Source organism: Oryctolagus cuniculus, chromosome 4 (genome assembly GCF_051225735.1).
Source record: "Oryctolagus cuniculus isolate XC-2025 breed Fujian yellow rabbit chromosome 4, ASM5122573v1, whole genome shotgun sequence".
Classification (NCBI taxonomy): domain Eukaryota; kingdom Metazoa; phylum Chordata; class Mammalia; order Lagomorpha; family Leporidae; genus Oryctolagus; species Oryctolagus cuniculus.
This window is the reverse complement of record NC_142870.1, coordinates 134,139,677-134,716,392: the sequence shown is the minus strand read 5'-3', so window position 1 is coordinate 134,716,392 and position 576,716 is coordinate 134,139,677. Positions and strand designations below refer to the sequence as shown.

Sequence of the window (576,716 nt, the reverse complement as noted above, 5' to 3'; positions counted from 1 at the left end):
GCAGAAATGCTATGTGTGTCCCTTCTGAGCCAAGGTCTACCTTTGCTTTCCTCTTTGTTAACTGAATACACAAAGGACAAGTCCCTGCAGGGTAACAGACCACAAGATGAGAAAAACCTAGCTCCTGAGGCACTGTCAGAAGACCTGCCAACATGAGTACGTACCTATTATGTTTGGGCTATTATTTGCCAAGCTCAAGTAATAAGAGTGGTGGAGAGGCCCTTTCAGGTCAGATTTTAGAATCTCATCTTTCCATCAAAGGCAAAAAGGAACTTTAAAGTGAGAAATGTAATGATCACAAAACCAGTTATCTTCAATTAGTTCTATTGATAAAGGAATACTCATTGGTTTTAAAAACATAGGTGATTCCTGCTCTTCTTATGTGATGGATAATATGAGGCATAATTTACTCAGTTTTGGTAAATTCTTTTGTGATCCAGAAAGTAATCATACTGTTGGGAGCTTGATAGGATGTAATAGATCGTTTACTCAAAATCCCTTATTTCACAGAAAAGGCAGACCGTAAAGGCCAGGCACTTAGTCCAGGTCACCTGGGGTGCTAAGAGCAGCATGGGAGATTAGGGACTGCAGTCAAGTTCTCTTGCTCTCATTCCAAGGCTTTTTCTCACTTTGCATATCTGTTTTAATTCCCTGAGCCTCAGTGCTTGAAACAGATCAGATTACTCTAGGGAAATGGATTGAAAGGATTAACCCGGGAAAGTTATAATTTTGCACTAAAAAGAAATGAACTATCAAGCCGTGAAAAGACACTGGGAAAACAATTGCATATTACTAAGTGAGAAAAGTCAATCATAAAAGGCTACATTCTGGGTGATTTCCACCCTATGACATTCTGGAAAAAGCAAAACTAAGGAGATCGTAAAAAGGATCAGCAATTTCTAAAGTGGAGGGGATGAAGAAGGATTACTTGTTGGAGCATAGAGCATTTCTAGGACAGTGAAACTGCTTGATGATACTATCATGGTAGAGACACATTATTAACCATTTAACCAAACCTCTAGAAAGTACAGTATTAACAATGAACTCACAGCAAACTATGGACTCTGGGTGGTAAACATGTGCCAATCTAAGTTTACCAGTTACAACAAATGTCTTATTCGGGTGGTGGATACTGATAATGAAGGAGGCATATAAGAGGCAAGTGGTTACTGGGATACTCTGAACCTTATGCTCAGTTTGATTGTAAACCTAAACCTGCTATAGAAAATAAATCTAGTTTTAAAGAGTTCTAATTCTGGATATAACATTTTATTTATAGCTTAAAAAACTATGAGTATAGAATCTCAAGAAAATGTAAACACGGTAAGTTATTCCTTCTAATTTTGTTTGATATTTTGTGGAAATGAGATAAATGAAATATAACATCTTATATTTCTTTACAAACAACATCTCCATCAGCTAAAGAGAGTATTTTCTATATGTTCTTATAATGTTATGTTTAACAGTCTTAAAGTTTCTATATATTCTTTTCTGAACTCATTTTCTATATTTAAAGGGAATTGCGTAGTGCCTGTTAGTCTACTGCTGTTAGTAGAATACCTAATAAGACTGGATTGACTTGGGTTGGCATTTTCTTTTGCCACCCATTAATAAGAGATTGCAATCACTATGTCAAGAAAGGCCTTTTGGGGGCCAGCACTGTGCCTGCAGTGCCAGCATCTCATATGGTTGCCGGTTCAAGTCCCACCTGCTCAACTTCCAATCCAGCTATTTTTTGTGGCCTGGGAAAGCAGTGGAACATGGCCCAACTCTTGGGTCCCTGCACCCACGTGGAGACCCAGAAGATGTTCCTGGCTCCTGGCTTATTGACGTAGCTCCGGCTGCTGCAGCCATCTAGGGAATGAACCAGTGGATGGAAGACCTCTCTCCCTCTTCTCCCTCTCTGCCTCTGCCTCTCTGTAACCCTGCCTTTCAAATAAATAAATCTTTAACAAAAAAAAAAGAAAGTCCCTTTTTATTTTTATTGGGGCACTAAAATCTCATGGCTGAGCCTGCTTGAAAATGGTAAAAATATATCCATCTTCAAATGTAGGAAAATTAATATAGCAAATAAGAATGAAGGAAATGTAGAGCAACTGGCAACAATTAAAGTGAGACCTTATAATAAAGTACACCATGGCACATATTCAGAAAATATTATCCAATATGAACCTTTTCCTTTCCTGACGTTAACTTGATGGCAATACAAATCCAAAGAATAGAAAACCATCTTACTGCCTAGTGGCAAGCAAATTCATGGAAGTAACTTGAAAGTTAAAACTAGCTAAGATCATAGTTACATTTAACTTTATATTCTTTGGTCCCATAAACATGAAAGCATAATCCATAGTGATTGTAAATGAATGAAACAGTCTATAATATGGTAAAGCACCAGTCAGGTAAATATTCTCTTAACTTGCAGAAATTTCTTCAAAATATGCTTTAAATATCTTTCAACATTGGCCCAGAATTATCCCTATATGTACACTGGAAATACCTTTACAAATACTTTTATTTATGCAAATACCGAGGATATGAGTTATGGAAAGTGAACACTAATAGTATATATGATAACCAAATCTGAGAGGTTAATGAATTGACTAAGGGTGGGTATTGTAGGAACTGGGGGAAGAGAGGAACCACTCAATGGTAGGAAGCCTATCCAGGCTTCATTTGCTTTATCTGTAGAATGGATTTAATTATAACTATCTTACAAATTTCATATAAGAATTAGAAATTTTACATACATACATACATTTAAAAAATCCTCACAAAATGTTTGGCATTATATCTGCGTCGTAGTAAGCATCTAACATAGGAAAATCTACTTACCTTAATCAATCTTTATCATTACTCATATTACTGTCAAAGTCCCTAATAAATACATTGCTTCTTTCAGAATAAACTAAGTGGTGATGGATGATATGAATATGCAACTGCAGTATCACTGCTTGAATAGATGTGTTTTTTCATGTTATACTCACATGAATATCAGCATTAGTATTGTGTGGGAGAATATAGATTTGCAATCTACTAAGATTCAAATAATATGTGATTATATGCCAACTAAAATACATTTTAAAAATTATATTTGCTACAAAAGATGCTTTCCAGTCACTTGCTTGTTTCAAATGGAAGAATTTAATTTGCTGCAGCTATAATCTGAAATCTCAGCACCTTTTGTTAAGGCTGTATGAAAGTGCTCTTCATTTAACAACATCGAATAAAAGGCAGTTAACTAAAAAAGAGAGAGAGAGAGGGAGAAAGAAATGCTTCAAGCATATTATTTCATGGTGGCCCTGGAGAGCATTGGACAGAAAGTTCAGGATAATCTATAAAAAGCAGAGTGAAGGGCGGGAGATGGTGAAAGGGGCCAAGGGGCTATGGGGCCATGTGAATCCATGTGGAAAAATGATCAGTGCTGGAGAAGGTTAAATTCTCGGTCCCTGAAGTCTCGCTGTTGTGGCTACAGCCCAAGAAAGTTAATGAAAGAAAGGAACACTGACAACTCCTGCTGCTTCGACAGGAGCTTACCACCTCATTACTGGCCAGATTCTTACAACCAAAAGAAAAGAATACTTCTGCCAAGGAAAAGAGTAAGAGCTAGAGTGAGAGAGTCATCCAAGCAAGGCATTGCTAATATTGGGCGAGGATCAAAGTAATATCAAACAAAGGGAACTGGACATGAAATAGCTGAGCCAAGAGCTATGACCACAAACTAGACAACTATCCAAACCCTAGGCAGGAGAGATGGAAAGGACAGTTAAATCCCTCAGTCCTCCCTGCTGCACAGGAAAAAGTAAATGAAGTGACACCATCTGCTCACTTTCCCAGAAGAGAGAGTTTCAACTCCTCATGGTTAGCAAGGCAAACATTTTCAAAAGCATTACTCTAATTACAAATGATTAGAAATGATTCCTAGAAGTGAAGACTTAGCTCTCAGTGTGCCTGATTAATGAACATTTTCTGCACATCCCACTGCACTTTGAGACGACTTTGAAACCACTGGCTAGAGACGGTTTCTGAGGTTTTGAAATGAGTCTGTTAAAGACAATAGGATGCATTTTTTCTCTATTTCTCTAAGTGTACAATGCATCATTTATTTTTTCGTAAGCACAATAGCTGATCACAGGATTCTTTCAGGACTAGCAAATGCAGTATTCCTCACTCCAATTTTTGGGTTGTGTGTTCCAAAATGGGGAAGTAAAGATCTACTAAAATTAAATATTTAAAGTTAAATGTGTCATAATAGTTTTCATGGAAATATATTCATTGTTACAGATTCAAATTCAAGTATAAACTCCATATGAGGAGAAAATCATCACTCCACTCCACTAACAATTGACAATACCAAGTGTTGGTGGAGATGTGGAGCAACCTGAACTCTCATACATTCATGGTGAGGCAAAATTAGGAAAACTGGTAGTATCTGTGAAAGCTGAACCCAAGCCCTCTTTATAACTCATGAATTACATAATTCACTTTATACATAATCAAAACACACGAGAGTACTTCAAAAGTTCGTGGAAAATGGAATCAAAATATAAGTACATTTTGTTAAAAAAACTTTTGAAATTCATGCATTGTCTTTTTCATAATGTTCATTTTTATGAGCTTTTGGATGACATCTCACATATATTAATATGCTTATCAAAAGACACGCTAATCTGGGGACAAAACCCACAGTAGACTGGATAAACTGGAATATTCCTGTGATAGAATTTAGCAATGGTTGGCAAACTATGACTCACAGGCCAAAGCTAGACTACTCCATGCTATTGTAAATAAAGTTTTAATGGAACACATTACACATTGTCTACAGTTATTCATGTGCTATAATATGCTATAGTGGCAGCGCTGAATAGATGCAACAGAGATAGAACTTTAAATATTCACCATATTTACATTTCTATAGAAAACTTTTGCCAACCACTGCTCAACAGAGAGAAAACAAATGATTGACTGCTATAGTAAAAAATATGAGTAGGCCTTAAAAGCAAAATATGGAGTGAAAAAAGAGCTTACTGTTCACTGTTTGATTTCACTTATATGAAGTTCAAAAGCAGACAAAATTAATCTATAGTGACGCATGTCAGTAAAATTTTGAACTGGTGGAGGGGTTAATGTCTAGAAGGGCCAGGAAGTATTGCAGTATTGTCTCTATATGGGTGATGGTTTCATGAACATGTATAATTTTTACTACTATACCGCAGTAAGAAACAACGAAATCCAGTCATTTGCAACAAAATGGAGGAATCTGGAACACATCATGCTGAGTGAAATAAGCCAGTCCCAAAGGGACAAATACCATATGTTCTCCCTGATCGGTGACAACTGACTGAACACCAAAAAGGAAACCTGTTGAAGTGAAATGGACACTGGGAAACGGTGACTTGATCAGCATAGCCCTGATTGTTAATGAACAACTTAATACATTATCCCTCTTAGTAGTTTTTTTTGTCTGTTCTACTTAATATGACTGGTTTAATTCTGTAATTATCACACAGTTATTCTTAAGTGTTGAAAATTAACTGAAATGTGATCCCTGTTAAACATAAGAGTGGGAATAAGAGAGGGAAGAGATGTATAATTTGGGGCATGCTCGGGCTGACTTGCCCCAAATGGTAGAGTTAGAAACATACCAGGGGATTCCAATTCAATCCCATCAAGGTGGCATGTACCAATGCCATCTCACTATTCCAAGTGATCAATTTCAGTTCACAATTGATCATAATGAAAGGACTAAGAGTCAAAGGGAGCACATAAACAAGTCTAGTACCTGCTAACACTAACCGATAGAATAAATAAAGGGGAGAGTGATCCAACATGGGAAGTGAGATACTCAGCAGACTCATAGAATGGCAGATGTCCTAAATGGCACTCTGGCCTCAGAATCAGCCCTAAAGGCATTCGGATCTGGCTGAAAAGCCCATGAGAGTATTTCAGGCATGGAAAGCCAAGACACTCTGGCAAAAGATCTCTGTGAGTGAGATCCCAGTGGAAAGAACAGGTCTTCAAAGAAGGAGGTACCTTTCTCTGAAGGGAGGAGAGAACCTCCACTTTGACTATGACCTTGTCTAAACAAGATAAGAATTGGAGAACTCAGAGGGCTTCCATAGCCTTGGAAACTCATGACTGGAGCATAGGGAGACTACTGATGCCATAGACAGGAGTGTCAATTGGTAAAGTCAACAACAGGAGTCACTGTGCACTTACTCCTCATGTAGGATCTCTGTCCTTAATGTGCTGTGTATTGAGATTTATTGCTATAACAAGTACTCAAACAATATATTTCACTTTGTGTTTCTATGGGGGTGCAAACTGTTGAAATCTTTATTTAATATATACTAAACTGATCCTCTGTAAAATAAAAAAAAAGAAAAGAAATTATCAACTCCCAACTTGACTCTCACTGGGATTAAACATGACAATAGGTCTGATCTGATTTCATCATCATTTTAAAAAAATCATCTATTATTTTCCACTTTATGTTTCTGTGTGGGAGCAAACTGTTGAAATCCTTACTTAATGTATACTAAGCTGATCTTCTGTATATTAAGATAATCGAAAATGAATCTTGATGTGAATGGAAGGGGAGAGGGAGTGGGAAAGGGGAGGGTTGTGGGTGGGAGGGACGGTATTGGGGGGAAGCCATTGTAATCCATAAGTCGTACTTTGGAAATTTATATTCATTAAATAAAAGTTAAAAAAAAAAAGAATTCTAGAGGCAAAAAAAAAAACTTAACTTGTCATTTGTATACCTTTCTATATATTCTATTTCAATAAAATATTACTTAGAGAAGTAAAAATAAACCAGTTATTCCAAAGTGAATATGAATCAATGCAATATCTATTAACAGTTACTTAGGATATTTTCAATACTTAATGCATCTCCCTGCAGTGTTCTCTGTAGTGAATATAGCAAATAAATGTTGTGACATCAAAACAAAAGCAAAATAATATATATAAAGGATAAAGTTTATTTTAAAGCCATGAGTCAGACACAGAAAATGAATACTTTAACAATAGTGGCTACCTTCTAATAAGAAAAATATATGTGCTCAGTTTTGCCTACAGATAAAACATGAGGTTTCCTAAGCACTTTCTAAATAACATATGAGGCCGGCGCCATGGCTCACTAGGCTAATCCTCTGCCTTGCGGCTCCGGCACACCGGATTCTAGTCCCGGTCGGGGCGCCAGATTCTGTCCCGGTTGCCCCTCTTCCAGGCCAGCACCCCATGGGAGACCAGGATAAGTACCTGGCTCCTGCCATCGGATCAGCACGGTGCGCCGGCAGCAGCGCGCCAGCCGCGGTGGCCATTGGAGGGTGAACCAATGGCAAAGAAAGACCTTTCTCTCTGTCTCTCTCTCTCACTGTCCACTCTGCCTGTCAAAAAAAAAAAAAAAAAGAGTATAAATAAATAACATATGAAATCACTCTCTGAAGTGTTCAATCAGTACATTTCCTGTAAAAAAATTCATAAACAAAGACAAGTTATTTTAATATTGTTCTTCGATGCTTGTTTCTCCATTGTTTAGAATATTTAGTGTTTTAGAATATTTTTTAGTTCTCAGACCTAAATTAAACCTTTTTATTTATTAATACCAGTTTTGCACTTTAGCTGTTCATGTTGACTTGTAATGAAATAGAGAACCGGGTGTTTCTGATTTGCATCATTATCATATGTGACATTGAAAGGCTACAAAGAGTTACCGATTTTTCAGATCACATGATAAACGAAGTATGATCAAGGATGACCTTTTTTTTTCCAGTGAAGTTTAAGTACAGTTTATTAGAAGAAGCACAGGGAAACCTCTGGGAAAGCAGCCAGGAGGCACTTTCTGAGCAGGAAAAAGCCATCAAAAGGCTGTGATCGGTGGCTTCATGCACATTGGAACATTTGGTCAGTGCCTTTTAAGACAGGGTACACATGTTTTTTCATCCTACATTCATCATATTTTCATCTTACATTCTTATCTCGCATTGCTCCCGTTTGGTCAGTCACAGGTTCTAGTGGTTCTTCTCTATGTTTTCCTAATTTAGTATCCTGGGCCCGTCTCCATCTATCTTGTTAATTACTGGTTATTTAGAAAATTAACTGCCAGCTTTGGAAAACCATGTGAATGACTTAAGCCCTCTTGTCCTCACTTCTCTTTCCTATTGAAGAAATGTCACACAAATATAACATAAGCAACTAGAAAACACAAGAAGATAAATCAAATGATAAATGTTTTATCAATTTTATATGAGGAGAATTTTATATCATAAAAGTGGCTCCAGTGGCAGACCTATATCTGATGTCCTAATATTAGGCTGGTTTTGGTTTATTTTCAAGTTTTTAAAATACATTGGCTGCAAACATGTTCACTATATATAAAATATTGGAATTTAAAGGTTAGTATTTAATGCTCTAAATTCTTGAAAATTCATGAGTTCTAAGGGAAGGTCTTTCAATACTAGATTATAGTAGACTATTTAACAAATCAGTAAAAAAAGCATGTGATTTGGGCCATCACTGTGGTGCAGCAGGTTAAAACCATAGCCTATAGCACTGGCATCCCATATAGGTGCTGGTTCAAATCCCGGCTGCACCACTTCCAACCTAGCTCATTGCTAACGCACCTGGGAAAGCAGCAGATCCTTGGGCCCCTGCACCCGTGAGACACCTGAGAGAAGCTCCTGGCTCCTGGCTTCAGCCTTGTCCAACCCGGTCAAGGCGGCCATTTGGAGAGTGAACCAGCAGATGAATATTTTCTCTCTCTCTCCCCCCCCCCTCTCTCCTTTTCTTTTTATATAACTCTACCTTTCAAATAAATAAATCTTTGTTAAAAAGAAAGTGATTTTCCAATATTTTGGAGGAAGTGTGCCTAAATTTATGGCTAGAAGAATTCAAGATACATGGAAAAGAGGAGATACTCAGGACAAAACGTGATGAAAATAAAAGAAGCATACGCTGACACTTCCATGCATGCTACATGTACACTGCAGGTGTTCAAACAAAAACAGTTCCCGAACGCTACATGAATATGGATGCTGCAGGTCACCCATGTTTTCCTTTCTTCACCCCCCTGGAAAAGAACTCACACTTCATACACTGAGTTCTGGTCCTTCCTACGAGAGAATATCTACAAAAGAAGGTCTCAGAACTCGATTTATGAGGACAAGGAAGCATTTGGGGATAGTAGAATCCTTTGTTTATTCATGTTACACCACAACTCAATTGAACTAAGAAATATTAAGATACCAATGTTAGCAGTTGGTGTTTCAGAATGATAGTATTAACAATAATTAATGTTCCTTATATTTTCAGATGTTCTTAAAATATTCTATAATAAAGCTTATTATTCTATATTTAGAAAAAGTGGAGTTAATAAAATTAAAACCTTTATTTCGCCATGTATTTATTTATTGTCTTGTACATGGTAGTCACTGCCCAGGTGTCTAGATATTAAAAAAAAACTCTAAGAAAAAACCTACCACTCTAAGGTCATATGAAGAAGACATAAGTGAAAATTAATTATTATGAATAACATAATCACTACTACAATGAGTATTTTTCAAGTACTGGGAATAAACCAACTGTGCATGTGTTTGCCAGCATGGAGGCGCATGAGAGGATTCACAGTGTATATGACCTATGAACTATTTTCTTCAGGGTAAGACTCAAAGGAGTTACTAGATGAGCCATTATATTCAGCAACACTGATCTTAAAGCCACTCCAGGCCAGTGCTATGGCGCAGCGAGTTAAAGCTGCCTCCTGCTGTGCTGGCATCCCATATGGGTGCTGGTTCAAGTCCCAGCTGCTCCACTTCTGATTCAGCTTTCTGCTACAGCCTGGGAAAGCAGTAGAAGATGGCCCAAGTCTTTGGGCCCCTGCATCCTCGTGGGAGAACCTGAAGAAGCTCTTGGCTCCTGGCTTAAAATCAGCTCAACTCTGGCATTGTACTCTTTTGCAGAGTAAACTAGTGGATATAAGATCTATCTCTCTCTCTGGTTCTACTTCTGTCTGTACCTCTGTCTTTCAAATAAATAAAACAAATCTTTTTTTAAAAAAGGCCACTCCATTATGAGTGCTTGTGAAAATAATCTAGTAAATAAACTGACAATTTACAATTAAATACTAATCATAATTATGAAACTGACAAAGGAATCAGTATTGGAAAATATCTATAGAAGGAAAAGAAAAACAAGTTTCCTTTTTCTCAGAAAACATCAGTTTTAATCGAAAATGAATGAAGTTCTATAAGTCAATAGTTCCAAGATGTTTTTCATTTAAAAACAATAATTTTTGCAAGATCTCTCCCATGACACAGCAGTCTTATCATCCAACAAATTTGCCAGGATCAGATAAAACTAAGAGGGTAATGTCAAATTTATTCACTAAAGAAAATAAAAAGAGAAGAAAAAGGTCTAGATAATGAAGGCCATTATATTTTCTTTTACTTATCATGATGGTAAAAATGAATTGTTTTTAAATCCCACAACAGTGATTTGTGCAGAATAATGTTGAGGTGATTTCTCTCTTTTGGAAGCTTTGAAATAGGTGGTGGTAGTCATACACACACACACACACACACACAAACACACAGGGAGAAAGGGAGAGAGAAAACTAGATAAAGAGGAATAAAAAGCATCAAACTATAGTTATATCAATGACCTTCATAAAATACAAACATTTGAAACATTTTCAGTCTGTTTAAAATTAAATTGGTTTATGGGCTGGTTTACTTCTGATTTCAGGAGTGACTTTTCAATTTTTTAAGTACTTAAATAGGGATACTTTTATTTTAAGGTTGATTTTTATTGTAAATCAATTTTGGCTTTTTTTCTTATTTTAAACAAGGCAACAAAGGCAATAAGTTTGTATCCATAGTGCCTAATTAACTAAAAAGTACATCTAAAATTCCTTTACTGTGTAAAAGCTGTGACTACCCAATAAAAAAGCCTAAGGTGTCAATTATTGAAATATATCAGTTCTTAACTGTTAGAACATCTTGAAGGGTGAACATTGAAATAAACTATGCATTAAAGCCTTGCACTTCATTGGCAGTGAGTGTTTTGGAAGGATTACCTTCTCCAGGTTTATTTGGAAGGTACTGAGAAACTTATCAACTATTTAGGTCATAATGATAGAACATCTATACTTGATCTTAGCCAAAAGGCTGAGAAGCGATATAATAATGATAGAACATCTATAATAAACAAGAGCAAATCATAAAAGTCATGTGGCAGAAATTTAACCCAAATATGACAGTTAGAGGTCAGACCTTTGGAAGATTAGAGGAGGCCATAGGATGAGACCCTTATCCAATTGGGCAGTATCCTCATAAGAAAATCAGGGCCAGGCATTCAGTGCAGCCCCTAGGATGCCACTTGGAACCTTGCATGCATTTGGGAGTGCCTGGAATCAAGTCCAGGCTCTGCTTCATATTCCAGCTTCCTGCTAATTCATACCCTGGGAAGCAGCAAGGATGATTCACATACCTGAGTTCCTTCTACCCACAATGGAGGTCCTGGTGGAGTTCAAGCTCCTGGCTTAAGCCTGGCTCAACCTCATCTATTGTGAGCATTTGGGGAATAAAATAGTGGATGAAACCAATATCTTTCTCTTTCTCTCTCTCTCCCTCTCCCTCTGCCTCTCCTTCTCCCTCTCTCTCTCCCTCTCCCTCTAATTTTATCATAAAATGAAAATAAATGAATTACTTTTTTTAAAAAATAAGCAGATGAGAATAGCAGGATCTGACATAGGAAATTCTGTTTCACATGTGATACCTTTTGCCCCTCTGGGATTTGCAGAGTGGACACCAGCAACAAGGACCTCACTTCACCCCACACAATTCCTTGACCATGGACATCCTCAACTCCCAGAATTTTTTCGTAAATTATAAGAAAGGGTCATTTGTGCATGACATGTCCACTACGGACCTGGAGTGATGTTCATTGTAAGCATGCTTCCTATTTAGCACTGGTTCTCCAAAGCTTTCCAAGTGGAGTCTAGATGTAACTATTCTTCACAGTCAGCTGGGGATAAGAATAATAGTTTTCTAATATTAATGCAATATGGGAGATGTGACTTGGACAAAGGATAGTCTGAAAATGTGGGATGTATTTGCTAACATTTGCAAGCGGATATATCTTCAGCGCTCACCCAGTTGACAAGTCTATAATGATAAGAATAGAGTTTTTCGAAAATCACTCCCATATTTTAAAAAGGGAGACTACTTACAATCACGAGTAGTCCGAAAACTCTCTGCTACGACCTGGGAAAGTAGTAGAAGATGGCCCAAATCCTTGAGCCCCTGATCTGCATGGGAAACCCAGAAGAAGTGCTTGGCTCTTGGCTTCGAATCGGCACTGGGGAGTGAACAAGTGGATGGAAGACCACCACCCCAGCCTCTCCTGCCTGTGTAACTCTGATTTTCAAATAAATAAATACATCTTTAAAAAGATGTTTAAAGAGAAACAAATTACCTAATTATATACTTGTTTTGTAGAATTTAACACAAAATAGAATAAAATAAATAAGTAATAAACTAACATATGATATATGACATTCTCTATGCAGGATAACACTAACAGTAATGTAGTACTCAGACCTGGGAGCTACTCCTCCAGATTCAAGTACAAACTAATATGACCTATTAGATATACTACCAAAAACATTTTCACTGAGAACTTATATGAGTTCCAGATGAATTGAATTGAGTCCTGTGCTTTCCTGTGGTAACAGGTTTTTCAAATGCTTTCAATGATCTGAATCCCACTGAAGGATTCTTACAGCAACCTGTCACAAAGGGGAAAAGTATGCCAGGTACTCTTAATTTAGATGCTCGTCAAGAGAAGACCACAGGGCTTCGACTTTGCAGAATTCCCTAAAGACAGATGCTTTGTTTCCTAATGTCATAACCATGGATTTACCTTTTAATTCCATTTTTCCATGGACCTTTTGAAGTATGCTAAATTCCATGAGTACACAGCCTAAACTCTCACTGCTCCATCCCTTCACTTAACACGTAGTCCCTTTCCCCTCAGCTTTAAAATAATGAACCAGAACTATCCAGCTATACAAGAAATACAACTGTAGTGTCCTAAAATGTACTTTAGGAAACCAAGATTTCAAGTCAGTGAGGTTTGAAAATATCTTCCACATCATTTCAGTGTGGTTTGTAAAACTGAACAGTAAACAAGCCTGAAAATGCAAGTTTTAGGAGCACAGCACTAAGACCTATGCCAGAACTACAATTTCTTTTAAAGAGAAAATGAATTAGCTGTCACACCCCAGACAGACGAACATAAGGCAAACTAATCTCTAGGCAGTGAGCAGGTCTTAAGGGAAGGCCCTCTCCCACCCGGTCCCATGCATCAAAAGAACCTTCTGTCCAGCTCTGTATTCAGCAAAGACCTCACCTGCCCTCCTCTGCTTCTACTAGGCGCCATCCTTTCTCAGAAGACTACAAAGAGGCATAGTAAGGTAAGTTGTTAACTCTTTAAGATTCCTAGTTCTTTTTATTTTTATCACATACATGCATACTTTTAAATAATATATGTTGTAGAATATTTTTAACATCAATACCAACCCAAAATAGTAATCATAATCATTATTTTAGTTATAGTCATAATAAATGACTTCTTACTGTAATTTCTCTAAGAAAATCTCTTGGGTAGATACTAGCCTCAAGTTTAATTTACTGTACAGTTACTCTGTATCAAGTGTGGGGATAGAGCAGTGACAATGTAGACTTGTGTTCCCATGGAGCTTAGGGTGTTTCAAAACATTAATGAAAAAAGGGAGCTAAAAGATAAGTTTATTTTGGTAAGAAAAACATTTTATTCCACACATACTTTTTTTATAAAATGAATTCTCTATGTACTTAGTAATGAAATTCAAATATTTTTGTGCCAAAATAAACATATCTTGTAATCCATTTTTTCCCACAATATTTTGAGATAACTTGGTAGTTTATGGCTGTGAGGGGGACAGAAGCCATGAAGGTATAAATAAAAATCTGGTGATAGGAGCTATGAAAGAAGCTGATCTGGATGATGCTGTTCAACATAGAAAGTTATTGGATTAGGAGGGAAAGGGAGTACAATTTTAATTTAAATCAGCAAAAAGGCCTCTCTGGAAGGCAGACATGGCTGATTTTGGAATGATGAAGGGCAGATAGTCACAGGTCACTGCAATAAGAGTGGAGGATGGAGCAAGAAAAGAGCATGCAGAAACCCTGGGGCAGCTCCATGCTCAGGACGACACAGGCATAGACAGGTAGCCAGGGAGTGCATCGAGCACAGGAGACCTGAGTACAAGATTAAACTGCAGAGACAGGAAGGTCACAGAGAGATTATGTACTTATCACACTAATGGGAGGTGAGGGTAATTCAGAAGCCAGGAAGCAGTCTCAGCTTATGTTCAGGGTCAGAGGCAGTGGAAGTGATGAAGATCCTTCAGGTTATCAGAGGGGAATAACCTTGCAGGTGCATAGATCCCAAAATACCTGGTCTCTTTTCTGTCAGGTGTTAATTGGTGTGATGGCAGTAAGGAATGGAAGAAAGAGGGTGATTAAACAGCAAGAATATTGACAGTACTTTTAATTTTTTCATAAAATTATGTTTCTATTAAGTTATAAATAGAAGTTATAAATTTTTTATGTTAAGTTATAAATTTTTATAGTTTCTCCTTGAAAACTATTAAACAAGTATTAGGTTTAGAGATAGATTTTTGCACAAGAATATGTTAAAATCAATAGACTTTAAGTCTTACTTTTGTTTAGAGAAGGACAATTTCTCCAAACAGCAATATAAAAGAAAAATGAAACAAACACATATATAGAGAGAGCGTTCTGAGATGCATTTCTATCTCTAACCCTAGAAAGAGCCTTATTCTAATTTATGGTTACCTGGGCTTGAAAATTTAAACATTTATTTCTTAGATGTCAGAATCTAAAAATTATTTTGAATGTATTGGGTATTGATGGTTTTGAATATTTAAATTTCAAATTTATATTCCTGGTTTCCAAGAAAACATTTTAGCAAGAAAATTTAATTAAAACATAACCATTTACTATTTGTAAAAATCATACAAAGAACCCAAGGCTCAGCATTTTCCAAGCAAAAACCATGAACAGTCTTGTCATTACAATACTTATTTTGCTAAATTCCACCTCTTGTTTTTTATCTTCCACCAGCTAAATAAATAAAAGACATATTTAGTAGTGTCTGTAGCAACCATATTCTCATGCTTTCAAAACACAAGTATGACAAAGCACGAAAACATGCCAAAACAATAGAGTAATGAAATTTTAGTGAAAAAAAGAATAAATTATCCTGGAAAAGCTAAAATAAGAATATAGAAGGCTCTCATGTTCAGCTTTGTGGAAAGGTATAAAACATGAATAAAGTGTCCCTGGGTGTCTTTAATTAAATCTGGGAGGACATATCACTTAACATGTAAAAGGCAAAAATGAGTGTGTGTCCTGAAATAAACTCAACTAGAAAAGATTTAATTTTATCTGTTCATTGTTTATATTAAACATTTATACTATATAATCTATTTTGAATACTTTATATATTCTAAGGTTAAGGTACTAGAAAAATTAAGGGAATACTTAGCTATAGGCAAAACACTGCAAATCTTAGAAAATTTTCATTTGAAGAGAAAAATAGCAACAAAAGATGTTTTAATAGTAAATTCATCTTCCAGTTAGCAGGTGCTCATCGATAGAATTTTAGCCACCATTAGAGCTGTTTTACCAGCCCTAGTAAAGCGTATTGGAGTTTCTCTGAAGACACACAGTTGGGACTTGTTCCTAGCAAAATGCAGTATGCTCTCTGAAAGGTAGGGGTTCCTCCAAAGGGGATTACAGTCCTGCCAAAAAGCTCATTTGTAGGAGCTTTCCCCCCTCCCAGGCGCCCCAGCAACTCTCCCCTTGGCTTGGCACCATGCAGCAGCATCATGTGACATTCTGGACTGGTTGATTGAGTTCATTCAACATACAGCCTTGGCAGTGGCAATTATCCTGGCAGTAGCAGAAGCCAGGAAACATATACCAGTAAATGGATCTCATTTTAATCACTGTACATAGAGTTTGCTTGATTTATCCCATATCATCCCAAGCTCCAACGCGGCCGCCAGACTCTGCACTCAGTTGCCATGCTCAACAAAGAGGATAAGGTTGAGCTTCATTTACATTGCCAATGTACGCTTCTCCATGGTTATCTTTTACATATTCAGTATTTTCCATAGTTTCTGTCCCTCTTTCAGGTTTATTGATAAGGTTGAACAGGTTCAAATTGTTTCAATTATGGGAAACTGAAGAGCAATAAAGTCACTCTGTTGAAACACGAACCACTTTAAGCAGAATTAAATAGAGATTAAATATAATTATTCTGAAAAATATTAGTAAATTTTATTGCTTCATTAACCTTTCTTGTAGTCCGAGTCTATTGAGCCCCCATTCATATTTCTTTGAATATAGTTCATCATACTTTAGTTGGGTTAATGTAATTAAAGTATTCAAAGTTATTCTGGGAATGTAAAGTATACTCGAGAGCCATTAGCTTTTCCCACTATTTTCACTCCTCACCTACTAACTTAGGCTTTAATGTTTGTCTCACTCCTAGACTCTTATCCACTTATGGTCATTTCCTTGTTGATTTGCATCTCCAATGCCTAGCCAATATACTGTGCTTAATTATATTTTTAACCTGTTGCAAATTGTCATTATCATTGCCATACTTATCACTGTTATCATTAAACCACTGCACTACTATTGCAATGAATATGATGGTGCTTTAATAGTAACCCTGAAAATAAGTAAAGAAACACAATCCGAAAGACTTAAGGCAGGCAAGATACAAGGGACAGTATACATGAGAACAGTCTTAGAAAACCCATTACAGACACAGAGGTATGAAGAAATAAATGAAATATCAAAACCTAACTGAAAAGTGATCACTGTTAAATATAAGAGTGGGAATAAGAGAGGGAAGAGATGTGCAATTCGGGACATGCTCAAGCTGACTTACCTCAAACGGTAGAGTTAGAAACATACCAGGGGATTCCAATTCAATCCCATCAAGGTGGCATGTACCAATGCCATCTCACTACTCCCAGTGATCAATTTCTGTTCACAATTGATCATAATGATAGGACTAAGAGCCAAAGGGATCACATAAACAAGACTAGTGTCTGCAAATACTAGCTGATAGAATCAAAAAGGGAGAGAATGATCCAACATGGGAAGTGAGATACACAGCAGACCCATAGAATGGCAGATGTCCTAAACAGCACTCTGGCCTCAGAATCAGCCCTTAAGGCATGCGGATCCGGCTGAAAAGCCCATGAGAGTATTTCAGGCATGGAAAGCCAAGAGACTCTGGAAAAAAAAAAAAAAACAACAACCCTAAATGAAAGATCTCCGCGAGTGAGATCCCAGTGGAAAGAACAGGTCATCAAAGAAGGAGGTACCTTTCTCTGAAGGGAGGAGAGAACTTCCACTTTGACCATGGCCTTGTCTAAATATCATCAGAGTCGGTGAACTCAGGGGGCTTCCATAGCCTTGGCAGCTCATGACAAGAGCCTAGGGTGATTACTGATGCCATAAACAAGAGTGTCAATTTGTTAAGTCAACAACAGGAGTCACTGTGCACTTACTCCTCATGTAGGATCTTTGTCCTTAGTGTGCTGTACATTGAGATTTAATGCTATAACTAGTACTCAAACAGTATTTTTCACTTTATGTTTCTGTGTGGGAGCAAAGTGTTGAAATCTTAATGTATGCTAAACTGATCTTCTGTATATAAAGAGAATCGAAAATGAATCATGATGTGAATGGAAGGGGAGAGGGAGTGGGAAAGGGGAGGGTTGCGGGTGGGAGGGACGTTATGAGGAGGGAAGCCATTGTAATCTATAAGCTGTACTTTGTACTTTGTAAAAAAGTACTTTGTACTTTGGAAATTTATATTCATTAAATAAAAGTTTAAAAAAATCTAGTTCCTAGTTAAGTTTCTATGAATCATCTTCTTGTTCTGAAAGTGGTCACAAATATTTTTACTTTTTGAAAGTGAAGAATTCAGAGAATTATCCCTTATTAAGTATCTATAGTATGCCTTATATAACTAGTTATTTATTAGTGTTAATTCCTATACTATGTCAAAAAATTTCACTTAAAATTTTGGCTGTAAATTTTTAGTAATCTCCCTGATGCCTCATTTAGTACATGGCTACACAAATATTAAAACAGTGTGGTGTTGATAGCACACTGTCAGTCTTTTTGCTGTGTTAATTTGGCTAGGTGACAATCCATATTCAATAAAACATTAATATATATGTTGCTGGGAATTTGTTTTTAAATGTGATTGTAAACATTGTTAGTTAACTTTAAGATTATATTAGATGATGTGACTTGTCCTGAATTAGATAGTGGAAAGGTCTTAGAATCAGCAACAAGGCTTCTCTGGAGAAGAAATGCCCGTTGTGGAAAATGACCTCAGTCTGCATCCAGGATTTCCAACCTACCACTCCTGTCTAGCTTAAGGATTTGAGACTTGCTTGTCTGGTCACCCATATCACATGCTCCAATTTCCAATTTCTTGTTATATATATTTATATATATCTTATTTTATATATATACATATGCAAAACAAGATATGTGTGTGTGTTTGTGTGTGTGTGTGTGTATCTTCTACTACTTTAACTTCTTGGCTGGACCCAGATTGACAGACTTTTATAACTGGAAATGGGATATTGCTGTAACAAAATAAATGCCTAAAAATGCTAAAACTACTTTGGTATTGGTAATTGTTAAAGTTTTAATAAATATAATTTTAAAAAGAAAAAACATGGGTGGGCATTTGTCATGGTGGTTAAGATGCCCGCTATGTAAGATGCCAATTATTATGGCCACATCCTGTAGTAGAGTGTCTGGGTTCAACTCAGCTCCTTTCTTGACTCCAGCTTCCCAATAATATAGATCACTGGAGGCAGTGGTGATGACTCAATTACTTGAGTTCCTGCCACCCACAGAGGGAATCTCTATTAAGTACCTAGCTTCCAGCTTCGGTCTCAGACAGAGACCTTTGCAGGCATCTGAGAAGTGAATCAGTCGTTGGGAGCTCTCCCTATATACGCATCTATCTATCTGTCTATCTACTGCTTGAATAAGTAAATTGAAAACATTAAACCTATCTCCTTGAAAATACTATTAATTGAAATATGGGTGTCAGTAACTCCACTATTCATGACTCAGAAGGAAACAAAGCATACGATAAAGAAAACATAAATTGACTTAGATAATAGCTAATTTTTATGAATGGACTATTAGTAGATAAATAGACATTAAATGCACAGCTGGTAAGATCTTAGAAGAAAATGTGGAACAATATTATTGGAATATAAAATAAAGGAGATCCTAATTATACAGTAGCAGAAATTGTAGCAGAATTATGTCCTGAAGTTATGTGGGAAGCATACATGGGAAATGATGAAATGAGAGATTTAGTGAAATTTCCTAGAAAAGTGTTGAAATTTTCACTTAGTTTTTTCTTGCTGCTTATAATAAGTCCTACCCAAAAACTAAAGTAAAGAAAGCAGTCCTGGTTTTAAAATCTTTATTTTAGCCTGGTATGTGACCTTTGATCTACAAAACTGTAAAATAAGAAGTTATGTTAAGTATGATATGAGTCTATCACAGATTCATGAAAATGGCCAATAGTATTTGTCTGTATAGTCGGGTATTTGGGAAGAAACACAATCTGCAATTTGCTGACAAAAAGGTCTTAGATTTTAGTGAGTAGATCCTTCTGAATGAACAAATAGTGTGGCGACATTTGTGCTCCATGTGAATGATCTCCAAAGAATGACTCAGCAGAGTCTGATTTTCATAATCAATTGGATAGGATGACATGCTCTGTGTATACCAATGAGATTCTTTCCCTTCCCATTCCCCAGATTGTACAATTGATCAAGAGAAAAGTGCAAAGTTTTCAGGAATGGAGGTGTGCATGGGCTCAGGAAAAGACTTGCACTTAGCAAAGCTGACCTGGCTACTGTGATTTCTAAGTGTCCAATAATCCAGCCTCAGAAACGAACACTGAGTCACTGATACAGCACTGTTTTCTGGGATGATCAACCAGCTGCCTCATAATAGATTGACTATAATGGGCCACTTCTACAATGAAAGAGACATCACTTTGTTCTAACCAAGTACAATCTGGATACAGATTTGCCTTCTCTATCATAGTGCTTATGCCAAAATTTCCATCCTTATACCTAGAAAATGCCCTATCCACTGTCATGTTATCTTACATAGTTTTATTTCTAATTAAATAACTTTGCATCAAATGAAGAACAACAATGGGTCCATGCCTGTGGAATTAACTGGTCTACCGTGTTTTCAACTGTCCTGAACAACTGGCTTGACAAAAATGTGCAGTGGCTTTATGAAGGCTGTATACAGTGTCTGCCACATGACAATACCTTGGACCTGGGACAAATGTTGGGCTGCTGTAAATGTTCTTAATTATCATCCATTATATACTGCTATTTCCTCCGCAATCAAGATTCACAGGTTCAAGAATCATGGAGTGTAAAGGGGGATGGAAACATTCATCATTACCCATAGTTATCCATTGGCAAAAATTTTTGCCTCCTATCCTGAGATGTTATGCTCTTCTAGTCTAGAGGTTTTTATTCCAAAGGATGAAATGCTTCTTTCAGGAGACAATAATTATTACATTGAAACTTAACTTGAGATCGTCAGAGACCACTCTAGTGTCTACCTGCTTCTGAATCAACAGGCAAATAATGGAGTTACTGTACCAGCTGGTGTACAAGGGAAACTGGGTTGCTACCATAGTATGGAATTCATGGAAGAATATACCTGGGATGCAGGAGATTCCCTTAAACCTCCTCTTTGTCCAATAACATGCTGTGATAAAATTCAATATAAATCTACAACAATTCATTTCAGGTCAAACTGCTGATGGCTCAGCCTCTTTAGGAAGGAAGATTTGGGTTATCTCACCAAGCACAGAACTAAAACTGACTGAGGTCTTGATGATGGTAAAGGGAATATAGCATAAGTAATAGAAGAAGGTAGCAATAAATGCCATCTGTGACCAACTGATTAAATTTAATAACAAAGATCATAGTGTGAGTATTTCTTCTTTATTTTGTTATGAATGTTTGTGCATGAAGTCATTTTTAAAGGTTCATGGAACAAAATAATTAGATGACAAATTTATTTTGACCCAAAACATTTAAAATCTATACATAGTTTTTTCATAATAACTATGTCTGAAGATTTCTCATTTATATTATTCAGTTTTTTCATTTTCTTTCCTTAATTTTCCCCTTATCATCTAATAGAAAATGTTTTAATAATACTTAACATTCTTTCATCCTATTTAAATTGCAAGAAAACAAAGACTGATGATGCAATTGAGCCGTTACTCAGAATAGTTTTATCACGTTAGGCAGAAATATGACTTTCTTATCTTATTTACTTAAAGATTAAATACGTTTTTAGGAGATATGTTCCAAGAAGATGGGTGTCATGTTAACAGATGATAGACTGTGACGGTCTTCTTGATGTGTCCACTTAGCTAGCCTACAGTCTCTTTTATTCATTCTAATAACACAGTTGTTGCTCTGAAGGTGTTTCGTATATGTGATTAGAGCCTACAATAGTTTGAAAGTGGGTATTTTGGAAGAATTGAATACAGTTGTAAAGCTGGATGTTTTCTGTAAATGGGGAAATAATAAGGCTATCTGGCTACAATTTAAAGAAAGGTGAGGTAAAGTGCCTTGGGTGACTACATTTAACCCTGATTTCATGCCTTCTGGGGAGAATGCAATGTACCTTTGGGACAGAAAAGTAGAGAATGCCTAATGTGTGGTATAAGGTGCAATGTTAGCATGAATAACACCATGACAGAGAAAGGGAATTCACATGCAGTAGCTTAGGACATGAGCACAACAGACGCATGAAATAAAAGAAAAATTTAATAATAAAATACATTTTGAGATGGAAATTAATTTTGATAGTTGTTACACGTAATACAAAACAGGTGGATTTTTAAAGATGAGGTATAGAAATGAGAGACGATGACATTAAGATAAGAGTTTGTAAAATAACTACTATCTGAAATGAATAAATGTAAACCATAGTCAGCAAGAGGAAAATAGTACCTTTGAATTTTATTGCTATAAAGTAAAAAATCAGTCTCATCTTCTTCAGAAATGAGGTAACAGAGGCCCATTGTGGGTATCTTTGTCACTGTCATATGCTCATCCAAGGTGGCAGAACTAGTAAAACTCATCTTTGCCTGCTTAAGTACTAAGCTAATTCTCCACATTCTACTTTGGAAAGTGGAAAGGGATGGTAGTTACTAGCCAACTTGGCTTCAAATTCTGCATCTGTTGTTGATGATCTGTATGACTTTAGTCAATGATGCATTAGTTTCTTCATCTTCAAAATGGGAATGATGAAAATTTTATCTATCTCACACCTATGTTGTAGAGTACAAATGAAAATCTGTTTGTTCTTTTAAAGAATTTAGGATAATGGTAGCAAGTACTGAGTAGATGGTAGCTATTATGATTATATGAACAGTTCAGCTAAATTATAATGATGTGTTTTATATTTTTAAGTTCTCAAAGAGGTGTAACACCTGGTGATGAATTTAAATTCCAGTCCCACACTTTGCATAGTTAACATGAACATAGATAAAGAAGAGGATGAAAGAAAAGATGCCAACAAATTCTTCTTCTGGTATGTTGGATTAAAGAGTATGGTTAGTCATCCATCGAGAAAGTCAAATACATTTGATTTTTAAAAAAGAAATTAAATAATGGAATGAGACATTGAAAAGCTACCAAACAAAAGGACTTGGCTAGTAAGGGTAGAGGTTGAAGTCACTTCTTAAAGTTGTGTTTTCAGTGACAACTGGGTGGAGCAAAATAAATATCCTAGGAGCCCTTTCTATGATGGGGATGGATCTGAGGAGACTCATGAACAGAAACCCAGAGTATGTGGTCAGAAAGGGAGAGTAAAACAGCCCCATCTCTTTAGGTAGCTAGAGGGATAATTAAGTCTGTGAAGTGCTAATAAACTGAAATAATCACTGCAGAACAGTTTTTGGCTCACTATGTAGAAAGAAGCAGGGACTGGGAGCCATAATGTAAGATACAACTATTCAAATGAAGAGTCGTTAGACTTAAATAGACCAATAAGGGCTAACAGAACTCACGCGAACCTTGGTAGCATCACTGACTTTGAAAGCAGCTAAAAGTTAGATGTATTTAAAAGGCTATGCTCTGTGACAGAATATTTCTCTGGATACTTTGCTGTGAAAATAGGTTTTTGAGTGGTGGAGCAATTGGCTAAACCCAACAAGACTCCCATATGTTTTTGGAGAAGTTGCATCAGTGAATCACAAAATGCAGCTAAGGAATTAACCATTTATAGTGCTGGATACTAAGAATTTTTGTATCTGGCTACATAACATATTTCCTTTCCACAGGAGGTAGTTATGACAAATTAGAAGTCTGAAAATTTTTTGATGGTGTAAAGGCCCAGCTGTCACTGGGGAGATAGTGATCAGATTTCATAGCTGCGTGGTCCCGTGGCGCCACGGAGAGCTCCATATGGTCACCCAAATGTTCCAACTAAATCCACTGAAAATTTCCAGTCTGAGTTTTACTTGCAAAGAATAAAACTCTTCATGAACGAATTTATCATTCTGTGCCTAAAAGAAAGAAATTCTTGTTAACTAGTTACATTTTTAAAAATGGAAATGATAATCTGCCTAACAACAACTTTGCACAGCTGTTATACTCTAGTCACCATAAACAGATGATGATGCCCTCTTGGGAGCTCCATAGAATTGACTCAATATCTATTGTATTGTAACCTAGGGAAGGTGGACCTTTTAATGGATGTATAGTGAATAATTAAAATCTTTGGAGATACCTATTTCTTATGACAAAAACGATTTTATTTACCATGTTCTTTCATTCCCCCAGAAAATCACCTCTGGTAAATTGTTAATGTAATTACTATATACTGGGACACCTGTATTCATGTCAAAGATGTCAGCTTAAGTCTAATGGCAAATGTATAATTTATTGATTCTTAAGTGGCTATGTCCTTGGATGTATTCCCTACAAACAATTTACTTAAAAACACATCTGGCTTGTGAAGATAACCACTATTTTAAAGAAGGTTAGCTCTATATCTTGAAGTTAAAGGAAAGATATAGAAAGCTTTTATTTATTATATTCTATTTTATAATTGCCCATTGAGTTTGGTGATATTAATGTAACAAACAAAAATAGTTTAAATTTGGAAAATATACATGATCAGTCAAATATTATTTCATGAAAAGTTGTTTCATTTTTAATAATTTTTAAGTAACATTTTAATCAAATTTTATAATACTCATCAGACTGTACTAAGTTGAGTATTTGTCTTTCTGAAATGTAAATATAAGTGTTTCACATTTATTGTTTAAAATATAAAATCAAAACAATAATGGTGGTACTTTATATAGTTAATATTTTAATTAAAAGAATTTTCACATTTTATATATAATAACTATATATGTATGCATGGCAGTGCTATTTCTGTTCTTTGTGATCATTTTAAACACATACAAACATAAAATTATAGTAATTCATTATTGATTTTCTGATAAAAGCAAAAACACAACTTTGGAAATACACATTGAAGTTTTCTGAAAATTTTATTTTGGTGGTGTGCAAAGAAATGCACTGAAAAGAAAAGACATTTTTAAAACTCTATAATAAAGAGCCAGGTACCTTTAACTTTACATTTCACCTTGCAGCACACACAAAATGTTTAATTATTTGAGGATTAATGGAGGTAGTTTATAATTAAGCTGAAGTATGAACTGATGTCATCATCTCAGTATGATGATATACATTTTTATGCCAAAGCACCTGTTGTTTTGGAAGGAAGCAGCTGATATCATTATCTGCGCAGCCAGATAGCCCTGTTTCCTGCTGCTTAAAAAATTATCCTAAGGGTTACCTAAGTTGGAGTAATTCAGCATTTATGTTTCCATACCCAGAAGAGGACAGAATGGAGAAAATGACTTCTCCAGCAATCAAAAAGGAAAATGAGAGACATGTAAAGAAAAGGGAAAAAAAAAGAAAGTGTTTACCAGTTTAGGTGACCAAAGGGTACTGGTATGGTCTTCATGAATTTCCTTAGAGTATGAATAGATTGTACAATAGAGTAAGAAAAGCACCTAATTAACTTTATTAATATAAATGAAACATTACATTAATGAAGGAAGCAGGAAGAGAAAAATACTTTCTTTTACTTAAACACAGGACATAGCTACTATATTCAACATATTAAAAAATTCATTTTCATAGTCAGTGAACAATTGAAAAGGTGAAAGTGACTCCAATTTAGTTTCACATTTATTAATTATACTGCTCAATTTTTTTTGGTTTACTACTTGGCTGTTTCATCTTATGTTATGAATTAGTCAAGAATAGCGTTGGTGGTTCTGTAGTCTCCCATGGTGCCATGTATATTATGTCTGTATTCTTCTATAAAAATGTATTACCTACTCAGTGCTTCCTATTATCAAACATAATATCTTTTCAACTCTTATTTCTTTCTCATTGGAATGTACTGCCATATTTTCTTCTGTACATTTTATATCATCTGCAAGCCATCTCTAATTATACCTGCTGACAGTAGTTATTATAATTTCCCCAAAGATGGTTCCTATTTATTATTGACCTTTATTTCATTTGTATAAAAATCTCATGAGGTTAATACCATTATCTTAATATTGGGATAAGGAAGTTAGACTTCGTTAGATAACTTGTCCATCAGCACACAATCAGTAAATGATGTAGCTGATAATCAACCCTGTTCGGCCTCATTCAAAGTCCATTATCTTAATCACTACAATTGTCCTTTCCAGTTCAACATTTTCGTCAAGTGCTCTTTCCATTCTCTTCCCTTAACTGAAACTTTTTTCTCTAAGGATTACACCTTTGGTCTTACCCCCACACCACCATCCCAAATAATTAAGAATAATGATCAGCATCCTCTTTGATACTCACTGAAACTTTTAGATCTTAATTCTGCCAGTATTACATATATCTATGTAAAACTAAGATCATCATATTTCATCATCTCAATTTTTTATCTATTTTCTATCACCTCTTTGAAATTTATAGACTCTCTCATGAACATTCTGAATTTTCTCTAGCCACCATAATAACCATGACAATCCAAATGTGCAGGCCCTCTATAGCCTTAAGTCCAATGATTTATGCTTCATTCCATTTCCTTCTTAACTTGGGTTTCATCATGATGGCTAACAAAGTGTAGAATTTTGAAATACCCCTCTAAGAATGCTCTCCTTAAACTTGTTATTCTCATAGTCTATTTATTTACCATCTCATGACCTCCAGTTCCTCAGCCCTTTCAGAGTAATTTCTTGTACTACTCCAGTGTTCAGGTCACTTGCAATTCACAGCCTGAATACATGAACTTTATAGTTACCTATTTCAAATATATCTTACTGCCTACCACCTTAAAATACCTTACCTTTATGATCTCTCTCATGTCAAGTCCCAACCAACTTATTTTATATATTTCACTATTTGGACAATATCTAAAAATCTTCTTTATTCAGTCAGTTACAATTTTCATTTTTGTAATCATAGTGATTCAGCCATGCTCCTAATAATAAGTAACAATCTTGTGCTAACTTTTTTAGTATTCAAACCTTTTCCAACTTTATCTATAATTTTAAAAGATTTATTTATTTATTTGTAAGTCAGAGTTACAGAGAGTGAGAGAGAGAGAGGTCTTCCATCTGCTGTGCCAGGAGCTTTCCAGGTCTCCCATATAGGTGCAAGGGCCAAGGACTTGGGCCATCTTCTATTGCTTCCCCAAACCATAATAGAGAGTTGGATTGGAAGTATCTTGCAGGGTTTCCCCAATGTTCTCTAGTAATTTGATGATATCAGGTAGTAGATTTATGTCTTTCATCCATTTTGTGTAAGGTGTAAGTTAGAGGTCTTGTTTCATACTCCTACATGCAAGATCCGATTACCCCAGCACCATTTGTTGAAGAGGCTGTCCTTGCTCCATGGCTTGATTTTAGCTCCTTTATCAAAGATAAGTTGGTTGTAGATTAATGGATATACTGATTTCTGTAGTTTCTATCCTGTTACACTGGTCTACATGTCTGTTTTTTCACCAGTACCAGGCTGTTTTGATTATAACTGCTTTGTAGTATGTCTTGAATCTCATATTATGATGCCTCCAGTTTTATTTTTGTATAGTATTGCTTTAGCTATTCAATGTCTATTGTAATGCCACATGAATTTTAGCATGATTTTTTCTAGCTCTAGAGAAGAATGTCATTGGTATTTTGATTGGGACTGCACTGAATCTGTACATTGCTTTTTTAGTATGGACCTCTTGATTATGTTAATTCTTCCAATCTATGAACGGGGAAGATTTTTCCATTTTTGTCTTCTTTTATTTCTTTCTTTAATGTTTATAATTTTCCTCATAGAGGCTTTTTACTTTCTTGGTTAAATTTTTTCCAAGGTATTTAATATACTTTGTAGCTATTATGAGTAGGATTGATCTCAGAAGTTCTTTTTCAGCCATGGTATTGTCTTTGTATACTAAGGATATTCATTTTTTGTGTTTTGAATTTATATCCTGCTGCTTTACCAAACTATTTTATGAGTTCCAATAGTCTCTTACTGGAATCTTCTGCTTCCCCTATATACAGAATCATGTATTGCAAATATGTATAGTTTGACTTCCTCTTTTATAATTTGTATCCTTTTGATATCTTTTTCTTGCCTAATGGCTCTGGCTAAAACTTCCAGGACTATATTGAATAGTAATGGTGAGAGTGGGCATCCTTGTCTGATTCCAGATCTTAGTGGTAATGCCTCCATCTTTTCTCCATTCAATAAGATGCTGGCTGTGTGTGTGTCATAAATTGCCTAGATTGTGTTGAGGAATGTACCTTCTATACTCAATTTGCCTAGGTTTTCATCATGAAAGGAAGTTGTATTTTAGCAAATCTGAATCTATTGAAATTATATAATTTTGTTCTACAGTTTGTTAATGTGCATCACATTGATTGATTTCTGAATGTTGAGCCATCCTTACATGCCAAGGAAAAATCCCACTTGGTCTACATGAATGATCATTCTGATGTATTTTTGTATTTGATTTGCTAGTATTTTGTTGTGGAATTTTGCATCTATGTTTCATCTATGTTAATATCTTTCTCTATTGTATCTATATCTGATTAAAGAATTAAGGTGATACTGGCTTCATAAAAGGAGATAGGGAGGATTCCCTCTCTTTCAATTGTTTTTAATAGTTTGAGAATAATTGGTATTAGTTCTTTAAATGTCTGGTAGAATTCAGCAGTGAAGTCAACTTGTCCTGGACTTTTCTTTGTTGGAAGGGTCTTTATTTCTGATTCAATCTCCATCTTGGTTTTTGGTCTCTAGTTTTTCTACATCTTCATGAGTCAATTTTTGTAAATTGTATGTGTATATGAATATACACATACAATTTTTTCTAGATTTTCTGATTTGTTGGTATATAGTCCTTTGTAGTAATTGCTGGTGATTTTTTTTTTAATTTTTTGTGGGGGTAATACAGTGGGCATCCTTGTCTAGTTCTGGATTTTAGGGGCAATGCTTCTAATTTTTCCCCATTCAGTAGGGTGCTGCCATGGGTTTGGCATAGATTGCCTGGATTGTCTTGAGGAATGTTCCTTCTATACACAATTTGCTTAAGGTTTTTGTTATGAAAAAATGTTATATTTTATTAAATGCTTTCTTTGTATCTATTGAGATATTCGTATGGTTTTTGTGCTTCAGTTTGTTAAAGTGATGTATCCCATTGATTGATTTGAAGATATTGAAGCATTCCTGCGTTCCAGAGATAAATCCCACTTGGTCCAGGTGGATGATCTTTCTGATGTATTGTTGGATTTGATTAGCTAGTATTTTGTTGAGGAGTTTTGCATCTGTGTTTATCAGGGAAATTGGTCTATAATTCTCTCTCTGTTGAATCGTTTCCTGGTTTAGAAATTAAGGTGATGTTGGCTTCATAGAGGAAGTTTGGGAGGAATCCCTCCTTTTCAATTATTTTGAATGGCTTGAGAAGAATTGAAGTTAGTTCTTTTTTAAATGTCTAATATAATTCAGCAGTGAAGCCATCCAGTCTTGGACTTTTCTTTGTTGGAATGGTCTTTATTATGGATTCAGAATCTATCTTGGTTATTGATCTATTTATGTTTCCTATATCTTCATGTCTCGTTTTTGTAGATGATATGTGTCCAGGAATCTATCCATTTTTTCTAGATTTTCTTGTCATATACCTGTTTGAAGTGGTTCCTGCTGATTCTTTTCATTTCTGTGGTATATGTTGGTAGCATAACGGTCTTCAATGATTTTTCTTTCAGGCCCACTTCTTCTTGGTGATGGGGTTTGTGCTTATATCACTGAAATCTCAAAATGTGAACCTCATGTACTCTTCTCTTGTAGTGAAATATATTCCTCAATCAGAAGCAGTGTTACATGTGATAACATATTGGTGTATGGGGAATTATCTAAATCACAGGTGTGGATGCTAATAAAAATATTATGGGCATGTGAGCCACATTTATATCAAGAATGAATGTTTAGAGTCTGATATTGTGGAATAGCAGATTAAGCTGTTGCCTGCAATGCTCAAATCCCTTATGAGTGCCAGTTTGAGTCTCAGCTGCTCCAGTTCCGATCCTGCTTCCTGCTAATGAGCTTGGAGAAGCAACAAAAGATAGCCCAAAGGCTTTCATGCCTGATACTCACATGGGAGACCTGGATGGTGTTCCACACTGCTTATTTTAAGCTGTTCCAACTCTGGTCATTTGGGGAGTGAACTAGCAGATGGAAGATCTCTCATTCTTTCTGGCTCTCCCTCTGGCTCTAACTCTGCCTTTCAAATCTTAATAAATCTTAAATAAACAAAATAATGAATATTTATACAGTGAGGAAGCTTATTCTCCAAGTAAAGATTTTTATTTATTTATTTTACAGGTAGAGTTACAGACAGTGAGAGGGAGAGACAGAGAGAAAGGTCTTCCAACTGCTTGTTCACTCTCCAAATGGCCCCAAACACCGGAACTGGGCCAATGGGAAGCCAGGAGCCAGGAGCCTCCTTCAGGTCTTCCATGCAGGTGCAGGGGCCCAAGTATTTGGGTCATCTTCTACTGCTTTCCCAGGCCATCACAGAGAGCTGGATCACAATAGGAAGAGCTAGGAGTAGAATCAGCACCCACATGGAATGCCGGCACCACAAGTGGAGGATTAACCTACTGTGCCACAGAAGAAGTTCAAACCAGCAACACTAACAAAACAGGCATGTAGAAATTAATCACATTTTGAGTGACTCATAATAATAAGAATTTTGTCAACTAGGCTCAAATTTTTTTAAAAAAATGGTTAGGACTGGTATTGTGGCATTGCAGGTAAAGTCACCACCAATGATGCTGGCATCCCATGTGGGCACCCCTTCATGTCCCCACTGATCCACTTTCTATCCAGCTCTCTGCTAGTGCCTTGGAAAAGCAGTAGAAGATGACCCAAGTGTTGGTGTGCCTGTCATTCATATGGGTGATCTGGACGAAGCTTCTGGCTCCTAGCTTTGACCTGGAACAGCCCTGGCAGTTGTGGCTCTCTGGGGGAGTGAACTAGCAGGTAGAATCTCTCTCTCTCTCTAACTATCTTTCTTTCTCTGTAATCTGACTTTAAAATAATAACTAAATCTTTTTTAAAAATGGTCATAAACACGCAAAAAATTAATCAGGTAATATACTTACATTGATGAAAAATATAGCCACAAATCAAATCAGAGAGTGGTGAGGCAATCCAGACATTTGCAAAAGCAGCAATTGTTATCTGCTCACAGATTGAGTAACAGTGAATAGGAAGTAGAAATTGGATCCAAGGACCCAGGTCAATCAGAAAAACCAGGATTAAACAGATCTGTAACCAAATAAGACACATGACAACTGCCTCCACACCACCTGAGGCAAGTCAGAGAGGAAAAACATTCTCATATCTCCCTCCCACATGTCCCTTAATCTTTGACATAACTTTTCAAGAGTCAACCCCAAGGAAAAAGTTAACCCTGTGGCCTGAGAAGCATAACCAACTAAGGTAAGCATGTGTAGAAGTTATCAGAGCAGGAGAAGGACAGCTAATGACGATTAAGAAATGGCACAAGTAATTTCTTTTGACACAGTAAGGTTCTGAGGTTAACTTGCAAGGTAAAAATCTGACATAAAAATTCATCTTGGAAATTCCTTAAGTTGCCCATCACATTGACCAAAGGATCTTTAAATATAAGAGGACTCTAGACACAGAGAGATGTTTGATTCTAAGGATGCTTAGAAGGACATAGATCAAATAAGCAAAAGTAAATCTCTGCATTCTCCCTTCACGCTCAAGAACATATGCTCATGAAGTGGAATAGTGCAGACAGTAGTTTAATCAGAGAAACATTAATGTAGACATGGTGTGATTCCAGTGTCCTTTAGGAAATTGTATAAATAAGACTTAGAATTGATAATAAACCCAGAGGTAAAAACTGACAAGCCCATTCAGTCTATACCAAATTATGGGTAAGAGATGTGAATTTAGTCTAATTAGCTAGATTACCCAGGAGAATAGGCCAGATATGTGAATTTTACTAAGAAATTCATAATTTTCAGAATTAGCTCTAGTTTTAGAATGAAGTTTGTCTTTCTGTATTGTCTTTTTCAAGCCAATGGCAGGAATTAAATATGAAATGAAAGTTTATTTCAGTGTTGTAAAACACTAAGGAGCACAAACTTAAGAAAATATTTATTTATTTATTTATTTGAAAGTCATAATAACGGAGAGAGAGGGGAGACAGAGAGATTTTCCATCTGCTGGTTCAGTCCCCAGATGATCACACAGCCAGAGCTGAGCCAGTCCAAAGCCAGGAGCCAGAAGCTTCTTCCAGGTCTCCCATGTGAGTAGTAGGGTCTCAAGCACTTTGGCTATCTTCTGCTACTTTCCTCAGGCAATTAACAGGGAAAAGGATTGGAACTGGAGCAGCCGGGGCACAAACTAATGCCCATATGAGATGCTGGCATCACAGGCAGCAGATTACCAGCCATGCTGTCCCCCCAAACACAAATTTTTTGACTTATATGAGTTCTATTTTAAAGAATGCAACATAAATGAAGCAGAAGTAGTAGAATTGGGCAATGGTGCCTTCAAGTTTGGGCACTAAGATTCTAGAATCACTAAGAAAGCCAACAAGAGAATTAGAAGTACAGTGAGAATTATCACCTTGCGTAGCGAAGCAGAAGAGATGCAACTGAAGATACCAACATTGAGAACTTCCAGAAATATATGGAAACCAGAGGTATATCACACAGTGTTAGGATTTGTGTTTTAAAGTTAAGGACCAGAGCCAAGAAAACTTGAATTTTTTTTTTTTTTTTTTTTTTTTGACAGGCAAAGTGGACAGTGAGAGAGAGAGACAGAGAGAGAAAGGTCTTCCTTTTGCCGTTGGTTCACCCTCCAATGGCCACCGCTGCCGGCGCGCTGCGGCCGGCGCACCGCGCTGATCCGATGGCAGGAACCAGGAGCCAGGTGCTTTTCCTGGTCTCCCATGGGGTGCAGGGCCCAAGCACTTGGGCCATCCTCCACTGCACTCCCGGGCCACAGCAGAGAGCTGGCCTGGAAGAGGAGCAACCGGGACAGAATCCGGCGCCCCGACTGGGACTAGAACCCGGTGTGCCGGCGCCGCTAGGCAGAGGATTAGCCTAGTAAGCTGCGGCGCCGGCCAACTTGAGTGTTTTTAAACCTTGTTTTGCTTCATGTGTATCCACAAGCTGGTAAGGCCTAGAGGATGATGTCCAGATGGGGTAAAACATAAGTAGGAAGTTCTCTTGGATCAGATTCCTTAGTCAGTCTATTTTGACTCTACTTGCATTTTCATGATCCACAACCACATTGAAATTGCTCCTTGCACATATGCTCCCTCTTCTGTAAGTTCCTGCTTAGAAACTATTTTTCAGAGCCAACATCAGTCCTCTCTATAAAGAGCCCTATTATCCTCTTTTGATGAATCACCAGAGGACTTCCTTAGAGTCAAAATCCATTTTCTTATCTCTCTTCCTGAAAAACTGAAGTGTTTCATAAAAGGAACATCTGGGTAGATTCTTGTAATCTCTGTTCCAATGTTCAGTCCCTCATTACTGAAGGGTGATGGGTTACACTGACCACTTGCAGTTTCCCAGCTTGATATCTATTTCCCAGACTGCCTGATTCTAAACTGCTATGATTTGTGCTGTCTTGAAAACTCAATCATCAAATTCACATGTTAAAGTTGTTTTGGGGGAAGCCACTATGAGGCAGTTTGGATGAGATGAAGGCATGAGTGGGATCCCTTTGCCCCAGTGGCTTTATAAGATGAGCAGGAGAGACCTAAGATAGGATATCTGTCTTCCCATTTTATACCGTCCCACAAGTCATGACCCAGAAAGAAGGTTCTCACCAGAGGCCATACAGATGTCACTTCCATTTACTTGGAACACCAGGTTTTTAACTTAGAAAAAAATCTTTTTGTTATAAATTACTCAACCTGTGGTATTCAGTTATAGCCAGTGAAAATGAGATAAGATCTAAGATTTCTAATGCCAATGAGGCAATGTGGGAAAACTGGCAAATGGACTTTTGGTGGAGTAAGTTTCTGGTCATGCATTCCACATGTACTTCACAGATCTGAACTATTTGTAAAATTTTTGCTTTTCTTACATTCTTATTTTTCCTTATGTTATAATGACTCAATATCTCACTACACTATTCTCTAAGCTTACTGAGGATGGGAAATGTTTCATATCTTTTGTAATATCCAGATGGTACTCAATAATTGTATTTTGACCTGAATAGAACAATAATTTTTACTATTCTATACAAATCACTTTTATATTTTTTAAAAAAGGTAAATTTTGATAATTTTATTGTTCTTTTTCTTTTTCTTTTTTCTTTTTTTTTTTTTTTTTTTTTTTTTGACAGGCAGAGTTAGACAGTGAGAGAGAGAGAAACAGAGAGAAAGGTCTTCCTTTTCCGTTGGTTCACCCCTCAAATGGCCGCTACTGCTGGCGCACTGCAGCCAGCATGCTGCGCCGATCCGAAGCCAGGAGCTAAGTACGTCTTCCTGGTCTCCCACACAGGTGCAGGGCCCAAGCACTTGGGCCATCCTCCACTGCCTTCCTAGGCCACAGCAGAGAGCTGGACTGGAAGAGGAATAACTGAGACTAGAACCTGGGGTGCTGGTGCCACAGGCGGAGGATTAGGAAAGTGAGCTGCGGTGCCGGCCAATTGTTCTTTTTCAAAATAAAGTAAAATGGTTTCATTTGATATCATATTTGGGTGAGTTACAAATTAATCCTCTACCTATAATGTAAACTCTGAATCATGGGACAAATAAGAAGGCTAGAAACTTTGGAAAAGCAAAATGGCAAGTTTGCAGAAATTGACTAATAGATGAGAAATAACACTTTTTAAAATCAGATTAAACCAGCTTGAAACTTTTCCAAAATAACCTGAAACTGATATTTATTAAAACTTAAATTGGTATATACTCCAGAATAGTATACATAAAGATGTTAGTCTATCCTTTGATGCTAATGACAGTAAAGAACAAAAATAATGGTCCTCTGTCATTTCTGTATGCCCCTATGATTGTTTGGATGAAATTCCAATCTTATATCAAAGAGCATTCGAAAAATGATGTGCTTGCTCATATTAAATACCCCATATGAGAAAATAGGATTTATAATGACCATTGTGTCTATGGAATATAATTTTATAAATACCTGCTACAACAGACATGTTATTATGTTTCAGTCTGAAATTTTGTGATTGCTCGAAATATAAAGGAAAACTGAAACTCAGATATACCACATTATATCAAAGTAAAAGAAGGCATGTAGCTCTCTGTAGGATTTTTGAGGTTGTCTAACGTAGTATGTTGCTTCTTTTGGCATTACAATTTTTCTTATCATTTAACACTTCCACTCAACATAAGAATAGTTTTTCTTCTTTATTATCTGGCCATATTTGTGATTTAATTGGAAGTTTTCATAAAAGCAAAAAAAAAAAAACTATACAGAATTCAAAATGCAAGATATAAACATGCAAAAGAGGAACAAAAGCTGTGACCTGAAATGAAAGAAAAAATACAGCAAAGAAGAAATTAAGGACTAAAATATTCTTATCATAATCACTTCTCATGATAAAAAACTAGTTTTTAAAAAAACATGAAAATCTTTATGTGGAAATGAACAGAAGTAGAATGATTTGTAATAGAAAATACTGAATTTCAAATGAAAGAAATTGCAACAAAAATTATTCATAGTATAATAATTTTCTTATAAGATGAATTATAATTATTACAATGGAAATAAAATGTCAGGATTATTATTATTAAGCATACTTTATGATCAAATTATTTCAATTTACTACCGTATCAATTTTCTTTGGAAGATTCTCTGAGATTTTTACATATTTATTTTAAAACAATATGTTCCTAGATTATATATACTATAATATATACTATATATATACTATAGAAGTATTCTTTTAGTAGTTGTAGATGATAGTTTTTACATTCATGCAACCAAAAATACTTAATCTCATTGTAAAGTTATCTGGATAATATTTTTGCATTTTTGGTAATAATTTTTCATTTCTTGATTTCAAGTAAACATTTTCTTATGATGAGAGACATTTGACAATTCAGTTAATTTAAAAATAATTATTTTCATAAGTAATTCCTATCACATTTTTCTCCATTTTTTCCCTCAACTATATTTATAGCCTCTTTATATACATGTTTCCCCAACATACAAATAAAATTTTCCAAATGATTTCTTCAAAGTACTCTAGTTTGTATCTTATTCAGCATTTCATCAGGGGTGCTAAAATATGTATTTGTCTTTCATAGTCATTCAGTTTCTCCATTGCCTCCTTTCTTGCTGTATAACCTATTACCAACCTACTATCAAATATGAGTCTAACTCCTGTCTGTTCTTCCCATTTCATTCAGAATTAACCTAGACTTGTCAGTTGCTTAAACTACTACACAAGAGTTCACCCTCAATGCCTCTCAGACATCCTCCTTTCCAACCTCACCTCACTTTCTCTGCTTTGGCCACAGTGAACTCATTCTTCCTATAACACACTGAATTCACTCTTCAGTTAACACCCCGGTGTCTATAGGAGTAACAAAAATGTTTTATTCTCATCAGGTTCAGCAGACCATCCAAAATTAATGCATTCAGATTTCTTCTCACATTTTTTTTCAGAAAGTAGATACTGAGTTTCTCCTATTTACCAACTCTGCTGATAAACCAATGAAATACAAATATGCAAAAAATCACCTTGAAAGGAGAAAACAGTCTAGTAGAGATGAAAAATGCTACAGTAGAGATAAGCACAAAGGGCTGGGCCCAGAATATATGTCATTATATTGTAGATACTCAATGTTCTGAGAAAATGTCAGCTCAGGAGGGTAATAGAAATTAATAATAGTTATAGTGTTAATAGAAATTAAGATGAAATTCAGAGAGAAAATTTCAGGCAAAAGGAGTAAGTAAAAGCTCAGAGTTAGTAGATGATGGAATCATAACCATATGGTTATCTCAATAGATGCAGAAAAAGCATTTTATAAAATACAACATCCTTTCATGACAAAAGCCATAAGCAAAGTGGGTATAGAAGGAACATTCCTTAACACAATCAAAGCAATTTATGAAAAACCCATGGCCAGAATCCTATTTAATGCGAAAAGCTGCAAGCATTCCCCCTAAGATGTGGAACCAGATAAGGATACCCACTCTCACCATTGCTGTTTAATGTAGTCCTGGAAGTTTTTGCCAGAGCCATTAGGCAAGAAAAAGAAATCAAAGGGATACAAATTGAGAAGGAGGAAGTCAAGATATCACTATTACTGATGACATGTTTCTATATATAGGGTATCCAAAAGACTCCACTGAGATCACTGAGAGACTACTGGAGCTCATAAAAGAGTTTGGTAAAGTGGCAGGATATAAAATCAACACAGAAAAATCAATAGCCTTTGATCCACAGACAATTCCATGGCTGAGAAAGAAATTCTAAGATCAATCCCTTTCACAATAGCTACCAAAAAATTCAAGTACCATGGAGTAAATATAACCAAGGATGTCAAAGATCTCTATGATGAAAATTACAAAATATTAAAGAAAGAAGTAGAACACATAAAAATGGAGAAAATCTTACCTGTTCATGAATTGGAAGAATCAACATCATCAAAATATCCATACCAGAAGTAATTTACAGATTCAGTGCAATCCCAATCAAAATACCTGTAACATTGTTCTCAAATCTAGAAAAAAAATGATGCTAAAATTCATATGGAAACACAAGAGACCCCAAATAGCTAAAGAAATCTTACGCAACAAAAAAACAAAACTGGGTACATCACGATACCAAATTTCAAGACATAGCACAGAGGAATTGCAATCAAAACAACCTGGTACTGGGGTAAAAACAGATATGTAGACCAATGGAACACAATGAAAACTGCAGAAATCAATCCACACATCTACAAATGATTTATATTTGACAAAGGAACAAAAATAAATCCCTGGAGCAAGGACAGGCTATTCATCAAATGGTGGTGGCAAAACTGGATTGTCACATGCAGAAGTATGAAACTAGACCCCTATTTTACATCTTACACAAAAATCCACTCAAAATGGACCACAGAGATAAATCTATAAACGATACCATCAAATTACTAGAGAACATTGAGGAAACTCTGCAACACATTGGCATGGGCAAAGACCTCTTGGAAAAGACCTTAGAAGCACAGGCAGTCAATACCAAAATTGACAAATGGGATTATTTTAAGCTGAGAAACTTCTGCACTGCAAAAGAACACTCAGGAAAGTGAAGAGGCAGCTGACAGAATGGGAGAAAATATTTGCAAGCTATGCAACTGATAAAGGGTTAATATTCAGAAACTTTAAAGTGCTTATGAAACTCAACAACAACAACAAAAAATAGTCCAGTTAAAAAATGGGCAAAGGACTTGAACAGGAGTTTTTCAAGAAAGGAAATTCAAATGGCCAACACTTGAAAACTGCTCAGGATCACTGGCCATCAAGGAGATAGAAATCAAAACCACAATGAGGTTTCACCTCACCCCATTAGAATGGCTTTCATACAGAAATCAACAAACAACAAATGCTGGCAGATATGTGGGGGGAAAAGTACTCTAATCCACTATTTGTGGGAATGCAAACTGATGAAGCTACTGTGGAAGACAGTGTGGGGAGCAACTCGGACTAGACTAAGTTACTGGAATTAAGACATATTCTATGCATCTGCTCTCCCACAATATGGCGCTGAGAAGGGAGTAAACAACTTCTACGCAGCTGCCTCTCACCAACTTGAGTGATGACCTGCTGGAGCTGATCCTGCTCCTGATTGGAGGAGAGCAGCATACTCGGTGTGTGGGTAGCAGAGTTGGGATTGGTGGAAGAGGACTATAAAGGAGGAGAGAGACAACATGCACCAGGAACATCTATCTGAAGGAACATCTGAGCAGCCCCCGAGAGAGCCAGCCGGCGGTGTGCCGCTCCCCCGCGGAAGTGGGGAAAGTGGCAGGGGGCACCGCCCTTCCATGGAGGTGGAAGGATTGGCAGCCAACCCGGGAAGAACCAGCAGCAAACCCGGGAAGGGCTGAGCAGACAAAAGAACAGCGCAGGGTCCTGTATCGTTCCTCCGCGAAGAGGGGGAGCGACAAGACAGTGTGGAGATACCGCAGAAATCTGAATATAGACCTACCATATGATCCTGCTATCACTCCAGGGAATTTACCCAAACCAAAATAAATCAGAATATGAAAGAGTTATCTGTTCCTCCAAGATCATTGCAACTCTATTCACAATAGTTGAGATATGGATTCAACCTAGATGTCATCAACTGTTGAGTGGATAAAGAAATTATGGTACATATACACTATGGAGTACTACTCAGCTCTAAGAAAATCCCATCTTTTCCAACAAAATAGATGCACCTGGAAACCATTATACTTAGTGAAATAAGCCAGTCCAACAAGACAGATACCATATGTTTTCTCTGATTCAAGGTAACTAATAGAGTACTCAAGATAAAATGTATTGGAGTACAAAGGACATTTTGAGATTTGATGTTTATAGCACTTGCCTCTTCTATTGAGGACCAGTGTTATTTTTTCTTCACATTATTTGTTGAACTTTTACTAAATGTAGGGTTAGCTTTACCATCATTAAGTAAACTGAAAGTATAAATTTGTGAAAATTAATAATGGGAAAGGGAAAGGGAGGAGGAAGGTTTGGAGTGTAGGTGGGAGGGAGAGGGGATAGGAAGTATCACTATGTTCCTAATTCTGTATATATGAAATCATGGAACTTGTGTAACAACTAAAATTTTTAAAATTAAAAAAAATTAAAATAAGGAAATGTCACACTGTACCCCATAGATATACATTTGTTGTTAATAAATTTTTAATGTTTGAAAAAAAAGCCAAGGTCCCACATTCTCTGCCCCAGGCCAGTATCTGCAGACTGGATTTTTGTTCCAAGAAGCCAAGAAACTGCCTCGACTACTTTTCCCCCAAACTCCACTAGGCAGTGGAACAAGTGTCTAGCTGTGGAAGAGTAGGATTGAAAAATGAAAATAGAACTATGCCTTGAGACTGTGTCTTATGGTAAGTCTCAGCCTCAGATAAAGCCTAAAATCTTCCATCCTCAGGCCAATGTTCAGAGCTGCAGCCTGTCTATCATCCAGAATATCAGGCAAAGTCCCACACTTCATTGAAATAAACTTGTTTCTGTTTGTGTAGCCATCAGTGTGATGGGGGTTTGAGGTATGTCTTCTCACTGCACAGGGAACAGTGACTGTGAAACTCAGGTGCAAACCAACTTAGTTTCAGCTTGGGCATCCAAGATGCTTCCACTATCCCTGCCAGTCTCAGCCAGACAGCAGAGTAAGACTTCAGCTGCTGGGCAGTAGGGCAAGAAAGTAAGTTTATAATGTTCCCATTAATCTTAGTCTAGGAGCAGTGAGATCCAGCACTATATAAAGCTCAGAGGCCTCTATTTCTGGGACTGTGCTCACAGGCACAACCTCTGCATCAGCTCCTGTACCCTGACATAATGGACTCATTTGGACCTGCCTTTCGTGCACCCTGAGATTGCACAAATATTTACTATAGGCCTAACAAGCCATAGAGACTGCCTTCACTACCCCATCCTCAACAGTAGGCAAACAACAAACAACAAGATTCCAGCCACTGAGGAGCACAGTGCTATAGTGAGCACAGGATTGAGTTTTGGATTTTTTTTAACTTTTATTTAATGAATATAAATTTCCAAAGTACGATTTATGGATTACAATGGCTTCCCCCACATACCGTCCCTCCCACCCACTACCCTCCCCTTTCCCATTCCCTCTCCCCTTCCATTCACATCAAGATTCATTTTCGATTATCTTAATATACAGATCAGCTTAGTATACATTAAGTAAGGATTTCAACAGTTTGCTCCCACACAGAAACATAAAGTGAAAAATAATAGATGATTTTTTTAAATGATGATGAAATCAGATCAGACCTATTGTCATGTTTAATCCCAGTGAGAGTCAAGTTGGGAGTTGATAATTTCTTTTCTTTTTTTTTATTTTACAGAGGATCAGTTTAGTATATATTAAATAAAGATTTCAACAGTTTGCACCCCCATAGAAACACAAAGTGAAATATATTGTTTGAGTACTTGTTATAGCAATAAATCTCAATACACAGCACATTAAGGACAGAGATCCTACATGAGGAGTAAGTGCACAGTGACTCCTGTTGTTGACTTTACCAATTGACACTCCTGTCTATGGCATCAGTAGTCTCCCTATGCTCCAGTCATGAGTTTCCAAGGCTATGGAAGCCCTCTGAGTTCTCCAATTCTTATCTTGTTTAGACAAGGTCATAGTCAAAGTGGAGGTTCTCTCCTCCCTTCAGAGAAAGGTACCTCCTTCTTTGAAGACCTGTTCTTTCCACTGAGATCTCACTCACAGAGATCTTTTGCCAGAGTGTCTTGGCTTTCCATGCCTGAAATACTCTCATGGGCTTTTCAGCCAGATCCGAATGCCTTTAGGGCTGATTCTGAGGCCAGAGTGCTATTTAGGACATCTGCCATTCTATGAGTCTGCTGAGTATCTCACTTCCCATGTTGGATCACTCTCCCCTTTATTTATTCCATTGGTTAGTGTTAGCAGGTACTAGACTAGTTTATGTGCTCCCTTTGACTCTTAGTCCTTTCATTATGATCAATTGTGAACTGAAATTGATCACTTGGAATAGTGAGATGGCATTGGTACATGCCACCTTGATGGGATTGAATTGGAATCCCCTGGTATGTTTCTAACTCTACCATTTGGGGCAAGTCAGCTTGAGCATGTCCCAAATTATACATCTCTTCCCTCTCTTATTCCCACTCTTATGTTTAACAGGGATCACATTTCAGTTAATTTTCAACACTTAAGAATAACTGTGTATTAATTACAGAATTAAACCAGTCATATTAAGTAGAACAGACAAAAAAACTACTAAGAGGGATAATGTATTAAGTTGTTCATTAACAGTCAGGGCTATGCTGATCAAGTCACCGTTTCCCATAGTGTCCATTCCACTTCAACAGGTTTCCTTTTTGGTGTTCAGTCAGTTGTCACCGAGCAGGGAGAACATATGGTATTTGTCCCTTTGGGACTGGCTTATTTCACTCAGCATGATGTGTTCCAGATTCCTCCATTTTGTTGCAAATGACTGTATTTCGTTGTTTCTTACTGTGGTATAGTATTCTAAAGAGTACATATCCCATAATTTCTTTATCCAGTCTACCATTGATGGGCATTTAGGTCGGTTCCAGGTCTTAGCTATTGTGAATTGAGCTGCAATAAACATTAGGGTGCAGACCGCTTTTTTGTTTGCCAATTTAAATTCCTTTGGGTAAATTCCAAGGAGTGGTATGGCTGGGTCGAACGGTAGGGTTATCTTCAGGTTTCTGAGGAATCTCCAGACTGACTTCCATAGTGGCTTGACCAGTTTGCATTCCCACCAACAGTGGGTTAGTGTCCCTTTTTCCCCACATCCTCACCAGCATCTGTTGTTGTAGATTTCTGTATGTGAGCCATTCTAACTGGGGTGAGGTGAAACCTCATTGTGGTTTTGATTTGCATTTCCCTGATTGCTAATGACCTTGAACATTTTTTCATGTGCCTGTTGGCCATTTGGATGTCCTCTTTTGAAAAATGTCTATTGAGGTCCTTGGCCCATCTCTTAAGTGGGTTGTTGGTTTTGTTTTTGTGGAGTTTCTTGATCTCTTTGTAGATTCTGGTTATTAACCCTTTATCTGTTGCATAGTTTGCAAATATTTTTTCCCATTCTGTCGGTTGTCTCTTCACTCTCCTGACTGTTTCTTTTGCAGTACAGAAACTTCTCAATTTGATGCAATCCCAATAGTTAATTTTGGCTTTGACTGCCTGTGCCTCCCGGGTCTTTTCCAGAAACTCTTTGCCTGTGCCAATATCTTGAAGGGTTTCTCCAATGTTCTCTAGTAACTTGATGGTGTCAGGTCGTAGATTTAGGCCTTTAATCCATGTTGAGTGGATTTTTGTGTAAGGTGTAAGGTAGGGCTCTTGAATCATGCTTCTGCACATGGAAATCCAATTTTCCCAGCACCATTTATTGAATAGACTGTCCTTGCTCCAGGAATTGGTTTTAGATCCTTGATCAAATATAAGTTGGCTGTAGATGTTTGGGTTGATTTCTGGTGTTTCAATTCTGTTCCATTGATCTATCCATCTGTTTCTGTACCAGTACCATGCTGTTTTGATGACAACTGCCCTGTAGTATGTCCTGAAATCTGGTATTGTGATGCCTCCGGCTTTGTTTTTGTTGTACAAGATTGCTTTAGCTATTCGAGGTCTCTTGTGCCTCCATATAAATTTCAGCACCAATTTTTCCAGATCTGAGAAGAAGGTCTTCGGTATCTTGATTGGTATTGCATTGAATTTATAAAATGTCTTTGGGAGAATGGAAATTTTGATGATATTGATTCTTCCAATCCATGAGCATGGAAGATTTTTCCATTTCTTGGTATCCTCTTCTACTTCTTTCTTTAAGGTTTTGCAATTTTCATCGTAGAGATCTTTAACGTCCTTGGTTAAGTTTATTCCAAGGTATTTGATTGTTTTTGTAGCTATTGTGAATGGGATTGATCTTAGAAGTTATTCCTCAGCCATGGCATTGTCTGTGTATACAAAGGCTGTTGATTTTTGTGCATTGATTTTATACCCTGCTACTTTGCCAAACTCTTCTATGAGTTCCAATAGTCTCTTAGTAGAGTTCTTTGGGTCCCCTAAATAATCATGTCATCTGCAAAGAGGGATAGTTTGAGTTCTTCCTTCCCAATTTGTATCCCTTTAATTTCTTTTTCTTGCCTAATAGCTCTGGCTAGAACCTCCAGAACTATATTGAATAGCAGTGTTGAGAGTGGACATCCCTGTCTGGTACCAGATCTCAGTGGAAATGCTTCCAACTTTTCCCCATTCAATAGGATGTTGGCTGTGGGTTTTTCATAGATTGCTTTGATTGTATTGAGGAATGTTCCTTCCAAACCCAGTTTGCTTAGAGTTTTCATCATGAACGGGTGTTGTATTTTATCAAATGCTTTCTCGGCATCTATTGAGATAATCATATGGTTTTTCTTCTGCAGTCTGTTAATGTGGTGTATCACATTGATTGTCTTGCGCACATTAAACCATCCCTGCATACCAGGGATAAATCCCACTTGGTCTGGGTGGATGATCTTTCTGATGTGTTGTTGCATTCTATTGGTGAGAATTTTATTGAGGATTTTTGCATCTATGTTCATCAGGGATATTGGTCTGTAATTCTCTTTCAGTGCTGCATCTTTTTCCGGCTTATGAATTAAGGTGATGCTGGCTTCATAGAAAGAATTTGGGAGGATTCCCTCTTCTTCGATTGTTCTGAATAGTTTGAGAAGAATTGGAGTTAGTTCTTCTTTAAATGTCTGGTAGAATTCAGCAGTGAATCCATCTGGTCCTGGGCTTTTCTTTGTTGGGAGGGCCTTTATTACTGTTTCAATTTCTGTCTCAGTTATGGGTCTGTTTAGGTTTTCGATGTCTTCCTGCTTCAATTTAGGTAGGTTGCATGTGTCCAGGAATCTATCCATTTCTGATAGGTTTCCCTGTTTGCTGGCATACAAGTCCTTGTAGTAATTTCTGATGATTCTTTTTATTTCTGTGGTGTCTGTTGTTCCGTTTCCTTTTTCATCTCTGATTTTATTGATTTGGGTCTTTTCTCTTCTTTTTTTAGTTAGTTGGGCCAATGGGGTGTCAATTTTGTTTATTTTTTCAAAAAACCAGCTCCTCGTTTGGCTGATTTTTTGTAATGTTTTTCTTGATTCAATCCTGTTGATTTCTTCTCTGATTTTAATTATTTCTCTTCTCCTACTAGATTTGGGTCTGGTTTGCTGTAGGTTTTCTAGATCCTTGAGGTGATTTGAAAGCTCATTTATTTGGTGCCTTTCCAATTTCTTGATGTAGGCACCTATTGATATAAACTTTCCTCTTAACACTGCTTTTGCTGCGTCCCATAAGTTTTGGTATGTTGTGCTGTTATCCTCATTTACTTCCAGAAAGTTTTTGATTTCTCTTTTGATTTCTTCTATGACCCATTGTTCATTCAGGAGCATGTTGTTCAATCTCCATGTGTTTGCGTATGCTCTAGGGATTCCTGAGTTGCTAATTTCCAACTTCATTCCTTTATGGTCTGAGAAGCTGCATGGTATGATTCTAACTCTTTTGAATTTGCTGAGACTTGCTTTATGGCCTAGTATGTGGTCAATCCTAGAGAAGGTTCCATGTACTGCTGAGAAGAATGTAAAATCTTTAGCTGTAGGATTGAAAGTTCTGTATATATCTGTTAGATGCATTTGGGCTATAGTGTCATTTAAATCTACTGTATCCTTGTTGATCTTCTGTCCTATTGATCTGTCTATTTCTGAGAGTGGAGTATTGAAGTCCCCCAGTACTATTGTATTGGGGTCTAAGTCTCCCTTTAAGTCTGTTAACAAATCTTTTAGATAAACTGGTGCCCTGTAGTTAGGTGCATATACATTGATAATTGTTATATCTTCCTGTTGAATTAATCCCTTAATCATTATGTAGTGTCTCTCTTTGTCTCTCTTAACGGTTTTTGTGGTAAAGTTTATGGTGTCTGATATTAAGATGGCTACGCCTGCTCTTTTTTCATTTCTGTTGGCATGGTATATCTTTTTCCAGCCTTTCACTTTCAGTCTGTATGGATCTTTGTTGGAAAGATGTGTTTCTTGTAAGCAGCAAATAGATGGGTTTTGTTCCTTAACCCAATCAGCCAATCGGTGTCTTTTAACTGGACAGTTCAGGCCATTAACGTTCAATGTGACTAATGATAAGTGGTAACTTTGCCCTGCCATTTGCCAAAGATAAGTTCTAATATATGCTTTGAATTCCCTGTGATCTTTTGCTGTGAGCTTTCCTTCCTTGGTTTCCTTCCTTTACCTTCTTTCATATTGATGACTGTGTTTCTGTGTTTCTGTGTGTAACACATCTTTAAGCATCTTTTGCAGGGCTGGACGAGTGGCAACAAATTCTTTCAATTTCTGTTTGCTATGAAAAGTCTTTATTTCACCTTCATTCACAAATGATAGCTTTGCAGGATATAATATTCTGGGCTGGCAGTTGTTCTCTCTTAGTACCTGGGCTATATCTCGCCATTCCCTCCTAGCTTGTAGAGTTTCTGATGAGAAGTCAGCTGTGAGTCTGATTGGAGATCCTCTGAGAGTAATCTGACGTTTCTCTCTTGTACATTTTAGGATCTTTTCTTTATGTTTCACTGTGGAGAGTTTAATTACAATGTGTCGTGGTGAGGATCTCTTTTGGTCGTGTTTATTAGGGGTTCTGTGAGCTTCCTGTACTAGGATTTCTCTGTCCTTCTCCAAACCTGGGAAATTTTCTGCTAATATCTCACTAAAAAGGCCTTCTAATCCTTTCTCCCTCTCCATGCCTTCAGGAACTCCTAGAACCCGAATGTTGGGTTTTTTAATAGTATCCTGAAGATTCCTGACAATATGTTTTAGATTTCTAATTTCCTCTTCTTTTCTTTGGTCTGACTGTATCCTTTCCTGTTCTCTGTCTTCTAAGTCCGATATTCTCTCTTCTGCTTCACCCATTCTGTTTGTAAGGCTCTCTATTGTGTTTTTCATTTGATCTATTGAATTCTTCACTTCAGTCACTATCCCAGTTTCCTGTTGTACTAGTTGTTTCGTTTCATTTTGATTCCTCCTTAGTATTTCATTTTCACGAGAGAGATTTTCTATCTTGTCCATTAAGGATTTCTGTAGTTCAAGAACTTGTTTTTGAGAACTTCTTAACGTTCTTATCAATTTTTTGAGATCTGCTTCTTGCATTTCTTCTATCTCATCATCCTTATAATCTTGAATTGGGGTGTCTTTTTCATTTGAGGGCGTCATGGTGACTTCCTTGTTTTTATTACCTTGGTTTTTGCGTTTGTTATTTGGCATATTGGAGATATTTGGTTTCTTCACTGTGGTGCTTTTTCTTGTTATACTATGACTCTAGATTAAGTGGACTATCTGTTTTTGATGGAGCCTTAGGGCTTGAGATGGGTGTGGCCTGAGAGCTCTGTTTGGTGTGCCAAAGGTGACACTCCCAGGTTAGGCGTGGTAAACCTCTCTCTCTCTCTCTCTTTCTTTTTTTTTGATTCAAAAGGGAAGTTATTCTGCACAGCTGAACGAAGTTGGAGGTAGTTAGCAGGCAAATGATATACCCACAGGAGCCAGAGATCAGAAGCTCTTTCCCAAGGACCACACAGGGAATCTGTTCTGCCCTCAGAGTGGGCTCAAATTCTCCTTCAGTCTCCCACTGGGTTGCCAAAGTTACGGAATTGTAGCGTCTCTGGAGAGTGCTCACGTGAATTCCGTGAGTTCTCTCCCCCACCGTCTCTTTTTTCACAGTCTCAGTTCAGTAGCACCACAAATTTACTAGGTCCTAATCTCCTGTTAATTCGCCCCGCCCAGAGTCAGGTTTTTCTGCTAGGCTCAGGGCCGGTGCAGACCTGAGGTCGCTCTGCTTATGACGTATGTCCAAGATGGCGCCTGCTCTTTGTCTTGCTCGCCCTTGAGAGGTGAGCGGAGAGAGAGAAACCCGTGTCCGTACCAGTCACCTTTTTTTTTTTTCTCCTCTCTCTCTCTTCCAGTTAGCCTGGTGAAGTTCCCCCCCCCCCACCTGGGGGTCGTTCCCTCTAGTCTCCTCTCTTCACTTGCCTGCCGGTGTCTTGGGCTATTGAGGTTCGGCTCACCTCGCGTTCCAGCGCTGGTGTGTTGAGTCTGCCGCTGGTGTCCCGAACTGTGGGCTCCCATGCTCTCCACGCAGGTCCGCTCCCCTTCCAGCGCTGATGTGTGGACTCGGAGCCCTGGACGTCCCAAGTCTCCCCGCTGTTGTCTGTGTGGCACGCACTCCCCTTCGAGCACTGGCGCGCAGAGCCTCGGCTTCCGCGCGGTGGGCGACCTTGTTCTCCCAGTAGGTCCTCCGATTCACGGCCACTCAATCCAGAAGAGTTTCCTCTGCAATATTTTCCTGGTTCTTTTTTCTGAGGCTACCATAACTCCCCTTTTATTAAACTAAATTTTCCCGGACTATCGGTGCGTGCCCTCACTATTCCGCCATCTTGGCTCCGCCCCTCGAGTTTTGGATTTTGTAAAACCATCACTAGTAGCCAAGTACTAATGATCCATGTACCCAGACTAGTGTTTGCAGATAAGAACACGGGCATAACTTAATCCCAAGTGGAGAATCATGACCTCCATTTATATCTTGGCCAGCGTCATCTGAGGTTGGTTGTAGGGGCCTTGGGAGGCAAGTCAACTTCAGCAAATAGGAATAGACCTAACCTATTTATAGAGCATTTCATACAAAAGATGCAGAATATACATTTTTACCACCACTATAGGGAATATTTTCCATTATAGGATGCATATTAGGCCATAAGGTATATATAAATAAGTATAAAAAGTTGAGGTCTGGCTGATGCTGTGGCGTAGCAGGTAGAGCCACCGCCAGCCATGCTGACTTCTCATATGAGCACTGGTTTGAGTCTTGGTTGCTCCACTACTGATGCAACTCTCTGCTATGGCCTGGGAAATCAGTAGAAGATGGTCTATGTCCTTGGGCCCTTGCACTCATGTGGGAGACCTAGAAGAAGCTCTTGGTTCCTGGCTTTGGATCCGCCCAGCTCCAGCCATTGCAACCATTTGGGGAGTGAACTAGCAGATGGAAGACCACTCTCTGTCTCTCCTTCTCTCTGTCTGTAACTCTACTTCTCAAATAAATAAGTAAAATCTTTAAAAAAAAAAAGGAAGAAACATTTCAAATTAACAAGCTAGAAATGCACCTCAAGGACACAGAAAAGCAAAAATAAACAAAAAACAGTTGCCAGAAAGCAAGAAATAATAAATATGAGAGCAAAAACAAATGAAATTAAAACAATAAATGAAACAGAAAATATCAACAAAGTAATAACGATACTTATATTGTAAAATATAAATAAAACAGACAACTCTTTGGCCACACTAAGAAATAAAAAAACGAAAAATCTCAAATTAATAAATTTAGAGATGAAAAGGGAGAAATTACAACTGATTTGACAGAAATGCAAAGGGTCATAAGATACTATATAAAAAACTATATGTTAAAACATTGGAAAAACTGAAGAAATTGATAAACTGCTGGACACATAAGAATTGCCAAGAGTGAATCTACAAGATACAGAAAATCTAAACAGGTAAGTACATTTGATCTTAGCCAAAAGGCCGAGAAGCGATCCAAACAGATAAGTATTAAGCAACAAGATTGCTGTAGCCCACCAAAGAACACTCCAAGAGCTGATAGTTTCATGGTTGAATTTTACAAAATGTTTAAGGAAAAACTAATATTTCTAAACTATTCTAAAGCTTTGAAAAGAATGCAACTCATCCAAAAACTCTTATGAGGCCATTATTACTCTGATACTAATCCCAAACAAAGACACACAAAAAAGAAAACTACTGACCAATTTCCTTGATTAAAATAGATGCAAAAATTGTCAACAAACATTAGCACATAAAATGGTAAATTAAAATGATCATATAACATGACAAACTGAGATTTATCTCAGGGATGCAAAGTTGGTTAAATAGGTATAATAATCACATTAACAATATAAAAAAAAACCTCATCATCTCAACAGGTGTACAAAACATTTGCTATGACTCAACATCCCTTCATGGAAAAAAACTCTCAACAAAATAGGTATAGAAAGAGTATATTTTAAAATAGTAATCACTAGAAATGACAAACCAATATAACATTGAATGGAGGAAAAGTAAAATCATTTATCTAAGATCTGAAACAAGACAAGGAAGTCCACTTTAACCATCCATTCAATGCTCTGGAAATATTAGAGCAATTGGGAAGAGAAAGAAAGAAAGGGCACCAAAGTTGTAAAAGAAGAAATCAAAATACCCATTTGCATATAAAATGACACAACACATGGAAAAAATGTAAACATTTCACAAAAGAAGCTGTTAGAACTGATAAAAGAATTCAGTAAAGTTGAAGGATAAAAAACCCACACGCAAAAACTAGAATTTTCATAAACTAGTAATGATCTAGCTCAAAGGGAAATCATAAACACAATTGCATGCACAATAGCTACAAAAAAGTTGACTATGAATAAATTTATTCAAAGGTGTGAAAGATCTTTATGATGAAAATTATAGAATATTATTGAAAAAAATTCAAACACAAAAAGTTAGAAATATCTCATTTCAATCTTCATTGAAAGAATGAATATTAAAATCTGTGCTACCCAAAGTAATCTAAACTTCATTGTAATTCTCATCAAAATATCAGTGAATTTTTTGCAGAAATCAAAAAACCAATTCCATCATTGATATTGAACCACTGAAGACCTAGAATAGCCAAAGCAATACCGAGGAAAAAATAATTAAAAAAACAAAGCTGGAGACATAGTATCATCTGACTTCAAAGCACTCTGTAAAGTTATATTAATAAAAAAGGAATGTCAAAGGTGTAAAAATCAACGAAGCTCACTGGAGCAGATTAAAAAATCCCCAAATTAACCGTGTACATATAGACAACTTGTTTTTGACAAAGCTGCCAAGAACATACAGTGGCATACACTGGAAAACCAGGCTTTTTTAAAACTAAATGGTGCTGGCAAAAACAAAACATATATATGCAGAAAATTGATGTCAGAAACCTATTTCTCAACACGCACAAAAATTAACCCAAGTGAAACAAAAGTTTAAATACAAGACTGTGAGCTATGGTATTGCTAGAAAAAAATTAGGGTAATCACTTCATAGCATTGATAGGCGGTGATTTTTAAAGTAAAACTCCAAGAATGCAGGCAACAAAGGGCAAAACTAGACATTTGATATTACATCAAGCTAAGAAATTTCTGCATAGCAAAAACAGGAGCTTACCTCAATCACACAGTAAAGAGACAGCAAACAGAATGGGAGAAAATCTGTGCAAGTTATTTATCCAATAAAGGATTAATACCCAAAATATATAAAGAACTCAAAAAAGTCAACAACAAAAAATAAACAATCCAGTTCACACATGAACAACGTATCTGAATAGATATTTTTTCAAAAGAAGAAATATAAATGATCAGTAAGCACGTAAAAAAAGTGTTCAATGTCACTAGGCATTAGGGAAATGAAAATCAAAATCAAGATGTCTTGTTATCTTACCAAATTAGAATGGCTATTATCAAAAAGACAAAAAGTAACAAAGGCTGGTGAGGATGTAGTGAAAGGAGAAGCCTTACACATCACTGGTGGGAATGTAAATTAGTATAGCTCTGTGGAACATATTATGGACAGTCCTTTAAAAACTCAAAGCAAAATTGCAATATCATCCATCTATTTTATTTCTGAGCGTATTTTACAACGAAATGAACTATTTCCCTCAAAGAGATACCAGAGTTGTCATATATATTGCATCACTATCCACAGTAATGGATATCCACAATAGATATAGATACAGAATCACTAACCACAATAGGCAAGATATAGAATCAACTAATGTGTCCATCATCAGATGATTGGAAAAAGAAATGTTTTATATGTGGTACGTGTACACTATGGAATGGTATTTGTTCATAAAAATAAAATACTGTCATTTGCAGGAAAATTGATCGAACTGGAGGATACTGTATTAAGTGAAATGAGCTAGACAAAAAATCATAAATACTACATGTACTTCCTAATATGTGGAAGCTAAGAAAAGTCAATCCAAACATATAACAGTAATTACTATAGGCTAGAAAGGCTTGAGGGGGATGGATCGAATTTGGATAATAGGTACCATGTCACTGTAAGACAGAGGAGCAAGTGCTTGGTGCTATATAGCATGATGGAATAGCTATAGTTCACAGTAACCTAGTATATATTCTCTGAGTAAATAGAAGACAAGAAATGAAGGCTCCAATCATAATGTGATGATAAGAAAATGTTAATTACCTGATTTTATTAATGTACATTGTATATGATTATTTACAATTTGTAGTCTACAAATATGTATAATTATTTTCATATTTTTAAAAGTTTTTTCAAAGTGGGCCCAGTGTTGTGGCATAGAGGTGTTCAAGCCCCAGCTGCTCTGCCTCCAATCCACCTCTCTGCTAATGCACCTGGGAAAGCAGCAGAGATTGGCTCAAGTCCTTGGGCATCTGTATCCACATTGGAGACCAGGAGAAATCTCCTGGCTCTTGGCTTCAGTATAGCCCAGCCCTGGCCATTGCAGCACTCTAGGGAGTGAACTGACAAATGGTTCTCTCTGTAACTCTACCTTTCAAATAAAAAAATGTTTAAAATTATATTTGCAAAGTAAATTTCAAGGAAGACAAAAAAGAAATATAAGAAACACATGTCAATATTAAGTCTATACATGACAAATCTGCAGCCAGTATCATATTAAATGGGGATAAGCTGAAAGCATTTCCTCTAAGATATAAAATCAATCAATGATACCAGTTGATGTTATTCAATACATCAGTGGAAGTTTTATCCACCACCATTAGGCAAGATAAAGAAAGAATAGGAAATGAGGAAGTCTAATTATCCTTATTTTCAGATGACATAATTGTATATGGAGAGAAACTTAAAAACTGCATCAAGAAACTAGTAGAACTGAAAATCAAATTCAGGAAAATTTCAGGATACACAATCAATACAAAAAATCAATACAAAAAGTCAATACAATTTTAAACACCATAATCAACTCACTGAGAAAAAATTATGAGAGCAATCCTTTGACAATGTCACCAAAAATACATTGGAATAAATTTAATAAAAAATGTCTGCCATGAAAATTATAAAACATTGAGAAAGCAATTTAAGGAAGACACATCAAAAAGTGGAGAGACCTCCCATGTTCATGGATTGGAAAATTTGTCCTTGTTAACATGTCCATCAAAATACCAATGCCATTCTTCATAGAACTAGTAAGAACAATTCTGAAATACATATGGAAGTACAAAAGACCCCAAATAGCCAACACAATCTTGGACAAAAGACCAAAGCTAGACACATCACAGTACCAGATGTTGAGACATACTACAGAGCTATTTTAATGATAACAGCATGATTCTGGCATCAAAACAGACACACAGAACAATGGATCATAACAGAGATCCCAGATTTTAATCCATGTATGTACAGTGAACTGATCTTTGACAAATGTACCAAACATGCGCTGGAAAAAAAGTCTCTTCAATAAATGGTGCTGGGGAAATTGAATATCCCTATGCAGAAGAGTGAACCATGACTGCCTGCCCAGACCAAAACGTGTCTTCTATAAAATTCAGCTCAAATGAATCAAAACCCTAACTGTAGGTCTTGAAACTATGAAAGCACCTAAAAGAAAACAAAGGGAAAACACTTCAAGACAATGCACAGGCACTGCATTTTTTTAGTTTTTTTTTTTTCTTAAATAATAGCTGCAAGTGGTGAACAAAAGTCAAAAAAACACAAATTGGATAATATCATCCTGAGAAGCATCTATCTCAACAACTAAAGAAGTAGTCAAAAATATGAAGCATCAGCAGAATGGGAGAAAATACTTGCAACTATGCATTTGGCGAAGAATTCATATACAGAAAATATGAAACACAAGAAAACTCAACAAAATCAAACACAATCCTATTAAGCATCTCAGTAGATGTTTCACTGAAGAAGAAATACAAAAGACCATGAACGAATCAGCATATGCATGAGATACCTGTGCTCCCATGTTCATTATGGCACTATTCAAAATACGAAAGCAAACTAGTCCACTGATGCATAAATAGCTAAAGAGAAATGTGGCCAATGGAATATTATTCATCCATAAAAAAGAGCAAAATTTTGACACTTGTAGCAAAATTAATTAAACTGGAGATCATTATACGATGTGATACAAATGAGACACAGAAAGACAAATAACACACATTCTCTCTCATGGTGGAAGTTTTTTAAAAAGCAGTGGATCTGGGAGCTGGTGTTGTGGCATAGCGGGTGGAGCCACCGTCTTCAGTGCCAACATCCTACCTGGGCGCCAGTTTGAGTCCTGGCTGCTCCACTTCAGATCCGCTTCTCTGCTGTGGCCTGGGAGAGCAGTGGAAGATGGCCCAAGGCCTTGGGCCCCTGTACCGGTGAGGGAGACCCAGAGGAGGCTCCTGGCTCCTGGCTTGGGATCAGCACAGCTCCAGCCATTGAGGCCAATTGGGGGGTGAACCAATGGATGGAAGACCTCTCTCTCTCTCTCTCTCTCTCTTTCTCTCTCTCTCTGCCTCTCCTTCTCTCTGTGTGACTCTTTCAAATAAATAGATGAATCCTTAAAACAAAAAAAGGCTTCTTTAAAAAAAAGCAGTGGATCTGAACTTTAAATAGTGATTACTATAGGTTGGGAAGGATTAGGTGTGGAGAGATAGAGAAAGGTAGGTTGACTAACAAGGACAAAAACACAATCAGAAGCAAAAGTTGTAATATTTCCTAGCACTGAGGGGCAGCCATAATTCACAATAATGAATCTTATAGCTGGAAAAAGAGAGCTGGAAGGCTCCAAAGAGAAAGATAAGAAAAAGAAAGTATATTTACTTCATTTGATTGATCTACACTGTATGTGTGCGTGTGCGTGTGTGCTTTGAAATATTGTGTTGTATTCCATAAAAATGTGTAAGTATTATATTTCAACCAAAAATCTTAAGATATTATAATTAAAGACTATAAAAATTAAAAAAGTATAGAAGGAGAGGCAGAAGATAGAGCATGTGATTTGAATGGGGATTTCTACAGTTATCTGAGAGCGCATAGAAGCAGGCACATAAATCAGATTCCTAAGATTCATGGACACAGTTCAAAAAATAACATTAAAGGAGAAAAAATCTAAACTTGCATTACCCAGATTTATAGGCTGGAATGTGTCCCCTCACATTCTATGTATTAAATCCCTAAAACCCAGTAACTCCTAATGGAGACAGAACCTTTAAAGAAGTTGGAAGTGTGGATCCTACTCAATCCAAGCTACCTGTCTTTATACAAAGAGGAAATTTGGGCGCAATGAGACACATATGAGAGACTCACAATGAGGTGAGTATGTACACAGTGTGGCAACCATACGTCATGCTTGACCTAAAACTGTGGTCCATTTTCCCAATACTTGGTATCAATTTTTACCTTAAGGATTGTAAATTCCTCCAAGAGGATGAGTCTCTTTATTCACTAATCAAAAGACAAGTTGGGACTGGCACTGTGCTGTAGTGGGTAAAGCCATGGCCTGCAGTGCCAGCATCCCATATGGCTGCCGGTTCAAGTCCCAGCTGCTCCACTTTTGATCCATCTCCCTGCTGATGCACCTGGGAAAGCAACAAAAGGTGGCCCAAGTTCTTGGACCCCTGCACCCATGTGGGAGACCCAGAAGAAGCTCCAGGCTTCTAGCTTTGTTTCAGCCCAGCTTCGGCCATTGAGGCCATTTGAGAAGCGAGTCAGCAGATGGACAGCCTCTCCCTCTGACTCTACCTCTCTTTCCATAACTCTTTCAAATACATACAATAAATCTTTAAAAAAAAAAAAAAAGACAAGTCAAGGGAAGTAAATATAGTTCCTGAATATACGAAAATATGGGTGATAGAAAATGACCTCAGCACTGAGTGATAGTAACAAACCAAATCCTCTCTGTTCACAGAAGCTGCTGAAATGCTGCGAGAGACCGGTTCCTTGAAAGTGGCACTTGAATGAGTTTGTAATTCCATAAAATCATTAACCATGAAGCAAAGGACTTTTCACTTGTACAGATCCTCCTGTGACATATGCCATATTAGACTGAGTACTCGGAAAGGATGTAGTCACAGCAGGTTTGGTGCCAAGTTATGGCTGGGGAGTTAAAAAAGTACTCACTATGCCCCGAAGATAAGTAGATGTGAATCATGAGAGATGACTGGGAGCAACTAGCAAATTTGGTCATACAAGACCATGAATGTTATACGGAGTAAGAACTTTTCCTGGGGGCCGGCGCTGTGGTGCAGCAGGTTAAAGCCCTGGCCTGAAGTGTTGGCCTCCCATATGAGCACCGGTTCTAGTCCCAGCTACTCCACTTCCGATCCAGCTCTCTGCTATGGCCTGGGATGGCAGTGGAGAACGTCCCAAGTCCTCGGGTTCCTGCACCCGCGTGGGAGACCTGGAAAAAGCTCCTGGCTCCTGCCTTCAGATGGGCACAGTTCCAGCCGTTTCGGCCATCTGGGGAGTGAACCAGCGGATGGAGGACCTCTCTCTTTTTTTTTTTTAAAACCCCACAGTTTATTTATCTTTTAGTTCTTCCAAAATTGAAAGTATCAAGTCCTACTGCTAAGGAGAAAAAAAAAAAACAAACCATAAAATCCAAGACCCCTCCCCCGCTCTTGTCTTAAAAGTCACAGAACTCGGAAGGAACTGCAGTGGGACAGGTGGATGCAGAGAACCAGGAGGGGAGGGTGGCAGGATAAACTCCCCTGACATGAAAAAGCCATTCAACAGAAACTGTGATAAATACAGAACAGGGCAGGACAGGGCAGGACAAGGAACAGCAGTGAGGAGAGGCTGCAGATGTGGCCTTCCTTCCTCTTCTCTTGACAGGGTATTCTAGGCCCAAAGCATGTCTTGCCCCTTCCAGGTCTAAGGGGCTGACTCCTTTGGGCCTCCCTCTAGATTTTGCTGGAGGCAGTGTAGGAGGCATGGCCATTCTTCTTTAGATACATCAGAAAATAAAGGAGACAGTGGCAGTTCTGGCTTCTATCATGGTACCAACTAGGAATTTGTAATGAGAAAGAACCGAGCCAGGGAGTGTCACTGCTTCGTTTGTCTTCCAAGGTGGCAGAAATGCCTCAGAATCTGCATGAGGCAAGCAGGAAAACTCAAAGGCACCAGCCCAATCTGCCTTACCCTAGCTGAAGTTGCATGGTGTATCCCACTGTTTGCAAATTCCAAGAACCTTTTCTTGAGTATTGCAAGGATGGAACTTAAAGAGACATGAGGAAGATCTTGGCAATAGGGTAGGATGGAGGCTCGAATCTGCTGGTCAAATAAAATAAATCTTAAAAAAAGAACTTTTTCTGAGCTCATTAAGGAAAAACTGAAAAGTATTAAACAGGAGAGGAGGGGAAGGAAAGAGCAAGTTTTCAATTAACAAGAGGCTTCCAGATTGCAGAATGGAGAATGGATGAAGACAAGCTGGAGTCAGGAATGCCTAACTAAATCTGCTGCTCTTGTCTAGTTATGCAATGCAGAGTAGTGGGTTGGGCCCCCGTCTGTTACCCCAGCATCCTATTTGAGCTGAATCAGAAATGGAGCTGTTAGGACATGAACAGATACCCATATGAGATGCTGACATTGCAGCAACTTTTACCAACTAAATCACAAGACCAGCCCAAAGTAAAGAAACTTTAAAAAAATAAATGCATAATGGTGACTTTGACTTAAGTCCTAGTACATGAGAGTAAAAAAAGATGAATGAATTGAAAAGATGTTTATCAAGAAGAATTGGCAACTCCTAGTCACTGGTTAGATGAGAGGAGTAGGAAAGAGAAAGTTAAATCACAGATTAAGTAAGCCTAGGGTTCCAACTTCATAGATGAGGAAGGATATGACATTCATTGAGATGTGAAAATGAACACAAGGAAAATTGCTGACAGGTGGAAATGATGAGTTTGGTTCTGAACTTTTGAGCTTGAGGATCATTCAAGTAGGGATGCCCAGTAGGTATGTGCCTATATGAGTCATAAACGATGGGGAGCCATTATAGGCTGAAGTTGAAATATAGATTTGGGAGTCATCTCTACATGTTTCTTTGAAACTGTGGGGATGAATTGAAATAAAAATGAGTATAAGAAAGAGAGAATTCAGAAAGAACCGCAGGGTACATCAATATTTAAGACAAAGGTGCAGAAAAAACAGACCCATGAAGGAGGGTGAGCGATATAATGACGTAGTATGAAAACGGGGACAGCACGAAGAAGAAAGGATTTCAACGTACTCAAATGATGCAGCGAGGTAAGAGAAACAAGAGTTCTATTAGCCAAGAAGATTTTACTTCTCTTAGCTAAAGACTGTTCAATAATTTGTTGGACTCTGAAACCAGATTGCAATATTTTGAAGTATGTGTGTGTCAGTAATGTTAATGGGGAGAGGTAAGTGATGAAAAATTGTAAAAACAGACATGAAATATTAGGCTATGATGGGATGAAAGAAACAGTGTTCGCTAAAGGCAGATGTAGAAAAAAAAGGAGTTTTTTTCAATTGTGAAAACATACGCATTATTCAATTTGAATGAAAAGGAAACAGAGAAAAAAGAATATTGAAGATTTGCAATAATAAGCTCTCTCTCTTCTCTCTCTCTCTCTCTCTCTCTTTCAAATAAGAAAATGAAAACTGCACTTTTTTATAAATGAGGATTGGGGATGGACATCTTGGCATAGGTGGTTAAGCTACCACTTAGGATTCCCACATCTGATATCAGAGGGCCAGAGTTCTATCTCCCCCACTCCCTATAAAGCTTGCTACGGATGCATGCTGGGAGGTAGTAAGATGGTGCAGGTACTTGAGCCCCTGCCAGCCAAATGGGATAATCAGCTGGGGTTCTGGGATCCTCAGTGTTGCTCCCCCTCTTCGTGGAGGAGCAACACTAGACCCTGCGTTGTTCTTTCGTCTGCTCAGCCCTCCCCGGGTTTGCTGCTGGTTCTTCCCGGGTTGGTTACCGACGCTTCCACCTCCGTGGAAGGGCGGTGCCCCCTGCCACTTTCCCCACTTCCGCCGGGGAGCGGCACACCACCGGCCGGCTCTCTCGGGGGCTGCTCAGATGTTCCTCAGGTGTTCCTGGTGCATGTTGTCTCTCTCCTCCTTTATAGTCCTCTTCCACCAGTCCCAACTCTGCTACCCACACGCCGAGTACGCTGCTCTCCTCCAATCAGGAGCAGGTCCTACAGTTTATTGGTTGAACTGGAGGCAGCTGTGTAGAAGCTGTTTACTCCTCTCCCAGCACCATATTGTGGGAGAGCAGATGCATACAATAAGTCTTAATTCGAGTAACTTAGTCTAGTCTGAGTTGCTCCCCACACTCAGTTTGGCTGTCTAGATCTAACTAATGTAGGCATTTGGAGAGTGAACCAGTGGATGAATGATTTTACAGATACATACACACCCATGTTTAGGGTTCTATTTCACAGATGATTTTATAATTTTCTTCTATAATTTAATTATTGTTTTGCAGATACCTACACACCCATGTTTAGGGTTCTATTTAACAGATGATTTTATAATTTGCTTCTATATTTTAATTATTGTTTATTTAAAAATCCCTATCTAATGGAATTTAAATATTTTAAAACATTGTTTCATATCTATATAACTTCTCATTTAAGTAATAATACATAATTTTTAAAAAAGATTTATTTTATTTATTTGAAAGACAGAGTTACAGAGAGAGGTAGAGACAGAGAGAGAGGTCTTCCATCCCCTAGTTCACTCCCCAGATGATCGCAATTGTCAGAACTGTGACTATCTGAAGCCAGGAGCCAGGAGTTTCTTCCAGGTCTCCCACATGGGTGCAGAGGCCCAAGGACTTGGGCCATCTTCTACTGCTATCCCAGGCCAAGCAGAGAGCTGGATTGGAAGATGAGCATCCAGGAATAGAACTGGTGCCCATTTGGGATGCCAGCACTTCAGGCCAGGGCTTTAACCCACTGTGCCACAACACTGGCTCCCAATCCATAATTTATTCACTGTTTTTCCTATTACTCGTCACTGAAACCATTTTACAATATTTACTAATAGAAATAATTCAGCAATGAATATCTATAATTAAGACTTCATTGTTGATTCTTATCATGTTTTCCTAGAATGAAATTATGAGTAAATGAATTAAATTTTCAAAAGTCCTTAATGAACTTTATTCAATTTGTGTACAGAAAAACCTGAGAGTTTACCCACTCACCAGATTGTATGAGAGACATTGTCACTAATCAAAGGAAGAGACCACTTATTATCTAATAGAACTTAATTTATTGCTTGCTTATGCATAGGAAGATGTTCATATAAGTCATAGTCTCTCTAAACAAAGTCAAGGCTGATTTTTTATGGTGCTTTGGGAAGTATAAGGTAAGCAGCTGGCAAAATTTCAGAAATGGCAGAGCTCAGGAGCTATGTTTACTGGAGTGAGGCTGTTGTTGAGCAATTCACTTTCATTTTTTTTTTCAAGATTTGTTTATTTATTTGAAAGAGTTACACAGAAAGGGAGAGAGAAAGAGACATACAGAGATAGAAACAGAGAGAGAGACAGAGAGGGAATCTCCCATCCAGCAGGAGCTTCTTCCAGGTCTGCCACGTGGACTTCGGCCATCTTCTGCTGCTTTTCCCAGGCCATCAGAAGGGAGTTGGATTGGAAGTGGAGAAGCCGGGACATGAACTGATGCCCGTATGTAACGCTGGCATTGCACGCGGCGGCTTTACACACTATGCCACAATGCTGGCCGAACAGTTGCTTTCAAATGTGTGGCACTGTGATCCCCTGTCTGATCTCCAGGCTTCCAGGAGCCTTGAATTCTAGTGTCACTGAGCAATGGAGGTCTGTTTAACCCCAGCTCTGTTTTGTTACTCAACCACAGATTAAAGCTCTACCAGTTTCCCCATTATTTAAATTTGAAAGTATAAATTTTTTGATATTGTATCCTTAACACAATTAAGAATTAGATTTTTCAATATTTGTTATTTTAAGGGCAAAATAAATGCTTCCTAAGAGATCTAACTGAACTCACTAAGTTTCAATTTTTTTCCTATGCTTAGTCATTTTTTTCCATCTTTTGGTCCATTCTCTAAAGCACTTTTCTATTTTTTCTTTCTTTTTAACATTCATTTTGTTTATTTATTTATTTATTTATCTATTTAAGGCAGAGTTACAGAGAGACAGAGAGAGATACAGAAAAGCAGAGAGTAGGGGCCAAAGCTGTGGCATAGTGGGTAAACCCGCTGCCTGCAGTGCCAGGATCCCATATGGACACTGGTTTGAGTCCCAGCTGCTCCACTTCCAATCCAGCTCTCTGCTATGGCCTGGGAAAACAGTAGAAGATGGCCAAGTTTTTGGGTTCCTGCACCCATATGGGAGACCTGGAAGAAGCTCTTGGCTTCTGGCTCCTGGCTTCGAATTGGCACAGCTCCAGCTGTTACGCCATTTGAGGAGTGAACCAGCGGATGGAAGACCTCTCTCTCTCCCTCTCTCTCTCTCTCTCTGCCTCTGCCTCTCTGTAACTCTGCCTTTCAAAAAATAAATAATTCTTTTTTAAAAAAGGCAGAGAGATCTTTCATCTGCTCATTCACTCTTCAAATGGCAGCAACAGCCGGTGCTGGGCTAGACCAAAGACAGGAGCCAGGAGGTTCTTCCAATTCCCTTACATGGATGTAAGAGCCCAAAGGCTTTGGCCATTTTCTGCTGCTTTCCAAGGATCCTTAGCAGGGAGCTGGATCAGAAGTGGAGAAGCCGGGGCTCAAACTGGTACCCATATAGGTTGGCAGTGTTGTGGCTTAACCCATTTCGCCACAATGCCAGCCCCTGAAAGTGTTTTTCTAATTAATTTGTATGATTACCTCTAGGTTCTATGAACTACTTTGCCAATATATACAAATAAAACAATTTCTAGCTGATTATTTGTGTCTCAAATTTTAATAACTGCTAAAGAGTCTACCTGGGCTTACTTTGTGAATGTACCCAACCATTGTGTTCCTACCACCACCACATCTCTGGTCTTTGTTACCTCATATTTAAGTTACTGACCTAACCTCCTGTCCTTTTTTTCCAGGCATTTCCACTGCAAGATTCCTCTTGCTAAGCACTGCTTTTGTCCAGTCTGTTTTCCTCCAAAAAAATAATTAACACTCCACACCATGATTTCACATGAATGTCACTCTCATAACTCACCTAATACAAATCCTGGATTACAAATGGCTGAAATAATTAGGCAACTGCCCCCAAGTGTTCTGAGAACCATGATAAATCTAAGATGAGGTTGGCAAGTGAAGAGAAAATAACACACGAGCTGAGTCCTGAGACCCAAGTTCAGGTAGCTGTAAAGGCCTAAAATAGAGAGAATACATGAACTATCAGGAAGCTCTAAATAGTTTTGCACAGAACAGAAAACAATATGGTGAAAATGAGGTTAGAAAAGAAAATAGAAATATTTGTAGAGAAAAATCAAGAAAAAAAGTGGAAAATTCCTTTGATTATATAATTGGCCTGGCTACCTGAACCATTCCACATACATAGTATTGCAATGATTAGTATGGCTCCTAGTTTTCTTTTTTTTCTTTCTTTCTTTTTTTTTTTTGACAGGCAGAGTGGACAGTGAGAGAGAGAGACAGAGAAAAAGGTCTTCCTTTGCTGTTGGTTCACCCTCCAATGGCCACCGCGGCCAGCGCGCTGCGGCCGGCACACTGCGCTGATCCGATGGCAGGAGCCAGGTACTTATCCTGGTCTCCCATGGGGTGCAGGGCCCAAGCACTTGGGCCATCCTCCACTGCACTCCTTGGCGACAGCAGAGAGCTGGCCTGGAAGAGGGGCAACTGGGACAGAATCCGGCGCCCCGACCGGGACTAGAACCCGGTGTGCCGGCGCCGCAAGGTGGAGGATTAGCCTAGTGAGCTGCGGCACCAGCCGACTCCTAGTTTTCTGACATATATAGACAACAGAATAGAAGCTAGATTCAGAGACAGGGAATAAGAGGAGAAACAGCCTTGAGAGGAGGAAGAACTGATTCAATTTTGGATATGTAGAGTATGAATTGTCTGCATGAAATAAAAATGCAGGAGTCCAACTGGATTTTTTCCTCTCTTAGACACAATAGCCCTTTCACCAACAGTGTCTGTCTTGTGCTTCCCAACCCTATCTAAACTACAGTCCCATCAGTCACAATAATCTATTTAAATAACATTCATCCTAACGCGTAAGCTGCTTCTTGCTTCACTATATAGGTCCCATATGAGATAGGGTCTAAAACATTGTATTGACAATTCTGTTTACTATTTTGATTTCAATTCATTTGCAGCAAGAAATGAACAACTTACTGAGTGAGGTAAAAGCAAGTTGGAAAATGATTTGAGGGGAGAATTATTCTTTAGGGAAAATACGTACTTATTACTGTAAATAGTTTAGCTCTGTCTGAGAGTGACAACTGAGATGTGACAGAGTAGAGAAAGGTTTCCCAGTAAAAGGTAATGGGCTGTGTTGGGTTTTGTATGGAAGATATGCTAGGATGCTATCATTTTTAATAGATGGAGTCCTGGGCTGTGACCACTGTCATATTTTGTATATTAGTGAATTATTAGCTTGTATTTGTATGTTAGGGAAGAGCACCTGCCTAGAGATTAATAGATATAAAAATCCATAGCTATCATGTTTGAATAACACTAAGATTCCCTTCCCCTTATGCCTTCCAACATAATGAAACTTAAATCTAAAATAGGTTTTCAAAATATGATGTGCAACAGTAGAGAAAGACACATAAGCTATTCTGACATTCAGAATATACTGTAATTGCCCAGGGATATGTACTATGCTTGTAGCTGATTAATCGTAAGCTTTGAATACAATTTAGTTATTTTTCATATGTGACCAAAATAAGCATCACTAATGTTTTTAGCCACACTAATGCAGCAACTGCGCTTGTCTAGCAAAATAAAACAAATTGAACAATGATAAAAAAGGCATATATGTTTTCCTAAATCAAATGTCACTTTTGCAGGGACAATTACCTTAACATGAGAACTAAAGTCAAAATGAAAATGTTTGTTACATGTTTTGTACAATGAGAAAATAATTGTACAGAATGTCTGATTTTCATGATTTTATCCAAATTAAAGATACCTATAGAATTAATATTTAAAAGGAGGCCAGATTACAGCAGTATGGATAATCAATTCTGAAATTACTGTCTGTGGCCTTCATAATTGAGCATATGAGTAAATATACTAATAATGAAAGGTACATTTCTGTTCATCAGAGAAACGTGGAAAGGAAGAAGACAAGAATGGACTCTGCTGCAATAAACTGAAATAAGTCTAGCAGTAAAAAAGCATGGAGTTGAAAATATAAAGAATTAAAATTACAGGTACTGAAATGAAGATATAGACGTGGAAATGTAGTTCTTTCAGCTGAAGGGCCCTAAAAGTAAGGCTACCACTATAGTGATGAGCCAATCCAGCTCTCAAGTATGAGTTCTTGAATCCCACATCCAGTTGAAAGAAGTCAAGAATCCTTAGAGACATGGATGAATCCAGAGCTATAGTAAAGAAAGCACACAATTAGTAAGGAGCATCTTGTGCTGATATAAGCAAGGAATTGCTAATAGAATAATTGGAATATGTCAAAAGGGCACTGGAACTAAATTAAAGTAACTCTCACTGAACAAATTTGAGAAAACATCTCAAAAAATTATGGGAATAGCAGAATAATCATGAAATATTGAGAGTCCATACTAATATAAGTAAGATAATACATGAATAAATGAGAAAGTAATAATGAAATTATAAAATCACCACTTATAAGCATCATAGAAATTAATAATTTATCTATGAAATTATGGCTAAAACTAAGAGAAAAGTTTAATGAAGATATTAACATATGGTATTATGCCATGAATTAGTTATAACTTAAGGAAATAGAATAATGTTACATGGAGTCATCACACAAAGACATTAAAATAATCAAAATTTTAAAAAGAGATTATTTATTTGAAAGATATATAAACAGAAGGGAGAGACAGAGAAAGGGGAATATCTTCCAGCTGCTGGTTCATTCCCAGATGGCCACAAGAGCCAGGCTTGTGCCAGGCAGACACCAGGAATCTCAAACTATCTGGGTTTCGCTCCTGGGTGTTAAGGCCCCAAGCACTTGGGCCGTCTGCTGCTGCTTTCCTAGGTGTATTAGCAAGGGGCTGGATCAGAAATGAAGCAGCTGAGACTCAAACTTGTGCCAAAATGAGAGACCAGCATTGCAGGCAGTGACTTAACCCACTCTACAACAACACCGGACATCAAGTAATCAAATTTAACACCATGAACAAGCCAAACCAATACTATAAGCCTCTTTTTTAAAAATAATTTATTTATTTGAAAGGCAGATCTACAGGGAGAGGGAAGGAGGAACACAGCAAGAGATCTTCCATCTACTGGCCCACTCCACAAATGGCTACAACGACCAGACTGGGCCAAGTCGAAGTCAGGAACCAGGAACATCTTCCAAGTCTCCCATGGAGTCGCAGGGGCTCAAGGACTTGGGCTGTCTTCTGCTACTTTCCCAGGAACATTAGCAGGGCATTGAATTGGAAGTGGAGCAACCAGGACTTGAACCAGTGCCTACACGGGATGGCAGCACCATAGGCAGTGATCACCCACTGTGGTAAAATGCCAGCCCCACACTTGGCCTGTTAATATGATGCACTAAGAAGGACACAGCATCACTTTCATAGTATTTCTCACCCAAATTATGAAGCATGAATCAAAATATCTTAAAACTTAAGACTTATCCAATCTGAGGGACTCTAAATGGAGAATATGACTGCTTCCTGTTTAATTTTTTCTTTTCAATTAGCGTATAATAATTGTGCATATTTATTAGTATAGTGTGATATTTCAATATATGTATACAAGTTATTACCATATCAATCCTCTTATCATTGCTTCATATATTGGAAGACTTCAAACTTTTGTCTTCTGATTCATAAAATATGTAAAACATTATTTTGAATGATAGTCACCCTACTATGCTGTTAAACACTGGAGCTATCTGTGTTTAGGTACCTATTACCCAGTCTCCCTCTATCTCCTCTCTTCTCTCTTCTATATGAAATGAACATTCTTAGCTTCCACATTTGAGAGAGAACACTGAGTATCTGGTTTTTTGTGTCTGGCTTATTTCACATAACATGGTGTCCTCTAGTTCCATTCATTTTGTTGCAAATTACAGGATTTCATTAATTTTCATGATGGAACAATATTTGCATGACACATTTTAGTTGTTCATTCCTCTGTTGTAGGTCACCTAGGTTAACTCCAAATCTTGGTTATTATGAATATTATTGCAGTAAACATGGGGATGCAAACATTCCTTTGATATGCTGAATTCATTTTGGGGGATATGCAACCAGAAGTGAATGCCTGTATCATATACTAGGTTCATTTTTAATTTTTTTGAGGAAATTCTATACTCTTCACATTTCCACTAATAGTGTTTAATAGTTCCCTTTCCCCTATATTATTTTCAGCATTTGTTATTTTTCTGTTTTTTGTTTTAATAACAGGTATTCTGACTGGAATAAGATGATATGTTTCTGTGATTCTGATCTGCATTTCTTGAAGGGTAGTGATGGCCAGCATTTTTCATGTACTGTTGGTCAGTTGCATTTCTTCTCTTGTGGCAAGTCTGTTCAGATTATTTTCTCATGTTTTAATTAGATTTCTTGTATTTTTGTTGTTGAGTTTATTGAATTTGTTATCAATTCTAGATGTTAATTCACTGTCAGATGAATAGTTTACAAATATATCCCCAATCTTCAGGTTATCTCTTCATTCTTGTTGATTGCTTTCTTTGCTGTAAGGAAACTTTTCGGTTTTATATAATCTTGTTTGCTTTTATTCTCTGTGCTTTTGAGGTCTTATTCTAAGTATTTTTGCCTACACCAATGTCTTGAAGTGTTTCCTCTGTGTTTTCTCCTAGGAATTTCATAGTTTCAGGTCTTACATTAGGTCTTTGATGCACATTGAGTTGATTTTTGGATTTGGTAAAAGCTAGGGATCAAGTTTCATTCTTCTGTATACGCATATCCAGTTTTTCCAGTGCCATGCCTTATAAAAGCTGTCCTTTCTCCAATGTATGTTTTCAGCAGCTTTGTGAGAATCAGCTGAGTTGACTGTACATGACTGGATTTATTTCTGGGATCCACTTGTAAATGTGTCTGTCTTTAATGTCTGTAACATCCTGCCTTGGTTACTATTGACCAGCACTGCAGATCAGGTTTTATACTTCCAACTTTTTTTGCTTAAGAATGATTTGGCTATTCAAGATCTTTTCTTGTACCATATAAATTTTGTTGATTTTTTTTCTATTTCAAGAATGTTATTGGTGTTTTTATGTGGATGCATTAGATATGTAAAAATCTTTAAGGATAATATGGACATTTTAATAATATTCTTACAATCCATGAAAATGAGAGATCTTTTCTTGTGTGTCTCTTCTTTCTTTAGTGCTTTCCAATTTTCATTGTAAAAGTCATTTACTTCTTGGTTAAATTTATTCCAAGGTATTTAATTTTTATACTTACTGTAAATAGAATTATGTTCATGATTTATTTCCTAGCAAGTTTACTATTGGTGTATTAAAATGCTTCTGACATTTGTATATTTTTATTTCTTTCTCTTACCTAATTGTTCTGGCTAACACTTTTAGTTGTGTTGAATGAGAATGATGAGTGTGGACATCTTTGCTTTGAGATCTTAGAGAAATGCTCTCCACTTTCCTCATTTGATGTGATATTGTCTATGGTTCTGTCAAATAAAATATTATTATGTTGGGGTATTTTTTCTGTTTTATCCTGGAGAAATGTTGAATTTTATTCAATGTTTTTTCTGTGTATACTGCCATGTTCTCATGATTTTTATCCTGTATTCTGTTCATGTGATGTGTTATATTTATTGATTTGTGTATGTCAAACTATCTCAACTTTCACATCATAAATCCCACTTGGTCAGGGAGAATGATCTCTTTGATAGGCCATTGGGTTCAATTTGCTAGTAATTTGCTGAGAATTGCATCTATATTCACGTGGGACATTTGTGTGTAGTTTTCCTTTTTTATTTTGTATCTACCTGCTTTTGGAATCACAGTAATGCTGGCCTTTTAGAATGAGTTTGGAAGAGTCCCCATCCACCCACATTTCTGGTTTGTCTATCTGGGAAACTATCTTTTGTTTCCAATGGCTAGCTTTGCTGGTTGGTAGATTTTGTTTTTCTTTCAGCATTTTAAATACATTACCCCTCTGTGACCATAATGGAGATTTTCTTATACATGATAAATTGATTCTCTCTTGTTGTTTTAAAAACTATCTGTTTGCCTTTGCCTTTTGACAATTTAATTGTAATGTGTCTTGGGGTAGACCTCCTTGGGTTCACTCTATTTTTTGTTTTGTTTTTTTGTTTTAATATTTATTTATTTATTTGAAAGGCAGAGTTACAAAGAGGCAGAAGCAGAAAGAATGAGAGGTCTTCCATCCACTGGTTTATTCCCTAAATGGCCACAACTGCTAGAGATGTGACGATCCAAAACCGGGAGCCAGGAACTTCCTCTAGGTCTTCCATACAGATACAGGTGCCCATGGACTTGAGCCATTTTCCACTGTTTTCCCAGGCCATAACAAAGAGCTGGATCAGAAGTGGAGAAGCCAGGACATGAATCAGTGCCCATAATGGATGCCGGAGTTGCAGGAGGTGGCTTTACCTGATACACCACAGCACCAGACCCTGGTTTCACTTTGTTTGGAATCTGTTGGATAACATGAATCTAGATGACCATTTCTCACCCCAGATCTGGAATTCTTCAACTAATACTTATATACAGGTTTTTTTTCTCATTTCTCTTTCTCTCCTCCTGGGTATTTTATAATGCATCTTTTGGTTCACCTGGCAGTGCCCGGTAAGTCCTGTAGTGCCTTTACTATTTTTAATTTTTGTTGTTATTGTTGCTGTTGTTCACGTGACTGAGTAATTTCAAATGACTGCGTTTTAGTTCACTAATTATTTTTCTTTGACTTGATCAAGTCTACTATTGATGCTCCCTGTTGAACCATTGACTTCTTCAGTTCTAGAACTTTTTAATTATTAGTTTAATGGTTCCCATCTCTATAGAACTTCTCCTTTTTACTCATGTATTATTTTCAAGATTTAGCTATCTGTCTGTGTTCTCTTATAGCTCACTGAGCTTCTCTAAAATGAGTATTTTAAATTATTTTCAGAGAAATTTTTAGATATACATTTCTTTAGAGTGGTTACTGGTGTTTTTATTTGTTTTCTTGGTGGTGACTCTTGATTTCTTACTACCCTTATTGATGTCAGCACATTTGAAGAACTAGGCACTTCTTCCAGTCTTTACAAATTAGCTTAAGCAGAAAAAACAATTTGTCCATCAATTCAGCCAGACATCCCAATCAGGCTGGCTTGTGGTGTCTGTGGGTAAGCCTACTATCAGCATTCATAGGTGGTAAGACCTGATGCCAAAATCCATGGGCACCACAATGGTTCTGAAATATGCCGGGGCAGATTTGTAGACAGAGTTCATAAGATTCAGCCTGGAGCCTGGGTCCACAAGGGCAAATTTGAAATCTTTGATCTTTCAGTTTTCTGATTGTTTAAAAAGTGAAATAACTTACACATTAGCTGTTTTTCAATAAACAAAGATTTATGTTCATTTAAGTCCCTCATATAGCTATAAACAAGAGAAGACTATGTTTTTATATTATTATTTTTACAGAATTACTAAAATTAAAATTATGTTCCATAAATACTCCTTACTCCTTCCTTGATTTCTTATTTTTTAAGATTTATTTTATGTATTTGAAAGGTAGATTTACACAGAGACAGACAGACAGAGACAGAGACAGAGAGATCTTCCCTTAACAGGTTCACTCTCCAAATGGCTACAATAGTCCAGGCTGGACCAAGCCTAATCCAGGAGCCATGAGAAGGTGTGTTTAGGGGCCCAAACACGTGGGCAATCCTCCACTACCCTCCCACACATACCTGCAGAATGCTGTATCAGAAGTGGAACAGTAGCCGGCACCGCGGCTCACTAGGCTAATCCTCCGCCTAGCAGCGCCGGCACACCGGGTTCTAGTCCCAGTCAGGGCGCCGGATTCTGTCCCGGTTGCCCCTCTTCCAGGCCAGCTCTCTGCTGTGGCCAGGGAGTGCAGTAGAGGATGGCCCAAGTCCTTGGGCCCTGCACCCCATGGGAGACAAGGAAAAGCACCTGGCTCCTGGCTCCTGCCATCAGATCAGCATGGTGCGCCGGCCGCAGCGTGCCGGCCGCGGTGGCCATTGGAGGGTGAACCAACGGCAAAGGAAGACCTTTCTCTCTGTCTCTCTCTCTCACTGTCCACTCTGCCTGTCAAAAAAAAAAAAAAAAAAAAAGAAGTGGAAGTGGAACAGTAGAGACTTCAACCTGCACCCATATGGCATGTCATAATTGCAGTTGGTGGTCTCCCCCTTCCCTTATTTCTAAGACAGAAGAGTATCTAAAAAGTATTTCTGACTGTTGGATTGAATTACACATCCAAAATGACTGTGAGCATTTTAATCATCATTCAAATATTAGTATTCCACACTGGTTTTGTAAAAGTATAGTATTTTTGTCTCTGTTGAATTTTTCTAAGAGTTGGGTTAGAAAATATGTAGAGGGGCCAGCTCTGTGGTGCAGAAGGTTAAAGCCCTGGCCTGAAGCGCCGGCATCCCATATGGGTGCCGATTCCAGTCCCGGCTGCTCCTCTTCTGATCCAGCTCTCTGCTGTGGCTTGGGATAGCAGTAGAGGATGGCCCAAGTCCTTGGGCCCCTGCATCCACGTGGGAGACCCAGAAGAAACTCCTGGCTCATAGCTTCAGATCATCACAGCTGCGGCCATTGCGGTCATCTGGAGAGTGAAACAGCAAATGGAAGACCTCTGTCTCTCTCTCTTTCTCTCTCTCTCTCTCTCTCTGCCTTTCCTTATGTGTGTAACTCTGACTTTCAAATAAATAAATAGATATTTTAAAAAAGAAAATATGTAGAAATATTTTAATAAAATAGAGGTATTATAGTAGTAAGCTATACTCAAGAGCTTCTAAATATTTGAGATTTCATGTCACAAAGTACTACAGTGAATGACACCTTCAAACATTTGAAGATTAATGGTTATGTCATTAACCAAAAGGTCTTTCTAATGTGAAATCATGGAAGGTTAAACAAAATCCATAGCATCATGCTGAAAATAACATTTCTTAAAGCACAGCAAATATTGGCGTTACAAATATGTTTGACACAAATCAAACTGCTTCTGTTTAGTCATTAAAAATGATATAGTTAACCCTTAAGGTTTCCTGGTCTGGCTGAAAGGCCTATGAGAGCTTTCAGGAGTGGAAACCAAAACTTTGTGGCAAAAAGTATACTACAGGGGGCCGGCTCTGGGGCATAGTGGGTTAAGCGACCTCTGGCAGTGCCGTCATCCCATATGGACACCTGTTTGAGTCCCGGCTGCTCCACTTCTTTTTTTTTAAGATTTTATTTATTTATTTGGGAGGTAGAGTTACAGACAGTGAGAGGAAAAGACAGAGAGAAAGGTCTTCCTTCCGTTGGTTCACTCCCCAAATGGCCGCAATGGCCGCAGCTGCATTGATCCAGAACCAGGAGATAGGAGCTTCTTCCCAGTCTCCCACATGGGTGCAGGGGCCCGAGGACTTGGGCCATCTTCTACTGCTTTCCCAGGCCATAGCAGAAAGCTGGATTGGAAGAGGAGCAGCTGGGACTAGAACTGGTGACCATATGGGATGCTGGCCTCAGGCAGAGGATTAACTTACCACGCCATGGCACCAGCCCCTGCTCTACTTCTGATCTAGCTCTCTGCTATGGCCTGGGAAATCAGTGAAAGATGGCCCAAGTGCTTGGGCTCCTGCACCCGTGTGGGAAACCCAGAAGAAGCTCCTGGCTCCTGGCTTTGGATCAGTACAGCTCTGGCTGTTGCAGCCAACTGGGAAGTGAACCAGTGGATGGTAGATACCTCTCCCTCTCTGCCTCTCTTTCTCTCTCTGTGTAACTCTTTCAAATAAATAAATAAATATTTAAAAAATCAGAAATGAAAAAGTAGACATAACAACAGATACCACAGAAACAAAAAGAATCATTAGGAATTACTACAAAGAGCTGAATGCCAAGAAATTGGGAGACCTAGAACAAATACATAGATTCCTGGACACATACAACCTACTGTCATGAAGACATAGAAAACCTAAACAGACCAATAACCAATACACCAATCAAATCAGTAATGAAGACCTTCTTCTATGAATCCAGGATCACCTTAATTCCTAAACCAAAAAAATATGACACAGAGAGAACTGTAGACCAATATCCCTGTTGAACATAGATGCAAAAATCCTCAACAAAATAGTAACTAATCAAATCTAACAACACATCACAAAGATCATCCACCTAGATCAAGTGGGATTTATTCTTGGTGTGCAGGGATGGTTCAACATTCGCAAATCAGTGTGATACATCGCATTAACAAACTGAAGAATAAAACCATATGGCTATCTTAAAAGATGCAGAGAGGGGCCGGTGCTGTGGTGCAATGGGTTAAAGCCCTGGCCTGAAGTGCCAGCATCCCATATGGGCACTAGTTCTACTCCCGGCTACTCCTCTCCTGATCCAGCTCTCTGCTATGGCCTGGGATAGCAATAGAAGTCCTTAGGCCCCTGCACCCATGTGGGAGACCCTGGGGGAAGCTCCTGGCTCCTGGTTCTGAATCAGTGCAGCTCCAGCCATTGTGGCCATCTAGGGAGTGAACCAGCAGGTGGAAGACATTTCTCTCTGTCTCTACCTCTCTCTGTAACTCGGTCTTTCAAATAAATAAAATAAATATTTTTAAAAAGATGCAGAGAAAGCATTTGGTAACTAAAACATCCTTTCATGATGAAAATACTAAGCAAATTGGGTATAAAATGAACATTGGTTATAGATTGCTCAACGAAATCAAGGCAATTTTAGACAAACCCATGGTCAGTGTACTACTGAATGGGGAAAAGCTGAAAGTATTCCCTTTAAGATCCAGAACCCAACAAAGATACCCACTCTCATCATTGCTATTTGTTTTATTTCTCAAAGTTTTAGCCACAGCCATTAGGCAAAAAAACGCACTAAGAGGGATATAAATTGGGAAGGAGGAAGTCAAACTATCCCTATTCGCAGATAACATGATTCGATATATGGGTGATCAAAAAGACTCCACTGAGAGACAATTCTATCTCATAAAAGTTTGTTAAAGTGTAAGGATATAAAATCAACACAGAAAAATCAATAGTCTTTGTGTACACAGACAATGCCATGGCTGATAAAGAACATTTAAGATCAATCCCATTCACAACAGCTACAAAAGATATTAAATACCTTGGAATAAAGTTAACCAGGAATGCCAAAGATCTCTACAATGAAAATTACAAAACATTCAATAAGAAATAGAAAAAGACATTAAAAATAGAAAAATATTCCATGTTCATGAATTGCAAGAATCAACTTCAAAGTGTCCATCCTACTTAAAGCAATTCACAGATTCAACACTATCCAATCAAAATACCAGTGACATTCAGTGCAGATCTAGAAAAAAAATGTTCCTAAAATTTATATGGAACACAGGAAACCCCAAGTGGCTAAAGCAATCTTATACAACAAAAACAAAGCTTAGGGATCACAATACCATATTTCAAGACATACTGCAGAGCAGTTATAAGCAAAACAGCCTTTTACTGGATCAAAAACAGATGTGTAGACCATTGGAATAGAATAGAATCTCCAGAAATCAATCCACACATCTACAACCAACTTATCTTTGATGAAGGAGCTTAAATCAGTCCCTTGAGCAAAGACAGTCTCTTCAACAAATGGTGCTGGGAAATGTGGATCTCCATATGAAATCTAGTGTGAAATGAGTCCCCTACCTTGCACCTTACACCTTACACAAAAATCTACTCAAAATGGATAGATGACCTAAATATACAATCCAATACCATGAAATTACTAGAAACTTTGCAAGACATTGGCACAGGCAAAAACTTCTTGGAGAAGACCACAGAGGCACAGGCAATCAAAGCCAAAATTGACAAATGGAATTACATCAAGCAGAGAAACTTCTGTACTGCAAAAGAAACACTCAAAAAAATGACAACTGTAATCTGATTCTGGTAGCTGTACAGCATTGAATCAATATTATTACAGAATAATCCCCCAAAGTAGTTGGAGGATTACAATAGAACCTCCAAACCTGGGTCTCTGTTGTGGGATACAGGACCCACAAATTATGCTAAAAGGAACAATATCCCCATCTGGGCTTGGAGAGACTACCAGCTAGACTTAGTCCAGGTTCTTGTCTTCCCATATTTAAGAGTACAACCAGGAGCTGTAGATAGAAGTGGTAAGAAATGAGATTTATTCTGAAGAAAAGGAATAGTACACACTCAGACATAAGTATAAGAAGCCTCATGAGGGAGGAGGAGTCAAGATGGCGGAATAGGAAGGGAGCACACTGATAGTCCGGGGAGAGATAGTTTAATAAAAGAGGAGATACTGCAGGTTCAAGGAAGAGTAGGGGAGGAAACAGCAGGAGAAACTCTTCTGGAACGCGTGATTCACAGCGGACCTGCGTCGAGAGCATGGGAGCCCACAGTTCGGGACACCAGCGGCAGACTCAACACACCAGCGCTGGAATGCGAGGTGAGCCAAACCTCAATAGCCCGAGACACCGGCAGGCAAGCGGAGTGAGGAGACCTTTTTCTCAGATCTGGAAAAAATGGTGCTGAAATTTATATGGAGGCACAAGAGACCTCGAATAGCTAAAGCAATCTTGTACAACAAAAACAAAGCCGGAGGCATCACAATACCAGATTTCAGGACATACTACAGGGCAGTTGTAATCAAAACAGCATGGTACTGGTACAGAAACAGATCGATAGACCAATGGAACAGAATTGAAACACCAGAAATCAACCCAAACATCTACAGCCAACTTATATTTGATCAAGGATCTAAAACTGATTCCTGGAGCAAGGACAGTCTATTCAATAAATGGTGCTGGGAAAATTGGATTTCCACGTGCAGAATCATGATTCAAGAGCCCTACCTTACACCTTACACAAAAATCCACTCAACATGGATTAAAGACCTAAATCTACGACCTGACACCATCAAGGTACTAGAGAACATTAGAGAAACCCTTCAAGATATTAGCACAGGCAAAGAATTTCTGGAAAAGACCCGGGAGGCACAGGCAGTCAAAGCCAAAATCAACTATTGGGATTGCATCAAATTGAGAAGTTTCTGTACTGCAAAAGAAACAGTCAGGAGAGTGAAGAGACAACCGACAGAATGGGAAAAATTATTTGCAAACTATGCAACAGATAAAGGGTTAATAACCAGAATCTACAAAGAGATCAAGAAACTCCACAAAAACAAAACCAACAACCCACTTAAGAGATGGGCCAAGGACCTCAATAGACATTTTTCAAAAGAGGACATCCAAATGGCCAACAGGCATGTGAAAAAATGTTCAAGATCACTAGCAATCAGGGAAATGCAAATCAAAACCACAATGAGGTTTCACCTCACCCCGGTTAGAATGGCTCACATGCAGAAATCTACCAACAACAGATGCTGGAGAGGATGTGGGGAAAAAGGGACACTAACCCACTGTTGGTGGGAATGCAAACTGGTCAAGCCACTATGGACGTCAGTCTGGAGATTCCTCAGAAACCTGAATATAGCCCTACCGTTCGACCCAGCCATCCCACTCCTTGGAATTTACCCAAAGGAATTTAAATTGGCAAACAAAAAAGCGGTCTGCACCCTAATGTTTATTGCAGCTCAATTCACAATAGCTAAGACCTGGAACCAACCTAAATGCCCATCAACGGTAGACTGGATAAAGAAATTATGGGATATTTATTCTTTAGAATACTATACCGCAGTAAGAAACAACGAAATCCAGTCATTTGCAACAAAATGGAGGAATCTGGAACACATCATGCTGAGTGAAATAAGCCAGTCCCAAAGGGAAAAATACCATATGTTCGCCCTGATCGGTGACAACTGACTGAACACCAAAAAGGAAACCTCCTGAAGTGAAATGGACACTATGGGAAATGGTGACTTGATCAGCATAGCCCTGACTGTTAATGAACAACTTAATACATTATCCCTCTTAGTAGTTTTTTTGTCTGTTCTACTTAATATGACTGGTTTAATTCTGTAATTAATACACAGTTATTCTTAAGTGTTGAAAATTAACTGAAATGTGATCCCTGTTCAACATAAGAGTGGGAATAAGAGAGGGAAGAGATGTATAATTTGGGACATGCTCAAGCTGACTTGCCCCAAATGGTAGAGTTAGAAACATACCAGGGGATTCCAATTCAATCCCATCAAGGTGGCATGTACCAATGCCATCTCACTATTCCAAGTGATCAATTTCAGTTCACAATTGATCATAATGAAAGGACTAAGAGTCAAATGGAGCACATAAACAAGTCTAGTACCTGCTAACACTAACCGATAGAATAAATAAAGGGGAGAGTGATCCAACACGGGAAGTGAGATACTCAGCAGACTCATAGAATGGCAGATGTCCTAAATAGCACTCTGGCCTCAGAATCAGCCCTAAAGGCATTCGGATCTGGCTGAAAAGCCCATGAGAGTATTTCAGGCATGGAAAGCCAAGACACTCTGGCAAAAGATCTCTGCGAGTGAGATCCCAGTGGAAAGAACAGGTCTTCAAAGAAGGAGGTACCTTTCTCTGAAGGGAGGAGAGAACCTCCACTTTGACTATGACCTTGTCTAAACAAGATAAGAGTCAGAGAACTCAAAAGGCTTCCATAGCCTTGGAAACTCATGACTGGAGCATAGGGAGACTACTGATGCCATAGACAGGAGTGTCAATTGGTAAAGTCAACAACAGGAGTCACTGTGCACTTACTCCTCATGTAGGATCTCTGTCCTTAATGTGCTGTACATTGAGGCTTAATGCTATAACGAGTACTCAAACAATATATTTCACTTTGTGTTTCTATGTGAGTGCAAACTGTTGAAATCTTTACTTAATGCATACTAAACTGATCCTCTATTAAAAAAAAAAAAAAAGAAAAGAAATTATCAACTCCCAACTTGACTCTCACTGGGATTAAACATGACAATAGGTCTGATCTGATTTCATCATCATTTAAAAATAATCATCTATTATTTTTCACTTTATGTTTCTGTGTGGGAGCAAACTGTTGAAATCCTTACTTAATGTATACTAAGCTGATCTTCTGTATATTAAGATAATCGAAAATGAATCTTGATGTGAATGGAAGGGGAGAGGGAATGGGAAAGGGGAGGGTTGTGGGTGGGAGGGACGGTATGGGGGGGAAGCCATTGTAATCCATAAATCGTACTTTGGAAATTTATATTCATTAAATAAAAGTTAAAAAAAAAGAAGCCTCATGAGGGAAAATTGCCCAACCCAGGCTGGAGTCATCATTTTTACGGGTTGTGCTCAGGGCAGGGTCTGATTGAATGTCCAAAGCAGGCAGGTTTTTGAGCAGGGCTGCAGGTCACATTTTGATCTGTAGGACGATGTTGTGGTTTCTGAGCATGATGGAAAGAGAGGCTTAGCTGCATGATGAGAAATGAGAAGTGGGTGTGCCGAGTTTTCAGCCATGTTGAATCTTCCCAGAAGGTGATGAGATTTGTATGGTGCACACAGCTTGGGTGCTGGTAGTTTTTATTTCCCTGCCACACACATGTTACCTGCCTACCCAAATCATGCTCACCTGACACACAGAAAGCCAATTACTGCCATAGGACTCGTGAAAGAACAGAGATTCTATTGCAAAGTGCAGAATGAGGAGTTAAGCACCTATTTAATTCTCAGGCTTCCTGAGGAGTTAGGGATCAAGATTTTTCTAGATTGAAATTGGGGTAAGAGGTGTATGTTCAGCTGGTTTCTAAGTTCCTGTTGGTCAGTGGTACTCATGACTTTCCTTGATCAATCAGCAACGTCTTGCTCTTCAGGGAACCTTTATGATGGTCACGTAGGTTTCGCTGAGTCTAAGGGCTGGAATTCAGGACTTTGTTGCTTCCCACCCAGGAATTTTTCCAAAGTAAAACCCTGTGAGATGATACTGATCATTAATTATTAATTGTTGGAGAGTTTTCCAAGGCTATTTGCACCTTTCTCTCAATTCACTAAATTCCTTTTGGTCAGTGGTTAATTAGCAATCCCAAAGGAAGAACAAGGGTACCTTCAGCTGAGTGGACACTGGGTCCTGGCTGATACCTTGTTCAGCATTAGACAATTGTAAAGGGCTTCAATTTCAATATCATCATAAAAACACAAGATGAGGAATCTGCAAACCAGTTAACAGACAAAATATTATAGACAAAGTAACTTTATTATAAAAAGTATAGGAGATATAATACTTATTATAAAGTATAGAAGAATCATAAATGTAATAAACAAAGTAGGAAGTGTTGAATTTTCAGTAGAGTGATGTAACTTACCTAATGATTTTAAAGTTATCTATCAAATTATTTGAAGTTATAGCAAAATAGCATTTATATTTTTATACCTAAATTATACATAGTATTCCCTTTACTTCACTTTGCACTAACAACACAAAACTTGCAGTTTTCAGAGTCTGGGTGAGATTTCAGTATTTTCTGGTGGAAACTGCTATCTAAAGTTTAAGTACAGGAACTACAAATTCACTGGTTTTTGAAGCACTGAATGAAATGTTTCTTTTATTTGTGATATCTGTTTAATTTGAATTTATCTTGTATTCCAAATACTCATTTCCACTGTAGTTGTAAAGAATTTTAATGGGCAAGGTAACTTCCAGCTTAAAGCTGTTTAAAGCTGTATTTCCTGTATAAACTCAGTCAACATCAAGGCTGTTCTCCTCTACCCTGAGATGGTCTAGGCTCTTGGTACTTCCCTGTCTTCCTTTTTTTCTTTTTACAGGCAAAGTGGATAGTGAGAGAAAGAGAGAGACAGGAGACAGAGAGAAAGGTCTTCCTTTTTGCCGTTGGTTCACCCTCCAATGGCCACCGCGGCCAGCGCGCTGCGGCCGGCGCATCACGCTGATCCGAAGCTGGGAGCCAGGTGCTTCTCCTGGTCTCCCATGGGGTGCAGGGCCCAAGCACTTGGGCCATCCTCCACTGCACTCCCGGGCCACAGCAGAGAGCTGGCCTGGAAGAGGGGCAACCGGGACAGAATCTGGCGCCCCAACCGGGACTAGAACCCGGTGTGCCAGCGCCGCAAGGTGGAGGATTAGCATAGTGAGCCGCGGCGCCAGCCTCCCTGTCTTCCTGAAATTGGAAGCTGCCTATGTACGCTGCTGGAATACCTTGCCCTCTGTCCTCTCAGTGGTGCTAAAGTACAGTGACTGCTCTGGGAAGCTCATACTGTGCTGCCAGTCCCTTCACTTCTCATCTACCTACCCTTCAAGGATGTCATGCCTCATGCATCACTGAACAAGAGAGTCTTTTTGGATTCTCCCCGAATCCCATAGGATTCTCTGAAGGACAACAGAGTGGACATGGCTTTCTAGACACCTCTCTGCCCAGACCTGGCCTAGTGCAAATTGATATCCCAAATCAATGGCTCATTATTGCCGAGCACTGTGCTACCAACTGCCTTTACCCAGGACCCTGAAGAAGAAATGCAGTTTTCAGACTTCACATTCTTTGTAAATTGGTGGTTTCTCAGGATTCCAAGTCTTTGTGTTCCAGGCCTTCTTAGGGGAAAAGGATTCAGATAAACAGTTGTGTGAAGTTTCCCCCTACGAATCCTCTTGCTCTAAGCTATGAGTATTTATCCTACTCCATTCACGAACACCCAAAGTTCTGGATGGTAATACATACATACACATATTTCTTCCTCCTACTTACTGTTGTCCATAGTCTAAACTGACATTTTTCAAAGTGTATTCATAGAAATGATCTGTGAGATATTTTATTAGCCCCTGAATCACCCATTCAAGTTACCACTAGTAATTGCAATGCACTCTATTTTTTAAGGAAAAAAACAATGCTGGTTTAGATTTAATAACTTGATTTCATGACAAACTGTAGGTTTTGATCAGCAGGTTATAAGCAATTCTACATAATAACTTTACTCTGAGTCTATTTTTGTTTCTGATAAGCAACACCAAGTTTTCAGAAACCTTGTACTTTCACTTGTTGCCATAAAAAAGTTACACTTTACCAGCAATCTAAGCATTCAAGGGAAAATGCCACCCTCATTTAGCTTCTTTTTTCTTTAATGATTTATTTATTCAGTTGAAAGTTAGAGTTACAGAGAGACAGAGGCAGAAGTAGAAAGGGAAATCTTCCATCCACTGCTTCACTCCCCAAATGGCTGCAACAGCCAGGAGCTGAGTCAATCTGAAGGCAGGAGTCAGGAGCTTCTTCCAGGTCTCCCACGTGCAGGGGCCCTAGGACTTTGGCCGTCTTCCACTGCTTTCCCAGGCACATTAGCAGGGCTTCATTTAGCTTGTTAAACAGACCTGCAGGGGCTGGTATTCTGGCACAGCAGTTTAAGCCGCCACATCTTATATGGACTCTGGTTCGAGACTCAGCTGCTCCACTTCCGATCAAGCTCCCTGTTAATGCCTGTGGCAGGAGAAGATGACCCAAGTGCTTCTGTCCCTGCCACCTATGTAGGAGATCTGGATGATGCTCCTGTCTCCTATTTCAGCCTGGCCCAGCCCTGTCTGTTGCAGCTATTTGGGGAGTGAATCATACCTCAAGACAGTTGTTCTTCAGAAATTGGTAAGTTCTGACTTAAAAGTGCTATGTGATATTTGCAACATGTGTGTTTCCTGTATCTTCATTTACATAATCTGGAAGCAATTAAGCTATGCTAATTTCATTTTTCATTGTTTCATTTACTTCTGTTCTTCCTCTCTCTTTTTTGCTTTCATTCCCTCTTCCTTCCATTCCTTTGTTCCCCCTTTTCTCTTCTTTTTCTCTTTTCTTTGTCTCCTACTCAGAAAGATGATTCTTGTCCATTGAAACGATTCAAAAGCTCAGTGACATAAAATAGTAACATAAAATAAATTTCGCTTGTGTTATATCAAATCCAAAAAAAAAAAGAATTAAAAATTCAACTTCATATCTAGCTAGCTCAAATTCACTTATTGCCTATTAATCCTCTAAAATATCTTTTAAATCACAAAAAAATGTCTCTTTATTCTTGAACCACATATCCAAATAAAGACATCTTTTTACGGCCCACTGTTTTCTCTGAAAACAAGACTCTCATAATTTGATGATTATGTTATCTTGAAATATTACAGGGAAATGGACAATGTAGTCCTCCTTTCCAACAGATACTCAATGGTCTTGGCCCCTTTCCATTGTCTACTGACTGAAGTTTTGTGCTCTTTTATGACCATGTGTGATTATCTTGTGATGCATGGTCAGCTGAGGGACTACCAAAACTCTAGTGCTTGTAAGCTGGTTTGGAGAATGTCTAATGTCATTCTGGAATCCAGTCAATAATCAGTACTCAAACAGGAAGTATAAAAGTCTCCACTGATAATATATTTGAATAATTGTTATGATTTTATTTTTTTTAATTTCAGCACAAATACTATTTGTAATTGCTGGTTGTAATTTAATTATATCAAGAGTAAACTTTAAGTTTGGATTTTTAGCATAATAAAAATGGGATAGTAGTAAAACAGTTTTACAATCTAGCCTTAAGTATTTTAAAATGAACAGATTTCTATGGTAACAATAGCAGATGTTCATAGTGAACTTTCAAATGTAATAAAATTTATTAGATTTTTTTACCACAAATATGGGCACCTCATCTCCTAAAATGTTGTTTCATTATTACTCTTCCTTTGATTTTTAACGTTTCTGAAAGTTAAATAAAATATTTTTGTTTGATATGAGTATGACAGATCTTTCCCACAGCAGGACAAAACAGAGAAATCTGGGTGCATGATTAAACACCATAATTTTTCCCACCTATTAGGTAACAGTGATTAAATTATCTTTATGAATATGAGGCTGTGCATGCAAAATAAACAAATTTAAATGTGTATACAATTACCTGTGATCTGAAAATGAAGAACAAATTGTTCATGAACTGCAATTATTTGCTCTCATACATGGAGATTTTGTGGAATAACTTTGACCCCTACTAGAAGCAGTTCGTGAACTGTCACTGTTCAAACTTTCCAGTTTTAATGGTAACACAGCAAAAACAGTTTTCTGTTCCTAAGAAATTCAAGGTTTTCAAATCTGTTTCTTCTCATCACAACCTGCAGAGACTTGATTTTATAGGCAATTAAAAGAAATTTTACTCAATTATAGAAAATATATTAGCCCAGAAAGCATGATGTATTTTTTATAATTCTCTTTCATTCTTTACCTCTCCAATAATAAAGACTTCCAGCCAGCTAATAATGGTTTCTTTTAACAGTAAATATTTTAAATTTTGTCTGTTCTGAAAGAAATTTTTCTAGTGATAATATCAATTAAAATGTAATTGTTGCACTCAAATATTCACTTTATTTCATGAGGAGCTCATAGAATCTTTTGTTTCAAGGGCCATAAATAAACCTCAATCCACCAGTTCAGCACATTTCTAATTGTAATGCACCGTGTAATGTTATAGGCCATTATACAGATGTTTTCTGTTATCGTAAGGTGCCAGACAGTGACATTGAAATGTGTGCTTGCATTAGAGAGATAGTGTGAACTCAATCATGATTCCTAATGTAATAGTTTCCTTTAACTCTAGAAACCCAAATGTATTCAGCTGTGTTTGCCCTTCAAGTAAACTGTTACATTTGAATTCTTGAGCATATCAACCCAGTGAATGTCATGGCCTTGATTTTCTGATTGAAACACCAATAAAAAATGAGGCCTTTCCTCTGATCTATACTTCATGGCATCTTTTCTTAAAAAATTTGACAATTCATATCAAGGATATTATTCTTCTGGAAAATCTTTGTTACATTCCTTGGTCTTATGTTTAAACAGTACTACTCTCTTAGTGTAAGAAAACTAGAATCTGAATTTGTTGTTTTTTTCTGTGTATGTTATCATCTTTATGAGGAATCAATGAACTCCATGTATAAGTGATATCCCCATTCAAAATGAATGACGTACAATTTTGTTTCAAGATTAATTTTTTCTCTTGGACAGGAAGACAGTTAAGATCTGAAATTCCTACCTATAGAAACAAATACTGTATTTTAATGCTTATTCTTTGAAGAAAGAATTAGCTTTACTTTAAAGCCATCATATAATGACTAAAAACCTTCAGCCATAATTAAAGTGCTCCAAAGGAAAGAAAAAGGCAACACTTAGAGCTCCATGTTGAATTTCTTATTTTTTTAAAAAAGATTTATCTATTAATTTGAATGGCAAAATTACAGAAAGGCAGAGAGAGAGAGAGACAGAGAGAGAGAGAGAATGTCTTCCATTTGCTGGTTTACTCCCTTGTGACTGCAACAGCCAGAGCTGTGCCTATCCAAAGCCAGGAGCCAGCAGCTTCTTCTGGGTCTCCCACGTGGGTGCAGGGGCCCAAGGACTTGGGCCATCTTCTACTGCTTTCCCAGGCACATTAGCAATGACCTTTGTTCAGGGGAGTAACTATTCCGTTTTCTCTTAGTACTATCTTGAACTTGAGAATTAAATAAAGTTAAAGAACTTAACTGAGTGTTTTACAAATGTTAGCTTCTACTTTATTGTGTTATTTTGAAGACTCAGTGAAATGATACCTAAAAAATTGTAAGAATAATGCCTGATTTCTCATGACTCCATAATGATGTTATCAATGCTATTATTGTTAAGAATAAGAAATTTGGGGCTGGCACTGTGGGGTAGAGGGTAGAGCTGCTGCCTGCAGTATCAGCATCCCAAATAGGTGCCGATTTGAGTCCCGGCTGCTCCACTTCTGATCCAGCTCTCAGCTATGGCCTGGGAAAGCAGTAGAAGATGTCATTATGAAAGATCCTTTTTAAAACATAATAGTAGGGGCCAGCGCCATGGCTCACTTAGTTAATCCTCTGTCTGCGGTGCCGGCATCCCATATGGGCACCGGGTTCTAGTCCTGGTTGGTCCTCTTCCAGTCCAGCTCTCTGCTGTGGCCAGGGAGGACAGTGGAGGATGGCCCAAGTGCTTGGGCCCCTGCACCTGCATGGGAGACCAGGAGGAAGCACCTGGCTGCTGGCTTCAGATCGGCACAGCAGCCAGCTGCAGCAGCCATTTGGGGAGTGAACCAATGGAAGGAAGACCTTTCTCTCTGTCTCTCTTTCTTACTGTCTATAATTCTATCTGTCAAATAAATCAAAGAAAAAAAAAACATGATAATAACTCTCTTCCTGAAATCTACTATAGCATTAACAGAGTCACACTTAGGTTTTATGATTCTATCATGTACATTTATTTATGCATCTTAATTTCAAAATTTCTTTCATTTAAAAGAGCATATGACTGGATCTTGTTTTCAAATTGAGTCTTAGAATACAGTTTTTCAATTTGAGTGTTTAATGTATTAACATTTAATATAATATTAATATAATTTTGTGTAATTCTGTCTTAACATTTGTTTTCTACTGAACTTATGTGTCCTATGTTCCTTTTTCTCCATTCTCTGCCTTCTTTTGAATTAATTAACTGTTTCTGAGTACTCATTTATTTCCTCCATTGCTGTTTATCCTGTATTTTTTTAAGATTTATTTTTTTGTTTGAAAGACAGAATTAGAGAGAGGCAGAGGCAGAGGCAGAGAGAGAGATCATCCATCCGCTGGTTCACTCTCCAAATAGCCGCAATGGCCAGAGCTACGCCAGTCCAAAACCAGGAGCCAGCAGTTTCTTCCAGGTCTTCCACACAGGTGCAAGGGCCCAAGGACTTGGCCCATCTTCTGCTGCTTTCCCAGGCCACAGCAGAGAGCTGGATCAAAAGTGGAGCAGCCGGGAGTGGAATCAGCACCCATATGGGATGCAGGCGGCAGCTTTACCCGCTATGCCACACTGCTGGCCTTGTCCTGTATCTCTTAACTTCAGTAATTGTTCTGAAGATTGTAATATGCATGACCCACTAATAATACTCTACTTAGAATCAACATTTAACTTGGCATATAAGGTGAGAAACTTAAAACAATTCACTTTAATTTTTTTCCTATTCTCTCTGCTATAATTATCCTATATTTTCACTGAACATATACTGTAAATCGATGACATCCTTCCACCACAAAAAACTACATATAATTTTAGTTAGCAGGTATTTTGCTGGTGAAATTTTTCTTAGAGTTTGTTTAAGTGATTATGTCTTTATTTCATTTTCATTTTAGAAAATTTTCTGCATATAAAAAACAAAATTGACAAGTTCTTTTTCTCCTTTACACACATTAAATATGTCATTTCATTGTCATCTGGTTTATATTGCTTCCAATGATAAATAAACTACATTTTATCCTTTCACCTATTTATAATGTTTGTTTCTCTTTTCATCTGTTAAGATCTTTTAATCACCGGTTTCAATTTTTATGGAAGATGTGTCTCTGTGTGTATCTGTGTGTGTTTATCTTGTTTCATGAATCTAAAGACTAATTTTCAACCAATTCTAAAATTTTTAGTTATATTTCTTCAAATATTTTCCTCTTATTCTGGACCTTTAATGAGATGTATTTTAGACTTCTTTATATTGTCTAATGTGTTACTAAGCCTTATTAAACTCCTTATCACTGTGCATCATCTTGAAAACTCCTTATTGCCCATTACAGTCAATGACCTTTTCTTTTAAGTGTTCAATTTGTTGTAAGGTCAGTTTTTTTTTTTTTTTTTGAAGTAAAGTAGTAAAGTCTGGAACATAATTTTAGTTTCTTTTATTATAGTTTCCCTTTTTATGCTGAATTAACCCAATCTGTTTACTTACTGCAATGATCTTTTCCTTTAAATCCATGAAAATACCTATGATAATAGTTTTAAAGTCTATATCTGCTATTCCTAAGATCTGTGTCATTCCTATTTCTTTCTATCAGTTATTATTCCTGCCTATATTTCATATTTCTTTGATGAGAAAAGTGATCTCTGTTAAAGATAAGAGTGGGAATAAGAGAGGGAGATGTACAGTTTGTCCCTTGCTCACACAGACTTACCGCTAATGATGAAGCTAGAAACGTGCCAGGAGATTCCAATTCAATCTCATCAAGGTGGCATGAACCAATGCTATCTCACTAGTCAAAGTGATCAATTCAAGTTCATAACTGATCATAATGATAGGATTAAGTGTCAAAGGGATCACATAAACAAGACTAGTGAATGCTAATAATAACTGATAGAATTTAGAAGGAGAGAAAGATCCAACATGGGAAGCGGGATAGCGGGATACACAGCAGACTCATAGAATGGCAGATGTCCTAAACAGCACTCTGGCCTCAGATTCAGCCCTTAAGGCCTTCGGATCTGGCTAAAAAGCCCATGAAAGTTTCGCAGGCATGGAAAGCCAAGAACTGTGGGGGAAAAAATGACCTAAATGAAAGATCTCTGTGAGTGCGATCCCAGTGGAAAGAACGGTCCATCAAAGAAGGAGGTACCTTTCTCTGAAGGGAGGAGAGAACTTCCACTTTGACTATGGCCTTGTCTAATAAGATCAGAGTTTATGAGCTCAAGAGGCTTCCATAGCCTTGGTATCTCATGACTAGAGCCTCTGATGATTACTGACATCATAAATAAGAGTGTCAATTGTTAAATCAACAACAGGAGTCACTGTGCACTTACTCCCCATGTAGGATCTCTGTCCTTAATGTGTTGTACTATATGAATTAATGATAAAACTATTACTCAAATAGTACTTTACACTTTGTGTATCTGTGTGGGTGCAAACTGTTGAAATCTTTACTTAGTATATACTAAGTTGATCTGTATATAAAGATAATTGAAAATGAATCTTGATGAAGAATGGCATGGGAGAGGGAGCAGGAGATGGGATGTTTGCGAGTGGGAGGGAGATTATGGGGGGAAAAGCTGCTATAATCCAAAAGTTGTAGTTTGGAAATTTATATTTATTAAATAAAAGTTGAAAAAAAGACCATAAAATTTTTTAATTGTATAGTGAATACTTTATATCTTGTTGAACAATGTCTATTGCATTCTGTCAAAGAGTTATTCTGGCAGGCATTGGTTACTGACACTCCGTATATGCTTTCTTCAATTTTGTTTCAAAGCTTCATTTTGATTGCTATAGAGGAATTGTTACTCTTGGGCTAAAGTATCTCTTATTTTAATATAGTGCATTTCTGGGATATCAATTTTACATTCAGGCTGGACATCAAGGTCTGTACTTTGCCTGGTTAGAATTTAATATTTCTCAGAACAGGATGACCTGCAGAATGACTGTCCAGCTCAAACTGACCAGTTACTTTTTTCTACTAGGCCTCATGGAGTTTTGTCCCAGCTGCCTTATTTAACTTTTAGTAAAATACTCAAAAGGAATTTAATAAATATTGTGGAGTTTTCTCTGCTTCTCCTAATCTGATATTCTAACACAAATTCATGCACCCTTGGCAGCACTAAATCCAATGTTTATATAACATATCCAGAAAAACAGAAGTTTTGTGTTTTGACTCTACTATTCTGTACCATGAAATTGAAAGTTTTCCCAAGCTTAGAGATAACATAGGGAGCTCATTCAGGGCAAGCCTTTGGGTTAAGACGCCAGTTAGGGTACTCATGTCCTTTATCAGCATGTCAGGGTTTAATATCCACCTCCAGCCTCTAATCCAGCTTCTTACTAATGCAAACTCTGGTAGGCAGTGGTGATAGCTCAAGTAATTGGGAAGTCTGGATCAAGTTCTGAGTGTCTATTTTGATTCTGGCCCACCTCAGTCATTGCAGGCATTTAGGGAGTGAATCCATAACTTCCCCAAGATTTTATAGGTCAAGTAAAAATCACAAGCCAGGCAAATTCACCCTATGAATTTATAACATATGTGAACATCTCCCTATATGAGGAAATCTTCAAAAAGTTCATGGAAAATGTGTGTTATGAAAAAATATGCATAGATTTTTAAAATTTATTTATTTATTAGACAGGCATAAGTAGAAAGAGAGAGAGAGAGAGTGTTCTTCCATCCACTGGTCACTCCCCAGGTGACCACAATGGCCAGAGCTGCACTGATCCAAAGCCAGGAACCAGGAGCTTCTTGCAGTCTCCCATGTGGGTGCAGGGACCCAAGGATTTGGGTTATCTTTTACTGCTTTCCCAGACCATAACAGAGAGCTGGATTGGAAGTGGAGCAGCCAAGACTCAAACTGGTGCCCATATGGGATGCCGCACTACAGGTGGTTTCTTTGTCTGCTACACCACAGCACTGGCCCCTATGTATAGATTTTTAAAAATTTGTACCAAAATAAACTAATGTTGTATTCCATTTTTCCAAAACTTTTGAAGTAACTGCACATTGACATTTTTCTAATAAGGGAAAAATTCATTTTCCTGATCAGGCAGTCATTATTGGTTGTTTTCTTTTTCCTGGTCTTCAACAATGTGATAAGCAAGTATATGCAGGTAAACAGCTATATGTAATGGTCAAGGGAGGGAGAAAAGATGCTGGCCACTTTACCAGATGCCATCTCAATAATTTTCTACACACAAATAGATACCAGAATTTAATGAAGTCTTAATCAATCCCAAAAGAATAAAGAGTTTGTGTCCTTGTTTTATAACTGGTATTTGCATTTCAATTCAAATTTTTGAATCACTAGTTGTCCTGGTTTTTCAGTCTTTAGAAAGTCATCCAATACCACATGTTTCCTGGACTTTTAACTCTTTTTACACTCAGTTTGCTTTCTTGTATTTTCTGTATTCCTGTACTTGGCACTTATCCTCCATCAGAGCACCATATTTCCTACTATGGTTTGATGTTGATTTTCTCCCCAAAGTTCATGCAACTGTTTATGCTCTGATATCTCAGTGTTAATGATTGATGGATTATGGGTGATCTGATTATGGCGCCTAAGAAGCAGGATAGGAGAGAGATCTTTGGGTCATTGAGGATGTACCCTAGGAGGGTGGCTCTCATAAGAGATTTGATTATTTGAGTTCAAGATCCACCCAGATTCTCTGTATGCTTCTTGTCCCACCATGTTATCATGCCTTGGTACCCATCATGATCAGCATCCAGTTGATGCTGGGCCCCTGGGCTTCCTGTTCCTGTAACCTCCAACTGAAATGAAAATAAACTTTTGCTTCCTAAAGAAGCTCCTCTCAGATAATTTAAAATAATGAAAAGCAGACTAATATATCTCCTGATGGAAAATTGAAATAGAAATCCACATCCCTCTGGTTTGTCACTAATTTTTACACCTCAATTTTAAAGGGATTCTAAGTTGAATCTTCTCCTACTGTGGCTCATTCTGCTTCTCAAAAGGGGAGAGAATGTGATCTATTCCTTTTTGAGATAGAGAAATGGATGTCTTTGTTTCTTCACCAGTGCTGTGGACAGTTACATATTAAAACATCTCTTGACCATTGTAACTTCTTACAGTAAGTAGGATCTTTCCTCTAAACATCATTTGTTCTAATCCACCAGAGATTGATAAGAAATAATCTTCTACCTCTTAACATGACTTTTATACTGCTTTTTATAAAGTAAAATTTTGATTAGGCTGAAAGGTACCCATTTTCCTCTCAAAATTCAACTCAAGTAAATTGAAAGCACTTCTGCTTGAACATTCCAGATGAGAAGAACCACAGATTGCTTCTCACTGTTAGCCTTAGGTTTCTACCCCTGATAAAAGAGTTTTACCTTCCCTAGTATCAACTATATCAATTCTTCTGCAGCAGCAACCTTGCCGTTCCGTTCCATGGAGGTCAACCCTTTGTCTTCAGTCTTTCTTCACTGGCTCCTTCCCACCCACATTTACATGTGTTTACATTTCTCTTCTCTAAAAAAGAAAAGTACTAAAATGTCATTGATTCGTATTGCACTCTAACTACTTGCTGTCTTTTTCTCTTTATTAGCACAGGTGGTCGAGAAGATTTTCTCTATAGTCGTCAGATACCCTAACAAACTCATCAATTCATTACTCTCTGGTTGTTAAGGCTATTATGTATTGTAAGACCACTGTTGCCAGGACCACTGTTGTGAAATTCAATATTCCTTTCTCAGTCTTGGCTGCAGTATTTGATACTGTTGAAACACTCTATATGTGTGAGTGTGTGTCTTCTTGATTCTCATCCCGCCTCTGGCTATGAGTGTGACTCCTTTACACTAAATAATAGTGTTCCTTAAGGTTTGATCCTAAGCCAGTTCATAGGCAACACCATTGTGTCTCATCAGAGCTTCAATTACCACTTCCATAGAATTAGCCCATCATTTTCACCATTCTGTATGTCTCTCTAGTCTCACACTAGAAATGCCTACAGGACATTTTTTTACCTAGAAGTTTACAGCTGCATAAAGCTTACCAAATGCAAAACTAAACTCAGCTTTTGACTCTAATATCTCTTGTGTCCTTTGTTTCATCTTCCCAGTTATCTAAATCAGAATCCCAGGCTTGACACACACACTTCATTTTTCTCCTTTTCCAAGCCTAACCCATGGCTAAAATTAGCAATTCTTTATCCAATGTATTTTACAAATATGCCCATTTTCTTCATTTTCATTATTACCTTATAACTAGATAATACTCTCATAAATACCAATTATGCCTCCTGTTTCCTATAGCATTCCTTCCCATTCATAATACTGCTGCAAACATCTGTCCTCAGATGCAAACTTGAGTATGATGCTCCGCAGCCCGATAATTTTCCACGGCCCCTCCTTCTGCTAAGGGAAAAACCAAATACTTTATCATGCTTACAAGGTTTGAATGACCTTGCCCATACACATTGCCACAAGTTTACTTCCCACATTTGTCTTTTTCACTCTTCATCTAACCATAAGTTATAGAGAATTTTTTTCAGTTCCCAAGCATGTCCCATACCTGCTTGCTTCCATGCCTCCTCATGTGGTAGTCTGTCTTTCTAGAACACTCTCTCCATTATTTATCCTGTTTCATGCACCTAAAACCTAGGTAGATTTCAGGTTTCTTCTTGTAGTTTAATGCTCTCCAGAAGCTTCATGGAATTCCTTAAGCTGTTTGGGAGGTCCATCCTCTACTACACTTCTGTTGTATCCTGTTATTTTCCAGTAAAATTACAGGTAGCTATTTTGCTGTATTATAAATAATAAACAATGTGAATACAGAGTCCATTTCTTTCTGATGCAATATAATGTCCCCAGTGACAAGAATAGTTCATGGCAAATAAATGCAGGTTGAAATATGCATGAATGATATAGCTATTAAAATTCTTTAGCCAAACATTGACATAACAATAACAGAAATCCTTCATGTTCTTCATGGTGCCTCTCTTTCAGTCCTTTCACCTCCACATAGACTAATCTGGTACATTGCACATGTAGTTGTGGTTTCCCAAGTGAATTATGTTCCCTGTTACCCAGGTGCCTTTGCATAGCCCAATCCCTCTCTTTGGAATGCTCCATCATGTCTTTTTCATGCAGATTATCAACTCAGATTTAAACTCTTCTGGAAATAAATTTTTTCCAAAAATTCACTAACATATCATCCTCCTGGCTCCCAATACTTGTAGGAGAATTTCTCAATTATATCATTTTCACTGCTACACCAATAAGATTTTTCTTCTCAAATCAAGAAGAGATTTTAGGACATATTTTATCAAACAATTAGTAGGGAAACTAGCAAATAAAATCTATCATCAACTGCTGAATGAAAGAGGAAAGGGCAATCATGGTGACTTTCATGGTGTTCCAGTAGCCTGATGCTGTAGAAAAGTTTGCCATTAACCTAAATGTCTGGATGCTAATCTGTCAGGAGTGGGGCAGGTTGAGAGTTCAATCAAATTATGTGTTAACTTCCTTTCCATACAATGTTAATAAAAGGTGAATTTTGTTTAACTATTTCTTCATAGTCAGTGAACAGAACTATGTGTAATTTAGAATTGAGTAGAACTTATAAGTCCTGAAAAATCAGACATTATTTGAATAAACCAGTTAGCATTGGCAGCTTCATTTATCAAATAGAAATACTGCTCCAACTTTATTGACATTAAATGAAGTAAATGAGGATAACAACACAACATATCAAAACTTATGGGATACGACAAAAGCAGTATTGAGAGGCAAGTTTATAGCAATAGGGGCCTATATCAAGAAATTGGAAAGGCACCAAATAAATGAGCTTTCAATGCATCTCAAGGACCTAGAAAAACTGCAGCAAACCAGATCCAAATCTAGTAGGAGAAGAGAAATAATTAAAATCAGAGAAGAAATCAACAGGATTGAATCCAAAAAAAAATTACAAAAAATCAGCCAAGCGAAGAGCTGGTTTCTTGAAAAAATAAACAAAATTGACACCCCGTTGGCCCAACTAACTAAAAAAAGAAGAGAAAAGACCCAAATCAATAAAATCGGAGATGAAAAAGGAAACATAACAACAGACACCACATAAATAAAAAGAATCATCAGAAATTACTACAAGGACTTGTATGCCAGCAAACAAGAAAATCTATCAGAAATGGATAGATTCCTGGACACATGCAACCTACCTAAATTGAACCAGGAAGACACAGACAACCTAAATAGATCCATAACTGAAACAGAAATTGAAACAGTAAAAAAGGCCCTCCCAACAAAGAAAAGCCCAGGACCAGATGGATTCACTGCTGAATTCTACCAGACATTTAAAGAAGAACTAATCCCATTTCTTCTCCAACTATTCAGAACAATCGAAGAAGATGGAATCCTCCCAAATTCTTTCTATGAAGCCAGCATCACCTTAATCCCTAAGCCAGAGAAAGTTGCAGCACTGAAAGAAAATTATAGACCAATATCCCGGATGAACATAGATGCAAAAATCCTCAATAAATTTCTCGCCAATAGAATACAACAACACATCAGGAAAATCATCCACCCAGACCAAGTGGGATTTATCCCTGTTATGCAGGGATGGTTCAATTTTCGCAAATCAATCAATGTGATTCACCACATTAACAAACTGCAGAAGAAAAACCATATGATTATCTCAATAGATGCAGAGAAAGCATTTGATAAAATACAACACCCTTTCCTGATGAAAACTCTAAGCAAATTGGGTATAGAAGGAACATTCCTCAATATAATCAAAGCAATTTATGGAAAACCACGGCCAGCATCCTATTGAATAGGGAAAAGTTGGAAACATTTCCACTGAGATCTGGCACCAGACAGGGATGCCCACTCTCACCACTGCTATTTAACATAGTTCTGGAAGTATTAGCCAGAGCCATCAGACAAGAAAAAGAAATTAAAGGAAAACAAATTGAGAAGGCAGAAGTCAAACTATCCCTCTTTGCAGACGATATGATTCTTTACTTAGAGGATCCAAAGAACTCTACTAAGAGACTATTGGAACTCATAGAGGAGTTTCACAAAGTGGCAGGATATAAAATCAATGCACAAAAATCAATAGCCTTTGTATACACAAGCAATGCCACGGCTGAGAAAGAACTTCTAAGATCAATCCCATTCACAATAGCTACAAAAACAATCAAATACCTTGGAATAAACTTAACCAAGGACGTTAAAGATCTCTACGATAGGAATTACAAAATCTTAAAGAAAGAAATAGAAGAGGATACCAAAAAATGGAAAAATCTTCCATGCTCATGGATTGGAAGAATCAATATCATCAAAATGTCCATTCTCCCAAAAGCAATTTATAGATTCAATGCAATCCCAATCAAGATACCAAAGACATTCTTCTCAGATCTAGAAAAAATGATGCTGAAATTTATATGGAGACACAAGAGACCTCGAATAGCTAAAGCAATCTTGTACAACAAAAACGAAGCTGAAGGCATCTCAATACCATTTTTCAGGACATACTACAGGGCAGTTATAATCAAAAGAGCATGGTACTGGTACAGAAACAGATGGATAGACCAATGGAACAGAATTGAAACACCAGAAATCAACCCAAACATCTACAGCCAACTTATATTTGATCAAGGATCTAAAACCAATTCCTGGAGCAAGGACAGTCTATTCAATAAATGGTGCTGGGAAAATTGGATTTCCACGTGCAGAAGCATGAAGCAAGACCCCTAACTTACACCTTACACAAAAATCCACTCAACATGGATTAAAGGCCTAAATCTACGACCTGACACCATCAAGTTATTAGAGAACATTGGAGAAACCCTTCAAGATATTGGCACAGGCAAAGAATTTCTGGAAAAGACCCGGGAGGCACAGGCAGTCAAAGCCAAAATCAACTATTGGGATTGCATCAAATTGAGAAGTTTCTGTACTGCAAAAGAAACAGTCAGAAGAGTGAAGAGACAACCGACAGAATGGGAAAAAAATATTTGCAAACTATGCAACAGATAAAGGGTTAATAACCAGAATCTACAAAGAGATCAAGAAACTCCACAAAAACAAAACAAACAACCCACTTAAGAGATGGGCCAAGGACCTCAATAGACATTTTTCAAAAGAGGACATCCAAATGGCCAACAGGCATGTGAAAAAATGTTCAAGATCACTAGCAATCAGGGAAATGCAAATCAAAACCACAATGAGGTTTCACCTCACCCCGGTTAGAATGGCTCACATGCAGAAATCTACCAACAACAGATGCTGGAGAGGATGTGGGGAAAAAGGGACACTAACCCACTGTTGGTGGGAATGCAAACTGGTCAAGCCACTATGGAAGTCAGTCTGGAGATTCCTCAGAATCCTGAAGATAACCCTACTGGTCGACCCAGCCATCCCACTCCTTGGAATTTACCCAAAGGAATTTAAATTGGCAAACAAAAAAGCGGTCTGCACCCTAATGTTTATTGCAGCTCAATTCACAATAGCCAAGACCTGGAACCAACCTAAATGCCCATCAGCGGTAGACTGGATAAAGAAATTATGGGATATGTACTCTTTAGAATACTATACCGCAGTAAGAAACAACGAAATCCAGTCATTTGCAACAAAATGGAAGAATCTGGAACACATCATGCTGAGTGAAATAAGCCAGTCCCAAAGGGACAAATACCATATGTTCTCCCTGATCGGTGACAACTGACTGAACACCAAAAAGGAAACCTGTTGAAGTGAAATGGACACTATGAGAAACGGTGACTTGATCAGCATAGCCCTGACTGTTAATGAACAACTTAATACATTTTCCCTCTTAGTAGTTTTTTTTTTTGTCTGTTCTACTTAATATGACTGGTTTAATTCTGTAATTAATACACAGTTATTCTTAAGTGTTGAAATTTAACTGAAATGTGATCCCTGTTCAACATAAGTGTGGATAAGAGAGGGAAGAGATGTACAATTTGGGACATGCTCAAGCTGACTTGCCCCAAATGGTAGAGTTAGAAACATACCAGGGGATTCCAATTCAATCCCATCAAGGTGGCATGTACCAATGCCATCTCACTATTCCAAGTGATCAATTTCAGTTCACAATTGATCATAATGAAAGGACTAAGAGTCAAAGGGAGCATATAAACTAGTCTAGTACCTGCTAACACTAACCGATGGAATAAATAAAGGGGAGAGTGATCCAACATGGGAAGCGAGATACTCAGCAGACTCATAGAATGGCAGATGTCCTAAACAGCACTCTGGCCTCAGAATCATTCCTAAAGGCATTCGTATCCGCCTGAAAAGCCCATGAGAGTATTTCAGGCATGGAAAGCCAAGACACTCCGGCAAAAAAAAAAAAAAAAAAAAAACACCTAAATTTGGGATCTCTGTGAGTGAGATCCCAGTGGAAAGAACAGGTCTTCAAAGAAGGAGGTACCTTTCTCTGAAGGGAGGAGAGAACCTCCACTTTGACTATGACCTTGTCTAAACAAGATAAGAGTCAGAGAACTCAAAAGGCTTCCATAGCCTTGGAAACTCGTGACTGGTGCATAGGGAGATTACTAATGCCATAAACAGGAGTGTCGATTTGTAGAGTCAACAACAGGAGTCACTGTGCACTTACTCCTCATGTAGGATCTCTGTCCTTAGTGTGCTGTACAGTGTGATTTAATGCTATAACGAGTACTCAAACAGTATATTTCACTTTGTGTTTCAATGGGGGTGCAAACTGTTGAAATCTTTACTTAATGTATACTAAACTGAGCTTCTGTAAAAAAAAAGAAATTATCAATTCCCAACTTGACTCTCACTGGGATTAAACATGACAATAGGTCTGATCTGATTTCATCATCATTTAAAAAATCATCTATTATTTTTCACTTTATGTTTCTGTGTGGGAGCAAACTGTTGAAATCTTTACTTAATGTATGCTAAACTGATCTTCTGTATATAAAGAGAATCGAAAATGAATCTTGATGTGAATGGAAGGGGAGAGGGAGTGGGAAAGGGGAGGGTTGCGGGTGGAAGGGACATTATGGAGGGGGCGGAAGCCATTGTAATCCATAAGCTGTACTTTGGAAATTTATATTCATTAAATAAAAGTTAAAAAAAATCATCAGGAAATATTATGGGTAGGAAATAGGAAAAAATTCTATCTTGTCCTGTCGTAGGAAGAAGGAGGACAGGCATTTTACAATAGATTCACTGAGTTGATCATGAACAGGTTGTACACTGAATGAGATCCTGTGAGTCTACGAGAAATAAATATTATTTTCCCATAAAAAAAAGAAAAATGATATTATCTTGTTTTGGTGTGATTTTAAACATCTTAGTAGTTTCAATTTTTACATAATAATAATATTTGAAGTCCCTAAAAGAAAAATATCTACAATGAGTATGCTAAAATAGAGTATTATTTATACTTTTTTGAATTAATCAAGGTGGGTTTAATAATTGGAAAGCAATTGTAACATTAATTCTTTGGAAAATAGAAAAGGAACAAGGTTGTGATAATATTTAGTTTTTTTGTTAAAAAAAGTTATTCACTACTTTCTTGAAGCCGTTGGTGCATCCCTATCATAATTTTCCATATTACGAGTTTACTACACAACCTACTTTTAAGCTTATAATGTTCTCAAACTGAAAAGAGAGGAATAACATATGAACTGCTGATGATATCTTTTTGTACAAGTTTGAGATTCATTAAGTAGTGCCACTCTCTCTTCCCCAGCATCAATTACTCCACTCTGGATTTACTTACTCCGCACTCTATAATGAGCCCCCAGAGCACACGTCTTTGCAGGAGAAAGCACACATTCTTCACTTGCGGTCAGTGGGATGTGGTTAATTTGAAATCACTTAAACTATTATATCTGTCAAGTGCAGTTATTTTATTTTCAATTCACATCAGTGTTTTAGTATGCATGTCGGTTACTGGGTCAAACTGGCAGATTAATTTAGAAGCATTTTGTTGCAACGCTCTTCATCACTGTCATTATATGCAGGCCCCTATTGAAAGTTAATACCTGTCCATTAAAATTGATAGCCAAAGATATCACACTTAATGTAAACAATAATGTATAGATAAGAAAATGGTGCTAAATTAGAGATTATACTTAAGAGCTCCTATCTTACAGAGGCATTCAATTACAGAAAATGTTACAGAAAAATTGGACTTTGAAAGCAACAAGATGCTGGAAAAAAAACCTTTAAAATATTTTAATAGACCTGGAAATACCCTTGTGAGGCTTTTTATTATTTTATTCTTTTATTATTCATTATAGCGAGGACTTCAACTATATGTGTATGTGTGTGTGTCTATCAGAGAGAGAGAGAGAGAGAGAGAGAGCGAGCAAGAACCAAAGGAGACACAAAGAAAAAGAGAGAGAGAGAAACAAAAACAGAGAAAGTAAAAGAAGAGAGTGTGCGTGTGTGCATGTATATCAAGGTATTTCAATTATTTAATTATTTAAGAATAATATTGTGTTGGAAAATTCATCATTTTAAACTTGTAAAAAGTCAAAGATGCTCAAACATTGGCTCACTCTGTCCCATTAACAAATATTTAAGTCAATAGAATTTAAACGGACATTTGGGAAATATTTTGTCACAACAGCATGCATGCTGCATTAATGTGTAGTATTTTTACTATATATATATTCACCTTTATTTGTATTAAAATTATATATATAAGTATTTATATATAACCGTTTAATGATATATCCTTATATATCTTAAAAGTCATATATTTTTAATCTAGTAAGTATATCATAAGTTGTAACACAACAAAAGTTTTATAAATTAAACTTGGTAAAAAAACTTGCCCCATCTCAAATTCTGAAACACTATGTGTTATATCTATATGTTCTTCAGAGACTATGATTCTAATATCTTGTTTTATTCTTCTTAGGTAGTAGTCAAGAGAGGTAATTCAATTTTGCTTTTCCTGAACATCTTTGTTCAAGCTCTATTATATTACCCTGAAGATGACTTTTTACTGTCTATTTCAAAATTATACACTTACAGAATAGAAAAAACGATGAAAAATTTTAAAATATCCAACTATTTTAGTTCTACAATTAATGACTGCTTTGCAGGGTAGAATTCCAGGCTTCTGGCTTTGGCCTGGCCCAGTTCTGTTGAAGCCATTTGGGAAGCGAACAAGGAGACAGATCTCGCTTCCTCATTCTCTCTCTCTCTCTCTCTCTCTCTCACTCTCTCTCTCTCTCTTCCCCCATCTATCTCAGATTCTGCCTTCCAAATTAATAAGTAAATCTTTTAAAATATTTAGATGCCTTATATTCTAGATAATATTAGGAGTTGTAAGAGTAAAATACTTATGTCAAAATTCACCAATTTATTCACTTACCATTTGTGCATTATATTATATGTAACTTTTAACACATAAACAAAAAAGCCAAACAATCATTACCTTAGTAGATATACCTTTTGTAGCAGTTTTAGTTGACAACTTTTTAAAAGATTTATTTTTTTATTTGAAAGGCAGTGTTACAGAGAAAGAAAGACAAAGGCCGAATTACAGAGGCAAAGAGAGAGATCTTCCATCTGCTGGTTCACTCCCCAAATGGCCACAACCATCAGAACTGAGCCAGACTGAAGCCAGGAACTAAGACCTTTCCTCTCTCCCACATGGGGTCCAAACACTTGGGCCATCCTCTGCTGCTTCCCCAGGCACATTACCAAAGAGCTGGATAGGAAGCTGAGCATCTGGGAGTTGACTCAGCACCTATATGGGATGCCAGCATTGCCGACCGCAGCTTTACCTCTTACACCACAATGCTGGCCCCTTTAGTTGACAATTTTGAAGCCATTTTCTGTGTATTTCAAGCATTAGCAAACATGCAAATATATTTTCCCAAGACTTAAATCTTAGAGACATGTTGAATGAGGTAACTTATAAATAAGTTATCATAAGTACAAATAGATTATAATAAATTGGAACAATACTTCCATGAAAAATGCCTCATATAATTTTGAAATCAAGACAGTCATAATTGAAAGCCCTGACATAAATTTCTATTCACATTTATTTGTATTAAAATTAGTTCAAATAAATGATAAACGATACATTACTAATGAGTAAACCATAAGAAGTCCAGGATTAAAATGTTTAACTAGAATTTGGGGGAGCTTGCTTTGTGGCACAGCTGGTTAGACTATCTTCTACAGTAATGGCATCCTAGATAAGCGTCGGGTTTTGTACTAATTCCTTCACTTCTGATGCAGCTTCATGTTAATGCACCTGGGAAAGCTTCCAAAGATGGTCCAAGTGACTGGGGCCCTGCCATCTGTGTGTAGGACCCAGATGAAGCTTTGTGCTGCTGAATTTGGTCTAGCCCAGCCCTGGGATGTTGGGACCATTTGGTGAGCAAACCAATGGATGGAAGATTTCTCTCTCTCTCCCTCTTTCTCTATGTAACTCTGCCTTTCAAAAAGTGAATCTTTTTTTAAAATTTAATATTTGGTTAACTATAATTTTACTGTGCTAATATGATAATGACCATGGGACAATTTTTTTTGAAGATTTCACAAAATCATACATTGAGACAATATATGTGACCCTCTCTTCTGCTGATGTTAGTGAGTAAGCATTATCTCAAAATAAGTTGCCTAGTTCTTTTTGGCTGTTTCTCAGTGTTATTCATCAGAATTTTCTTTGATAATTTCATAAAAATCCTCAGAGCAAATTGAAATCTATTTAAAAGGAGTAATGGAGGTAAATTGTTTAATGTATGACTCTGAGGTAAACCTCTGTTTAGCAAGCAATGCACTCAATGTTGTTTATTTTTCTTCAGTTTCCATCTATATATATATATATATATATATATCTTTATTCATGTAATCATGAGGTTTATATTTTACAACTCAATGGTCTCCCCTTACAAGACAAATTAAGATAGAAATATTAGGATGAGTATTCTATTCAATAGTTAAAACATCAGTTGGGATGTACACATCCAGTATCATAGTATCTGATTCAAATCCTGGTTCGATTTCCAATCAGCTTCTTGCTAATACACAAACTGGAAAGGAGCAGATGATGGCTCGAGTGTTTGAGTCCCTACCACCCATATGGGTGACAGAAATTTTGGCCTTGGCTTCAGCCTGTCTCGCCATTGACTGCTGTAGATCTTTGGGGAATGATATATGTGTGTGGAGAGATGTGGCATCTCTCACTTTCTGTATATATTATATGTATTTTTGCCTTTGAAATAAAATGAAAATAATTAACAAAAATAATCTTATAAATTTTTGTAAAATTTTAATGAATATTTACAATAATAAGAATAATATTTGTGAAATCAGATGCTCTAGTAGAGATTGTATCAATCCAAGAAAGTCGATTCTATAATACAAACATGAAATGCAAAAATAAAAGTACAAAGGAAGTAAAAAGTAAACTTTCAAACAACTCCATGTGCTCCCTCTTTCACAATCCAATTGAAGAACTCCAGTTCCTGGGTCCAATTTTAAGGATTTTGGAAATTGTCCTCTTATCCTATGAATAAGTAAAAAGATAAACATACTGAAAAATGAATAATTCTTATTAGACCTAAAACAATGAAGAAAACCTGTTTAGTAAACACTACTGCAGGAACCAGGCTTGGAATAGAAAACCCTAAGGTAGAACTAATGAATGGCTAAAAGCCAAGTGAGGAAATTCTGAGACTTAAAAATGCCAAGGGAGCCCAGTCACATGACATGTTTTTGGGGTAGATTTTTTTAAAAAATGATCTAACTCTACATGGGCTTACAAAGCAGAAAATTAATGTAAATATAGAGTAAAAGAAAATGTGTTGAAATAATGTTATCAGGAATAAGAGCGGGCACTATAAAATGATAATGGGATCAGTTCTCTTAGAGCACCTGACAACAGAGCATAAAACTACCTGAGATGAAAACGGATAGAGATGCATCAGAAATCTACTATTATAGTGAGATTTTTGATTTCTGATTTCTATCAGAAATGAACAGATAGAGCAGACAGAAGATCTAGGAGGAGGAGGAGGAGCTTAAGTAGTATCATCAAACAACTAGATATCGTTGTCATTTACAGATTATTTTATACAATAACAGTAGTACATATAGTCTTTTCAAAATCACAGGGAACTTTCATCACATTCATAGTCCACATTCTGGATCACAAAGCACACTATAACAAATTCAAAAGACTATAGCAAGTTAATTCTCAATAACAAATGTATGCAATCAGCCTACATGTCCATTAACTGATAATTGGATAAATAAAATATGGTGTGTGTATATATATATATAATTACACAATGGAATATTACTTTACCATAAAAATTGAATCCTACCATTTGTAACAAAATGGATAGAATTGGAGTTCATTATGCTAAGTGAAATGAGCCAGACTCATAAAGACAAATATCATGTTTTCTGTTACTTGTTGAAGTTAATATACATAGAGTATAAACATTGCTTGTATGCAACACCATTTGATATATAGTTATAAACTGCTTCAATGAATCATGTGTTTGCATGGTAATATGCTTTTATTTCTCCCACATTATATTCATTGCCATGAATCCCTCATTAGTGAATTTGGTATCTCTGTTTTCAAAGGGAAAATTTTTTATATAGCTTTATGCATATAATGTCTACACTGAAATGAAGGAGGCAAAGTATTTAAAATTTTTAAACAAAAACTTGAAAATTAAAAAATAGAAATCATACAATGTCTATCCTCAGAGCATATTGTAATTAAATCAGAAATTAGTGGCCGGCGCCGGGGATCACTAGGCTAATCCTCCGCCTAGCGGCACCAGCACACCTGGTTCTAGTCCCGGTCGGGGTGCCGGATTCTGTCCCGGTTGCTCCTCTTCCAGCCCAGCTCTCTGCTGTGGCCAGGGAGTGTAGTGGAGGATGGCCCAAGTGCTTGGGCCCTGCACCCCATGGGAGACCAGGAAAAGCACCTGGCTCCTGGCTCCTGCCATCGGATCAGCACGGTGTGCCGGCCGCAGCATGCCGGCTGCAGCGGCCATTGGAGGGTGAACCAATGGCAAAAGGAAGACCTTTCTCTCTGTCTCTCTCTCTCACTGTCTATTCTGCCTGTCAAAAAATAAATAAATAAATAAATAAATAAAAAATAAAAATCAGAAATTAGTGACATAAAAATTACTAAAATGTCTTGAAATACATGGACATTAATTAACACATTTCTAAGTAACACACATATCAAAGAATAAATCTCAACATCAATTCTAAAACCTTTTGAACTAAATTAAATGAAAGCACAACCTACCAATATTTGGGCATTGCAATGGAACTAGGGCTTAGGGAATTTATATCATTGAACAAATATATCAGAAAAGAACTGGTGCCAGTGTTGTAGCATAGAAGGTTAAGCTGCTTCCTGTGATGCCAGCAACCCTTAAGAGTGACCGTCGGGGCGGCACCATGGCTCACTAGGCTAATCCTCCGCCTAGCGGCGCTGGCACACCTGGTTCTAGTCCCGGTCCAGGCGCCGGATTCTGTCCCGGTTGCCCCTCTTCCAGGCCAGCTCTCTGCTGTGGCCAGGGAGTGCAGTGGAGGATGGCCCATGTGCTTGGGCCCTGCACCCCATGGGAGACCAGGATAAGTACGTGGCTCCTGCCATCGGATCAGCACGGTGTGCCGGCCGCAGTGCGCCAGCCGCGGCGGCCATTGGAGGGTGAACCAATGGTAAAGGAAGACCTTTCTCTCTGTCTCTCTCTCTCACTGTCTACTCTGCCTGTCAAAAAAAAATTAATTTAAAAAAAAAAAAAAAGAGTGACCGTCAAGTTCCAGCTGCTCCACTTCTGATCCAGTTCCCTACTATTGTTTTTGGGAGAGCAGCAGAATATGACCTAGGTGCTTGGGTCCCTGTCATGTAAAAGACAAGGATGGAGTTCCAGGGCCCTGGCTTCTGCCTTGCCCAACGCTGACTGTTGTGACCACATGGGTAGTGTACCAGCAGATTCAAGATGTGTGTGTGTGTGTGTGTGTGTGTGTGTGTCTAGGTGTGTCTTGATATGTCTCCCTCTCTCTATAACTCTGACTTTAAAATAAATTAGCCCTGACTGTTAATGAACAACTTAATACATTATCCCTCTTAGTAGTTTTTTTATCTGTTCTACTTAATATGACTGCTTTAGTTCTGTAATTGATGCACAGTTATTCTTAAGTGTTGAAAATTAACTGAAATGTGATCCCTGTTGAACACGGGAGTGGGAATGGGAGAGGGAAGAGATGTATAATTTGGGACATGCTCAGGCTGACTTGCCCCAAGTGGTGGAGTTGGAAGCATACCAGGGGATTCCAATTCAATCCCATCAAGGTGGCATGTACCAATGCCATCTCACTGTTCCAGGTGATCAGTTTAAGTTCACAGTTGGTCATGGTGGAGGGACTGGGAGTCAAAGGGAGCAAATAGACAAGTCTAGTACCTGCTAACGCTAACCAATGGAGTAAATAAAGGGGAGAGTGATCCAACATGGGAAGTGAGATACTCAGCAGACTCATAGAATGGCAGATGTCCTAAATAGCATTCTGGCCTCAGAATCAGCCCTAAAGGCATTCGGAGCTGGCTGAAAAGCTCATGAGAGTATTTCAGGCATGGAAAGCCAAGACACTCTGGCAAAAGATCTCTGCGAGTGAGATCCCAGTGGAAAGAACAGGTCATCAAAGAAGGAGGTACCATTCTCTGAAGGGAGGAGAGAACCTCCACTTTAACTATGACCTTGTCTAAACAAGATAAGAGTCGGAGAACTCATAGGGCTTCCATAGCCTTGGAAACTCATGACTGGTGCATAGGGAGATTACTGATGCCATAGACAGGAGTGTCAATTGGTAAAGTCAACAACAGGAGTCACTGTGCACTTACTCCTCATGTAGGATCTCTGTCCTTAGTGTGCTGTACAGTGTGATTTAATGCTATAACGAGTACTCAAACAGTATATTTCACTTTGTGTTTCTATGGGGGTGCAAACTGTTGAAATCTTTACTTAATGCATACTAAACTGATCCTCTGTAAAAAAAAAAAAAAAAAAAAAGAAATTATCAATTCCCAACTTGACTCTCACTGGGATTAAACATGACAATAGGTCTGCTCTGATTTCATCATCATTTAAAAAAAATCATCTATTATTTTTCACTTTATGTTTCTGTGTGGGAGCAAACTGTTGAAATCCATACTTGATGTATACTAAGCTGATCTTCTGTATATTAAGATAATCGAAAATGAATCTTGATGTGAATGGAAGGGGAGAGGGAGTGGGAAAGGGGAGGGTTGTGGGTGGGAAGGACGGTATTGGGGGGGAAGCCATTGTAATCCATAAGTCGTACTTTGGAAATTTATATTCATTAAATAAAAGTTTAAAAAAATAAAAAAAGAAAAAAAATAATAAATTAATAAACCATTTTATACAAAAGGGAATGAACAAAGATTAAAAAATCAGTAATATAAGTTTCCATCCAGGAAATAAGAAAAAGGAAAATAAATTTGTGGGGAGCAACTCGGACTATACTGTTACTGGAATTAAGACTTATTCTATGCATCTGCTCTCCCACAATATGGCGCTGGGAGAGAAGAAAACAGCTTCTACACAGCTGCCTCCAGTTCAGCCAATAAACTGTAGGACTTGCTCCTGATTGGAGGAGAGCAGCGTACTCGGCGTGTGGGTAGCAGAGTTGGGATTGGTGGAAGAGGACTATAAAGGAGGAGAGAGACGGCATGCACCAGGAACATCTAAGGGGAACATCTAAGGGGAACACCTAAGGGAACACCTAAAGGAACACCTGTGCAGCCCCCGAGAGAGCTGGCCGGCGGTGTGCCGCTCCCCTGAGGAAGTGGGGAATGTAGCCAGGGGGAACTGCCCTTCCACGGAGGTGGAAGGGATGGCAGCCAGCCCGGGAAGAACCAGCAGCAAACCCGGGGAGGGCCGAGCAGACGAAGGAACAGCGCAGGGTCCTGTGTCATTCCTCCACGAAGAGGGGGAGCGACAAAATTAAAAATTAAAGTAAACAGAAGAAAAGAAATAAGAATTAGAACAGATATCAATGATTCTGGCAAGAAATCAATGAAGAAAACTAAGTTATATCTTCAGAGAGATTAGTAAAACCAGTAATCTTTTTGCCAAGCTAAAAAACAAGAGGTAAGAATAAAATTACTAATATCACAAAAGTGCTATGGACATTAAATAGGTAATAAAAGAATATCGTGAATGATTCTTTGCCCCAAGTGTTGATAATCTAGGTGAAAAGGACTAATTTTTTGAAAGATAAAATCTGTCAAAATTCACAAGAAATAAGGAATATATCCATCAAATAATTTGAACCAATAATAAATGACTTTCTAAAACAAGAAATATCAAGCTCAGATTAGTTCACTGGTAAATTCTTTCAAACACTTAAGAAAGAAATTTACCATTTCTTTAACTTTGGCAAAAATAGAAGTATAGGGAATACCTCCTAACACATTGTGTAAAGCCAGCATTACCCTGGTTCTAAAAACAAAGACATTACAATAACGGGAAACTACAGCCCAATATTTTCATGAAAAATGATGTAAAAAATCATCCCCCAAAATCATATCAATCAAATCCAACAAAATGAAAAAACATTATATAACACAACCAAGAAGTCTAGTATTTAAAATCATGCTACAACCAAAAAGAAAACCTGTTAAAGTGAAATGAACACTATGAGAAACGGTGACTTGTTCAGCCCTTGCCCTGACTGTTGATGAACAACTTAATACGTTATCCCTCTTAGTATTTTTTATGTTTGTTCTACTTAATACTTTTGGTTGAATACTGTAATCAATACACAGTTATTCTTAAGTGTTGAAACTTAACTGAAAAGTGATTGCTGGTAAATATAAGAGTGGGAATAAGAGAGGGAAGAGATGTGCAATTTGGGACATGCTCAATCGGACTTGCCCCAAACGGTAGAGTTAGAAACATACCAGGGGATTCCAATACAATTCCATCAAGGTGGCATGTACCAATGCCATCTCACTAGTCCAAGTGATCAATTTCTGTTCACAATTGATCATAATGAAAGGACTAAGAGTCAAAGGGATCACATAAACAAGACTAGTGCCTGCAAATATTAATTGATAGAATAAAAAAGGGAGAGAACGATCCAACATGGGAAGCGGAATACACAGCAGACTCATATAATGGCAGATGTCCTAAACAGCACTCTGGCCTCAGAAACAGCCCTTAAGGCATGCGGAGCTGGCTGAAAAGCCCATAAGAGTATTTCAGGCATGGAAAGCCAAGACACTCTGGCATAAAAAAAAAATGACCTAAATGAAAGATCTCGGTGAGTGAGATCCCAGTGGAAAGAACCGGTCATCAAAGAAGGAGGTACCTTCCTCTGAAGGGAGGAGAGAACTTCCACTTTGACCATGGCCTTGTCTAAATATGATCAGAGTCGGTGAACTCAAAAGGCTTCCATAGCCTTGGCAACTCATGACAAGAGCCTAGGGTGATTACTGATGCCATAAACAAGAGTGTCAATTTGTTAAGTCAACAATAGGAGTCACTGTGCATTTACTCCTCATGTAGGATCTCTGTCCTTAGTGTGCTGTACATTGTGATTTAATGCTATAACTAGTTCTCAAACAGTATTTTTCACTTTATGTTTCTGTGTGGGAGCAAACTGTTGAAATCTTTACTTAATATATGCTAAACTGATCTTCTGTATATAAAGAGAATTGAAAATGAATCTTGATGTGAATGGAAGGGGAGAGGGAGTGGGAAAGGGGAGGGTTGCGGGTGGGAGGGAAGGTATTGGGGGGAAGCCACTGTAATCCATAAGCCGTACTTTGGGAATTTATATTCATTAAATAAAAGTTAAAAAACAATCATGCTACAGAAGAAAAATATCAAATGATTATCAATAGATGCAAAAACATTTGACAAAATTCATAGCACCCATTCATGACAAAAACTCTCAGTAAACTAGAAATAGAGAACCTTTCATGATTTGATACAGAGTATCTACAAAATACCCAAACTAACAGCTTACTTGATGATTTAGAACTTAGGTTTCCTAGTAAGACAAGGAGTGAGACAAGGAATCCGCCTCTCACTATTCCCTTTCAACATTCTATAGGAGGCTCTAACAAAATAAGACAAGAAAAAGAAGTAATAGGGATTCATATTAGAAAGGAAGAAATAACACTATATTTGTTCATAGATGACATGCTGGTCTATGTAGAAAATCCAAAATTATCAGTCAAAAATTCCTGTATCTAGTAAGTCATTATAGCTGTGTTGCAGTATATGAGCTTAATATATAAAGCTGATCACACTTCTATGTAACAGCAAGGAACAAGTAAAATTTGAAATTTGAAAACCATAATATTTACATTAGTATCACCAAACGGAAATATATAGGTATATAATCTGACAAATATTTGTCGGATATATATGAGAAGCAATATAAATGAAAGAAATCAAAGACTAGCTAAATAAATAGATATCCTATATTCATGGGCAAGAAGACTCAATATTGTGAAGATCTCAGTCCTTTCCAACTTCATCCAGAGACTCAACTCAATCTAAACGAAATCCCTCATAAGTTATTTTGTGTATGTCAAAAAACTGCTTCAGAATTACATATGGAGAGATAAGAGACTTAGAACAATCAAAATAATAGGAATGTCAGTGTTGTGGCATAGTGAGTTAAGCTGCTGCCTGTAGCGCTGGCATCCCATAGGCGCACTGGTCTGAGTCTCGGCTGCTCCTCTTCCAACCGACCTCTCTGTATGGCCTTGGAAACAGCAGAAGATGGCTCAAGTGCTTGGGCCCCTGCAACAGCATGGGAGACTCAGAAGAAGTTCCTGGATCCTGGCTTGGATCATCCCAGCTCTGGCCATTGCAGCCAACTGGAGAGTGAACCAGTAGATGGAAGAACTTTCTCTCTGACTCTTTCTCTCACTGTCTGTAACTCTACCTGTCATATAAATAAATAATATCTTTAAAAATAATAATAATAATAGGAGGAGGAGGAGTAAAAAGTTAGCATTTACACTACCCAACTTGAAAACTTCCTTTTAAGCCACAATAATCAAGACTTGTAGGACTGGTGACACAATAGGTAAACAGATCAATGAAATAGAATAGACACACTAAAATACGGTAAACTGATTTTTAACAAAGGAAAATAGGCAATAAAAAAAGCAAAGAGGTAGATAACAGTGGAGTAACTAAGAATTCATGGGCAAGGAAAAGATAGCCATAAAGTTAAAATCCTTTACAAAAATCCCTTAAAAAAACTCAAAATAAATTACCAATCTGAAAGTACAAAACAAGTATAAAATGCTAAAAGAAAACACAGGAGAAAAGATAGATGATCTTGGGTATGGCAATGACTTTTAAAATACAATGGCATTGGGCAACCGTTCTAGTCTTAACTGCTTCTCTTCCTATCCAACTCTCTGATATGGCCTGGGAAAGCAGCAGAAGATGGCTCAAGTCCTTGGGCCCCTACACCTGTGTGGGAGACCCAGAAGAAGCTGCTGGCTCCTGGCGTTGGATTGGCACAGCTCTGGCCATTGCAGCCACCTGGGGAAAGAACCAGCGGATGGAAGACTTCTCCCTCCCTCTCTCTCTCTCTCTCTGTAACTCTGCCTTTCAAATAAATAAATAAATCTTAACAAAAGAAGAAAGAAAAAGAAAGCACTCACAGACTTGGAATTTTTTTTTCTCTTTTAACTTTTATTTAATGAATATAAATTTCCAAAGTAATTTTTTTTCTTTTTTAACTTTTATTTAATGAATATAAATTTCCAAAGTACAGCTTATGGATTACAATGGCTTCCCCCCAATACCTTCCCTCCCACCCGCAACCCTCCCCTTTCCCACTCCCTCTCCCCTTCCATTCACATCAAGATTCATTTTCAATTCTCTTTATATACAGAAGATCAGTTTAGCATATATTAAGTAAAGATTTCAACAGTTTGCTCCCACACAGAAACATAAAGTGAAAAATACTGTTTGAGAACTAGTTATAGCATTAAATCACAATGTACAGCACACTAAGGACAGAGATCCTACATGAGGAGTAAATGCACAGTGACTCCTATTGTTGACTTAACAAATTGACACTCTTGTTTATGGCATCAGTAATCACCCTAGGCTCTTGTCATGAGTTGCCAAGGCTATGGAAGCCTTTTGAGTTCACCGACTCTGATGATATTTAGACAAGGCCATGGTCAAAGTGGAAGTTCTCTCCTCCCTTCAGAGGAAGGTACCTCCTTCTTTGATGACCGGTTCTTTCCACTGGGATCTCACTCACCGAGATCTTTCATTTAGGTCATTTTTTTTTATGCCAGAGTGTCTTGGCTTTCCATGCCTGAAATACTCTTATGGGCTTTTCAGCCAGCTCCGCATGCCTTAAGGGCTGTTTCTGAGGCCAGAGTGCTGTTTAGGACATCTGCCATTCTATGGGTCTGCTGTGAAAACCTTGGATGTAATTTAATGCATATAATTAAGTGAAAGCAAATCTGAAAAGGCTGCTAACTATATAATTTCAACTATGTCATTCTGGAAAAAAAATAAAACTATGAAATAATTAAAATATCAGTGATTGACAAGAGAGGAGACTGAAGGGAAGCAGGCAAGGAACACAGAGGATTTTCAGGCAGTGAAACTACTCTGTATGATATTATAATGATAGGTACCTGTCACACATTAGTCCAAGCCCATAGAATCTATCCAACATAGCATGGATCCTACTGTAATGTATTGATGTAGAATCATCAGTTGTCACCAATGAACTACTCTGTTGGGAAATACTAATAATGGGGCAGGCTATGCCTCTGAGGGGAAAAAGATATATAGCAAATCCTTGTAGCTCCTTTTCAATTCTGCCATAAACTGGAAATATTCTGAAAGAAGATTCTGTTTGGAAAACGTATTTTGTTTCTGCTTTTAAAAAAAAGCTGATGGGGAAAAAGATGCAGCATTGAAAGAGAATTACAGACCAATACCCCTGATGAACATAGATGCAAAAATCCTCAATAAAATTCTGGCCAATAGAATGCAACAACACATCAAAAAGATCATGCACCCAGACCAAGTGGGATTTATCCCTGGCATGCAGGGATGGTTCAACGTTCGCAAATCAATCAATGTGATACACCTCATTAACAGACTGCAGAAGAAAAACCATATGATTATCTCAATAGATGCAGAGAAAGCATTTGATAAAATACAACACCCTTTCCTGATGAAAACTCTAAGCAAATTGGTAATGGAAGGAACATTCCTCAACACAATCAAAGCAATTTATGAAAAACCCATGGCCAACAGCCTATTGAATGGGGAAATTTTGGAAGCATTTCCACTGAGATCTGGTACCAGACAGGGATGTCCACTCTCACCACTGCTATTCAATATAGTTCTGGAAGTTTTAGCCAGAGCTATTAGGCAAGAAAAAGAAATTAAAAGGATATAAATTGGGAAGGAAGAAATCAAACTATCCCTCTTTGCAGACGATATGATTCTTTATTTAGGGGATCCAAAGAACTCTACTAAGAGACTATTGGAACACATAGAAGAGTTTGGCAAAGTAGCAGTATATAAAGTCAATGCACAAAAATCAACAGCCTTTGTATACACAGGCAATGCCGTGGCTGAGGAAGAACTTCTAAGATCAATCCCATTCACAATAGCTACAAAAACAATCAAATACCTTGGAATAAACTTAACCAAGGACGTTAAAGATCTCTACGATGAGAATTACAAAATCTTAAAGAAAGAAATAGAAGAGGATACCAAGAAATGGAAAAATCTTCCATGCTCATGGATTGGAAGAATCAACATCATCAACATGTCCTTCTCCCAAAAGCAATTTATAGATTCAATATAATACCAACCAAAATACCGAAGACATTCTTCTCAGATCTGGAAAAAATGATGCTGAAATTCATATGGAGACACAGGAGACCTCAAATAGCTAAAGCAATCTTGTACAACAAAAACAAAGCTGAACGCATCACAATACCAGATTTCAGGACATCCTACAGGGAAGTTGTAATCAAAACAGCATGGTACTGGTACAGAAACAGATGGATAGACCAATGGAACAGAATTGAAACACCAGAAATCAACCTAAACATCTACAGCCAACTTATATTTGATCAGGATCCAAAACCAATCCCTGGAGTAAGGACAGTCTATGCAATAAATGGTTCTGGGAAAATTGGATTTCCACTTGCAGAATCATGAAGCAAGACCCCTACCTTACGCCTTACACAAAAATTCACTCAACATGGATTAAAGACTTAAATCTATGACCCGACACCATCAAATTATTAGAAAGCATTGGAGAAACCCTGCAAGATATAGGTAACGACAAAGGATTCTTGGGAAAGACCCCAGAAGCAGTCAAAGCAAACAACCCACTTAAGAGATGGGCCAAGGACCTCAATAGACATTTTTCAAAAGAGGAAATCCAAATGGCCAAAAGGCACATGAAAAAATGTTCAAGATCACTAGCAATCAGAGAAATGCAAATCAAAACCACAATGAGGTTTCACCTCACCCTGGTTAGAATGGCTCACATTCAGAAATCTACCAACAGTAGATGCTGGAGAGGATGTGGGGAAAAAGGGACACTAACCCACTGTTGTTGGGAATGCAAACTGGTTAAGCCACTATGGAAGTCAGTCTGGAGACTCCTCAGAAACCTGAATATAACCCTACCATACAACCCAGCCATCCCACTCCTTGGAATTTACCCAAAGGAAATTAAATTGGCAAACACATTAATGTTTATTGCAGCTCAATTCACAATAGCTAAGACCTGGAACCAACCCAAATGCCCATCAACAGTAGACTGGATAAAGAAATTATGGGACATTTACTCTATAGAATACTATACAGCAGGCCGGCGCCATGGCTCTATGCCATCGGATCAGCGCGGTGCACCGTGGCGGCCATTGGAGGGTGAACCAACTGCAAAGGAAGACCTTTCTCTCTGTCTCTCTCATTGTCCACTCTGCCTGTCAAAAAAAAAAAAGAAAAAAGAAAAAAAGAATATTATACAGCAGTCAAAAACTATGAAATGCAGTCATTTGCAACAAGATGAAGGAATCTGGAAAACATTATACTGAGTGAATTAAGCCAGTCCCAAAGGGACAAATATCATATGTTCTCCCTGATTGGCAACAACTAACTGAGCACCAAAGGGGAAACCTGTTGAAGTGAAATGGACACTATGAGAAACAGTGACTTCATCAGCTCTTGTCCTGACTGTTGATGTACAATGTATCCATTTTAGTATTTTTTCTTTGTTTTGTTCTAGTACTATTGGTTGAACTCTGTAATTGACACACAATTATTCTTAGGTGTTTAAATTTTAACTGAAAAGTGATCCCTGTTAAATATAAGAGTGGGAATAAGAGAGGGAAGAGATGTACAATTTGGGACATGCTCAATCAGACTTGCCCCAAATGGTGGAGTTAGAAACGTGCCAGGGGATTCCAATACATCCCATCAAGGTGGCATGTGCCAATGCCATCTCACTAGCCCAAGTGATCAATTTCAGTTCACAACTGATCACATTGATAGGTCTAAGAGTCAAAGGGATCTCACAAACAAGACTAGTGTCTGCTAATACTAACTGATAGAATAAAAAAGCGAGAGAACAATCCAACATGGGAAGTGGGATACACAGCAGACTCATAGAATGGCAGATGTCCTAAAAGCACTCTGGCCTCAGAATTAGCCCTTAAGGCATTCAGATCTGGCTGAAGAGCCCGTGTCTTGGAAAGCCAAGACACCCTGGGAAAAAAAAAAAAGAAGAAGAAGAAGACCTAAATTTGGGATCTCTGTGAGTGAGATCCCAGTGGAAAGAACGGGGCCATCAAAGAAGGAGGTACCTTTCTCTGAAGGGAGGAGAGAACTTCCACTTTGACTATGACCCTGTCGGAATAAGATCGAAGTTGGCGAACCCAAAAGGCTTCCATAGGCTTGGCAACTCATTACTAGAGCCTAGGGTGATTACTGACGCCATAAACAAGAGTGTCAATTTGTTAAGTCAACAACAGGAATCACTGTGTACTTACTCCTCATGTGGGATCTGTCCTTAATGTGTTGTCCAATGTGAAGTAATGCTATAACTAGTACTGAAACAGTATTTTACACTTTGTGTTTCTGTGTGGGTGCAAACTGAAGAAATCTTTACTTAATATATACTAAATCGATCTTCTGTATATAAAGATAATTGAAAATGAATTTTGATGTGAATGGAATGGGAGAGGGAGTGGGAGATGTGAGGAGTACGAATGGGAGGGAAATTATGGGGGGGGCATTGTAATCCATAAACTGTACTTTGGAAATTTATATTTACTAAATAAAAAAGGCAAAGGGAGCACAAAACAACCCTAAAAAACAAATAAAGAAAGAGAAATGCAGAAGATACTCAGTGTGAAACCAAAACAAGAGATGAAAACACAGGAATTCCGCTTTCCAAACCTTAACCCTGATACAAAACTGACACCATGACACATGTTTGTTGAAGATAAATTAGCTTTTATTGCTTAGGCTATGTTTTATGGGATTTTAATGCTTATAAAGAAAAAATAAGACCCTAAACATCTAGTCACTATTGATGACTAAAGGTTATCTCTTAGAAATTTTTGAATTTGGCCCTCTGATGGATACAATACAGTTAAAAGTATTTTACGCACCTTGACAGATTTCGCTTGTTTCCATTTTGGCGTATTTTATATATACATACATATATATATATATAAATAATGTATGTATGCATGTATGTATATCTAATGTAATTATAGATGGAGAAAATAAATGCTCTATTTTGTTTTTTTAAAAAAAAGCTGGCTGAATGCTCATTATTTTTTCTATTTTCTCCTATTTCCAAAGATATCTGATCACTTACTTCAAGGTTATTTAACATTGAAGTTATATTAGCATACCACTTTAGAATTTTAAAAATTTACAAAATCTCAATTTAAGAGGAATTTTAGTGATAATGTAATGCAATTTCCTAGTAGATGAAGGCATAGTCTCATATGTACATACTTTGGAGAACATTCTGTATTTCTTTATTTATCTGTCTGATTTCACTGAAAATGATGTTATCTAATTACAACCATTTTGCTACAAATGAAAGAATTTAATTATTTTCTAAAGCTGACTAATATATATACCACATTTTCTTTATCCATTCATCTAATGATGAACCCCAGGGTTGATTCTGTATTTTGCCTATTATGAACAATCCTGATATAAACATGGTGCCCCAGGTATCTCTTTGATACAATGGGTTCATTACTTTAGTATATACTCAGTAGTGGAGTTGCTGGATCATATGGCAAGTCTATCGGTAGTTTTCAAGAAATCTCCATGATGTTTTCCACAGTTCAACAATTGACAGTCTTATTTAAAAGTACTTAAATTTTAAAATGATGTATTTCTATAGCTCCCTTTCTTTCTCTCTGAGATTTAGCACATGAAATTCTTATTTATTCTTAAATAATAAATTAAACCAAAAAATGTCATTTAGTCAATGAGAACCAGTCATGTCAATATTATCTTTAAAAAGTGCTAGAATAGTGTACTTATGAATATTGAATCAAAATCCAAACAGGATACAAATAGAAATACTTCCAGCAAGTTGATATAGAAATAATGTCCTCCAAAATACTCATCATGACATATTATACTTTTTCTGTTAATTTTTCAATTACTTTAAAGTATTTTAAAGTCTTATTTTGAGAAAAGTTTTCAAGGCCAGCTTACAAGCTATCACAAGGTACCACATCACATATCTTATCCATTGATTAAAATCACTTAAATCCACACCTAGCCGGCGCCGCGGCTCACTAGGCTAATCCTCCACCTTGCGGCGCCGGCACACCAGGTTCTAGTCCCAGTCGGGGCGCCGGATTCTGCCTCCGTTGCCCCTCTTCCAGGCCAGCTCTCTGCTGTGGCCAGGGAGTGCAGTGGAGGATGGCCCAAGTGCTTGGGCCCTGCACCCCATGGGAGACCAGGAGAAGCACCTGGCTCCTGCCATTGGATCAGCGCAGTGCGCCGGCCGCAGCACGCCAGCCGCGGCGGCCATTGGAGGGTGAACCAACAGCAAAAGGAAGACCTTTCTCTCTGTCTCTCTCTCTCACTGTCCACTCTGCCTGTCAAAAAAAAAAAAAAAATCCACACCTTATGCAACAGATTTTACTTCATATCATTTCTAGTTAATTCTTGTTTCCATTTAAATACACAAAGAGCTGCTCTTGTAATAATATTCAAAAATTAGCTACATAAATTCATAGTAAAAAATAAGAAAACATTTTCTTTAATATTTTTTAAAATATAGTAGGTGTTACATATTGAGAAAAAACAGATAACCTACAAGAGGGACAGAGTTTCCAAGAATGAATTTCATACCAGACATGTCATTACTTTGTAGCTAACCTTAATATGCATATATGCAATGCATATTATGAAAATTGCCAATAAATTTAGCTATGCAGAGAAAACATGCTTTAGCTGGAAGACCGTAGAAAGGTGAGACCTAAAAAGGACTAGTATGAACTTATGTAAGGCTAAGTATCCTTATTATATTGTATATTGTATATTGTATAAGAAATTTTTAATACAAAAGTTAGCTATTTTATTATTTTTATTAAAATATTTTATTATTTTTATTAAATCTTACATTTTGCAATATTTAACTCAAAGATATATTTACCTTTATCAAGCTCTAATATAACGCATCTTTTTTTTTTTTTTTTTTTTTTTTTGACAGGTAGAGTGGACAGTGAGAGAGAGAGACAGAGAGAAAGGTCTTCCTTTGCCGTTGGTTCACCCTCCAATGGCCGCCGCGGCTGGCGCGCTGCGGCCGGCGCACCGCGCTGATCCGATGGCAGGAGCCAGGAGCCAGGTGCTTTTCCTGGTCTCCCATGGGGTGCAGGGCCCAAGAACCTGGGCCATCCTCCACTGCACTCCCTGGCCACAGCAGAGGGCTGGCCTGGAAGAGGGGCAACCGGGACAGAATCCGGCTCCCCGACCGGGACTAGAACCCGGTGTGCCGGCGCCGCAAGGCGGAGGATTAGCCTAGTGAGCCGCGGCGCCGGCCATATAACGCATCTTTACTTGAGCAAAACAGTTTCACAATCATAACTTTCAGTGAAATCAATCAGCTGATAAAAATGGCAGATTCACGCTTCTGCTAGGATTACTGTGTTGATGAAGCCAAGTTCACAGGTTTGATCTCTAAGTGGACCAATTTACTTAGCTACCAGCAGTTGTTCAGACCCTGGCTTGACATCCTGCAAATGGGAGCCATCGGTCATGAGGAGAAGGTGGAGGAAATCACGGGTGGAGTGAGCCAACTCATCCCTACTGTAGCAAACAAGTTTAAATCCAAACCAGCTGATGGGTATGCCATGGCATTTCTCTCGTAAATAAAAGAGGAACTTATCTCCAAATAACAGTGAATTGGCACAGGTCAGGATATGAATTTGATCTCCAGAATTGTCTTTAAGATCAATTATGCCAACAATTACCAAACTAGTAATTAATCATGAGTTTAATGAGGGCTGTATCAAGAAAGAGATGAGGTGTGTAGAAGCTTTAAAGTAATGTATGAATTTATTTATCACGTATGCTTTACCAACTTTCAAAGAATATTGACTGCCACTCAAAGAAAAATGTAGCTGCTACCTGAGAAATTACGGAAATCAATTGGATGAAACAAAAACCATCAAAGCATTGTGTGTTAAAGTTTTATTTTACTCAGTAAATGAGGGAACTAGCAATATGAAAGGGTGATTATGATGAACATTGGAGAAACTGGAATATTTTTTGTCAGTAGGGAAAATAATAAAGGCTGCAAACAGTTTCAAATTAGATACAAAATTGGATAAAGAATCACAGTGCAAATAAAACCATCTTACCTTCCCAGTTTTACAGATCCATAAAATAACCCTAATCATTTACGTAATCAGAGATATAGTCCCTTAGAGCATACTCCAAAAATCTAAGGAGTTATGGAAAATACTGATAATTAAGTCTTACTCCTGATTTTCTGATTTAATTGGGAAAAAAGTGAAGCATGAGTGACAGAAATTTTAAAACAGCCTCAGTTGATTCTAATGTGCAACCAAGTTTGTGAACCACTTGGTCATTTACATGGGCTCTTAAACATTTGCCCTAGCACTTTGCTACACCAAAGGTAGCCCATAATCCACAAGTGTTACCATCACCAGGGAGTTGCTTGGATTTCACAACCTGAGGCCTCACCTTAGGTACACTGAATCATAATCTGCACTTTAAAAATATCACCAGGCAACTCAAACGCTCATCAAAGCTTCAGAAACTTCTATAATATGATGAATTAATTGCAATTGTCTTTTTGTCTTTTTTTCAAGTTTTAGCAAATCTTTCCTAAGATAATACTGACAAAAAAGTGACACTATACTAAAACACTAAAATAGAAGAAATTACCAAATGTCCATAAAATGACCACAAGTAGCCCTTTAAAGACAAGAACGCTGTGGTGAGAAGAGTCAATTTCATCCTGGGAAGTTTGCACCCAATGAGGCAGTGGTCCCATCTCCCTATCCTCAGTAACCAGGGGAACCTGGAGTGATTGGGTCTGGAGTATTTAAAATGAACAGATATGTGCCTAAGAGATCTTCAAGTTAGCATCCGTTTTATGTAGCCATCCACTACCTTCACTAAAAACTGCTGAGGACTTAGGGTAAGGGATTTCTACAACTGTCAATCACTTTTAGCCACCAGCTAATCATGTGAAATGTAGAAGAACCTAGCTACGGAGAAAAAGAAGCAATACGAAAACATTGTGTATGCATGCCTACTTGGGTGGAGTATAAACTTTTCAGTGCCTGAAATGTTTTAAACAACTTGCCCAGCATCAAATTGCTAAGATGCTGAGAGTCAATGTGTCAACCTAGACTTCGCACTAACTACATTGTGTGAAAGGCTAACAGGGGGATTCAGTGCCTTTATACTTTAAAAGTGAGGTCACAGAAATCGGGCAAAGAGAATTTCTGTGTGGCTATGCACACCTCAAAAAAGGTTTGGAACAATGTTCTAAAATGGAGCTTTCGAAAGAAAGAAAGGAAGGAAAGAGGGGTCTGAGGGAAGGAGAGCAGGAGGGAAGGAAGGATGGTTATCTTCTTAGAACTGTACCTACAAAATACATGAAATCTGTTCTCTTTATATTAATAGCAGTTTTTAAAAAGAAAAAAATGGAAGTTTACCACAGTATTAAATTAATTCTAGTTTGACATAGCAATACGATGACCATACATCTTAGATTTTCAAAGTCACTGTCAGTTTTCAAAGTACCTTTTCAACAGTATGGAGGTGCCTCAAAAAACTAAAAATAAATCTTTCATATGACCCTGATATGCAGTTCTGGAAATACAACCAAAAGAAATGAAGCCAGCATATGAAGAAGGCACCTGCACAACAATGTTTATGGTAGCACTATTTAAAATAACAAAGATATGCAATCAATGTGTATGTCCATCAAAGACGAGTGAGTAAAGAAAATCTGTCCTGTGTACATAATGGAATATTATTCTGCCATAAAAAAGAATGAAATCCTGACATTTGCTACAAAATTGATGTAATTTAAGATCCTTGTGATTAGTGAAATGTCAGACAGAAAGACAAGAACCAAAATTTTTCTCTCATATGTGTAACTTATATGTGTATATGTGTGTTTACCTGTGTAAAAGAGAGAATAAAAAAGCATGTCATTATATGTTTTGAAGAAATTTATGTTTTCTTCATTAAAATGTACTCCTTAAATAATAATATACCCTTTTTTCCTCATTTTATAGTCCATGTCTCGACTTCCAAGTTATGTGATGTTAATATATACCCTATTGCTTTCTTTGTATTCATATTTTACTGGGCATATTTAATTCTCAAATTTTCAAATGTTTTTGCTTGGATACATTTCTTTTTTAAGAAAGCTTTTATTTAATAATTATAAATTTCATAGGTACAACTTTTGGATTCTAACAGTTCTTCCCCCCATACCCACCTTCCAACCTCCACTCCTGTCCCACCTCCTACTCCCTCTCCCATCCTATTCTTAATTAAGATTCATTTTTAATTATCTTTATATACAGAAGATCAACTCTACACTAAATAAAGATTTCAACAGTTTGCACCCACACAGACACACAAAGTATAAAGTACTGTATGAAGACAAGTTTTACCATCAATTCTCTCTCTTTTTTTTTATTTTTATTTTTTGACAGGCAGAGTGGACAGTGAGAGAGAGAGAGAGAGAGAAAGGTCTTCCTTTGCCGTTGGTTCATCCTCCAATGGCCGCTGCGGCCGGCACGCTGTGGCCAGCAAACAGCGCTGATCCGATGGCAGGAGCCAGGTACTTCTCCTGGTCTCCCATGGGGTGCAGGGCCCAAGCACTTGGGCCATCCTTCACTGCACTCCCTGGCCACAGCAGAGAGCTGGCCTGGAAGAGGGGCAACCGGGACAGAATCCGGCGCCCCGACCGGGACTAGAACCTGGTGTGCCGGCGCCGCAAGGCGGAGGATTAGCCTAGTTAACCGCAGTGCCGGCCCTTACCATCAATTCTCATAGTACAACTCATTAAGGACAGAGGTCCTACATGGGGAGCAAGTACACAATGACTCCTGTTGTTGATTTAACAATTAACACTCTTATTTATGATGTCAGTGATCACCTGAGCTCTTGTCATGGATACATTACTTACATATTTCTTACTGTTGAGTTTGCTGTGTGACCCATTGTGAAAACCATTGTATCACAATAGGATTTACTTTTGTTTAAACGTAGCAGTGAAATTCATGTTTGTAGTAAATGGGATGAATGTAAGCACATTTTCCACTATGCTTTTCTCTTCCTTTAACATTTTATAATAAGCATGCATGTGTATGTATTTATAAATTATTTGTGATTTAAAATAAATGCTATATACATTTAAAATATATCATTTTATTTCACATATATAAAGCCGCCCCACCTGCAGTGACAGTATCCCATATGGGCTCTGGTTTGAGTCCCGGATGCTCCATTTCCAATCCAGCTCTCTGCTATGGCGTGGGAAAGCAGTAGAAAATGGCCCAAGTCCTTGGGCCCCTGCACCTGTGTGGGAGACCCAGAAGAAGCTGCTGGCTCCTGGCATTGGAGTGGCACAGCTCTGGCCGTTGCAGCCAATTGGGGAGTGAACCAGCAGATGGAAGACCTCTCTCTCTTTCTGTGCCTCTCCTTCTCTCTGTAACTTTTTCAAATAAATAAAATAAATATTTTTTAAAAAGAAACAAAAATAGATCTCTTATGGTAAGAATTCAAACTACAGAAATGTTTAACTTGTTTGCATAACTCAAAAATATTAGTATTTGTTCATGCTTCTTAGAATTTCAGCACTCTGCTAGTTACTGGACATAAATGTTGAATGACTCAATGTACTCCCTGTTCTCATAAAGTTTGCAGTCCAATGAGATGGACAGGTAGTAGATCCACAACAGCAACAACACATACAGTAACAATTAATTTAAAGTTTATCAAAGTACTAGGAAAAAAAATAAGAACATATCATGAGAGAAAGTAATGGGACATATATGGGCGCCGGGTTCTAGTCCTGGTTGGTCCTCTTCCAGTCCAGCTCTCTGCTGTGGCCCGAGAAGGCAGTGGAGGATGGCCCAAGTGCTTGGGCCCCTGCACCCCATGGGAGAGCAGGAGGAAGCACCTGGCTCCTGGCTTCGGATCGACACAGTGTGCCGGCCGTAGCAGCCATTTTGGAGGTGAACCAATGGAAGAAAGACCTTTCTCTCCGTCTCTCTCTCTCTTTCTCACTGTCTAACTCTGCCTGTAAAATAAAAAAAAAAAAAGAAAGTAATGAGACAAATCCTGCTGTAGTTAGATATCGGAACATTCTCTCTCATTATATTTAAGACATTGTGCCCTTTCTACATGAAACCAGACTCCCACTCACAACTCACTGAGACCTGAGATCTCTGATTTTTTAAAAAAAAAGATTTATTTTTATTTATTTGAAAGTCAGAGTTACACAGAGAGGGAGAGGCAGAGAGAGAGAGAGAGAGAGAGAGAGAGAGGTCTTCCATCCGATGGTTCACTCCCCAGTTGGCCACAACAGCCGGAGCTGCGCCGATCCGAAGCCAGGAGCCAGTAGCTTCATCCGGGTCTCACACATAGGTGCAGGGGCCCAAGAACTTGGACCATCTTCTACTGCTATCCCAGGCCATAGCAGAGAGCTGGATAGGAAGTGGAGCAGCCAGGACTCGAACCGGCGCCCAGATGGGATGCTGGCGCTTCAGGCCAGGGCGTTAACCTGCTGCGCCACAGCACCGGCCCCAGAGATCTCTAATATCATTCCCAAGTTCCTAAAACTACTTATTTCAGTTTTATGGTCTGACTCCAACCTGGAAAGTGGATCCTAAACGAGGTTCACTTGAATCAACACATTATAATTTTCTCTCCTAATATCAAATAATTTCAGGCCTATCTTTTTGCTATTCTCCTTCTACCCACACAAACTGCTGTTCTGTCGCGAGCGCCTACTATCACGCAGCTCGACAGTAGCAAGTGCGACGTACGACTTGTCAGTCACGGGGAAGAAAGGAACACCAGGACACAAGACTGTCTTTCCAATGAGAGATTTTATTGCTTACACTCCAGGGTTTTTTTTTTTTATCACACTACTCATCAGCATGCTCATTGAGGTCAATACATTTATCAGTATCAATATACTTATCAACCTATGCTAATTAATACATTTATCAATAAACTTAACACAACTACTTAATCGTGAATTAACTACTTAACTTAGCTACTTAGCTTAACGCAACTACTTAGCTTAACTACTTGACCTAATCACCTAACTTAACATAATTACTTAACATACTTATCAATATCACTAATATCACTATCAATGTCAATAATATCACTTATCATAACTTATAGCTAACTTAACACACTTACTGAATTACTTAGCTTAACATAACTACTTATCATCTACTTAACTTACTTACTATAATACTTAATCAGCGCACCATGCTGATCTGAAGCCAGGAACCAGGTGCTTCTCCTGGTCTCCCGTGGGGTGCAGGGCCCAAGGACTTGGGCCATCCTCCTCTGCACTCCCAGGCCACAGCAGAGAGCTGGACTGGAAGAGGAGCAACCGGGGCAGAATCCAGCGCCCCAACCGGGACTAGAACCTGGTGTGCCGGCGCCACAGGCAGAGGATTAGCCTAGTGAGCCACGGCGGCAGCCTCCTGAACCTTTAAAATCTGAGTGTGCCAGTGCTTAGTCCCTGAATAGCTTTTCTTTTCTATTTATGACTTCTGTATACTTCACATCCATGTGGCAGTCTATTATATATCTCAAATTTATTTTAACTAACATTGAGGTCCTTAGTTTGTTACCAGGTCAACTGTCATCTCACAGGTTTTCCCATTTCAGTGATAAGGAAACAAATTATTTTAGTGGTTCAAGCCTAAGTCTCAAATTCATGATTTACTCCTCCTTTTCTGTTATATCACATTATTCAGGAATCCAAACATTCTGCTTCTTCGGTTCTAATACTCTATTTTGAGTCACCCATATTTCATATTTCAGATGATTGTGGTTAGGAAGCCTGCACACACTTAGTAATCACAGGAATATGAATTATATATCTCACTTTTGACCTATATCTTTATAAATACAGCTTATGTTACACCTGTACAGCTGTTCTTATATATGAGTACTTATATTTTGCAAAAATATGTGTGATATTATTGCCTATTTTATTGTCTAAGATGCTCTATGAAGAGTTCTGTTGTGTTTTTATGTCTTTAAAATAAAACCTTTTAAAATGTAAATGTCTTTGGAAAAATTTAAATTGTTTTTCTAGAATTTTTTTGATATTTTCAGTTGCTAAGGTTTTCAACTCTAGGGATTTTCATCATTTGGTGTTTAAACATTTTGGGATTGTGTCTCAGATTTATGGTCCAAATCCCCAATGTTTATATCAACTGTATGATTTATCTCCTATTGTAAATGACTTATCAATTATATGTTGTTTCACCTGATCAAATTCTCAAATTTCTTCACTTAGAATAAAAGTAGTCTACACTCTGAAAAATGTTTCCCAAAGGCTTTAAAAGGGAAAATCCATTTAGAGGGTCTAAGTCCTAAGTATGTTAGAGTGATATACAACAACTAAAACAGAAAAATGAGCATTCTCTGAATATAAAACTTAGTTTAGACTTTCTGTTTTAAAAAATACATGTTCAAACAGAAAAAGCTCACTAAAAACCAAACCCTAGCAAATCTGGCCAAGTTTAGGAAGCTCTAAAACTTCTTTATTAATCAACAATGGCATTCTATTGCCCATTTGTGAGGAAAATATGTATTTATTAAGGAAATAATTATTGGGTACCGATCTATTAAACGGAAGCCAAAGGATTGGGTAAGGACTGGATATTGGGAGAACAGAGACACCACGATAATAAGGTAACAGAAGAAGCAAAGGGACGAAAATTCTGAGTCCTGAGCTCCAGAAGGTGGATTCCACCTTGCCTGGCTGACAACCACATGGCACTTGACCACCAGGAACATTGTTATTCTATCTTTTGGAAAGAGAATGGGAATGGCACATTCTTCAATTTCAGTATTACTGTAAGTTGTTAGGAGATTCAAAGTCATTTCACAAAAGTATGAAAACTTAAGTCATAATAAAGTAGAAAGAGGAAACAGAAACAAAAAAGGTTAACTTGTAAAATGGAAAGCAGTGTTAAAATATAATATTGTTGTTGTCACTGTTACAATGGGTGGCAAGGAAAGATATATCTTACCTCTGTAAAGTGTACCCCATCTGTCAACATTTGCGAATCATCTTGACCTGGGAGAGATTGTAGATTCCATTTCTCTCTGCTTTCCTCTTCTCCTTCCTTTATATATTATTAATCAGTTAAGAACTGTTTAAGTGTTTCTGAACTCATCTTTTCTCCTCTGTTTCTACTATTCTATCTCTGAATGTGAGTAGGAGTGTGAGTGTGAGTAGGAGTGTGAGTGTGTGTGTGGGTGGGTGTGTGTATGTGTATATGAAAATTTCAAACTCCTATTATGCCTTATCTGACCTAATGCAACAGCTGCCTTCCCGTCACATTTTGTCATCCCACTTGCACCTTTTGCCAGGATATTGCCAGAATGAACTTTCTAAAAGGCAAATCAGATCATGTTACTGCCGCACTGACATTCTTCAGAAGTCCTTCTACAGCCTTGAGGTTGATGTCAACAGGGCCTTAACTTGCCATCGAAGTGCTTTGCAGCTATTTTTCCTTGCTGGCTCTCCACCATTTTACAGTCTTCTCCACTTATTCGTCGACATTTCTATACGGTGCTCTGACAGAAACCTGTGCAGAGTATGGGAAGAGTACAAACAAGGTGGTCAGGAAGATTTCATAAGGAGGCCCCATAGGGGAGCAAAGATGGAGAAAGGATGCTTCCAAAGAAGGAATCAAAGTTAACAGAGACAGACGGCCAGATGGGTCAGTAGAGCTGAGACTGAGAGTCACTGAGAGTCATTGCATTGGTGACACAAGAGAAAATTCTGCCATGGAAAAAGCCTAAAATTTCACAGATCTATTTAGGCCAAGGTAAGGAATTTAAATTTGAAAGGTACAAGTGCTTCAAACAGTGCATGGAAAACAGAATTAAAAGGTAACTTTATTTTTGTGCAAAAATAGTCTGAACACCATGTATACAAGTAAGGGAAAACCATCTTCATTCTACTACAAACCTACAGGCTGGTTAAAAGGAGCAATGGAAAAAGCAAAAGTTAGCAAGGGCTTTTCTGAAAAGAAATCATTTTGTGATGATGACAGTTATATTAAAGTTGATAATTATAAAACACATATGTGTGGGTGTGTTATATGCACTCTTTTTCCCTTCCACCCTATTGTAGTTAATTATCTCACTGATGAAAGTGATGTTTTGAAATCATAGATCAGATCAGATCACTTCTCTGCATAAAAGCTTCCACGATTCCTCAGAACATTTCTGCCATCACCAGTCTCTTCTCAGTTTCTCAACTAGGCAACGTCCATCCTTCCTATCACCTGATCTTTTTAAATGAAGGCTCCTGATTATCATGCAGATTTCAGCACAACTGGTATGCTCTCATAATGATCCTAATTATGGTTCTTGTTCATTATCTGCCTGTCTCTCATAGAACATAAATGCCTTGAGAAGGAAGAACCTCTCTATTTGGTTTATTGCCCTAACGCTGGCATCTCGCAGAACTTCCAGTAAATGGTCCATACTCGACAAATATGCGTTAACTGAAGCAAAGAGTAACTGAGATTCTTGTTTTGTAAAAAACTTAAAGACTATTTGTTAAACTACCTACTACCTCCATGTTTTACATATAATTAAATGTCATACATGTGCATGTATTTTTCCTTTTGGTAATGAAATACCAAAGAAGAAAAAAATAATTAAACATGGCAGCTGTACATAGAAATTAATAAATAAAATGTGAGGAAACATCAAAAGTCAAAGCAACAAATCAGAGAAATATAGGTAGGTAGCTGTGCATGTGAAATATGTAACATGTGAAGTTTGCCTTCTCCTGTTCTTGCAAACCAAATAGTTGTAAAGGAGAATAAAATGAGGAGCAGAAAGAGCTCATCCTTGATCCCATCTGGAGCACTAGTACAAAGAGAGACTCAGAAGAAAGGGGACGAAAACATGCTGGGGTCACAGAAGGAAACTGAGTTGAAAGGAGGGAAAAAAAAATCTGCATTCTGAGTCATTTGGAACAGAGAAGGAAGGGAGACGTTATCTGAAGACCATGTTCACCAGAGGCAAACAGGCTGAAAAAGAAATCGACATCTGTGAAAGTCTCGTGCGCCCCAGATCTGAAAGGGCAGATGAAGATTGTTTATGTAGCACAAGAAGGTGTCGGAAGAAGGAAGGAACAGTCTCACATGGAAACATATGCTCTTCGAAGCTCCTTGAAAAATAAAGCCTGCAGTGGAGAGAGAAACATCTGTGCTGCACTCCGGCAGACCACCAGTAGTGAGGCAGGCTAGAGGTAGAAGGGAAAGGCGTACACAAACAAGGTCGGACATTATGTCTTGTCAAAATGACATGTCAGGCACTGGGTCTGCATCTCATTCTCTGGTGAGTTAATGGGAGCTGAACCATCTGGGGAAATCAAGGCTGAGTAAACTAGCTGCTGTGGTGTTTTCACAGTTTTGCAGAAATGACAAAGCATTCACAAGTTTTTCCAGGGCATTTTTTTTTCTGCTGGAAAAAGCCCTTTTAGAGTACAGCTTGTTTATTTATATACATTTTTTTTAGAAACGTGGTAGAGCTCTTATTCTACTTCTACCGAAGCCAGAGAAGCAGCTGGATTTCTCATCCTTTGACCACAGATTTTCAGTACATAACAGCTTTAGAAAGCACTATTTCCCATTACTCAGTGACTGTAGGAAATTTGTATAATAATAACCAGATACTGCTTCCCTCTACATATTAACAATTGTGAAGTCAGACATACTCATCTTCAGGACACATATTGACTTAAAACTATGGTTCATAATGTTGGAAACTAGTTATAACATTAAATGAATTCCTATAGTACAGAAATAAATGTTCAATCTTTGTTACTCTCTTCATAATAACTCCATTTTATTGTTTAAATAAAGTTAAATATCAGAAATCAAGTCTAGCAATGGTAATTACACTACATATAGCCTAAGTGAGAATTTTTAGCTTATAATTTATAACTTAAAAGATATTTATGTTTACATTTTTATAAACTAGATAACCATATCTAACTTTACACAAGCATAAATTTATATGCAAATTAACCTTTCATTAAAATATCAACTATCTCTGAAAAAAAAATTAAAAGTAACTTCAAGTGCACGCTATCTTATATCCATTGTGCAATTTAGAAAAAATACTTAGAACATGTTAAAAAAAAACACCAATGTTTAAAGGCAATGAAACTATTATGTTTCTGAAAATGCAGGCAGACGTTTGGTGTGGTTGAGACACCACTTGTGATTCCCACATCCCAAATAAGAGTATAATAGAAATAACTCAGTTAAAATGTAAGACACGGGTGAGGCTAACATTCAAAGTCATGTTATTTCTTTTAAACTACGTTGCCTCTCAAATGAACTACTTCTAACTAAATTATAAATATCTGATAATAGCATTAAGCCTTGACTCCAAATTATCATTTTCAATGGCTAAAAATCTTTAAAAAAGAAATTTTTCACTCCAAATGACCCAGCTTGCAAAGGAATTTCTAAAATGTAGAATAATGTAAAGACAAAAACACCAGTAAATGCAATAAAATCAACCTTGAGGGAAAACCATTGTTAACATTTGAGAATAGTATCTTTCAGCTTTTCTTCTGTATAGTAGGTGTTTCTGTGTCTCTACTGCTTATCTTGTCTGCACAAAGAATTGATGCATTTGAAACATTTAAAGCAGGATGCCAATCTTCTGGGGCCAGAACTGTGGCTTAGCAGGTAAAGGTGTTGCCTGCAGTTCTGGCATCCCAAAATGGCACCAGTTCAAGCCCATCCAGCTCTCTGCTATAACCTGGGAAAGCAGCAGAGGATTACCCAAGTTCTTGGGCTCCTGCACCCATGTGGGAGACCCCGAGGAAGCTCCTGGCTCTTGGCATCAGGTTAGCCCAGCTCCAGCAGTTGCAGCCATTTGAGGAGTGAATCAGTGGATGGAAGAATTCTCTCTATCTCTCTTTTACAAATAAATAAAATAAATAAATATTTTTTAAAAAAATGAAGCAAAATAAAAAAGATGGCAATCTGAGAAAGATCTCTTTGATCAAGGAAGACTTTCCTACTGTCCTAATGGCCTACTTTAGGCAGGACCATAAGGAAAGTGGAAGTTCTCTCCTCCCTTCATAGAAGAGTACACCCTTCTTTGATGGTCCTTTCTTTCCATTGGGGTCTCATTCACAAAGGTTGATTCTATGTCTTAGTTATTGTGAATTGAGCTGCAATAAAATGGAGGTACAAATAGTGCTATTGTTTGTTGATTTCATTCCCCGTGGGTAAATTCTCAGGAGTGGGATGGCTAGGCCTTACGGTGGGTCTATATTCATATTTTTGAGGTATCTCCATACTGTCTTCCATACTGGCTTTACCAGTTTACATTCCAACCAACAGTGGGTTAGGGTACCTTTTTCCCCACATCCTCACCAGCATTCGTTGTTTGTTGATTTTTGTATGAAAGTCATTCTAAATGGAGTGATGTAAAACCTCATTGTGGGTTTGATTTGCATTTCTCTGACAGCTAGTGATCCTGAGCATTTTTTCATGTGCCTGTTGGCCATTTGGATTTCCTCTCCTGCAAAATACCTGTTTAGTCCTTTGTCTATCTCTTAACTGAGCTTTTTGTTTTGTTGTTGTAGAGATTCTTAATATCTTTATAGATTCTGGTTATTAATCCTTTATCAGTGGCATAGTTTGCAAATAATTTATCCCATTTTTTGGTTGTCTCTTCACTTTCCTGACTGTTTCTTTTGCCCTACAGAAGCTTTTCAATTTGAAATAATCCCCTTTGCTAAATATGGCTTTGACTGCCTGTGCTTCTGGCGTCTTTTCCAGGAATTTTTCTCTGTGCCAATGTCTTGCATGGTTTCTTCAATGTTCTCAATTAATTTGATGATGTGAGGTCATAGATCTAGATCTTTAATCCATATTGAGTGGATTTTTGTGTAAGGTGTAAGTTAGGGGTCTTGCTTCATACTCTGCATGTGGAAATCCAGTTTCCCCAGCACCCTTTGTTGAAGACACTGTCTTTGCTCCAGGGATTAGCTAAGTGAGCCCTGGCGCCAGCCAAGTATAACACTCTTAACCATTGGTTTGGCAAAGTTATAAAACAAAGTTTTACAAAACTATACTTGCAGCAATACAGATATACACAGACATTTCCTTCTCTTTTTTAATTTTTTTGTTTATTTTTAAAATTTTAGCTTCTACATATAAGGGAGGATGCAGGATTAGTCTTTCTGGGTCCAGCTTATTTCACACAACATTATGTCCTCCAGTTCCATCTATTTTTCTGCAAATGGAAGAATTTCACCCTTTTTTATAGCTGAATAATATTCCATTTTATATATATATATATATATATATATACACACACCATATTTCCTTTATCCAAACATCTATGTCATAATACAAACTATGGAACCCATGAGCAGTGGGATGACATATTCTAAGTGCTGAGGGTGTGAAGGTGGAGAGTCTATTGACCTAGAATTCTATATCCAGTGATAGCATCCTTCAAAAATGAAGACCAAATTAAGTAATACCTATAAAACCTAAATCTAAAAGAATCTGCTACTAGCAACTCCACCCTATAGTAATTTCTAAATGGAGCCCTTCAGGATGAAATGTCAGGACACTAGACAGAAACTTGAGCCCACACAAAGAAATAAAAAGGCTCAGTAAAAGTAATCATAAAGCGGGGACTGCACTTGGCATAGCAGGTAAAGTCACCACCTGCAGTGTCAGCATCCCATATAGGTGCCGGTTTGGGTCCTGGCTGCTCCACTGTTGATCTGGCTCTCTGCTGTGGCCCAGGAAAGCAGTGGAAGATGGCCCAAGTCCTTGGGCCCCTGCACCTGCGTGAGAGATCCAGAAGAAGCTCCTGGCTCCTGGCTTCAGATTGGCACATCTCCAGCTGTTGCAGCCATTTGAGGAGTGAATCAGCAGATGGAAGACTTCTCTCTCTCTCTCTCTCTTTCTCTCTCTGCCTCTGCCTCTCTGGAATTCAACCTTTAAAATAAATAAATAAATAAATATTTTTAAAAAATCATAAAGCTAAGTAGAAAAGACAATACAAATGTCTTTGTAACTTCTCCACCATCTTATTTAAAAGCACATATATTAAGCAATAATTATGCAACTATGTAGATGGTTCTGTAATGCATGAAAATGCAATTTGTATAATAATTATAGCATGAAGGAGAAGGGAGAGAATATATCTCTATTTTCAAAGTGTTTGCATGCTATTGAAATTAAGATGATATTAATCTCAATTATATTGTTTTAAATTATTAATTATAATCCCCAAATCAACCTCTAAAAATATATAATAAAGGAATCAAGAAATTAAAACATGTAATAGAAAATTTTTGTTTAACAAAAAAGAAGACAATAATAGAGTAATAGAGAAACAAAAGAAGACAAACAACATATGGAAAATGAATAGAAAAACAGTAGAAATTAATGCTATTTCATTCATGATTAATTAAATTTAAATAGAGTAACCAATCAAATTATAAGTTATAAATGAGAAAATGTATTAGGAAAAATCTCCTATGTATTTGCCATATACAAAAGTCATAAGCAGATTGAAAGTAAAAGGGTGAAAACTATAACAAAAAAAGCATAGAAAGAACTATGTTAATATCAGATAAAATAAACTTTAAGACAAAAATCGCTTGTAGACATAGACATTTCAATGATAATAAAGTCAATCAATCAGAAAGATAGAACCAATATAAACATGTATGCTTCTAAAAATAGAACCCCAAAATCCATGATGCAAGAACTGTCAGAAATGAAGGACAAATGGAAAATACAACAATAATGGAGATATAAATATCTTGCTTGCCATAATCAATATAATTATGTGAAGGGCACTTCACTTCTTAGTGGTACCTTGCACTGTCTTCCACCAGTAACACATCATCTCCTTTGCCAGCAACATCATATCCATCATCAGATTGCAATCTTTTTTAAAATTATTTATTTATTTATTTATTTTTATTTTGAAAGTCAGAGTTACAGGGAGAGAGAAAGAAAAAGAGAGAGGGAGAGACAAAGAGAGAATCTTCCAGCCACTGGTCCATTCCCCAAATGGCTGCAATGGCCAGTGCTTGCCAGACAGAAGCCAGGAACCAGGAGTTTCATCTGGTCGTACACATGGGTAGCAGGTGCCCAGACTTTTGGGCCATCTTCTGCTGCTTTTCCCAGGCCATTGGCAGAAAGTGGAGCAACCTGGAAGTGAATCAATGCCCACGTGATATGGTGGTATTACAGCCGGGACTTTACCCACTAAGCCGAAAAGCTGGCCATCTCAAAGTATATCTTAGATCCATTGACTTTTCCATAATCAATGTCTCTATACAAGTCCAACCCACCATGTATAGAGTTGCCCAATATATTTTTCTAACAATATCTCTAATTTCCCCTTTAATTCTTACATGTTAAAGATTTGTTTATTTTTGTATTTGAAGAACACAGTGGGGGTGAGATGTGGGAGAGAAAGAGAGAGATCTTCTATCCACTGGTTCACTCACGATGTCTGAGAAGAAGCCACTTCTCAGGCAAATTAGCAGGGGGCAGGTTCAGAGGCAGAGTAGCCAGGATCCGAATCAGCACTCCCATATGGGTTGTGAACCTCAAAAATGGTTACTTAACCTGCTGTGCCACAATGTCCAAGTACCATCAGTTTTTAATCTTTGTTTTTTTTTTTTTAACTATTTAAGCTGAGGAAAAGTATATGCAACAAATTTTAATGTAATATACAAAGAGTTACAAAAAAGCTGAATTTTTCCTGTGTCTTCTTCAGACTTTACTTGTCTTCTATGAATTGTTTCTCTTCTGTGGGTGACTATGAGAAGACAGGGAAGGATGTATGAATGTCTTTATTTTATGTTATGACCCAATTCTACCTGAACATCTCTTTTGATGGGATCAAAAATCTGTTTTATCTCTGACTGGCCAATCTCGTTCACTGTTAACATGCCTAATCCTTAGTATTCTAGATTTTTATAAAAGTCATTCCAATATTATTTAATCAGACTTCAAGCACATATTCTTTCATGGTATTCATTACTAATTAAATAGCCAATCATGTCATGATTTCTGGTCATTTCAGACAAACTTTGAAGCATGCTAAGGAACATAAGGCTGACTGGAAATATCTATATATAAAACTGATACATGTTTCAAAAGAAATTTTCTTCTCTGTAAAATGTAACCCCAAAATTGGGGTTTTTTAGTCTTCAAAAAGGGAAATCTAAACTTCCTCATGTATTTTGTTTCAGTAAAATTTTACAGTTTCCTCAATTCCTGATATTTGAAAGTATGGTTTTCCCCCTGGAAAACAATTTTCTACTAAAAGTGATTAAATCGAGAAATTTGTCCAAGATGAAATATATTACATATTTTATTTGTTCATACTCCTTCAAGATTTGGTATCAAAACACACACACAAAAAACCACTTATGACTGATATAAACTCATGACACTGCACTCATAAATTATTTACCAGGAATTAATATTTTACTTCTTTATTATTTGTGGAGAGGTAACTTTTGAATGATTTTTGCTGTCAGCATACAAATAGCTTCTACCTTTTTAACTTGCAAATCTATGTATCACCTGTATCAGAAGTTAGTTAACATCATACCACTTATCACCATATATTTTGTCACATGATCAAGTAGTTTCTGTCTTGACCATAAAATGTTTTATATACATGTATATACAGATCTAAATGTATTAACAAGACATCTTTGTGAAAATGATTTATTGAAATGAGTGGGTGTGACTAGAGGTTGAATAATCAAGAAAATGTGTGGTTCTTTTTTTTTTTTTTTTTTTTTTGACGGCAGAGTGGACAGTGAGAGAGAGAGACAGAGAGAAAGGTCTTCCTTTGCCGTTGGTTCACCCCACAATGGCCGCCGCGGCCCGCGCGCTGCTGCCGGCGCATCGCGCTGATCTGAAGCCAGGAGCCAGGTGCTTCTCCTGGTCTCCAATGGGGTGTAGGGCCCAAGCACCTGGGCCATCCTCCACTGCACTCCCTGGCCACAGCAGAGAGATGGCCTGGAAGAGGGGCAACCGGGACAGAATCCGGCGCGCTGACCGGGACTAGAACCCGGTGTGCCGGCGCCGCAGGCAGAGGATTAGCCTATTGAGCCGCAGCACCAGCCAAGAAAATGTATTTTAATTCTTCTTTGCCTCTATTATTCCTGGGTCATAAGTTATAAATGAAGTTTCCTTACTAATAAAAACCAGTTGCTGGTATAATATTCTTCGAGGAAAACATAATTGATCTTAAATGTGTGTTCACCCATAAATCTCTTGGAAGAAAACAAAGACATTCCTTGACTCTTCAGGAGCATAGCATAGACTTGTTTTCAAATTCAAGTTGCCACGAGGAAAATTACTCATTCCATTGACTAGTGGTAACCGCAGACACCAGATACTGCTAGAGAGAGTTCACAAATGCTCACTTACTAAGATAGTGAAAAAACTATGAATAGAAAATATATGGAGGCACAAGAGTCACTAAAATCTGCTTTTAGATTTTAAAGAATCTTGAAATGGAAGATGGATGTGTGTACACGACTCTGAAGAAAGTCCTTTGCTACTTTGTGTTATTCTGAGCTTCCAGGAGGGCTAATTAAGAGCTACTACCTCCCAGACACAACTATAGTTTACATTTTTACAAAATTATCAATAGTTGAAAGCATTATTATTGTCCTTCAAACTTTATATATAATAAAAAGTGGTGAACATATATATTTGGCATGTTTGTGTCAGATTGAGTCAGGTTGATACTAAGAACTGACAACCTATCCTAGAGTAAGAGCAGGCAGTAAGGGAGTTCTTCAATGTCCCAGATTCATATAGGCTGTGGTGACTACAGAATTTTTGTCTAGAAGGATCATAGTGGTAATTATCTGCTTTAAATAGGAACTTAGAAGAATTGTCTAGATATGGCAAAAAGCGCTAATTTTAATGAGATTGCACATGTCTTTGGGATGTGTTAAGTCTACATTTTCTTAAGAACTGTTTTCATCTCAGATTATATACATATTTGGTGACGTGGTGAAGAGAAGGGGTACAATGAAGGACTTGGATGCTTCTGTTATCTAGAAATATTCAGCATCAGAGTACCTCCTGGAAGATTAAGTTAGGCCAGAAATAATGCTCCTTAATTTGTTACATCAGAATATATACCTATAGAGAAGTAGTATAAAAACTTGCATATAGCTGAACATTGGACTTTTAAAGATATTTCTTAAGAAAGTTACTTCCTATGAACTCTATTGCCTTTTACCATCATTGCCATTCCTGTAATGTGACCTCCATACCATTATAGAAAACACTACATACAAGTCAATTAATACCACCAATCATGCTCAAAACTCTAGTCAGAATGCCAGCCCTTGTGCATGATTATGTCCTCAAGATCGAGAATTTATTCACCTGATTAACAGTAACTTAGGGCCCACTGTGTGCTTTCTCTCTCTTGTATCTCTTCATTATATACATTATTTAATTACTAAATATTTGCTGAGTTGAACAGGGACACTTAAAAACAGCTCTAATGCTTTAAGTGAGGTGACTGTTGTAGGATAATTTAAGTATTTCAAAATTATTCAAGCAATGCCTTCAATTGAGTATCATACTAATCTCTCCCATTTGGAATATAGGCCAAGTTCACATGTGGTCAGCTTTATCATGCTCCTCTCAGTCTCTTAGATGGCTTCCAAATTTCCCTCCCACCATCTTTATGTTACTCATGCGTTAGCACAACCAAGGATGCCTTCTTAATGCTTCCTACAAATGCCTCATAGTGTCCTACATTTGTGTCTATGTTCTAGCAATTTCTGCAATCCAGCGTGCTCTTTTTATCAGTCACAATTTTATTATGCCTCTTGAAAATTGTATTCATCTTCTAAAGAGATTTCAAATTTCACATCACTCCAGTAACAATTTTCTGCCAAAACACTAGGGCAGGGCCAATCTACCCACCCATGGAAGGTGACAGTGCTGCCTCAGTGGGTCTGGAAGGCAGATTATTCAGCCATAAAGGGTTACTCACAAGTAAGATCTATGTGGTTTGCCATAATAGGTATTTGCCTTGCCGTGGGAAAGTCTATCCTATGTCTGGCCCACTGATATATTATAGAAGCAGATAACATGTTTCACTGGGTCACTGCTGAAGAGTAATTCTGTGTCAGGATGAAGTGCACCCTTAGTCTCACACATATTTTATTTAAATGATATTTAGAGGAGACTTTGGATTTTAGAATTGATATTGGAATGAGATAAGACTACTGCGCTGTTTGGATGCAAATGCATTTTATAATCAGGCAGAACATGAATTGGGGAAGTAATGACACAGAATGTTATGGACAGAATGTCGGTGTCCCCCAAATTCATGTATTTAAATCCTAACCACCCAATGTGGTGGAGTCAGCTGTGGTCTCATGGAATTCATTGAGTTTAGATGAGGGCAGGCCCTCTATGAATGACATCAGTGCTCTTTTAAGAAGAAATAAAAAGAGCTTTCTCTCTCTGACCAGGTAGGAACACTTAAGGAGTCAGCTATCTGCAAGCAGGAAGAGTGCCACGACCAGACTCCAGATACAGGTACCTTGATCCTGGCCTTCTCAGCCTGCAGAACTCTGAGAAATAGTTGTTTTGTGTTAAGCCACCCGTTTTATGGTATTTTGTTATAGTAACTCAAACTGACTAAGATACTTCCTGATATTTTTTCTTCCTTTCTCCTCAAATAGTCTTAATTGGCACAGCAAATCACTTCTCCCTTTGTGCCTTTCTAGTCACTTATGTCTTTAAAAAAAAAGAAAAGATTTACTTATTTATTTGAGAGGCAGAGAGAGAGAGAGTCTTCCATCCACTGGTTCACTCCCCAACTGGCCGCAACAGCCAGAGCTTTGCCGATCCAAAGCCAGGAGCCAGGAGCTTCTTTTGGGTCTCCTGCATGAGTACAGAGATCCAAGGACTTAAGCCATCTTCTACAGCTTTCCTAGGTCACAGCAGAGAGCTGGATTGGAAGTTGAGCAGTCGGGACTTGAACCAGTGCCAATGTGGGATTCCAGCACTGCAGATGGCAGCTTTACCTGCTACGCCACAGTGCCAGCCCCCACATATGTCTTTATCTGGTGGTTTTTTACCTTAATTTTTTCTTTTTTTTAAATAAAATCTCTTTGATGATAAAGAACAAATACTGTTCAAATCCTTGTAGGATTCCTCCATAATTTTTTTTTTCTAACTGACCTGCTTATTTGCCAAAGCAGATTTCTCTGAGTTGCATTCACTTACACAATTACTGATGACGATTCTTGTGAAGCTAGTAATACGGCATGGTGCGAAGCCGCCTGAGCACAGCCTGCATGTTCAGCAGAAATGCAGACTCTCAGGCCTACTGCAGACTCACAGAACCAGAGTTCCCATTTAATAATATCCTATGCAACTTATAAGTGTGTTAAAGTTTGAGAAACATAGTATAGTATTCATATATTTTAGAATCAAAATGTCTGAATAAGTGCAAGTCTCAAAGGTTGCTAAGGTTCATTAGATGAGCCAAAAAGGTTTGTGGTTTCAACCCTGGATGAAGGATGGAAACTTGGGAATCCAGAAGGCAGACAGTAATCATCAAAAGGGAATTTCTTTAAGTAAAAATGTCAACCCTGGTGATGCTATGTTCTAAATCATGTTCAGAAACACTATGTCCCTTAATGTAATAGTGAAAAGACTGCTGTCGGGGTGTTCTACAGAAATTATACATTTATTATTGACTTTTCATAAAAAAAAGAAAGATGGACTGTAGAAAAATGAGAGTGTCAAATGGAAGACATATTAGAAGACTGTGCGGGGCCGGAGCCGTGGGTCACTTGGTTAATCCTCCACCTGCGGCGCTGGCATGCCATATGGGTGCCGGGTTCCAGTCCCCGTTGCTCCTCTTCCAGTCCAGCTCTCTGCTGTGGCCCGGGAGTGCAGTGGAGGATGGCCCAGGTGCTTGGGCCCTGCACCCGCATGGGAGACCAGGAAGAGGCACCTGGCTCCTGGCTTCAGATCAGCACAGAGCCAGCCGTGGTGGCCATTTGGGGAGTGAACCAGCAGAGGGAAGACCTTTCTCTCTGTCTCTCTCTCTCACTGTCTCTAACTCTGTCAAATAATAATAAAAAGAAAAGAAAAGAAAAGACTGTGGCAATCAGGGCTGGCTCTTGGCACAGCAGTTGAGATATTTTGGGGGACAACCACATCCCATACAGGAGTGCTGGAACTCAAACCCTAGCTGTGCTTCCCATTTCAGCTTTCTACTAATGTGTACCCTGGGAGGCAGTAGTGATAGCTTAAGCACTCGAGACCCTGCTGCCTACATGAGAAATCTTCATTGAGTTCCTGGCTCCTGGCTTCAGCCTAGCTGGCCCTGACTATTATCGGCATTTGAGGAGTAAACCACTGGATGGGAGATTCCTTTCTCTCCTCTCTTTCTCTCCCTCTCTTCCTCTTTCAAATAAGTAAAAATAAATATTTTTACAATAGTAAAATGATAAATCATATATTCTGAAAAAATTAGGAGCAGAATGAGGGGATAGATTTGAAATACTTTGAGGAATGAGCATCTGTGGGCCATGGGTACTGGTTAGGTGAAAGCGAAATAGATTTGAGAGGAAGCTGAAAATGTGAGCGACTTATTGTTATACAACAGAAAGATTGAGAACAAATACAGAAAGAAAAAACAAGGAGAAAAAAGAGAGGAGGAGGACAGAAAGAAGAAGAGGGAGAAAAATCTTAAATTCCTAATTCTTCCTACTTGTTACTGTTACATGCACCATAACAAAATGAAACTGAACTATGGGACATGAGAGTCTTCTCTGTATTCTCCCTACTTACCTATCTGGGAGGGGAAGTGATTGTAAAAATTTGCAGTGAAAAAAATCCATGCCCAGAGTCTGTTGAAATCCTAGAAAATGAATACTTAAGTGAACTTCTTACAATGATAACATTTCTATTGGAGAGAACCTTATTTTAAATATATGCATGGATATAGAGTTGAGAAGAATAAAATGAAAGAAAAAGGAAAGCACATTATAAATTCATCTTGATCAACCAATTTATTTATAATTCTTTGTATTTTATAATATAATTTGAATGGTTTTGCACCAAAGGATTTAGGAAAATCTGAAACTTTAAACATAAGATTTAAAAAAAATATGTTTCTTATTTTATGTAGTTCAGTTACTTATGAAAGGCTATCTTTTCTATAACATCATTTGTAAAATGAACTTCATGGTTCATTTAAATTTGGGAAATATAGATGAGTCGGGTTAACAGAGGGGAGAAATAATAATTTTCAAAAACCACATTGTCAAATATATGTATAACATCATACCTGTTCTTGAACTTATCTCATGAGAACAATTTAAACAAGGCTTAGGGGAAAAAAGGTGCTTTAGGAGCTGCAACACTAACTTTTAGTTGGAGTTTATCACTGTAAAAATCATTTCTGTAATTGTGCAGTCTTTCTTGCATTACTTGTTAATTAGCTTTAATTATACTTTCAGTCAATTACTCAAAATGTGACCTTTTCTAAGAAAAGTCAGGCAAGACGAATAGAGGTGAGACACAGGAACTAAACTGTATGTAATAAACAAATTGGCAATAGTAATTTTTGAAATTTTTTGCTTATCTGTTCAATTCTTGGACAACCCATTGCTAGTTACCTTTTATCTTTTCCATTTTTATGAAATCCATTACCCTTGTCATAGAATTTCCAAAGAAACGAGAATATTAAAAAAATGTTATTTAACCTTTATAAAGTAAGTGCCTTAAATTAACTTTTGATAATCTAGAATGAATTCAGTTGATGGCTGTCATTTAGCCTTCATGTATAATCTGTTAGAAAAATGTGTTATAGATTAAAAATAGAACTTTGAGTTATATTATCTGTGTGGAAATGCATCCCTCATTTAATTTTAATCTTCTAAAGCTATTCTTTTCAGCCAAAAGTTTTACCAGTTAAATTACTTCCTAAGATACATAAATATAGCACAAGTTACCCAATTGAACATGTAGAACTGATCATGACAATGACTTTTACTTTTGTCATCCACAGTATATAATACTAAGCCCAAAATTCATCTCCATCAAGATTTGAGAACAACTTAAAAATCTTTGCATTTGTAAATTGTTGGGGAGATTAAGTACATGGCATCTACTAAATAGCAGATTGAGAAAAACTGAAATACATGTAATACTTGATTTGTACTAATAACAAATATAAATAAAAAATTAAAATCACCAAAAGTATTTTAATATTTATCATTTCAGAATCTTCTATGACTGTTTATATAGCCATGATCATTACATTATCATTTTTATGTCATGATTTCAAGACAAAAACTATACACAGAATTTTTCAGTATCATTTTGAAATCTTTCATAAAATAGCATTTGCAAAACAGTCCATGCTATCTGTATCTTCACTTATCTTTATTAATATATTCATTTAACTTAATCATAAATGATTCAGGTTTTTAAGAGATACGTTTGCATCTCTAGCATCCACAAGTACTGTTTCACTCTATTATTTGTTGATCAAATCTACTTGCTACTATCCAAGAGACTTACAGGAGATATTTTCAATATCTAAATGACCCAGAAACATTTAATCTGTTTGCAATGCTGTGAAGATTATATAAATAAATGAAATTTGTTTGCATTTTAGGTAATGTGAATACTTGATTTGTACCTTTACAGATTTGGTCACTTTGTTAATATAAGAATCAATAGCATTATGCAGAATTTGGTATTTTAACAAAATTAGTATATTGACTTTCCTTAGAAGTCCTGGAAAAATATGGAAAACTATAAGAAAAATTTTTTGTCTAAATTCAAAATTCTCTGTAATCCCACTTCTTCAGGTTGTGAGAACTCTGCCTCTGTCTTCCATACTGTATTTCAAATCTACATAGATTACCGACCAAGTATTAACATTCTGAGATTCCATAATTTCTAGTAATGTTTTCTATCTTAGGCTCTCAGTTATCAATGTCGATGGAGACACTAACAATGATAATGAATTAAAAGAAAGAGGATGATAAACTTTAAAATATGTGGGAACACACAGGAATTGATTTAAGCTTTACATTTAGTACCATTAAAGATCTCCTCAAAACTCTCCATTTCTTCTATTTAATATACTTTTGATACACACAGCATGCAGGGCACTGAGCCTGTAAACATCACTTTGGCCCACCCTCCCATTGCTGTTTCATTTGTTGAGTTGTACATTTAATTAAAGTTATGCTTGGAACACTATCCTTATTTTCATGAGGCTTATAATTGAATTTATATAATTTAATTAAGTATTTCATAACTCAGTGGAATATGACAGTATAAAGAAAGACAATTCTTGTTTCCATTAAAGATGAATAGTTAGGGAAAACTACATTAAGTGCCAGGTCAAAAAAAAGTTGTAGACTTAAATATATTCCATACAAAAGAACAGGTCTTCAAAGAGGGAGGTGCCTTTCTTTGAAGGGAGGAGAGAACCTCCACTTTGACTATGACCTTGTCTAAACAAGATAAGAGTCGGAGAACTCAGAGGGCTTCCATAGCCTTGGAAACTCGTGACTGGTGCATAGGGAGATTATTGATGCCATAAACAGGAGTGTCAATTTGTAAAGTCAACAACAGGAGTCACTGTGCACTTACTCCTCATGTAGGATCTCTGTCCTTAATGTGCTGTACACTGAGGCTTAATGCTATAACGAGTACTCAAACAGTATATTTCACTTTGTGTTTCAATGGGGGTGCAAACTGTTGAAATCTTTACTTAATGTACACTAAACTGATCTTCTGTAAAAAAAAAAAAAAAGAAATTATCAATTCCCAACTTGACTCTCACTGGGATTAAACATGACAATAGGTCTGATCTGATTTCATCATCATTTAAAAAAAAATCATCTATTATTTTTCACTTTATGTTTCTGTGTGGGAACAAACTGTTGAAATCCTTACTTAAGGTATACTAAGCTGATCTTCTGTATATTAAGATAATCGAAAATGAATCTTGATGTGAATGGAAGGGGAGAGGGAGTGGGAAAGGGGAGGGTTGTGGGTGGGAGGGACGGTATGGGGGGGAAAGCCATTGTAACCCATGAGTCGTACTTTGGAAATTTATATTCATTAAATAAAAGATAAAAAAAATATATTCCATACATCCATAAAAAGCTAGGGAAAAAAAGGCTTATTAATACATAATTCTGAATTCAAGTTATTTCAAATGTGTTTTTAACTTTTAGCCCCAGTTGAGACAAACTGAAACTCCAAACTATAGATAATTTAAATGAATTGAGATTTATCCAGGAAAAATATTGGCGGCCTCCAATCAGGACTCCTATTCTATGAATAACCACCACCACCACCACAAAACCTTTGACCTCATATATGTTTTAAGATTAAGTGAAAAACGATATTTAATATATGAATATGTCTTTTTTATCATTTTGTATTTCTTAATTGTTATTTAACTATTTCATAGTAGAAACATCTGTTGGATCACTCTGCAAATGCCCATATTATCCAGCCCTGAGCCAGGCTGAAGCCAGGAACACAGAAGTCAATGTGGGTCTCCTACATGGGAGGCAAGGACTCAGCCACTTGAGCTATCCTGTGCTGCCCTCCAGGGTGCACATTAGCAGGAAGCTTTTGGAATTGGGAGTGCTGCCAGACTCAAATTCAGGCAGTTGAAGAATTGTATACAGGTCTCCAAAGCAGAATCTTAACCACTATGCTGAATGGCTTTCCCTTATTTTTTTTTTTATTTTTAAATTACCTTTCTAAAAAAAAATGGGGCTGGCACTGGGGCATAGTGGATTATGTCACTGTTTACAACAGTGACAACCTATGCTTTGTTCTCTACCCTGGAAGCAAGACATCTTTCAAACCTTCACTCAGTAAGACACATTACCCCTGAGGTTTATATCCTGAGTGCATGCTGGTCCCTCAGGGTCCAGGATCCCTCAGCTGTGGGCCTCCAATCAGGAAGACAAGTGGGGCATAGGTCAGGACTCTAATTGCTTTCTTGAGCTCATGATGGATCCAAAACTTCTGTTCCTTACCCATCTGTAAGTAAGGACCTCACCTCCCATAACTTGTGTGTTAGTGTGTTCTGTCTCACCTGACTCAGACAAATTGGTAAGTAGTGCATGATGCACACAAACAGTAGTCCAGCACACAATGGGCAAAGATGTTTAGACTCCTGTTCCTGGTGGATGACATGGTGCTGATCGTACTATACTCCTGAGTCCTTGGGTTTGGTCACTAGAAAACCCACTTTGTGTGTGCTATCCAGGCAGAGACTACTTTTGCAAATTCTTTTGGATTCTTTTGTAACTAGCAGTGACTAAGTTCTTATTAATGGGGTGTAAGTGGAAGTATGTAATTTATTTAACTCATATGTGTAGTCACCCTTTAAACACTTGAATGTGGCTCCTTTCCTGGGCTACAAAGCAGATGTGCTGCTCATAAGTCAACTCTGACAACACAAAGCAGAGAAATTCCCTGGAAGGTGGTGAAGTGTTCATATGGAAAAAACTTGGTTCTTTGGATGACTTTGTGTGCCAGGGAACCCCCACACATACTCAAACCTCAGTACCATTACATACCCATTGAATAAGCAAAGAAATTTGAAAACAGTATTTTGGAGTCTCTTTGTAGAGTAGCTTAGCCTATACCTACATATTCCACCATCACTGAATGTCTTTCAGTCATCAAAAGGAAACAATTATTGTGTGTTTTATGTTAGAATTATTTTATATTTTTTTCACTTTAAACCAGGATGATATGACAAACTTATTGTTGTTTAAATTTCTTCTGTATCTCTCTATACTCTGTTAATAGAGACTAAGCTTCTGGGGGTCAGACTCTTCTTTCTTTGGAGCTCCACTCTCAAACATACATTCCTGTAGTACAACACTATATATACTTATAATGTGTGAGAAGCGGTTTGACCTAAGGATAGAGAATACAAGTTGGAATAGTTCAAACCCCAGTCCTTGAACTGATTTACCAAATGACCTTATGCTTAACCTTTCCAGATAAAGCATTTATTGCATACCAGGTACTTATAAATCTACAATCAAGAGAGGCTATAAAATTTAGAGACAATTACAAAACAAGGTGAACTATGTTTTATAGTTCAAAACAATTTAATTTTACATATTTTTTCTTTCCTTTACTTGAGATCTATCATAAGCTACTTTGGAAGATTTTAATGGTGTAGTGGAATTTTATATACTTTTCACCTTAATTGGGCAAAATGCATTACAAAATCCAATTTGGATAAACACAAATATGTCAGATCTATTTATCAATATCATCATTTTCTTAATTATTTTCAGAGATTGAATATTTTTAATAGTTTCAGATTATTATATTTCACTTTTAATATCATTATAATAAAATTGTATTTTTAATGCATCTTTTTGGTATAACTTTAATTTAATACACTTTTTAATATTATTAACTGAATTGAAAACTAATGCTATAACATGCAATTCTTTATATGTGTTCTATACAGATTTGGACTAATATAAGGGCAAGCGAATGGTTTTCAATTCTATATTCCAGTTAATAATAACATCTATTGAATACATTTATTTTTGTCAGGCATCAAAATGAATTTTTACACCATTTTGTGGGTTTAGTATCAATTCCAAATGAATAATAACTTAAACTGAATGATTTCCAAAATTACTTGCCACCTAGCAATGGTATATTAGGAAAAGAAGGTATTGATATTCATTGATAATGGAAATGCGCATTATGATTACATTTTTGCAAATAATTGTCTCAAAAAGAACCAAAGCCTCTCAAATTTTACTCCATAAAATATAGCAATTCTATTTTTGGAATCTTATGCTAAGGAAATAATGACAAATGTGAGCAAAACTTTATGCAAAAAAAGTTTATGTAAATAACAAATTTCAAAACATCACAAATATTCTAAAATGAAAGACCAGTTAAATAAACACCATAAATGAACAATTAAAATTATACTTAATAGGAGTTTATATTCATTTTTTAAATGCTTATGATGTCATGAAAATTTTTAAGTAAAATATTCTCATGAAAATTGACCTATCTTCACTCGATCTTAGCCAAAAGGCCGAAAGTGATAATTGACCTATCTTAATAATGTAATATAATAGCCAAGTGAAAATCTAATGAAAATTTGTTCTTCTATATTTTATGGTATTCTGATTTTCTTCCAATTTTATAATGATAAATGGTATATTTATGCTTTAAAGAAATGTATTCTTTTCAAAAATATGACTCTGATCTCTCATTTGGTCTTAAATTTCATTATCCATATAATCCTTAGCACAGTAACTCACTAAGGAAAGATATCTAGCATGCTAGGAAGTGTTTTTATGTAATATTATAAAAGATGGTTGCCATACTCATGGCTTTTTTGTTGTATTTTTATTTCTGTTTTTATTCTAAGCAATATTATCATAGTAGGATTTATCTTCTCTTTCTCCTCTCCTGCTTATGGAAACTTTTCCTTTCAACTTTCATTTCATGTGAGTTGGCCTCCAGGTTTTCCTACTCTTTTTGCACAAGCATCTACCCTATTGCTCATGTTAAAGTAAAAAAGAGAAACATCTGGGTATTGAAAAAAGCGAATATTGTAAGAACAAAGGCATGAAAGATGGGTTTTATTTTAGTACAGACTGTTGTTCAGTCATATGACTTTCTTTTGTCACATAAACACACATGGCAAACAAAACCTGCTGAGAGAGAGAAAGACATTTTCTCTTTCGCCAGCTCTCTCTAAAGTGTCTATGTAATGGCAAAATTAAAAAAGAAAGTTTAGATAATCATCTGGAAATTTCCTTCTGTAAACATGACATGTAGGACAAAACTAAAAACAGAATACTAATAAGAAATAGCATGCATATTAGTGCTTTCCAATAGATATTTCATGGAAATAGAAACGTGTAACTGTGTTGTATAACATCATAGCCACTATCCACCTATCAGGCTATTTAGCACCTGAAATATACCTGATGTGACTGAAAGACTGAGGTTTTATTTTATATGATTTTAATTAATTTTAATTTAATTAGCCACATGTGCTTACTGGCTACATTCTGGACAGTGCAGATCTACTCGAATTTAGCCTGAATTCATGATAAAACTGTATACCTTCAGTATCACCATATAACTATAACTTTTATCTATTTAAGAAAATGCTTTTCACCTTTCCCAAATAGTCAAATCTTAGCTATTATTATTGTCAAATTTGGTTACACTTACCAAACCCAAAATTTATTTAATAGAAGAAAATTTAATAAAGTAATATTATTATAATTCTGCACACATCCCAGCAAAATACTTTGTACCAAAGTTAAAATGTAAAAATTAGAATACTATAATTGAAAAAAAAAGTCAAAAAAGAACAAAAGAAGATTTTTTTATATTATACATTCATATATTTAGCATTTCCATGCTTAATCTAAGGAATTAAATAAGATTGAGATTAAATATTTTTAGAGTTACAAAACAACAAATAAACCAATTCCATTTATGTAAATACAGTATATTTCATGTATAAGTACTTCAAAAATATCTTTAAGTAATTTTGCATTTCTACTTTATAAAACTTATAAATTATGGTTTAATGTAATGTTTTTGAATATGCAGAAAAGTAGGAAAGCCCCCTCTATCCAATTAACCAAATGCAGGCTCATCAAATGTGTCTTTATTATTTTATGCAACTTTGTGGTGGTAATTTTCTATATAGTTGCTCAATATTAATAAAAAACTTTATAAATATTTTAAACAACTGCATAGTATTCCACTGGGTGACTATATAGCATTTACTTAAATCATTTCCTTTTAGAGTATTTTAGTTTTTTTGAATTGCTTTATGTCAAAATAAAGCTAGGGTTTTCATACACCAATATTTTACAATTTGGTTTGTTCTCATCAACAATTCATATCATTCCTTCCCACAGAGATAATTTCTTATGGCCAAATTATTAAAGGATTTTCCTTGGAATATACTATAATGAGAAAAAAAGTTGGCCTTCACAAAATATTTGGTCACTGGAAGATAAGCTTGCCTCCCTGTCTCTATGCCACGGCAAAGTCACCATTAGTTTTTCTCTGTCAATTGAGCGGATCTTATGTCAAAAAAGTAATCTGCATGTCTGTGCTTCTTGCTTATAGACAGTAGCAGTTTACTCCTTTTGAACCTATTTAAGAAAAAAGCTGTATATAAATAGGCAAGTGCTGTTCTGATATCCCTTGATGGTAAATGCTTCCTGTCAAGGAGGAAAGCACAGACAAAAAGCCATGCCTTTTGGTCTTGCATCAACTAAGGAAAGGAGAAATCTATCTGTGGTTCTATACGCTCTCAAATCTCTAACCCTCAAATCTCCACTTCCTTTATATTTTAAAACTATTCTTCACAACAAGTAACTGATGACTTGGAGATGTTGAAGCTATTTCCAAGTTAGAAATCCAACAGACTCAGTTTCTCAGATTTGGTGGGTTTTCAATCAGGGAAAATGAAGATACCATGGGTCTATTATGAGCCCTGCTCACAAAAGATTTAGTAAGCTCCCTCCTAAGACAGGGCATAGAGTTCACAGTAACAAAATAACAATAATGCCTACAAAATGCCTTAAAAGATTAGTGAGACAAACATTTTGAAAGGACAAACTCTGTCCATATTAATCAGACAGAAAATGAACAAGATGATGAAACAAAAGGACATTTTATTTACATTTCACATATTTATTATCAGGGATTGTCAGATATTAAGCACTTGTAACATCAAACTAATGTCGAAGAAAGCTATATATTCTTTTTCATACCTTTCTTTCAACTAATAATATACAGAATTCCACATGTTTTTGCTCAACTATGATTTTTTGATAGTTTAGAAGGTGTTGAAATTCAATTTAAAAGCTAAAACAAAAGCTTAAATCGTGCGGTTTCTGTTTTGTGAATCACAGACGCTGCTTTACTGATACAACACCCAAGATTCTAAGCTGACATCAAAGCCAAAAAAAAAAAAAAATCATCTGAAATGACAGCAGCAGCTGCAGCATCCGCCTCTAAATTAGGCTGTGTTTCAAAGTCTGGACTCAACTGCTAAGCAGTATAAAGACCCAGGAGGAAGGCTGCCCAGAAAAGAGTGAGCCTTCCGACCTAACACATCAAAGTAACACATGCTAGGAAGAGCAATAAACGCATGTGGCCCACATTCACGTGCCGCCTAATTGCGCTGGGCTCATGAAACCAAGACAAACCTTCAGCTGATTCCTGGTTTAAGAGAGGATTTGAGATCTTTTCTATGCAGAAAGCTGACACAAATTGGTTGCAGATTAGAGTCTGACTCTGCAATGAAGCATTCCATAATTTCAAAAGATGGCCATTTTGGTGTCATATGGCATCTTCAAAACACTGACTTCTTAATGTAGTAACATATAAACTAACCATTAGGTATAAATAACAGCTGAAAAATAGGCATCATAAATGAAGAAAGCCTTAATTTGTATATTCAAGGAGAGATGCTTTGAGGAAAGGCTTTTTCATTTGTTTTGCATATAAATTACCAATTTTGGGGGTATTTATCTTCCAAAGCATAAGCTATTTAACAAGGACTTAGAATACTAATATCTATTAAGAGAGGAGAGAAACAGTTATATGTTTTAGAAGTAATTTTTAGAAGAAAAGCCTACTGTCATAAGGTTTGCATTAAAGGATCATTATTATATACAGATGTAATATATTTAGCAACACAATTTGCAATTAGATATATAGCACACTTATGAAAAGCTTAATATTTTAGAATTTAAAGCCTTTATTCTGTTTTCATTCCCTTTATGCTTTTTACTGTAGCTTGCAGCACAATGCCCTATTATTCTACAAAATACTCTTCTATATGTGTAAATTGCCAAAGTTAACTTACACAATTACCTGAGGAGACTTTAATTATAATTAGTGGAAGCCTAATAATTAATCCTATTAAATAAAATATGCATGAATTTTCACTGAACATATACAATGAAAGAAAAACCTCAGATATATGCAGGGTGATCATAAATAGAAGCAAATGGAAAGAGAAAACTGTATCCATCCTAATTTTCTAAAAATTTTGACCATAAATTTAACTATATTAAAATGAATGCAAGATATTGAGAGTCAGAAAACTTCAGAATCACTCTTCAGTGCTCTAATGATATATATCATAAAAAGAAATTCTACAAGAATATCATTTAATCCTATAATAAAAGCCAATTCTCAGAATTCTGATGAAGGTCAAATTCTGTTGACATTAATCAATTCTGAATGTGTTTCTAGTACATACAACAGGTTGAATCACATTATCTCACTTGCAAAATATAAACAGTGAATACCTTGCAGAAGGTTGATAATGTAATGAACCCTTTTTCATTAGGATGGTGAGTATTGAGGGAATAAAAAAAATTTTCCAAACAATTAATCCATCAGTCTCTGTTACTAATACCTACAATATGTTATGTTCCTCAAAAGGAAGAAGAAGCACATACATGCTCATTTACCTTTGTGACAACTCTGGTTACCATATCTCTTAGACATTCTTTCATTTCTGAATGTCATAAGATTGTCCCACTATCTAATGTACAAAATAACCTCATTGGATGCCTTTTGCCGGGGCCATAAAATTGGAAACTGGCCAAATCACAGAGACAATAGTTAAAAGACTAAAACAGGGGCCAGCGCTGTGGCTCACTTGGTGAATCCTCTGCCTGCGGCACCAGCATCCCGTATGGGTTCTGGGTTCTCGTCCTGGTTGGTCCTCTTCCAGGCCAGCTCTCTGCTGTGACCCGGGAAGGCAGTAGAGGATGGCCCAAGTGCTTAGGTCCCTGCACCCGCATGGGAGACCGGGAGGAAGCACCTGGCCCCTGACTTCGTATCCTGCAGGGCTGGCCATAGTGGCTATTTTGGGAGTGAACCAATGGAGGGAAGACCCTTTTTATTTTATTTTATTATTATTTTTTTTTTTTGACAGGCAGAGTGGATAGTGAGAGAGAGAGACAGAGAGAAAGGTCTGCCTTTTCTGCCGTTGGTTCACCCTCCAATGACCGCCGCGGCCCGCGCGCTGAGGCCTGCGCACCACGCTGATCCGAAGGCAGGAGCCAGGTGCTTCTCCTGGTCTCCCATGGGGTGCAGGGCCCAAGCACTTGGGCCATCCTCCACTGCACTCCCTGGCCACAGCAGAGAGCTGGCCTGGAAGAGGGGCAACCGGGACAGAATCCGGCGCCCCGACCGGACTAGAACCCGGTGTGCCTGCGCCGCAAGGCAGAGGATTAGCCTAGTGAGCCATGGCGCTGGCCTGGGAAGACCTTTCTCTCTGTCTCTCTCTCTCTCATTGCCTATAACTCTACCTGCCAAATAATAAAAAAAAAAGACTAAAATAGACTTTTCTCTTAAGGAAATCCCCAATCCACATTCACGTCATGGCACTAGAGACTAATACAGGTGGATCCTGATGTTACAGAAAATCTTTCCAAGGATGTTGTGTCAGGAGGATCCCAGTTTAACAAGGACTTCCAAGTTTCCTTTCTGGATAACAGTCCCTCTGTTTGGTACATGCCAAGCCCAATTCTGAATTTCAACCTTCTTTCTGAGTGTTGTTGACTTCTTTGGTATTTTAACTGACAGAAAGCCATCATCATCAAAACACTGATCATTACAAACTGTTTGATGTGACTTCCATAGCAATAACTAGCTGGGATTATGGAGTCAGGGTGAATACGGTGGCAAAGAGATGCATACGCATTGGCCTTTATGTGTACAGCCCATGTCGGGGAACGGTAATGGAGCAGTTCTCAGATTTACATTTTCCTGGCTTCACAGGTCAATGGTATTGTCTTTTCACCTTTGACGCTAGCATTTCATCCTTTCCAGTAGTATTTCTGTGCTTGAGGCTTATGGCACCCATGAACAGTGCACTTGTGACCATCATGTCTCTACATGACTTCCTGCATCCACAGGCCCTTCCAACTCAGGGAAGGCCATTTAAGCATGATGGAAAACATTTTCAAAATAACTCTAACCAGTATTTGTACACACTTCACAGTTTAGAGTGTGTTTCACAAACATTATCTTATTCTCACCAACTCACAGGGCATATTATTCTGCCAAATTATAGATGAGGAAATCAAAGTTCCGAGAGAGAAGCATGTCATTTAAAGTCACATAGTCAGAAAGGGGGCACAAACGCGTCTCCCCCTGACACTTCTGGCCTCTAAGTCCTACCCAGTTTCCACATCACTCACTCCTGGACAGTCAGTGTACCAGAGAAGCACTCCTCAATGGCTTGAATGATAAAGCAATTACTGTTCCAGTGTTTAATCCTTAAAATTATCCTGAAAATCGGTTTTGGGGGCGGCGCTATAGCACAGTGGACTAACATCCTGCCCTGAAGTGCTGGCATCCCATATGGGCACCGCTTCAAGTCCTGGCTGCTCCACTTTCGATCCAGCTCTCTGCTATGGCCTGTGATAGCAGTAGAAGATGGCCCAAGTCCTTGGACCCCTGCACCCACGTGGGAGACCCAGAAGAAGCTCCTGGCACCTGGCTTCAGATCGGCGCAGCTCCGGCCGTTGCAGATAATTGGGGAGTGAACCAGCAGATGGAAGACCTCTCTCTCTCTCTCTCTCTCTGCCTCTCATTCTCTCTGTGTAACTCTGACTTTCAAATAAATAAATAAATCTTAAAAAAAAGAAAATCAGTTTTTAAAACTTCTTTGGAAAGGCTTATGTGAGATCCTTCATTAATTATGATAATAAGTAAAATTATCTCTTACTTATTCCTTAACAGATTCATAATTGTGTTTTGCTACATTGGTTCTTAGTTATTTCAAAAATGTATCATGATGTGCTAGATTTAACATAAAATGAGATAATACATAGCAGAAAGTTATATAAGATGTAAGGCCTTTATACTCACTATTTAAACTCTTTTTGCTATTATAGTATGGGAAATAACTCATTGAATATTAGATTCAGACACCATGGTTTATTAGTGGTTTTTTTTTTTAGCATTAATCACTATGAAGTGAAATTACACCTGCTATATGGGGTGACTGTGTCACATCATTCACTCAGGAAAATCACCCCCTGCAAAAAAAAAGAGCTTCTTTCTTCCTTCAACAAGATTTCAATATACTGACTTCTCTCTCCATCTATTCAAGAGTTTATAGCATACCCAATATGAATACACAAATGTGGTTATACTCATTCATGCAGGTATACTTATGCATAAATCTATAGTCTTCCCCCTTGAAGCACTCTGTCTATAAATATCAATACAAATTTTTATATGTGCTATGAAACAAAGTAAAGGGGACAGTGAAAACTGTATAAGGGTTGGACTAGGCCTCTATAAGGAAACAGCACAAAAATTCATTAATAGTTAAGTGAGAAGTTGAGTGGAGAATACTCCATAGTGAAGATTCAGTTTGTATGACTCCTATTCCAAGAAGAGCTTTATTTGTTCAAGAGTCAAAAACAATAATGAAGTACCTATGACATGCTCCATTCGAGGTCCTGAAGCAGCATAAAAAGTTTCACTCATGGAGTTCACATACCAAAAAGCAAAGAGAGCAAGAGAAAGAGAGGAGGGGGAGAGATAAGGTGAGTGATGTTAGGAAAAGGACAAGCATGTTTAAAAATTAGAAAGAAATAATACTAGAAAATGCCTATAAGATGGAAAGCATTGTGGCACAAAAATTTAAGCAGCTGCCTATGATGCCAGCATCCCATGTTAGAGTGCCAGTTAGAGTTCTGAGTGCTCTGCTTCTTTTGTGTGTGTGTGTGTGTGTGTGTGTGTGTGTGTGTTTTGACAGGCAGAGTGGACAGTGAGAGAGAGAGACAGAGAGAAAGGTCTTCCTTTGCCGTTGGTTCACCCTCCAATGGCCGCCGCGGCCGGCGCACCGTGCTGATCCGATGGCAGGAGCCAGGTGCTTCTCCTGGTCTCCCATGGAGTGCAGGGCCCAAGCACTTGGGCCATCCTCCACTGCACTCCCTGGCCACAGCAGAGAGCTGTCCTGGAAGAGGGGCAACCGGGACAGAATCCAGTGCCCCGACCGGGACTAGAACCCGGTGTGCCAGCGCCGCAAGGTGGAGGATTAGCCTAGTGAGCCTCTGCGCCGGCTTGAGGGCTCTGCTTCTGATCCAGCTCCTGCTAATGCGCCTCGGAAAGCAGCAGCAGATGAGCCAAGTGCTTGGCTCCCTACCACTCATGTGGAAGACCCAGATGATGTTCCTGGCTCCTAGCTTTGGTTTGGTCCAGCCCTGACCATTGCAGCCATTTGGAGAGTGAAATAGTATATGGGAGTTCTCTCTCTTTCTCTCTGTATCATTCCTCTATCCTGTCACTCTGCTTTCAAAAAGTAAAATAATCTTAAATGAAAATAAAAGAAAATGTCTATAGGTTACTGGTGTAATCAGGAAGTTGACTTTAGATTTGTCAGGCAGGGAAGGCCCCTCTAAGGAGGTGATACTTTCATTGCGTTTTAATTGACAAGAATGAACCAGCCAAATAAAGATCTGACTAAAGAAGCACCCAAGAACAGGAAAGACCAAATTCAAGAACCCTAATATGAAAATGAGCTTGACATGTTTCGGCAACAATCAGAGGCCAGTAACAAGATGAAAGGAGATGAGGTGTGTGGCCATGATACAGAACGTAGCTGCTTAAACTTGTGAAACCCAAGGACTAGCAAGCAAGATGCAGAGAATCTCAAGGTTTAACCCACTACATCATAAAGCTGACTCCAGTGAATTCTTTCAAAAAATATGTTAAGTGCACCACATGCACAAAAGCCAATCTTAAATACTACGGTAAAAATTAATCTTATATATACTTCCTTTCTATTAACTTTAATGTATTCTCTCAGGAATGTGCTTAATTCAGCCGTGCCTTTATGAAAACTCTGCCTAAGAAAACTTGCACATCACATTATGGAGCCCTTGATGCAAAATTGACAGAGAAAAGCCCACATGAGTCTCCAGCCATATCACCGCTACTAAATTGAGACTGCTTTATTTTTCTTATTAGTGAAAATATAACCTGTTTTCTAATATATACTAAAAGTCATATAAATAAAAATGCATTATTACCTGTGAAAGTAAAGATGCACTTTGATACTATTAATTATTTTCAAAACTAAGCCGCTAGTGAATGCACATGATACACAGCTATTTACATTCTTATCAGAAGAGTTTTGAATCAAAATATTGATTTCATTACTTCTCCAAAGAATAGCACTGATTCTGTCAGGATGTAATTGAGATAAATACCTACTGCACATCAAAATACTCGTTTCCATCCTCTTACCAACTGGTAACACTAAAAGAGAAATTCTGATTTTCTTACAGAAAATCTTAGTTTCTCTCTTTTGTACCAATGCTCATAAACATTTCACCTTACTTCTATTTCTTACAAGAATGACATCAAAAATAAAAAGCATATTCCTTCAGTGGTGAGAAGAATGGTAATATTTCAAGATATTTTCATGATTGTATTGATGACAATAACCTATCTGCTAAGCACAGAAATGTCAAGATGATTAGAAGCCTTTGGAAGTACTGGTAGCAGGTGCTTGGTCACAGAGGTAGGCACTCATTGAAGTTTTTGTGTTAGGCTCCAGGAGTGGAAGCCAGGGTTGCCTTCTTCAACTTGAGGTACTCCTCAAAGAAGTTGAATGCTGAACGCTTCTTGGGAATCCCCATGAAATTTTCTATCATCTAGAGGACTGTTATGGATATGGACTAAATATATTCTATGGGTTGAGCATGAATTGGAATAGATATTGAATTCTTAACTAGACAGGCCCCTTTTCTAGCTGTGTGATTTAAACAAGACACTCTGGCAAAAAAAAAAAATCTAAATGAAAGATCTCCGCGAGTGAGATCCCAATGGAAAGAACAGGTCATCAAAGAAGGAGGTACCTTTCTCTGAAGGGAGCAGAGAGCTTCCACTTTGACTATGACCCTGTCGGAATAAGATCGAAGTTGGCGAACTCAAAAGGCTTCCATAGCCTTGGCAACTCATGACTAGAGCCTAGGGAGATTACTGACACCATAAACAAGAGTGTCAATTTGTTAAGTCAACAAAAGGAGTCACTTTGCACTTACTCCTCATGTAGGATCTCTGTCCTTAATGTGTTGTTCAATGTTAATTAATGCTATAACTAGTACTCAAACAGTATTTTACACTTTATGTTTCTGTGTGGGTGCAAACTGTTGAAATCTTTATTTAATATATACTAAATTGATCTTCTGTATATAAAGATAATTGAAAAGGAATCTTGATGTGAATGGAAGGGGAAAGGGAGTGGGAAAGGGGAGGGTTGTGGGTGGGAGGGAGGTTATGGGGGGGGGGAAGCCATTGTAATCCATAAGCTGTACTTTGGAAATTTATATTTATTAAATAAAAGTTAAAAAAAATAAGGTGATGTGTGTGAGAAAAATTTTATAAACTGTGAAGTATATACATATGTAACGTAATGAACAATGTAATGTAATGAACAATGGATCCAACAGATCCTCTAAGATTACTTTAGGTTAAATTCTCCAAAGCTCACCAAACTCTTCCGTGGTTTGTAAGGATAGACTGAGGGTGGCCCCTATGGCTGTTACATCTGAATCCCTATGTGTCATCCCATTGCTTCCAAAATGTGTAGTTTCACCTTTGAAAAGGTCTCAGTGCCACAATGTGTAACTTTAACAGAGTTAGTATATCACTAAAGTAAAAACTAAGTTCTTAGGAATTCATTCATGAACCAGGGATTCGGAAATGCATTCTACACGGGTAATGTCACTTATCCTAAAAATATCTGTGTGGCATTAAGTGACAGAGGCAAGACTGGAACTGAGGCATCCTGAGTCCAGACTGTAAGCTCTGAAAATGTCTAGAATGATGGACCAGTGCTTGGATTGATGCATCCTGTATTATTAATTATACTGGAAAGCAATTGTGCCTAAACCTCAAGTAACTGCACCACAACTTTATTTTTGTCCCTTATCAACATTTTAAAATTTATTCGAGGAGTTAATGGACTGCTGCTGGGAAAACAAATGTAGTAGATTTTGTGTTCATACTTACAGAACAAATAATCTCACCTAATCTCATTAACACAGGGCTCCTTAAAGATTCCTCTCACCAGAAACCACGGTTCTGGAATTCCCCTTACATGACAGAATGCCTTTTGCCTCTGGGTGGTGCTTGTTAACTCTTCTAAGATCACTAGAAGCCAATGTTTCCATTCAACTTCCTGGTGCTGAGGTCCCATTCCTCCTCCGATCATCCATCAAACAAGACACAAAAAAACTCTATGCCAGTTCTTTCTCCTAAATGTCTCATATCTGGTTTATTTTCCTGGACAAACTCTAAAAGCATAGGTGGAACACAACACCACCATCCATATCCTGCTTGATAAGGTTACTTTAAGCTTTCAATCTCAAGTCATGCGTCAACCTCTTGTGTCTCCTAACTGCCGAGAACTTGTTCTGGGCTCCCCAAGTGGGCCCACAGACCCAGACCCTTCTCCTTGAGATGAATGAAGTAAGACTCCCACTCATACACATTTGGAGTTGAGAGGACTCACAGCAAAGCAACTTATCCATCTAAGTAGTTTGTTCAGTAAATTCTTCTCCCTTATCTTTCCTCTCTCCACGTTTTCTTATTCTTAAAATGAACCAAGAAGCATTACAGTGTCATTTAATCCATTCTCAGTAATTTCTTTAGTAAATCCAATTTATGATAGTGTATCATCTGCTTACTCTCATATTTTATTGTTTTGGCATCAAATTTAAAAAAAATAATAGTATGCATGCCAGTCTTACACTCTCTCCTATTTATTAAACATCTGCTATGTTAAGGATACAAAGTTCCATGCTCTAGGGACAATGCATAATCTACTCACTACTCTTCATTTAGTCATTATTTATTTACATATTACAACTGAATAAAATTGAGATTAAGCACAGTTTTCTTAGACAATCCCTTATCATTTGTAAACTAGACTTACATGCTGTGCTGCTTGATGGATTTTTTGCATGAATAGTACTTGGTCTCCAACACTGAAAGAAATTACACACTATTGAAAAATAAAGATTAATTAAATTCCAAAGGCTGAATGTTATAATGTACTCTATGTTTTTGGAGTCAATCAGAAGTAGACAACTCAGCCTGGCAAACAGGAAGAAATTGAGAGAAGGGACTATATGCAGAGACAATTTCCTAAAGAAAATGCCATCTGCAGAATACACATGAGTTACACAACTGACAGAAAATGGAAACAGAAAATTCCAGGCAACATTTAGTAGATGACACAAGTCACAAACCCACTGTTCTTCCCTGATTTTACTTTTTTTTTTTTTTTTTTTTGGACAGGCAGAGTGGACAGTGAGAGAGAGAGAGAAACAGAGAGAAAGGTATTCCTTTACCATTGGTTCACCCTCCAATGCCCGCTGTGGTTGGCACACTGCGGCCGGCACACCGTGCTGATCTGAAGCCAGGAGCCAGGTGCCTCCTCCTGGTCTCCCATGGGGGTGCAGGGCCCAACCACTTGGGCCATCCACCACTGCCTTCCCGGGCCGCAGCAGAGAGCTGGACTGGAAGAGGGGCAACCAGGACAGAATCCGGCGCCCCGACCAGAACTAGAACCCAGTGTGCCAGCACCACAGGTGGAAGATTAGCCTAGTGAGCCGCGGCGCCGGCCTGATGTTACTTCTAAGTAGAATCCCAGTTTTGCTCAGACATCCTTCCCTCTCCCACACATCCTCTCAGTGGTCCCCTGGAAGAAGCAAACCTCATAGTCAGATTCAGTACTGGTCTTGGCTGGTTTAAGAAGATTTAATCAGCCAGGTCATTATTGACATTTGATGCTAAATAATTCTTTATTTGGAGGGGTAAGGAAAAGAGGCTGTCCTGTATGTTGTAAAATCTTTATCAGCACCCTTGGCCTCCACCCACTAGATGGCATTAACACACAAACTCCCACCCCCCAAACACATGAATACACAAACTGTGACAAACAAAAATATTTTCAGACATGGATTAATGTCTGATGTGGGGAAAAATCCCTTTTTCTTGAGGAATACTTGCCTTAGGATAATTCCAGAAATTCCAGAAGGATTATCTGACCAAATTCTGATTCTCTTCTTGTTTTGCACACCTTTGCATACTGATATAGTGTCTGGAGCTGATATAGTCATCTTGCTTCAGTGTGAAGAAAAATCTGATGACCAAAATTATAATAGAAAACTAGAAATAACTGGACTCCTTGATTACTTTATGAAGCAAATTCTGTTATGGGAGGCTGTCCTAAATGTCCTGATATTTAAAATATATATTATCTTAGACAGTTGTATTGGAGTGTCTACAAATTACAGTCCAGAGATTTTTAAATAATACAAGAGAAAGCTGGCATCTACAGAGTTCCAAGGTTGAGAGAGCAGGATACAACTAGGGTACTGCAAATAATTCAGTATGACTGGAGTATAATGTTGAAGTAGTGACACAAAGAAAGATGAAATATATGGCTGTGATTAAAGAAGAAAAAACTAAATGCATTAAGCACTCATTGAGAATTAGTGAAGATTTAAGCAAGGACAGAATTGGGTCTTTGAACACAGTTTTGAATACGGGTTGGGTACTGAATGCAGGAAAAGGAGAACAAGATTGAAGACAGAGCTGAGAGTTAGGAGGAAAGTACAGTATCCCGCATAAGAAGAGTTGGAAGTATCTTCAGTTCCGCTTTTAAAACATACTTTGCATATTAATTTGTCTTCATAACATTCAAAGTCAAAGACCAAGTCTTCCCTTTCTAGTTTTCTTGCAACATTCCTTGTAATTCCTGGCTTCCCATTTGAGAGATGTATCTTATTCATAGTTACCTAATACAACTCTAGTGAAAACTAACAAAGTCAGATCTACTCTTACACTTTCAAGTGAAACAGAAACCTGACTTTGATCCTTGTAAAGCTATGGAGAGCATAATAACTATAAAATCAAAACTTCCATGAAGCTAGAATAACACACATATGGGTCTCCTATCAATAGTGACTTATGCAGTGAATGAGCTCTGAGAAAAACAACAGGATACAAACCCTGAGTATGTTCTAGATGGCTGAACATGCTGAGGTTAATCTCCTAGTTAAGTGGGACATTTCCATAATCCATTTTAACTTAATTATAGAGTTATATGCAAAAATCTCTACATGATTGATAGAGAACTTCTTTCCACAAAGTTCAATTGTAACAAAAATTTGATTATGCAATGCTTTAAGCATTAATTAAATTTTTAATAGGAATATTAAAATTGTGTGTATTTATGGCATGCAACATGATGCTTTAAAATATGTATACACTATCAAATGGCTATACCAAATAATTAATATGTTTATGTGCATTCCCTCACATAGCTATTTTTTGCAGTGAGAATACATTATGTATTCTTTTAGTCATGTTCAAGTATACAGCATAATGTTATTAACTACAATCACCTTATTGGACAATAGATCTCTTGAATTTATGCCACCTATATGCTTCAAACAACATGTTCCTGGCCCCTCTTAATCCCTCAGCTCCTGGTAAGCACCTTTCTATTCTTTACTTCTACAATTTCCATTTTATTTGTATTTCACCTGTAAGTGAGATCATGCTGTATTTGTCCTTTGTGTCTTTTCTTATTTTATTCATATAGCATCCTCCAGTTTCATTCATTTCATCTTAATTGACAGCGTCTCCTTTTTCTTTTTAAAGGTGAATAGTAGCACATTGTGTGCATATACCACATTTCCTTTATCCATTAATCTACCTGTGGACACTTAGACTAGTTGTATGTTTTGCTATTGGAATTTAGGAATGCAGGTATCTCTTGGACCTAATGCTTTGAATTTCTGTGGATATATACCGAACAATGAGATTGCTGAATCATGGAAAACTTATTATTAGGTTTTTGAGGAATCACTATACATTTTGATGGCTGTACTAATATATATTTCTACCAACAATGTACAGGCATTCCTTTGTCTACACAGCCTTGAAAATGCTTACTTTTCATCTTTTTGAAAATAACCATTCTAGCAGGTATAAAGTGATATCTCATTTTGCTTTAAATTTGCACTTCCCTGATGCTTAGAGATATTAAACATTTTTATGTATATGTTGACCATTTATATTTCTTCTTTTAAAAAAAGTCTATTCTTGTTTTTACTCATTTTTAATAGAAGTATTTGTTTTCCTATTATTGAAATGCTTGTGTTTCTTATATATTTTAGGCACTAGCCAGTTTTTATTTTTTTTTTAACTTTTATTTAATGAATATAAATTTCCAAAGTACAGCTTATGGAGTACAATGGCTTCCACCCCCACAACTTCCCTCCCACCCACAACCCTCCCCTTTCCCACTCCCTCTCCCCTTCCATTCACATCAAGATTCATTTTCAATTCTCTTTATATACAGAAGATCAGTTTAGCATATATTAAGTAAAGATTTCAACAGTTTGCACCCACATAGAAACACAAAGTGAAAAATACTGTTTGAGTACTGGTTATAGCATTAAATCACAATGTACAGCACATTAAGGACAGAGATCCTACATGAGGAGTAAGTGCACAGTGACTCCTGTTGTTGACTTAACAAATTGACACTCTTGTTTATGGCATCAGTAATCACCCTAGGCTCTTGTCATGAGTTGCCAAGGCTATGGAAGCCTTTTGATTTCACCGACTCTGATCATATTTAGACAAGGTCATAGTCAAAGTGGAAGCTCTCTGCTCCCTTCAGAGAAAGGTACCTCCTTCTTTGATGACCTGTTCTTTCCATTGGGATCTCACTCGCAGAGATCTTTCATTTAGGTTTTTTGTTTGTTTGGTTGGTTTTTGGTTTTTGGTTTTTTTTGCCAGAGTGTCTTGGACATATGCAACCTAACTAGCCAGTTTTTTGATGTATGACTTGTAGCTATTTTCTCCCAGTCTATGAGTTGTATCTTTACCCTCTTGATTATTTCCTTCGCTTTGCAGAAGCTCTTAAGTTTCATGTAGTCTAGTTTCTCTATTTAAGCCTATATTTTTAGGCTCACCTCCAAAAAAAATTGTTTTCCAGACCAATGTCATGGAGTTTCTCCTTAAATTTTCTCCTTATAGCTTTATAGTTTCAGATCTTATATTTAAACCTTTAATTATTGTGAGTTTATATTGTTATATATTATGCAAAGAATGTCTAATTTCTGAAAATGGATGTAGAATTCTTCCAACACCATTTACAAAAGACAATGTTCTTTCCCTATTGTGTATTGTAATGTTAAAAAAAACCAGTTGATCATAAATGCATGGATTTGTTTCTGGGTTCTATATTCTATTCCAATAGGCTTTGCATCAGTTATTATTCCAGAACTATGTTCTTTTAGTTGTGATAACTTTGTAGGATAGTTTAAGTCAGGTAGTTTAATGCATCCAGCTTTGTTCGTTTTGCTCAAAATTCTTCAGGTCATTTGAGATCTTTGACAGTTCCAAGTATTTATTTGTATCTATTATAAACTAAGTTATTTTTTTTACTTTTTTTCAGGTAGTTCATGAAGATATCTTCTACTAACTATAAGATGGCTCTTTTAAGTATGGAAACACTACAGATTTTTGCATGTTAATTTTCTATCTTGTGACTTAAATGAATTCATTTATTACTTTACTTTTAACAAGGTTTTATTTGGTTTGTTTGGTGAATACTTCAGCATTTCCTATATATGTTATGACATTTATAAACAGAGGCAATTTGACTTCTTCCTTTATGATTTAGATGACTTTAATTATTTTTCTGACCTAATTTTTCTGGCTAGCACTTCCAGTATTATGTTGAACAAAGTGCTGAGAATTGGTAACCTTGTATTTTACTGATCTTAGAAGAAAAGCTTTCAACTTTTTAAAATGAATTAATTAAATAATTAGTTAATTAGAGAGAAAGTATTCCCATCTGCTGTTTCACTCCCCCAAAATTCCACAGAGCTGGGAACCAAGGTGAAAGAAAAAAACTGGGAACTCAATCTGGGTCTTTCACGTAGGCACCAATATAGGTAGCAGAGACCCAGTAACTTCAGCCATCAATTTCTGCTTCCCAGGGTGTGCATTAGCCAGAAGATGGAATACAGAGCCAGAACAGACTGTAATTCAGGCACTAAAATGTAGCATGCAGGCATCCCAATCACTATTTTTTTTAAAAACTTCCTTTTTTTTGTTTAAGAATTTATTATTTATTTGAGAGGTAGAGTTACAGACAGTGAGAGGGAGAGACAGAAAGGTCTTCCTTCCATTGGTTCACTCCCCAGATGGCCTCAATGGCCATAGCTGAGCCCATCTGAAGCCAGGAGCCAGATGCTTCCTCCTGGTCTCCCATGCGGGTACAGGGGCCCAAGCACCTGGGTAAACCTCCACTGCTCTCTCAGGCCACAGCAGAGAGCTGGATTGAAAGGGGAGCAGCCGGGACTAGAACAGCACCCATATGGGATGCCAGCACTGTAGGCAAGAGGATTAACCTACTGCGCCAGGGTGCTGCTGGCCCCTAAAGATTTACTTATTTATTGAAAGGTAAAGTTACAGAGAGACAGAGAGACAGAGAGACAGAGGGAGAGAGAAAGGGGTGTTCCACCTATTGGTTCACCGCTCAAATGATCACAACAGCTGGAGCTGGGTCAATCCGAAGCCAGGAGCAAGAAACTTCTTCCAGGTTTCCCATGTGGGTGCATGGACCCAAGGACTTGGTCCATCCTCTACTGTTTTCCCAGGCCATAGCAGAGAGGTGGATTGGAAGTAGAGCAGCAGGGACACAAATTGGCGCCCATATGGGATGCCAGTGCTGCAGGCAGCTTTACTCACTATACCACAACACTGGCCTCCCAACCAGCATCTTAACAACTAGGCCAGATGCCCACCCAACTTTTTAATATGAGGAATGATGTTAGCTATGGGCTTGCCATTTATGGCCTTTATGAAGTCAAGATACATTCCTTTAACATAAAGTTTGTTGAGAGTTTTGTTTGAAAAGATGTTCATGTTTTTCATGTATTTTCCTGAATCTTTTGAGATGTTTATATTTCCATTAATGTAGTTTATCACATTTACTGAGTTGTATATATGTTGAAATTGTTTTGCATTTATGGAATAAATCTCATTTAATCATGGTGAATGATCCTTGCAATGTACTGTTGAATTTTGTCAGTTAGTACTTTGTTGAGAAAGTGTGTGTGTGTGTGTGTGTTCATTAGAGATACTGACCTGTAATTTTCTTTTCTGGTAATATCCTCATCTAACTTTGGTATTAGGCTATTACTCAGTTACAAAATGAGTATGTAAATTTTCCCTCCACTTTAAAATTTGGGAGAGGTTGAGAAGGGTTGTTATTAATTTTTTACATATGTGGTAGAATTTAGCAGTTATCAGAACCTTGAATTTTTATTGATTTTTTTAAACCCTTAGCTAGACTAAGAACAAAAGAGAAGTCTCAAATAAATAAAATCAAAAATTAAAGGATAGTCATTACAGGTGATATCATAAAAACATAAACTAGTTAAAGACTAGTTTAGTATAGTATATATTAAAATATATATAGTATATATTAAAAATATATACTAAAGACTAGTATGCAACAACAAATTGGATAATTTAGAAGATTAGTTTAGTATAGTATATATTAAAATATATATAGTATATATATATATAGTATATATTAAAAATATATACTAAAGACTAGTATGCAACAACAAATTGGATAATCTAAAAGAAATGGATGGATTCTTAGACACATGCAACCTACCAAGACTGGATCAGTTATGAGTAAAGAGAATGAATCAGTAATAAAAGTCTCATGTCAAAGCAAAATCCAGTCTCCTAAATCATTATTGGTTTGTTCAGATTTCTTATTTCTTCCTGACCTTATATTGGTGGGTTGTATGTGTCTAGGAGTTCATTCATTTCTTCCAGACTATCCAATTTGTTGGTGTGCAATTGGTCACAGTAGTGTCTTATATTCCTTTGTGTTTCGTGGTATCAGTTACAATGACTCCCTATTTACTTCTGATTTTATTTATTTGGATCTTCTTTCTTTCATTTTTGGTCTAGCTAAAGTTTGTTGATTTTATCTTTTGAAAAAATAGCCCTTAGTTTCATTCATCTTTTCTATTGTTTTTCTGATCCCTGTTTCATTTATTTCTACTCTGATTTTTATCATATGCTTCCCTCTGCTAACTTTGGTCTGTTTGTTTTTATTTTTTATTGTGCTCTTAGAGGCCATACTATTTTTTACAGTAAATTCTATAGGTAAATTTGAACATATCACATTAGGCCATCTGAAATATACTATTTTTAATTTTTTACTGTCTAGTAACTTTTACATATATATTTGTGCAAGCACTGTCTTCAGATAAAATTCTCTCTAATATTCTCTCTTTAATAACATTGCTTTCTAAAAAATTATGAAAATCAGCTTAATATTTATCATGTTATGGGGAGTAGTATATCATACATGATCAAAAATATCTCCCTGAAAGATAAATACTTTGTTATAGGCTTTTGTTCTGGTTTTACTTTGGTTTTAAAATTGTTCCACCACTTTAGTCTTCTATAAAGTTATTACTGACTTGTCAATTATATTTATACTTAAAATGTTAATGCTGATACCATAGCTGTACTTTGTATTCATTTTTAGTTGTCCTATGAATAAGGTAACTGATATGTCCATGGCCATGCCTCATGGGATGGCTACAAAGTATGTCCATAAAGCTTTGGAGGTGGTTATGTAAGAGGGATATATCAGAAATGCCTTAAGCAATGTCTGATGTTCACATGTCTGTGCACTTTTATAAGGATTTTAACTTTCACTAATGAGCATGTGATGTGTGTGAGTAATGTCTCTAAATTCCTACATACCACAATGTAAGCAAGAATTAATTTGTGATCATAGGGGTTCAGAAAGCAAAGTACTTCTTAGATCATCTGTTACATCCTTTAAATAAGTTATGATTAGTTCTAAGTGATTTATTCCAGGATTTGTTTGAAGTTGAGGATTCTTCAACAAGGAGAATGTCAGCATTTTCCATAAAGCTGTTTAACTTTGGTGAAGTTACATTTATATTTGACCCAACCCAACTTATCAGTTCCAAAGATTTACAAGGGAAATCTGTGTTCCTTAATTTCATTTTTAAGAACTAAAGCTAACTTTTCCATTAGAAGATCTTAAACATTATTAATATAATATGAATGGTTCAAGCTAATTATTTGTCAAACAACTCATATATAGTTTTAAAATACTTCTCTATTTCTATATTAAACATCTTATCATCCAAAGATATTCATTGTAGCATTCTTTGTGAGGAAATAACCATTTTGATGTGGATACACTAAAACTAACTATAAATCAGGATTCCTCCTTCTCGCTTATTCAAAGACGCTCCCATCTTCAGCAAGCAATTCTATTTCTGGCAGTATATCCTAAGGAAATGATACAGAGGCAATGAGGAAATGATATATCAAACAGTTTCTCTTAAGAGAAATTTGGAAACCATCTAAATGCCTAGCAATGTGGGAATAGTTAATTACACTAGTTTTCCACTTTAAAAACCTTATGCAAGTTCTGCCAGTTCTACTCAATGCTAATAGCAAACCCAAGTATGTAGGAGGCACTCAGAATCTATCTGTCCAATGAATGAACGATTCATTTGTTAGTTTCATAATAAAGAATGCAGAAGTATTTTATACAAGGTGCAAAGTTTAGCAGAAAACCTAAGTATGGAAACATATCTATAATTCCTCTACTATGAAAAAATATGTGCACAGGTAGAAAAGAATAAAATATAAGTATCAAGATTTTCTTGGAACTTGTCTTGTGGTATAGCTTCACTTCCATTCTAGCTCCCTGCTAAGGTGCCTAGTAAAAGCAGTGGAAGATGACCCAAGTACTTGGTCCCCTACCACCATGTGGGAGACCCAGATGAAGCTCCTGGCTCCTGGCTTTGGCCTGGACCAACCTCCTAGCTATTGTGGTCATCTGGGGAGTAAACCAACATATGGAAGTTTCTCTCTCTCTCTCTCTCACCCCTCTCTCTATCTCTCTGTCTGTAACTGACTTCTAAATAAATATATAAATATTTTTAAAAAGGTTTCTTTACTTTCGACTTTTCTTTCATGTGTTTTTCTATAACTGAGCAAACAACACATGAGTGCATGAGTAGCTATGCCTAGTACCTGTCCTCATATTGACACATTCAGCTTGAGGGTTGGTTTACTCTTCTCTCCTCCAGCTACTACTACTATTTCGGTTGCCTACTATCTCGCTCACCTAACACTTCACCCATACTTCTTCCTTGTGCCTTTCCTCCTCCCTCATACTCACCTATTCTGCTTCTTCGAGCATTTGTAACAGAGAAAGCAAGTCATCTTTACAGAGCAGCTCTGGCTATTTCGGGCATAACACTCATGTGATAGCTATGGTTCCCAAGAAGTACAAATATATAAAAGTATAATGTTACCTATAACCTCATGACAATCCATATCCGATTTCTGAACACAAGACTATACTGAAAGTACCTGAGGCCAAAAGAAACAATTTTTAGCTTAAACATGTTATAGAGATAGAGTGGCAATGATTTACAGATTGAGACAAGCAAAAGCAAAAGTGATGAATAGAAATTTAAAAAGCCATCAATGAAGATTAAATGACCACATAAAATAGACAGTACATTTGGAGCAGAAGCAGGAAAGTAAGTATTTCATCTCTGGCAAATATTTATATGAAGAAAGCACTCACATTTTTCCACTCATCTACATGAGTTGTTCACTGGTGTTGAATATTATCCCAAAAACAATGTTTTTAAATTAGTCTATTGTCTTAAATCATACACAACTTACCCAAGCAATTACACATGATTTTTAGGAAGCTCGTGCCAAGTGGAGAGGGGCTAGAGGTAATCGTAAGGCTGTTACCAGATGAGGACAGGCTGTATTGAAGTGACTTCATTGCATTGTGCAATTGTAGCACTTCTTTACTTGGTGAGACTTTCAAAATGGAAGTATTATAAGAGTAGGGACCAGGTAGCCTCAGGACACAGCAGTTAGCCTGACATACACTGAATTTCACCAACCCACACACTCCTTAGAGAATAAAGTTAACCATTATTTTTCTAGATGACTTTAAGGGAAAATACTTCTAAGGATTTTAATATGGAATGCCATTGCATGTAATGACTGATCAAAATTTCATAAACATTAAAACTGGGGGGCAAAGATGTGCCTTAGAATTACACTATGGCGGCCGGCGCCACGGCTCACTAGGCTAATCCTCCGCCTAGCGGCGCTGGCACACCGGGTTCTAGTCCCGGTCAGGGCGCCGGATTCTGTCCTGGTTGCCCCTCTTCCAGGCCAGCTCTCTGCTGTGGCCAGGGAGTACAGTGGAGGATAGCCCAAGTACTTGGGCCCTACACCCCATGGGAGACCAGGATAAGTACCTGGCTCCTGCCATCAGATCAGCACGGTGCACCGGCCACAGCTGTACTGGAAGAGAAGCAACTGGGACAGCATCTGGTGCTCCGACCGGGACTAGAACCCAGTGTGCTGGCGCCGCATGCATAGGATTAGCCTATTGAGCAGCGGTGCCGGCCATGCACTAATCTTTTAATTCCATTTTTCCACATTGTTTTTGAAGCCCCCTTGTACAATGTCCTATAAATCCTCAAGGACTATTGGAATTATTCAAGTTTAGAGTTGAGAATTCTAGAGATAAAGTACCACAAACCATTATTAAATAAATAAAATTTAATCTTAAAGAATTTGGGTGACATGTACAAAGATCCAAATATGTTACATGTTGTGATAATCATAAGATGTCCAAGAAGACTAAAGCTATTAACCCCATCAGTTGGAATAATCCACATCAAAATGATACTTTTTTTAAAAAAAGATTTGTTTATTTATTTGAAAGTCAGAGTTACACAGAGAGAGGTGAAGCAGAAAGAGAGGTCTTCCATCCGATGGTACATTCTCCAACTGACCACAATGGCCAGAGCTGCACTGATCCAAAGCCAGGAGCCAGGAGCTTCCTTCAGGTCTCCCATGCGGGTGCAAGGTCCCAAGGACTTGGGCCACCCCCTACTGCTGTCCCACGCCATAGAAGAGAGCTGGATTGGAAGTGGAGCAGCTGGGTCTCAAATTGGCTGCCATTTGGGATGCCGGTGCTTCATGCCAGGATGTTAACCTGCTGCGCCACAGTGCTGGCCCCCAAAATGATACTTTAGGGATAAGCATTTTGTGTGATGATTAAGATATCACCTGGAATGCCTGCATCTCATATTGGAGTACCAGAGTTCAAGTCCAGTTTCTGCTCCTGGTTTCCTGCTACTGCAGATCCTGAGGGTTAGCAGGTGAAAGATCAAGTAACTTGTTCCCTGCCATCTGGCTTGAGTTCCTGGCTTCTGGTTCCAGGTTTTGACCCAACCAAGTCGCTAATGGTGCACCCATTTGAGAGTGAAACAGCAGGTTCTCTTTCTCTCTCTCTCTCTCTCTCTCTCTCTCTCTACACATACACACACACACACACACACACACACTATCTCTGCCTTTAAAATAAATCAATTAATTTTAATGATAATTGATATTAGGTATTAATCACCAAGACAAATCTATAGTATTCTATTAAATAATAGTCCTATGAATTCTTAACTTGATTCATTTATCTCTAATTCTACTTAACATATCACATTCTCCACAGACAGGCTGTTTGTAAAAATTTTTCTACAGACATGAAACACAATAGAATTAGATTGCTATTATTCTAGTAGTGATAATAATTATTAAATCAATTAAAATATATTTCTTTGAAATTCCTCCTTTGAAATATTTGTTAAGCTCAGCATCATCACTCTTGCTTATAGTCGATGCTTTAAAATTCAGTCTTTAACACAAATGACCTTGATTTATTATCATATTTAGTCTAATATGTTTATCTTAATTGCTTCCTCTGCTGACAACACTGACCATAGCTATAAACTAGCAGATGCCTTCACTAAGCAGTGATGAAAAGATTCTTGCCATGGGACGTTTTAGGCACAGCTGTGGGAAATGCAAGTTTCATTTAACTAAGTTCCCTGCGTCTGAAACCACAGATTCCATTGAGATGAGTCTGTGCCTTTTGGGTTTCCTTTGTGATATCATCTTCACACAGTTAGAAAAGAAATAGTAAACACTGGGGAATTCACTAGTTTCATCGGCCTTCTAGGACTTATTTGTCTCCATCTGTGGTTAATTCTACCTAAGAGAAAAAATTTTGCCTATAGGACCACTCTAAAATCATATGAGTCTTGTGAAAAAAATTCATGCTGCCAAAAGATTACTATCCCAGTGAAAAACGTTTGAAATGTTTGTCACAAATTATGTGGGGACAGGGGTTTGGCCTGGTCGTTAAGTTGCCAGTCAAGATGCCTGCATCTTACTCAGAGCTCCTGGCTTTGAATCACAGCTCCGCTCCTGATTCCAACTTGGTGCTAATGTGTGCCCTGGGACGTAGCAAGTGATGACTGAGTTACTGTGTCCCTCACACCCGTGTGGGAGATCTGGATTGAGTTCCTGGCTCCTGGCTTCACTTGGCTCAACCCCAACCATTGTAAGCATTTAGGGAATACATCAACAGACAGAAGGTGTCTCTCTCTCTCTCTCTCTCTCCCTCCCTTTCTCTCTCTTCTTCTCAACTAAACTAAAACTAAAAAAAAAAAAAAAAGATTTGTGAAAGAGGGAACACATCAAGTAATGAAGAGTAGTTAGGAGAACGTTTGGGTCCTTGGGATGATGGTGTGAGTGCTAGGATTTATCAAGTGGTGAAACTCTTCTCTCTCTTCTTTATGCCCCAAGATATGCCCTATCTTGAGGGATTTGCCCCACCCACTGCACTAAAGCATGTGGATCTGGATGGATTATCACCCTATTGGACACACCCTGGAGTTAGCTCTTCCATTCAATAAAGAAAATTGTAAGTCAGAAGTTGCACTGGTTTAACTCCCCCACAGACCTCAGAAAATATCCTCCTTAAAGACGAGACCACTTAGTTTGATTTCTTCTCCATCTCCATTTCCCTGCTGTCAGGGACCACCACAGGGCCTGAATTCTACTAAAGGCTTTGGTTTTGGAGACCACTGCATTGTCTGAATTCTGCTGAAGGCATGATTGGTCAGACTGCAAAGTTATGTCTATGCCAAAGGTCGTTTGGCATAATGCTGAGGCAGCTAAGGAAATGCTGTGGGCTCCTGGAAACAGCAAGTGGACGTTCACCCCAGTTAATAATTAGTCCCCTCAAGACCCCTCCACGTGTGATTGTTCTCTTAATCCCGGCTTCCAAGTAAACAAGTCCTTCCTGTAAACACTGAAACTCCCATTGTTCCCTGTTCACTGTTAAACACCTTCATCATGAAATCCTGTTTTCGCTAAACTGGACATTTTTTATGATTAATCAACCACAGCACCATTAATAATAAACACTTAGAGTAACCAGGCACCTGGGCCTCTGCCTCTGCCTCCACCTGTGGAAGTGGAAAGAGTATACCCTGGCTTCCCCACATTACAGTCTCCAGTCTGAGTACTCACTCTTTCCAGTTAACCTGAAACACCCTGCCCCCTTCTTTCCACTTTTCTCTCCTCCCACCTTCTCCTTACTGTTCAAAATCAACCAATCAGAAAGAGAAAGGCAGAGACAGTAAGAGAGAAAGGGGTGGAGGAAGGGAGGGAGGGAAGAAGGGAATATCATTATTCTTAGAATTATATCTAAGATCTATATTGAATCTGTTAAAATCCAAAAATAAAAAATCCTCTCTATTGCATGCATTTACTATGTACAGTGAGGATTTCTAACAAGAAATATACAACTTCCCTAAAAGAGGAAGGAATAGAGGAGAGAAAATTGGGTCGATGATTAGATTGTCTTTGGTTATCTGGAAAAGCTGAGATGCAAACTAAACATCCCTCCAGATTAATTACTATTACCTTCCCTTTTCCTTAATCAAATCTATTACTCTTTTATAATGTGTTTTTCTATAAAGATGACTTTCTTGCAAATGCTTTTCTCACCATAATATTATTAATTATTCACCAGTTCCCATGTATTAATTTCCAAAATATGATAATCTGCATTTTTTTCGTATGGTGGGAGGTAAGGACTTGATTTTTTTTTCTATATGATTAGATGGTAAACTCCATTTATCATTGGCAGTCTACCCACCACCATTGCTGTTTACACAGACTTTCACTCCCTAAATTATTCCAGCTAAACATCCATAGAATAAGATCCATTTTTCTGAGGCTGGCACTGTGGTATAGCAGGTAATGCCACTGCCTGCAGTGCAGGCATCCATATGAGCACCAGTTCGAGTCCCGACTGCTCCACTTTCGATTCTGCTACCTGTTAATGTGTCTGGGAAAGCAGCAGAATATGGCCCAAGTGCTTAGGTCTCTACACCCATGTGGGAGAACCAGAAGAAGTTCCTGCCTCCTGGCTTCAGATCGCCCCACTCTCCTGTTGCAGCCATTGGAAAGTGAGCCAGCTTATGGAAGATTTCTCTGTCTCTGTCTCTCAATATCTCCCTCTCTAATTCTGCCTTTAAAATAAATAAAAATTTTTAAAAACTGATTTTTCTGCCTACTAGATACCACTTTTCTTGCCACAGTGAGGATAATTACTTCCTCAATATTACTTCACTGATTTGTTATGAATCTAATATATGCCTGACATATTGGTAAGCAACAGTGAGAGATATAAGTCTTACAATTCGCAAACTTACAGTATATCTGGTCACACATAAAATATTATCTTTGAAGGACTTATTTATTAATTTGAATATCATAATTACAGAGACAGAGGAAGAGACAGGAGGAGAGAGAGAGAGAAAGAGAGAGAGAGAGAGAGAATCTTTCCTCTATTAGTTCACTCCTCAAATGGCTAAAATATCTGTAGCTAGGCCAGGCAGGAGCCAGGAGATACATCCGGTATCCCAAGTGGGTGGCAGGGACCCAAGGACTTAGGTCATCTTCCACTGCTTTACCCAAGCCATTGGTAGGGAGCTGGATTGGAAGTGCAGCAGCCAGGACAGGAACCACTACCCACATGGGATGCTGACATTGCAGGCAGTGGCTTTATTTGCTATACCACAATGCTTATCATTAAAATATTGTGTTTCAAGACAACATTGCCTGGATCTGAGCACATTAATATCTGTGATTACCTGCTCCTCCACCTATTCCCAACTCACACACACACACACACACAGAGCATCATTTGTGAGAATCACAGTCATCTCACCTTCCTTTCAAGAAGCTGTCAAAACCACGTATTAACAATGCTGATACAGACTAAATAGTATTCCTAATCACTCCCCCAAAAAATGTTCACTTTCTGATCCCCTATATGTATAAAATTGTTACTTTAAATGACAAAAATGATGTGATAGAATTGAGTCTAGACTATCTACACATCCAGAATGTAATCACAATAGTTCTTCAAGGAGAGACAAGGTCAGGGCCTGAGGGAAGACGATGTGACTTCAGAGACAGGAGTCAGAGTGATGTGAGAAAAGGACTAGGAGCCAATAAATGCAAGTGACATACAAAATTACTTAAAAGGCAAGGAAACGGATTCTCCACCAGAGCCTGCATAAAGAACACAGTTGTGTCAACCTATCCCAGGCATAAAAAACCTCTAGAATTGTAACACAGTACATTAAGACTATTTGAAGTCACCAAATGTTTGGTAATAGTACTAGCAGGAAACTAACATAGCCATGGATAAATCCGCACTCTCTAGTACAATATTCACAACTTTGCCCCAAATAATAACAATGCAGCTCTACAGACTAACCTCCACCTTGATCCATTCAAAGCATCAATGCTATCAGCACCAACTCCTTGCATTCCCCTGTCCCATCTTCTGTGACCTATCTTCAATTCTAGTCAGGACCATGTTCTTTTCAATGTAATTCATACCCATAACCTGCTTAAAGTCGATTTATTTCATTCCATCAATTTGAATATTTCCCATTAAAGTGGTTACCAAGCAGTACTTTAGCCTTTTAAACTCAATAGTGGAGTTTGTAATTATTTTTAAGTTATTTGAAGTATCCAGTCTGCTGCTCTACCAGATTATAACCTTCAAAGAAACAGGAAATATATGTGCATTGGGTTTTTAATCATCCTAGCAGGGCCTCCAAATTTCTCATATCATGCTGCACACAGAAAATAGTAGGATTATACAGCATATTGATAAATGTATGAAGTTCTTGGTTAGGTTTCTGACTGCCTCTGGACCTGCCCACAGGCCCTGTTATATCCTCAGAACAGGGAAGTTGGAAAAGTTTTCTAAATGTCTAGCACCATGTTGCTCATTTAATTGGGTTCCATACATGTTTGCTCACTCATCTTGTTAACCAGGAATTATAAAACTACTGGCATTTCTAAAACCAAACATATATAGCTCTCAGAAAAAGAAAAGTAATACCTTACACTATTGTAGAATCATGATTTAGAAAGTAATTTATGCACAGCTTCACTTGACTATCCCAATGTACCCTGTAAGGTAAGAAAGTAGGCATCATTATTGCTGTTTTGTAAATTAAGAAACTAAAACTTAAACAGGGAAATTACTTTCTAAAGCTATCAAATGGAAGAACATGGACTGAAAAATAGCAGTTTTAATTCCATATCAATTTTTCTTTTTCCCATGTGATTCCTTAAAGCCCCTGAAGCTAATATTGCTAAGACCCAAATTGAGAGGTAGATAAATTCATTCTTCATGTTTAAAATAGACACTTAAAATCCTGTATTCTAAAATCCACACCTTTTTATTTCTTAGATTTATTTGTTTTTTTTAATGAAAGATTAAATAGTACCAGAAATGGACAAAATTCTATGTTTCATCATGTTTATCACTTATGAGACAGACCCTAGTGGCCACACAGTATTAAACATAAAAGTTTTACGTTTTATAGGGGACTTGCTGAGGCAGCAAACCGCAGCCTCATTGGAGAAGTGCTACAAGGTATCTGAAGATGAGAGAATGGCTCAAATGGAGAAACCATATGCATTATGAAAAATGCTTGGGGGTCTGCACGGCTGGAGGATAAAAAAGACACACACCTAGCTGCCCTCGAGCAACAGGAACAGATACATTCTTTTATTCTTATATCATCTATTGAAGTCAGCAAGTTCCTCCAGGAGAAATCAATAAGACAGTTGCATACTAGAATGGACAGCAGTAAGCTATCTGTTATCCCCCCTTTTCAGACATAAGATGAAGACAAATGTAATGCATTCAAATCAGGAGGAGATAATATGGCAGCCTACCCTAAGCAATGGGCAAGCCTACTTAATAGCGGGATGATTCTAGGTGTCCTCAGGTTCCACACAAATGCAAAGGAAGAAAATCATTCATCTTGCTCTTTGTTAATTCTCTGCCTCCTAATGGCTGTTCCTTTAATAAGACCATTCCTTTAATTAATGAGTCTTCAGGAACCATGTTTATGGAAGGGAGGTTAGCTGTGTCTCAAGATGAGAAAGTTGGGGCTGGCGCTGTGGTGTAGCGGGTTAAGCCTCCACCTATAGTGCCGGCATTCCCATATGGGTGCCGGTTCTAGTCCCAACTGCTCCACTTCCAATCCAGATCCCTGCTGTGGCCTGGGAAAGCAGTGGAAGATGGCCCAAGTCCTTCAGCCTCTGCACCCACCTGGGAGACCTGGAGAAAGCTCCTGGCTCCTGACTTCGGATCGGCGCAGCTCCAGACGTTGCAGCCAATTGGGGAGTGAAATAGTGGGTGGAAGACCTTTCTCTCTCTCTCTGCCTCTCCTCTCTCTGTGTAACTCTTTCAAATAAATAAATCTTTAAAAAAATATAAAAATAAAAAAAGACGAGAAAGTTTCATTTTCAGAGTTCTCCTTTTGTTCACTCCATTGAGCTTGATTGAAGTGTTTTTCTTTATCTCCCCCATTTCATGCTAGTTTTTGTGAGTATTTGCTTTTAAAATGGAAATGGCTTGAGGAGCTATGAGAACATGGACAGCAACTTAGGACAGTCCAATTTAGGATACCTGGCCATACCTCTTACTAGCTGTGTGATTTGGGTACATTATTTAACTTCCTTTGAATCTCAGGATCCCATCTGTGATACAATACAATACACTATATAGTTCAATATATAATACATATTATACAGTACAGTATACAATACAGTAAATACTAGATACAATACAGTGTCTAGTGTCCTTCCATCCTCCTCAGTCAGACAAATTTCCTGTCTTAAATTATTTCAGAAAACATCCAGATCTCTATACATGTCCCAAACTATTGCATTATCTTAAGAGTTTAATGATGAAGACATTTTATTTTATGCCCAAAGGCTTAGTTGCTTTAATACACATATGTATATACACACGCACATTTATATACACATGCACATATGTATGTATATATTTAGTTAGCTGAGCAGTTTATTGGAGTCTCCTTTTTGAGAAAAATAATAATAATGTAAAAGACACTGATCAAAACAAAAAACTTGGGTTTAATTTCTAACAAAAGAAAATGAATTTTTGTATTTTCATTTATTAAATGCTAAAATGGAACTAAATAGGCATTGTGGTAATACTGCTATTAGGAAGCTATATCTAGAAATCAAGTCTAACACAACATGTATTTTTCATTTCCTAATCTTAAAGTACAATCATTAATCCTTAAAATAAGGCTTCAGAATTCAAAAATATGAGCAAAAATAATATCCCTCACTTATATAGGCTTTCTTATGAGCCAGACAGTGTATCTTATCTAATACTCACAACACTGCCATGAAACAATTACTATTATTACTGCTTTTCTACATTTGGGAAGAGATTACTCAATTTGCTGAGTGTCTTGCAGTTAGGCAATAGCAGAGTCCATGTCTAACTGCAAAACTCTAAGTTATCAAGCTCTACGGCTATAATTGTCTATCATCTCAAATACAAATACAAATTAAATTAAAGTGGATGGTCCATCATATAGCCAATAGGGAGAAAGCAGAGAATCAAACTCAAACTTTTATTCCAGTCTGTCCCACAACCTCTGAACTAAGGTCACAGTGAGGTCAGATGATCCCAGTTCTAACACCTCACAACACTATGAGCCTGGACAACTCACTCCAACTCTTGGAACTTTAGTGTTCTTATGAGATATTTGAAAAACTATCTCATTTTGCAGAGTTGAGGAAAGACTAAAGGTGAGCTGTTTAGAATATGGCACATTGGGGGCCAGCGCTGTGGTGTATTGGGTAAAGCTGCCTCCTGCAGTGATTGCATCCCATATAGGCACCGGTTCAAGTCCCAGCTGCTCTACTTCCGATCCAGCTCTCTGCTGTGGCCTGGGAAAGCAGTGGAAGATGGCCCAAGTGCTTGGGCCCCTGCACCCATGTGGGAGACCCAGGAGAAGCTCCTGGCTCCTGACTTCAGATTGGCTCAGCTCCGGCCATTGCAGCCATCTGGGGAGTGAACTAGCGGATGGAAAACTCTCTCTCTCTCTCTCTCTCTCTCTGCCTCTCTGTAACTCTGCTTTTTAAATAAATAAATAAAATCTAAAAAAAAGAATATGGCACATTGTGGGTGCTCAATAACCAATCATTTGTATTTGCTGACCTTAGCTCAAAAAATACTTGTGCTCTCAACTTACTTTTTATCTATTTGAATTCTAAAGAATATCAAATATTTGATATAGTATCATCATATTCACCAATCTTTTACTTTTTAATAAGACAAACATATTTATAAGTCTCTTTTTATGACATAATGTTAATGCTATTAATATTAGTATTATCTATTATCTATACTATGTTTAAGACATAATATTAATGTTTATGACTGTTATTCCAGGTTAATACTATAGGCAAGAAAATCTTTCAACATCATTTTTAAGAGACAGTATAATTCTTCTGGGGCGATCAACAAAGCTTCATACAGACATGCAGAGAGGAAAACGGTCTCATCCAGCTGGTAGGTGGATACCGCCATTGTGTTTCCTGCCATCACCAAGAACAGCAGCATCGCACTGAAGGGGACTACAGTGGGAGAAAAAACGACAAAGAAAACAACAAAAATGAGGAGCAAAGAGAGAAATCAATTTTTTAAAAAGCCATATGCTTATAATTAATAGCTGAAACCAGCTGATATGAGTACATGTTTTTAAATGTGGTGAAATTTCTTCTCAAGGCTTTTTAACTATTAAAGCGAATCTTCTGTGAGAGCCCCTGATGGATGAGATGAGGTGAACCTCACTAGATGTTCTCTACACATAGGGGGCTGAAACTTGAGTTAGTCTGTTACACCATTGAAAAAGTCCCAGAAATTCTCAAAAGAAATAATCTTGAATCTTCCCATTCCTCATTTCCCTTAATACCTACTAAAAAGCATAAGGCTGACTTGTAACGGTGGTCTGTCTCTGTGTGATTACACAAATTTACTACCCCATAGCAGATAATATCTATCCCTTAAAATATATAAAATATATATAATACATAAAATATCTATCATCCTAACAGTGTCACATAAAAATTTTTTAAATGACTAGAAATATATATTTTTTTAAATAATCAGTTTCCTTAAAAATCATGGCAAACCAACCAAAGATCAGTATGCTCTCCAGGATACTCATCCAGTAGATGAACATGTGGTCTTTTTCCCACAGCAAGAATACCTGGCATGTGAAAGTTATTTATATTAAAATCTTTGAGTGATTTTTTGTTTATTTTAGTATACTTGATATTGTACAATTATTTTCGGTAGGAGTTTCCTCAGGCTGCCATTAGAGGGCATGAAAGAATAATGTGCAGACCAATCTCTTAGAAGCCCTGAAATTAACCCTGAAGGAAAGAGCCACCATTTATTCTGGTTTTAAAAGAAGAATTTATATAAAACAAACTAATGGTAGAAATAATTCAACTGCAAGGAGTTTTGACAGAAATCGCCATCTGTAGAGAAATTAGAGTGTTGATAGTTCTTTCAGGTGTAAAAGACAGAAACAATTAACTTAAATTTCAATAAGCATTGTTTAATAATCTCAAAATCCTCATCCAGAGCAATCACTAGATTACATGGTAAAAAATTAAGAAAAAGAGGAAACAAGAATAAAAAAGAGAGACATAGTTCATGAGGATCAGAGAGGAAAAGAGAAGCACACATTGCAAGAAACAAAATCTCATTTTAATTTTGATGTGGGATATGTGGAGAAAAAGGACAAAAGAAAAAAAATCCTGAGTATATCTCTCTTTGAAAAGCAGCAGATCAATTTTGTGGCTTCAAAGTGTACCCCCACCTACAGCCTCTCTCTGGGTTTCTTACACAACTTGCTTCTTTCCTAGGGGCAATGACAACAAAACCTCAGTCAAAAAGAGAATAGATTCCAATCCCAACCACAGGAAAATAATCCAATCTTCCTATTCCTTACATCTCTGGATGTCTTAAAAGGTGATAAATATGTGAGATATTCTTAAATGCCAAACCTGAAGGTTATAAAACATATGGATCCATATCCATTTATGAATATAAATTTTCTCCTCAAATAAATGTTTATGAAGCCGATGTCAACCTAGCCAATGCATTCTTAAGTGGCAAGAAAAAATTTAAAGCTTATATTTCAGGTCAACATAAAACCCTCTCTTATGAAAGATCTGCTTTAGTAGCAATCAGTCTTACCTTTATTGAATTCTAGGATAAATTTATTATATCAATCCCGTTCTTTAATTTACAAAACAGTAAAATCCCAAGATCACCTTCAAACAGAAGGAACACAGCTTCAATATGTTTCTATCACACTATGAAGACTGTTAAGACTCCCTACAGAGCACTTTGACTTAAACCCTATAAATTTCCTGCTTAAAATTTCAAACAAGAGAAACCAGGGATACATATGAGTACATAAACCCACCTTTCAGTGGTGTTGTGTACTAGTCTGTATTGCTGAAGGGTATAAAAGAAGCCATAAAGGAATCGGAATTATACTGAACAGGATCTCAGATGCCACACTCTATTTGTAAACACAGACCGCTGGAAATTGCACAGAGACAGATGGGAAAATATTTCCAACGCTCTGGGATGGGAGGGAGGCACTTAGCAAGGCATCTATCCCATAGGACCCATCTGACTGACCAGGAAATGGATGCAACGAAGTTTAACGGCTATAAATGAATTACGGACCAAACAGACATGCTACGCACACAGCTCATTCCTTATTTTAAATGCTTTGATTCCATTTTTTTTTTCATTTCCTACTTCATTTATTATGTGGACAAAAATCACATAAAATTTTAAAAATCACAAAAAAAGTACAATTGATCCCTCATCCTACATCCCATGTCTTTAAGGACAGAAAGCTCATCCTAGATCCCATGTCTTTAAGGACAGAAAGCAGTAATAAGTAGCTGAGAGAAGTTGGGCATTTCCTTTATCCAGATTGGAAAAGAGTTGATTGTTTCATTTGATTATTCAGGTTCGGCCTTACCCATAAGACTGCAAACCCCTGTGTTCATTTTCTTGTCAAACTTGTTGTAATCAAGCACTAGCATTGTATTTTCACTAACCTCTCTCCCACTTGAAACTCTAAGTTATTTAATGGTAGAAAATGAATTCCAAGAACAAAAGCTGCTCCAGAAGTTGCTTGCTCCATGCTTGGTGTATTGACCTCAATGAGAAAAACCAAATAAAATATCTTCAGATCTATAATTTATATCTATATTTAGTTTTTCTATTTGATAAAATTCACTGAGTATCTATTGTGTGCCAGAAACTATACTGGGCCCTGAAAACATGACAATAAAGAAGATGAGTAAAAAGTTCTGTTGGGGCTGGTTCTGTGGCAGAGTGGGTAAAGCCACCACCTGCAGTGCCAGCATCCCATATGGGCACCAGGTCAAATCTCAGCTGCTCCACTTCCCATCCAGCTCTCTGGTGATGGCCTAGAAAAGCAGTAGAGAATGGTCCAAGTCGTCGGGCCCCTATACTTGCATGAGGGACCTGGAGGAAGCTCCAGGCTTCTGGCTTCAGATCGTCCTAGCTCCTGACATTGCAGCCATTTGGGGAGTGAACCAGCGGATGAAAGACCCTCCCCCCCTTTCTCACTCTGCCTCTCTGTAACTCTGCCTTTCAAATAAATAAATAAATCTTTTTTTAAAAAAAAAAGCTCCTTTCACTTTTAAAGCCAATCTTATGTGGGAAGAATGTCAATAAGAACAGCATCTAAAAATACGCAATAAAATTATGAAAATAGGATGAGAACTATTGTAGACATAAAAGGAAAGTAACACAGTAACAGTCAGGAGTTCCAATGTTCACAAAATACAAACTTCATTTTGATGAACATGAAAAAGAAAGATAATTAATATGCCCTAGAATCAGAGCGGTATGATGTGCTGCCTTGACACCTGAATTCAGCAGAGTCTAATGGCCTAACCTTAAGTTCCTCTCTATAATCTGCTCCTAAATGTACAGTCCCCTAGGCAAGCCACCCTTATTAAAAGGATCACAATGCAGTTCCTCTTTTAACCTGCCAGCCATGCAGAATTATTAAAACTAACCAATCACACCCTCCCACAGGAACCAAGGAACACCCCAGCCTCTTACCACCACAAAGCCTGCCTCCACTGCACCTGCTTGTTCACGTTGTTCCTAAATACAGCCCGCAGTGGGCATGCACAGTATCTGAAGTTCTCCTGCAGGCTGCGAGTACATGACTCACAAACTGTTGTCAGTTACACCTGTCCAGTGTTGAGCATGTTCTGCCTTCATAATAACCATGGTGGAAATATCTCCCTCATCAACAGAGAGAAGAGAAAGCAATTAAAACAAAGCATACTACATTTGCAGCCCAAAGTCACTGGTGAATTTTCATGGAGAAGATACTGGACTTGGACCCAGGAACTCCAGGGCAAATCTTTTCATCTCTCTGGAGCCTCACGAGCTTTCTGAATCGACAGAATGAAAATGGCCATTGTATTTACTTAGAAATTTATTTCACATAAAATAGTTCTCAGGCATATTTTAAGCAACACTCCAACCCTGTCCCAAAAAAATGCCTATCTTTCTTACACAATGCCTTTAGTGGTTCACAATATTGATTTTTTTAAACATTGCTTTTTAAAAAAGATTTATGTATTTATTTCTTTGAAAGACAGCAGTACAGAGAAAGTGGGATATATATATATATATGCACACACACACACATATACACACACACACACACACTTGGGGCAAGGGGAGAGAGAGAGAGAGATTTTCCATCTGCTGGTTCATTCTCCAAGTGGCCACAATGGTTGGGATTGGGCCAAGCGAAAGCCAGGAGCCAGGAGCTACATCCAGGTCTCACAAGTGGGTAACAGTGTCCAGGCACTTTCCTAGATACATTAGCAGGGTGCTGGATCAGAAGTAGAGCAGCCAGGACTCAAATCGGTGTTCAGATGAGATCCTGTGATGTGGGAAGCAGCTTAGTCTGCAGAACCACAATACTAGCTCCCAAAGTCTTTTTTCAATTCATTAATACCCACAACACTGAGGCACATATGTGACACGTTTTGTTCGCCAACTTCAAATGCTCTTTTTCTCTGTGAACCCTTGCCTTCTCCCAGGAGTAAACTCCTGAATGGACTTTGGCATATTGCTTTGCATCTCCAAGATCTTGTATAGACACAAATACTCAATTGATGCTTTTTTCAACAAATTCACGGAACAAATATTCTGCCTCTCTCCCTGTGTTTTGCTTATTCTGGAATGAAAGCCCTGGTGAGCAACAGTTTTGATTCTGCATCATCTCAAAGGTTAAATATAATAATAAAAGAATGACTCATAATGGAAACATTTAAGCAAATTCTAAAGTTTTGACATGTCAATTAAATATATTAAGGGTTAGTTTTTAGTGCTGTATTCTAGACTTTGAAGGTATTTGTAATTGAATAGAAAATTCAATTTATAAGCATGGTTAGCACAGCACATTCAGAGCCATAGTTTACTTTGTGTAGGCAGGTCCTCACCATCAAAGCTTCATTATTCCCTAGCATTAAAAGCATGAAGCTTTACAGCTTGGCCAGGAACAACTCAGCCCTACAGCAATGATCGACCCTTGAGACTTCTGATTGACTGGATGGATTAAACAGACTCCCTAAAATGCCTGCAATGCTATCAATTAAAAAAAAAAATCCTAGCAATGCTAGGTATACTCTCTATTATTCAAAATATTCCATACAACCTTTTGTTTAAAATTCATTCCAGAACATAAAATTCTAACCTCTCACTCAGATGCTATTCCTAAAGAAAGGTATATGAAACCATTTTAGATGCTATATAAATCTAAATATCTACAAAATACCTTTACTATGTCAGAAAAGCAACCAGATGTCCTGTGAGCATATTTTAGTTGATAAGCATAATGCTTTCTATATTTGAATCTTAATACTTTCCTTTTTTAAAAAAAGATTTCTTTATTTATTTGAAAGTCAGAGTTACACAGAGAGAGAAGGAGAGGCAGAAAGAGAGAAAGAGAGATCTTCCATCCGCTGGTTCACTCCCTAATTGGCTGCAACAGCTGAAGCTGTTACCAGGAGCCGGGATCTTCTCCTGGATCTCCCACACAGGTGCAGGGGCCCAAGGACTTGGGCCATCTTCTACTGCTTTCCCAAGGCCATCACAGAGAGCTGGATTGGAAATGGAGCAGCTGGATCTCGAACTGGTGCCCGTATAGAATGCTGGCACTGCAGACATTTACCCTCTACACCACAGCTCAGGCCCCCTTGATACTTTGAAAAGGAGCAAGTACTCTCAAATTTCCCAAATACTCACTAGTCCCTAGTGTCTTACACTTGGCTTGGTTTCTATCTATGTGGACAGCAACCTGTCTCACCCACAGGGTTTCGAGTCTTTGGAAACATTCCCAGGAGGAAGATAGGTACTAGAAAAACAGCTCTGAAAAAGAAGCTGGTCCTGCCTCTAACTACTTTTCAGGACCTCAGTTGTGTCAACTGAGAAACAGCAGCTCTTGCTAATTGCTGGCATTGCTTATAATAACAGAAGTCCCTACTCCATTCCTTAACTTCATTTGTATAACTGGAGTTTGTCATAAAAACAAACAAAACATAGGAATTGGAATTTTCCACACTAATTAATCATTGCTTACATTGCATTTTTATTGTGTCTGATAAACGTCTACTCTCTATGATGCAGTTATATCTCCCAGTAAGTTTTTAAATTTTATTTATTTTATTTTGCCCATAGAAAATGCATCACCAATTTTTTAAGTCAATTGTGACATTTGAATATCTTGTAAACATACACTAAATCCTCACACTGTGCCCTATAAATATAAATTATATAGTTATTATTTGTTGATTAAAATATATAAAACAAATAAAAATTCCTTTCATCACTCTTTCATTTATCAGGATACCCTTCTATGATAATGAAAGTATGGATCGTTTTCTAAAAGAAAAAAGAAAATAATGTCATGTTTTAATATTATTGGAAAGTTTCTTTATTGAAATTATAAAATATACTACAGCAATATATATGTTATAGTATTTTTTCATTACAGACAGCCTATAAATGAGAATAAGTGTACTGGAAGTGCTTTCAACTTTCCACAAGATTTCCAAGAGCAAGTCATAGAATCCTGTTGGTGTGCCTCTCAGCACGGTCTGCACAGAGCACTCCGCTGCTGGTGCTCAGGAGCTGCCAAGATCACATCAGAACATACACTGGTGGGAAGTGGAAGGTGAGTCATGGGGAGGGACAGCTCAAGAAAGAGTTGAAAAGGACCCTTGCTTGATTCATTCTTCTCTATAATTTCTTAGACACTTTGTTATTTAAAAAGAAAATGAACTTCCATAGTAATTTTAAGCATATCATTATTTCAGTCACTCACTACTTGATACAATAAATGCATTTAAAACTTTAAGATAAAAAGTCATTTTGTTTTCCTAACTAAAAGTCTTAGTCAGGGGCTGGCACTGTGACAGCACCTCCATTAAGCCACCACCTCCATTGCTGGCATCTCATGTGGGCACCGATTTGAGTCCTGGCTACTCTACTTCTGATCCAGCTCTCTGTTGTGGCCTGGGAAAGCAGTAGAATACGGCCCAAGTCCTTGGGCCCCTGCACCCATTTGGGAGAGTCAGAGGAAGCTCCTGGCTCCTGGCTTCAGATAGATACAGCTCTGGCCATTGCAACCATTTAGGGAGTGAACCAGCAGATGAAAGATTCTCTCTCTCTCTCTCTCTCTCTCTCTCTCTCTCTTTCTGCCTCTTCCTCTCTGTAGCTCTGTATTTCAAATAAATAATCTCTAAAAGAAAAGTCTTAATGCACTAAAACTAACACCAAGACATATTTACATGAAAACATGATATTCTGACAGCTTCAAACACAATTTTATTTTAAATTCAGAATGGATAGTCCAATATAAAAAATATCGGAGACCTAGATTTTATAACAGCAGTCATTCCATAGTTAATTATCAAAGTGGCTGTAGTTGTATTTTTATGATTTAAAGCATTTTAGCAATTGGAAACACAGTACATAGATTAATGCATTAGAAGTTTCTTTTGTTTGCATTAAACATATGTTGTTAAATTATTAGAGTCTGTAACCAAAATAAAGACAAAAAAAAAAGTATCTTCCAAATGAGTGAGTGGAAACAGTCAGTGAGAGGCAATAGCTGCATTTTTTGTTGGGAAAATACTGCATTAAAAAAAGTTTAAAAATGATGCTTGTTTATTTTAGTACAGTTATTCCCATAGGTTTTGTTTGATTGTTTGTTTTAAGAGCAAGGGTTTATTGATGGGGAAATTTGACAGGCTGGAGGGAAGGGGAAAGAAGAGAGAAAGAGGGGTCCAGAGAGAGAGAGAGAGAAAAATCAAGAGACAGAATGCACTTGTGCAGGAGGCAGGTCCTATTACACCTTTGCAGGGGGCAGAGTTATAGGAGCAGCAAATCCCATTAGAGTGGGGATGGACCTGACACCAGTGCTTGGGCCATTTGATCACCTACCTTTTAGCAATGACAGTGGGAGCTAGAGCTGAGGATGGTGTCTGGGGTGTAGATAGCGCCACAGATAAGACTGTGCCATTTTACCAACATCCCCCCCCCTTTGTTTTTTATGAAGCAAAGCTGTATGGGGTTACATCAGCCCCAAAAGTCCAGGAGGAGTAGATCTGTCGTTAGAGCTACTTCCTGTTGGCATGGGGCGAGGAGTTACTCTCCCCTGGCATGGGGCAATGTCTCAAGCTGCAATCTCCTGGGTGGGGAGCCGAGTACATCCCTGTAGCAGCATTTTGTTGAATGCCTAGTCAGTGAAGGCTTTGGTTCATTCCGTGATAGTGGCAGTGATACAAAGGAAGATTTGCAGTAGCCTAAAACGCAAATGGAAAATACTTTCTCTGTTAAAAAAAGAATGTGCATGCAGTCAACTTCCTTTTTGTACTTGTTTCTTCTTCCTTGTTATCCATGCCATGGGCACAGTCATGGAAAGTGCACAGAAGAGCAGATTGAAGTATTAGTTTCCTAATGACAAAAATAGGGAAATCTCAAAGAACTAGAAGGTACCAGGAGTTGTGGTACCAACATGAAAGAGATCCATGAAAGCCCTTATGAACTAGGCTTACGCTTGATCTGTACATATCTGAATCTGATGTTGTTTGGCACACCAAAGTCTTTGACTACTTTTCATAAAGATCATTGTCCGGGTCTGAGTGGCAAAATAAGGGACACACATAAAGGATAAATGCAAATAATACCATAAAATCTTAAAAAAAAAAACAGAACGTATAGTAAATCCACAATTCACAAAGCTGAGACTGAAATTGTGCCTTAAAATGAGCCTTCACAGTTACCTGAAAAACAAAATTGGAAACTGTATATAGGATTGAAAAAAGACCAATAACACAATATTCAAAATGTACAGAATATAATAATAATATTACTTGGCATATCAAGAACCAGGGTATTTACATCTTCTTGATAAAAGTCGATAAAAATGCACCAATGCAGAGAAGAGATGGACATTGGGATAACCTAACAAGCACTTGCAATAAGCTGCTATATTTTGACCTCAGAATCAGCCTTTAAGGTATTCTGATCTGGCTGAAAAGCCCACGAGAGCATTTCAGGCATGGAAACCCAAGACACTGTGGCAAGACACTGTGGAGCTCTGTGGGAGAGACCCCAGTGGAAAGAAGTGGTCATCAAAGAAGGATGTACTTTTCTGTAAAGGAAGGAGAGCACTTTCATTTTGCTTATGGCCTTGTCTAAATAATAATGGAGTTTGTGGATTCAAAAGGCTTCCACAGCCAAAGTAGCTCATGTCAAGAGCCTCAGGTGATCATTGACATCATACAAACGAGTGTTAATTGTTAAATTAACAACAGGAGTCACTGTGCACCAACTTCCCATGCAGGACCTCTGCCCTTAAGGAGTTGTATTATGAGAGTTAATAGTAAAATTTGTTCTCAAAGATTTACTTCATTTTAGTGTATTAAGTGGAAGATATTCTTATGTCTCATAAGTTATAGTTCTAAGTACTCACAAAAGATGTATAATTCTTGTGTTCTTCTTTAAAGTTAATTAATTTTCTCAAAAATGTTTAAAAATTTAAAAAAAAAAAGAAGTGAAATTAACTTCAAGATGCAATGACTTTGAACAGACCTTGTCTCAACTGTTGAGGAATAGTTTTTTTTTTCTTATACAATTTGTTGAACTCTTTACTTATTATATTATTATTAGAGTTAATCTTCCATGTATAAAGTTAATTGAAAATAGATCTTAGTAAAATACTAAGACTGAGAATAGAAGAGGTGGAGAGGTGGAAGTGTGGATAGAAGGACAGATAGGTGGGAAGAATCACTATGTTCATAAAGTTGTATTTATGAAATAAATTTATGAAGTTTGTATTCCTTAAATAAAAGGTTTCTTTGGAAAAATAAAAAAGAAATAAGCTGCTATGAACATACTGTAAGAGTTGAGAGTCAGAGCCGGCGCTATGGTGAAGCCAGTAAAGCTGCCGCCTACAGTTCAGCATCCCATATGGGCGCCAGTTCAAATCCCGACTGCTCCACTTCTGATCCAGCTCTCTGCTATGGCCTGGGAAAGCAGTAGAAGATGGCCCACGTCCTTGGTCCTCTGCACCTGTGTGGGAGATCCAGGAGAGGATCCCGGCTCCTGGTTTCAGATGGGCGCAGCTTCAGCTGTTGCAGCCAACTGGGGAGTGAACCAGCAAATGGAAAACCTTTCTCTCTCTCTGCCTCTCATTCTCTCTGTGCCTAACTCTGACTTTCAAATAAATAAATCTTTAAAAAAAAAAAAGTTGAGAGTGAACACTCATTAAGACAATAGACAAAAAACCTCAGTGAAGAAATAGATGTTATAAAGAATTTTAAAAAGACAAATTTTAGGGCCAGTGACGTGGCTCACTTGGTTAATCCTCCGCCTGCAGCCCAGCATCCCATATGGGCACCAGGTTCTAGTCCCGGTAGCTCCTTTTCCAGTCCAGCTCTCTGCTGTGGCCCGGGAGGGTAGTGGAGGATGGCCCAAGTGCTTGGGTCCCTGCACCAGCATGGGAGACTGGGAGGAAGCACCTGGCTCCTTGCTTCAGATCGGCACAGCATCAGCCACGGTGGCCATTTGGGGAGTGAACCAGCGGATGAATCAGTGGATGAAGACCTTTCTCTCTGTCTCTCTCACTGTCTATAACTCTACCTGTCAAATAAAAAAGAGACAAATTTTATAACTGAAAAGTTCAATTACTTACATAAAAATGTCCATTTTGTGAGCAATAGCATATAGATATAACACAGAAAAAAGTCATTGAGATTTGAAAATGAATCAATAGAAAATATTAAATTTAACATCCAACAGAAAGAATTAGAAGAAAGGAATTCGGTTTCAGAGACAGATCTTACCAAAAAGTAAATTATTTGTGTCACAGATGTCCCAGAATAAGACAAGGTAGAGTACAATGTAGAAAAACAATTTAAAAAATAATAGCTGAAAACTAAATTTGCAAGACATAAAACTACATACTCAAGATTCTTCATATACTTCAAAAAGAATAAACTCCAAAACCAACTACTTGCCCATATACATTATAATTAAATTTCTGAAAAATGTTAAGACAAAAAATTGTATTGAAAGCAATCAAAAAAATAACATAATAAGGATAGGGGAATGATGACTAGAATTGCTTCTTAATACACATAACAAGCGGTGGTGATCAGGAGGAAGTGCAACAATGTATTTAAAGTGCTGAAAGAAAAAATAGTCATTCATAATTCTATAGTAAAAATATCCTTCTGGAACAAATGTTAAATAAAGGAAAACAAAGAGAATCTTGCTATTAGTCCTACTCTAAAAACATTGCTAGGGACTGGCATTGGAACCCAGCAGGTTAAGCTACCACTTGGGATACCTTATCAGAGTGCAGGTTGGAATCTTGGCTGTTCTGCTTCAGATCCAATTCCCTGCTAATGTGCCTGGGAAAGCTGCAGAAGTTGGCCAAAATGCTTTTGTCCTTGCAACCGTGCGGGAGAGCTGGATGATGTTCCAGGCTCCTGGCTTCAGCCTGACCCAGTCCATGTATTGCAGCCATTTGGAAGGTGAACTCGCAGGTGGAGGATCACTCTTTTTGTGTGTGTCTTTCCCTCTCTGTCTGCTCCTCTGCCTTTTAATAAAATAAAATAAGATCTTTTCTTAAAAGTGCTAAATAAAAATTTTCAGAAGGAAGCTTGTAACAATAAAAATTGAAGTATGAGGGGCCGGTGTTGTGGTGCAGCAGGTAAAGCCGCTGCCTGAGACACCAACATGCCGTGTGGGCGCCGGTTGAAGTCCCAGCTGCTCCAGTTCTTATCCAGCTCCCTGCTAATGGTCTGGGAAAAACAGCAGAAGGTGTTTCAAGTGCTTGGGTCTCTGCAACTAACATGGGAATCCTGGATGAAGCTCCTGGCTCTTGGCTTCATCCTGGCCCAGTCCTGGCTTTTGTGGCCATCTATGGAGTTTAACAATGGATGGAAGATCTCTCTCTCTCTCTCCCTCTCTGACTTGACTCTGACTTGAAAATAAATAAATTAATTAAGATTTTTTTAAAATGAAGAGAAATGTGCATGCATGGGTAAATAGCATATTCTTCTATTGAGTTCTTTAAGATATGATTGAAAGTAGAAAGTAAAAAAAAATGATAATATTATGTAAGTTATATTTACATTGGTAATACAATACATAAAAATTTTCAATTTAGAGGAAACAGGATAAAGGATTTTCTAGTAATAGTATCTACATTTCACTTCAAATAGTAAAATTCAGATTGAATGTAGATGGGGGAAAGTTAGGCATCTATATTATAACCTCTAATATCCATGAACAATAAATAGATGATAGATAGATAGATAGATAGATAGATGATAGCCTAAAATGCAGTAGACAAATTTAAATGAAATACTAGAAAATGCTCAAATAACACTAAAAGAATCAAGGAAAGAGAAACAGAGGGATAAAAACTAAGTGATCAAACATAAAGTCATAAGCATAATTCCAACTACATGAAAGTACATTAGATGCATATGGTCAAAGTACATGCAAATGCTAAGGAGATTGTAGGGTAATTGTTTTAGTGATCCAACCATATGCTGTTTACATTAAATTTATTCCAGCTGTAATGATAAAACTATGTTTAAAATATAAGGAAGGTAAAAGATATACCACACACACAACGCATATTCAAATCAAAAGAAAAGCAGAATGAATAGACAAAAATTACATAGAATACACCTTGCAACAAAGAAAACTATCAAGGATAAAAATGGTTATCAAAAAATGACAAAAGATTTACTTTATTAAGGAGATATAGGAGCCCAAAAAGTTAATGTATGTGAAAGCACAGCTTCAGAATACATGAAGGAAAAGCTGCCAGAACTAAATGGAGAAATAGATAATCATACAGTTGTGGTTGAAGACTTGCATAGTCTTTTCAGTAATTGATAAAATCATCAAGAATATAGAACTAAACAACACTATCAACCAATGAAATCTAGATGATATTTACAGAACATTCAAGCCAACAACAGAATAAACATTCCTTTCAAAAGTACAAGGACTATTTTCCAGGGTAGTTCATATTCTGGAATGCAAAATAAATCTTAATGAAATGAGAAGAATTTAAATCAAACAAAGTATGTTTTCTGAACATAACGAATTGCACGAGAAATCAATAACAAAAAGATAAAGGGAAAAGCTCAAAACACTTGGAAATCAAATAATACACCACTGAATAATCCATAGATCAAAGGGGAAGTCTGTGAAAAAATTAGAAAATATTTTAAGCTGAATAATAATGAAAATACAATACATAAAAGTTTATGAAATGCCACTAAAGCAGGCCCTTAGAGGGAAATTTATAGCATTAAATGCTTATATTAGAAAGAAGAAAGGTCTCAAAGCAATAACCTAAGCTTTTCATGTTAAGAAAAAAGAACAAAAATAAACCTAAAGCAAGCAGAAGTAAGGAAATAATAAATATAAGAGCAGACATCAATAAAATTGAAAACAACATACAATAGAGACTAACAATAAAACCAAAATCTGTTTCTTTGAAATGATGAAGAAAATTGAAAAGCCTCCAGCAAGACCAACAAAGAAAAGAAGCAGGGAGTGCATGAATTAATATTTAAATAATATGTCCACTAAGAAAATAATGAAAATACTCATCTCTCACTGACTTAATGTTTAAAAAAATCACACGTCAAGCATATTCAAGAAAAATTTAGATATAAATCACTCCGATTCTCAAAAGTCACTCAAAGATATAATTATCATCCAGGAATTTAAGTGTAATAGACCTTCCTTGTTTCCAAGTTAGATGTTTCCTGAGATTCCTAGAAAAAAAAAATGGGTAAGAAAATGAGGAAGTACCTTTGTTAAGATGCACACCAAGCATCCACATAGTCCAGAGGAGGCAGTGCTAGTCGTATAGGATGAAGGAATTACGTCAACAGGAGATCCAGCTGGGTGTAGCCTATGACTGATATTAGAAGTTACTTTACCAGACCCAGCCACACTGGCACAGGTGATAAAATTTGCTATACTGTAGCAAAGTATGTGCCTGTGGACTAGGAGCATGACCTCTTCAGAGCCCAAGCACAAGCTCTGCTACAGCTAGGCAGTAACCTAGACCTGAAACGTCTGGACAGTATCTCTCAGAACATAGAAGAGAACTGGAAGAGCAGGGCAGTGTGGAAACATGAAGAAACAGACAAGTGAACTTAACAAAGCTGGATCTCCCACTGCTATAGAAGGAAACATGCAACCGCATTCTCTGAGCTTACTAAATCCTTGGGACTCGTGAACCATTTGAAAATGGAGTAGGGTCAGGCATTTAGCCTAGTAGTTAATATGCTGGTTAAGGTAAGCTAATATAGTGGTTAAGGTAATATGCTAGATTCAGTTCCCAGCTCCTGAGTCTAGCTTCCTGATAATGTGGACCTTGAGAGGCAGCAATGATAGCTCAAATGATTGGGTTTTTGCCACTCACATGGGAAACCTGGGATGAGTTCCCAATTCCTAGCTTTGCTCCCATCCCAGTCCTGATTGCTTCAGGTACTTGAAGAATAAATCAGAAAATGGGAGCTCTCTGTGTCTCACTCTTGTCTCATTCGTCTGTTTCTCTGAATATCAAATAAATAAAAATTTTAAAAAAATAGTGTGAAAGTCAATGTACTGGCTCTTAACAATAAATCGAGTAATTGAAAAATAAGGGTTAGTGATATATTTACATCTAAGACCTTAGATAATATGGCCACCATTGGCTGTGAACTTACATCCTACTACAATGACATTTGCACACTATTTCAGTCACATTGACCTCCTTGCCATTCCTCTAATATAAGGGGCACAATTAAATCTCAGGGCCTTTGTAGTTGTTTTCCCATCAGCTAGGAAAGTCCTTCCCCAGAGATCTTTGTGAATTACCCTATGACTTCCTTCAGATCTTTCTCTTCAAGTTCATCTTTTCAGGAAAAATTTTCTTGACAATTCAGTGTAAAATTCTAAGTGATGTACCCCTGTTCTAAACATGCCTTGTCTACTTCCTCCAATTTATTTTTCTCTTTGTACTTATCATCTTCAAGCACAAGATGCATTTAAACTCCGTTGTCTTTTTTTATTGTGTCTCCAACTACTAGAGTAGGAGCTCCTTGAGCACAGTGATGTTTTAAATTTTTTGATTTATTTGAGAAGCAGGGAGGGAGGGAGATAGAGAGGGGGACACCAAGGTTCTGTGCAAGAAGGAAGTAAAAGCCTAGGACAGAGTTTGCAAGTACTGGTGTTGATAGCATGCCCCAACATATCTAGAAAGCCTTTAGTAAAGGCATGGATACTTACTGATTCACAGAATTAAGGAACCTGTGCCTAATTGTTAGACCACCAAGCTAACAGATAACATACTTCAATGAGTGTACATGATAATGAATACAAACCTTAAAGAAGTAGTCCAGGAAAGAAACTAAACAAAAAGTAGCAATAACAGCAGCAACAACAAATTCTAAGTGAGGAAGAGCTGCTTTCCATTTACCACACTGTATGATTTAGAATGTGCAATACTCAACCAAAAATTAGACTCCATTATGCTCCTTTAGGAAGAGGAAAATATTGTCCATATATGGGGGAGCCATGAGCAGTCAATAGAAACTTTCCAGATTTGGACTTGATAGTTAAGTCTGTAACTCCAATATCACAGATATGAAAAAATAAAGGTTATCATCGTATCTGAAGGATTAAAGAAGACACAGCAATAAGTATAAGGAATATATGCTGAAATTCTGTATATAAAGAGAATTGAAAATGAATCTTGATGTGAATGGAAGAGGGGAGGAAGAGGGAAAGGGTAAGGTTGTGGGTGGGAGGGAAGTTATGGGGGGGGGAAGCCATTGTAATCCATAAGCTGTACTTTGGAAATTTATATTCACTAAATAGAAGTTAAAAAATAATTAAGGCCGGTGCCTCGGCTCACTAGGCTAATCCTCTGATTTGCGGCGCCGGCACACCCGGTTCTAGTCCTGGTCGGGGCGCCGAATTCTGTCCCGGTTGCCCCTCTTCCAGGCCAGCTCTCTGCTGTGGCCTGGGAGTGCAGTGGAGGATGGCCCAAGTGCTTGGGCCCTGCACCCCATGGGAGACCAGGAAAAGCACCTGGCTCCTGACTTCGGAACAGCACGGTGTGCCGGCCACGGGGGCCAATGGAGGGTGAGCCAAAGGCAAAGGAGACCTTTCTCTCTGTCTCTCTCTCTCTCACTGTCCACTCTGCCTGTCAAAAAAAAAAAAAAGAAAAAAAAAAAAGAAAAACAAAACACTAATTACAAAGTCAAAAAGTACAATAATTTAAACAAAAAATCTTACTAGTTAGGCCCAAGAGCAGATCTGAAAGAGCTTCTATTTGCTTGTTTTTGCTGTTTTTGTTTTGTGAATCTTTGTTTCACTAAGCCTCTTGTTAGCCTCAACTGGTACTGGTTGTGATGTAAAAACAGTTGCCACCTGAGAGAGAGTTATTTACATAGAGTGAACCTCTGAGTAAGGTCAAGTAAATGCAAGCCCTGGTAAAAAAAACAGTGCTGTATTTTAGAGCATCTTCTCCAAGCAGATGCCAGACAGACAGGTAAAATAGAGACAATTCTCTGAAGGTGAGGTTTTAGAGGAACTCCAACACACTCCAGCCTTTCAAAGCTACTGTTATTGCAAGGTTGATTATTTTCAAGCCTATCAACCTGCAGGGGAGAGGGAGCTGGGAATAGAGCAGGTTATAATGCTAAACAGAGGGCAAGAGTTCAGCTAGGTAGTAAAGACACAACTTGGGATAATCATACTCCATTTTGGAGTGCCTGGTTCAAGTTTAAGCTCTATTTCTGATCCAGCTTCCTGCTAATACACATCCTAGGAACCCATGAGCTCAAGTGTTTGGGTAACTGTAACACATGTGGGATACCTGGGTAGGGTTCCAAGCTTCTGGTTTTGGGCTGACCCAGCCCCAAGTGTTGCAAGTATTTGGGAAATAAACCAACAATGGAAGATTTCTATCTGTGTCTCTCCTCACTTCCTTTCTCACTACTTTCAAGTAAAATGCAAATAAGTAAACACACAATTCCATACATAAAATTTTTGAAAGCCAAAAAAAATTCACTGTTCTTAGATGGATTAAGACTGTTTCCTTAAAGTAATGCTTCTTGAATTGTTTTAAACCCTTTGTCAAATCCTAGAGTTTTGAAAATTTCATTTTGACAAGTCTTCCAATGATATTGAGGAAAAGATTTTCAGAGGCTTTATCTGAGAAGCAGAAAGAGACACAGAGATTGGTAGACAGAAATCCCCATCCACTGTTTCCCTCCCCCAATTTCTTACAACAACCAAGGCTGAGCCAAGGCTGAAGCGTGGAGACGGGAACTCAATCCAGATCTCCCATTGGGGGTGGCATGAACCCAATCACTTGAACCGTTACTGTTGCCTCTCATGGCATGCATTAACAGCAAACTAGAATCAGGAGCCAGGACTAGGAATCAAACCCAAATATTCTGGTATAAAATACGGGCACCTTAACTGCTAAGTTAATAACTACTTCGAGTTTCTTCTATCCTATTCCAGAAGAGCTTCTCCTCAAGTTTAGGATTCTTGATGGAATAATTGAAAATTACTGTTTTTATTCAGAGTAAATATATTTATTTCATATTTCTTTTTTTGTTCCTTTTATCCTTTTATTTCAGGGATACAAATTTCATGCATTTCATAACTACGAGTTTAGGAACATAGTGATTCTTCTGACCCTACCCACCCTCTTACCTAAACTCCCATGCTTTTTCCTTCTCCCTCTCCTATTCCCATTCTTACTTTTTACTAAGATCTATTTTCACCTAACTTTACACACATAATATTGATCCTATACTAAGTAAAGAGTTCATCAAATAGTATGAAAAAAAACTGTTCCTCAACAGTTAAGACAAGGGCTGTTCAAAGTAATGCATCTCAAAGCACCATTTTCACTTCTATAGATTACATTCTAGGCACTCTATTAGTTACTACAGATCAGTGTGAACATACGGTATTTTTCCTTTGGGGACTGGCTTATTTTACTAAGTATAATTTCTTTCAGTTGCATCCATTTTGTTGCGAACAACATGATTTCAGTTTTTTTTTTTTTTTACCATTGTGTAGTATTTCATAGTGTACATATTCCATAATTGCTTTATCCAGTCTTCAGTTGACAGACGTTTGGGTTGATTCCATATCTTGGCTATTATGAATTGAGTTGCAATGAACATGGAGGAAGTAAAACTTCCATATGTTAATTTCATTTCCCTTGGGTAAATTCCCAAAGTATAATGGTCAAGTCATATTGTGGGTCCATATTCATATTTTTTAGGTATCTCCATACTTTATTTCTCAGTGGTTTTACCAGTTTGCATTCCCACCAACAGTGGATTAGGGTACATTTTTCCCCACATCCTCACCAGCATTTGTTGTTTGTTTGTTTGTCTATGAGGGCCATTCTAACTCAGGTGAAGTGAAACCTCACTATGATTTTGATTTCCATTTCTTTGATGGCTAGTGATCCTGTGCATTTTTTTATGCGTCTGTTGGTCATCTGGATTTCCTCTCTTGAAAAATGCCTGTTTAATTCCTCTGCCCATTTCTTAACTGCATTGTTTGTTTTGTTGTTGTTAAGTTTCTTGAGTTTCTTTATATATTCTGGATATTAGTTGCATAGTTTGCATAATCCTTTATAAATTGTATAGTTTGCAAATAATTTCTCCCATTTGTCAGTTGCCTCTTCACTTTACTGAGTGTTTCTCTTGCATCCTGAAGTAATCCCATTTGTCAATTTTGGCTTTGATTGTCTGTGCCTCTGGGGTCTGTTCCAAGAACTCTTTGCCTATGCCAACAATTTTCAGGGTTTTCCTTGTAAAATTTGATGGTACTGGGTCATATACTTAGGTCATTAATCCATTTTGAGTGGATTTTTGTGTAAGGTGTAAGGTATGAGTCTTGCTTTATATTTCTTCATGCATAGATCCAGTTTCCCCAGCATTATTTGTTGAAGAGAATGTCCTTACTCCAGGGATTGATTTTAGTTCTTTTGTCAAAGATAAATTGGTTATAGATGCAAGAATTGAGTTCTAGATTTTTTTTAAGATTTATTTATTTATTTATTTGAAAGTCAAGCTACATAGAGAGAGAAGGATTGAGAGAGAGAGAGAGAGATGTCTTCCATCCACTGGTTCACTCCCCAATTGGCCACAACGCCTGGAGCTGTGCTGATCAGGAGCCAGGAGCCAGGAGCTTCCTCCGGGTCTCCCACATGGGTGCAGGAGCCCAAGGATTTGAGCCATCCTCCACTGCCTTCCCAGGCCATAGCAGAGAGCTGGATTAGAAGTGGAGCAGCCGGAACTCGAACCAGTGCCCACATTGGACACCAGACCGCAGGTGGCGACTCAGCTGCTACACCACAGAGCCAGCCCCTCTGAGGTTTCTATTCTGTTTCATTGGGCTATCCATCTGTTTTTGTAGCAGTACCAGGCTGTTTTGATTATAACCGTCTGATAGTACATCTTGAAATCAGATATTGATATGCCTCCATCTTTGATTTTGTTGTATAAGATTGCTTTAGTTATTAGGGGTCTCCTGTGCTTCCATATGAATTTCAGCATTGTTTTTTCCATATCTGAGAAGCATATTCTTGATGTTTTGATTAGGATTCCATTGAACCTGTAAATCATTTTCTGTAATATGGACATTTCGATGATATTGATTCTTTCAATACAGGACATGGAAGATTTTTCCACTTTTTTGTGTCATCCTTTGTTTCTTTCTTTAAGGTTTTGTAATTCTTATCGTAGAGATCTTTGATGTCCTTGGTTAAATTTATTCCAAGGTATTTAATTCTTTTTGTAGCTATAGTGAATGGGATTGATCTTAGAATTTCTTTCTCAGCTGTGGCACTGTTTGTGTATACAAAGGTTATTGATTTTTTTTGCGGTAATCTAATATTCTATGACTTTGCCAAACTCTTCTATGAGTTCCAATAGTCTCTTAGTGTAGTCTTATGATTACCTTATATAAAGAATTATGTCATCTGCAAATAGGGATAGCTTGACTTCCTCTTTTCTAATTTGTATCCCTTTGATTTCTTTTTTCTTGCCTAATGATTCTGGCAAAAACTTCCAGACTATATTAAAAAGCAATGGTGAGAGTGAACATCCTTCTCTGGTTCTGGATCTTAGTGAAAATGCTTCCAACTTTTCCCCATTCAACAGGGTTCTGGCCATGGGTTTGTCATAAATTACCTAGATTGTGTTGTGGAATGTTCCTTCTATACTCAATTTGCTTAAGGTTTTCATCATGAAAGAGTATTGTATTTTATCTAGTGCTTCCTCTGCATTTATTGAGATAATAATATGATTTTAATTCTTCAGTTTGTTAATATGATGTACCATGTGGGGAGCAACTGGGAGCAACTCGGACTAGACTAAGTTACTGGAATTAAGACTTATTCTATGCATCTGCTCTCCCACAATATGGTGCTGAGAAGGGAGAAACAGCTTCTACACAGCTGCCTCCAGTTCAACCAATAAACTGTAGGACCTGCTCCTGATTGGAGGAGAGCAGCGTACTTGGCGTGTGGGTAGCAGAGTTGGGATTGGTGGAAGAGGACTATAAAGGAGGAGAGAGACAACATGCACCAGGAACATCTATCTGAAGGAACACCTGTGCAGCCCCCGAGAGAGCCGGCCGGCGGTGTGCCGCTCCCCTGCGGAAGTGGGGAAAGTGGCTAGGGGGAACCGCCCTTCCACGGAGGTGGAAGGGACGGTAGCCAACCCGGGAAGGACCAGCAGCAAACCCGGGGAGGGCCGAGCAGATAAAAGAACAGCGCAGGGTCCTGTGTCGTTCCTCCACGAAGAGGGGGAGCGACAGTACCACATTGATTGATTTGCAAACAGTGAACCATCCCTTCACACCAAGGATGAATCCTAGTTGGTCCTCATGAATGATCTTTCTGATGTGTTGTTAGATTCATACGGGTGGTTATTTGCTTTGCAGATTTTTAAATCTATGTTCATCATAAAAATTGGTCTACAGTCTTTCTCTGTTGTATCTTTTTCAGGTTTAGGAATTAAGGTGATGTTGGCTTCATAGAGGGAGTTTGGGATGATTCCCTCCCTTTTAATTGTTTGAGTAGCTTAAGAATTAGAGCTAATGGTATGTAGGTAGAATTCATCAGTAAAGCCATCAGGTCCTGAGCTTTTCTTTATTGGGAGGGTCTTTATTACTGATTCAATTTCCATCTTGGTTGTTGGTCTGTTTAGATTTTCTGTCTTCATTGCTCAGTTTAGGGAGGTTGTATTTGTCCAGGAATCTATCCATTTCTTTTTGGTTTCTGGGTTTGTTGGCGTAAAGTTCTTTGTAGCAATTTCTGGTGTTCTTTTTATTTCTGTGGTATCTATTGTTATATTTTGTGTTTTTTTTTTATCACTAATTGTATTGATTTAGGTCTTCTCTCTCTTTCTTTTTTTTTTTTTTTTTTTTGTTGGTTGGGCCAATGGTGTGTCAATTTTGTTTATGTTTTCAAAAAACCAGCTCTTCTTTTTACTGATCTTTTGTATTGGTTTTGATTTCAATTTGTTGATTTTTTTTCTAACTTTAATTATTTCTTTTCTCCTATTAATTTTGGGTTTGGTTTGCTCTTATTTTTCTCGGTCCTTGAGTTGTATTAATAGCTCAATTTTATGGTGCCTTTCCAATTTCTTGATGTAGGCACCAATTGCTGTAAACTTTCCTCTTAGCACAGCTTTTGCTGTATCCCATAAGTTTTGATATATTGTACTGTCATCTTCATTCAGTTCCAGAAATATTTTGATTTCTTTTGATTCCTTCTATGACCCACCTCTCATCCAGGAGCATGTTGTTCAGTCTCCATGTGTTTGCATATGCTCTAGGGATTATTTAGTTGTTGGTTTCCAACTTCATTCCATTTTGATCAGAGAACATGCATGGTATGATTTTGATTTTAATGAATTTGCTGAGACTTGCTTTATGGCCTAGCATGTGGTCAACCCTAGAGAAAGTTCCATGCACTGGTGAGAAAAATGTGTATTCTGCATCTGTAGGATGAAATGTTCTTTAAATATCTGTTAGGTCCATTTGTTTCATAGTGTCAATTAACTCTGCTGTTTTCTTGCTGATCTTCTGTCTGGTTGATCTGTCCATTGCTCAAAGTGGGATACTGAAGTCCTCCAATACTATCATATTGGAGCCTATGTCTCCCTTTAGATTCATTAATATTTCTTTTAAATAGCCAGGAGCCCTATAATTGGGTACATATACATTTATTAAAGACACATCTTCCTGTTGAATTGATCCCTTAATCATTACATAGTGTTCTTCTTTGTCTCTTTTAACAGTTTTTGTGTTAAAGTTTATTTTGTCCTATACTAGGATGGCTACACCAGTTTTTGTTGTTGTTGTTGTTGTTTTGGCTTTTTTTGTTGGTTTCTGTTATCATGGAATATCTTTTCCACCCTTTCACATTCAAACTGTGTGTATCTTTGTTGGTGAGAAGTGTTTCTTATAGGCAGCAAATAGATGCACTTTTTTTCAATCCATTCAGTCAGTCTGTATGTTTTAACTGGAGAATTGAGTCCATTTGCATTCAAGGTGACTATTGATAAGTAATGACTTGGCCCTGCCATTTTTCCATAAATATTTCTATTATGTACTTATCTTTTCCTTTGTACTTTACTGGGAGATTTTCTGCAAAGATATTTTCCTCATTAAGGACAATGAAAGTCAGGAAATACCAGACAATACAAATAGGGAGTTTTCATGAGATTGAAAACTATTCAGAGGAAAACACTGCCAAGAGATAGAGGAAGTATAAGAGGTAAATATTGTAAAACTTTATTTATTTAAACAATGAACCTAACCTTATCTGTCAGCATATTATTGGACTTTCAAGTTGTATGGTCAGTAAATTTTACTGTTCCAAAGTCTATTTCATTTCTGTTACATGAAAACAAGAGTCTCAATTAACATCATACTGTATTTTATAATGTCTCCTAAAAACACATGATAATATAAATCAAATCGATCTGAAAGTAGGGCCTTTGGCAGAACAGTATGGACACAACTGATATGCTCATGTGCCATCTCAGAATGTCTGAGTTGGAGAACATGCTCTACTCAATTCCAGCTTCCTATTAATGCCCCTTGAGAGAAAGCAAGTAGTTTTTTTTTTTTTATTTATTTGACAGGTAGAGTTATAGACAGTGAGAGAGAGAGACAGAGAGAAAGGTCTTCCTTCTGTTGGTTCACTCCCCAAATGGCCGCTAAGGCTGGTGCTGCACTGATCTGAAGCCAGGAGCAGGTGCTTCTTCCTGGTCTCTGTGGGGAGCAACTGGGAGCAACCCAGACTAGACTAAGTTACTGGAATTAAGACTTATTCTATGCATCTGCTCTCCCACAATATGGCGCTGGGAGAGGAGAAGACGGCTTCTACACAGCTGCCTCCAGTTCAACCAATAAACTGCAGGACCTGCTCCTGATTGGAGGAGAGCAGCATACTCGGCGTGTGGGCAGCCGAGTTAGGATTGGCGGAGGAGGACTATAAAGGAGGAGAGAGACGGCATGCACCAGGAACATCTAAGAGGAACATCTAAGGGGAACACCTGTGCAGCCCCCGAGAGAGCCGGCCGGCGGTGTGCCGCTCCCCCGCGGATGTGGGGAATGTGGCAGGGGGAACCGCCCTTCCACGGAGGTGGAAGGACCAGCAGCCAACCCGGGAAGGACCAGCAGCAAACCCGGGGAGGGCCGAGCAGACAGAAGAACAGCGCAGGGTCCTGTGTCGTTCCTCCACGAAGACGGGGAGCGACAGTCTCCCATGTGGATGCAGGAGCCCAAGCACATGGAGCATCCTCCACTGCCCTCCCAGGCCACAGCAGAGAGCTGGACTGGGAGAGGAGCAACTGGGATTAGAACCTAGTGCCCATATAGGATGCCAGTGCCACAGGCAGAGGATTAACCAAGTGAGCCACGGCGCCGGCCCAAGTAATTTTTCACGTACTTAGACGCCTGCCACCCACATTGAGATCCAGATTGAATTCCCAGCTCCTGGTTTCTGTCTGCTCCGACTGTTATGCACATTTGGAGAGTAAATCAGTAGATGGAAAAATCTTTTTTTCTCCCACTCTCTCTGTCTGCCCAAACAAAAATAAATATAAAAATTTAAATCAATCTTTGGATAATTCATGCTGTGAAACACTTAATGGCTCTTACACTTTAATTTGATTTTGCAGAATAAAAAAAATGTGGCATGTGGTAATTCACCACATATTTACTGAAAAGGAAATAAAGAATTTGAAAAATTAAATAAGTCCTGTCCAACACATATTTACTGAGAAATAAATAAATGGGAATAAAAAATTAAACCATTCTTGACAATTCATAACATAGTAAATGCTATATTTTATTAAATCTAAGATACATTTGACTACATTAAATTGTTTATCCATTTTAGGGAAATTGAATTATGGTAAAAATGTGCATCTTAGGATCAATGAAATCTGCTTGTAAAACTCGGATTCTACATTTGTTATGTTTTCTTTGCTGCCATAAGAACAGTTTAATAATCATGCTTTTAAAAGGATAATTAAGAATTTAATTAAATACTGACTGAAATTTGAAAAACTGACTGCCTTTCATAAACAATCACAAGGAAAGCACTGTATTGATGAGAATAGACAAGGCAAAACATACAGGGGAGAACGTCTAGCTCATAGTAGAATAAAAGCAATAAGTACTCAGAACCACTGGAAATTTTGGAGGATGGGAGTAACCTGATTGCATTACAAAGAACAACATAACAATAGATATGAATGGGCTTTAAAAGTTAGATCATGGGATATGAACTATTTGAAAATATTTTATATTTAAGATGCCAGCAGAATGTCTATGAAGAATATATTATAAGCCATTAGAAATGCAATTATGATATCATTCCACAATGATACCAACTCAAGAAAGCAATCTTTTTTAAAGAGTTATTTATTTGAAAGGCATGGTGACTGAATGGAGAGGGGACAGAAAGAGAGAGAGAGAGATCTTTTATTCTCCGGTTCACCACCCAGATGGCTGCAAGAGCCAGGTCTGGCAGACCAGCTAGGAGCCCAGAAACCCATCCTGGTCTCCTGAATGGCAGCAACCCAAGCACTTGGACCATCTTCCACTATCTTCCCAGGTGTGATAGCTGGGAGCTGCGTCAGAAGCAGAGCAGCCAGGACTCCAGCTAGAGCTCTGATATGGGATGCTAGCATTGCAGCTGACCCCTGGTAAGACACTCCTTAAAGACTTAATTGAGGTGCTGCATATAGATAAGTGGCAGTCAAAGAAAAATTGTAAGAAAAAAAGGCAAAAACAAAATCTTGAAAAATGAGAGCACTAAGCATTAGAAGTGAACCAATGGAAACTAGAAGAGAATAAGAAAATAAAAGTTGGAAGTTTCAATGTGAGCAAAAATGTCAAATATCAATATCAGGAAGGTAATGATCAAAAAATAAGCCATCTGCTTTGTAGGTAAAAGGCATTCATAACTTCTGCTAGAACAACTTCAGTAAAAGAAAAGCCACTTGAGAGGAAGTGAAAATAGGCCTAAAAAATAAAATAGGCCTAGAAAAGAGTGATTCCAGAACCCAAAACAGCATGCTCGGCTCCCAGTGGCTGTGCTGGGTTTTGGATCACACTCTTCCCCTGAGCTCTGTTAAATTTTTTCAACTGAGAAGAATACATAAGAGGATGTAATGTGTTTTAATAAGCTAGACATGTATCTTCTTCACAAAAGACTTTAAATTAAGACCATAAACATAAGGAAAAACTGGTCTTGTCTCTAAGCAGAATAACACCTTCAACATATTTTACAGGGAGAAAAACTAATTTAGTTTTACTTAACATTACTCTGACTAGCATTATCCAAGATATAAGTGAATAACTTTGAAGTATGAAAGGGAAAATGGAAATATCAATATGAAAGAGATAGAATGACAAATGTGTGAGAGAGAATGCTGGAAACTGCAGGACTCATGAATTAGGAGGGAGAACAAAGGCCTGTGGTCTGAGAAGCTGAGTGGTGGTGAGGCATGGGAAGCAGATGTAAGCTGTGTATCATCTCACATTCCTTGGCAGCTTCAGAGGATAGGAGGAGGAGACATGGAAGGATTGCTATGTCACATGACTGAACATCTCCCTGAACACCAATGGCTAAGAGCAGAAAAACCCACATAATGCTTTGGAATAAGAAGAAAGCACTTTAATAACAGATTCTAGTTTCAGAGGATACATATTAATTCTAAGAGATTGTGTAAGACAGAGAAGACTTGACAGGAACCGACATTGGTTTTGTGAGTTGAAAATTACCTGGAAGACAAGATAGAGAAAAGCTTTGTAAATCAGAACTACAATTCTTCTGCTCTTAAAATTATAGGTCACAGAAATATTTGATTTAACCAGTCGCTAATGGTGCCAGCTTGTCAGGCTGAAGATTACTTACATGAGTTGCTTACAATGCAAAATAATAACCCTGTTAAAATTAAGAAGGTTGAAAACGCATTTCCTTTTGATGGGATTAAGAAAGTCCTAATATTTGGAAAAAGAAATTAATATTAATTTTCTGAGGAGACCAACCTGGTTTAAATATATTTCATTAACAAAAGAACTGCTTCTATCTTTAGCAGAGAATTTGGTAAGGTGAACGGTATGTGAAAAAAAAACTGATTTTTTTATATTTTGCAAGCATTTGATACATTTAAAGGATTATTTTTCCCTGAATTATACTATACTCAGGGAATAACTCCAGAGGCTACAGAAAGAGGGAAGGAGGAAGGAGGCAAAGAGTGAAAGAGGGAAGAGGAAGGAAAGAAAGAAGCATCAACAAAGTGCTTGTGGCCTTTAAAAAATCAGAATTTGTCTATCTCATATGGCATTGTCATTTCCTTTTAGGAATTCCAATGACAGTCTTTATTGTTTATATCATTTCTGTATACAGTGCAGTAAAAAAAATATTAGAAAACTGTGTGTACTTTGAGGATCAAAAATACAAAAGCCATTTAACGGCATGATTCCTGCCTCCTGCACTGCCTGCCTGAGTCAGCTGGTAAGGCAGGGTAGGCAAGACAAACACTGAGGAAGTGAATCCAGAGTAACCAGTGTTAATAGTGCTTTTAGCTCAAGACATCTATACTATGAGCATCTATTACCTGCCCATCTGTTTCATATATATATCAGTCAAGACATACTTTTGTTTTGTTTTGCTTTCTGTCTACTCACCCAAGAATCAGTAGCCAAACCTATTTTTCAATTGAGAAATATAGGTGCTCTGAGAACAACTCTTTCAAAATGTCAGAGTGTGGTTTAGTTCCCTTGAAGTGATTTATAAATTCTAATTCTTAGACATGGCAGCAGTGCTTGTCTTGGGCAAGGATCCTTAAAAACAGAGAAGAGCCAATGTCAGCCCTAATCCCAACATGTCTTTGAAGTGTCACGCATTAGTTCGAAAATGTAAGATAGTTTTATACTCTGTTCCCATAATACATTTGAATTTGTTCTAATGTAATTATTCTGCTTTAAATTACTTCCCACAGAGTAGCATAGACACTCCTAGGGAACATGCTACTTTTACACCACAGTTTTGAGTAGCCTACGCAAGAAGGGAATGCACTACTCTTTGACAGCAGAGCCCCATAAGATTTCTTATTTTTAATACTATACTTTATTAAATATAATAACACAATAAGTTCAAGTTTATTTCACCGATGCTTCATGAACTTTTCAACAATGAAATTTTTTGAAGATTATTACTCCAATTAAAGAAGCTTCAACTAAGGAGAATATTTGAGTCATATAGAAGGAAGGCATTTTCTAAATTAAATGATAAATGACATTTCTTTTACATGATAAAGTCTATTTAAATCAGTAAGTTGCCTACACTAAGAGAAAACGAGGAGGAAACATTCAAAAATGAGAGTGATGTGCTGCAATCAAATTCAGGTCCTAGTCTCTTGCAGGGAAGACAGGCAGGGCTCCATCTGTTGACTCCTCTGCAGCCTACATACATTTCCTAAAGGATGTGCAAAGATTCGTTAGGAGGGGTATTTAATTATCCAAGGACATTTTCCTCCCAAACTGGTGACTAATGCCATTAATCAACTGAGGTTTTCCTTGTAAATCTAGTAAATAAATTCATTGGAAGCAAATGTGTACAGTTTTCAACAACAAACAAAAAACACATATTCTGAGATAATGAAGTGTTTCTTTATTGTATTAAAAATTTATGCTATCAGAAAGGACAAATCCTAAACTAAACAAAATTAAATGTTAGCACAGTCTTCTTTCTTGCTTTCAGGTAATCATAAATTTTGTGATTAAGGTTCATATAAGAGATTAAAACAAGAGTTTGAAAGTCTAAGCTTCATCAATATTCTCTGCTATGTTACTTCAGTTTTCTCTGCCTTTCTCCTATTTCTCTATTCTGCTTTCTTTCCCCTGCCCTGGTTCCCATATACCTTGCATTACAAGTCTCTTCTTCCCTGCCTCCAATTCGTTTCTTCGCCCTCTCTCTAGTTTTTAATCTCCTGGTCCTTAGGGAAAGAGAAGATGTCATCACCAATACTCATTGAAAATTTCCCTACTGGTTCACAAATTTCCTCTTAAGCAATTCCAGTTTTCTTAATTCTCAAATGGAATGTTTGATTCTTTCACCTCAGCAGTTGCTTGTTTTCTCTTTTCTTAAACAAAAAAGATTTATTTTATTTATTTGAAAGGCAGAGTTACAGAAAGAGAGGGAGAGACAGAGAGAGATCTTCCATCTGGTTCACTCTCTAAATGGACACAATGGTCAGGGCTGAGCCAAGCCAAAGCCAGAAATCAGGAGCCAGAAGCTTCTTCCCACACTCCTTTGTGAGTAGCAAGGGCCCAAGCACTTGGGCCATCCTCTTCTGCTTTCCCAGGCATATTAGTGGGGAGCTGGATTAGAAATGGAGCATCTAGGACTTGAACTGATGCCCAATTGGGATGCCACTGCTGCATGCAGTGTCTTAACCCCCTATACCACAATGCTGGCTCCTCTTTTCTCTTTTCTCTAAAATCTGGGGTAGACTGTGATCCAGCATACAGCCTGGAAAATACTGGAGACACATACTCATTTGCAAGTGCAGGTGGTGGAGTGGGAGTTCACAGAATCTGAACTCAGTAATGGAGAGTTACTAACCAGAAAGCTAACCAAAAAAAAAAAAAAAAATCCTAGTAAGGGATTGTCATGATAGTCATGTGACACACCTTGTTATTTTAGTTTCACTCTTTGCTTGCTCATTTTAATTAGGCAAAAATAATGAACCTTTTGTTCTGCAGAATTGCTCTAAAAACTTCTTCAATAGAAGTCCTTCCATCAAAGTAACATGTTAATTCTGCGTATTCCAAATTCAACCATCTATCACTAAAAATGTGACACAAGTGGGACTTCATCTACTATTGAGTATTCAGTCCTTATTCATTGTCACCTGTAGTTATACATCAGCAATTCTGGAGTTCTTTCAGAGCAAAACTCCTAAACTGGATTGACCATGTTGAGAATAGGAAAAAACAATATCTAAGTCTCTTCATTCCCGTATAATCTTTAGTATTGTATGAGACTTACATAGTGAGTAGATTCAGGTGACATTAACATCCTATGTATCTATGTTTGTGAACCCCCAGGTTAAAGGAAGACCCATCATAAGTTCTAGACTTAAATGGTACACTCAGTTAACACAGCCCAGAAACCTTATTAAGTGCCATCTCAAGGCTCAAAACAGAAAATTTAAATCTCATCATCATTTTCTTTTATCTTTTCCTGTTCCATAGTGTTTAACTAAGGCACAGGACACCCTAAACCATTTACAATAGTGAATTCTCATATTTATTTTATTTTAAATTCTCTTTTCTCCCTTATTCATTTCTAGCCCAAGGATTACAATGTTTTTAATGATAGATTGTCGCTCTGATTTATGTCATTGGGTGCTTTGGACTTAATCTCTGTGATTCCACACATTTTACTTTGTACTCTTCTGACTGCTGTTATTAAGAAGTAATGTTCTCAGGAAATCTCTCATTGTAGCTCAGAGCCAATCATTACAGTTGAAAGCATCCAGAGCTTCACATGATAATGTCAAAAGTGAATTACAGCTTTCAAAATAAATTATTGTAGGACTATGCCACATTGTGAAAGTAGAATACTTTTCAGTCAAGAGTTTACAGTCACTTTTAAGCACATTTTTGAAATATTTTCAAGATACTAATTTTCCAAATATATTCAAGTAGTTTAGGCTCCTGGCATTTTGCCCTCCCTTCTCAAATGTCAATTGAATTATCTATCAGATCAATAATTGCAAGTGCTATACTACTGATATTCTAGATTATGGTTATAATTTTTATTCAATATTTATTAGTCATTAAATTATTTTATTTTAAGTTTTCATTACTGAGTATTACTGTATTAACTCTATTTTAATCTGTAAAAACTGGGTCATTGAGAGCTCCATGAAAAACGATCAAAGAGTTACCACAAAAATATTGATTTTATCTTGGTGCCTGCAGAATATTTTTTGTGTGTTGTTTTAGAGAACCTAAATGTTTCAAGGTACTGTTAGAAGAGAAGTACAACATACATTTGATAAAACATAAGAGTATGAATGCCTTAAACATTGAACTCTGAAGAACCTCTTCAAATCTTGGATTTCCCGAGAAGGATCTAGGAGTCCATGCATTTTATCAAAAATAACTATGCCCCACTCAGGTGGGCAGGTTGGTTTCTCTATCAATTCACGACCATTACCCAGTGCTTAGTAATCTCACCAGTTTTTCCTGTTTTCACACCTCAATTTCATATCTGTTACACTTTTCAGAATATCTAACTTCCCTAAATCCACATATCTTAGCAGAAGGTCTTGCACCATTCTTCGTTGAAAATATAAGAGCCCTTAGATATGACATCTTTCATCCTTTCCACTTCACAAGTATTGCTGCATTTGCACCTTTTCTCTGCTTTTTAATCAAAAAGGATTGAGTACTTGTAATCTCAGCTGCTTCTACTGCTGTCTTCAATGAGTCCTCCCTTGTCAGTCAGCCCATTCTTACCCTCTTCAACTTCTACTCCCTACATCCCCGTGTCCTTCTTAACATCAACACATACAAGTATCTCCATATATTTCATTCCAAAAAAAAAAAAACACTCTGCTGATTGTTTTCCAGTTATCTCCTCACTTCTCTTCTGACATTAAGAAGCAGTGTTTACACAGGGAGTAGTCACGGCCTTCACTTTTCACGCTGTCCTTGTTTCCCAGCCCCCAGTGCATTCCGCTTCCCACGTTCCATGAGACCTTTCTGCTTCTACTGAGGATGCATTATCTCTGCATTGCCCACCCCTCAGAAGTTTTTCAGTCCTCACCTTACAATCATATGAGGCGACTCAATGATACACCGAGTATTCATAGACTGGGTGATATAAAATGATAGGAACTTATTCCCTCACAGTCTAGCAGGCTAAGGGTCTGAAATCAAAGTGCCAGCATGATAAGATATTTTTGGAGCCTTTTTAGGAAGAAACCATCCCATGTCTAGTTTCTAATTTCCAGTAGTTCCCAGCAATCCTTTATGATTTTTGTCACAACTGCATGATTTAATCTGTGTCTCTGTTTTCATATGGTTTCCGAGTTTTTCCATGTACGCTCCTATTTTTTTTTTTTTCATTTTAATTCTTACTTGAGAGGCAGACTGACAGAAAGAAGTAGAAAACTCTCATCTACTGGCTCCCATTCCAAATACCCATGATGACTGGGACTCCGGGCCAAATCTGGAAACTAGGAACTCAATCCAGGTCTCCTGTGTGGAAAACAGGGACCCAATCACTTTAGATGTCACCTGTTTCCTTCAAAGGTGCGAATTAGCAGAAGTTGGAATCAGGAATAAGTCAATTGAATTAGTGGAGCCAGTAGGCAAATGCTGGTACTCTGATATTGTTTGCAGGCACCACCCTGCTATTCCAAACACCATTCATCTTTTCTTTTGCTATGGATACCAGCCACAGGATGTAATGCCCACCCATGTGTAGGATGAGCTCACCTTAACTTGATTACATCTACAAACATCTTATTTCCTTGGATAACATTCATATTTACATGTGAATACATACTTTTGAAGGATACAATTCAACTCACTACAATTTCTTAACCACATTCAACAAATTGGAAGCTCGTTTGTAAGCATAACTGCCTTTTTTGGCTTCTGGAACACTAAACTCACCAGGTTTTCTTCCTATTTACTTGTCAGTCTCATTTAAGGATTCATTCTTCTCTATCCAACCATTGAATTTGGAAGATTATCAGAGTTCTACCCTTAGCCTCCTTCTCTTCATTCTCTACACTCATCCCAAAGGCAATCATAGATATCCCAAAATTTGCAAAGATCTCAAATTCATATCTCCATCCATATATCTATTTTGAGATTCAGATCACTCCTTCCAACTGCCTATATGTCTTCTCTGTTAAATGACTGATGATATTTCAAAGACAATATATCTAAAACTAATGCTTGATTTCCTATTTAAATTTGTTCCTTCACATGACATTGGTTTTATCATGTTAACCTTCCATTCACTCAGAGCTCTTTTAATGCCAGAAACCTTGGAGTAGTTGACTTCTCATTTCCTTTTTTTTTTTTTTTAATTTATTTTATTTATTTGAAGGACAGAGTTACAGAGAGAGACAGATTGAGAGAGAAAGAGAGAGAAATCTTCCATCCACTAGTTCACTACCCAAATGTCCATATAAGCCAGGGCTGGACCAGGCCAAAGCCAGGAGGCAAAAGCTTCATCTCCCACGTGGATGCACAGGCCCAAGCACTTGGACCATCTTCTGTTACTTTCCCAGAAGCATTAGCAGGGAGCCGGATCAGAAATGGGGCAGCCGAGACTCAAACCGACATCCATATTGGATGCCAGCACTGCAGGCAGAGGCTTAACCCAATAAGCCACAATGCTGGCTCCAACTGATTCCTTTCTCAATCCATCACAACTAATTACCAATTATGTTGGTTCAACTTTCAACATAGATTTCAATTTAATTCATTTCCCTCCATTTATCTTGGCACCAACTTAACCTAAACCACAAGCATTTATTTGAAGTACTGAAAAAACTTGTTGAATGATTTCACTCTACATTTTTATGATCTTTCAATCCATTCTCTCTGTAACAATCAACTTAACTTTCAAAAATCATATCAGGACCGGCGCTGCGGCTCACTAGGCTAATCCTCCACCTTGCGGCGCCGGCACACCGGGTTCTAGTCCCGGTAGGGGCGCCGGATTCTGTCCCAGTTGCCCCTCTTCCAGGCCAGCTCTCTGCTGTGGCCAGGGAGTGCAGTGGAGGATGGCCCAAGTCCTTGGGCCCTGCACCCCATGGGAGACCAGGAGAAGTACCTGGCTCCTGCCATCGGATCAGCGTGGTGCACCGGTTGCAGCGCGCCGGCCGTGGCGGCCATTGGAGGGTGAACCAACGGCAAAGGAAGACCTTTCTCTCTGTCTCTCTCACTGTCCACTCTGCCTGTCAAAAATAAATAAATAAATAAATAAAATCTCTAAAAAAAAATCATATCAGAACATTTAAGAACTCTGGCTTAGGATCTCTTAATGAATTCCCAATGACTTTAGGATAAAATTCCAAATCTCTTCTTTTAATCTCCATGAATTGTTCCTTGCCAATTTTTCCATCTTCATCTCTTATGAGTTTCCAAGACATGTGCTACAGTCTGACCTCCTTCTAGTTTGTCACAAATTCAAAGCATACCTGCTTCATGCATGCCCTATAACATTCTTTTTCCTTATCCCTTATATGCCTAACTCCTGTCAGAGGCTTAGAAAAGATTGTGGAAAATGAAATTAAAAGATAGAGGTCATTATTCATGAACTTTTGAAGCCCCTAGTATTTTATCTTTAAATTTTTACTTAAATATTGCTTCCTTAGTGAGGTATTTCTATTCCTGGAATTGCCACTGTGATAAAATTATTTTCTGCTGCATTCACTCATAACCCAATACATTTTCTCAGTACTTATATAACAGTTTGTAGCCATATATTTATAGACTTTCAACTTCTAGTTTTATTCTAAGCTTATGTTGGTTTAATCTTAAGGGAAGTTTTTAGATTGTGTTGCAAATCAAAATAACTTAATTGTAATCTTGACCCTACCAGTAACTTAAGGAAGGTGCTTGACTTCTCAAAATCTTACTGTTTAAAAAAAATTTAAAAAGACTTATTTGAAAAAAGCAGCTTTCAAAATCTTGTTGTCACTCAACAATTCAGTCGTTCTGTGGTGCTGCGAATGCTTTGAATCTCCAATCATTTTCCCACTGAGCTTAGACTTCTAAGGAAAGATTGAACTATGGACATTCCCCAAACCAGCATAGTCAGTAGATTTCCATGGCTACAAAATATAGGTACGAATATCTAACAGCTGGCATCCATTCAGAAGACAGGATCCAGAAAAATGTGAAACCTATATATATATATATATATATATCTCATAAAACCTATATATATATATATATATCTCATAAAAATCCTCCCATAGCTCCCCATTTCAACTCTCTTCCATTTTCAACTGAAAATCTACATACCCCGTGCTGTCTGCTGATTCTCAAATTCCTCTGGATCGTCCATATACATTCACAAAGTTTAGTTGTGAGAAGCTCATCATTTGCTACCTTCTATCATCCCCAAAATAGCTTTTCCTTGAGCCCAGTTTTCCTAAGACTTCACTCAGTAATATATTTCCACTTTCTAAATAAACAACCAGCCAACTCATTACATTTAACTATTCTGGGTTGGAAGGTTCTAAAGGTAATGTGTTACTCTTTCCAAATAGGATGTTTATACTAGATGACTCGATTTGTGTATATCCAATTTTTTGTGTATATCCAATTTGTGTATATTCAATTTCAGCAATAAACTATGTCAATTTAAATGCTAAAGATGTCACATCCTTACTCAGATTATGTTAAAATTTAATTCAAACATTTGCGTACATTTATTTCTATTTTACATAAATATGTAGTTAGAATTATAAATATTTTATGGTACTTTGTAATTTTAGATATCCATACTGAAAAAAACAAATTCTGAGAGTGATGTAAACTCTAAATATTTACCAATGTTTATGGCTGATCATTTTCTTCCGTTTCTGTTTAAAGAATAAAATTTTTCTTTTAGTAATAAATAAAACCAAGATACAGTATCAAGTTTTTAATAGCATAGATTTTAAAAACATAAGAGGATTGTTGCTTAAAATATAGATAAAATATTCCATTATCATATTCCTTTCAAAGAGACTTCTTTCAACTCAGTCTCAAATTTTTGACTCTAAAACACACTACTATTTGAGGCATGTAAATGCATTATAACCTAATCTTTAATTGATGTCTTCTTTTCAATTCTATCACCAGCCACATTTTATTAGCTACTATATAAATCTGTTCTTTTAAAATTTATTTCATGCATCATGTCCATTGGTTTTTCTCTCAATGTTAGTAAAACCTTATTTACAAAAAGAAGAAATTCTATGTGGCTGCTATACATGAGTACAGAAATTGATTAGGCCTTCCTCTTTATTTAAGATATATCAGTACATAGAGTCACAGTCTGCCCTCATTTAGTCTTTTCATTTGTGATGCTCCATATTACATGAGAGCACATCTATTTGAATCTCTTTAATATTCATGATCCTCTCACCAGCCTGAGCAAAAGAGCTAAAGCATTTGATAGCAATCTGAGGAACTTGATTAACAATGCACTAATCATCAGTACCATTGACCTGATTCAAAAATGTTTTCAATTCATCCATCACTTTTATAACCAAAGATGATTGCATTACTTCACCATTTTTATATTTAAATAAAACCCCAGGAGCTGAAATATCGAGCTAGTTCTACTAAATGCACCTTGCAACCAATTTAATTTATTTTTAACTAAGTTCCAAAGTGACCTATAATAAACAATTAGCACTTGAACATAGAAAACCAGAGCACAAGTGGTCTTTAGTAAAAATCAGTTCACTTTAACTTCACACCACTAAATGTTAAATTGTGCCAATGAATTAATTTTGCAATAAATTGTATTGTTTTTGTAAAAATCTAACCAAAGGATAATACTAGATGTAATTATCCATATATCAAAATGCATTGAATGTAGTGTGTGAGCTATAATTACCCACAAAATTGCCATCATTCAAATGTTAATTTTAAGAATTTCATTTTTATAACTATAACTTTTTTAATTTTTAAGAATTCATTTTGATGTATCCTGACAATATAATACTTGCACAGTGAACTTAATAACTTAAAAACATAAACAAAAAAGTCTATGACTTTGGATTCAAATATTAGTTTTTGAATTAGGTTAATATAAGATGATATCATAGCCTGGAGGTGGAACAACCTAAATGTTTTGTCAAAATATCACCAAGGACTGGATTTATTGGTGATCGTGATCTTGTGCAGGATCATATATTTTTAGAAGGAAAGTAACACTGTGGAATTGTATACTTTTGAGAAGAATGGCATTAATCTCCAGATAGATTGAGAACTATCTCCAGAGTAACAAGTCCAAAGTAATAATTTCACTATTTCTTAAGCACAACTTCTTCCACTTCTTCAATATCAAACTATATTTAATACTGTATCAGTAGCACACCTGTTGCAAAGTATTTCAAACCATGATTTTTTCGGTTCAACATATTTTTATTCACTTAATTATTGCCTGAAATTTGATTCCAAGGACAGTTTAAACATCATTTACTATATTTAGCATAATATCTTTTTTTTAAATCATGAATTAGGGTGGCAAATCATTCAAAACACTAACAATAGTATCTAATCTATTTAAATGTATAATTCAACTTACATTGTGAAAATTCAGATTTTTAAATAATTATTTTATTAATTATCTGGCAAAGTCTGCATATTATTACTTCAAAGTAAATAGAATAAAATAATTAGTGAAATAGATAACATCTCTATATAAACCAAGGCTTAGTATTTGGTGGAATCATGCCATTTGTGTCTACATAGACTGATCTTAAGAAGTCAAATTTACCAAATATAAATGATTACTGCTAAGGTTATTTTCTCTCTTATTTCCAATTCTGTTATTTAAATAAAAATTTCATGATAGTTTTTTCTATTTTGTTGAATTCAGTTATTAATAATATTAATAACAACAAATATGTTCAATTTATTATTAGGAGGATATGTAATTATAGTAATAAAGTATAATTATATGTGTAATAATTATAATTATTTCTAAAGGCTATTTTAATGACAACTTTCATTAACAAATGCTGAATTACAATAGTCAATGCAAATAAAGCAGTGTAGCTTTTATATTCACAAAAACCATAAAAACCTTTTGAGAAAAGTTAACTATAAGAAGATTAATCTCCTTATATAATTGTCATATATAAAAATTTTCATTTTTATTTTAAACTTGGTTTCAAATTTTGAGGAAATATTCTATATAAAACATTTCCACTTGTGATTAGTTAGCAAAATGAAGATTATAAAGCATTAAGCCTATATTTTGCTCCTTTAAATGTAAAATAAAGGTTTCATCACTCATATTACAGAAACAATGGAAAATTAATTTATTCTTCATTTTCACATTATTTAATACATATACTTTAAGAAGTATTAAAGATATATGAGAGAAAATGCAAATAATTCAATAAGTTTTTATATTTTCTTAACTAGGCTATTTATTTTTTTTACGCTGTCTAAATGGCAATACTGGGTATTTTTATAAATTCTTAACTTTTATATGGAGAATGGACTTAAGCAATTTGCTTAAGATGCTTCTAAGTAATAAAAATTGTTCAGTGGGGCCAGCGCTGTGTCATAACGGGTAAAGCTGCCACCTGCAGGGCCAGTATCCCATTAGTGCACCGGTTCGGGTCCCGGCTGCTCCACTTTCCATCCAGCTCTCTGCTATGGCCTCGGAAAGCAGTGGAGGATGGCCCAAGTCCTTGGGCTCCTGCACCCATGTGGGAGACCAGGTAGAAGCTCCTGGCTCTTGGCTTCTGATAGGCGCAGTTCCAGCCATTGGGGCCAATTAGGTAGTGAACCAGCAGATGGAAGACCTCCCTCTCTCTCTGCCTTTCCTTCTCTGTGTAACTTTGACTTTCAAATAAATAAATACATATTTTTAAAAAATTGCTCAGCAATCTAAGCCTCCTTCATTCTTCTAAAGTTGTTTTTCCATGGTAGATAACTACTTTGAGGACAATGAACGGAAGTATAAAGTTGTAGTAAAGATCTCTGAGGCAGGTGCTTGGTTTAGCAGTTCCAATTCAGGTTAATATTCCTGTAGCCCATATTGGAATGCCTGAGTTCAAGTTCAAGCAGTGCTCCTGACTCACACTCTCTGTGAATGTGCACCCTGGGGGCCAACAGATAATGGCTGAACTACCTGATACTACATGGGAAACCTGGATGGACAACTTCCAGGATCCTGGCTTCAGCCAGGTCCTGCTGAATGGTGGGCATTTGGGGGATGAACCCGCAGAAAATTAAAGCTCTGTCTGGCTCACTGGCATTCCCTCCCCTCACCCCATTTCTCTCTGTCCCTGTCTCACTTTGTCTCTCTTTTTCTATCAAATAAATAAGTAAATAAATTTAAATTTCCCAAATCCCATTTGCAAAAGCTTTGTAAAGGATCTGCTATTTATTAGCCCTCTAGGTGAAATGATTTATAGTTAACCAACTGGAATAAAAAATTGAAACTCTAGATGAATTGACAAAAAAAAATCTCTAATATAGATTGTCCTTGGTTTACAATGAGATTACATCCAAATGTCAATATCATAAATTGAAATATAGTTAATATCCCTAGCACACTGAACATCAGAGCGTAGCAACATGATATACTGTAGACCACTGATTATTTTTCCTTTTGAATCTGTAGCTGTTTAAGAGCTGTATCTCACTCCCACCGCCCCGCATTCCAAGAAACTATCAAACCATTTGCCACTAGTACAGGAAAAGATCAAAATTCAAAATGCTATGTATGGTTTCTACTGTATACATATTATAACATCACAAGGTTAAAAAATTAGTAAATTTAGTCATTATAAGTCAGGGACTGTCTATAGTTCAACTGAATCTTTCATTCTTAAAGAAAACCAAAGTTGGTCAAAGCTAAAATGTAATGTTTGGGTTCTAACAAGAAAACTGGTATTCCTACTTCTGCTTTCAAAATGTTGGAAGGCACAAATGCACATGTGTAAATGAGCAAATATGAAAAAACTAGTGCTCCCCCATTACATGAAAAGATGAAAAGCATCTATTCCAATGTGAAATATGAATGGGTATCGCATACATGAATACATCAATTGTATCTTGAGTTTCAATTGATTAATTATGTCTCAAAGCTTCCTTATCATCTTAGTAGTAACAATACACCCAAACAGACCAATCAGAAACACAAACCGATGTTTAAAGTAATCCAAAGAAAAGTAGAGAGGCTCAGAGTTTATTTATCTGTGTTAACAGCAAGTGTGGAAACACAATGAAATATAATTTGATCTCCTCAAAGGGAACTAGCATATACATCCAAGTCTATGGTTATTATATTATTACCCCATAGATAATAGTTCAAATTATTCCTTTAATAAAGCATATTCTCTTGGACTCTCTGATGAGGTACTCAGAAACTTTGAACAGAACTGGAAGACGTGTTTTCCATTGGAGGTTGAAGAGCTTTCTGGCTTGCACCTGTATTTGTGCAGATGATATCTACATTACTCTTAAAGGTATGATTAATAGAGTCCATTTGTGAGAGCTGAAACAACCTTCCATAAATTGAAATTTTCAGTTTTAAACAGCTTTGGGGGCATTCAGATAAATACAGCATAAGAGTTTATAATTAGTCTGACATTTCTAGACACAATTAACTTGCAGATTCAAATAGTTGATTTACATATATAAATATCATCATGTACTGCCAATTTATAATCTTCCTTTGGAAAATGTAACTCTATCATAAGTCTTTCTCAGGTGGATATTCATTTAATTCTCTTTATAGCCACACATACTCACACACACACACGTGTGACATTCAAGAGATCTTTTCTTAATCACAAAAAAAATATTGCTAAGGAATAGGCTTTCTTGTCTTGCAGTCTTATAGATTTAATGTGGTCTTTACATGTAAATATAAACTCTTCAAATTTCTGATTATAAAGGAAATTTTGCAAGTTAACTTTATATAATAGTTTCCTTTCGCACACTTACTAACATCTTTACCTGTTTCTCAAAACACCATCTCTTCACTAATTTGTTAAATATTTTAAAATCTGAATATTAGGATGTCATTTGTTAAGATAGAGAAGCTATTTTCACTATGACACTGCGAATACAGACTCAAACTTCAAGTCACTATATAAATCCTAGAAAATAAATTTTTAATGAAATAAATATGTAGCAGGAAGAGTGTGATACTCTGGGTATTACTTTACAAACACTCTGACAGTATTTACAGTAGCATTTGCATGTACCTCTTTTATTTAATGCCCAAAATATAAATCAAAAAGTAAATAAGTCAGAGGAGAAGGGAAAAGGACTATCAAATAAAATATAAAAATAAAAACTCATCTCATATGGAGAGATTAAAATATATACTCACAGTAACTGATATCAAAAAAGGCATGCATCTCTTAAGGAGCTATTGTGTATACACCATTTATTTCCCATTATTTTAAGAAATTGTTGCTTAAATGGAGGTATTTTTGTACCATAAAATGTTTAAATTGAATAGATTTAATTTTAGGTAGAGTCAAATGTGCAGTTGTCAAGCATTTAATGCTGAAATACATCGCCTTAAGACATGTTCTTTTAAAGCTGTTTGCCTTTTACATTCTAATACTCTGTGTATCTATTTGTCTAGCCACCATCAAGGCGACTATTGTAACTGGAGGCGTTGGTATGAAGACGACTAAAGGCTACACCATGTCAAACCCTCAAGTAGAATTATTGCCTTTCTTGCCTCAGTTCCCAGCTGTATTATGTCACCAAATCACATCACAGTGTAATCAAAGATGAATAAAATATTTTTTTCTTTACCTTAAATGCTTTTTCTGTCAATTACAATCAAAGGACATGATTTCAGGTCTGTCAGTTTGCAAGGCTCTTTCCTACTGATGACTAAAGCCGTAATGTGCTAAATATAAAATGAATCAGAAAAGTCTTCAAATGATTTTGCTATTAAGAAGAAGAATGTTTTTTTCCTCCCACAGGGGACAGAAAAGTAATTGGTCTTTAAAGAATGAAATCAAAGATTTTTTTTAAAAAAATGACCCCTTGGTTTGTTTCCCTTTTATGCCTCTCTTTTTTTCTGCTTTAATTCTAAATCTCTAGTTGCAACACGGATTTGCTCTTCTGAGAAAATATACATCATACTCTCATCAAAACGATGATTCTTTGTAAATATTTTATTAGCCCCTTGTTTTCATATGTCCATAACTTTCTTGCCACATTACTGCCGATTAGGTACCCTGTAATATTAGCAGTCATTCAGCTATAACCCAACTTCTAGGCAGGTTTCTGGCTTGATTACATTATTAACCATAATCAAAAAAACATTTTCCCAGAATGAATTTAGCTTGGTAGTTGGGATTGCTTCCTTTGATCTTCTTAGCGTTATTTTACGATAGGTTGCTCCTCATTTACACTACAAATGCTGGCAAAAATGAAAGTGGTATCTCTGCTAGCAATGCCTGATAAAATAAAATAACTGGTTCAGCAGTCTCTGCCAGCTGCTTTCTTCGATGAAAATCAGGTTGTTTATGAGGAAGAGAAAGGTTTAGAATGTAAATATTTGCCATCACGATAAGCTTTATGTAACTTGTCATGAACTTCTGCCTCTTTCTTCTTTTAAATTTTTGCTACCTCTATATTTAATATTACTTAATCATATGTGGGTGAATAAAGACACTTTTCTTATGTGCTATACCAAATATCATTCTTGGGTGTTAATTTCTAGAACTACTCTGAGGAAATGTAAGAAGACAGATGCCATATATACAACCTTAATTTACAATTTAGGATCTGTCATAAACACCCTTATTTCTATTTCTCTCATACACTTCCCATTGCTATTTATTTGCCAGATGAAAACATACAATTAGCTGTGTTGCCATGTTGTTTTAAGATGCTTCCATTCTTTTTCTAGATTTTATTCATTTTATTTTATTTATCTAAGTGTCAGAGACAAACAGAGATCACCCAGCTGCTCATTTATTTCCCCAGTGTCCACAGTGGCCAGGGCTGGGCCAAGGTAAAGCCTGCATCCAGGTGCTCAGTCCAGATCTCCGATAGGGTGCCAGGGGCTCAACTATTTGAGCCATTGCCTTCTGCTTCTCGGGATGTGTGTTAGCCGGAAGTTGGATGGGAAGCAATGCTGGAACTTGAACCCAAGAATGCCAATATGAGGTTTAGAAATCCGAACCAGCATCTCTGACAACTAGAGCAAATGCCCACTCCAAGGTGTTCCTGTTCTCTAGAATAGGAGAGAGGAACTCACAGACACCTGTTCCCCCATATGTTTCTGCATTTCCACATGTATGCGTGCACACTCACACTCACACCAGATTGATAAATAAACATGGAATCAAGCACTGCATATAACCAGATAATAAACAAAAAAGTTTAGTGCCAAACCCTGGTTAGACACCAGAATCAAAATCATTTGAAAGAATATATTATGTACTGAAAAATAAACTCAAGTTTCTTGAAAGTATTTTGATCAGAAAAATGAGAGACAGCCCAATACCTTATAAAAAATATCTGAAAGAAGTTGTCAAAAGGCAGAAATCTGCTTAGGATTTTGTTCTGGTAACATAAAAATGACCTTAGTTTCAAAGAGACTGTAAGTTTTTGTGTATACATACCCCTATAAGAAGTGAGAACATGATTCCTGCTAGTGGCCCCATTGCTTCAGAAAGGTAAAGAAATCGTACAACACTGGAGACACACAAACCTGCATAGAACCTGATGCAACCCTGCTCTTGTTTTTACAGATGAGCGAATAACATGCCAAGATGGTTACTGTAGACGCCGGGCAGAAAGGTATTAGTAAGCAGGCCTAGAACCAAGGAGTTTCTAAGGCAAAATGACCAGAAAAAAAATGTAGCGTGGTACTTCACATATAAACAAAACCATCTAGAAAATGACAGTGACTTTTCTAAATCAACTTTTCATCCATAATTTATATATATGTAAATTTTGAAAAAAAATGTTTCACATTAAGGCTAAAATCCTTTTAACTACAAACTCAAAATTTACTCTTTTGCTTAATTTAAATTCATTCCATAAAAATTTAAAAAAAAACACTTCATCAAAATAATTGGTTCTTTTCTAAATGTTTCTTTGTGTTGTTATATAAACATCTCTGTGCCCACCGGGGGGAAGATTTACTGTTTGGGAAAGATCCGAATGTAATTTAAACCCAGACAATCCTAACAATGGATTTAACCCCAACATTACACAATATTATCCTCATGGAAGTCAGGAAGCAGGAAATCTTGGTAGGAAATTTTTGACAATGTTAAAAGCAAAGGTGATCTTTAAGTATATGCATATATTTTTCTCTACATGATGGATTCAAATCCTTTTTCAATTTTTTTCTAGTAAGAGGGCTCTTAGCAAATCATTTAAGCTCTCTGAGAATCAGTAGCCCTATCTGTATATGATAAAAAGTAATATCTACCTTACTGAGTTCTGTAGAAGACTCATAAAATTAAATACTCAGGACAGTTCCTAGAACATAGAATTTATTTATAGTAGCATTTTATATCATGATAATTAATTATCTTCCTTTCCCACATAACATTGGTTATTGAGAGAAAATAAAATAATGAATAGTTCATCTTTTTAATCTCCTTTATTTTTCATAGTTCCTTTAATGTACAGTTGATGCACAAACACTTTTGATTAGCTGGCTGCCTGGATGAATGGATGGATTAGCAATTAAGTATACAAACCAAGTAAAATGAGAAACTCGCAATTATTTTGAAATTTTGATCTATTTAGAGATTGCAAGTCCTAAATATTATTTACTTTCCCCTTACATGTTTTGTTTAATTGATATTTCCAAAACTTCTGGCCTTTGTACACATCATCTGCAGGATTTTTGCCATACCACATATGACGAAAGCCAGTGCTTCTTAAACTTTTTTCCAACATATGAAAGTGATAATACTTGTGTGACTCAAGGAATGAAAGCAAAAAGGATTACAGTTGTCCCGAGCCCCCTCAGGCCCTCTGTGAGGTGAGGAGGTCACTTGATGGCACGCTGAAGAACACCAGATTCACACTCAGGCAGGAATCTCTGAACACTCTGACTTAACTAACATTATTCGTTAAAAGACTTTTTAAAAAGATTTATTTGTTTATTTGAAAGGCAGTGTTACAGAGATGGGGGTGGGAGAGAGAGAATCTTCCATCTGCTGGTTTACTCCCCAGACGGCCGTAACTACCAGGACTGAGTCAGGCTGAAGGCAGGAACCAGGAGCTTTTTCAGGGTCTTACACAGGCAAGGGCCTGGGTACTTGGGCCATTTCTTGCTTCTTTCCCAAGCCATTAGCAGGAAGCTTGATTGGAAGTGGAGCATCTGGTACACCAACCTCACCCGTATGGGATGACAGTGCTGCAGGTTGCAGCTTAACCTGCTACGCCATAATGCTGGCCTTTATTAAAATAACCAAACATTTTTAGAGCTAAGCTTGCCCCATTATTAAGATCAGTGAATTCATTGACACGAAGTTCTATTTTTGTTGTTTAGTAATGAACAATAATGAACAACTTCAAGAAAGAAACTTTGGGGCCATTGCTGTGGCAGAGCGGGTAAAGCTGCCTCCTGTAGTGCCGACATCTTATACGGATGCCAGTTTGAGTCCCAGCTGCTTCACTTCTGATCCAGCTCTCTGCTATGACTTGGGAGAGCAATAAAAGATGGCCCAAGTCCTTGGGCCCCTTCACTCACACAGGAGACCCAGAAGAAGCTCCCGGCTCCCGGCTTTGGATCAGCACAGCTCTAGCCGTGGAGGCCAACTGGGGAGTGAACCAGTAGATGGAGGACCTCTCTTTTTCTCTGCCTCTCCTTCTCTTTCTGTGTAACTCTGACTTTCAAATAAATAAACAAATCTTAGAAAAAAAAAAGAAGGAAAGAAACTCATGGGTTAAGACAACATAGACCAATTTCTCATTTGTGTTGCTTGATCATTGAGGGTTGGAACACTGTCCAGCGTGCATCACAAAGGCCTCATTCAGGTACTAAGGCTGAAGAAGTGTCAGTCAAAAGACAGCATGGTGAATTACTTGTCAGTTATGAAAATTCTGCCTTAAGATTCACTGAAGAAGGCAGTGGCGATGACACACATCAAGGTGTGAAGAATCGCGGTTCTACTATGTGTCTGATGGCGTGGGACCTGAAATATCAACAAACAGCCTTAATGACTTCTTAATTCTTCTTATACTTTCTCTTTGAATATGATCAAGGAGGCCTGAACATAAGAGAATGTATTTAAGTGTTTACATTTTTAAAAATAATAATAAAATCAGTTTCATTATAAATGGAATATTCTGAATATAATATTATTTCAGCCTTTAAGTATATACAGAAGCAGAAATATGTTGATGTAATTTAAGACCCATGACTATCATTTGCAGTGTTGATATTGTACCTGGATTAGCCTTAATTTTCAGTGTTTTTATCCAAGTATTATTTACAAACTCTAAATTATACTTTCAAAATTTTAATATTTCCAGAATAATCATGCATGAAGGCAAGAAACATACAAAGATATCAAACCCCCATTAGCTAAGAGAGCAAGCTTATGCAAAAGTAAGTGTGCTGTTGTTCCAACATATTTCTTTGAAACACAACCCTTCTCTCAGTGGCAGATGCAGCTGCCCTGTGATCCCATGGTAAGCATCTCACAATCACAGCAATTTCACTGCATTAACCATGATACTGCTGCCTGTCCTCTGATGATCCCACATACAGAACCAGCGCACGTTGTATCTGAATGACTCTCTGGTGTAGGCCGGAGTAATCGGACTGATTAGTGAAGTGTAAGTCACCTGACAAAGCCACATGGGTTGGAAGTAAACAAATGAGTGCAATAAAAATTCCTTTAGCGAAAAAAAAAATTCTATAAATAGAAATGTATCAGAGTAATGTCTGTAATTAAAAATAAATAAAAGTATCCAAATAGGAGCCAGCACAGCACCACTCAACAAAATGTCTGGACAATTTACTGAATTTTTTGCTTTGCATTTGAATGTCTTAATACTTTCCTCTCTCATTGTGTGGAAATTACATAAAAATTGCACATTCTCTATCCCACATACAGTGTCTGCACTGACAGGTGGCAGGTGGGAAAGCAACTCTGAAAGGAATGTGCCCCTGTATATCTAAATGCCCCATGGCATACCTTGATGATACACAGTATGATACAAGAATTGTGCCCTAAATCTTCAATATGGCAGCTGATTTCCATTCTATACACAAAGCACATTTGAAGCATGGAGAACTGCTGGAACACATGTCCTTTAACCAGGTAAATGTAGCAAGATTAACAGAAATATTTTAAAACAGCCAATGATTATAAAAAGTGTAACTTGCCATTGTATAATTATTTAATAAACCAGATAGGATACAACTGTTATTCAGTCACATTGCACCATATGGCTAATGGCTTCAATTGCACATCACATCATACTGAGTACTCCTTCTCATCATACTGTATTGGCTACAGACTCAGTTTGCAGCTAATGTGTGTGTTACCCTTTCACTGCATGTTTATTTGATGAGACGATGGCGTCTGTTTTTGGTGTTGATTCTAATATGATAAACTACTTTTTTTAAAATCTTAAGAACTAAATTACCTCAATATTAACATTCCAATTTGGACTTCTAAATATAATATTTGCTATCTTTTCCCCATTTTAACTCCAAATTCTGACCTTTTGTATTTTGATAAATGGCAAAAAGGAAAGTGTACATTTATGGAAATGTCATTGGTAGATGTAAGAAGCTAAATAAATTATGTACTCGCTTCACTTGAGAGTGTACGATTGGTAGATTTCTTCTCTGTACTCTCTCTGCCATAGGGGGATAGCAAGACCCACAAAATCCCAAGTTCTCCAGTTACAGAAACACTCTCTTCTACATCCAGTATTCCAAACCTGCTCAGTGAGTTTCTCACAGCACATGTTGGGATATTCCAGACACATGTCTTCAACATATTGTCCTCTAAATGAAACTGAGTAATGCATATTTTGGTTTTGAGGATAAACAGCAGAAAATGTCTAATTAAAATGTCACAAAAGTAATCTATCAATTTAACTTTCAAAAATAAAATCAAATATTTGGTCAATTTGTTTATTCAAATTTAATAAGTCTCTAAACTTATTGATTTTTTTTTCAACTTTCCAGACCTGATGATCTGGCACTGGTTTTACAATCTAATTGATTGGAAGGCCGGCATGACATCATCCTTGGGAGCAAGGAGACTAGACATTGTATCTGAATAACAGAAAATGAAAAGTAGAAAACACATGATGAGTATCATAATCTCTTTGCCTGTTTCATTTTGGACCTTTTAAAAGATTTAGTTTTGGGCCTGGCACTGTAGCACAGTAGTGCCTGCGGTGCCAGCGTCTCAATATGGGCTCCAGTTCATGTCCTGTCTGCCCTCTTCTGATCCACCTCTCTCCTATGCCCTGGGAAAGCAGCAGAGGATGGTCCAAGTCTTTGGGTCCCTGTACCTAAGTGGGAAACCCAGAAGAAGCAAGCTCCTGGCTTCTGGTTTTGGGTTGGCCCAGCTATAGTAGTTGAAGACATTTGAGAAGAGGATCAGAAGATAGAAGACCTTTCTCTCTGTCTCCCCTCTCCCTGACTGTAACTCTACCTCTCAAATAAATAAATAAAATATTTAAAAAAAGATTTAGTTTCAATTTCATGTCAGGAAAATCTATTTCTGGTTGACAAATTCTCTGTTTCTAAACATTAAGAATGTTGCAAGTTAGGAAAAAAAAACTGTTTACCCTCTTTGAATTTAATCAAATTTGTTGATGGCAGAAATTAGCATGACTAGTGCTTAGCAGAAAATCAAGATGATTGCTCCTAACGTGTCCCAGCTTTAAAGAATTCAGAGTGTTCACCTGATATTTCAGCCAACATAATTTTGTAAGAGTTTGTCTTCAACTATCTTTCAAGGATGAATATATGAATATATTTTTTCTTGTTCATAGAGAAATTATTTAATAATGAGACAAATAAGACAAATTTGGCTACCACTTTTGCTTGAGATGTAAGTTCTACCTTCATAAAATTTCATGTATAAAACAATGGAACCAGATGATCAAGCCTCTCACATTAAAAAGCAAAAATAATGCTACTATGATTTTCCCAGATTGAATAGAGTAATCCTGTTTGAGTCACTTCTTTGTTGAGTAAAATCATGTGTGTTTGTGTGCTTCTTTATAGCATTTCTTAAAATTCATGTATATCTAGCATTCATGACTATGAATGAAACTTGGTTCACTATAATCATAGAATTAATAGTTGAGTAAACTTTACACCTTAGTTTATAAGAGAATGAAACACATAGTAAGCACAAATATTATCCAACTACCCAAACAATTAATGAAGCATTTCTTTCATAGTAAATTTAACTTATCTCTGCTTCTCCCACCATATAAAAAATACATTTGCCTCTATCCCAAGTAATTTTTTTTCTCCAATACAATCAGCTTTGTTAGATAGAACATGTTTTGCCTACTTTGTAGGTGGGCAGTAAGAGCATGATTTATTAAGACTGTGATCCTTTACTTTTATGAATCTTTGCTTCTTTCTTTTTTGCCTTGCTATTAATCACAGACATTTTTTAGGCAGCCAATTATGAGAAACAGAATGAGTAACTATTACCTTTATAAAGTGTCAACTTCCTCCTGGTTTTGACTTAAAGGAATAAAGGAAATTTTTGGTTTGTTTTTTTCTTTCCCCCATGAGCAAGATGTAAGCCTGCAAAATCACATAACACATAAAAGAAAGACTTGGATGACTTGTCATCAGGGATTATTAACTGGCTCTAATTTCTCTGCTTTACAGAAACTAAGGATGAAATTTCTGCTATGGCTACCACAGTGCCCCAGCTGATTTAACTACCATAAATCCCTGTCACTTCACTGGGCTACTGCCTAAAATTTGCAAGATCTGGCTTCTTGGCACCATATGATTTTATTATGCCCAATCCTATAGTGATGTGGGGTGTGCCAGGGCACCAGGATGCCCATAGTAAATAAGTTGTTTCAATGCACTAATAGTACCCTGGTGCCCAGGAATTGTTAATTCACTTCACATGAGTGAACAGTCTACTTCCAGACAGCAGTTTCCCCACCCAGGTTCTCCATAGGACTGGCCCATTATTAATAAGGCTTTGCTTTTGTTCACTTCCACAGTGGGTCCTGCCTTTGATACATTTTTTCCAGAGTTATTGTTTTATGGTTTGGTGCATTGATATTAACCTCTTTTTTTTTTCTCTAGCCTAGTATAGAATTAAGACTCACTTCAATGAGAAAATTCATCAGTTTATACCACAGGAAAAATTGACAATATTTCTTTGGTTGTTTTTGATTCTTCTCCAAGGTTCTTCAGGCATTTCCAGTAAACGACACCTGGGGAAAGAATAGGTTCAACATGCTAAACTCTCCACTGAATACTACACACAAACACACACAAAGAAAAAAAAAAAAACTACTGAGCTTTAATTGCCTGTTAATAAGTTTTTTTAATTGACCTACTCCAGTTTGGTGTATTCTGTGTTATCTTTTGCTTGCATTATCCAGAGTCCATGCTGTGATATTGCCTCAATGAACCCAAGACAGGGATATGCATGGCCTGGATATATGTAAACTGAAACAGTCGGTGTTTCCTTTGCCTGATGACTGTTGTCCTTTGTAAAGCTGCTAAGAACTTTTTTTAAAAAAAGAGAGACTTGAAAAATATCAGTTAGAATAAGAAGACCCTTAATTTTACAAATTATATCATATTTCCCCAATGAGTAATTGAAATACTGAGTTCTGGATCTTTCTTTGGTCAATGTTTTATAGACAATCAGATTTTCTAAAGAGTAAACACCTAGGTTGACAGGGAAAAACCACACCAACAAATTCTTTAGTGGGGTTTAAACTTAAAAAAATCACATTTTCTGTCCAGTTCAACTAGAGAGGCTATTTTGTAAATTTTCATTTGTTTATTTGAAAGATACAGAACAGAAATACAAATAGAGAGAGCTCCCATCCTTCGGTTCATTCATCCAATGCCTATGACGACTCTGGTTGAAACCAGAAATTGGGAACTCAATCCAAGTTTCCTACATGGGAATAAAGAACCTGATCACTTGAGCCATTACCACTTCCTCCAAGAGTCTGCATTAGCAGGAAAGTGGAGTCAGGAGCAGAGCAAGTTATTAAACTCAAGCACTCTGATATGGATGTGGGCATCTTAATTGGCAGTCAAACACCCACCCCTGAAAAACTACTTTATATAACAGAGTAATGTAGTTTATATTTGCAGTTGCACTAAATTTTATTTTAATGCACATAACTGTGAATATTTCTACAGTAAACATTCATTCTTCGGTATATGCATTTGCAAGGACATACAGAGTGAAGAAAGTGCATAACTGGTCTGAAATGAAGAAAAGGGTGTAGATTTAGATGGCAGAGTAGGGGAGGGAGTTTGCTGCCCTAGTCTAGGAGAAGATAGTTTTTAAAAAGTGAGAAGAGTGCAATCTCAGGGAAAAGTTAGGGACAAAACAGCAGAGGAAACTAATTGGAGGAACACAGTGGACCTACATGGAGAGCAAAGATGCACACAATTTAGGACCCCACCAGCCAAGAGCCTCTGCACAAGCATTGGAGAGTGAGGTGAGACCAGACTACAGCAGCCTAAGCCACTGGTGAAAAAGCTGCAGGAGGGGCCTAGATGGAATCCAGCTTGAAGTCCTGTAGAGGATAGTGTACCCACCAAACTAGATGAGAAAAAACAAACAGGGAGGGGGGGGCGACATTTTCGCTCTCCATGATCATCCTGCAAAGGTGTCCCTATAACCAGCTGACAGAGAGCAGGCGCTATTTTGGACATATGTAACAGCTATGCCAGCTCATGTCTGCACCCAGCAACAGACCAAGTGGAGACTCTGAGTCTGGCGGGAAGAATAGAAAGGGAACTGGGTCTGTGGCCATACTACCCGGAATGTGCCTGATCTTGGAAAAAAGGGAACTGGGTTCTATAACCATGGGAGGCTTGTGTGTTGGGACTACAAAAACACTGAGGCTGTGTGGGAAGACTCAGGTGTGGCTGGGACATTGGGCATTCACTGTGGAAGGCTCCACATGATCAGGGATCCCTGGTTACCTGGAGAGACACATTGCTGGGGAATCTGAGCTTATACTGAGGACTGTACAGATCCTATGGGTAGTCCATATGGAAGAGTGCCCAGGCACTGGTTTCATTAGAGGAGAAGAGCTCAGCTAAGTATATGCCAACAAACAAGAAACCTCCTCTCTGATTAAAAAAGAGAAAGAGATTTTCCACACCAAAACCTGGGTGTGTCACCTCAGACACACCCTTCACCCTGAAGCACTGAACAAAGCTCCCTGGCCACACCCACCACACACCTCTAGTTATTCCCTAAAAGGAGATACTCCACTTATCCAATCAGACATAGTCCAAAGATAAAACCATCACAGAAAAAATCAAAGAAGAAACCAACAAGTATCTCCACAAATGTCAAATATCAAATGTAACATTCCAAGAAACAAGAAAAAAAGGAAGACAACATGACATCTGCATAAGAACACAACACCTCCATACTAGACTGTGAAGATGATGAGATTGAAGAAATGCCAGAAACAAAATTCAAAATATTGATCAAAGGAATACTTAGAAGTAATCAGAAACAAATGTACAAACTAATGAAATCCATAAATGACATGAAAGAAAATTTCTCCCAGGAAATTGAGATCTTAAAGAGTAATCAAAATGATATCTTGGAAGTGAAGTATTCAATAGAAAAAATAAAAAATACAGTGGAGAGCCTTAACAACAGAATTGGTGAAGCAGAAGAAAGAATATCCAACTTAGAAGACAAAGGACAGGAAATTATACAGTCAGACCAAATGCAAAAAGAAATTAGAAAATTAAAAAACACAGTTGGGAATCTACCAGATACTACAGGTTCTAGGAGTTTCTGAAGGCATGGAAAGAAAGGGTTAGAAGGCTTTTTATTGAAATAATAACAGAAAATTTCCTCAATTTGGAGAATGAAAGGGACATCCAAGTACAGGAAGCACACAGAACTCCTAATAGACATGACCAGAAAAGATCTTCACCACAATGTATTGTAATCTAACTGTCTAAAAAGTGCATGAGCAAACCACCAGATTACTTCAGAGGTTCTCCAATTAGACTCACAATGGACTTCTATCAGACACCTTATAGGCAAGGAGAGAATGGTGAGACATAGTCCCCAAGTTGCAAGAGAAAAAAATTGCTAACCTAGAATACTATATTCTGCAAAGCTCTCATTTATGAATGAAGGTGAAACAAAGACCTTCCATAACAAACAGAAACTGAAAGAACCCATACAGCCCTGCAGAAGATGATTAAGGATGTGTTGCACATAGAAACAAAGAAACATGATCATCACTACTGAAGAAAGTAAAGGAAGGAAAGCTCACAATAAAAGCACAAAGGAAATCCAAAGTAAAAATTAGGAATATTTATGGGAAAATGGCAGGACAAGTTTTTACTTATCAATAGTCACCTTGAATACAAATGTCCTTAACTTTCCAGTTAAAAGACACAGACTAGCTGAATGGATTAAAAAACAAAACCCAACTATTTGCTGCCTAAAAGAAACACATCTCACCAACAAAGATGCACGCAGACTGAAAGTGAAAAAAAATGGAAAAAGATATTCCATACTAACAGAAACCAAACAGAGCTGGTGTAGCCATCCTAATATCAGAAAAAATAGACTTTAACATAAAAACTGTTAAAAGGGACAAAGAAGGGCACCATGTAATGATTAAGGGATCAATTCAACAAGAAGATGTAACTATTATAAATGTATATGCACCTAATTACAGGGCACAGGGCTATTTAAAAGAAAAGAAATGTTAAGGGGTCTGAAGGAAGACATAGACTCAAATACAATAGTAATGGGGGATTTCAAGACCCTATTTTCAGCAATGAATAGATCAACCAAACAGAAAATCAGCAAGTAAACAGTAGAGTTAATCAACACTATAGACCAAATGGACCTGACAGATACCTACAGAACTTTTCATCTTAAAGTTGCAGAATACATATTCTTTTCACCAGTTCTTGGAACTTTCTCTAGGATTGACCACATGCTAGGCCATAAAACAAGTCTCAGCAAATTCAAAAAAATAGAAATAATATCATGCAACTTCTCAGACCACAATGCAATGAAGCTGGAAATCAGCAACTCAGGAATCTCTAGAGCATATGCAAACACATGGAGACTGAACAACATGCTCCTTAATGAACAGTGGATCACAGAAGAAATCAAAAGAGAAATCAAAAACTTTCTGGAGATAAATGAAGATGACAACACAGCATATCAAAACTTATGGGATACAGCAAAAGCTGTGCTAAGAGGAAAGTTTATAGCAATAGGTGCCTACATCAAAAAATTGGAAAGGCACCAAATAAATGAGCTATCAATAAATCTCAAGGATCTAGAAAAACTGCAGCAAACCAGAACCAAAACTAGTAGGAGAAGAGAAATAATTAAAATTAGGGAAGAAATCAACAAATTGAAATCAAAACCAATACAAAAGATCAGCAAAACGAAGAGCTGGTTTATTGAAAACATAAACAAAATTGATACACCATTGGGCCAACTAATCAACAAAAGGAGTGAAAAGGCCCAAGTCAATAAAATCAGAGATGAAAAAGGGAATGTAACAACAGACACCACAGAAATAAAAAGAATCATCAGAAATTACTACAAAGAGCTGTATACCAACAAACTGGGAAACCTAGAAGAAATGGATAAATTCCTGGACACATACAACCTACCTAAATTGAGCCATGAAGACAAAGAAAACCTAAATATACCCATTACCAAGACAGAAACTGAATTAGTAATAAAGATTCTCCCAACAAAGAAAAGATCTGGACCAGATGACTCCAGTATTAAATTCTACCAGACATTTAAGGAAGAACTAAATACAGGTCTTCTCAAGTTATTCAAAATAATTAAAATGGAGGGAATCCTCCTAAATTCTTTCTATGCAGCTAGCATCACCTTAATTCCTAAACTTGAAAAATATACAACAGAGAAAGAGAATTACAGACTAATTTCCCTGATGAACATAGATGCAAAAATCCTCAACAAAATTTTGGCCAATTGAATCCAACAACACATCAGAAAAATCATCTACCCAGACCAAGTGGGATTTATCCCTGGTATGTAGGGATGGTTCAACATTTGCAAATCAATCAAAGTGATACAACACATTAGCAAACTGCTGAAAAAAAAACATATTATTATCTCAATAGATGCAGAGAAAGCATTTGATAAAATACAATACCATTTCCTGATGAAAACTTTAAGCAAACTGGATATAGAAGGAATATTTCTCAACACAATCAAGGCAATTTATAGCAAACCCACGGCCAGTGCCTACTGAATGGGGAAAAGATGGAAGCATTCCCACTGAGATCCGAAACCACACAAGGATGCCCACTCACCATTGCTATTCAGTATGGTCCTGGAAGTTTTTGCTAGAGCCAATAAACAAGAAAAAGAAATTAAGGGATTAAAATTGGGAACCAGCAAGTCAAACAATCCCTTTTTGAAGATAACATGATTGTATCTATAGGGCATCCAAAAGATTCCACCAAGAGACTATTGGAACTCATAGAAGATTTTGTAAAAACAGTAGGAGCTAAAAGCAATACACAAATATTGACAGCTTTTATATATACAGACCATGCCACATCTGAAAAACAACTCCTAAGATCAATCCCATTCACAATAGCTACAAGAAAAATCAAATACCTTGGAGTAAATTTAACCAGAGATGTCAAAAATCCTATGATAAGAATTCCAAAACATTAAAGAAAGAAATAGAAACAGATATAAAAAATGGAAAAATCATCAATGTTCATGGATTGGAAGAATCAATATCATCAAAATGTCCATTCTTCCAGAAGCAATCTACAGATTCAATGTGATACCAATAAAAATACCAAAGGCATTCTTCTAGACATAGAAAAAAATTCTGCTTAAATTCATATGGAAACACAGGAGAACCTGAATAACTAAAGATTTTATACAACAAAAACAAAGCCAGAAGTATCACAATACCAGATTTCAAGACATACTACAAGGCAGTTATAATCAAAACAACCTGGTACTGGTACAAAAACAGATGGCTAGACCAATGGAACAGAATAGAAATGCTAGAAATCAATACAGGCATCTTCAACTAACTTATATTTGACCAAGCAACTAAAACCAATCCCTGGAGCAAGGACAATCTCTTCAACAAATGGTGCTGGGAGAATTGGATTTCCACATGCAGTTGTATGAAGCAGGACCCCACTTTAAACCTTACATGAAAATCCATTCAAAATTGATTAAAGACTTAAATCTATGAACTGATACCATCAAATTACTAGAGAACATTGGGGACACCTTGCAAGACATTGACACAGGTAAAGAGTTCTTGGAAAAGACTCCAGAGGCACAGGCAATCAAAGCCAAAATCAACAAATTGAATTATAGCAAATTAAGAAGTTTCTGTACTGCAAAAGAAACAGGAAAATGAGAGAAATTATTTGCAAACTATGCAACTGATAAAGAATTAATATCCAGAATATACAAAGAGATCAAGAAACTCCACAACAACAAACCAACCCAGTTAAGAAATGGACCAAGAACTTAAACAGACATTTTTCAAAAGAGGAAATCCAAATGGCCAACAGACACATGAAACAATGCTCAGGACCACTGGCCATCAGGAAAATGCAAATCAAAACCACAATGAGGTTTCCCCTCACCTCAGTTAGAATGGCTTTCATACAGAAATCAACAAACAACAAATGCCTGTGAGTATTTCGGGGAAAAGCTACCCTGACCCACTGTTGGTGAGAATGCAAACTGGTAAAGCCACTATGGAAGACAGTTTGGAAATACCTCAGAAATCTTTATATAGACCTACCATATGACCCAGCCATCCTACTCCTGGGAATTTACCCAAGGGATTGGAGTCAACAAATTAAAGAGTTGTCTGCACACCCATGTTTACTGCAGCTCAATTCATAATAGCTAACATGGAATCAACCTAAATGCCTGTCAACTGAAGACTGGATAAAGAAATTATGGGATATGTACTCTATGGAATGCTACACAGTAGTAAAAAAAATGAAATCCAGTCATTCACAACAAAATGGATGAATCTGGAAAACATTATGATATGGATAATGGATAATGGGACTGGGAATGGGAGAAGGAAAAGGAGATGGGGTGGGAGTAGGGTTGGAGAGGGGATATGATGGGAAGAATCACTATAGTTCTGAAGTTATACTTATGAAATTGGTATTCATTAAATAAAGTTTCTTTGGGGGAAAAAAGAAATGGAGAAATACCAAATATAAGGAGTGTGATAATGGAAACATACGAGTGTGTTAACGAACCAATACAAATAATTTTCTTTTGTGTTTCATAAATTAGCTCTATATCAATCCCATGAATGGAGTTGCAGATTTGTTCCAAGCAGTGGCAATACTATGGAAATCAGCACAAAACATCCCAAATCCAGTGCTAAAAATTAAAGCACATACTTGGGTTAATATTTCTACATTTTTGTAAAAAGACATAGTCTCTTAAAATCTTACATTGTAGGGCCAGTGTTGTGGTGCAGTGCATTAAGTCACCATTTGTAATGCAAACATCCCATCTGAGCACCATTTTCCAGTTCTAGCTGCTCTACTTCAGACCCAGCTCATTGCAAATGCATGTGATAAAGCAGCAGAAGATGGCCCAAGAGGTTGGGCCCCTGCCACCCATGTGTGAAACTAGTAAGAAATTATAGGCTTCTGACCTCCACCTGGGCTGGTCTCAGCTATTTTAGCCATTTGGGAAGTGATCAAGCAAATGTAAGATCTTTCTTTTTCTCTCTCCCTGTTCTCTCTCTCTTTCTCTCCCCCTCTCCCTTTCAAAAAAATCAATAAATCTTTTTTTTTTTTAATCTCACTTGTGAAGTTCTTTTCAACTTGACTATTTTGGAGTTCTATCAGAAATTCATTTTAAAATTCTTTGAAATATCTGAGAAATCTTTAAAGCTCCAGATGTTTTCCACACAACAAATACCATTATACATAGCATGCTATAATATATTCTGGTGAGGTCAAGTTGCAGAAGGTTTACACTCATTTTGTTTATACAACCTGAATGTCAGGAGTACAAATAGTTCTTTTTTGTGAAAAATATTAAGCAACGTGAAAAGTAATAGGATCCATCAAGATGATCAATAGACTAAGAAGAATCTAGTACACAAGAAAATCTTCAAAACAGAATTATATTACAAGGAAATATGTTTTTGTGTAATTTGGAAAAACTGCCTGATTGTTGGTCATTTTCATTTTGGTGCTTTGCATAATTTTGCCATTAGAAATAAAAGAGTATCATAGGCACATTTTTAAAAATTCAAAAAAAAAAAAAAAAACACCAGAATTACAGAGAGGAAAAAGAACATGATGGCTTTATGTACTGAAGTTAATGAAAATGGATGGTATATTGAGATATTAAGTATTATTCCACAGCTTCTTTGATTTTCAAGAGTTAAACTTTAAAAATTTATACTAACCTAAATTGAGAAGAAAGCCTGTATTACACTTTTATAATAGGCAAAAGATGGGCCTCATTCAATGATTTTTGACATTTTATAAGAATTACTTTATCAAATTGCTTCTTCATATGAAGTTCCTCACAAGTTTTTACATTAATTGCTGATAGTCACATGATATAAGTTCTCTAATTAATGAACAAAAGCATTAGAAATCAGCTTAGAAAATAAAGTCTTTGTTGACACCTAACTTCAACTGAAGAATTGTTTCCTGGTCATTGCCCATATCAGTTAAATTCACACTGCTCACTTTGTTAATCCTCTGCCTGCAGCGCCAGCATCCCATATGGGGGCCGGTTCTAGTCCCGGTTGCTCCTCTTCCAGTCCAGCTCTCTGCTGTGGCCCGGGGAGTGCAGTGGAGGATGGCCCAAGTGCTTGAGCCCCTGCACCCACATGGGAGACCAGGAAGAAGCACCTGGCTCCTGGCTTCAGATCGGCGCAGCGCCAGCCATTGTGGCCATTTGGGGAGTGAACCAATGGAAGGAAGACCTTTCTCTCTCTCTCTCTCTCTCTCTCTCTCTCTCTCTCTCACTGTCTATAACTCTACCTGTCAAACAAATTAAAAAAAATACACAAATCAATTCTGTCGAGATCTACATGTCTGATGTACCATGTCAAAGATGCAAAGAACTTTACAAATTACAATCCTGTGGTGTCACAAGTAGGGAGAACCAGGCCCAAAACAGCAAAGTGATATACCCAACATTTCACAGTAAAAAAAGTGGCAGAGCCAGAATAATAACAAAAAATACAAGCATCCTCTGATAAATGATGGTCTATTCTGTTTGTCCCTTGTTGATTCTCACATATAACCCGAAATAGTATAACCTGAAATGAGGCATCACAATCAGTCCTAGGGTGAGTAGTTGTGCTGTTTGGACTCTGCACAAGGGCCTGTGATTAAGGTGGTGAAGGTGAGCTGAAACCCAGCCCACGCCTTTTGGAATTGTTAGCTGTATGCATCAACTAGGAAATGCTGCCCAGATATTTGGGTAAACATTATTCTATGATTTTCTGTAAAGGTGCTTTGGAACAAGGATAACATGCAAAGTGGTAGACTGTGGGTAAAGCAGATTACCTTCCATAATGTTTTGGGCATGTTTTAACCAAAGTTGGAGGCCAAAATAGCACAAAAACTGACCTCATCCAAAGAAGAAGAAATTCTGGAAAACAGACTACAAATTTCCCCTGAGTCTCCAGCCCAGAAACCTGCCACATCACAGCAGACACTCCACAGGTCTCTATAATTACATGAGCCAGTTCTGCAGCAGGTGGGGTGAGGCAGATGGAGGGGGTGGAGAGAGACAGAGAGAGGGAGAGAGAGACAGAGAAGGAGATAAATCCATACAAAATGTGTCATAGCAAGTTAAGCAAAGACCTGCATTGTCAACATCCCATATAGGTGTTGATTTGTGTCTCAGGTGCTCCACTTATGATCCAGCTATGCGCTACTGGCCTGAGGAAAACAGTGGAGAATGGCCTCCCAAGTGTTTGGGCCTCTGCTGCCCACATTGGGCAACCTGGGTGAAGCCCCTGACTCCTGGCTGAGGCATGGCCAGCACTAGCTGTTGCAACCATCTGGGGGAGTGAACCAATAAATAGATCTGTGTGTGTCTGTGTGTGTGTGTGTGTGTGTGTGTGTCTTAATCTGTAACTCTGACTTCCAAAATAAATAAATAAAATTTAAAAAAAAAATCCATCTACACATACCTACATCCTGCTATTCCCATTGCTATGGAGATCCCTGACTTACCCACTCTTCTCAACACTCTCAGTGGAAGGAACAGTTTCTCTAATTCTGATCCTTTTAAAAATACTTACATGGGCTATCAAATGCCATTTGTTTTCTTCATTCTCAATTACTTTTTCAAACCTTTGTTAATAAAAAGCACTTAGGATTTATTCAAGTTTCCTCAAAATGGATATTTTAACATTAAACAAAACTTGAACTGTCTTCTTATAAGACTGCTTTGGGACTCAGAATTACGTGTGACACCTCTGGATTGGAAAAGAAGACCCTACAAGATGCCATCAGGTGGCTAAAACTTGTTCATAGGTCCCAATCTCCTCTTCCATTCTGTAGACTGGACCTGTGTCTTCCTTGTCCCCATATGACTGTAACATCTTGTGTCCCTGATTGTTCTGCTCCCTGAAGTTCTGATACTTGTGTGACATATGTACATGATCTCTTTGTTGTTCTTTCCTTATACAGTACCCTAACTCAAAGCAGTTATTTTAACAGCTGAACAAAAAGATCCTAATCCTTTCTCTTGACAAAGTGAGAATTTTGAGCACTGAATTTTGGTGAGTAATTATACCTTATGCTACACTAGCCTCCTTTTAGTGGTTGTTTCTCAATAAAATATTAACATTAATTTGTTACTGAAGCATATTCCAATTCCCAAAATTAAACTAACAGAGTTAAGTATTACTTTGAGCCATTGCTTTTTCTATTTTGCATCATGTCCGATATAAAATGTTTTTCCACAGTAATTGATACACATAGAAACTTTTTTGTAGTTTTCACTTTTCTTTTTTAAATTTTCTATTAAAATAAGAGAACAGATTTCATGCCTTCCATAGGTACAGCTCCAGGAAGAGAACCACATATTCCATAGTCTCCCCTCCCCTGACATTCTCCTCCCTTCCTCCCCTCTACTCATCAGATTTTTTTTTTTTTTTTGCCAGAATGTCTTGGCTTTCCATGCCTGAAATACTCTCATGAGCTTTTTAGCCAGATCTGAATGCCTTAAAGGCTGATTCTGAGGCCAGAGTGCTGTTTGGGACATCTGCCATTCTATGAGTCTGCTGTGTACCCCAAAATATGCAATACTTTTGATGATTCTGACCAAAAAAATGAATTTTAGCAAAAAAAGGCTACATTTAATTTATGGTAACTTTTTTATGAATATAAAATATTATAAGAAATATGCCTTAATATATTATCTAAAAAGTAAAAATCTTTCCAAGGCATTATGTATAATATGATTTCAGTATGGTGTGATTTATTAATGGAGGAGTGTCTGGAAAAATGGACAAGAGAGAGATTTTTGATTAAAACATTCTCTAGTTAAACACATAAATTACCCATGTTTATTGAATAACACCATTTCTTCTTCTTTTCTAAGACATTTTCTGACTACTTGAATCCAAGACTTTGGATTTCATGTCAATTAGACTCTATCTACTAGCTTAATTTGACTCTAAATTGCTTCACCTGTGCTGTTAATATTTCTATGAATATACTCTTATTATATTACTAGACTTAAACTTTTTAAGTAGGAATTTTTTAAGTAGGAACTGTGTTTCCAAGAATTCTTTGTGTCTTGAAAGTAGAATGTTATTCAAGCTTTTAAAAGATGGAAATCCTGTCACATAAATGAATTTTGAAGACTTTTTGTTAGAGAAACAAGTGAGTCTCTGTAAGATTAATGGTGCATAATTCCATTCATAGAAGGCACGTAATGTAGTCAGACTCTTTAAAATAAAATATAATGGTAGTTGTCAGGGGCTAGGACAGAGAAAAAAGGGAGCAAATGAATACAGTCCTAGTTTCAGTTTTACAAGATGGAAATTTTTTAAGGATCTATTGTCCAACAATATGAATACAGTTAACATTACTCAATTTCATGTTTAAAGGTGGTTAAGACTGTAAAAATTATGTGTTGTTTACCACAATTAATAAATATAAAAATGAAGAAATACTCATATTTCTCATATTTTGTCAACAAAACTATTAACATAGTGGTTGACAAAGAGTTTACAACTTCTTTTTAAGTTGTGAATGTGGTGATACCCTTTTAAATATTTATCTCTTGTCTATATACCGATCATATATAAATAAAGGCAGAGAGCAGAGACAGACATATAGAGAGTTGTTGTCTACAGGTTTACTCCTCAAATGTCCCTAACATCTGGGAATGGACTAGGCAGATACAGGAGCTAGGAACTCAACCCAGATCTCCCACTCGAGTGCCAGAGACCCTACTACTTGAACCATAACTTCCTACCTCCCAGACTGCACATAGTAGAGAGCGGGAATCGAAACCACACCTGAGACTCAAAGCCAAGCATGCCAATGTGGGATGCAAGTGTCCTAACTCATAGCTTAACTGCTAGGTTAAGTTCCCACCATTTTACCTTTAAAAAGCACTTTTCTGACCCATTTTGTTGATACTTAAAGGAAGTTTGAGGAGGCAGATATTCAAATCCTTCTTGTAAGATAAATGCTGATTTGTAAGTCTGTACACTGATAATAGAATTTGCTTTGTTGTGTCTTACTGTTTTAAGAGAAGCTAATACAGGCCAGCACTGTGGCTCACTAGGCTAATCCTCCACCTGTGGCGCCAGCACCCCAGGTTCTAGTTCTGGTCAGGGCACCGGATTCTGTCCTGGTTGCTCCTCTTGCAGTCCAGCTCTCTGCTGTGGCCTGGGAAGGCAGTGGAGGATGGCCCAAGTGCTTGGACCCGCACCCACATGGGAGACCAGGAGGAAGCACCTGGCTCCTGGCTTTGGATTGGCGCAGCGCACTGGCCGTAGCTGCCATTTGGGGGGTGAACCAATGGAAAAAGGAAGACCTTTCTCTCTGACTCTCTCTCTCACTAACTCTGCCTGTCAAAAAAAAAAAAAAAAAAAAAAAAAAAAACACAAAAAGCTAGTACAAAGAATTTGCCTTCAGTTTCAGTATGTGTATGGAATGGTTTGCCTTTAAATATGAACATATGGGAAATATACTCTGAGAGGCAAATTGAGGCCACTCTAATACATAGGAGTTCCTTCTCCAGAAGAGGACTTGCGGTTGGTGAGTTGTGACTTTGACATATATTTTACAGAGGATAGCAGCTGTCTTTGGTTATTGAAGGTTGGTCAATTATTTTCTTGAGCAATACTTGGCAGATGAGTTATTTTCTAGAATCGTTTCAAATACATGATTGAGAGAAAAAATATAATCATTTTACTTTCTTCTTTTATTTGTTATCACCTAAAATTTCTTGAGAGATACCACTGTGTTTCCTTTCATTCATCAAATATAAAGGAAAGAGATCAAATAAGAAATATTTCTAAATTAACTGGGTTTATCTTATTGTTCAGTTGCAGCAGCTATTCATAAATTCTGGACATTAAACCCTTATCAGATATATGGTTTGCAAATATTTTCTCCAACTACATATGCTGATATTTCACTATATTATTTTCTTTGCTGCCCAGAAATTTTTAGGATTGACATAGCTCCATTTGTCTATTTTCATATGTTAGCTGCCTGAGCTTTTGATGTAATATCCAAGAAATCATTGCCAAATTTCAGTATCATGAAAATTTTCTCCTAAGTTTTCTTCTGGGATTTTTACAATTTTGGCTCTTAAGTTTAGGTCTTTAAACCATTTGGAGTGTTTTTCGTATATAGTCTTGTTTCATTATATCTCATATAGATAATCTGTTCTTCTGTAGCATATGTTTAAGAAAAGACCTATTATTTCCACATCAGACACCCTTGGCACTCATATCAAAGATCATTTGATCACACGTACATGATTTTACTTCTGGGATTTATTTTTTCCACTGTTACATAAATCTTTTTTTTCTCTCAGTACCCTACTGTTTCACTTTATGTTTATAATATGATTTGAAATCAGAAAGTTAAGGTCCTTAAATTTATTTCTCAAGATTTTGATGGTGGGGATTCCAAGATGGTTGAATAGGTAAAGGATATACTGCTTTAGGTGAGGGTAAAATAGAAGCAAAACTGGAGGAAGTGTATTCCCAGGGGAAAGATGGAGAGAAATCTGCAGTGAAAATTATATAGAAGGAAGAGGGATAATGGGGATCAGCTTGGAAGGTGCATATGTGCAGCAATGAGCAAGGACACAACACGTAATCTCTGCAGCTGAGAGCGAGAGGAAGCATCAGCTTTGGAGAGCGAAGTGAAAGCAATCTGTGACAGCCCATGCCACTGGTAATATTGCAGGAGGGAGAGCCTGGTGGAGCACTTTGTCTTTGAGTCTGGCCTGGAGCCTTAACAGGGGATAGGATACCTGCCTAATCCACTGGGGAAAAAAAGGGCAAGTTTCTTTCTCTTCATCTCCCTACATGGATGCCCGACAACCTGCAGGAAGATCGTGCCATTTTGACACCAGTTGCTGCTGTGGTGGCTCTTGTGCACACATGTGACCCAGGAATTTTAACAGAGGGAAAAATTCATGTTCCCCATTGACTTTGAATCTGGCTGAGAGGGTTGACAGTCGCCTAGGCACCCATGTGGGACTGTGAGGTGCTTGCAGCCTCTCAACATATCATAGGCTCTGGGACCCAAAAGGCAAGGCAAAGCACCCACAGGCAACTGATTCTGGGAACTTCTATGCTCTCTCAGTGGAGAGGAAAGGCTAGCAGGGTGAAGCGAATTCTTGTACCCTGTGACTTTGGGAGCTTTGTGCCCTGAGATGGCAGGAACTCTCCTATTGAACAAGGCACAGGGTGTAACTCGGTCTCTGGGAAATCAGTGTGTGTGGTGCAAGAGACACAGAGCTCCCTGATTGGCTGTGGTGGGTCATTACACAGCTAACACTGAGGACTGCACAGATCTTTTGTGTAGTTAATTCAGCAGTGCAGATGAGTGTTGCAACCACTGTGAGTTAATCCCGGACATTGATCATCTTGGAAAAAAAGAGTTGAAGATGTGATTATGCCAACAAAGGTGATCATACTCTCTCCCTGCTGCCAATAGAGGGGCTGTACCACATCCAACTTTGGTGTCAGACTGCATACTCACCCCATCCTGAAACACTAACCAGTGCTTCCTTGCTACACCCAGCATATGCCTCTGGGTATTGACCAAAAGAGCAGACACTCTCCTAAGCTACATAGGTATAATTCAAAGATAAAATGCATCACAGAAGAAAAATGACAATTATTTCCACAAATGCTTAAAAATAAATACAGAAATTCAAAAACAATAATAAAGAAGATGAGATGACTCTCCCAAAGGAACACAATAACACTTCATTATTAGAATTTGAAGATGAAGCGATTGATGAGCTGCCTAAAAAGGAATTCAAATTTGTCATAGGATTACAGAAGCAATCAGAAATAAATTTGAGTTAAAGAAATCCATACATGACATGGAAGAAAAATTTTCCCATGAAAATGAGAATTTGAAGAGAAATAAAGCAGAAACACCAGAAGTGAATTCAATATGTCAAATAAAAAATACAGTAGCAATTCTTAACAGCAAACTTGGTGAGGAAGAAGAAAAAACATCCAAGCTGGAAGACAAATCTTTGAAAATATCTCAATTAGATGAAGACAAAGATGAAAATGAAGAAGAAGAGGAAGAAGAGGAGGAGGAGGAAGAGGAAGGGATGGAGGAGGAGGAGAAGAGAAAGAGGAGGAAGAAGAAAAGAAAGAAGAAAGAGAAGAAGAGGAAGGAGAATCAGAAGGGGAAGAAGGAGAAGAAAGAGAAGAGAAGAAGAGGAGGAGGAGAAGGAAGAAGAGGAGGAAATAATTCGAAAAATTAAAAAGCAGTGTTGGAAATTTATGGGATACTAGCAAACAACCCAACATATGGGTCTTAGTAGTTCCTGAAGTTGTGGAAATAGAGAAAGGATGAGAAGACCTATTCAGTGAAATAATTATGAAAAACTTCCATAATTTGCAAAAAAACAAGAGAAGTCCAAGTACAGGACACACATAGAACTCCTAAAAGACATGACCAAAAAATATATTCAATATGTCAAATTGTAGTCAAACTCTCCACAGTAAAACATAAAGAAAAGATTCTAAAAGGTACAGAAGAGAAATGCCAGATTACTTTCAGGGATCTCCAATTAGAATCACAGCTGACTTCTACCAGAAAACCTACAGGCTAGGAAAGAATGGTGAGGTATTGTCCAAGTATTAAGAGAAGAAAACTGTCAACCCAGAATACTGTCCAATGCAAAACTCTCAATTATGAATGAAAGTCGAAGAAAGACCTTCCATAACAGACAAAAATTGAAATAGTTTGTGATCATTTGTCCAGCTTTACAAAAGATGCTTACTGATGTGCTACATGCCAAAACACAGAACGATAGCCATCATTATGAAAGAATGTCAAAGCAGAAAACCTCCCAGTGAGAGTACAAAAGAAATCCAAATTAAAAAATAGGCATATTTATGGAAAAATGGCAGTGCCAAGTCATTACTTATCAATAGTCACCTTGAATGTAAATGGCATAAATTCTCCAATGATAAGATAGAGTCTGGCTAAATGGATAAAAACCAAGAATCATCTATTTCTGCCTACAAGAAACCCGTCTCACCACCAAAGATACAGAATGAAAGTGAAAGGGTGAAAAAAGATACCCTAGGCTAATGGAAAGCAAAAAAGGGAAGGTGGTAGCTATCCAAATATCAGAAAAAATAGACTTTGACACAAAAACTGAGAAAAGAGACAACAAAGGGCACTATGTAATGATTAAAGGGTAAGTTCAACAGGAAGATGTGACTATAATAAACATATATGCACTTGGCTGTTGAAAAGAAATGTTACAGGATCTAAAGGGAGACATAGCTCACAATACTATAGTAACTGGGGACTTCAATACCGCACTTTCATCAATGGACAGATCAGCCAGACAGAAAATCAACAATGAAACAGCAGAGCAAATCCACACTGTGGACCAAATGGACCTAATGGATATCTACAGAACTTTTCACTCCACAGTTGCCGCATACACAGTGCATGGAACTTTCTATAGGATAGCCCATATTTTAGGACACAAAGCAAGTCTCAACAAATTCAAAAAAACATTGAAATCAAACCATGCTTTTTCTCTGATCACAATGGACTGAAGCTGGAAATCAACAGCTCAATAATCTCTAGATCAGTGCAAACACATGGAAACAGAACAACATGCTCCTGATTGAACAGAGGGTCATAGAAGAAATAAAACAAGAAATCAAAAAACTTACGGAAAAGAATGAAGATGACAATGCATCATCTCAAAACTTATGGGATACAGCAAAATCAGTGTTATCAGGAAAATTCAAAGCATTTGGTGCCTACATGAAAAAATCAAAAAAGTACCAAATAATGAGCTATCAAGGGCCTAAACAACAAATAAAACACCAAATTCGTAGGAGGACAAAATAAGAAAATAGAGAATAAATAAACATAATTGAAACAAAAAATACAAAAGATTATTGAAATGAGAACTGATTTTTTGAAAAAATAAACAAAATTGATACACCAGTGGCCCAACTAACCAAAAAAAAAAAAAGAGAGAGAGAAAGAAGACCTGAATAAATAAAATCAGAGATTAACAATGAAATGCAACAACAGATATCACAGAAATAAAAAGAATCATCAAAAGTAACTACAAAGAGCTGAATGCCCACAAATTGGGAAATCTAGAAGAAATTGATAGATTACTGAACACAAAAAAAACTACCAAAATTGAGTTATGAAGACCAAGAAAGCCTAAATATACCAATAACAAAAATGAAAATTAAATCAGTAATAAAGACCCTCCCAACAAAGAAAAGCCAAGGGCTGGACGGCTTCACTGCTGAAATATACCAGACATTTATAAAGAACTAATTCCAATTCTTTTCAAGCTATTCAAAACACTTGAAATGGAGGGAATCCTCCCCAAATCCTTCTGTGATGCATACATCATATTATTACTAAACCAGAAAAAGATACAACAGAGAAAAAGAACTATAAACTAATATCCCTGATAAACATAGATGCAAAAATCCTCAACAAAATCCTTTCATGATGAAAACTTTAAGCAAATTGGGTAGAGAGATAACATTCCTTAATGCAATTTATGACAAACCCATGACCAACATCTTACTGAATGGGGAAAATCCGGAAGCATTCCCCCTAAGATCCAGAACCAGACAAAAATGCTCACTCTCACAACTGCTATTTAATAAAGTTCTGGAAGTTTTAGACAGTGCCAGTAGTCAAAAAATAATCAAAGGGATACAAATTGGAAAGGGGGAAGTCAAACTGTCCCTACTTGCACATGACATGATTCTGTATATAGAGGATCCAGAAGACTCCAATAAGAGAATGTTGGAACTCATAAAAGAGTTTGGTCAAGTGGCAGGATATAAAATCAACACACAAAATCAATAGCCTTTATATACACAGACAACGCCATGGCTGAGAAAGGACTTTCATGATCAAGCCCATTCATAATAATTATAAAAAATTAAATAATTTGGAATAAGTTTAACCAAGGATGTCAAAGATCTTTATGATAAGAATTATAAAACATTAAAGAAAGAAGAAGAAATTTAAAAATGGAAAAATCTTCCATGTTCATGGGTTGCAAGAATCAATATCATCAAAATGGCCATACTACAGAAAGTGATTTATAAATTCAATGCAATCACAACCAAAATACCAATGACATTCTTTTTGATCTAGAAAAAACAATGCTAAAATTCATATGAAAATATAAGAGACTACGAATAACTAAAGCAATATTATACAACAAAAACAAAGCTCGAGACATCACAACATTAGATTTCAAGAATTATTACAGGGTAGTTATAATAAAAACAGCCTGATACTGGCACAAAAACAGCTGTGTAGACCCATGGAACAGAATAGAAATTCTAGAAATAAATCCATGCATCTACAACTAACTTATATTTGATGAAGAAGCTGAAGTCCGTTCCTGGAGCAAGGACAATCTCTTCAACAAATACTGCTGAGAAAACTGGATCTCCACCTTCAGAGGTATGAAACTAGATTCCTATCTTACACCTTACACAAAAATCCACTCAGAATGGATCAGAGGCCTGAATCTATAACCCAATACCATCAAATTACTAGAAAACATTGGGGAGCCTCTGTAAGACATTGGAATAGGCAAAGAGTTCTTAGAAAAGGCCCCAGAAGCACAAACAGTCAATACCAAAATTAAGGAATGGGATTACTTAAAGCTGAGAAGCTTCTGCACTGTAAAAGAAACATTCAGCAAAATACAGAGACGATCAACAGAATGGGAGAAAATATTTGCAAACTATGTAACTGATAAAGAGTTAATATCCAGAATCTATAAAGAGCTTAAGAAATTCAACAACAACAACGACAACAAAAAACACACACAAATAATCCAGTTAAAAAATGGGCAAAGGACTTAAACAGGTATTTTTCAAGAAAGAAAATTCAAATGGCCAACAGACACTTGAAAAAATGCTCAGGATCATTAGCCATCAAGGAAATGCAAACCAAAACCACAATAAGGTTTCATTTCACTCCAGTTAGAATGGCTTTCACACAGAAATCAACAAATAACAAATGCTGGTGAGGATGTGAGGAAAATATACCCTAATCCACTGTTTGTGGGAATATAAACTGCTGCAGACACTGTGGAAGACACTATAGAAATACAGCAGAACTCTGAATATAGACCTACCATATGATCCATCCATCCCACACCTGGACTGCAACTGGAAACCATTATACTTAGTGAAATAAGCCAGTCCTAAAAATATAGATACTGAAGTTTTCCTTGATCTGATGTGACTAACAGAGTACCTAAAATGTAATGTATAGAAATGAAATGGACATTTTGAGATTCAATGATTGTTTACAACCCTTGTCTCTTCTATTGAGGAACGATGTTTTTGTTTTCTTCATATTATTTGTTGAATGCTTTTACTTCGTACAGGGTTAACTTTATGATCATTAAATATGAAAGTAGATCTTGGGGCTGGAGCTGTGGCACAGTGGGTAAAGCCACTGCCTGCAGTGCCAGCATCCCATATGGACACTGGTTCAAGTCCCAGCTGCTCCACTTCCCACCCAGCTCTCTGCTATGGCCTGGGAAAGCAATAAAAGATAGCCCAAGTTCCTGGGCTCCTGCACCCACGTGGGAGACCCAGCAGAAGCTCCTGGCTCCTGGCTTCAGATCAGCACAGCTCCAGCTGTTGCGGTCATCTGGGGAATGAACCAGCAATGGAAGACCTCTCTCTCTCTCTCTCTCTCTCTCTATATATATATATATATATATATATCTTTCTATCTCTATCTATATCTATATCTCTGTCTCTGCCTCTCTGTAGCTCTGCCTTTCAAATAAATAAATGAATCTTTTTTTTAAAAAGTAGATCTTTGTAAAAATTAAGAGTGGGAATGTGAGAGGGAAGAGGAAGAATGGTTGGAGTGTGGGCGGGAGGGAGGATAAGGTGGAAAGTATCACTATGTTCCTAAATCTTATTTATGAAATATGTGACACTTACATAACTTAAATAAAACTTTAAAATAAATTGTGAAACAGTCCTTTGCTGTTGTTGCATTGGTGCCTGTCTCTCTCTTTAGGTCTAGTAATATTTCCTTTATCTGAGTGCTCCAATCTTGGGTACATCTGTGTTTACAAGTGGTTTTTTTAATTCCTTCTTGCTGGATTGAATCTACTGCTGACCTTTGCCTTTCTTGTATCCAAAAAACTATTTTTTTCCAGGTTCAGGAAATTTCCTGTCATTTTCTCTTTGAATTTGCCTAATACTCCTTAGGTATTTTCAAGTGCCAGCTGAATCTCAATAACTCAATATTTTCTGTTTCCCTGCTTTCCCATATTCTTACAGTTTTTTTCATTCCTCTTATTTTTTTTCCTCCTTCAACTTTATATTTTCAAATAACATGCCTGTGAGTTCACTAAATTTTTCTTCTATTTTACCCATCCTGCCATTATCACATTGTATCATATTTTTAGTTTCACATAGTATACTTTTCAGTAGAAGGATTTCTGCTTGATTTTATTTAACTACTTCTATCAAATCTCAGAGTTAGAATATTGAATCTTTTCTCTGTAACCTTCAGTTTCATTGAGTTTTCTTAAATAATTATCTTGAAATCTTCATCCAAACACTTGAAAATTTCTATTTCTCAATCGTTGATTTCTGACATCTTTTTATGCTCTTTAGGGGAGATAAAGGCTCCCTGGAAGTTTTTGATGCCTGTGGTTTATGACTTTGTATATCAGAGGATTAATTGTAGTAATCCAAATTCATTTGTAGCTGTTCTGGAAATTCTAACCACTTTGTCTATTTTCTCTGAATTTTCTCATTCTTCTACTATTTCAGCACTAGATAGCACCCTAAGTCAGTTTTGCACCAGGTCCAATATTCATATGATATTTTTTCAACTTAATATTTTATTTACTATTTTTGAGATAACATTTTAATTTAAATTATAGTCAAAGTCTTAAAGCCCCACTAAATAAAGAGTCCAACAGGTGAAAAAGTAAAACACCATAGTCCAGCAAGAAAATAGGCAAGATTATAAATAATGATCAAATGAAAAGATGTTCAACCTCATTGATATAAACTTTAAAACAGTTACAAAAATCATCAAAACTAGCTGGTGCCGCGGCTCAATAGGCTAATCCTCCGCCTTGCGGCGCCAGCACACAGGTTTCTAGTCCCGGTCGGGGCGCCGGATTCTGTCCCGGTTGCCCCTCTTCCAGGCCAGCTCTCTGCTGTGGCCAGGGAGTGCAGTGGAGGATGGCCCAAGTCGTTGGGCCCTGCAACCCATGGGAGACCAGGAAAATCTCCTGGCTCCTGGCTTCGGATCAGCGTGGTGCGCTGGCCGCAGCGCGCCGGCTGCGGCAGCCATTGGAGAGTGAACCAATGGCAAAAGGAAGACCTTTCTCTCTGTCTCTCTCTCACTGTCCACTCTACCTGTCAAAAAAAAAAATCATCAAAACTATAGTAGTACGTAATTCTATCAATTCATTTGACAAACATTTAAAAAAAGTTTTACAAGAATACTGCATTTGCAGCACAACTTATACACATAATAATTTCTCTTTTTTAAAGTTATTTTTAGCTCCCAGATATAATGCAGATTATTCAACTATATAAAAAAGAATGACATTCTATCATGCGCATCAAAATGGCTTCATGTCCTCCCTTAAAAGTTCTTAAGTTTTTATTGATTGTATATTATAATACTTCCCCAACTCAAATGTGACCCAAGTCTGCAGTTTGGATTTTGTTTAGCAGGAACTCTGGGAATGCTTCAAAAAGGGATACCTATCCCTACTAGCCTCTTCTGGGCCTGTGACAAACTTAGACTCTTTGTCCTGTGTCCACAAAAGCCATGATGTTAGATCATATCCAGAACCCACAGAACCAAGATCAGTGCAGCCTGAGGATAAGACAAAAGTTCATTCTCCGATGGTCTCTCTGTAGCTGAGTTGGCCTCATTGCCTGATGCTGCACCTATAAACCATTGGTGATGCTGACTGGAATGTAAGACTGCTCAACTGGGACATGGAATTCCACTGGGCATTGCAGCAGAGCCAAAGATTCTGTTTGCAGGAACCGGCAGGGGGATAAGAATTGCTAAGATTGCTCAATGAGGACAGTGTTGTGACACAGCAGGTAAAGCCACCACCTGTGATGCTGGCATGCAATATGTACACTGGTTTGTGTCCCTCTTGCTTCACTTCCAATCCAGTTCCCTGCTAATGTGCCTGGGAAAACAGTGGAAGATTGTCCAAGTGCTTGGGCCCCAGCACCCACGTGGAAGACACAGAGTTTCAGACTCCTGACTTTTACCTGGCCCAAATTCGGCCATTTTGGCCATTTGGGAAGTGAACAAGTGGATAGAATATCTCTCTCTCCCTCTCTCTATGTAACTCTGCCTTTCAAATAAATAAATAAGTCTTTAAAAAATGTCTGCTCAATATTAGATACTGTCAGGCTGGCACTGAGTCCCAAAATAGTCCTGTGATTCCTTGCTGTGTGGCCACTGAGGCTAATAGAGATCTTTCAGCTACTCTGGTGAGCCCAAGAAGATCAGACCTGGGCCTCACAGTCACCAGGCCCTCTGCAATCTTGGGAGGGCACATCAGACTCACAAGAGGCTAGTGGTGATACATGCCAAAACAAGTGTGTCCCATTAGGCTGCACTCATCTAATGATGGAAGCTGATAAGATCTGCCAAGTGTTGGGTACTACCATATCACAACTGGGTCCCAAGACACAGTCCTGTGGTCCTTTCTTTCTGCCCAAGGTTGAGGGAGCATGATAAAGGCAATCCTTTGGCTACCCAGACTGGCCCAAGGCTGGTCATAACTGGGTCTCAGAGTCACAGGTCCCTGAAGTCTTGAGAGTGTCTACCAAACCTACCCAAGGCCAAGAATGATACATGCCAAAACCAGTCTGACTCATCAGAGGCAGGTCTCTCCCTGATATCAGGCATATCTAGTGACTAAGTCTATGAGTACCAGGCAGAGGGGTGGGAAGAGAAGTTCGGGCTTTTTCCTGGTGCTTGGTTTTCGCATGGTAGGGTCTGAGCTCTGAGGTGCAGTCCTAAGTTCCCCCTCCTGGCCATTCCGTGCAGCTAGTTTGGTTTCTGCTAGCAGTTGAGTGAGCCAGAACTGCAGCCACCCTGCTTGGAGGCTCAGAATACTCACTCCGTAGGTATGGGTCTGGGAGGCTCATGATGACAGAATTTTCTCCTGGTGGGTCTGGCACTGGAATTCAATTCTCTATCCCAAGCAGAAGGTGTCTCCCCATATCATGCTCTTTGAAGATGTTGGAGTGGTGAGGCCAGCAGCACTTTCATTCTTGCTTCCTTCAGTGCAACTTTTCTTGTAATTATAACAAAACAAAACATATCAAATAAGCCCTCTGCCCTTTTAACATTGTTCTTCTTCATCTGGCATTCCCTTAAAGTGTATATTGTCCTGTCATATGGCCTGCCTTATTTATTTTTGTTTTTCTGACTTGATAATTTTTAATGATATATCTTCAAGCATATGAATTCTTACTTCTGCTTAATCAAATGTGATGTTGAAATCCTCTAGTGAATTTTCAAATTGAATCATTGGAATCTTCAGCTCCAGAATTTCTGTTGGGCTCTGCCTTATAATTCCTCTCTCTTTGTTGATAGTCTCAGCTTGTTCATAAATCACTTTTCTGATTTTATTTTGTTGTGTGTTCTAGAAGTACACAGACTTCTTTCAGGTAATTGTTTTGAATTTTGTAAGATAACGCATAGATATGGTTTCTTTAGGTTCAGTGGCTGGAGATTTATTTTATTCCTTTGTGTAAATTTGTTTCTTTGTATATCTTACTATTTCCTAGCATATGTGCTTTTTTTTGTTTTTGTTTTAAGGTTTTTGGCAATTATTCAGTGAGGGAAATACACAGGAAAGCAAGGGTTTCCTTTAGGGGAAAAAGAAGTCTAGAAACATAAGTTGGGTCCATACCAGGCAGAGAGCAGGCCACGTGGAGCAAGCATGCAGTTAGGTTCAGCCACAGGTAGCATAATTTGGCAGGAAAGCAGAGAGCGGAGGCCAGAAGGCCAGTTGCCCAGAAGTACGGGACAACAAGGGCAGGTCCACCATGCTCTGAGCCTTTTACTCACTTCCAAAGGGGAGTGCTTACATAGTCTGACTGGCAGGTAGACGTACAGGTGAGGTCAGGTAGGGGTGTGATATCAGGAAAGAGGTCAGGGCGAAGGTGTGGTCTCCAGCTCAGAAATCTAATCAATATGTGCTTTTGAAAATGCAGTCACTTTCAGATTTCATGGACTAGGTTCATAAAAGAGAAAAAATTTACCAATCAACCTGGCCAGAGAGTCCAGAGCCTCTTCAAAACTTTCCTGAGAATGCATCTTCTCTGAGATGGTGCATGTAGTTTTCCAATTAGTGAGAGGTCTGTCTGTTTCTTTTTAAGGAACTTGCAATTTTTCATTGTGTCAGGTATCTCTACTGTACCACAGGCTCTTCGTCACTACAACAAGCTTTCAGCAGCGGCTGATGTATCAGCAGCAGCTCCCAGTGATTCAGAGTATTCCAGTTCCATTAGGATGCCAAGTCAGGTGAGACACGATCATTCCCTGAAGCAACCTCCTGCAAAGCCAGAAGTCAGAAGCACATGCCACTCTTCTCTTTCCTTCCTAAGGGAGAAGCCACAAACTGGGCCTTCTCTCTGGGTTGTGCCAAACTGGGCTGGATTTTGTCTCTGATTCCAAGTACGCTGATTCCCCACTAGTACTCCCAGTTGGACTAGACAAAAAGTCAGTTCCTCAGGCATCTTCTTCCCCAAAGCCACAATGTTAGACATCTGTGTCAATCTTCTACTTCCTCCGTTAAAAGCTATGTTGACTTGGGAACAGGGCCACCGAAGATGAAGTCAAAGCAGTTTCTTTATCTCAATGTAACTGCTCTTACCTCTGAGCGTGCCTGTGGTACTGAAACCCCCTAATTGGAGGTTTTTGGAGTTCTATTATGGGTCTTAATGTTTTTTTGAACTTTGTTTTGTTGTTAAATTCGTGTCTCTTCAAGGGAGTGAGATTTGGAACTTCCTATTTTTCCATCTTGTTGATGTCATCATCATCACGTTACTTCATTTTTATCCATCAAACTTTTATTAATGTCTCCCACTTGCTGTTCCTAGACTGTGTGCTGATAATGCAGAGTAAATGATACAGCACTTGGGTTTTAATTATTACATTCCCATTGGTCTTAAATTATCCTGGGGACATATTGATTCAAGTACAACTATTATGTACATTTGGTTCAATTTAATTTGCTTGTTAAATGTTAACTCACTACTTGCCTTAATTTATGGCTTATCAAATATGAAATTCTTAGAGAATAAAAATATTAAATGAAATAAAAGCAAAATATAATATAGTAAATGAGTGTATGTAATTTCTAGTAACTGAAGGACTTTACATATGTTATCATGTAAACAAACTCTAAATTAAAAACAGAATAATGATATGTAGAGATTCTGCCTACTTTATCTAAATCTGAATTCCAATTTTGTCAGTTGATCCCTATGAATGTGTTGTTAAATATAATTAATTCTAGTACTTTGTAATATGTTTGTTTTTAGTTTTACTAGTTCTTGATTACTATTCTATTCTATGCCTTGTATTGGTTACCTGTTGAGTTTTCCTGGAGGCTCTGTTCTTCAACATGCCTCCTATCCAAACTTTGTACATCACAGTTGCTCCCCGGGCCAGAATCAAATGGACAAGAGCAAGAATTCAATCTGACATTGACCTACTACACTCTATCTTCTGATAATGTGTAATTGAGCACAAGAAATGTTAACTTTTTCCCAAAGAAACCTTTTTTTAAGGAATACAAATTTCATAAGTACAACTTTAGGAATATAGTGATTCTTCCCACCATAATCGCCCTCCCACCCACATTTCCACCCCTCATCCTCCTCCCTCTCCCCTTTCCAGTCCCATTCTACATTAAGATTCAATTTCAATTAACTTTATACACAGAAGACCATCTTTATACTAAGTAAAGTTTTCAACAATTGGCACACACGCACACACACATACACAAAACGGTTTGAAAACAAGTTTTACAGTTAACTCTCAAAATACAACTCATTTTTCAGAAGTCGTGCATGGAAAGTTAATACACATGACTCCTATTGTTAATTTAACAATTAATACTCTTACTTATGACATATGAGGCTCTTGACATGAGCTGCCTAGGCTACAGATGCCTTTTGAATCCACAAACTCCATCAGTATTTAGCCAAGGCCATAAAAGCGGAAGTCTTCTCCTCCCTTCAGAGAAAAGTACATCTTTCTCTGATGGCCACTTCTTACTGCTGGGGTCTCACTCACAGAGATCCTCCAAATAGTACATATTTTGCCACAATGTCTCAGCTTTCCATGCCTGAAATGCTCTCATAGGCTTTTCAGCCAGACTAAGATGCCTTAAAGTCGGATTCTAAGGTCAGAGTGCTACTTAAAGTGATTGCCATTCTATGAGTCTGCTGTATGGAATACTTCCCATGTTGGAGCATTCTGTCTTATATAATTCTATCTATTATTATTAACAGATATTTTATCCTCTTTATATGATCACTTTAACACTTAATCCTATCTATATGTTCATTTTAACACTTAATATGATCACTTTAACACTTAAGATGACATTTTTAACACCCAGCATAATGGGATTTGTGGTCCAATGGCAAGTTTTTAAACTATACCCTAAGAAGTAAACCTGCAGGAATGTATGCAAAACTATACAGGTTTACAGTTATAAACTTCCTTCCTGTTTATTTCCACTTTTATTTTTTACTGAGATCTATTAATTGACTTGATACACATATGACTGACTCTATGTTAAGTAAAGAATTCAACAATGGTTTGAAGAAAAAAACCTATTTCTTAGCAGTCAAGACAAGAGCTGTTAAAGTTATTGCTTCTCAAATTGTCAATTTAACTTCTACATATTTCCTGTTTGGTGCTCTATTAGTTATCACAGATCAGGGAGAACATATGGTATTTGTCCCTTTGGTACTTGCTTATTTCCCTAAGTATGATGTTTTCTAGATTCATCCATTTTGTTGAAAATAACAGCTGTGTAGTATTCCATAGAGTACATATTCTATAATTTCTTTATTCAGTCTTCAGTTAACAGGCATTTAGATTGATTCCATGTCTTAGTAATTGTGAATTGGGCTGCCATAAACATGGAGGTGCAGATAACTATTTCATTTCCCTTGGGTAAAATCCCTGGAGTGGGGTGGCTTGGTCATATGGTAGTTTTACATTCATATTTCTGAGGTATTTCCATTCTGTCTTCTATAGTGGTTTTACCAGTTTACATTCCCACCAACAGTGGTTTAGGGTACCTTTTTCTCCACATGCTCACCAGCATCTGTTGTTTGTTGATTTCTGTATGTAAGCTATTCTAACCCGGGTAAGGTGAAACCTCATTGTGGTTTGATTTGCATTTCCCTGAATGCTTTGATTTTCATTTCCCTGAGCATTTTTTCATGTGTCTATTGGCCATTTGGATTTCCTCTTTTGAAAAATGGGAAGTTTTCTGTTATTATTTCACTAAAAAGGCCTCCTAATCCTTTTTCTCTTTCTACACCTTCAGGAACTCCTAGAACCCATATGTTAGGTCGTTTGATAGTATCCTGAAGATTCCCAACAGTGTTCTTTAGTTTTCTAATTTCTTTTTTTTTTTTTTGTCTAACTGTATAATTTCTTGTGCTTTGTCTTCTAAGTCAGATATTCTTTCTTCTGCCTCACTGATTCTGTTGTTAAGGCTTTCCACTGCATTGTTTATTTATTTTATTGAATCCTTCATTTCCAAGATTTCATTCTGATTTCTTTTTAAGATCTCAGTTTCATGGGAGAAATTTTTTTCATGCATTGCTTCTGATTACTTCTATGTAATCTTATGATCAATTTTTTAATTCCATTTCTGGCATTTCTTCAATCTCATTATCTCCACAATCTAGTATTGAAGTGTTGTGTTCTTTACAGGACGTCATATTACCTTCCTTATTCTTGTTCTTGAATTCATGCATTTGTTATTTGGCACTTGTAGAGATACTCATTGGTTTCTTTTTTCTTTGTTGTTGCTGCTTTTATCTTTGTACTATTCCTCTATAGATTAATGGAGTGTCTGCTTTCAGGGAATACCTAGAGATGTATGGTGGATGTGGCCAGGGAGCTCTGTTCAGTTCTCCAGAGTGAAGGGCGTGTCTAAGGTGACACACCCAGGTTTGGCTTGGCAAATCTCTCTTTTTTATCAGAGTGCAGGTTTATTCTCCTCAGCTGAGCTCCTCTCTTCAAAGGAGACTAGTGCCTGAGCTCTATCCCTAGTGGATATAATATTTGTCTGCTCTGCTCCAAGGACCACACAAAGGATTTGTGCAGTCATCAGTATAAGCTCAGATTTCCCAGCAGTGTCCCTCACCAGGTAACCAGGGAGGCCTGAGCATGTGGAGCCTTTCAGAGTGACTGCCCAAAGTCCCAGCCACACTATGAGCCCTCCCACACAGTCTCAATTTTTCACAGTCCCAGTACACAGGCCTTCCACAGTCATGAGCACCCAGCCCCCTGTCAGTTCTCCCCACCAGACTCAGGAGTTTCCACTCAGTTGGTTGTTGGGCATGGACATCTGCTGGCACAGCTATTACTTATGTCCAAAATGGCACCTGCTCTCTATTGGCTTGTTACAGAATACCATTTCAGGGTGATCAAAGAGAGAGAAACATGCCCCTCCTTTTTTATTCTCCTCTTATTTGGCTGATACACTATCTCCCACTGGGCTCCAAGCTGGAATCCCTCTAGGCTCTTTCTGCAGCTTTATCACCAGTGGATTGGGCTGCTGCAGTCTGGTCTCACCTCACTCTCCAATGCTGGTGCAGAGTCTCTCAGCTGCTGGAGTCCTGAGTTGTGGACATCCATGTTCTCCACGTAAGTCCACTGTGTCCCTCTAATTTGCACTGAGTTTCTCTGCTATTGTCTCCCTAACCCTTCCTTGAGACTGCACTCTCTCCACTTTTTTTAAACTATCTTCTCCTGGACTAGAGCAGTAAGCTCCCTGACTACTCCACCATCTTAATCCCCAGGAAATGTCAATTTAGACTCTATATTTGGAAGATGTAATTTCATTAGCCTAGGGAAAGCAATATTCAGTCATATGAACTACAAATACAGCATTTTGGTTTTCCAATGACTAAAAGTAAAATAAATGAGCATAAAATAAGTCAGACAAATATTTGAGAGAAAAAGGCTTTGAGAGGTCTTCAAGTCATTTCTAAAGTCCACCTGTTTTTTACACATGGGGTCTGTGAAGGCTCCAGGTAATATTATAATAATATTTTCCTTTTACTCAAGGTAGTCACATTTGTCTCTGTTTAACTTAATTAACACATTAGCTGTAATACATTGCTATAAATAAACATATCTCCTAAGTGAATAAACCAGACATTCTCTACACAGAAATGATAAGTTTCTAATTATCATTTTTATGTAAATCATGAATTCATCCTTTCTGGGGTTCAGTGTATGACTAAAGGGTATATGGAAGATGAGATCAAACACGGTAAATTGTCCATAAAAAGTAAACTACAGTAACTAACCCACTTCTTTGTAGATTCTATCAATATAATACTATTGGTGGAACACCTAATATTTTCTACCAACAATAGAGAAATAGACACTTAGTAGGGTGTGTTATGTGGCTCAAGCAACATTAAAAACAGACAATTATTGGCTGATTGTTCCAAAACAGGGGTATTATCTTCCAGATAGTAAAGACCCTTTACCTAAACATGTTTTTCCAAATGAAACTTCAGCTCAGGTGAAAATCAGCAACTATTCACTAATAACTTTGCCCAAAATGCAAACTCTCTTGCCTTGTTCAGTGTCAGTTCTACTTTTAAAGATAACTTTCAACTAGAAGAGTTTATCACATAAGCTTGAGGAGTTTCTGTCAAATGATTGAAAGCTGGGAGGTTTCAGGTAATGGAAAATGCTAGCTGTTACAAAATGAGATTTAGATTTTCTCTTCTTCTTGTAGTACTAAAACCAGTGGCTTTCCTGGCCAGTAAAAGCCTTTTCAAAGTTATGATTAATTTTTGTGTTTTAAATAAAGTGATCTTTGTAAGAGGCCTTTTCTTAATGATTGGATTCGACTTAGTCTTCAGACAAATAAAATTTCATATAATAGTCAGCTAACTGGTCACTGGCCAGTTGCTTTCAGAATGACCAGATGTTCATTAACATAATCAATCCATGCTGTCTCCCTCCATGCTCCAGCTAAAATACACAGCTTTCCACTGCACCATATCCAGTACAGGGTGTGACAATAATTTGTATGTCTATCACTAGCCAAAATCATTTTGATCCACTCCACCTCCCACCTCTTTGCCTTTCTTTGTTTATCCATCTCACACTTTGCACTTGCTTCTCCCCCAAAACTAAGGATATTACAGCAAATATATTTGTTTGAGTGATCTTTCTATAGTTCCTGACTTCTTTAAGAAAAGTCAATATATAAAGCTCGTTTGAAAAAAAAAAAAGCAGTTTCAAATTAAATGGGCTTAGAGGTAATAAATAAAGACTTTCATTGACTACAGACCATGAAGCTAACAACTTTCACTTTATGTTTATAAGTCAAATTTTGGTTGGCACATTGACAGTATTTTCTTTTATTCCATACACTCTTTTAATAGTTAAGCACTGTGACTAAATGGCTTTTCCCTCCCATGTTTCCTGAATAAAATGCCAATCAAGATGAAGGAAAATGTTTAATCTATGACGTGGTCTATGGCCAGTTCAAGTTAACCTCATTTATCATCTTCCTAAACCGGGGCTTTTAAATGTATCTAATGGACACAATCCTAAATTGTATAATCCACATGGTGAAAGTATGGTTCTACCACTATTAAGGTGCCATTGTTAATACCTCATTGCCAAAGCAGCAGAATGCAGAACGTACTCAAACATAAAAGCCTCACACTGTTCTTGGGGGAGTTCAGTTAGTCATTGGCTGTGTAAATGTGCAATTTGTTTCTACTATATAGACCTTGAAATGAGCTACATCCCAAAGGGTGCCCCCACAACATCTGGAAGATAGTGAATAGGTCAAAAATGCCACTATGTGATTTTTCTTTTGAAATGCCAGTTTACAGACAGATGTCAAGATGCAGGCTCTAATCAAAATTTTAGAAATCTGCATAATATTTAGAAAATATTTACATAAATGTTATAATGACTGCCTAAAAATTAATTGTAAAGTGACACATTTATTTTATGCTACAGAAGGAAATTAAAGGAAATATGTTGCTCTCCAAATCAACAATTCACCAAAACAGAAAATCCTTCACCTTGTCCTAACAAAGTGGATACATCTATTCAATGTTTTTTCATGAGAAATGACATTCCATGGCCCAAGCCCATCATGGAGAATCATGATTCTCAGACTTTAACATGCATCAGAATCTGGAGAATGATTCAAAGATTGCTAAGCCAAAGCTTCAGAATTTCTGACCCATTCAGTAATGGGTAGAGCAAACCAATTTGCATTTCTTTTTTTTCTACTAGTATTTTCTCTTTATTTTCTTTTTTTAATTTATATAAAGAGAACAAATTTCATGTATTTCATATACACAGTCTTAAGATCTTATTGATATTTCCCATCCTACCCTCTAAGCCCTTCCTCAGTCTCGCCCTCACTCCTCCTTTCTTATTTTTCTTTTAATTTTTGCAATGATATACTTTCAATTGAATTTATAATCACAAACTTAACTGTCCATTTAAAAAAGAAGCAACATAGCCGGCACCACAGCTCACTTGGCTAATCCTCCACCTGCAGCACCTGCACTCTGGGATCTAGTCCCGTTTGGGGCACCGGATTCTGTCCCGGTTGCTTCTCTTCCAGGCCAGCTCTCTGCTGTGGCCCGGGAAGGCAGTGGAGGATGGCCCAAGTGCTTGGGCCCTGCACCCCATGGGAGACCAGGAGGAAGCACCTGGCTCCTGGCTTCAGATTGGCGCAGCCATTTGAGGGGTGAACCAATGGAAGAAAGACCTTTTTCTTTCTCTCTCTCCCTGTCTAACTCTGCCTGTTAAAAAAAAAAAAAGCAACAAGCAGTAAGTACAAAAACCACTGATCCTCAATAGTATAGACAAGGGTTATAAAAAATAATCAAATATCAAAATGATGTCAATTTCACTCATATATATTATATTTTTGTACTCTGTACATTAGTTATCACAAATCAGAAAAAGCATATATTTGACTTTTGGGGACTGGCTCATTTCACTAGCATAATGGTCTCAAATTGTATCCACTTTGTTGTGAAACACAGGATTTCATACTTTTTTTACAGCTGAGTAGTATTTCATCATGTATATACACTACAGTTTCTTTATCCAGACATTAGTTGATAGACATCTAGATTGATTCAGTATCTTAGCTTTTGTGAATTGACCTGCTATAAACATGAGGGGTAAAGTTAATTTTACCAAATGTTGATTTCATTTCCTTTGGTTAGATTACATTTCTAACACATTACAAAGTGATGCTACCTGCTACTGTGCCAATACTGCTGGTTCACAAACCACACTTTGGGGACTAGGGTTATCGGAAATACAAGGATGATCTATGCATAGCTGGCTCATATACCATTGGCATATACCCATATAAAATGGTTAAATACTAGGAAAAAATAACAAGGGAAGAAATGCACACCCATAAACAATCTTCCTAGAAATTCACTATAGAAAGTTCATGAGTCTGTAACAGTAATAAAGAATTTGCTAGTTAATATCTCATAAATGGAGAATTGAGCTAAACATGTATGATTTTTTCAGAAATTCCATTTCCTAACAAATGTTTTTTTCTTGATCCTTCACTAGATAAAAAAATTTCTTTAAACCTTCTCTTTAATCTAAAAACAACCCTCTAAATTCCAATGCTGACATAGCTCCAGGAAAAATAAAGAAAAAGTACAAGAAATGCTTAGTAGAAAAACCCATTCATATACAGTTCTCCATAAAACATAAAATGAAATATAAGCTGTCTCTATATTTAAATTAGTTCTTAATTTTTCTTTTTCAAAAAGTTAGAAATTTCCATCTATTTATAAAATTTATTTTAAAAATTTACCCTAAGGTCAGGTGAATGTGTCCTGAATTCCATATGGTTTTCATCCTTGCCTGAAAATCCTAAAAGGGCACTTCAGCATGCAGCTACCTCCAGCTCCCAGCTATCCAACTGAGAAGATATGAGCCAGACAGTCTATGGCCCTAAAGAGAGGGTAGATGTGCTCAGCTTGGTGCACATCGGTTGGAGTGATAGTGAGGCCCATAAACACTGGGACGAATTACGCCTAAGGGGAAAATGAAGTAATGAAACTTAAGTAGATCTTTAAAGCAAAAATCAGTTATTTCATCTCAAGTGTTCTGAATTCTTAACTATAAGACATTAAGCTATTACTAAATTGAGTGCTGGTCACTTCAACTGAAACTGGTCTTGTGTTTTACTTTGTCTTGTCTTTCAAGCAAATGTTCTATTGAAAAATTCATGGTACAACTGAGATCATAGGACCAATTTTTAAAGAATTTAAAGGAATCTATTTGCTTAATACTTCCCCACAGTGTCACATCCTTTATAATCAATTTATGAATTACAAATGGTTCTTAGCTATCCATACAGACATGTCTTCTTAGGACTCCTAATAATGATTGTTGAAGTTGTAATTAAATATTTTAAAATTTTTTGAGTGGCATGAATTTTAAAAGACTATATCATTCTGGCAGTTTTCTTCTAAATTGAATTGAATTATTTAAGTTTCACTATAAAATCAGCCCACTAAAAGCACAAATAAGTTCTCATTGATGTAATTAGAACTGGAAATTATGGAAGGTGATAGCAAACATATATAATGTCAAAACCAAAGATACACATGTATTATTATGCAAATAACTGAACTGAAACAATGAGCACCCTGAAAACTACATTCTGCACTAGTTTGACTCCCATGTAAGCACAAGTCACTTCAGAATTAATGTGTGCTCTTCCTACCTAACGTTGGTCTTACAAATAGAAAACCCAATGCTATGCTTTCATGGTGATCTGCACTTTGACGTGATTTCAATGAGAAAGCGTGCATAAATATGCTAGTATTTCTAAATATTACATATACATGACATTATAGGTAAATTGCATCTGTTATTTTTAAGCAATGACTACATATTGCTTTTACCTAGTTTTAATCTTAATTTTCCCATATCACAAGAGATCACATATCCAAATTGTAATAACAATTTTATCTTACAGGTTTCTAAGTATAAAATTTATGTGAGGCCTCATAATTATATTGTGAACAATTTCTTAACATATTGTAAAAATTATGGGAAATATCTAAAACTATTTAAGAAAAGAAGTTTATATCAGAAAGCAAAGACTTTTAATTCCATGGTGTTTTCTTGGAAAAGTGAAACTGGGTATTTATCTGGCGATTAAAAAAACTAGTATCCATAGAACTGAATTATGTAACTAAAAGAATAAAGTAGTATCTGTAAGAGTATCAATATGCCTCCTTCTAATTTGAAGAAAATAAACCTAACAAATATTTTCACAGTTTTCAAAGTTATTATATTACTAAAGAGGAGTCACTCCATTGACCTAAGTATTGATCCTAATGCTTATAAGTTATGCTTAAGTATAACATTTATATGTTTTCATTTTTTAAAAAAACAAGATAATGACATAAAAATGAAATCCTCACTTTGCCTACATAAGCCATACGAAAAATTATATATACTGACCAGAACAGACTAGAAAAATATGAAGTATTCCTTTCACATTGGTGAAAAATTGCCCAAATAGCAAAATTTTCAGACTTTAATCATTTTTTATTTATTTTTTAAAATTGTATTTAAGTATACAAATTTCATGCATTTCATATATATAAATTTATAAGCATAGTGATACTTCTACCCTAATCATTTCAACAGAAAAAAAATGGTTTATTTTCTTTTTCTTTGCTTTTAGTAACCTTTACTAATTTACTGAATTCTAAACTACAGATGATAATAGTTATTGTTTTTCCTGTCTCTAAACGATACCATTTACCCATAGATAATCAGCAAACATTTGCCAAACTATAATTTTCATAAATATCAGATTAAATAAAAATCAATTTGCATTCCATGAAGAGCCAAGATATATATTATCAGTATACTCTGAACCAAATACCATACTTCCCAGCTGACATCACTAAGATTTATGAACAAAACCCAAAATTAACACGGCACTTTTTCAGGCTTACAGTGCCCTTCTCAAACTGCATGTTACAGGGATTGCACTTTTCACTGTACAGCTCTCATTGATTGTAAATTTTTTTAATCTCATATTCAGTTGAAACCAGTATATCCCTATTAAGATCAAAAGATAAAACATTGACCTTCACACAGCTAGATATTTAAACAATATTCCTCTGTAAGTAGCTATCAGACCAGATTTACTTCATGCCATTTTCTATCAACTGTACGGATAGGCAGCATGTATATAAAATAAATTCCTCTATTCAAGCTAACAAAAATATCTCATCTACACTTTGTTTATCCATGGAAAGAAACTGAGCATGTCCTCTGCAGTTTTACTACAGGTCATCTGAAGGGCAGCCCCTGGATTCCTCTGATCCATGCAGACTTCCCAAGGGCCAAAGAACAAGGCTTGTTTGATCCAGCACCTGCTGTGAGCCCATCACTTGGATACTTTTTCTGCAAATTTTTGTCAGACTGTGAATAGAGTAATATGTAAAGGAGAAAAAAAGCTCAAAGAGCAATAGGAAAATCGGCAGGAAATCAACAAAAATACCATTTAAAATGCTGATCAATCATTTCAGCATTACTTTCTCCAATATGGTTGTACTTGCAATAGGTCAGCAATTGGCTCCAGGACTGATACTATTGTTTATATCTTTTTTAGTCCAAACTATCTTTGTTTTCTTCTTATAAGGAATGTTGTAAGCAACTCAGATTTATATGTAGTAGAACTGAATCAGAGATTAGAAAGCACATGTGAAGAAATTTTTTTCTAGCATTAATACGCTAAGCAATATGGTGTTCCATAAGAGAGAAAAAAGATCCATGTATCTAACTGTCATGAAGATGTGGCTTTGGGGCTGGAGTAAATTGGACAAGACAAACCTTATAGAAGAGAACGATCAAAAGTGAACTGAAGTCTGAGTGGTCTTCCATTCCACCCTTACTTGTTAGAAATTTCCACAAAACTATTTTCTGCCAAGCTTTCTAATTGTTCCCCAAATTTAAATGACTTCAAGCATAAAAATGGTGAAAGAACAATAACCTTGATTCCGTTTTAGCTTATCTGCCCCAAGATGTGACTCCCTGACTCTGATACCACGCATAGATTGGAAATCCAGTAGCACTGTCTGAAATAGAAGAGTAGAAGATGCCAAGAATAACCTCAAATGCATCAACTCTTCATGTTGTCTTCTCAGCAATGTTCACTAAATTGAATCAGTCAGTAATCATTTTCTAAGCCATCAGATAATTCCTCCACATAGACTATAATTCTATCCTGTAAGAATTCATAATCTTTGAAAGAATTAAAGGCACGCACACAATTAGCTCTACAAAGAGTGATACTCATACATGTGAGTACATAACTGCTGAATAGGGCAGCCTCTGAAGGCAACAGCATTTGAGATGGAACTTGAAAGGAGAGCAGGACTTCCAGAGGCAAAGGTACAGTTGTCCATTTTAAGGTGAGTTGTAATTAAACCACATTTTGTGTTTCTTTGCACTTTCTGAGCCCTGAGTAAAATGTCTATAAATAGTAGGTATTGCTTTAGTTTGAATGTGTCCTCCCAGGTCCCTGTCCTGGAAATTTAATCCTCAATGCCATGGTGTTGAGAAGTGTGGCCTTTCAGAGGTGGTTATGTCATGGAGACCATGCTCTCATCAATGGACCAATATTTCTCATAGGAGGGGGTTCATTATCTCAAGAGTGGGTTTGTTATTAAAAAAAAAAAATCTCAGCCTTTTCTCTCACTCCTCTGTGTGAGTGTGTGTGTGCATGTGTATCTGTCTCCTCTCTCCCAACAATCTCTTGTCATTCCCTCTGTCTCATGTGTATGCAGGTGCATTCTCTTGCCCTTTGGCCTTCTGGCATGGGATGATGAGGCATGAAGACCTTCAGCAGATGTCAGTTTCTTAATCTTGGACTTCCAGTCTCTAAAATTATATATAAAACAAGCCCCACATCTCTGTTCTTTATAAATTACCTAGTATCAGGTATTCTTAAAAAGCAGCACAAAACTAGCCAAGACCGGCATTCAGTAGAAATTTCTTACTGAAACTATTTTCAGGTTGAAAAATTACACTACTGGTTTCATATCTTGGCTCAGCATTATTGTACATGTATAATCTTTTCCCACTCCTTCTTTAATTATATTACACAGAATATAGAATATTTTGTCTGTAGAAGACAAAAGCTTTGCTACTCTTTGTATCTAGTGAACATACATTTGCCCATGACATTCACCACCCTGAACTGTATTTCTCTACCCATACATTTGCTACCTGAACTTTTATGCATTCTTTGAAGTTAGCCAGTGTAATTTCACCTTCTCCTGAAAGCCCAGGCAGAAGTTACCAATTCCTCATCTGAATTCCCTTACACATTTTTTTGTCTTTATAATCGTCTATTCTTAAAATAGATCCTTTGACAGTGATAACCATATTATGGTTTCTTCCAAGGTGCTTCATCTCTTACATATGATAGTCATGTAATAAGTAGATAAGCATTTTGATGGCATTTTTTCAAAAACCATATAATTATTGGGTTTTTATTATATAAATTCCAAAGAATACAAGTCATCTATATTTAAGGAAACGAAAGTAGAAAATGATTAGATCCATAATATCTTTATTAAGCAAAACCAATATCTCACAAATATAAAATCCACACAAAGCAAGATGATAATTGCATAATATGAGTGTGTATTAACCTAACAGTTAAGGCACTCACATCCCACATTGCAAGACCTGACTCTGACACCTGTCTCTGGCTCTTGACTCCAGTTTCCTGCCAGTGCAGACCCTGGGAGGCAGTAGTGATTGTTCACATAATTGAGTTTCTGTCCTGCATGTGGGAGACCTACATTATGTTCCTAATTCCTGGCTTCAACTTGGTCCAGCCCCAGTCATTTTGGGCATTTGGGAAGTGAATTACCAGATGAGATTTCTCTCTTTCTCTCTCTTTCTCCCACTGTCTCTATAATTTTTTATAATTTTTTTTATAATTTTTTTAACAGGCAGAGTGGACAGTGAGAGAGAGAGACAGAGAGAGAGACAGAGAGAAAGGTCTTCCTTTTGCCATTGGTTCACCCTCCAATGGCCGCCGCAGCCTGTGCATCACGCTGATCCGAAGCCGGGAGCCAGGTACTTCTCCTGGTCTCCCATGCGGGTGCAGGGCCCAAGCACTTGGGCCATCCTCCACTGCACTCCCTGGCCACAGCAGAGAGCTGGCCTGGAAGAGGGGCAACCAGGACAGAATCCAGCGCCCTGACCGGGACTAGAACCCGGTGTGCCGGCGCCGCTAGGTGGAGGATTAGCCTATTGAGCCACGGCGCCGGCCTCCCACTGTCTCTAAAGTAAATAAACTTTAAAAAAAATTGTACGCTAATTGCTAATTGATTACTTTTGGGCTAGAACAACAACAACAAAAAAAAACATTTATTTTGGAGGCCATGAGCTCATAATTACAGATGTAACTTAGTTTTTATGATCACTAAATCTTTATTTTCCTTCTTCTTAAATAAAAATATTTTCATTTGTTTTCTCCATCTTATACTTTAAAATTTAACCAACCAAATAAACTTTAATTATGCACTTTTTTCTTTTATAATTCTGGTTGTTAGTTGACATCACTAACTTTTTTTAGGATGCTGGCCTAATTGCAGGACTAGCTTAGGAAGGAGAAGGATGGAGTTAATTTGGTGTCATTATGGCACTGATTTGTACTTTCTTTGAAGTCCTCTACTATGATGAACTTTTTTTGGACATCATTTTTCTCAATCAACTTCCTGCTGACACAAGATAAGGCCTCTTGCTCCCTAATCTGTCTTCTTCTCCATTGTGCTATCTTTCCCTTTTTAACACATTTCCAATTGGTCACTAATTCATCCTGTCTCAAGAAAAGGGCTCCACATTAATTTTTTATCATTAACTCTGAATAATATAACACTAATGATATTACTTATAAGATTAAATCATCTACATATAGAAAATTCTAGGTACTTTTCCTAAATCTAGTTTAAGAGATTAGAACACAAGGTTAAAATTGCACTACCACTAGAGCTACAATTTGATGATTTTCTGTTACATGGAAAGAGTGCCCCAGTACAATTTTATGACAGTTACATTAGTAATATCCTAAATTTTTAAGATGCTTGTCAACTCTGAGTGTACTCTAAATACAAATTTGCCTAAAATAATGAAAGTATACATAAACTTCTCTCAAAATTTGGAAATATGTTTTAAGTAATATATATTTTGTTTGTATACTTTATATAGAAGTGAACTTTCCTGTTAGAGGAGAGTAGAATTTTATCAGTGCTGACAATACAGCAATTTGTAAAATAAAAATCACAAGCCAATCTGATATTCATGACAATTATATTATAAAGTTATAATTCCACAAAATTGTCTAAGATAATTCACTAACTCTTCTAAATACATGATGCAGAGGTCATTATAAACTTTATCCAAATTCTGCTTATATTCAAGTTCCAAAGGAAAAGTTCAGATGCATTTATTGACCATAATCTCTAGCATAAATAACTGAAGCTGTATCTTATAAAAGTTTCTGTTTTGCCAGCACCATTGATGTTTATCTTTGAAAACAGAGGTCACAGGCAGGCTATTTCAGTAGGAAGAGGCTTCTATTCCTGGTCCTGGTGTTTTCTGCTTTTGTTTCTTCTCTACTCCTAACTGGTTGAGAGTGTCCAAGGGGATCTTACCCCCAGCCATTCCCATGGATAGCTTCCCTGCAACGTGTGGTTTCAGACATCTAGACTTGGCCTGATGCGTTAACAAAATCCTGAACTACACAGTGCCCCAGCCACACAGTGAGGTCTGAATCTCAGTGTTGGGGTTAGGGGACTATACCAAATGTGTTCCTCTCTTCAGAACTCTGCCTCTGCTGCTCTATGCTGCATCCTTCATAACCGATCTCTGTTACAATAATAACCTGTTGTGAACAGATAGTTTTTTTCAAGGCTTATTTATTTATTTGAAAGGCAGAATTACAGAGATAGAGAAGCAGGGCTGGCGGGAGATCTTCCATCCACTGGTTTACTCCCCAGTTATCAGGAACTCCATCTCAGTCTCCCACTTGAGTGACAGGGACCCAAGCACTTGGACTATCTTACGCTACTTCCCCAAGCACATTAGCAGGGAGCTGTATCAGAAGTGGAGCATCCAGGACTCAAACTGGCACTCATTGAGTTATTGCATTGTAGGCTAGGGTTTAACTAGTTGCACCAAAATGTCAGCCCCTAACTGATAATCTTTATATTAAACTTTCCCTGCACTTATTTCTATGTGATTTCTGTCTCCCAGCTAGCCATTATCCATAAGGACAATGTGAAGCTTACTACTTTTCAAATATCTCTAAGCCTACAAATGCCAATTGCAGAGATCACACTATCATTTATGATGGCATCTCATGGATCCACATAAATATCTGAAAAATGTTTTACCTGAGGCAGATAGCAAAATAATTACAAATTAATCTCTTCCCTTTATCCATGCTCTTTTTTAACCCCTTTATTGTGCCCTTTGGCTGGCACAGTGACTTGTTACAGAGATTTGAACATTCGCAACGATGATAGGAAGGCTTAAAAAGCACTTCTGCATGGGGCTTTCCTTCTTATGTTGTGCCCAGGCCCAGGGGCTACTATATAATGAGCCCAAACCAATATGTCAAAAGTGAGAAGTCACGTGGAGAAGAACTAAGGCACTCCCATTAAAAGCTGTTTGTGAGGTCACCTGAATCATTCAGTCACCAGCAAATCTATCAGAGGAACATACGTCCACAGGAGAGGCCAGATGAGATACACACACACACAGACACACAGACACACACACACACACACACACACACACATATATATATACATATATCATACATCCAGCTGGCCAAGACCAGGAAAATGTCCTAGCTAAGTGATAGAACTGTGAGCTAAATTAAGTGGGTGTTGGATTAACCCACTAAGTTTGGTGATTTTGGGGATGGTTTGTTACATAGCAAAAGCTAATTAACACAAATATGAAGTGGATTATTCTATTGTGAGTCATCTCCGAAAATATAAATTTATTTGATCAGGCTAATTTAGACCACCAAATATTTTTGTAAATCATTAAAACAGAAAAGAAGTCAAATATAAGAGGTATTTCATGTTTTTTAATTTTTTTAAAACTTTTATTTAATAAATATAAATTTCAAAAGTACAACTTTTGGATTATAGCAGCTTTTCCCCCCATAACCTCCCTCCCACCTGCAACCATCCCATCTCCCACTCCCACTCCCATCCCATTCTTCATCAAGATTCATTTTCTTTTTTTTGCATTTCTGCCAATATATTTTCTTTTTTATTTAATAAATGTGAATTTACAAAGTGCAACTTTTGTATTATTGTGGCTTCCCCCCCCCAACCTCCCTCCATCCACGGCCCGCCCCTCTCCCACTCCATTTCCCATCCCACTCTTCATTGAGTTTCATTTTCAATTATCTTTATATACAGATCAACTAGGTATATACTAAGTAAAGATTTCAACAGTTTGCACCCATACAGATACACAAAGTATAAAGTGCTGTTTGAGTAATAGTTTTACCATTAATACACATATTAATACATATTAAGGACAGAGATCCTACATGGGGAGCAAGTGTACAGTGACTCCCGTTGCTGATTTAACAATTGACAGTCTTATTTATGACATCAGTAATCACCCAAGGCTCTTGTCATGAACTGCCAAGGCTATGGAAGCCTCTTGAGTTCACCAACTCCGAACTTATTTAGACAAGGTCATAATCCATGTTTTTATAACAATTGAGGTTAGTCAAAACATTTAATAGTGAAAAGCTTATATATAATTTAATGCAATTTAAAATATTTCCTAAATTTTATGTGAATTTTGTGGAATTACCAAATAGCACAGGGGATTTTATAGAGCAAATAATTTTGCAATACTAATTATCATGTGACAGAATTTTATCATATATCATTATTACATTTCAGAAGGCTTCATGAAATTATACAGAAATTTTCAATCAATGTAGGTTCTACTCTAACATAGAATTAAATAATAAATTACTTCTATATGGTACACTATAGTAATAGAAACACAACACACTAAAAACCTAAAAACCTAATTTGGGGTATGGCATTTAGGCTAGCAGTTGAGACACTTGAATCCTTTATCAGAAGACACCAGTTCCATTCCTAGCTCCTGACTCCAGCCTCCTGCCCATGCAGATTTTGGGAAGCAGCAGTAATGGCCGAGTATTAGGGTTCCTGCTCCCTATGTGGGAGACCTGGATTGAGTTCCCAGCTCCCAACTTCAGCCTGGCCCAGACTCAAATGTTGTGGGCATGTTGGGGGTAAACCAGTGATGGGAAGTTATGGATAGATGATAGGTAGGTAGGTAGGTAGGTAGGTAGATGATAGATAAATAGATGATGTCTCTCTCTCTCTCTCTCTCTCTATATATATATATATGTCTTTGTCTCAAATAAATGAATAAAAATCCTAGTTTTTCCTGATAAAGCTGCTTCTTTTTAATATGTATTGTACAGTGATGAGTCAACCATCTAACTGATACATGTGCTATAAACATAGGAATTATTGAAAATGTCCAGTGCTCTTTTGTCTTCATATTTTCTACTTTGTTATCCAGAATTTTTCTTTTGAATGTCCTTTTTTCTTTCCATTTCTGCCAAAATGATAAGCATTGAGAAACATCATCCAGCTTCTTCCTTTGACTGCTCACTGACTGCTTTCTCCTGATTGGTTCTCCATTCAATGCATTTTCCACATTCTCTCCAAAGCACTGCCCTCTCTCATGTGTCACTCAACAGCCATCAGTCTCCCGTACTCCCTTTCACTTTTACCCATACCCACAGGTTAGCTTTACTGTTCTCAGAAAAATTGCTAGCATGTTTTTTTTATGTATCTGATGTTCCGGGTTCTTGATCTTCTATCAAAATTCCATTTTCTTTCCCTACTTTGGCCTTAAGTTTATGCTTCTATCTTCCTTTCACTATGTCCTTCATTCTAATAAAATACATATCTATGAAAGCAGTTCATCAGCACCTATAAAAACACCTATAAAATATAAATATTATTATTCAAAGAAGTATTTGATAGTTTATTTCTTTAAAAAAAAATCCTCCTAGGCTCATTTGTCTTAGTGGACCAGGATTCCACTTTATAGCACCTGAGTTCAGTTGCTAACTCTGGCTCCTAATTCCAGCTTTTTCTAGTACAGACCCTGAGATGCAGAAGTCACAGCTCAAGTAAAGGGGTCCCTGCACCCATGTAGGAGACCTGGGTGGATTGCATTTCTGGCTCTCAGGTTATATTGCCTAAGTAGACTGTTTCTCTCTCTCTCTCTCTCTCTCTCTCTCTCTCTCTCTCTCTCTTTTCCTTCCTCAAGTATACATATCTTTAAATACACATCATAGACTTGATATAACTAAGTTTTGATGTCCACTATGTCAAAGAAAAGACTGTCTGAGATCTGTAGAGCAATATATTTTCTGCTTTTTCTTAACTTTTACATAAGGAAGAAAGTCTTAAAATAGAGACAGAATACTTATAACCCATTATAAATTTTATGTTGTTGAGATTCTTTGAAAAGAAAATGTGGGATAATTTTATAGTGATTAAGTATGTAGGTTTTGAAATCAAAAGTTTTGAGGATAAAGAGGTCTCTCTACATACCAGCTGCTGCAGATTTCTTAAGTTGTATATTTTATTTATTTACCTTGTGTGTAAGATGAAAAACATATAATATCTATGCTTCTTGTAAGGATTACAATAAAATAAAATGTATTTCATGCTTCTCGTGTGCCTAACAAGCATTCAGTAAATGATAGATGAAGCAATAATGTGCTCTTTGTATCTTCCTTTTCTTTCTCTACTCAAGGATATCTCCTCTACTCTCCTGAAAACAAAACAAAGGAATGACATACTCAGACAAAAGTAAAAAAAGTAAAACTCCACAATTTCTAAAGAGTATTTTATATTCTTTGGGTATGCAGCAACTGAGAAATAGAACTTTTAGAACATTTTTATGAAACCAACACTGATCAACTTGAAAGCACACCAAGAGGAACAGAAATGTGGATGAAGATTAGTAGGATTTTTCCTTGGAAGTGAAGCTATATTCTTTAATATGGAGAATTTCTTTAATGTGTGCTCTTTAGAAAAGAGAGTCACTAGAAGCAGAAAATATGCATTTATACCACTTTTCCTTCCCTAACTAGGTCCAATTCCAAAGGGACAACAGCTCCTGGAGTGACCAGGCTACTAGTACAGAAACAGATGGGAAGGAAGGGGAAAGCCGCTCGTTGAGAGATGTTATTACACACATCTGTGTGATGATCACTCACGTGGTTTTTTTTTAAATATTCACAGAGCCTCTCAGTTTAGTGCTTGTCTTTTTGGCCTTCCCTTGGTTCGTCTGTTTTTAAAAGAGTGGGTATAATAAATTGCATGAGAAGGGTGATCCTTAGTGATTGAGGGAGCCCCCTCAGGTACTCTGAACATTAGATTTATGGGCACTCGGGTCCCTTTTTCATTATCCTTCCAAGGTTCCCCATTTCCATTCCAGTTGTTCACATCCTGTTTCAAGAGACACCCTATGGTGCTGATCACATGAGGAGAGTCTGTTTCAAAGTCTTTTTATTTATTAGGAAACGTCTCTTCCAGAGTCCTGGCATCACAGAGAAGACCCCAGGGTCCCATGACCACGATAAATGTGCTGCTCGTCCTTGGCACTCAAACTGGCCTTCCTCATTCCTTTCACCCATTCATCATTCTTTCCAGTGTACAAATCAGATTGAAATTTGAAACCTGGATGCTTCAGAGGAATGGTGAGTCAACTCTCTTACTAATACAATTTCATATGAATTTTGGAATTTCCTTTTATCCTGATGCTAAATCTATCATTTTATGTGATCTTGTCACTCATAAACATTGCCTTTCCATTTGTGTTGTAATCTTACAAATAAATTTATATGATTTTTGCCTACCCAACATAATATGTGATTAGAGCAAAACCAAAAACTAGCACTTCCCGGGTCAGATCCAGTTTATAAATATATTCTGTTTGACCCTCAAAATACTTTTAAATCCTTTTAGTTCGTTGTCAGCATTAAAAAACTGGAATTGTATACTGAATCTACATTTGCTGGTTCTTGTGAAGTGCTGGAAGTTCTCTCAATACTGGATTAATCTTCTTGTTTGAAAACATTTGGCTGGAACCCTTTTATCATGGGCTTGTGTTTCACAGTTCAACACAGCCCCTACCATCTTTGATGTCTTTCTCCTGTCTTATTTCATTCATTTACATTATTTTCCTGACCTCTTTCAGTACTTGGATTTGTGACATCCTGCTTATATTCACACACACACATACACACACACACACACACACACACCTGATTTCTGAAGTATGTGAATATTTTTCTCAGAATTTTTCTCACATACTCTTCTCTCAACAGATATTACCTATATCAAAATCAGTTCTACATGAATTTTGTTTCTCAATTTTTAGCACCTTTCCAAATAAAGAAGAGCTCCAGCTTTAGACCAAAATGGGATTCAAACACATCCAATTGTGCCCAGTGACCTTGAGATGGTCATGGAAGAGAAATTCTACGACTCTTTGATGGAAATCTAACAAGGAAGCCACTGGAATGGGGAAAGAATAGTTGCAAGGACAACCAAGACCCCAAAAGAGTATTGGAGTTGCAGAGCCACACCAGTGATCTTGGCTGAATTCTCATCATTTTTGCCTGGCTCCAAAGGAGAGGAAACAATGTTAGTAGAAATTTCAAGACAAAGTAATTACAAACTTGAGTAAGACAACAGGGAATGACCACATTCCTCCATTAGCCCTCTGCCAGAATACAGCACCAGGATAAATAATCTTCTAATTCAGTTAAAATAACCTTGAAGGACAGAATATTTATCTTTGTGTAAAATGTGAAAACAGACAAAATCTAATGAATATTTGGATCACTTGGATAACAGAGAAGGCTATCAAAAAACTAAGAAGTAAAAGAACGATCAATTTGTCAGTATAAACTTTTCAAACTTCTGCATGTTTTTCATTTCAAACTAAAAGAAAATCTATTTGCAATATAGACAATGAAGCAAAATTGTCCTTAATATTTAAGATGCTCTCAGGGCCAGAGCTGTGGCACAGTGAGCTAAGCTGCCACCTGCAGTGCCAGCATCCCATATGGGCACTGATTTGATTCCCAGCTGCTCCATATTCTATCCAGCTCCCTGCAAATGGCCTGGGAAAGCAGCAGAGAATGGCTCAAGTGCTTGAGCCCCTCCACGCATGTGAGAGACCCCAGTGAAGCTCCTGGCTGTTGGCTTCAGCCTGGCCAAGCCATGGCTATTGCAGCCATTTGGGAAGTGAACCACCAGATGTAAGATCTCTATTTCTCCATCTCTCTAACTCTACCTTTCAAATAAATAAATTAATATTTTTTAAAATGCTCTCAGAAACACTTAACCAATAGTACATTAAAAGAAAAGTGAGCAAACTATAAATTATTCACAAAGATTTTCAAATTTGTGACAATTGCCAGAACTTTTTTGAAGGGCAACAGACAATAAGTATCAAAAAATACAAATTTTCGGCTGGCGCCGTGGCTCACTAAGCTAATCCTCCACCTGCGGCGCCGGCACACAGGGTTCTAGTCCCGGTCGGGGCGCCAGATTCTGTCCCAGTTGCCCCTCTTCCAGGCCAGCTCTCTGCTGTGGCCAGGGAGTGCAGTGGAGGATGGCCCAGGTGCTTGGGCCCTGCACCCCATGGGAGACCAGGATAAGTACCTGGCTCCTGCCTTCAGATCAGCGCGATGCACCAGCCGCAGCGTGCCTGCCACAGCAGCCATTAGAGGGTGAACCAATGGCAAAAGGAAGACCTTTCTCTCTGTCTCTCTCTCTCTCTCACTGTCCACTCTGCCTGTCAAAAAAAAAAAATACAAATTTTCATGGTCTGCAATTCAGTAACTCCTCTTCAAAAATGCAAAGATGCATATGCAAAATTTTTCATTGGAAGTTTGTTATTTTTAGTAGGAGAAAAGCAAAATAGAAAGAAATCTCTTGTAGTAAAAGGAAGCAAGGAATTAATTTCATATTCATATAATAAAATACTGTTCTGACTCTAAAAATTTTGTTCTGTAATATCTACCAAATATTACAAAATATACCAAAATACCACAAATACTATCAATCTGCTAATAGTGGTGGTCTGGATTTGGGAAATTTTAATTTATGTCTTCATTTATCTCAAAGACAGCAGTATTTTGTATGAAATACAAAATTTCTAAGTAGGGTAAAAAGCAAAACTTATTTTAAATATTGGTTAGACAAGAATGGTTGAGAGACTCTATAGCCTAGATACAGACTTAAATCAAATATCTATTAAAAATTGAGTGACAAGGCCATTATTAAAAACAATATGGAGACTCTTCACAAAATTATAATAGATGGCTGTATGATCCAGCCATCCTTCTGTTAGGTATACAGGCAAAGAAAACGAAATCAACAACAGCACAAAGACCAAGAAAAATGGTAGTCATGCCCTTTGATAGTGCAACAGATCTGATCAGGAACAAGTTGGGTTAGTGACATGGAGACTTCCAGAGACAGTTGGAACCAACTTTGCAAAGATCCAGGATCTTCTGGGTACAGAAAGCCTTCAAATTATAGACTGAGGTGGCCTGAACAAATACGAGTAGACGCATTTTATGTGTCTCTAATAATAATACCTGCAGTAGCTCCCTTTTGTCTGCAGTGGATACATGCCAAGAACCCCAGTGAATGCACTGGATAGCCCTCAGCATCAGATAAACTATATTTCTTCCTATGCAGACATAACCACAAGTTGTTTTAAAATATTTACTTTGTATTTTGTTTATTTGAAACTCTATATGACAGTGAGAGACAGAGGCAGAGACAGAGAGAGAGATCTTCTACCTCTTAGTTTACTCCTCCAAATGGCTGCAACAGCTGGGGCTAGGTCAGGCCAAAGCTGAGTCTAGAACTTTAATTTATAAGCCAGTCATAAAGAGATTAATGAGAATAACTAATGATAAAATAGATTATTATAATTACCTACTATATAAAAGTTATATAGATGTGATTGCTCTCTCTTCCTCCCTCCCCCAGTATTCTCCATATATATTTTCAGAACGTTACAAACTTCAGTAAGACAACAGGGAATGACCACATTCCTCCATTAGCCCTCTGCCAGAATACAGTACCAGGATAAATAATCTTCTAATTCAGTTAAAATAACCTTGAAGGACAGAATATTTATCTTTGTGCACTCATATATTACTCTTTCATCTTAATTCTTCTAACCTTTAAAATATATTCTGCTTATCCAAAAAAATGTATTTTGCTAAAGCTTCCTTCTGCTCCCGCATGAAATATAAAATTTAACTATAACATGACAATCTGGGCAGATATTTCTTATAAATGAAAAACAGTTTAGGAGACCAAATGATAAATTAACAGAATAAAATCCTTTTTCTGTTCCAGGCCATAATATTGCATTGTTATGTAAGTATAGCCAAATCACTATAATTTTTTTTGTCCTCTGAAGCAGGGTAAAATAGACCTGTCTAAAGTTTTGAGAGCTTTTTATGCATACAGCTCTAATAAAAGGTAAGATTTTGAGGGTACAATTAAATAGCATTCAAATGCAAAAGATTAGTAATTCAACACTCCTCATGAACATTATGGATTTAACTAAGGTAATATATGATTATTTCAACATATAAATATATCTTTTTCGGTCTCAAACTGTATCTACACAAACAAAATCCAAGTAATCATTTACATCTTGCAATTCTACTTATAAACCCCTGTCAATTTGTTGTTGTGTATCCAATTAGCTGATTTTTTTAAGTGTCAGTCATATGATTTGCTTTTAAAGATCTCAATAAAGGAAAGCAAAGAGAAGAAAAGCTGGATAAAGGCTATGTGACAAATACTGATCATAGCTAAAACTGGGTTGTGGGTATAAGGGATTTAATTGCATTACTCTCTCTACTTCCTAAGTATTTGAAACTTTTCATAATTAAAATAATATTTTAAGCCTTTTAACTATTGACTGAAATGTGAATTGTTAACATCTAAATATAGACTCATTCATATTTTAGCATTTCATTATTTTAGATCATGCGGGAAACTTTAAATTCTCCTTTTCACATTGGGCACAGGCCTTCCTTATGTTCTCTACCTAACTCAGGGCTTTGCTAGATGTAGTGGAGGATACTGCTCATTCATGTCCAGACTAATTTTAATAAACAAATATATGATGAAAACCTTCTTTGACCTCTACTATATTTTGCTTGAATGTGGCCAGGTCTGTGTCTTGATAGTATTGGAAATAATATCCCTGAACTCAGTAATAACGCGATGACTGTTTGCCAGCATTCTGAGAATCATTTAGGAAAACTGCTGAGCATATGCCTGGGTTTTCACAATCCTAAATCATGTTCTAAGCTACAGTCACTGAAGAATTATTCTCACAAAAGATTGAATATTAGGTCACTCGATATTCCATAAATTACAGTTATCTTACTGTCTGAGGCAGCTGCTGCACAGTATCTCACTAGCTATCCTGAGTATCCAAGCACCTCTTTCCTTTTAACACCTGTGAGCTATGGGTTCCACTGCCCTTCAAGGTCTCAGCATTACTGCTTCCTATTTGTCTAGGGTAGTTGCAATGTATATTTTTGTTGTCCCTGAGCAATTATTAACTTACTTCATTTCACCCAACCCAAAACATTCCTGATGTTCAAACATGTATTCTGTTCTGTATGCACTCTGAGATGAACATGGATCTACCATTCTTTTCCTTTGTATCTTTGAACATTGCTTTTTCTGAGTAGAATGTGCCCTATGCCTAGAAATGCCAGCTTCAGCAGAAAGTAATCCAGCACTGCCAATTAAATTTGAATTCCATATGAACAACGGGCAAGTTTAATATAACGGAAATTATCCATTGTTATCCTTTATTTTATCTAGCAACCCTATGCATACCTTAATCTACATACATTTTCAAGGCCTAACAAATACTTCTTCCGGTCTGAAATCTTCACTGCAGTGACTGGAGGGCAAGATTTGAGCTTTCCTTTTTATTCTCTCCTTCGCATAACAAGTCACTTATTGACGTATCTTAGCAACCAATACTCACATACAGTTTGAATGTGTAGAAATAAGCATCCTAGTGACCTTAGTTGGATATAACAAGTTAATAAATTGCTTAAATTTCTCCAGAATTATTTATTTTGAAGCTCCCTCTCATAGTTTAATAGGTTCTCACACGGACAATTGCATAATAAAATTTACTTATGTGTGTCAGAATTAAAAATATAGCTATTACATTCATCAACTGTGAGCAAACAATACTCTGGTGTGGGATGTTGATAGTGGGGGAGCCAGTGGATGTGTGGGACTGGGGCATATGGGAACTCTGTACTTTCCACTCAACTTTGCTGTGAGCTTAAAACTGCTCTAAACAACAATGTCTCTTTAAAAGTGTTTTTAATTAAAACAGGTCAATTTGAATTGAGGTTACAAAATACAGCTGCTGTTGAAAATATTCTAAAATAATAGATGTGAGCCAGGTTAAGAGAATAACTCTTGACATACCTATTATTACAAAATACTCTGTTTACAAAACAAATGTTACATTTGAGTAAGTTTATCTTGCAAGTTGAAAAGAAAACTTTCATAATGTCAGCTTTACTTTATTTGAGTAATAGATTTTTAAACAAATACACAAAGCATGTAAGCCCTATCTAACTCAACTTTTCTGGTGGTAACTCCCATTCAGTGTGCTCATTTTAAGAAAATACTACCAGAATATCTCATCTACTAAGAGTACTGGATTCAATATAATTTTAATCCCCAAGTTATAAAGGTCAATTATACAAATAATTTCAGAACTATTTTCTTGCACATATGTGTCTGTATTGCCTCACACTAGAAAATATAACCAAATCAATTACTTTTATATTTCCAAAATTTTTGCAAAAGGTAGAAATAATCACCTGTTGACTAAATTACTTTCATAAAAATATATTTTCCCAAAAAACATTTTCTTGATTTTCTTTTACATCTCTTTGAAATCACTTATTCATTCATTGTTATTCAACTACTGATTGCACATCAGTTAGCAAAGCTTAGTGGCTGGATATTATCTTACAATACGTAATCATTTCCAACACAATACTCTAAAAGATGTACAGCAAAGATTTTGAAGACAGAATAATGAATTAAAAGTGCCAGCTGAAATGTTATTTTTCAGAGAAAATACTGAGTATTTGCAATGTTACATCAAACTGAAGGCATAATTTGAGCCTATTTTTGGTTAAACACTTTTACCATTCACTTTAAAGCAGTGTATCAGACTTTTCATCACAGGTTGAATCAAGGCATGCTAAAAGGAAGAAATCATTCCCATTTTGACAAAAATTAAGTGGCTCTGGTCTCCCTGGGGATGTCATCATCCTCTGCCAGTGCACAGCTTTTAGAGTGGTGAAGGAACTATATGGACCCCAGGCCAGTCAGCCAAATCAGTGGAATCAGCCCTAGGAATCAGTGGGATGCTGATGTCACAGCCAGACCACACTCAGAGCCGCAAAGAAAATGCACTCTGTGGCCAAAGAAAGAATGCCAACACTACAGCATCTTTCAGACAACAATAAGGGAATTAAGCAAGGTGTTTCTCCTAAATTCTATTGTTGCTAAAAGAAGCCAGAATTTGGTCCTGAGCTCCACATAAAGAAATAGAATTGGATTTAATAAAATTGTAAATGAATTCCCTCTCTTACAGAACTGTAAATAAATATATGTACAATTGAAAAACATGATGGTAATTTTATTTTTTACTAATAGTGTAGTCTCCATAGATATTTCACTATGACAATTCGACAGCAGTGGTATTTTGCTAATTCCTAAATAAGTTAGAAGATAAAGTGATTCGCTGCAAATACAATTGATCTTCCCCTCACTGCCACATAAATAGTATTTGTTATAAAAGTTTAAAAGCCACATTTATGCATTAAATTATTAAAGCAAGTATAATATACAATGCTTCCACACTGTATTGTTTTGGAAGGGTTATCTTGGAATCGTCACCATTTATCATACATGTACTTCTGTCTTTTTTCTACTCAGAAGCACAGCATGAAAAAACTTCATTTCACATTGAAACATCACAGTGTGGAACAGTGTGATGAAATGAGACACAGGAGGAGTTATACTCCGGTAAACAGTTGGTCTACGGGAATGATAGCATTTTATGCTGAGACTGATATATCAATTTTAAGTCCTAAGAGATGACTGATCTGAAAGCCAGAATGTCACCAGTGATGAACTATACGCATGTGAAAAATTACAGGTAACGTGACGAGGCCTGCTGAGAGCCCCTCGCCCAGGCCTGTTTTACAAACCAACCCAGAATGCGGCGGGGCCTTCCCCAGTGGTGCTTCCGATTAATTATTCCGTAGCTCTGGTGGACGAAAAGCATCAGTTTTGTCATGGACATCTAAAATGTGTCACTAAATAGCACAAGTTCAATGATGTTGCAAATGTGACCACAAATATATTTCACAGCCAGCATTTTGATATGCATACATTTTATGTAAAGAAAAAAGAGACAACGGCTTTAAGAGAAAAAGCGTTTCACTCAAAAATCTAAGAAAAGGACTCACATCACCCTTTTCCTTGCCTCACATAAAAGCCAACAGCACCTGGCTTTGTTTCATCCCACATTTTCAAAGTGCAAAGTATTTCTCACTGTATATATATAAACTGTGGAAAGATTTTGAAAATATTTTCTTGATTACAATAAGAGGTTTCAAAGCTACTGCTAGCAGCAAGAGCTACCTGTATATAAACTGACATTTAGTGCATAGAGTAAACAGTAAATGCTGGAAATATTGCCTCCATCTTTTAAGCTGTAAGATACTTTCTTTCATGTGAAACTACAGAAAATTAAGTTGAAGGTACATACAGTTATGAAGTAATGGCTTCTGTGTACCATGGGCAAGTCCTCTGTGCCTCGGTTTTCTGATCTGTAAAATGGGAATGGTATAGATCATCCTTAGAGAGTCATGAAATGAAAACACCACATGGCAAGTGCTACCAAAGAGTTTGCTGTTACTTGCTGTTATTCAGTGTTTCACCTCAGTTGCAGGGATATGAAGAAAGCTATTGGTCTTTCAAAACCAATAGTCCCACAAAGAGTCATTAAGTTAACACTGAAATAAAATTTAAATAGGACACTGTAAAACAATGGATACTGATTACAGAAGTCAGGCCCTCAGATTACAAACAAGCACAAGAAAATATTCCATCTATTTATTGATAGCTTCCTCCATTAATATCTGGAAGCATCATCCATGTAGGAACAGGATGGGATTTAGAACCAGAGTTCTTATCTTTGACTTCCATATTCAGATTTTCCTCATTAAGGGCAACTCATGAAAGTTTTTTGAGCTTCCATTTTTTTATCTAAAATGATAATACCACTTTTCACACAAATAAGCCACAAACTTCAAATATGATGACAATTCTAAAAACATTAGGGGAAGGGGGCATACATACACTAATGTAATCTACAAATACTAATTATTTTAAAAAGTCCCTTTTCCTATATTATCACTTGGTTACATAAAATGTAACTGTCTCATGAAAATATGCTACTATCAATCTTATGAAGAGGATTAGGAGGAAAATAACTTCAAAGGAAAATTTGTAGGCATTTCTGATACCCAGCTGAAGTCTTAGAACAAAAAAAGTAAACAATCCATCATCACTAGTAAGGTTCATCACTAATTAGTTTTGCTAGCTGGACACAAAAACACCAGTATCTACAAAATCTTTTCAATCAAGAAGCGATTCTTTAGCCATGTTCCCACAGCCCTCACCACTGGGCTCCACTTTCAATGTCCAATCCATAATCTCATTTACATATTTGGGGTTTTGCTTTTTCATAAACACTAACAACCAATTTTCACATTTTCAAAACTGTTGCTCTTTTTTTCTTTAATAGTTTCAGCCTTTATTTTATGCTTAGAAACTCCATCACTATCCAGAAACCAATTTATTGCCTGTACTATCTTCCTTTCAGAGTATGTCTTCATTTTTTAACCTAGAATCCATTTGGAATTTTTTAAACCTGGTATAGGGAAAAATATCACTCACTATCACAAGTACACCAACTTCCAACTGTCCTTAACCCATTTATTGAATACCCTTTTTAAGTTAATGCAAAAAGAAATCCAGTTTTTATCAAATTGAAGGTGAGGAAAGGAACAAGAGGTAGCTTGCCAGCCATATAACTCGAGTGGAATAGCAAAAAAACAAAGCGGACGGCAGCAACTGAGAATGGACCATGGAAAAAAAGCGAAAGCTTTCCAATAAAAGTTTTACTTGGTAGGCAAGTGTTTGGCATAGCTGTTAACATGCCAGTTAGGGTACCTGGGTTCAATATCTGACTCCAGCGTACTATTAATGCAAACCCTGGAAAGCAGCAGGTGATGGTCAAGTAATCGGTTTTCTGCCACCCTCATATGAGATCTGGGTTGAGTTCCCAACTCCTTGCTTCAGACCCCCAAGTCATTTTGAGCATTTGGAGAGTGAGACAATGCACTCCAAAGGGAGAGTGGAACATTCTCTCTCTCTCTCTCTCTCTCTCTCTCTCTCTCTCTCTCTCTCCTCCCAAATAAATATTTTTTTAATTTGAGAAAAACATTTTTGTTATCTTTAGCTATAAATTTTAAAAAGAAAGAAAAAAAAGTTTTACTTGGGCTGAACCAAGGAGGGGATTAGGTATGAATATTGCTGGTGTCAGATTCTAAGAAAAGGTAGAAGAATGGAATGATTGATGAAAACTATCCAAAGCACTTGCCAATAGAGAATCATAGACAATGGCAGGAGTATAGCCACAATAATCAACCCACATGTGATAATATTCATATCATAAACTTGGTCTGAAAGTAGAGAAGATAGGTCTCTAAATAATCCTATGCAATCTAATCACATTTAATACAGAGAAGCAAAAAATGGACAAAATTTATCTATCTGTACTTGTTGTCTTTCAAAATATGTATTGGTTCTACAAGATCATCTACCCACAAAGGAACAAAAAAAATCAATTCAAAAGATGGAAACATAAATCACCTATTATCTCATCTCCTAAAAGTTACTCTTGGGCCGGCGCTGTGGCACAGCGGGTTAATGCCCTGGCCTGAAGCGCCGACATCCCATATGGGCACCGGTTCTATTCCCGGCTGCTCCTCTTCCAATCCAGCTCTCTGCTATGGCCTGGGAAAGCAGTAGAAGATGGCCCAAGTGCTTGGGCCCCTACACTCGCATGGGTGACCCAGAGGAAGCTCCTGGCTCCTGGCTCTTGGCTTCGTATTGCAGCAGCTCCGGCCTTTGCGGCCATCTGGGGAGTGAATCAGCGGATGGAAGACCTCTCTCTCTCTCTCTCTCTGCCTCTCCTCTCTCTGTGTAACTCTGACTTTCAAATAAATAAATAAATCTTTAAAAAAAAAGTTACTCTTAGCATTTGACAACCATCTTCCAAATTTTATAAAGATAATTATTTTTTCAAATATGATATCATAACATTAAGTCACAAAATCAAGAAAGAGATGTGTAAAATGCAGCAATCAGGGAAAATACACTAGAAAAAAGACAGTGTGAAGGCCACCTACAGATCTTACTCAAAGTTTTCTGACACTCAAACTGAAAAGGAACCATGTGCAGTTATGGACTTTAAAATTCCAGTAGATCAAAAAATAAGCAGTTTTCAGGAAACAGAAATTATATTCTTAGAGGATTAAATGTTCTATAGCAAACAGCATTCTTAAAAATGTACATATAAGGGCCTGCGTTGTGGCTCAACTGGTTAAGCCACTGCCCACAACACTAGCATCGCGTATGAGCTCCTAATTGAGTCCTGGCTGCCCCATTTCTGATCCATCTCCCTGCTAATGTGCCTGTGAAAACAGCAGCAGATAGCCCAAGTGCTTGAGCCCTTGCACCTGGGTGGGAGAGCTGGCATGATTTCCTAGTACTGGCTTCGACCAGGCCCAGTCCTGGCTGTTGCTTTTTGCAGGTGTGAACCACCAGGTGGAAGACTCTCTCTCCATCTCTCTCTCTTCTCTCTCTCTCTCATCTCTCCTCCTCCCCAGTCCTCCCTCCCTTTTTGTAATTTGGATTTTTAAATAAATAAATCTTTTTTTAAATGTACATGCTGTAAACATAGTAATAGATTTCAAAACACTTTTAATAAAGCACTAAATGGATGCAGAGGGAAATTAAGTTTCAATATGAAAAAAAGTAATTCATTGCATAGTCCAAAAGTGAGTTGCTTTCAATTTATGAACTTGTCCCTATTTAAGAAGTAGCAAACTTCTAGTTTTCTTAAAAACTCACAGAATACATTTTCAACGTAGTAGAAAGTCTCAGATTTTGTAAATTCAAATACCTTTACCAAGGCCCAGCAGGAATCTTAAATTATTGACTGTATACCTCACTTGATGCAATAGGGTATGGATTGTGGTAAATTTAAGAGTGGAAAGTCTGACTACTTGCATTCAAATATGTAGGACAGGACTTCAAAAAGTTCACAGAGGAATGTCAAATAGTGTAACTGCTATAGAAGACAGTATGGAGATTCCTGAGAAATCTAAAAATAGATCTACAATTTGACCTAGACTTTCCACTTCTGGGAATATACCCAAAGGAAATGAAATCAGTATATGGAAGAGTTATCTGTACCTCCATGTTTATAGAAGCTCAATTCACAATAGCTAAGATTTGGAATCAACCCAGTTGTCCATGAACTGATGACTGGATAAAGAAAATAAATCCTACACACCCGTTTAAAAAAAAAAAAAAGCCTATCTTTTGGAACAAAATGGATACAACTGGAGGCCATTATGCTTAGCGAAATAAGCCAGTCCCAAAACACAGATATTATGTTTTCTCTGATTTAGAGTCTGATTATATAGAGTACAAAAAAAAGCTTACTGTGTATGAATGAAATTGACATTTTTTTACTTGATGCTTGTTTATAGCCCTTGATTGTATTCCTGCAAACTTTCCACTTGTTGACCTCCTTATTTAGTGTATCATTAAGTTCTAAATTCAAAATACATTATGGCAAAAATTAAAAGAAGGAAGGAAGGAAGAGAGGGAAGGAGGGAGGGAGGGGGGAGAGAGGAAGGGAGGGAAGGAAGAAGGAAGTTATCATTATATTCTTAAGATTTTTATCTGTGAAATACATGAATCGTTCTCTTTATAGTAACAATTTTAAAATGCTCATGGAAACATGGAATTCAAAGAAAAGATTTTTCTGATGTAAAAATTTTGACACCCATGCTTAGTTTTTTCATAATATGCATTTTCTATGAACTTATTGAAGACCCCATAATCTGCATAAATTTCAAAAACTTTTGCACCAAAGTAAATTTATCTTTTAATTCTATTTTCCATGAACATTCTTAAGTCCCCTCACTTGTATGCACACGTTAATAATTGAACAATTTGCTGGCTATACAAATCACATTTGCCTTAGGAGAACCACCAAACACAACCCCTATTATTTGATTGTTATTTTTTCAAGGTCTGCCTATCAGCAGAAACAGCAAGAAAACATTATTTATTCCTACTGTTGCATGTGGAGCACTGTGCTGATTACCAAAGTGGCTAACACAGGAGATGTCAGGTGTACTCTAGAAACACTGTCACTTCATTCTTCGTAAATTAGCAAGTGTCTGGAGACTTCAGTGCCTTTACATGTTTTAAAATACTCATCTGAAAAGCCATTATGAGTTGCATATGAAAAAAGAAGTAGCAATAATTATTTCCATTTTGAAATCGGATTTTAGTTGTTAGGATGGGTTTAAATATCTGGCTTTAGGGCCAGCGCAGTGGCACTGTGGGTTAACGCCCTGCCCAGAAGTGCCAGCATCCCATATGGGCACTGGTTCAAGTCCCGGCTGCTCCTCTTCTGGCCCAGTTCTCTGCCATGACCTGGGAAAGCAGTGGAAGATGGCCCAAGTCCTTGGGCTCCTGCACCCACATAGGAGACCCAGAAGAAGCTCCTGGCTCTTGGCTTTGGATCGGTGCAGCTCAGGCCATTGTGGCCAATTAGGGAATGAAACATCAGATGGAAGACCTCTCTCTTTCTCTGACTCTCCTCTCTCTGTGTATCTCTGACTTTCAAATAAATAAATAAATCTTTAAAAATAAGTAAATAAATAACATAAAATATGTATCAAAATTGTTTTTATGTATTAAAGATACACTATCTAAAGCAACAGAAATTATACTCAAAACTGTTCAATATCCCTCTAATTTTACTTTTAAAATTTTTGTATGTAAAAATGCCATTTTCTATACCATTGTAGGAATTTTCCCATATTTACATGATAACTACTACCAACATGAGGGTACAGAACATCATATCACTCAATCTAAAACTCCCTTGTGCTACTTTTTTGCATTCACACTCTGTCCTCGCCCTTAACCCCGGAACCACTGATTTGTTATCTGTCACTATAATTTTGTCATTTTGAGAATGCCATATACTGTGATTTGTTTATCCATTCACCCATTGACAGAATGTTCCAGTTTGGGCAACTCTGAATGAAGTTACTGTACAAATTTCTGCACAGATTTTTATGCCAACATAATTTTGTATTTTTCTAGGGTAAATATCCAGGAATGGAATTGATAGATCAGAGGGCAAATATGAGCTTAATATTATTTTTAAGAATTGCTAAACTTTCTGCCCCTGTGGCTGTACCATTTTGTAATCTCACCAAAAATATATGAGTTTTCACAGCTCTGCATTCTTGCCAGACTCTGATGCTGTCAGGTTTGGGCTTATAAAAAAATTTTTATCTTTAGCCATTGTAATATATGTGTAATAGTGGTATCTCATCAAAGTTTTTTTCTGAGACTTTTTCATGTTAGTGTAATGTTAATTCAAAAAGAAGAAGAGATTCGATGTAGTTCACAGGTAAAATTCTAATATAATTATATTCCCTCCCTTCCTCCCTCCCTCTCTCACCCTTCCTGCCTTTCTACCTTACTTTCTCTTTCCTTTTTAGTTTTTGAGACAACATATTTTTAATTTGGGGTCAACATTGTGGCATAGGGGGTAAAACCACCACCTGTGGCGCCAGCGTCCCATACGGGCACCAGATCAAGTCCAGCTGCTCCACTTTTAATCCAGCTCCCTGTTAGGGTGACTGGGAAAGTAACAGAAGATGACCCAAGTGCTTGGGCCCCTGCACCCCTATGTGGGAGATCCAGAGGATGCTCCTGGCTCCTGGCTTCAACTGACCCAGCCCTGGTCGTTGCAGCCATTTGGGGAGTGAACCAGCAGATGGAAGATTCTTTCTCTGTCTCTGCCTCTGCCTCTCCCTCTCTTGTAAATAAATAAATAAATCTTTTGAAAAAATTTTAAAATAAAAAACAAAATAAAAGAATATTTAATTAATATTATAGACAAGGGCTAATGCCTCAATAAGTAAATAAGTAAAATAAGTAAAAAACAATAAGACTCTATTCAGTGGTAAATAGGCAGGGGTTATAAATGATAATCAAATGGAAAGATTACCATTTCACCCAAGTACATAGATTTTAAAATAATCACAGATCATTAAAACTACAGTAGTATAACGTTCTTAACCACTGGATTGGCCATGATATAAAAAAATGACAAAAATATATTTGGAGCAATACTGACACACACAGGCATTTCTTTCAATGGAATGTTACTCAGCTATAAAAAAGAATGATATTCTCCCATTTGCATCCAAATGAATTCAGCTGGAGGAAATCATGTTCAATGAAATAAGTCAGACACAGAAAAATGAATACATGTTCTTCCTTATATTTGGGTGCTAAAATTTTTAAAAATCAAAAACAAAATTTTGTTTTGTATTTTCCCAATGTTGAACAATTTTTATAAATTCATTAATCTTAATAATATCCTCTTTGACAAAGAGTTTGTTAAGAATATTTCGTGTTCTTTTAATTGGATTGTTTGAACTGTTACTGATGCATTTTGAGAAATCTTTATATATTCTGCATAAAAGTCCTTTGCCAGATGTGTCACTTTTGAATGTCTTCACCAAAGTTGTAGCTTGTTCTTTCAGTCTCTTAACAGTGCCTTCTGTAGAATAAAGAGTTTTAATTTTGAGGAAGTCCAACTTATATTTTTTCTCCTAATGATCATGGTTTGGTGTCATGTCTAAACAATATTTTGCTGAGCACAGTTTATGAAGATTTTCTCCTATAGTTTCTTAAAAAGTTGTATAGAGACTGATGTGTGGTACAGCAGGTTGCTACTTGCAATGCAGCATCCCATATCAGAGTGCCCATTTGAGCCCAGGCTGCTCTGCTTCCAACCCAGCTTCCTGTTAATGCACCTGGGAAGGCAACGGAAGATGCTCCAAGTAAATCCTTGCCACCCATGTGGGAGAGCAAGATGGAATTTCTGGCTTTTGGGCTTTAGCCTGATCCAGACATGGATGTTGGGTCTACTTGAGGAATGAACCAACTTACGGACAATCTGTCTCTCTCCAATCTCTTTCTCTCTTCCTTCCTCCCTCCCTCTTTCCATCCCCCTGTTGTTCTGCTTTCAAATAAATAAATGAATGAATCTTTAAAGAAAAACTTTACAGGTTTATATTTTATATTTAGATCTTAAATCCATTTGAGTCTTTTTTTTTTTACACAGATGTGAGCTTCAGGTTTTATTGCCTTTGATTGCCCAGTTGTTTCAACATCCCTTATTGAAAATAACTGGATTGCCTCCATACCAAATCCTCTAGTCTGTGCAGTTGATCTATGTGTCTTTACCTTCAACATTTCCACACTGTTCTGATTGCAATTTTACAGTGTGATTTCTTTGACTTTTTTTGTTTTTCAACATTATTTTGGTTTGTCTTGATTCCCTTAGATTTCATCTAAAATTATAGAATCAGTATATTTATATCCATAAAAATCTATAGCTCAGTTTACTTAGGGTTTTTTTTATCATCCTCCTGTAATTTTCAATACATAGGCCCAGTACATATTACATTAATTTCTCAATATTTCTTTCTAGCTGAAAGGGACTATTGTAGATGGTATATTTTTGTTTGAGATATTCACTTATGTGTACAAAAACATGACTGATCTTTATGTGTTGAATGAGTACTCAGCAACTTAGGTAAATACATTTACTACATTTAGGAGGGTTTTTTTTTTTTTTATAATTCCTTAGGATTTTCCATTTAGGTAATAACAGTGTCCACCATTATGGACGGTTATATTTCTTTCCAATTTCTCTCTCATAACTTTTCATTCTTTCTTGTTTCCTATTGCACTAGTTAGGACTTCTAGCACCATGTTGACTAGAATAAGTTAGAGTGGACATCCATGCCATCCACTGTCATTTCATGCCAGTGAAAAAAAAGAGCCTGGACATTTCTTTACTGTAAAGTTTTTAGCTAGCGGTACAACTTCTTTCATTGTCATAGAACAATGAATACTATACATTTCCACTGGTAATGTTTTGGTGGTTTGCAGTTACTGAAGAATTAGTCTGTTTCATTTAAACTGTCAAATTTATGTGTATAGGCTGGCGCTGTGGCTCACTAGGCTAATCCTCCGCCTTGCGGCGCCGGCACACAGGGTTCTAGTCCCGGTTGGGGCTCCGGATTCTGTCCCGGTTGCCCCTCTTCCAGGCCAGCTCTCTGCTGTGGCCAGGGAGTGCAGTGGAGGATGGCCCAAGTACTTGGGCCCTGCACCCCATGGGAGACCAGGATAAGTACCTGGCTCCTGCCATCGGATCAGCGCGGTGTGCAGGCCGCAGCGCACAGGCCGCGGCGGCCATTGGAGGGTGAACAAACGGCAAAAGGAAGACCTTTCTCTCTGTTTCTCTCTCTCTCACTGTCCACTCTGCCTGTCAAAAAATAAATAAATAAATAAATAAATTTATGTGTATAAAGTCCTATGCAGTATTCTCATTACCTTTTTGTCATTTATTGACCTGTAGTATTAACCCCCTTTTCATTCTTGATATTCATGAGTTGTATCTCTGTCTCTGAATTCCCTTTAATTACAGATAGTATATATTATCTATATCTATAATTATAGATATATTATTGATTTTCTAAGTATCTGAACATTTTTCTGTTATTCTGTTATTGACTTCTAGTCTAAGTCCATATGTTCAAAGGACATATTTTGTTTTACTTCACTTTTTCCAAGTTGTTAAAATTTATTTCATAACCAGGGATATGGCCTATTTTAGTGAATATTCATGTGCACTTAAAATTGGGAATAACCTGGCTTAGAAACAGAGGAAAGCACCAGACTGATGATTGAATTCACCTGTTCTGCATTTGGCTCCAGGATTATGTGATTAATAATAATATGACAAAAATTTCTTAATGGGTACTGTTTAAGATGGTGCCATAGTTTCTCTATAGGTTAGAATGGAGATATACACAGCATATATCACAATAAATATTTTTCAATACACCTCTAAAATTTAATATTTGAAGTTTCAGAAATAGTAGAGAATTTTATGGAAAACTTTTGCAGACCAAAATGAGTACTCATACAAAAAAAAAAAAAAACTCAAAATTTATAGATCCATTCTAGTAATACACGAGTCTTGTATTAAGAATTTTTTATTTATTTATTCACTGCTACTCAGATTTGTTTTTCCTTAATGTCTTATTTAATTTGTATTTTGGTTTAGTACACACACTTACCCACATACAGAATACTTATTTACTAGATTAAATAAAATTCCACTACATGGCAAATATGTTCCTCAAGAAAAAAACACTACTAAAAAAATTAACATGTAATTAATGTAACATTCTCATTTTTGCTAAATTTGATACTTTAAAAGCAAAAAAAAAGTTTTACAATATCACTTAAATGTTAAAAATATAATTGTGTTTTTCTACAAAGCCCTAAAATTTAGACTGGAAAATCATACAAACTCTATAATAGCTTCCATTTCATTAAAGAAGAAGTATAAACTAAAATTAAAGACAAATTATGAATAATGGCAATGACAATAACACCTTTCAAATATATGGGATTTGAGACAGGCATAGCAGATTTTTGGTGGCCCAAATACTTACATAAAGGAGAAAATAATGAAGCTAAGGAAAAAGGAAGCTATTGACAAGGGTTAATATTCCCAAATCAATGAAAAATGTCTAAAAAACTGTCACAAATGCAATAAAATTGGCCATTAAAACTGAGTTAAATTTTCAAGATCTAAAAATTGAGAAAATTTTTAAGATACAAACACGAAAAAAAGTATGAATAAATCAATAGTACAAGGAATGTGAGATTGATGAAGCTGAGATTAAAATTTAGAAGAGAATTCACCAAAAGATTTTATTACAGAAATTTACAAATCTAAAATGTAATAATCTGACCCTAAAGAGAGAGTCAGTAAGGGCAGGAAGCAGTCCACTGCCCCAGGATCCGGCAGGCAAGAGTGGAGGAGCATCTTCGAGAATGTGTGCAAAGATGATCCACAGGGAGAGGGAGTGGGGAGGGAAGGAGTGAGGACCAAAGCCTCGTGTCAAGAGGAGGGTAGGACTTTTGTCTGGCATGATTGTGAAGAAAGAAGAGATATCTAAGGTGATTTTTTAGGAAATCTTTCTATTTCTTGGTTTGTTTGAAGAACTGGATATAATAATATCCACCTTACCCTTAAAAAGGTAAACTTAAGTCATCTGGAGTCAGATCATTATCTATCCTAACAGCATGTAAACATAGGGATTTATACACTCCAATGGTGGGGCTAATTAATTAAATTTTAATTCATCTTCATTTTAATTACCTCATAGCATTTGTACATACAAGGGATTTTTTTTTAAAACATTCATGGGAAATCTGTATTATGAAAAAAACTGCTCATTGATTTCAAAGTTTTTTTGCACCAAAATAAATCTATATTTTTTCCATGAACTTTGGAGTGATTTTGTGTTTATTAGGTAGGATGTGATCTTTAATTCATTTATACATTGATAATGATCAAATGAGGGTAATTACTATATCCAGCACCATAAAATTTTTTATCATTTCTTTATGGTAAGTACATCCAAAAGCCTTTCTTCTAACCATTTTGAGAGGTACAACACATTATTATTAGCCATATGCATCTTACCAAGGGACTCTAGGTTTAGACATACAGATGAAGAGATAAAGGACTGGAAAGATACCACACTTGATAGTTATTAACCCTAGGGAACATGTTTAAAGTTGGTGAGGGGCTGGGTAAAAGAGAGAGAATTTTCCTATTTTATGCTGTACAATATCCTTCCTATTCTTTAGATCTTTTATAATGACAGCATAAGTATTATTTCTGTAATTTTTAAACTAAACTGAATTTTAGCATTGTTTTTAAAAAGTAAAACTCTGACTTCTAACTTGAGGTTTACAGGATTAATTTTCCCATACATCACAAGTTTTGCTCAGTGTAATTCACTTAATTCATTTATACATTCCAACACAAAACTACAGCCCCAGTTCACAAATTGTAGTGTCACTGAGGAATGAGACAATAAGGAGACAATAAGGACACTTCTTATTGTTTGCTTTTTTTTTTTTTTTTTTTGGACAGGCAGAGTGGATAGTGAGAGAGAGAGACAGAGAGAAAGGTCTTCCTTTTGCCGTTTGTTCACCCTCCAATGGCCGCCGCAACCGGCGCGCTGCGGCCGGGGCACCGTGCTAATCCAATGGCAGGAGCCAGGGGCTTCTCCTGGTCTCCCATGGGGTGCAGGGCCCAAGCACTTGGGCCATCCTCCACTGCCTTCCCCAGCCACAGCAGAGAGCTGGCCTGGAAGAGGGGCAACCGGGACAGAATCCGGAGCCCCAACAGGGACTAGAACCCGGTGTGCCGGCGCCGCTAGGTGGAGGATTAGCCTATTGAGCCGCGGCACCGGCCTTTATTTGCTTCTAACTTACCCTTTTTTTTTTTTTTTTTTTTTTCATTTGAGAGACAGAAAGACAGAGCATGCTCCCAACTGTTGATTTACTCCCCGAAACATCCAGATGGCCAGGGCTGGGCCAGGGTGGGTGCTGGCGGTGGGAATTCAATGCAGATCTGCCACCCACATGAGCAACAGCAATCAAATCACATGAGCCATCAGTGCTGTCTCTCAAGGTCAGTGTTAGCATGATGGAAAATCTGCTTGGAGAGTCAGAAAAGAAATATCTCTATCAGAATGGCGTGTTCTGAAAAAACGAAAATGAAAATTATTTAGGCCAAGGAGAAGAGGGAAGAAATTTTCTTGAAGAAAAAGGTGATTGAGATAACTGAGTGGTGTGTGTGTGTGTGTGTGTGTGTGTATGTGAGGAGGGAATATTGTAGTAGACCAGCCCAACAAAAGTAGAAGGCACACAAGCTTAGGCTGGAAAGTGAAAGTGGACGTGGGGTGAGGAGAAGCCTGTATTTATGAGAAGCCAAATAATATAGAAGTTATCTGTGTGACTTCGGGGTCACACAAACCAGTTCCAAATGTCACTTGCTCCTATGAGCTCAATCTCCTTGAGCTCGGTAAAATAAAGATAATAGTACATACTATGATGCAATTAACTTTAATATAAAGTTATGATGAAAAATACCTTTAAAAAAATTAAACATACTTAATAAGGTGATTTGCAGTGACTTGCTAAATGCTAACTGTAACTTTTGTTGCATTATGGAGTTTATATATTATCCAATTGGTCTGAATTTTTAAAGTTGTTTATGAAACGCTAACTTTCAGATATAAAATAGGTTTTATTCAAGTAAAAATTCCTTGGGTAGAAAATATTGAGAAAGTCTGAGTTAAACAATCTGGCTGAACTATAAAATTTAAAATGCTAGTAGTATTGACAGTATTTTCCAGGCAACATATCCAAAACTTGTTTAGGAGCCTTCTATATGGAAATTTTGTTCCTCAAAGCGTCTTTAGGAATTAGTGCTCTACTCAGTATCAGTGCTAACGCAACAAGATATTACTGCAAGTCTTTGATCAGCAAAGTGGCAGGAGGTGAAAAGTAATATCTTTATACATCTTCTTGTAATCTTATATAGGTGGGAGAAAAAGGAAATAGGTAAATGAGAAAGATTTTACAATAAATGTGATTAGATGTCAAAAGCCTGGACTGAGATTATCTGCTAGAAATTATAAAGAAAGGGGCAACGCAGAACAAGAAAGAGAAAAAACAGCAGAAACTAGTAAATGGCTGGGCCAAAGAGGGGAAAATAGCACTAGGAAGAGTGAAAGACCACGATGTACTTTTTATTCAGATCAACTAGAATAATGACGATAACATTGATGAAAAGAAGACACTAGGGGAAAGGTGATAATAGTTTTTTAAATGACAAAGTTAGAACTTTGCAACTTGGAATAATGGCAGGGTTTCCTCATGGAAATATGAAGAAATCCACTGAAGAAAAGCTATTAAACCTTGAAGACAAGATCAGAGCATAGGGTAAATCTACCACATAATAGGAGCTTGATAGATACAGTGAATTCCGAAACTTGAGAATCAGTTCATGAGTGAGTGAAAAATCGTTGAGACGGTGACATCATAAGGGATGATGCAAACAGAAAGCTCCCTGAGCCTCAGAAGTGGTCCAGGAGGAACCCACTGGTACACTGGGAGGCTGCGAGGAGCCAATGAGAGGGACAGAGAGCAGGCAGAGAAGAAGGAGGAATGAAGGGTCACACTGCTCAAGAATGGGAGCATCTTAGGAGAGACAAAGTATCCAGTCAGCTAATTCAAGGCTGTCGCTCCCCCCTTCATGGAGGAGTGACACTAAACCCTGCCTAGGCTTCACATCCGACTCACGGCACCATTATGTCGCTCCCCGTCTTCGTGGAGGAGCAACACAGGACCCTGCGTTATTCTTTCGTCTGCTCGGTCCTTCCCGGGTTTGCTGCTGGTTCTTCCCGGGTTGGCTACCGTCCCTTCCACCTCCGTTGAAGGGCGGTTCCCCCTGCCACTTTCCCCACTTCCGCGGGGGAGCGGCACACTGCCAGCCGGCTCTCTCGGGGGCTGCTCAGATGTTCCTCAGGTGTTCCTTCAGATAGATATTCCTTGGTGCATGTTGTCTCTCTCCTCCTTTATAGTCCTCTTCCACCAATCCCAACTCTGCTACCCACATGCCGAGTACGCTGCTCTCCTCCAATCAGGAGCAGGTCCTACAGTTTATTGGTTGAACTGGAGGCAGCTGTGTAGAAGTTTTACTCCTCCCCAGTGCTATATTGTGGGAGAGCAGATGCATAGAATAAGTCTTAATTCCAGTAACTTAGTCTGGTCCGAGTTGCTCCCAGTTGCTCCCCACAAAGGCAAACAGAGAATTCCAGGGAAAATAAGCATTCAGGTGAAGACTTAGACAACTGGCAGATAGCAGCTTTTGATTTGTCATTTCCATGATGATACAAGCCAAATTACAGGGACCATAGCTGATGAGTAAAATGGAGCACTAGATTTAAACAAACATAAAGCATAACTGGTATTCAATAAAAGAGAAAAGGAGAAGTAAAAGACTGGATAAAAGTGGCGATGTGTCACAAAAAGTCATTTCTCTCTACTTAAGTGCACTTTTTAATATGTGAGATTACACAAAGCAGAAGGAGCAACTGGAGATGTGAGTGAGTTTGTCACCTAAAGTTCCAGAGGAAGTGAAATAGGAAGGAATTAAACTAGGGACACATGAGGAAGATGAGAGCAATTTTTTCCCATAAGATACCTAAAAAACAAAAGCAGATTTGGGGCACTGGTAGGTGTATTTTATTTATTTTTTTTTTCATTTTTTTTAAATTTTTGTTTATTTTTTTGACAGGCAGAGTGGACAGTGAGAGAGAGAGACAGAGAGAAAGGTCTTCCTTTGCCGTTGGTTCACCCTCCAATGGCTGCCGCTGCTGGCGCACCGCGCTGATCCAAAGGCAGGAGCCAGGTGCTTCTCCTGGTCTCCCATGGGGTGCAGGGCCCAAGGACGTGGGCCATCCTCCACTGCACTCCCTGGCCACAGCAGAGAGCTGGCCTGGAAGAGGGGCAACCGGGACAGAATCCGGCGCCCCGACCGGGACTAGAACCCGGTGTGCCGGCGCCGCAAGGCGGAGGATTAGCCTAGTGAGCTGCGGCGCCGGCCATTGGTAGGTGTATTTTAAAAGAACACTGAATACTGAATAAAGTGTGTAAAATCCAATAACTTTATCTACCCTTATGTCCCACATAGTCATAATCTTTGGATTTCTCTGGATAGGAAAGAAAGCAAATGGCAAGGCATAGAATTGTTCAGCTGGTTAAGTAATTGGAAACCAACAGAAAGTGTTATGGGAATCAGCTCAAGAAACAGAAGCAGGGGAGAGTAGAAACTGGCAAGAAGAAAAAAAAGAACTGATTTAGCAAAGTAAGCAATGGGACTGGCACTGTGGTGAAGCTGGTAAAGCTGCCTCCTCCAGGGCCGGCATCCCATATGGGCACCAGTTCAAGTCCCAGCTGCTCCGCTTTCAATCCAACTGTCTGGTATGGCCTGGGAAAGCAGTAGAAGATGGCCCAAGTCTTTTGGCCCTTGCACTCACATGGGAGACCTGGAAAAAGCTCCTGGCTCCTGGCTTCAGATCTGCACAGTTCCAGCCACTGCGGCCAGTTGGGGAGTGATGCAAGATCTCTCTTGGTCTCTGCCCCTGCCCTCTATGTAACTCTGCCTTTCAATAAATAAATAAAACTTTAAAAAAAGAAAGAAAGCATCAAGATTCTATACCATAAATAGACAATATGTAAGAAGAAAGATGATGTGATGTTAATCTATACAATCACAACAGCCATGCAAGTATATATACTTTTGTTCAAATCTATGTGTTTGCCAATCTATAGAAAAGCACACTGGAAAAAAAATAAAAAATATTGCTTTAACTGAAATAAAAATATACTTTGTATTTGCTCAGAAGAAATGTAAATGAAAAATACAGAGATATTCAATTCAATTTGTAAACCAGTTTACAAATTATGAGTAGCTTCAAAAGATTACGTTACAATCTATCAAAGAAGACATAGTGCTAAACTCAGGTATGAGAGTGGTCAAGGGAATCTTTCACCTAGTACAGCGGTGACATTGAGAGAAAACGAATGAAACAAAATAACCCAGAATGGGAATTCTGACACATTTTATGAAAGCAGCAGGAATCCTGTAGTTATGAACACACATAAATACTATCTTCTCTTTAACTTTATTTTCTAGAGCAACCAAAACCCCGTCCTGGGAGTTCTGCTATGCTCCCGAATAGCTGAAAGTATCTTATAAACACTGTCACACAATATCCATAAGAGCTCGCCGCTTCCTGTCCTACTCCCAAGCACCCACAATGACAGGTTCACATGCCTTTGAGACTCTAGATGGCAGAGGCAGACACTAGCTCAGATACTGAAATCGTGAACCCACAACAAAGCAAGCAGAACTTGATAAGTAAAGTTACGGTGAAGCTATCAACTTTCAGGAACTAGTCTGTTCTATCAGCAAGCATTTTCAACTGTGGAATGCCATCCCTCACAATAATATTTTCAATAAAATTTCTGCAAAATCAGATGATAACAAGACCATGATATTTTAAATTGAATGAATTTGAAGATAGTTAAGAATTAGACTCCCAATGGAATACTTTATGTCACAAGCTATGAACACTACTGTTTAATGTACACTCATGCTCCATCTGCTTCCTTTTCCATTACTCCAATCTCCTAACCAGTTTCTCATGCACACTTTTCAGCTCCATGCTGTGTTTTCTATTTATTGAATACATTTCTCACTTCAACATTTTTCCACCTGAGCTGGCAGTTGTGGCTTTTATGGCTGTACACATGCAGGTCTCCCTAGATTATGAACTTCATATTTTTTCATTTGCCTCATGCTTCAGTTCTCCAGCTTAGTAGGCCCTAAAATGTGCAAATTGAGAGGTGTTTTGAGGCAGCCATAGCTATTCGAGGCCATTGACTTGTCATCAATTAGATTAAAACATTGGTTTACAAACATAATGTTTTCTCTTTACTTCATAAAAAATAAAACACTTGCAAAAGGGAACCCAGCTGTGCTAAGAAGCAAATTACTTTATGTGGGTAAGCAAACATCTTCTGGTCAGGACTGCAATGTATTATTCAGGTCCACTTTACTGCATCAGTTTTAAAGTAATGTGAATGCTATGTGTTGTTTCTAAGTAATATAAGGGACTGGGTGTGTTCCAAAGAGTTGACTTGTTTTTGTAACTTTTCCTTTTTCTAACATGAAGAGACCCATTTGGGGGTCTTTAAAAATATGTTATCTGCAGCTCTGGCAGTAATAACAAACAATTTGAGTGAAAATTAAGATCTTTATTTTGACAAGAACCCAAAATTCTAGAAATAAAGTTATAAGAAGATGAGTGAAGACCCAGGCCGCAATCCTAAGTAGTGTAGCACTGCAAAATGGTCAAATGTATAAAAGTTGTTCCCTTTGATACATGCATTCATTTTAAAAGAAGGAAGGAGGTGGGGAAGACAGGGGAAAACAAATAACACCAATGTGTGCTCTCTTGCTTATCAGCAAAAACAAAGGACAATATTTGGGCAGATTCCAAACAATCTGCTGTGATAGTGCTGTCCAGTAACGTTACCAATGAGAAAAAAACGTTTGTCTCAAAATCATAAGAAACAAAAATACATTCTACTTCCATGGGCAGAATATTTCTTCTGTTTTTATCCTTTAACATCATATAGATTTCCTTCTAATCATTTGTTTTTAGCGCAACAATTAAGTAAAAACATGTTCTTCTACTGTGATATTTTCAATACAAATGTAGGTTAGAATTATTATCAAAAATCCAGAAATGACAGAGCCAGTTGCCTTGGTACAAAAGTAGCATTTATATTTCCTGCTGGCAGATACATTTGCCAGGAAATGTCTAATGTAATAAATTTGGACAATTTAACCAGCATGGTGGATTTGTCCATGCTTGCTGTCAAGCATCAACACTGGCACTTAACCCGAGTAGAAAGAGACACATGACTAACCTTACAGTGAAAGATCCCCAAATCATTAATGGTTGTCAAATAAGATGTTTTACTGACTCACGGTATGAACATACAGACATGCATATGTATCATACAGCTGATGGCATCAATATCGCCATGTGATGAAAAGTCATCTTAGTCTCTAGGTTTCAGAAAGGAGGAAAAGATAATCTTGGTATAGCTCCCTTTTGCTGTTAGATGTGTTCTAGAAAGTTAAATAATGCACAAAATATAGAGAAATCAGTGAAATGCTGTCTCACCCTATCAAACACAGGTCAGTGCCAACCTAGCAGCAGACTGAAATTTCCTCCGGTGGAGCTGGTGAATGCGCTGGACACAGAAAGCCTAGAATTGAGACAGAATTATACCAGCATTGTATAAATAATCTAACTGTGACCTATGGGGTTAAAACCTATAATTGGAGTGATACTTCAAAGCATTGACTACTTTTTCAATGCTATTTTGTGCAGCCAGATAGGAAGATGACTTGTTTGGGTTTTATTGGCCAGGAACAGTACCACAAAAGTGATATTTTCAACAGCTGCTGGTGCATTTGTGCTCTGACAAATTAGAGACTAAATCAAAGCATTAAAGAACATCAAAGGCTTAATTTAATGCAAAAACAAGTACTCCAACTGGATCTATTTTACAGTGAATTAATAATGCAGATTTGCACAGAATGTAGATGCTTTGTTTTTTAAGGTTGAGGAAGAGAATTTTTGCTTACAAAGCATAAGATCCATAGATTGTCATTTTTTAACTATGAAAAAATGCAAATTAATTTACTATGCTGAATAGATTCCAGAAATTTACTAAGTGATTTGCTTTTTAGGGTGAAATGTATATTGCTTATCAAAACTAAGTATGTATTGCTACAAATGTAGGAAACCACTGGAGTCAGCCACAGTCCTACTTGATAATAATTGCCCTAGATACTAAAATTATCCCTTGTCTATTATGTAGATAAAAGAAAGCATTTGTACACACACTATTCATACTATATTGAAGATGTGTGCATATCAATGAATTTTCTAACTGGGCACTTATCAACAGCTCTTGTCAAAGATCAAAAAATATCTTATGTGATATTCAATGAAAATTGAAAACATAAAAATGCAACTTTGTTCATATTGTGGATATGAACAAAGAAAAATAATTCTAAGAACTGACTATAGGGTATTTTTTTTAACTCTAGGAAACTTACCAAATTTGAATTGTCCTTTCTATCTTGATTTGAACTTAATTGAAATTTTAAACAGATATTTTAATATTTGGAAAGTCATCTAGCATATGCATTGAACCAGACTGATCCTATTTTGCTTTCACCAAATTCTAAGTATTATTGTGGTCTGAGACTTCCCTGGGAACATCCCAAAGCATTTTTCCAATATACAAGTTTCAAAAAGAAATGAGGCAGGCTATTCCATAAAATATCCCATATAGTTATAGGGCTGACATAGAATTCCTTGGAGAATCTAAGAACAAATTTCAGATCCTTTCTTATGTTGGCATATTTGGTCATTTATACAATTAATATTTAATAGTGTGATGTTTCACTTAACCTTTTAAAATATTTAAGATGATGTTTATTTAAAACATTGCTTTTTTGAAAAATCATGTTGATCACTAAATATATCATCTAAATTCAAATTAATTTCTTACTTGGGCCAATAGGGGCAAAGTATTAGAAGTAATTAGTGCTCAATTTTCCTTCAGGAAGAGAACAGAGTCTGGCAACCCACTCTGGTGAAGTGTACACAAAATATCTAATCTCTGATGTAAACAGAATGCTCCATTTGAAAATAGTGAATTTATATCTATTATATATTACAATAAACCCCCTTCCTCATTAATTTTATTGAAGTCTCCAGATGGGAAACAAAATATTAATTTTGTTCAGCCTTAGGCATTGTTGACTGTTAAGGTACTCACTAAATCACTGATCTTATTCACATTAATATTAGATTTCTGCTATAAAAATTTAAGACCCTTGGGTATGGGGTTCAGTTTGTCATAAGTATAATTAATTGTTTTTAAAAATGATTAATTTGTCAAAATAGCAAACAAAAATATATTGGGCATTCGAGGCTCCTGAGCAAACTAGCCTACCTTAAAGTCATGGTAATACTCATGAAATTATGTAAATTAATTGACTCTTTCAATGTTGCATAAAATGCTACTTCTAGTACAGTGCATGGAACATTAGGCTGTTCATCCAGCAAAAAAAAAAAAAAAAAAGTGGAGGAGGAGGGGGGAGAGTTGCATTTCAGAGACTGGAGTCTTTACAAGCAAGCCCTTATGGTTAAGGATACTCACAGTTACAATCTATTTTTCTACAAAGCAATTGGCTTTCAACCATTGCACATAGAACTTGTGCTGTTTATTAGAATTTTTTTCCAAGCAACTGTCAAGAAAAATCAGCTATGTTTTGCAGGTTTTTCATCCTTCCATACAAAAAAAAAAAAAAAAAGAGAGAGAGAGAGAGAGAGAAGAGATTTTTATTGTTCAAACATGCTAGTGGAAAGTGTGATTTATTTTTAAATTATTTAGTAATACAGGCTTTTAATGAGAAAATCTCATTTAAGGGCTCCAGAAAAGAATGCACTATTTCTAAAACCTCAACAATTAACTTATGTCAATTTAGTTTATTTACTAAACAGTAAAAAAAAAAAAGTGATAATTGCAAAATACAAAGCAATGCCTTCAGAATAACTATCATGTCCAAAATTAAACTCAAAAGCCAATTTTCAAAGATTAGAGCTAGAATAGCATATTTAGAATGATATCTACTACTTAAAATCTTAATATCACAACTACCTTCTTATTTTATACTAACTCTAGCATGGGTGGTATAATTCAGACATATTCAACAACTAAATTTTAAAAATTAACAAAAGTTCCCTACTTGAAGGAAATATGGAATTGTCTATTTAACATTGAGGTCTATATGAAAGAAAGGCAATATTCTTTGGTTTGAACTATGCTCTCCATTAGACAAATGTACTCATGCAATCAATTATTATGGTTTGAGGCAACTACTCCAGCCTTAGTTTAACAGACATATATTAATTTTCATCTCTCCTCCATCAATATTACATTAATAAACATATCAAAGTACTGTTACAATAAAAGATTTTCCCTCAAGAGTTACATTGCTTTGACTTCTCTCATTTTTATACCAGTTTAAAACTGACTCCTTGATTATCAAATTAGGATATTTTATTTTTACATTATGACTATTTTAATGTTCATGTGTAACAAAGTGAATTCTGTATGCAGAATTTCATGTTTTGTTCTGGTCCTAATAATGTTTCTAATGATCATATGTTTGACTTATATTTAGTCAGAAAATAAAGACATAATAGAGTGGGTATTCCAATACCAATTAATCTACTTTTTAAGATAAATGTTAACCTGATTCAAAGCTTTTCCAAAGATACATAGATAGATATGAAATATTTTTAACTCACAGAGTTGACAATTTTCTCTAGACTTACACAATTATGAGAGGCTTAGATTTCATGATATTGTGATTACTATCATACTTAAATCCATTTGTTTATTTCTGAGTATGTATTAACCAGGCAGTATTTCTCAGCTTACCCTGCTCATGATAAGGTTTCGTCACAAAGGTGTCCAAAACAACTCTCACAAGTAGATGCTTACATAAAAAGATCAAATTACTAATGTCTTATGTAAACAAAAATAATATATTGAGAATTTATCATATAACTTGTTTTTCCTGTATTTATAATACAGGGCTTTTAAAACTTTCTTTCAAAACTAGAAAATCAGAACAACACAAACATGCAAACACATGCATCACTCAAAAACATTGTGATAGAAATGAATGTACCATTTGTAAAAATCAGAAAATAAAGGAAACGTCATTACCTAAATTAATTATGACATCCATGCAAATACACATTTCTGTCACTCGATATATTTTAATTCATGCCTACTTATAGCTCTGTAGCTGTTACATCTTTCCATACAATATAGCAGTTTGGATATCTAAGGTACTGTGTCAACTCCTAGGTGAAGTCAGTATTTGTATTGCTGGAATATCAATTGTCATTACCTGATACACTTATTGAAATGAATATGAACTGAGTTACAATGTTGTATTTTAAAACAGGAGTTCTATATCTCCACGCTGCCTAAGGTGGTTTCAGCCACACTAGGAGCCTACTGCTCACTGGTCCAACTTGAGAAAGATACTGGGAAAAAGCCGTTACAGTCACTGTTCTCCAACACCTGGAGTTCATTGTGTGTATTTCAATTTTAATGTGCAGTTAAAAAATGGCCCACGCTAATACTGGCAAACAGGTGGCATGTTTAGAAATGTCCAAGTATTACTCTCATCATCCCTCAGATTAGCCTTAATGAGTCTTTCTGCTCATTACGAATCCCCAGGTCAGATCATTCCAAACTCTCATTAAGGATCTCTCTTTGACATGAATACAAAGGATTGCTAACACTAAGCACTCAGGTTGCTGCAAAATGTTGTGATTTCTCATCTGTACCATCTCCTCTGGTTGTTGCTCCCTTCAGTTGTCTCTGAGCTATGAGCAGCAATTTTGGAAATAAAGCAGGCAAACAAAGACAATGTCTGTATACTTGGAGGATTCTTGAAAGAACAGACTGCTTAGACAAATTTAAAACTAGGAGAGAGTAAGAAAACGTCACATCAGGTCTAATAAAACCTGATGATGTATTTTGTTCATTCAAACAAAGGCATAAATGTTAACACATATTCTAACAGGTACCAGGGCTTCTCTTCATTGAGTGCTTACCACATGTTTTTGCTGTGGTAGTCTATGTATATCATTGAATTTAGCCTTCACAACCATCCTAAGAGGTAGATAGCTTTGCCTATATGAGGGTACTTCTAAATGTTTGTGGGAAAATGGAATTAAAAGACAAGTTACTTTGCTGCAAAAAAAAAAATCTGAATTCCATAAATCTGAGAGATCTTCAGTTCATAGAAAATATGTATTATGAAAAAAGTGTACACGGATTTCAAATTCTTCTATATCCAAGTAAATATCCTTGGATGTCATTTTTCCACAAACTTATTTAAGCACCCTTATATGTTCCACAAGGAAACTAAAGCAGAGAGAAGAAGTCTTGCTGGAGGACTTTAATCCCACAAACTGTAAGTATCAGAGCTTTAAGAATTTGCTAGGGCTGGCATTGTGATGCAGCAGGTTAAGCCTCTGCCTGTGCTGCCAAGCACCAGTCCAAGTCCCAGGATTCCCAGCTGCTCCCATTTGTGTCCAGTTCCCTGCTAACGTGCCTGGGAAAACCAGTGAGGATGGCCTCAGTGAATGCTTGGGCCCCTGGCAGCCGCGTCGGAGACTCAGATGGAATTCCAGGTTCCTGGCTTTGGCATGGCACAACCCTGGCCATTGGGGCCATTTGGGGAGTGAATCAGCAGGTGGAAGACCTCTTTCTCTTTCTGTCTCTCCTCTCATTGTGTCACTCTTTCTTTCAAATAAACAGATCTTAAAAAATAATTTGATATCCCAAATCTGTCTGCAACCAAAGCTTGTTTTTCTTAGTAGTGGCCTGTGTTATCTCTTGTCACTTTCAGCAAGAAATCTTCCAGCCACTCATTTCCATCCCCTGTCAGCATTACAGCAGCATGTTATCAGTGACTTCATGTTTCTTGAAGGCAAGAAGCTGCTTTTCTTTGGAACATTGGCACCTATTGCAGCATGAGGCGTAGAGTGGGTGCCCACAAAGAGTTTTCATGAAACGAGTCTAGAAAAGAATTCAGAATCAAATATTGGTCATTCTCACTTTCAATGTTCACTCTCCTTACTCTGAAAAGATAGCTCAGAACATTTAATTTATGTTAGAACAAGTGGTCCGGTTAGCGACATAATACTCATTACCGTTACCAGTACAATCATTTGGTTTTTATGACTCACTAGAAGTGAAAATCTTTCTGCTTGTTAAGAATCCAAGAACCTAGGAACACAAAATAAGTTTCTGCAAACTAAAACCATTGACAGGCTCCACTTCCATGAAAGTCTCTAAGAACGGACAGTAGGAATCAGTCGATTTATGCCTCTGCCCTGGAAGCTCTCACACCAGAAAGCCCAGGTTTGTTTCAGAAGCAGCAACGTGTTATGGATTAACAATCCACATAAAAAACGGACCGAAGCAACACATACTCAAAAACTTCATTTGCATTACAAATAGGTAACCTGCCATGGTGTTTTGCTACCCCACTGACACGTTGCCAGGGAACAACAGAAAAATAAAAACCAGTGTGTCTGCTCACAGGTGAGGAGCAGAGCTTGAATAAAGTGAAGCGGCTATTCAGTCTGTTATTCAGCTCACCATATAAACACACACCCACTCTCCTTTCCAGCCGGCAGAAGAAAGATGACAGGGGCAGCCACCCCTGCCTACTGGAGGTCCCCAGCGTGAAGGGACCCCAAGGGTTCGGCACATGCTGAACAGAATGTTGAAAAAGAATGAAGAAAAGGAGGCAGTGGCGTGGAGCGGAGCCTTTCGCTCCTCATCCAGAGCAGAAAGCATGTTAAGTCTAAGAAATACCAGTACCCAAAAATGAAACAGTGATAACTGGTTGTAGCCATTGCTAGCCAAAGACTTAGCTAAACCAGAAGAGACTATTTTGAAGTACCAAAGCAAGCTCACTGAAGGAAGTTCATTTAACAGACATGTATTAAATGTGTCATAATCTACACTTATTTAAATACATGGTCATGGTCCTTGACAGTTACTGTGTATTTTTGCTTGATCCCTGCATCTATTCATCCTGTGGAGACAGGAATCATACTCTCTGGCTAATACAGAAGTTACGTCTGAGACGGAAATGATTTGTCCATCTGCATTCTCCTGGTAAGTAGGGGACTGAGGAACCAAATATGTCCCATTCAAAAGCCTTTGTTCTCTGCACGGTGCCACGTTCCTGTACACCGCACTCACATTTTAAAGGATACCAGTCCTCCAACAGCCATTCTCTTTAACTCTTTAGCAGATACAGTACGCAGGCTATCTTCTCTCTGTCATTTCTCACATACAGTTTCTTCTTTTACTGGTTACCCCCTGAATTCTATGAGCCTCAGCCTGCCCACACCACCTCTCTGTTTTAGTTAAACCTGGAGGTGCAGGTAGGGGGAAGCAGGAGGGTTGTTTCTGAGCCAAATAATAGTACTCTGAGACAGGCTTTTGGTGCAGTGGGTTCAGTGGCTGCTTGAGAAGCCTACTTCCCGTATTGGAGTGCCTGAATGTGAGACCTGGTTTCACTGTCCATTTCAGCTTCCTGATCATGTGCACCCTGGGAGACAGAAAATGATAGTTCAAATATTTGGGTTCCTACCACCCATGTGGGAGACTCAGCCTGAATTCCCCGCTCTAGTGGGTGAGAGATATCTCCTCTGTCTATCTCCCTTTCAAATAAATTTTATTTTTTTAATAAATGAAAAAAATTACTGTTTTAGAAAGGTGCAAAGGAGATTATCTACAGGGACATATGGTCACCAACACAGCTAGCCAGACAATGAATCAGAAGAGAGAGGAAGCCTAGGTCTCAAGGAGAACCTAGGTCTTTACCCTAGTTCACCCTGAAATACAAAGTACTTCCCTTGATACACAGACCGGTAATGTTAGCCTCACCTCAAAGCTTGTTAGAACTGCAGAATCTCACCCTTCCGGACTTAGCAAATCAGAACCTGCTTCTTCAGATCCTTAAGTACAGGAATTTTGTGTGCATATCTTAGTTCCAAAGTAATGCTCTCTAACCATTAGAGAAAAAAGGAAACTTTTGCAGCACAAAGATTGGACAGGTGGCAGTTATCAGTGGAGTAGCCTGGGAAGTTAGCCGACAAAGGTAGGAGGAGACTGAAAGGAATAGTACTGGTCCCTGGTTGTTCTACTTAGGTCACTGTGATACTGTGCTCATGTAAATCTCATCTTATGTTTCCTGCTGCGCTGACAGGTTAGAGGTTTTCTAAGCTGTTTGCAAAACCCCTGAGTGATGAATTATCAGCTATTATTGGAGGGAGACCTCAAGAATCCCTCCAGAATCAATGGAACTCTAGAAGAACGGGGTATATCAGGACCAGTAACAATTTTTTGGTGCTAACATTTTGAAAAGTGAAAGCAGTTTCTGGAGGTGCACAGACATATATAAGTCTATTTTTAAATGACACCAAATCTTTATTAGTATAAGAAATATTAAAATAGTTGGTGGAGTTGAATGAAGACAGAATTGTTAACTCCATTATAAGTTTGCTAAGCAAAGTCAAACTTGCTAGAGCTGAGACTACACCAAAGTGAAATAAAACACCATTTCTGTTGTCGTACTAACAGTTACCAAAATGCAATCTCTACTTTGAAATTAGAATTAACAAAAACAGATCTAGTGATATATAAAGTTGCTGCTCATCACGGGGCAGCAGGTCCAATAGAGCTCCTCAGGGCGAACCTGGGGAGCTCAGGGGGCGAGCGGGATGATGAGTGTTGGTGGCAAAGGAACCACACCAGAGCCGGGAGATCAGTCAACGCCCAGGGCAAAGCCGGGTTCTCGACTTTATTGGGAGGGGAAGAGCTTTTATAGACAAGGAGAGGGGGCTGTCCAGAGCACAAGGGAATCGAGCCAACCAGCAGAAAGGTAAGGCAGGACACGAGCCAGGCACGCCCTCAAGGGCCTATCACAGCCGAGGACACATACTGTTCACGAATACGGAAGTCTCCTGTCAGGCTAGGTACCTCCCCCGGGGGCCATCTTGGATTGCTGGAAACGCTGAGTCACTGGGATGCGGAAGTGCGGCAAACTCCAGCAAAGGCTCAGCGGCCTTGTCCAGCGAAGGCTTAGCAACTTTGTTTCCTTTTCTATTGGAGCCCCCTCCCCGCAACAAGTCTGACTTGTTTTCTATATAAAGACAAATATTACATGTCTTCTCTTCTATGTGAAAGTTATATATGTATACATATATATATATATAAAACAGAACGTGTGGATGCCATATTATTTGGTATACAGATATTTATGAATGATGTTTTCACTGATTTACATTACTTACATAATAATGCACACTTCTTTTCTCATTTTAAGACCTTTGTCATGAATCTCACATATATGAGATTAATATAGCCACCTTGCTTTTTAAAAAATCTAGTATATACATATATGTATAAATATTTTTATAAATAGCAAATATGGAAAATATTAAAAGTTGTTATATATGTGTGTATGTCCATTAAACTCCATGTAATTTTCTGTATTACTTAAAATATTTTAAAACAAAATACACCAAAAAAAAGTCTGACTAGATGTCTGTTTTGACTTTTAGTAAATGGAATACATTTGAAGTGTTATACACTGTAATTATTTTCCTAGGAAACAGAGACATTAGTTATGGTCACATCTGTGATTTAAAGTCACTGAAAATTATATTCAAAGTGTCTTTTTTAGGATCTGTGTACATTTTCTACAGTTTAATTCATTTTAGCTAGATGTAAACACAAAAAGAATATCTTCTGGATTAAGCAGTGACTTCTCCACCTGCAGTTTACAGAGTTCAGATTGTCAGCAAATGAAGGAAGAGGTAAATCCAAATACGATTAACCTAATTACAACAGAGGTTTGGACAGTAATCATATTAGAATTGCATTGTTTGAATCGTAATCACTACATATACAGTGAAATAGTGACACAGTGGTATTCATCCCTCACTGAAGGTGCAACTCTTAGGCCCTATCTGTAGCATTTGTATAGTTTCTTCCCTCACAAACACACAGTAGGGAGATGTTATAGAAAAGGAAAAAAAAATTCACAATCATATAAGTACTGTTATTTTTACTATTCCTTTTTATGATGAAAAAACAGAGGCACATCCATGTTAGATAAACTAGCCCAGGGCCACCAAGTGGTAAGCAGCAGAACCAGAATTCCAGCCAACAAATTCTGGCTTCAGTGGCTGTCCTCTTTTTTTTTTTTTTTTTTCTCTAATATAAAGATAAAGAATGTACCTATTTATGGGATACAGTATAATGTTTTAATACATGTATACAATGTGCAAATGATCAAATTTAAGTAATTAGCAACTCAAGCATTTTTTTCTTTGACATGAGAGTATTCAAAATCTTCTCTTCCAGCTATTTTGAAATATGTAATTAATTAATTACTGTAAACTCAGTCACCTACAGTGAATAGACTCCTAGAACTTATTCCTACTACCCACAGTCCTGTGCAGTTGCCCATCCTCTCCAAATCACCTATGCTCCCCACCTTCCCCAGCGAAGGCTGTATTCCTAACCACCATATCTATCTGCCTCTCATTTGCAAGTGCAAAATATTTTGACAATTATCTCTTTTACCAGTAACTTACAAAATGTCTAAGAACTTTATTTATAATGTTATAAATATAGATGGCTTATTTATAATTAGGTTGTCTAAGAGGAATATGTGTATTACTGCTCCAGCTATGCAGCAATTTAATTTGCTCTAGGAACTCTAGGATCTTCTGTATATGCACATAATCTTGCACAAGGTTAAATATATATGCTTCCAGCATACCACATATATATTTAAACTAAAAGAGTATGCATTTTGTTATTAGCATCATCAAATTAGAATATACTTAAAAGATTTTGAAATGCTTTCCTGATATTTTCTTCCAGAATGAAAATTAAATGCTTGGTTGATTCTCTGTTCATCCAATCCAAGTCTGTGATTATTTCTGTTTCCAGAAAGTTGCCAAGAAAATGAAAGCCAAGATAATCAACAGCCAAGTTTCATTTCTGCATGAGATGATAGAGAACAAAGTAGTTACAACAGGAAACATGTGCTGGATGGGAATAGACAATTTAATTGTATTTACGTGTGCAGTCTCAAATTCATCCTCATATATTTGACTATGAGTTCATGGCCAATCACAATTAGTACAAGATAGTAAACAAAAGATCATTTTGTCAAACACAAAGACTATTTGAGATACTACAAAAGAAGAGTCTTTTCCTAGCACACCCTGACAGCATGTTATCATGTGGCAAGGAGGCACAACTGCTGAGACCCTGAGGAATTCCGGAAGCCATTGCTTTAGCTGTCTTTTAAGTCAGGAGTAACAACTTGGAACAGCTAGGTAGTGCATTTATCTCTTGATGTTCAAAGGTACTCAAAAAGCATTCAAATTTTATATAGAAATATTAATGTTTGTTTTCCATGAAAGTTGTAAATTACTTCACAAATCGGTTTTTACCACTCTCAGTGGCGATGCCCAGCCCCTTACTAAGCAGGGGAGAGTCTATATAAAAGACCTTTAAAGGTGTGAGTAAATCACATTCTCCAAACTTGCCTGCTCATTAGAGCTACCTGGATTCCTTGCTTAATCGATAGGCTTCGGAGTTACCAGAAAGGTGTCTGGAAATGTGTGTTTTAAATAATGCCTCCAGGTGATTCTTAGGATTCAGGAAGTTTGTGAAATGCTGATTACACAGCTGATTTCAACACAGGTTCTGTTTGTGTGATCAGCTCTTGAGTCTGAGTGTTAACCCCATCTCCTAAGAGAGATGAGAACATGGTAGCTTACGTTAAGACAGGCTGCTAAATATTTTACTTACATGTTGACTAAAATAACAAAATCAACTGAATCTCTCAAGTTTTACATTAGCACAGGTAGTAGAAGTTAAAAATTTTCTCAACATGAAAGCAATGATAGCAAATACCTAAACTTTCCTTTTTGCTTCTATTACCACCTTAAAACTCAAATACAGTAAATAATTTTACTAATATTTCATGATGATAAGGACTCTGTAAAATAATTAAAAATATGGAAATGTATTAAATACTTTTAAATCAGGACTATCCAAATAACAGCCCAAATTTTTCTTTTTTAAGCCTTTCCCCTTTATATCCACTTTTTAGAATCCTGCACAATTCTTCCTATTTCACTCCCAGAGTTCCAGATACCTCATACAACCCTACTTCAAAAAGTTCATAAAAAAAAAGAAATTAAAATGTATGTTTATTTGGGGGCAAGGATTTTGAAAATAAAGCATACAAGGGGCCTTCAAAAAGTTCATGAAAATGCATATTAAGAAAAACTACTCACGGATTTCAAAATTTTTGCACCAAAATTTGATTTAATTTCTCATGAATTTTTTATTTCCTTGATACTTTTAAGTTTAAGTAAATTGAATTTTTCTGTAAGAAAATATTATTTTTAAGAATATAGGAGTTTTTTATTTGTCAAAAATTAGTATTGCCTTCTCAACCTTTTTGTACTTTGTGTATACATAATGCCAATATGGAATCATGGCTATTAACATTGTTATTAAACTCAAAATGTACGGAGTATCCTACAAATGTTTGTAATTGGAACGGATAATTAAATTTGGATTTAATTGTGCCATGTCCACACCAGCTGTTTATTTTATTTGGAATTTATAGGAAAGTGATATTTGCAAATTTACTTAGTGGTTATAAAAGTGACAGGAATGTGGCTGCTTCATCAGAGACATAAATTTGTTTCTGCTTTATAAAGTACCTGGAAATAAAAGATAGAGTATTATAAATCAAAACCTCCCATGTGCATAAACAAACTTCATGGTCCATTATCGTCTTTCTGACTTAATAACTTCAGGGCACAGGGCTTTGGGCACTTTGAATAGAGAACAACCTCATCATTTTTTACCTGCATTGGAAGGAGCAGAACCTTGGGTAGCCGATGTGATACCCAAATAAAATGTTAGAACTCCACTTACAACAGAAGGCCATCTTAGGTCCCTCTGTTCTATGAAATTTAAATGCACTGGATTGTAGAACCATATATATTACATCTCCCTTCTGTGAGGCCCACCAGGGCACCCATGAAAAGAAGATGTATCTCAGTAGGGTTTTCCTTGTAAAATATTTAAATGAAAAATTGAGCATTTTAAGGCTTTCACAATCATTCTTTTTCATCGTGCAATAAAATATTCATACAATGTAAAGACGCTGCAGTTGTAGCAGCATTTTAATTTCAAAAATAAACAATACAATAGTGATTTCCAAGAATGCCATCCAATAGGATTAAGAAAATATCAAGAGATGGGAAGGAAATTATATTTTTAATCTCCTAGAATTTAATATTTAACAAAGCAACCCTTCATTTTTATTTCAAACCAAAGCTGTTTTTATTAGAGAAATCAAGAAAAATTTAGTAGGTAAAGCACAGATTATTTACTTGTTTTATAGGTTCCCAGTTTAGTGGCATTATCACTTTTATAACTTCATTGCTTTAGCTTATCACATGACTAAGTCTGCAAATGCAGAAAGGCACTTCTATTAACTTCTTAGGCAGTAATTTGGATTATTTACTGAGTCCGGGTGCTGAAATATTTGATTATAAGAAGAACTGGTGAAGATAACTCTAAGGAACACTGGAAACATTATACAACAAAATATTTTAAGTTTCTCAAAGTTCTCAAAATCAATGACTATTTATAATGGCCAGCCTTTTTAAAGGTGGTAACTTTCGTCAATTTAAATACACAAACGTGCATGTGTGTCTATCTCTCATATGTTAGCCATTTGAAGAGAGCTATCAGTTAATTGGGTATTTGCATTTTGTTTCTGGAGATGATTTTCCTAAAATCTAGTGTATAGGACTGCAATCCTTAATGCTTCATCAGTAAAAACACAAGAGGCTGCTGAAACACGGGACATGAGGCTGCCTTTGATGTCCCCAACTTTATATTAAAATTAGTTGTTAGAACTCTGCGGGAAATAAGCATACTGGGTGTGCGCGTAAGTTAACCTAAGAGCCAGGGTCAGGAGGAACTGAAGTCGGCAGGGATTCCCAGATGTTAGAGAACCCGAGGTTTCACCTCCCAGTTGGTGATCCGCCTCCCTTGTCCCGGTCTGTGTGCTTAAATCATGGCACTTCCCATGGCTCTCTGGACTCTGGTCTCCAGGGTTTCTGACCTGAGTTTGCCAACCTGGCTTTGCTCTGTGGAGAGCCTGACTTTGACCCAACAATCTGATTCTAATGTTCTCCTCTGTTTCTGATCTTGCTGCCTATTTACTTTGTCTACACTATTGCAAGTCTTAATCTATTTCTACAACCATGACTTCACTCTTGGCCACCTTCTATTTGGTGCCTGGCATTTTTATTACTAGGACTGTACACCATTTAATTTATCTATTCCACACACAAAAAGAAAGAAAGAAAGAGAAAGAAAGAAAGAAAGAAAGAAAGAAAGAAAGAAAGAAAGAAAGAAAGAAAGACCCTAGCCTACACCTTCACAGATTTTAGCTTCCATCAGTATTTCAAAGTTTCTAGTTTCTAGATTTCTAAACTACACATAAACTGGTATACATTTATAATCTATGGACTAAAAATAATCCTTAATCAGCATATTGAAGATACCAAGAGACAGGTTTTGAAGAACATTTTATTTTTTCTATTTGCTAGGCCAGAGAGAATCAGCTGAGTATTTGCAAAGCATAAATAACTTTCTTTTCTCTATCTTGAGATTCTAAACTATAAAATGTGTATAAAAAAGACAAAATAGAAATTTCCTTTTTTTTTTTTTTTAATTTTTGACAGGCAGAGTGGACAGTGAGAGAGAGAGACAGAGAGAAACGTCTTCCTTTTTGCCGTTGGTTCACCCTCCAATGGCCGCCGCTGCAGCCTGCGCACCGCGCTGATCCGATGGCAGGAGCCAGGAGCCAGGTGCTTTTCCTGGTCTCCCATGGGGTGCAGGGCCCAAGCACCTGGGCCATCCTCCACTGCACTCCCTGGCCATAGCAGAGAGCTGGCCTGGAAGAGGGGCAACCGGGACAGAATCCGGCGCCCCAACCGGGACTAGAACCCGGTGTGCCGGCGCCGCAAGGTGGAGGATTAGCCTATTGAGCCACGGCGCCGGCTGAAATGTCCTTCTTAAAAAGCAAATGGACATAATAAAATCATTATCTTGTGCCATCTTTTTTGGAAATACAATGCTGGATGAAGGTGTCACAGAGTGAATTTTTAATTAAAGCATAGACAAAATTTCAATGCTTGGCCAGGAGTTATGACTACCCTGAATTTGCATATCAGTCAAGTTTGTTATGTAATTAATGAAAGCATGTTTATCTAGTTAATTAACTAATATGGGTATCTATTTATTATCCTCATATGAAAGTGCAACAATTGAGCAAATCAGTTTCAACCTGTTAGAAATCAGTCAGCATGTCCCAGATAAATTTTTCCCATTCAGCACTCTGAATAATAAAAATTATGTATATTGATAAACCCTATGCTCATAAAGCCAATTAACAAACATTGCACATTCCAGCACTTTCTGAGCTGTATTCTATAAATAACTACAATGTAAAAGAGTTGAGAAAATATGGAGTCCAGAAACAATACATGTGTAAGTGGATAATGTCAGTTATTGTACATACTGCACATCTCTTTGGTGAATCATAATTCAGAAAATTCAGGGGCTTCCAACTCCATGCTCTGAACATCATTACTGGTCCAGACACGTACACCAGAAAGCTCAACCCCAGAGAGATGAACAAGACATGAAAAGGTAGAAAAACTAAGGGTGACTTCAGAGTCACGCCGAAGTTGATTTTGAATATTTGTTTGCAGGCTAGATAAGGAAGGAAATTCTGTGTGGGAATAGTATCTTCTCCCCATCCTGAAAAAACGGTGATGCTTTGAAGCTCCCACTGAGAAACCTAAGTGGATTTCCTGGACCTCATACCAGTCCCTAACTCTGGTATGAAAATCAAATTATATCTTCACCTCTTTCAACCCATTAATTTCTCTCTGAAAGCATAAGCTTCCACAAATCTTGGAATGTTATTACTTGAAAGAGTCTTCTTTAAAAGGAGAAAATCGCCACACTTCACCAGCAGCTGAATAGAAGATGGGGTGAGATGCCTCCCACAGGACACAGGAGCCCTCCTCTGCAAAGGAGAAGAGGCCTGAAGATTTCCTCAATTCAGCTTGGCAGGTATTTACCACACTGTCCTAACCGGAGGTGATGCTTAATATATTTGTGGCCGTTTTTGATATCCAGTCTTAATCCTAAATGGAATTTTTGTGTCTAAGTAAAAAAAAAAAAAAAGGAAAGAATCAAAAAATCCACAGTTACAAAGAGATAATTCCCTTGAGAAATTGCTCAGGGTCTTATTTCTCCCCACTCTGCATCTCTGCTTGAGCGACCCAAGATGCTAGAACTGTCCGTGGGATCCTCAGGGGGGCGACCTAACCCTCCAACCAGCGTCACCAAGACAGGAAGTCTTAAACCAGCCTTGAAGGCGTAGAGGGCCCAGGGACGCTCAACACCTGGAAGAGATCTGACTGAAGTATTTCAAAATTGGTAGGGGAGCTGGCGGTGGAAAACTGATTCTGCTGCAACTTTCAAACCAGCAACCGCATTCTGAACCTGAGAAGGTGTGCCGCTGGCCTTTGTGGACCAACTCTGTGGTTTCTCGTAGCACCACAGTCCTGTCAGAAGAATGGACATGGAGAGTCTTTTAGCACCCTCTTAGACACACCAAACATACACAGTTGTGTCGTTGGCATTTTTCTCAGACTTGAAACATGTCTAGGAATTTGAGAATACTTAATGGAACAAGTACATTAAAATTTAGTAAAAGGTAGATGAAAAAGATATGCTCCCAACTTGGGAGAAGATGTGTATTCCTGTGTAGGAAACCAATCAAAAACCTTAAAATGGTTCTACTAGTTAGGTAGTATCATGCATCTAAAGAAGCCTCCGGGTTTTTTATTGATTTTTTTCTTTTTTCAATTGCATTTATGTCTAAAAAAAAAAACACTCCTTAAACCCCTAAATCGGGGCAACAACAACAACAAAAAGACACAGACTTGATACCCTTTGTAAACTGAAAGAATGAGGCTACACTGCCAGTAGCTGCTTTGGTATCCACTGGTGTTGTTTACTTTCCTTTTTTTTTTTTCTCTCTTTTTTTTTTTTTTGACAGGCAGAGTTAGTGAGAGAGAGAGAGAGACAGAGAGAAAGGTCTTCCTTCTGTTGGTTCACCCCACCAAATGGCCACTACTGCTGGAGCTACGCTGATCCGAAGCCAGGAGCCAAGTGCTTCCTCCTGGTCTCCCATGTGGGTGCAGGGCCCAAGCGCTTGGGCGGCAGAAGAGAGCTGGACTGGAAGAGGAGTGGCCAGGACAGAATCCAGCGCCCCAACCGGGACTAGAACCCAGGGGATTAGCCAAGTGCTCCCTTGCTAACTGTGAGAGCAGGATCTCTTCTTTATTCTAAAGCATGTCTGTTTTCTAGAAGTCACTGTTTTGTAGTCCTCCAAATCTTCCCTGTTTCAACTACAATTGCTTCTTGCCTCCATTGGTTTCAATAATAAGTGAACAGCAGTACAAATTACCATGTGACTAGTAAAATCAAATTAAAACATCCTCCTGGAGGAAGCAAAAAATAAAATCCTCCAAAGCATTCACCTGGGAAAACCGGAGCAGTGAGGAAAATTTCAGGGCAACCATGGTGAGATCTCAATTAGACAAGTTCTTTAGGCATTTTCCTTCCCCTTGGTTTCTTGAGAAAAGGAGAGAGCAAATGCTTGCTTAATGTAATGCTGTGGCAGCATTTTTTTATAACTCAATAGAGGTATCTGGGAATGTATTAGCAGAAAAATATAAGCTTCAAAGACACAGTAGCTTCTTGGTTATGGTTAGCCACATTTTAAAAGAAATTTGTAATATCTTTATCTGATCTAGATATACAAATAGGCTTGTAAGTACTTGATCAACATACTCCCTCTGCTCTGTCAACTGTTTTTTTTTTTCATTGAATTGTATAGTTTATGTCTTATTTGTGTTTATCTCAAATATTTCCCCCAATTTGATGACTAATAATTATTATTTAACTTAAATCAACCTCTTATCACATACTGTAAGTTCACTTAAGAAGTAAAAGTATTAGGGCCAGAGTTGCAGTGTAATGGGTAAAGCTATTGCCTGATGTGCCGGCATCCCATAGGAGCACCTGTTGGAGTCCTAATCCCGGCTAGCTGCTCCATTTCTCATCCAGCTCCCTACTGATGGTCTGGGAAAAGCAGCCCAAGATGACCCAAGTGCTTGGACCCCTGCACCACTCACTTGAGAGATGAGGAAGATCTCCTAGCTCCTGGCTTCAGATCAGCCCAGCTCTGGGCATTATGGCCATTTGGGGAGTGAACCAGCAGATGGAAGATATCTCTCTCTTCTCGACTGCTCTCTCTTTCTCTCTCTCTAACTTTGCCTTTCAAATAAATAAATCTTTTTTTAAAAAAAAAGTGGAAGCATTATTTCTTTGATGGAAAACATTTTAATTGTGTAGACAAGTACAGGTAAAGAACATTTTTGAAGCAGAAATGCTCTCCCAATAAAAATAAGACAATTTATGACTATGTATTCTGTCATGTAGCTTAAAAACTGCAGGTTAAGTGAATTACCTTGGGACTTTATTCTTAATTTGACCCATCACCTAAGTGAATTATCAAGTCTGAACCTTTCAGTAGGAGCTGCATTTCTTTCTAAATACCTTCCTACTTAGCAGACTAAAGGGAACTGTCACATCAGTACCACCTTCTATGTGCTGTCGCATCCCAGCGTGAACACACCAAACTCGGGGCCTTGGAAATCTTTAAAGCCAATCATACATAAGACAGATTCTATATTGCAGGGCTGGCTAGCTACACTTCAGCACAAAACAATATTTCAAGCTTTCTGATATACATGTGTCACCTCTTTGTGACAAATAGCTGGTATTAATTAGGCACTAGACTTGGTGAGATTGCTGTTATTAACCGAGAGAAGATGGGTTGGATTTAATTGTGTGTGACATCAAAGTCAAGTGACTGATATTTCAAGCATCATTTAAAATGTTTGATATTGAAGTCATTGTATTCACATAAAGACTGTCTAAAAATATAAAGGAGACTGATGAGAAAAGAACTGAAATGCATTTGTACATCTATCTTGTGAAGTATATTTGATGCCATTTTACTGTTGTTTTTGACCCATGTATGTAATATTTATTTGTTTAGCTGCATAAAATTTTCATTTAATAATGGACTTGAAAGTTCTCAAAATACACATGAAGCTATATGTGACCTGTTTGTAATGGTAACTGCTCTTAAAAAGACAAGTTTTAAATATATTTTGATATAAGTAAAATATGGATATTGGGCAAAATTATTTCAATAAAAGTATCATGTTATCTATAAAATATAACAAAAACAAAAATAATGAACACATTTGAAATTTTCTAAAAAACTGAAACTTCAATAGTTTTACAGAGAAAGCAATTTAGCCATCTGGGAAACAAACTGAAATATGATCACTGGAATTATTTGATAATGAACAGCTTTCTCTATCTTATATTAATACATTTAAACATAGAATACATTCTAAGTTAAGATCAGTCCAATAAATCCAATTAGTTGAAGTAATTATGTTCTAATGCAGAAGTATTACAATAGCTTGTTTAATTACTTTCAGAGAAAAGATTAAGATATTTATTTATTCAACAGTTGACATAAAATACACAAGACAATTATATGAAAATCTGCCTAATTGAAATGTAGTAAGTTGAAATAAAATATCCTTGGGTATTATTTTAAGAATGGAAATATAATTCATAATGGCCAAAAGTTAATGTTATCTGACATATCACCAAATACTCCAATAAAAGCCCAGGAAAACATATAAAATGTTGAGAATTGGGAAATCAACATTAAATGGTTGCATTTGAATATTTTTTCACTTTCCTTTTTTATCATATAAATTTGTCCTTATGAAAATTTAATCAAAAGCTATGCTTAAATTTCTCTCAATACACTTTAGTTTTTGTGTTGTACGTATAATTTGCCTCCTTTATTAGGAAAACAGTCTGAATTATTTATGAAAACAAACATGATTAATCATCAGATTTTTTGGATGTATTTGAACAATGATCAAATATGTAACTACTGGAAAACATCTTTAAAATAATGTTTATTTGTGCTCCAAAAATTATAATGAGTATTTTAAGATGATCATGGACCCTTAACTCACAAGACAAATGGCAAAGTATGTGTTATGTGCCTATGCACATCTATGAATTTGTATGCAGTTAGTTCCAGGAATAATTGGGGAAAACCCATTACCACCACTTTCTCTGGACCTAAGTAAATAATTTTAATTAAAAAGCCAACTTTACAGTACCCATAAACACAGAAGCCAATTTTTTAATAATTTTAATCATATGCCTTCTAAAACTCAAGTCTGGTAAAGAATACTTGATAAAAGATATATATCAAAATCATTACTTTGATTTTATAAATGTATAACAAAATCAATTCTGTGTGGTAGCTTCACAGTGTCAGTTTGGGCCTTCAAAAGAGCTAGTTTTCAAAATTGTACAATTCAGCCACTGTAATTATTTCAAAAGGTGTTTATGAAGTACAAAAGTTTTAAATGAGTACTTTTATTATCAAAATCATTAGAATAAATTTTTTTTCAATATTAAGCTTCTTGGCTTCTGATTCACTTCAAGGAAAATGAATCTGACAGCAATTGCACTCTGGATCCAATACAAAGTAGATAACAAAAATGTTCCCCTACATTACCTATCATATCATACTATTGTTTATCAAGGATTTTATATAATAAAATATACTTGATAATATACTTGATTTTCTCTAATGTTTAAATAACCTTAAAGTAGGTAGAATTGATTATCTGTCTATGAAGTATGTATGAATTTTTGTTTCATACCTTGTCCTCTTCCCCATTGCATCTCCTTCTTTTTTAGATGATTTATCGACTAAATTGTGCAGTAGTTTAATGTATGTCTGACCCAACAAAACCTATTTCGAAAAATGCCCTGAGAATCTAACTCAGAGAAATATGACATTTCAATGTGACAGTTATACAGAGTTAAATAACTTTCCTGCACATCTTCAAATGTGGTTGTGGATAGGTCCTGTTTCCCTTACACAGAACAAGCTGCATTCTAACATGACTGGCTACTGTTTCCTCTCCATATTTCCTCATGTATGTCACTGATTATCAATCCTTATCAATAGTGACTGAAAGAATGTAGCTAAGGAAACCATATTTGTAAGTCTGAGGCACTCCTGAATATAACCATACTCCTAGATCTTCCAGATACCTTGTGGATCTATGTTCCTGACATAAAGTGATGCAGGTGGATGAATCTGCTGACTCTTTCTATCATGCCAGATAGGGAGAAGGATGAGAGAAATTTCTGAAACAAGGCATAACCCTCTTCAGGGGTTGATACTGATCAATGAGTATCAGTCTGATCATTGTGGAATGCAGTAGAAAACAGAGACTTACTCACAACCTCTCCCTGGACCAATCACCCCTCCTGACCCAGTATCTCCCTCCTCCCTCATCTATAGAAGCTATACACCATACAGAGACAGGGATTTTTCCTACTTTACAATTTGTGTTCTCAGTGCATAGCACAGAGACTGCTGCATAGCAGATTCTCAATAAATATTTTCTTTCTTCAAAAAAGAATGAAAGAATCAAAGAAAGAAAGGAAGAACAGATGGAAATGGTTATATCTATTCTGGGCAGGATATCACACTGTTTTTATTGAGTCAATTAAAGATTATCTTGGCCAAATTTAAAGAAAATGAGAATTGCTGCAGAAAAGTAAGTTCCCAGAATTGATTTTCGGCCAGAACATAGCTGGTGTATGCTACTGTAACTGTATTGGTCAATAAAATGAAACACGTACCGGTTAGAAAACAGCTGCTTTTGGACCCCTGTGTCCTCGACCATTCAGGTCAATTCTGTCTTTGGAGCTACAGCAAGGCACCCAGGAGACATTGCCCTGGTATGTTTCAGTCTACCAGGCCTACCAGCCAACCTATTTGGGCTCCTGCCTGCCATTCCTCACCCCAAATAGTGCCCTGAATTTGGCAATGGCATCCAGACAGGGAAACAGCCAGGCCCATCTGCACCCACTGTCACTCAAACTGCCAAAGAGCCCTCCCCAAAAGTCACACTCACACAGCTGCTCATGGTGTCTGAATCTACACTATTCACTGTATCAGTCCTTAAATATTTGTATAAGCACCCCAAGTGATGCCACATATGTAAAGACATTCATCTGTCAGACAAAGATAAATCATAAAATTGAGAGAGACCCAAGATACCACTTTATCTCAACTATTACTGTCACAAAGTAGGAAACTCAAGTACAATGAAAATTAGTAATAATATGCCTAACTCTATATAAGAAGTTGCAGAAAAAGATAGTACAGAAAAATATATGTATGCATGTTCAAAATATTCATATTTGATTGTAAAACTGAAAAAGTAAAATTACCTATAAAAGGAACTGTGAATAAATACCGAAACAGAAATTTCAACATTTCTATAATCAATCAGTGCCACTAACCACTAACATGAGCATTGTATAACTCCCTCACATTTATCATTGAATATATTTTAATGTGCTAAATGGCATTAGAAATTAAGAGGTATGTTAAAATGTATAGGAATGTCCCTGACATATAATAGATGTTCAAAACGTTGAAATAGGGGTAACATTTTATTGCAGTGGTTGACCTGCATTTTGTGATTCTGAATTGAATTCAAGCTGCTCTGTTTCCAATCCAGCTTCCTGCTAATGCACTTGGGAAGGTAGTGAAAGCTGACCCAAGTGCTTGGGCCCCCGTCATCCATGTGGGAGACTGGGATGGAGTTCCTAGTTCCTGGCTTCAGCCCAGACCTGACTGTAGTGGGCATTTGGAGAGTGACTTAGAGGATGGAAGATCTCTCTCTATTTCTCTGTCTCTCCTTCCGTCACTCCACTTTTGGAATAAATAAGTAAAATATTTTAAAATGTTGACTAAATTGCCAAATTATTTAATATATCAATTAGCATAATTAGCTCTGAACTTTTTCTTTAGTTTTTTTTTTAATTTAATTTTATGCATTTATTTGAAAGGCAGAATGGTAGAGAGAGAATGTGAGAAAGAGGGGTGGGGGAGGGATGGAGGGTAGGAGAGAGAGAGAAGTAGAGAATATTTCATCTGATGGTTCACTCTAAATTGCTGCAACACTCCAACCCAAGCCAGGATCTAGAAAAATCCCATCAGTGTCTCCCACATGGACAGCAAGGGCCCAAGTACTTGTACCATCATCCATCACTTTCCCAGGCACATTAGCAGGGACCACAATGCTGAAGCCATTGTAGGTTTCTTTCTTTTAAGATTTATTCACTATTTTTTGAAAGATAGAGTGAAAGAGAAAGAGAGAAATCGATCTTCCATCTACTAGTTCAGTCCCCCAATTCCTGTAACAGCCAGAACTGGGTTAGGCTGAAGCCAGGAGACAAGAACTCTGTCTAGTGTGGCAGGAACCCAAGTACTAAAGCCAGCATCTGCTGCCTCCCAGGCACGTTAGCACTCAGTTGGTTTGTAAGAGGAGGCAGGACTCAATCCCCGGCACTCTGATATGGGTATAGGAATCCCAAGAAGTGGCTTAACCATCTGTGCCACAACACCCACCCCTTTCTTTAGGTTTTACCTAGGCATGATGAGTAAAATCATATCTGAATCCTGTTAAAGTTTTGTTTTTCTGTGTAACCACTTTCATCCAAGACAGGGAATTGTCTCAATCCACACATCCTCAGTTTTAAGATAAATGAAGCAGATGATGGGTTTAATATTACTGATCCCCAAAGAATCTTGGGTTGGTTCCATTATGTCTCTGCCAGTCTAGAGAAAGGCATAAGAGACAAACAAGTTTTCATCTTCCATCCTAGGAGGAAGGGCATGTGAACCGAAAATCATCTCACCTTTCATCACAAGGAGAGTGCATCTCTTTAAAGCTCACTTCCCTTTAATGATAAATAAAGAAAACTACGAATTTATGTTGTGAAACAATATATTCAGAGCTAACACATACTAAACACATGAATCTAAATATATTAATATGACTGACTTCATCAAAAGGCTTCCATAGCCTTGGAGACTCATGACAAGAGCCTAGGGTGATTACTGATGCCATAAACAAGAGTGTCAATTTGTTAAGACAATAACAGGAGTCACTGTGCACTTACTCCTCATGTAGGATCCCTGTCCTTAATGTGTTGTTCAATGTTAATTAATGCTATAACTAGTACTCAAACAGTATTTTACACTTTGTTTCTATGTGGGTGTAAACTGTTGAAATCTTTACTTAATATATGCTAAACTGATCTTCTGTATATAAAGAGAATTGAAAATGAATCTTGATGTGAATGCAAGGGGGGAGGGAGAGGGAAAGGGGAGGGTTGCAGGTGGGAGGGAAGTTATTGGGGGAGGGGAAGCCATTGTAATCCATAAGCTGTACTTTGGAAATTTATATTCATTAAATAAAAGTTTAAAAAAAAATATGACTAGCCAGCACCGCGGCTCACTAGGCTAATCCTCCGCCTTGCGGCGCCAGCACACCGGGTTTTAGTCCCAGTCGGGGCACCGGATTCTGTCCCGGTTGCCCCTCTTCCAGGACAGCTCTCTGCTGTGGCCAGGGAGTGCAGTGGAGGATGGCCCAAGTGCTTGGGCCCTGCACCCCATGGATAAGTACCTGGCTCCTACCATCGGATCAGTGCGGTGCACCGGCCGCAGTGTGCCGGCCGTGGCAGCCATTGGAGGGTGAACCAACAGCAAAAGGAAGACCTTTCTCTCTGTCTCTCTCTCTCTCACTGTCCACTCTGCCTGTCAAAAATTAAAAAAAAAAAATATGACTGACTTCATAGCAAGCTAATTCAAATGAAGTGTAATTCCACTCCTGCACCTTGAATATTATCCTTTCATACTCAGATATGCTCCCCATAAAAAATAGCAGAAAGGGTCATTATAACAGGAGATATTTACTTGAAAACTGACAGTTCTGAGCACTAACATGGCAAAGACTATTTGTGTTTGTGTACCTTGTGTGTTGACTAAACTTTAATGCACATACTTAGGATTTAATATCTCAAAGAGACATGCAGGCTACTGTTTAACAATCCTCAACTTCATTTCACAGGTAGGCATTTGCCACAGCAGTTAAGGTGCTGCTTAGGACAGCAGCCTCCGATACCTGAGTTCCTAGGTTTGAGTCGTGGCTCCACTTCAAATTCCAGCTTCCTGATAACACACAATCTGGGGGACAGTGGTACTTGGGTCCAGTACTTGGGTTCCTGCCTCCCAGGTGGAAAGATCCAGAATGGGCTTGAGGCCCCTGGTTTCAGATTTGCCCAACCCTGACTATTCAGGCTTTCAGGGAGTGAAATAGTAGATAGGATAGATTCTCTCTCTCTCTCTCTCTCTCTCTCTCTCTCTCTCTCTCTCTTTCTCTCTCTCTCTCTCTCTCTCTCCCTTTCAAGTAAATGAAAATTTTAAAAAGACACTTAGACAATTTTTGGAAAGAAATTATCTTCCTCTCTTTGAGTCAGTACAAACTGAAAGTCTTTAATCAAGTTCATTGTTACAATGGATATAATCTCTTGCTTTTACTATTTAAAGTCACTCATTCAGGGGCCAGCGTCGTGACATAGCAGGTAAAGCCACCATCTGTAATTCTGGAATCCCATATGGGCACTGGTTTGTGTCCCAGATGATCCACTTCTGATCAGCTCCCTGCTAATGAGCTGGGAAAAGCAGTAGAAAACGGACCAAGTGTTTGGTCCCCTACCACTCACATGGGAGCCCTAGAAGAAGCGCCTGGCTCCAGCCTGGCTCAGCCTTGGCCATTGTGGCCATCTGGGAAGTAAACTAGTGAGTAGAGGATCTCTCTCTCTCTCTCTCTCTCTCTCTCTCCCTTTGTGTGTGTGTGTAGCTCTGACTTTCAAATAAATAGATAAATCTTTTTTTTTAAAGTCATTCAATAATATTTACTGGACAACACTACAGTAACATGCACTGTTTTCATTGAATTTATATTTTACTGAAGAAGAGGAAAATAGAAAATAAACACAGAAATATAGAAGTATAGATAATAATTGAGGCCCTAAAATAAAATTTAAAATATTATGGTATAATTAAAGGACAGTAGGGACAGTAAGGTGTTTGGGAAAGCCATCTCTGAGAAAGTGATATTTAAGTTGTATTTTATGTAACAATAAGAAACTCACTATGGGGGGCCGGCACTGTGGTGTAGCCCGTAAAGCCGCTGCCTGCAGTGCCAGCATCCCATATGGTTGCTGGTTCAAGTCCCGGCTGCTCCACTTCCAACCCAGCTTGGGCCCCTGCATCCATTTAGGAGACTCAGAGGAAGATCCTGACTTCGGATCAGCACAGCTCCGGCTGTTGCGGTCAGTTGGGGAGTGAACCAGCAGATGGAAGACCTCTCTCTGGCTCTGCTTCTCTAACGCTGCCTTTCAAATAAGTCAATCTTTAAAAAAAATCTGTACAATCTGATAACTGAGTTTACTCCATTGATAAGTGACAGTTGCTTCTATTTGCATTAATCTTGGTGCTAAGTTTTTGTTAGTGTAATCTAACAAAATAGGCAATAAAAGATCAAATTATACTAAAAAATAAAAGAAAGGTTGCTACATGCTTTTCCACTATTAGTAACACAAAGTGCCTTTCTTTGAGACTCTACTATCAGAAAGGATTTTTACAGTAACAACATGTCCAGCATTTGAATAGACAAAGAAGAGAGCCAGGAAAAGGTTGTGTTACAAAGAACCTGAGACAGGGCTGGCACTGTGGCTCAGTGGGGTGCCATGGTTTGTAACACCAGCATCCCATAATGAAGTGCCAGCTGAGTCCCAAATGCTCTGCTTCAGACCCAGCTTCCTGGCAATGCCTCCTAAGAGGCAGTGGGTGATGGCTCAAGTGCTTGGATCCATGCTACCCATGCAAGAGATCTGGATGGAGTTCATGCCTGGCTTTGGCCTGGCCCAGACTTAGGACCTAGATGTTGCAGCAATTTAGGAAGTGAACCAGTGGGTGGAAGATCTCTCTCTCTCATTTTCTCTCTCTCTCTCTCTCTCTCCTCTCTCTCTTTCCCTGCCACTCTTTCAAATAAATAAATATTTTTAAAAAAGGAAGATCCAGACTCTCTGTCTTTCCCTGTCCCCTCTGTAACTCTACCTTTCACATAAATAAATAAAATCTTTTTAAAAAATCCAAAGAGACTACTATTATGCATGTGACCATACGTGGATATTGTGATTGGAATGTTCTAATCAACTTCTCTAAAATGCAAACTTCACTATACTTTCAAGAGTCATTTGGAACAATAAAACTATTCGTGTGTGTGTTGTAAGATGACAAAGATATCACTATTCACTCAGTATTGACTGTTCACTACTTACTTCCTTGAATATAATTTTCTTTCCAAAAATCTATGTTCTGTAGTAAGGATACCACAAAGATGAGATCGCTGGTATCACTACGATCATAGCACTCTCCTAAACAACCCTCACATGGAATGGCCACAAGAGATCTTCTGTACTTTTCTTGGGACACTTTAGCATGGATCGATAAAGATAGATAGATAATAGGTAGACAGATAATTTTTATTAAAATTGGAATGTTTGTCAAATAGACATAAATGCATTCACTTGTAAGCCAGTTTCTCAGCCTTTCGTTTCAAGGGTGGGAAAACAAGATGACCTCACACAGGTCACCCTGTGAGTTACTGCAGCACATCAGCTCTGCTAATGGTAGAATTTCTTCCCTGTTCCCCGTTAACTTCTTTCTTTCTAAGACTTGGGGTAGCTTGAGACAGAAGCAAATCCAAGATCTTACTGAATGTATTATTTATGTAGAGAAAAAGGGAAAGAAAGGAATAAAGGAAGAAAAGATGCCAAGTGGAGACTGCACATTAATTTAGTACCTATTCTTCAGTGAACAAAATAAAAGAAGGTGAATTGTGCAATATCTTCTTGGCAACCCAGAGCCTTCTTCAGGCTGTGAGCTCCTTTCCACTTTCTAAAACAGTGCTTTACTGGGTCATGCTTGAATGTAAGTGACAATTTCTGACATAGAAACAGTTTACCGTGTGGTTCTAGGATCTGGATGAACTTGTGAAAACAATTCCTATAATAAGTTCTACTCCTAGTTCATTTCTAAAGTTAATGGCATGGCCGGTGCCGTGGCTCACTTGGCTAATCCTCCACCTGCGGCACCGGCACCCTGGGTTCTAGTCCCAGCTGGGGCGCCATATTCAGTCCCGGTTGCTCCTCTTCCAGTCCAACTCTCTGCTGTGGCCCGGGAAGGCAGTGGAGGATGGCCTAGGTGCTTGGGCCCTGCACCCACATGGAAGACCAGGAGGAAGCACCTGGCTCCTGGCTTCAGATCGGCACAGCGCACCGGCTGTAGTGGCCATTTGGGGGGTAAACCAACAGAAAAGGAAGACCTTTGTCTCTCTCTCTCTCTCTCTCTCTCTCTCACTGTCTAACTCTGCCTGTCAAAAATAAATAAATAAACAAAGTTAATGACATGACCTTTGGGGGCAAACAATTTCAATGGTGGTGTTTTAATCTACTAAGATAAAGGATTCTTTTTTTAACATTTACAGACTCTAAGACTGGACCACCATAACATACGTGGCATGTAGTGAACCAAGTAATGGGCATGCATTTGCTTTCACAGATTATGTCAACCATGCATCTAATTAGAAAATTTAGATTGGCTGATTTTGAAATCATAAATTCAGAAGGCATGGTAAACAGCTTGAAGTAAGAAACCTATGGTCAAGAGAGTGAAAGAGAAAGAGAGAGAGAGATTTAAAAATCACTAAAACGATGTTTGTTCTATCTTGACTATCCTGAGATATAAGGGCTATTTTCCTTCTATTTCAGAAAGATGCAAAAGAAAGTCCTGGAGCCAAGGAAAAGCGAGTATGGACCTTATTAGTTTATAGCACAGGAGGGATTCTGGGAGGTTTGCTGTTTTGTGATTGTTTTTTTTTTTAAGCATCTGCCTTGAAATTTTTATCACATAATTATGTAAAACAAACTATTATACTTTGTAATATTTGCACTGGTGATCATAACATCTTACAATTCTATGCAGCTTAAGAATATCCAGACAGCATATTGAGATTGAAATCTAAAGAACAGAAAGGAAAAAAATAACAAGTAATACATACTAGGTTTTCACATATGAATCAAACAGATTTTAGAAAAGTCCCTACACATCAAAGTCTTATTTTTACATTTCTAAATTCTACGAATGCACACATTCACACACACACACTTCATAAATAAAGTAAGTTACACAAACTAACCAAAGATTCTCAAAAATTATTTTTCACTAAGTTTACATATATACATAGCACACTTAAACTTGAACACATATTCATACATTCAAATTTACGATTTGTTTTGGTTGAAGGGAGGAAGTGTAAATTCATCCAAAGATTCAAATGGGCAATTTATTGATTTTATGCAATTTCTTAATTTTCTTAATTCAGAGAACTATGTATCTATTATAGCCTCAAAAGACTGAACAATATTTCTTTTTAACTTTTAATAATATTGCTTTTTAATTTTGTTGATTCTTTGCTATTTGGTCTGTTTTAAATTTTTATAACTTAAAAGTTATCCTTAGGGCCAGCACTGTGGCGCAGCAGATAAAGAGCCACTGCCTGCAGTGCTGGTATCCCATGTGGGTGCCGATTCTAGTCCTGTCTGTTCCATGTCCCATCCAGCTCTTGCTATGGCCTGGGAAAGCAGTGGAAGATGGCCCACGTGATTGGGCCCCTTCACCCATATGAAAGACCCAGAAGAAGCTCCTAGCTCCTGGCTTGGGATCAGAGCAGCTCTGTCCATTGCGGCCATCTGGGGAGTGAACCAGTGGATGGAAAACCTCTCTTCCTCTCTCTCTCTCTCTCTCTCTCTCTCGCCTCTGCCTCTGCCTCTGCCTCTGCCTCTATGTAACTCTGCCTTTCAAATAAATAAATGAATCTTTTAAAAAAAAAAGTTATCCTCACTAGACCTGTTAAAAAGAATACATAGCGATGCATTGATATAACTTCAAAACCTATAATCCTAGTACTCAGAAATCACTACTATAACCTTGCATGTATTTTTATATGTGAAATCATTTGTACACTAAACACACTACCTCAACATCACCACTATGAATGTTTTGGTATCTCTACCTCCAGTCTTTTTTTGTTTTTTTGTGATATCATTTGGGTTGTAGACAAACTACAAAGCAAGGCAATCCTACAAGAACCAGTCATTAAATGCCCATTGACACTGAAAACATGGACATCAGTCGTACTTCCATGGAGCTTTTGAGGCTAGTGATGCTGAGGTGGAATCACCATCCCCCCGACAGGCACAACTAGAGACGAAAACCTAAAGGTGCTGCCCCCTGTTCACCTCTGCATCCAAGTGCAAGGACTTACAGTGCTCACTTAATGTTGCATTCAAAAGAGTAAAGCCACGCAGTGCACCGGCTGCAATGCGCCAGCCGTGGCTGCCACTTGGGGGGTGAACCAACAGAAAAAGAAGACTTCTCTCTCTCTCTCCCTCTCTCTCTCTGTCTAACTCTGCCTGTCAAAAAAATAAAAAATAAAAAAAGGGTAAAGCCAACTTTATGTCTCTGAACTTCAGTCGGAAAACTGCATCATTATGAAGTTAAAATGAGATAATGCCCATAAATGTACTGCATAATAAAGTATTATAAAAATCTAAGGGAGAAAAAATTTAGAATGACTCCTAAAGTGTGCTGTTTCTCAACATGACAGTGACCAAAAAAAATAAAGTTTCAGTTCTTTTCTCATAACTTTATTCAAAAAGATCATGAAAGTTGAAAACTAAATGTTTTCACTTGGAAAAATAAAACTAGTTCCTACTGAATGTATGAATGTGACACTTAAAAGCATCTTCCATTTTCTAAATTTTTCATATTGGCTCAAAAATGGGTTGTCTATCACTATATTTTAGGACATAAAACTACCTACTGGATGAAATTTTCACTGATTTATTAAGATAGACATGGGGCTGGCACTGTGGCATGCCAGGTGAAGCCACTGCCTGCAGTGCGGGATCCCTTGTGGGCGCTGGTTTGAGTCCTGGCTGCTCCACTTCCAATCCAGCTCTCTGCTATGGCCTGGGAAAGCAGTAGAAGATGGCCCAAGTCCTTAGGCCCCTGTACTCATGTGGGAGACCCAAAAAAGGTTCCTGGCTCCTGGCTTCAGATCGGCACAGTTCTGGCTGTTGCAGCCACTTGGGGAGTGAACTGGCAGATGGAGGACCTCTCCCGTTCTCTCTGTCTTGCCTTTGTCTCTCTGTAACTCTGCCTTTCAAACAAATAAACAAATCTTAAAAAAAAATGATACAACTGAGTTCCAAGTGCATATTCTTTGTGTGAAAGTTTGTAGCCTTCTAAAGTTGAATTTCTGCCAGCGCTGCAGCTCACTAGGCTAATCCTTCACCTGCAGTGCCGGCAACCTGGGTTCTAGTCCCAGTTGGGGCGGCGGATTCTGTCCTGGTTGCTCCTCTTCCAGTCCAGCTCTCTGCTGTGGCCCAGGAGTGCAGTGGAGGATGGCCCAAGTGCTTGGGCCCTGTAACTGCATGGGAGACCAGGAGAAGCACCTGGCTCCTGGCTTCGGATCGGCAAAGTGCGCAGGCCACAACACACTGGCTGTAGCGGCCACTTCGGGGGTAAACCAACGGAAAAAGTAAGACCTTTCTTTCTGTCTCTCTCTCTCTCACTAACTCTGCCTGTCAATAAATAAATAAATAAATAAATAAAGTTGAATTTCTTTGAGGAATAAAATTCTTTTTATATTAAAATCCAAACTAAAATTCAGACATGATATCTAAAAATTTCATTGCTACTATATCAGAAGTTTGGATTGGCACAGTTCCAGACATTGTGGCCAACTGGGGGAGTGAACCAACCGATGGAAGACATCTCTCTCTCTCTCTCTCTCTCTCTCTCTCCCCCTGCCTCTCCTCTCTTTTAAATAAAATAAATAAATCTTTTTTTAAAAAAAAAAAGAGTTTAACTTAACTTTGACAACCTAACAGAGCAAGCTCATCATAAACAAGTATTGAAAACCTGCATTTGGGGCTGGCTCCGTGGTGCAGTAGGTCAATCTTCCGCCTGTGGCACCAGCATCCCGTATGGGCGCCAGTTCTAGTCTCGAAAGCTTCTCTTCCCATCCAGCTCTCCACTGTGGCCTGAGAGAGCAGTGGAGGTTGGCCCAGGTGTTTGAGCCCCTGCACCCGCGTGGGAGGCCAGGAGGAGGCAACTGGCTCCTGGCTCCTAGCTTTGGATCGGCGCAGCTCCAACTGTTGCAGCCATCTGGGAAGTGAACCAACAGAGGGAAGACCTTTCTCTCTGTCTCTACCTCTCACTGTCTGTAACTCTACCTCTCAAATAAATAAATAAAATAAAAAAAAAAGAAAAGAAAACCTGCATTTAAGAACATAGATACAAATTTTCTAAATGAAATTATTATTAAATCAAAATTATAACAATGAAGTAGAATATATGCTAGGAACATAAGATAGTTATGGGTCAGAAAAAAAATTACTTTAATACAATACATTACCAATCTAAGAAAAATCATAATTACCTCCATAGAAGTAAAATAACAATAGATATTAGTAAAATGCACCATAATGATATTTACTCTAATAATGAATCATGAACAAAAGCTTCCTGGTAACTACTATAGTGGTGTTTGGAAGCCTTGTACTAAGGTGAAGATAAGGGTATGTTCTATGACCCCTTTATTTTACAGTATACAGTAAGTCCTGGCCAAAATAATACAAGAAAAAGAAAAAAAAAAAAAGGTGACCAAAATTCATTGACAGATGATATTTCTACACAGGAATTCTAAGAAAATCGACAGATGGGAGGACTTTAAAAATATGAGAATCAGTAAAATGCTGTATAAAACATTAATCCTCAGAAACCAACAGCATGCCCATATATCAGCACTAGCCAATATGTAAATGATAAGTAAAAATGTCATTCATGAGATCAATAAAAATTTTAAGCTACAAAAAGAATAAAACTAACAAGATTATATAAAACACTCATGGACAGATTGCAATCCAATACCAGAAAGAAAACATGAATAAACTAAGAGAAATATTGTGTTCGTAGATGGGGAGACTCACTGTTATAAAGAAATTTATTCTCATTCAAATGAAATTTCAGTGCATTTTCAATCTAAATTGTAACAAGGAACATGATAAGTTTATTAAGAGTTCACATAATAACAAAATATTAAGGATAACAAAATGAAGCAGAACAAAATTTAAGGATTTTATTAGCCACATTTCAAGACATTTACCATGATATGGTCATATAGCAGGTGGTACTGGCACAAGCATAGAAAAATAGACATGTAAGAAAAGTGTTCCCGGGCTTGGGCAAGATGGCGGAATAGGAAGGGAGCACACTGATAGTCCGGGAAGGGACAGTTTAATGAAAGTGAAGATACTGCAGGTTCAAGGAAGAGTAGGGGAAGAAACAGCAGAGGAAACTCTTCCAGAACTAGTGATTCACAGTGGACCTGCATGGAGAGCGTGGGAGCCCACATTTTGGGACACTAGCGGCAGACTCAACACACCAGCGCTGGAACGCAAGGTGAGCCGAACCTCAAGAACCCAAGACACCAGCGGGCAAGCGGAAAGAGGAGACTAGAGGGAAAGAGGCTTGAAACCCATGGGGAAAAGTTCACCAGGCTAACTAGAAGAGAGAGGAAAAAAAACTGACCGATATGGACACGAGTTTCTCTCTCTCTGGTCACCTCTCAAAGGCAAGCAAGACAAAGAGCAGGCACCATTTTGGACATATGTCATAAGCAGGGTGACCTCAGGTCTGCACCGGCCCTGAGCCTAGCAGAAAAACCTGACTCGGTGGGGGAGGGTGTGAAATAACAGGAGATTAGGACCTAGTGAATGTGTGCTGCTAATGAACTGAGACTGTGAAAAAAAGAGATGGTGGGGGAGAGAACTCACGGAATTCACGTGAGTACTCTCCAGAGATGCTACAATTTGGTAACCTTGGCAACCCAGAGGGAGACTGCAGGAGAATTTGAGCCCACACTGAGGGCAGAACAGATTCCCTGTGTGGTCCTTGGGAAAGAGCTTCCAATCTCTGGATCCTGTGGGTGTATCATTCGCCTAATAACTACCTCCAATTCCATTCAGCTGTGTGGAATTACTTCCCTTTTGAAAAGAAAGAAAGAAAGAAAGAAAGAAAGAAAGAAAGAAAGAAAGAAAGAAAGAAAGAAAGAAAGAAAGAAAGAAAGAAAGAAAGAAAGAAGGAAAGAAAGAAGGAAAGAAAGAAAGAGAAAGAGAGATTTACCACGCCTAACCTGGGAGTGTCACCTTTGGCAAACCCTTAACACTGAGGAACCAAACAGAGCTCTCAGGCCACACCCATCTCAAGCCTCTAAGGCTCCATCAAAAACAGACAGTACACTTAATCTAGAGTCATAGTATAATGAGAAAAAACACCAACAGCAAAGAAACCAAAGAATATTTCCACAATGCCAAACAAACACAGAAACTGAAGTAACAAGAACAAGGAAGACACTACGATGCCCCGAAATGATAAAGACACCCCAATTCAAGATTATGAAGATGACGAGATAGAAGAAAAGCAAGAAGCGGATCTCAAAAAATTGATAAGAACATTAAGAAGTTCTCAAAAACAAATTCTCGAACTACAGAAATCCTTAATGGACAAGATAGAAAATCTCTCTCATGAAAATGAAATATTAAGGAGGAATCAAAATGAAATGAAACAACTAGTAGAACATGAAACTGTGATAGTGAAGAGAAATCATAATGAAATGAAGAATTCAATAGATCAAATGACAAACACATTAGAGAGCCTTAAAAACAGAATGGGTGAAGCAGAAGAGAGAATATCGGACTTAGAAGACAGAGAACAGGAAAATATACAGTCAAACCAAAGAAAAGAAGAAGAAATTAGAAATCGATAAAATATTGTTGAGAATCTACAGGATACTATTAAAAAAACTCAACATTCGGGTTCTAGGAGTTCCTGAAGGCATGGAGAGGGAGAAAGGATTAGAATGCCTTTTGAGTGAGATACTAGCAGAAAATTTCCTAGGTTTGGAGAAGGACAGAGATATCCTAGCACAGGAAGCTCATAGAACCCCTAGTAAACATGACCAAAAGAGATCCTCACCACGACACGTTATAATTAAACTCAACACAGTGAAACATAAAGAAAATATCCTAAAATGTGCAAGAGAGAAACGTCAGATTACTCTCAGAGGATCTCCAATTAGACTCACAGCTGATTTCTCATCAGAAACCCTACAAGCTAGAAGGGAATGGTGAGATATAGCCCAGGTACTAAGAGAGAAAAACTGCCAGCCCAGAATATTATATCCTGAAAAGCTCTCATTTGTGAATGAAGGTGAAATAAAGACCTTTCATAGCAGAAATTGAAAGAATTTGTCGCCACTCGTCCAGTCCTGCAAAAGATGCTTAAAGATGTGTTGCACACAGAAACACAGAAACACAGTCATCAATATGAAAGAAGGTAAAGGAAGGAAACCTCACAGCAAAAGATCACAGGGAATTCAAAGCATATATTAGAAAATATCTTTGGCATATGGCAGGTCAAAGTTACTACTTATCAATAGTCACATTGAACGTTAATGGCCTGAACTGTCCAGTTAAAAGACACAGATTGGCTGATTGGGTTAAGGAACAAAACCCATCTATTTTCTGCTTACAAGAAACACATCTTTCCAACAAAGATCCATACAGACTGAAAGTGAAAGGCTGGAAAAAGATATACCATGCCAACAGAAATGAAAAAAGAGCGGGCGTAGCCATCTTAATATCGGACAGCATAAACTTCAACACAAAAACTGTTAAGAGAGACAAAGAGGGGCACTATATAATGATTAAGGAATCAATTCAACAGGAATATATAATGATTATCAATGTATATGCACCTAATTACAGGGCACTGGTTTATTTAAAAGATTTGTTAAGGGACTTAAAGGGAGACTTAGACCCCAATACAATAGTACAGGGGGACTTCAATACTCCACTCTCAGAAATAGACAGATCAACAGGACAGAAGATCAACAAGGAGACAGTAGATTTAAATGACACTATAGCCCAAATGGATCTAACAGATATATACAGAACTTTTTATCCTACACAGAAAGAATTTACATTCTTCTCAGCAGTACATGGAACCTTCTCTAGGATTGACCACATACTAGGCCATAAAGCAAGTCTCAGCAAATTCAAAAGAATTAGAATCATACCATGCAGCTTCTCAGACCATAAAGGAATGAAGTTGGAAATTAGCAACTCAGGAATCCCTAGAGCATACGCAAACACATGGAGATTGAACAACATGCTCCTGAATGAACAATGGGTCATAGAAGAAATTAAACGAGAAATCAAAAATTTTCTGGAAGTAAATGAGGATAACAACACAACATACCAAAACATATGGGATACAGCAAAAGCAGTGTTAAGAGGAAAGTTTATATCCATAGGTACCTACATCAAGAAATTGGAAAGGCACCAAATAGATGAGCTTTCAATTCACCTCAAGGATCTAGAAAAACTGCAGCAAACCAGACCCAAATCTAGTAGGAGAAGAGAAATAATTAAAATCAGAGAAGAAATCAACAGGATTGAATCCAAAAAAACATTACAAAAAATCAGCCAAACGAGGAGCTGGATTTTTGAAAAAATAAACAAAATTGACACCCCATTGGCCCAACTAACTAAAAAAGAAGAGAAAAGACCCAAATCAATAAAATCAGAGATGAAAAAGGAAACGTAACAACAGACACCACAGAAATACAAAGAATCATCAGAAATTACTACAAGGACTTGTATGCCAGCAAACAGGGAAACCTATCAGAAATGGATAGATTCCTGGACACATGCAACCTACCTAAATTGAACCAGGAAGACATCGAAAACCTAAACAGACCCATAACTGAGACAGAAATTGAAACAGTAATAAAGGCCCTCCCAACAAAGAAAAGCCCAGGACCAGATGGATTCACTGCTGAATTCTACCAGACATTTAAAGAAGAACTAACCCCAAGTCTTCTCAAACTATTCAGAACAATCGAAAAAGAGGGAATCCTCCCAAATTCTTTTTATGAAGCCAGCATCACCTTAATTCCTAAGCCGGAAAAAGATGCAGCATTGAAAGAGAATTACAGATCAATACCCCTGATGAACATAGATGCAAAAATCCTCAATAAAATTCTGGCCAATAGAATGCAACAACACATCAGAAAGATCATCCACCCAGACCAAGTGGGATTTATCCCTGGTATGCAGGGATGGTTCAATGTTCACAAAACAATCAACGTGATACACCACATTGACAGACTGCAGAAGAAAAACCATATGATTATCTCAATAGACGCCGAGAAAGCATTTGATAAAATACAACACCTTTTCATGATGAAAACCCTAAGCAAACTGGGTATGGAAGGAACATTCCTCAATACAATCAAAGCAATATATGAAAAACCCACGGCCAACATCCTATTGAATGGGGAAAAGTTGGAAGCATTTCCACTGAGATCTGGTACCAGACAGGGATGCCCACTCTCACCACTGCTATTCAATAGAGTTCTGGAAGTTTTAGCCAGAGCTATTAGGCAAGAAAAAGAAATTAAAGGGATACAAATTGGGAAGGAAGAACTCAAACTATCCCTCTTTGCAGATGATATGATTCTTTATTTAGGGGACCCAAAGAACTCTACTAAGAGACTATTGGAACTCATAGAAGAGTTTGGCAAAGTAGCAGGGTATAAAATCAATGCACAAAAATCAACAGTCTTTGTATACACAGGCAATGCCATGGCTGAGGAAGAACTTCTAAGATCAATCCCATTCACAATAGCTACAAAAACAATCAAATACCTTGGAATAAACTTAACCAAGGATGATAAAGATCTCTACGATGAAAATTACAAAAGCTTAAAGAAAGAAATAGAAGAGGATACCAAGAAATGGAAAAATCTTCCATGCTCATGGATTGGAAGAATCAACATCATCAACATGTCCATTCTCCCAAAAGCAATTTATATATTCAATGCAATACTAATCAAGATACCAAAGACCTTCATCTCAGATTTGGAAAAAAAATGATGCTGAAATTCATATGGAGACACAGGAGACCTCGAATAGCTAAAGCAATCTTGTACAATAAAAGCAAAGCCGGAGGCATCACAATACCAGATTTCAGGACATACTACAGGGCAGTTGTTATCAAAACAGCATGGTACTGGTACAGAAACAGATGGATAGACCAATGGAACAGAATAGAAATACCATAAATCAATCCAAACATCTACAGCCAACTTATATTTGATCAAGGATCTAAAACCAATTCCTGGAGTAATGACAGTCTATGCAATAAATGGTGCTGGGAAAATTGGATTTCCACGTGCAGAATCATGAAGCAAGAGCCCTACCTTACACCTTACACAAAAATCCACTCAACATGGATTAAAGACCTAAATCTACGATCCGACACCATCAAATTATTAGAGAACATTGGAGAAACCCTGCAAGATATAGGTACTGGCAAAGACTTCCTAGAAAAGACCCTGGAGGCGCAGGCAGTCAAAGCCAAAATTAACTGTTGGGATTGCATCAAATTGAGAAGTTTCTGTACTGCAAAAGAAACAGTCAGGAGAGTGAAGAGGCAACCAACAGAATGGTAAAAAATATTTGCAAACTATGCAACAGATAAAGGGTTGATAACCAGAATCTACAAAGAAATGAAGAAACTCCACAAGATCAAAACAAACAACCCACTTAAGAGATGGGCCAAGGACCTCAATAGACATTTTTCAAAAGAGGAAATCCAAATGGCCAGCAGACACATGAAAAAATGTTCAAGATCACTAACAAAAGGGGAATGCAAATCAAAACCACAATGAGGTTTCACCTCACCCCACTTAGAATGGCTCACATTCAGAAATCTACCAACAATAGATGCTGGAGAGGATGTGGGGGAAAAGGGACACTAACCCACTGTTGGTAGGAATGCAAACTGGTCAAGTCACTGTGGAAGTCAGTCTGGAGATTCCTCAGAAACCTGAGTACAACCCTATCATACAACCCAGCCATACCACTCCTTGGAATTTACCCAAAGGAAATTGAATTGGCAAACAAAAAAGCACATTAATGTTTATTGCAGCTCAATTCACAATAGCTAAGACCTGGAACCAACCCAAATGCCCATCAACAGTAGACTGGATAAAGAAATTATGGGACATGTACTCTATCGAATACTATACAGCAGTCAAAAACAATGAAATCCGGTCATTTGCAACAAGATGGAGGAATCTGGAAAACATCATGCTGAGTGAGTTAAGCCAGTCCCAAAGGGACAAATATCATATATTCTCCCTGATCAGCGACAACTAACTGAGCACCAAAGGGGAAATCTGTTGAAGTGAAATGGACACTATGAGAAACAGTGACTTGATCAGCTCTTGTCCTGACTGTTGATGTACAATGCAATACTTTATCCATTTTTTTTTTGTTCTAGTACTATTGGTTGAACTCTGCAAATAACACACAGTTATTCTTAGGTGTTTAAATTTTAACTGCAAAGTGATCCCTGTTAAATATAAGAGTGGGAATAAGAGAGGGAAGAGATGTACAATTTGGGACATGCTCAACCAGACTTGCCCCAAATGGTGGAGTTAGAATCGTGCCAGGGGATTCCAATACAATCCCATCAAGGTGGCATGTACCAATGCCATCTCACTGGTCCAAGTGATCAATTTCAGTTCACAATTGATCACACTGATAGGTCTAAGAGTCAAAGGATCACACAAACAGGACTAGTGTCTGCTAATACTAACTGATAGAATCAAAAAGGGAGAGAACAATCCATCATGGGAAGCAGGATACACAGCAGACTCATAGAATGGCAGATGTTCTAAACAGCACTCTGGCCTCAGAATCAGCCCTTAAGGCATTCTGATCTGGCTGAAGAGCCCATGAGATTATTTTAGGCATGGAAAGCCAAGACACTCTGGAAAAAAAAAAAAAAGGAAGAAGAAGACCTAAATGAAAGATCTCTGTGAGTGAGATCCCAGTAGAAAGAATGGGGCCATCAAAAAAGGAGGTATCTTTCTCTGAAGGGAGGAGAGAACTTCCACTTTGACTATGACCCTGTCGGAATAAGATCGAAGTTGGCGAACTCAAGAGGCTTCCATAGCCTTGGCAACTCATGACTAGGGCCTAGGGAGATTACTGACGCCATAAACAAGAGTGTCAAATTGTTAAGTCAACAACAGGAGTCACTGTGTACTTACTTCTCATGTGGGATCTGTCCTTAATGTGTTGTCCAATGTGAAGTAATGTTATAACTAATACTGAAACAGTATTTTACACTTTGTGTTTCTGTGTGGGTGCAAAGTGATGAAATCTTTACTTAATATATACTAAATCAATCTTCTGTATATAAAGATAATTGAAAATGAATCTTGATGTAAATGGAATGGGAAAGGGAGCGGGAGATGGGAGGGGTGCGAGTGGGAGGGAAATTATGGTGGGGAGAAGCCATTGTAATCTATAAACTGTACTTTGGAAATTTATATTTACTAAATAAAAAAAATAAAAAAGTGTTCCCAAGCAGATCCACTCATAAATAAATCATTTGATATATGACAGAAGTATAATTTGTCAATATCAAGAAAAATTGATGATGTATGCTAATGAAGCAGAAATTCTATTTCTAACTAGATACCCTAGAATTATCATGTGTGCAAACAAAGATGCATACGTGTAAACTAATGATACACTGGAATCAATGTAAGCACCCATTGTATAAGAATGAATCAATATATTTTAGTTTATTCAAGGAAATAATATTCATCAGTTGGAATAAATGACCTATAGCAGCGTGGATCCATCTAGGAAACATAATGCTAAGTCCAACTCATATATTGCTGGTTATAACAGACATACAATATTTGTGGAAAGCAATTTGGCGTTAGATAAAAAGATTCCAAAAAAATTCATGTATTTTGATTCAGAAACTCTAGCTTGAAATCTACATTATGCAAAAAATGAGAAAACCATATGCACAAATATGTTCATAACTGTGTAATATATAACTGAAAATAGCAGAAAGAACATAAACACAACATGAGAAATTGGTGAGATAAATTGTGTATATCCAAATGGAATACTACTGTGTGTCCATTCAAAATAATTTGAAAAAGTTAATAATACCATAGATAATACCATAGGGTACAAAATTATATATACAGGGCATTTGCACTTTATGTTAGAAATTATTTCCTGATCATCTCATGTCAGTTAACTATTCATATAGAAATGAAAGTAATCAGAGTGATGACTTTATAGACTATGTGCATCTGCAATCATGGTAGCATATGTTTAACAAATTGGATTTTCATTCTTAATTCTCCTATTTCTGGGCGTTCTCTACAAAATGACAATATTGTGTAAAACTGTGATTGTTTGGCACTCTTTGCAGTGTTTTATCCAAATCAAATTTCATTCCAGCATTATTAATTTTCAGATCTATTTTTCAGCACCACACCAACCTATCATTTGACAAACATCTGAAAGAGAGTTCTGCAAAATAATAATATTTTAGGGGTCAGCATTGTGGTACAGCATATTAAGCTGCCACCTACAATGTCAGCATTCCAGATAACATACTTGTGAAGGCAATGATGATAACCCAAGTATGTGAGCCTCTGGTACCCATGTGGGAAACTCAGTTGTAGTTCCTGGTTCCTGGCTTTGGCTTGGCCCATGAACCAGAGTATGGAAGATCTGTCTCCTTCTCCCTCCTCCTCTTCTTCTCCCTCTCTTTCAAAAAAAATCAAACTTTTAAAAATAGATATGTAATGGAGCCAGCATTGTGGCATGGTGGGTAAAGACTTCGCCTGCTATGCCAGCATCCAATATGGGTACTGGTTTGTATTTTGACAGCTTCACTTTTGATCCAGCTCCATATAATGGTCTGGGAAAAGCAGTAGAAGAGGATCCAAGTGCTTGGGCCACTGCTACCCATGTAGGAGACCTGGTTGAACCTTCTGGCTCCCAGCTTTGGCCTGGCCCAGCCTCGGTGTTGTGGCTGTCTGGAGAGTGAACCAGAAGATCTCGCGCGCGCGCACCCCCTCTCTCTGTAACTCTGACTTTTGAATAAAGAAATCTTTAAAAATATATATGTAATCAATCTCTCAATGCAATATTATAATAATTATCTATAAAGGGTTGAATTGTGGCCCCTGAAAAGTATGCCCATGTCTTAACCTTTAGAATGTGTACCTATTACTTTAGGTGGAAAAGAGGGTTTTGGGATATAATTAAGGATCTCCACATGAGATCATCCTAGATTATCTGTGTGGTTTCAAAATCCAGTGATAAGTGGACCTGAAGGAATGTAGAGAGAACAGACACACAAAAAGGAGAGGCAATGTTAAGACAGAGGCAGAGACTGGAATGCTGTGGCTACAAGCCAAGAACCGCCTGGAGTCAAAAGAAACTAAAAGAAACAAGAAAAAGAATATTCCCTAGAGCCTCAGGAGAGAGCATGGCCAAGCCAACACGTGGAATTTGAACTCCTGGCCTCTGGAACTGTGACAGAATGAATTTCTCTTGCTTTAAACCTCCAAGGTTGTGGTGACATGTTATGGAAACATCAAGAATTGGATATACCATTCTTTCATTTTTCTGTTTTTAAAATAAAACCTCTTAATTCCTAGTAGTAAATATATCCCTTTATAAATGTGCACTAACCTTTTGTGGGTCAGAATGGAAAACATATATAATTGTATATAATTTTATATATGGTAAAAGACTACCAAATTATTCTTATAAGGGTAATTTGTTATTCGTTATAATTCCTCAGAATACTGGCTCTGACTCTTTAAAATATTTCAGTTTTAAAGCATGAAAGCCCTTCAATATATCTCATCATTACATCTTCACTTAAAAGTAACTTAAATGTATCAAAATCCTATGAGAATTATAATGGTTATAACAAAGCAAATTTATCATTGTCCACATATCTAATAAATCCTAGAAACTTCAAAAAGAGAGATCATAGTATTTCAAGTAAATATGATTTAAGAAAATCCCATGAATTTTGCCTTTTATCCTCAACTATTTACTGACAAGAGATGAAGAGTAGAGATAGATTTGTTGATTTACAGCAGGGCAAATCTTTGAAATACGTGTATCCTATTTGCAATTCATCACGTGCCTCTGTGAGATTCCCTCTGACATTCTTGACATCTCTAGATAATGATTAAAGGCCCAAAATTCAATCGAAGATCCAAATTATGAAAATTATTTCATTGATGAAAGCAATAATGAGATGGTTTATCTGATAATAAAATAAGCAAATTTTTCTACTGAGCATTATGCCTTATTTTATTAAAAAGTGCAAAAATTGTAAATGGAGTTGACACACTGATTTTAAGAGTCAACTTCCTCTGCCTCAGGGCCAGCACTGTGGCACACACTAGGTTAGTCCTCCGCCTGCGACAACGGTACCCCATATGGCGCTGGGTTCTAGTCCCGGTTGCTCCTCTTCCAGTCCAGCTCTTTGCTGTGGCCTGGGAAGGCAGTGGAGGATGGCCCAAGTCCTTCGGTCTCTGCACCTACATGAAAGACCAGGAAGAAGCACCTGGCTCCCAGCTTCGGATAGGCATAGCTCTGGCCTTTGCGACCATTTGAGGAGTGAACCAACAGAAGGAAAACCTTTTTCTCTGTCTCTCTCTCACACTGTCTGTAACTCTACCTGTCAAATAAATAAATAAAAGTCTTTGGGGAAAAAAAAAGAGTCAACTTCCTCAACACCGTCTGGATCAACACTGTTCTCTCCACATCTTGGGGAAACATTTCTTCAGACGTGCCATGACAACCTCTCACTAGCATCCTATTGCTAGAGTAGGCAAAAGGTCGTATGACCAAATGATTTTCATTTCCAGAGAACCAACAAGCTAACAGGATCTAAACTCAAAATCTTCACACTATACCCAACGGAGACCAATGCACAACCAATTTCCATTTACAAACTGGAGTCTTGTAATAAATTCCACCATGTCTTTTAGCCTTAAATAACTCTTTTTGTTGTTGATAACCTTTCTCTAGCTATAGTAAGAAGAGAGTTACGGAGAGCGATAAAGATTAATATGTATTAGAATGGTAGGACATGAATGCAAAAAATTCAAGCAAGACATTATGGTGGCTAAGAGTATGTGATGGTCTACAATTATTTCTCATAAAAGCAGAAAAACTAATAAAAAAAAGGAAAAGAAAGGTGTGGGAAAAGAAAAGGAAGGCAGGAAAAGGAAAGAAGAAAGGAAAATAAGACAAAAACTATAAACTATGTATCCTTGTGCCACTCTTTCCCATCACAAGTAAGCTTCTCAAATGTTTACTGAGAACTCACATTCTCCTCTTCTTTACCTTTCACTGGTGGGGCCATTGCCGTCTGACTTCGACTCTGAGGGTCACCAATAATTTCCTTGTTGCTAAAGCAAATGGACTGGTTTTTTCTCTCTTTTTTTCTAACTTTTATTTAATGAATATAAATTTTCAAAGTACAAAATGGACTGGTTTTAAATGCTTACTTTCATAGCCTCACTGCAATGTCTGATTCTTTGTCTTAAAATATCCATCCTTTGCTTCTGTACCACTGCTGGCTGCCCTTATCTCACTATTTAACACACTCCTGCTCCTTATGGCATAGGAACATTCTAATAATATGTTAAATGGAACTTTAGGTATGTAAACATATGACATATGTGACAGAGTGAAAGAGAGTAATCCTGTGGTTTTTCCTTATTTTTTTCTTGATTTGTCAAAGCAACTTGATAAAGGCCCTTTTTTTTAAAAGGCCCATGCAGGGATGGGCATTACAGTACAACAGGTTAAGATGCCACTTGGGATGCCCACATCCCGTATTGGAGTGCCTGGGATCAAGTCCAACATCCACTTTCCTACCTAGCTTCCTACTAATGCACACACTGTGAAGTGGTAGATGAGGTCTGAAGTACTTGGGGGTCCTGTCACCTATGTGGAAGACCCAGTGGAGTTTCTGGCTCCTGGCTTTGGCCTGACCCAGTCCCAGTTATTGTGAGCATTTGGGGAGTGAACCAGTGCATGGAAGCTCTTTATCTCTTTCTCTGATTCTCTGCCATTCAAACAAATAAAAATAAAGTCAAAAATCCATTAATCAGCAAATGCACAGGGAACAGTTTAAATACACTTACATATAGGATAAGGAGATGTCTATACACAAAGACCTCCCTTCTGTCTTTTATACCAAAAATTAGAGTTACATTTCCAAATGAAAGACTAGTTCAAAAAGTTCAAGTGGAATTAAAAGATAAGCTTATTTTGGAGCAAAAAGAAACTTGGAATTCTTACATAAATGTTTCATTTTCTCATTTTCCACAAAATTCTTGAAGTTATATCATACATAGAACAATACCATTCTTAGGTATATAATCCAGAAAATTGTGTATTGGTTAGAATTGTAATAGCAGCATTATATATAATAATCCCAAACTGGAAACCACAAAAATGTCCATGAAAAGCAAAAAATATAAGTAACATGTGGTATATTCACTACATAGAATAATATACAGCAATGAAAATGAACAAATTACAACCACATAGGTCTGTCTGTTTTATTTATGAATTTTATTTATTTATTAAAAGGTTTATTTATTTATTTGAAGTACAGAGTTTAAAAGAGAGAGAGAGAGAGATTTTCCATCTGCTGCTTCACTCACCAAAGTGAGCTGGGCCAGGCCAAAGCCAGGAGCCTGGAACAACATCTAGGTCTCTCATTTTGGAGGCAAGGGCCCAAGCACTTGGCTCATCACCCACTGCTGTCCCAGGCACATTAGTAGGGAGCTGGATCAGAAGTGGAGCAGCCAAGACTTGAACTTGTGCACATGTGCGATGTGGGCATTGCAGGCAGCAGCTTAACAACTGCTATGCCACAATGCTGGCCTCATGAATTTTATTTTTTTAAAAGTAAACATATAATGTATAGTAGAAAATTCTTGCTTATTTTATTATCAGATATACCATCATTTCCTGAAAAAAAGATTTCCTTTTCTTTTTAAATACTCATTTTATTTATCTATTAGGCAGAATGACAGAGAGAAGGAGAGAGAGAGAAAGGGAGATCTTCTCTAAGTGGCCACAACGGCTGGAAATGGGCCAGGTCAAAGCCAGGAACCAGAATTTCATATGGACCTCCCATATTGGTAGCAGGGGCCAAAACATTTGGGCATCTTCCATTGCTTCCCAGGCATATTAGCAGGAAGCTGCTTCAGAAGTGCAGCAGCCAGGACTCTAACAGGTGATCTTTTATGGGATGCTGGTATGTAGGTGGAGGCTGAAACCTACTGAGACACAATACCAGCCTGATAAAATAATTTTAAATACAAAAATGAAAATGTCTCAGAAATATAATGTCCAAAAAATATAGATACACAGAGGAGATTCCTCTTATGTAAAATTAAAAAACAGGCCAAGTTTATCTATGATGTCAGGATAGTAGTTAACCTTGGGAAGCCAGGAAACTAGAAGACGATACAACAGGGCTTCTTGTTTCCTGTGATACTCCCTTCAATTTGAGAGTTGTTTACATGAGACTGTTCAGTTTGTAGGCAATCAAGGTGTACATTCCTAACTTGTTTAGTATGTTCATTTATTTGTATGTGTTCTGTTTCACTGAAAGTTCCCAATAGCTGAGACCTGAAGTCATATTTGAATGATGAGTTATCTCTACTGGATTTCTACATAAAATCACATTTTCCCCTTCAAAAACACCTGGATCATGTTAATTATTATTGTATATCCTCCAGAAAATAATGAAAAGATAACGATCAATTCAAAGGCAAGCTTCTGCATGCAGGCTTTTTGATTTTTGTTTCAACCCTAATTCCTTTGAATTACTTTTCCTCTAGAGAACTGTCAGTGCCCACATGTGTGCACAACAGGAGCAGTGTTCTACTCTGAGAATTTTCTTTGTTCTACTATCTAACTTAATGCTGATGCACAGAAAATATAAAAACACTTTGAAAACCAAATTGGATCAGGACAACTAAAGAAGCCAGAAATCAGAAGATAATCAAAGGGCAATGGAAACACACAGGCATTCTAGTCAAAAAATTACATTCCAGTCCTATTCCTTCCCTAACCACTGTGTGACTGTAGAAAGGTAGTTTCACCTTTCTCAGTCTCAGTGCTATCCCCTGCAATGAATTATTCACCAAAAGGAGAAAACAACTCAGGCATAGCTAAAATTCCTCAAAATAAAAATGGAATATTTTGAATGTATATCATGGTTCCCGTTAAGTTAATAATTCTACAGCATTGTCAAACACTAGTATTTTATGGAAAATCACTCTTTCAGATTATTTGCACAATTTTGCTTTGCGTTGTCTATGTGAACTATATGATTGCTTACAAGTCTAAAATCATGCATGGATTAAACGGGGTAACTTGGGAGTGCTATTTATTCATTGTGATACATGACTCTAGAGAACAGAATTTTGATGCAACAAGCAGTTTTAGCACACATGGATAAAAATGACACTTCACTGAATCCAGACAATTAGAAGGAACTTCCAACCTTCAATGATAGGTTCAAGAATGGAATTCTCATTAACCTTGAACATCCTCCAGATGCTCCTTTGATAATATTAACTACCTTAAACACCATGTGGCTTCAGGCCAATGACCCATACAATACACGGTGTGAAGGCACATGTGAAAGTTGAAATCAAAGTTTGAGACAGACAGGTTGTGCAGTTTCAGATGAACCTCCACAGACTCAATATTTTTGTTAACCTTTGTTGAGTGAAGTTCACATCATGATTTTTTATATATTTATCCAGATGATGGAGTCATGTGTCTTATGATGTCTTTCATTATAAAACCAGCTGAATTCTCTGCACAATAGGAACCTAAAGTCCCCCATACTGAGTTACTACAGTATTTTTGTGGACAATGATAGCTGCAATTAAAATACTGGCAAGATTTTTAGCTCTAAAATTACATTCAAAATATTCATTCTTCTCTGAATATTTAAAATTCAAGAAGCAGAAAAGCTGTGTGAACCCCAAAAGTTTTTGTATGTTTTGTTCACTTTTACCAGTGTATCTTCATCAGCCAGTACAACACTAAGTACACAGCACTGCTTAACAAGGATTCAATGAATGAACAAATGAAGAAAGGAGACTTTTATTATTAACAGAGAAATTTATATTGCTGAAATTTGATTTTCCCACAAGATAGACTCTAGAAAATTTTGGATATAATGTCCTTTTCCTTCAAATACTTTCTTGGCTTTCCTCTCAGCAATTGCTAGTGCTTATCGTTGGAAAGAATTTTTAGTCAATTACCGTATTGATTGTTTTCTTCTTAAAAACCATGATGCTTAGAACTAAACTCAGTTTCACTATTTTGGTACAATCAAAAGAGGTGAAGTGGTTCTCTATTTTATTCCTTATTCCAGACACTGCTCTTTTCAAATTTTTTAAAAAAATCTTTGGGGCTAGGATTATTGTGCAGCAGGTTAAACTGCTACGTGCTATGCTGCGTTTCCTTGGCATCCCATACTGAAATGCCAGTTCAAGTGCCTGCTGCTCCATCTCTGATCCAGCTCCCTGCTAATGCACTTAGGAAAGCAGCAGAATATGGTCCAAGTACTTGGACCCCTGCCACCCATATAAGAGACATGGATAGAGTTCCAGGCTCCTGGCTTCAGCCTGGACCACCAGTCCTGGACATTGTGACCATCAGGGGAGTAAACCAGTGAATGAAAGATTCTCTCTCTCTCTCTCTCTCTCTCCCTTTCTCTCTTTCTCTCCCTCTTTCTCTACCCATTTGTAATTCTGAATTTCAAACAAATAAATACATCTCTTTTTTATATTTTATTTATGTATTGGAGAGGCAGAGTTACAGACAGAGAGAGAGGGACAGGGAGAGAGGTCTTGCATTCACTGGTTCATTCCCCAAATGACCACAACAGCCAAAGCTGAGCTGATCCAAAGGCAGGAGCCAGAGCTTCGTCCAGGTCTTCCACATGGGTGCAGGAGCCCAAGCGCCTGGGCCATCTATACTGCTTTCCCAGGCCATGGCAGAGCTGGATCGAAAGTGGAGCAGCCAGGACTACAACCAGCGCCCATAAGGGATGCCAGCACTGAAGGCGGAGGATTAACCTACTGTGCCACAGCGCCAGCCCTTAAATACATAATTAAAAAAAAATAGATCTTCAAATTGTGTCCATTTTGTTGTTGAAAGCATTATAATGCTTGTTTATGATGAAATGGGGTCAACTAAATTATTTTGACCAGATCTCACCAATATAAAAATACACTAAACTTATTGGTACCCAAATGATAAGCTTTACATTTATCTCAGTGATTTTGAAGATTCAGGCTTATCACTCATACTTTTTGTAGTCTTTTTAAAGTTAGTGGCATAGGGAAGGCATTTGGCCTGGAGGTTAAGATGTCCATATCTCACATCAGAGTGACTAGGTTCAAAGCCCAGCTCAGCTCCACTCCTGACTCAGCTGCCTGTTAAGACAGACCCTCAGAGGCTGTAGGGATGATCCAAGAGAATGGATTCCTGCCACCCATGTGGGAGATCTGAGTTGAGTTCTGGCTCTTGGCTTTGGCTCCACCTCTCCATCTGGGGGCAACTTGCAAACACCTGGGGAGTGAACCAGCAGATGAGAGCTCGTTTACTCTTTTCTCTCTCTGCTTCTCAAATAATTTTTTTAATTTGCTGTAATTATCAGTGGTGAAGATATCAATCAACATTGTGGATCAGCCTCTTATATCCCTTAATCTAAGGCTCTTTCTTACAGCTGAATTACACTAGTCTAATGCAATCTGTCCTCTTTGAAACAACAGAAAGTTTGATGGTGCCTGAATCATAAGTGATTCTACAGCTAGTGCTTCCATCTTTTTACAGCTAGGACTTTGGGAACTACATAGGGTGTCTGTACAGTGACTGTCAAGTACAAGATCACACAGAGGAACTAAAGAGAAAAATTTGAAAAAGGAGAAGGATAACATTCAAAAAGTCCCACCTGTTAACACTGATGCCAGAAAGGGAAACAGGGAAATTTTGTTCAAAAATACTCAATATTCTTCCACAAACCGCTAGCATATGTTATCTCCTTTTTTCAATGTTTACCTTCCTGGAACCTCAGAAATAGCAGAACACAGAATATACTTCTGTGGAAGCCATCAAGGCTCCTTATTCAAGTATCTTTCTTATTTAAAGAATCAGTGAAATCCTATGGAGTTGCTCATACTAACCAAAAGATTTTTCCTGAACATTATTTTAAATATAAAACTCTTACTGGATACTCTTTACTTTCATACACACGAACACACACACACACACACACACACAATTGTTTCTAACCCCTGTATCATCGATTAAATAAATTTAGGGAGATCTTTAGCATCTTTATATTTGTCTGCTTTCTTTGAAATGTTGACCAGTTTGAAGAATTGCATCTCATTAATACCAAAAGTTAGTTTTTTAATGCCTTGTGATGATAATGTGATGTTGGTAGTAGTGTGGCAATTGTGTAGTATTAGTTAATTAACAAGACACTCACAGAAATTTGCATGAAACAATATTTTAAGGTTCAGAAGCCACACAGCTATCACAGGTATTGTCTTAAGTGTTAATTGTAATTACCAAAAAGGGTAAATACTTAAACATATTTTGTACATTTAATATATTGAGTACTACTACACACAAAAGATGTAGCAGAAAACACAACAGGCAAGCTGCTACCTTCACAGAACTTCCATTTCTTGGTGCCGGTGCTATGGCATAGCAGGTAAAGCTGCTGCCTGCAGTGCCAGCATCCAATATGGGCACCAATTCTAGTTTTGGTTGCTCCTCTTCCAATCTACCTCTTTTATGGCCTGAGAAAGCAGTAGAAGATGGCCCAAGTCCTTGGGCCCCTGTACCCGCATGGGAGACCCAGAGGAAACTCCTGACTCCTGGCTTCAGATCAGCACAGCTCTGGAGGTTGCGGCCAATTGGGGAGTAAACCAGCAGATGGAAGATTCTCTCTCTCTCTCTCTCTCTCTCTCTCTCTCTCTCTCTGCCTCTCCTTTTTTCTCTGTGTAAAACTCTGACTTTCAAATAAATAAATAAATCTTTTAAAAAAAAGAAACTTCCATTTCTTTGTTCCAGCTCTCCTCCTAATCCCTCCTCCTCCTTCATTCTCTTTCTCCTTGGCCCCCACCTTCTTTCCTCCTTCTGCACCTCCTCTTCCTTCTTCATGGCTTTTTCTTCACTCAGTAGGACAGGTATTTCTTACTAAAGATAGGTTTAAAACTAAACACAGGAAAATATTGTGAAACCTGTAGTCTACAACTAAATGTAAAAATACTCACCAGTGGGGTTTTGCTATTTTCGTAACTGTGACACCTTGAAGTCTTAAATGCATTGAGTCAGTGTTCACACCTACTATTAAAAGAATAACAATATCTAGTGTAAGGTATTTTTGGTAAACTATAGAGATAATGTACATAAATCTTTTACTAGAGGGAGGGACCAATGTTGTGATGCAGTGGGTTAAGCCACCTGTGAGACCAGGATCCAATATCAAAGAGCTGATTGGAGTCCCAGTTACATTGCTTCCAATTCAGCTTCCTTCTAATGTACCTGGGAAGGCAGCAGATGATAGCCCAAGTGCTTGAGCCCCTGCCACCCATGTGGAGACCAGGATGGAGTTCCTGGAACCTGGCATAAGCCTGACCCAGACCTGGCTGTTGCGGGCATTTAGGAAGTGAGGCAGCAGATAGAAGATATCTCTCTCTCTCCCTCTCTCTCTCTCTCTCTCATCTTCTATGTTTCTATTTCTCTCTGCCACTCTGTCTTTCAAATAAATATTTCTTTTTATAAAAAAGCTCCAGCTGCATTACATTGTGTGTAATATGTAATAAATGATAACTGTAATTGTTAACATAGCATAAAATACTTGATGGCTACAACAATATTTCAAATTCCATGTATTATTCTACAATAAGACCGTGTTACTTTTCCATCAAGAAAAGTATATTTATTCACTTATTGAATCTATTTATTTATTTTTAAATATTTTTAAAGGCAGCACTATAGAGAGAAAAGGAGAGACAGAGAAATTTTCCATCCTCTGCTTCACTCCTAGCATTACGATATGGCCAGGACTGGGCCAGCCCAAAGCCAGGAGCCAGGTACTCCATCCAGGTATCCCACATAGGTAGAGAGTCCCAAGTACTTGGGCCATCTTCTACTGCTTTCCCAAGTTCATTAGCAGAGAGCTGGGTCGGAGACAAAGCAGCCAGGACTTCTATCAGATGCTGATATGGGATGCCAGCATCACAGGTGGCAGCTTATCCCACTGCATCACAATGTTAGCCCCAACCTGCTGAATCTACAAAGGCCATATGGCAACGAAAGTAACACAGTGTCATATCTAGGTGCAGTACTTATCTAGAAGTTTCTGCCTTCTGTGTAGGATGTCTAAGTTGTTCTAGAGAGCGACCATGTGCACGGAGCCACAATGCATAAGAAGGAAGACTTTTTTTTTTAAGATTTTATTTACTTCAGAGTTACAGACCCAAAGAGAAAGACACAGAGAGAGATCTTCCATCTGCTGGCTCACTCCCCAAACAGCCACAACAACCGGAGCTGAGCCAGGCCAAAGCCAGGAGCCAGGAACTTCTTCCAGGTTTCCCATGCAGGTGCAGGGGCACAAGCACTTGGGCCCTATTCAAATGCTTTCCCATAGCAGAGAGCTGGATATGAGGAGGAGCAGCCTGGACACAAACTGGCTCCCAGAAGGGTTGCCAGCATCACAGGCGGCAGCTTAGCCTACTATACCATAGCGCTGGGCTTGACATTTTCTTTAAAGTCCTGCTGACCAAGACTTACAACGATTCTAGTCTCCGCAAGTTCTCTGATAGCCCCACTGAGCCCAAAACTGTGATAAATACTAATGAATGGTTTTAAACCAGCACATTTTAGAGTCCATGATGGATGACTGGAATAAGAATGGTTTTTTTTGTTTGTTTGCTTTTGTTTTTTTTTTGTTTTGTTTTGTTTTGTTTTGTTTTTTTGACAGGCAGAGTGGACAGTGAGAGAGAGAGACAGAGAGAAAGGTCTTCCTTTGCCATTGGTTCACCCTCCAATGGCCGCCACGGCCGGCACGCTGCGGCCAACACACCGCGCTGATCCGATGGCAGGAGCCAGGTACTTATCCTGGTCTCCCACAGGGTGCAGGGCCCAAGCACTTGGGCCATCCTCCACTGCACTCCCTGGCCACAGCAGAGAGCTGGCCTGGAAGAGGGGCAACCGGGACAGAATCCGGCGCCCCGACCGGGACTAGAACCCGGTGTGCCGGCGCCGCAAGGCAGAGGATTAGCCTAGTGAACCGCGGCGCCGGCCAAGAATGTCTTTTAGTAACATAGAACTCTCTCACTATTTCTCCTTCCTTCTTCAACCTTGTGGTTCTTTAGGCTCAGTATCATATACTGATGACCCAAGCACATGTATCTCATCCAACCCACTCAAATAGCTAACCATATACTTTATTTCACTATTAGGTGAAACATGCACTATTATTATTTATTATTATTCACTGTTACTATATATTATTCACTATTGGGTGTCTCAAATCCCAGATTGTCACTTTTCCTCATTACTACCTACTTTACTCAAAACTGGATCCTCTTTCTGGGATGCTTATACATAAAAAAATTATCTATCTAATTGTTCAAACCAGAAGACTGGACGTCTTGCTTCTCTACCTCTCCCTTACTCCTCCACGACATATAATCAATTGACGATAACAATATCGACCGTAAGATATTTGTGGTAAACTATATGTAAGCTATATAAATCTTGTTTTTTATTTCACTTTAGTATCCCTCAAATCCATTGACTTCTGCCCAGCTACATGTGCCTGGTGAAAAGTTCACCACTCTGATCTTACCTAAAAACACTTTCTTTCCCTAACATCTTCAGATGAGATTAGGTCCTAGCATGTTATTTATAATAGCACTGTGTTTTATAATATTGATTACAGTTAAAATGCCTTGTTCCACATCTATCTTCTCTGCTACACAGTAAATTCCAGGAAGACAGGAACCACATATGACTTGTTTATTTTTATTTCCATTCCCATTGTTAGCACTCACAGAATATTTGTTGAGTGAGTAAATACATGATTACGAACTCGAACTAAAAATCTGCCAAATTCTTAAAATGCTGGCAGGCGCTGCGGCTCACTAGGCTAATCTTCCTCCTGCGGTGCCGGCACATCAGGTTCTAGTCCCAGTCGGGGCACCAGATTCTGTCCCGGTTGCTCCTCTTCCTGTCCAGCTCTCTGCTGTGGCCCGGGAGTGAAGTGGAGGATGGCCCAAGTCCTTGGGCCCTGCACTCGCATGGGAGACCAGGAGAAGCAGCTGGCTCCTGGCTTCGGATCAGTGCAGTGCACCAGCCGCAGCAGCCACTGGGGAGTGAACGAATGGAAAAGGAAGACCTTTCTCTCTGTCTCTCTCTCTCACTGTCCATGCTGCCTGTCAAAAAAAAAAAAAATTCTTAAAATGCTATAAGTGCTTCCCAGAGAGAACTAAAGTGGTCAAGGGCGTAGTCTCAGAATGCCAATCTAAAATCTACCTCATTTGATTAAAGAATAGAATAAACATATTTTTCCTATTAATATAGTGCTATAGTGCCTAATCGGTTCAAACTATATTACAAAATGCCATGCCCTGGTTAATGTAACCAACAAGCAATTGTTTATCACACTTTTAGAGATTAGGAAGTCCAACATCAAGGTGCTGGCAGATTCAGTGTCTGGTGAAGGCCCTTTTCCAATGGATGGCTACATCTTACAGTGCCCTCACATGACACAGAGAAAGGGCTCTGCTCTATTCCTTTTCTTACAGGATTATTAATTGCATTATGGGGGTTCTACCCTCAGGACCTCATCTGAAACTAATAACCTCCAAAATGTCCTGTTTCCAAATACGATTTTATGGTTAGAGTTTAAACATGCGTTTTGGGAGGACACAAACATTTACTTTACAGCATGTGGAAACTGCTTAGAACAGTCCATGGAGAGTGCTCATTGATTTATTTATTTAATTGTAACCATCAGATCCCTAATGGCCTGAGAGTCCCCACAGTTTCCAAAGCTATTTCAGGTCAGAGGGTCCACACACCTTCAACACAAATGTCAAACAGTGTAACTTAAAGCTAATTTCATGCCTTAGTTATTCTTTCATCCACACGTTTTCAGCTCTGATCTCCTCTCTGTACTTATCAAACCTAAGTAATATATTGCCACAATCATGGAGTCCAGGAATCCTACACTGTTTTCCAAATTATAAGCACCTGTGCACTGTGCTCAAATTGATTTCCCTGGGACACTAAGAGCTGGTGTTTCCTGGCTGCCACTCCTGGACCAGTCCTGTTATGAAGTGAGAAATGCACCTTGTGCACTACAAAATGGGTTTCAGAAGCATCCTTCCCCTGGATGCCTGTCTTCTACTCACCCCCAGCTCAGGAATGGCTTTTGATCCCATATTCTTTATGTTATTCCAAGCCCTGAACTTTCACCGCTTATTTTTGGATCTTCAATGAGATACATCTGTCCTTTAATTTGTTAGATCAGAGTTCCATGTTCTCAAATGACTGGCTTAAGAATTGGAAGCTTTTATGTGAGGAAACTGAGGGGTTTTGATAAACTGAGGTCAGTTAGATTTCCTGGTGACAGGATGAAGTGAGCATAACAAACATCAGTGAGTGTGTAAGACTTGGGTCTTCTCTTCAATAATTATCTTATTCACACAAAATTTGGGACAATATTGCTTTTGATATTGGAAATATTTCTAGGATGTCTGGGAAGAAGACATGTTCTACATTATTCCACAGAGTAAATTCCCTAGGGAAGCAAATGAAGAATTAGAGGAGGAAGGTTCTTTTATTCTTTCTTATGTTGCTGCCCAGAAGAGAAAGTTATTTCTCCCTCATCTCAGCTACCTACAATAATACTGCTCCACCAGCCCCTACCTAAAAGATTATGTCACAAATTACCTGTGAAAGACTTTCCAATACATGCAAAAAGCTTCATCTGTTCAGCTCAAAAATGGAATTTTTTTCCTGTCAGCAATTAAATCAATTCTATGTGTAAATATGATCACAAATATATCTGGTAGAAAAACTACTTTCCTAGCACACAGAATTAATGTCTGACATGATTTTCAAATGTATTTGGACTATCCACATAGAGTAAATTTAAAATAAAGCATCACAGATCAATAGAAATATTTATTATTGGGAATTTTAATTGTTCTATATGTGAATGTATTTAAAGAATTAAACACTAAAAGCAACTTCAAATCACATTTAAGTCACTTAAAAACCTAAGAACAAGCTGATCAAGCAACATGTGTTGGTTGAATGTGTTTTTAGTGGAAGTAGATTGGAAAGAGAGGGTCGTCTCATGTGCATACTCCTGTGTGGCTGTTTTATTGAACTACGTCTTGCACTCTTGTTTCCCTCACTGCTTGACATCTATCCTATTGACTACCTTTTTCCATTTCTTCATTTCAATATCTAGCTTCCTTGTATCATTTGTCTGTGGTGGGAAAAGAACAAGAAAGAACAAGTTGGTTTTTTTATATATATATATATAAATTGTAAGAGTCTTGTCAGTTTTTCTGTAAGTCCATGGAAATTAATTATATTTTGAAAGGGTTACAGTGAGAGACAGGGAGGGAAGTTCTTGAAATGTACATTTTAAAATCTAAGAATAATCAAACTGAAGTACAGTATAGTGATAGAAAGCTAATATATTTTCTTTGTAAAACATTTATCACTTAAAATTATAAAGTCCACATGGTGTGGAATTAAAAGTGAGCTTCTAGGAGGTACCTTTCTCTGAAGGGAGGAGAGAACTCCCACTTTGATTATGGCCTTGTCTAAATAAGGTCGGAGTTTGTGAACTCAAGAGGCTTCCATAGTCTTGGCAGCTCATAACAAGAGCCTCAGGTGAATACTGATGTCACAAATAAGAGTGTCAATTGTTAAATCAACAACAGGAGTCACTATGCACTTGCTCCCCATGTAGGACCTTTGTCCTTAATGTGTTGTACTATGTGAATTAACGGTAAAACTAGTCCTCAAACAATACTTCATACTTTGTGTGTCTGTGTGGGTGCAAACTGTCAAAATTTTTACTTAGTATAGAATTGATCTTCTGTATATAAAGATAATTAAAAATGAATCTTGATGAAGAATGGGATGGGAGAGGGAGTAGGAGATGGGATGGTTTGTGGGTGGGAGGGTGGTTATGGGGGGGAAGAACCGCTATAATCCAAAAGTTGTACTTTCAAAATTTGTATTTTTTAAATAAAAGTTTTCTATAAAGAAAAAAATCAGACTTCTGATAAACACTATAGCAGTGAAAAAAAACAGAGGGTTTATTCAAGTTTCTTGAACTTGCTCTAAGAATATTTTGTAAACTTCCAGCAATCAGCATATATATCCATGAAAGAACTTATCTTCCTTGACATCCATGCATGCTACCGCATTTTGATTTGGATTGGATATTTTAAATGAGTCTTCAGAGAATTAATAATGAACATTTAAACATCCCCCCAATGTTTATTGCCACTATAACACATTGATCATGATGATGAAATGAACACAACATGTGGAAATAGGGAACAACAGCGTTCATTCTGATTTTAAGATCTGTGATCTAAAGATCCCATGAGCAGGCCTTCTTTTCAAAAAACATAATTTAAGTTGAGAAGATCAGGTCTGAGTAAATGAAACAGCTACCCAAAGCCATGAGACAGCATGCAAATATGCCACAACATCACACATAACAAAGAGAAAGGGAAGATAGTGGTTAGTACGGAACAGGTAGGGTAAGCATTGAGGAAAGTACATGACTTAGTTTTGGAAAGAGAAAATGAGAGAAATTTCAAAACACATTAAGCATAAGGAAGTATTAGAAATGAGTCTGGCATGTAAGATGTACCTTAGTCAAGGACCAGAGTCTCAGCTCTTGGGAAATGTGGTAGATACAGAATTTTAGATTTTTTAGAAGGAAAACAAAGAAGCACATGCTTGAGTGCAGTAAACAACAGAATCACAATGCAGAGTTTTAAAACATAAACAAAGCCTATATTTGAATTAAAAATACAAAGATATTTATTTGCCCATTTACCTGCGTGTCAGAAATACACATTTCTTATTATTAAAGAAACAAGGAACCACATCACATATTTCATGTGTGTTCCCTAGTATTAGACTCAAGGAAAACTCAAAGGAATCAAGGAATCTAAATGAAAAATTATTTGCAAATACAGTGGGAAAAGCCCAAAGTGGGAGACTTTGAGGTCAGCTTTCTTGGGAGAGTGCTTAACAAGAGATCACACTCTTTAACCTATTCCTCCCACACTTCTGTTGTTATAGGGACCAGACGAGAAGCTAAATAAACCTGTACAATGTTCTTAAGACAAGTCCTACTGTTAACCCTGCTTTTAGACTTCTGCACTTTGATCAGATACATAAAGATTAAAATAATTTTTCTAGATAGTTTTCTTCAAGTTACATAAAAAAGCAATAAAATTAGAGACCATAGAAGAACTTATTATTAAACTGCTCTTATGATGGGAATATCTATGAGCTTTGTAATATAAAACAAAGCATATCCTAACAACAAGAAAACAAAATGTATAAAAAGTTTAGAAACACAAAACTTTTATTTTTAATTCCTCAAGTATTTGATTTGTATTTCCCTTAAAGCACAATACTAATTAAATAAGAATTTTTCTTAAACACACTTCTGGATTACACGTTACAATTTCTCTCTCTTTCTCGCTCTGTCTCTCTCTCTCTCTCTCTCTCCCTCTCTCTCTCTCTGTATATCTATATATAGTCAGTTCCAAGCTCCTGACTCCACCTTCCTGCTTCTGCAGACCTGGGAGGCAGCAGTGGTGGTTCAGGTCAAGCACATAGATTTAGATTAGATTCTGGCTCCTGGCTGTGGCCTAGCACAGTCCAGCACTGGATCTTACGGACATTTAGGGAGTGAATCAATGGGTGGGAGTTCTCTTTTGTCTCCCTCTCTGCCTCTCAAATAAATAAGTAAAATTTAAAAAGATACAATAAATATTCTATTTACTCTAAGCTAAAAAGTATACATGCATATTTAGAGGTAGAAGTAAGTTTCCTGTTTACAAGAAAATATTTTGCTGGATATTTGTGATTTTATAGGTGGTGAAACCCTTTTAATTTTTACTTCAACATAATATTATCTTTAAAAAATACACTGAAAGGGCTGGCACTGTGGTGTAGTGGGCTAAGCCTGTGCTTGCAGTGACGGCATCTCATATGGGCACCAGTTCGAGTCCCGGCTGCTCTACTTCCTGTTCAGCTCTGTGCTGTGGCCTAGGAAAGAAGTAGAAGATGACCCAAGTCCTTGGGCCCCTGTGCCTCCATGGGAGACCCAGAAGAAGCTCCTAGCTCCTGGTTTCATATAGGCTCAGCTCCCGCCATTGAGGCCATTTGGAGAGTGAACCAGTGGGTGAAAGATCTCTGTCTCCCTCTGTCTCTCGCTCTCTCTGCCTCTGCCACTCTGTAACTCTGCCTTTCAAATAAATAAATAAATCTTTTTTAAAAATATACTGAAGGCCGGCACCACGGCTCTACACCTGCGGCGCCGGCACATCCAGTTCTAGTCCCGGTCAGGGCGCCAGATTCTGTCCCGGTTGCTCCTCTTCCTGTCCAGCTCCTGTGGCCCAGGAGTGCAGTGGAGGATGGCCCAAGTGCTTGGGCTCTGCACCCGCATGGGAGACCAGGAGGAAGCACCTGCCACCTGGCTTCGATCAGTGCAGTGCACCAGTACAGTGCGGCGGCCATTGGAGGGTGAACCAATGGAAAAGGAAGACCTTTCTCTCTGTCTCTCTCTCTCTCTCACTGTCCACTCTGCCTGTCAAAAAAAAAAAAATACACTGAAAAGATAATAATAACAGAACCTAGATTCAGATAAAGAGATTATATCATCAGTCAAGTCTAGTTTTCTCTTAACTTTGATCTACTTAGACTAGACCAAGTGTCAATACTTGGAAAGTCTGAGGAGTTTGAATTCAATTTTATCAATAATAAATACACAATTATTAAATGGCCAATATCAAATATATTATTTTAAATATAAAAGTACTTTTCTTTCTCTTATCATCATACTCTCATAAATCTGTTAGTTCATAATGGTAGTAAAATACAAATGTAAGAATTTAGTGGATCTCTGGTTAAAACATCTTCATTAGTACAAATCACTATTGAATTGTTTTCAATAATATGTGCAAAAAAATCAGTATTTACATAGGTAACAGGTTTTATTGCTTGCTTCCTAAGACTACAAGACAATCTCAAAAACTGAAAATACCTGATATTTTATAAAATTCTCACTGAGAGTAAGTCCCTGAATCTCTTCTTAACATCATGCAGTGCTCATCATGCCTTTCCAGGCACGGTTCTGAGATCTTGACTAAAAACACAGTATGGATTTTTAAAGGGGGGAGTTTTCCAAAGCTCATTTCACAATCTTTAATCTTAAGTAGAAGAACTTACAACAAAGAGTCAGTGGCAATTTGAGTCACTATTTTCTCTCTTATACTGTATTCTACCCTTATTGTCCTATCTAATTGCTTAAATGGGTTTTAATACCTCTAAGTTAAATTTAGGAAATTACAATATATTAACATTCAAATAAGATCAACCTCAGAGTATAAGCCAATCAGAGATCTGGATCAAGTATTACCAACAACAACAACAAAAAAAAAAAAATCAAAGGCGTTGTAGCTGGAAATTTAAAAGTGGTGAACTAATATCCTCCAGTCAGTGTATCCTCCATGTATTTGTGTCACTAACAATAGTTTATTTTTATTTAAAATAAATTGCTTTTATATCATTATATTTCCAACAAACATGATTTGCTTTTCTAAACTTGTTTGAACTGTAACTTATTTATAGTCAAAAATAATTCTTATGATTTCAGACTTTTATTCAAAGTTCACATTTCGTGGTATTACATTAACTAGTGTGGTACACTGTGCAATACTTGTATTTACTTAACATTAATATATATTCTTAGGAACTTAGGTTACCAGAATATAACTAATATTGACTATTACAGTGCTTAACATGCTTAATTAAATAAATCTCTATTTGTAAAATAGGGGAAAATATGCGTGACTAGTACTGCAAATTTCAGTTTTAAGAGAAAATGGATGTATTTTCTACTAGCTCAAAGATACAAGGGAAAAATTTATCTTGTGTATTATCTAATAGGCCTTCCAGAACTAAAGACCACAGGAGGTAAGGCTAACAAAATTAATATGCAAAGAAGCTCAACACTGGGGACCTATAATTTTCTTGCAAATGGTTTCGCTTTAAGGATGAAACAACACAAGACAATACCAATTTCTTTCCTTTTTTTGCAAATAGATGAAGCTTTAAAAAAAATTAACACATGACAGCAGGTGGGAAGAATCTAGACAAGTGGATATTCAAAGTCGGGGGAATCCAAATTTGATTTGCCTAACGTTTTCCAAACTAATTTGAATTCACTGGTATGTTTTTAAAAAATCAACTTGAGTACATATATTTAATTAATGAAGATTTGGCTATCTGTCAGACTCAAAGTAAACATTTAGTAGAGTTGGTGAGACACTATATATTTATGAACAGGACAAAGTCCATAAAAATATGGTTGGTGGAATTTATCACACTAAAAATATTTACTTGTAAATTTATCAGTAATGATGTATATAATGTATATATACATGTATATAATGCTTTTATATATACATTATATATATGCTTATATATACATTGTATATAATGCTTTTGCTCCCAACTCTAATTTAACAAAATACTAATATGCTATTGATTGCAAATAACCCAGGTAAGTTAAGAAACGAAGAATCCTTAAATCCATTTGAAATATTCTCTCTCCCCAGATGTTCCAAAGGTCACACAGAAAACAATGTGTTAACATTTTAAACAAATAATGCCATTTTCATCCATCTTCAAATGCAGCAAATTAATATTAAATAATTTGCTTCCAGATATGGAACTAGGTCATCTTCAAATGTTATTTCCTTATTTATTCTTAATCAGCTAGCAATATGTGTGTGCAGGTATAATATGTCTTACAGTAAAGACCTGTTAAGATTTTTAAATCTATTCCCGCACCCCAGGAATGGTTTGATGCTGCACTATTCCTTTCTATTGAAAATAGTTTCAGACACACTTTAAAAATAATAAACCAGTTCAATACAAATTGAAATTTTAAAATCCATGATTTCTAGAGAAAGGAACAGTATGTCATGGAACCTGCCATTTAAACTTTCTTTTATAATTTGATTTTCTGATATATCCAAAAATTATGTGTTGTAATAATTATAACTAGTTCCTTATACCTCCTAACAGTAAAGATATGAAATAAATCAAGTGCATTTCAATTGTGAACTCTTGTATAAGCAAATAATCAAAGTTGATAGACTGGAGATCTAAATGTTGATGAGCTTTTATTATAGCAAATTTGAAGATTTTATTGTTTTAAGAGTTGGCTTAAAACCGTTGATAGAGTTGATATTGAATCAATTACATTTTTCTAGATGTCACCAAAATGATTATTTTACTAGTTTGTGTAGTAGTTTTGAACTTCTTTCTTAAACACATTGGGTATGCTTTGGCTCTCAATGGTGAATTTATAATCAAAGATATTAATATACTAAATTAGTGTAGTGTAATGTCTTGTTTTACAACAGGAAACTAGAAAAGTCTAAATATTCATACCCAAGGGAAGAGTTGGTGCTATCAATTTAAAGTGTTTAATATACATTTATTTAAATGTGAAGTTGCACTTTGCCTGAGGAATGAGTATTTAAATTGACAGCCTAATAAAATTCCTAAGTAATGTAGTCTTCCCCGCCATTTACTTATTAGTCATATTTTAAAATCATTCATTTAGAGACACCAGAAAAGCACGTGGACTAATTGTTTAGGGATACAATAATTGTTTAGGGAATTAAATGTTAATTCTATGACTATCTTCTTTTTCATTATAAATATAGAGTTCTTATCTACAGTCCTACTTCTTGAGAGCGAATTCCTAGATTAATGGCTTCATATGAGTAGTTCCATGACCAGAAATATTTTAAACAAAAAAACAGAGTATTTTAAACAAATAATATGGATTCACATTATGTAGAAATGTCCAAAAGTTATTCTAAAATTTCAATTGTTACACTAAAAACAATTGTGTTCATTTACATAGCTATAAAATAACATTTCTCAAGTGAATATATAAAAACTCATCTTTTTTTACAGAAACAGTTTAGTTAAAATTTCGCATATTATTATGCCTTATTCCATCCTCATAATTTATGGCCCTTGATAAATTTAATTGTTGTAGACATCATAAAATTGAATTACATTTTATGCAATCAAATTAGTTACATTAATTATTTGCGGGAGTTATAAATATGGAAATTCGGCAAAGAAAACCATTTCAGCTTTGCCAAGTAAATAATCAAAAATTCATTTTTGTTATGTTTTGAGAAAAATGGAAATTATTTTAATAACTAGATAGGAATTTTAAATAATTCATTAATTTAACAAGTATCCCTCATATGCCTTACTTTGCCTTCACTAAGGGTTACCTGTTAGGCAGTCAAACTGACTAGAGTATCCATAAGCTGTATTTAGTAGATTTATACACCTTTTGTAATGCATTGGTGATCTCTTTGAAATCTACCGGAATTACCAGTATGGAAGAGTTCTCAACAGCTATGGAACCCTCTCCTACTCTTCATCTATTTCATCTATTTCATGGCTAGAAACTTAGACCATAGGCATGTGTGCACATTTACACATACACATTTAAACACAGAGTAATTCTAAACTTTTTGAGATTGCCATGTGGTAACCCTGTTGGATGAACTCATCCTGCTTTGGCCTCGGAGATTTTTTTTTCATTTGCTTACATCTCAGTCAGTATGCCCTCTCCAGTTAGTTGATCACAAACTCACCATTCATTAGGGTCTTATGTTTTACCCAATTCACACAGTGACAAATACAGTTGGTATTTGTAGCTGTTAGCCTGGCTATGGTCTCAGAAATATCATGTTTAAAAAAAATGAATTTTCCTGATTCACAAAAAAGCACCCTGTTTTCACCCCACACTTTCAAGATATTTCTTTCAGGTCTTAAAATAATTCTCTGCTTCTTCCTAACCTTGATGGTTGACACAGAACAAAGAAAACAATTATTATTAATCTACAATACAGTTAGCACAACCTGTTCAAATGTATAGAAATGGAAGAATCCAGAAAAAATTCTTATATGTGGAAATTTATTGCTGCATATAAATACAAAAACTAAACTTTGAGAGAAGTAGTATATGCCAATTGTTTATCAGAACATTAAATTGTTTTTCTTTTAACAGTAAACATTAATAGCCACTTTATTTTTGTGCTAGAAGCAGTCAAATCCTATTCTATTAATAATGAAACTTTTTCATTATAAAATATCCTAACACTGTGTACCACCAAAATTTCATGATGCATTTAATAAAATAAATTTAATAATGTCTCAAAGCTATCTTTTGGTTTTTAAAAATATTTTTCCATAGAGAGTTATGGAGTCATATGATGTAACTATAAATCACTTTAACACATAAAATTAAAGATGATAAAATAACACATTTGTATATGAATGCTTATATTATAGTGATTTAAATATTACTAATCTTTTCAAATCTTTGAAAGGAATAATTTGTCTTTATATTATCTAGCTCAAACTGAATTATTTGTTAATAATTCTGATTTTTGAAGCATACTTCAAATTTGTCTGGATACATTAGACCTTTATATGACATAAATCTGCATCTATACATTGTTTTGTAAAGAAACTCTGTGAGAGTTTTAAAAAGTCAAAGGTACTATTTTAATAAAAATATGCCTTTACAAATTTGATCATTTTTCCTATTTCCAAAGAGAGGAAATTGCCAGGTTGAAAACATGTGCATTCACACCTAAGGAATGCAGCACCCAAATGTCTCCTGGAATCACTTAGTGTAAATGTAAAATAAATGTGTTAATTCATAATAATACTGGGTTAAATAAATGTTGCTGCTAGTATAGTGTAATTTTCTTTTGTGGTAAATGCCACTGACTTGCTGTTTACTTTTCAATTGATTTTGTTTGGCAAATTATATACCAAACAGTCCCACGGGCTTCCTGAATATATGAGGGCTAACAATGAAAAATGTGCATAGTTTTAGCACCAACTTTGTAAATTGCCTTAATAATAGCTGGTATAATGTAATAGTATTTTCAACCAGTACTTTTAATTTCTAGCTCATAAAGCCTTTTCATTGAACCCCAAGGGTGTAGCTATAAAAGTAAGATTTAATTTTGTATATAATGTGGCCTAAATTAGCTTCAAAGCAATAGAAGAAACATGTAGTTGGAAAAGATAGGCTGAAATTATTATAAGTTTATATGAACTCTGTAACAAAATTAATTATCACTTCTATTATGACATAATTTGTAGCAAAAATTTAAGGCTATTCAGGAAATACATTTTAATCTTATTATTTTTAAAACGTGACAAATGTATAGGAGACCTTCATGGACATACAATAAGAATAAATCAGGTGAACCATATTTTTCTGGTATCTTCAAGCACCCAGGTATGTCACGAAGGCCAGATATACTTCCATTCTGTGAACTTCTTTAGTCAGCATATCTGCCCTGCACTAGCTCCTTGCTGATCACTGGTCCCTTGAGACAAACAGGGAACCATCACCCTTCGGTACACTGTATGCTGCTTTACAATTGACAGTAAGTTTCCATTGTGATCTCATCCTGCCCACATGTGAATGTCCATGAAAAGCATGCTACCCATCACTTATATTACTATTTCCATTTCATTAGTAAAGAAGTTTAGTACTTTGTTCAAGATTAATACCCTGAGATGATTAACTCATATGCCAGATACAGAAAATTATTTTTGAGATGTGTAATAAATTGTCAATATTAGTTCTAGAAAAACTCACATGTATTTCGAGATTTGGAAAATCAATTTCAATACATTATCTTTCTTGGAAGTCGCCAACAAATCCATATCAGTCATTAACATTATTTAAAGCCCTTTTTTAGTGATCCATAACACACTCATTTTTTAAATTTCTAAAATAAAAAAATTTTGTTAAGGCAGGGCCATTTTAGTAAATAATCACTAAAAAAGTATCTCCACAATACAAAATATTTGTTGATCTGTATTTTTATATTCAAGACATACATTTCAATTGATCCCCTTCCTAAGCTTTGAACTTACAAAGAAGTGAAGAAAAATATTTGGAATGCACTCTCCTATTTTAAAATGACATTGTAGTTTAACACCTACCTTTCTAAATATTGGGAAGAATGTCATTTAATTCACGTTTTGAAGACTTGTCATATTCTTATAAAATAAATAGGCAAAAATAGTATGTAAAAAAAAAGCACTATTAAATCTAGAAGGCCAAATTTTGAGTCAGCTGGTAAACAGACTAAGTCATGTCATATGAGTATTTCAGGGTCTCTATTTCTATAGCTCTCATATAAAACAAATGGAATGTATAAATCTTAATTGCCATATCCACCTACAAAATGTGTATAGTTGTTCAAAACAGGTTTACATTTTTTTCAGGATTGCTGCTTCTTGGTCTTTGTTAGCTTAATTCATACTTCCTCCAACTAAAATTGTCATACTATTCAATATTTAAATTCTGAAAATTAATACATATCAAAGATATGGTTTATGGAAGATAGTGATGTATCTGAAAGCTTGTTTTAAAATATTAATTTAGCATATGTATAATTATTTAATTTCATTAAATATTGGGAAATATTCAAAATTTATTTGCTTTAAAGTAATAAGAGATTTTTGTCATGTTGCTCATCTGGATCAAAAATGTAAGCTATGCCTTCTAATATGAAAATATCTGAATGTACTAGTTTAACGGTAGTCCTTTGTGGCTACATCCACTAACAGCGCTGCAGAGCAGCACCGGTGTGGGGCGTCCTCGGCAACCTGTGGGCATGCAGCAGACATGGCCCCAGAGCAGCACTTGGAAAGCCTGGCTACCAGCTCACGAGCTCACGGTTTAAAAAGCCTGACATGGAATCAATTTATTATCAGTCTGGGGGCTATTCTTCCTCTTACTCATTTTTTAGGCTTGTCTTTAACCGAACATTTAATTTGTTTAGTCGCTGTGATTATGCGTTGGTCACATTTGGCAATGGGAAGTATCTGGAAAGCTTAGAGGGAATACATTATGGTGCCATAAATTTGAGATGGAAGTATGTTTTTGTATCTCTGCCAGGAATATCAGACAGCAAGTTACTGTTCGAAAATCTGCTTTTTCAGTCTGCTCTGCTAATGCAGGGGTGGGTGGTCCCGAGGTCACCTCATTCCGTCCTCAAAAAGACAATCACTATTCCTGATGTGTGCACTGCCTCTGTCTTCCCTGATGACCACGAGGAAGAGATGGGATTTAAGGTCAAGGTTTGGGGGATTTTCATGCGGCTGAACTGATTTTATAAATAAACTTGGGGGCTTTGTTTCTGATGTTGTTCTCTCTTGCAGCAACATAGATTTCTCATCACCCCTAGCTTTTCATATTTAAAAACTCCCACTGTAGAAGCTGCACATTCCACACCTGAGGTGGGAGGCCTGCATTCTGGCAGTCCGAGACCGTGAAGAATGCGTTCCTGATCTACATCTGCATCCTGGCTTCCTGCAAGATAAAGAAGGATTCAGACATAAAGACTGGAAATTCCCATGAAGAGACAAAAACAAATGATGTGGTTCAAAGGAGAAGTTGTTACAAGAAGAGATGCATTCCTGATGTTGTGCAAGGGATGGGGAGCATTCTCTATCCTGTAGAAGTTGCATGAGAGCAGTTATGTTTGCCAATTCAACGTCTCCATGAGTTATCTGACTCACAAGTGTTTATTGTGAAGAGATATGTTGCTTGGCAACAGCTTTAACATGGTGCAACTGACTTTTTCTGCACTTCTAAAAAGATGTTTTATTCATTAGTTGCCCTCCTTTGCTTATTGGTGTGCGTGAACCCTTCCTTTCTGTATCAAATCCCACTTTCTGGTTGTGAGCATCTCCTTTCGCATCCATGCTAAATGTGCCATTGTTTGCCATTCACACACCCACACTTATACAATGAGTATGAAACAGAACAGCTGAGAGGGCCATTTCCTGCTACATGAGGAGCAAACTGCCATCGTCGAAAAGTGTTTTCTAAAATTCAGGCGTATGGATAGGGAGAGATGGGGAGGAGAGAGGTTGGTGATGTGATCAGTTTTCTACTAGATCATCTTACAGAGTTCTATCTCTAATAATACACTTTGTCAATATAGAAAACGAATAGCAAGTGAGGTGTTTTAAACTGACTTCAGCTTACCACCAGACTTATTCATCACATGTCATCATTACAGCCAACCCTTTTGTATCTCCTTGCTACCCCCAACTGACAAAAGCAAGGCTGTCCTTGCACCCATGGGCCTCAGAGTCTGAAAGAACAACTGAGTTGCCTAGGGAATGACTTAAGAAACTGAAGCTCCAATTAGAAAAAAAATCCATCCTCCGGTTATTTCACCCAAGCTTCTTTTTTTTTGGTAGATTAGAATCCCAGAGGAGTTATACTACTCGGCTAAAGTCATACTACTACTTAGTAACTCAGGTCACACAGCACTGGTGCCATGCTGCACTTCATCACCATGAGGTCTTCTTTCTTGGGATTTACAATGAGATGAGAAAATAATGTTTCCGTAGAAAGCAAAACACTTCAAAAGAAGAAAATTTGGCCACAAATTTCAGCTTCTCTGATAGGGGTGAAAGATCCTGATATTAGTAGTATTCATTGTGCAGTAGCAAAAAGAATTAATACCTACTTAACACTTAATCACATGCTAGTACCACCTTAAACACATTATCCCATTTAGGCTTCACAACACTGGAAGGAGAGCATCATCATGTCCATTTTATAGAAGAAGATTTTAAATCTCAAGTAAGTTATTCAATTCATGTAGCTAGCAAGTGACAGCCAGCAAGTTCAGGATTTGTACCTGGACATTGAACTACATCCTCTAAAAGCATATAGTGATCATGTAAATATAAATCTAGAGATGGACATTTAGCCTAATGGTTAAGATATTCATATTCCGTATAGAGTACATGAGTTAAATCCCCAGCTGTGGTCCCTGACTCCAGCTTCCTACCAAAGCAGATCCTGGGAGGAAGATGGTTCAGATAATTGAGAGACTTCGGTTTCATTTCCTTGTCTCAGCTCTGGCACTGGCCCAGATGTGACTGTCACAGGCATTTGGGGAGTGAACCAGCAGATAGAAAAACACACTCTTTCTCTTTCTTTCTTTCTTTCTCTCTCCTTCACCCATCCTTCCTTTCCTCTCTCTCAAATAATAGTTGCCTTATAGTCGATGCCATTTCAAAAATAAATTTATTCTATACACTTGGATAATAACAAAACAAAATGATTACACATAAAATTTACAGAAAAACAGTCATGAAAAGAAGCAATCAGTATGGTAAACCCTTGCAATGTCAAACTAAAATAAGAGTTTAAAATGCCTATGTGTGCAGCACCTTATCTGCTTCTCAGTATTGTTTTATTCCTAACTTGGTTTAAGAATACTTATTTTAATACAAAAAATCAATTTAGGGAAAAATACATGGGTTATTGTTTAGTTTTGGTGCTGCACAAAGGATAATGGTGTAGTTTTTATAACTGAAAAGTTGATTGCAAACTGGACTGTATTCTAAATTCTTGATGTAAGACCAATTCATAAGTAATTGAATCCACATTTGCAGAAACCACAAAAAATTGTTTTTAAACTATTCTACAGTATTTGCATTCATAGTGGGATATTCAGACTATTCAAAACTCAAAATGTGAAGTCAATAGAATTTATAGCGTCTGACTATAATGTACCATGTTAAACACTTCAATGTGATTACATTTCAGAATGTTAAAATTAACTATGCTATGAAAAGAATAGTCTTCATTTGTTCTTCTAAAATAAAAATCATTTTTGCACATATATTTCATAATGTTTTTATGTTTTAGTAATTCAAATACAGAGCAACTTTTTCATGGGCTTTATTTTTTCATTATAGCAAGTTGCAATGAAGGGTAAATGAAAAGAAAAACTAATTAAATTTTCTTCTTAAAGCCTTACCTTGCCTATATATCAAGACATACATGTCACAGCAAAAGTCAATGAACCAGATAATTGCCCCAAATTAGGAGATTGTGCCTCTGCTGACATTTAAGTTTTGAACTTAATCATTTCACTATTTAACTGACCTTTGCTCTTTAATTATGGACACTTGAAGTATCTAATTTTTTAAGTCAGTACATTGTCTAGAGAAAAATATTAATATAATGCAATCAGCACTATTTTGATTTGTGAACTTCCAATAGTACTCACTACTAATTCTCCTCAGTTTAAACCACAAAACACTAGATAGAAAACAACAATGTAAAGAAAAACCCAGCTTATTAATTTGATAATATTATAAGTACAATCATCTTTCTATATCCACAGGAGATTGGTTGCATGATCACCTTCGAATACCAAGTCCCACAGATGTTAAGGTTCCTGATATAAAATGACCTACATTTTGCATATAACCTGTGCACATCCTCCTGTATACTTTTATCTCTAAGTTATTTATGATGCCTAACACAATTCAAATACTATATAAAGAATTGGTTTACTATATTGTATAGGAAGTGGTAACAAGAAAAAATTCTGTACATATTCAATATAGAAGCAATTTTCTTAAAAATATGTTTTACAACTGAGTCTGTTTGAATCTGAGGACAAGTGCCCTGTGAGATAAATTGATTAGTCAGTTTGTATTCTTCATTCTTATATATCTACATTTTCAATGTATATTTTTGAAGAATCTGCACAAAGAAAAATTTTATTAATACTACCTCAAGGTGGCAAGTAGAACTAAGTTTGAGATGGTATATGAAACAGATAAAATAATAGTGAACATTTGTTTAGTGTTCACGCGGAAGGCACTTATTCTACGTGTTTCTCATGTATCAAATCCTCACAACTAGGACAGGTGTTTGACACAGTAGTTAAGATATCATTCATGACACTGTGTCCCACAATTGGAGTTCGCAGGTTTGGATCCCAGTCCTGCTGCTGATTCCAGCTCCCTCTTAACACACTACAACTCAGCAAGTGATGGCTCAAGGGCCTGGGTTGCTACTACTCATTCTAGGTTCCTGGCTTCAGCCTGGCTTCAGCCTGGTCCATTTGCTACAGGCCTTTGCGGAATGAACTACCAGATGAGATTGATTCTCTCTCTCTCTCTCTCTCTCTCTCTCTCTCTCTCTGTGTGTGTGTGTGTGTGTCTACTATGGAGACCCACTACCTGTGTTCCCTGTGATTCATCAGTCTACACACCTGAGTTTGTGATTGGTGCCCTAATTCAAGATTTCCTTCAGCTCTAGAATTGTGTCTGATTAGAAAATATTTTAATTAATTTTTAGTTAAAAGGCTGTGAGACAAACAGAGAGAGAGAGATCTTCCAACTACTGGTTCACTCCCAAATGTCTACAAAAGCCAAGTATGGGCCAGGCTGGATCCAGGAGCCCAAAACTCAATCTGTTCTACTACATGGGTGGCAGATACCCGACCACTTGAGCCATAGCCTGCTGCTTCCTAAGGTGTACATTAGAAGAAAGCTGGATCAGCTGTGCTAACTTAAACATTGCACCAAACATCCACCCCTCCGTTTAACAGAGAGAAAACTGATTTCATCTTTGACCCGGATTCAGTGATTTACTCAAGATCAGCAAGCTAGGACTACTTCAGATCACAGTAGTCAGATCTTCTGGAGTCCACACTGTGCTTTTTCCAATGCATCAACTAGATATTAACTGGACATGATGTAATGTGATTCACAATAGAACATGAAAATACAACTCTCATAGCTATAAGGAAGGCTAACTTAATCCTCTTGGAGAGGTAGGAAAACCTAGGAGTTCCCATTAATCTTATTTATAGAAGAGATTTCAAGAACTCATAGTGTGTTCAACAAATGCAAAAGGGTACAAACTTGGAGGTGCAGGGATAGCAAAAAGAATACACAGTATAGGCTGGGCTGCTTCTAGGACACCCTCAGCTCCTTGTGAGGCTTGAGAATATTCAGTTGAGAATATTTTAAAGGTGTTAAATATAGAACATGTTTTTGAACAAAGAATTTATGAAGAAGAAAGAAACAAGCTGTCGGAAAACTTAGGTTGCAAGCTAGCAATTATAACAACACCGTGCCCTCTCTCTGAGGAGCCCCAGATGATTTAGAGAACAGGAAGGTAGGCCAGTGCCGCGGCTCACTAGACTAATCCTCCGCCTGCGGCTATGGCACCCTCGGGTTCTAGTCCCGGTTGGGGCGCCAGATTCTGTCCCGGTTGCTCCTCTTCCAGTCCAGCTCTCTGCTGTGGCCCGGGAGTGCAGTGGAGGATGGCCCAGGTCCTTGTGCCCTGCACCCCATGGGAAACCAGGAAAAGCACCTGGCTCCTGGCTTTGGATCGGCACAGCATGCCGGCCGCAGCTGCCACTTGGGGGGTGAACCAACGGTAAAGGAAAACCTTTCTCCCTGTCTCTCTCTCACTGTCCACTCTGGCTGTAAAAAAAAAAAAAACAGGAAGGTAAACTACCTCTTTCTTTCACTCCAACTGGAGCAAACGGACTAAGCTGCAGTGTGCTGCAGATGTCAAACTGGCTTCAGCAGTTAATCATTTAGGGAACAAAAATCTAAGCTCTTGTTCTGCATTTAGAAATAATTAAATAATTAATAAATTAATAATTAAATAAATAACAATAAATGAATAAAGGATTTTTACCTGTTCTTCACAGGGATGAAAATGTAATGTTCTTTTTGTTACAAAACTATAGAAGTACACAGACTCCCAGCTTAATTTGAATTAATATGGGTGTGATAATATGTATACTCATTTAAGGAATCCATTTTATTGCTGGAATAAATTGCTCATTTTTTAGACAAAAGGAGTTTTGTTTCAGGAACTGTTTAAATTTGGTTTCATCCTCATAACTGGTGCTTCTAAATAAAAACAATAAGTAATTAGTATAAAATCCTGTTTGAATGATAGACTTTATGAGAAAAGAATTACCAGATTATTTTACATATTGTGGTCTTTTGTAAATTGCTGTGTTTTGTGGAGGAATTTTTTTTTTTTTACTTCTGTGTCCATTTGCTCATCAAGTTATTATAAACATTTGGGCCAGTTTATATTAAACTTTGAGATCACATCCAGGCCTTTTGTGGCTTTAGCCTGTGTTGGATGTGCATACTTGAGCTTCTTAGAGGACATGGAAAGCCATGATCCCACCATGGCACTTTAAAATATTCTCAACTTAATTAAAGTGAAAAAGCTTTTCCCCCCAAATGATATCTCACTGAAGAAAAATGTGGAGGGAAATAAGTCTTCCAGTCCACATTAGCTTATGTACCTCAGACATCTGTTTCTCATAAGCTAAAGTTCCATATTTCATCTTCCCTGATACCACGACATTACCATGTGGGGAATATGGAGGCTTTTTAAATAAACCACGTTGAGTCAATGAAGCCAAGTGGTTAAGGCTTTGGGTTTTCGAGTTAGACAGTCATAGGTTCAAATCTGAGCACCCTTTTCTGCACAGCCACTGGGTACCAACTTCTTTAAATCTTGGATTTCTCATGTACAAAAAGAGAATAACACCTACCATATGGAGTTCTGAGCACAGAATGAGGTACTGTGTTTAGCATGTTACCTGGCACAGAAAGCCACTCAGCAAATGGAAGTCTTATTGTCATTTCCACACAATAGTCCCACTACACAGTGTGCTGCTAAAGCTATCACTAAGCAGATTCTCTTCCTATCCAGCTCCAGAAGGGGATGAGCAGAAGTGAGTCAATACGGGTCCCATTCTCATTTGTTCTTGTGCATTAATTCTGCCAATTTACTTACTAAAAAACGGGTGACAAGGAGAAGAAGGAGGAAACATGCAAAACTAAACATTTCCTCACCAAAAGCAGAGTGGCCAGAGTGAAAGGACAGGAAGAAAGAGAAGCAAAGATAGTGTAAAGGGTAAAAGAAAAAAAAAAAAAAAACACAAAGAGAAAGAAGCACAAAGCATCCTGCTGCCACTCTTCCCAGGCATAGCTCCCAGAAGCTATGGGTTCATCACTGGGTAGAGTCGTGAATGTCAACAACATTGTGGGATAAAAATGAGGGGGAAAGCTGAAATAGAACTGTGTGTGAGGGCAGGTGTTTAGCACAACAGACAAGACCCCTGCTCTAGCTCCTACACTTCCAATTCAGCTTTCTGCTGGTCACAACCCAGGAAGTAGCCATGATAGCTCCAGTATTTGTTCCCTGCCACCAATGTGGGAGACTTAGATTGAATTACAGGCACCTGTAATTTGGTTCATGTCACAGACCTGGCTGTTTCAGCATTTGGGACATGAAATGGAGATGGAAGCTCTCTCTCCCTCTCTCCACCTGTGTGTCTCTCTACTTTTCAAATAAATGAAAAATAAATTATGCACACACACTATCCATTAAAAATTACAAAGATACACACACACACACACACACACACACTCATATGGACTACATGGACTTTAAAGAATAGATACGTGTAAATATGGACCATATACATTTAGACAATAAGAATAGCCTTTTAAAGTTTATTTTTATTTATTATAAAAGCAGAGTTACAGAGAGAGAGAGACTGATTTTTTTTCTTCCTTTGTTTCACTCTCCAAATTCCCATAAAAAGCTGGATCAGCCTAAACTCAGAACCAGGAAGTATATCTGAGTCTTTCACATGGGTGGCAGGGACTTGAACTTTCATCTGCGGAAAGCTTGTTTGGAAGCAGAGGCAGAACTTGATCTCTAGTACATAGGATGCAGGTGTCCCAAGCAGCAGCCTAACCTACTGTGCCACAACACCCAATTCTTTCTATTCTTTAAATTCTTTAAAATCCAGATCAATAATAGACAGATAGAAAAGATATAGATTACCCTTTTGAAAATGCCATTTGCCTGCTTTTTCCTTTTATTTCTATAGTCACAGCAGCCAGAACTGTCATACACACATCTAAAGACTGAAATGGAGGCAGGCATTTGGTCTAGTAGTTAAGAGGGGCCACCAGCAGATTAAGCTATGTCCTTGCAAAGCCTTCATCCTGTATCAGAGCGCTGCTTCCAGTTCCTGCTGCTCTGCTTCTGATACAGCTCCCTACTAATGTGCCTGGGAAAACAGCAGAAGATAGTTCAAGTACTTGAGCCCTGTCACCCATATGGAAAACCTGGATGTAGTTCCTGGCTCCTGGCCTCAGCCTGGCCCAACCCTGGCTTTTTCTAGCATCTAGGAGTAAACCAACTCTCTATCTCTGTCACTCTCAGTCTTATTCTTTCTCTCTCTCTACCAACCTACCTACCTATCTTTGCCTCTCTGCTTCTCAAATAAATACATAAATAAATAAAAACTAAAGATTGAAGTGTTTCCTCTATGGTGATGAAGCACTCACCATGCTAATATTTTTCCACTTGAAGCTATATCAGTATGTCCATTCAAATTTAACAAGAAACACCTGCAGGTGACAAACAATTGTTGTAAGTGAAGCAATCTTACTTGAGATATACAGCATAATGTTAATAAAATTTTAGTTTTTGTTGTGCTATGAAGTTTTTTGTACTTTTTTAAATGGCTGGCCTTTTCTCCAAGGATAAAGTGTTCACTCTCAACTAAAATTATATATAATTATATATGTAACTAAGAATACAATATATGCAGTATTAATGCCAAATGTTCTCAATGTTGAGGGGGCAGATGTTGTGGCACAGCAGGTTAACTGCCACTTGGGACACCCACATCCTCTACTGGAGTGCCTGTTTGACTCTTGGCTATTCTGTTTCTGTTCCAGCTTCCAACTAATGCTCCTGGAAAGCAGCAGATGATGGCACAAATACTTGGGCCCCTGCCACACATATATCCTCAAGGATTATAATATCTACAACAGGAATTTTTATGCAGTTATTTATTTATTTGTTTATTTGAAAGTCATAGATACAGAAAGAAGAGAGAGAGAGAAAGAGATCTTCCTCTGCTGGTTCACTCCTCAAATGGCCCCAACAGCCAATATGGAATGCTGGCACTGCAAGTAGTAGCTTAACCAGTACAGGATGCTCCACTTCCAATTCAGCTCCCTGCTAATATGCCTAGGAAAGCAGCAGAAGATGGGCCAAGTCCTTGAGCCCCTGCACCCACATGGGACACCTGGATGAAGCTCCTGGTTCCTGGCCTCAGCCTGGACAAGCCATTTAGTGAGTGAACCAATGGATGGAAGATCTCTCTCTCTCTTTCTCTCTCTCTCTCTCTCTCTCTGTAACTCTACCTTTCAAATAAATCTTCCCAAAAAAGAACTTAAAAATAAACAGATAAAAGTTTAAAAGTAGCTTTTACAAAGCATTATAACTATGTATTTCATATATTTCTATACAAAGTATTTTTATCTCCTGGGACTATTTTGTTCTAGCTTCAAACAGAAAGCAACAAAATGGCTCCTGTTCTATCTTCAAAGTGAAAGCAACAAAATGGCTCCTCGAGACACACAACTATGTCTCCCCAAATCATTACATTTGTAATGTTTCAGTCTATGAACATTAAGCTAAATAAAGATATGTTTGGTCTGCCTTACCACAACCAGCAGAACAAACTTCCTGAACTTATATGTGAAAGCACCTGATAGAAATAATGAAGAAATTGTCTCTGTTAGCATCTTGCAGAAAAGGATTGTTGAAATGATCAGTGGAGAGTGTATTATTTATAATCCTACAAGTTGTTGGTTTTACTTTCTATTAATTAAGAATGTTCTATTTATTACCTGTTAAAACTCTTTGCTATTTAATGGCTGACATATACATTGAAACATGTTGAACAATTTTTATATCTGAAATAGACTTTTTCCTGAAATGGTTTTTCTGGAAATTTCCGAACACTATTATTAGTTTGCAAAATGAGGTATTCACCAATTTTGTGTGCTACATTGCATCCATAACATTTAGTTTACAAATCACTCTGTTAAAGTAACAGCTTAATTTTATATATTAGGTGATTTTATTTCAATAGATTATTATTCCTTAGAGTTTTTAAGTATCATATAAACTTAACAATTAACTACATTTCAGGGATTAAGTAATTACAATAGTCCAAATATCTCAAAGATTTGTAGAAAGCAATGGATATCATATTTTAAGACATAAATCTTTTTCATCTTTAGCATATCCCTGCATGTAGTTAAGTAGTTTTGTCGTGTCCAAAAAAAAAAAAAAGACTCTTTCTCACTCATACATATGCATGAAGAAGACGATTAATTGATAGATTTTATTATGTCTAGTATATATGACTAGTATACTATTTGTAAATATTTTATGGATGAAACTGGACAGGAAATTGGATAGATTATAAAATTGAGGGATACTAAATGATTTATATTATTTTTATAACATATTGTTATGAATGTATTTGATTTAACTGACATGAAGTATAATTATTTACGTATTTTCTAAATTATTTATGAGCCCAATTTAGATAAAGAAACTCCTCAGACCCACACACTCAGACTTGTGGGCATGGTGAGGGGAAGGGAGTAGGTGAAGGGGGTCTCAATATTATTGAAAACTGACATTCCTGGTTTTAAATATTTAAATGGGTATTTCTGTCACTAGCTTTTGAGGACTCTCTGAAAAATAATCAAACAGACTGGTCAGTGATGTGGTGTAGCAGGTAAAGCTACCACTTACAATGCTGGCATCCCATAGGGGTGCCAGTTCAAGTCCCAGCTGCTCCACTTCTGATCCAGCTGTCTGATATGGCCTGGGAAGGCAGCAGAAGATGACCCAACTCGTTGGGCCCCTGCATTCACATGGGAGACACAGAAGAAGCTCCTGGCTTCTGACTTCAGATAGACCCAGTTCCTGCTGTTGCAACCATTTGGGGAGTGAACCAGTGGATGGAAGACTTCTCTTTCTCTCTGCCTCTGCCTCTTTGTTAACTCTGCCTTTCAAATAAATGAACAAATCTTTTAAAAAAAATCAAACAGGGATTTGATGTGTTGAATTCATTCCAGATACAGCATTTTCTACAATTATCTGCATGGAGAATTATCCATTTTCTGGACATCATAAACATAGGGAAATACAAATTTTTTAAATGTACTTTTCAGTTCATATCACAAAACTGTCTGAAAGCAAATTAGTTAGACATTATCAAAAAATAGTACAAATCATATATGAAAACAAAGGAGAAACTTTCCCTTTTTCACATGTTCTGAGTTCAACACTCTGGTTTTGCAAGCCATGACCTGGAAATCTTGCCTTCTTGTCTTTATTGTTTATATATAAAGATAAGAGCCAATAAGTCTTATTAACAAACACCTATTGAGAGGTTGCTATGTGCTAGGCACTGCTTTGATTCAATTCTCTTTTTTTTTTTTTTTTTTGTTTATTCAATTCTCTTACGAAGTAGAGATTATTGTCTCCCCTACTTATTCCCGGCTTTCACAAATAAGAAAACAAGGCATTGAGAGATTAAGTCACTGCTCAAGGCCCCCTGGTTCATTGTGGGGCCAAGAGAGGATTCACACCCACATCTGTCTGACTCTGGGTGTGAATGTTTAACCACTGCACTACAATGCCTCCCACTGTGAACATTTCATTTGCAGAGATTCTGAAAAATAACTAGCTGCTTAAATAGACACACTATTGCATTGGCTCACTTCATCATTGAATGTGTATATGATCATTTCTTCCACAATAATCTTCCTTCTGTCCAATATTGGCAAAAGAAATGCATTCTAAGTTCCCTTTATTATTTAGACTGTCATATTAAAGGAAAATATCATGAGGAGAGTCAGGAGAGGGGAAGAAGGGAAGTTTTTAAAGAAAACAGGAGGATGCTTGGTTAGAGCATGAATGTCTGGGAAGAAATTAAAGATCAACTGAGAGTCAGAGAGAACAAGGCTGGACCTTGCCTGTCACAGAGACTGCTGAGCTATTGTGCAGGCTACGCATCTGAGGATAGTCGATCAGCCACAAATTGCAAGAATTAGCAATTGACCGAATTATTACTGACTTTATCTTAAATAAGAATCTCCAGGATTAACAGAAGTAAAAATTTGTTTTGTCTAATTAAGAGTAAAAAACATTTTTTCTCCATTTATGAATGAAAGGATAAATGGATGTTCAGTGATATAATGAATATACTATTTAATATTGTTCAATAAAAAATGTCATTTTTTGATGTTTTCTTGATCAATTGGCACTTTTTAAAAAGCAGTTTACTGGGGCCAGCATTGTAATGTATTAGGTAAAGCTGCCCCCTGTGACTCTGGCATTCCATGTGGGCACCAGTTCCAGTGCCAAGCTGTTCCACCTCCTATCCAGCTTCCTGCTAATGTGCCTGGGAAAAGCAGCAGAAGATGGCCCAAGTGTTTGGACCCTCTATCCATGTGGCAGACCCAGATGAAGGTCCTGGCTGCTGGCTTCAGCTTTGCTCAGCCCTGGCCATTGTGGCCATCTGGGGAATGAACCAGTGGATGAAATATCTCTCTACCTCTCTCTGTAACTCTGACTTCAAGTGAATAAATAAATCTTTTTATAAAGCAATTTATTTATTATTTTATTATATGTAGTTATTCTCAAGTTATTAAAACTTCTAGTTCTGAAATGTTAACCTGGTTGTGCTGATACTATATAATTATTATCAAACATTAGATAGATACATATAAATACAAATATGCATATACCCTTTATGTCACATTTGTTAATATTTCTATTGTTTAATTTGTTATCCTCTAAATGAGAGGCCCAATGTGAGTAAGGGAAATTTGTTACCAAATCAATTGAAAATAAATGATTAAGCCAATATTCCCAGAGGCTAATCACCCAAAGTTCCAAACCTTATCTAAATGAGCAAATTACTTGCCTTACTCATATTACTAAAAGGAACCTTCTATCATGTATTTGCAGATTATTGAAACATTTCAAGGAAAAATTAGAGTAAAATTCAGGAATATTTGTGACTAGGACTTATGGCTGTCAATCAAATTCACAGTCCATCTGTGTTATTCTTTCATAATTATTATCTTACAGATAATAAAGTAACAATTGTTGCCTTCACTGTTAAAGCAGACACGAGTCGTATCTGTAGACCTTACCCAAGGTAAATACTAGAGGGTTTGCCCTGTACCCAAGTGGGTATCTTCATACTTGAATGGACCAGAGAATGATGACTTTGTCCCAAATGTATTTTTTGTATTAGAGATAATGATTCTATGCAAATTAGCAAGGCTTAATGTTCCTACCAATATTTGATGATTTGAAATCAGCCCCTGGTTAACAGATGGCCCCATCATTCTGGAACATAATTGATATCCTCTTTGAAAATCTCAACACAAAGACCAGTGGACATGTATTCCACCTGGTTCCTCGGGAAACTGTCATTTTGAAGATAAGAAAATTTCCCAAACTGTAGTTTATCAGCAAAATCCTAAATTTCATCACCAAAAGCAAATTTCCCCCAGCGTTTTGGCTTTTCATTCTTTTTAATTATTTTTAAATAATTTGCATTTGTGTTGGTCTTTTAACATTTTTATTTTTTTTTATTTTTTGAAAGGCAGACTTATCACAGTAACTCATCCAGAGGTGAATTTTCCAACAAAGGTCCGTGAACTTACTGAGATTCACAGAGGGTGGGGAAAAAACTATGTAATCAAACCTGGTGTGCACTCAGACAAAGTTCAGACTAAGCAAATGGAGCCTGGCATGCATGAAACGATTCAAACCACAAGAATTCATATGGCTGTATTAGCATTTGTGGGGTGATTGTATGATACTCACACACACCTGTTCAGTAGAAACACAATTTCACATTCAATGGCCAGCTACTAAACAGAAACAGCTTGTGTTTGCCATTGATGTGGACTGTCAAGACCAAACTTGCACAAGGCACAGACACCAACCCCATAGTTCACTCTAACCACTGTGCATCACTCAGACTTCCTGAAATAAAGACCATTGCTGGGATCCTAGGAAGGCACGGATGAGTCTTACAGAGGGAGCATGGCTGGGACCAGGTGTGATTGATGAGCCCTCTCATTTACACAATGAGATTCAAATCCAGGCTGAAATAACTAATGTAATGAAAGGAAAAAGACTAGTAAAGATTAATGAGTTTTAACAACTGTACCCTCTGTTCTGAAGCAAATGTGGTAGCAAAATTATTCCCCCTTCAAAAGGAATGTCTCTTTTTTTCTGTTTTTAATCTCAGAAATTTGAAGTCCTTTTGAAGTTTCAGCTATGATGTGGGAAATTTAATAGAAAAGATTCTGATGGAGGAAAACAGGCAAATGGAAAAGAAACACAATGATAGAAAAAAGTATACCTCTTTTACTAAGAAAAAGTCACAATACCTTGAGACACAAATATTTCTATTTTCATTACTTTTACCTACAATCAGCTGAGGCTCAGATAATAAATTCTCAAACATTTGGCAGTTTATTGAAGAAAAATATTCACAACATGAGCTACATAAACTCATTCTCCAAATGAGAATATTTTAAAAGATATTGACTACAGATGTTTCAAAGTAGAATTTAAGGGCTCACTGGGTGTCCCCAACTGGTGATCACTCTATTGTAAGCTTAACTCTTTAGCAAAGTCGTTCAAATTCCTGTTTTCCCTTCTCAACTTTTCACCCAGCAAGCAGTCATTGTTACATTTCAACACTTCTTTACATCAAGCACCTAATATAAAATGGGAACAGCTGCAATTTCACTGCCCAGCCCTTTCTTCTACCCTTACAACATTTGTTCTGTTAATGTAGGTTAATTCTGCAAATAACACTTCTGTAAATTGTTCTTGCAAACTGCTACATCATTTATGTAAGGACTTCTGTGAACTTTGAAAAATTAATGCCTTTAATTTTGGTTGATGGCAACATCAGCAGAGCTCTGTAAATTGCACTTTAATGAGATTTTGCTACAGGGGATAATCTGCTACTGACAGAGGAACATCTTGAAAACATCTGTAGACCTATAATTTCTCTATGACGATTAGATCCCACCACAAGACTCCAAATACAAACCCAAAATAAAGGGGGAAATGTAAAGTTCTAAATGAGAATACAACCTGTTCTTTAAAAGCAAGAGGCCCACTATGAAAAGTTCCATGCACTGAAAATAAATCAATTTTTGGACTAATTAACATTTAGCTTTATTTAATTAAGAGAGACTATTACTGTCTCCACTGCTGTGCATCTGTATATAATGAAGCAAACAGCAGTAGGTATAAGATACCACTGAGGGATATGCCCAAGTAACCCAGCACTATAGGTGCAAAGGAACGTCTATTATTGTTAAGTAACTGACATCAGACTCTTACTTTAATGTTGTCATAAATAAGAGGAAGATTTCCACAGATGCCTTCACATATGGTTTCTTATTTGTCTTTGATGGAGACTGGGAGTTGGATTAGATGCCAAAATTAAATGATTTAAATAGACAGCTGCATAATGGAAAGTACTAAATAACACCTTTTAAGCAGTTTCTATTTATAGCAGCCTAAATCACAGAAGAATGACAAGTTTTATTTTGTTAAAGCTAATATTGCTTGTGGTTCTAATGCCATTACTTCTAAAGCCTTATAAGTATATTAAGGTTCACTCTAGTTCATGTTTCTGAGCATGCCATTTTTAGAAGAGTAACTTTTGAAGTCACATCTCATTTTCCACAGCCAAACCTCATACATGCAAAGCAATCTGCTCTAAAATATACCATATTCATCATTACCTTGCCTAAGTTGGGATAGGCAGAAAGTGACACCAGCTGTTACACTATATTCGTCACCTTCTATGCCATGAAATCAATAGCTGCTTGTTAGAATTTCAACTTCCAGATCAGGCTTATGTCTGTCATTTTTATAGGAAAGAGATTAAGCAAAAACTACAAAATTAAATAACTACATAATGAGATATAAATAAACTGCGAAAACTTAAAGTATGTCAACAGGTTTATTCACTGTTTTAACTGACTTTATTAATTGTGTGTGTCTTCTAAAACACAAATGACTAAACAAGAACAGTTTGATAAATGCTGAAAACTGGATTCAGCTATCTCACTATGCAATAAATGAGAGAAGCTTATTATTCCTTCATTAGCTGAGCCTACTAAACTTTTAAGTGCATCTGCCAGAGCCCAGTACTATCAAGGATCCTATATACTCTATGAATAGCTCCACTTCCAGCAGTCACCAGAGCCCAAGACAAATCACAATTTTTGTGCTTATGCTGTATTTAAAATTGAAGGCAGAAGGGCATGGAGGGGCCATCACTGAGGTGGAAGTCTTGAAAGGAGAAAACTATACATACTAGGATGACCAGAAGGGATTTCTAAAGTCTGAAACATCCAGAAGGTTGCTGTTTATGCCAAAGGCCAGCTTTGGGCATAAACACCTTCTGCCCATCCCCTAACAAGGATTTGAGGATGTAGCACAAGTCTCCTTCTATATCTGTGGGTCAGCTCATGAGCCTCACTTTGAACTTGGACTTGGAGGTTTTATCATCTTGTTTCTCTCTCTCTCTCTCTCTCTCTCTCTTTCTCTCTTTCTCTCTTTCTCTCTTTCTCTCTCTCTCTCTCCTGTTACTCCTTCCCTGAAATTTCTCTACTGGTCCTTCACCTGCATCCATTCACCAAAGGTCCCAGGTCAACCACCATTCTTAAGGCATTCCTAACACATACCTAAATAGCTCATACCTTTCAAATATTATAAGTACAAATAAATGTTTGGTATCATGAATATCCCTTACACATAATGCATTACCAGTTCCAGACTGAAGATTCTGAGGGAATAATTCAGATAATTTAGATGATCAAACTCTTAGGCATTTCTGAGTATTCTTCAATCTAAAGAAAAACCTAGAATCAGTATTACATCTTGTCAAAATGTGACTTCTAAAGATAAAGAGCAGAATTATTTTCATTAAGTAAATAATATAATATGTTTGTTATCCACTACATAGAAGTGTTTATCTTTAAAATTATATTCTGGTAAAGCAAGTATTATCAATGGTTTGCTACACGGTGAACTGTAGATACTTGCTGATTCACAGGCTTTGATGTTCCCTTTTCACTCAAGCTGGCTTGGAATGCCTTCACTTACCACAGCTAAAGGTTTAATTTCTTATATGAGTTCACAAAACTAACTCTCCATTGAGACAAAAAGCATTTCAGGAATTCTATACAATCTCTCAGGATCCAGCACCTTGTGTTAATAAGATATACTTTATTATTTTTAAAAAAGATTTATTTATTTAATTGAAAGGCAGAGTTAGAGAGGGAAAGCCAGAGGCAGAGAAATCTTCTATCTCTTGGTTCACCAGCCTCAATAAAGTATACTTTAGAATCCAAAAATGGAAAATCTTTAAATTATATCTTTGTGGTGCTAGTGCTGTAGCACAGTATGTAAAGCCATCTCCTGCAGTCCCAGCATCCCATATGGAGCACTGCCTTGAGTCCTATCTGCTCCACTTCTAATTCAGTTCCCTAATAATATGCCTGGGAAAGCAGCAGAAGATGGCCCAAGTATTTGGGCCCCTACACCCATGTGGGAGACCCGGAAGAAGCTCCTAGTTCCTGGCTTCGGATCAGCCTAGCTCCAGCCATTGTTGTCATTTGGGAATGAACCAGCAGATGGAAGATCTCTCTCTGTCTCTCTCTCTTCTCTCTCTCTCTCTCTCTGTAACTATGCCTTTTCAAAGAAATAAATAAATCTCTTTTAAAAACTTAAATATTACTATATTTCCACTTCTAAGAATTGAGACAACTGGTAATGCATCCCAGTTTGTCAGGATTAAATTTTATTATACTTACCCAAGTAGTCTTCAAAATGCTCATGGAAAATGTGTATTATGAGAAAGTGTTCATGGTGTTCATGGGTTTCAAGGTTGTTTTTTTTTTTTTTTTTTGCACCAGAATAAACACTTCTAATTATATTTTTCACAAACTTTTTAAACATTATTTATTTATTGGAGAGACATAAAGAAAGAGACAGAGAGAGATTTCCCATACACTGGTTCTTTCCCTAAATGTCCCACAATATTTGAGTTGAAGTTGGGAGTCAGCAACTCAATCAAGGCATACCATGTGAGAAGCAGAATCCCAATTACTTGAGCCATCACTGCTGCCACCGACAGTGTACCTTAGCAGGAAAATGAAGTCTGGAGCCTGAAACAGAATTCAAACTCAGGTACTCCAGTGTGGGCCATGGGCATCCTAAAATGTCCACTCTCCACAAACTTTTTAAGGGGTCCTCTTATATGTGAAGAGAATGTTTCTGGAATAATTAAAAAAAAAACCACAAATGCAGAAGGAAGTCAATAAAAATTAGTACATTTTGTTAGTTTCCTTTTATTCTCTCATCATCACCCTTCTTCCACCCCAGCATCACTTATGACATACCCAAAATGTTTCAATCCAATAGACATGTCTTCCCACAAAGAGTTTTCAGGACCATGGAGAGATCTCACATGCCTTTATCCACCAAACATGTTAGTTAGCATTGCTGGGCCATAGATTATTTTGTCAATGCACTCAATAAATGTGTCCTATGGGTCTCTATAGATTCTGTGTGAAATTAGGGAGAAATGTAATTCAACGAAACAGGCAAGTTGCAGATCTAGTATGCTTTTAGTCTGATGGTGGAGTAGACATTAAACAAACCATTGGACTCCTCCCTAGTCACCAAAAACACCACATACACACACACACACCAACTGGATAGCTAATATGAACAAAATATTCAAAGTCCTAAAGAGGAATCCTTATGTAATCTTGTGGGGTTTGGAGGAGAGAATTTTCAGGAACAACTTTCCTGAGGTGTGACATTTTTCCAAAATCTCAGGGATGAATAAGAGATAATCAAAGAGAATATCTGAAGAGTCCACCACTTTGGCTAGTGCAGAATGATGATAGAGAAGTAACATGAAGAGAGATAAGGAAAAGTAGGCAGGACCCTGCAGGCCAGGCTTAGATCTGACCCATCAGTTATTCTTACCTACTCTCTGTTCTAAAAAAAAAAATGGATATTAATTATAACACTTAAAATTCAGGAAATTAAACTTGGGGGATCTTTTTTGTAATTGTAGTATCTACCACATTGGGCTTGCATTTCTACATGAAGATAATTCATAACCACTTCACCACATAGACAAGACATGAGCTCTCCAGTTTGCCGCAGTGCCACTGGCTAAGTTCACTCAAGAGTTTTTCGTTCATCACCTATAGTCTCTAAATTTAAAACCCCAGAATTTTGTGTCTTGTCCTGTCTGTCCAAGTCATCCCTAATTTTGTGTCTCAGTATGAGTTCTGAGTCCTGTTTTTCTTCTTGTAGTTATATTTTTAGAGTCAACCTCCCAGGAATACTTTTCAAGATATCAGTGTCATCATCCCACCCCCTAGCACAAGAATTTCTGAGTATGGCCAGCTACCAAGTGGCTATGTTCCATTATCTATTGGGAGGTTCTTGCTTATTTATTTTGCCAGATGTTTTCTTTGGCCACACTCTCCAGATACTCATTATGCCTCTCTATGGGCTCATAGTTCAGTAATCATTCATAGCATTACTATCCCACTCAGCAGATACAATTCCAAAATTCAGTTCCTTTCAATCTGTCTGTTAGGACAGGCTGGAAGACAGATTTGAGTCCATGTGTGTGAAAGGATGGGAAGTTCATGTGGGAATGGGCCTGGATGTCTTCAAAGCAACACAATATTTGCAGATCAATAACATTCCAGGGGAGTTCCCATTCCTGAGGAACCTGCCTGCCTGATAACATTGAGGGGAGGGGGCAGAAGGGAGGAAAAAGTGGTGGGAGGAGAATTGCCCCATAACCATAAAAACTCCAGTTTGTACACAAATGGGGTACTTAGTCCTCTGCCAAGCTGCCCACCTGGTCTGTCAGGTGCAATTCTCATTAAGCTTCACTTGATTGCTTACCCCAGATCTCTGTCTCTCACTTGAATTCTTTCCTATGGGAGGCAAAGACTAACTACCATTCTAGTCCTACTGGTCACATGCCTTTTCCATCTTTCATAGAAAAGTCACTTATCAAATTATGTCAGGTAAATTAGTTTCAAGTAGCATGTTTGAAGAAAAACACAAGATATATAAAGAGGATGAGTTTGTGATAAATACTCAATAATTTGGATAGCAGCTATCCAGATCTCTCAATCAAAATTTTTAGCACTTTACTTCTAAGAAAAATAGAAGCAAATAGAGGAGAAAGTTTCAAACTCAAAAGTATACATTTCTGGAGGTAACCAGAGAATTCAATGTAGTCTCCTACACCTTTTATATCCTTATCTAAACTAATTTTCAATGAGAAAGAATATTTGAAATGTAGACTATAGAAGGCACTAAAAGATCCGAAGTCATCAATCATATTCATTTTGTTTCTCACATAAATATGAAAGGAAAGATCCTGGCCTGGTGCCTAGTACATAGTCGTGGCCTGACTTTTGATGAGTAGAGTCAAATGCAGACCAGTGTTTTTAGATTTATGACATTAAAATTCACTACTATAAGATTTACTTACCTGGTACAACCCGCCATTCTAGAGAGGGAGAGATGCTATTAGTCATCCAATAGTTCCTATTAAATGTACCAGTAAGCAAGCAGATTTCACATGAATAGCGTAATTTGCAGGCACTTGTTTTGTCTAAAGATTTCCCTTAGAAATTGATTGAAAGCACTTCCTGTTCTAGAAGCAGCTACAATGTCGTCCTTGCTGTACATCCCCTGCCATACTCGGTATAATGCTACTTACAGCCCTGTTTCCTGTTTGCCAATGTTAATAACCCTTTTCCTAGAAGCATTCTAAGAAAGGCCCAAAACCCATCAGCTTTCTGTCCCCTGGCCATTGTGCTTGAAATTTGTATCACTCTAGTCTTTATCAATTTGCCCAGCTATTCGGAGGTAACTGTGCATTTTGGGACTCTAGTAACATTTGTCTCTTGCTTACAAAGAGCTTTAGGGAAAAAAAAATTATTCCAAATGGCATAACGGATGTTTTAGTCACTAAATTTCTTGGGAGTTTAAATTAAAATAAAAATGACACGCTTTGTACATGGATTTTCTTGTACTTAAGCCTTTAATGCCAGCTAAATAACAAAAGGGGCCATTAATGTAAAATTCAGCCTAAAGTCAATTGTATTACAAGCACTCTTAATGCTTGTACATTCTTAATGTAACAAGAAGTCTGAAAGGCACTTAACTGGATACAGCTGTATGCAAATTTGCTTTAAAACTACTGAAGGTTAGAAACAGACATTATTTTAATCTTGAAAAATAAACCACTGAGTGTCTAGCATTTGGGTCTGTTAAACTCATCTACTAATGATTCCCCCATTAAACCATAATAAAGTGTTTGAAAGTTGATCCAGTCCTTTGCACATGGTAAACAAAGAGGCTGGAACCACAGCAGGCTCTGCCAAGAATCGGCAAGAGGATTCTTGAATATATACATCCTCACACAGCTGCCATTCACCCTCACTGCATTATATATTTGGAGGTAATTAAACAAAAATACGTGACATTTATCTAAAACTCATAAATTTGCTTTCTGGGAATGTAGTCTCACCCATAGTCTGATTCAGAAAGCTATCACCCGGTTGAAGGTGACTCAGATTTGTACGGAAAAAAGAATTAAACTATTCACAAATGAAAATGTAGTGCCGAGATAACAAAAGATAGATTTGTCTATTCAATTAATACTATGGTCCCACAAGTAAGCACGCAAAATTTAACACCATTGTTATTTTCAGGCATACTATATGTTACCTGAAGCTCTTGAGTAGAAAGCTGAGGTTCATTTATGTGCATCTGTAAACAAAATGTTTATCAAATCACAGGTGGTTTTGTAAAATAAATTAAACAAAAATCTCTTTATAAAAATGAAAGTAAGGAATTATCTTATAGAATAGAGCAAGGATGGATCAGCCTTTGTTGAGTGCACTTAACTTTCAATAAGTAAAATAACTGGAATATCTTGAGTGTTTTTAAAATGCTGCCAAGTTAGTTTGTAATGCATTCAGCTTCTTTTTTTATAAATCTATGATATAATTTGGACTATAAATCTCAAATAAATATATATGAAGATGAAATATTGTTACTACAATGTCCACTGTAGTTATAAGCATCTTATTAACTGGAAATCAAAGACATTTTTGCATTGTTTCTAAGTCTTTTAGATTATAATTTTTTTGCTGCATTCATTTTAAATGTGAAGCTTTTAAAACAATTAGTTTATGGATCTTATCTGGTTTGTTTTCTTGATTAATCCAAGTGAAATTAGGTTATTTATCATTCATGACCACATTTGCAAAGAACAGAAGAATGAAAGAAAGGGACAGAAAAAAAAGAAAAAGAGAAGGTGAGAATGAGAAGAAAGATTGAAAAAAAGGAAAAAGTAAGGAAAGAAAGAGAGGGGACAGAGAGAGAGAAATAGAGAGAGAGTAAAAGGGACAGAAGAAAGAGAGGGAGAAAAAGGAAGAAAGGATGGAGGGAGGGAGGGACCAGGGGAGGATAGAAGGCTTTATTTCTTTAGCAAACATTTAGTTACAGTTTACTATATGGCAAAATTATGTGAGAGGCAAGGAATACAATAATGAGCCAAAATTAGACAAAATTCCTATCTTACAGTGTATTTGTGCAGATATTAAATAGATAATAAAACAAATGATTCAAAAATTGCAATTGTGATGCCAAAAATAAAGTTTTCTGTGAAAATGTTTAAGGGGAGGTAAGATAAGATGTGTTGAAGGAGTGAAGCAGAACTAAAATTTAAACATTAATGAAAGTCTAATTAGGGGCAAGTGTTGTGGCACAGCAGGTCACAGGTACGTCCCGTATCAAAGTGTCAATTCAAATTCGGCTACTCAGCTTCCAATCCAACTTCCAGCTAGTGTGCCTGGAAATGAAATAGATGATGCCCCAAGTGCTTGCTTCTCTGCTACTCATATGGGAAACCTTGATGGAGTTCTGAGCCCCTGGCTCCTGGCTTTGGCATGGTCTAGCCCTAGCTGTTGTACACACTTGGAGGGTGTACCAGAGAATGTAAAAGATGTCGATGTCGCTCTCTCTCTCTCTCTCTCTCTCTCATCTCTCTCTCTGTGTCTCCATCATTCTACCTTTCAAAAAATAAGTAAATCTTTATTTTTTAAATTTTTTGTCTATTTATTTGAAAGACAGTGTTACAGAGAGAAAGATCCTAAAAAGATCCAAAAGATTCACTCCCCCAAATGGCCACAGTGGCCGGACCTGGGCCAATTCTTGGAATCCACTGATGACTATTTTAGGTAGGAATTCCATGTCACAAGAAATGTTTCAAAAGAGGAAGTCTAGCTGTAGTGAAGAGAACAAACTGAAAGCGGACAAGAGTCAAAGTTAAAAGACAAGTAAGGATATGTTTCAGGGTGAGACAGAAAAATGTCATGGAATAGTTTGCCAAAAGTAAGAGGAAGATAAGTGGATGTATTGGAGAAATATATCAGAAGTAACACTGATAGAAACTGATGATATGTTATAAATGGGGGCAGGTTTCTTACAGATATAATTATATAAACAGTGGCCCTTTTCATTTTAACAAATAGGAGTAGAAAAGGAAAGAAAACATTCAGCTGTACTGGGGACATATTAAACTTAAGATATTTCTGATACACTGTTAGTAGAAATGTACATATGAGAGTATTTCAAAAAATTCCTGGAAAAAATAAAACCCAAAAGGAAGTTTATTCTGGTGCAAAAAATAATTGAAAATAATCCATAATTTTTTTATAAAATGCATGTCCATGAATTTCTGAAACATCCCTGTATATATTTCTCATAGTACTAAAAATATTAATTCTTTGAGGACTAAATATATTACCATTTCTAGTCTATTCACTGTCAGACATATTTGGGAGTAACAATTGATAATAATTTTTTTTCTTTTTTTTTCTTTTTTTTTTTTAATTTTTGACAGGCAGAGTGGACAGTGAGAGAGACAGAGAGAGAAAGGTCTTCCTTTGCAGTTGGTTCACCCTCCAATGGCCGCCGCTGCAGCCGGCGCACCGCGCTGATCCGATGGCAGGAGCCAGGATCCAGGTGCTTTTCCTGGTCTCCCATGGGGTGCAGGGCCCAAGCACCTGGGCCATCCTCCACTGCACTCCCTGGCCATAGCAGAGAGCTGGCCTGGAAGAGGGGCAACCGGGACAGAATCCGGCGCCCCAACCGGGACTAGAACCCGGTGTGCCAGCGCCGCAAGGTGGAGGATTAGCCTATTGAGCCACGGCGCCGGCTCACAATTGATAATAATTTATCTATGGATTTCCTAAAAACTCTTCAGAGAGTTGTTGTTATGGAATTAGCTATTAAAATTTGAGGCATCTCAAATGCCTCCATTCTCTAGGTGAGAAAGATGATTAAAGAAATAATGAGTAAAAGCAGAACAAAAGATTTTTAATTAAGACTGAAAAGAAGTATTTAACTAGATATCATAGCAGAGATACATGTGAGCCAATCACCTGAAATGAATTTATCACATCACCAAAGACAAATGGTAGACCGTAGTGTGAGAAGTCCCCTGTCATGCTCCAGGACCTGGCTTCCCATGACCAACAGATTTCTAGCACCATCATCAACTTATTAAGAAACTAAAATGCGCAAAACACACAGTCTGTGTTGCTATCAAAATGACACATGACAATATTTAAACAAGAAAAAAAGTTGCTGGTGCCGCGGCTCAACAGGCTAATCCTCTGCCTAGTGGCACCGGCACACCGGGTTTTAGTCCCGGTTGGGGCGCCGGATTGTCCCAGTTGCCCCTCTTCCAGGCCAGCTCTCTGCTGTGGCCCGGGAGTGCAGTGGAGGATGGCCCAAGTGCCTGGGCCCTGCACCCCATGGGAGACCAGGAGAAGCACCTGGCTCCTGCCATCGGATCAGCGTGGTGCGCCGGCTGCAGCATGCCGGCTGCAGCGGCCATTGGAGGGTGAACCAACGGCAAAGGAAGACCTTTCTCTCTGTCTCTCTCTCTCACTGTCCACTCTGCCTGTCAAAAAAAAAAAAAAAAAGAGTTTATTTTTTTCCATTTTACTGTTCAGAGGAGACATCACAAGGAAGCTAGGATGGCTCCAGTTCCCAAGGTCTACAAGAAGCACAAGTTAATTCTACTTCATTGCTCTACTATATTCAAAACATAACTTTTACATTATAATATAAGACGTTTACATCACTGACAGAAAGGGAGACAGAATTAAGTCATTCCCTTCCTTTAAAGTATGGGATAGAATTATATCACAGCACTTTTGCTTATATCTTTTTCTCCAGAATTTAATCATATGGCTATCCTAGCTGTAAAGGAAACTAGAAATTCTAACCTTAGATGCACATACGTGTGCTTATCTACAAATTGGGAGCTCTGTTACTAAAGCAATAGGGACGTACTGTATTTTATTGGACAAGTAGTAGCATGAGCTACAGCCAATATTACTGATGGTTCTGTCTCTTAGGTCAAATCATTCATTAATTCAACAAAATTGTATTGAATTCTGAGGAAATGAGGAGAAAACCAAAGACACCCTCCATCCTTGACCTCACGAAGCTTGAGATCTATTAACAGAGGGTAATACGCTAAACACAACAGCACAAGAACCAATCTAATGTAGTTTTCAGGTGAGAGATTCCCAAAAAGTGACTGATCTTAGAAAAATGAGATTTGAAGAAAGAGTAGAATTTATTTAACCAAAAAGGACATATGAGAGTCTTTCAGGCACAGCATAAAGGATGGGATTGTGAAAGCTGACAAACAAAAGAAAATATGGCAAGTTAAGGAAACAAGCTTGCAAATAGCAGGAGAGTATAATTTGGGAAAGACAAAAAGATACTAAGTTTGTATACTGTTTTTTTTTTTAGTTCTAGGCTAGATCTGTTAAAATGGAATTTAAAATATTATTGAGTTTTAAATAAGTGAACACTAAGCTCATGCAATAATTGAGATATTAGATTTACTTTTCATATATTTCAACATGTTAATATAAAAAGAAATTAAAGTCTATATTGAGTAGTAAAGCTTCAAAGAGGAATAACAAAGCTCTGAAAATTTTTCATAAAGAAATAAACATAAGGGGCCAGCGCTGTGGCACAAGAGTTAATGCCCTGGCCTGAAGCACTGGCATCCCATATGGGCACCGGTTCAAGTCCTAGCTGCTCCTCTAACAATCCAGCTCTCTGCTATGGCCTGAGAAAGCAGTAGAGGATGGCCCAAGTCCTTGGGACCCTGTATCCTACCCACATGGGAGACCCAGAAGAAGCTCCTGACTCCTGGCTTTGGATCAGCGCAGCTCTAGCTGTTGCAGCCAATTGGGGAATGAACCATCGGATGGAAGACCTCTCTCTCTTTCTTTCTGCCTCTCCTCTCTCTGTGTAACTCTGACTTTCAAATAAATAAATAAATCTTTAAAAAAATAAATAAACATAAAAGATAATCATATTAATAATAGACATTCTAGAAAGGGATAAAAGAGAAAACTGGAAAAGGAAGATTAATCCAAGAAAATACACGGAAAATTTCCAACATAGAGAAACATGAACATCCCCACTAACAAGGGCCTGTTGGTACATTTTATAATAAATAAACTAAAAATAATTAGGGTACACTTGATGAAATGTTATAGTATCCATAGTAATATAAGATTCCAATGACTTCTTTTAAAAAATTAAAGTTGATGCCAGCGCTGTGGCGTAGTGGGTAAAGCCGCCACTGGCAGTGCTGGCATCCCATATGGGCGCCAGCTCAAGGCCCAGCTGCTCCACTTCTGATCCAGCTCCTTGCTATGGCCTGGGAAAGCAGTAGAAGATGGTCCAAGTCCTTGGGCCCCTGCACCTGTAAGGGAAGACCAGGAGGAAGCTCCTGGCTCCTGGCTTTGGATCAGGTGAGCTCTGGCCATTGCACCCAACTGGGGAATGAACAAGTGGATAGAAGACCTCTCTCTCTGCCTCTCCTTCTCTCTGTGTGTAACTCTGACTTACAAATAAATAAATAAATCTTTAAAAAAAAACTTAAAGTCACAGACAACCGATTTAGACTATGTATGACATCATATTTCTTACCATCAGTGTTGGAAAGTAGAATATGACAGTGCACTGTGGTTGAAAATTTAAGAGAAAACTACTTCATACTAGAATTTCATACCTGGTCCAACTAATAATCAAACATAAGTACAGAATAAAGGCATTTTGATACATGCAAGTTCTCAATTTTATTTGTTACTTTGGACATTTTCTGAAGAATCTAGTGCTGAATGAGCTCTATTGAAATGGGAGTATGAATCAATATTGAGGTAAATATGACATTCAGAATAGAGAACACAGATACAGAGCAGACGTTATTTACTGGGAAAGATTTTTCTGAATTTATGTACTCGTGGTAAGATTTGGCCAGAGATGCAAAACACTCAGCAAATACAAAAGGTAAGACAATTTTTGAGTTTTTGAGTCCAGAGGAAAAAATGCTATGTAGTAAAAAAAATTAATCATGACATATTACTTGGTTTAAGAGTAAACAATACTTAGCAAAATCAACAAGGAAAATATGAAATTTTGATAAATTGAAGGCATGTGGAAGGACAGTATTGTGTTTTCTCTGGACATGTTTTTCAAACTATGTGTTTCTCAGAACAGTGCCCAACACAAATATATACAAGTGAGCACATGCACACACACACACACACACACACACATACCCCCTTCATGGAGCACTGAGAAACCATGACCCTTTAGCTTTCATTACTTGGAGTCAAGAGTATGCCCTCTCTTCTCTACTAAGAGATTAGAAAGTAGAGTTTTCCTCTGTCATCACTTCTGAATCTTTTATGCTACACAGTGATAATTTGCTGTGGAACAGACCAATGCAGAAACCAATTAGCCCTTTGTTGACCCTACTGGACTTGGGATTTGTTGTCCAACAGAACTGAAAGGGCAATATACCTATGGTTCAGCAAAAAACGAACTCTTACAAGAAGAAATGGACCGGTGCAGAAAATAGCAAGGATGCTGAGACAGAGAAGGAGCTTGAAGAAACAGATCTGATAAAGGACAAGGTCATAGAAAGTACCCTGAGAGACTAGATTATGGATTCTATAACAAGACACTTTCAAAATCTTAACACACTGTTCACTTTGTATAGGTTGGATCTTGTCTTTTTGCAACAAAATGGATGATATTGGAGGCCATTATACTTAGTGAAAAAGCCATCCCAAACAGACAAATATCATATATTTTCTTTGATAACCTGGTAATTAATAGAGAATATTTTTTTAAAAGTATAGGAGGGGCCGGCACTGTGGCGCAGTGGGTTAAAGCCCTGGCCTGAAGCGCTGACATCCCATATGGGCGTCAGCTTGAGTCCTGGCTGCTCCACTTCCAATCCAGCTCTCTGCTATGGCCTGGGAAAGCAGTGAAAGATGGCACAAGTCCTTGGGCTCCTGCACCCATGTGGGAGACCCAGAGGAAAGAAACTCCTGTCTCCTGCCTTCGGATCAGCACAGCTCCAGCCATTGCAGCCATCTGGAAAGTGAACCAGTGGATGGAAGACTCTCTCTGTCTCTACCTCTCTCTGTAACTCTTTCAAATAAATAAAATAAATCTTTAAAAAATAAAAAATAAAAGTATAGGAATAATTTGATTATTATTTATTATTTATAGCCCTTGTCTATATTCTGTGGAACAGTATTCTTTCTACTTTTTACTTGTTGAACATAATGGTTAGTAGTTCATTAAGCCTGTGATTATAAAGCAAATAGAAATTATATTATTGCAAAAGTTAAAATAAGATGAAAGAAATTAAGTAAGGAGGATTGAGAGAGGAATGGTGGGAGAGATATATGGTTATCTTCTTAGAATTGTATCTATGAAATACATGAAATCTGCTCTCTTTATATTAATAATATTTTTAAATGAAAAAAAAACCTAAAGGAAGAAGTGGCAAAGTCTTCTTTTGTGTGTTTGTCCAGCTAATTTTGTTGCTTGTTATGCTCTTCCTTCCTTCCTTCATACATGGAATCAAATCTAGGTTTGAATATCCATTTTTTAGGTTCTCAATTAAGTCTCACCTATTCCTAAATACTTTCCATACTATTTATAGTCCTTAAAGAGCTATCTGTTTTCATACTTCAACACTCCATTCTACATTAATCACTATTTTATCTTAACATTTACACACAAAATATGTGTACCTGAACTTAAAAAAAAAAAAAAAAAAAAAAAAAAAAAAAAAAACCTTGCTTCTGCATTCCAAACAGCCATTGACACATGCAAAGTGCTTTGAGAGTACAGAGCAAACCCTGTTTTTTATAGGTGGATGCCAAAGATACGCATACATCACAACCTACCTCAGGCCTGTGTATGTAAAATGCTTGCCATCCATTATGAAAGTAATTATAGATTTACACCTTTGGGAAATTTCTCTTTTTTATTTTTAAAGGGAATAAATGCCACATATTTCATGCACACAGTTTTAAGAGCACGCTGGTACTTCCCACTGTACCCTGTATCCCTCCCTTACTCCCAGCCTCCCTCCATCTTCTTTTCTTATTTGAAAAATTTCTAACATTTTAATTAATTCAAAAAGTGCAAAAACTTTCATGAATTTTTTGAACCACTTGTTAAATAATCACTATTAAAATTCATTCTTTAAAAATATAAATTATATTAAATATACTTATATTATCTAAATAAAATATTTTCAAAACAAAAGTAACAATTATTTAAAACTCATCACTTTCTAATTGTTTACCATATTTTACTACTATCTTTGTCTTCAAATTATTTCTATCTATTGTATCACCATAGTGAACATATATAATTGTGAACCCCAGGCACCTTTTCCCGACTGTTTTATGTGGCATCTTTTTTGTTTTGTTTTGCTTTATGCGGTATTATGCTGATACCTTGACAGTGTCCAGGATGCGAATGTTTATAACATAAAATTTGGAAAATCCTACAAAATGGGCCTAATTATTTTGTTTGTGCTAATACAGATTAAACTTTAAAAGGTATCAAATCTATGTCCATTACATTTTGAATAACACAGACAATTGAAGAAAAAATCTCGTAATATGCAAAAACAATTATCCTATTCAGCAAAGAAGTTACCTCATTGACTAACAAATGAATTCCAACATATGTATCACTGGGATTTTCATCTCACCATAAACAAAAATACTAACTACTTCACATTGAAATTAAACATGTTCATCAGTTGCAATCACAGTTTGGACACAGAGATGAATTCAACAAAAATTAAAGAATTTAATCTGTAAGAATCAGTTGGCCAAATGGAATTTACAGTAAAGGATATTGTATGTTTTGTTATTTTAAGTTGTTTACAGTATGTGCTTTATATCAGTAGAGTTTATAATAAACTTATCATTATGCATGTATGCATTTTAACACAGTCCAAATTGCTAAACATTGACCAGCTCACCACTATCTAAGACAATTGTTTACAGTGCAAATTTCCAGGCCTCCATTCCTCAGATTCTAACTCGGTGAATCTGGGGTAAGGCTTAGCAATTTTTCTTTTAAACAACAACATTTTTTTCCTACAATGGAAATCTAAAGTTTGCTTAGGGAATAGAGAAAAAAGTAATCAAAATAAAATTTTCTGAATTAAGATGAGTCCAAATGTCAGCATATGCTTTTTTTTTTAAGAATTATCCTTCATATAAAAGGGACCACAGTCTATTGTTGAGGACATGAAATAATGTATATTCACGATTCCTCACAGGATATCATTAGAAAGCTAACCTATCCTGTAAAATAAACTAAAATATTTTTCTTATAAAATATTTCCTAAGTTATTAATTTGATTTTACCACTATAGTTAAGCCCAGTGTAGGAAATGTGAAGCCATCTCAGAATTACCCATGAAATGTAGATGTCAATTACAATTTTTCTTTCTTCTAGAAAACTATTAATGCCGAGAACTGTATTCAGCAAGATTTGACTTGCCACATGTTTCAAGGATGTGTCCTTTATTCCACATATCCAACTTGTAGCATTGAAATTATGAATCCTATCTTTACATGTACCCCTTTCATGTTTTATCACTATTTCTGCCTCTTGAAATAGACAAAACTTGAAAATTTTCTCTCCTGATTTCAAGGCATGAAATCCATTTATTTCATTTAGATGTATGTGTGTATATATGTATAAATATATAGATATATGGGTTTTAAAAATATCATTTGAGTCAAACAACTAGTTATTTGTGAAGAGATGCAGTTAAACATCTATTTATCTGATTCTATTCAGTTCTGCTAACCACTTTTAATGTGTTTACATATAATCCCCTGTATTTTTTTTTTATTATTCACCAGTTTCCTGAACATGACCTTTAAGAAAGGAATGAAGACACAGCACCTAAAAGACAACCTGTAGAAGTGAAATTTATACTTTGAGAAGCAATGACTTGAACAGCCCTTGTCTTGACTGTCGAGGAACAGTTTTTTGGTCTTTATTTGTTTGTTTTCTTAATGGAGAAATGGGACTGGGAGTGGGAGAGAGAGGAGGAGGAGGGGTGGGAGTGTGGATGGGAAAGCAGGTATGTGGGAAGAATCACTATATTCCTAAAGTTGTACTTGTGAAATTTATACTCATTAAATAAACAGTTTCTTTGGAAAAAAATTTTTTTAAAAAAAAAGGAATGAAGACTGGTCCAGGAGGGCCAGCTGAAAGACCAAAAGAAATTAAGGATTCATGTAGTTATCAGAATTGTTAATACAAAGAGATGCACAGTAACTCACTATTTGAATAAATGCAAACCTATTTCCTTGCCTCCAGAAAATTAAAATAAGCTCACACCACACTTCCATATCTAATTTTGTACGTTAGCTATCCCCATGCATTGCATATTGGGACATACCCAAGTTATTTAAATGGCTGCAGCACAGTGGTCTTGATATGATTAGCTTTAGTAACCTTTAAAAAGCCACGTTCTTGAATTTCGTAACATATTTAAAGATGAAAAGAAAATTTCTGTATCAGCTGAGAGGAAAAAATTAATGGTTTCGGACAGCATTAAACAGAGCCTATTTTCTAGACATCGTCACTTCTGGGAGTCTGTGGAAATCAAAATATGATAAATCTTCATGTAGTCAAAGCCAGGCAGGTTCCTCACTTTATCTGTCCTTAATATCTAATTCAAAAGTAACCAGCTACACTCACAGCAGGGCTTACAGGATAAATTAATTCAAAGCCCTCAGAAACCTTACAATAACTAGAATTAAACTTTCCTTGTCAGGAGTTTAACTAAGCTAAAAATTTAAATTGAAATGTCTTTTTGAAAGTTTTGAAATTCATAAACCCAATTCATTTGTGATACTCAAGACAATTTAAGTTTTTGTAATTAAATAACCAAAGGCAAAACTATTTGAAATACCTTTTTCTGGATATCTTAAAAGTTAAAGAATCATGCTTCAAACGAAAAGTCCTGGGTTTTCCACTTTTGATAAATTGCTAGTATCTTGGTCTTGAAATTAATATAGTTCCCATTACTAAGTGTCTAATATAATAAAAATTATGCATTTCACTTTTATTAGGTATAAATCTTTAATACACAATTAAGCACACACAATAAGAAGTATAGCTAAACAATTCTAAATAAGATGTTTATTTGGAACTTTAATCTATACATGTTAGAAGCCAGGTGCTTTTCTTGGTCCTAGAAATCGATGTATTACTTCCTGAATGTTAATTACTTGCAGTGTAAGTATAAAGAAAGTCATTCAAATAACTTGCTATTATTTATTTCTTTTCAGCTTCATTCTCTTATTTGCTAAAAAAAAAAAGGGAGGGGAGGGGTCTTTAGGAAATCCATGCACACAGCTGACCTTTTATTTCAATTAATTAATAAAATGTTTCAAATGCACATTATCCAATGCTATATTTCTCACTTGATAAGATGCAAGCTTTTTCGACTCATTGTTTAGTTTTCAAAGCATATTTTTAGAAATATATTTAAAACATTTTTGGATCAAATGAAGGTGTCTTCTATTCTTACTACTGCCAAGCCTATGATTTACACACAGTTTAATTATTCAGATGTTTATTATGTTCTACATAATGAAATTTGGACCCTCATATTTTCTTCCTACATGCTCAATGCAGGCTGCAATTATAGCCACAGATATCTGTTTATTTGATGAATTTTGCTTCTTCTGCATAGTTTGATAAATATGGAAATAAGTCAAAACCTACTTTATATACAGTAATTAAAGTGAAAAATCTAGTCATGATGCAAATCCTTAATTGGACTCCAGGAGAGATATGCAGAATTTCTCTTTAATAATATGGGATGACTGGGGACAGAAAAACAAAGCACACTAAAATATGGTTTAGAAGCACAATTAATCACAAAACAGAAAACAACCAATTTAGCATAGCTCATTCAGTGACTCTCATGGCTCAGGTAATGTTCTTTTAATCATCTGGCTCTAATATTAAGGTTGTGTCATGTGCACTGGAAATAAAACACAACATATATGCTGATCTTCAGTGTGAAATGTGTTCTTTGGTCTAATTTGTAAACAGCCCTTTCAGAATAAAATGCTTAGACGACTTAATGACATGTAAGTGAATGATCAAAGCAGTACAAAATGGTTTTAACTGTATTCTTTACATATATTAATTCATTACACAAAAAACATCTTCAGAGCTCATGATAATTTGTTAGTTCTTGTACAAATTTTTGGTCCTAATAAAGTAGAAACAACCAGCCAAGATATGTTATAGGCTTACAGCAATATAAAAGATATACTTATTAAGCAAAATTAAATTAATGTACCCTGGGATGGTGCAGATGAGGTTGGAGAACAAATTGTAAAATAAAATAAAATAAAATAAAATAAAATAAAATAAAACATCTAAGGAAAATCATAAATATTTGTTTTCTTGTGCAATACATGCATTTCTCTAATCAGCTAAAAATTAGCCATTGTTGTCCTCTAATTTGATTGCAAAGAGATTATTCTCCATATAGGTTTTTGTAATATCTCATTAAGGGAATAATTATATGAACAGGCTTTAACCAGAAGAAACTGGATTTATTGTGCCACTTTGTTTAAATAGAAATTCCATTATTCTGTTCTGTAGGAAATGCCTCAGCCCCATGCTAAGCAAATGAGAGTACTGCTTTAGAATTTGGAAATGATCCCTCTCCAGAGTTATCCTGAATTGCCCAAATAGACCAAAAACTGCCTATGTGTCTCTCTCCTGAGAAGAGCCAAAAAGAGGCTTATGGCTCTGTGCCTCACGGGCACTCGATGACATTATCATAAGGATCATTTTTCTGTTGCCCAGATGTGTCCATCAGGAAAGACCATGACTGCAGCTTCCATGCTGAGAACAACTGAAATCAGAGAGGCTTGATGTCCAGTATTCAAATCACTGCAAAACTCTTTCTAACCCGAGACACTTACCTTCCCAAACAGATAAAAGGAATCAGAGGCAACTGAGTTTAGATCGAGTCTTCTCCTGGCTTCCTCAATGACCTGACATCTCTATGAGGCACCTGCCATAAAACTTAAAGGCTACCGAGGGGCTACCCTTTGATGTCATTTAATGACAGCAGAATGGCCTTTGATGTGGTCCTCTGGCACACGTTTTAGTTTGCAAACTGAAACACAATTTAATAGCAAACAATTTCTGCACCCAGTCAAGGTAATATTGATGCTGCTCACATCATCTAGAGCACATGTTTACAACCAAGAAAGTGGAAGACACTTGATATGTGGAAGAAACATGCAAGAATTTATTTGTAACTGATTGAATATTATAAATATCCAAATGTATCATACAAATGTTTGTGTAAATTTCACATTCGTTAGCATGCTTTTCTAAAATGAGTGTAATAGCAATAATAACAAGGTGCTAGTCTTCTCAGATAAATACAGCCAACTTAGAAGTTAAGTCTGCAGAAAAGAAGGAAAAGTGTTGTCTCAGTTACTGAATGTTTGATTCACTGTTTTCCAGTATAATTACAGATATATGTTTGGCTGAAGTACTGTTTTTTTAATTGCTCATATATTCCAATATCAATTGTTTCTTATTCTCAAATTCTAGAAATACTATTTGCAGCATAAAGGCAATCAGTTCTTCTCCACACTTTTGGACAAATTAGTGATTTTTTTCTTTTCTGAAGTTCAAATTAGCATATGCGGAATTTTTCCTATGCTATTATCAGAAGAAAAGGAAAGGAAATAATGCTCTCAGTGTCCACAGCTGGCAAATTTCTAGCTGCATTACACCAATGCTTATAGATGACCTAAGCCCATTTCCAGCTTATCAGGTAAAATTAGAACTATCATCTATTGGAGAACTGTATCTACATTATTTAAATAGTAATCAAATAATAAAGGAAAATTACACATAATTAGTCCTTTAATTCATTTGCTATTTCATAGAAACTTACTACAATATTCTTGGTTTATGGCAATTGCTTTAATACTAAGAAAGTCTGTTGTGTTTAATTTTAAATGGTGTTGTGTAAATTAGCTCAGTATCCCATAATATTTGTAAAGTGTTAGAACTATGAAATTCTGTGCTCTTTACTGTCAATGTGAAATTGTATTCTCAAGGTATTATTCGTATAAATTTCAGACTAGTGTGTCCTTCCAAGGAGGTATTTATTTGGTGGGGAGGGCAAGTCAAATATATTTATAATTTTGTATTACATGAACAGATTTTAATTTTCATAACAAATTCCTGAAAGTTTCACCACCAGAGTAATTGTGTTAGTAGTCATGCAACAGGGCTTTTATAAGTGCTTATATGGCCCACAGAAGTACACCAACCTTTTAAAAGTCCCACAGATTGTTGCCGTCTTCAGAAAAATAATGGAAGGAATATAGAAACAACCACTACCTTCTCATTGAAAATACACAGACTTAACTACATGTGTTTTTACATAAGGATTTCTTCAAAATGTTGGAGAAAAATTGAATTAAAAGATGTTTATTTTGTTGCAAAAAAATCTTGAAATTCATGCAAATGAGGGTCTACAAAAAGTTCTTGAAAATGTATAGTACGATAAAAGCTATGCATGAATCTCAAAATTTTTTAACCCAAATAAACTCATTTTTAATTCCATTTTTTCTGTGAACTTTTGAAGTATCTCTGTGTGTTTGTGCACATGTGTGTGAATGTAAAGACATTTTTTATTCTGTAAAGCTTCAAAATGCCTATAAAATGATTTCTATCTATATAATTTATAGATTGGGTGAGTATTGTGGCACAGCACGTTAAGCCACGCTGGGGATGATTATGTCCCGTATCGAAGTACCTGTTTCTGTCCAGCTTCCTATTAATGTGTTTGGGAAGCAATAGATGATGGCCCAAGTACTTGGGTTCCTGCACCCATGTGGAAAACCCAGATGAACTTCCTGGCTCCTGGCTTTGACCTGCCCCAGCCCTGGCTACTGCACGCATTTGGGGATTTGGGGTATGATGGAAGATTCTCTCTCTCCCTCTCTCTCTCTCCCCCTTCCCCCTCTTTTTCCCTCTTTCTCCTTCTCTCTCTCTCTTTCTCCCTCTCTCACTCTGCCTTGCAAATAAAATAAATATGCCTTAATAAATAACTTACAGAAACATCAACAAACCAGATATTTTAAGCTCTAAGTTTGTTGTTTTTAAAGAAAAAAAAAGTCGGGGCCAGAGCTGTGACATAGCAGGTAAAACCATTGGATGGAAGACCTCTCTCTCTCTCTCCTTCTCTCTCTCTCTCTCTCTCTAGCTCTGCCTTTCAAGTAAATAAATCCTTTAAAAAAAAGAAAAATGTAGATACTAATGCTTAATATTCCTTTCATCATTTAAAATATCTTAGAGTTTTCAACTATCTAGAAAGAAATATACAAGCCTACATAACATATATTTAACATACAGAACTATCATTTATAGCTCATACAAAATACACCTATCATTTATAGCTCAATTTGTTACATATCAGCCATGACCAACAAAACAGCCTTTATTCTTCTAACAGGTTACAAATGCATATAAGAGTGCAAAGCTTTAGAAGACAGGTAAACACACTTAGTGAAGTTTGACAACAGAGGGCTCTTGCAGTTTAAAATCTGACAATAAAACCAGCATTGCTTTCTGTAGTCACGTGTTTACAGAACATGGACAAGTGTGGCTATCCCTCTCTCCCTCACCAACTCTACCACCACAACAGGAGTAGTTAGGAAGAATTCCTTTGCTTCATAAATTTCAAAGGTATGCTTTGAGCAAAACTCAAAACTTCTTTATCACTTCAGAATTTTTCTTAGAAAGTGAAAAGTTTGATTCATATATTATCAAAATTATTAATAACTTCACATTTCTATTTCTCATATTTTTATCACAAGGTGCAAATTAGAAAGAAATAGCTATAGTGGTTCACTATACTATTTTTTTTGACAGGCAGAGTGGACATTGAGAGAGAGAGAGAGAAAGGTCTTCCTTTGCCATTGATTCACCCTCCAATGGCCGCTGCGGCCGGCGCACTGCGGCCGGCGCACTGCAGCCGGTGCACCACGCTGATCCGAAGGCAGGAGCCAGGTGCTTCTCCTGGTCTCCCATGGGGTGCAGGGCCCAAGCACCTGGGCCATCCTCCACTGCACTCCCTGGCCACAGCAGAGAGCTGTCCTGGAAGAGGGGCAACCGGGACAGAATCCGGCGCCCCGACCGGGACTAGAACCTGGTGTGCCAGCGCCGCAAGGCGGAGGATTAGCCTAGTGAGCCGTGGCGCCGGCCTCACTATACTATTACAATTTTACTGGGAGTAAGTTTCCTTTTTATTTTTAATTTTTTCTTTTTGACAGATAGAGTTAGTGAGAAAGAGAGACAGAGAGAAAGGTCTTCCTTCCATTGGTTCACCCCCCAAATGGCCACTACGGCCGGAGCTGGACTGGAAGAGGAGCAGCCGGGACTAGAACCCGGTGCCCATATGGGATACTGGCACTGCAGGCCGAGGATCAGCCAAGTGAGCCACGGCGCCGGCCCCATCTTTTTTTTTTTTTTTTTTTTTTTAAGATTTATTCGAAAGATAGTTACAGAGAGAGGTAGAGCCAGAGAGAGAGAGCTCTTCCATTCCGCTGCTTCACTCCCCTAATGACTGCCAAAGCTGAGCTGATCCAAAGCCAGGAGCCAGGAGCTTCTTCTGGGTCTCCCATGCGGCTGCAGGGGCCCAAGCACTTGGGCTACCTTCTACTGTTTTTCCAGGCCATAGCAGAGAGCTGGATAGGAAGTGGAGCAACCGGGACTCTAGCTGGCGCCCATATGGGAAGCTGGTGCTGCAAGCTGGGGCTTTAACCCACTGTGCCACATTGCTGACCCCAGTAGTTTCCTTTTTAAGAGATATACTGTTGGGGAAGGCATTGTGGCTCAAATGATTAAGCTATCTTGAGATACCCACATCCATGTTGGGGTGCTTATAGGAGACCTGGCTACTTGATTTCCAATACAGCTTCCTGATAATGCATCCTGGGAGGCAGCAGGTGACAGATCAAGTTCTTGGGCCCCTGGCACCTCCATACGAGAAATGGATGGAGTTTTGGGCTCTTATCTACTGCTTGGCCTAGCCTTGGTTGTAGGAATTTAAGTAGCGAACCACTATGTGGAAGGTCCATCTCTCTCTCTCCCCACCACCCTCCCCGTGTGTGTGCGTGTGTCTGTGCATGTGTGTTGTTCTACTTCTCAGGTAGCTAAAAAATACACATTTTTATGAAAAAAAGAAAAGCAATTCTTAAAGAAAGAAATATTTTAGAAGATTTATTTACTTATTTGAAAGGCTGAATTACAGAGAGAGAAAGAGAGAAATCTCCCATCCAATGGATCACTCTCCAAATGGCCACAATGGCCAGGATTTCCTGGCCACGCCGAAGCTAAGAGCCTGGGACTCCATTCACATCTCTCACATGGTTGCAGGGCCCCAAGCACTTGGGCCACCTTCTGCTGCTTTCCCTGGTACATTATCACAGAGCTGGATGGGAAATGGAGCAGCCAGGAGTCTAACTAGTGACCATATGGGATGCCGGCATCATTGGCAGCTACTTAACCAGCTGCGCCACAGAGCTGGCCTTGAGATACAATATTGAAACTGTCAATATCTGCCGAGATTCCAAAATCTTATGTAGGCCATTTTGCATAATGTTCACTAGCCAAGTTTAATAATCAAAGTGACATACCTCAAAATTTGTATTCTGTAGTTTGGGAGTGAAGTATAAATTCAAGTCACAGAATTCCAACTATCATTTCAGACAAAAAAAATACTTCACAGCTTTGTAGGTAGCATTACAAATTATACTGCTGTGCAACTAAATTAAGTTTATTTCATCAGGATGTAATATACATGCTCTGATCATGGAGTGATTAAAATGTCTTCTCCAAGACTTACAACCCAACAAACAGACACACTCCCTGGTCCTCATGAAATCGCTCATGAGAGAACAGTAAAAGTAGTAAGCTTTGCAGAGCACTCACTATATGCCAACTACTATGCTAAGAGCGAAAGACGTTAACTTATTTCATCTTCACTCCTGCTTACACAATTCATTTCAACTTTGTGCAATAGGTGGAATAATTACCCATTACCCAGAGGAAAAATGGAGGCATAGAGAGAGATTAAGTATGTTAGCCTAGGTCACACAGTCAGTATGCAAAAGTACCATTAAGACACTCATAATTTGACTTTTGGAATCAGAAAAAAAAACAACAGAAATTCTAAGTGGCTGTACAACTATACTCTTCCAGCTTCAGTGTCCTAAGGAAAAGAGATAAACCTTGCCACAAAAGAAAAATGAACAAGAGGTGGCCGGTGAGTCTGAACTGAGGGAAGATGGCTTCCCAGTGATCCAGGAGGGCTGGGGGCCCTCTTTCTTAAAGGAAAATGATCACGGGGTTTTGCACCTCCATGATGTATGAGCATGCTCTCCAACCATGGGGAGACACTGTGAGTGAAGAGAGGGTGCACGCAGCAGGTCACCCAGGGGACGCGAGCACTGGAAGACTGGCCCATCTCAGTGTGAAGCCCAAGAAGCTGGAGCCACACGGACAAGCAGAGGGACAACGGCATACAAGAGACATTATGTAAGGAAAATGAACCCATTCAACAAAGGAAGGGAAAAGAGGCAAACTTGTAAAGATATACACTACTGTAACACATCTGCAATTGTTGGGCATTAATATAAAGGAGACAGAAGCTGTAAAACCACTAGCCTCAAAACTCAGAGGAAAATAAATGAGGGCCAAAGGAATAGAAGGGAATACGAAAACAGCGGATGGAGAGAGCAGAAAGCAACAATGTGGCTATCATCCAAACATTTATCCATTTCCCATGTGAGGACCAGTAATTTGGTCAGAGAAAGGGTTACCCTGGCATAATCTATAATTAATTGCAGTGTTTGAATTCATGTTTAGTAAATGGAGTAAAGAATTTTTCCACTGAGTCATTAGCGTGTTCTCTAGACAATCCCTTTTTAATTACAAGTTTAAGAACCTTAATAAGGAGTTTGTCATGTTCAAATAGTTAAATACAGCTGGACCCTAACTGGCCACTGCGCAGGTGTGCAGGCAAAGATGACGTCATCCAGATTGCCTACTTCTCCCAGACTGATGGGAAAAGATGAAAGGGACCAAATGCTGCCAACGCTCTTGGTGCTTCATGGCTTTGTTGGTTAAATTATCAAGAAACCTATTCTTTGACTATTCTCCATTGAGTATCAGAGTACCTGGTGTGTGCTCTATGAAACAGTCATAACACAGTCAGTATGCTGATTCCAATTAAGTAAACAGTTTATGGAATATTGAGGTAAGTTTATTGTTTGAGCTTATATTCCTTTGAGCATTTTCCTTTCCCCATATCTATTTGTTTTTATTTTCCACGGTTTCTCTTTGTCAGGCCCTTTTCATTTTTCTCACTCTTAAGGGTCTCTCTGCTTTTGAAATGGCTCCTATCAGCCTGACAGCCCCCCTCTCTGCTCACCTATGTCAATCAAAATGTAGTTTTCCACCATAAATTCTAAAACTGAGTGATGCCACAAGGTCCCCTGGAGTAAAATATATATACTTTTCTATTATTCTACTTTTTTGTTTTAAATGCTTTATTTTTTGAAAGCTCCAGACTGATATAGGTAAGTTCAGCTTTTCTTTCCTGTTCAGATATACATATAGAAGTATTTAGTATAGTCTCTGTATAGGAATCTGCTAATGTGAAAATATATTTGGGTCCTACCCAATTACAGTGTTAAATACTACATTTTTATTTTAGAAAAAGCAAACCAATAGATGTGAATACAAACAAAGGGTATCATCTCCATAAAATTCATTCTATTTGCATTCTGCCCCCATGTAGTCCTCATTATCTCCTTTAAGTGATACCCATAGCCTTGTACTAATTTTTCCAAATTTATAAAGGAATTGTCATTTCTTTCCACTCTATTTGATTCTGATATCTTAGTTGCCCCTAATACTTTCCAATGAAAGACCAAAAGTCATAGTTCTGTTATGCCGTCTTTGACACAGTTGACATTACAGTTAATGTCCTTTGTCTAAATTGTTCATCATTATCCCCTAAGTCTTCGTTGGTGTTGCTGTTTGGCATTATATTTTTCAATTCTCTTGAATATATAATGTGTTAATATTATTTTCTGAGATTCTCATTATTTCTAGCATTGCATTCAGAGTAAACAATGTATATTCCATTATTTTAAAAATTGCTTTTAAACTATTTTAGGAAACTATGAATAGTTAGATGACTATAATGTATTGATTCTGAGTTTCTTTATCATTCTGGACAAATTAGTGTAAATATTGACATTGGACCCACATTAAAGGAAATTAAATTATTTCAAAAACCATGTTTTTAAATTCTAAGAAAATTGAGTTAACACATACAAATTTTTAAGTGCAAAAACAAAAAGGCTGAAGTTTACCCCTGAAAAAGATATTTGAAGCGTAAAACTTAGAAGTCTTATGAAGGAAATTTTAGATTCATACGTTCTTCATTCTATTTTGCTGCAATGTTTTCAGAAGAGGAAGAGCCAATCAGTGATGGGACTCATAAAAGCTTATTTCTTGTGGTTACTTCTCTGCTTTTTCCCTAGGTCCAAACAGTAAAAATGTTTGCGGAATTAAATACTATATATAACTTGAATATTAAAATCATCAATATGTGTATCAAGCAGATAACACTCCTTCTATTTGTGTGTTAAGTATAAAAACATCAGGTATAATGTCTGTTATTTTTACATGGCATTGAAATTCAAACCATAAAATTATTAACTGTTGACAATTTTTAATAAGGACACGTGGGTGGAATGCAGAAATGTAATCATTAGTGAGAAATTTTGTAAAAGGTGATTTGTAATTATATGACCTGGAACCAGAACAAAATCTTAAAGCTTTACATTGTATTCATGTTAAAAGCTTCATGAGAATTTAGACCATTCATGAAAAATTATTGGTTCATTCACAATGTAATGTCATACCAAAAATTAAATTCCAGATTGCATTTGAGAGGAAAGCTACACAAAAAAATGTCTTCAATTAAAGCCACAAGTATGCTGGATAAAAGGATGATGCAAAAATCTGATTTTATTCAACACACATATGTTTCTGCTTCTGCCCCCAAAAGATGACAGCCAAGTTCATACAGCAGCCTCAGGTGTACTCTTTGCATCACAAAGAAAGTTACACATCCAACACATCCAGACTATCATCCCAAAATGTTACAGGCATCAGGATCTGTTGATGTAGATTCAAGAGCGCCAACGGGGTGGGGGTCGGGGGAGGGAGAAACTCAAGTTACAAAATAAAAGCAACTTCTCTCAAATAGAGCCCTTGCCTTGGAAAAGCTTGTCCCTCAGTACTCAGTATTCATAGATTGTAAATAGTGATTCCCAAAGCTAGTATGCCCACAATTAACTCTAGAAATGTTTCACTGAGAAATAGTGGTTCATTTTCCACTTAAAGTCAGTTTTCAACAAATGCCATAATATAATGGATTGTCTAAGCATACTGATGCTTACTTACTAGGGTGGATGACGCTCTGGGACATGGTGGGATATTTTACTCTATGATACTTTAAATACTCAGCTGATGTCAGAAGTAACTAACATACCTCCAGGTCTCTAGAGGAGATATTTTGGAGGAACACTCTTTCTAGGCAAGCTGAAGGAGGCAAGAATCTGTTTTGAACAAGGATTGTTAGGTGTTCTGAATACAAACAGATCACCCTCCCACTGTTTGGAACTGCATCAACTGGAAAACCTGGGAAAGAAGTTATCAGTTGCTGCCCAATGTAGTCAGCCTGCTGGTGAAAGGCTGGCCTCAAGAAAAAAAAACCTTTAAAGTTGTACACATACCCAATATCTAAGGAAATTTTTTTGCTTTTTAATTGTTAGTCTGAATTACTATGATAAGCCTAACATATAAATAATTGTAAGATCCATTTCTAGAAATTCCACACATAGCATTCTCATTCTTGCCACTGGGAGTAGTTATGCCTACAACCTCTTACCTCCTTTGTTAAAATTCAGATTTTTGGAGCAGTTGCCAAACCCTGTGCTTTGGTTTATATAGTGATAAGTAAACTATACAGTCTGAAAGTAATCAATGAGAGGAAGGTGAACAATCAGACTTTATTTTAGCATGTCTGCTGATAAATTCTTCATTTTCACATGATTTTAAATGAAAACCGCACAAGAACACCTTCTCTATCCATTTCTCATTGCTTCGTGGAAAATGGTAGTAAGCCAAAATATATAAATGATATCAATGCCTTGTATGTATGTCTCTCCATGTTTAAAGTGACAGCTAAGATTTAATAATTTAATGATTTTGTTTAAAGCATTAATGAGCTATTGAACAGAGTTTGTACCTGAAATGTACAGCAGATACTGAGACTTAAAAACCAAACTCACATGTTTGTCAGTAAATTGGTGATGGCATAGATCCATGCATTATCTTCCTGCGCCTGAGCTGTGTAAGAGGCGTGAATCTGAAGGGGTCAGAAAGGCACAGGAGTAGAAAAGAGATGAGTCACATAGCACGAGGGAAACACAAAAGGGCAATGAGTAGTTCACCCTCCCTATAGGGAGGTGAAATAAACAAGAAGGAGAATTCTTATAGAAGTGAGAAGTTTAAAAAAAAATGGAGGCTTTATTTACTATGCCACTCACTATGACCCATAACTAAAAGATATTGCCCATGTCACCTACACAAACATACATATGGCAAAAATTGACAAAGCATTTTGCCATTTACAGGTGTTAATCTGACCTTCAAGCCCCAACATAAAAAAGAGTATATTTTAACTATAATTATTAACCTTTATTTATGTTGCCACAATTTTCTTTTTTTCCCAAAATTTACATCTTTTGGCAAGACATACTAAAGCTCCTTTCCAGATTTATTATGTCTCTTTCATTGCTAATGTACTCACTTTCTACAATTTGCACTACATTACCCCAAATTTGTCCTCACTCTGCAGAAGTGCTTCATGAAGACTCTCATTGTTTGCCAAGAAATTACCTCTCAAGAACAGGCAGAGGTTCCTACACAAGTGCTAATGAGTGCTTGGCTGCCACGTGGCAATGTCGCTGCTGCAGCTCCCACACAACAATGTTAATAAGTATTTAACACCTTCAGAGACGCCTCCTGGGTTGCTGATAAAGCACCCAGAGAAGGATGTTCTAACCCTCAATCCCAGCAGTTCTCAGACTCTGGCATGTTTGACATGTTTCAAAGTCTCCTCCAGCACTTCCTAAAATGTGGATGCTGGGGCCACTCTACCAGAAACCCTGGTGCAGTGAGGCCTAAGAAAATGCATTTAGGCATCCAGCCTCACTTGTGTGATTCTAATGCAAATAGATCATGAATAAGGTTTCCTGGACTGTCCTTTTTTTTTTTTTTTCTTACAATCCTGGCATGATTATAAGTACACCCCCACCAACATTGGACCCAACATCACAGTCACCCTCAGGAGCCACACCTTGAACGCTCTCTTCTAAGATGACCTTTAGGACAGGAAGTGAGCATTACTAATCTGAGATCACTTGAGACTCTATCACAATTTTATCCATTTGTTTGACAGTAGATTTTGAATACCTACTATCTGCCAGGCCCTAGGACACTGTAGCAAATAAGACATATAGTTTATATTCTGTTATATTTGAGGGGAATATGATAATAAACAGTGAACCAACATACGCAAAAAAATAATGTCAGGTAGGAAATGCTGTGACATTGAGAAAAGTTCCTGTGGATGGAGAGCTAAAAAGACAACCTAGTCAGAAAAGACCTGGCTAAAGACATGAGGTGAAGGGTGAAGAACTTGAACATTAAGAACTTGTTCATATGAAAACCACAAGATAAGTCACTGTGGCTGAGGGGTACAGTAGGAGAAGGTAAAGCCGAAAAATCATTATCATCTTAACAATAGCATCCTATGAACCAGGCACAGCTGTGAATTCTTTATATACACCTGGTTAATGCTTATGGTAATCCTGTGAACTAAGTATTATTCTTCCCATTTTACAAATAAAGAACTAGAATCCGGGGACTTACATAGATGATCCAAGACCCACAAGTAGCAAGAGATGGAGCTGGGATTCACAATCTGGTTCCAAAGTTGCCTGCAACAATCTGGACTGGGTCAGAGGGCAGAAGCCAGGAGCTGGGAACTCAATCCAGGTCTTCCGCACAAAAGGCAGGAACCCATCTACTTGAGTCATTGCTTGCGGCCTCCCCAGGCCTACATTAGCAAGAAGCTCTAATTGGAAGAGAAGCCAGGACTTGAATTCAGACACTCTAAGATGGCATGCCCTGCATTAAAATTCCTGCCTTTTAAAAATGTATCTCAGCGATGATGATGACGATGATCATAGTGAACATAATTATAATTCTTAGTAACTAACTTTGTATTTTTTATGTATTTATTTGACAGATAGAGTTAGACAGTGAGAGAGAGAGACAGAGAGAAAGGTCTTCCTTCCGTTGGTTCACCCCACAAATCGCTGCTATGGCCGGAGCTACGCCAATCCAAAGCCAGGAGCCAGGTGCTTCCTCCGGGGCCCAAAGACTCTGGCCATCCTCCACTGCCTTCCCTGGCCACAGCAGAGAGCTGGACTGGAAGAGGAGCAACCAGGACTAGAACCTGGCGCCCATATGGGATGCCGGCACCGGAGGCAGAGGATTAACCAAGTGAGTCACGGCGCCGGCCCCCTAACTTTGTATTTTTAATTTTTTTATTTCTACAAGGTGAACAAATTTCATGTATTACATATATACAGATTCAAGAACACTCTATTTCATTCCCTCTCACACTCCCACGTTCCCTCCTCCTTCCTTTTTTTTTTTCTTTTAATGTTTGTAATGACATACTTTCAGCTTACTTTATAATTGCAAGCTTAATCCTCCACTAAATAAAGACTTCAACAAGTAGTAAATAGAAAAACCACTGTGGCTCAAGAGTACAGACAAGGGCCATAAACAATAACAAAATCTCAAAATGTTATTTCGCTCATATACATTACATTTTTTGTACTCTATGTAGTAGTTGCTAACTTAATAGTTTTAAAAGACTTATTTATTTATTTATTTACTTATTTGAAGTGAGAGTAAGAGTGAGAGTGACAGAAAGAGAGAAACATTCTCCATTGGCTGGTTCACTCACTAAGTGCTCACCATAGCCAGGGCTAGACCAAGTTAAGGCCAGGAGCCTGTAGACACAAGTAATTGAGCCATCATTTGCTGCCTCCCTGGGAGCACACTAGTAGGACACTGGATCAGAAATGGGGGCAGAACTCAATCCCAGGCACTCTGACATGAAATGTGGGCATCCCAAGTGACAGCGTAACCCTCTAGGTAACAATACCTACTACAATAGCAGCTAACTTGAAATGAGATTTTAGTAACATAATCTTTTTAGGGATAATTCAAATATAATCACATCTTCACAAAGACTTCCTGTAATAGGTACTATTGTTTTCCCTATTTCACTTATGACAGACACAATTCTCTCTACACAAAACTAGTTAATTGATTTATACTTAATTTTTCACTTTTAAAGTTATGATTATTCTAAAGTAGATGCTGTGGTGTAGTGGGTAAAGCCACTGCCTGCAGTGCCAGCATCTCACAGGGGCACCAGTTTGTGTCTTGGCTCCTCCACTTGGGATCTAGCTCTCTGCTATGGCCTGGGAAAGTAGTAGAAGATGGCCCAAGTGATTGGGCCACTGCACCTGCATGGGAGACCTGAAAGAAGCTCCAGGTTCCTGGCTTTGAATAAGCCGAGTTCTGGCAGTAGAGGCCATTTGGGAAGTGAACCTGGATTGAAGAGCTCTTTCTTGGTCTGCCTTTGCCTCTGTAACTTCACCTTTCAAATAAATAAATAAGCCTTTTAAAGAAAATGTTAAAAAAAATATTCTAAAGTAAATATATATATACAATGTGGGGACCAGGAAAGGCACTGTGGTGATTCCCCACATGCAAAGGAAGAGCTCTGTAAATGGTTGGAGAGCAAAGTAAATAGGATTGGTGGGTTTGTGCTAATTTCACAATTTTTGTAGATTTTACCCAGGAAATAGACTACATTATCTCATAAATTTCCTCATTATTGTTTTATAAATAATAACAACTCTGAAGCACAGAGAGGTTAAATAATTTAAAAGTCACATAAATCAAATAACAGTATTAGAAATTATCAAAGACCTGGAACAGATGAGCAGGACACCATCCTCTTATGACAAAGAGATGACAATCGGTATCAACTCACTCAGAGCTATGAGAAGTGGTGGGAAATGCATAGAGAAAAATCCCCAAAAACAAAGCAAAAGACGGACCTCACTAGATCTAATCAAAATCTAGCACGCGTGCTAGAGAAATCATCCAGCTTTAATTTTTCAGAAACCATTAGGTGTCAAATTAGATGGAAGATGAAAGAAAAAAAATTGGCTTTTGCTGAAACCTACTGCTAAATTTGGTCAATTTTGTTGTTTATCAGTGCATAAAGTCCTTGCACTTACCATTTGACAAATCTAGAAGGAAAAAAAAAAACCACTTGCTGCAATCAGGTGAAGTAGGTTATTAATGGTTCTGAGCAGAAACACAGGCTTGCCTCATCCTGAGGCAATTAAGCTTGGAAGAAAGTGTACTTAAAATCTCTGAGGACTGACTATCATGGAACAGGTGGTCTTTCTACAATTGGCATTGTTTATATAATTCTGAATTGCTCAGTACATTTATTTCTTTTTTTAAAACAAGTCACTCACAAATTCAGAGGTCTTCTTTATTTTTTTAGTTCCAGCTCAACAAGAATCATCCAAAGAAAGCCAGAGATTTTAAAAAGGAAAAATAGAAGCAGAAAGGTAATTTGCATGAAAACACTCTATATAACAAGCTTTAAAAAAAATTCAGAGAAACTATTGAAAGTGAAAAATAAGGGGTGGGCCTTGTGACACAGTGAGCTAAGCGGTGGCATCCTCATGAGAGACCACAGAGACTTAAAGAGTTTCTTGCTCCTGGCTTTGGTCTGGTCCAGTTCAAACTGTTATGGGCTTTTAGGGAGGGAATCAACATATGAAAAATTCTTACTCTTGCACTCTCTCGTTCTTGTTCTTTCCTCAGCACCCTCTCTTCTGTTTGTCACTCTGCCTTATAAATAAATAATGCTTTTAAAAATTAAAGATAAATCAAATAATCCAATAAATGCAAAACTTTCAGGTGACTTTCCAAGTTGAATCCCTGCACAATATTGACTAGTCTAATATTACTTGCCTATCAAAATTGCAAAGGAAGGGCCCATGTTGTGGAACAGTGGGTTAAGCTACCATCTGTGATGCCACCATTCCATATGAGTGCCAATTTGAGTCCCAGCTGCTCCATTTCTGATCCAGCTCCCTGCTAATGTGCCTGGAAAAGCAATGGAAGATAGCCCAAGTGCTTGGGCTCCTACCACTTATGTAAGAGACCTGGATGGAGTTCCAAGTTCCTGGCTTCTGCCTCGCCTTGCTCCAGCCCTTGTGGCCATTTTGGAAGCAAATAAGCAGATGGAAAATCATCTCTCTCTTTCTCTCTCTCTCTCTCTCTCTCTCTTACTCTTGCTCTCTCTCTTTTCCTCTGTCTCTTCCTCTCTCTGTGTAACTCTACCTTTCAAATAAATAAATACAATTCTTTTTAAATATTGTAAAGCAAAGCACCTGCAAATTACTAAGACCAAAATTACTTGTGACAAACAGAAACTTTACTGTTCACCAAATACAAAGATATAGGTAGATAGATTTCAATGTAGTACCCCAGCTTCTATTTAAATGTTATTTCCTGCAGGAATTTCCCATTGGCCATCCCCCTGATACACACATATGTACTCACACAAGACTAGGTTAGGTTAGGGAGGCATGGTGATTCAGTGGGAAATGGGCCCCAAACAGAATCTTGGTGGGGGCTGGGGAGAGTCTGTATTTAAAGTTGGAAGTTAAAGCATGGGTTGAGCTATACGTTAACAAGATATTTCAGATCCAGGGACCTGCTCTTGAGAAAAAAGGAATGGGCTGGTTCAGCACTCAGAAAATCATTTAATCTGAATGCAAGGATTCATTATTTGTTCAGCTCTCTTTATTCCACATAAAGTTTTAGTCAAATGAAGTATGTACCAAACTTGAAATGAATACTGAGAAACATGATTAAATCCTCAACACAGTACACCTTTTCTGAAGTGTCCTTATATTGGAGTTGTGCTTTCTCTTTTGTTGCTATTGTCACCATGAACACACACCTACTTTGAAATGCATGCCAAGTCATTCCTCGCACAAGTTAACACCCTTCCCTCTGAAACCAGGGGAAAATTGTGTGCCTTGGCCAGACCACTGCACACCTGCACCTCCTAGCTTCTCAAAGAGTGTTTTGTTTTTGCTAGAAAAGACATTAGATGCTTCTTTCACTTTCATCAAGAAATATAATGTCAAAATTAAAGTAATAATGTTAATCAGAATACAATACTAATTTCAAGTATTCAGCTTTACTATAATTTAATCCTCAAATTCCATGATTTGTATATGTTTACAGGAATTATTTTTAATTTTTAAATATTTCCATTAATTTGTAATACAATCAAGTATTTTCTAGCTCATGTCTTTTGTATACATGAATATCTCCGGGTTGTTTTTTTTTTTTTTGTAATTTTATAACCATTATCCCATCAACCTATCCACATCTTCTAAAATATTATCCAAAGCCTCCTAAAGACATGATGTCATCACAGACAAAATGAAATAATCCTGATTCTTTACTCCCATATCAAAATCAAAATCAAAATCAAGTTCATCTTTCTATTACTTGTAGGAGTCCAAAATGCTGCTTCCACTGTTCAGTAGTATCCTGTGGTTTTGATATCTTTCAGTGATTTTATGACTCCAAGTTAATTTTGCATTGTTCAGCAGAAAGAAAAAAACCCCTAATTAAAATGCATCAACAGAAATAGGGGTATCTTTTTCCAATAACCAAAAACAAAATCTTGGAAAAGACATTTCAACAACATCTAGATTGTAGCACTATCATATGCCATCAATAAAAAAGATCATTTGCAGTGGGAAAGTATTTTAGAATACTTTAGAAGCTGGTGACTCAGGAGAACCAAAGCAAAATAACTGAAACCCACAATCCCCAACAAGAGGTCATGTAAGCCGCAAGCATAACTGCTGATGTAAACAGCCCCATTCCAGTCTGATACGAAGAAGGCAGGGTAAATCCTCAGGCTAACAGAGAGGCACACACCAAACATCTTTCTAAAATGTCTAGCCCCAAGAACATGGCAACAAATTTAGATTATATGAGTCAGATGTTGACAAATGACTGTCACCTAGACATGAAAGATTTTTCCAAATCAAACTATACCAGGACACTTCAGATATTTTTGCTGAATTCAGGAAAGCACTGGACTGAAAAAAGCATCAGAACTATTGTCAGTGGGGTGGACGTCTTGTACAGCGTGAAGACTCCACTTGGGATGTCTGCTTCTCATATCAAGGTGCTTGGGTTTGAGTGTAGTTCTGATTCTGATGCCAGCTTCCTGCTGATGTGGAAAGCAGCAGATAACTGCTGTCAGTAGTTGGGTCTCAGTCACCCATGTGGGAGTCCAGGAGTGAGTTCTCAGCATCTGGCTTTGGCCTGGACCAGTCCAGGTTCTTGTGAGCATTTGGAGGATGATCCATTTCAAATAAAATGGAAATAAATGTTTTTAAATTATTACAGCTTATTGCAGTTAGTAAATAATTTTCCAGGGCTCTTCTAAATCCTGTACTATTCAGGCTTTTTTTGAAAGTGTATGTATTTATTTATTTATTTATTTGAAAATCAGAGTTTCAGAGAGAGAGAGAGAGACAGAGAGAGAAAGAGATCCTCCATCCTCTGGTTCACCCCCCAAATGGCTGCAGTGGGCTGGTCCAAAGACTGTAGCCAAGAGCTTTCTCTGAGTCTTCCGTGTGGGTGTGGGGCCCAAGCACTTGGGCCATCTTTCACTGCTTCCCCAGGTGCATTAGTAGGGAACTGGATCAGAAGTGGAGCAGCTGTGACTGGAACCAGCATCCATATGGGATGCTGGCACTGCAGAGGGCAACTTTAATCTGTTACACCACAGTGTTTGGTCCCATATAACAAAAACTGACCAAAAATTGCTTGCTCCAAAAATTTTCTGGTAGAGCTGACTGTTTTAGGGCAGTTATCTTTTCTCTGTTATAAAGTGGAAGTAGGACCAAATACGTCATTTTTAAAAATAAAAGACAAAATTTTATGAACTGTATTATAACAAAATAAGCTGAAATACAAATAAATCACCATTGTTTTTCTTGTTTATAAGGAACATTTCTCCCTAAAAATATGCAAAAAAAATAGGACTGACTATATTTTAAATTATATACTACTAAGTTTATGGTGTATGGATAATTCTTATAATTCTTCTGTGCTAAATTGGGCTTTCAGGACTCTACCTGCTGCATGTATATTATCTCACCTGTTCTGACACTGGTCTGAGTTTGTATGGCTTTTTTTTTTTTTTTTTTTTTGACAAGCAGAGTGGACAGTGAGAGAGAGAGAGACAGAGAGAAAGGTCTTCCTTTGCCGCTGGTTCACCCTCCAATGGCCACCGCAGCCGGCGCACCGCGCTGATCCGATGGCAGGAGCCAGGTACTTATCCTGGTCTCCCATGGGGTGCAGGGCCCAAGCACCTGGGCCATCCTCCACTGCACTCCCGGGCCACAGCAGAGGGCTGGCCTGGAAAAGGGGCAACTGGGACAGAATCCGGCGCCCCGACCGGGACTAGAACCCGGTGTGCCGGCGCCGCTAGGCGGAGGATTAGCCTAGTGAGCCGCAGCGCCAGCCAGCTGCATGGCTTTTGAAAGCTCCTTTCATGTATGTAATCTACATCATGTCACTTATTTAAGCCTCAGATTCACATGCATCAATGGACCCAAGGGTTGAGGACCTCCTTTTCTCTCAAATAGAAGTCTACTAAGATAGTATCTTACTGTATCATGCCTACTGCATCATATTCTAAGGATTACAGATGAAAATAGTTTTTAGTGAGCAATTTGGTCTTCCTTTCCTAATGAAATGCAGTCTACACTCAACTTGAACCAGACTATTTTCTTTGAGAGCTTTTTAAGTAAAGTGAGCACAGATGTAATACAGTTGCAACAGGGACAGATATGACTTTGCAAAGATAGGTAAATTGGTAAAGTTTACCAATGGGAAATGGATCTCAGAAAGGCTTGGGAAATGGGAACTTGAATGTGGAAGCTGTTTTTTCCCATTAAAGCTCTAAAGATGGGGTCAGCATGGTGGTGCAGTGGGTAAAACCATGGCCTGCAATGATGGTATCCTGTATGGGCAACCATTTGAAAGCCATCTGCTCCACTTCCAATTCAGCTCCCTGCTCATGCACCTGGGAAAGCAGTGGAAGATGGTCCAAGTGCTTGGGTCCCTGTACCCATGTGGGAGACCCAGAATAAGCTCCTGGCTCCTGGCTTCCATCTGGTTGAGCTCTGGTTGTTGCAGCCATTTGAGGAGTGAACCAGCAGATGGAAGACCTCTTTCTCTGTCTCTACCTGTGTTTGTGTGTGTGTGTGTGTGTGTGTGTGTGTCTCCCCCTCTGTGTAACTCTGCCTTTCAAATAAAATAAAATAAAATAATAAAATAAAATAAGTGTATGGTCATTGTTAACACACATATTCCCACAAATAAAAAAATAAAAGTAGGATGGAGATTAAATGACATAGATCTAGATCTAGACCTGGTCCTAGATCAGCTACAAGGATTTACAGTCAGTTCATTTCCGTGAGCTTCAGCTGTAAAATGAGGAACGTGAAGTATACGATATTTAAATCTTCACTAAAGGAAAAAGTATCTTTTACTGTATTTCACTACCAATGCTAATTGATGAGAAATCCTCTGAACCCTCAGTTTTTTATCTTAGCAAGGCTTTGATCACATTTTCTCTACCAAATGCCTAAATGTAGATGAGTCCCTTCAAAAAGTCAATTAATAGTGGCCAGTATTTTGTTATGGGGGTAAAGATGCCACCTGCAATGCCTGCACTGAGTGCTGGTTCAAGTCCTGGCTGCTCCACTTCTGATCCAGCTCCCTGCTAATGGCCTGAGAAAAGCAGTGGAAGATGGTCCAAACATTTGGGCCCTTGCCACCCATGTGGGAGACCAGAAGAAACTCCTGACTCCAAGCTTCAATTTAGCACAGCTCTGGCCATTGCAATCATCTGGGGAGTGAACCGGTTTATGGAAGATCTCTCTTTCTCTGTCTTACCCTCTCTTTCTGTAAATATTTCAAAAATAAATAAATAAATAAACAAACAAACCTTTTTTTAAAAAAAATCCAATAGGCCTAGCTTAACTGACTGTACCACTACACAGGCATCCCTTATGAGTGCTGGTTCAAGGCCCATCTGCTCTACTTCTGATCCAACTCCTTTCTGCTGTGCCTGGGAAATGAGTGGAAACTGGCCGTAGTGATTGGGTCCCTGCTACCTTCATGGCAGACCCAGATGGAGCTCCTGGCTCCTGGCTTCAGCCATTGGGGCCATTTGAAGAGTGAACCAGCAGATGGAAGACATCTCTTTCTCTCTCTTTCTCCTACCCTCTTTTTCTGTGGCTCTGCCTTTCAAATAAATAAATGTTTTTCCAAAAAATATTAATGCTTTCAAGTAATTTTTTGACAGGCAGAGTGGAAAGTGAGAGAGAGAGACAGAGAGAAAGGTCTTCCTTTTTCCGATGGTTCACCCCACAGTGGCCGCTGTGGCCGGCGCGCTGTGGCCAGCGCACCTGCGCTGATCCGAAGCCAGGAGCCAGGTGCTTTCCCTGGTCTCCCATGTATGTGCAGGGCCCAAGGACTTGGGCCATCCTCCACTGCACTCCCGGGCCACAGCAGAGAGCTGGACTGGAAGAGGAGCAACCAGGACAGAATCCGGTGCCCCAACTGGGACTAGAACCCGAGGTGCTGGCGCCGCAGGTGGAGGATTAGCCTATTGAGCTGCGGCACCGGCCTCAAGTAATTTTAATTCTACACAAAATTCTGTAAATAGTTGCTTCAATATAATGAAATAGTAAGTGCATAATCCTCTTTATGGTATAAAAATATTGCTTTGATATACATTTAGATATACACACACATGGATATTTCCCAAAGTTCATGGAAAACGTATATTATGAAAAAGCTAGCTCTTGGGTGATTACTGATGTCATAAACAAGAGTGCCAATTATTAAACCAACAATACAAATCACTGTGCACTTGCTCCCCATGTAGGACCTCTGTCCATAAAGTATTGTACTATGAGAATTAATGGTAAAACTAGTCTTCAAACAGTACTATATACTTTGTGTATCTGTGTGGGTGCAAGCTGTTGAAATCTTTACTTAGTATAGAGTTGATTTTTTGTATATGAAGATAATTAAAAATGAATCTTAATGAAGAATGGAATGGGAGAGGGAGTAGGAGATGGGATGGTTTGCGGGTGGGAGGGTGGTTATGGGGGGAAGAATCGCTATAATCCAAAAGTTGTACTTCCGAAATTTATATTTATTAAATAAAAGTTTTCTATTTAAAAAAAGGTTTAAAGGAGACAAAAAAAGAAAAAACTAGCCATAAATTTCAAAGTTTCTTTGCACCAAAGTAACTTTATCTTTTAATTCTATTTCTCCATGAATATTTTGAGGTATCCATGTATGTGTGTATGAGTACATATTAATAGGAGTTTCCATATATGAAAGCAATGTATTATTTTTAAATTCTTGATATTACAGAAAGTTGTAAGAATAGTTGTTCTTTTAAAGTGACCTGAGTGTTCTTTCAGAGATTACACAAGAGGGCTAACCCACAGATTCATCACATTTGAAATAGGTGGTGTGTCTACCACCATACCGCCCTGAACGTGCCCAAATTCGTCCGAAATGTGTGGTGAATGTTCCACCTAAATGGCACACAGGCTGCTAATAGAAGGCTCCCTGCTCCCAGGAACCCAGTTGGGCTGCTACACCCTGAGTTCTGCAGCAGACCATTTCAAGGCAGCTTGTCACAATGTGTCCTATGGTGTCAGCTCCACCTCCAAAATATAATGTGTCCAGTGTGAGGTAGACATCACTGTAGCCAACAGGAACAAACTGTTCCTGCTAGTTTCTGTTTTCATTTGATATTTATATTATACCTAAAACCGTGTTGTTTTAAAGTTCATCATATTAATTAGGGTAGGCAAATAGTCAAGATGCTGCCAAAAAGGAAGAAGTAATTGTGAATAAATATTGCCCACATTTATAAAAGTATGCATGTATAAAACACATAGCTACAATGCAATATTATATTTTAAACTAATATTACATATGAAACATGTAACTCAACAAATATCTAAACTTGGGTTCCCTTACAAATTTTGATTTAATTAGATAATGAAATATCTAAAATTTGAAATACAAGACCACCATTAAGGAAAGTGTCATAGTATATAAATCTTATTGCTTAGAAGAAGTTTATCATGTTACTTTGATTAAATAACAAGTTTAAGACCCTTTGATTACAGGTATCTTATGTACAAATGAGCAACCTATAAAAATTTTAAACTTCTTGAAGTTTGTTTCAATCTTTGGGTACATATGTGCATGAATATGTACATATCTATATTTATATATATATCTACACACAAACACACACATATGGGTTACTGTTTGAATAATTATTTAATTTAATTCACATTTATACTTCATAAGGTAATATAAATTATTTATGGCTTTACCTTAGTTAATAAATGTTTCATATTTCCAAAATAAGGTTTGTTGATACTTAAGACAACAAATTATTACAGAGAAATTTTTCCTTTGGGAAAGAAGTTAAAATTAACTTCCTATCCTCATTCCCAAGCATACCAGGCATTAAAACTTGCCTGAATTATTCTCTCAGTCTACCAACTGAATAATTGTGTGCATTTTTGCAATCTGACTAAGCAAAGATCAAAACTCATCCATATTTAATGAACTTTATTTTTCCTATCACCATTTCAATGGCTATACTATGATTTTTTCTTGAAACTTTCAGAAGAATGAAGATATCTGATACAAAAAAATCTGAATGCATACTAAACCACTAAGAAGTTAGAAAATAGTTCTTATGGTTTTATTTTGTTAGAACGTCATCTGGGGCCAGTGCTGTGGCATAGAGGGTAAAGCTACAGTCTGCAGTGCCAGCATCCCTTATGGACACCAGTTTGAGTCCTGGCTGTTCCATTTCTAATCCAGCTCTCTGCTAATGTGCCTGAGAATGCGGCATTGGAAGATGGTCCAGGTTTTGGGCCCCTGCACCCAAAAATGCTCCTGGCCCCTGGCTTCAGCCTAGCCTAGCCCTGGTCACTGTAGCCATTTGAGGAGTGGACCAGGAGATGGAAGATTCTATGTCTCTCTCTATGTCTATCTTTCTCTCTCTCTCTCTGTAATTGTCTTTCAAATACATAAAATAAATCTTTTAAAAAAGCCATCTGCATTAATAACTAAATAATGGTTCTGTTAATTTCATTATATAGCAATAATAATATAGAGAATATGATAATAGGTAATGATATATTTCACTTCTCTGACTGAAACAATGGGCGAGCAATTCGTGAATTTCCAGGGGCTTTAGATATTTTTGTGTTCAGGAAACTGCATTCCCAACTAAACTAGGAATAAAATAACTTTTAGTCAGAGAACCGTGCTACAAAGGTAAGTAACAATAACTGCAAATTGGCCTTATATTAAAGAATAATGGGGGAAGGGAGTCATTCAGAGGTATTTAACTGATGGCAGTAGAAAAACACTTAAAATATAGAATTCCAAGAATGAAGGCATTTATCTGAGACAAATACATCTTAATTTTTAAAAGGATGATCAAATGTAGGGTACAAAAGCTTCAGAGTTTATAAAGATTTTCAAATTTCTCAAAAATGTGGACCCAACTGAGGTAAATAGGAAAATAGAAAGAAGTTTGGAGGGGGGTGGTAGGCAATCAACACAATTATTTTACTTCATAGGTTCAAAATAGATGAACTGCTCCCTTTAGGCCTTCTAAATCCTACAGGTTTATTAAATCTGAGATTAGAATAATTTTACCCATGTTAATTCTGTCTACAGGAAGCACAAATTATAAGACCTACCTATAGGTAGTGGTTATCCAAGGATGCCTATACCTGCCACATGAGTTTTGCTAAATGAGTACTTTATAAAATCACAAACACAACTGGTAAGGCTCTCATTCTCTCCAATTCTCTGTATCTGCTTTGACTCTACTCACCTTCCAATCTGCTATGATGTTTGTATTTATAGCATCTTTGTGGACATCAGGTTTTTAGTTTGTCATTCTGTGTGTACTCGGGTAATTATCTATATGCATGTGGTTAGGAAAATGTTCATGGAAAAATGTAGGGTATTATTCATTTTGGGATTCATAACCCAGTATTCAAGACATTTTGAGTATTTTCACTAAAACTTTGGTGTGGTAATAACCACCTTTCCTGAAGAAACCACCACTCAGGAACTTATTTCTCAGGGGCTCACTTCAGAAGCACTCTACTTCTGCCATCCCTTTACCCCATTTCTGTATATGTTTAAGAAAAAAAAAAGGCACTGATTGTCTTGGGCTCCATGAATAAATAAATATACAAAAGTCCTCTGGATAAATGTTTGTGTTCACCTTTAGCTAGTGTCCGGTGAGGTTTTTTTTTAAGCTGGAGGGGACCAACTAACTGTATAGTAATGTGTCTATATATTTTAAAGAATGTATTTTCTAACAATCTTCCAAGACTCAGTTTTTTGTTCTAATGATAAGTTCATTCAACCCTTCACTTCTACAGATTAGAAAGCCATAAAGTCCTTTCTAAAATTACCTTCACATAGGTAACAGTATATTGTGAATTTTGCCAAAGTGAGAAGATATTCAAGAAGAGATTTAATGAGACAATAGCATGTTATTTCATTATTTTATTACAGAGCTTCCAAATGAATTCTTGAGGACTGGCAGAAAATACATTTTTCCCCAGAGAACACGATCTAAATATTTGACTATTAATCCTGAAAAATTTAGCCCTGCCAAATTAAGTAAATGGAAATAAATTATTTGGTTTTCAAAGAGGAATCCATCTGTGAGTGGAACATCATATATAATTGCATTATGTGTGGTTAAAATTCCTCATTTTTTGCTACTTAGGAAATGACATCCGAGATAAATTTAATTGTATTCTCGTTCGGAAAATTAATCTAATTATCTAACTAGGGATTATGAGGGTGTTCACATTTTCCCAGTTATTCTCAAACTTTGAAAACCTGTTTGATCGTGATGATTTACTGTATCACTATTGAAATACACACATGGCACTCATTTTCCAAAGCCTCCCGGGTCCTCGAGGCTCCGCTGATGGCCCCAGAAGCTTTGCCAAGCAATTCCCTGGACAGCTCAAGTTTTTGCCTGTGCAAGCGCTTTCAAGGAATGACAACTACAAAACTTGGCAAACGAATTATGCTTCGATGGGCGGGGTAGTGGTGGGAGGGGATGGAAAGGGGGAACCTTGAATGTCCGTCCTTTCTTCCCCAGCCCTTTTGGAAACTCCTGACATCCACCGGGTGGAAGAGTAGGTTAATGAGGCAGGAGTCTCCGGCGCGGGCCCCCGGCGGCGGTTTTCAGGTGTCTGAGAGCCCGCCGCCTTCGGAGTACGTAGTGATGGAAAGGGGAGGGAGGCAGCGCGGGGCCGGCCGGTCGCGCACAATGGCCCAATTATTTGTCTAAAGTTCCATCTTCCGTGGAGCTTCTTGCATAATTCAAGCGTAATTAAGCCGACGGTGTTCCCTTTAAAGGCAGGACTTTAAGAGAGGAGGAGTCTGTTTATTTACTTTGGGCTTCGCTTGGAGAGCAGCTCCCAGATGAGCTAAAAAATAATTACAGGCAGATTTGCACCATCTGCATGGAGAATTCAAAAAGTTTGTTCTCTTACAAGTGGAAACCTTTCCAACTTTCTTCTCTACTACTCATTCCTCATCCCCAATCTGCTGTCATAGATTCTCATTCAAGGGGAGAAAAAAAATCATTCAGGACTACACTCACATACCTGTTAGTCTAAATGCCCTCCCTCAGCCTAAATTTTATTCCCCCTATTTAGCTATCATATATTCTGGTGGCCAGGAGTAGGTCTGAATCAGTCTTTCTGATCAGGTCTTATTGCCTATCGTCTCAGAATCTCCAACAGCTTGGAGTTTGGCCCTGGAAAGTTGCCTTGCTGAGCTTGGATGCCCATTCAAGCTCAGAACAGAAACCAGCTTTGAGGTCCACCCCCCCATAGAGGGGAAGCTAGGAGTGTTTTGTTTGTTTATCTTTTTTGTGATTTTCTTATTTATGTAGCAGTAGTAAGCTGGTACAGAAATGATCAAGAGAAGTGATTAGAAATGGTGTTACCAAGACAAAGGTGCCCATTGTTGTCTCCGTCAGCTAAGCATGGAGCACAAAAGATTGCATTCAGCATCATCCAAAATTATAAATTCACACTCTAAATACAAATACATGTGCTAGTATGTATTATCTAATAAATAATACACACCCAATATATTTTGCATATATATTCTTATGTATATTCTTATGTATATGTATGCATATATATTCTTATGCATAGCATGTACCACCTAATAAAGGTACATGTATCATTTTGCATACTCATAGTACAAGTGAAAACATATGTCACTGTGCAGCAAACACATTGATGTGTATTAGATAATAAAATCATGTGTTGTGTGAACATACATTTACATTAATAGTATACCTGTGGTTAGACATTAGGGGATGTGTATTAGATATTAGGAGCAGCCTGGTAGCCACATTCCATTCTCTTTCACTTGTTGAAAAATCTGTGGCTGTTTTAAGTGGCAAGCCAGCACATAGAATCCTATCTTCCCCGAAATCTTGAGCACTAACCTTAACTTCTATGATGTTGGAAAAAAAAGTTCATATTCAAACAGTAGACGCACCAACCCTGAACCAACAGATAAAACTCCCATCTGAAGGGAGGGCTGCCACGACCTAGACCATCGGAATACTCCTCAGAAGTTTAACTTTTGCAGCTGTCAAGGGCAGGCTGAGGGTGCGCTGCTCCAACGTGGTGTGGGTAGACTTTCAGGCACGGGGCAGCCGGCCCTCGTGGGACCAGGTAGCCGGGCGCCCTTAGTGCCTGAGGGCGGAGGTTCCTGTATCTTTACCTTTCCCAGCAGCTCGCATTTTCCCGACCCCCACCGGATCTGGGCCGTTGGAAACACTTCAGGCCTGCGCAGGAGATTCTGAGGGGTGTGCATAAGAACTGATATTATTGATTTCCATTAGCTGGGTTCTTAATCTCAGGCTTTTCCAGACGCTTTTCTGAGCCAAAAATTCTGTTTTGCCAAACAGAAATGCTGATCACACAGAGGGACTTAACAAGATTCGTAGACTTCTAGCGAAGTTTGTGGAAAAGAATTTGGAAGGGAAGCGGACCCGTGCTGCTCTAGGAAAATTCGAAAATGGACACGCCTGCCCCCTCCCCCAGTCATCCGCCTCCACGGAGGAAACACTTTTTCTTAACCCGAACGCGCCACCTCCCCCACCTGCCCAGACTCTAAGCCATTACGATTGTGTGAGTTTTTGCGCTGCGTTGAGAACATATCCTGTTGTCTATAGAAACTTGATGGAAAGAATCAGATGAATGTGTCTAATTGGTTTAACTCGCCATCCATTCACGAAAAGAAAAGGTCCATCATTAGACTTAATTAAGTTTTTCTTTTAAGTCGCTGCCTTGAATGATCATAGAAACTGCGAAGTCCAACACCAGCATCTGCGTCATTTTAATTACCCTGTTTATTTGTTGGAGATGTGGCAAAGTTACCCAATATTTCCCCACATCCTTTCCAGCTCGTAGGGGAGCGCCGCGGGCAGGGCAGGCCAGCTTCCAACCCAAAGAGGATGAGGGAAACGTTTGGAAAATTGAGGCTGAGCTGCCTGCGCGGCTTCCAATCCCAAGCTTTTCTGCCAGGCGCGCCCCCGGGCGCAGGCTCTTCCAGGAATTTGGACCACCGCCCGAGGAACGATTTGCCATCGGATTTGTCCTCGGCAAACGCCTCACCAAACTAAAAACATAAAACAAAGGGCTCTGAAATTCGCGGATAAATGTTTTGGAAAGAGGGCTGGCGCAAAGCTTCTGCACACCTGACCATGCTCCCCTTGTACCCTGCCCACGGGGAGTCTGCACCGACTGACAAGAAAAGCGCGCTTGCCACATCCCCTCCCCAGCCGGCCAAGAACCCGAGCATCCCGCGAGCATTCAAGAGTTTCCTTGTAATTCCTACAGCTTTTCTGGTACCGGAAGCAGGAAAACTGACTTCCCTGTCGGTAGCTGGTTTGTGGTTCCCCCATCCTTCGTGCAACTCACATACACACGCAGGCATGCAATCAGAGCCTCTGTCAGAATGCTTAAAATTCATCCATCTTCATGTTAATTAAACTTTGACAATTAAGCTTTGATGCGCTGGGGCCTTAAAGCTTCCTCCCCTAGTGCTACTTAAAACCCCGGCCCTTGCTTCAACCTCTGCTATTCTCTCGAATATTTTTTTGTCTTTAAATCCTACTTCTTGATCATTGATGGAGAGGTGGTAGGAGCTTGGGTCCCTGAAATCCTTCAGTCGCAATTAGCATCTATGGATTTTGGTTTTTTGTTTGTTTGAGTTTTGTTTTTTTTTTTTTTAGCAGCAATACCCTGATAGCGTTTCAAAATTTTGTTATGATTTTTACCGCCGTCTTTCCAATGTCGATGAATAAAGCCAATCACAAATCACCTAAACCAGACGAATGATTTTATTCTCCGAAGTCTGGCAAAGCATTTTGGATCTAAATGAAACTTAAGAATTTTATTCTGTCATGAGGGAATGAGGGAATTGGAGCCAAACGCCAAGGGAAGAGCAACTCCTTCCGGAGCAAGGAGAAGAGTAAGCGATGGGTCTGTTAGGTGCCATTACTTGGGCACAGCTCTGCGTCGAAGGGACTGAAAGTATGTGAATCGCTCTGTCGGCTTGGGCTTAGCTAGGACCTGAAGGGTCAGCCCCGGCCACCTAGGTCAAGCCTCCAGGGACTTAGCGTTCCGGCCAGACTTCCAAGAAGTGCGACAGGCAGAGCCCTCCCGAAGTGGGAGATCCAGGTCCGAAGAGTGTGTACGGATCTGGAAGCTGTGCGAAGCCTCCTTTGGGGATCCTTCGCAGCACCCCATCACCTGCTAGCTACTCTATGAATTTCACCCCACCTAGTCCCAGTTCGGTCGTGTGGGTGGAAGTCACTGGGGCTTTTGGAGAAAGAGAGAGAGTCGGAGCCTGACCAAACCCGCCTGAAAGTCGGGGCCCCGCCTTCCCCGCTGCCCCGCCCCGGTGCTAGCAGAGCGCTCGGCACTGGTGCGGGAAGACCTAGAGGGGAAAGGGGGCTGGCGAGACGTAGGTGGAATTTCAAGTTTCAGCCGTAAGAGAAACGCGGGCCTCTGGGGAACGCCCTGGAGGCTGATTCCTTGGGGAGCTTCTGTAGGGGCGCGGGAGTGCGCCCTCGACCCTGCGGCTGAGGAAAAACACTGCCTGTCACCCAACAAGACTCGCCAACTTTTCCAAGACAGACAGCTGAGGAGCACAAAAAACATCCTCTGTTAAACGAGATCATTCCTGCTTTGGGTTTTATTTCGATTTGCAGCCTCCTATTATTTTATCCTGTGCCGCTGTTCTCCCCACCCCCATTACTGGCAAGAGGGGTGGGTGGGGGTCTTTCTCCCGTCGCCCCTCCCTTCCCCCCCACCCCGGGTTCTGACATTTTTTTACACCGCGCTTTGTTGCTTCAACCAAAAAAAAAAAGTGTCTGGAGAGTTCGGGCTGATGAAGAGGAGGCAGAAAAAGAAGGCCTGGCGGTCTGGGGGCGGCCATGCGTGCAGCCGGCCCCGGTATTTTTTTGTGCACAGAGTTGGCGCCGGGGCAGCGCCCGGGTCCTCAGCCCAGGCCGGACAAAGGGCGGCCGGACAGCTGCGGCCGCTACAAAGGAGCCCCTCGGCTGCGGCGCTGTTTACTTAGTGTCGGGCCTGACCCCGGGGCGGCTCGCGGCCGCTGCAGATGCTGATTCCACCCTGGGAACCGGCTTTCTCCCTTCCGTCGGCCGTGCAGGCCCGCGCGTGTTTGCAAACAACTTAATTGACTTCTCGAATATTCATCCGCTGACGTTGGCTTTGGGAAAATGGAAGGGGCAACGAGCAGGGCAAAGGCCCGTGCCCTCTAGAGCGCCGGCTCTCTGCACGCACGCAGGTCCGGGCCAGCCTGGAGGATCTTCTCGTCTTTCCGCAGGAAGCGGACAGTCTCCCCCTTGTGAAAATTTATTGTTTTAATTTCCCGGCCACAAGCAAGGTCTGGAAGCAGCCCCAAAGCAGCCGCGCGAGCCTGCGGGGGCGGCCGACGCCCACGCTGGCACGCATACACTTGGCGAGGCCACGGAATTGTCTGGCCACGTGGAGTACACGCTCGCTGAGAGGCTGCTGCCAGACGGCTACTTTCCTTGCCTCTTCACTGACTTGAGAATCCTGATCCCTAGCTTCTCAATTTGACTTTAAAAATAAATAAATAAAAGAGTAACAGTTACTAGATCGCCATATTACCAGCCAGAAGTGGTGAGATTAAAATAAAAATATTAAAAAAAAAAACTTTGCCCTGGATGTGGAAGTGAGTCTTTCTTTCCAGAGTACCTAGAAACCAGAGTTTGTTTCTTAGACGTGCAAGGAGATGCTTCCCCGCTCTCCAGGAATGTGTCCCCCTTTTGAGGCCTCTCTCTTGGAAGAACTTCCAGGAGCCCACATCTGCGAAGACCACTCTTGGGACTGTCCCCAGGTTCCCACCACTACCACCAAGGGTGCCCCCAGCCTTGCCAGTCCACTCCTGGGCCCGGAGCACTGCTGGGCAGTCTTTAATATTGTCCCAAGCTTAATTTGGTCTGGCGAAAAGACAGCCTAAGACCACTGCTTCTCCCCAGATTTCCGTGGATCTCCCTTTTCCTAAGTGTCCCTACAGACTTGAGGTGAGGGGTGGGGCTTCCCGGGAACTCCTTCTTATGAGTAGGGCCGGGCCACGCCATCACTGAGAACGCTGGAGAAGATGGTTGGGAAACCTGACTGGGGCAGAGGAAGCCGAGCTCTGGGCGCCCCCAGCCCCTCTTTTATCCCCTTCATGACATTGTTCGAAATGGTGGTGTAGTTCAGATATGACGAGGCCAGCGCCTCCCTTGAAATGGAAACAGAAGACTGAATAAAGAAGAAAAAAGTACTTTGTAGTCTGCATCGTCCATCTTTAATTCAGAGACGCATCTATACTCCAGGGAGCGCTGCCTTTGATCTCTTTGATTTTTTTACACCAGATCTGTTATGGACTAAAATTCCTAGGTTTTCCATAGAAACATCTCCATTCCCTCGGGATATTGATGTTTTCTTCTTCCTGGGGGTTATGATATGGTAAATCAGATTCAGAAAAGAAGGGACAATGCCAGCATTCATAGGCTTGGGGTGGGGTTTCTCTCAGCCTTACCCCTCCTTCTCACTCATATTCTCTCTTCTCTTCCTCCCTCTCATTCATTCAAATATTCTCTCTCTCCCTCTCTCCCTCTCTCTCCCTCTCCCTCTCTCCTTCTCTCTCCCTCTCTCCCTCTCTCCCTCTCTCCCTCTCTCTGTCTCCCCACCGCCACCACCCTCTTTTCCTCCTTTCTTTTCCAGTCTCATTTTCTCCCCGTTGTTCTCGGGGAACAGAAATAGGGTTTGCTGATTCTGGTCTCTTCAAGCCCTTTCAAGCGCCTTCAACTTTGGCGGCGGCAGCAGCAGGTTGCGTTGCCATGGCGACGTTACTGTATGGCGGCGGCGGTGGCCGCAGCTCGAATCCCCCAAACAATACCCCGCCAAGTGCAGGTTTCTCGCCCTTTTCCGTGCACTTTTCCCTTCTAATAGGGCTAGTGGCCTCAAATGGGCGATGCATCTTGACACGACAACAATCCTTACCCCTCCTCTCTTTCCCCCCTCCCTTGCTTTTCCTTCCTCCCGCCTCGTCTTTGATCTATTAAAAATCAAAAGAACAAAGTCACAGAGGAAAGTTGGGTTTTGTTGTGACTGCCACTGCACAAAATGGGGCTCTTCAAACAGAGTGCTGGAGAACCGAGGTCTGACAATGCTGATCCAGGATTGGTTGTAGCTACAGGTCAAATTGGACAGCTCTATACAAGAAGACGCAAATTATAACCAGGCCTGCCAAGGGGCAGCAAGCGTCTCCCTCCCAAACCGAGCAGTTTGGAGTTTCTGGTGGTCAGAGTTGCCTCCAGTCAAGCTCCAAGTGCAAGTTGCACGAGGTAGGGTTCTGATGAAGCCTGCAGGTGAGGAACCACACGGATCCAGAGCTAGAATGCCTGCTCAGGCTTAAGTCGTTTTACAGAGTCCAAGGGTGACACTGGATCCTACCCCGTTCTGGCGAGGCCTCACTCACCACCACAGTACTTGGCACACAGCAGGTGATCGCTGGTGGTTGCTGCTTCAGCTGCGCTGCCAAACCCTCCGCTAGGGGGCAAGAGCGGGGGTTTACCCAGCCTGGAGGCAGTGGTTCATACCTATCAATCAAGCCAGAAGGAACAGCCACACTTTGCATTAAAGGATGTTACAAGGTTGGGGAAAATGCCTAAGTAAACAGCTAATAAATTCAACTACCTTTTTCCAATGTGACAGTAACATTAGTATTTTCATTATGGTCAGATGTCATTTACCACAATATATACTCCATGTGAGACCAATTCTTACCCAAAATATATCTGAGACATTTTCCCAAAACCAACAATATTGTATAAGGTCCTCAACCTTTAGAGACTCAGAAGATGTCTTTAGAAAATGTCCTTTTAAATACAACAGCAATAGTCACTGAACAGGATATGTCTGGCACTAATATAAAGATAATTCTTTTAGAGACCCATTTTGTGCCATTCAATGTTCTATTTGGAAAACTCAGGTTCGTATCATATTTGCCTCAAGTTCAGATTAGTTAGAAATAGATTTTTGTTTCAAAAATTTACTCAATTTGTATTCATCATTAAGTTTCTAATTCATTTAGTAGCCTCCCCATTTGCCATATTAAAATAGCCTTGAACAAAAGTTCCTATTTGATCTAAAATAGAAAATAATAGAAAGAGGTTGTAAAGTAAAAGAAAGGAAAGCAAAATCAACCTGACAAACCTTAAAAATTTGGACAATTTGGTTGCTTTTATAATGTAAAGATAACAAAGGTTACAGCACATGATAGCAGAAAGACACATGGCAAGATGAAATATAAATATTTCTTTCCAAACCAGGGAGAAAAGCTATGTGTTAGAATATTCTGGCTGTTTTTAATAATAGCATTGTAAGAAATATTTTAATGCAGTTGTGCTTTTCCTAATACATATTACAACAGCATAATTGCATGAGGTATGAAGAGAGAAGAGGAAAAATCTAGTATGTGGAATTGTTGAGAGGGATTTGTGAACTTGGAAAAGTGATTCGAACCCTTGAAAAGATCTCAGAACCTTAATCCCTGTTCCTAATCACCAAAGTCAGGTACCTACCAAAAATGACATTGAAAGTTGTTGACACAATCATTTGGGATACAAAAGTGTTTATGTGTTGGCTTAAGTGGTCAGGATTTGGGATGTATACTTTCAAGTAAACTCATTTAAAAATTGACTTTGTCTAGCAAAAGGACTGCTTTTAGTATGTGTTCTCTCTCTGGATATGAGTGCCCTAGGCACCACACATGCACACTGGGAAAGTTCAATCTGAGGAACCTGACACTTTCATTCCTATGTTTGTCTGTTTATATGCATTTACTCTTGCAGTTTTATTCACTAGACAACTGAAAATGGAAAATGTGAACTAGTCAAAAGTTTCTGGGCCACATTTTAGCCCTCGGGGTTATCTGAAGGAAGAGATATGTGAGGCTTCCACATGGAAAGGGGCAGGAAGCAACCATAGTAACCACTACCTAGGCTAGAAAAGGTAGATTTGTGGGGCCTGATTTCTCCTGTCCATTTAGAATAAAGCCAAAACAGAGCAGGCAGAGTAGACAGCAAACTCTCTCTCTCTCTCTCTCTCTCTCTCTCTCTCTCTCCCCTCTCTCTCTTTCATACACACACACACACACACACACACACACCCTAATACTCATGAACACTAAACCTATCCAGAGTGACCAGCAATTTTGGTGACCCAAAGTCCAGCTGCCTCTCATAATTCCTAACACCATTAAAAATAGTGAGCACAGACTTAGGAAAAGCTTTCTTTCCTCCTCCTTTTCTCTCTGAGGTTAAGGAGAAGCCTTAAACTCAGAAATGATTTGGTCAGTTTCTATCTGAGTAATTAAACCTTCCATACTTTCAAAGCGTCTGCTTGTTTGGGCAGTTTTCAAGGTACTGTTCTAGGCAGTGTTCAAGGCACTAAGCTAGCGTGATTCTCTCAAATTTCTGGAGTTCTTTGGGGCTTGTTATGTGTCTAAATTGCACCGTTGGATGGTTCCTCTGTTGGCATTGCTTGGATGGCCTCAGCATGTGGTCCCAGAGCAGCAGCTTCAGCATCACCTGGGAACTTATTAGAAATACAAAATCTCAGAAACTCTGGGGATGGGACCCAGCCATCTCTGGTTATGTTCGATTTGTTTTGCTTGCTTTTAACAGACTTTTGGTGATGTTGAAACTTATTAAGTAAAAGAATCAGTAGATTGAAGGATCCCCAACTCACCCTGCTGGTGGAAATTTTAGACTCAGGAGTTTGTGTTCCTGAAGCCTGGAGACAAATCTGGAAGAAGAGATAAGGAGAAGCTCTCTGCAACTGCGGGCTGGGATCATAGCAGCCAAGTAAGAGTACCAGCTTATGAACCCCTGTGGGTGAAAAAAAAAAAAAAGTGGAGGGGAGGTAGCCATGTTCTCTTCTCCAAAGAGAAGTCCAGAATTGGGGAAGGAGGCGATGCTAATGCTCGGATATACAGGGAAGGAAGAAGAGTCAGAGGGAAAGGCATTTGAGGACTAGGTTGTCCAAAACAGGGAGAGGAGCTCCAGAACCATCCAGAGGAAGGCAGATAGGGCATGGCATATGTGTCTCAGTGAGAACAGGAGTCTGGGACTGGGGGCCCTGAGGGAGAATGTAAATCTAGTGTATGTGAATGCTGGGGCAAAGGAATACCAGGAGTTCCGTGAGAAGTATGAAGGCAGGGGGAGGCAGGATGGGTGTGAGGGTGTGAGAAGGCGAGGAAGTCTGTGGTGCATGGGAATGTGAAAGGGTGGGAGGCTGAAGAAGTAGGGGGTGGAAAAGGGGATGAGAGGAGTGAGGGAAGTGAAGAGGAATCCGTGGGGTTCTGTAGGAGTGGAGGATGAGCAGCAGGAGAGAGAGAGGCAGGTGTTGTGAAGGACTGAGAGGAATGGAGAAGATGAGGGGATGTGAAGCTGTACTAGGGAGTGGGAGAAGGTGACGGGAGGGGAGAGAGCGAGCTCAGAGGTTCTCTCACACTGTTGCAGAGAGGCGGTAAAGGCAAAGCAAACAGGGATCTGCTGCGTTTGAGCAGAAGAGCAGGAGCCTAGAAAACCCTACTTAAAGCTCCTTGCTCCCCACCAGCCTGCTTTCAGATAAACCAGACTGAGCCCCCAGCCCTCCTCGAGGTACCTGCCAAGCTCTCACTCCCTGTGGGGATCAACTTCGCAGAGTGACTGATTAGTGCAGGCACCTGGCTATGCCCTGTTGGCAAATTAAGGGGCTCCTGAAATGTCAGGTAGAGTTGTGGTTCTTACACCTCTCAAGAGCCCTTGGCCCTGCACTGTTCCCTCCCCCTTCCTTAACTCTGGATTAATAATTTTTCATAAAAAGGGATTAAGATTGGGGCCCATACATCACAAAGTCTGAGATATTCCAAGACTATCAGTAGGAACAGTTTCTACGCACGGAAATAATAAATTTCACTTCCTGGATGATGCTTGGCCAGGAATCCAATCCAAATGCCCTCTAGAATCTAATCCCTGGACAGTATTGCCCCAGCCTCTGCATTCTGTTTGCCAGGAGCAGGTAATTAGGGCCTGATAGTGGATGCAATAGGCATTGGAAATCAGAGCACAGCTTATTTGGTCAGAGATTGTGAATGAAAACAGAGGTGAGATGAGCTCTCTGTCTCAGCACCTAGAAAACCAACTGTCATCATCCATCAGTGGATGGCTGTTCTCAGACCCCCAATTCTATACGTGCTAGCTATTCATGTGCATAAACACAGCACTTCTCAGTGGCATATCTGGGCTAGTCCAACTCAAATTCAGTAACTGATAGTTAAATTCACATGCCTCCAAACCATTTCAAGGTTTTCGTGTAGAATTCACTAGTATACAGGTGTTGAGGATTATTAGAACACTATAATCTGTGTCTACAGAAATTAGAGGGAAACTACTTTTGAGAAAATAGAATGGGAGTGAGGTCTAGGCTGCCCTGTCCCATTACTCCAAGTCCTGAAATCTAACTCTATGTCTTCACTTCAATTTTACCATGGAGTAAAATATAAAAACTTTACAGATTATACAGGAATATTTTATAATCAAGATAGTAAGAAAATTATTATTAAAGAGGCTAACATACTGTATAGCATCATCTAACAGATTTTGTAGTTTCTGTGTCTTGTAAATACAATCACTTTACCTTTTAGGAACATTAGTTTTATATGCAAATGAATTTTCAGCAGAGTCAACTTCTATATCAGTTACCTTAATTTTCCAAATATGTCTATAAATTTGTGCTTTTGCCCTTTCTTCTTTTTTCTTCTGAGGAAAATACATTACTGTCAATGTTCACTTATTTCCAAAAAATGATTAAAACAGTTTCCTAGTTTCTTCCCCATTAAAGTTGGATTATTTATTTGAATAAAAACAGTTCTCGTAATTGTTCTGTGTATTCATTTGTATCAATAAATTACTAAATGAATAATGGTATTTTAGCTTTGGCTAGAAATATGTACAAATTCCAGAAGTCTGTCAGCAATTCATGGAACTGATCATCTCTCACCTTCAATTTGAGTGACTGATTGAATAAATAAATGAATTAACTAAGTATTTGAACTGTTGATAGCTAGGCTGTACATGAAATTCATTTTATATAATTTGGAGATGTTTTTCTAACTTGATATGGTTTATTAAAATTATTTCAACCTAAGAAAATCTGGAAATTTCTTGAATTCATAAGCTGATTTTTAGAACAATTAGATTTAAACTTAAGTTACTTGTGTTGATTGCCATGAACTGTGGATTGCAGGTCCTGGTTCACCCATAACCCTGAACAAATGTTATCCATCACAAGCACAGCTACAAGAAAGGGCTTGAAACACATTGCTGCCTTATTTTCTCCGTATCGCTTTAGAATATATCAGAGTAGAGCCTTGAAGAATCTTTCCTGTATCTTTGATTTCTAAATTCTCTAAAAGATCAGGAAGGAATGGTGGAAATGGGGAGTGGGAGAGAGAGAAAGAGAGACCCACATTTTACTTTAAAACAATTTTTAAAAGCAGTTAATATGATTATACACTTAATAAAATGGACAAATAACCTTCCTGATAACTCAAATCCAATTTCTATGCATATTTAGTTGCTTGCATTTCTACATTTAAAGCCAAAACACACAAGCTACTACCCATGCTGTCTTCCACCATACACACACAAAAAAACCAATTTTTAAGTGGTTTGGACCTGCTGCATTTTAATTAAACAATAAGGGTGAACTAACAACTCTGATCCATTGGCTAAGAAATTGTTGTGGAGGATTATTGGGAAATGAAAGTGGGCTCCTTAATTTTCTTCTCTATCACTCAGGTTTACCATTGTCTCCTGATACCTGTTCTTAAATGTTGGGTTGTGTTGTTTTTGCATTTTACTATTGTTGTTTTTACCTTTCTGCTACATTTGTGCTGCACCTAAATTTGATAGAAAACCTTGCTTTTCTTAAACAAACATTCCTAATCTGAACACATCACCCAAGAAAAAGAAGGTAAATGCTGCCCAGAAAGTAAAAGCCAGGGCTTCCAATGGAGAACTGGTGACCCACCCTCATCACTACCTGATGTCTGTTAAAAGAAACCCGCGAAAGACCTTGCTGGCTCTCATGCGTTCAAGTCTGCATTCCCAGGCTGGGGCAGGAGTTGGTGCTGCCCTGGTCAGCTGTGTCCCCTTGAGATGAAGGAGGTAAACACTCCTCTCTCCCAAAAGACACTCTCTAAGGAAATACTGAAAGGCCCTTGTTTTTCTTCGTTTTTGTTCCGGTCTCCGCAGTCCTATATGCCCTGGAAATTGAACCCTGGAAATTGGTGAGGTTTTGTCATTTTGCCAGTAATGAGAGGAATGTGGAAAATTCTGAACCCAGCTAGGAAACACAGCAAAGGAAAGTTCTTTTTTTTTTTTTTTTTCTATGTCAAAGTTCAGGGAAAGGCAACTCATTCCTTCAAATCATTTCATGTCTGCAGTGTGCGGTTTTAAAAAGAGGGTATGAAACAAGTTTAGACTTCTATGTGTTTTCCTCCTCTTCCATAAGTATTTGGATTTTTTGAAGGAAACTGTTCAGAACCATCAAGCTAGGGAATCAGCAAAGCATCCCAAAAGTCCCAAGAGGTTTCCAGGGCACTGAGAACCTGCTGACTGGCCCCCAGAAGCAGTCAGTCCTCTGGGAGTTTCAGCCTCGCATCCCAAACCTTTCCGTTGCCAATTATGATAAGCATTAGTCTCTCTCACTTTGCTCCACCCTTCCTTTACCTTCACCCACCCCCATCTTCGTGCAAAAGTCATCTACAAGGGAACCACACTCATGCGCCCAACTGATGAAACAAGAAACTGCTGACTCCCACAAACGTAAACTTTCTTTCACTATCAGTTTTGTTTTTCATCATCTTACCCACTTTTTAGGAAGAAAAAAAGGCCAGAGAGAGATGTGTATCTCACATCTAAATGGTCTCCTATTTAACCAGCAACTAGCAATCATCCGACATTAATTTATACGGTTTGTACAAATACCTAAGCTATTTAAAAGGCTGCTCCGGGTCGTGTGTGGCAGGGAACATCTATCTGGTGAATAGGCAGTGTCACACGGTAGCATGCTCCCTTGTCAAGGCCGATTGTGTTTTAGGCAAACATTTGCGCAAACATAAAGGCAAAGGTCAAGGACTGTTCAGTCCCAGTATGTGCTAATTCACCTAGCGAACCAATGGGGCAAAAGTTGCATTTTATATGCTCGCCCCGCCAGACCCAGGCGCTGGAGTCGCTCCTGCTCCAGAGCAAAATCGCCTCGGACCGATTCCCTAGTCAATTTCTCGCGGCTTCTTCCACTGGCAAAGACGTGTTTGCCGCAACTGGATCATCTCTGCCCAGTCTGGCGCTAGGCGTGTTATTTCCACATTTCTAGGTAGAGGAGAGCTAATAATCATAACTATAAAACTTGGCTTGCAGCAGACTTTTGCAGGTCGTTGTTTTAAGTAATTAAATGTAAGACCACGCGCCCAATAAACAGCAGACCAAAAAATATTACTCAAACGTAAGAACCGAGTCCTAAAGTCGCAGGTTAGTGACAAGAAAGTGCATACTACAGCGCATTTATAGCGCACGTCTTTGCAAATGCGTGTTTGCGCTCACTGGGAGCCGCAGTTTGAGTTCCTCTGGGGCCACTTTCCCTGCTCTCTGCGAACACAAGACACCGCTTTCCGGTAAAATACGTCTCCCGCCCTAACGTGTCTACACTATCTCCCACAGATCACGCCTGGTTATTTTCTCAGCCCTCGGGGGGAAAAAAAAAAAAAACAACACAAACGATTTCGAGTGGATGTCAACTTGAGCAACACGGAAGCTGAATTTTTGGGGGGTTAAACAAACGCGCGCAAGCTCCAACCCATAGGGTTTGCTTTGCATCAATAATCATCTGGCGAGAACCAATGGCTGAGTTTTTCCAAATCGTCCATTCGAGGGAAGAGTTTTTTCCCCTGTTAAACCTGTGAGTCGCAGCTGTGCGCGTCCACAACCAAGCCGTTTACACGTGCAAAATTCATTCCTGAGAGTCCAGCGAGCCACGGGCTCAGCTGCGGCGCGGCGCCGCTCAGCGCTCGCCTGGGGCGAGAGAGTCCACGACTTGTTGCCTCTGTGGCCCGGGCGCGGCTGTGCCAACCGCGGCCACTCACGGCTTGCGGGCCTCGGGCACGGTACTGTCGGGGTTCGAGGAGAAAACACCTCCCCGTACAACGCTCGCCAAGCCAAAGTCGCAGGAGGCAGTCGCTCCGGGAGGTAGCTTGGAGTCACTTTCCCGTCTCTAAAAACAACAGGAAAACTCTTCCCAAAGTGCATTTTCACTGAGTTCCAAAACCAAAGAGAAAACAGAAGAAAACGTAACTTACCCCGACCTGCCACAATACTACATTTGAGAATCCTTTTAACACTTTGTTTCTTCCTTTAGTGCTGCAGCCTTTTCTTCCCTCTTGTCAGAAAACAACTATCAAACTAGCTGCGGCTACAGAAAAAGAAGAGAAAAAAAATTCTAAAACAGAAAGAAAATAAAACCTGTTTCGCCCTTCTCGTATCTCGCCATCTAGAATCTGCCTCAGATACTTCTTACTTCTTTCTTTACCAAAATTCTCTAAACACCACCTGGGCAGCTTCACAGGCACAAAGTTTGTGTGGTTTGTGTGAGCAAGTGCGCTAGTGTGTGTGTGACCGTGTGTGTGTGCGGGTGTGGAGAGTTAGTTGCTTTTTAAAAGACATCGTTGTCCTTCAGAGTCATAAAAGTGTGGCCCCCATCTTCGGGCGTGGGGATTTTACATGCACCTCTCATTTCAGTTAACTTTTTTCGAGCTGAGAAAAGCTGCTAGCTTACTTTCGGGAGACTTTGCTCGTTATTCATCTGTTTAGCCGCCTCAGAGGCACAAAAGCGGATCCGCGGCGTTATGAAAAATGGCCTGGGCGCGTAGAATGTCACAGTGGTCGGCGTATTATTTTAGCCTTCTTAAAAAAAAAAAAAAAAAAAAAACTCAGGGAAAGTTTGCTTTTGATGAATTCAATAAAAGCAAAGCTGCAACGGAAGAGATTTTCAGCTAAAATCATACAGCATGGGGCAGAGCTTAAAACAGCCAGATGGCCAAAGGTAGAGGGACCCTCTCTGTTTCAAAACCCAGATCCAGAATTCCGCCCACTGAGCCTCTTAGTTTATTTAATCCCGCGTGTATTTTTCCCCCCAATTGATTTCCCCGCTCTTCCCCTCACCCCACCCCCCCACTTCACTTTGGGGCTTCCATCCCGCTTCCCCACCCCGGGAGACGCTGGTGAGATCCCGTTTTGGAAATTGCAGAAGTCACGTTTCGATTGTAGAGTTAAACTTTGTAGCTAACTCCGGGGCGGGAGGCGGCGCATCCCACGACACCATCGGGTCCTAGGTTCAAATTCAGCTTCTGGGGCGGCCGAGGCTTTTGAATTTACAAGCACAAATACTCTTGGTGTTCAACCCAAGCAATCTTCCTCCTACCACTGCAAACACCCTTGGAAACCAGAAGGGTTTGGGTCACCTTTCCACCTTGTGCCCTCGCGGATCCCCTCTCCATCCCCACCCCGCCACCACAACCGCAAAGCGGCGAAGTTATCGGCTCTTTCCGGCTCTGCAACTTTATTATGGGCAAACCGGGTCACACACACAGAGGCTCCCCTGACTTTGGAATGGAGGGGTGGGAAATTAATGTACACCCTATTTGAGGATGTTTGTGGTGTCAGATGCTGAGCAAGCAGGAAAAACAGGAGGGTGCCACGAGGTGGAGGTATTGAAGGTGTACTTTGCAAGTCCGATGGAAGGCTGGACTCAGCCCCGGGGCCCTTCCCGGGTAGGTGGACGGGGGCGTCCCCAGCCTCGCGGGATCCCATCCTTTAGCGCCAGGCCTGACTGGATGTAGGTGTATGGGTTTGACTGCCACCTCCAGCTCCCCTCGCCCTCGATGGACCTCTGCCTTGACTGCAACTCCCTACACGGACGAACTAGGCTCCACACAACGGCCAGTAGCGTGGGGGTGGGGCAGAGAGGTCGGGAGAGCGAGGGGTTAGCCCAGGGAACGTCCTGGCTGCCAGAAACCTGCTGCGAAGGGAGGGGAGGCAACAGCTGATCCGGGTTTTCTGAACCCCAGCCGCCTCACCGCGGGGCTGGCAGGAAAGAAGAGCCCTGGCCGCGCGCTTCTCCTAGTCCCTGCCCCGCTGCTTCAAGACTGAGCAAAATCTTTGATCGCTTTTCTAACCCTCTGTTTTTCCATCTGGAAAATGGGTACAAAAGTAGACTCTGTTTCAAATGGAGGGTTTTTTGTTGTGGTGGTTTGTTTACTTGCTTGTTTTAAGTAAAACTACGGGGGCAAAGCGCCTCAAGAAAGGGCACAGTATTCCACGATAGGTCGTGTCGCTGTTATTGTTTCGTTCCAAATGCTGACAGGTTTTGCCGCTATGGTACCACCAAACACAAGCTCCTAACGAGCCGTTTCCTGCACCTACCCCCTCATCTTTCGGCTCTGAAGATCCTAAAGTGTCCAGGCTCGGACCCCAGGAACCCTACAAGACCTGCACCACTCTGGGATCGAACTCACAGGCTGGGAGGGCTCTCCTTGACCGCATCACTCGGTCCCAGTCGGGCCCTTGGACATGCCTCTCCTTTCCCTGCGCGGGACTTCACAAGGCTTTCGAAGGCCCGAGGTATCCCTAGGCTGGTCGGACAAAGATGCCCAGGCACTAGAAGAAGCCCCCAAAGCTAGGCTGGAGAAGACCTTCCGAAAAAGGCGAGATGTACACATTTGTAGTATGAGGAATCAAAGTACATAATTTCAGAGCGGGAAGCCAACCAAGGGCGCCAGGCTGCTGAGCACACCTAATTGCGCGCCCGCGCCCTCCACCTTCGTCCACCCTGGCTTCCCGCGCTGGGGCGCTTCAGCAGAGGATGCCGGGAGGAAATCTCTTTTCCGCTGGGGGGAGCAGCGCGGATGGGGTGGAGATGGTCATTGCAACTGTTCCTAGCCTCTAGAAGAAGGAGGCCCAGCAGCAGCTTGGAACCCAAGACACACTTCCGAAATACAGTTCCAAAATCAATATCCCCGTTTTGCACAAACGAGCTAAAAATCTAGAAGAGTAGGGACCGGTCCGCAACGAAGGCGCATGGTGGCATGGAGTAGAAGTCCTTTGACAGCCGCTGGAAGTTCGTCCCCTCCCCACCCCCGCGTCCTTGTATTGGACGTCTGAATTGGACGATTCCTGACCTCCGGCCCCTCTGAGAGGTTCATGAGACCCAGACTTCCTGGGAGTATTTGTTCACCTGGACCTCTACAACGACTTTCAGGGCACTTGGTGCCCCACTCTCAAGATAGAACCCTGTCTAACCCCCAAGTTAGAAGTGGTACAAGTACCGGGCATCTTCCAAGACCCCAACCCAGGCGCTGGTACACTAACTCTGGCACCTGCCAGAGAAGCTAGAGTCGACTGCTGCCGGCTTTGGGTGCAGGTGACCCCTCTACCACCCACCCCTAGGTGACTGCAGAGACTTCTGCCTCCACCGGCAGCACCTAAGTCAGGGGAGGGGTAGAGAGGATTTGCTGGACAGAAGTTTATGCCTTGGTCGTTTGCAAACCGAGCAAAATCGTGTAGATTTAACCCTAAGGCTACTCTAGTCTGAAATACAGGAAACCAAACTGCCGGTGGCTGACACGTGTGTGTAGGGTAGAGCTGATTTAAAAACTTGCCATGACAGGCGGTGGAAAATGTCTTATGATCAATGAACAGGCTTTGCTTTGCACTTTACAATTTGAATTAAACTATGGGGATTCTGCCCATTTATATACATGACCAAATCGCTCTGTCTGTAGCACAAGCTTCCCCTTGGTTTTGGAGACAATCTATTTGGACCATTCATTGGGCCCCTACACTTTGCACAGGACAAATCTCGCCCCCACTCCCAACCCATCATCCTTCTCTGTGAACCCTCCCTTGTTCTTGACTTTCCAGCTTGGACAGCATCAATCGAAAGCAAGTTGGACGTTGGGGGGCAGGGATGACGTTTCTGCCTGAGGTGGGTCTCCGGCATTAATTGTCCCAATAAATTGAGATATAGTGTGCATAATGCAATGGAGCAATATGGTTATAGTCCACGTGTATGACTTAATTAAGCTATTTGCAGCTTGATGCTGCAAGTCAACGGGTGTGCAAGTGGATTAACAATTGCCGGCTCCCTTATCCTCAGGATGGCGCATAATTACTTTACTAGCGGTACATATCAATTTTTGATGATTGCGGAAGCCATGCTCGCTTCACCAAGAAGCCGTTTAATAACTCTCCGTTGTGTATTAAAAAAGTAGTGTTTGGAAATATTTTGAGGTCGCTCTGAACATTTTTATAGTTTCTGATTGTGGCCTTTAATGGGCTGCCGTTTTATTCCTGATGTATATTTTATAAAGGGGCAAAGGCTAAAGTCTTAAGTCTGGGCTCTGGGAGGAAATTGGAGTCCTCTATGCTTCCCCACCCTCTTTTCACCCCCCCCAGGGGTCTCCTCGTGTCTTTATGAAAGTCGGGTTGGCAGAAGAGGACATAATGGACACATATAAATGCTTGTAACTGGGCAGTCACCTCTACAATTGTCTCTGCTCTCACCTTTCCCCCCTGCTCCTCTCTCTCTCTCTCTCTCTCCCTCCCTCCCTCCCTCCCCCCCCCACACGTTCACACACACCACGCACACAAACATCCTACTTAAAGATTATTGAGGAGGACTGTGAGCTGCCCCTCTTCATTCAGCATCCCTTTCCCCCTCCACCAACAGGACCCTGTCCCCAGTGTTGCACACTCCTGCCCAGCGAGGCTGAGGAAAGCAAGGCGTCTGGTGGCCCAGCAGGGTAGTATGTACTAACATGGGTTGATGAAATTTGTGAGAGGACTAATAAAATTATACAACCTGATGACAGAGGCACTGACATTCTTACTTCCTGGGCTCCTTGCCCTTTGTTTAGAGTCAGATGGTGCCAAAACCCCAGCTCACTTTCACCCTGGCTGGGGATGGGTGGTGATGATGTGCATTTGTTCTCTGTGATTTACTATTCGAATCTTATGTCAAGGCTGAGAGTTTGACCTCTCTGGATTGAACTAAATTCATCACCTATAATTTTATTAAAAAGCCCAGAGGCCATCAATCATTATGAGAGCATGAGGAGCCAATATTTTCCAGGAAAACATGTCAAGTTCATGAACACATGGCACTTCTACCATCCCTCCCTTGTCCTGGGCTGGACAGGCACTTACCTAAGCTTTTTTCTGAGGACCCAGGGTCAATGCAGCACTCAGTGGATAGAGGTGTTTGGGTGGAGGGATTTTTTTTTTTACTTAATTAGGACCAGGGCTGGATGAGATAGTGTCCATTCCCTGACTTAGGCCAAGCTCCAAAGAAGCCCCCTGTTTTTGGACTCAAGAGATGGTTTGACAAACTGTGTTTCCTAGCCTTAATCCAAAAGAAATTTCAAAAGGTATAACCAAGATCAGGCCTGCTCTACCCATTTCTGAAAAAGCTGCTGTAAATCACTCCAAAATTACAGTACATCACAGCCTACATGTATATCAGAATATCCAAATGCTTGCCTGCTAATGAAATAACTGTAATGCCAGTCCCATTAAAAAAATTTAAGAGGGATACAATTTTCCAGTGGTGTTTTAAACTCAACTCAATATTAATTCTTTAAAATTAAGGTTGCACAGTCCCTGTTTTGAAGGTTTCCTGGTCGAAGTCAATTTGTTCTTGTACCTGAAGCAGGTGATGTTTCTGCAGAGACATCTGAATGACAGCGGGAGTGGAGGACAAATCTAATAAAGCCTAATAAAGCATGAGCGTCGAAATGTCATTAAACTTACAAAGATGAGACTCAAAATCACCAAAAAGGTAAATGTCTTCATTAGTCTGATCTCTGAAGACTGTCGAACATTTCATTAATTTATAATTTATGATTGTTTGACAAATATTGAAAAGTATGTAAATATGAGTGGGATAATGTCTTTTCTGCGGGAGATGAGGAAATGACCCAAACTGTACGTGCCTGCAAGATTACACACAGGACCCAGCTCTCTGTTATCAAACTGTGCCGCCCCTTTAGCCAACATATTGTGCAAGTGACAAGTGAAATAGTGCAGATAAACCAATGGTTTAAAACGTAATAAAGACAACAGCCATTTGCATTTTTTACATTTTATTACAAAGGTAATTTACTATGACACATTTCTGAATGTAATTTATGAAAACATGTTAAAGCAATTACATCGTGTATAGAGCCCTCAGAGCTACGAAATTCAGATAAATAATAATATTATAGATCTTTAGAGACTTTCACTATTGAAAACATATCATAAAAGGAATCTTTTATTTCAAAAATGGATTGTACAGGAGAAGAAGATAATGGCATTAAGATTTAAGCTTAAGAATAAATTCTTGAAGAATAATAGAAAATAAATGAACAACATTATTTGCTGGAGTTGCAAAATTAAATCTTTATGATGACAATTTGCTTAATTCATAGGCTTTATTGTCAACAATTCTTTTTCTTCCTGGAGTGGATGGAATGTTAGGTGCTTCTTGGAAAAGAATGCAAGAGGAATGTATGTTTTCTTTCTCAAATTTCTGAATTTATTTTTTCTATTTCCTTAAACAAAAGCACAGAATTGTGCCAGTTTTGAAAAGGAGAAAAAGAAACCCATTCCCTGGTGGTCAGTGCTGTCTGAACCAATCCTTCAAGCACACCAGCCTGTCAGGAGTTATCAAACTGGAAGAGAATTTCATGAGAGAAGAGACAAGGCAAATTTACATAATAAAACATAAAATTAAAACTGTGGACATCTTATTCCTCTTCTCACTCCAGATATTAATTTATTTTGTACTTGCTTCATAAAATGTTCTAAAAACTGGGGGTACATGATCAGATACTTTGGATTTAACTTTTTCTTGGAAGAGGGGAATCTTTACACCTTCTGTATTCACAGGTACACTTCCCTCAAACATTTCAGATTTAAAAATCAATCATAATGCAAGGCTGGAATGAGCTGCTTTCTTGTCTGTGGAGGAATGCCCTGGGTTTATCCTACAACTTGAGACAACGCAAAGAGTGCAGTACCTTCACCTGAAGTATCCCTTAGGGAGCTTACCTGCTGTGATAGCTTTACAGCCACTATTACTATCTCTGCTGTATTGGATCTCGTCAACCTAAGAAAGCAGGTCCTATATATCCAAACCAGATCTGAACTGTGTGGCATCTGGAGCATGTAATAGTTAAGCTTGATCTTCTCCTAGCAGCTCATGGTAACTGGCCCTCAACACTTCATCCTTCTCCCCAGCTGGAACAGCCAACACTCCCAAGTGGATGCGGAGTGAGTGCCTACGGAGTGTCACCAATCTACCAAAAGAAGGTCCTCCTTAAAAGTGGGCCATTGCTGTGTCAACGTGGTAGACACTTTCTTGGGAATAGTGTGCAGGTGCGTGCCAGTCTAGAGACCCGAAATCCCTACATCCCTGCCCACGGATTTCTGTTCTATCGTGCCTCCTGCTAGACAGTTGGAGGCAGAACTGGCCAAGCAGCTGACGCTCCTTTCCCATTCCGGCGAAAACAGCACCTTCTTCCCGCCAAGGATGAGTCCAGTCGGCATTGCTGGTGGACAGAGAGGCAGGCGGGTCAACGGGCTTTTTAGCTCCGGGACACGATCACTTTTGACTCCTTTCTCGTGGATCAGCGGCGAGGGTCTCCCTTCCAACCCAGCATTAGAGTGGATTTTCACTTTTACCACCAGGAACTACCCCAACCTTAGATCCCTAGCCCAGTCGAGGCTCTGGCTAAAGTCTGAGAGCCCTTGGCGCTAGACGGGTCTTTAACCCCCGCTCCCACCCCCAATATTCTCCAGAGCTGAACTGAGCAAAGGGTCGGGCCGTGGGTTAGTTTTAACCAAGGTTAAATCAGTCCTTCGCTCCAGCCTTTGTCTCACTTGGAATGTTTAGGGGTTGCATATGCTTTTGTGTTGCAAACAGCAACCGAGGTCCCCAGGAGTTCCTGACCCCATGCCAGGGCTGGAGCGCCGTTTCCCAGGACAACTGGCTGAGCCGGCCTCCTGGCCTTGGTCTTGCGCAGGCCCGCTGCCATGCGCACCAGTAACAGCGCAGACACGCAGAGCCCAGCTCACCTTCCAAGAAAAGTTTCCCCTTTCTTAAAAAGAAGAGGAAATCTATTTAAGAATGAATTTCTCAGAAAGCAAACTACCTGTATTCTTGGACTTACAAAAATGAAGAAACGTCATGGGGCCGGAGGTGCTCAGTAAAGACAGAAGAAAGAGAAAGAACAAAATGATACCTGCTGATTTGTCAACCCCAGTGGGCAAACAATCTGTTAATAACAATCAAAGGACTGCATTGTTTTCTATGAAGCTCTCTGTACATGACCCCATTTATATCTGCACGGCCATGTTTTCATGACTTATAGTATATGCAAAAACAAACTTTCTTGCGGTGTTTTTTCCTCCCTCCTTCTTCTCCTCTGTTTGTGAAGCTTTTCTGTCCAGTTAGATGACTCTAAAAGAAGGCGAAGGAAAGGAAGAAAAAACCTCCACCCCCATCACCACCCAAGAAATGATAAATAGCGTCGCATAGCTAATCGCTGGAGGGCGTGTTTACCAATTCATAATCATTTATTCTTGGTGATGTATGACTCTTACTCTTAAATCTGAAAAGCTTCTATTTGAAGGTGTAAATAGCTTTTTTTTTTCCTTTCCTGCAGTAAACCTTCCTGCATTAGCAGTGATTGATCTCATGTACAATTCGTCCCAGAGTGCTATTTTACAGGGGGAACACTAGCTTTTGGAGATTAACTGGGGAGTCTGTTACATATTAATGAAGCTGGGAGATATACTAACGTTTTGGTAATTTAGTTATTTGTGTCTATAGCTATCGTCGTTATTTTCTTTTAGACCCCTGCGGTTGCTTTCCATCGAATTAAAAAGTGGTCCTTAGAATTATTTTTTTCCACTGGCAACTAAATGCCATTTAATGTGAAAAACAAATGTTGACTTCTCTCTTGAAGGAAGTGTGTTTCTTGGCAAGACATCAAAGTGTTTTAAACTGTATTACTGGGCTATGTTAGTTTTCTTACTTGTAGGCTGTGCTAAAGTAATAACTAATGGGAAAAGAATAAAGAAGTCTTGGCCAGCTTCTAGCCTAGAAAAATCATTTGATCTTCTAGGATAAGAGGAGAAAGTTAAGAGAAAACTGTCCCTGGACAGAGGTTTCCCCCAAACATTTGAAAACCCAAACAGAATCAATGTTGGGGGCAGGCTGGTGGAGGAGGAACAGAAGTTGCTCCTTGATTTGCAACCTGATAATTAATATCCCACCAAATGAGACATCAACGTCATTAATGCCTGTGCGATCCTGGAGAGAGATTTTTGAGTGAATTCCAATGCCGAATAAAAGCCTCATCTGGCAAAGAGGTTGTTGCCACATAGCCCAAGATAAACGGATACTAATCTTCTGTTTTCCTGTAGAATTTTCATGGGGAGGGAATGTAGCTGAAATGTTCTCTGGCTCTCACAAAACTTGGGAAGGGGATTGTCTGTGGGCAGGAAGCTTTCCCAGATGACCCCCCCAACTCCCTAAATTCTGTAGAGGAGGCTGGATTGAGGGAGTGGGATGAGGAGAGGAGAAAGTGTTTCAAAACCTCCACTGAGTGAAGTGAGCACCTGTGCCTGCCTAGTGTAAGAAAGGCGGATGGCTCATTTCCACTTTGACCAAGTCCAAGAACTGCCTACTGACTTTAGAAGAGCGCAGGAGGTCTGCTTCAAATTCCCATGGGACACATCTGTCCCTGGGTTCTCAGTGCATGAATCTGAGCACCATAGGCCTCTGGGCATCTACTGGAGATTGATCTCCCACTCTTCAAAGGGGAGACTCCTCGTGTTCCCCTCCCATAGCCTCTGTCACCACCCTCCTGGAAGAAGCCTGGAACTGGAACTCTGGACTACTAGGGCTGTCCAGCCCAGTGTTGGCTGACAGGGCAGCTTCAAGGACCAACAGCCTTGCCCCAGCCGCGTGATAGCGCCAGTTGGCCGGGGCGCTACCCTTTTGTTTTCGGGGGGCGATTTATGTTCTTTATAAAAATGTGGTTTGGAAAAATAGAAAAGGCCTTGAAAACGTTGTTACAATGAAAAAGGGACAAATTAGAAGACATTTTCCGTGATCAAAGGCGAGAGGGAGAGCACGCATGGACATTCACAAAGCTTGACTTATTCACTCCCCTCTTTTGCAAGCCGGGGCAACAAGCGTGTCCCCCATTGACAAGGAGCCCTATTCAGACTGCAGGTGCGAAGTGGGCCGGCGCGCCCGGCCACATTATGTCAAGGTTGTTGGAGATTAGTGTTCGGCCTTAATAACTAAAGCGCTTGATTTACATTGGAAAAAAGTCCCCTCAGCCGTGAAAACAAAATCGTTGAACGCATGATCATTGCGAGGGCGGCTGATATCCTAATACTTGCATTGTTCCCGGCCCCAGCCCAGGCGTGCCCCTGCGTCCTCAGGAAGGGCAAGGACTGTGGCTGCTAACCATGGAGCAGGTCCCCAGCAAGCGCCACGTCGGGCCTGGACGAAAACGTGACGGATGGACCTTCCACCGAGGCCCTAGGAAGACAGATGGGCGCCTCCCTGGGATTTCAACTCCTGGCCCTACACTTTGGCAAAGCCTGGAGTAGAGTAGTGGGGACTCCACGGTCTGGAGCAGGTCTGACAGGTGCGAATCTGAACGCTGCGGGTGGCTCCAGTTTGTCGTGGAGCCCGAGTTGGGAACTTGTCTTGAGGTGGTGTGGGCAGACAATTTTCCTCACAGGTGAGGATCATTTGGGAGTAACTGGAGAACTGAAGGCACACGCACTCCGATGGGGGCCTCCAGGAGGGTTATGGAAGAAGTATGCAGGTCAAACTTCCTCCAAGATCAGCCTATTTCAGAAAAGCCCACATCTACCTGCAGCCCAAGCTAAGGTTTCTTCGCAGATTTCCCTTTGTTTTCCCAGAGATGGGTGGAGGTGGGGGAATCCACCTTGACCTTGGTCCTGTATGCCCCTGCAAGGCTATTTGCTCTCCCATCCATTCTTCCAGCCACCTAGGAGAAGGGATCCAGAGAACAAGAGATGTATAGCTAGGACCCAAGATCAGGCATTTCCATGTGGATTTGTATCCATTCTAACTGCAGTATCTTTTGTGGAAATCAAGCTACTTAAGGCAATTTCCATACGATCCCAGCTAGAAGAAAAGGTTCTGTGGGGACAAGGTGAGAAAGCTATTAACTATTGTCTGCCCTGAAAAGGTCGTAAGTCAGCGCCTCAGTAGCCGACCTGTCAGGAGAAGGTATAAAGGCTTTATTCACGCGGTGGCTGCAATGTTCTCAGCTCTCACAAAAGTGTTTTTATGATTCAATTTTCTTACCTCTTTTCTTAATTAAAAAGCTGAACCATTAGAATAGCACCTGCGTTGTGTCCTGACGGTGCCTGCATACTAATTCCAGAACCTTTACAGCCAGTAATTATAACATAAAATCAGAGGTTGAATAAAACAGAAGGATTTTGCTCCCAAAGCCTTGCTAATCCCCTTTTAAAAGGGTCTGGTGAAATAATTCAGAACAGTTTCCGGAAGTTGGATTACCACTTTTTTTTTTTTTTTTTTTACTTTTTACAATGCAATGATATTCCACACTTAGAAAAGGCAGTTTTTCTACAACAGTTTTACTTTCTTTTTTATTTTTAAAGAAAATCAGCAGGTTTTTCCTGATAATGGAAAGCTTTTCAGTACTGGTTCTTTATTCACTAGATGCAATGGCAGAAAATGTAGGGAACATTTTTAGATATATTTAAAACATTTTCATTTTCTCAGGTGAAAGTGGCTGTGTTGAGGTTAGGATTGCTTACATGTATCAGGCAACTTCTCACTTCTCAGAGGAACTAAGTTAGCAAATCTTAAAAAGGGCTGAAGCCTATGTTTCATGATATAGAAATGTGCACATTTCAGGTAAAACACCTTCCACCAGGATGCTGGGTGTGTTTTTTGAACACTTAATGAATGCATTGGTGAGTACAAAAGCTAGAGATCTCCCTCTATTAAATACTAAGCAATGGCACAAGTCAAGGACCTTTAGCTGTCTGAAGTTTCTCCTACTTTTGGCAAAGAAGACCAGGCTCATCTGGCTAATCTAATCTTGCATTGGAGAGCCTACTGTCACAGATGAGAGAAAATTGAGTCATTTTCCTGATTCTACATAAATTGTGTGGTGACATTGTTGGTGGACTATTTTTCTTTATTTTTTCCATCATTCAACAACTACATGGCACAGCCAGTACAGAATTGCCTACTTTTGGTTTATTCCCTCTGTAGACATCTGCTAAGGTTGTCTATCACTGTGAGGTTGAGAACCATGTACACCTCTGCTCATCTTGTTTTGAATTGATCAATATCCTGCCATTGCATTTTGGCTCATTGAGAGTGTACACTGGCTCTAAAGAAGCAAAAGGTACCCAGCAAGTTTCAAAGTCCATCTCCCTAGTCATGTTTACACTAGATTAACCTGTATTCCAGGGTATTTTTTCTTTCTTTTCCATGCAGCTGCTTGGATGTTTGCAAAGCCTCTGAGTGATACCGGGCCACAACCCAAGACCTCCCCTAATTGTCTTCTGAATTACTCTTTTTCCTGAATGACTTTAGGATCTAAGCTTGATAACATTCCTAGAAGAAGAAAAAAAAAAAAAACACTTATTTTCTTCATTGCAGAGATTTGGGTGAAAATGCAATGCTGATCTGAGGTTCAGACAGGAAGTTGCTGACCACTGGTTGTCACCAGTGTTGATGTGGAATTCTCGATAACTTGTTGATCGAATTGTTGGCAATTTTCCTGGAATGAGCATTTAGTAAAGAGAAAATCATTATTGTGGAAATGATCCTGATGTATTCCTGGGAAAATTGTACTTTTCTTGTGTGTGAGTGTGTGTGTATGTGTGTATGTTTTTTCCCCAAAAAGCCCAGTCCTCAGCCTCCCAAATGCCCTTGCTCACTCCCCACATGCCCTATCACCTAAGCCTTGAGAAGCCCAACAGGGAACTAAGAAACTGCAGAGACTTATAACAAAATTAACTCAACATCTGGGCTAAGCGAGCCATGGAATTTACTACAACGCCAGAATCTTCACAAATCATATGGGTGACATTAAGGCAATCAGTTTCTTCAGCTTTGTTCTGTACTGAAATAAACTCTACTTCCAGTTTTTCTTTGGCCCTTAAAAAACAGATTATATCTCTGCCATAGTGCCTGGATGCATTGGGCGCTGGAACTCTAAGAGTAAGTTCATATGGCAAGAGGGTGAGGATGTTCAGCTCTTCTTGGGGTGCCTGAAGGAAACACAAATGGTTGTAGTGCCTGGAGCCTCTGAGGGACTCTATGATTGGCTAGAGGAGCCTACAGATAGTCATCTGATTTAGTGAGGTTGCCAGATGACTACATATAGCAACAACTAGCGTTTGGATTCTAAATATTTCAGGGAGTATCTTATTTAAACAAAACAAACTCGTGAAAGATAATAAAACATTTTTTAAAAGGGGGAAATATCGTTTTATTTTACACTGGTGGAACCTGAAGTACAGGGGGCTTCCTTTCTCATTCCGGGGCACAGGGTCTGCAGATGGACAAGCAGTGTAAATGGAATGACTCCCCATTCCAAGGTCTTCTCACCACTCACTCTGTTTTTACCTTGCACTTAAATGTGGAATCGTGAAGGGGGGAGATAGGGCATATTTAGGATCAATAACAGGTTTAGGTGTCCCCTAGCTTCCCCCTCAGTGCCACTGGCAAGATGGGAGGTGAGTAACTTTCCCAGAGGACACTGAGCCGAACACAGGGTGAGGTGAGCCATGGGCACTTGGGGACCAGTGAGTTCGAGGCTCTGTCAAAGGTGACACCATTCAACCCCGCCAAAAATACAAAATAAAAGGTTTGAAGGCAGTCTAAGCCCTGCCGGCAGCTGGGTGCTTGAGCGCTTTGCTTTTTTTCCCTCTCCTGGACCCCTGGACCCCATCGCCACAGGTGTGGACTCGGAAGGTTCAGAGGCAGACTTTCCTTCCCCAAAACCCCGGCGTGGAGCGTCAGGGGCAGCCCTCTCGCCACTTGGAGGTGTCTTCACGGCGCTTTCCTGGGCGCAATGGGAGGTGCCAGTGAAGGGTTGGGATCCCCTGTGGAGTCCCTGGCTGTCGCAGGGAGGGACTCTAAGCAGCAAGATCGAGCCAAGCGCTCCGAGCCCCAGAGGTGCAGGCTTCAATGCAGAGTCCCCACTTGGTTCCTACCACAGCGCTTCTGTCGGCGAAAAGGACTTTCAAGAGTGCCCTCTCCATGCAACCTAGTCGAAGAGACCTGAGCCACTGGAGAGGCGCCTCACCACCAACCCGCTGCTGTCCCTGAGCCTGAGGACGAGACCCTGGGGTGGGAGGGGCGGGGAGGGGGGCTGCCTCCTCGCTGCGGCTTTCCCACTCTCTCTCAGCTCGCAGCCGCCTTTCCACAGCCGGGCCTTCGGCTTTTGCGCGCTGGAGTCCCTTCCGCAGCTTCTTCTCCTGGACCTCAGCCCTCACTCTATACGCTAATTCTCCAAGGGGCTCTCTAAAGAGACCTAGCATTTCCAGCTTAGGCACTCTCGTCCTCAAACCCGGTCCAGGGCCCCAGCCCCTCACACCAACTTCTCAGGAGTGGAGAGAAGGAGCAAGGTGTAGCGTCTGCGTAGTGGGCGTGGGGGAAGGAGGGACGCGTGTGTCTAGGAAGGCAATGGCTGCTGGAGGAGGGAGGATGGGTCTTGTGATTCTGACACTTTCAAGTCCCCCAGTGATTGGGCAGAGAAGAGGGCACATGCAACAATGCTAAAACCCACCGAAAATCCGACTGGGGTGCAAGATAGAGACCTATAGGCTATGCCTCCCAGTCTCAAAGCTATGCGCTTCGCAGCTCTGTGCAGGGATCCCTGGGGCCTGAGGAGGCAGCATCCAGCTAGGAAGATTCTTGAGGACAACTGAGCCCAGGCAGGGCATCAGAGCTTAAGCAGGGCTTGGAGCCATTCTGTCCCGCTTTTTTTCTTTCCCTGTTTGGTTTCTGCCAGGCTTTTCTCTGGGAATTCAGAAGTGGTTTGTGAGAGTGTGCACGGAGCCAGGGGCGGCATGAAGGCAGTGTTTCCCAGAATTCCGCTTTTTCCTTCTTGCATAACAGAAATCATCTCATGATGTCAGTGTCACTGGGGTGAAATTAGGCCAAAGGAGGTCTCTCCCGTGATGGACATTTTGGGGATCCTTCTATTCTGCTCCCTGGACCCCAGAGATGCTTCCATCAAGCCATGAAGAAAATGGAGAGTCTTGTGGTAGGGATGCAATAATAGGACACCCAGAATCAAAAGAGGAAGGAAAAACATCACATCATTTATTTCAGAAGAAAATAGCAAAATGGAGCTCCAGGTACACAAAAGCCTTTGGAGGAAAAGGAATCACAGATTTTATTTCATTTACATTTACATAGTTACAAGATTAATCCTCAGTTTTCAATTTTGTTATTCATTCAGCAATCATTTGCAAATACGTAACAACTTTTTTTTTCCTTTCAAGTTAATTCATAATGGAACTGATGCTAAAGGGACAGATGATAAATCACAAACAGTGAGGGCAGAGAGGCTACCAAATAGTCTAAGGTTTCAGTCAAGCTTTTGTGTGTGTGTGAATTATGATTACAAAACGTTTGCCTGTCTGTATAATTCACATTCATTGCAATCATTACATTTTCCCATAAATTAGTGATATAAACAAACATATGGAGACCTCCAGTAAACAAATAAAATCAATATAGGAGACAACATTTTGCAGCAACTATAATAACAGCATGGGTTACAGCTCGGGGAAACTTCTTTACAAATCATTTAGTCAGCACACACAGGGTGGGGGGGACCAGCACATCCTTGTTTGTTTAAACCACTTTTAAAACCACAACAGGAGGTATGGGGAAACCTGGACAGGGTGAAGGTTTCTTTCCTGGGCACAATATAAAATGAAGAACTGCACCTGTGGTTGAGGGGTGGTGGGAAGGAAGTGTGCGGGAAGGATGGACATTTGCATGCACTTTGGGTTCGCTTTCTTGTAGCCCAAACCTTCCAAACCCCAACTGTCAAGATTCTGAAACAAACAGGAACTTATTACAATGTCTCTCTCTCCCTCAAGCCACTCTCCTTTCCATTAAAGGCAAAAAGAGCTTGCTGATTACTGCTGTTGGGAAGAATCACACAATGAGTCTATTTTTAGCAGAGGTGCGTTTGAGGGAGCAGGAAATATTAACAATCACCTTGGGGTTAGCCCTAGGTTCCAAGGATCCCTGGGAGCCTGAGGGGCTGCTGCAAGAAGCCGTCCAGGTGATCCCACTTGAACTGATTGAAAGCAGGCCAGAGCAGTATGAAGCAGACACACAAGTATGGACTTGGGGTATGTACCCTCTGCCTTACCCTTCTGCACTCTCCTCCCACCCCACCCGCCCCATCTTAGAGATGTGCAAAGGGCTCCCCAACATCTGCACACTTCGCTAGGGCCTGACCTCTTGTCCAGGCATTGCTTTTGTTTTACCCCTAGCAAGACCTAGCCCTGAAGTTATCCACTCCTATATGTGTGGGTATCTTTTTTTTTTTTTTAAGAAGTTTGATTTTTATCTCTTTAGAAACGGTTTAAAACTAACGGGGCAGAGGGAGTTTGACAGAGAGGAGAACAAATCGCTGACAAAGAACCTTTTACGTTTCATCAGCGTTGTTAGGACGACAAGCAGGAATGTCTCAGATAATAACTCCCACTTCAAAGATTTCTCAGCTCAATAGAAAGCGGACCATCCTTTTTATTCAACCACAAGGACTGGCACTAAAGAAGACTCCACTGTTTGATTTTTTTTCCACCATGTTTATTTTTCCCCTATTCACTGGGGTACTTGGATAAAATAAACAACAAGACAATTAAGGGAACATGGACTTCTAACTTTCCTGCCATCTTCCCCATCCCCTTGGCCTTGGGCCCTTGAGTTTGTGCCCAGGGCCAGTCCAGGCCTGAGGGTACCACACACTCTTCTGTGTTGAGAAACAAGTTGGGGGTATTGCAAAAGACTCCTGGGATGGATGGGGCAGAGAGCAGTGCTGGGAACTGGACTGGAAATATCCCAAGAGCATAGTGTGAACTCTTCACACCTCCTCACACTTCCCCAGGTGGTTCTCCACCACCCCCCAACACTTCCCATCAAATTCAAATCTGCATCTTGCTCTAGATTTAGAGAGGTGCTTAAAGGAAACAGAGCTGGAAGGGTGGAGGAGACGTGTGCTCATTTGTTAAGCATTTGAGGCTGCCCTAAAGTAATTTACTCCTGACCCTGAAACTCTTTGGGGCTCAGTCAAGATGCACAGGAGTCCGGCTCCTCCCTTTCCTGAAAGCGTCCTGGGAGCCAAAGGCCCCCACGTCAGGGTGCAGGGTGAACCCCTAAAGGCGGGCGAGGCAGGTCCTAGGGAGGAAGTATATACTGGAGAGCACAGTGACAGTATTAAATAGCGTGAAAGCAAAGGTCAGCGCAAATGTATCTTAATAGAGTGTCTGCAGTGAAGTGTGCCGCCTTTGAAGCGGCCGCCCCCCCCAGCGCATTTCCATGGCGAGCCTAACGCGGCATGCTGATGCACCGTCAAACTCACACTTTCAACCCCAAAACCCGACTCTTTGAACAACCCGAGCTTGATTAGACCTTTCTCCTTTTCTTTCCCCTCTTACAAACCATTTCCTCGCCTTTAGAAACTCGCCATCAAACCCAAATGCGCCCTCTGATCACCGCAGAAAGCAGAAACAAAGGGGGCTGAGCGGCGATTCAAGCGGCCTTTTTCTTCTCTCACATTATTATCCATTTTTATTATGATCGGGAACAAGTGCCCATTCGCGTGGGTTTTGTTTACCGGAAATTAAATGAAAATGATTTAGTCCGCGTCAAACAAAAATATATACTTGTATACACAAGAAAAAAGGCCTGTTAGACGTAAATATTATGTCCTTAATGAAAAGCCTGGACGGGCTCCAGGCTCGGCCTTTCAGGATTTCAGTGCGACTTGCCCATTGCCATAGAAATCCTAACTTACCATGAAGATGCACCGTGGCGAAGAAACGCTGCTTTGTGCGCGGGCCCTTTGATGTCGCGGGCGCGAGATGCGGGCGCTCAGCTGCGCAGGGCGAGATTACCTTGCGAGCAACGCGGTGGACATCTGTAACAAGCAAATGAAAAATTAAAGGCGATTAGTGGCCAGCCAAACATTTTTATTTTATTTCATTACCTTGGATTGGGGTAGAAGGCAAAATGGGATTGGGGGGGGGGGGGACCGGGGAGGGGGAAGGGCTAGAGACAGGAGAGAAAGAAACGAGTCCCGTTGAGACGAGGGCACTTTTTAAACAACGACGGAAGTAGCAAGTGCCTCAGATGCCCTCTGCATCTTGGCCGTGGGGCTGATGTTTCGAGACGGGAAGGGGTCGTTGGCTGCCTACTGCCGAGCTAGGCCTTAGTGTAGTGGGAAGTGGAGGAGGTTGCAACCTTCGTTCCTCAACACGTTCTCTAGGGATAGATTCGGGAGATTCTAGTTTTCACTAGGGGAAAGGAAAACAGTCCCACTCCAGTTAGGACGTTACCATTTAGCGCAGCGATGGGGGCTGAGGCGCAAGAGTGGGAATCCTCTAACTGGGTGTGAAGAATAGAGAGCGGAAGAAGAACCCAGCAGAGTGAGTGGCAGGGCCGGGACTTGTTAGCTGGGCTCAGCTTTTAAAATCGAGCTCCTTAGGAGGTTTCCTCCCCTGGGAACTATCTCCCCACAGTCGTTCATTTTCAAATTCTTAGGAAAATGGAGTGTTTCCAACCAAGTTTAATCTTTTTTATTTTCTTTTTCTTCTCCCCCATCAACTCTTAGCTAGGAATTGGGGCAGTCCCATCCTCCCGGAGGAGCTTGGCAGACTAGGTAACAGGTCCTGATCCCCGCCCTTGGGCAACAACTGCGAAGATCTTCTCCCCGGCCCCCAACATCTGGTTTCTTTTTCTAGGACCTTCACACTCAGGTATCAAATACACATTCAATCTTGACCCGTTGGGTGTTTGCCTTCATAATATTTATTAATGCAGTTCATTTCTCTTACTCTTTAAAAATAAGATCAACATTGTGTGATTTTTTTTTTTTTTTTTACAAAGACCATGACAGAATTGATATGATTGATCCAGACACAGTCGCCTGGGTCAGACCCCCTCGGCTCTGGAGGCTTGGGCTCAGTGACATCACCAGCGCTGCACATACAGCACCACCACCCCCAGCCCAGGCACCCACAACATTCAACAGGAAGGGTCTGGACAAGGGTGAGGAGTGGGAAACAAGTCTCCGGAGACCTCACTGCTTTCACTGCTTTGAATCCTGAAGCCTCTTTGGCCCTCTTTTGTCTGAACTTCCTGTTGTTTTGGACTCACCCCCTACCCCAGTGCACAAAGTAAGCCCAGTCCTGGGACAAACTGGCAGACAGACCTATCTGTGCTCCTAGGCCTGTCCGTGGGGCTAAGGACATGTGATTCCCCCCTCCCAGGAGAAGGGGATGACTCTACCCTTCCTTACCTCCTGTTACAGAAAGGGTTGGAAAATTTAACGCTTGGGTGTTTTTGGGTGTTTTGTTTCCAAAGATAGCTGGGGAACGAGATGTTTTAAGGAAGCAAAAGTGCAAAGAAAAACGGGCAGGAAACCGGTCCTGGAATTCCCCTCCACCTTTCTCGATCCGAATTTCATAGTGGGAATTGATGGGAGAGGGGAGGAGGGAGGAGAGGGGGGTTCCCACTGCAAGCTGGGAAGGAAGTGGAGGATAGAGTCTCGAGGAAAGGATTTCCCATTCTGTGAGCCTCTCGGGGGCGGCGCGGCCTTACTTTTGCCACCTGCGGTTGCCAGGATTACACATACATTCTTAATGTGTGCGGTTTTATTTGTTTGTTTGCATTTGCCTCTCTCTTTATCCCCAACACTGGCTTCTCGCCACCCAGTCAAGAGAGCCGGCGCGAGGGTGGGAGGGCTGACTTTGGTGGAGTGGACATTCTACCAGCATATTTCGTTATCTCTAGCTACTATTTGTGATTCTCGGCCTGTTTGCCTGCCTTTTTTTCCCCTTTTTTTCCTTCCTTCTTCGCTTCGGTAGCCAGGCCTAGCCGGGCAGTTTTGTACGCCGAAGCAGCAGCCACAGAAACAGCCCTGACAGCGGAGGCCGCGGCGGGGCCAGGTGGTGGCTCAGGGCTTGGGGGTGCGGCAGGGGCAGCCGCGGCAGGGCCAGCGCCCTGACACACGTACCATTCTCTCAGGTCGGTGCCACGCGCCGCCACCGCCGCGGAGGAGGCCGCCGGAGTCTCGTGGCCGCAGTCTGAGGAGGGCGACACGAGAGCAGACGGCGTAGCCGAGTCGTAGCCAGAGCTGGGCGGCGGCGGCGAGCGCCCGTGCACCTTCATGTGCTTACGCAGCGAGCTGGGATGCGTGTAGCACTTGTCGCAGCCGCGCACCTTGCACGTGTAGGGCTTGTCGCTCGTGTGCACGTGCGAATGCTTCTTGCGGTCGCTGCTGTTGGCGAAGCGCCGCTCGCAGCCCTCGAACTCGCACCTGAAAGGTTTCTCGCCTGGCGGAGGCAACGCAGAGACGTTAGTGCGCGTGGACAGAGTCCCCCGCTCGCTCTCGCCTCCCCCCACCCCCATCCCTATTTCATTTTCTGCAAAGGAACCACAAACAGATTTTCAGAAATCCCTTTCCTCATGCCTGAGATCCCGCACCCCCTTCTCCCGCCCAGAGCGCGCCCCCGCGCCCCTGCCTGCACGCCTGCTCCCCTCCCCCCTCTCCCGCCTGGACCTAAGGGGAGGGTACGGAGGAGGAGCAACGAAGACTCCATCTTAGTTGAGTTTCCATTCTCGAAAATCCTGATACACTAGGGCCGTTTTCCTCCGAAATTTACCGACTCGGAGCCAGAAGCACTTCTGCCCGCAGACTACATCTGACTGAGGAGCTCACATCTGCTGCATTGAAAGTGGCAGTTCCAGCCAAACGTCTTCTCTGCCCCGTCACCCGCCCAGGGTCCTCCCCTCACACACCTCATCCCCGTCCAAATTGTTTCCTAAAGTGTGTTTTGTGCCAAGGAGAAGAAATAATTTAAGGGAATGCTCAACCAGTGCATACGGCGTGTGCGTAATGCGGATCTGTGCTGCAGGGAAAGGTATTCTGAGCAATGATTCACGTCAGGGGCGATTTTTACAGGAAATGGAGCCTCCTCCCCCTTCCCTTCTACCCCCTGGGGGCAAACATTTAGCAGCATTCTTCAAATCTTGCCTAAACCGTCCGGGATCCCTCCAGATACGAGCGTAGGCAATAATGTTTTATTACGCTGCACCAGCGGCCTCCCGGAGACCCTGCCCTGGGCGGCGGGTCCGCGCGTTACAAACTGACTGCGAGGTGGACCCGCCTCCGTACGCCAACCCCGCCCGACTGTCCGGCCCTGCAGGCCTGAATTCGGGGGCTGGCGAAGGAGGATCTTCCCAGGCCAAGCGGGACGCGAGGTCTCGGGCAATCGCGCCCTAGAGCGCGGCGGCTCTGGGACGAACGCAGCTGCCGCAGCCGGTCCGAGTCCAGCTCAGTGGACCGCAGGGCAAGTGGGCGGCCCGGGTAGACCTGTGAGGGGCTCGGATCCGTGGCTGCGATGCTCTGTAGAGACGAGAGAAGGCGTGAGAGCGCGCGAGGGTGGGAATAACGGCGGGATCCAGCCCCAATCGGGTGGCTCGCTGCCGACGGAATCCGTTGGCGTGTGGGGTGGGGAAGTACTCGAGAACCCGGACGCTCAGGTTCCTGTTGGAGCTGCAAACGCTGTGGAAAGGGGAGAAGGAGGTGTCTGGGTGCTTTAAGCGAATGGGTGCTGCGCGGCTCTTGGGGTTGAGGAAATCGCTGCCGAGCTCCTGGGTAAGGAGGGAGAGAGATGGCACGGCTGGAGGACGGCTGCCTTTGTGATCGCTTCTCCCACCGCTTCCAGAGCGTTGGGGGGCAAGTTTGGACGAACAAAGCCCCTATTCTCGAGCCCTGCTGAGGCTCGGGCTGAGCCAGAGGTTTGCACACAACCCGCGCCTCCGCGCGGACAGCAGCTTGTGAGCCGCCGGCTCTGGCACCGCCCTGTCGCTAGCTTTCTCCCTCTTCAGGGTTACTGCTAGGGCACTGGGCCTTCTGGAACGTGCTGGCATCTGCCATTTCTCAGGACACCGGCACCGTTTTAGAAAGAGTGGGAGAAAGACACAGAATAAATCAATGGCCCCATTTGCCCCTTGTTTTCTCCCTTCGGATCCCAGCCAGCATCTGCAAACCCAAAACTTTCCTCCCCCACCCCCCGCCCGTCTTGCCTGCCTTTCTTTCGAAAATCACTTACAAAAAGCATGCAATTCATGGCTTGTAAAATGAACCGAGATTTTTTTTCTGAGAAAAGAGGAGGGATGGAATTTGAGTTGATCGCCTCCTCCCCCGCCCAGGGGAGGAAAAAAAATTCCCGCCACACACTTATCCCGTCCTGTGAACGCCTTGCTGGACATTCGTGTCGGACACAATGATTTCGCTCCAGAGGAGGAAAAAAAAAAAAAAAAAGGAGCAGTGAGGTGATGCTCGTAGCCCAGAAGTTTGCAGGCCCCTGGGAGGCCAGGTGAGGCCGCGCACCCGCGCGCTCCCCAGTTGCATCAGGCGCCGGGGCCTCTCCTGACAGCCCTCCCCGTCCTCCTCAACCCCCCGCGAACACGCAGCCGCCCGCCCTTCCCCTCCCCCAGGACCCGGCGCTGCGCCTTGGGTGGGTGGGTGAATGAGGAAAGCAGGGTTGGGCCAGGCCCCTGCCGCTCGCTTGGAGCGGCCTGCGCCCGGGCTGCGCTGTGAAAGGCCCCGAGTCTCCTCCCAGAGGCTCCGCAGCCCAGAAAGGCCTCCTTCTGGGCCCCGCGCCAGGCCCGCCTGACAAAGTTCGGAGGCGTTGGGGCGGCCGGGCCAGCGCCATCTTCGCGCACTTGTGGCTGGGTCTGGCTGTCCCGACGACTCCGGCCCGGCGCCTTCTCTGCTTTTCTATCTCGGATCGCGATCCCTGACTGACTGTCGGCTGTGGGGAAGACCGGGAGAACTCTGAGGCGAAGAGACCGTCCGGGGCGGCGGGGCAGGGGCAGAGCGCGGCGCCGGGCCCGCTCCCCTCTCGCCGCGTGCGCCACCATTGTTCCGGCATCGCTGCGACCGCCGCCAAGTGAAACCTCGCGGCGCGGGTTGCCGCTTCCAAAGCCAGGCCCGGGATTCAGATCCGGGAGAATCTCAACTCCTGAGAAATCTGCTCCTGTTCGCCGCTTCCGCGACTCAAGGAAACGAAACGCCATTAATATTTGAAAAGGCAATTATTTTCCTGTTGAATCGAGAACCGTCTTCATGAATAATTTGTAGTGCGGTCTATTGCCATTTGAGAAACATTTTGCTGCTTTTTTTTTTTTTAACTTTCTCTTTTCATAGCTTGAGAGAGGTGAAGGGGGATGGTGGAGGGGGTTGAAGCGAATGCCGGAGCAGACAAGGCTCTGTAGATTTAAAACAAAACAGAACAGAACAAAAAACAAACTCAAGCGGTAATGAGTCAGGACTGGGGCGGAAAGGACGCCCAGCTTTCTGTTCTGAATAGACGCAAAACGGAGCCAGCCTGGAGCGCTGGACTCGATTCTCCGCTGTAGGTCTACTGCGCTAAGAATTTAACCATTTTCTGCTTCACAGACTTCAAACAGTGGGCCAGCAAAGAGCAGGAAAAGTTTGTTTTAAAAACCTGTCATTAAAGATGAGTTCCTTCTCCAGCTCGGTACTGCGCCTCTACCTTCAAGATGCTGGCCTTCAGCTCCTGGCGTTGGAGACCTGCGGACTGGGATGGAGGTCTCATCTGTTCCCCCAGTCCTGGGGAATAACACTGTGGGGGGGGGGTGGGGGGGGCAGATGCAGTAGAAAAGGTAGGGACCCCAGAAAGAGATCCAGGAAGCCATGCACTTCCAGACGTGCTGCGGAAATTAAGTATAAGGCTCAAAGTGGACTCTGGTCCTTTTGGATTGCCGGTCTCTGAGCCCTGGACCTTCCCCTGGGAATGAAGAGTTTGAAGGCCGAAAGGCAGGATTTAGCCAGCTTCTTCCCCCCAATGCCAGACTGAGGGAGTTCTTTGACTCTAACAATGGTTGAAGCTCCAGCAAGACTAGGGCAAGGCAGTGGGCCGTGGAAGTGGACCCCAGCTAGAACTGACTTGGTCTTCTCATCTCCCCTCCAGTCCTCTTCTCCTGCCGCCCTAGTGGGGGCGGGGAGCTCAACTTGGGGGTGAGGGGAAGCAAGGACTGCTGAACTAATTAATGTAACTTCCCCAGGCCATTCTGAAGTGTGAAAACTTCCTCCTCGCAACTGCATTCATTAGAGATGTCTCTGGCCAGAGGAGCTCAACTTTGCAGGCCCTGCTGAGCCTCCTTTTATTTTTTTGTTAACTAGAACTAGCTGATGTGGTTGACAACACATCCCCATTTCACTTAACCGCTCCATAGTAAGTGACATTTTAGGGAGGATGGGTCTAGTTGGGTCTCAACTAAAGTAAAAGTGAGGCTTCTGCAAATGCCCTTAAGTGTCAGGCCCTTAAGGCACAAAACTGGACTAAAGTTAACCTGTAAGAGGCTCAAATTCCCCCAAAAAGACAGTAAAGGACCTGAGGATCCCCTCTTCTGGGTGAGGGTCAGGTTGTCAGAGCTCCACCACACATTTTCAAAAAGGAACCAGAAATTGAGACAATTCTTGATACCTCTTTACAACTTTCGGGAGCAGTGCTGTTCCGAAATACCTTAACATCAAACTTTCTAAGAAAGCACACATCTGTCTGGGGTGGGGGATGGGGAGGAATGAATTCATCCTTGTCCCCCCCCCCCCGCCGCCCCCCAGCAGAAAGCCCTATCTTCCCTTCCACATAGCCTCTGGGAACTTCTCTGATTCTAAGAACAGAAACATAATAAAAATTCTATGATCTTGGCTCATGGAAAAAGCACCAAAATATTTCCCTTCCCCTCCACCCCCCACTCTGCTCCCTCATTTGGAACTGGAGGAAATCCTGTTCTGAAGACCTGCTCTCCCCGGACGGTTCGCACGAGACAGCGCCGAATACTGACCTGTGTGAGTTCGTTTGTGTATTTTGAGATTTTCTGATCTAGCAAAGACCTTCCCACACCCCGGGAAAGGACAGGGGAAGGGCTTCTCGCCCGTGTGCACGCGGATGTGATTGACAAGTTTGTATTTGGCTTTGAAGGGCTTGCCCTCGCGCGGACACTCCTCCCAGAAGCAGATGTGGTTGGCCTGCTCCGGGCCACCGACGTGCTCCACGGTGACGTGCGTGACCAGCTCGTGCATGGTGCTGAAAGTTTTGGAGCAGAGGCGCGGGGGAGCAGAGCCGTCGGCAGCCAGCCACTTGCAGATGAGCTCTTGCTTGATGGGTTGGCGCATGTATCGGAAGAAGGCGCCTGGACCGTGGGGCGCGGTGAGGTTCACTGTCAGGTTCATGCCCCCGTAGTTGTGTAGAGCTGCGGCAGCAGCCAAGGCGTCGCTGCGGGCCGCTGGCCCCGGCGCGAAGGGCTCGGGCCGCGCGTACATATCTCCGGGAAGCCCCAGACGCAGGAGTCCGTTCAAAGGACGGCCTGGGGAGGCCTGGGGAGGTTGCTCGTGGAGGCCGGAAAACACCGAGGGGCTGGAAGCGGCGGAGAGCTGGGGGCCATGGTATCCGGAGATGCTACCTGTTGTCGAGACAAATAGCGCACGTGAGAACAGGTGCCTTGGGCTGCGCACTCCCTCGGGCCCCGGGGGGCAGGCCCAGCCCAGCGGCACTACGGTCTCTATCTACCGTCAGCGCTGGGACTCGGAGCCAGAAGGCGCCAGCCGTGAATGTGATGGACAGAGCAAGGCCAAACGCTTCCGCCGCGGTCGGGTCGGGCTGCTGTTCGGCCGAGTCCCCTGCGGTGCCATGAGCTGGAGAGGGATGGCGGCGGTGGGAAAGACAGAGGGGCAGTGTGGGGAGCAAGGGTGGGTCTGTGGGCAACTGGGTCCCCACAAGAGGGGTCTGACCTGCGCCCCAAACAACACCCTGCGGCGACCTGTCAGGGGATGGAGGTGACAGAAGTGGTGATGTTGGAGGTGGTGCTGATTCCGAAGCGCCCCAGCCATATATATTAATTTCAAGTGCCCTGCTCTGCTGGGCGAGGGCGGCCTGCTTCACCCAGGCTCGGGCTCCCCGGGGCTCCCTGTGCCGGCCGCTCACGCCAGCGTTACCTGACAGTGGGGAGGAGAAAGGACAACCCTCCCCCCCACCAAAAAAAAAAAAAAAACACAACTTGTACAAAGTCCCCACACACACACACACAAGTTTGAGGTTTGGGATTTTTTTTTTCTCCCTCTCTCGATCTTAAATGGCTGCGTGAAATCCCGTACACTACAGTGGCAGCAGCAGGGCGCAAGAGGAAGTGAATAGAAAATCGGGGCCGTGGCCGGGGCCCACCGAGAGAAACAATCGCCTAGGTAGCCGATTGGCCCGCGGCCGGGCCCGACGTCAGCGATGACAGGTCCTGCCGCACGCGAGGTCTCTCTCTCTCTCTCTCTCTCCTCTCTCCCCTCTCTCCCCTCTCTCCCCTCTCTCCCCTCTCTCCCCTCTCTCCCCTCTCTCCCCCTTTCCCCTCTCTCCACACACACACACACACACACACACACACACACACGCTCACACTTTCCCTCACTCCCACCCCCGCAACAGCAGTTCACGCTTCTACTGCTCATGCGCTCTGACCCGGGCACAGACTTCTTTTCTCTCCCCTGTAGCACCCTCCCCTCCGCTCCCAAAAGCTGGGTGGATCAGCCCTGCTTCCCGGCTCCTGGAAGGGAGCGAGGCTGGGGTGTGCCTCGGTTCGCCGCTACTTCGGGGAGCGAGCGGGTGTTGCGCTGTGTGTAATGCCCTCTGGGCACGTCAGGGTACCCCGGGCGGTGAGGGCTGATAGGCAGCCCTGGGTTCTACGGGACGGCGGTCGGCTTGGGAAGTTGTCCCAGGAGCCGCGAGGAAAAGGGGGTCGGGATAGAGGGAGGGGACAAGGCTGCAGACGAGTCAGCCGGGAATGGAGAAACTCCTACCCTGCGGCTCCTTGCGCCCAATTTTATTTTCTCGCTTTCTCCGAAATTTATCATTTCCTGCTCTTTCGCGTCCTCCTTCTCTCTCTTATTTGGCCTAACCCCCCTGACACACTTTGTTTCCCTACTCGGATCCTTTCTTCCCCTCTCCCCCTCTCCTTCCCCGATACATTCCTCGCATTTAGCCTGGCCGTCCCCCTTCCCCCGCCCCGCCTCCCACTCCGTGCCTGGAGCGCTTAGAGACAGACATTCCTTCCACGGGAGAATCTGGCCCCGACCAGAGCCGGGACTGGGCCAGAGGCGGTGCTGGCCCGGGCCAGGCTGGCCTCGAACCCACCTCAGGCCCTCTTAAAAGGGTTCTCTCCAACACAAATCGCACAGGATCCTCCGGTTGGCTGGTCACCAATACAAAGGCGGGAGACCGGCAGCCGGGAGGGACAGGTCCTCGCGCCCAGGACTCCAAAACCGATTTGGGGTCCTGAACACCGTACCCTGCCTTCAGCCGCTGCGAAAGTGGATTATTTCCACTTTCCGCTCTGGCCACTTGTTGCCCGCGGGCCGAGCCTTTGCCTGTCTTCCCTTAGGGGGCCAGGTTTCGCGGTCCAGGCTCTGAGAGCGCCCAGGGCCCAGGGACTTCTCCCGCGGGACACTGTCCGGTGCAACCGGCGCCACCGTGGTGGGTGAGGTGGGGGGCGGGCGGGCGGTCGGGGGTGAAAAAAAAACTTTAGTTTTGGCCCAGTCAAGTGTGGCATAAACAGGAGGGAGTGTCCTTTGTCTGTTCCCACCCGTTAGGGTCAGTCGTACCGTCCCGAGATTTAAAGGGCCGCTAGCTCCGACTTCTGCCTGCCCATCATAGCCGAAAACTTGGGCGTTAAGTGCTTGAGGCTTTACTTTTGGCGGCAGAAAATGCCCTCCAAATAGAGAAAGCCTTGGGTTTTTAACAGAAGTTTGGAGGATTGAATAAAACTTTCGTTTTCTCATTAGCAGAGGTGAGTTTGGACAGATTGCAAGGAATGCTGATTCAGAATTGAATAAATTACTGCAAACATCCCCAAACATAAACTACTCTTGGTCAGTAAGAGGGTTCCTTCTATTAAAAAAAAAAAAAAAAAGACAATAATTAACTTGTGTATAATGGTTGGCAAATTTTTTGAGATTTTCTTCATTTAATACATTGCTCCCCACTAGGGGCTGAACTTCAACAATGGATTAATTTCCACAAAATTTTCTCTCCTTTTTGACAAGTCTGGGGCTGTTCTTCCAGCCTGAAGAGTTTAGGCAACTCTACCAAGAGATGCTACCTTAGCATCAATAGATGAATCAAATATCAAAGGAAGAGGAAAGATTTGACTGTCTGGTCCCTCCTGCTCTCCAAACCAAGAGTTTACACAGAGCAGTTTTGAAACTAGACTTTAAGGATTTGCCTTCTTTCTTGTTTTTCTCCCTCTCCCACACTATCACTTTTCCAGTTTTACCCCTTCATTCACAGGCATCTCCTGCCTGTTTCCTTGCCCTGTTTTCGCTTCCTCTAAGCTCTGGCCAGGCATGGTCTCTAGGGATGTGTTCTCACATCTCACTGAGTCATTTAAAGTCTTCCCGCCATTGTGAAATGATACAGTTATCTGGGCTGAATTCATGAAGAGCTCAAAAGAAAAAAAAAAAAGTAAAAACATAACAAACAAGAAACACACCCCTCCCCCCAAAAAAAACGGTGTATGTTTCTCCTTGGACCCTTTACCCAGCAGTTTTTGCAAACTATACCTCAGTAGGGAACTTCATCAACTTGTGTGGCTTTCAGGCCTAAGTATGGGAGCTCTTCTGCAGTGTCCAACATCTAAAATATTGTCTCTCTACCTGAATCTAGTTAATGTACAAGCAACTGTTCAGGAGGTTTGTGAAATTCAACTTCTACCTTAGTTTTGATTAAGACTGATTTGTACCAACATGAATTCCTTAATATACACTGTGACCCTACCCCCCACCAAAACCTTTGCATAACAGTACAGACAGAATTGGGGTTAAGCTGTTTAGTATGTAGGTTCCTTTGAAATTTTTTTGAACTTTGTGAGCTGGTAGATGCGTAATGGTCCTATTTGTTGTCCATATTCATAATAGAAAAAAACACTAACTTTCCATTAAAATATTCTAAAAATAAAGATATATATTTTCCCATCCAAGTTTATGGGCACCCAGATTTCTAAGCAAAGACCGTGTGGATTCTAAGGATAAGAAGAAGCAATTTTAAACACAAAAACTCCTGGTGTACTATACACTCTCTTACTTTGTCCTTGAGAAGCTTTGAACATGTGTATGACTTTTTGTGCCAGCAGCAAAAGGGCAGACACATCTGATTCAGCCAAAATCACTGACAGTAGCCTGGCCCCATGGAGATCCTTCCCAGATGCAGCTTTCTCCTGTAATGCTATAAACATCTGGACCCATCCCAGGTAGATGTTTCTTGGGTAGCTAGGGGTCAGCGGAACTGCAGGTCACTGAAGTTACCTAAGTTTTTCAAGTTCTTTGGAGCCATATGGTCCATACCTTGGTCAGTTAAATACAGCAATGGGATCAGACACTCTTCTAAATAGATATTTCCTTAGAGAGAGCTATATGGAGAGAACACTCTTTTTATACACTAATATTTATAGACAAGGAACTTTGGCAAATATGTAAGGTTCTTTAAGCAGCATCTCAGAAATAATAAGCCCCAAGGCACATCAAGCTAACCACAGAGGACAGGTTGTGGGGCACCAATACCTTGAAGGCATATTTTAGTCCCAAGAGGGATTGCTTTGAAGTGTGGAAGCAAGGAGCTCAGGTTTCAGAGACTACTGACTGGGTGGGTTGAAGTGTTGTCCCATCAGTGGTCCTCATAAGTTTCCTTTCAGAAACTTTCTTAACCACACTTGCCCCCCTCCCCCCCAATACCAAATGCTTGGCTATGGAATTCAGTTTCTAACCATGTTCAGAGTTACAGCATTGTTCAGTTCTCTTTCTTGCTTAGTTTTCAGAGAAAAGGAGGTCTTTAGCAGATGTTAGAAAGAAGGACTGGAGGCTTTCATGGGGGCCTATTTGGAACCAATTCTACCAGAACCTCAACATTTCTGTCTCTAGACCCTATGCAAACCAGTGCTCAGAATCATGCCCTGAGTATTTTTGCTAGCCCCAAACAGACCAATGCATAGAATTTTTTTTAAGTCTTACTTTCTAGAAACAGAGTGTGTGGTGGTTCTACAGTCTGCTAGGATGTCTCATATCACTGGCTCAAATGTCTGATTTCTCTCCCTTGGAAAGAAAAAAAAATACAGACGATTTTGGATCAATAGCTCAGCTTTTTTCCCATTTTGATCTTTTAAGCAATGCTAAATGATTATCTGTTGCAGGTTGCATGCAGAGCAGAATCTCAAAGACTGAGAGAAGCTGCACAGAAGCTTGGCCAAGCATAAGCTCTGTCATCTGGACGTTCTGCATCTAGATCTGCAGTCACTTGTTCAGTTCTCTCTTACCTATTTCTGGCCAGGTTGCCACCCAAAAGGGGCACATTGCTTGAGAGGCTATTCACAGACATTCTTCAGGATTCCTGCAGTGGGAGGTCGTCTCTAGTCTTATGAAAAGAAATAACTTAAGCCCCAGGAGGCTGCCCATAAGTCCAAGCCCAAATTGTGTAAAGGAGATGAGATCTATCAAGATCCAGGATAAAAAAAAAAAAAAATAGAGGACTTTCCCCCCTCCTCTGCTATGGAAATTTCAGCTTTAATTATCATTAATGGGACTGGGTACAGAAGAAATATTCTTGGATAGAATTTAATTTCCATGCAAGGTTTCTGGAAAATGTCTTTCAACAAAAGATTAGGAAACATTGCAAAGGATCTTCCAAAACAGTATTACGGAATCAAAACAATTGAATTTACATAATAGCTACATCTCTCTTGAGACTTTTGCCATCAAATCAACCCAAAATAATAGAAAAGAGTCATTTCCTGAGTTGTCCCCTTAACTTTTGTTGAGAATATTGCTTTGCCTTCCAATAGGGAAACATCTTTGGAGGCAATCATCAGCTAGTGGTGTAGTTGAAACAAGAGAAACTTGACGCCTGGAAGGGAAAACACCCAACCCTAAATCATATGCTTATTCTAAATGGAATATTAAATTAAATTCTTCACAATGAAGGTATTCCTGACAGAGTGGCTGTCAGTCACTCTCTGTTCAGGCACCACATTGTGGGAATGTCGTTGCTGCCACATTGCAAAAGGCTGGTGTCCCTGGTAAAGATGATGCATATCATGTAAACCCCATCACCAAGATCAAAGTCTGCTTCTTTCATGGAAGCCAATACATGTCAAACCTCATTCCAATCAAATCGTCCGGAAATGAATTCAAGATGAATATGTCATAGAATAATGTGACAGTGGAATTGCAGAAGGTCAGGGGTGGTTGTTTCAATGAGAGAGTCGTCAAATATTAATTCTAGAACGTCCAGATGAGTAGGCATTGAGGGGGATTAGCCAAGCTGCTGGTGGGATGTTGTGTCGTTGATTTGTGTGCAAATGCATCACACACCAAGGTGTTGTTCTAAGTTTCATTTGAACTCAAGAAATACCCTTTACCCACTACTCAGTATAACCAAAATACAAAACAAAACATCTATGTCACACACACACACCCAAAAAACTTCAGCAAATCAGTATTCAAAAGAGAACTTTAACTTACTTGACTCTTTCAGGGAATTTCGGTAAAGTCGTAATCGTTTCCTCATCACCAAAGAAGTCTTGTATCTCATTTTCTGTCGTTGAGCCTATTTGGGGGAAAAAGAGAGAACCATTAGCTAAACAGTTTCATACATGTTGGTGTGGCAAGAATCCGTGATACGATTGTATCAGTGAAAGATTTTGGTTTAAATAGGGTAGGTTTTTTTTTTTTTTTGATAATTTTAAAATTTGGAAGCTAAAAAAAGCACTCTGCAAAACAATATATTTTTGGTGATTAAAAAAATTGAAAAATCTTAATTTTTCAACTAGACTGTTACCTGAAATTCATTTGTTGGTCTGCCTTTCAGATAGAATAAATACCATTTCAGTCAGTGTTCAAAAGTCTCTAACTTCTAGAATTTTAATTTATTATATGAAAAGCCCTGCTATTTTTCCAAGATTATTAATTGGATTTAGTGAAGTATGATGGGGGAAGGCCCACTGTTTTCTGGGAGGTTGTGAGAAATTGTTCTTGTTTTTTTTTTTTTTTTTTTGATAGATTTTCAGATCCTGGTCTGCTTGTGGTGATTTGAAATCCCTTAGTCTCACATGACCCAAACCCCTAACCTCTTTGGGAGCCATCCCTGATTGATTTTTCAAAATTAATATAAAATTTGCCTAATAAAAAGGTATCATAGTTATCCTCTGATCCAGTCTGACTCCATTTCATAGTTGAGAAGGTTAGAAGCAGCACCTTCCTAGGATACATGCATTACTTAGCAGATTTACTTTGTGGTTAGAGCTGCCCAGCCTTTGGCTTCTCAAGTCCTTAAACTCATCCTAGGGAGCTCTGCATCTGTCAGACAGAGGCGGAAGGCAGTGGAACAGCCAAACAGAGGCAATCCACCCAGCCCAACCCTCAATTTGGCCTAGAAAGACAAACAGTCATTGAAAAGGTCTCAGGCTGGACAAACACAGCAAGCCCTCTGTCAATGAGAAGGTCTGCCTATCTTGACACTCCAGTCCACAAAACAAGCGGTTGTTTAACTTGTTGAACCACAGGCTAAACCCAAGTGGGGCTCTGCTATCTCAAAGGATATCCAATTCTGTAGGCTCAAAGATTTCTCTGTCTCTCCCCACCACCACAACCCCCAACCTGGAGTTCAACTAACTTCGCCATTTTCATCCTTCCCTCTCCCTTTCTTTTGCAAGGCCAAGCCTGGGGACGGGGGTAGACTCACCTTTTCCCAGAGGATTTTATATATTTTCAATTCTTTCTAACCAAAAGGCATCCTTCCCCAAAGGTAATAAGCTCCTTCCAGCACAAATCAGGAAAGAAAGGAGGCCCAACTTTGCATTCCTACAGAAGGGCGGCATGCTGGGCGTCCTCGCTCTGAAATTTCCTCATGGCAGGATGTCTGGCACGGAAAAGTCCTGGTTGGTTGGCAATAATAGAATTTACTTTTTTGCTTCTGAGGAAATGGGTGTGAGGTTCCCCAGGGACCTCTGTCCACCCACGGTGCCGCCCCAGCACAACTTCTAAGAGGTCTGGGTCACTCCAGCCTCCAGGTCTTGTCAGTCCTTTGTGTGTTACCAACCCACAGGCGTGCAAACAAATATTGCAGAGGTCGGGCTAAGGCAAGCAACAGGGACCCCAAGAGGTTCTCTGCAGCAGCTCTATCACACGGCCTGTGCAGGGAACCAAGGTACACCTCTTTGCTTCAAACTCTGACACCACTTAGCATGCCAGTTATTCTGCTGAAACAGGGGTGAAGAATTTGGGCACACTCCCTGGACCTGAGGTCTCCACCAGCCCTGGATATTGGCACTTCCAACACAGCTCGGCTTTTGGTTTCCCCCAAATACTTGTTCCTGAAACATCTCCCCACACCAGCAAGCCATCAGATCACCAGTCGGAAGCATATCCTGGATACTTGGAATCTGCCTTCCTTCCAGCACCTTGAGAAGACAGGAAAGGGTGCCGGGGAGCCCCAGTGACTGATAGTGCCCTCCGGCTGAGAACCAAGAAGGTGGGGCAGTGGGTACCGTTTTTTTTTTTTTTTTTTGGGCGGGGGGGGGGGCTGGGGAAGGTTGCGCATTGTGAGGTCGACCTAGCCAGCAGGCCTGCCCCAGGTCAGAGGTCAGCCTCAGGCGGGGGTCTTCAGTTTCAGAGTTACTCCACTCTGATGAATCGGCAAACTAGGCAGAGATGGCTCGCCTGCCCCTCTGAGGGAGCTTGGGCCTGGCGAGAACACGGCAAAGGCCCTAGAGGCTGACTGCGACTTCCCCAGCCATAGGAGACCGGCTTCAGCTTTTGCCCACTGCCACCTCCAGCTGCAACCCCACCCTGTACCTCTCTATCTCCCCTCTCTCTATGTGGCCCTGATACGCCAGGAAGTTGAGCTGAGAGATTGGGTCCTCATTGTCCCGCTCCCTAGAGGGAGGAACCTGGGTTCCCGCTGCTGCGGGCTGATGGCTGGGCAACCTCCGAGCTGAGGGGACCTGCAGACTAGACATTTACTCCCTTTAAGCTTCCTCCCTCAATCTGCATGAGACTGAGACCAACAGGGAAACCGGGGCAGGGATATATGTAGCTTCCATGCCAATGCTGCTAGGGAGAAATACGACCTTGGAATCCAAAAAGAGTTCCCTATGAAGTTGGTGCCCGTGGCAGTGCAGCCCTCCTACACCCTCCTCTCCATTCCTAAAATTCACTAGCTGCCAACTGTTCCTATGTTCCATTCATCAACTTCAAACTTTCAGGCCCAGCCTTTGAGCCAGTGTTAGCTATTTTTTCACAACAACCCTATTTCCTCCTTACTTGTCTCTAATTTCCAGTGCTCCCGCACCTAAGATAGTGGCCAGAGTCCTGGGGGCTGAGGCCTGCTCCTCAGTCGCATTCAGGAGAAAAGAAGCCAAGTCCCAAACCCGTGGCTGGCCGCGCACAGAGAGCCAATTCAGCGGTCAGTGTCCTGAGGCAGCGCCTGGACGAGCGAGGGCAAGAAGCCGGCCCCGAAGGCGGACCCAGCCGGCATCTGCAGTTAGGTTAGCGCGAAGAAGTTCTATCACGTTGCATTCAGCCTGGCTAATTTGGCTCTTTGACCCTGGGCAGGAGAAGCCGAGAAGCTCCGCACTAGCCCTGTGGGGGCAGGGTGGAGAAGCTGCCTACACGGGGTCCCCTCCCTGCACCTGCCCTTGCTCACTCCCCTAGAGAAAAAGCTCCAGGCCGTGATATCCCCTTCTCGTGCCCACTGTGAGGCACCCAGGCAATTTACAAGGAAGGGAGGGAAGGCAGGAGGGCAACAAGCTGCTCTTGGTCCCCGTGCCAGTGGGAGCTCCATTTGTCCCCCTTGTTCCCTCCTCCTCCAGGGTAGAAGGGATGGGCTCATCCTCAACATGGCCCTTCCGTGGAAGGGTCCCCCCCTCCCCTTTGTGGCAGTGGGGTGGGGCCTGTATCCATGGGGGGGGGGCAATGAAAGGAGAGACGGGGGAAAAGTCCGGCTGGGCCTCTTCCCCCAGCGGGGCTTGGGTGCTAGTAGCCCCCGTAAGGGCGCCTGCGACCCGGCTGTTGTGGGGACAGGTTTCCTCTATTTGCCCCCTGGACTCAGGCACTTACCCCGCTCCACCTGTTGCCCGGATCGCCTCATTTCTGCATATCACTTCGGGGTGGCCGAGGGGGGACCACAAACCCCTGCAAGCCTCTCTTTTGTGGTTCCATCGAGGCGGTCATCCTTCATTTCTCCTTTTCCAGCTTTCGGGAAGCAGTTAGGGAATGTATGATGAAGCAGAAATGAGCCGTCAGGATGATATTTTAATGGCTTATATGTCACGTTGGTGCATGTGGCTTTGAACTGGAGCCGCTCGCGTTTCCTGCAGAGAGCGCCGCAAATCCCACTTGATAACTTCTACAACCCACAACTTTTTTTTTTTTCCTCCTTACATTCACTCTTGCCTTGTATATTTGGATGTATTTCCTAAAAATACCCTCTTGTCAATATCCCCGTTGGCTTTTCCACGGACTGGAGAGGAGAAGACTGACTTTTCTTTTTTGAAGAATTATTTTTCCCTCTCCCCCTCCCAACGGCTGCCCTTCCCCCTCAGGTCCCCTCCCTTGTTTTTTTTTTTTTTTTTTGAAAGGCAGGCGAGGTGGGTTTTCAATATTTGTTCACCCCCGTGAGAGCAGTAAGTCTCTAGAGAAAACTTCTCTGCAGATAGGACTTTTACAACTCCCAGGGAAGGAAGTGAGGTTCAACTTCCCCTTGTAGGTGACAGAAAAAACGAGAGGCTCAGATATATCTTTTTTTTTTTACAAAGTGTGCAATAGTTAAAAAAAAAAAAACAACCTCAAGCCCCAGCCTTTTCCCTCCACACCTCACTCCATTCCACTCAAAGTTGGTGGGGAATGCTGAACTGCTGAGCTGCTGGACTCGGACTTGTTGCTGGGGACAGAATATTTGATTTGATTTGATTTTCTTTTCTTTTTTTTTCCCCATCTCGAATTTCTATTTCCCAGCACAAGCATAAGTGCTCTGCAAGGTCCTGACACCGGGAAACCATCCCGGGTGCACAAGCCGACTTCTGAGTCTGGAGGGCTCAGGGAAAAGATGGCCCATCTCGCCAACCCCAAAAGAGAATTTAATCGGTGAGAAGAGCAGAAAACCTGAAACTCGAGGAGCTGCCGCCGCAGACCCTGCCTTCCTCAGCCAGTGCGGCCAGCACTAGCGACTGGGCAAAAAAAAAAAAAAAAAAAAAATCATTTTCATTTTCCTCTCCCCGGGGCACTGGTGAGTTTCCTAACGGGGCGCCTGTGAAAGGATGAGTTGAGGTTTCTTTGTCTGGAAAAAGAGTTTAGGGCTCTGATTCAGCTGCAAAGAAGCCAAATGAAGTTAGAAACAAAGGGCAAATTGAAGGATTCCGACTCTTGGCTTTTTGTGTTTTCCTTACTAGAAAATAATTAGACCTAATGAATATGCAGGCACTTGGGCTAAACCCTCGGCCCGGCTGCTGGGTTTTAAACAGAGCTGCGGAGAAATGCAACCTTCATCCCCCAACCCCCCCGCATCCGTGTGCATTTTTTGAAATGCATAAATGTTGCTCCGCTTAATTGATTGAGTCACAGGGATTTTTTTTTTTTTTGCCTGCTTTTAAGTGCCATAGTCCTCTACCTTTCAACAATCATTTTAATATATAGTCAATGGCTCTTTGTGGACAGGACAAAAAGCAACTACGCGCAGTTGTTGAATAGACTTTGCGCTGGGCAAAGACAGGTTAATCGAGGGCCGCATCGCGAAAACAAGCGAGTGTTGTATGTTTGCACTGAATCCAAATGTCTGCATTTTCCTAACTAAATCAAAGGGAGTGTTATTTCTTTTTCTGCTCACTCATCTGAAGGTAAGTAAATTTTCTCTGGCGATCAAAAGCCTGGTCGGCAACAAAGACCGCGCCCGCTTTTTCCACCGTCCTGGTGTGGCGAGTTGCGGAATTTCAATAACTGTGACAAGGGTGACTGATTTGTGAACTAGAAAAGGTTTGAATGTCACAAAATTTACATTGGTCCTATCTATCCGGGATTTAAATACCAAAAAAAAAAAAAAAAGTATTCGGGGATCTCTAGGGAGCTTTGGGCAGCCCAGAGGAACAATGGCGTGTCGGGAAATTTACAGTTTTACCTGAATGAAAGGGGCCAGCGTTGGGAACAGGGGTGCAGACAGAGGGGGGTGGCGGGGGCAGCCAGGGGAGAAAAGAAAAAGGGAGAGAAGACACGAGAGCGGGGTGGGGGGGAGGGGGGGAGAAAACCGGCTATGACGCTTCCAGTTTGCCTTTTAAAAACAACCCACCGACCTTAGTAACTGGAAAGTTAAGAACTCCCATGCACCTGCGTTTGCTGGGGGAGGGGGTGAAGAAGGGCGCGGAGAAAGTCTAACCTATGGGACACCAGTGAGAAACCTTGAGGCCACTGGTTACCCCGAGAAATCACATCTCTAGTCCAGAGAACGGAGTGTCCGTGTGCTCCGGAGACCTTACACCATAAACCGGAGGGGACCGGGCAAGAGGAAAGCAAACTTCAAAAGGAGCAAACAACAAAAGCTTCCCTGGCTGCCCTTGGAAGGGGGAAAGAGGGGGGAAGAAAAGAAAAGAAAGTTGCTGAATCGGGACATTCTGGAAGTGCCTTTGCTGCGGCCGCCAGCCCCATCCCCGCCTCCTGCTCTCCTAGACGCGCGAAGTCTCTCGCCACTCATCCAGGAGCCGGGCTGCGTTTGCGGGAGAGAGGGAGGGAAAGAGAGAGAGAGAGAGAGAGAGAGAGAGAGAGAGAAGGAAGACGGGGAAGAGATGTATATGACTACGAGAAGGAAAAGAAACCCGGGAAAAAAATTTCCGTGAGAAGAGGGAAAAAATTTGGCTAAAAAAAAAAAAAAAGTTGCTACTCCTGGCAGCCCTGTTTGTCAAAAGGGGATGTCAAGAGCTTTACAATACCTGGGATTGATGAGGCGGGCGGGCCAATGAGCGGCGCGCGGCGCCTCTGCGCGCCCTCCGTTGGCGCGGCGGCCGCGCGCGGGGGGAGTGCGGGCACACCAATGGGCGTCCGCGTCGGCAGCACGTGACGCCTCCCCCTGCTCCCATTCATCAAGGGGGGGACGGTGTCGTCCTTTCAATTCATTTATCTGCAGGAATGATTGCTGCTATCAGTCTCGCGCTCACCGCCCGGCTGAGGAGGTGAAAGTTTCTCCCCAGGAAGATAAACCGCAAAAGACAATATTGTGCATGATTTGCGCCTTTTCTTTGGCTTTTTCTTTCTTTCTTCTACCCCCATCTTTTATTTTCTTTCTTTTTTCTTTTCTTTTTCTTTCTTTTCTTTTTCTTTTTTTTCTGCAAAAAAAAGCAGAGGGGGGGGTGGAAAAAAAAGGAGAGTGAAAGAGCGAGGAGGCGAGCCTGAGCGAAAGGAGCGAGAGAGGAAAGAAAGGGCGAGGGGCTGGTGGAGAAGTGAGGAGGGGCGCGCGGCGGAGGCAGGGCGAGCAGTCGCGGCTCCGGCGCGCACATTCCTCTATGCTACAAATCCGGGAGGAAGTTTTTTGGGGGGCTGAGATGCTCCATGCCTTTCCCCGGGCAGCCTTGACGCGGGGCCCTCACGGCAGAGACTGAGCGACGAGAAATTGCGAGCCGGGCCAGCGGGGTTTGCGCGGCGGAGGCTGGATACCGCCGCACTCGCGGCCCACAGCCGTCCGGCTTCCCCGCGCTCCGCCCGGCGGGCGCCGGGGCGCGCCGCACCGCTGCCTGCAGGCTAAGACTTCGCGAGGTGGGTGGACTCCCCCTCCCTCCTCCTCTTCTTCCTCCTCTTCCTCCGCCTCCCGGTCCTCCTCCTCCTCCTCCTCCCTGTTTTCCCTCCTCGGCGGGCGAGGGTGGGGGGGGCGGGGGAGGCCGGGGCTCGCCCCGAGCAGCCACGATGCTCCTGGACGCCGGCCCCCAGTATCCTGCGATCGGTGTGACCACCTTTGGTGCGTCCCGCCACCACTCGGCGGGCGACGTGGCCGAGCGAGACGTGGGCCTGGGCATCAACCCGTTCGCCGACGGCATGGGCGCCTTCAAGCTGAACCCCAGTTCGCACGAGCTGGCCTCGGCCGGCCAGACGGCCTTCACGTCGCAGGCGCCCGGCTACGCGGCTGCAGCGGCCCTGGGCCATCACCACCACCCGGGCCACGTCGGCTCCTATTCCAGCGCAGCTTTCAACTCCACGCGGGACTTTCTGTTCCGCAACCGGGGCTTCGGCGACGCAGCTGCGGCGGCCAGCGCACAGCACAGCCTCTTCGCCGCTTCGGCCGGAGGCTTCGGGGGCCCACACGGCCACACGGACGCCGCGGGCCACCTCCTTTTCCCGGGGCTTCACGAGCAGGCGGCCGGCCACGCGTCGCCCAACGTGGTCAACGGGCAGATGCGGCTCGGCTTCTCGGGGGACATGTACCCGCGGCCCGAGCAGTACGGCCAGGTGACTAGCCCGCGCTCCGAGCACTACGCCGCGCCACAGCTGCACGGCTATGGGCCCATGAACGTGAACATGGCCGCGCATCACGGCGCCGGCGCCTTCTTCCGCTATATGCGCCAACCCATCAAGCAAGAGCTCATCTGTAAGTGGATCGAGCCGGAGCAGCTGGCCAACCCCAAAAAGTCGTGCAACAAAACTTTCAGCACCATGCACGAGCTGGTCACGCACGTCACCGTGGAGCACGTCGGCGGCCCGGAGCAGAGTAACCACATCTGCTTCTGGGAGGAGTGTCCGCGCGAGGGCAAGCCCTTCAAAGCCAAATACAAACTGGTCAACCACATCCGCGTGCACACGGGCGAGAAACCCTTCCCCTGCCCCTTCCCTGGCTGCGGCAAGGTCTTCGCGCGCTCCGAGAACTTAAAGATCCACAAAAGGACGCACACAGGTACGGAAAACGCTGTACGACCCTACCCTCCACTCCCACCCCAGTCCCCATCCCTGGCCTGGGACCCCAAATCCGAAAAGTCGGAGGCCTGGCGGCAGAATCTCAGCCTCAGGGGCGTCCGGGGGTCAGGTTCAGCCAAGTGTGCGCTGATGTTTAGCCTGGAGCTTGAAATTATGGAAAACCAGAGAGAGCGAGTGAGAGAGAGCGAGCAGAGGACAAGGATTTGGGGATACAGATTTTTTAACATGAGGAATATAAAGGTCCGAGAGAAATGAAAAGCCAAGCCAGGGTTGGTGGAACCTTAGGGTGCTGGAAAACCAGGAGAGGTGGCTGGCGACGGAGGAGCCAGCCACTCCAGCTGCGGACAAATCGAATAGCTGCTGGGGCCAGCATCCCTCTGCATGCACTTTCCCAAAGGAAGGGGCTGAGGGCACGGAGGGGACAGGGTTAGGGGGTGTAGAAAAGAACAAACCAGAAAGGAATAAACAAAAAAGGGTTGGGGAGGGGAGGAAGTAATTTGGGACTGAGAAGGCTTTGGGGGCTTTATAAATATTTGATGAGCCAATTCTAGTGCCTGGTCTGAAAGGGGGTCTTTGGGAGTGGGGGTGGGGGGCTCAGCAGAAGGCCTGGCAGTCCTTTTGGTCAATTAAATTCTGCCAGGTGGTTTTCTAAATCTTGGGTAGCCAGAGCTGGCCTTGAAAAATCAAGTAGGCAGTGATAATATTTATAAGGATATCTTAAAAAAAAAAGTTCTCAGAGTTCAAGGCTGCAGGGTAGGGTCAGGTAGGGCATTCTGGGCCTTTCAAGGCCCACAAGGCCCGAGATTCTGGACTCCTTTGCTATTCTGATTTTCTTGGGTGATGCATGAGAACCACACTGGGAACTTGGGGTTTATTGTATCAGGGAAGCACTTGTGGCATTGAGCTCCCCATCATCACTACTACCCCCCACCTCTGTCCTAAATTACGTTATAAAATGTGAGTGCATGTTGGGAGTGGGGGGAAGGAGAGAGGGGCAAAACAGCTGGAGACTCAAACCTGGACACAACAACTAGAGCTAGGAAGAAGCAACCCCTTGTCCTGGGCAGAAAACACAGCATCCAGACCTCCTGCAACTCTAAGATCTAAACAAACTTATTATTATTAATGATTAAAAAACAACCACCGCAAACAGCCCTTAAAATAAACTGTAGATCTAGTTGCATTTGGAATTAAAATAGTTTAAAAATATTTATAAAGGTCTATGACTGTACCGAAGTCCTGGGTTTGTCAAGTTGGTCATCCTGTACCGTGGCTTTTTAATTTGGCTTGACTCCTTCCGCTTGGTTGAGTGTGTGTGTATGTGTGTGTGTTGTGTGTGTGTTGTGTGTGTGTCTCTGTGTGTGTGTGTATTTTTTTTTTTTTTTTTTTTGCAAAGGCCAAGGGATTTGCTCTAATCGGCACGCCTCTCTTTCTCGCCTTTTCGCACCAGGGGAGAAGCCCTTCAAGTGCGAGTTCGAGGGCTGCGACCGGCGCTTCGCCAACAGCAGCGACCGCAAGAAGCACATGCACGTGCATACGAGCGACAAGCCCTATCTCTGCAAGATGTGTGACAAGTCCTACACGCACCCGAGCTCACTGCGCAAACACATGAAGGTAATCGCCCCGCTCTCGCCGCCCGCCTTCGAGGCCGGAGCCCTCTGGGCTCTCAGGCCGGGGTCAGGCGGCGGCGAGCGGTAGCCGGGCGCGGGCAACAGGAGCCAGAGGAGGCGGGGAGCCTGCGGTTCCGCTCTGTTGAGTGGCGCTGGACACACAGGGCAGGAGCTTGGAAAAAGGCATGGGGGACTCCCAAGGCCTTTTTAAACCCACGGTTTCCTAATAAATGCAAAAAAGAAGTGAGCGTTGGAGTAAAGGGATCAACAGAATTTGGCCAAGAGCTAGGGAGGCAGGTTGTAGGCAGCTCGAGTGAGGTTTGCGGACTGGGGCTGGCAGCCCGGGGCCTGAAGAGCTGGGGAGCGCTCTGCACACAAGCCTGAAGAATCTGTTCTCCTAAACCTGGGCAGGCAAAGTTGAGGGAGGGAATCGTCCCAGACCCCAGCCTCCCGCTTCCCAGACCTACTTTATTTTTTTTGCCTTGGTTGAGTCCCAGGAGCTCGGTCCGTCCCCGGAGTGTGCGGCCTCGGCCTGACTTAGGGAGGGGGGCAGCGAGCCCCAGTCCCGCCGGCTGGGCCTCCGGGGATCCGGGGCGCCGGGAGGAGAGGGGCGCGCGGCCGAGTTCACTGCGCCCCGGGCGGCCGCCGCGCTGGCGTTTTATCTCCGTAAAAACTCGACTTTATTCCCGCAGGTCCACGAATCGTCCTCGCAGGGCTCGCAGCCGTCGCCGGCAGCCAGCTCGGGCTACGAGTCCTCCACGCCGCCCACCATTGTGTCTCCCTCCACAGACAACCCAACCACCAGCTCCCTGTCGCCTTCCTCCTCGGCGGTGCACCACACGGCCGGCCACAGCGCGCTCTCTTCCAATTTTAACGAATGGTACGTTTAAAACCAGAAACAAAACACCGAACAAAACCCTATTTAAGAGACTGAACACACTCGTAGCCACACTATGACCGAAAGAACCCTGGGAACCACACAGCTCCCCCCGCCCCCAACAGACCCCGCCAGCCTGTGTTTTTTAAAATCTGCCAGTAGACCCAGGACTGAGAGAGGAAGCGTCGAGCCTTTTTAAAAATTTCCTTTCACTTTCTTTCTTTTCCTTGTGTTGGCAGCGGCTGGGTAGCGGGGGGACCGGAGGGGGTCGAGGAGGCGGCGGTCGCCTGACCAAATGCCGCCAGCCCCCAGGGCCGGTGTCTGGTCGTATTGGAACCGCGGCTCTCGGGGGGGCTTCGGGCCTTTTTTTTTTTTTTTTTTTTTTTTTGGCTTTGCTTTCTTGTAAATACAGAATTATTAGCTTAAAACTGTACTGTTGGATTCTGTAAATAGTTATATCTCGGTTGGAGCGGGCGGGTGGGATCGTGGCGTTGTGGTCTTTGCATTGAGGGAGGGGGGAGGGGCCGGGCGGGTGGGGGGAGGGGGAGGGCGTGGGCGGCCGAAAGCCAACTGTTTGTACTGAATGGCAAGAATGTTCTAGTAAATGTGTACCAAAATGTGAATTACTTTGTACGATTACAGTCTCCACGTCGACCTAACAGAATATGGTTGGTATTAACGTGCTTTTTTTTGTATAAAGTGCAAACATTTCGTCCCAAAGTCTAAGTACTTTAGTGCAGTAAAATGTTGTTTCACGTCCTGTCAAGAATTCGTATAGTACGAGCCTGGATCTGCGTGTCAAACTGTTCCATTTGTTTATGTAAAGTGATATTAAAAAAAGATATAAACTATTACTGTCCGTGGCTTTTGGCGAAAGATACAACCACATAATGTATATAATTCCTAGTTTCCATATTTATCCGCATGTAAAGGGCCGGTTTATCCATGTTACAGCTATTCAATATTTATGGCTAGAAGAACTCGTATGTACACTTTAGTTTCCAGAACTGTTTGGTAACCTTTCGTACCTTATTAAAGATTCTTAAATCTCAGTCATTGTGGTAGGAATTTCTTCTTCACCCTCCAGCAACCTGCTGCCTCTCCTGCCAGTCTTACTGGATCTCGGGAACAGCTCTACAGTCTCCCTTGCCTTCCCTTTCTGTCATTGCAGGTCGTATAAACGTGATAAATGAACGCTACCCTGCTGGCTCTCCGAGAGGGTGTAATTAGTATTTATATCAAAATTTATGAAACAAATTTTCGGCCGCAGTATAATTTAAATGACCTTTGCAGACATAGAATAACAACCATAAAAATAACAGAAATAGATTGCACAGGCGACATCAATATTAATGTAGGCGAATTGTCAGAAGCTCAGGGGCTCGCTCTGCAGCGTTGCAAATGAACTTACAGCGGAGGGTTCCGCTGCCCCCCAAATTAAATTCTCTGGGCTGAAACGGAGTTGCAGATTTACAATATCATATTTTAAACTGCTGTCTTCAATTAAACCATTTATGGCCATAACTAATTTTCAGGATGTCGATGCATGCTTTACCAGGCCTTCCTTCTTTGTACAAAAGTAAACGTCCATAAAGCGTTTCACTTATATTTCTTCAAACGTGATGCTAATTTAAATTAATTACTTCCTGTGATATGTTATTATTCCTATAATTTTGCCACTGTTATTAGTTCTCTCAAAAAATACATCTAGGGAAGAGAATTATTTTATGTAATTTGATTATCTTTCTATCTCTTTATTTATTTCTCATTTACTTAAGAAATTCGTTCCATTGGCTGGCGTTGATACAGTAAATTTGTAAATGAGGAGACAATATAAAAAATCTAAATTACTTGTGCTTAATGACTGTAGCAGAACGCCTTTTCTCTAAATCAGATTGTCTTTCTTGCAGTTTAGTTTGATAGATTTGCAAGCTATGCTGCTTCTGCGAAGTTAGCTGTACTGATAGGAACGCGGGCTTCTTTGTCTCTGGTTGTAGCTTGCATGATCGCCCCATTAGGCAGACCGAAGATCACAAATCAGGCCCTTGGTTTGTAGCTGCAAGGGTGTGGATGTGTCAAATCGGGCAGCAGAAGCTGACCTCACTGTGAGCAAGCAGGCATGTGGACCTGCTTTTGTAATATACTCTGTTTTCAGGAAAGCGTAGGCCATGCTGATTCTCAGAAGGAAAATAAGAGGGAAAACCTCTCAAAGTATGAGAATGCCTTAAGAGATTCACATCTGTTTTAAAGTGGTATGGATTTCTCAGATCATGCCACTGACCAGTTACAAAATAAAAATGTTAAGTTCTCTTTTAAGAAGCCTTTGTTGACTTCTTCCTTTCATTGCTTGCTGTTAGTATTTGTCACCTTTAGTCAACAAAGTCTCATTTACTGAATAAGTCATTTGCTGCACTTCCCATAGCACATCAAAAACTGGGAATGGTGGTTTTAACTCTTAAAAAATGTTATTCTGATTATAACAGTAATATTGGTCTTTGATGAAAAGAGCGCCACCTTGCAAGATTTGGTGAGATTTAAGCAAGTTGAACACCTAAGCAGAAATTGCTGCCAGCTCCAAAAATTTGTGAGACCAAAAGCTGGCCCCAGTTAACTTTGGAGGTTTGAAATTCACACTGTGGTATTTGAAGTGACTCCAGACATTGGGCCCTAAAGTTAAAAAGTGATAAATAAAGGTAGCTCCTGCCTTTAAGAAAGATAACATGTCAGTGAATAATCCTTTCCCTTTTCATCAGTGATCAGTTTGTCTGGAAACCTGATATGAGTGTGACAATGATAATTATAATAACAGCACTTTATAATTTTGCTATTGCATATAAGAAAATAGTGAATGATGAGTTTATCTTTTCTTCGACCATTCTTAAAGGTAGTTTACTTTGAATTTGGGATATAAATGTCTCATTATTCATTTTGTACTTGATGATTCTTTTGCTTTAATATCAGAGTATAATAATTAAGCACACTGTGATATATGATTTAAGTAGGATATTTCAAACAAAATTTTAGGGGTAAATGTTTACTTCAAAATACTTCATATTTCAAATATTTATTTAGACCTTGGATATCAATTTTTAAAAATCCATTTGAGGAGTACTGTATTTGTGTATACTCTCATTCACAGCAAAGTAACTTTTATAACAGAAGCCAACACTTACACCAACCCCCCTTCAGCATTGTCTCCTCTAACACCCACCACAAAGAAAAAGTCATTAATGTAAGACGCCTAAAATAATGCTTCAAACTTAAATGTAGTCTATTATTTTGCTGGTACCTTTAATGTCTGCTTCTTGAGATGTATTCTTCATACTTTTCTTCATGGGCTATTAGGTTTTGAAATACATGAATGTGAACAGCGAAATATATTGTTAGACTCTATTTAGCAGGAGCTGAAGATGCTGCAAATGGCTGGTTTCTGTGTGTAGCTGTAGATTTTGATTTAGGCAGAAAGCCATCCTGGTTCATATTGTGACTGCATTGTATTCTGGATACTATCAAATGATTAGAACAGCTAACAAGTTATTAAAAACATTATATTGTGTCAACAGAAAATGCCTGAGTACAGCAATCATATTTGAGAAATGAGTTGTGGTATGTGTGTGTACAGTTATAGAGCAAGCATATAAATATACAAGCATCATTTATATGGGGGCTAAGTAATTTTCAAACATTTCAGATCCTTTGTTTTCTTCTTCAGAAGCTACCCCCAACTGCTTTAAGCATTTGCAGCTGATGATTTTGATTTTTTAAAGTCAAGCATTCAAGTTAACCTTTAAGAAGCAAACCACCTCCAAAAGAAAGATGTAACCTTTCAATTGCCCCATCTGCTTATCATTTTTTTTTTTTTTTTTGGCTTTAGCTGACAATGAAAATAGCACTAACCTTCTTTGCTGATGGGCCTGGCATTTAGATATTTATATTTGTTGATTGTGAAGTTTTCTCAATGTTTAAAGGGCTGGCAACAGAAGAGGACACCACCAAATACCTCACCCAACCCCCAAACCTTCCAGAAGGTGTTTTAAGGGCAAAGCATAATCAGTGTCTTGTGCCTCTTTTGAGTCTGTACTGGTGGAGTTGGTACCTGAGCATACTGCTTTCCAGGAAGTGCTTCGGAGAGAAGGCCCCGGCCTTAAGAGCAGATGCTGTTTAAGACATTGAGGGGTGACTGTATGGGGTCTGGCACACTCCAAATGAAGGAACTGAATTTGTGCCCTTGATGGAGGTCTAGATGTGAAGATATCAGATTGTACACACTCCCAACTTACATTCCTTTCCCTTTTCTAACTTAAAATACTAACTAAAAATTTATCTTCTCCACTCTAAGAATAGGGTTCTCGCCTTCTCCTTACATCGAGTGTAATTCTTAGAACTATGTGTTTCTATTAAGGAAAAAAAGTGTTGTTTTTATAAAGATGGTCACAGTTGTTATCACTCTCTTTGGTTTTAGGATTCTTGAAAATAGAGTGGCAATGGAAAGATTGATCCCATCTATGTCAGTCAAACCAGTTCACATCACCCAGTCTCTGAACCACCCTATCCACCCTCTGTGATATGTAATGTTTTCAATTGGCTAGATGTAGAAATATTTTTTTTTAAATCTTGTTTTCAAATGATAACCACTAGTTTGGAGCAAGAAAAAGGAAAAATGTTAGTAACTTTTTGTACCATGTGATTATTCGAGCCTCATTCTCTATAAAGTTTATTGCAAATATAATAGTGTAATATGTACAAAAATATGAACACTGTTCTTTTTAAAATCTGTGCAAGGCTAGTTGGCTCCAGTCTTTCCCCTTAGCCAAAGGAAACACATTATGCCAAACCAGAAGCTATTTTTACTGTGGGAGTGGAGTGTGTCACCAGTTCCTAAGGTTGATTTCCACTTCAGCGTGGAGCTAAAACAGTAAATGTGAAGTTTCCAATATATGCTCTACCAGAGCAGAGTTTTTCCAAGACTAAGAAATCGGACTTAGCTATTTAGTACGGAAATGACGGTCAGCGGTGAAGAAGCCAGACTTAACGACTGTCTGTCAACTGTCCACAATATTTTGGCTGCCTCTGATGATTGTGGGGGCATCTGTGTAAACGTAGGCAGGAGAAGCTGCTGGCTGTGAAATTTGCGGAGTGATATTTTATTTACAACACATACAAAAGTCAGCTATTGAGCGTGGGTATAAGCCTATTGGAACCGCATCTTTAAGAACAACAAAATCCCGCCTTCGAAGGCATGCGATCTCAGCACACTTAAAAAAAATGTTATTTCACCTCTGTCTTTTGTGTAATAATTCCCATTAAACTACAGAAATCAGGGACGGAAACAGAATGGGAAAAGCAGACCTCGCGATTCCTTTTTGATTTTTTCTGTGTAACCGGGGCAATCCCAGCCTTCGGCAAAGAAAACTGAAAGTTATGGAGGAAGGTGAGCCCAGGAGAAAGACTAGCGATTGGGACGGGAAGTGGAAGGCTGCTGGAAAGTGTGGAAACCTTGGCTTCGGGATGAGCGTAGCGAGGAAACAGGAAGACTCGGCTCCCGTACCCCTACCCAAGGCAGGTCCGTCAGCAGCTGTGGGGCCCGGTGCGCCACCCGGTAGCCCGGCAGCCCGGCAGCGCGCTTCCTACATCGCCGCCGCGGGCTCGGGCCGGGCTGGGCGGGCAGCGCGCATGCGCGGCCCGTGGCCCGCCGTTCCACGTGCTGATGAATATGTATGAGGCGCCCCCGCCCTTGCCGGCAGAGCAGGGAACGGCGCGGTGGCTCCGGCTTGTGAGAGAGTCGCTGGCCCGGCTCCCAAAATAGTGTGGCTGGGAAGCTGCACGTGTTTGTTTTCAAACCGCGCTGGTTTAAGTGAGTTCACATTGCCGGGTAGACAGCAGAGGCTGGAGCAAGCCGCCGCCACCGCCGCCGCCGCCGCGGGAATGGCGAGCCGAGCGGGCCCGGCCAGATCTCTCTTTCCTCACAGAGCAGGGCTGCGGGGCGAGCCACCCGCGGCGGGCCGTACACGTCTGAGCTCCGGGTGGTTGGCCTCCGGGTTTACCCCGTGTCCACTGAGCATCTCCCCTGCTCTATTCCCCTCCCAGACCCGGAGCAGTTCTCATGCCCCTCAGCTCCGTACAGGAGACGCACCCTGACTCCCATGACTGCTAGGCGGAGCGCGGGCCCGAGGTGTCCGCGCTGGGGAGCCGGGGGCTGTACTAGGGGCTTTCCTCCGGCCTGCCTCCTTCCCCTACCCAGATCCCAGGCCGCCTTTGTCTGCGTCGGCCTCCCTCTCTCGCACTCCTCGCTCCGGGTGCCTCGTGCTCTCTGGCTTTTACCTCAGCACCCCCCCCCCCCAGACCCCCACCGCGTCCCGAGTCGGTGCCTAGGAGACCATTGCTTGAACATCCGCCCCTAGGGGTTTCACGCGACCCTTCCCAAGTAATACCCCCCAGCTCGCAGACCTGTTAGAAGCTCAGACTTGCGTAGGTGAAAGCTAACGCGCTGACGGGTGGAGGAACAGCCCTGGCCCGAGACCAGAGAGCGGAGGGTTTGGGAAGGAAAGCCAGGCTCAGACGCTGGATTAATGCGTTCCTCCTCTGGTGGGACCTCCTTAGGGCTGTGCGCGCTGCAGGTGTCTTGTGGCCCGGTGCACTATTTCCAGCCTGAGGGTGTAACCTCTATGGTGGAGCGGTCAGCAGTTGTAAACAAAGGAGGGGGGCCGTGCAGGGGCCCTTGGGTCTATCTGCCACTCGACATCTGTGGGGTTATATACCTTTGGGTGTTGTGGCTCACTTCCTTGGTCCCGTGATGTCAGAGATGGCTGCTACAGCTTCCAGTCCTCCTCTGGATTTTACTTTCAGCCGAACAGGGACACCCATTGCGTGCAGCCCCTCCAACTCTCTCTTCCCCTACTGCTAAAAGACAGGGCCTTGGATCGCTGCCCGGTTCACACTGCAGTCTAGCCCGCAGCCGTGCCCTTTCTGTAATCCTGGGGCCACAGTATCCCTTCACCCAACGACCACATCGCTCGCCAAAGTCTTCAGCTTTGAGCATGAGGACAAGGGGAGCCGGGTTTTGGAATCATTTCTGCCTACCCAGGCGCGGCGTTCAAACTCAGTCTCGCTCGACCGGTCTCGGGAGCTCGATAACACAAAGATGGAGGGAGAAGGGCCTTTTCTCTGGGCCTCTCGGCGCCTCAGCGCCCCTAGACCACGGCTGCCGAGCGCTAGGCCCGCGCAGGCCTGGGAGAAGCCAGCCGCACGCCCCCTACTCGCGGCGACCGTGAGGAAAGTGGCTGGGGCACAAGGGTCCCAGTTCTGTAGGAGTCCCAGAGGCCAGAGGGCCCAGTGTCGGGTCGGGGAGCAGAACTCCTGCCTCCTCTGAGCCCCGCCCCGGGGTCACCCCAGAGAAACTCTTTGGCGATGTGGGGACTTTCGTGTTTGAATCTGGAGGTGGTGGTGGTGAGCGGGCGAGCTAGACCCTCGACTCCAGCTAAACGATGAAACTTGTGTGGGCTCGCCCGGAGCAGAAAGCTCCAGCCCAGCGTGGGTTCCTGCGTTTTCCCCCTAAAGGCCAAGGCCCAAAGAACCCTTTTCATTTGGCGAGGTGCTTGAGAAAAGGGAGGGGCGGGGGCGGGAGCGGCAGCGGGTTGGGGTCTTGCAAGCCCCGCGGCCCGGCGCCGCCGACTGGCCCGGAGGCTCAGCTTGGCTGCCGGCGTCGGTGCCCGCAACGCGGTTACCCTCGCCCGGGCTGGAGGGTGGGGACGCCCCTTCCCCGCCCCCGGCGTCTCCGAGGTTGGCGCCAGAGCCCGGGAGACCCGGGAGGCTCCGGCTCGGTAGCGGCGAAGCGGCTTCAGGGGCCTCCCTGGGCCAGGCCAAGCTTAGCCTGTGGAGCAGACTGCGGCGGGGAGCGCGGGCCGGAGCCTAGAGAAGGGGGAACCCCAAACTGCTCGGGCGCTTTCTTTCCGCCCGTTAGCGCCTTCGCCCCAGCCCCAGGTGCCCGGCTTCGGTAGTACTGATTCTGTCGGCCCAGCTTCTCTCAGCTGCCAACCTTGTTCGAAATCTAGACCCCAGATCTGGTAAGTCGCGTTCTTCCCCTACCCCGCCCCGCCACCTTCGCAGTGGCCGCGCGGCCCGCAACGGCGTGCGCGCGCGTGGCCTCAGGCGCGCTCCGAGAAGTTGAGCTGCCCCGGGGGCCGCCGCGCCCATTCGGCCTCGGCCGCTGGGGTGGCTGAACGCCCAGCACCTCCCAAGTGTCGGGGGCGCTGCGCGGCGAGGCGGGCGCGGACACAGTCTAGCTCCGCTCTCCTGGGGTCCTCCTGGGCCCTGTGGACACCAGAGCTGTCCTTTTACGCTCTCGGCTGCTTCCTAAAGAGGGGGAGGCAGCGGGGGAGGGGAATTGCCCCTTCCCCTAAGCAGTTCTAATCACCAAGGTCTCCAACAACAGAATTTACCCTGTTTTCCACTTGGATGCTGTGAAATTATTATTACTATTTTAAGATTTCTAAGCATCACAGCTTCTCAGATATACGTGCCTCTCGAGGACATTTTGACAATTACCTTGTCCGCTAACTTCACTCTTTTCCCACTGGGGGAAAAAAAACTTAAAATTTCAGTAATTGTCTTAGATGCAGCGTTTACATGTCACCAAGTGTGGAGAAAAAAGAGAAAGAAAAACAGCCTTGGCATTTCTCGTTGGAGCTTCGTGTGCTCTGTTATTGAAAGGTGAAAGATGGATTTTTGGCGGGGAGGGGGCAGGGGGGCTGGAAGACGGCTTTTGAACCCCTCTGCCCTGTTGCACCGCGCTGACCTTTGGCTGACACGGCCACGGAGCGGGCCGTTCGTTAACGAGGATTTGATACATTAGACATTCGAGCTGGGCGTGTAAACCCACACTCTGAATCCAGATTTCGCTCAAATTAGTGTTGGAGGAAATGATCTTTCTAAGTCCTGAAGCTTAACCAAGTGTCAGGAGGGCCGCTCGCTGCCTCAAAAGGGCAGCGAGGGACACCGGGTAAGAGGCACATTCCTAGCTCTTAAAAAAGGAAAGAAACAAAACAAAAAACCTTTTAATAATTCCTGAAAGCCAGGCCGCCACTTTGAGGCAATGCTTATAAATAAGGCTAATCATCTCCTAATGAATGCAATCCTGAGAAATCCTAACACCAGGCTAGGCTGTGAAGGCAGCGTCACAGTTATGGCGATACTCTCTTGACATTCCTGTTTGTGTACATTTCTTTGCTGTTACTAGCTGGAGGTACCAGAGTGTGGGAGTTTATGTCCTCTGGGCACTGGGGGCACACGCGGAGGGAACAGTCACAGGTTTTAAAGCCTTTCAAAAGTTGAAGCGTCTCGATTTAATTCGGTTCGACTGGTCCCTAGACTCTGGATCCTAGAAAGGGAAGGCGAGGGCTGCCCACAAAGTCCCCGGCGGGTCTGGGGCGCCGCGGTTGATCCTGCAGAGCCCCAGCCTCCCAGAGGAGGCTGGAGTTGGCGATCTCGCTGGGGGCCCACTTGCTTGCAGGGCAAGGCTGACTCCGAAAAAGTGTCCTTTTAAGTCGCCGTGAGCGCTCTAAGTTTGAAAAACCCACCCACGGAAAATGCTTTCTTGCTCTCTGGCCCAATAATAGAGCCTCCTAACTGCTCTCAAATGGCGCGGGGAGGACGTTCGCTCCTGCCGGAGTTCCCGAGCACTCTCAGGGGGGAAGCCGCAGGAGGACGGAGCTTGACCGTGCTCTCGCAGTCCTCGCCCTGCCGAGCTCCCTCAGCTGCCGCCCTGGGGACGGGATCCCAGCGGCAGCGTTGGGTTTCCACACCTGCGTGCTGCCTGCCACCGCCGGGCTTGGCTGGTGCCGCGCGGGAGTAGATCCTGGGCCTTGAATTTGTTCCAGGAGAAAACTACAATAAAGTTGTGGGCCTCGAATATTTGCTGAAAGAATGTCTGCCTCCACACCCCTGCATCCTCCCTGTGTGGATGAAAAGGTGTAAAATGAAATGAGAAAGGAACTATTATTCTGAAAATAAAGGGTGTGTGTGTGAAAAATAAAGACTCTAGGGGAGAGATCCACTCCAAAAGTCCACGTTGGTACAATCCAGACAGCTCAGGGCCCGCCAGAGCTGCAAGGATTGTTCCAGACTATGTTCTGTAGACGCAGTCCCAAACACGACGGGAGAGTGGTCCCAAGCTCGGGTCCCCTGCCCCTTGGGACATGGGCAAATCCCAGGGTTAAACACCCTTGTCCGGACAGCAGAGCTGACAGTCCCTTTGGAAGACCAATCCTTTCCACAATCGTTGCAACTCTCCAGCTCGGGAGGGTCTTAAACTCTGGGTTAAGGCGACGAGGAGAGTGGGGAAAGAAAGAAAAGTTGGGAAGGCGGGAGGCAGAGGGAAGACTGGGACAAGTTAATCTCCAGGTCTGGCCCCAGCATCTGCGGTGTGTCCGGTGTTCAGCGCACAGGCGAAGGACAGTTGCAGTGGAGGGAGAAAGAGCGGCCCCCTTTCTTTTTAAGGGCCACCTTTTTTTTTTTCCAGTCTCTGGAAAGCACCGTTACGCTGACCCTGATGACAGTGGCAGTGAGGCAGCGCTGGCTACTCACCGACTAGCCCTGCAGCTCTCGCTCTCTAGAGATCCCCAGCCACCCTCTCTTAGCCTAGGGCGCCAGCACGCGCCTTCGGGCCTCCGGCCCCAGTAGCAGCCTGCCGGGGTGCCCGCGAGTCCCTCGGCGCCACAAACGCTGCGCGTCTACCTGCGACAGCACCTCACGGAGGGTTTGGGGAAAAACCCCTTTCGCCCCTTCTGGGGCTCCCTCGGGTACTGCCCTGGACTCCCCACGCCCTGGCATTGCCACATCCGGCGGGCCTGGCCTCCCGGGGCTGCTCTGGGCCTGACGCAGGCAAAGCGGCCGCTGACGTCAGGGGCTGCCCGCGGCCCGCAGCCGAGCGCCGGCCACTGCGCCGGCGGGGGCATCGTTAATTATCAGGCACTAAACGTTGCAAAGAAGGCGCACGCTCTGCAGCCTGCAGCTGCTCTCTTAATATATAGTTTTCTTTTTTTTTTTTTTTTTTTGGCTGGGGGAGGGCGGAGGAAGGAGAAAAAGGAGTAACGGTGAGAAACAGCGAGTAGGTTTCTGAAAGCACCGGTACCAACTTCTCACCCTCCTTCCTCCAGGTCTGCCCCTGGCGTCCACTCTGGTGCAAGTGCGAGCTCAGCACTTTCTACCTGGTCTGGGGCATTCTTGGTGGAAGCGTCGGTGTTCCAGTGGGAACCCCAGCGCCGCAACTTCCCATGAGGGGCTTCACCACCTCTCCTCACCGAGGGGACACTGCTTCCTGAAGCTGGGTCAGCTTGTCCCCTTCTCCCTGGGCATTTGGTCAGAGCCTTAGCCGGGATCTGATGTCACTATTGCTAAGTGAAAAGTAAAACAAACAACCAGTGCGCGCACCGGTGGGGCTGAGATCCGTGAACAGCTCAGCGCGGCCAAAGGAACGCAACCTTTCCTTTGTAGCATCAGAAGTAGCTCTCCTTTTTTCTTTCGTTTGGGAAGGAGTTACAATAACTAGCTGAAAATGGAATTTTTGGCGATGGTAACTTTAAAATTACACTGGTTCTGGGCTCCAGCGCTAACATATTTTGAAAATCCGTCTCTGAGATCATTGCCAAGTAAACTTAGGACAGAGCAAGGTCACTGTGAGGCGAATTCCCTCTTGGCTTCTTCCCTGCAAAGAAAAAAAAAATACTCTGCCATTTAGATTGGAATTCCACAGGTGATAGTGATGTGGTTTCCTGGGGAAAAAATGGATTGACCTCAAAGTTAAATTTAAAAATACCCAAATTAAGAGATTTAAAAAAATGTAAGAAGAAATCATCACCTGCAGTTCAAACGACTTGAATATTATTTGTTATAACTAATTTCCTTGAAATTAGCGAGCTGAATAGGAAAACCCGTTTGGAAGACCCTTTTATAAAAAAATACAGCTCATATTGCATACTGTCAATAGATAGATGTTCTTGAAAGATTGACTTTGTAATGTAAATATGCATATAAAATGTATTTGCCAGTACTCATAGGGTCAAAGTAAAAAGCCTCTCTTATATTCTGTAAGAGGTAGATATCCAGAAATGTGTTTTAAAAAGCAAGTAATTTTACAGGAAAACACAGACTGAATGATAATTTTGCTTCAGAACTTTTACAGAGCTGTAGACTGATTTTGACTCAGAGTTATGATGGTGATCATTTTATTCTGAAATTAGTAATTTAAGCAATCATTCTGTAGTAAACACAATGTATACAGATGTTTCAGAGGCATACAGTGATTATTTTTGTAAAATTTAAGCAAAACAGAAGCTCATTCTTCCATAAAGTATAATCTATTTGTAGTATTTAAATATCTATTTAAGAAAAATTTAGAAAGTTTAAATGATCACATTAATAAATGTACAAAATTTCACAAACATGCACCAATAGAAATTTTCAGGAATTGCCTATCTTAAGTATTAGACAAAAGAGATGATTGTACATAAGAAGAAAGACGAAAGCACATTTAGGATAAAAAATAAAGAATTGTTAAAGGCCCAAGATCAATTTTTTCTTATAATTGTTAACTATTTTTGTGGTTTATTACACTCAAGCTTCTAAATTACAAGTCCAAAAATATTTGCTAACTGGACTTAAAATTACTGAAATTGAGGAGAACAGTTAGTCAGCATTCGATAACTTCAGTGCTGTGTTTTTATGTCATTACTACTTCTTTTGTATGCTATAAATCTTTCCAGAAGGCTCTGCTATTTTTGGTATAGCAGGCTAAAATTTATGGGCCTAAGATATATTATAGACTATATGTATAACACTCTGGCTTGCAAAAACCCTGGGATATTCAGTAGATTAAAAAATTCAGCTAATATAATCATGGTTCATGAATCAATAAATATTTACAGATTTAAGGCAATATTTGAATTGAAGTGTCACATTTCAAGGTCATTCTGTGTGTTTGTCTTTAAGTAAGTGATTTGTATAGTTTAGACAATGTTCTGTGGGGCTTATGTGACTTTTGGTATTTCTCAGTCATAATTTCACTCTTGGATATGGTAAATTCAATTAATATCCTTGGCTTGTAGCTGTTTAACTTGTGAACCTCAGCGTCCTGGACAATATACTCCTTATAATTTTTTATAGAGTTCTCAAATCAGTGATTTTTGCATGATTCTTACTTACTGATTTAAAAATAAAACCTTTTAAAGATAGAGTTTTATTTGTGAAAAAATTAAATCAAGGTAATCCACTGCACTAATATGGTTATGAATGCAATTGGCTAGCAATTCCTGTTGCTAAACCTCATTGTTAAGTTCTTTTTTTCCTGAGAATCTTGTTTCAGAAATCCCTATATTAAGCATAAGGGAGTTACAGAAAATCTATCTTTCTTAATTTGAAAACAAAATAAAATACTTTTCTAATGTTTTGAATATGTGAATTAAAAAACATTTTCTTAAATGGATTAGAAATTACTTATAGAAGCTTGCTAAATTCCACTTTTTAAGGTCATGCATTTAATATATGTGTTTGATAGAGTGAATTTTAGATTCTGGATATATGTAAATATATGTAAAATACTTTCACTATGTTCACTCAAGTCTATACAAATCCTAATGTAAAGTAACACAGGAGAAAAGCAGAATAACTTTCCTACACACTCCCATTGCTGGATCTGTGTGAACAGTTAAATATACTGAGTTTATCATTCAATGTGAAGGTTCTGATGCTGTTGCCTATTGCTTATCTATCAGCTGGCTGCACTCGAATGTATCAATTAATTGATTGTTTAATTAATCCCAACAAACATTAAAGACAAGTCTGGTCACTGTTATAGAAACTATGGCATTTCAAAAACAAATTCCAAATGCTTTTTTTCCTTCAGGAAAATAGTAGAAGGGAGAAACACTGTTAGATGCAACATAAACTAAAGTGTGACATTTGGCATAAGAGAAGCATAGATAAAATTTGGAGCCTTTATATGTTTATAAGTGCCAGCATCACACATGGGCTCTGGTTCAAGCCCTGGCTGCTCCACTTCTGATCCAGCTCCCTGCTAATGGCCCGGGAAAGCATCAGAAGGTGGTCCAAGTCCTTGGGCCCTTGTACCTACATGGGAGACCTGGAAGAAGTGTTTGGCTCCTGGCTTTGGATTGGCTCAGCTCCTGCTATTGCAGCCATTTGGAGAGTGAACCAGTGGATGGAAGACCTCTCACTCTGTTTCTGCCTCTGCCTTTCAGATAAATAAATAAATCATAAAAAAGTTTTTATTCTTTTTAGAATGATGTTGGATGTCACTTCCTCTTTTAAAATAAGAACAAAACATCATAAACTTGTCCTCCTTTTTTCTTTCTTCCATACCTTTTCCTCTTCTCTTTCTTTTCAGCTCCTCCTATTTTTCGCTTTACTCTTGCTCTGGAATTTAAGGCAACACAAACTTTCAAAAGACCATATCAGGATGGTGTTTCAAGCTTGCTGGCTGAATCTTCTCTAGGCTTTTGTCTTTTGGTTGCAGTTTTATCTGAGTGCCCATTTGCAATCAGCTAGCCTGGGCTCCCATGGAGGGGCTCAGGCTCTGTGACTGCTGGGCCCTGGGACTGGTCAGAGCTCTTCAGCTTCCAGAATGTTCATTTTTCATGTTTGAAGTGAGTTGGAGCAAACAAAGACCAAGTTCTGACAATTCCAGGTAATTATTTGAAGACCAGGATGTTTACACATTACAAAATGGTGCAAATTGACTTTTCTTCCATTACCTATTTAATATAAATACAGATTCCTTTGTCATTTACACATAAGCCTTTCTTTGCTTTTATTATGATTCATTTACTCATTTTTATCCAGTTCTAAAGTATTTGCCATAAAAATGCCAGCATACTAATCTTTCATCAGTTTTTGATCTCTTCTGAAATATTCCTATGCTTTTCTTTTCCATGAGACTGAGTTGACTTTCTGGCAATGTTTTTTAAGGAAATTTTATATTCTCCCTACAATATTTAATAATCACCCTATGAGACCTAGGAATAATTCATGTTCTCTGAAACTGATTGCTTTCAAGTTCAATAAGCACTTTAATTAGGGAGGGACATTGAGCCTAGTGGTTGTGAGGCCTTTTGAGATACCTGCATCTGACTTTGGGGTACCTGGGTTTACTTCTCAGTTTTGGTTTCTGATTCTGCCTTCTTGCTTATGGAGACTCTGAAAAGTAGTGGTAATGGGTGCTCCCAGTTTTGGCCTTGCCTTGGACCAGCCCCAGGTCATTGCAGGCATTTGGGGAGTGAACCAGTAGATGGTACCCATCTCTCTTTGCTTTCAAATAAATTTTATAATTTTTTTAAAAAAGAGCTCTAAGTAGAGCTAACCTATAACTAATCAAAGAAGTAGTGAAATTTTTGGTCAGTTTATATGTTATTCAAATTCCTTTTCTCCCTCCCTTGTTGATGTGTACCACTGAGGAGTGGTACAGGTCAAACCATTCTGATGAGTACTTTCTGGATGTTTACATAAGTGGATTCTGGCAGGAGGATTTAGAAAGCATACTTAAGGACTTTGTTTTGTGTGTGTTTCATAATTTACATGTAATTATTTTCCTTTGTTTAAAAATGTCCATGCCAAAGAATTTTAAGGGTATACACAAGTATAGAGAGAAAATTATAATAAACCTTTATCACCTAAATTTAATATGTATCAACTCATGGTTAACCTACTTTTGATTATAATTCCATTTACTCTTTTACTCTGGAATTATTTTTGAATCATATCCTAGACATCATATTATTCAGTATGTAAATACTTACTATTTAAATAAGGAGTAGTTACTGTTTGCTACAAAATGGAATTTTTTTTTTTTTGAAGGCAAATAGTGTGTTTTTCTGAGACACTGCCTGGTTTGAGATTTAGGATTGTTTTAACAGACTGCTGTTCCCAATACCAGAGTCTTTATCAGCCCCTGGAATCAAGAAACTGTAGCTCTTGAGAGGAAAAGAATAATTCAGCTGATTGTCATCATAATCATTGAAAATGGAAGCTTCAAGTGGGGAATCTCATAATTCCCAGGGTCCAGTGGTTATAATGGAATCAGAATAATTCACTCAAAAGTTTCTGAGTTTTAGATGTGATGATTAGGAATTTCTTTTTTGGAAAAAAAATAATATGAACTTGTACTGGGATGGAAGAAACTATTGTACTTGAAAAGCTATAAACTGTGATTTCAAATTTAAACCACCTAGTGCAACATGTTAATTATTATTATTAATAATACAATAATAAGTATAAGTTCATGTACTGTCACTGAAAATCTTATTTCTTATTGAAAAGGCAGAGAGAGAGAGAGAGAGAGAGAGAGAGAGAGAGGCTTCCATTCACTGGTTTACTCCCAAATACTCACAACAGTTGGTGTTGGGCCAGACTGAAGCCAGGAGCCAGGAACTCAATATGGGCCTCCAACTTGGGTGGCAGGTACCCAGGTATTTGGGAAAACAAGTGGCAGGGACTCAAGTACTGTTGCCTTCCAGGGTGTGCATTATAAAGAGGCTAGAATCACAAGTGGAGCCAGGACTCAAGCCAGCCACTCTAATCTGGGATGTGGGTTTCCCAAGCAGCATCTTAACTTCTGTGCCAGGTGCCCAACTCCATGCACTGTTATTTAAGTGTTTTCTTACCTCATTAAATTATATTAAGCCATGTATTGTTGCTATTTTAAAGACAGAGTACTTATCTTTTATTTATGCGGAATTATTTTTGGATGAGATGATATAATGTTTTGGTTTTATTGTGTATAAAAGTATTCCCTGTAGGGCTGGTGTTGTGGTCTAATGAGTAAAGCCACTGCATGAGACACCGGCATCCCATATAGGCACCGGTTTTTGTCTCATCTGCTTCAACTTCTGATTCAGCTTCCTGATAATGGCTTAGGAAAAACAACGGAAGATGACCCACATGTTTGGAGCCTGCCACCCACGTGGGAGACCCAGATGAAGCTACTGACCTCTGCCTGACCCAGCCCTGGCTGTTGTGGCTACCTGGAGAGTGAACCACCAAATGAAAAATATTGCTCTCTCTGTCTCTCCTCTGTAACTCTGACTTTCAACTAACTAAATAAATCCCCTCTGTTTTAAGTAAGAGTTATAATTTCCCAGACACTCCTTTATATTAGATTTAAATTCTTAACACCTTGCAATAAAAAATTACTTAATAATTTAAACTTTCAGTTACTTGACTATTTGCATCTAGTTGTTTTGACATCTATAGAAATATCTAGTTGTTAACATTCCACTTGTAAATACGTATGCACAAATAACCTGCAGTTATTTTGGGCATGTACTATGATATAGTTTCCCTCGGTATGTGGCAAAAATAATGATAGTGATGGATTTTAAAATGAGATTGTTGCTATAGTATAATGCTGGGCTGTTCACTTTCCTGATGGGGAATGTGGACTCTGGAAGTTCAGTGTTAACTCTGGTAACATTGTTTCTCCTCATATTATATCTGCTCTTCACACTTCATTTTTGGACAATTACTGCTGTATTTTTTAAGATTTATTTAATTTATTTGAAAAAGTTACAGAGAGAGATAGAGACAGAGAGAGAGGTCTTCCATCTGTTCGTTCACTCCCCAAATGGCCCAATGGCCAGCTGCACCAATCTGAAACCAGGAACCAGGAGCCAGGAGCTTCTTCCAGGTCTCCCACATGGGTGCAGGGGCCCAAGGACTTGGGCCATCTTCTACTGCTATCGCAGGCCATAGCAGAGAGCTGGATCAGAAGAGGAGCAGCCGGGACTAGAACTGGTACCCATATGGGATGCTGGTGCTTCAGGCCAGGGCTTTAACCCACTGTGCCACAGCGCTGGCCCCAACTGCTGTAATTTTATTTTAAAAATTTTTTTAAATTAAAATTTTTTTATTTTCATCTACTTGAAAGGTAGGGCAACAGAGAGCACAGAGAGAGAGAGAGAGAAAGAGAGAGAATCTTCCATCCACTCATTCATTCCCCAAGTGCCTGCAACAACCAGGACTGGACCAGGCTGAAGCCAGGATCCCTGAACTCCATCTGGGTCTCTCGCATGGATAGCAGGAGACCAAGCATTTGAGCCATCATCTGCTGCCTCCCAGGCTGCATTGGCAGGAAACTGGAATTGGAAGCAGAAAAGCTGGCACTGGAACCAGCACTTTAAGATGGGATGTGCTACAGCTCTCTGCTATGGCTTAGGATAGCAGTGGAAGACTGGCCCAAGTCCTTGGGCCTCTGCACACATGTGGGAAACCTGGAAGAAGTTTCTGGCTCCTGGCTTCAGATTGGCGCAGCTCTGGCCGTTGAGGCCATCTGGGGAGTGAACCAGTGGATGGAAGACCTCTCTCTCTGTCTCTACCTCTCCCAGTATCTCTGTCAAATAAATAAAACAAATATTAAAAAAGAAAAAACAACCATGGGATGTAGGTGTCTTAAGTGGTGGCTTAATACCCTCTGTGCCACAAATGCTCCTGCTTGATTTTGAAAACACAACCTCCTTAACTAGAATTCATTATGGAACTTGAGATTAAGTCACAGTTTTCAGACTTGGGTTTTCAGGGTGGGCTTTTATTTTTAGTTTATGTTGCCCTTCTCTATCTTCTAGCTAGATATGGGATATTAGGAATGAGAACACATGAACCTTTTTTTTAAATATTTATTTATTTGAAAGTCAAAGTTACACAGAGAGAGGAGAGGCAGAGAGAGAGAGAGAGAGAGAGAGAGAGGTCCCCCATCCGATGGTCTACTCCCCAATTGGCTGATCTGAAGCCAGGAGCCAGGAGCCTCCTCCAGGTCTTCCGCGTGGGTGCAGGGGCCCAAGGACTTGAGCCATCTTCTACTGCTTTCCCAGGCCATAGCAGAGAGCTGGATCAGAAGAGGAGCAGGCGGGACTAGAACTGGTACCCATATGGGATGCTAACGCTTCAGGACAGGGCGTTAACCTGCTGTGCCACAGCGCGGGCCCCTAAATCATTTTTTTAAAAAGATTTATTTATTTGAAAGCCAGAGTTATGGGGAGGAGGGACAGAGAGAGAGAGAGAGAGAGATCGAGATCTTCTATCTGCTGGTTCACTTCCCAGATAGCCACAATGGCCACAGCTGGGCCAGACTGAAGACAGGAGCCAGGAACTTTATCCTGGTCTCCCACATGGGTACAGGGCCAAAGGACTTGGGTCACCCTCTATTACTTTTCCCAGGCCATTTGCAGTGAGCTGGATTGGAAGTAGAGCAGTTACAACAGGAACCAGCACCAATATGGGATGCCACCACAGGTGGAGGCTTTACCTGCTATGCTACAACACAGGCACCACACAAACCTTCTAATTTGGCAAAATTATCTTCATCTTGACCGTGGTGGTGCTGCCCACATGTTGGAATTCTGTTTTTGTTTTCCTTCTGTGCCTTCTATGAACAAGTTTCCTTGCCTGGGACCCACAAGTCTTCTAGAGTATGAACCAACATGAGACACTACCACAAAAAATTAGGATATTTGAAGTATTCTAGTTCTCTTGTGCTGAGAACCAAATTCTGGTCCACACACTGCCAACAGCAGAGTTTCTTCTTATAGCACTCAGAAATTAGGGCCTATTTTATTACCGTTTTCTGCCTGCTTAAATAGACTCCTAGTTCTCAACTATATCTGAACATGTTGAATTTGGAATGTGTACATTGAATAGCTTCCATAGTCCCACCTTGACAGTTAAATAAACTCTTTCTGGGCCAGAGTTTCTCAGAGGACTTACATCAGAGTCACATAGTAGGTGTTGATTTATAATTCATTTCCTGGGCTTCAGTTAAAATCTAGTAATCAGAATATTTGGATTAGGAATGGTGATCAGGGATCTTCATTTTAACAAACTGCAGTTTGAAAATCAGTGCCTAAAATCCCTTTTTTGGAGATTTTCTCTGGGCCTAATTTTTCATTTCTTTTTTCTGCTTGTTGCTACACTTTATTATTTTTCTTTTGTTTGAAATTTTTATTTATTTAATTGCTAGATACATAGATGATATGCACATCCAGGGTTCACTCTTTGTTTTTTTCTTTTTTTTTAAAGATTTATTTATTTATTTGAAAGTCTGTTATGGGGGGTGGGGAGAGAGAGAGAGAGAGAGAGAAAGGAGATCTTCTATCAACTGATTCACTCCCCCAAATGGCTGTAATGGCCAGGGTTGGGCCAGACAGAAGCCAGAGATAAGAGCCTAGCTTCTTCTGGACCTCCCACACAGGTGCAGGGGCCCCAAGTACTTGGGAAATCTTTTGCTATTTTTAAATGACGGGGCACTGAATTGGAAGTGGAGCAGCTAGGACTTGAACTGGCACCCTTATGGGTTGCTGGCACTGCAAATGGTGGCTTAACCCAGTGCATCACAGCCGCGGCCTCTGGTTCACTCTTCAAACTACAGCAACAGCCAGAGGGCTGAAGCCAGGAGCTGGAATGAGGAACTCAACCCAGGTCTTCCACTTGGATGGCAAGATCCCAACTACTAGAGCCACCACTGCCACTTCACGGGGTTTCCATCAACAGAGAACTGCAATTAGGAGTCAAGGCCAAGGATTGAAACCAGGTACTCTGAAGGGCTAAATGGTTTTCCTAGCCAGAATCTTAACCACAAGACCAAATTCTTGCCACTTGCTTAAAAACTGCTGATGCATGCTCCTTTTAAAGTCTGGACTTTTTTAGAGATTCAGAATAAGGCCAAAGCAAAGCTTGGGACTGGTTTTTAGCAAACAAGGCTGTCTGTCTCAAACATACTACTTGTGTTACCACGGTTCCTCTTACTGTAGCTCACAATCTTCTGCTTGATCTAGCATTAGGATAAGAATATATATATATATATATATATGATATTGATAATAATAATATGCCTAAAAGTGCATTTTAAAAAGCTAAAAAGTACCTTATAAATGCAATGTATTATTTAACAAAGAGTCAGTTAATGAGCTCATAGTCTATTTGGGAGCACTATACAACTTGCCCCTGAACACAGTACAGTGAAAATGAAGAACATATTTTCTGCTAAGGGAAGCACATAATGAGGATAACCTGCACACATAATGTTACAAGAAAACAATTGGAAAGTGACCTGATCCATGTCCCAAATATGTTCTTTAGTTATATAATTCCGAGTGCTGTGGGAAATACAGAGTAACTATGTGTTTGTGTATCAACCAACATATCTGTTGATGTACCCATGAATCTATGTACTCATTTCTATGAAACATCTAATTACCATCTTTGTACTTGTCTATGTTTAAAGTGAATGTGATACTATAGAATGTAAGCTTCATGACAGTGACCATGTTTGTTTTCATCAATATTTTTTCTGTATCAAAGCATGTTTGCTGTATAACAAATGCTCCATTAATTCTTGTTGAGTGCCTGGTTTATGGAGTAGTTTGCTGAATGAAGTTTTTTTTTAATATTTATTTATTGAAAGACAATTAAAGATATATATATATATATAGAGAGAGAGAGAGAGAGAGAGAGAGAAAGAGAGAGAGGTCTTCCATCCACTGGTTCACTCCCCAAATGGCCACAATGGCCAGAGCTGAACCAATCTGAAGTCAGGAGCCAGGAGGTTCTTTTGGGTCTCATACGTGGGTTCAGGGGCCCAAGGGCTAGGGCCATCTTCTACTGCTTTCCCAGGAGTATTAGCAGGAAGCTGGGTCAGAAGTGGAGCAGCTGGGATTTGACCTGGTGCTCATGTGGGACGCCAGTGCTGCAGGCCAGGGCTTTAACCCACTGTGCCACAATGCTGCTCCAGGAGTCAAGTTTTTTTTTTTTTTTTTTTTTTTTTTTTTTTTTTTAGATTTAATTATTTGAGAGAGCTAGAGAGACACACACACACACACACAAATATATATACACATACATGCATTCATACACACAGAGCGCTTCCATCCACTGGCTCACTCCCCCGATGGCCATAATGGCCAGGGCTGGGCCAGATTGAAGCAAGAAGCTTCATCCAGGTCTCCCATATGGGTGGCAGGTGCCCAAACACATAAGCCATCTTCTTCTGCTTTTCCCAGGCCATTAACAGGGAACTGGATTGGAAGTAGAACTGCCAGGACATGAACTGGTGTGCATATAGGATGCTGGCATCACAGGTGGTGGGTTTACCTGTTACACCAAATGTTGGTCCTCTGGCTGAGTGAAGTTAATCAGGAAAGATTTCTAAAAGGTGATGAAAATAATAGAGATCTGAAAGATGCCTATAGATTGAGATTGTTTGCAGAGTGGGAGGACAACAGCATGATAAGATAGAGTTGCTCTAAGTAGAGAATATTTTCATTTTGAACAATTCCAGTCAGTCTGCCAGGAGCCCCTGGGTAACCAGTGACTAGTGGTGGTAACCATGTTTTTCTGCCTCTCAGGAGGCTTTTCTCCCTTTTGGATTTGACAATTGTTATGAAGTGTTACTTAATCCTGTTTAGTGATGTAGGCAAGGGTGGGGATTTTTGGATTTGGAAATTTGGTATCTGCTTGCACAGACAAATACATAGGACAGTGGCACATATTTGCCATATCTAAAAGATAGAGGGGTTGGCGATGTGGCACAATGGGTTAACACCCTGGCCTGAAGCGCCAGCATCCCATATGGGCACCAGTTTGAGACCCAGCTGCTCCACTTCTGATCCAGCTCTCTGCTATGGCCTGGGAAAGCAGTAGAGGATGGCCCAAGTCCTTGGGCCCCTGCACCCATGTGGGAGACCTGGAAGAAGCTCCTGGCTCCTGGCTTCGGATCGGCGCAGCTCCAGCCGTTTCGGCCAATTGGGGAGTGAACCATGGGATGGAAGACCTCTCTGTCTCTCTCTGCCTCTCCTCTCTCTGTGTAACTCTGACTTTCAAATAAATAACTAAATCTTAAAAAAAAAGATAGAAAATATTTCTCTTAGAAACCAACCAGCAAGGGTAGTGAAAGTTGAACGGCTATTGATCGTAAATCATGTGTACACAGGTTTCTACATACACCTAGAAATATAATTTGGCAAACAGTTTTAAAAATATTTTATTTTTATTTGAAAAGCTAAGTGACAGAGAGGGAGGAGGGAGGTGGGGGCAAGGGTGGGAGGGAGGGAGGGAGAGAGATAGGGGTGGGAGAGTCTATCCACTGGTTCATCCTCCAAAGGCTAAGGCTAGGGCAGGTTGCAGCCAGGATCCAGGAACTCCATTTGGGTCTCCAACATGTGTCGCAGGGAATCAAGTACCTGGGTCATCATATGTTGCCTCCTAGGGTGCACATTAGCAAAGTGTTGAGTTGGAAGTAGTGGAGCTGGGACTTAAATCAGGCATTCTGAAATAGGATCTGGGCATCATTAGTCATGGTTTAACTGCTGTGCTGCACCTGTCGCTAATCTGGCACTCTTGATCCATGTTTGTTTCTCTAAGATTTATTTATTTGAAAGTCAGAGTTACAGAGAAATAGAAACACACACACACACACACACACACACACAGAGAGAGAGAGAGAGAGAGAGAGAGAGAGGGAAATTTTTCATCTATTGGTTTGGTGCCCACATGGGATGCCAGCGCTTCAGGCCAGGGCGTTAACCCGCTAAGCTACAGTGCTAGCCTCATGTGTGAAGTTTTATTTGTTGCTTGCACACAGAGCAATTTTGTTATGTGTTTGTATATTAATACTAAAGAACAATCATGCCATGTGTGATATACATATTTTTAAAAATTTTTAGAAAATACATTTAAATATTTTTGAAAGTCAGAGTTATAGAGAGAGCAGGAGAGACACATGGAGATTTTCCATCTGCTGGTTTACTTTCTGCTGGTTTACTCCCCAGATGGCCAGAATGGCCACTGCTGGGGCAGACCAAAGCCAGGAGCCAGGAGCTTTAAATGGATCTTCCACAGAATGCAGGGACCCAAAGATGTGGGCCATCTTCTGCACCTTTCCTAAGGGCTGGATAGAAGTGGAGCAACCGGGATTTGAACTGGCTCCCACATTGGATGCTAGAGTTGTAAGCAATGACTTAACCCACTACACCACAAAGAAGGCCTCTGAGTATATATTTTAGAACTGCAATTTTCACTTGTTAATTCACTTTTTCAACAAACACTTTTTAATACCTTCTATGTACCAGGACTTCTTCTAGGAGCTGGAGATACAGGAATAAGTAAGTCAAAGTTTCTTGTGGAGTTTACATTCTAGGAGATAGTAACAGCAATTAATGTGGAAAGAATACATATAACACACATAAAATATAACTCCAGATGATCATAAGTGCTATACTTAAACTAACATCAGGTGTGGAGATAGGCACGCATTGAGGCAGAGATGCTAATGAAATCAGTACTGGCAATGAGGAGAGGGCATTCGAGCTAAGACCTCAATGATGTGAAGGATACAGTCATGAGAAGAGAAAGGAGTAGGGGATTCCAGGCAGGGAAGAGAAATATCAAGGCCCTTGAGTGGGAAATAGCTTGATATATTAACAAAAGTATTCATTCATTCCTTTTTACAAATATTTGCTCAGAGTCTATTTTGGCAAGATGAAACATATTTGAAGGTGCTGTGGAAAAGATGACTAACAAAACAGAGACCTGGAGATCTAGGATCTGTAGAACTTTTGTTCTAGTGGAAAGAAAGACCCCCAAAAAAGTGAATTAATAAGAGACAGAACAACACAATAAACATTCTTTGGTTGGTTCACTACCTTGAGTGGCCAGAAAATGCCTTTCTAAGTAAGTGATCTGTGTAACAGGAAGGTGGGAGTATGAGAATCACACTGTGTCACACACTCTCTTTGAGTATTACAGATTAGTTTGAGACATAGTAACTCAGTTGGGATAATGTGTAATGGTGTGGAGCCAGCTGTAAACTCCCCCTTTTTTCCCTTCCACTCATGAATGCATATAGAAAGCATGGAACTGTACCTGTCTGAATTTAGAAAAAGGAGAAATAATAAATTCAGCTACTCTATTATTATTAGTAACTAAAAAATGACATTCAGCTCTCTACACCAAGGCTCTGAGGTATTGAAGCCGAAAACAGCTGTTTTAATTGTTGGAAGTGTATGGCAGAATTAAGGAGTTTTTACTTCAGAAAGAATAGTTTCAGGGGCTGGTACAGTGTAGCACCTTAAGTTGCCACTTGGGACACCCACAGCCCATGTCAAAGAACTGGTTCAAGTCCTGGCTGCTTCGCTTCAGGACCAGCTTCCTGCTAATGCATCCTGGGATGCAGTGGTTGATAGCTCACATGCTTGGGCCTCTGCCACCCATGTGGGAGAACTGAATGGACTTCTGAGTTCCAGACTTCATCCTTGCTCAGCTCTGGCTATTGTATGCATTTGGGTGGTAAACCAGAGAATGGAAGATATCTCTCCTCACCCCCAATCTCTGTTTTTGTTACTCTGCCTTTCAAGTAAAATAAACATTAAAAATAATAGTTTTAATAGCAATGTACCTTAAATAATGAGAATGTGAACAATTGTATGAGATTGAACAATTCTGCAAAGTTAAGAATCCAGCTTGTTCAACTTTTTTATTAAAAATATGGATTCAGCATTGGGTACATTTCTGGTACTTTGCAATATTTTTTAAATGTTGGGAAATTGACCATTTAAGTCAAGATTCTTCTACTATAAGGAATGGAATTCTATTTTTTTTTTTTTTTTGACAGGCAGAGTTAGTGAGAGAGAGAGAGAGACAGAGAAAGGTCCTCCCTCTGCTGGTTTACCCCCACAAATGGCCACTACGGCTGGTGCACTGTGCCGATCTGAAGCCAGGAGCCAGGTTCCTCCCCACCTGGTCTCCCATGTGGGTGCAGGGCCCAAGAACCTGGGCCATCCTCTACTGCGTTCCCGGGCCACAGCAGAGAGTTGGACTGGAAGAGGAGCAACCGGGACAGAATCTGGTGCCCTAACCGGGATTAGAACCCGGGGTACTGGCGCCGCAGGCGGAGGATCAGCCAAGTGAGCCATGGTGCCGGCCCTATTTTAAATAGTTCAAGTGAAAGGATGTTTATTGAAAGGACAGAGCACAGACAGGAAACAGAATATAGAATTTCCCGTCTTGAAACATTTTCTTCACTTGGCTTCCTGAAATCCCACTCTCTTAGATTTGTACTGTCTAGACTCACTGTTTCTTAGTCTCAATTTTTTTAAGGATTTATTTCTTTATTTGAAAGGTGAAGTTACAGAGAGGCAGAGGCAGAGGGAGAGAGAGAGATCTTCCATCCACTGGTTCACCCCCAAATGGCCACAATGGCCGGAGCTGGGTTGATCCAGAGTCAGGAGCCAGGAGCTTCTTCCAGGTCTCTCAAACGGGTGTGGGGTCCACGCACTTGAGTCATCTTTTACTGTTTTCCTAGGCCATAGCAGAGAGCTAGATCAGAAGTGGAGCAGCCATAGCTTGAACTGGCGCCCATATGAAATGTTGGCACTGCAGGAGGCTGCTTTACCACTACAGCATCAGCCCCTTAGTCTTATTTTTAGTTCTTCTGTATCTCTATTATCTCTAAATGTTGGAGCTTCTTATACCTCTGTCTTCTATCTCAGTATTCACTTTGCAGGTCTTATTCAGCTTCAAGTCTTTAAATTTTATCACTGTGCTGATGGTTTACAAATCCTTTTCAATCACTTTACACAGATATCTAAAGATATCTATAACCAACATTTCTGAAACAAAGACCAAATTTCCAATTCCTCACAACACACACACACACACATAATGCTTGCCCTTTCACAATGATCCATATCTTAGTCAAAGAAAATTCCATTCATCTAATTATTCAGTCAAAACTTTGACGCCAATCCTCTTTTCTTTCTTTCTCTCAAATCCCAAATCTAATCCATAAGAAATCTCTGCTGACTCTAGCTTAGAATCAGTCCAGAAATGTATCGCCTTTTCTGCTACTTCTTTGTCCAACTCTCTATGATCCCTTACCCAAATCATTGCTATAGCCTCCTAACATCTGCCTACCATCAAATCTCTTTTGTCTCTTAATATAGAAGCTTTAGTGATACACTTAAAATGAGGATAGTTTAAAAGATAAGTTGAAAATTGAATTAAAAGATAGGTGTATTTTGGTGCAAAATAATTTTGAAATCCATGCATAGGTTTTTTTTTTTTACCCAGAAACCTTTTTTTAAATAAGATTTATTTATTTATTTGAAAGTCAGAGTTACATAGAGAGAGGAGACGCAGAGAGAGACAGAGAGGTCTTCCATCCCATGGTTCACTCCCCAATTGGCCACAATGGCTGGAGCCAGAAGCCAGGAGCTTCTTCCAGGTCTCCCACACAGGTGCAGGGGCCCAAGGACTTGGGCCATCTTCTACTACTTTTCAAGGCCATAGCAGAGAGCTGGATTGGAAGTGGAACAGCCGGGTCTCGAACCAGCGCCCATATGGGATGCTGGCGGTTCAGGCCAGGGTGTTAACCTGCTGCGCCACAGCCCCGGCCCCCCAGAAACCTTTTACTTAAGGTATACAAACTTCATTCTTTTCATAAATATAACTTTAGGAACATAGTGATTCTTCCCTCCTTACCTGCCCTCCCATCCGAACTCCCACCATTCTTCCCATTCCCTCTCGTTTTCTCATTCTTATTTTTTTTTATTAAGATATATTTTCAATTGACTTTATACACACAAGATAACTCTAAGTGAAGAGTTCAACAAATAGTATGGAAAAAAAAAAACTGTTCTTTAATGGTCAAGACAAGGGCTTTTCAAAGACATCACATCTCAGTGTCAATTTCATTTCTTTTTTTAAATTTTTTTAACTTTTATTTAATGAATATAAATTTCCAAAGTACAGCTTATGGATTACAATGGCTCCCCCCCCCCCCATAGATGACCTTTTAGATACTCTTATAGTTACCACAGATCAGTGAGAATATACAGTATTTCTGGGAATTATACTCATGTAAATTTAGGCTAAATTACCTTGCAAATTATGAAATAAAAATTAAGACGGAACTTTCTGAATAGAATGAACATCTTTTTGGGGGTCTACTTAAAGAGTTGTAGTACTATGTCCCCTACAAATCTTTAGAAATTTCCACTGGATGGGCCAGCTCTCTGCTGTGGCCAGGGAGTGCAGTGGAGGATGGCCCAAGTACTTGGGCCCTGCACCCCATGGGAGACCAGGATAAGCACCTGGCTCCTGACATCGGATCAGCGCAGTGCGCCGGCCGCAGCACGCAGGCCGCGGCAGCCATTGGAGGGTGAACCAACGGCAAAGGAAGACCTTTTTCTCTCTCTCTCTCTCTCACTGTCCACTCTGCCTGTCAAAAAAAAAAAAAAAAAAAAACAAACAAACAAACAAAAAAAAAAACAAAAAAAAAAAAACCAGAAATTTCCACTGGATGGTATTTTTTTTTTAATTAAGGGCTTTATTCCTGCAAATGTGCCTCAGGGGGTTGGTGGCATGTCTAAGGTTTACACTTGGATACACATTGGAAAGGAGGAAGTCAAAATGTTCCTGTTTGCAGGTGACACGCTCCTTTATATAGGGGGAACAAAAAAAGAACTTATAAGGGGATTGGGCAAAGTTCCAGGATCAACACACATAAATCAATAGAATTGTTGCACATCAATAGTTCTTTGGCTGAAAGAGAACTTATCATATCAGTCCCATTCACAATAACTACAAAAATACTCAAATATCTTGAGATAAATTTAGCCAAGTATTTGAAAGATCTCTACAATGAAAATTACAGAACATTAATGGAAGAAATAGAAGGCACCAAAAATGGCAAATATTCTAAGTTTACAGATTGGAAATAACAATATCATCAAAATGTCTATACTACCCAAAACAATTTACAAATTCAATGTGATCCCAATCAAAATATCAAGGACATCCTTCTCAGATCTAGAAAAAATGATCCTGAAATTCATATGGCAACACAAAAGACTCCAATAGCATCTTAAGCAATATAAACAAAGCTGGAGGCATCACAATACCAAATTTCAAGACACACTACAGGACTGTTATAATCAAAACAGCCTAACACTGGCACAAAAGTAGACATGTAGCTCAATGGACTAGAATAGAAACCTCAGACATTAATCCAGGCGTTCACAACCAACTAATCTTTGAAAAGCTAAAATCATTCCCTGGAGAACAAATGGTCTCTTGAACAAATGGTGGAAAATTGGATTTCCACAAGTAGAAGTTTGAAGCAAGACTCCACCTTATACCCTATACAAAAATCAATTCACAATGGATCAAGTATTTAAACTTAAGACCTGAAACCATCAAATTTCTCACTCCCAAGAGTATATCCAAGGAAAGTGAAATCAGCATATTAAAGAGTTACCTGTACGCCAATATTTATAGTAGATCAATTCACATTACCTAAGATGTGGAGTCTATTTAGAAGTCCATCAACTGATGACTGGAAAGAGAAAATGTGGTATATATACATGATGAAATATTACTCAGCCATTAAAAAAGAATGAAAGGCTGACATTTGGAACAAAATGGATGCAACTGGAGACCATTAAACTAAATGAAATAAGACAGACTCAAAAGAACAAATATTACATGTTTTCTCTTATTACATGTTTTCTTCTCTTATTTGTGGTAGTTAATATATAGAAAGAGTATAAAAATTGTGTGAATGGTGATCCCTGTTAAACATAAGAGTAGGAATAAGAGAGGGAAGAGATGTACAATTTGGGACATGCTCAAGCTGACTTGCCCCAAATGGTAGAGTTAGAAACATACCAGGGGACTCCAATTTAATCCCATCAAGGTGGCATGTACCAATGCCATCTCACCAGTCCAAGTGATCAATTTCAGTTCACAATTGATCATAATGAAAGGACTAAGAGTCAAAGGGAGCACATAAACAAATCTAGTACCTGCTAATACTAACTGATAGAATAAATAAAGGGGAGAGTGATCCAACATGGGAAGCGAGATACTCAGCAGACTCATAGAATGGTGGATGTCCTTCCTAAACAGCACTCTGGCCTCAGAATCAGCCCTAAAGGCATTCGGATCTGGCTGAAAAGCCCATGAGAGTATTTCAGGCATGGAAAGCCAAGACACTCTGGCAAAAAAACAAAAAAACAAAAAACAAAAACAAAAACCCTAAATGAAAGATCTCTGTGAGTGAGATCCCAGTGGAAAGAACAGGTCTTCAAAGAAGGAGGTACCTTTCTCTGAAGGGAGGAGAGAACTTCCACTTTGAATATGACCTTGTCTAAACAAGATAAGAGTCGGTGAACTCAAAAGGCTTCCATAGCCTTGGAAACTCATGACTGGTGCATAGGGAGATTACTGATGCCATAAACAGGAGTGTCAATTTGTAAAGTCAACAACAGGAGTCACTGTGCACTTACTCCTCATATAGGATCTCTGTCCTTAATGTGCTGTATTTTGAGACTTCATGCTATAATGAGTACTCAAACAGTATATTTCGCTTTGTGTTTCTATGGGGGTGCAAACTGTTGAAATCTTTACTTAATGTATACTAAACTGATCTTCTGTTAAAAAAAAAAAAAAGAAGAAATTATCAATTCCCAACTTGACTCTCACTGGGATTAAACATGACAATAGGTCTGATCTGATTTCATCATCATTTAAAAAATCATCTATTATTTTTCACTTTATGTTTGTGTGGGGCAAACTGTTGAAATCCATACTTAATGTATACTAAACTGATCTTCTGTATATTAAGATAATCGAAAATGAATCTTGATGTGAATGGAAGGGGAGAGGGAGTGGGAAAGGGGAGGGTTGCGGGTGGGAGGGACGTTATGGGGGGGAAGCCATTGTAATCCATAAGTTGTACTTTGGAAATTTATATTCATTAAATAAAAGTTAAAAAAAAATTGTGTGAATGTCAATCATTTGGTATATAGTTAAAATATTGCTTCACTAAATCAGACCATGCTAATGACAATATACTCTTGTTTCCCACATTAAGAAAAAAATGGGGGGATTGGAGAGGACTCTTGAGGTATTAGTAATTTTTTTTCTTAATTAGGGTGCTGGCCGTTTATCTGTACACTTATATGCATTTCATGGTATGTGTAGTATATTTCAATAAAGTGTTACAAAAAGAAATTTCCATATTAACTGTGTAGTCTTGCTGATTTCTATTTCTATTGAAATGATGGCTTCTGCAGCCAATTCACTTTTTTTTTTTTTTTTTGACAGGCAGAGTGGACAGTGAGAGAGAGAGAGAGAGGGAAAGGTCTTCCTTTGCCGTTGGTTCACCCTCCAATGGCCGCTGCGACCGGCGCACCGCGCTGATCCGAAGGCAGGAGCCAGGGGCTTCTCCTGGTCTCCCATGGGGTGCAGGGCCCAAGTGCTTGGGCCATCCTCCTCTGCACTCCCTGGCCACAGCAGAGAGCTGGCCTGGAAGAGGGGCAACCGGGACAGAATCCGGCGCCCTGACCAGGGCTAGAACCCGGTGTGCCGGCGCTGCAAGGCGGAGGATTAGCCTAGTGAGCCGCGGTGCCGGCCCCGCCGATTCACTTTTGTTGCTTCAGTGCTGAGAGCTAGATTTAGAAGGAGAGCTGAAAACTCAGTTGCCTGTAGGAGTTAAGGAAGGAGCAGAAGCAAAGCAACCTACAATTAGAAATCACTGAGGAAAGGTGAGGGTGAGTGCGAACTGGAGAGAGAATGCTGTACTTCCAGCAGTTGTTGCTGTATGAGAATGCTCATATTCCAAAAGTTAACACAACTTTTCCAGGAAAATTAGAAATCTGGATTTTAAAATGATATAGTTCAGCTTGGAAATGTTGTCAGCTAACTCAGAGTTTTAAAAATATCCTGCTGTAGCTCAACATTTTGCTGGCCAAAACACACATCTGCAGGCTGGATCCAACCCCTGGCCAGTAGTTTGCTTTGTCTGCTGCAAAAGGATTAGTGTGATGGCGGTGGTCCGGCCTCGTTCTTCACAGAAACTGTGAAAACAGCTCGTCATTAACGATCCAAATGTTCTCAATTACAAGTTGTTCTCTCCATTTCCTGTTTTGGAACAAATATTAAATCACATTGGCCTGAAGATTACAAGTAGAGTGACCGTTCATCCTGGGCTGCTGAAGACACCCTTGGTGTAGGTTTAATGGCAGTTTCAACTGTTAATACTGTCAACTTTCATCCTCAGTGATTCTCAGCTCAGATAATAAATTATATATGTACTCTAATTAAGTGTCCCTTTTGCCTCCCTTCCCCAAATTCGCTTACTTTTTATTTGTTCCTTAAAAAAGGGGGGGTTATCATGGAGCATTTTAAATGTGCTACAAAAAACTGGACAAATAATATAGCAAACCTCCATGGAGCCATCACTCAGTTTCAACAACTGTCAACTTATCCTGTATTATTTTGAGTAAAATCTCAGCTTCCATATAATTTCATCCTTAATTTCTTAGGTACTTTAAATTAGATATCCAAAAAATATGTAAAATATTACATTATCTAAATAATCAGTCTACCACTAAATGTTAACATTTTAGCCCACTTTTTTGTTTCAAATTGCCCTTACTTTTTCACAACACACTGACTTCTTACTCTCTTTCTCTTTGTTTCTGTCCACTGTGATCCTATGCTTTTGTTTCTGAGTGCTAAGCAGAGGCCCTTCATCAGCATTTCTTGAATACTTCAGAACTAATTAAATATTTGTTGCTGCATGGAGACCATCTAAAAAGGAGAAAGATAATTTTGAACTTTATTTTTTCCAGTCTGTCAACTGTATTCATCTTTTCAAATCTTGATTGGCCCCGTGGTTTGCATCTAGGGTGGTTTTCAGTGAATTTATAAGTTGGAAGATTCATCCCAGATTCCAATTCTCTGAAGATCTGTTACCTGTTATTACTTTGTCAGTTTTGAAGGAATACATGTATTTTGGTAATTATGTCCTTTGAAAAACTTTTTGAGGTGCAAATGATCATAGAGAAAGTATGACTTTTTTTTTTAAGATTTATTTATTTATTTGAAAGGCAGAGCTACAGAGAAAGAGCGAAAGAGACAGAGAGAAAAATTTTCCATCTGCTAGTTCACTCCCTAAATGGCTACAATGGCCGCAGCTAGGCTGATCTGAAACCAGGAGCCAGGAGCTTTTTCTAGGTCTCCCATGTGGGTGCAGGGCCCCAAGGACTTGGGGCCATCTTCTACTGCTTTTTCTAGGCGCATTAGCAGGGAGCTGGATGGAAGTGGAGCAGCTGGGGTTTGAGCAGGTACCCATATGGGCTGCTGGCACTGCAGGTGGTGGCTTAATTCATTATATCACAGTGCCAAACCCAAGCATGACAAACAATATTATTAAGGACTTCACATACTTTTGTTATTTTTTAATTTTTTGGAAAAATTATTTGATTTAATAGCTATGAATGCACATTATATTAAATATGTATATGTAATTTTCTAAAAACTAATAGTTGATTCTTCATTTGTTTTTTAAGCTTTATTTTATTGTCAATTGATAAATAATAATTGTATATATTTAGATGGTACAGTGTGATGTTTGATACATATATGCATTGTGGAATTATCAAATTAGGCTAACTAACATATCCATCACCTCAAATATTTATCATTTCTTTTTGGGGGGCATTTAAAATGCTTAAAATCCTTTGGTTATTTTGAAATATATAATCTATTATTAAAGGAGGTCCCAATGGTACACAATAGAACACCAGAACTTATTCCTCCTGGCTAACTAATTTTGTGTTCATTGATTGATGTCTGTTCTTTCCCTATCTACCTCTCCTCCTCCCAGTCTTTTATAACCACCATTCTACTCTCTACATTTATTAGTTTGATCTTTTTGGATTCCACATATAATGAGATTATATATTTGTCTCTCTCTGCCTGGTTTACTTCATTTAGCATGTCTTCTAGGTTCAACAATGTTGTCCCCAATTTCCTGCTGCTATTTAAGGCTTACTTGTATTCCATTATGTATGTGAGTTTCCCATGTGAGTGCAGGAGCCCAAGCACTTGGGCCATCTTCCATTGTTTTTCCAGACTATAAGCAGAGAGCTGGATAGGAAGAGGAGCAGCTGGGGTGCAAATGGGCACCCATATGGGATGCCAGTGCTGCAGACAGAGGCTTAGCCTACTATAACACCATGCCGGCCCCCAAATTCTGTTTTTTAGGAAGTCATGGAGGGCAAGCAGCACCTTAAAAATAACGATGAGTGTTTCTCTCCTTTGCTTGGATGATCTGAGTATACTAGGAATTTGATGCTTATGAATGTTAATTAATAAGTCAATTATATATTAGGTACAAAGCAGATTTTAAAACTAACTGATACATGGAAAGAAATAGGTATAAATACATAACAGTCAGTAAATATGAATTTCATTATTAGGTATGCTCCACGCTTCTTTTTCTGTGTAATGCATGTGCTTCTTTACTGGCCAAATTCTTGTCCCGTTGAAGTCCAACACACCAAATTGATTAACATCCCTCAAAGCCTTGATAATAGAAACAAAAGCAGTCTCTCTATCTCTCCCCCTCTTTTCATTTCTTTTTTTAAAACCAAAGATCCAAGTTGTCTTATTTACTTTTTTTTTTTTTAAGATTTATTTATTTGGGAGGTAGAGTTACAGATAGAGATAGGGAGAGACAGAGAGAAAGGTCTTCAATCTCTTTGTTCAAATAGCTGCAATGTCTGGAGCTGGGCCAATCCGAAGCCAGGAGCCAGGAGCTTCTTCTGGGTCTCCCACGCAGTGCAGGGGCCCAAACACTTGGGCCATCTTCCACTGCTTCCCCAGGCCATAGCAGGGTGCAGGATTGCAGAGAAGCAGCCGAGACTCTAAGGCCCCTATGGGATGCCAGTACTGCAGGCAGAGGCTTAGCCCACTACACCACAACTGCAGTCCCATCTTACTTTTTTCAACCGGTTATCAACTTCTCCATGTAAGAAAAGTCACTGGGCACAAGAACAAATATTCTGAGTTGGCTAACCCACAGTGTGATGGCTGGCTAACAAAGGATTCACCCATTTGACCTTGTCTCACTTGGTCTCATCCAGAGGGTATGCCAAAAGGATCAAGGTCATGACAAACTCATGTCTTTGGCCATTTTTAAACCTCTTATTCATTCATCCATGTTCTTGAATGTGCCATTATTAAATCAAGAATCTCTTGCCACCCATTAGATAAGTCTAAGGACTAAATACTTCAAAGACTAGCTCAAGGTAATACAAAGATATTTCAACAGAAATCAAAAAAGAGGAAAATGTGGAATACAATAAAGAGTGAACAAGGAAAGTCTAAGAAGGTATGTGCTTCGTTTGGGCAGTCATTGGTGTAAATTCCTTATCATTCTACTTTTGACAGGTTCTTTCTTTTCTATTACTTAGAAATTTGGCATTTCAATTTTTTGCTTTTTCCATGTTATTTCTAAATTCAGCAAAACTCTGGAGTTCTGGACTAGGAACACCAAACCCACCCTAAAATTATTAATTGCATGATCTGCAACATTTTCAAAGTCATTAAACAAAATCAACATCTGTTTGAGTTTGGGCTGGACAATTTTTTACTCTTATTCTGTAAGAAGGTCTCCTCAGTACATAATTCAGTCTTATAATTTTGTTGTAACTGTTCTCCAATTTCTTGTTGGACATTTGGGTTGTTCCCAGTTGTGGAATATTAGGAATAATTGTGCTGTGAACATTTTGGTACAAATCTTTATTGAATATATGTTTTCATTTCCTTTGAGTAAACACTTAAGAGTATAATTTTTTTAAAGATTTATTTATTTTATTTGAAAGTCAGAGTTACATAGAGAGAAAGAGGGGCAGAGTGAGAGAGGGAAGTCTTCCATCCACTGGTTTACTCCCCAGTTGGCTGCAATGGCCGGAGCTGGGCAGATCTGAAGCCAGAAGCCAGGAGCTTCATTCAGGGTTCCCAAATGAGTAGCAGGGGCTCAAACACTTGGGCCATCATCTACTGTTTTTCCCAGGCCATTAGCAGGGAGCTGGATTGGAAGAGGAGCAGCTAGGACACAAATTGGCACCCATATGGGATGTTGGTATCACAGGTGGCAGCTTAACTTGCTATGTTGCAATGTCAACCACTTTAGCTAATTTTTTTATAGAAAGCTTTTATTTAATAAATATACACTGTAGTTAATTTTTAAAAAAATATTTTGAAAGAAATACATGTATGTTTAATTGGTGCAAGGACATTACCACAAAAAGAATTATCACTTTTTACTTCTATTTATTTTCAAAAAATTTATTTATTTATTTGAAAGGAAGAGAGAAAGATAGAAACTGGTTTACTCTCTAAATGGGGCTGGGCCAGGCTTAAGAAAGGAGCAGAACTCCATTCACACATAGGTGGGTGGTAGGTATCCAAGTACTTGAGCCATCATCTGCTGCTTCACTGATGAATTAGCAAAGAGCTGGATCATAAGTGGAGCAGTTGAGAGTGGAACTGCAACTCTGATAAGGGATGCAGGTGTCCCAAGCAGTGGCTTACACTGCTCTGCTACATCAGCCCCCTTTTTCTAGTTTTAGATACAAGTGCCTGCCAAGACAGGTCTTGGTTAAAATTTGGAGACATATAAAGATTTTACTTCAAATTTTCTCTTTCCTTTCTGTATTCATCTCTTCTTCTTGTGTCTTATTACACCTCTATCTCAGTTTTTGATCACATTAACAAATGTTTTTAGACTTTTAAATTCTGATTTAGTATTTAATGGGTGAATGCCATTAATAGTAATCTCTTTCTCTCTATGTATATAATATATACACATATATTATATATAATATAATACACATATAATATATAGTATGTGTATATATAATACATATGTAATATATATACATATATATGTCTTTTAATTATATGTTGATTGAAGAGTTATCCCTTCAGTTGATAAAGTTAGCCCTGACAATGCATTTGATCATGTCTAGATTTTCTCTAACTTTTGCAGGTGTTTAATTCTTATCTTGCAAGGAATTCTGGAAAATACAAAGCAGTGTGTAAGTGTATTATTGTGCTGGAATGAGGAGGTAGTACTCTCCAATGTCTTCACAGTATTCCAGTATATGATCTTTTTAGGATGAGTTGCCTACTCTTTGAACTTTTCTAAATTCTGTAATCCGTGTACATCCTCTTCTTTGCCTGGCTGGGTAGATGTTATGTCAGCGTTGTGTGCCTCCCTGCCAGAATGACTTTTCATTCTCTTCGAAGGCTTGATTAGATACTGCAGTCTTCAATCACTCAATCACAATTCTTAGTTACACTCAAGCCATTGGCCTCAAGGGATGGTTATGTCCATGTTCTGATCATTATAATTAACCATGCATTTTGCTTCTGTTCCCAGAGTTGTGTTAGGAAAGTGCAAGATTCGTTTAACTCTCCAAATATCTGGCTGTGGAACAGTTAGAAAGGGTTGGACTTTGAAGTCAAATTGGCCCATCTGTATGCATATATATAACTGTGAGTGTAATCTTCCTTTCTTTCAGCATTTATTTATTATTAAAAAGGTGATAAAGGGCATGTTAAATTTCACACAGTACAAGACCTATGCAATGAAAAGTAAGAAGCCAGCACTGTGACATAGTGTGTTAAGCCGCCTCTTGTAATTCTGGCATCCTGTTTCAGAGGGTCAGTTTAGTCCCAGCTGTTTTGCTTCCAGCTAATGCACCTGGGAAGGCAGCTGATGATGTTTCAAGTACTTGGGACCCTGCCACTCATGTGCGAGATCAGGATGGAATGAGTTCCTGGCTCCTGGCTTTAGTCTGGCCCAGATCTTGCTGTTGTGGCTATTTGGAGAGTGAATCAGCAGATGCAGGATTTCTCTCTTTCTCTGTCACTGTCTTTCTTTTTTTTTTTTTAACTTTTATTTAGTAAATATAATTTCCAAAGTACAGTTTATGGATTACAATGGCTCCTCCCCCCCCATAACTTCCCTCCCACCCACACCCCTCCCATCTCCCGCTCCCTCTCCCATTCCATTCACATCAAGATTCATTTTCAATTATCTTTATATACAGAAGATCAATTTAGTATATGTTAAATAAAGATTTCATCAGTTTGCACCCACATAGAACATAAAGTGTAAAATACTGTTTCAGTACTAGTTATAGCATTAATTCACATTGAACAACACATTAAAGACAGAGATCCCACATGAGGAGTAAGTACACAGTGATTCCTATTGTTGTCTTAACAATTTACACTCTTGTTTATGGCGTCAGAAATCTCCCTAGGCTCTAGTCATGAGTTTCCAAGGCTATGGAAGCCTCTTGAGTTCACTGACTTTGATCTTATTTAGACAAGGTCATAGTCAAAGTGGAAGTTCTCTCCTCCCTTCACAGAAAGGTACCTCCTCCTTTGATGGCCTATTTTTTCTACTGGGATCTCACTTGCAGAGATCTTTCATTTAGTTTTTTTTTTTTTTTTTTTTTTTTTTTTTTTTTTTTTTTGCCAGAGTGTCTTGGCTTTCCATGCCTAAAATACTCTAATAGGCTTTTTAGCCAGATCCGAATACCTTAAGGGCTGATTCTGAGGCCAGAGTGCTGTTTAGGACATCTCCATTCTATGAGTCTGCTGTGTATCTCACTTCCCATGTTGGATCATTCTCTCCCTTTTTTATTCTATTGGTTAGTATTAGCAGACACTAGTCTTGTTTGTGTGATCCCTTTGTCTGTCACTGTCTTTCAAACAGATGAATAAATAAATATATTCCTTTAAAAAAATGAAAATTAGATGTTTCTTAGGCCTCATCTCCAGACTCTTCTCCTAAAGCCAACCATACATTGCATTTTTCTATGCATTATTGCATAAATTTTCTGTTCACAATCAAATATCTATTTGTATATATGTCTTTCAATTTATATTATTTTTAAAAAACCTCAGATACGTCTGCCTCATTTTCACTTAAAAATGTCTCTTGTATATTGTTTCAGAATAGAACATACAGGTCAATTTCATTCTTTTTAAAAACTATGTTTGGGGGCCGAGAATGGTAGTACAGCAGGTTAAGCCAGTGCTTGCAACACTGGCACCCTATTTTTTTTTTTAACTTTTATTTAATGAATATAAATTTCCAAAGTACGGCTTATGGATTACAATGGCTTCCCCCCCATAACGTCCCTCCCACCCGGAACCCTCCCCTTTCCCATTCCCTCTCCCCTTCCATTCACATGAGGATTCATTTTCAACTCACTTTATCTACAGAAGATCAGTTTGGCACCCTATTGTAGAGTACCATTTCGGGTTCTGCCTGCTCAGCTTCCCATTCAACTCCCTGCTATTGCTCCTGGCAAAACAGTGGACCTGGCACAAGTATTTTGGCCCCTGCCACCCATGTGTGTGACCTGGATGGAGTTCCAGACTCCTGGGTCTGGCCTAGCCAAGCTTTGGCTATTGTGGCCATTTGGGGATGGAAGATTTCTGTTTCTCCCTCTCTGTGTCTGTTGCTCTGTTTTTCAAATAAATAAATAATAAAGTCTTAAAAAACCCAATATATTTGGCTGCATAGTATCCTATTGTCTGAAAAGTTCATGAAAAAATGAAATCAAAATATAAGTTTAATTTGGTGCAAAAAATTTGAAATCCATTCAGTTTTTCATAATATATATTTCCTTAAAATTTTTGAAAATTCCTTGTATGCATGGATCTCAAAATCTTTTGCACCATACTAAACCTATCTTTTAATCCCATTTTCCATGTACTCTTGTACATTATTTATTTACAACATATAATTTAGTTTTAGGTTCTGGTTGCATTTTTAAAAAATATTTATTTATTTGAAAGTCAGAGTTACAGAGAGAGAGAGAGAGAGAGAGAGAGAGAGAGAGATCCTCCTCTGGTTCACTCCACAAATGGTTGCAACTGCCAGGGCTGGTTCAGGCCAAAGCCAGGAGCCAGTAGCTTCATCTGGGTCTTCCACATGGATGGTAGGGACCCAATACTTGGGCCATTTTCTGGTGCTTTCCCGGGTACATTAGCAGAGCAAGGAACTGGATTGGAAGTGGAGCAGCCAGGACTCCAACTGGTACCCATATAGGATGCCGGCGTCGCAGGCACCGGCTGTTACATTTAAAAAAATCTTTCTTGTTTATTTCTTTAGTTAATAAAAATATTTATATTTATGGTGCACAAAACAATGTTTTATACACACACACACACACACACAAATACACATACATAATGTGGAAAGACTAAATCAAGCTAATGAACATAACCATAACCTACATACTCCTCTTTTTTTGTGTGTTGCAAGAAAATTTGAGATCTACTCTAAGCAATTTTTAAATGAATGTACATTCTTTATTGAACCAATTTCCTGTGCAGGGACCATATTTTACTTCAGTTTTGGTATTATGGGCAGTATGGAAGTAAACATTTGGAGATGTATAAAAATAATATTGGAGACCTTCCTAAAGTCAATTGCTGCTCCAGAGAATCTAAATTTTGATAGCTATTGCCAAACTGTCCTTCAATGAATTTGTATCAACCCACCTTCCCATCAGCAATGTTGGAAAGTGCCTAGTTTCAGACAATCTATTATCAAACTTTTTAATCCTTGTAGACAAAATCATTTCTCTTCAATGAATAGGAAGCAAAGGCTCTCTGGTCCTTTCTGCATTTCTGTTCCACCTTTAATCTTCCTGGGTTTTAATGCAGAATAAGATATGAAGGTTAAAACTAGTAAGTTACCCATAAATTCCTAATGTTGACTAGGTAATCACTCCTTATAAGGGAGTAAAAGGTGTTTCTCTGGGCCCTGCTTTCAATTTCCATGCTTCAATCCCTCTTTGCTTTAACTCTGCCCACATGCTGGTATGTGGCAGTGTTAATTGGGCATTCTGCTTTTTGAATCTCATGGAGAATGTTCATCCAACTCATTTACCACAAAATTAAAGAAAAATGAAGAGACTGAACACAGCCATTAGAGTTGTTGTGAATAATTTGAGTTAAATGTAAATGTAGAAAGAAAATAGGAAAACTACTATTAAGTACACCTTGCCCTCCACAATGGAATACAATACAGATTTACAGTGTTAATTATTTCCACCATCTATCTATTTAAAAGCTGTAAGATTGAAATATGAATATGTCAAGTATTTAAATACTAATTTACTTAAAAAATGTACTTTATTAAAATATCATTATGCATATTTTAAAGTTAAAACTCTGTGCTATGTAGACGTAGAGGTAAAATTCCCATTTATTGTCCACTGAATGTGAAGGAAATTGGATTTGTCAGGATGCTGATTGATATCTCGAAGTGTTTTGTTTTCAGTGACTGGCACTGCCGAGTTACAACCATCTATCATCTAACAGGTAATTAGTCAGATTTCTCATCATGAGCCTTCAATCCTGCTGTTTTATTATTGAAATACCACAAACCAGTAGGCAATTTGAATGCAGATAAAGTTCTCTGTCATGGTCTTAAGGACAAAGACAACATTTTGCAATTCAGCAGTAATGAGTTTGAATAAAAGTCACTGAAACATAAGTTTGGGTCTTGTAGGAAAATAAAAAATAAAAATCCAATTTGATACACTGTTTGTGTGAATAAAAACAACTAAGAAATTTGCTGCTTACAGAAGCAACTGATTTTTCTAATCTAAACCTGCTTTATTAAAACATTTTACTAGTAGGAGTAGAAGAACATAGACTGCATGAAAAATAAAGTTAGAGAAAATAAATGAATACCTTTCCTTCATTTTCCAAGGTATTTTGAGTTGGGTTAATTTGTAGTTAATAGTAGCTAATTATATGAAAAACCTACTTGCCTTAGAATTATTTTTTTTAAGATTTATTTATTTATTTGAAAGTCAGAGTTACACAGAGAGAGAAGAGGCAGAGAGAAAGAGAGAGAGAGGTCTTCCATATGATGGTTCACTCCCCAAATGGCTGCAATGGCCAGAGCTGCACTGATCCGAAGCCAGATCCCGGTCTCCCACTAGGGTGTAGGGGCCCAAGGACTTGGGCCGTTTTGTACTGCTTTCCCAGGCCACAGCAGAGAGCTGGATTGGAAGAGGAGCAGCCAGGTCCCGAACCAGTGCCCATATGGGATGCACTTCAGGCTGGGGCATTAACCTGCTACGCCACAGCGCCGGCCCCACCTTAGAATTACTTTTAAAAAAATAGCTTAGACATTAGAAGAATTGCAGATTCTAAAGATGAATTATTTGTCCACACTTGTACAAGCATCGAGAAGCTTGCTTCTGAATTTGAGGCTATCAGATTTTGGAGACCTTCTACAACTTATAGATGGTAGGTAGGTCATTCACATTATTCGTATCCCAACAGAAATGATGACTTCAATCCAGTGAATCCCATTTTCTTGACTTAAATTAAAATCATTTATTTTCTTTCAGGAATACATCAGAAATATAAACTGGAGAAAAATACTCCAGTTTTCCAAAAATCACGGGACACCATAGACATTATCTCCATTTTAAAATAAGATTTCATTACTTTCAAAAATATTAAACATTTTATTATTAATAATTACACACATTTATGGAGATCAGCATGACATTTTACTATGTGGCTACAATGTGTGCTTATCTAATCAGGGTAATTTACATTTCTTCTTCTTAATCATTACATTACAATGGGATCTTAGGAGTTCCTCTCTTCAACTTGTCCAGGATAAGTTATTTTCATCTATAGTCACCCACACTGTGATGTGTAACACTAGGAACTTATATCTTCTTTCTAATTCTGATTTGGTACACATTATCCAAACAGCCTTTTCCCCTACCTGCTACACTGTCAGCCTCTATTAAGTACTGGTCTATTTTCAGATTGAGTTTTTCTTGGCTTCCACATATGAGGGAGAACATATAGCATTTGTCTTTCTGTGTCTGGCTTAGTTCACTTAACATGATATTCTCCATCCCCATTCATCTTGCCTCAAATTTTTGCATCCACTCATCAGCTAAAATGGAATATTACAAAAACCAGTGACAGTCACACATGAGTTTTATTGAAAATGAGAAACAAATGAGAGACAAATGGGAGACAAATGAGAGGCAAGGCAACCGATCGGGACTGGCCATCGATCGGGACTGACGCTCCTTGAGTGTGGCCCCCAACAGCAGGTTACACAGCTTTTTATAGTATTCTGTCACTAGGGCTCATGATTTTGAACCGGACCCCTGGTATGCAGTGAACAATAAAAAGAAAACTAGAATATGGTTGTAAGATAACAGTTTACAATAACAAACCCAATAACAGATCCAAGATATGGTTATAAGATAACAGTGAAGGACACATTTCTGTCAACCTAGTTCCTGGGAATTTGGGCCCACATAGTTTCACAAGACACACCCTTAACCGTTGGCAAGCAAAGCTAATATGTACAGAAGCAAGAGACCTGCAGTTAGTTTTTAGCCGCACTCACTCCATTTTGATTCTGACTCTACAAAATGACACGATTTCACTTTTTAAAGCTTACTTATTGTTTTTTTTATTGGAGAGGCAGAGTGCAAGAGAGAGGGGGAGAGAGAGAGAGGGAGAGAGAGCAAGAGTGAGTTCCCATTAGCTGATTAACTCCCCTAAAGCACAAGAGTCCAGGAATCAGAAATTCTAATCAGGTCTTTCATGTAGTTGGCAGGGATCCAACTTAGGCCATCACCTGTTGACTTCCAGGGTGTGTTTTAGCAGAAAACTGAAATAAGGATACAAGCCAGGACAGAAAACTAGGTGTTCTAGTATGGGACATGGGATTACCAAGTAGAGTCTTAAATGCTATATTAAATGCCCACCCTCTCATTATTTTTTGCAGCTAAATAATATTCTATTATGTATATATACCACATTTCCTGTATCTATTTATCTACTGATGAATACTTTGGTTGATTCTATATCTTGGCTATTATGAACAGTGTTGCAATAAACGTGGTGGCATAGGCGTTTCTTTGGTAGAATCACTTCAGTTCTTCTTGATATATACCCTGTAGTGGCATTGCTGGATCACATGAGTGTTCTATTTCTAATTTTTAAAGGAATTATTATACTCTTTCCCATAATGGCTGCACTAATTTACATTTCCACCAATCGCATTTTTTACTTTTTGTCTTTTTGCTAATAGCCATTTTTAACTGAGTAAGGTAAAATCTCTTTGTGGTTTTGATTTGCATTTCCATGATGGCTGGTGATATTTAGCATTTTTCCATATATTTGTAGACGATTTGTCTTCTTTTGAGAAATATCTATTCAAATCCTTTGCCCACTTCTTAACTGAATTGGTTATGAAGTGTAAATATGAAATTTTTCTTCAGCTTTCTTGTTATGCGAATGAACATATTTACATGCCTTCTCAAACCTGGTTAAATGTTAATTAAATTTAATCCACAAACTACAGTATAAAAATATGCAGAACATACACTCACAAATTAAAATTAATCAGATCAAGCAGTGTTTTAATTCAATTGTCTACTTATGTCTTCTGGGGAATAATAGATTTTACCAGAAAGAAAACTTCTACATGATTGACATATTTTACAATATAAACCAAATTCTAGTTCTGAATGAAAATTAAATGTATATTTTACAAGCACAGTATATGGTGTGAGCATTAGACAAGCCCTACACAATAAGTAGAATACAATATCATTTCTTGAACATACTCAAAATGATAGTATAATAGATTTTTCTTGTAGTATCTATTAAAAATACATTGACACCTATACATACCTTTACGTTTCTTTCTTTTAGAGTTGTTTACTTGAAAGGCAGGGTAACAGAGAGATAGGGAGAGATGAGATAGAGATATAGAGATAGAGATATAGAGATAGAAAGATGGATAGATAGATAGATATCTTCCATCATCTGGCTCACTCTTCAAATGACTGCAACTGCTGGGGTTGGTCCATGCTGAAGCCAGGAGCCTGGAACTCCTTCAGGGTCTTCCATGTGGGCGCTGGTTCTAGTGCCGGTTGCTCCTCTTCCAGTCCAGCTCTCTGCTGTGGTCCCAGGAGGGCAGTGGAGGATGGCCCAAGTCCTTGGGCCCCTGCACCCACTTGGGAGACTGGGAAGAAGCACCTGGCTCCTGGCTTCGGATCGGCGCAGCTCCGGCCATCACGGACATCTGGGGAGTGAACCAACGGAAGGAAGGCCTTTCTCTCTGTCCCTCCCTCTCACTGTCTGTAACTACTTCTCAAATAAATAAATAAATAAATAAAATATTTAAAAAAAGAAAAGAGAAAATCTCTCATAGGTATTATCATATGCAGAATAAAAACTTAAGACAGAGGCTAGCATTGTGGTGCAGCGGGTTAAGCTGCCATGGGTAGTGCCAGTATCCCATGGGAATGCCAATTTGATTCCTGGCTGCTCCACTGTGCTCCAGCTCCCTGTTAATGTACCTGAAAGTCACCAAAAGTTGGTGCAAGTTCTTGGACCCCTACTATCCATATAGAATATCTGGTTGGAGTTCCAGGCTCCTGGCTTTGACCTGGCCCAGGCCCTGCTGTTGAGATCATTTGGGGAGTAAATCAATAGTTGGAAGATTCTCTCTCTCTCATTTGCTCTCTCTCTAAAATTCTGCCTTTCAAATAAATGTTTGAAAAAAAGTTGAGAGTGATTGTTCTAGTAAATAGTCTTGTTATATAGATAAATGGACTACTGCATATATGGTTTTTCTAAGTGTGTAGAAGGTGGGATAAGTTTCCAGACTTGGATAAGAAGATCACAAAACTCTCTTTCCACATGAAATGCACAGTTATTAGTTCCCTGGGGATTTTTTTTAAATAGTAGTTGTGCTTTACCAAATAAACACAAACTAAAGCCTGAAGCCAAATTTCCAAGTTTCTATAGGCAATGAGACTGAGCATATAACATTCTGCTATCATTGACTATGGTACCTAAACATATTAAATTTGTTTTCTGGTTGTTAAGAATGAAAATGTTAGATGTATATTTTGTTCACTTGACTACACTGTGATATAAAAACAACAGTTTATAATAATCAAGATTTACTGGGTGGGCTGGCGCCATGGCTCACTTGGTTAATCCTTCGCCTGCGGTGCCAGTTCTAGTCCCGGTTGCTCCTCTTCCAGCCCAGCTCTCTGCTGTGGCCCAGGAAGGCAGTGGAGGATGGCTCAAGTGCTTAGGCCCCTGCACCCACGTGGGAAACCAGGAGGAAGCACTTGTCTCCTGGCTTCGGATCGGCGCAATGCCGGCTGTTTTGGCTCTACCTGTCAAATAAATAAATAAATAAATAAATAAATAAAAGATTTACTGGGTGACAGGTGATATATTAAGTACTTTAGGTTCATTTGCTCATGTAATCCCCCCATGAGTGAAGTACTATTGTCATTCTCATTTTGTAGATGAGATACTGAGACTGAAGAGCTTGAGTGCTTTGTCCCATCTCATATAGAAAGTAAGGTGGTGATGCCAGGATTTGAACTCAAATGGTTTCACATCGATCTTAAGCACTTTGTCTTACTGCTTGCAGTACCAACATGGCTCTCATTTAAACACTTCTGAAGCCTCAGATCTTAGAAAGACCATGTCTATGACAACTCTCATCTAAAGGCACTGGTGGGAGGCTTGTGGAATTATCATCTTCAGTGTCTCTTGCAGATACTGCCAGCTGATTTTGCACCTGTAGACCTCCTTTGGTCGATACTGGTGTTTCTTTCATATATTATTCTCATTTGAAGCTGAAGCCAAAGAGATGAAATGAACAGCAGCAGATCACAAGCTATTGAATAGTAGCATTTAGATAAATTTTGACCTTTTTTATCTCAATTATTTCTGGAAATATATGCAAGTCAATATGTATATTGGGAAAAAGAATTATTTTTAATTTTTATTTATTCTTAAAATATTTGTTCATTTATTTAAAAGGCAGAGAGAGAGAGAGAGAGAGAGATTATCTTCCATCCTCTAAATCAGTCCCCAAATGCCAGAAGCAGTCAGGGCTGGCCCATACTGAAGCTAGGTGCCTGAAATTTCATCAGGGTCTCCCAAAAGGGTGGCAGGGATCCAAGTATTTGAGCTTTCCACATTCTGCCTTCCCAAGGTGTACATCATAAGGAACTGGATCAGAAGTGGAGATGGGACTTATTCTCAGGCACTCTGACATGTGATGTGGGTATCCTAATCTTAATCCATTGCACTACAACACCTGTCCCAGGAGCATTAAATTTTGGGTTAGAAACATCTAGGTTAAAAATCTGAATTCTGCTAGCTATTAGGAGGATACGTACTTCAGTTAGTTTCTTGAATTCTCTAAACTTCAGTTTAGCTGTGTAAAACATGGATTGATAAGAACACCATTCTAGTTATCCTGTGTGTCTGACGTGCACAGGTGTTGGGCAACATGCTCCCTGCCCTTATACTCCTGTTTCCTCTGACTTCAAAACTTCATGAACTCTTCTGGCTAGTATTTCAGTAAGTTGATGCATAGTATTAAAACAATAGGAAATTTTTTTCTGAGTTCTTTGGCTTAATTTAACTAGGGTAAATTGTAACCAGTAAATTTTTCATTCTCATGTATGAATCAATTGGTCAGTATTCATGTGCTTCTGGGAGGATTACATAACAAAACTAAAAATTTAAAAATGTTTATTTTATTTATCTTTTTATCTACTTGAAAGGGGAAGAAAAAGAGAAAAAGAGAGAGAGAGAGACATCTTCCATCTACTGTTTCACTCCCAGATGCCTGCAACAGACAGCTAACTCTATCCAGGTGCCCCATGGGTAGCAGGAGCCCAGTCACTTGAGCCACCATCTGTTGTCTCCCAGAATGCATCCTACTAAGATTTTTAAAATAAACTTACATGTCATAATGGTAGGTAGTGTGTAAGGATATAATTCTGCCATGTTAGGTCCTAGTATACTTTCTCTAGCACCTCTTAATAATTATATTCTTTAAGGTGTGCTGTGTGTATCAATAAAATTAGAGTCACCTAGCCGGCTCTGTGGCTCAATAGGCTAATCCTCCACCTGCGGCGCCGGCACCCTGGGTTCTAGTCCCGGTTGGGGCGCTGGATTCTGTCCCGGTCGCTCCTCTTCCTGTCTATCTCTCTTCTGTGGCCCAGGAGTGCAGTGGAGGATGGCCCAAGTCCTTGGGCCCTGCACCCGAATGGGAGACCAGGAGAAGCAGCTGGCTCCTGGCTTCGGATCAGTGCGGTGTACAGGCCACAGCGCGCTGGCTGCAGCAGCCATTGAGGGGTGAAGCAACGGAAAAGGAAGACCTTTCTCTCTGTCTCTCTCTCACTGTCCACTCCGCCTGTCAAAAAAAAAAAAAAAATTAGAGTCACCTATGGTGCTGAATAAAAAACCTCAGATTCCTAGGCCCTACTTGAGGATTTTGAATCAGGTTCTCTGGGAGGGAGGGCATTGAATCAATTATTCAAAGAAATATATTATATTTTTTTGACTTCTTTCTGCCTACACTCTAACAAGGCTCAAAGATACATTAATATTCTAATTTTCAGAGCTCAAGGTATAATGAAAATGCAAGATGTACAGACAATTGTAAAACAATATTATAAGGACTAAAACAGAGCTATAAAAATGTGTACTAGAAAAGCTTAGGTGAGGAAATGATTGATTGATTAGCCAGAAGAATCAGAATGGACTGATTCCCTCTGGGACATGGCAACTGAGGTGTGCTTTGAAAAATGGATAGAATTTTGCTAAAGAATGAGGATTGAGAATGGATGGGATCTCACAAGAAAAAGGAACTATAGCTGATAAGATACAATTATGAGAGGTAGATTTTGAAGGAGTGCTTCTATGATTTTTTCTTAGAAATGGAAGTTACTGGGGTCAATGCTGTGTTGTAGTGGGTAAAGCTGCTGCCTAGGGCAGCACTGACATCCCAGATAGATGCCAGTTTGAGTCCCGGCTACTGCACTTCCAATCCAGCTCTCTGCTAATGCACCTAAGGAAAACAGGGGAAGATAGCTCAAATGCTTGGGAACCCTGCACCCACGTGGGAGGCCTGGAAGAAGCTCCTGGCTCCTAGCTTTGAATCAGCCCAGCTCCGGCCATTGCAACCATTTGGGGAGTGAATCAGTGGATGGAAAATCTCTCTCTCTCTGTCTCTCTGTATCTCCCTCTTTCTCTGTAATTCTGACTTTCAAATAAGTAAATGGATAAATCTTAAAAAAATAGAATAAGAGCAAGAAACAAAAATGTTAAAATTAACATATTGAGAAGGATTATGCTAAATGTTATGTAGAAAACGAAAGCAGCCAATGAGATAGGATGTTCTGGGAATGGGTTGGGACGTGAGTAGGATGGTTTGCAATTTCAAGTAAGTGGCAATCATAGGTGACATTTGAACCAACACCTGGAGGACATGAGGGAGGTAACCATGGAGATGTTTGGGGAAAGAGAATCTACCTAGGATTCTAATGAGTGCAAAGAGCCTCTGGAGTCAGAGTGCTTGGTGATTGATGGAAAAGGAAGGAGGCCATGTAACTGGAGAAGAGCAAATGGGGACTGACTGGCAAAAGATGAGATCAGAAGTGCAGATGATTTTGTAGGTTTGGCGACTAGCTGTTATGAGAACTTTGGCTGTGACACTGAATAAGGGAAGAGGCATTGCAGGGTTTTGAACAAACCAGTGACATGATCTGCTTTGTGTTTTCATAGAATCATGGTGATGCTGTGAGCAGAACAGCTATTGTCATTAACCAGATGAGAATGATGGCAGCTGTGACCAGAGTCATGGTGGTGGATGCTGTGAGAAGAGCTTGGATGTTGGGTGTGTGTATATGGAAAAAAATGATACCACAATTTTCTGAGAGACAGGTTGGGGATGAAAGAGATACAAAAGAATAAGAGCTACTTTGAGGGTTTTGGCTTGATCAGCAAGGACAGTGAGACATTTGCAAGGTTGGGGGAGGTCCTCACTCCAGGTTTTTTCCTTATTGTTTTAGTCATTTATTTTAATTTATTTGAAAAACAAAGTGACAGAAAGAGAAAGCGAGAACCCTATAATCCCAAGAAAGCCGACACCTACAGAGATTTTGCCACATATCAATGTTTTTGGAAAAATTTTTATCTAAGACCTACAAAACCCTAGAAGGGAAGTCAGATTTTAATTCTCATCTTCCAGATGAGAAAATTGAGAGAAGGAGGACTATAAGTAACTTGCTGATTACACAGGTGACAAAGAGGGCGGAGTATGGGTCTGACTTTTGACCTATTCTTAAACCACAGACAAGATTAAAATAGTAAGTTTCAAAATGTTTTTGTCATGATATGAAGATTGCAAAAACTGTCATCTATTTTTGTATATAAAAATAATTACAAAGGAACATCTGGATGTACACATGTCAAACAATAATTAAGCATTTGGGGTGGCTCGTGGATGCTTCCTAATCAGTAATTGTGTTTGTTACATCTTTAAGGAAATAAAAAAGCACTTAAGTGTGCCTAAGTTTTCTTATACACAAATTATGCTTATTCTTACTACTTGTCAGTCTTGAGCCTGAGTACATTTTTATTTGACAAGACTTCTTGGATATGAATTCAAAAAAGAATGCTTAAGAATATTGTTTAAGATTATAAACAAAAACAGCAATGAAATCTCATATTTTAAATGTAATTTACTACAGGAAAATTTCCTCAAAATTGAATTTGCTGACTTTGGCTTATGTAAAGTAGTTTGGTATCACTTGCCACCTTCTCACTAATTTAGGTTAGTAGTACTTGCCTATGACACAAAGAATTTTCACAAATGGGTTTGTGGATTTTACTGCAATGTGCTCTATTATGCTAATATTTTAAATATCTTTTGAAGGGAAATATTAATTCAATCAAAGGATACTCTACTGCTTGAAAAACTTGCCCATGCAAATACCCTTGATTATTAATTCATTGAATCATAAATAAAATATAAGTTAAATTAATTTTGACTTTGCATTCGGTTTCATCTTAAGGCCACATTCTGCCCTTTTGCATAGCAGCTGATATCCCTGGGAAAGGTTTGCAGCTGTTTTCACAACCAGAACTATAATGACTCACCTGCCAGACCTGTGCTGCACTCCTGTGAGCCCAATGGCAGGACATTGATTTTTTTAAAAGCTATTAACATTCTCAGTGACGAGGATAAGAAGGATAAAGCAAAGGGAGACAGGAAGAAGAAACATTAGAAATGTTTGGATAAGTCTTTAAAACAGTGATGGGTAAGGAAACTAATCTGTTAGTTTTCTGATCTCTACATCTTTGCAGAATATAAGCATGATCAGGAAACCATATTTGTAGCAAGGTTTCTGTGAGATTTGGCATCTTCTGTGTGAAGCTAGAAATCCTGGACACTGTTTCTCACAAGCATTTTTCTTCTAGTGAGATATTTGTAGTTATGCCTTATGAATGCCTTCATAGTTGAAAGCAACAGCATGCTTAGAGCTTGCTTGGCACATAGACGTGTTACTGTGTGATTACCATCTAGCCATTTCAAAATCAGTAAATCAGATAAGTTTCCACATTTGACATGGTTGTTAAGCAGTGTGCTGGTCTTATAAGAATGAGTTAGACAAGATCCTCACCATCAAGGCAGGCATAATCTGGACTGAGAGGGAAAAAACACTACATCCACAGTTCCATATCCTACTTGTTGCAAATTCTGTCCATTGTATGAAAGGAGATGGGAGGACTTTGAAGGTGGTGACTACTTCTCCTTCATGGGAGTGGGCACAATTGGAAATTTTCCAAATGCAGCTGACATTTGAGCTAAGCGTTGAGTCTCTAAACGTTTTAAGTATAAGAATAAGATCTGAGTTATGTAGGAAAGATGGCTGTGATTAGTGTGCTGAGGAGGAATTGGAGAGGATGAGGGACTAAAGTGCTGAGTACCATAATGTTAGAGTCTATAGATAATGTGGGGCTGGATTTGGGCAAGGGGAAAAAGTCATGGTTAGGAGATGGATTTTAGGGGAACATCTTCTGGGCCATGGAGAACAGTTGGTAATGGAGTTGAGGAAAGAAGGAAGGAGAGTAAAGAACCAAGATTTACTCTCAAGTAACTAGGGTCGATTACCAGAAGGGTTTTTGGGAAGCTATTGCAAAATGTGGTTGTATGTGCAGTTTTGTGGATACCTCAGTAAATTTTGGATTTCCTCAGGTTATTTACATGGAAATGAAGTATAGGAAGTTCAAAGATAGACCTGAACCTTAGAAGAGAAGACAGCTATGGGATTATGTATATGATGAGCCATGAAATGTACAGCCATCAATATGATACCCGAGGAGTCTTTGGCTGAAGTTCACCAGTGGTGGCTCTTTTTAATGATCTCTCTCTTTTTTTTTTTTTTTTAATAATAAAAGGTTTTATTTGTGATTACGGCACATTAATTTGTCTTGGTAAAATACATGGAAATCCATTGTTTCCTTTCCAACCCTCTCTCCCTCTCCCTGCAAACCGTGTGAGAAGAACGCTTGTGAAGCTAATTCACAGCCCCATATAGGGCAGAGGGGTTTCACCCACAATGTTTCCTTTCGCTCTCCTGTACGTGCTGTGCGTTGCTTGTACTTTGACCTCTTTCTAATTGTACAGGTTTTTGTAATCTGGGTTTCCTTTTAAGGTAGCATTTGGCCTCTTCTGATGGAATCAGTTTATCTGGCATGAAATAGAGCACTTGATGATGGTCAATGTTGGTGGCACTGCAGTGATAGCTACCCAGTGACCAAATGCAGCACAGATCCCTTCTAAAGGGCCATGGATTCTTCCGGTCCTGAGAACAAAAAAATCAGTCTGGTTCTTTGTGTTTAACACATCCAGGCTTGGAATTGTGTAACCTCGCCCGCTTTTAGAAGGACAAACCACACACACAGACAATAATCACTTACAGATTTCATTCTTGAAAATTAATTATAATAAAATATCACAGGCCTACGTTTGGTTTAAAACATACCAACACAAGTAACGTGAAAACTCTTCACATGGCCTAGTTTTACCTTAACGACTATGAAAATATTGATATTATCACCAAGGATCTGAGTTGCGTCACCAAGACTCCTGTACATACAATGGAATGGCACTCTCCCATTTTTTCCCATGATTAACATATATTTCCTCCAGTTTTCATTGGAGACTTCTCTGATACTATTTTAAAACAACACTAGTGAATTACTATGAATTGTCCTCACCCTCCTCCTTCCCTATCTTCCATCTAGATCACCAACAGCAAAGAAGTGAGAATGACTCTTTTTAATGATCTCTTGACTCATTTTCTGAAACTCACTTAAGTTCACTAAATCTGTTCTTCAACAGTAGAAAAGGAATAGTAATATTACTCACATTGTGGTTTGTGAGATTGATAAGCTACAGTATACAAAGTATGACATCTGGTCTTGAGAAAATGTTCAGTCCATTTTAATTGTTATTATTGTGGTGGTTGTCACTGGTGTTGCTCTTATTTGCAACAGAGACAACAGAGACAACAGAAAACTGGGTATGGTGAATGTAAACTACTCCTGCAAGACACATACAAGTATAAGGCATAAGAGGGATGGAAAAAACCTTAGTTGAAAGGCCTTTTGTTTTTGTTAAAAGATGCAGAAATGAGCATATTTATAGTTTACATAGCTAAGAGGAAGATTGAACATACAAGATTGAAGATACAAGAGCACAAGAAAGAAATGGGAAACATTTTGAAGCTACAGCCAGGAGGAACCCTAATGGGCATGATTCTAGACCCTTATCTGGGATCTGACACATGAGGGCTTGAAGTACATGTGGAAGGCTTAGAACAGTTCTAGTCAGGAATAAAAAAAAAGAGGCTGTCTTGGGTGTTTCCTTTGTTGTAAATCTTCAATGTCCTATAGATTTCATTAGAATTTATGTTTTTCATTAATACTTTACTCCAGGTATAGTATCAGGCTCTTTATACATGTTCTGCCTCCCAATCCAATCTCTAAATAGCCAAACAGTCCTATCTTTAAAATGAACATATTCTATTGCTGTCTAATTAAGCATTTTTGATGTCTCCCTAGGGGAAGAAAACGTTCTTGATTTCTTAGCATGCTCCTTCATTCTGATTCATTTCTCCCATATATAAATCTTTCCAGTAATTCTAAGCTATCATATATTCTTTTTCTCTTTAAAATTGTACTTGCTTGGAGAAAGTGGGAGGTAGGGAGGGAGAGAGGGAAGGAGGGAGAGAGAGAGAGAGAGAGAGAGAAAGAGAAAGGAACCAGTAAGTACTGGTTCACTCCTTAAATGCCTGCGAAGGCTGGGGATGTTGGGCCAGGGCAAGGGCCAAAGTCAGCAGCCAGGAAGTCAATCCACATCCCACAAGGGTGGCAGGAGCTCAGTTATGTCACCACTGCCTCCTAGGGTCTGTATTAACAGGAAGCTGGGGTCAGAAATTGAATCCAGGTATTCCAATATGGAACACAAATGAATCAGTCAGTAGGCTAAACATTCTCCTCATTTGTTCTTTCATTAGATTGAACATTTACTATATTGTCTGAAAGATAACCCTTTAAAGAGTTAATGGGGTTGCTATTAAATAATTACACCAGACAACAGGCACAAATTGACTCTCAGAATTCATGAACCTCCTGGTTTCTCACAATTATGTCATATAATCTACTGTTCTTTTGATTGGAATATACTGTCTGTCGTCAGTCTCACTCTCTCTGTTGTGAAATCCTATCCATTCTTTAAATTCCCAAACAACTGCTATGTTTCAGAGATAATCAATTCCCTCTGATTTTCCTGGGTGGCTCAATTAGCCATTTCCTTTACTTTATTTTTATATCCACCCTTCTCATGTTGTTTGGAAACTTGGTTGCTTGTATATCTGAGCTTTTCATTCTATTGTGGGCTCCCAGATTTCTGATCATTGCTGTATCCTTTGCACCTGGGACATTGTCAAACCCATGGGAATAATTCATATAAAATAACACATTCCCTTGAATTGTCATTATCTTTTGTGTCAATTTTTCTCTTGGGTTATAAACTCATAGGGATGTTTATTACGTTCAGTTAATCTTATATAGAGTTCTTCCTTGTTGGATGACTTCTGACATAAATGTTAACTTTTCAAAAGATTGTATTTTGGGTAATGGTGATTTAGCTCTTGCAGTATTGTTAATATTTGGACAGGCGAACTCTTTGCTATTAGTTGAATTTAAATGTGCACTTTCATCTTTTTTCATTCTCTGAATATGAAGTATAGCAACCTGAATGTGATGACTGATCCATTCCTGAGCTAGTCTGCAATGTTCATGACGTGGGAGGTTATGGAGAGTTTTCTATGAGACAACTGAGGAATTATAATTTTCATATAAAAAGAACAGATGCTGTTTTGTAAACAACAGTCATATTAGTTACTTTCCACAAATTGTCTTCAAGGGAGAAGCCAGAAATAAGCTCCTCCCTTCAGATGAGAGAGAAAAACTGCTTGGGTGTCTGCCTGAACATTTGGGAGCTTCCAAATGCTCTCTGATGGTGTTTGCAGGGTTAGCCTTTTAGCTACTCAGCTCTCTGCTAGTTTCAGTATACAGATACGATAAAACATACGAGACCACGTTGTTATTTTGAAGAAGTTACTGCAGAATCTTCAAACTATTTAAACAAGTTGCTAGGTGACATTTTATTATTTGAAGTAATTGATGCTGTCTGTTAAAGGCTGAAACTATCTTGTCCATAAGCAGTTACCAGACTGGAGTGTCAGAGACCAAGTGAGCTGGTGTTTTTGTTATTGGTTCTATTTTTAGCTTGTATCAGTCAGTCATGCTGACTGAGGGCTGACACTAAAGCCTGCGTATAATGAGATGTCATGATTTGTTACTTTTATGCATTCACCTTGGGACAGTCATTATACCAAGTGAACAGTTCACAGCTTCTCTTCCTGTGGTTCATAGTGCCATCTCTGGTTCCTGCTGTTTCTGCAGTCATCTTTCTCTCTCTCCTGCCAGCACTCTCTCTAGCCAGGGTTTTCCACTTCTATTGCTGATAGCTCGCAGATGCTGGGGGCTCCACTAATGTCTGAAGATAAAGACTGTTCTCTCATTGAAGTGTGGTTTCCCAGAGTGCAGCTGAGAGCTGTGCATGAAGTTAATGGGCAAAGACACACCCAGCCTTATGTGCTGGTATATTCCTGCTTCCATTTGCAGACAACAGAGGTACAGTCCATTACAGCTGATCAATGGATACTCAATGAACTGTAGTGTCCAGCTGTATAGCAATCTTCAGAGGCAGCACTGAAGGATGTTACCCAAATCCTAAAGTGATCATTCAAGGATAGAAAGGACCATGGTGCTTTTAAGGGACTTTTGCAACTGCTCTCTACTAGTACTGTATTTGAATCACAACTGAATCGTATTCTAATACTTATTTTGTGCTTAGCCAGTTGGCAATAATATTTATTACTATTATCATAAAAATAAACTTGATGGTGTCAAAAAATATTTTTCTTATTTGGCAGTGATGGAATTACTAAAGAATTGCTATGACAACAATTTTGGTATGGAAGTTCTTGTCTCTGTGGTTTGGTAAATATCTGCACACATTTTTAATGAATGTTGATGTGCACATTTTTCTCAGCAATATATCTTGGAGTGGAATAGTTGGATCATGGGATATATGAATGTTTAGTTTTACTCTAGACTTTGATTTTTATTTTAAGATTTATTTTTATTTATTTGAAAGGCAGAGTCACAGAGAGAAAGAGAGAGATCAGTCATCTGATGGTTCACTTCTCAGATGGCCACAACTAGGGCTGGGCCAGTCCAAAACCAGGAGTCAGGAACTTCAATCAGGTTTCCCATACGGGTCTCCCAGGGACTTGGGCCATCTTCTACTACTTTCCCAGGCATACCAGCAGGGAGCTAAATTGCAAGCAGAGCAGTCAAGTCTCAAACCAGAGCCCATGTGGGATGCCAGTGTCGAAAGCAATGGATCAACCTGCTATGCCGCAACACCGGCCCCTAAACTTAGTTTTTCATTTAGTGTTCTACCATAATTTTTTTTTTTTACTTTTGCACAGTCCTTCAAACTAATTTTAGTAGTAGCACAATGTTTCTGCAAGTGACTTTAACACAATCTACTTAAATCTTTTCTTACTGATTCAATATTTTTCTGACTTACAGTTTCAGAATCTCTTTAAAAAGCTTAAAAAATCTTCATTAATTTTGTATATAACCAATTTTATTTTATTGGTGGAATGTGCATAAAACATTCTAGAGAAAGTATTTATTGCATACATACGTATATGTTTACCATCTGATTTGAACCAGGCACTGAGAGAGGTTCAAATAAAACATCTATTATTATTATTATTTTTTTTTTGACAGGCAGAGTGGACAGTGAGAGAGAGAGAGACAGAGAGAAAGGTCTTCCTTTTGCTGTTGGTTCACCCTCCAATGGCCGCCGCGGCCGGCGCACCGCGCTGATCCGAAGGCAGGAGCCAGATGCTTCTCCTGGTCTCCCATGGGGTGCAGGGCCCAAGTACTTGGGTCATCCTCCACTGCACTCCCGGGCCATAGCAGAGAGCTGGCCTGGAAGAGGGGCAACTGGGACAGAATTCGGCGCCCCAACCGGGACTAGAACCCAGTGTGCCGGCGCTGCAAGGCGGAGGATTAGCCTAGTGAGCTGTGATGCTGGCCTTAAAACATCTATTATTAAAAATATGCATGGATTTCAAAATTTATTGACACAAAATTAATCTTATTTTTAAATTCTCTTTGCCCATGAACTTTTTGAAATTTGCTCGTATTTATGAGGATGAAGTTAGTTAAAGATAAGTTTAGGGGCAGGTGTTTTGGTGAAGTGAGTGAAGGTTTAAGCTCCTACTTGGGATGCTTGAAACCCATTTCAGAGTGCCTAGATTTGAGTTCCTCCACTGCTTCTGATTCGGCTTGCTGATAATGCACATCCCAGGAGTCACAGATGATGGCTCAAGTACTTAGGTTCCTGCCAACCATAGTCTGGTCCGGCTCTGGCTGTTGCAGGCAATTGGGGAGTGAACCAGAGTATTAGAAAATCTCTCTCTCTCATTCTATGTTTCAGATAAATAAAGATAAATAAATAAACTTGGAAAAAAAGAGGTACGTTTAAGTGAAGGTATTTAGTTTAGTACTTAGGATGCCTGTATCCTATAGGGGAGTATCCAGGTTTAATTCCTGGTGCTGGCCCCTGACTCCAGCTTCCTGTCAGTGCAGACTCTGGGAGGCAGTGGTGATGGCTCAAGTAAATAGGTACCTGCCACCCATGTGGGAGAGCTGGATTAAGTTATTGAATCCTGGATTCACCTTGACTCAGCCCTGGCTACTGTGGGCATTTGGGTAATAAACTAGCAGATGGAAGCACTTGCTCGCTCACTCAGTCTCTCTGTCAAATAAATAAATAAATAAATAAAAGGAGAGAGTTAAGTTTATTCGGGTTCAAAACTTTTTAAAAATCTGTGTAGTTTTTTCATAATATGTATTTCCCATGAACTTTTTGGAGAACCTCTGTATAAAGATCATCTCTACAAGATGGCAAACAAAAGCGCAGCTTTTTAATTATTGCATTTTTTTTCAGTGACTAGTACCTTCACTGTTTATTTTTCTCAACAAATGAGAGAAGTAAAATTCTGGCGTATTATTCAATTAAAGCAAGGAAACACAGCAAGTGGTATTGAAGCTGGGATTACAGTTCAGGGGCTCTCCTGGTTACATGCACTGCTTATTAAGTCATGTTTCAATTAGGGCATCATTTCATATTCCCTGGTGTCTCATGCAAATGTAAAATGTTTAAGATAAGGAGATTATGTTTTTAAGAACTCCAAATTGCATTTGAGTACAGATTCCAGGAAGCAGACTCACCTTCACAATGAAAAAGGATTTTATAGGAGGAAGGCTATGTGGTCAGGCATCAAGGCTCACGGTGACTGCGCTTTGTCCATCACTCTGGAAGATATTTAGAAGTGGCCTTGAGGCCCAAATAGGTAGCTCATTGTGTGAGAAACTCAGCTGTGATTAACTGAGCTTGAAGCATGTCTTGGATTTTGAAGCAATGCGCTTGTTTCTTTCTTTCTTTCTTTCTTTTTTTTTTTTTTTTTGTTCTTTGTTGTGCTGTTTGGGTTAACCTTTCTATAGTTATAGAATCTAAGTTAATGTAATATACATAACAAGTACCTTATAAATAGTTTTTCAAATTGACTTTTTGTTTGAATTATTTCTCTTTAAAATTTGCTGTTTTTAATATTTCTTCTCTTCAACATTTAATGACATATTTACCAAAAAAACAATTCTGAAAAGTTTAATATTTAAAGATAAATAAGATACTTAATATTTAAACCAATTTGTTAAGTAAGTTTAATTGACATGACATTGCATGGAGACATAATTGTATGATCTTATTAGGATTTGTTTGGTTACTGCTTTAAGCAGTATCTAAAACAAAACAGGGGTATATGGTAATCAAGGTTTTGTAACACATCCACAAGGAATGTACATATATGTTTGATAAGATAGATTCCTATAAATTTGCAGTGTACATGGTATATTACATTTCATTGTTTCTTTTGAATGTTTTATTTTTAGTTTTTTTAATTTTAATAGATTCAATACTTTCATAGATACAATTCTAAAAATATGATTTTCTTTTCTTCTCTCTGTCTCTCCCTCCATCTTTTCCTCCCTCCTTCTCCCTTTCTCTCTCTCTCTTTTATCCTTTGCTTTTCAAGATAACATACTTTTAATTTACATTACAAAGGCTTAATTCACCATGAGATAAAGTGTTCAGCAGATGAAAAGCAGAAAGTTCCTAGTTTAGCAGGAATATAGGCTAGGATCATAGACAATAGTCAAATGAAAAGATGACCATTTCACCCATATACAATAAATTTAAATGTAATTATGGATCATTAAATGTATAGTAGTATAACATTTTTAATCATTGGTTTGACAAGACATAAAATAAAGTTTGACAAACTATATTTGCAGCAATATTGATACACACAGGCATAAATGAATTTGTTTTTTTATTTTTTTCTTTTTAAATTTTAGCTCCTGTATATAAGAAAGTATTTGTCTTTTGGTGTTCATCTTATTTCATTCAACATGATGTCCTCCAGTTGCACCCATTTTGAAGCAAATGATAGGATTTCATTCCTTTGTATAGCTGAATAATATTCCATTCTGTATATATATATATTAAATATATATATATATATAAAACACATTTTCTTTATCCGTTCATCTGATGATGAACACCTTGGTTGATTCCATATTTTGGCTATTGTGAACAGTGCTGCTATAAACATGGTGGTGCAGGTATCTCTTGAATACAATGTATTCATGTCTTTTGGATATATACCCAGAATGGTATTAATGGTTCATATGGCAAGTCTATTTTTAGACTGCTACTGTTTTCTGCCGTGGTTGCACTAATTTACATTCTTAGCAACAGTATCTAAGTGTTGCCCTTTCTGCACATCCTCACAAGCTTTTGTTGCTTTTTGTCTTTTGGGTAGTATTCATTCTGACAGGGGTGAGGTGAAATCTCGTTGTTTTGCTTTGTTTTTCCCTGATTGCTGCTGCTGCTGAGCATCTTTTTCATGTATTTTTTGGTCATTTCTATTCTTTGTTTGTTTGGTTTAAAACATTTTTTTGGGAGGGGGGCAGTGCTATGGCCTAGGGGGTAAAAGCCACCACCTGCAGTGCCAGCATCCCATTTGAGTGCTGGTTCATGTCCTTGCTGTTCCACTTCCAATCCAGCTCTCTGCTATGGCCTGGGAAAGCACTAGAAGATGGCCCAAGTCCTTGAGCCCCTGTACTCATGTGGGAGAAGTTCTTGGCTCCTGGCTCCTGGCTTCAGATCTGCTCAGCTCTGACTGTAGCAGCCATTTGGCGAGTGAACCAGTATGTGGAAGACCTCTTTCTCTCTGTAAATCTGCCTTTTTTTTTTTTTTTTTTTTGACAGGCAGAGTGGACAGTGAGAGAGAGAGACAGAGAGAAAGATCTTCCCTTTTCCGTTCGTTGGTTCAACCCCAGTGGCCGCTGCGGCCGACACGCTGCTGCCGGCGCACTGTGCTGATCTGAAGCCAGGAGCCAGGTGCTTCCTCCTGGTCTCTCATTCGGGTGCAGGGCCCAAGGACTTGGGCCATCCTCCACTGCACTCCCAGGCCATAGCAGAGAGTTGGACTGGAAGAGGAGCAACCGGGACAGAATCCGGCACCCTGACCGGGACTAGAACCTGGGGTGCCAGCGCCGCAGGTGGAGGATTAGCCTAGTGAGCCACTGCGCTGGCCGAATTCTGCCTTTCAAATTAATAAAAATAAATCTTTTTTAAAGTTCACTGTTATTTATTTGAAAGATAGAGTTACAGAGAGAGAGAAAGAGAGAGAAAGAGAAAGAAGAGAGAGAGAGAGAGAAATCTTCTCTCTGCTGATTTATTCCCCAAATGGCTGCAATGGCTGGGGTTCAGTCTGGCAGAAGCCAGGAGCCAGGAGCTTTATCTGGGTCTCCCACGTAGGTGCGGGGATCCAAGCATTTGGGCCATCTTCCACTGCTTTTCTCAGGCTATTAACAGGGAGCTGGCTTGGAAGTGGAACAGCAGGGACTCAAACTGGTACCCATATGGGATACCAACATTGCAGGAAGTGGCTTAACTTGTTAAGCTACGTTGGTGCCAGCCATTTATATTTTTTTGAGCACTGTATATTGAGGCACTTTGTCCATTTCTTAACTGGGATGTTTGGTTATTTTGTTGTTGTTGTTGAGTTTTTTTAAGTTGCTGATACATTCTGGATATTAATCCTTTGTCAGATAGGTAGCTCAAAAATATTTTTTCCCATTCTGTTGGATGTTTCTTCACTATATCAATCTTTTTTAAGATGTATAAAGCTTCTGAGTTTGGTATAATCTCATTTGTTTAGTTTTGTTTTTGTTTCCTGTGATTTGGAGGTCTTATCCAGGAGTTGTCACCTACGCCGATATCTTGGAGTTTGCCCCTACATATTCCTCCAGAAACTTCATAGTCTAAGTCTTTTAAAATTTATCTTATTTATTTACATGCATTTAATAAATACAACATTAGGAACATAGTAATTCTTCCCACTGTACCCACCCTCCCACACCTCTTCCTCTACCCTCTCCTGTTTCCTGTCTTATTTTTCACTAAGACCTATTTTCATTTAACTTAGGTACAGAGGATTAACTTTAGTCTAGATAAAGAGTTCAATACTTTGTATTAGAAATAAAAATAAAAATAAAACCAAAACAACAACAAAAAACTATTCCTCAGCAGTCCAGACAAGTGCTGTTCAGAGTTGTTGCATCTTGGAGGTGATTTCACTATTTTTTTCCTTCCTCTTTTCCCTTCCTTCCTCCTCTTTCTTTCCTTTTAGAAATTTAATTATCTTTAAAGAGAACCCAAGAATTATACATCTTTTGTGAGCTCCTAGACATAATTTATGAGTCTCAAGTCTTAAATTTAGATTTTTGATCCATTTTTTGGTGTATATTATTTTTTCCCCAAAGAAAACTTTTATTTTATTAATTTTTTTAGAAGGTTTTATTTAACGAATACAAATTTCATAGGAACAGCTTTAGGAAAATAGTGGTTCTTTCCCCCATACCTGCCCTCCCACCCCCAAACCATTCCACCTCCTACTCCCTTTCCCATCCCATTCTTCATAAAGATTCGTTTTCAATTATCTTTATATACAGAAGACCAACTCTATGCTAAGTAAAAATTTCAACAGTTTGTACCCACATAGACACAAAGTATAAAGTACTGTTTGAAGACAAGTTTTGCAGTTAATTCTCATAGTACATCTTATTAAGGGCAGCGATCCTACATGGGGAGAAAGTGCAGTGACTGCTATTGTTGATTTAACAATTGACACACTTATTTATGATGTCCGTGATCACTCAAGGTTCTTGTCATGAGCTGCCAAGGCTATGGAAGCCTTTTGAGTTCACAAACTCCATTGGTATTTAGACAGGGCCATAAGCAAAGTGGAAGTTCTCTCCTTCTTTCAAGGAAAAGTACATCCTTCTTTTCACTGGGATCTCACTCACAGAGATCCTTCATGTAAGTAATTTTTTGCCAGTGTCTTGGCTTTTCATGCCTGAAATGCTCTCATGGGCTTTTCAGCCAGATCTGAATGCCTGAACGACTGATTCTTTAGTCAGAGTGCTATTTAGGGTGTTTGTCATTCTATGAGTCTGCTTTGTGGCCTACTTCCCATGATAAACCTTTTATTTAATGAGTACAAATTTCATAATCACAACTTTAGGAATATAGTGATTCTTCCCACCATAAGCACCCTCCCACCCACCTCTTCCTCCTTTTCCCATTCTCAGTCCCATTCTCCATTAAGATTCATTTTCAATTAACTTTGTATACAGAATACCAACTCTATACTAAGTAAAGATTTCAACAGTTTGCACACACATCACAAAAAAATTGTTTGGGAACAAGTTTTACAACTAATTCTCATAATACAACTCATTGAGTACAGAAGTCCTGCATGGGAAGTAAGTGCACAGTGACTCCTGTTGTTAATTTAACAATTAACACTCTTATGCATGATGTCAGTGATCCCCTGAGACTCTTGATATGAGCTGCCAAGGTTATGGAAGCCTTTTGAATCCACAATCTCTGTCAGTATTATGACAAGGCCATAAGCAAAGTGGAAGTTCTTTCTTCCCTTCAGATTAAAGTACATCCTTCTTTGATGGCCACTTCTTTCCACTGGGGTCTCTCTCAAAGAGATCCTTCATGTAGAACATATTTTTCTGGTCACAGTGTCTTGGCTTTCTATGCCTGAAATGTTCTCTTGGGTTTTTAAGTCAGACCAGAATGCCTTAATGGCTGATTCTGAGGTCAGAGTGCTATTTAAAGTGGTTGTCATTCTATGAGTCTGCTGTGTGGATTGCTTACCATGTTGAAACATTCTCTCCTTTTTAATTCTATCTATTATTGTTACAAGACATTTTATTTTCTTTATATGATCAATTTAACACTTAATCCTAACTATATGATCACTGTTTTTTAACTTTTATTTAATGAATATAAATTTCCAAAGTACAGTTTATGGATTACAATGGCTCCCCCCCATAACTTCTCACCCACCCACAACCCTCCCCTCTCCCGCTCCCTCTCCCCTTCCATTCACATCAAGATTCATTTTCAATTATCTTTATATACAGAAGATATATGATCACTTTAACACTTAAGATGGCATTTTTTACCACCCAGCTTAATGGGATTTGGGGTCCCGTAGCAAGTTTTAAAACTGTACCCTTAGAAGTAAGTCTGTAGGAATGTATGCAGAACTAACAGCTTTACAGTTATAAACTTCCTCCTCCCTTTCTTAGTCCCACTCTTATTTTTTAGAGATCTATTTGCAATTGACTTTATACATATATATGTGTTAAGTAAAGAGGTCAACAAATAGTATGAAGAAGAGAAAAAGAAAGAAAAAAAAGCTGTCCCTCAACAGTCAGGACAAGAGCTGAAGAATCATTGCTTCTCAAACTATCAATTTCACTTCTGTAGATTTCCTTTTAGGTGCTCTATTAGTTATCATAAATCAGAAAGGACGTATAGTACTTGTCTCTTTGGGACTGGCTTATTTCACTAAGTATGAAATTTTCCAGATTCATCCATTTTATTGCAAATGACTGAATTTCATTTTTTTTACTGCTATACAGTATTCCATAGAGTATATATTCCATAATTTCTTTATACGGTCTTCAGTTTACAGTCATTTAGGTTGATTCCATGTCTTAGTTATGTGACTTGAGCTGCAGTAAACCTAGGGGTGCAGATAATTATTTTATTTGCTGATTTCATTTCCCTTGGGTAAATTCTCAAGAGTGGGAAGTCTGGGTCATATGGTAGGTCTATATTCAGATTTCTGAGGTATCTCCAAATTGTCTTCCATAGTGGTTTTACCAGTTTACATTCCCATCAACAGTGGATTAGGGTACCTTTTTCTCCATGTCCTCGCCAGTATTTGTTGCTTGTTGATTTCTGTATGAAATCCATTCTAACTGGGGTAAGGTGAAACCTCACTGTGTTTTTGATTTGCATTTCCCTGACAGCTAATGATCCTTAACATTTTTTTTTTTTGGTGTTTCTGTTGGCTATTTGGATTTCCTCTTCTGAAAAATGTCTATTTAAATCCTTTGGCCATTTCTTAAATATGTTGTTTGCTTTGTTGATGTGGAGTTTCTGGATCTCTTTATATATTCTGGTTATTAATCCTTTATCAATTGCATAGTTTGGAAATAATTTTGTTGGTTGCCTCTTCACTTTCTTGAATGTTTCTTTTGCAGTACAGAAGCTTCTCAATTTGATATAATTCCATTTGTTGATTTGGGCTTTGACTGCCTGTGCCTCAGGGGTCCTTTCCAAGGAGTTTTTGGCTGTGCCAATATCTTGCAGGTTTCCCCAATGTTCTTTAATAATTTGATGGTATCAGGTCATAGATTTAGGTCTTAAATCCATTCTGAATGGATTTTTGTGTAAGGTGTAAGGTAGGGGTCCTGCTTCATACTTCTGCATGTGGAAATCCAGTTTTCCCAGCACCATTTGTTGAAGAGACTGTCCTTGCTCCAGGGATTGGTTTTAGCTCCTTGGTCAAATATAAGTTGGTTGTAGTTGTTTTGATTGATTTCTGGCATTTGTATTCTGTTCCATTGGTCTATCCATCTGTTTTTATAGTAGTACCAGGCTGCTTTGATTATAATTGCCTTGTAGTGTCTCTTGAAATCTTGTATTGTGATACTCCTGGCTTTTTTTTTTTTTGTATAAGATTGCTTTAGCTATTTGAGGTCTCCTGTGTTTCCATATGAATTTCAGCATCATTTTTTCTATATCTGAGAAGAATGTCTTTGGTATTTTTATTGGTATTGCATTGAATCTCTAAATTGCTTTTGGTAGAATGGACATTTTGATAATATTGATTCTTCAAATCCATGACCATGGAATGATATTTCTGTTTTTTTATATATCTTCTTCTATTTCTTTCTTTAATGTTTTGTAATTCTTATCATAGAGATATTTGATGTCCTTGGTTAAGTTTATTCCATTGGTAGCTATTGTGAATGGGATTGATCTTGGTCGTTCTTTCTCAGCCATGGCATTGTCTGTGTATACAAAGGCTGTTGATTTCTGTTAGTTGATTTTATATCCTGCTATACTTTACCAAACTCTTCTATGAGTTCCAATAGTCTCTTGTTGGAGACTTTTGGATCCCCTATTTATAGAATCATGTCATCTGCAAATAGGGAAAGTTTGACTACCTCTTTCACTAGCATGGCATATCTTCTTCCATCCTTTCAGTTTCAATCTGCATGCATCTTTGTTGGTGAGATGCATTTCTTTAAGGCAGCAAATAGATGGGTTTTGTTTTTTAATCCATTCAGGCAGTCTCTGTCTTTTAACTGGAGAGTTGAAGCCATTTATATTCAAGGTGACTATTGATGAATAATGATTTTGCCCTTCCATTTTCCCATAAATATTCCTACTTTTTACTCTGTATTTCCTTTGTACTTTTCCTGAGAGATTTTCTTCCTTTACTTTTTTCCATAGTGATTACCATGTTTCTGTGTTTCTGTGTGCAGCACATTCTTAAGTATCTTCTTCAGGGCTGGTTGGGTAGTGACAAATCTTTTAATTTCCATTTTTCATGGAAGAACTTTATTTCACTTTCATTCATAAATGAGAGTTTTGCAGAGTATAGTATTCTGGGTTGACAGTTCCTTTATCTTAAGACTTGGAATGTATCTCACCATTCTCTCCTAGCCTGTAGGGTTTCTGATGAGAAGTTGGCTGTCAGTCTAATTGGAGATCCTCTGAAAGTAATCTGGTGTTTCTCTAATGCACATTTTAGAATCTTTTCTTTATGTTTTACTGTGCAGAGTTTGATTACAATGTGTTGTGGTGAAGATCTTTTCTGGTCATGTCTATTAGGAGTTCTATGTGCTTTCTGTACTTGTATGTCCCATTTTCTCCAAAATTAGGGAAATTTTCTGTTATTATTTCACTAAAAAGATCTTCTAATCCTTTTGCACTTTCCATGCCTTCAGGAACTTCTAGAGTCTGTATATTGGGTCATTGGATAGTATCCTGTAGATTACCACAAATGTTTTTTAGTTTTCTAATTTCATCTTCTTGACTGCAATTTCCTGCACTTTGTCTTCTAAGTTGGATATTCTTTCTTCTGCTTCACTGATTCTGTTGTTAAGGCTTTCAACTGCATTTTTCATTTGTTCTATTGAATTCTTCATTTCCAAGATTTCAGTTTGGTGGAAGAAATTTATTTCATGTCATGTATGTATTTCATTAATTCATGCATTTGCTTCTGATTACTCTAAGTAATCCTATGATTAAGGTTTTGAAGTCCGTTTTTGGCATTTCTTCAGTCTCATCAACTTCACAATCTCGGATTGAAGTGTTATGTTCTTTTGGGGGCAGCATGTTGTTTTCCTTATTTTTGTTTCTTGAACTGGTACATTTGTTATTCAGCATTTGTGGAGATGGTTGTTGGTTTCTTTTTTGCTTTTTCACTGTGTAGGATTTTATCTTTGGACTATGTCTGTGTGGATAATGGAGTGTCTGCTTTCAGGGAATAACTAGAGGAATGTGGTGGATGTGGCCAAGGAGCTCTGCTCAGTGCTCCTGGGTGAAGGGTGTGTCTCAGGTGACAAACCCAGGTTTGGCATGGTGAATCTCTCTCTCTCCCTCTTTTTTATCAGAGGGGAGATTTATTCTTGTTTGTTGGCATAGACTCAGCTGAGCTCCTCTCCTCAAAGGAGACCATTACCTGGGCACTATCCCCAGTGTGTATATTATTTGTCTGCTCTGCTACCAGATGCAAACAAAGGATCTGTACAGTCCTCACTTTAAGCTCAGGTTCCCCAGCAATATCCCTTGCCAGAAAACCAGGGAGCCCTGATTGTGTAGAGCCTCCCACAGTGACTGTCCAAAGTCCCAACCATACCCTGAGTCCTCCCACACAGCCTCAGTGTTTTCACAGTCTAGGCACACAAGCTTCCCACAGTCATGAGCATCTAGTCCCCTGTCTGTTCTCCCCACTAGACTGGGACTCTCCGCTTCTCTGGTTGCTGGTCTTGGACATGAGCTGGGTCAGCAGTTATGTATGTCCAAAATGGCACCTTCTCTGTATCAGCTTGTTACAGGATGCAGTTTCAGGGTGATTGGGGAGAGAGAAAATGTGCTCTCCACCCTCATTTTGTTTTTTCTCCTCCAGTTTGGCAGGTTCACTATCCCACATGGGGCTCCAAGCCAGATTACCTCTATGCTGTTCCTGCAGGTTTTTCACCAGTGGCTTATGCTGCTGCAGACTGGTCTCACTTCATTCTCCAGGCTGTTGTGGTTTCTCTTGGCTGCTGAGGTCCTTTGTTGTGCGTGTCCTAGCCTTCCACATAGGTCCACTGTGTCCCTCCAACAAGCATAGAGTTTCCTCTGCTGTTTTCTCCCTAACTCTTCCCTAACTCTGCACTCTTTCCATTTTTGAAAAACTCTTCTCCTAGACTAGAGCAGCAGCTCCCTCACTACTCTGCCATCTTAATCTCCCTTCCTAAGCCATCTTGAGTTGATCTTGCCTTGTGTTATTTTCATGTATTCTTTAAGAATGAGGTAATTTCTAGACATGTTATATTTATCTGTAGATATTTTTTGAATTAGTGAATTAATAAAATACTATCCTGAAAGTTCTCAGATCTTATACTCACCAAATATTCACTAGTTCATTCAATTAAAAAAATGTTATAAAAGGAATCCCCAACTGCTGAATGTCTACTTCGGTGTGCAATTTTATTCACTGAGAACAGAGATTGAGTGACTAACTTGCATCCCATCTCATATTCAATTGTAATCCTGTTTCCATCCAGTTTTCTTCTCATTTTACTATCCTTCAGTACATTCACATTTCACTTGTGTTGGGCTTTCGAGGTCTTCTATAATCTAAATCACTTCCTCTCTTCTTTCATGTCTCACCACCTTTGTTTCCACCCCTATTCACTTCAACTCACTGATCAACACACAAGCGTTCAGGGATTGTTCCAGGTCACTTAGTTTGGAAGACTCTCCCTCTTTCTCCACTGGCTTCCTAGCTTGCTCTCCTCAGGTCTCTGTTTAAGTCATGGTAGCTTTGTTTGGCAATCTCTTCTAAAATTATTGTTCCAACTATCACATTTGTTACTCTTATTTGGGCCCCCTACTTTATTTTTGATTAATGACATTTGTCAATATTTGGTGTGCTACACTTGTTTATTGCCTATAGGGCTTACCCCTCCTCTAAAATATATGCCTCATGTGAACAAAGATTTTTTTTTCTCTTTAATTCTGTGATTGGCATAGGAAAGTCCTTGAACTATATCTGGCCTGTGGTTTTCGCATGGCTTGCGAATTTAGAATGTATTGATAAACATTTGCAACTGACTTGATTGTAAGAGCAATCTCAATTTTCAATCTCAAAGTCTCAATTTCAATCAAGCAAAATCTTATCTTCTTGAGAAAAATTATCTCTTTATTTTCATTATTAAATCTATGTTATAAAGAAAAAAATTGCACGTAGGTTAATTTTTTTAGCTTTAAAGGTATTTATTTATTTATTTGCTTGAAAAGCAAAATTACAAGAAAGAAGGAGAGACAGAGAGAATCTTCACTCCCTTGGTCTGCTTTTCAAATGGTTACAATAGTCAAAATTGACCCAGTCTGAAGTTAGGAGCAAGGAACTCTATCTTGGTCTCCCATATGGGTAGCAGAAGCCCAAGTACTTGGGCCATCATCTGCTGCCCTCTCAGGCACATTAGAGAGGAGCTGGATCAGAGGCAAAGTAACTGGGACTTGAAATGGCACTGCAGTATGGGATTCAGATATCCCAAGTGATGATTTAACCTGCCATGCCACAGCACCAGATTGTGTACTTATGTTTTATTACTATATTTTGAATGCTATCGGTAAAATATTAGGGGAATTTGTTTCCTTCTTTGATAATATGAATACCTACATCTGCAGTTATGTCCATTGGCACACAAGCCCTAAAATATTTGTTATGTGACCCTTCACATTCTGCTCATCTCTAGTTTACTTTATAGCTATATTGCCAGCAACTACAGCAGTGTCTGATAAATAGAATGAATTACAAATTTTCAATGAATTTGTTGGATGGCTAAATAAATGATTTACTGTTGTAGTTGTTGGAAGCAGTAGATTATAGAGAATGTACTTTAAAGAGATCTAAGCCCAGCTTTCAATCATACGTAAAGTCAGCTGTAGAATCAGAGGCAGAAGGCAGGGATCAAAAAAGACTGGGTTAAAAAAAAAAAAAAAAAAGACTGGGTGAAATATAGGCAAAAGACAAAGGACTCAGAAGCACCAGAGATGACAATTGCTTAAAGGTGCAAGCTTATCTCTTATTTCCCTTTCCATCTTGGTGTGGTACAACAGGAGAGGATCTAAAGATTCTGAATAGGAACATCTCTGCAGTCTGACACACCTTGGTTAGAGCCCCAGCTCTGCTACTTTTAGCTCTAGTATATCAGGCAAGTTAAACTTCTAAAGTCTCTGTTTCCTCAGTAAGATGAGAATAAATTTGGTAAATAGTTCATGGTATTTTTTTTTTTTTTTTTTTTTTTTTTTTTTTTTTTTTTTTTTTTACAGGCAGAGTGGATAGTGAGGTAGAGAGAGACAGAGAGAAAGGTCTTCTTTTTGCCGTTGGTTCACCCTCCAATGGCTGCCGTGGCTGGCGCACTGCGGCCGGCCCATCGCGCTGATCCGAAGCCAGGAGCCAGGTGCTTTTCCTGGTCTCCCATGGGGTGCAGGGCCCAAGCACTTGGGCCATCCTCCACTGCACTCCCCGGCCACAGCATAGACCTGGCCTGGAAGAAGGCCAACCGGGACAGAATCTGGCGCCCGGACCAGGACTAGAACCCGGTGTGCCGGCACCGCAAGGTGGAGGATTAGCCTATTGAGCCGCAGCACCGGCTAGTTCATGGTATTTTTGAGGGACTCAAATAAAATATTAGAAAAGGCTTATCAGAGAAAACACAGAAGCTAGCCATAAAATACCTGCATGTCTTTTGTTATATTTTCATTCATTCACTAATTACAATGATGGAGCATGGAGCCTACATTTAGTACAGGAGAACTGATGACATGGAGGAGGGACAGTGTAAGGCGGGAGCATTATCTTGGTAATTGATTGTTCTGGTAGGGCTAATGAAAAGAGTTGGGATATTGGTTGAAAAGATAGTTTGTAATTAAGGAGTGAGATCTTTGAAATTGATATCAGAGTATAGTTATTGCTTATTATAAGGTCTAGTTAGAACAGTATGCAACTAGTAATGATACTAGAAATACAATAGAAGACACATATGGAATATTAAATGTTCTAGTAGCTGCATAAAAAGTAAAAAAAGAGATAAAATTAATTTAATTCATATGCTTTATTTAACCAAACATATTCAAACTTATCATTTCAACGTACAATCAATATAAGAATTGTAAGTGGAACATATTATATTCCGCTTTTTCATCCTAAGTATTTGAATCTGGTGTGTATTTAGACTTATCACACATTTTAATTATGAAGTTCATTTTGTATTGGAAATATTTGCTCTGTATGAGTATTTAAATTTTATAACATTTATAATTGTAAAAGTTGATTACATGCCCAACTTTTTCCAGACATTCTTAAAAGCTTTTCAATAACTAAGTCACACATAATTTAAAAACATATTTAAATTAATCAAAATTAAATAAAATTTAAAATTTAGTCTGTCCATCATACTAGCCACATTTCAAGTATTCAATAGCATGTGAGGCTGGTACACGCAGTATCTGATATATTGGACAGTGCAGGTCTGTGTGGGACTATTGGAGAAGGTGACTGAGAAAGGGTAGATTCTGGTGAGATCACTGGAGGAGATAAGATCAGCAGAGAGTCCAGGATCTGAGACAGAATGCCTGATTGTACAGAGAAACTGCCAAAACTGATTATGAGTTATGTTGGAGAGAATGGCCACTATTTGTGAATCCTAACAGCAAAAGAAGGATGGTATGAATTTGATAGATGAACCACAACAAGCTAGCAAGCTGTGGGTTTCAGGGAAAAGAGAAGAAAGGAGAATGACTTGAAAGTCATAAAGTGTGGTGGGTGGGAGAGAGAGAGAGAGAGAGAGAGAGATCTGTACTTGACTTATAATCAACTGAAGAGTATGAGGGGAAGAAAAAACAACACTACTTGGGAAATCCACCTTGAAGAGAGGAGTCAAGGAAAAACCAGGCAAGAAGGTGAAAGGAATCTTAGGGAAAACCAATGGAGGTGGGATAGGATTTTGCTGTGACATATCAAGAGAGACAGAGTATGCTACATTGTGGAAGGTTTCAGTAGTTGGGAAAGGGAGACAGTAAGGAGAGTTCCTGAAATGAGCCAAGCAGTGTGGAGGTGAAATTCAAGCATTTAGCAGCTTTGGGCTGGGGTTAGGGACTGACTGAAACAGATAGAAAACTTAGTCCATGAAATCTGTCATTCTTCTCCAGTGATGGGGAAAGAGTACAGATAACTTGTTTTTAATTACTTCATGCATGCTTGTATGCTTAACTTTCCAAAAGCATGTTAGGCTATATATATCCTATTACCACCATCAGCAGTGAAATTATATATATATAAAATTTTTATATATAATTACATATAAGTATATAAAATTTATATGTATAATTTTTATATATGTGTATATATGAATTATATATATATATATAAAAGCTGGAACCTCCACTTCCTCCTCAATTTAAGATAAAGAATTTTACATGCAAATAAATAGTTCTTTAAAAAAGATATTTGTGTATTCATTTTCTTGAAAGTTAGAGTGACAGATGACAGATAGAGGGAGCAAAACAGAGGATGGGAGAGAAAGAGAGAAAGAAAGAGAGATCTTCTATCTGCTGTTTGACTCCACAAATGGGCACAACAGTCTGGCTTGAGCCAAACCAGAGCCAGGGACCCGGAACTCCATCTAGGCTTCTCACATGGGTGGCAAGAACCCAGGTATTTGTGCCATCACCTGCTGTCTCCTAAGGTGTGCATCAGCAGGAAGCTGGATAGGAAGTGGAGCAGCTGGGACTCAAATCTGCACTCCAACATGGGCTGTGGTTGTCTCTAGCAGTTTTTTTTTTTTTAATTATTTTTTTATTTTTTTATTTTTTTGACAGGCAGAGTGGACAGTGAGAGAGAGACAGAGAGAGAAAGGTCTTCCTTTGCCGTTGGTTCACCCTCCAATGGCCGACGCTGCAGCCGGAGCACCGCGCTGATCCGATGGCAGGAGCCAGGATCCAGGTGCTTTTCCTGGTCTCCCATGGGGTGCAGGGCCCAAGCACCTGGGCCATCCTCCACTGCACTCCCTGGCCACAGCAGAGAGCTGGCCTGGAAGAGGGGCAACCGGGACAGAATCCGGCGCCCCGACCAGGACTAGAACCCGGTGTGCCGGCGCCGCAAGGTGGAGGATTAGCCTATTGAGCCACGGCGCCGGCTCTAGCAGTTTTTTTTTTAATATTTATTTTATTTATTTGAAAGACAGAGCTACAGATAGATGTAGAGCTAGAGAGCTAGAGAGCTAGAGATAGAAACAGAAGTAGAGAGAGAGAGAGAGAGAGAGAGGTCTTCCATCTGCTGGTTCACTCCCCAAATGGTCACAACGGCCAAAGCAGAGCTGATCCGAAGCCAGGAGCCAGGAGCTTCTTCCAGGTCTCCTACGTTGGTGCAGGGGCCCAAGCACTTGGGACATTTTTTACTGCCTTCCCAGGCCATACCAGAGAGCTGGATTGGAAGTGGAGCAGCTGGGACTCAAATTGGCACCCATATGGGATGCCGTTGCTGGAGACTGGAACTTTAAGCCACTGCACCACAGCACTGGCCCCTCCAGCAGTAATCCACTGCACCACAATGCAAACTTTCATTAAATTTTTAAGATGGGCTTTTCCATTTTTGCAAAACGCATACTTGGGATGCTGATAGGGGTTGTACTGATTTTGTATATTGTTTTGGTAGTATTATCATCTTGACACTATTAAGTATTACAGTTATGTCCATAAGATATCCTCCCAATGATTTAGATCTTTAATTTCTTTCAGCATTGTTTATAGTTTAGAGTGTACAAATCTTGCGCTTCTTTGGTTAATTTATTCTTAAATATAATTGTTTATTTTTAATGTTATTGCAAATTGAATTATTTTCTTAATTTTCATTTTTAATTGTTAGTAACAGGTGAGTTTTTGCTTTTTTCAACTGAAATTTTTGTGTTGATTTTATATTCTACAACTTCCCTAAATTTGTTAGCTTTACTTTTATTGTGTATCTCTGTGTGTGAGAATGTGAATTCCTTATGTGTTATTACATATAAGAACATGTCATGGGGCAGATGTTGTGGCTTAGTGGGTAAAACCATGCCTGTGACACCACTATGGGCACACACCATTTTGTGTTCTGGCTGCTCCACTTCTAATCTAGCCCCCTGCTAATGAGCCTCGGAAAGCAGCAAAGGTGGCCCAAGGCTTTGGGCCCCTGCACCCATGTGGGAGACCCAGAAGTATCTCTGGCTCCTGGCTTCTGGCTTCAGCCCAACCCAGCCTTTGTTGTTGCAACCATTTGGGGAGTGAACCAGTGGATGGAAGATCTTTCTCTTTCTATCTCCCTCTCTGTCTCTGTAACTCTGTGCTTCAAATAAATAAATGATTTTTATTTTTAAAAAGAACATGCCATCTGTGAACAGAGATGATGAGATGGTTTTATTTCTTCCTCTCCTTTCTGGCTGCCATTTATATACAGTACTTGAGAAAATTAGAGATGTAGAGAGCGAAATATACACAGAGAGCTCCCATTCATTGGTTTACTCCCAAATGTCTATGACACTCCTGGCTGTTTTTCTAGAAGAAAAGCTTTCAGTCTTTCATCATTGTGGGTATGGTGTCAGCTAAACAAGAATTTTAGAGTTTAGAATACTCTATCCCCTTCCACCCTTTTTGTCTCTTTTAAATTATTATTTCGGTTCTGGTTTCTGAGGTCTGTGTTTTAGAAATTCAAGTCATTCATGTATTAGTTCTCTGTTCTGTGCTCTCCAAAACCATAACCTTTTTTTTTTAAATAATTTTCATCTCTCCATTAATTTCTTATTTATTTTGTGACATCTTTGTTGATCTTGTCCCACATATTACTGAACTTCATTTTCTTGATATGAGTCCAGTTCTGCTGTCTCTCTTCTATGGGTTTTTCTTTGCCATGACATCTTTAATTTTCTTGCATAATTTGCATATTGCTTATATTTCTTTTTTAAGCCTTGTTGTTTTATTATGACTTTCAATTTCTTTTTTAGAGACCACATCTTTTTACATTCATACTGCATTATGAATACATAAATCCAAAATATATTTACCTACATGATAATAGCAATGAATTTTTATAAAATTTTGTCTAGGATACCGCAACAGGTTGATATTCCATGATTTGGTTTATATTGATAGTAGTGTATAAATCTATATGTTTCATTATTAATATCTGCCTCGCATACTTGATTAGAAACATAAAGAGATAAATGTAAAGAGATTTTTCACTCCATGTCCAGTGCCTGACACAGTGTTTATTACATTAAATAGGTTCAACAAAGCATATTTGTTGAACAAATGAATAACTGAGCTGTTATATTTGCTTATTTGTTAATGAGGCAACACTTAGAATTTTTGAACATGCATAGCTCTGTTGATGCTCTTGCCTGTTACAGTGGTAGTTGGATTTTCTTTAACATCTGAAGTTAGAAGACAAGTTAGCATTGTAATCTAGTAGTACTTTACCCAATAAAGTTCTGCTTTCCTTGAGGTGCCTTCCTATCCCGCTCCATTTTGGTCTTTAACACACTGAACTAACAGATACCTAAAAAAAACTATAGATCTCAGCATGCATTGTAGTAGTTGCAATTTTTTTTTTTTTTTTTTTGACAGGCAGAGTGGACAGTGAGAGAGAGAAACAGAGAAAAGTCTTCCTTTGCCATTGGTTCACCCTCCAATGGCTGCCGCGGCCGGCGCACTGTGCTGATCCAAAGGCAGGAGCCAGGTGCTTCTCCTGGTCTCCCATGGGGTGCAGGGCCCAAGTACTTGGGCCATCCTCCACTGCACTCCCTGGCCACAGCAGAGAGCTGGCCTGGAAGAGGGGCAACCGGGACAGAATCCGGTGCCCCGACCAGGACTAGAACCTGGTATGCCGGCGCCGCTAGGCAGAGGATTAGCCTAGTGAGCCGCAGCGCCGGCTGCAATTGGCTTTCAGTACTTAGTATTTTTAGAGCACATATCCCAGGATGCAACCTGCCATTGCCTGGCGAATGTAGTGAGCACATTTAGGAAGTTGGAAATGAGGAGGAGAGTCTGTGCTGTATGTGTGTGCGTATGTGTATAGTTTTCTGGATAGTTAAAAATTCAACATCTCAATCTATATAATAAAGAATTAATATTTGGCTTCTCACTTTGCTACAAATTGTGGGTGTCCAAGTTACAGAACAATTAGTATTTTCCTCTTTTTTTTTTCATTTGCTCTGTATTTATTGAAGGCTGAATTGTTACAAAAAGAAAAAAAAATCCTTTTTATAGTTTATTCATTTTTCACCAGAATTTTGACACTGAGTGTTTTTTTAATTCAGTCTGAATTTTAGTTATTTGGATTTTGGTCTTTTTCCTGAATGTGAGTCCTTTAGTGAGAAGTAGAAAAAACTTTATTTGTGATTTTTTATAGATGTCATTCTGTATTGAAAGTCCCTAAATTCTATTTTCAAATTGATAGCTGGGTACTACCTAAAAGTGTAGTAAATTTAGAGTCCTCCATATCTTATTTGCAAAATAATTGTAGTGACATCACTGGCTGATAACCAATGAGAAATCTGAAGTTTCTCAGGAATTAAAATGTGCAACCATGATTCAGTCTCTGAGTGAAAGTTATAAATAAACATTATGCTTGAAGAGTGGCTGTCAGCATAACATGTTTCTACCAAAAGTTCCTAAAGGGAGTCTGCAAATGTGGACTAGTATATCTTAATTTCCAAATGAAAACCAAATAATATATATGTCATTAAAAGTAAGATTTCTGAATAACTAAATATCTTCATCATAGGACACAGACCTTAAGCTTGGTCAAGGACTTAAAAGAACTATTTCTCTGCCAGAACTGTGTCTTTCTTTGGTTCTGCAATGGTCATGGTCTATCCTGTCCCCACCAGGATTCCGATGACATGACTGATACTCAAGGGACAGGCCTTGACTTCTGACTTCTTACTCAGTTCTAATCAGGCAACAGCTATGGTTGCCATATGCGCCATTTTTGAAACTTTGTGGATTTACTCCTCAAAGTTTATTTATCAAACTATGAGATTTGGGAGCCATTTCTATTATAGTAAACTGGGTATATGAATTTCAACTTGATATGAGAAATGAAGAGATGAAATCTCATGTTGAATCACCCTCAAATTTTAATTTAGAATTCCTCGTTTTGGGCCTTTTAGTTTGTTAAAATAGCAAGTAGAATTTTGTTAAACATGTTGTGGTAGGTGATGATTGAACATGTGAAATAAAGCCCTTCTCTTCCAAGACAGGAAGAGCTATTTTTTGTTTTCCTCAAAATTTTTAACAAGTTTTGGGCATAATGATACATGGCAAGATGGAATTAATTATTGCTAGAAATGCTCTTGGGATTATAACTACTGTTAGATCTCTGTAGAGTGCTGTAAGGAAGTATGAACCAATCTCAAACTCTTTTCCAGTAAAAATGGAATATAAGCCTGATATTGCTTAAATTATTAGTCAGTTTAACAGGTGTCTATTTGATAGCTGTTTACATATTTGCATACTCAATTCTGAATGAGAGAAGATGATCTCTAAAAGGCAAATTGTGAACAACCAGCAAAAAATTACATACAAAAGCCTTGCTCAGAAACCGACAGAATCAGGGTGAGGAGTAACAGTGAATGCCACCATCCTATAAGCCAAGTATGAGGCACAAACTGGCTGAGAAATTCTTTGGGGTCCGTCACAAATTATGGACAGAATTAGAATGAAAACTCACAAGCATTGAAGTTCCAGTCTGTTGCTTACTCACCAAATCTTTTTTTTTTTTTTTTTTTTTTCTGAGAGGCAGAGTGGACAGTGAGAGAGAGAGAGAGAAAGGTCTTCCTTTGCCGTTGGTTCACCCTCCAATGGCTGCCGCGGCTGGCACGCTGCGGCCAGAGCACCACGTTGATCCGATGGCAGGAGCCAGGTACTTATCCTGGTCTCCCATGGAGTGCAGGACCCAAGCACTTGGGCCATCCTCCACTGCCCTCCCGGGCCACAGCAGAGAGCTGGCCTGGAAGAGGGGCAACCGGGACAGAATCCGGTGCCCCTACTGGGACTAGAGCCCGGTGTGCCGGCGCTGCAAGGCGGAGGATTAACCTAGTGAGCTGCGGCGCCGGCCATTCACCAAATCTTTTCTCTATTCAGCCTTCAATCAGGGTTCTTTTAGATTGAAAGGCAGATTTGCTTAGGAAAGTTGGTGCATATAGTGTAATGGGGGAATGAGCACAAGTGCAAATCCAAGGGACATTTCTAAGTGTACCATTTGTGGACAATGCTAAATTTAGGCAATAAATATTTTATTCATTATTTCAGGTTTATTTTTTCATTTTAAAAAGGTTATATGCTTTCAAAAGAAAAACTTTGCATTATAGTAAAGGAAGAAAGAACAATACCAAAATTTTTTCAACGATTCCAATTAGAAAAGTTAACATTTTGCCAATTTTCCTTCTTCACATACAGAATTTTTTATTATATGTATTTCTTTATAATTTTACTAATCTTTAAAAAATGTTTTGAAATTTTAAAAAGTAATTATAAGGGCTGGCAATGTGGCAGGTAAAGCTGCCATCTGCAGTGCTGGCATCCCATTTGGGCACTGGTTCAAGTCCCGGCTGCTCCACTTCCCATCCAGCTCTCTCCTATGGCCTGGGAAAGCAGGAGAAAATGGCCCAAGTCCTTGGGCCCCTCTTGGGCCCCTGTACCCACATAGGAGACCCAGAAGAAGCTCCAAGCTCCCAGCTTCAGGTTGAATCAACTCCAGCCTTTGTAGCCATTTGGGGAGTGAACCAGCGGATTGAAGATCTCTCTCTCTCTCTCTACCTCCCTTCTCTGTGACTCTGTCTTTGAAACAAATATATAAATAAATCTTAAAAAAATAAAAAGTAATTATGAAAGGATATTAAACTAGATAATTGTGAAGACCAGAACTCAACAGATAGAAATCGAGCACTACTCTGCGCATATAAAATATTATATAAATTTCTAGCTTGCCATGTAGTTCTATACCATTTTTTACATATTTGCCCCTAAAATGAGCATATATATGCAAATGCATATACACATGCATACATACACATATACCTGTATACATGTATATCCATTATCAGCTCAATTGGAAATTGGAAAGAGACAAAAGGAAAGAGACAAAAAAATACCAAAGTCTCTCACGGGATTTTCTTATCATGACATTATGCAATAAGAGTTATCATTTGACATGTACCTATTGCTGTATACAGTAGCATATAGATACATGTTCTCTTCTTACAACCACCAAGAAAGGTGTGCACAGCTATCTATATTTTTTGGATGAGAAAGTGGAAGCTTTGAGAGTGTATATGACCAGCACAAGTTCACATAGGTAGTAAATGGCTCGATTTGAATAAAATGGAATTTGCATCAAGGTGGCATGTACCAATGCCATCTCACTAGTCAAAGGGATCAGTTTCAGTTCATAATTGATCATAATGATAGGATTAAGAGTCAAAGGGATCACATAAACAAGACTAGTGTCTGCTAATATTAACTGATAGAATTAAAAAGGAGAGAATGATCCAACATGGGAAGCGGGATACACAACAGACTCATAGAATGGCAGATATCCTAAACAGCACTCTGGCCTCAGAATCAGCCCTTAAGGCAATTGGATCTGGCTAAAAAGCCCATGAGAGTATTTCAGGCATGGAAAGCCAAGACACACTGGAAAAAAAAAAAAAAAAACCTAAATGAAAGATCTCCGCAAGTGAGATCCCAGTGGAAAGAACAGGTCATCAAAGAAGGAGGTACCTTTCTCTGAAGGGAGGCGAGAACTTCCACTTTGACTATGTCCTTGTCTAAATAAGATCAGAGTTGGCAAACTCAAGAGTCTTCCATAGCCTTGGCAGCTCATGACAAGAGCCTCGGGTGATTACTGATGCCATAAACAAGAGTGTCAATTTGTTAAGTCAACAACAGGAGTCACTGTGCACTTACTCCCCATGTAGGATCTCTGTCCTTAATGTGTTGTACTATGTGAATTAACAGCATAATTAGTACTCAAACAGTACTGTATACTTAGTGTTTCTGTGTGGGTGCAAACTGTTGAAATCTTTACTTAGTATTTCCTAAATTGATCTTCTGTATATAAAGATAATTCAAATGAATCTTGATGTGAATGGGATGGTTGTGGGTGGGAGGGAGGTTATGGGGGGAAAAGCCTCTATAATCCAAAGGTTGTACTTTGGAAATTTATATTTATTAAATAAAAGTTAAAAAAAGAATAAAATGGGATTTGATTTCAAAGCTTTTCCACTTTGAATCAGTTCCTCTGCTGAAAGAAAGATTAATTGAAATGACAAGAAGGAAACTTCCAAATAGGAGAGTAGTATAAAACACTGCTTTTCTTATAAGTCTTCATTATAACCTTTCTTATATAAAATATATTAGCTGCTCCCTTTGAATTTTCTTTTTAAAAAATTTAAAAATATACTTCTAATATATACTTGAGGCATAACTGTTGCATCTAAGGATATGTATTAGCTGAAAGCTGGAATTGGAAGCAGATTTGAGACTTGAACTCAGGCACACTGATATGGGATGTGGACTACTGATGGGAGTCAGACTACTGTTCTTCCATTTGAATTTTCACACATTTACAAAGATGAAAGAAAGCAAGTCTTTACCAGATTGAATGGTTCCTCAAGTTATTACATTGTGGATTCATCTGATAGTTGCAAGAGTTGATTTTTATAAATCAATTAATATTTTATTTATTTGAAAGCCAGAGAGAGAGAAAGAGAGAGAGAGAATCTTTCATATGTTGATTCACTCCCAAATGCCCATAAAGCTGAATCTAGGGGAGGTCAAAGTCAGGAGCCTGGAACTCTTATCTGGGTCTTCCATGCTGTGGGCAAAGACAACAACATGAGCCATCAGCTGCTGCCTTCCAGAGTGTACATTAGCAGGAAGCTGGACCAGAAGCAGAACGGGTATTCAAACATAGACACTCCAATCTGAGATGTGGAAATCTCAAGCAGCATCTTAAATGCTGCTCCAAATACCTGCTTTACAAGGGATTATTGTTAACTTTGGTTTCTAAGTCTTAGTAGTTTCATGAAAGATAAGGTAAAATTAAAAATCTATACTGAATAAAATTGAAGTCTTATACTGGACAAACAGTGACCTATTCATGTTAAAGTCTGTAGATTTATTCCTTTTTGAATTCATGACACAATATCTTCTATAGAGGAATTTTTAGTGGGTCAGCTGTGGCATAGTAGGTTGAGCTATTACATTCTGAACAGCGAGTTACAGAAGATGCCAAAGTCTCAGGGCCGAATTATGGAGTCTTTATTTCTGAAAGCTGGCAATGCTGGCAGCTGCATGGGGGCATGTGCTCTCTAAATCATGCAGCCCAGATTGAGCTCAGGGGTAAGCTTATAAAGGCAAAAAACACATCCAATTGGGATTTAATTACAAAACCAAGCATTCATTACAGAAGTCAAAACAAGCAAGGTTACGCTTATTTCGGAGGGCATTGACATTTTCCCAGGACTTACTGTAAGCCATTCTTATAGATAACATTCTTACAAGGTTAGTTTTTGAGTAGATAGGAGTTGTACAATTGGTTAGAAAGCAGAGTGACTAGAGCTCATCCAGAGACAAAATAGAGTGACTTAAGTCAGGCCATAGCTCATTTGAGAGCCTCTGCCTGTGGCTCCGACATCCCATATGGGCGTTGGTTTGTATCCTGGCTGCTCTCTTCTGATCTAGCTCCCTGCTAATGGCTTGGTAAAGCAGTGGAGGATGACCCAAGTTTTTGGGCCCATGTGCCCACATTGGAGACCTGGAAGAATCTCCTGGTTCATGGCTTCAGATCAACCTAGCTCTGGACGTTATGGCCATTTGGGGAGTGAACTAATGGATGGAAGACCTTTCTCTCTGTCTGTTACTCTACTTCTCAAATAAATAAATAAATAAATATTTTTTAGTAATGGAGGATTTTTTTGGGTAAGTTATCAATAAAATAAGAGTATAGTATTCTGAATTTTGTTGAAGATATACCCTGTACTAAACCACTCTGGTCTACATATCACTCGAAAGGCAGAATTCCAGCTTCCTACTGTGCAACCTGTGAGGTAGCAGGTGATGGCTCAAGTTCTTGCATCCCTGCCACTCAAATAGGAGACCAAGATTGGGTTCCAGGTTCGTAGATTTGGCCTGGTTCAGTCTTAGCTGCTTTTTGGCATTTGGAAAATCAACCAGGGGATGGAAGCTTGCTCTCTGTCTGTCTCTCTCTCTCTCATTCTGTCTTTATGCCTTTCAAGTAAATAAAAATTATTTAAAAATAGACTTCTATTGGCCAGCGCCACAGCTCAATAGGCTAATCCTCCGCCTGCAGTTGCTCCTCTTCCAGTCCAGCTCTCTGCTGTGGCCGGGGAGTGCAGTGGAGGATGGCCCAAGTCCTTGGGCCCTGCACCCGCTGGGAGACCAGGAGAAGCACCTGGCTCTGGCTTTGGATCAGCACGGTGAGCTGGGGTGCACCGGCTGCAGCGCGCTGACTGCAGAGGCCATTGTGGGGTAAAAAAGGAAGACCGTTCCCTCTGTCCTCTCTGTCTCTCTCTCTCACTGTCCACTCTGCCTGTCAAAAAAAAAAAAATAAAGACAGTTGTGCATAATTATCTCCACTTTACAGATGAGTAAATGGAAGCTTAGAGGGTTATACACAACTTCACACAGGTGATAAGGAGCTGAATTGGAGCTAAGTTCAAATTGGTTCCAAAGTAAAATCATGCAAATTTTGAGAAAAATTAAACCATATTCATAAATATATTGTTAGATGTAGTGCCACTGAGAATTAAACATTGCCTTGGTTTAGAAATTAGATCATTTAAAAACCTGGAATATGAAGTCTGGTCACTATAAATAATATATACACTTATATTTTGATAGTCTATTGGAGTTCTATACATAGTTGGATGATTAATTTTTGGATTTTTTTTACAGAGGAAAATGTATATAGCACTACATAAAATAACTAAATGGACCAGTTAATACTGAATTACTACTCATCAGACTGGTTATCAAAAAATTGTGCTGATCTTTGAAGTAAGACTTGCATTCTGATCATTGAACATTCACTCTTGTTGATCAAAAGCAAAGCAGTTATCAAAAGAAGAAAGAAAAATAGGTCAAAAGGTGAAAAACAAAATGAGTAACAAACTAAAAGGCAGCATTTCTCATTCCGAGCTCATTAGTTAATCATGCAATGTTTTAAAGAACATATTTTAAGTGTTTTATTTGTTGAAAAATGACATGGGTCATACTAGTTTTTCAATTTAGACCCAAGAACAAAATTCATGATGATCTATATTAGTAGGCATCAATTTTTAAACCTGACAGTAGAATGGAAGGCATGCTTCATAATAGTGGAAAGAAGGTAATTTTTTGTCACTGTGAATCTGCTCAGAGTTTATACATTAAGATAGTTTCCACTTATTGGTATTCGTTAATGAAACATGGATGAAATAATAGAACACTACATTGAATTTCATGGTAGATACTCTTAAGCGAGTAGCAAACAATTCTGTGCTTGAGGGCTAGACAACTCTTAATTTTTTCTGGATTTGAACTGTTTTTGACATATTCAAAGTGGATACATGTAAGTGTGTGTTGGAGTAGAATGAGAGGAGAAAGAGAAAATTAGATCAATGTGTTTACATGGAAGTCATTGATTATGGAGTAGGGTTGCCAGCTACACTGTCCCAAGTTTGAGTTATGGGGAATGTTCTTGGCTTGGATGATGACTCCTAAGACTTCGAGAATAAAAATAATATAATGGATGCTGCTTGCTGAATATCATTACTTTAGGAAAACCCTAAATAAAGAATTGCTATAATTAAGCTGTGAAATCTTGTATAATAAAAATATTTTCTATTATTTCTTCCAACTTTTATGTAACTTCGATCTTCTAAGTATTCATCTACTATCTTGTTACCATCTTTTGGGCTTTCTTCCCTATCTTTCCCTATTTTGATGAATCTTGCAGAATTTTCTTCCCTGCCTTGTGTTCTCATCACTATTTCTGTGCAGGACTTATTCAAGGATGGACTCAAATTTTCTGAATCAGTTTACTGACTCAAATCTTTAGTTCATTTCAGTGACAGATCAACCACCATCATCCCTTGGATTGTGTTGATATTTGGAACATTTGAAACTAACAGTTTTTCATTTCTTTAACTTCTTCCCTTAGGAAGGTATTTGTTCCCCTAACTACTACTTTTTATCCTGTGACTTCCTTTTTTTTTAAGATTTATTTATTTATTTATTTGAAAGGCAGAGTTACAGGTGGTTGGGGGAGTGAGAGAGAGAGGGAGAGGGAAAGAGAGAGTGAGTGCACTTCCATCCACTGTTCACTCTCCAGGTGGCTGCAACAGCCAGGACTGGACAAGGCTGAAATCAGGATGCAGGAACTTCTTCTGGGTCTCCCATGTGGGTGGCAGGGGCCCAGACACTTGTGCTATCTTCCGCTGCTTTTCCAGGTACATTAGCAGGGAATTGGATAGAAAGTGGAGCACGTGGGACATGAACTGGGGGCAATATGGGATGCTGGTATCACAAGTGGTGGCTTAACCTGAAATTCCAAGACACCAGTCTAATCCTGTGACTTCTTAGTTATTTCTTAATGTAGAAAGCATTGTCCTAGCTCAAGCCATTCTTTCTGTTCAGAACATTCTCCACCAGTTGAAATATTCTTTATTATTCACAGGTCCTTATGAATATCAGTTACCTGAAGTATTCCCAATCTATTCTGTTACAATTAAAAAAAGGAAATAAATTTACATTTACAAGGTGCTTTCCCCTACAATATTTTTCTATCATAACTGCCTTGTTAATTCTACTATTATTTAATAGATTTTATAGAAAACTGGTAGGTAGCAGAACTGGATCTATGAATGTGGTTTTACGTCTTATTTAGTGCTTTTTATACTACTCCAACCAAAAGCAAATCCTCAGAATTTGTTAGGTGTATCATTTGAGCAATTTAATGATGATACTTAACATATATTGGTTTATAATGTAGTTATGTGTGTGTGTGTAAGAGCTCCTGCTTCTATTTCAAAGCTTGGGATAATGTCTTAATTTCTTTTACAGTCCCAAGCATCCGGCCCAGTGCCTTAAACACAGAAGATGTTCAATATATATTTGGTGAATAGATGAACAAATTAATTAAAGGACACTACAAAAGATAGAGTGTTGGAAGCCAGAACCAGGATGCAGAGTAACATGCTTTGCACAATACTATTTTGTAAGTAAAACAATTGAGGCTTAAAGAGGGCAAAAGGTTTCTTGGGGTCACATCACAAATTAGGAACAGAATTAAAAAGAAAATGCAGAGGCCCTGAGGTTCCACTCTGCTGCTTAGTCACTGAGTCTTCTTTTCAGCTTTCAGTCATGGCTCTCCCTCTAGATTGAAAGAAAGATTCGCTTATGGAAAATGGTGCATGTAGTGTGACGAGGAATAGTCTGGCCCCACAACATTTCCATACACCCTTAACAAGATCAGCTGTTTTCAGCATCGTTCTTTATCATTTTTCCCCATTTCATGATCTTTCAGATTAAAATACAGTCCCCTCTTCAATTTATTCCATAACTATGGGGCTCTTACGAAGATTAGTGATGCAGGACACATAATATCTTGCAAGCTCCACAGAAGAAAGGTATTACATAAATACAAAGCATGATTATTTCTGCCAACAGCAACAGGACTAAGCTTACCAACACAGTTCACAGGCTGCTGAGCCACCAGCAGATGATGTACAATTTTTTTCTCTACATAGATTAAAATGGAAAAGATTTCCCTTGGGATGTTTGGGCCATTTACTCCACTTAAGTGCTTCTTTTTGGGGGAAAGGGTAGAGGGAGAGGGCTGGAAATGAGAATAATTTCAGATTAAAACATGCATAAGGAGCCAAACAGAAAAACCAGTATAAAGAAAGAAATAAAAAAATTACCACATGAAACATGTGACCTTTTTGGTCTCTTGCTTACATTTCTTGTGATGCTGCCTTTATTCCGAAATAAAGCATTATCAAATACACTGATCTTGGATGGACTTAACTAGAAGAAAGATTGTGAGGTCTTTTGGAAAAACTCTTTGCATTTGTAGAAAAAGGATATAATTTATGATTGATTCTATAAAATGAGTCATTATGAAATCAGTGGTATCAATTTGTTCTGATTCATGCTTCTTATATCTGTAAAGGATGTGATTCTATGACTTAAAGATCAAATATTTATATTTTGTGGGAGAAAATAGAGATTTTTTTTCATTTCTATTTCATGTGTATGCTGCTATTTTGACATTAATAAGTGAATGACCTTCATTGCTCATCCTTAGTGGTAAGGGTATCATTCTATTTCTGATGATGTGGTTTGATGGCTCCATAATGCAAATTACCATAGGATTTACTTCCAGAAGGTGACTCGTTATTAACTAGAAAAAAAATAAAAGTTACTCCCTCTTAATAACATACTCCTAAAATTAAGACAGTGAATATGAAATGTCTCTATGTACCTAGTCCATGTGTTCAATGATATGGGTGTATTTGCAGCTAACCAACTCTGGCATTTTAATGGAAAAATAAATGGATAAGAATCACTTTCCATTGGAAGTGGTACTGAGGGTTTTCTGAGACTAACCTGAACAATGGGAAGGTCTACTTTATATAATTCCAATTGGTATTTGGATAAGTTCTATCATGTGGAAATCTAAGCTGTTAATTGAGTACCTGTATAATTACTGAAATTGAACCATAGTTGCTTCCTGAGGAAAGTTTTGGATTTTTCTGTCTTCCATGAGGGGGGTAGATGGTCATTCCATAGAATGAGAATATTGGATAAACTTTTCAAGTTATTATTAAATTTGTAACAGTTCTAACTGCTAATCTGGAATTGAAGGCATTAGATACTTTTTCAAACAGCAATGGGAGTTGTCCAGTTCATCCTTATTTTACTGCATCAAGCAATACCTTTTGCAGAACTTACCTCATACAGTTTTTATGTTCTGCCTCTATTCCTTATCTGCTTAACTCCTCCAGAGAAATTAAAGCTCAAGGAAGTGGAATAAGTTGTCCAAGATCAAATAGAGGGACAATCCAGATCTCCTTGCTTCTAAAGCTGGTGATCTTGCTTTGTCACCTCCAAAGTCTAACTGTGGGAAGTTATATTTTAAGTGACATTAGTCTAAGGAGTTGTCTTCCATTCTCTTCTATGGAAACTCTTACATTTTATAAGCAGATCTAGTCTGAAGACAGAACAGCAACAAGATTCATTCATATTAACTTAAATCTGGTGAAATTTCTCTCTCTGCCTTTAGTTTACATTGAAAAATATCACAAAGAACAACAATGTTAATTTTGTTTTAACTCCTGGAATCCCAGATTAAATCACATATAATTTCCTTTAGAATTTAGAGCCTAAGTATTAGGAATTTCTGTGAGGAATTCGTATACTTTGTAATTTCAACTAATAATAAGAGCTATACACCTTTATAAGTTTCTTTACTGTGCTGTTTGTTACAAACCTCAGAATTAAGCTAGGTATTTTGCTGTATGAACCATATGTTCTGTCTATAATATTTATTCTTTATTTAAAATTTTTCAAAAAGAAATATTTATTTATTTTGAAAGGCAGAGTGATAGAGGGAGTTACAGAAAAAGAGAGAGAGAGAGAAAGATCTTCCATCCTGTGGTTCCCTTCCCAAATGGCGGCAATGGCTAAGGCTTGGCCAGGAGCCAGGAATGCCATTCGGGTATCCCACAAGGGGCACAAGCACTTGGACCGTTTTCTTCTGCTTTCCTGGGAGGATTAGCAGAAAGTTGGATCATAAGCAGAACAGCCAGGACTTGAACCTGCGGTCTGGTATAGGATGCAGGATCATAGGAGGTGGCTTAACCAGGTACTCCACAACACCAGTCCTGATATTTTTTAATCTTCTTGGTTTTCTAATTCACTAAATGTATTTTGCATGTTATTATTCGAACCATCTAGATTTCTGTCAGTAAATAAGACTAAGCACCTTTATAAAGAGAATGGAACTTAATCCTTCTTCTATCCTTTATCTTATGCTCTAGTCAAGCAACATTGTATTCCATACAACATGTCCTTCAATAAAAGAGGCTCTGAAGTTGAAGTAAAAATACTAGGGAGAACGACCATCTTGAAGATGAAGAATCCAATTAAATGCATCCAAATCTTTTTGAGTACAGACTATGCATTTAGGCACTATGGGAATATTATAAACATTCGTATAAACATAAACATAGCCTCTGGAGAAAAGTATAAAATTAATTGTATAAAAAGATTTTTAAAAAGCTTTGAAGAAAATGAAAAAAATCTCTAAGAAGCTTTTTAAATTTTTTTTTATTCTGACAGGGACAATTTAAAAATTGAAAGCATTCAAGAGGCTAACTTAAAGATTTTGTTCATGTAACTCTACAAGAATATCCTCATCAACCCATCCTAACAGTGTTCATTCTTGTGTGTTGGTGTTCTTTATGCTCAGCATTTTACACGCAGCAACATATGACTTAACGTATGAACAGTACACTGTGAACATGAACATCACACTATGCAATTGCTATCAGGCAATTGTGCTGATACTGCACCTGTGGACTGGATGTTATTTTGGCATAAGGACCCACTGTCCCTTTCTCCATTTGAGAGAACTAATGGGATACAAGTGAGGATGCCCTCATCTTAGGGATAATTTGGAACATACTTTCATTGATATGAAAAATGAATTATGTATGAACCACAACCCGACGGTGCCTGCAATATGTCATAAAATTGCTTTGCTGCACTTAAGCAGGGTCACAATGAACAGGTTTTAATTTTGGTCCAGTTTCTAATTCTTAGTGTTTTACCAAAATGAAAAATACTTGACCACAATTTGTCTTGGAGAATTTTGTTTCTTTAAACTTACTTGCTTAACTTTTTATGTCTTATTCTTATTTCTCAGCAACTCAATGCCTAGCTAAGTGTTAGTAATAAGGGGAAGATAAGTACATACTAGCATTAATGGATTTATGAACATTTATTCCAGATTAGGTCTGTACAATGATGATTGCCTATACAATCAGCTCATTGGAGGAGGCCAGGGTTTTTTTCACTTGGTTTTATTGATAGTGAGGAAATCAAGATTGTAACCCTTGAATACATTACTCTGTGAATTTAACAAGACCAATAACGTTCTTGTGCATCTCAGAGTTCCTGGTATTTCTGAAATTTCTAGTTAATGAATATAGCAAATATAAATTTTTCTAATTACATATATATTTAAATAAGACATGCTGCTATTTTACTTTGGTTGAATTTTTGGGAAAATTTTACTGTAATAGCAAAACATGGAGATGAACCACTATAATATTCAGGATATGTTAGGTTTTGCTGCAGTAGCTACTTTTAAATCTCAACTGTTTAAAACAGCAAAGATTGCATCACTGTAGGCTGTTGGGAATGGGAGATGGATCTGCTTAAATCAATCAGAAGCTTCAAGATTTGTCACTACAGTAATGGGAAACCAGTCAGTTTTTATATGGCTCCACCTGGAAGTGACATGTTACTTCTGCTCACATTTCATTTACTGAATCAAGCCACATGGTTATGACACACTTCAAGAGTCAGGGGAACTTAATTCTCCTGCAAGGTCAGGAGAAGAGCACTGGTATAAGCTGTCATGCTTATTGAAGCTGACTGAAGCATCTCTGTACAGAGATAATTAAAGAAAAAAATAGAAAATTATGGTTAAATAATATGGTTAAATAATACGTCTATTTAAAATATTCTTTTAAGTTCATCAATATTACTTACACACACAAAAAAATGATAGTACCACCACCTTAATTCAATGCCTGATAGCATGCAGCTGTCATTTTTGCACATTTTTCTATGTATTTATAATTGTTGCTTAGACATAATCATGGTGATATTACAATTTAAAAACTTATTTTTATTTATTTGAAAGGCAAAACAACAAATAAATAGATAGCGATCTTCAACTCACTGGCTTACCACTCAAATGCCTAGAATAGGTGGGAATGGGCCAGGCCAAAGTCAAGAGCCAGAAATGCCATCCAGGTCTCCCACGTGGGTGGCAGGGACTCAAGGATTTGAGCCACTCTCTGCTGACTAAGAGTGTGCATTAGCAGGAAGCGTGTTTGGAAGTGCTGGCAGGACTACACTTTCAGGCACTTCAATATGGGATACGGATGCTCCAAAAGGAAGCTTAACTTGATGTGTGCCACAATACCCACTCCAATATTAAAATCTGATAACTTATTTTGGTAATTGAATGTTTTAGCAAAAGTATATTTTTATAAGGTTAATCACTGTGCTCGCTTCGGCAGCACCTATACTAAAATGTTAACCACGTCACTATAATTTTCAGTGATTACATTAAATCACATTTAGTGGATGGACCACAGTTTGTTTATTCATTGCCCATTTTGGGGCATATTCATTGTTTACCACTGCTGACCCTTGTGAATGCTGAAAGTTACAAAATCATCAACAACTACAGCTCCTAACTCTGTGAAACAGGGATAACCTGTATTTCAAATATTTGTGATTAGATACATATTAGATCTTGGATGTAAAGAATCTGTAACAATGCCTGAAACAAACCCTTCCTTTCCCTGGGATGATCTAACAAATGAAGCCTGATCTTTGTTCTTCACCTTCATTATGTCAAGCCAGATTTTGTCTGCTATTTCCGGATGACTCCCACTTCCAGAATGTTTGTAGCCTAGGGTTTATTAATTGGAGTCAATCTTGTCCCTCAAATGATTTTGGGGCTGTATTTGGAGACATTTTTGAGTGTTAAAACTGGGGCATGAGGAAGTTGCTATTGTAATTTAGTGCGAGGAGATCAGTGATCTGCTAAACATCCTACAATGTACAGAACAGCTCTCTCCAACCCTGTTCCCCAATAAAGGTTCATCTGACATTAGTGTCCACAGTGCCCTGTAAAGAAACCTTGCTCAGCCTCACTTCCTGTTATTACCTACAGCTTCTGTGATATATTGCAGGTGTTTTTTTCTTTTTAGATTTTATTTATTTACTTGAAAGAGTTGCAGAGAGAGAGAGAAAGAGAGAGAGAGAGAAGTCTTCTATCTCCTGGTTCACTCCCCAAATGGCCACAACGGCTGGAGCTGCGCTGATCAGAAGCCAGGAGCTAGGAGCTTTTTCCAGGTCTCCCACATGGGTGGAGGGGCCCAAAGACTTGGGCCATCTTCTACTGCTTTTCCAGACCATAGCAGAGAGCTAAATCAAAAGTGGAGCAGCCGGGACTTGAACCGGCACCCATGTGAGATGCCAGCACTGCAGGCGGTGGCTTTACTCGCTACGCCACAGTGCTGGCCCCTTTCTTTCTTTCTTTTTTTTTTTTTTTTTTTTTAAGATTTTATTTATTTTTGCAGATGTTTTTGAACTTTGCACTGTACCTGTCTATATCCTTATGATGTTATATCTCCTACTCTGCCTTGAGGAGAGGAATTATGTCCTATTTATCTTAGTATTTCCTATAGCGGATACTGGGTTTTACACTTGAGCTGCTCTAAATCAATATTTCCTTAATTAATAGAAGATTCTGATCATTATTATACGTAAAAACATCTTATATTCATATTTCTTCCAGGATACTCATGCTTGAGACCTGAGGGTTTGGAGCATTATAATATTAGGACAACTGAGCAAGCACGCTCAAGGAAGTCTTTCTTCAAACAGAAAAAATATGAAAAAGTGAATTTGGCACACATGCATCAATTAAGCATAATTAAATAACCAAAAGAAAAAAATCCATTTTCTTTATTTCACTAATATAAAAGTAAATACAATATTTATCTCTGCCTTCATCAAATGATGATTTTATTTAAGGATTTTTTGTAAAGCTTATATATAATATATTCTTTTTAAATACAAGTTTGAGTTATGAATTTTATAACTCAAGTTATTCTTTGAGCTTTGTATTTCATTAATTAATTTTGTGGCTATTCTGTGTTTTACGGAATATAGAATAAAATAGGATGCTAGCATGTAAACATGTATAGGACTTATAATTTTTAACTCCAGTTAGGACTCAAGATTGTACCAACTTGTTAATTTCTAATTTATCTTATTTTTTTATTCTAATTGTAGTTCTCCTCTCATTGAAATAGAAGATAGAGCACTTTCAAGGTGATAGTCTACAATTAGTAAATTGATAATGGAAAAAACTTATGAAAGCAATTTTTACAGAGAGATGTGGATAGAAGCTAGAATTGAGATGGTTAAGAAGTGAGTGAGAAGTAAAAGAGATGTCAATGATAGACCATTTCACTGAGAAATTTGATCATGGGAAAGTTAAGACAAGGCCTAGGAGTAGCAAGACAGGTGAGGGAAGTACTTATTTTTTCACTGGAGAGAGATTACTGTGTTTATAAGCCACCAGTGTCAATGTTTTTCAGCCATTTCTCTTCCATTGTGCAATCTGCAAGCTTTTTCAGTTTAAAATTTTTACACATTCCTTAACACTATACTAAAATTATGATGGAAATTATGTTTGCCATTTACACTCAGCAATCAATAATTATTGTAAATAATTATAATCAGCACAAATATGTTTTAACTGCTCTTAATATATAATGTCACTGATTTTTATTATTACATATTGATTCATTTGCTAAATTTTATTTTCCCAACTTATAATCCCTTTTTAAAAAAGATTTATTTATTTATTTGAAAGAGTTACACAGAGAAAGAGAGGAAGAAAGAGAGAGACGGAGGTCTTCTATCCACTGGTTCACTCCCAATTGGTCAGAATGGCCAGAGCTGTGCTGATCTGAAGCCAGGAGCCAGGAGCTTCTTCTGGGTCTCCCACGCAGATGCAGGGGCCCAAAGACTTGGGCCATCTTCTCCTGCTTTCCCAGGCCATAGCAGAGAGCTGGATGGGAAGTGGAGCAGCCAGGACTTGAACCGGTGCTCATATGGGATGCTGGCACTGTAGGCAGTGGCTTTACCCACTATGCCACAGTGCTGGCCCCCCAATTTACAATCCTTTAATATGCACACATTTATTAATAATATTATTACTAATAGTGTTACTACTAATATTTATATTAGCGATATATTTATTAGTAGTAGTGTTCATTGAAGAAATATAAAAGTTATTGTGTGGATTCTTTTTTTTTAAAGATTTATTTATTTATTTGAAAGGCAGAATTACAGAGAGGCAGAGGCAGAGCGAGAGAGAGCGAGAGAGAGCGAGAGAGAGCAAGGTCTTCTATCTGCTGGTTTACTCCCCAAATGCCTGCAAACTGCGGGAGCTGGGCATATCCAAAGCCAGGAACCTAGAACTTCTTCCGGTTCTCCCACATTGGTGCAGGGGCCCAAGCACTTGAGTCATCTTCTACTGCTTTTCCCAGGCCATAGCAGGGAGCTGGATCGAAAGTGGGGCATCTGGTACTTGAACCAGCGCCCATATGGGATGCCAGCACTGCAGATCAAGACCTTAACCTGCTGCACCACAGTGCTGGCCCCATGTGAATTCTTTTAATATTAAATCTCATGACTTGTATGACCTTTGTTTTCTACCTAGTTTCACTTCACTCCCATTTCCATACTGTTTTATATGTTTATATTTTTAATATTTATTTATTTGAAAGACAGAGTTACAGAGATAGAGAGACATACAGAGATTTATATCTTCCATGCCCTGGTTCCCTACCCAAATGGCTGCAATGACCAGGGCTGAGCCAGGCCAAAACCCGGAGCCTGGAACTCCATCTGGGTGTCCCACATGGGTAACAGGGTTCCAAGCACTTGGGCCAATTTTCAGCTGCTTTCCCATGTGCCTTAGCAAGGAGCTCGGTGGGAAGTTAGCTGCTGGGACTTGCACTGGGGTCTCAGAAGTGGCTTAATCCAATAGGCCTCCACCCCTACCCTTATTTCCCTTTTTAATGTGTGTTTTTCAAGTAATTTGTTGTAATGATTTGTAGTAAAATAGTGAAGTAAGCCAGTCCCAAAAAGACAAATATGTGTTTTCCCTGATCTGTGGTATATAATAGAGTACAAAAATGTAATGTGTATGAGCAAAATTGACATTTTGAGATTTGATTATTGTTTATGACCCTTGTCTCTATTATTGAAGAACAGTGCTTTTTTTGCTTACTATTTGTTGAATTTTATACTGAGTGGAGGGGTAAGCTTATGATTATAAAATAAACTGAAGGGGGTTGCTGGTGCTGTGGCATAGTGGGCTAAGCCTCGCCTGCAGCGCTGGCATCCCATATGCATAACAGTTCGTGTTTCTACTACTCCTCTTCCGATCTAGCTCTCTGCTATGGCCTGGGAAAGCAGTAGAAAATAGCCCAAGTACTTGGGCCTCGGCACCCACGTGGGAGACCTGGAAGAAGTTTCTGTCTCCTGGCTTGGGATCGACCCAGCTCTGGCCATTGCAGCCATTTGAGGAGTGAACCAGTGGAATGGAAGACCTTTCTCTCTGTCGTTCACTCTATCTGTGAAATGAATAAATAAATCTTTTTAAAAATAAGTAAACTGAAAATATGTCATTGTAAAAATTGAAAGAAAGGATAAGAAAGGAAGGAGAAGGGAAGATAGGGTGTGAAGTATCACTATGCTTCTAAATCTGTACGTATGAAATACATGAAATTTGTTCACTTTATATAAATAAAAAGTTAAAAAGTAAAAATAATAAAATAAAAAAACAAAAACAAATTACATAATATGGGAATTAATGATTTGCATACTGTGCCCATGT

At 38.9% G+C, this 576,716-nt stretch overlaps 2 protein-coding genes and 2 long non-coding RNA genes across 12 annotated transcripts in view; 2 read left to right on the top strand and 2 right to left on the bottom strand.

Annotated features, from left to right (window-relative positions):
- Nucleotides 1–174,368: 174,368 nt before the first annotated feature.
- Nucleotides 174,369–439,488, bottom strand: LOC127482870 (uncharacterized). Its single transcript, XR_011388174.2, has 3 exons — nucleotides 439,159–439,488; nucleotides 279,769–279,829; nucleotides 174,369–176,080 (listed from the first exon to the last, which is right to left on the bottom strand). It is a non-coding gene; the product is annotated as an uncharacterized LOC127482870 (long non-coding RNA).
- A 16,010-nt stretch (nucleotides 439,489–455,498) lies between these two features.
- On the bottom strand, nucleotides 455,499–477,300 carry ZIC4 (Zic family zinc finger 4). Of its 3 annotated transcripts, XM_089331077.1 has the most exons (6): nucleotides 477,225–477,300; nucleotides 474,367–474,620; nucleotides 470,773–470,857; nucleotides 464,067–464,684; nucleotides 459,202–459,520; nucleotides 455,499–457,104 (listed from the first exon to the last, which is right to left on the bottom strand). In XM_089331077.1, coding segments are annotated over exons 3-6 (1,008 nt in total). In that variant the 5' UTR covers nucleotides 470,843–470,857; nucleotides 474,367–474,620; nucleotides 477,225–477,300; the 3' UTR covers nucleotides 455,499–457,103. The 3 variants fall into 3 exon arrangements, with proteins under 3 accessions (XP_089187203.1, XP_089187202.1, XP_008264529.3); XM_089331076.1 differs by lacking the exon at nucleotides 477,225–477,300 and having other exon boundaries at nucleotides 474,367–476,533; XM_008266307.5 differs by lacking the exons at nucleotides 474,367–474,620; nucleotides 477,225–477,300 and adding an exon at nucleotides 471,992–472,779.
- On the top strand, nucleotides 477,230–482,732 carry ZIC1 (Zic family zinc finger 1). The gene is made up of 3 exons (XM_051818701.3): nucleotides 477,230–479,173; nucleotides 480,644–480,807; nucleotides 481,496–482,732. The coding sequence occupies exons 1-3, from the start codon at nucleotides 478,192–478,194 to the stop codon at nucleotides 481,691–481,693; spliced, it is 1,344 nt and encodes a 447-aa protein (XP_051674661.1). The 5' UTR covers nucleotides 477,230–478,191; the 3' UTR covers nucleotides 481,694–482,732.
- Nucleotides 482,733–489,260: 6,528 nt separating this feature from the next.
- LOC103350411 (uncharacterized) overlaps nucleotides 489,261–576,716 on the top strand; it is a 335,035-nt gene continuing 247,579 nt past the window's right edge. For 4 of the 7 annotated variants that reach the window (XR_011388163.2, XR_016232714.1, XR_016232712.1 and 1 more), the window contains exon 1: nucleotides 489,261–489,743. This is a non-coding gene — a long non-coding RNA (uncharacterized LOC103350411). The remainder of the gene's footprint in view (nucleotides 489,744–576,716) is intronic. The other 3 variants (XR_016232717.1, XR_016232716.1, XR_016232715.1) reach the window with 1 other exon arrangement.

What these genes read in the sequence shown, in the direction of transcription:
- ZIC4 (XM_089331077.1), bottom strand. Translation starts at nt 470,842, where the DNA reads ATGAGATACAAGACTTCTTTGGTGATGAGGAAACGATTACGACTTTAC. An exon ending in AAATTCCCTGAAAGAGTCAA is followed by an intron (nt 464,685 to 470,772) that starts GTAAGTTAAAGT and finishes TCTCGACAACAG; the next exon opens with GTAGCATCTCCGGATACCAT. An exon ending in ACACAAACGAACTCACACAG is followed by an intron (nt 459,521 to 464,066) that starts GTCAGTATTCGG and finishes TGCCTCCGCCAG; the next exon opens with GCGAGAAACCTTTCAGGTGC.
- ZIC1 (XM_051818701.3), top strand. Translation starts at nt 478,192, where the DNA reads ATGCTCCTGGACGCCGGCCCCCAGTATCCTGCGATCGGTGTGACCACC. An exon ending in CCACAAAAGGACGCACACAG is followed by an intron (nt 479,174 to 480,643) that starts GTACGGAAAACG and finishes TTTTCGCACCAG; the next exon opens with GGGAGAAGCCCTTCAAGTGC. An exon ending in CACTGCGCAAACACATGAAG is followed by an intron (nt 480,808 to 481,495) that starts GTAATCGCCCCG and finishes TTATTCCCGCAG; the next exon opens with GTCCACGAATCGTCCTCGCA.